The sequence below is a fragment of the Sorex fumeus genome, unplaced genomic scaffold, assembly GCF_029834395.1.
Source record: "Sorex fumeus unplaced genomic scaffold, SorFum_2.1 ptg000095l, whole genome shotgun sequence".
Classification (NCBI taxonomy): domain Eukaryota; kingdom Metazoa; phylum Chordata; class Mammalia; order Eulipotyphla; family Soricidae; genus Sorex; species Sorex fumeus.
Genome location: NW_026606152.1, coordinates 1,821,087 through 2,332,221, shown reverse-complemented (window position 1 = coordinate 2,332,221; position 511,135 = coordinate 1,821,087). Strand labels below are relative to the sequence as shown.

General features: G+C 60.6%; 51 protein-coding genes, 1 long non-coding RNA gene and 1 pseudogene across 85 annotated transcripts; 26 read left to right on the top strand and 27 right to left on the bottom strand.

Moving 5' to 3' along the window:
* Positions 1-5,223: 5,223 nt before the first annotated feature.
* On the bottom strand, positions 5,224-98,476 carry EHMT1 (euchromatic histone lysine methyltransferase 1). 7 transcript variants are annotated; one of them, XM_056132903.1, is made up of 27 exons: positions 98,403-98,476; positions 61,725-61,794; positions 52,916-53,457; positions 48,783-48,954; positions 44,391-44,548; positions 43,927-44,106; positions 37,457-37,570; positions 35,219-35,339; positions 32,601-32,705; positions 31,528-31,673; positions 27,448-27,591; positions 26,627-26,853; positions 25,545-25,700; positions 24,560-24,642; positions 23,251-23,357; positions 18,205-18,327; positions 13,068-13,169; positions 12,295-12,399; positions 11,831-11,985; positions 11,109-11,276; positions 10,857-11,001; positions 9,378-9,455; positions 8,846-8,961; positions 8,069-8,155; positions 7,800-7,878; positions 6,426-6,601; positions 5,224-6,343 (listed from the first exon to the last, which is right to left on the bottom strand). In XM_056132903.1, exons 1-27 carry the CDS (start codon positions 98,463-98,465, stop codon positions 6,166-6,168), a joined length of 3,900 nt encoding a protein of 1,299 aa, XP_055988878.1. In that variant the 5' UTR covers positions 98,466-98,476; the 3' UTR covers positions 5,224-6,165. The 7 variants fall into 7 exon arrangements, with proteins under 7 accessions (XP_055988878.1, XP_055988874.1, XP_055988876.1 ...); XM_056132899.1 differs by having other exon boundaries at positions 32,601-32,732; positions 98,403-98,475; XM_056132901.1 differs by having other exon boundaries at positions 32,601-32,732; positions 44,391-44,527; positions 98,403-98,475.
* LOC130040971 (uncharacterized) lies at positions 69,808-69,921 on the top strand (annotated as a pseudogene).
* Positions 98,477-101,547: 3,071 nt separating the features above from the next.
* Positions 101,548-106,918, bottom strand: ARRDC1 (arrestin domain containing 1). Its single transcript, XM_056132891.1, has 8 exons — positions 106,766-106,918; positions 103,604-103,714; positions 103,088-103,138; positions 102,845-102,999; positions 102,549-102,731; positions 102,297-102,473; positions 101,803-102,232; positions 101,548-101,727 (listed from the first exon to the last, which is right to left on the bottom strand). The coding sequence occupies exons 1-8, from the start codon at positions 106,881-106,883 to the stop codon at positions 101,669-101,671; spliced, it is 1,284 nt and encodes a 427-aa protein (XP_055988866.1). The 5' UTR covers positions 106,884-106,918; the 3' UTR covers positions 101,548-101,668.
* An 11,938-nt stretch (positions 106,919-118,856) lies between these two features.
* Positions 118,857-123,095, top strand: ZMYND19 (zinc finger MYND-type containing 19). 2 transcript variants are annotated; one of them, XM_056132908.1, is made up of 7 exons: positions 118,883-119,022; positions 119,184-119,271; positions 119,524-119,583; positions 120,424-120,530; positions 120,867-121,007; positions 122,452-122,632; positions 122,721-123,095. In XM_056132908.1, the coding sequence occupies exons 4-7, from the start codon at positions 120,430-120,432 to the stop codon at positions 122,862-122,864; spliced, it is 567 nt and encodes a 188-aa protein (XP_055988883.1). In that variant the 5' UTR covers positions 118,883-119,022; positions 119,184-119,271; positions 119,524-119,583; positions 120,424-120,429; the 3' UTR covers positions 122,865-123,095. The 2 variants fall into 2 exon arrangements, with proteins under 2 accessions (XP_055988882.1, XP_055988883.1); XM_056132907.1 differs by lacking the exon at positions 119,184-119,271 and having other exon boundaries at positions 118,857-119,022.
* Positions 123,096-124,960: 1,865 nt separating this feature from the next.
* Positions 124,961-134,260, top strand: DPH7 (diphthamide biosynthesis 7). Its single transcript, XM_056132888.1, has 9 exons — positions 124,961-125,144; positions 125,263-125,396; positions 125,622-125,709; positions 126,400-126,494; positions 126,613-126,782; positions 130,098-130,167; positions 130,250-130,315; positions 130,451-130,620; positions 133,820-134,260. The coding sequence occupies exons 1-9, from the start codon at positions 124,974-124,976 to the stop codon at positions 134,224-134,226; spliced, it is 1,371 nt and encodes a 456-aa protein (XP_055988863.1). The 5' UTR covers positions 124,961-124,973; the 3' UTR covers positions 134,227-134,260.
* A 400-nt stretch (positions 134,261-134,660) lies between these two features.
* On the bottom strand, positions 134,661-135,161 carry MRPL41 (mitochondrial ribosomal protein L41). The gene has a single exon (XM_056132889.1). It carries the CDS (start codon positions 135,102-135,104, stop codon positions 134,697-134,699), a length of 408 nt encoding a protein of 135 aa, XP_055988864.1. The 5' UTR covers positions 135,105-135,161; the 3' UTR covers positions 134,661-134,696.
* A 342-nt stretch (positions 135,162-135,503) lies between these two features.
* PNPLA7 (patatin like phospholipase domain containing 7) lies at positions 135,504-162,861 on the top strand. 6 transcript variants are annotated; one of them, XM_056132873.1, is made up of 36 exons: positions 135,504-135,598; positions 136,325-136,355; positions 137,634-137,708; positions 137,799-137,886; positions 138,049-138,128; positions 138,824-138,915; positions 138,998-139,138; positions 139,220-139,379; positions 140,288-140,371; positions 141,853-141,981; positions 142,162-142,242; positions 142,354-142,462; positions 143,542-143,682; positions 143,920-144,020; positions 144,095-144,241; positions 145,707-145,784; positions 146,371-146,528; positions 146,800-146,931; positions 148,485-148,608; positions 148,820-148,933; positions 152,013-152,082; positions 152,751-152,903; positions 154,289-154,352; positions 154,979-155,147; positions 155,266-155,448; positions 155,843-155,961; positions 159,268-159,424; positions 160,561-160,677; positions 160,771-160,840; positions 161,119-161,235; positions 161,408-161,556; positions 161,796-161,948; positions 162,034-162,144; positions 162,238-162,322; positions 162,399-162,508; positions 162,599-162,861. In XM_056132873.1, the coding sequence occupies exons 2-36, from the start codon at positions 136,326-136,328 to the stop codon at positions 162,662-162,664; spliced, it is 3,957 nt and encodes a 1,318-aa protein (XP_055988848.1). In that variant the 5' UTR covers positions 135,504-135,598; position 136,325; the 3' UTR covers positions 162,665-162,861. The 6 variants fall into 6 exon arrangements, with proteins under 6 accessions (XP_055988848.1, XP_055988850.1, XP_055988847.1 ...); XM_056132875.1 differs by having other exon boundaries at positions 135,505-135,598; positions 140,291-140,371; positions 146,323-146,528; positions 152,754-152,903; XM_056132872.1 differs by having other exon boundaries at positions 135,505-135,598; positions 140,291-140,371; positions 146,323-146,528.
* Positions 162,862-163,290: 429 nt separating this feature from the next.
* Positions 163,291-169,236, top strand: NSMF (NMDA receptor synaptonuclear signaling and neuronal migration factor). Of its 4 annotated transcripts, none has more exons than XM_056132878.1 (15): positions 163,293-163,614; positions 163,681-163,742; positions 163,984-164,487; positions 165,084-165,159; positions 166,001-166,069; positions 166,622-166,674; positions 167,184-167,273; positions 167,613-167,737; positions 167,827-167,910; positions 167,992-168,025; positions 168,100-168,170; positions 168,243-168,322; positions 168,400-168,502; positions 168,815-168,890; positions 168,956-169,236. In XM_056132878.1, exons 1-15 carry the CDS (start codon positions 163,544-163,546, stop codon positions 169,051-169,053), a joined length of 1,596 nt encoding a protein of 531 aa, XP_055988853.1. In that variant the 5' UTR covers positions 163,293-163,543; the 3' UTR covers positions 169,054-169,236. The 4 variants fall into 4 exon arrangements, with proteins under 4 accessions (XP_055988855.1, XP_055988854.1, XP_055988853.1 ...); XM_056132877.1 differs by having other exon boundaries at positions 163,984-164,511; XM_056132880.1 differs by lacking the exon at positions 167,184-167,273 and having other exon boundaries at positions 163,291-163,614.
* A 2,033-nt stretch (positions 169,237-171,269) lies between these two features.
* Positions 171,270-174,589, top strand: ENTPD8 (ectonucleoside triphosphate diphosphohydrolase 8). 5 transcript variants are annotated; one of them, XM_056132885.1, is made up of 10 exons: positions 171,270-171,298; positions 172,129-172,318; positions 172,387-172,504; positions 172,664-172,814; positions 172,941-173,100; positions 173,173-173,397; positions 173,474-173,746; positions 173,853-173,963; positions 174,074-174,208; positions 174,282-174,589. In XM_056132885.1, the coding sequence occupies exons 2-10, from the start codon at positions 172,196-172,198 to the stop codon at positions 174,471-174,473; spliced, it is 1,488 nt and encodes a 495-aa protein (XP_055988860.1). In that variant the 5' UTR covers positions 171,270-171,298; positions 172,129-172,195; the 3' UTR covers positions 174,474-174,589. The 5 variants fall into 5 exon arrangements, with proteins under 5 accessions (XP_055988860.1, XP_055988857.1, XP_055988859.1 ...); XM_056132882.1 differs by having other exon boundaries at positions 171,275-171,426; XM_056132884.1 differs by having other exon boundaries at positions 171,275-171,556.
* A 6,295-nt stretch (positions 174,590-180,884) lies between these two features.
* On the top strand, positions 180,885-202,013 carry EXD3 (exonuclease 3'-5' domain containing 3). Its single transcript, XM_056132694.1, has 22 exons — positions 180,885-180,894; positions 180,996-181,055; positions 181,140-181,204; positions 181,740-181,913; positions 182,111-182,278; positions 184,543-184,596; positions 184,996-185,135; positions 188,107-188,207; positions 190,941-191,014; positions 191,099-191,137; positions 192,140-192,306; positions 192,471-192,594; positions 192,800-193,010; positions 193,099-193,208; positions 193,298-193,454; positions 193,526-193,647; positions 193,950-194,111; positions 195,953-196,006; positions 196,296-196,427; positions 201,113-201,191; positions 201,607-201,636; positions 201,729-202,013. The coding sequence occupies exons 1-22, from the start codon at positions 180,885-180,887 to the stop codon at positions 201,998-202,000; spliced, it is 2,505 nt and encodes an 834-aa protein (XP_055988669.1). The 3' UTR covers positions 202,001-202,013.
* A 2,576-nt stretch (positions 202,014-204,589) lies between these two features.
* Positions 204,590-205,905, top strand: NRARP (NOTCH regulated ankyrin repeat protein). Its single transcript, XM_056132890.1, has one exon. The coding sequence runs from the start codon at positions 204,700-204,702 to the stop codon at positions 205,042-205,044; it is 345 nt and encodes a 114-aa protein (XP_055988865.1). The 5' UTR covers positions 204,590-204,699; the 3' UTR covers positions 205,045-205,905.
* A 5,552-nt stretch (positions 205,906-211,457) lies between these two features.
* On the bottom strand, positions 211,458-213,430 carry TOR4A (torsin family 4 member A). Its single transcript, XM_056132693.1, has 2 exons — positions 213,425-213,430; positions 211,458-213,220 (listed from the first exon to the last, which is right to left on the bottom strand). The coding sequence occupies exons 1-2, from the start codon at positions 213,428-213,430 to the stop codon at positions 211,523-211,525; spliced, it is 1,704 nt and encodes a 567-aa protein (XP_055988668.1). The 3' UTR covers positions 211,458-211,522.
* Positions 213,431-214,235: 805 nt separating this feature from the next.
* Positions 214,236-222,561, bottom strand: NELFB (negative elongation factor complex member B). Its single transcript, XM_056132692.1, has 17 exons — positions 222,455-222,561; positions 222,247-222,380; positions 222,042-222,176; positions 221,621-221,663; positions 218,787-219,057; positions 218,516-218,679; positions 218,320-218,419; positions 218,016-218,246; positions 216,793-216,978; positions 216,607-216,719; positions 216,181-216,283; positions 215,984-216,079; positions 215,739-215,881; positions 215,554-215,660; positions 214,682-214,823; positions 214,483-214,591; positions 214,236-214,412 (listed from the first exon to the last, which is right to left on the bottom strand). Exons 1-17 carry the CDS (start codon positions 222,559-222,561, stop codon positions 214,266-214,268), a joined length of 2,331 nt encoding a protein of 776 aa, XP_055988667.1. The 3' UTR covers positions 214,236-214,265.
* Positions 222,562-222,826: 265 nt separating this feature from the next.
* On the top strand, positions 222,827-224,606 carry CIMIP2A (ciliary microtubule inner protein 2A). Its single transcript, XM_056132996.1, has 7 exons — positions 222,827-222,882; positions 223,045-223,259; positions 223,331-223,581; positions 223,658-223,784; positions 223,870-223,964; positions 224,129-224,246; positions 224,518-224,606. Exons 1-7 carry the CDS (start codon positions 222,827-222,829, stop codon positions 224,604-224,606), a joined length of 951 nt encoding a protein of 316 aa, XP_055988971.1.
* On the bottom strand, positions 224,599-261,137 carry TUBB4B (tubulin beta 4B class IVb). Of its 2 annotated transcripts, none has more exons than XM_056132993.1 (5): positions 261,119-261,137; positions 226,866-226,927; positions 226,307-226,415; positions 226,124-226,234; positions 224,599-225,796 (listed from the first exon to the last, which is right to left on the bottom strand). In XM_056132993.1, exons 2-5 carry the CDS (start codon positions 226,920-226,922, stop codon positions 224,736-224,738), a joined length of 1,338 nt encoding a protein of 445 aa, XP_055988968.1. In that variant the 5' UTR covers positions 226,923-226,927; positions 261,119-261,137; the 3' UTR covers positions 224,599-224,735. The 2 variants fall into 2 exon arrangements, with proteins under 2 accessions (XP_055988968.1, XP_055988967.1); XM_056132992.1 differs by lacking the exon at positions 261,119-261,137 and adding an exon at positions 261,084-261,112 and having other exon boundaries at positions 226,866-226,917.
* SLC34A3 (solute carrier family 34 member 3) lies at positions 231,580-236,304 on the bottom strand. The gene is made up of 13 exons (XM_056132981.1): positions 236,294-236,304; positions 235,632-235,740; positions 235,367-235,453; positions 235,054-235,182; positions 234,823-234,966; positions 234,643-234,754; positions 234,376-234,571; positions 234,205-234,294; positions 234,056-234,119; positions 233,518-233,685; positions 233,334-233,450; positions 233,142-233,266; positions 231,580-232,044 (listed from the first exon to the last, which is right to left on the bottom strand). Exons 2-13 carry the CDS (start codon positions 235,714-235,716, stop codon positions 231,580-231,582), a joined length of 1,782 nt encoding a protein of 593 aa, XP_055988956.1. The 5' UTR covers positions 235,717-235,740; positions 236,294-236,304.
* On the bottom strand, positions 237,223-237,690 carry RNF224 (ring finger protein 224). The gene has a single exon (XM_056132665.1). The coding sequence runs from the start codon at positions 237,688-237,690 to the stop codon at positions 237,223-237,225; it is 468 nt and encodes a 155-aa protein (XP_055988640.1).
* Positions 238,771-241,764, bottom strand: CYSRT1 (cysteine rich tail 1). Its single transcript, XM_056133003.1, has 3 exons — positions 241,703-241,764; positions 239,331-239,474; positions 238,771-239,188 (listed from the first exon to the last, which is right to left on the bottom strand). Exon 3 carries the CDS (start codon positions 239,179-239,181, stop codon positions 238,771-238,773), a length of 411 nt encoding a protein of 136 aa, XP_055988978.1. The 5' UTR covers positions 239,182-239,188; positions 239,331-239,474; positions 241,703-241,764.
* RNF208 (ring finger protein 208) lies at positions 242,194-243,059 on the top strand. The gene has a single exon (XM_056132997.1). The coding sequence runs from the start codon at positions 242,212-242,214 to the stop codon at positions 242,926-242,928; it is 717 nt and encodes a 238-aa protein (XP_055988972.1). The 5' UTR covers positions 242,194-242,211; the 3' UTR covers positions 242,929-243,059.
* On the bottom strand, positions 243,766-244,317 carry LOC130040925 (uncharacterized). The gene has a single exon (XM_056133040.1). The coding sequence runs from the start codon at positions 244,315-244,317 to the stop codon at positions 243,766-243,768; it is 552 nt and encodes a 183-aa protein (XP_055989015.1).
* On the bottom strand, positions 244,960-250,742 carry NDOR1 (NADPH dependent diflavin oxidoreductase 1). The gene is made up of 14 exons (XM_056132980.1): positions 250,579-250,742; positions 250,416-250,493; positions 248,111-248,208; positions 247,474-247,572; positions 247,307-247,408; positions 247,023-247,232; positions 246,829-246,950; positions 246,525-246,745; positions 246,094-246,201; positions 245,904-246,018; positions 245,664-245,810; positions 245,451-245,569; positions 245,289-245,383; positions 244,960-245,206 (listed from the first exon to the last, which is right to left on the bottom strand). Exons 1-14 carry the CDS (start codon positions 250,711-250,713, stop codon positions 245,062-245,064), a joined length of 1,794 nt encoding a protein of 597 aa, XP_055988955.1. The 5' UTR covers positions 250,714-250,742; the 3' UTR covers positions 244,960-245,061.
* Positions 250,804-252,067, top strand: TMEM203 (transmembrane protein 203). Its single transcript, XM_056133005.1, has one exon. The coding sequence runs from the start codon at positions 250,930-250,932 to the stop codon at positions 251,338-251,340; it is 411 nt and encodes a 136-aa protein (XP_055988980.1). The 5' UTR covers positions 250,804-250,929; the 3' UTR covers positions 251,341-252,067.
* On the top strand, positions 255,058-259,510 carry TPRN (taperin). The gene is made up of 4 exons (XM_056132979.1): positions 255,058-256,639; positions 258,872-259,112; positions 259,197-259,303; positions 259,389-259,510. The coding sequence occupies exons 1-4, from the start codon at positions 255,119-255,121 to the stop codon at positions 259,449-259,451; spliced, it is 1,932 nt and encodes a 643-aa protein (XP_055988954.1). The 5' UTR covers positions 255,058-255,118; the 3' UTR covers positions 259,452-259,510.
* Positions 260,064-382,593, bottom strand: SSNA1 (SS nuclear autoantigen 1). Of its 2 annotated transcripts, XM_056133009.1 has the most exons (4): positions 382,590-382,593; positions 260,890-260,971; positions 260,436-260,635; positions 260,064-260,352 (listed from the first exon to the last, which is right to left on the bottom strand). In XM_056133009.1, exons 2-4 carry the CDS (start codon positions 260,939-260,941, stop codon positions 260,245-260,247), a joined length of 360 nt encoding a protein of 119 aa, XP_055988984.1. In that variant the 5' UTR covers positions 260,942-260,971; positions 382,590-382,593; the 3' UTR covers positions 260,064-260,244. The 2 variants fall into 2 exon arrangements, with proteins under 2 accessions (XP_055988984.1, XP_055988983.1); XM_056133008.1 differs by lacking the exon at positions 382,590-382,593 and having other exon boundaries at positions 260,890-261,028.
* On the top strand, positions 261,090-266,456 carry ANAPC2 (anaphase promoting complex subunit 2). Its single transcript, XM_056132975.1, has 12 exons — positions 261,090-261,847; positions 262,265-262,397; positions 262,802-262,976; positions 263,177-263,296; positions 263,473-263,590; positions 263,896-264,077; positions 264,261-264,402; positions 264,570-264,645; positions 264,747-264,950; positions 265,651-265,780; positions 265,877-266,112; positions 266,211-266,456. Exons 1-12 carry the CDS (start codon positions 261,093-261,095, stop codon positions 266,421-266,423), a joined length of 2,484 nt encoding a protein of 827 aa, XP_055988950.1. The 5' UTR covers positions 261,090-261,092; the 3' UTR covers positions 266,424-266,456.
* Positions 267,443-268,228, top strand: TMEM210 (transmembrane protein 210). The gene is made up of 4 exons (XM_056132691.1): positions 267,443-267,530; positions 267,608-267,740; positions 267,864-267,893; positions 267,991-268,228. The coding sequence occupies exons 1-4, from the start codon at positions 267,443-267,445 to the stop codon at positions 268,226-268,228; spliced, it is 489 nt and encodes a 162-aa protein (XP_055988666.1).
* On the top strand, positions 268,931-269,949 carry LRRC26 (leucine rich repeat containing 26). Its single transcript, XM_056132690.1, has 2 exons — positions 268,931-269,606; positions 269,687-269,949. The coding sequence occupies exons 1-2, from the start codon at positions 268,931-268,933 to the stop codon at positions 269,947-269,949; spliced, it is 939 nt and encodes a 312-aa protein (XP_055988665.1).
* Positions 270,313-293,273, bottom strand: GRIN1 (glutamate ionotropic receptor NMDA type subunit 1). 8 transcript variants are annotated; one of them, XM_056132966.1, is made up of 21 exons: positions 292,919-293,272; positions 291,446-291,580; positions 288,414-288,590; positions 284,272-284,334; positions 283,431-283,531; positions 279,742-279,863; positions 279,480-279,654; positions 277,897-278,041; positions 277,716-277,799; positions 275,980-276,121; positions 275,498-275,625; positions 275,107-275,271; positions 274,914-275,032; positions 274,688-274,800; positions 274,469-274,617; positions 274,211-274,368; positions 273,965-274,126; positions 273,648-273,757; positions 273,416-273,561; positions 272,354-272,464; positions 270,313-270,641 (listed from the first exon to the last, which is right to left on the bottom strand). In XM_056132966.1, the coding sequence occupies exons 1-21, from the start codon at positions 293,174-293,176 to the stop codon at positions 270,573-270,575; spliced, it is 2,832 nt and encodes a 943-aa protein (XP_055988941.1). In that variant the 5' UTR covers positions 293,177-293,272; the 3' UTR covers positions 270,313-270,572. The 8 variants fall into 8 exon arrangements, with proteins under 8 accessions (XP_055988941.1, XP_055988945.1, XP_055988943.1 ...); XM_056132973.1 differs by lacking the exon at positions 270,313-270,641 and adding an exon at positions 270,775-270,921 and having other exon boundaries at positions 292,919-293,273; XM_056132970.1 differs by lacking the exon at positions 272,354-272,464.
* Positions 321,183-323,844, top strand: DPP7 (dipeptidyl peptidase 7). The gene is made up of 12 exons (XM_056132991.1): positions 321,183-321,415; positions 321,570-321,709; positions 321,835-321,998; positions 322,081-322,216; positions 322,293-322,374; positions 322,450-322,616; positions 322,709-322,766; positions 322,907-323,025; positions 323,101-323,257; positions 323,341-323,405; positions 323,487-323,557; positions 323,654-323,844. The coding sequence occupies exons 1-12, from the start codon at positions 321,211-321,213 to the stop codon at positions 323,754-323,756; spliced, it is 1,467 nt and encodes a 488-aa protein (XP_055988966.1). The 5' UTR covers positions 321,183-321,210; the 3' UTR covers positions 323,757-323,844.
* MAN1B1 (mannosidase alpha class 1B member 1) lies at positions 323,856-329,510 on the bottom strand. The gene is made up of 13 exons (XM_056132978.1): positions 329,312-329,510; positions 329,110-329,218; positions 328,840-328,955; positions 328,006-328,136; positions 327,754-327,857; positions 327,249-327,434; positions 326,625-326,773; positions 326,236-326,424; positions 325,510-325,700; positions 325,304-325,424; positions 324,973-325,170; positions 324,772-324,903; positions 323,856-324,642 (listed from the first exon to the last, which is right to left on the bottom strand). The coding sequence occupies exons 1-13, from the start codon at positions 329,420-329,422 to the stop codon at positions 324,439-324,441; spliced, it is 1,941 nt and encodes a 646-aa protein (XP_055988953.1). The 5' UTR covers positions 329,423-329,510; the 3' UTR covers positions 323,856-324,438.
* Positions 331,013-334,134, bottom strand: UAP1L1 (UDP-N-acetylglucosamine pyrophosphorylase 1 like 1). The gene is made up of 9 exons (XM_056132985.1): positions 333,846-334,134; positions 333,408-333,612; positions 333,112-333,287; positions 332,737-332,909; positions 332,465-332,658; positions 332,228-332,368; positions 331,707-331,892; positions 331,345-331,411; positions 331,013-331,203 (listed from the first exon to the last, which is right to left on the bottom strand). The coding sequence occupies exons 1-9, from the start codon at positions 334,132-334,134 to the stop codon at positions 331,120-331,122; spliced, it is 1,515 nt and encodes a 504-aa protein (XP_055988960.1). The 3' UTR covers positions 331,013-331,119.
* On the top strand, positions 337,484-340,074 carry SAPCD2 (suppressor APC domain containing 2). Its single transcript, XM_056132688.1, has 6 exons — positions 337,484-337,994; positions 338,393-338,505; positions 338,604-338,750; positions 338,828-338,935; positions 339,020-339,124; positions 339,823-340,074. The coding sequence occupies exons 1-6, from the start codon at positions 337,484-337,486 to the stop codon at positions 339,949-339,951; spliced, it is 1,113 nt and encodes a 370-aa protein (XP_055988663.1). The 3' UTR covers positions 339,952-340,074.
* On the top strand, positions 348,634-352,804 carry ENTPD2 (ectonucleoside triphosphate diphosphohydrolase 2). Of its 2 annotated transcripts, XM_056132989.1 has the most exons (9): positions 348,635-348,821; positions 349,386-349,503; positions 349,924-350,074; positions 350,178-350,337; positions 350,403-350,630; positions 350,847-351,101; positions 351,177-351,296; positions 351,883-352,017; positions 352,214-352,803. In XM_056132989.1, the coding sequence occupies exons 1-9, from the start codon at positions 348,693-348,695 to the stop codon at positions 352,415-352,417; spliced, it is 1,500 nt and encodes a 499-aa protein (XP_055988964.1). In that variant the 5' UTR covers positions 348,635-348,692; the 3' UTR covers positions 352,418-352,803. The 2 variants fall into 2 exon arrangements, with proteins under 2 accessions (XP_055988965.1, XP_055988964.1); XM_056132990.1 differs by lacking the exon at positions 350,847-351,101 and having other exon boundaries at positions 348,634-348,821; positions 352,214-352,804.
* Positions 353,828-357,005, top strand: NPDC1 (neural proliferation, differentiation and control 1). Its single transcript, XM_056132995.1, has 9 exons — positions 353,828-354,018; positions 355,518-355,664; positions 355,814-355,903; positions 355,975-356,124; positions 356,230-356,296; positions 356,379-356,463; positions 356,551-356,630; positions 356,705-356,807; positions 356,873-357,005. The coding sequence occupies exons 1-9, from the start codon at positions 353,901-353,903 to the stop codon at positions 356,939-356,941; spliced, it is 909 nt and encodes a 302-aa protein (XP_055988970.1). The 5' UTR covers positions 353,828-353,900; the 3' UTR covers positions 356,942-357,005.
* FUT7 (fucosyltransferase 7) lies at positions 359,167-360,290 on the top strand. The gene is made up of 2 exons (XM_056132687.1): positions 359,167-359,179; positions 359,258-360,290. The coding sequence occupies exons 1-2, from the start codon at positions 359,167-359,169 to the stop codon at positions 360,247-360,249; spliced, it is 1,005 nt and encodes a 334-aa protein (XP_055988662.1). The 3' UTR covers positions 360,250-360,290.
* ABCA2 (ATP binding cassette subfamily A member 2) lies at positions 362,069-378,517 on the top strand. Its single transcript, XM_056133010.1, has 48 exons — positions 362,069-362,220; positions 364,504-364,597; positions 365,180-365,291; positions 365,374-365,537; positions 365,613-365,740; positions 365,819-365,896; positions 365,998-366,216; positions 366,358-366,713; positions 366,952-367,111; positions 367,648-367,776; positions 367,853-368,020; positions 368,086-368,182; positions 368,266-368,439; positions 368,523-368,625; positions 368,694-368,808; positions 368,881-369,071; positions 369,226-369,376; positions 369,457-369,661; positions 369,739-369,903; positions 369,973-370,153; positions 370,224-370,436; positions 370,734-370,930; positions 371,008-371,190; positions 371,321-371,505; positions 371,700-371,820; positions 371,927-372,127; positions 372,200-372,406; positions 372,494-372,596; positions 372,661-372,980; positions 373,050-373,263; positions 373,345-373,450; positions 373,527-373,638; positions 373,967-374,027; positions 374,101-374,275; positions 374,358-374,473; positions 374,540-374,687; positions 374,873-374,996; positions 375,071-375,203; positions 375,280-375,397; positions 375,506-375,684; positions 375,759-375,900; positions 375,975-376,109; positions 376,179-376,282; positions 376,386-376,478; positions 376,549-376,651; positions 377,184-377,321; positions 377,391-377,597; positions 378,097-378,517. The coding sequence occupies exons 1-48, from the start codon at positions 362,155-362,157 to the stop codon at positions 378,130-378,132; spliced, it is 7,230 nt and encodes a 2,409-aa protein (XP_055988985.1). The 5' UTR covers positions 362,069-362,154; the 3' UTR covers positions 378,133-378,517.
* CLIC3 (chloride intracellular channel 3) lies at positions 381,783-383,208 on the top strand. Its single transcript, XM_056132998.1, has 6 exons — positions 381,783-381,874; positions 382,194-382,303; positions 382,371-382,496; positions 382,571-382,677; positions 382,753-382,928; positions 383,015-383,208. Exons 1-6 carry the CDS (start codon positions 381,839-381,841, stop codon positions 383,171-383,173), a joined length of 714 nt encoding a protein of 237 aa, XP_055988973.1. The 5' UTR covers positions 381,783-381,838; the 3' UTR covers positions 383,174-383,208.
* A 504-nt stretch (positions 383,209-383,712) lies between these two features.
* On the bottom strand, positions 383,713-385,091 carry PAXX (PAXX non-homologous end joining factor). Its single transcript, XM_056132999.1, has 7 exons — positions 384,916-385,091; positions 384,790-384,850; positions 384,660-384,709; positions 384,393-384,583; positions 384,258-384,323; positions 384,036-384,120; positions 383,713-383,863 (listed from the first exon to the last, which is right to left on the bottom strand). Exons 1-7 carry the CDS (start codon positions 385,038-385,040, stop codon positions 383,824-383,826), a joined length of 618 nt encoding a protein of 205 aa, XP_055988974.1. The 5' UTR covers positions 385,041-385,091; the 3' UTR covers positions 383,713-383,823.
* Positions 385,092-387,489: 2,398 nt separating this feature from the next.
* LCNL1 (lipocalin like 1) lies at positions 387,490-389,079 on the bottom strand. 2 transcript variants are annotated; one of them, XM_056133002.1, is made up of 7 exons: positions 388,789-389,079; positions 388,412-388,551; positions 388,228-388,301; positions 388,013-388,123; positions 387,821-387,922; positions 387,699-387,724; positions 387,490-387,531 (listed from the first exon to the last, which is right to left on the bottom strand). In XM_056133002.1, exons 1-7 carry the CDS (start codon positions 388,885-388,887, stop codon positions 387,529-387,531), a joined length of 555 nt encoding a protein of 184 aa, XP_055988977.1. In that variant the 5' UTR covers positions 388,888-389,079; the 3' UTR covers positions 387,490-387,528. The 2 variants fall into 2 exon arrangements, with proteins under 2 accessions (XP_055988977.1, XP_055988976.1); XM_056133001.1 differs by lacking the exon at positions 387,490-387,531 and having other exon boundaries at positions 387,643-387,724.
* Positions 389,080-389,589: 510 nt separating this feature from the next.
* LOC130040902 (uncharacterized) lies at positions 389,590-390,450 on the bottom strand. Its single transcript, XR_008795030.1, has 3 exons — positions 390,354-390,450; positions 389,889-389,914; positions 389,590-389,691 (listed from the first exon to the last, which is right to left on the bottom strand). It is a non-coding gene; the product is annotated as an uncharacterized LOC130040902 (long non-coding RNA).
* Positions 390,451-390,495: 45 nt separating this feature from the next.
* Positions 390,496-391,650, bottom strand: PTGDS (prostaglandin D2 synthase). The gene is made up of 4 exons (XM_056132686.1): positions 391,505-391,650; positions 391,159-391,298; positions 390,998-391,074; positions 390,496-390,647 (listed from the first exon to the last, which is right to left on the bottom strand). The coding sequence occupies exons 1-4, from the start codon at positions 391,622-391,624 to the stop codon at positions 390,496-390,498; spliced, it is 489 nt and encodes a 162-aa protein (XP_055988661.1). The 5' UTR covers positions 391,625-391,650.
* A 5,005-nt stretch (positions 391,651-396,655) lies between these two features.
* C8G (complement C8 gamma chain) lies at positions 396,656-398,100 on the bottom strand. Its single transcript, XM_056133000.1, has 6 exons — positions 397,756-398,100; positions 397,539-397,675; positions 397,378-397,448; positions 397,197-397,304; positions 396,935-397,036; positions 396,656-396,858 (listed from the first exon to the last, which is right to left on the bottom strand). The coding sequence occupies exons 1-6, from the start codon at positions 397,891-397,893 to the stop codon at positions 396,812-396,814; spliced, it is 603 nt and encodes a 200-aa protein (XP_055988975.1). The 5' UTR covers positions 397,894-398,100; the 3' UTR covers positions 396,656-396,811.
* A 391-nt stretch (positions 398,101-398,491) lies between these two features.
* On the top strand, positions 398,492-401,462 carry FBXW5 (F-box and WD repeat domain containing 5). Its single transcript, XM_056132982.1, has 9 exons — positions 398,492-398,641; positions 399,026-399,241; positions 399,323-399,480; positions 399,562-399,736; positions 399,884-400,032; positions 400,105-400,552; positions 400,630-400,777; positions 400,852-401,064; positions 401,134-401,462. Exons 2-9 carry the CDS (start codon positions 399,049-399,051, stop codon positions 401,375-401,377), a joined length of 1,728 nt encoding a protein of 575 aa, XP_055988957.1. The 5' UTR covers positions 398,492-398,641; positions 399,026-399,048; the 3' UTR covers positions 401,378-401,462.
* Positions 401,463-403,837: 2,375 nt separating this feature from the next.
* Positions 403,838-411,126, bottom strand: TRAF2 (TNF receptor associated factor 2). Of its 2 annotated transcripts, XM_056132987.1 has the most exons (11): positions 411,064-411,126; positions 408,582-408,797; positions 408,433-408,511; positions 408,264-408,362; positions 406,355-406,516; positions 406,005-406,079; positions 405,670-405,744; positions 404,970-405,257; positions 404,699-404,876; positions 404,471-404,619; positions 403,838-404,388 (listed from the first exon to the last, which is right to left on the bottom strand). In XM_056132987.1, exons 2-11 carry the CDS (start codon positions 408,767-408,769, stop codon positions 404,170-404,172), a joined length of 1,512 nt encoding a protein of 503 aa, XP_055988962.1. In that variant the 5' UTR covers positions 408,770-408,797; positions 411,064-411,126; the 3' UTR covers positions 403,838-404,169. The 2 variants fall into 2 exon arrangements, with proteins under 2 accessions (XP_055988962.1, XP_055988963.1); XM_056132988.1 differs by lacking the exon at positions 406,005-406,079 and having other exon boundaries at positions 403,839-404,388.
* Positions 411,127-416,933: 5,807 nt separating this feature from the next.
* Positions 416,934-419,355, top strand: EDF1 (endothelial differentiation related factor 1). The gene is made up of 5 exons (XM_056133004.1): positions 416,934-417,092; positions 418,401-418,452; positions 418,602-418,762; positions 418,856-418,949; positions 419,126-419,355. The coding sequence occupies exons 1-5, from the start codon at positions 417,015-417,017 to the stop codon at positions 419,185-419,187; spliced, it is 447 nt and encodes a 148-aa protein (XP_055988979.1). The 5' UTR covers positions 416,934-417,014; the 3' UTR covers positions 419,188-419,355.
* An 824-nt stretch (positions 419,356-420,179) lies between these two features.
* On the bottom strand, positions 420,180-426,270 carry MAMDC4 (MAM domain containing 4). The gene is made up of 29 exons (XM_056132684.1): positions 426,196-426,270; positions 425,840-425,969; positions 425,581-425,748; positions 425,384-425,509; positions 425,181-425,311; positions 425,026-425,110; positions 424,834-424,959; positions 424,627-424,764; positions 424,468-424,556; positions 424,221-424,394; positions 424,008-424,092; positions 423,758-423,916; positions 423,583-423,693; positions 423,362-423,493; positions 423,161-423,282; positions 422,970-423,081; positions 422,779-422,895; positions 422,562-422,696; positions 422,332-422,468; positions 422,040-422,256; positions 421,821-421,958; positions 421,634-421,752; positions 421,486-421,576; positions 421,243-421,389; positions 421,039-421,173; positions 420,835-420,962; positions 420,643-420,751; positions 420,310-420,476; positions 420,180-420,233 (listed from the first exon to the last, which is right to left on the bottom strand). The coding sequence occupies exons 1-29, from the start codon at positions 426,268-426,270 to the stop codon at positions 420,180-420,182; spliced, it is 3,657 nt and encodes a 1,218-aa protein (XP_055988659.1).
* Positions 426,271-426,795: 525 nt separating this feature from the next.
* Positions 426,796-432,980, bottom strand: PHPT1 (phosphohistidine phosphatase 1). The gene is made up of 4 exons (XM_056133007.1): positions 432,968-432,980; positions 427,653-427,824; positions 427,277-427,401; positions 426,796-426,949 (listed from the first exon to the last, which is right to left on the bottom strand). Exons 2-4 carry the CDS (start codon positions 427,810-427,812, stop codon positions 426,857-426,859), a joined length of 378 nt encoding a protein of 125 aa, XP_055988982.1. The 5' UTR covers positions 427,813-427,824; positions 432,968-432,980; the 3' UTR covers positions 426,796-426,856.
* Positions 429,977-434,399, bottom strand: AJM1 (apical junction component 1 homolog). The gene is made up of 3 exons (XM_056132965.1): positions 434,254-434,399; positions 433,030-433,111; positions 429,977-432,951 (listed from the first exon to the last, which is right to left on the bottom strand). Exon 3 carries the CDS (start codon positions 432,891-432,893, stop codon positions 429,987-429,989), a length of 2,907 nt encoding a protein of 968 aa, XP_055988940.1. The 5' UTR covers positions 432,894-432,951; positions 433,030-433,111; positions 434,254-434,399; the 3' UTR covers positions 429,977-429,986.
* Positions 434,400-435,069: 670 nt separating this feature from the next.
* On the bottom strand, positions 435,070-444,877 carry RABL6 (RAB, member RAS oncogene family like 6). 2 transcript variants are annotated; one of them, XM_056132977.1, is made up of 15 exons: positions 444,560-444,877; positions 439,412-439,546; positions 438,948-438,995; positions 438,801-438,853; positions 438,568-438,659; positions 438,315-438,455; positions 438,135-438,240; positions 437,318-437,421; positions 436,778-437,073; positions 436,552-436,696; positions 436,281-436,466; positions 436,017-436,206; positions 435,749-435,929; positions 435,598-435,659; positions 435,070-435,527 (listed from the first exon to the last, which is right to left on the bottom strand). In XM_056132977.1, the coding sequence occupies exons 1-15, from the start codon at positions 444,687-444,689 to the stop codon at positions 435,339-435,341; spliced, it is 2,058 nt and encodes a 685-aa protein (XP_055988952.1). In that variant the 5' UTR covers positions 444,690-444,877; the 3' UTR covers positions 435,070-435,338. The 2 variants fall into 2 exon arrangements, with proteins under 2 accessions (XP_055988952.1, XP_055988951.1); XM_056132976.1 differs by having other exon boundaries at positions 436,281-436,469; positions 444,560-444,876.
* Positions 444,878-445,418: 541 nt separating this feature from the next.
* CCDC183 (coiled-coil domain containing 183) lies at positions 445,419-450,525 on the bottom strand. 2 transcript variants are annotated; one of them, XM_056132983.1, is made up of 14 exons: positions 450,431-450,525; positions 450,230-450,351; positions 449,988-450,065; positions 449,746-449,913; positions 449,577-449,681; positions 448,758-448,880; positions 447,121-447,249; positions 447,004-447,058; positions 446,819-446,919; positions 446,504-446,664; positions 446,238-446,406; positions 446,046-446,156; positions 445,875-445,977; positions 445,419-445,543 (listed from the first exon to the last, which is right to left on the bottom strand). In XM_056132983.1, the coding sequence occupies exons 1-14, from the start codon at positions 450,498-450,500 to the stop codon at positions 445,431-445,433; spliced, it is 1,608 nt and encodes a 535-aa protein (XP_055988958.1). In that variant the 5' UTR covers positions 450,501-450,525; the 3' UTR covers positions 445,419-445,430. The 2 variants fall into 2 exon arrangements, with proteins under 2 accessions (XP_055988958.1, XP_055988959.1); XM_056132984.1 differs by having other exon boundaries at positions 447,004-447,049.
* Positions 450,526-451,742: 1,217 nt separating this feature from the next.
* TMEM141 (transmembrane protein 141) lies at positions 451,743-453,096 on the bottom strand. Its single transcript, XM_056133035.1, has 5 exons — positions 453,011-453,096; positions 452,746-452,812; positions 452,592-452,675; positions 452,371-452,480; positions 451,743-452,079 (listed from the first exon to the last, which is right to left on the bottom strand). Exons 1-5 carry the CDS (start codon positions 453,062-453,064, stop codon positions 451,978-451,980), a joined length of 417 nt encoding a protein of 138 aa, XP_055989010.1. The 5' UTR covers positions 453,065-453,096; the 3' UTR covers positions 451,743-451,977.
* Positions 453,097-455,498: 2,402 nt separating this feature from the next.
* LCN15 (lipocalin 15) lies at positions 455,499-459,822 on the top strand. The gene is made up of 6 exons (XM_056132683.1): positions 455,499-455,600; positions 455,794-455,933; positions 456,008-456,078; positions 456,224-456,334; positions 456,709-456,810; positions 459,734-459,822. The coding sequence occupies exons 1-6, from the start codon at positions 455,499-455,501 to the stop codon at positions 459,820-459,822; spliced, it is 615 nt and encodes a 204-aa protein (XP_055988658.1).
* On the top strand, positions 459,819-461,533 carry LOC130040685 (epididymal-specific lipocalin-5-like). Its single transcript, XM_056132682.1, has 7 exons — positions 459,819-459,896; positions 459,971-460,110; positions 460,283-460,359; positions 460,670-460,768; positions 460,854-460,955; positions 461,288-461,313; positions 461,513-461,533. Exons 1-7 carry the CDS (start codon positions 459,819-459,821, stop codon positions 461,531-461,533), a joined length of 543 nt encoding a protein of 180 aa, XP_055988657.1.
* Positions 461,534-511,135: the final 49,602 nt, after the last annotated feature.

The window sequence follows — 511,135 nt, the reverse complement described above, 5'->3', positions numbered from 1 at the left end:
GGGTGAGAAAGCTCAGGAGACACTTCCCAGTGGGGCAGCACCTGGGGCACAGAGCCCTCACCTGAGGCGGGGGAACTGTGAACACATTAGGCTGAACAGACCAGCAGGTCAGGAGAGGCCTGCCACAGGGGACAGAAGTTCTGGCAAAAAAGGAGCCAAGGGGTAGCCCAATGCCCCTCACAGATTAGGCCCAAAAAGTTCAAGGGCTCCAAAGGCCGCCTGGCATCCAGTCCCAGACCAACAGTGAGAGGGGCACAGGCAGACACGAGAAAACGCCTTCTCCAAAACAAGTATGAACCCAAAGCACCCAACTCAGAAAACAGTCTTCTGACTGGGGAAGGCCGTGGTGATGGGGGGGCCAGGGAGCTTCCATAATGAGGGTCCCTCTGTGAGCATATCTGAGCACACAGTACCTCAAAATGCCAGACCCTAGGCTGGAGCGAAAGTATAGCAAGTAGGGTATTTGCCTTACATACGGGCAACTGGGGAGTTGATCCCTGGCAACCCATATAGGTCCCCCAAGCACTGCCAGGAGTGATTCCTGAGTGCAGAGGCAGGAGTAACCTGAGCATCGCAGGTGTAACCCCAAAAGCCCCTCCCCCCTCCAAAAGGGTCAGATCCTGTTCTTATCAACTGTGTGTCCTGTGTCATGACTGGAAGGTCTAAGGACACTGCCCACAATAGATGAGGGAGGGACAGTGAGCACTTTACAACCGACAAAGCAACACTGTTAGAAGTATGGGCTCCTGTGAGGGCACCTGCAGTGGGCAGACCACTGTGTGTGGAAGGGACGGGTCTCCATGTGAGAGAAGCAACTGGTACTCCTGATGTGCTGCTGCAGAAAGTGTCTGAAGTACACCAGGAGGTGAAGAAGACCTGCTACCAGAAATGGGAGAGCACATGGTCCATAATCACTCTGGCCTGACTGAGTGAAGTGTCCCCCCACAGCCAGAGGGGCCAACAGGTGGAGGGAGGGTGTACAGGGGGAGGAGCAGGTACAGGGGGAGGAGCAGGAGCAGGAGGAGGAGCAGGAGGGAGAGGAGGAGGAACAGGAGCAGGGGAAGGAGGAGTGGGAGCAGCGGCAGCAGCAGACGCTGGCTCATGCTCTGGCAGAGGGCGAGAGGAGTGGCTGTTATAATACTTGGGTTCGTCCAGGCCCGCTGCAGCGTGTGAACCTTCACAAGAGCCTTAGCTGTCTGGGAGTGGGCCCCTGGCTTCAGTGCCTCTAACCTCTATTAGGCCTTGTTTCAAGGAGAGGGTCAGTGGTCTCAGAATCCCCTCCCACACATCAGGGTCCCAGATGAAACTGCCCAACATATGCCCACAAAGAAAAGATGCGGACAAAACTGAATGAACGGGAACAGATCAAAGCCAGGGCTATGAGTCCAGCCCAGCAGTGGATGAGGGCGAGATCTCGAGAGGGTCCTGAGGTACTGCCCTACAGGAAGTGTGGAGTGCCCAGGAAAGCAGGACTCCTGGGTCTTCACCAGGGCAGTTCTGTGTTAACAGATAGACCAACATCCCACCTGGGCAGACTGGACCCCTCCCTAGGGGACAGACATACCCAAACACAGACCTCAACTCCAAAGGGCCAAGGACTGAGAACTGAAGCTGCCCCATCTCAGCTGGGGCACTTCGGTTTTGGGATTCTCTTCTACCCTTCCAAGTGCTGCTAAGCCAATGATTTGCCAAATAAGAGGGAAAAAAGTCAAGCAAGAGAAACTAGACAGAACAATAATCTCCTGATGGTTCATTCATAGAAAACTTAGACCACGACACTGAGGGAACAAGCACAAATGAAAAATTCTGTGTTAGGAAGGAGGGATCCCTGCCTTCCACGTCAATAATCTCCACCTCAAAGGTCCTGCCAGAGATCACTTCATTCCAGAAACCAAACAAATCCCACTTGAAAATAAACCATAAGGGGCCAACAGCAATTAGGCAACAAAAGGAGACCAAGGAAATCTAGTTATGCCAGAAAGAAAGAAGTCAGGCTCTGTTTGTGGATGACATAAAAGTATACTTAGAGGGGCTGGAGCAACAGCACAGCAGGTAGGGTGCTTGCCTTGCACACGGCCGACCCAGGTTTGATTCGTCTGTCCCTCTCAGAGAGCCTGGCAAGCTACCGAGAGTATCCCGCCCGCACAGCAGAGCCTGTCAAGCTCCCCGTGGCATATTCGATATGCCAAAAAAATAGTAACAACAAGTCTCATAATGGAGAGGTTACTGGTGCCCGCTCAAGCAAATCGATGAATGGGAGGACAGTGCTACAGACAGTGCTACTTAGAAAATCCTAAAGACTCTACAAAAAATCTCCTAGAAATAACAGGTAACAAAATTAATGTGCAAATGTTCAAGACTTTCCTTATATGCAATAGTCAAAGAGAAGAGAGATATTTAAATTTGAGTTCACAACTGTGCCTCAGAAAATCAAGTACCTCGGCATCAGCTTAACTAAAAGGTAAGAGACCTGTACAAAGAAAACTACAGAACACCACTTCAAGACGGGACACAGAAAATGGAAACACATCTTCTGCTCAAGGACTGAGAGGGTTAACACCATCAAAACGGCAATACTCCCCAAAGTACTATACAGATTCAATTCAGTCCCTATAAAAGGATACTCTTGACACTTTTTCAAAGAAACAGATCAAACACTTCTGAAATTTATATGGCACAGCTAAAGAAAACACTGGGGGAAAAGTTCACTTTCCCCAACTTCAAACTGTACTACAAAGTAGAAATTAAAACAGCATGGTACTGTAATAAAGACAGACCCTTAGGTATACTAACCTGATATACCCTCAGGTATATCAGTTAATCTTCGATAAAGGGTTAAAAACTAAGTGGTCCAAGAAAAGCCTCTTCTACACGCAAAAACATAAACTCAGATCTTTTGCTAATGCCACACACAAAAGTCAAATCAAAATGGATTAAAGACCTTAATATCAGACCCGAATCCATTAAGAAGCACAGAGGAAAACAGGCAGATCTCTCCATGACCTGGAAGCGGAAGGCATCTTCAAGGACGAAACTCCACTGACCAAGTGGAAGCAAAGATAAACAAATGGGACTACATTAAACTAAAACTTCCACACCAAAAAAGGGAAATTTCAATGAACAGGATACAACCCATGGAATGGGAGAAATTACTGACTCAACACTCATCTGACAAGGGGTTAATATCAAGATATATAAGGCACTGGTAGAACTTTGAGAAAAAACATTGAACTCCATCAAAACATGGAGAGAAGTAAACAGAAACTTCCTAAAAAAAGAAATACAAATGGCCAGAAGGCACATGGAAAAAAAAAAAGGCTCTATATCACTGTTCACCAGGGAGATGCAAATAAAAACTAGATATAATGCCACAAAACCCGGCACACATCAAAAAATAAAATAAACAATCAGTGCTGCTGTGGATGTAGGGAGAAAGGGACTCTCACTCACTGATGATAGGAATGTCTAGCCCTTCTAGAAAATATGGACATTTCTAAAAAAAATTTAAAATTGGAGGTTCCACTGAACCCGGCAACCCCACTCCTTGAAATATACTCCAAAGGTCCAAAAACAAAATGGAGGAGACATCTCATATGTGGGACATAAAGAAACATAATGGTGAAATGACGAATAATCAAAAGCAATGGGAATACGAGAACTGATATGCAGTAGGAAACATGAAACTTGAGAGGGCTGGGGATTAGGACAGGGAGGGGGCAATGTCTGTGGCAGAGGGAAGCATTCAGGCAGGAGGGGCTGCTGAAAGGCGGCCAAGTGTTATATATAAAATCCTCTTGGCAACAGTAGTGTAAACCACAGTGCGCACACACACACACACACACACACACACACACACACACACACACACACACTCAGACTCACACACCCCCTCCTGAAGCTGACTGGTGGGTGGGAAGCAAATGGAGGTACGGGGTCTTGGTGGAGGGCAGTGGACACTGATGAAGGGAGTGGTGTTGAAAGCCAATCAAGAATAACTTGGTAACTTCAAGGTGACTAAATTTAAAAAAAAAAAAAAAAAGGAAGAAAGAAAAACAAACCAAAAAAATACATGGGGCCATAGAGAACAGCAGGTAGTGTGACTGGCTCGCACATGGTCAACCCGAGATCAATCCTTAACATCACATATGCTCTCCTAAATTTCACCAGGAGTGATTCCTGAGCACTAAGTGTGTGCCCCAACACAAAGAAAGAACAAAAGAAAATCACTAGATGTCCCAGGGAATGGTTTTACATAACTGAGAGGTAGAGAGGTCCTTTCTGAACAGCACACAAGCAGAAAGCAGACTTCACCACAGACATTTGCTGTGTTATATGCACAGGACACCTGATTCTGAGTAAAGTGCTCAGACAGCTCATAGAACATTCACTGACAGTGTGTGCCAGGAAAGGCCACTATATGCCCAACAGTGAGATGACACGAGGCTCAGTGGTGGGGCACAGAGGAAGCAATGGGGGACAAGAAGCATGAGCCTTGCCCGCTGGGCTGCGGGAGGGGGCTCGCAGGCACTCCCCAGCAGCTCTGGAGGTTGGAAGGGCAGGCACGCCCCTTCTCTCTGGGTCTCCGTGGGAGTAGCTGTTGCTCTCCCAGATTGGTCGCCCCACGTAGGCCTCCTCTCACCCTAATGCCTGAGGGTCGGCGTGGGAGTGCCCACTGCGTCCTGCAGCCCAGGACCATGGGAAACAGCTCAGGAACCGAGCCTTGTGGGGCACTTGTCTGGCACACTAAGGGCCCCTCCCCACTGACACTGCAGCGCAGTGAGCCCCGGGAGGGCTCCTGGCTCCCCAAGCCTTGTGCAAGCAGTCTCCACTGCACTGGGCCCTGCCCTGATCCCCACATCCAGCCCCCAGCCCTGGCCTGTGCTGTCCACCTGAGACAGCAGGTCCTGCTAGTGCAGGACACGCCCCCAACACAACCACTGCAGAGCCATCACCCAGTGGTGAAGAAGATGGTGCAGACGGGGCTGGCTCTGCAGCCTGTCTCACTGCCGTGTGGCACAAGATCCAGACTGGGTGCCAGGGACTGGCAGTGCCCGCACTTGTGCAGACACATCAGCATGGGAAGAGCCTCTAAGGACGAAGCTGAGAGAACATACAGCCAAGCTGCAGGGAGGGGATGCATGACTCTGTGGACCCTGTGGACTGTGCGTGTTGTACAGACAAACAGTTGAGACGTAGATAGATCGTAGGGGAAAAACGCATTTAAAGTGTTTTTTTTTTTATTGATTTCATTGAAAACAGAACAAGAAATGGTCTGAGCCAAAAGACTGCTCTCAAAACTGTCAAAAACATTTTAACAGAAAAAATAAACATGACCGCATCATGAATGTTCTAGAAGAGTCGCACAGAAGAATCCACCGTTACTGCACTAATTACAGTGTAAAAAAGTCTACGACCTGGCAGGCCACCACACAAAAGGTGGTGGCAAGTTTCTTCCCACTAGGGGACTAACATTTTAAAAAAGTTTTTTCCTGTGTTTATTCTAAAATCACTTTGTTCTCTTTACACAGTTGATAGTTTGTTTTCACATGGTGAGCAGAACCACACCAGAATCAGCACCGTTGTCTGTGTTGTTTATTGTTTGTCCTAAGGGTCAGTCATGGTAGAAAATAAATCGCTCCATCCCTTCTCAAAGCATGTGGCTAGGAACCAGGATTCCACCAACGGCAGGCAGGCTGCTGGGGGCTCCTGTCCCACGCGACTGCTTCCTCACAAAGAAACGAGGAAGGTCTGATACACAGGACTAGATACAAGATCCCTTTATAAAGAGCAAAGCCCAGCTCCTCCCTGGCGAGCTGCAGAGGAGACTGGCCCCACCAGGCAGGCTGCGGGCAGCGGCAGAAGGAACAGCTGGCGGGGCTGTGGCTTCCAAGGGGCCGCAGGAGTCTGGGACACCTAGCCCGGTGGCGGAAGGGGATCATGGAGCGCAGAGAAACAAGAAACTTGGAAACAACAAAACCACCGTCAGAAACTCACAAGTGACGTCAGGGCAGAATTCAGAATGTTCCAAAGTGCCTGCTCCCAGCTGGCTGCCTCAGTGTGCCCGCACGCCCCGGACCGGCTCCGGACGCCACGTGCTCTCCCCTTTCCTCTCTGAACTGCAGTGAGCAAGGGCGCCAGCTCCCCAGCACCCATGGCCACTGGACCTCATAGGGGGTCGGCGGTGGAGGAGCTGGTGTCGGGCAGGCCGTTCTCCTGGGCCTGCTGGGCTGCGCTGGCCTGCCGCTGTGCGAGAGCTGCGCTCGAGTGCCGGCACTTGGGGGAGCCACAGCGGCAGCTGAACAACTTGCCTTTGATGTCCCAGAAGCGCTCCCCGTAGTCAAACCTGGGGAGAGAGCGCACTCAGGTGGGGCTGGCCCCGGCTCAGGACACGCCAAGGACAGGTGGGCCCGGCTGCAGGCACCTACCCCAGCTGCTCCCCAGCTTCGATGAGGCGGGTGCTGAAGAAGGCGATGCGAGGAAAGCGCAGGTCCTGATGGGACATGAAGACGCGCACCGGCACCAGGTTGGGCTCGCAGTGGTGGTTGATGAAGCGGCTGATGTTGCCATAGAAACGGGCGTCTATGCAGTAGGCCTCTCCACCCTGGGGCAAGAGGAGATGGGGCAAGAGGAGACGGCTTGCAGAGATGCCACAGGAGACAGGGCCCTGGGAGCCCCAAGAAGCCAGGCTCGGGAGTGGGGCCACAGCACGACATGTCTGTTCTTTCAGACATACACACAGTCCCCACCTAGTCATGCTGGCATCCGACCCATCGTGGCCACAGCTGTGAAGCATATGGCCTAACCTCCGTGCTCCCTCTCTGGCCCACAGTCAGCCGGTCTCTACTTTTCAGTGTCTGAAATCCTCCCAATTCAAAAGCACGGAAGAGGACCCACCAGGAGGGGCAGAAGTCATACTGTTTCTCTGTGACTAACTGGAAGGAGTGTGTTTGTGTGTGTGTGGGGGGGGGGGGGGGAAGGGGGATGGGGGAGTGGGGGAGGGAGGGAGAGAGCGAGCAGGAGGATGAGGGTTCCTGGATGAGGAAAGGCAGAGAACAAGCAGGTCTTCCAGGTCCAGTAACTCCCCTTCGACATTCCACTCCCTGGTCTCTCCCCAGGAAGACGAGCTCACAGGTGCTGGCCCCCAAAGGCACAAGGCATTCACTGCCTACAGCTCAGTGAAAGCTGGGCACTGTGGCCCCCATGTGACCAGCTCAGGGCCACGGGGTCCAGGTGAGGGCCCAGGACCCAGTGAAGGCAGCAAGTGACAGGTGAGCAGCTCCAGGAAACAGAACTGGAAGGCTTCCTGCTGCCCGAGGGTGGGGGGTGCTTCCCCACCCTCCTGGTCACACAGACCAGGGGAAGTACTTCTGGGCCTGCAGGAGCACTCTCAGAATGCTCCCCCGTCTGGGCACCTTCTCTAAAAGGACACAAGCAGCAATGTCTAGACCAGCCTCCTCTGGAACCCAGGGTCGAGACCGACTAGAGTTCTCTCCAGGGAGGGGCATCTGTACACCCCCATACCAAATCCCGCCCAAAGGAGGCCCAGCCAGTCTCAGGAAGCAGTGGGCACTGGGTGCCAGGATGCCAAGAAGGGTGAGGAGGGGCTCAGACTATCTTGAAGCCAGAGTCCAAGTCCTGGTTGCTGTCCAGCACTGGGCGGTGGGCAATGTCCACTCTCACGCGAGGCTGCCTACGTGAGGAGCTCAGGACAGCCCCGAGTCTGAGCCAACAGACGCCTCCAGCCAACCCAGGCCACACACCACGTCTCAGCCCCAGCCCAGTCCTGGAAGCCCCGCTACCTTGTTGTCAAGGTCAAAGAGGTAAGAGTCTTCCTCCCGGACATCAGCCTCTGAGTCAGAGATGAGCTCCCCGACATACCTGTGAGGGAGCAGGGGGAGGAAGGGGGAAGCAACATGAGGGGGAGAAGAACAGGGAAGAGGAAGTGGAGGGGGGGAGGAAGGAGGGGGAGAGAGCCATGAAGGAGGCCGAGGTGCCCAGCCCACTCCTCTGCTGTGGGGCCACACTCCCCTGTGGCGGGCGGCCCGGGAGGGCCTGGGCACTCACTTACTCGCAGACGAAGGTACCCAGTGGGATGTCCTGCAGGGGCCGCACACCCCAGCCCATGTTCTGCGTCCGGTAGAGCTGCAGCCTGGCCCTGAAACGGAGACTACTGGTCAGCACCCAATTCCTGGCACATAGGGCAAAGGAAAACATGTCTCCTCATCCACAATCTGGAACTCGGGCATCTGGGGACTGGGGGACACCAGGGCATGTGGCTTCTGAGGCAGTGGCCCCAGGCCACGGTGATGCACGGAGCTGAGGTGCAGACTGAGCCAGGTAGCAGGCCAGGGGTGTGTATGGACAGAGGTGACTGCTCAATACATGCCCAGGTGCGACACAGCAGGGAGGCAATTTCCCTGGGGACAAAGAGGGGCATCCCGATCTGGGCCCAGGTACATCCAGGGGGGATCCAGGTTCTGCTGATCCCTGCCAACAAGAAGTCACAGGGCCACCCTCATGTCCTCTCAAAACACTTGTGGATGTGAGAGCCCTCCCTGGGCATCCACAAAGGGCACAGGCAGAGCTTCAGCTCAGCAGGCACCCACTCAAAGAGCAGTGGGTGGGGCTGGGGTGGGGCACTAAGAACTGATGGTCCAACACGCACCCAACAGCTGCTTCCCAGAAAACTGGGGACTGTCATTACTGTTCGAGGAGCTGGGCCATGGCCTGGGTAACTGTGCTCGCTGAGTGACCTCTAGTGGGGCTCATGACATCACACGGTGCCTGGGACAGAACTGGGAACAGCTGCATACAAAGCCCGTGCTCCCCGCCCTTCCGAGCTCACCTGAGCCCGTTCTGCACCACGCGGTTCCGGCACGTGCGCCAGCAGGAGCAGGCATGATTACACTCAAACAGCAGCGGAGGCTCTGCCATGTTGAACTCAGGCAGCAGCCGGCCGTCCTGGGGGTGGACGCAGCGTCAGAGCCCGCGGCCCAGCCCTGTTCAGCAACACCCACCCTCTGGCGCATCACACACCTGTGCAGGGATCAGGCCACCGCTTTCCCACCCCATACCCAGCCCTGCCCAGGCCAGACCCCTCCCTACACACGCCCACCGCTCAGGTGAGCCTTGCTCTGGAGACCCATCTACAACCCTTCTACAACCGAACAACTTGGCCCGTGGGCGCACCGGCTCAACACCTGGAGGTCACCTCAGCACCTCCCTCAGCCCAGCAGCTGCGTGGTTCTGTCCCCAGCTGCCATTCCCCAACTGACTGAAGTCCAGCTCACCACAGCCTCCGACGAGCTGGCAGGTAGTCAGGGTAACCCCACTGCCCCATACACACCCTTCGTAGGATTCCTGCCGGCAGTGCTCACCTTGTCGTACCAACAGCGCATGCTGAGCTGGCCACACATGCAGTTGCTGGAAGAACAGTCGTCCACGCACACGCAGTACTGGGGAGACAGGACTTGTAAGTAAGTATGTGCGTTGTCAGATTGTGTGTGTCACCCACGTACATGCAGTACTGGGAAGACAAGATTGTGTGTGTGTGTGTGTGTGTGTGTGTGTGTGTGAGAGAGAGAGAGAGAGAGAGAGACAGAGAGACAGAGAGACAGAGAGACAGAGAGAAAGACAGAGAGAGACTGTGTGCTGTCCACACAGTTCATGCAGTACTGTGAGACAGGACTCATGAGTGTGTGTGTGTGTGTGTGTGTGTGTGTGTGTGTGTGTGTGTGGTGTGTGTGTGTCTATTGCCCATGCACACGAAGTACCAGGGAAACAGAATTAGTGAGTGTCTGTCTGTGTGTCGTCTACACACACGCAGTACTGGGGAGACAGGACTCGTGTTGTGTGTGTGTGTGTGTGTGTATGTGTGTGTATGTGTGAGAGAGACAGAGAGAGAGGGAGAGGGTGAGGGACAAAAAGAGAGAGACTTGCGTGTGTTGTTCATGCACATGCACTACTGAAGAGAATGGACCTGAGTGTATGTGCGCGTACACGCAGAAAACTGAATGACATGGATGACTGTGGCATGGATGACACATCCATGCCACACGCAGTACCAGGGAAGACAGAACTCATGAGCGTGTGAGCAAGAGGAACTTGTGTGAATGCACATGCAGTACTGGGGAGACTAACTCATGAGTGTGTCTTTGTGTATGGGTGTGAGACTGTTCGGAGAGAGGGAGAGACTGTGTTGCCCACACAATACTGGGGAGACTGGACTCTTGTGTCTGTGTGAGACTGTGTTCATGCACATTCAGTACTGGGGAGACAGAGCTTTTAAGTGTGTGTATGTGTGTGAGACCGTGTTGTCCATGGACATTCAGTACTGGGGAGGCAGGACTCACCAGTGTGTCGGTGTATGAAACACTGTGTCATCCACACACACGCAATACTGGGGAGAGTGTGTATTTGTGTGTGTGAGACTAGTCATCCACACACATGCAGTGTGCATCTGTGTGCAAAGGTGTGTCTGAGAGGGACTGCGTGTGTATGTGAAGATGTGTATGCGTGGGACAGCACTCATTACTCTGTGTGTGTGCGTGTGTGTGTGCGTGCATGCACACATGCATACTGGAATGAGCCCCTCCTTCCTGCCCCAGATCCCATGTTCACAACCATGTTTGAATCTCAACCAGTTCAGCCTAACACGTGTGTTGGTAAGCCAAGGGCAAAGCTGGAGGGCTCCCTTCTCCCTTGCACTCCCCAGGGATGCCTGGCCATGCTGCCCACAGGAAGGGTGTGAGTTGGAGGAGTGGGACTAGGCAGAGGACACGAGGACACAAGGACATGCAGGGGGTGCCATCCCTGCCTCCCGACTGTGCACGGAAGCTCAGGCTCCAAGAACTGACCTGCAGGTGGGTGATGTTCCGGTCGATGCTCATGGGGGATGTCACACAGTTCTGGGACACATACTTATAGTTGCTGGGGCACGGCTCACTATCTACAGCGTTCACACAGGGAATGGGGATGCGCTCGTAGCCCCGAGCGATGTCCCTGCCACAGGAAGGACCAAGACATCTGTGGTGAGCAGCTCTGCCCACCAGGGATAGTCCTAGCCCCAGCCAAGGTGCAGCGGTAACACAGCACTGCCCACTGCTCACCTGCTCACTGTCTTCTCTGTGGGGCCAGGTCTGTCCGGGGCAGCATCACGGAGCGCCTGGCTCATCTGCAGCGCATCCCACACGGGAGAGTGGAGACTGGCGCACTGCAGGGGCGTCTCCCCTTCCTTGTTCTTCAAGGTGACATCTGAATCCCGAGAAAGAAAGAGGCTACAAGGAAAGATGCGAGCCAAAAAAGGTTCAGACTGAAACCTGGTGCACACGGTGCCCTGCAAGAGCCACGTGTCCACCCACTCCAATGCTCACTGTCCACCACAGTGCTGCCTTCTGGGCTGCAGAGGGATGGAGGGTGCTGTGTGGCCTGGATTAGAGGCACCATTCGGCAGGCCCCAGAGCAGAGAAAGGCAATGAATGAAGACAACGGCAGCTGCACAGGCATGCCCATGGTCAGTGCTGGGACCAGCCAGGCGTCTCCCCAGGATTACCAGTCAAGAGTTAGGCCTGCTGAGGGACAGTCACTGGCGCCCCCAACACACACACACACACACACACACACACACACACACACACACACACACGGCAACCTTCCAACACACACATAGCAACACCCACCCACTCACAAGCACAACCACACATACATCCACATACATCACAAGCCCCCGAACATACACATACGCGCACCCCCCCCACACACACACAGTGATCCTGGCGCAGGTGCCAGCTGCCCCCGGGCTCCCTCCAGAGCCAGGGCCCGCGGCACTCACACGACACAGGCGTAGCGGTCCTCCCTGGCAGCAATGTGCAGGGGTGAGTCTCCGTGGATGTTCACAGCATGGAGGTCACACCTGGCGGCCAGCAGTGTCTCCGCTATGTCCACACAGCCCGAGAAAGCTGCCCAATGCAGACAGATGTTCTCCTCCTACGGAAAGATGCCGGCGCGAGTGGGTGATGCTGGCCCAAGGCAACGGGGACCCACCCCCCACTGGCTCCCCTGAGAGGTGTTGGTCCCTGTCAGTCCTGCTCCAGAACAGACCAGGGCCCGTTCATCCCTTCCTCCGTCTCTCCCACGATAGCAGCAGCTGAGGGTGTCTGTGGGGTCAGCCACAGACAAAGGGAGTGAGGGCTGCAGTCATGGTCCTTCGTCCCCTGCCCTAGAGTAACGATCTATTTCCATGAGGGGTGCAGGATGTCTGGGCCACCGCCGGGGACTCCTGAAGAACCCACTCACATTGTCCCGGATGTTAATGTCAGAGCCCTTGGCCAGCAACAGCTTCACGAGGTCCACATGCTTGTACTCAGTCGCCCAGATCATGGGCGTCCAGCCGCCATCATCCTGGTTTCAGAGAAACAAGATTCATGGAAGGGCCTGAGCAAGAGGAGTGGAGGCAGAGAGGCCCTTGTCCCCTGCTGGTGCCCACATAGGAAGGCCGGGGAGCAAGGCAGAGGAGCCCAGGTACCCCACCCACTGCATACACAGCCCACACAGGAAGGCCTGGGTCAGGCCTGATGCAGAAACTGAGAAGAGCCAATAATGTCATGGTCACAGCACCGCTGACACATGTCAGCCACAGGCGAGCACGCACAGGGCGTATGTAGGCATGGTCTGGCTCTTCCCACGCCCACCACAGCTCAGACACAAGGGCCAGGAGCCAGGCTTCCATTCTCCAGGTGAGGGTACGCTCCCTGTGCTCCACCCCTGCAGTCCATGGGGAACACAGCAAGGACAGCCCACGGAGGCATGCAGTGGCATGGAACTGGGAGGCCCCAAGCACGCAGGCAGAAGGGAGGGCTCCAGAGAGACAAGAGAGGGCGAGATGGTCCTGGGGAGCGGCCAATTCCTGGCTGGCTCTCCTCAGTCCCACGCTCACTGCCAACAGTCAATCGCAGAGGGACAACAGCACAATCTCAGAACAAGGGAGGATCTCTGGACAAAGAGCCTGGACTTAGAAAACCAGGCCAGCAGGCTCCTCAGGAGGGCACAAGCAGGGAACATGGCTGTACCTGACAGTTGACGTCCATCTGTCCATTGGAAAGCAGGTACTGAACCACATCGTAGTGGCCTTTCTTGGCCGCCAAGTGCAAACAGGTGGAGCCCTCTGCATCCTGCAACACAAACACACTCAGCTCAGTTGTGCAGGCAGCAGAGGCTACCACAGTGCAGCCAGGACTCAGGCCCCCACAGGTGCATGTGAACGCCCTGACCAGGGGTCCCCCAAAAGCTGTGAGCACTGCTCTGGGCCCCCAGACCTGCCCAGGGCTCTGCACATGAAACACAGCCATCCTCTGGCCTATGAGGCCGACATGCCCACAGCCAGCCGTAGTCTCTGCCTGGCAACCATACAAGAGAATAAGGGCAGGCCTCCACCTTGCCACAATGGCTCCCCCCAGTGTCCGTCACAACCCGGAGCCTCACAGGCCTCACGGCAGCCTCCTGCCTGGCTCCCAAGCAGGGCTGAGCATCCTTTGTTGGGAGTTTTTCTTCTCCTCCAGGTTTTCCCCGTGGTCCTGACTACGTCTGTGGTGAGGATTCTCTGCTTCCTTCCATGGCCAGAGCCCGTCATTCAACAGTCCCCACAAACCTCCACAAACCCTTCTCGAGGAGGCGCACGGGCTCGAACTCCACACCCCTGATTTTCCAGCTTATTTATTTGACTGTCAGTATCACAACAGTATGGGGAGATCCGATCCAACGCCGGCACCTTCTTGGCAGCCACCAGCGCTCCCAGGCTGATCCGGACTTGAAGGTGTCCATCAGGTGGGTGAAGGGCCACTTCCTGTGTGCAGCTAAGACCTGCCCACTGTGGCTGACGGAGCCTGTCCCTCAGCCACACAGGCCCCACTGCCTCCCGCAAGCACTTCATGGTAGCACTTCAGGCAGTACGTGCCTACCTGTACTCTTTGCCCACGTGCCCTGCAGGACTTGCTGTGCCACGGTGGCTCGAGATGCCAGCTTGGAGCCCCTCTCACCCCTTCCACGCACACTGGCTTAAGAATCCTTATGTTTCTAACCCCGACAACCCCTCAGCTCCCTACCTGCCCCCTCACTTCTGCTGAGAGTCTGAGCAGAGGGGAGACACAGCCAGCTCAGGGCCCTTCTCGGCACTGCCTTTACTTGCCTCGTGCCACGGGTGCAGTGTGTTTCCTCCACATGCTGTTTCTCCGGCCCCACCCATGGCCACTCCTTTCTGACTTCGTAAGACAAATAGCCATGACTGCATTTTACTTCCTGTTTTAAGGTACCCTGGAAACTGCGTCTCTTAAATTCTCATTTTGTTTCTCGAGGGTTAACACCCTTCAACTCTACCCTCCCACAGAGGAAACTCTGAGCCAGCTGCCCCACCTGTGGGACTGCTATAGAAAGCCACTTTACTGTGATACTACCTTTCCTTGAAACAGATTGTAAAAGTTCCGAAGAGCTGGGGACAGTCAAGAGCCTGGCACCCCAGTTTCCTGGGCACATCCAGGTCTGTGACCCCTAACAATGTTAAGGAAGTTAAAGAACACAAAATACCCGACTGCTTCCATGAAGCTGCGTGCCCACATGCTGTGTCTTCTCTGGCTGCTTCCAGGGACCCTTAACTGCTGGGTCAGTCTTTCGCGCACAAGGCATTTGAGGGTGACTCCCCAGCTATATACCCAGTGCAGGAACACACAGCTGGCTAGAGGCCACAGCTCTGAGCAACTGATGGCCACTATTTCTGGATTTTCTCTCTCGTTCCAGAACTCCACTCACACAAGTCAGCTTTTTCGAGATAGACTTCTACAAAGACCTTTTCTTCTTCTGCATCTAGTCCACTGAACCAGTCCAGGAGCAGATGACTTCCAGTTTGCACCTTCTCTTAACCACACGGCACCACTCCCTGCACAACCTTACATGCCACTCTGTGTCCTGACCGGGGTGTCTTCACTGGATAAAGATGGATCAGTGCCGGCTCCTCCTGGGAGTTTGTGAATTGCTCACTGCAAAGCAGGAGACAGGGGCAGAGTCTCATCTGCCTGTCCCAAAAGAGGAAGGGCAACTGACCATCGGTTCTTAACCACTTCAGGAAAGGCTCAGAAACAGGGCTGGAGAGAGAATAAAGCAGGTAAGCTGCTCTGCCTTGCATGCCACTAGCCCGGGTTTGATCCCCAGACTCCCAGATGGTCTCCCCAACTCCCGAGCCCTACCAGGAGAGATCCCTAAGAGCAAAGACAGGAGTAAGCCTTGAACACTTCTCGGTATCGCCCCAAACCAAAAGAACCAAGAACAAAAGAAGATTCCTGTGAGAAGGGCGTGATGATACTAAGGGCTGGAAGGCAGGCTCTTCGAGTATACGAGTCCCGGTTTGATTCCCATCGGCACCTAGTCCTCTGAGCACTGCTGAGAGCATCCCAGCGCAAAAAGGGGGTGGGGGCTGAATCCCCACAATACTGCCAGGTGTGGTGCCAAGCAAAACACCAGTCAGAGACAGCATTGTCATCGACACCGAGCACCAAGTAGAAAAATAGGGCATGACCAATTCCACACCGAGCCAACTATTTCAGTCACCAGTCCACAGACCAGTGCTAATCAACCGGTATAAAACAACCCTCAGACGCCACAGGGCCATCCCACAAGCCTGCAGCACAGGTACACAGGCATAAGAAATTGGACAGGGCCAGGGAGAGGACATGCTTTGCAACAGGAACCCCAGGGTCAGTCCCTGGCACTGCATGGACCCAAGATTCAAGCCCAGAGTAGCCTCAAGCCCAGAGTAGCCCCAGAGCACCAACCAGGCTGATTTAAGAACAAGATAAAGGGTGACTGGCCTCTGACAGTTGTTACCAACCACCAGTCCACAGGCACAAGGGGCCGAAAACTACTGACCTATATTATCTTCTGACAAACAATAGTGGGAATTTTATTGGGTGTGTGTGGCAGGGGGAGGGGCCAGAGGGGTGACACCCGTCTGTGCTGAGGGGGTCATTCCTGGTGGTGCTCAGGGGACTACAAGCAGTGCCGAGAATTAAACCAGGGTCAGTCACATTCAAAGCAGGCAAGTATCTTAATCTTTGTACTGCCTCTCTGACCCCAGTGGCAATTTGAAGGGGAAAGAAGATGATAAATTGTGTAACAGGCTTAACTTATTCATTGGGGGAAAAAAGGACATTAGTGTGGTAATTACGAGGGTTGTGTGGTAATTACGAGGCTTGTGCTTACATCTTTCTTGGGGCAGCACTTTCTAATCGAGGCCTATGTTCAAAACACTTTAAGCATTTTAAGCATGCAACCCTCACATCCAAGTCTTCCCGACATACGCTTGCAGACCAGCAGGCCCTCCTCCCTTCAAACTCCACTGATGCTGGGGCCTCAGAGGGGAGTCCACTCGCAGGGCCAAGTGACCCACCCTTTTACTGGTGACCTGGCCAACAGACATGGCTGCTCTCACTGCTGGCTGGTTGTGAACAAGGTGTGAGCAGACTGCTGGCTCCTAGAGTGGACACACATGGAACTGACCAGGACCCCAGTACACTTCTGCTTCACGCTTGCTAACACTTATTTTCTGGATTTTTAGTAACAGTGGCACTGGAAGGCAAGAGGTAATAGTGCACTGTGCTTTTCCCTTAAGACTACACTGCTGACCCTCTTTCCATGTGCTTTCTTTGGAAAAATGACTTGTCAGCAAGCCCTCTTGTATAATTCTTAATTGGCTGACGGTTTTCACTCTGAATGACACAATTCTCTATTCTTTATTGAATCCCTTGTCAGATGCAAATATTTCTTGCAGTGTGGGCTATCTTTATATGCTCTTAATCATCTGTCCTTTGGTGGTGTACAAGCTTTAATTTTGATAAAAATTAACTGCCTATCCTTTTGGCGTAATATCCAGGTATCATTCCCAATTCCAACATCACAAAGATCTCTGTATCTTCACAGATTCTCAATCCTGATATTGTGATCCACAATGAGTGACCTTTTTTTTTTTTTTCTTTTTGGGTCACACCCGGCAATGCTCAGGGGTTACTCCTGGCTCTGCACTCAGGAATTACTCCTGGCGGTGCTCAGGGGACCATATGGGATGCTGGGAATCGCACCCGGCTTGGCCGCGTGCAGGGCAAATGCCCTACCCGCTGTGCTATCTCTCCAGCCCCTCTTAGTGAACTTTTGAGTAGAATGTTAAGTGAGAAGTTCCCAGGTCATTCTCTTGTACAAGAACCCCCAATCTTCCCGGCCCCAGGGCTGAGACCACTACCATCCCTCCTTGATCCGTCATGGTGCTCTTGCCAATAACTTCTGGGCTCCTCATTTCTGGGCACTCTGTTCCCCAGTCCTTCACCCCATGCTGCGTGGGGAACTGTAGCTCTGTGTCTGGCCTGGAAACCAGGGCACAGGAGCCCTCCAGCTCTGTTCTTGTTTCTCAAGACCGTTTCAGCTGTTCCAAGTCCTCTGAGAAGCTTTGTGGACTTTATGATGCGGTTCTCTATCTGTAAAAATGACATGGGGACTGCACTGAATCTGTAGATTTCTCTGGAGGATACTGATGTCTCAACAATATGAAGTTTCCCCATTCGTGAACATGAGATGTGCTTCCGTTCACTTAAGTCATTTTTCACTTTGATCATCAAGGCTTTCTAGTTCTCACTGTACCAAGCTTTTCCCTCCTCGGTCAAAAGTGATCCCAAGAGCTTTACTCCTTTAGATGCTACAGTCTGGGGCACTGTTTCCTTCGGAGAGCTCTTCGCAGGGGCACAGCTATAGAAGAGATTTTTCTGTGTTGATGCCATGTGTCACAACTTTCCTGAAGTCATGGCTTTAACACTTGCTGGTGGACTCTTCGGGGGTCTTCTACCTAAAGTTCGCGTTAGCTGTGTCTTTCTTTCTGATCTGGATGCCTTCCTTCTGCCTACATGCTCCAGAGGGAAAGGAAGGGCACCACAGGGAGGGTCTGGAAGCCCTCTGGGGCAGAGGCCTCGCCAGCTGCCTGTGTGGCCAGTACCCACAGAATTCTCCACAGGTACATGAAACCCCAACAGAAAGAAGGGAAAACCACCGTCAAGATGACCAGGCAGGCTTGGGCAGGCTCTCCACCCTGAGGCTGTCCAGTCAGGAGCAGGCCCTGCTGATCTTTACAAGACGCTTCTACACATAATGGGGATCTGCTCCGGCACGGAAGCATACCTTAGGGTCCACGAGGGCCCCGGCCTTGATGAGGTACTTCACTGCCTCCAAATGGTTGTTCTCTGCAGCCTCCATCAGCGGGGTCCTCTGGTCTTCAGAACAGGTGTCAATATTTGCGCCTGCCTGGTAAGACAAGGGACCCATCAGGGGTTGTTCACTACTTCACCACACAGTTCACGTGCTTCAGACACGATCACAACTCACAACTGGCCAACTCCACCTGATTCTTTCAAAATGCCTTTCGAAGACAGGACTGTTTACTGCTACCAGACCATTAGCTCAAGAAGAGTACTTTCAGGCCGGATCTGATAGCAGGGAGGGCGCTTGCCTTGGACAGGGCCAACCTGGGTTCAACCCCAGGGCATCCCATATGGTCCCCTTTGAGCACAGAGCCAGAAGTCAGCCCTGACCACCAATGGGTGCAGCCCAAAGAGCAAAAAAGTTTTTTTTTCCCATTTCTAACCTGACAGGAATGTTGACAACAGCACCTTAGAGACGACACCTTCAGAAATGAGAAAGAAACACGACAATGTTCAAACCAGAGGGTGTGGCCCAGAGCCCCCTTCTTGCTCCAGATCATCAGCGCTCACCACGGTCAACACACCACCACCAGCTCAGGCACTTCTCTCTCTGATCAAGCGTTTACTCGAGAAATAACAAGGAGCAAGTATATACATCTCGGTGAGGTGGATCTGAAGACGTCTCCTAACTTTTAGAATGGGCTTCTGCCCAACCAGCAGCTTAGAAGCTGAAACCTTAAACTTCCCAGGGAAGATAAAAAGCAAAACAAACAATGCACAAAGAGCTAATTTACTTAAAAGTTTTTACTACAGAAAAAGCTGAAAACAGTTCTGTTCTGGCTTTTGCAATAGGAAAACAAAAGTCACTCCACAAAGAGCCTGGAAAAAAAGGACAAAAGGATGAGGCAATTAGGGAAAACAGGACTCTGGGCTTCTTTCCGAAGCTGAAGATGCAGAGCAGGGGAAATAGAGGCAGAAGCACGAAGGGGGGTTCCAACAAATCAAACCCGAGAGCAAGTCAGTCTGCTCAAGATGAGGCCGACAGGGTAGAACTGCAGACGAGCACTCCAGATACAAGTAAGGCAGGGGAGTAGGGGTCAGAGGCAGGCTGGCCTGCCGGGACCGTCCCCTTCACCAACGTCCATGCCTTGACCCTTCCCTGAGACTGAACAAAGAAAAATGTGGCAGATGGGCAGCCCTGGACAAGCCCTCACCTACCACTGCAGTTGACGAAGAAGAGCTTAAAGGCCAGACAGAGACACAGTGAACCTCAGGGAATAGGCCTTCCCAGAGAAGGTGCTGGGGAGACCTAAATGTTCCCCCCAGCTACTCTACAGCAGTGCAAGAGGCCAGCTCCTCTCACACAAGTGCTCCTCACAGGACTCGACAACCACAGAAGCCAGAGATGATGATGCAGGCAGATGTGGGCAGGAAGGAAGAGAGTAGGGCCAGCTCCCTGACATGGCAGAAAGGCCAGACGGAGGGACCCAGCCAGGGAGATGAGTGCAGCACCCCTGGGCGACGAGGGGCAACACTAGGCATGGCTCCACGACCTGGGGGGAGGTCAAGGGCCCTCTCCAGGACTTGAGGCACCATCTGGCACCAGCACTGAGAGAGAGGACGGCAGCAGGGGAGGGGACCAGAGCACCAGGAGGTCACAGAAGGGCAGAAGGACAACTCTGCTGAGCCAGCCCTAGGAGAGGGCAGGCAGTGCCCCAGGAGGGAGGGGCAGAGCTCGAGCTAGACAGACGGTCTCCAAGGGTGCAGAACTCTGGGCACAGCTGTGGCACCCTGGCAAGCACCCTCTTTTGCTTCATCACAGGGATCGCCAAGACACATGTGGCAGTATGGCAGCCGAGCACTGTAGCGGACCAGGGAACAAGGAAACAAGAGCTAGACTAGAGAGTCCACAGGATAGAAACAAGGAAGGATGGGCAGCAGCGAAAAACTCTCCCCAAGGAACCGCACTGCAGCCCCCTCAGAGGAAGCCCAGGGCTGGGCAAGAGTCCCCTGCCACGCTGGCGCACTATCCCTAGAGTCAGAGCAGAGAGAAATGGACCCTATCCATCTCTTCCTCGGGAAAGGAGGAGACACACAGTCACAGACCCCAGCAAGTGGGCTGGACACATGGACCGTGGGTTCAGGCCCATGAAACAGCAGGCTGACAGTCTCACCCAGAGAGGGTCCAACATCTCAGTTCCAGGCCCAGACAGAGGCCAGCACCGGGGTCATGGAGAAGGTCAAGCCTAAACTGGGATTTTGCCGAGTACAATGAGTCTTACAGGCAACAGCATAAGAGAATACAGACCACATGGCAAACCAGCATGGAGCACAAAAGCGGAGAGATGAGCCCCGTGTTGGCAGAGGACAAAAGGACGCTAAAGCCAGATATATCCAGAAGTGACTGTCCGAGCAAAAGCTTGGCCCACAGCGCACAGAAAATCTGACCTTGACCTCTGGTCTGGTCCCTCAGGGCCCTGAGGGCTCGCTTGCAACGCTGGGGCTGGTCAAGGAGAGGGGCTGTTTGGGTCCATCAGAGGACAGGGGCCCCTTGAGGGTCCTTCACTCAGTAGTGCCTTGTCCTTTTAAGGGTGCATGGAAAACACAACATAAACTCAATGGCCAGATGCAGATTCCGAGACACAGACCAGAAGACACCACTCCCTCCGCATGGTAACCAGCCAAGTACGAAGAGGTAGCGCTTGCCTGCGTCTCCTCAGCCAGATCCCAATTCCACCCTTGGCACCAGGTGTGGTTCAAATACCCAAGTCAATAACAAGCTTCACCCAAGGAGGAGACTAGCCATGGACACCAGCGCAGGGTGAGCCCCAAGTGCAATGGGAGACCACAGCCCTAGGCTTCCGGTGAAGAAGAACATGTCCCGGAAGCCCAAGCACCCACCACACCACAGGCCTCCACCTCCCCAGGGCTTAAGGCTAAGAGCCACATGCTCAGGAACTCTACAGGTCCCTTCCATCTTCTCTCTCCTTACCCAGCAACCATTGCACAATGCTCTCAGCAGCCACAGCACAAACCCCAAAACACCTGGACACCCCTCAGTACCAATGGTGCCCAACACCCCAGCTGCTCCAAAGTACCTGCCAATGGGCTTGTGATGACCACTCCCTGTCAACTTCCCTCACCACAAGTGCTGAGACCCACAACTGGGTCTGACCCTGAGGCCCTACCTACCTGCACACGGGGCTCTGTGGGTCTCACATACCTGCACACGGGACTCTGTGTGTCTTACATATCTGCACATGGGGCTATGTGTGTCTCACATATCTGCATACAGGGCTTTATGCCCCTTCCCCCCCAACTCCTGCACATGGGGCCAAACCACGATCTTGAATGACTCTGCTCCCAGTCAGCCTGCAGGGCCCCTGTGCCACCCCTGTGCACAGGCAGAGTGGGGTAGTCTGAGTCACACTGACCAGTGTAGCAGAAGCGAATCAAGAGAAATGAAACAGTTTAAACAGAAATCACCCCAGAGTCAGTCACAAAGGAACGTGAAAAGGAAGTGCTTGTTTTGGCTAAAAGCCAAAGCTACATGTGAAGCCTTAGAACTAAACTTTAATACCAGAATCAGAGTCAGCCTGACTAAAGATTCCTAATAAAATACCCAGACCAGGTGCCAGGATGTAACTCCAACAGCACACTGACTCGAAAAATGCAAGGTGTCAGGACTGTGCTCTGCACGCTGGAGGCCGAGACTGAACCCCTGTCCCACAAGAGTCCCCAAACACTGCCAAGGGCAACCTCCAAGCATTCAGCTGTCAGCAGACACTGCGCTCCACTGGTGTGACCCCCAAACCAAAAAGATGCACACACACCCAGATTTGGACCTAAGTCATGGCTAGAGGGAGACCAGAGCACAGCCAGGTTCGGCCCCACAACAACCGAAAGAGAGTCAACCCAGCTATCAGGCTGCCAGGTGCAGAGGGATGTGCATGGGATTGCTGTTCAGAGGCACAGGCCAAACAGAATTTTCAGCCTTGGCTGAAGCTGGAGGACTCTGTCAAGTACATTCCCAAGACAAGGAAGCAAGCAAACCAGGATACGTCTCTATGGTCAAATGGAATGTAGGTTTTAGTTTAAAAGCCTAGGAAGCTAGCCCTCACCTGGCCCAGCTACGAGCAAATAATGAAGCACTTGTTCTAGTCAACGGTGACCAGATGCCCCTCTAAAACAGAGGAACCCCAAGGGCCAGGCAGGTCAGCGGACAGCGCAAACCGAGACCTGAGCAGCAGAACAGTCCACCACAGGTAAGCCAAACACAGCAACATGAAACATCCCCTGAGAAACAAGGGCAGAACCAGAGGCTGCAGAAAAGCAGCGAAATGAGCAGAAAGGACTTGGATTCGTGAGTATGAAGAAAAACCCAGAAGGGTCGGGCAGTGAGACAGAAGATTTGTGAATGTCCACCAGAGAGCAGCACGCAGACACGAGAGAAGCAAGGCGCCAGGACTGTGGCCACGAAGAGCCACCGACAGGGCAGGCTGGCACTGGGAGAAAGCAAGACAAAGGCCAGGTCTGAGGGCTCAGGCAGCACGCGCAGCCTCCGTGCCCCACAGGGGGCACCCCCAGGACTGGACACAGAGTCCTGTCTGCCTTTGCTGGGCAAGGGATGCAGAAACACAGCTCTGACACAGGCAGCAGTGCCAGCAAGGGTGTGCTCCTGTGGTCCTGTGAGTCAAACTCCAAACACGACCCACGCGACGGTAAGACAAGGCGGCGTACGCACATGCCTGGCTAAGGAGGTCAGCAAGCACCAATAATAGCCCATCTTCGCAGAACAAACCCAAACAGAAATAACTGACGAGGAGATAGCCAGAGAAGCAGCAGGAGCTTCTCAAAGGTGGTGGTAAATGCCAGGAGACTGGCAGTGGGGCCGACGGGGAGGAGGTACCAGATAGGAGGGACGAAATGCTGGTTTCTTTTTTAAGTCTCTTAGCAAGATCTGACTTTTAACTTCAGAAGCAGATGCTGCCTGTGCGGTTGCCGACAGGCAAGAGCAGTGTCCAACCTGGATGAGCATGTGGCAGATGTCCACGTGGCCGGCCTCCGCTGCGGCGTGCAGTGGGGAGCGCTTGTTCTGATGCTCCATTTTGAAGTTGGGATCAATGCCGTCCACTGTGGAAAGAAACACCAGTGAGTGCAGGTACACAGCCCATGCTGGGTGCTGCTGGCCAGCACGGGCACACCATGTCCAACAGCCCCCAGGCCTCACATACATTGTCCTGAGTCTGCCCCATGGGCCAAGCGCAGTATAACAGTGAGACTGGAAAGAATAGTTTCTGCCTGACACTCAACAGTCCCAGAGCCTGAGAGACAGAACAGCGGGACGGGCATTTGCCTCGCATTCGACTGACCTACGTTTAATCCGCAGCTCAGCCGATGGTTGGTCCCCTGAGCCCATCCACCAGGAGTGATTCCTGAGTGCAGGGCCAAGTGTCAGCCCTGACTGAGCACTGCTGGGTGAGACCAAATACAAAGAGATTCTATAGGCCCACTGCCTTCCAGAAATCAGAGACCAATACCAACACACAGTCCTGCTACTTCCCTCTCCAGTCTGGGTTCCCTAAGTGATCTAGTTCTTTCTGCAAACCCAGGTCCTGAGATCTGGCCAAGTATGAGAGTGGCACCACTGCAAGGCAAGGCTTGCTAAGCACAGTGCCCGACAGGCAGGATGCAGACAGCACCACACTAGTTGTGAGAGGAATGGTATTCAAGTTCTTTGAATGATCCAACTGCAGGGCCACGAACACAGCTCAAAGACCCAGAGCATGTGCTTAGCTGGGGTGAGGTCCCTAGTTTGGATCCTGGCACCAAATGGTCACCAGAGCTTATCAGGCGTGGTCCTGGTGGCCCCAGCTCTGCCAGGGCAAAGAGTGCCCCAAAGGGCCCAAGAAACAGCCCCAGCCACTCTCTACCAGAAAGAAAGAGCAAAGTGTTGAGTTTCTTTGCTGATTTACAGTCAAGTAAAAGGGACTTTCATGTGTGTTCGTGGTTCTGGTGCCTGGGATGGAGCCCACGGCCTCACCTGGGCCATCTGTGGTCATGCCTTCACCCCAGCCCCAGGCAGCTCACCCTCCCTATCCTCCCCTTCAGTCCAGAGGATGAAGCCTGGAGCAGTGTGTGCAGTACTGCTATCCCTTTCACAGCTGGAAGGATGGGACAGTTTCGGTCCAGTAGGGGTCTGCTCCTGGAAGGAAGCACTTCTCTGTGCACGCACGCTTGCTGGCACCAAGGGACGCCCTTCTGCTCCAATGTGTGACCAGCAGTAAGTGACCCAAAGTGTCTGCGCTGGGTGAGCAGCACAGGCAAGCACTCACCCAGCATGAGCAGCACCTTCTGCAGTTCCCCTTGCCTGGCTGAGAAGTACAGCTGCTTCGGGTGGAAGCGGAGTTTCTTGGGTCTGTGAAGAAAGCCAAGGAGAGTGGTGACATTTAGCACCCCACCACACAGGTACACCAACACTGCACACAAGTCACTCATGCACATGCGCACACACCTATAACCCACATCTGCACAGCACATTCTCATACACAGGTGAAGAACACAAACCAACTCCGTGCACGCACACACACAGACCCCTGAATACATACACACACCCCTGTAAACACATGTACACACATGAACCCCTGTACACACACACAAACACACGGGCACACACAAATCCCTGTAAACATACGTGCACACACACGAACCCTCCACACACACACGGGCATACACACAAACCCCTGAAAATCCCGGTGCACACACACAACCAACCCACTGTGCACACACAAAAAGGCATACCTAAGAACTCCTATACACACAAGTGCGCACACACAAACCTCTGGAGACACGCAACCCCTTGTGCGCACATACACACAAGCACAAACACAACCCCCTGGAAACACACACAGACACACCACCCCCAGTGCATACACATGGACCCTTAAGAGCACACACTCCATGGCCGGGTGGCCTGAGGCCCTCCCGCCTGTCAGACCGAGGTCAGTGCACCAAGCCTGAGCTCCCAGCACCTCACAGAAACACTGAGAATAAATCACCCTGTTCCCATTGCCTACAGAGCCACAGAGCTCTCCGCAGTACAAAGTCCGTCCAGCAGCACAAGCACTGCCTGCGGGAGCGACACAGCCTAGCCTCTCGAGGGGTCACGGCGGTCCCTGCCCTGAGTCAGACACCAGGCCCTCCTGGAGCTGTATCCCAGGCTGCTCTGCATGAGACCTGGTGCAGACCCTCAGCAGGACTGAGGGCACAGGACTGAGCCTCAGCAGGACTGAGGGCACAGGCAGGAGGGGCCACTCTTACTTCTCAGAGTCCAGCGCAATGAGTGCGCTCTCCAGCGTCTCCTTCCCAGGGGCCGGCTTGGCGAACCCTGCAGCAACGGTGGGGTCGGAGCCTTCGGGCCCGTGGGCAGCTGTGCTCTGCGGCTTGTCGTCCTCACAGAGCAGGGGCCCGGGAGTGCTTAGGGAGGAGGAAACAGGACACTGAGCTTTCCCCACCCAGAGATGACCACACACATCCAGGCCCAGACCCACCCCGCACAGCAGAACTGAATCCACGCCAGCCGTGCCCTGGGCTCAGTATTAGAGAAGGCCAGGACTGACAATGGAGGTGTATGGGCATCTGCCAAGAACACAGCCACTCCCCAAGGAACCCTCCGAGATGGACTGGGCAGTGAAGGCAGCCCTTGTTCTGCCACAGGCACTCACAAGTCCCCTTGTGGGAGCTGCTGTGGAGCACCACTCTCCATGGCAGGCAACTTCCTGGCGTGGGTGGTTTTGCTACTGTCTAGAAAGGCTCAAGACACTGCCCAGTAGCTGACATGGACACCTCAGTGACGCTTTAATTCAGAATCTTTTGTTTCAACTCATACCTTTTTGTTGTTGTCATTTTGCTTTGTTTTTGGCCACTCACAGCGATCCTCAGAGGTTACCACTAACTCTGTACTCAGGAATTACTCCTAGTAGTACTTGAAGGATGATACGGGATACCAGGCACTGCAAACAGTTGGCCATGTGCAGGAAAGAGCCCTAACCTGCTGCACTATTCCTCCAGCCTCTCTACTCATTCATTTTCAAAGAATTTGTAACAGCAAACTAGTTGGCAATACTATCTCACGTACACAGACATGCAGATACTCAGGGTTTGTTTGCATGTGCGTGCACAGACGCAGCTGTACACGTGTGCGACAGCACAATCCTATCTGCACGAGGGCAGCTGCGTTGGAGGGAAAGGTCTGTGTGGTCAACAGGACAAACGATGCTCTCACGGGAGAAGCAGGACACCACACAGGGATAAGCGCCGTGCAGAGAAAACTCAGGCTTATGGCCTGTGAGTGGGCAGTTGGCACAGAGAGGCGACCCGGAGTGGTGGAGAACAGCCTGTACCTGCCAGTGGTGGTGTCGGCCCTGCCTTCCCCCAGAGACCTCTTCTCCTGCCCAGGGGCCAGAATCACGGTGGAGGTGGTGTCTGCTTTGGCGATTGTCACCTCTTTGGCCTTGGAGGTCTCCTCCCCACAGTGGGGACAGTAGCTGGCATCATTGACACGAGAGGCGCAGTCTCTGTGGAAACGGTGAGAGATGCTGCTCTCAGGCTGACACTCCATGAAGCTGCCCTGAAAAATGGAGGGAGAACAGTTTTGAGACTGAAGCTGGTGTGCTGCAGAGCGAGTGAGCAAGCAAGCGAGTGTCATGGGGCGGGGTCCAGGCAGCAAGAGGGAGAACCAGGAGGGAGGCGGCCGCAGAGTTGCAGGGCTGTCTCCCACCTTAGCAGACACACGGTGAAAAGTATGAGGGACGTTCCAGGAAAGCCCAGTTCAGGGTACCAAAGGGGCCCCTAGGTACCTATGATTATGGTTGAGTATGAGAGTCAAAGAGGAAGTCAGAGGAGGGAATGGAGGTTCAGAGAGGAGGGGATGGAGGGATGGGTCAGAGAGAGGAGGGGATAGAGGTTCAGAGAAGAGGGGATGGGAGGGGTGTCAGAGAGAGGAGGGGATGAGGGGCATCAGAGAGAGGACGCAATAGAGGTTCAGAGAGAGGAGGGAAGGGCATCAGAGAAGAAATAGGGAGTCAGAGAGAAGCCCATGTATGTATTGGGCTCAGGTCAAAGAGCAAAGGCCACAGGGCAAGGGCCAGGAACCAGACAGAAGTCAGAATAGGCAAGGTGCCACAGTGTAGCAAGCACAGGATGGCAGGCACCATACACTCACCGCCGTGCAGAAGTAGCCGCAACCAGGACAGCACTGGTGCTTGACCATGCGGCCCCGGTGGTCCTCACACAGCACCAGGAGCGGCGCCTTGCTAGACGGCCTCATCAGCTCATGCTTGACCACACTGTTGGTGCACCGGCCCAGCTGCAATCAGATGAGACATGTTGAGGAAAAGGCGAAGGGAGGGCCCGGTGGAGGATGGTGATGCCTGTACCCAAGCACACCACGAGCCTATGACAGGAAACCCAATCAGACTGCCCCAGTCTCTGGGAAGTTGGGGTCAGGACGAGGTGTTGAAGGAACTAGACAAAAGCTGCCCAGGAAACCCCAGTGAGAAAGGAGACAGGAGTCTGTCTGGCCAGAGCAGCGGCCTGACCCCAGCAGCTGACACTCTGGGATGGAGCCCGCAAACCCCCTGGTCCACGGCCCAAGAGCCGTGGCCAAGGAGGGCGAGGCCGACCCAAACAGCTCTAGGATGAGTCCTGCACCCCCGGTCCACAGCCCAAGGGCGCTGGGTCGTTCACAGAGCATCTGAGTGACCAAGAACAAACACTGCAATCTGTCACATGGACAGAGGCTGCGCTATGCTACCTGGACACGAGTAGACAAGTGGGCAGAGAACTCATCCCTGCCACGCAGCAGTGAGGCCCAGACCCAAGGGAGGGCAGTGCAGGGCCTGCAAGCACAGAAGGACGGTGGAGCCATGCTGGCTCCCAGCCCTGCTCCCTGTCTGACTCTCGCCTGCAGAGGAAGCGGAGAGAGAAGGGCTTGAGAGAAGCAGCCAAAGTAGAAGTGCTCCCGCAAAGCTCTCACAAACTGATATGGACAAATGAAGTTTCCACAGAAGCCCCAGCTGGGACCAGGAGAGACCGTACAGCGGATAGAGCATTTGCTTTGCACTTGGCTGAATAAGGCTCCATCCCCAGCACCCCATATGGTCCCCCAAGCCACCAGGAGTCATTCCTAAGTGCAGAGCCAGGAGTAACCTTTTTTTTCTTAATGGAGTTTTCACTTGGGGCGCCCAAGGGGTGCTGGGGGGGATGGGGGGCGGGTGAAAGCCCTCCCCACCCCAAGGGACCCAGCCCCGGCAGCCAACCTCCACTCCCCAACTGCCGCCACGCTCCAGGCTGCTTTCCAGACTTCACGGCCGCTTTGCGGTCGCATGACACATCATAAGACACTTCCTACCCATTTTCCATAAATACCACACCATGTTTGATGGAGTTCAGACAGTAGGCAATAAATCAAGGAGAGAAATGTGTATATATGCCTCTCGGAGAGCCTGGCAAGCTAGGGCAGAGCCTGGCAAGCTCCCAGTGGTGTATTCACTATGCCAAAACCAGTAATGATAACAGGTCTCATTCCCCTGATCCTGAAAGAGCCTCCAATCGTTGGGAAAGACGAGTAAGGAAAGGCTGCTAAAATCTCAGGGCTGGGACGAACTGAGATGTTACTGGTGCCCACTCGAGTAAACTGACAAACATCGGAATGAAGGTGATACATGCAGGAGTACTGCCTGGACGCAAGCAGACAGATGAAATGTAGGAGTACTGCCACGTTACTTGGTTCATCTCGGACCCACACAAAGCAACACACCAGGATAAATTGGAGGAGAGTGGGTCAGCCTGGTGCCCACCCAGGCAGAGCCCCTGGCATTCGCTTGCTCCCACAATCAAAAATCGCTGCCATGCCCCAGCCAGACTCTACCATCTTGAGACGGACCTAACCAAGATCTAAACTGCTGAAAATTCTGGTATACAGGTTTTTTTTTGTTTTTGTTTTTGGTTTTTTTTTTTTGCTTTTTGGGTCACACCCGGCCATGCACAGGAGTTACTCCTGGTTCATGCACTCAGGAATTACTCCTGGCGGTGCTCAGGGGACCATATGGGATGCTGGGAATCGAACCTAGGTCGGCTGCGTGCAAGGCAAACACCTTACCCGCTGTGCTATTGCTCCAGCCCCGGTATACAGGTTTTGTGACTGAAATCTCCAGGCTTTCTCCGGGCCAGGATGGGCTACCTCCCCCAACCTCCCTGTATTTCTGGAAGCCTCAGCAGTGAAGTCCACATCTCAGACCTGCCACCCAGTTAAAAGAGCTACTCCAGCCTTACCGTCCTGATAAAAATACTAAACGTCCTGGACAAACACAGTGAACTCTTATTGCAAACAGTAATGCACAAAAGGAGGGAAGGAAGAGGAGGAGGACCTGCTATAGAGGCAGGTGGGGTTGGGTGGGTGGTGTGGATGGTGGAAGGGAAACAGGACACTGGTGGTGGGAAATTTGCACTGATGGAGGGATAGGTGCTGGATCACTGTATGACTGAAACCCAATCATGAACAGCTTTGTAATGGTCTATGTCACAGATACTCAACTAAAAATTTTTTAAAAAGAAGTCCACACACTGTCCAGGTGCCAAAGGAAGAGAAAGAAGAAGCAAAACCAAACAAGTCCCCCAGGCCAGCTGTTGCTACCTGACAATGAAGACAAAGAAGCAGCAAGTGCCAGTGGACAGCAGATTTCAGGGGTGCCATGTCCACGGCCTCAGCTAAGAAGGGGAAGTTTCTCAAGCCAAAGACTTCCACATACAAGGACAGAATGTTGCTGTATAAATTGAATCAAAACAGTACCAAGTCTGAAGCACCCAAATGTCAAGTCTCCAGAGAGAACCTACGGCTTTGGCCTTACCAGATGTCTCCACATGACCTCCTGCTCATCCCTGGCACCAAAGGTCCCTGAGAAGAGCTGGAGTGCCTCCCCACCCAACTGCAGCCAGAACAGCAAAACCACAAACTTAGAATTTTTCAAAAGGAGTAATAATTTAAAAAAAAAGCCTGGGTCAGAAGCAAATTCCTGGGTCACCCAAATACTGAGTAGGGAAGAGGCCTGGACTCGAGACTTCTGTACCCACGCTAAGGATTCAATTCAAGAAAAGGCTGTAGAGGGGCTGGTGCGACAGGCCAGCACAAAGGGCGCTGGCCTTGCACATGGCCAACCCAGGCTTGATCCCTGACACCACAGAAGGTGCCATTAATCCCACCAGGAGTGATACCTGAGCACAGAGCTAGGAGTAAGACCTGAGCTCCACTGGGTATGGGTCCAAAACAAAAAGGAAAAACAATTAAAAAACAGGTTGTAGAACACAGGGACACTGGCCAGCCACTTCTCCCTGACTACAAAGACCAAGAAGCAGTGAGTACCAGTGAACATATTCCCAGTGCCACTGGGTCACACATGGGCCTTCAATAAGGGCAGTGAGACTGGGCACACACAGACACAGGCATCTTGTGTGCACATAAAACTACCTTTCCTGAAGAGATACACTGGCTCAAGGAGACGGTTCAGAGGCAAAGCACAGGCCTCCTGAGGAGGCTCTGGTACACAGGGACACAAAGATGAGCTGTGCCCGAGGAAGCCCAGAGCAAATTCTTCTGTCTCCCCAGCCCACGCCACGCCCACAGGCGCTAGCTTCCAGCCATGCACTGTCCAGGTCAGCCAGGTCCCCACAGCTGCTCCCCAGCCCCGTGCCTGTCACAACCAGGTCCTCCCCGCTGCTTCTAGGCAACCCTGAGAGACCAGTGCTGTCCCCCAGGATGCAGGAACCGGGGTGCACAGGGTGGGGCAGCTCAGGGAACTCGGCTGACTGGCCAGGTCACAGTTCTTACAGGGCTGAGACTTGAGTCAGGGGGTAGACAGGACACACAGAGGGATGGAGAAGGAGCGTCGCTCCCCAAGTCCCCACATTCATCAGCACGGGGCCCCCAGCCCATCCTCGGAGTTTTATAGGGCTTCTCTTCACAGACTCGGCCGCTGGGGCCTGTGCTCCACTGCAGGCCCTCATCTCAAGAAAAGTGGGTAAAGGGGGTATTTTCATTCAGGGCATCTTCCCTGAGGGTGGTCCCTCCCTCAGGGGTTTCCTGGCTGCTCAGAGCCACAGGGTAGCCCTTGGTTCTCGTCACTATATAAAGGCCACTCCAAAGACTTGGAAACGAAGGCCCAAGGGGCTTTCTGGGAGGATCAATGCCACAGTGGAGTGGACAGCTGGCCTGCACAGGGCTGCAGCCCCGGGCCAACCCACTCACCTCATGGTCCACACTCTCCGTAGCCATGCACTGGTTATTAGCCAGGGTGGTGATCTCTCTGCTTTTCGGGGTCTCCATGCGGCAGCTGCAAAGAGGCACCTCCTGCAGGCCATCAGTCTCCACCGAGTCCGGTCCATTGGCCAGCCCTAAAGTTACAAAGACACGCCAGAAGAGGGTGTCACTATAGCCAAGGATACAGGGGCATCCGCTGAACCTACAGGAACCTCCAGTGTGAAGCCCCATGGGACTCCAGCCTGGTCTGAGGAAGGGAGACTTCACGAAGCAGACACCTGCTGGCTTCCCACCAACCAGCCCCCAGCCCTCAGGAGCCCCACTGCCTCCTTCCACACACAAACACAGAGTGCAAGTACAGTTTTCCTCGCTGGGTTTGAGAACTGAAGTCATAAGAACACCACCATCCCTTTCCCTTCAGATATGCTACTTCTAAACTCCAGGAATCCCAGGACCAGGCAGACGGGGAGAGAGCTGGGGCAGCAAACCAGGAGTCACAGACCCATGACTCTGGCAAAGGGAACAGAACAGAAAGGATTTGTGGCTTCTTCTGGGAGATAGGATCTGGGAGCACCCAGGGTCCTCTGCCTCTCTTCATCAAGGCCACACAGCACTAGTCTTGGGTCCAAAACAGCCCTGGCTCACACGGATCAGGGCGCATCTCGCCCTTCCTGTTAAGAGCCAGGACCCAGGGCAACCAGGGAGAATCTGTCCAGGCAGAGGAGGAGCCACGTGGTGGCGCAGCCCCCCTACCCGACAGCCCAGTGAAGCTTCCAGAAGCCAAGGGGTGAGCAGGGAGAGAGAACGAGTAAGCACTCTAGCAAGTGAGAACACCAGCAGCAGCACCGAGGCAAAAGGTTCCAGCGCCCTCAGCCTGGGTGGGGGATGCCACGTATGACACCCCTGCGCTCCTGGGGAGAGGACCCCCGCTTCCAGCACCCACCAGCCAAGAGGTATTCAGAACTGTCCACCAGGGGCACAGCAGGAATGAGGGGTTAGGGGTGGGGCGGACACCCAACAAAGTCAACCTAAGCACGTCCCAGAACGGCACTGGCACTCACCTTCCGTCTGTGAGGGCAGCGGCCCTTTGACATGCAGGTCCAGGGAGTCAAGAGACACCTCCATGTAGCCCGTGCTGCCTCCCGGTGCTTCCTGCTCTACACTGCCTGAAGACGAGGTGGGCACATCAGAACCTGTGTTCAGAGCACAGCCCTCACTCAGGACCCAGGCCACTGCCACCAAACTGTCCCTGCACACTTCCTGTTCCCAGGGGCAGGGAGCTGTGCTGACATGAACACTCACTCTGTTTCGGGGCCAGCAGACACAGCTGGCTGCAGCAGCCTACCTCAGACCCCAAGGTCAGGAGCAGGGAGAGACCCACCGTGTCACAGTGCCGTGCAGAGCAGCTCACTGGGGACCCTGAGAATTGCCTTACCGCCCGGCCGGCCTCCAGAGGCACAGCATGAGGGTCCCTGGCATTGCCTGTGCTCACCTAGACAGAGCACAGCAGCCGAGGGCACAGTGCACCAGTGAGTGATACGGGGGCAGCAGACACTGCACAAGCAGTGCAGGCCAGCCCGGAAGCCCCGGCCTCCATGAGCTCTAATGCTCAGGAAGGAAATGGCCGACTCCCAAAGAAGCAGTCTCTTCCTGTCAGATCTGAGGGTGACCTGTTTGTGACATCTGCCACCCACTAATGGTGAGGGTCGATTCAGCTGATCTGGCTAGCTGGGTGTCCCCTTCCTCCCTCCCAAAGCTGTATGCTCAGTTGGAGAGGATGGCCGCCCCCAAAGAGAGATGGATTGTGCTTGGATAGAGAACGGATGAGTAGCTGCACTCCCTGCTGGAACCTCAAAACAAGCCCTTTCCAGAGGAAGCAGCCACGGGGCCGGGGGACGCAGGGATCCACCCCGGCACCACATGGCTCCCGAGCATCAGCAGGTGTGGTCCTGCGGCAACCTCACCAGCACCCCTGAGCTCTCGTGCTACCCAGAGGCCGGATACCACTGAGAGTGCCGTGTGGGCAGCCCCTCCCTACTCTCCAAAGGCAGCATCCAACCCGGATGTGAACCAACCTGCATGACGCAGCACCTTACATACCACTTATGATGGCAGAGATGAAGCCTGGCCCCAAGCACATTCAACCTGAGCCCTAGAGATTATGGCCCTCCCTGGACTGTGGACATGGCCACAGAAGGCACCCAAGTACAGCCCTTGCTGAGCGGTAGCGTGCCCCACCAACCCCAGGGAACAGTGCCACCTCCCCCATGGCTTAGCAAAGCCTTGTCTACACAAGGGGAGTCTAGAAGGATGGTGAGAAGTTGGTACGGGAACACTGTACTACTGAAACTCAACTATCAATAACTATGTAAAGCACAGTGCTTTAATACTTAATTTAAAAAAAAAAAAAAAAGAGGGCCAGACGATAGTACAATGGGTAGGATGCTAGTCTTGCATGCAGCCAACCTGGGTTCAAATCTCTGGCACTCCATATGGTCCCCCTGAACACTGCCAGGAATGATCTCTGAGCTCAGAGCCAAGAGAGAGCCCTGAGCACCGCCAGGCACAAAGTACAAGAGAAAAATTTCATAAATTAGACTGCCACAAAAATCCTAGCACTTTAACTGTACATCTGTTTATAAAATACTATACCTGACCAACACCAACCGCACCCTGAATATTGAAAGAATTCTTTTCAAGCCACTAAGAAGGCCTAAAATTTGACTGATGCACGAGCTAGGGATGTGGCTCAGTGGTAGAGCGCAAGTCTAGCACATGGGAGGCCTTGGGTTTAACGCACAAAATCAATAACCCCCCCCCAAAAAAAGTGTGAGAATCGTCGTCACTTGAGGAGGCACAGGGAGGTGTGCGGCCTGCCACTCGTGAGGTGAGCACAAAGTGAAGGTATAGCATGGCCCGGGAAGCACTCAGGTGAGAGACAAACCCAGAAAGGCATTTCTGGGACACGGGACATGTAGAACAGAAGCTCAGAGTCCACGTTTGAGCCAGAAAGAGCACAAAATTTTATATATGAGAGTCAGTTTCTGAATAAGTCATACAACACACGACACAGCCAGGCTGCTCCTGTGGGTTCACTCCAGAGAAATGGAGCCCACTCTGGAGCTGACCCCCACTCACCCAAAGGGGAAGCAAGGACAACACCACCACCAGATTCATGAGTCAGGAGCCACAGGCAGGCACTGGCACGTCAGGTCCAAAGAAACTTAGGGGACAAAGCACACCCCCAAACAGACCTATCCCCAGAAAACTCTACCCAGAGCCAAAGAGAAAAGGGCAGAAGAGTCAAGGGCTGCACAAAGAAGCCATGGTATGTGACCGGCTCACCCTTCTGGCTTTAAGAGGGTCATCAGCTTGCCTGCTGTCCACCCAAAACCACTTTCAGAAGACAGGGAAGTGTGACCAACGGGCCAGGAGCGTACACGTGCACCCATGCCCATACACACATGCACACAGGATGCCTCTATCCAAAAAAAACTCACACGTAACCCCCACTCAGGCCAGCCTCTCTACCCAGCTTCCCACAGTGGTGGTTCCCATAGACAATGCCTGACTGTGGCACCCCTGCTCACAGGGCAACAGGTCCCCTATCTCACAGCTTGTTCACACCAGCCCTGGCACACAATGTTCACCTGAACGGTCACCTGGTACACTGCCTTACCTGATACACCACTTGGCTTCTTCTTACTTCTCCGCCTCCTTTTCCTGGTAGGCTTGATCCAGGGACTGTCTGGTTTCCCTCTCCTCTTGAGGAGCTTCTTCTTGATACTGGATTCTGAACTCTGAATGCAAAGGGACACGGACAGAAAGAGCAATAAATGAGAACTCTCCAAAGCAGCAGTGCTTCGTGTGATGTTTTCTTGCAAAATAAAATAGGTGCAATACAGTCTGTTGATTCTTCAACTAGAAGATTCATTTCACTTTTCTGTTTCCTCTAAAACATTTCCCAAAATCTTTTTACATTTCCCAAAACATGATTCGAAGATGAGTTATTTCACAGTCATCATCCCCCCACCTCCCAACAGGCAAAAAAAAAAAAAAAAGACTTCAATGAAATTTACATATTTTGACTGAATTTGGTACAAAGAAAAAGAACAAATGAGGAAGTTACAGTGAGGAGCTACAGAAACAAGCTCAGTAAGAGAGTCCCCTTTATATGCACCCACTCAACTGCTCATGAGAAAGGACAATCATGCTCAAGGTGCTGCAGAGTCTATGTCCAAATTAGTTCTCCGCACAAGCAGAAGGAAAGCGGTTATATGAAGCTGGAAGAGTCCGTGAGGTTCTTATGGATATGTCTCTAAAATCTAAGAGATAGAAAGGGTGCTCAGCTGCACAACACGAGTACACGGATGAACCCCAGGCTTCTGCAACACCCATAGTTTCACAACCTGCTTATAAGGGACAGAAAGAGAACAGTTTCCCAAATGAGACAAGCCAGGGGCTCTGAATGTACTGGCCTTCCTGGTCCTATCTCTGCACTCCACAGTACTGTCCAGAGACCCCTGTGATCCAACACAGCCCCTACCCATTGCTGGATGCTACCCCAACACTTTAGCAACAATGAACCAAGGCTGTCATTTCAATCCACTGCCCCAAAGAAACAACAGGATATTGCCAAAACCAGCAGTCCACTCTCTCCCTGCCTCTCACATTCTGGAGACAGTGGACTCCGCAGTCAGCTCCAGCACCTAAGACAATGAACTCCATGTGCCACTTCATGCACCTCGAAACAGTAGGCTCCATGGGCCACCTCAGGCTCAAGACAATGGTCTCCATGTGTCACCTCATGCACCTCAAGACCGTGGACTCCACGAGTCACCTCAGGTACCTCAAAGACTGTGAACTCCACGTGTCATCTCAGGCACCTCAGGACAGTGGGCTCCATGTGTCACCTCAGGTACCTGAAGACAGTGGACTCCACATGTCACCTCAGATACCTCAAGACAGTGGTTTCCATGTGTCACCTCAGACACCTCAAGACAATGGACTCCATATGTCACTTCAGGCATCTCAAGACAGTGGGCTCCATGTGTCACCTCAGGTACCTGAAGAAAGTGGACTCCACATGTCACCTCAGATACCTCAACACAGTGGTCTCCATGTGTCACCTCAGACACCCCAAGACAATGGACTCCGTATGTCACTTCAGGCATCTCAAGACAGTGGACTCCACATGTCACCTCAGATACCTCAACACAGTGGTCTCCATGTGTCACCTCAGACACCTCAAGACAATGGACTCCGTATGTCACTTCAGGCATCTCAAGACAGTGGACTCCACATGTCACCTCAGATACCTCAACACAGTGGACTCCATGTGTCACCTCAGGCACCTGGGAATTGTGAACTTCATGTGTCACCTCAGACACCTGGGAATACTGGACCCCAGGTATCACCTCAGGCTCCTGGCAAAAGAAGACTACAGGAGGCCGAGTTCCCTGTAGGTAGCGCCTTCGCCTAGAGTACAGCCTCACAGTCCCTGCTAGGTGATCTGCTTTCCTTCCTCCCTCCTCTCCTTTCCCTTTCCTGACTCGGATCCCTCCTCCACATCTCCACGGGGCTGTCCACCAGTTAAAAGAGCAAGACTGTCTCCATCTCACCTCCCAGTAACACCTCTCCACCCAAAATCCCACCAACCAAAGTCTTCTGGGCATGGGTTACAGCAGTAAAATCATGACCACTGAACTGCTCCTGCTCCTCCCAAGCCAGTCACCTATCCATCATGCAGCCCACTGCTCTCCCCCAAATCCCAGACAATGCCTGACTTCCCTCCTGAGGACCTCGCTCCAAGCATACACTAAAAGAAAATGACGGTGGAGTGAGCACGGGACAGACAATGGTGTCCCCAGAATGCACTTTGCTACCAGCACAAGTCAGAATGTAACACTGGGGTTACCAAATCGGACTCGTCTCCATCCTCCTCCTCCTCCTCCTCCTCCTCCTCCTCCTCCTCCTCCTCCTCCTCCCCGGTGCCGGCCGACTCCTGCTCCTCTTCAGACTCGCCGTCCATCTGACCAGCCATACCACAAGCCAAAAGAAAACAAAAGCCAATCAGGGAAGGTGATTCGATCAAAAACACATTTACCAAACGTGCTGGCAGTGACTGCACGGAGCGGGCACAACTCTTCAGCAGTGAGTGGTGGCGACTCCATGGCTCCCACTCCCCCAGCCCCACAGCACCTGACCACACTGTGATCAGATCTGCTCGGCCATGGACGCTCAGTCTACATCTGGAGGCGGCCCACCTTGGAGGAAGAGCTCATCAACGTACTAAGACAAGGGCACTAGGAACATGTGATGGGGAAGAATCAACTGAAAAATAACAAGACAGAGAGAGACCATAAAATACATAGAGCACAACACAGACTCCCGTGCCCCAGCCGTCACACAGGTGCAGCACACCCCCCCTCTAGCACACGTCCCTCGCACGTGTGTGCAGACAGCAGAACACACACGCCCGTGACTGCGACCATTTTCTACGTGACAGCAATTTGAAATTCTTCTCCATCAGGAGCACCTTGTCCCCTGGCAGCTCTGCTTTTCTCTAGTCACTCAGTGACACAAGAACACATGTCCAAAGCACAGAGGGCGGCCACGCCTGGAAACGGGTCTCCCCAGCCTCCACTCAGGCAAGGTGCAGGCAGGAACACAGGGACCTGATTCTCCGCCGAGTGCACCCAGCACAACTCACTAGATTCAAATCAAAGCGTCTCCTTGTAACGTCACATGAAGGGTTTCAAGACCAGCCAAACTCCTCTGGGACAGAGACACAGAAGATGCCCCATCTGCAAGGGACACATCTCTCGAGAGACAGTTCCGGAGGGTCAAGTGTTCAAGAGGAAGGTTCTTCTCTCCTGCCCAGGGGTCACCTGGCACTGGGTCTCTGCTCCAGGAACAAAAGGTCTTCTTGTGCAGTTCACTGAATTTCCTCCACTTCCTCTCTCCCGAGAAGGTTTCAGAGCCCACGCTTTCATATCAATTCAATGGGGCACATGCACACAGCACAGTGACCCTTCATCAGTTCGGTGTCCTGAGGCCTCCCTGTCTGCTCTGGCACTCTGACATCAGACACTCGGGACTGAATGGACAAGCAGACCTGCAGTCTTGCCTTCATGGCTTCCAGGCTGGGCCCTACACAAGGAGGGCTTCTCCACATATTATGGAACAATCATAGCCATTGTTTTCCCTCCTTGGTTCTATATCCATTGTTGACATTCACCTCTTCTGGAATCTATTTTCTGAAGAATTGCTGTGCTGAGATACAATCTACCTGTCCCACCAGCGATGTGGGTCAGGGCATTCAGAGTTGTGCAGCCACTGCTGTAACCATGTCCGGAGAGCACCTGGCAGTCCCTCAAGCAGGGTCACCATCCATTCCAGAGAGCACCTATCAATCCCTCATGCAGGGCCGCCATCCGTTCCAGACAGCATCGCACTTAACCCTAACAGTCCTCAAGCAGGGTCATCATTCATTCCCGCACCACTGGCAGTGCCTGGACAGATGGCCCAGCTGCTGTCCATGCACTGGCACAGGTGTGCCTCTCCCCTACCTCACCAGTCCAGTGGGGCTGCTGGGAATTGCTGGGTACCAACAGACAGCATTGGGGAGTCTATGTAATACGCATTCTCATTCCGATTCATGCTTCAGGGCATGAACTTCCATTTGTTTGCTCCTTTCATCTTTCTGCAAAACTCCCGTTTCCTCTGATAAATCACATTTTTCACTCAATTCGTTGCTAAGGGTTATGGTGATATTCAAAGCACAGTAGCCAGTTAAATGTCCTGATTGTTCAAAGACCCACACACGAACAAGCAGACAGGCCCCGCACTGGTGCTGCCCACCTCTCCTGGGACACAGGTCACACAGAGAGCCCAGCCCCCAGGCTCCCCCGCACTCCTGCAGCCCCCAGTAAGCGTGAGGGGGAAAGATAGCTCGAACAGCATTTCAGCTGCTTTGCTTCACCCTGTTTAGATGGATGCTTGTATATGCAGAAAACTCTTCTCTCTCTTGAATATTAATGTTCCCTCCCGGTTCTCATCTTACAGACTCATGAAAACAATGAGTGAGATCGCCAATTCCTCCATTTTGATCACTGAAACTCAAAATGCTTTAAATCAGCATTTCTAACCCAGGAGGCCATATGGAATTCTGTAAACTCCTAAGATATTCCAAAGGGGTCATAGTGGAGATCATGTAAAGAGGGAGAGAGGTGGTAGCACAGATGGCAGACACAGCACAAGACTAAAGGGTCCACAAGTACAGTGACAGTGGAAGAAGAGAGGGAGAGGGTGCACAAGAAGCGAGTTGAAAGGAGGCCACAGCTGGAGAAAGTGAGAAAACCTTATTTTAAATGAGCACCATCAAATACAACTTTTTTGGTTGGATTTTGATCCCCGTGGAAGCTTTAATACATATCTTTATGTTGCAAAGGGTTTTCATTTCCAAAAGGCTGAGCCATGAAAGGAATGAGGCTGATTAGCAATATGGGGAGACTCAAATCCCTACAACACTCCCTTACAGGAAGGGGCGGTATGACGGGCAAAGATCCAGAGAGGCAATGGCCACTGGACTGTGCTGTAGACCAGAGACCAAGAGAGGGCTGGGAGAGGGTGAGGGACCAACAAGACAGGAGGTGACGTACAGCCCCTCCATGTGAGAAGCCATGTCAGACAGCCAGCACAGTGGGAGAGACACCAGGTCACCACACAAGGCATCATTCCCCACACGAGGAGGCGTTATCAAAAGGGTGACGGACCCCAGGATGGACTGAAAATCAGGCTGGCACCTCACTGATGAGCCAATCAGCCTCTGAACCTTACTTACATCCCACAGCAAACAAGTACACAAAGTACACAGGCTTCCTAGAAGCAGGGAAACGCCAGCCAGAGCTCAGGAAACCCAACTCTGTGCTCAGAACCCCACTCACAGCTCTACAGAAGGATGCGGTCAAGCCTCTCAGCCCAGGTCGCTACACAATGACAATGCTTGTGGATGGATGGATGGGCAGACGGACAGGTGTGACAGGACCAACTGGAAATTCCCACCGTGGGGGGTGCACCGTGGACACCTGAGAGCTCCAGCACAGCACAAGGGTGACCGCCATAGAGCAGGGTACCGAGGCATGTGTATGGTGCAACTCATAGCCCTCCTCTCAGAAGCTCCACTGTGCCAACCTGGGACTGACGTGCAGCTCTAACCTCCTGCCTGACCCTCAGGGTGCCTCTGAAGAACCAAGCCAGGGGCGAGTAGCCTCTCAGCATTGACGTCACAGTTCTGACAGCTTCCCAGACGCCTGGAAATGGACCCCAGAGAACCCCCCGACAAACACTTCAAAGCCCCTGTGGCATGACAATGAATGTAAGGGTCCAGTGATAGGACAGCAGAGACAGAAGTGATAGGACACTGCTTGCCTTGATGCAGCTGACCTAGGTTTGATCCCCAGCATCCTATATGGTCCTCCAAGTGATCCCTGAGCACAGAGCCAGAAGCAAGGCCTGAGCACCACCAGGTGTGGCCTCAAAATCAAAACAACAATGAAAAGGAACTAGAACAAAGATCCCACAGACATGCAAGTGAAACACTATGAAGAAAATCAGGAGCATAGACACATACACGGCTCCAGCTCAGATACAACAGGCAGTGGGGCACAGGTCCACACAACAGGATCCTGAACATCCTCCCCGCCACACCCCTTTTTGGGTCGTGCCTGGCGATGCACAGGGTACTCCTTGCTCATGCACTCAGGAATTACTCCTGGTGGTGCTCGGGGGACCATATGGGATGCTGGGAATCGAACCCAGGTCGGCCGCATGCAAGGTAAACGCCCTACCCACTGTGCTATTGCTCCAGCCCCAGGATCCTGAACATCCTGGGTTGTTCCTGCCGGTGTCCTGGCCGCCCGCCAATCTGTACCTGAGGAAGGCTCTGCAGAGAGAGGGCTTCTGAAGCCGCTGCTGCCTTTGTCCATCTCAGGGTTCTTCTCAGGGGAAGGATCAGTCCTGCCTTCCAGCGGCCACTGCTATTTCAATCCATGGCCCTGTGGGGTTACTTCTGTACTTAGCTATGGAGCAGGCTGGCGGCCCGCCCTTTCCCGGCTTTTCCAGGCACTGTAATAATTCACAATGATAAGCATCACTCCTTCCACCCTCTTTATTCTGTTTCTTGATGCTTGGAGGCTGTATTCATTAGAGCTTTTCCTTTATATAGTACATCAAGAGTTACTCGTATCTCTAAGTCTAACAAACTCACCCAAAATCGAGAAACCAGAAACAGATTCCAGTTCCTAGGCCCTGGGGACTATGACCAGAGTGGCCTTTTCATTCGCAGAGGAGCACACGGGCTACCAGGCGCTCCCCATCCTAACAGACACCCTGGGAGCACGGCTCTGCACACACCAGGATGAGTCTCTCCACCTCATATCTCCCCTAAGGGAAGTTGTCTGGCAATCATACCCAGGCCACAAGCTTGAGTGAGTAGAAGCTGACACCTCCAATGCACTTCCTCAGATCTTTGCTGAGGAACAAGAGCTGATGGCCACAACTGGAACACAGATGCCATCACGGGCCAGACTGGAGAACCTCACCGAGATGGGCACCACTGTAAGGGGACCCACTGTCAAGCCAGCAGTTGGTTAACACAAGGCTCCTGGGACGACTTTTTTGAGAGGTGCAAGCCCGGGAGAAAGAGGAATGGTCTGAGAGAGCTGGCCCAGAATGTGAGAAAGGCCTAAAGGCCTAGGACATAAACAGGCACAGTGTGGTAACACCCCAAAGCAATCATATATGACCACAACCACCTGCCCCTCTCTCTCTCTCTCTCTCTCTCTCTCTCTCTCTCTCTCTCTCACACACACACACACGAGTGTATACAGTACAGTCCCTACCCCATGACTCTCATACATGCAGTGTATGCAGACAATGTAGTCCCTACCCCAGAACTAAGTCAATCCCCCTCCCTCCCTCTCTCTCCAGTGTAGTCACCACTCGAGGCCTAACACACACAATCCGCCTATACAGCAGAGTCTCCAGCCCTTCTTACACTACTCTATAGACAAGAAAAACTCAACAAAGATATTGTAAAATAGCATCTAGATTCCCTCTGAGAGGGCCAGGAGAGAGTAGAAGGCGAACACCAGTACGATCCCTGGCAAAGCTTATGGCCGCCACAACGTTGGAAGTGACCCCCAAGTAGACATCCAGGAACAGAATCTTGAGCACCTCAGTGTGGCGCCTCAAACCCCCAAATAAACCGATTCCCTATCCCCACTTCCAAATCTACTGTCAGAGTTTTCCAATACTTACCTTTCTGGTGGGTTTTTGGTGTCACGGATCAGACTGGGGCCTCATCCTCAGAGGCACATGTACCAATTTACATCCCTGGACCCACCATTTTCATTATCACCAAAGAGCTAGGAGCAACTTTAGCATGTGCCCAAAAATCTGCCAAAAAGGTCGGAAAGGTATAATAATGGATCTGAAAATCAGCAAGCCTATGAGAAGAAACATGGAAGAAAATAGTCCACCTGACACCTGAGTCCAAAGTCGCGGCTGCAGAGTCCTGAACCGACGATACTGGCCAGTCTCACACGGCAAACAAGCGAATACTGCAATGCTCCACCTGGAACTTCTCTGCTGCAATCAGTTCCAGGATAATTCAGAACATGTCATCTCAACGACGACAACTTAAAGGTGTCTCAGCCAAGCCTAGCGCACACACAGGAAGCCCCCCTTCCATCCCGTTATCTCCCCCGGTGCAGCACTCCGGGAAATGAGTGATCCACCTAAAGTCTGTCCCTCCTACCCCAGACAGGCACACACAGTACAGCTCAGGGCAAGGCTGTGGGTGGGCACAGAAGGTCTGGCCCACTGTGCCACATCAGGCACGAACAGAACTGCCTGGCCAACAGCCCTGGACAAACACTCCACCAGGAGAACAGAGAACACTGCATCAGCCCCCTCCTGGAGAACTGAACAAGGCCACACCGTGTGTGGACCAGCCATCCGAATAACAAGATCCCTATTTAGACTCTACACTGGAACAAAGTTCAGGACATTCACTTAGGGACTGGAGAGCTAGTGCAAGGGTTAAGATACCTGCCTTGCGTGCATCTGACCCTGGTGGATGCCCAGCACAGCTAGGAGTCAGCCCTGCGCACAGAGCCAGAAATAAGCCCTGAACTCTGTCATGAGTGGCTCAACAAAACAAAACAAGAAACATTCACACCAACGGGAAAACAAACCCTTCTCCAATGAAAGTGAAGCATCGAGAATTCAGGAGGAAGCAACAGAAAAGCTGCCATCAGGGGCAAGCAGCAGGCCCAGCCTGCTCTCAAAACCACGCTCCTGAGTGTGCAGCGGGAGGCCTACCTTCTGGGCATGGTCAGTCTCAGACATACTCTCCTTGGAAGTCCTGCTGTCCTCTGTGGGAAAGGCGGCCATCTGCTCTGCTCCCTGGTCCTCGTCCTCGTCCAGCTCCTCTGAGTCGTCCTCTTCTGAGTCTATCTCCAAGCTCTCCCCATTCATATGGAGGCTGCCGTCCTTTTCCCCCTGGAATACAGCAGCAGGAACCGCTGCCGACCAGCACCAACCAGGGAGGTGACCGGTTCAGCCTGGGAGGCGGGAGCAGCTGCCACAGCCAGGACAGGACTCTGGAGGCCAAGTGCCTGATGCCGGGGACAGGCAGGCAAGATGCCAAATCTGGACAGGACCCTGTGTGCACAGGCACCTGGATCCAAGGGCTCCTGGCTGTCCAGAATACGGGCCCTCCCATGAAGCTCTCTGGCACACGCGTGTTTCCGAGCCCCTGAGCAGGGGAGCCGGGCGCCCCTTACCTTGGCGCCCACAGTGGAATGAGTTAGACTCTGAAACATCTCTATCACCGTCCTCTGCTTTAATACTTTGGTCTTTTTCTTAGGAACCAGGCTATAGGTTCCCATTCTTCGTTTTTTCTTCCTTGATACTGCAGCTGCTAAAACAAAAGGCAAGCAAGCTAAAAAAAAAAAAAAATTCAAAAGGGGACAAGAAAGGAAAAGAAATACCATTCAAATGTTTTTAAAGGAAGGTGGCAGTCCACATGATTATCAGCATGCCCCAACGGTTAACAGGGCTGAGAGTCTGGCAGTTAGCAGTTCAGAGTGGTGGGCCCATGCCCTGGGTCTCAGAGCCCCGCCCACAGCACCACCCATAAAAACTGCACATGAAGCTGAAAAAAATACTCCTGAGTTCTTCATCTTATTCCCAACGAAGCACTGAGCTCTGAGGCTGGGGAGAGGCTTAAAGGACCAAGCACAGATGTCCCTACACGGGCCCCAGCTCCACCCCAGCACCACATGCCCCTCCCCCACAAGCACAGACAAGGGAGTAGCTCCCCCAAGTCCAACACCGCTGGGTGTGGCGCAAAACGTGTAACACGGACAAGGACCAGAGAGGTAGTATGGTTAAGGTGCTTGCCTTGCATGCAGCCAAGGCAGATTCAACCCCATCACTGAACACGGTCCCCAGAGCCCTGCCAGGTGTGATCCAAAATAAAAGACCAACGAAACACAGAGCAGCCTACCCTGAAATACAAGATGGACTCCTCAAGCCCTGCAGGTAGCCGTGTCCCCCCAGGACAGGTCTCAGGAGTGTGGCGGGGATGGGGTCAGCAGTGTGGGCATACAGAGGGTGGGGGGAGGGCCTGAACCCCTGGGGCTATTCCACCCACAATGACCTCAGGTCTCTTGCCCATCACCTCTGCAGGCAGCAGCCCAGGGTGTGGGGGTTTGGAGCCCTACCTAGCAGACGCTACTAGCCAGGAGACCAGGAGAATAGACTGAGGGGAGATCCAGGGGCCAGAGGGGTCAAAGCTGATTGCCTTTCTAGAATGAACATCTCATTTTCACAGAATTGAAGCTTTTTAGTGCCAAGGTTGTTTAAATTTTGGTTTTGTTTGGTTTCGGAGCCACACCCAGTGGTACTCTGCGCTTATTTCTGGCTCTGGTGGGGCGCAGGGGACCAGAAGGGATGCCGGAGACTGAACCCACGTTGGCCACTTGCAAAGTAAGCGCCCTCCCCACTGTCGGATCTCTGCTTCAGTGCCAAGGTTTCGGTGATCCTGGAAGCCACTGCTGAGATAGAAGTGCTAACAGGATGGAGGAACCAGGACACTAAGACAGGGAACAGAGAAACCACTACAGGCAGCATGCTGTGTAGACTACAAGGTCCACAGCTAGGCAGTGGTCCCTCTACGCCCACCCTGGGGAGACAAGAAATGAACACAAGACAGTGCCAACACTGTATGACAGTAAGCTCAGGGGGCAGTCACAGGAAAGTGAGGCCCCGCACTTCCTGTCGCTGAGCCTGGTGGGGAGGAGGTGCGAGCCATCTGAAAGTGGCCCCATCTGAGCACAGAGGTCGGGCAAGGGTTGCAAGAAGCCTTAGTCTAACCACAGGACAGCCCCAGAACAGAGCCTTCTCCAAGGGCCTTGAGGAGACAAGCAGAGGGCAGAAGAGCAGGACCAGAGCAGACCAGAGAACAGGGTCTGCGTACTGCTACCATCAGCAGGGCTCTCCTGTGCTGAGACGCTGAAGCCCAGGATCAGCGGCTTGGGTGATCAGGGCCCGAGACATATGGGGCACAGAACAAAGCCTGCCCAGCTATAGGGAAGGCAGTTGACACAGGCCTTACCTTGAACCCTTGCCCAGCATGCAGAGAACACACTGGGCTCCGGCACATCCTGCCAGAGGCACAGCAGGGGCGCAGAAGGCACAAACATGCCCCTGAGCATGAGCACTCAAGAACCCTGCACAGCTCTGCAGGGCTGCGCAGAACAGGAAACATGATAAAGTGCAGAGCCAAGTGCACGAGGCCCTTGGCACTATCCCGGGCACTGCCAGATCAAAAACAAAAAAACACAGAAGGGTACAGAGTGAGACAGACAGACAAGCAAGAAGAGTGCAGGGTGAGACACATAAACAAGAAGGGTGTGGGGTAAGACAGACAGACAGACGAACACGGCAGGATGTGAGGCGAGACAGACAGATGATGCAGGGTGAGACAGACAGACAGACAGACAACAAAGAAGGGTGTGGGGTGAGACAGACAAATACAGCAGGGTGCAGAGTGAGAGACAGACAAGAAGGGTGCAGGATGAGACAGACAGATGAACGCAGCAGGGTAAAGAGACAAAGGCAGACAAGAAGGGCACAGGGTGAGACAGACAGACAGACAACAAAGAAGGGCGTGGGGTGAGGCAGAGAGACACCCAAACACAGCAAGGCACAGGATGAGAGAGAACACAGGATCCCAGGGCAGGCCTCGCATGCGGCTAAGCCCGGATGAACACTCAGCACGTGGTCCCGAGGCCCCTGAGCAAGGCCCTGCTGGTCCAGCTAACTTCCACCACCTTTAGCCCTGTGCCATAAACCACTGGCCCAGGCAGCTGAGGGGCTCCCGAGCACGACCTGGCAGAGTGTGATGAAGCTGAAGCAGGACAAGGCCCTAGGATGGCACCACACACTGACTCTGGACACGCCCGAACACTCCTGACTTGCGCAGGAGCACGTGCGCTGCCAGGCCAGTGCTCTGGGACAGGCCCCGCGAGGCATCGCACCGCACCCTGCGTGCTGGAGAAGAGGCAAGGACAGCGATGGCAGCTGTGGCAGATGGCAGGCTGGGATGAGGCAGGTCCCTGGAGGAGGCCCGAGCAGATTTTGCGGGAGCCACAGCCACAAGGCAAGGCGAGGGCTGGGGAGCAGCTCACACAGAAATTCTAAGGCTGTCCTTCTCCCAAGGCACACCAAAACCGAGGAGCAGCTAAACGCCTGCAGGAGCTACAGCTGAGCTAGGATGGACAAATAGCTACCACGCAACTCGTGGGATGGAGGTCATGCCCGTGGTGACCCCAACCTCGACCTGATCCTAGGAGAGAGTTGGGAATGCACATGAGCAACATTCCAAGCAAACAGTGATCACAGGTAACACCAATAACCTAAGGTGAGAAGTCACAATCTTGAATCTGAACCAGAATCTGACAGAGAACTGCCCTGAGCCCAGGACACTGTCAGGGCCAGGGCCAGAGGCAGAGGCCAGGGAAGATACGGCCAACTTCCAGGAAGAGAAGCCCTGAGCTGTGGAAGGGAATGCATCTCCGTACCTGCACATCTTGGTAAAAGGTCACTAGGAGACATTACGACACAAGGAACACACAGGGACTCTCTGCACAACATGAGCAGCTTTTTGAGAGTCTGACACTGTAGCCAGAGCAATAGCATAGCAGGCAGGGACTTGTCTTGTATGTGGCCAACCTGGGTATGATCCCTGGCATCCCACATAGTATCCCACGCACTCCAGGAGTGAAGACTGAGTGCAGAGGCAGGAGTAAGTCCTGACCACCACCATGCGTAACCCAAAATCGAAACAAAAGCAAAACAAAGACACAGAAAAAGTCTCAAACTCCAGAAGTCCCCAAGAAAAAGAGTCCATCAGCCAAGAACAGAAAGTGGTGTGAATGGAGCTAGAACCAACTCGTGCTCCAGGACTCAAGACCACAGGGTCTCCTGTGTGCGAACATATCCATCAGTATATGCCCCCAAGTACATACACATGCACAGCACACACATACACACCAACAGTGTACACCCCTGATGTGTCCACGCTCCCCCAAATGCACACACCTGCACAGCACACACTTCCCCCACAACCAGTGTACACCCCCGATGTATCCACACTCCCCGCAGTGTACATCCCTGATGTGTTTACGCTCCCCCTGTGTATACACCTGATGTGTCTACATTCTCCTCCTAAGTGTATACACCTAACGTGTCTACATTCTCCTCCTGTGTATACACCTTATGTATCCACACTCCCCCTAGTGTACACCCCTGATGTGTCCACACCCCCCAGTGTATACACCTGTGTTTACACTCCCCCCAGTGTATACACCTGACATGTCTACACGCTCCTCCTAAGTGTATACACCTGATGTGTACACACTCTCCCCTCCAGCATATACACCTGCATGTGAATGCCCCCTTAAGCATGTACACCTGCACAGGTACACGTTCCCCCTTCAGAAAACAATAGATGTGACAACGATCTTTACCCAGACAGAAACAAGCAGAGAGCCAGCAGGTCGACGGGAGCACCCAAAGGACTGTACCATATGGGTCTCTGGGGCATACATGCAGGAGTCACAGGTGGGCACACACACATTCGAGAGCAGACCACTGCTGGCCTCCTTTACCTGTCTGTGACTTTGTGGTGGCCATGTAGCACTGGTTTTGAGGTAGCGACTGGTGGATGGGTGGGAAGGGGGGTAAGAGTGGCTGCCTTCCAAAATCAGCAAGCGCAGTGCTGACCTCCTCTCTGGGCTCCTCAAGTTCACGCACCTCCCGGGGGTCCTTGTTGGCTGCATGCTTTAAAACAAAAGACAGTCACTGTAACCTCGCACATGTAGACGGATGCTCACTGCCATGAGCTGCCCCAATGAACAGTTCCTTTCCCACAATCCCTCTCACCTGAGAGCAGAGTTACCTGGAGGAGGAAGGAGGAGATAAGATGGAGAAAGTGGTGGAAGAAGAGTAAGAGAAGGAAGGGTGGCAAGAGAAACGTGGGAAGAAATGGAAACAGGAAGAGAATGGGGGGTGGGGGAGGAGGAGGAGGGGAGGAGGGATGGTAGAAGAGGAGGAAGAGGGGGAGGAAGAGGGGAGGAGGAGGAGGAGGAAGGGGAGGAAGGAAGAGGGAAGGAGAAGGGAGGAGGAGGAGAAGGCAGGAACTGTATGTAACATTCAGGAACCTGAAGTGTTTGCCACACAACTTTTGGCAGGCACTCTCCGCTCAACTGAGGCAGTAAGTTTACACTGGTACAGAAGACCCGAAGCTGGCAGCATCAGAACCTTACAAGGTGATGTTCTGGCTTCTTGCGGCTCTACTGTGCAATCCCCCAAATGCATCTGTCTCACAGCAGGTGAGACAAAAAAAAAAAAATCACTTTGATCACAAGTCTCTCTTGAGGCTTTGCAGCTCATGGCACCGAGGTGAGAATTCATGACCAACCCGATGACCCATCCCGCCCACCCACTCTCTTCAACTACAGCCTCCAGATGCTCTTCTCTTGGGCCAGAACATGCAGAAGCTCCAGAACGCGCAGGGGCTAGCACACTTGGCTAGCATCTAGTTAACCCCAGTCCAATCCCCAGTACAGCATCCTCAAAGTACTGCCAAGTGTGGGCCAACACCCCCCCCCACCCATCCCCACGAACACTCTCACCTCAAAATCCAATTCAACCTGACCAGATATCACAGAGGGGCAATAAAGAGGCAGCACCTTCAACCAGAAGTGCTAGGCACCCACATACAAAATAAACTCAGAAGGGGACTGAAACTACCACACCTTGTGCATGAAAGTCAGTAACAGTACCTAAAATGAAATTTAAGGTAAAGGTAAAGGTAAAGGCCCTCCCGTTGATCGTCGATTTGCTCGAGCGGGCCCAGTAACGTCTCCATTGGAGACTTTGTTGTTACTGTGTCTGGCATATCAAATACTCTCGGTAGCTTGCTGGGCTCTCCGAGAGGGGCGGAGGAATCGAACTCGGGTCGACCACGTTGGCCGCTTGTAAGGCGAACGCCCTACCCGCTGTGCTATCGCTCCAGTGGAGGAATAGCACAGCGGGTAGGGTGTTCGCCTTACAAGCGGCCAACATGGCCGACCCGAGTTCGATTCCTCCGCCCCTCTCGGAGAGCCCGGCAAGCTACCGGGAGTATTCGATGTGCCAGACACAGTAACAACAAAATGAAATTTAAACTGATTCAAAAAAGAAGAAACCTACAACACTCTTAGAAGAGAACAAGGGACTGGGCAGTTAATTCTTGGGAAAGACAAAGGCAACATGAACACAGGTAAAATTGAACTTATCAAAATTTGACACTTCTGTGCATCAAAGGACAGGGGAAAACTGGGAACCAGTTTGGGAGGAACCAGAATGGCAATAAGAATGGGAGTGAATACCACTGTCAAATATTCCAGAGCTAGTGTTAGAATAAAGAACCCGTAAGTCAGTGAACAACTGGGTGGAAAAATGGACAGACACGACCCAAGCAGCTCCACCAACGTCCAGAGGGGTATGAGAGGATGTCCAAGCCTTGATCACTAGGACAAGTAAGCCCAGCCCCAGTAAGAGATGCCCATGACCCCATCATCTCATGCCTGCCACCATCCACGAAATTAAAACTGAGATGGGACAGAAAACCCAAACTGGGCCCAGCAGTGAAGCACGCGCTCCTCACACAGAGCACACGGGGGAGAGTGAAGGGAAGAGCACTTGCCCAGCATAGGTGGATGGGACCCTAGGATCAACCCCTGCATGCTGAAATGCTGAAGAAATCCCGAAATCTGTGCAAGCCGAGAGCCCATGGAGGGACAAATAAGTAAGACGTGATGCACAGAGACAAGCCTACACATCTGTGGGCCAGAACTCCACGAAAGAGCACCAGGCCTGGAGGAGGCCGCTGGAGCAGGCGGGCCCCAAGCAGGAGAGGGTGCCATGTCACTAGGAGACAGAGGGCGAGGCCCAGTTCCCCCACTGCCCTTTTCCTCAGGAATGGGGGCAGGCGCTACCTCCCTGGGGGCTCAGCTCCGGGATGTGAGGAGGCACAAGGCCATGCACCCAAGAAGCACTCAAGGTCCTGCACACAGATCCCGGTGAGGCTGCGAGCCAGTCCAGGATGAGCATGCTCCTGAGGACAGTCATGGAGACTAATGCCATGAAGCAATCATGAGGCCCTGGTGCAAATGAGAGCTGAACCTCATGTCTTGTCTGGGGGGGGGGGGGGGGGGGGGTCTCCAAAAGCAGCACTCAGGAAACCCAGAAGCTGCTCCCAGTGCTTCGCAGAGCACTGGGCTGGCAGTCCAATGCTAGGGCTGAGACTACGGTGCTGCCTGGGCTCAGCAGAGCTGGGCATTCCCAGGCTGGCTGGCTGCCACCCCTGGGGTGCTCAGGGGCTCGGAGCACATCCAGCAATGCACAAGGAACCACCAGGACCTGAGGATCAAACCCAGGTCTGCGCCTTCACCCCGTAGCTAATGTCCCAGGAAGGATGAGCCAAGATGGAACTAAGAATACAAACTGTTTCTCTCGATAACAACGCAGTCAGAGATGCTGGGCACCAGAGCAGGGACTGGATATTCCAGCACTGATCTGTGGATCTGTGGAGTGGCAGAAATGCAAAGGACTCTGAGAAATGCCACCACAAGCACAAGGTGGCCCTGAGGGAAGGGAACAAGGCCAGAATGAAGGAGGGAGGTCCCAAGACAGTGTTGGGGACCTTCCGCCACAGCTCCATCCCAGCACCACTTGTTCCACATACACGTAGCCAGAACCACCGGCAAGAGCTTCTCAGGGTTTGGGCACGGCTCCTAAACGACAAAGAGAGCGAGGAAAGGCTGAGCTGCAGGCTTTCAGGGCTCTTCTCCAGGAAACGTCGAGGGCGAGGGAGGATTCCAGGAAGAGAAGCCCCAGGGAAGGAGCAGGACCAGCCAGCTGGGCTGAGGTCTCATGGCCGTTCCCCTCATTTCACACTGGCCTGACACCTCATTTAGTTTGAACTCAGCTCTCAGGTAGCTAGTCTGATGAGATTAACCCCATTCCGCAGCCAGCAGCAGAGACAGAACATGCAAATAAGACGCCTGCTGTCCACGCTGCTGCTGACCACTGGCTTCCTGCACATCCCCCTCCCCCTAATCAGGAGCCAGGGCAGAAACACTGGCCTGTGCTGCTCAGACAGAAACTGCCACAAACACAGCCCAGACCTCCCTTGGCCTCAGCCCATTTCCATTCACGCTGAGTGCAGCGGAGGTCCCTAGGTCTGGAATGCCGGGAGAGAGAGGCCCGCCTGTGGGAAGAGAAGAGGCACAAAGCCTCTAGACAGCCATCAGAAGACAAACCGGGGCCTGGGGTAGGGTCTGCCCATGTGCATGCCGTCATCACCCAGCCCAGGCTGCAGAGGTCCCAGGAACGACGCAGCCACTCACTCCCCAGGTGGAGAGAACAAGCCTGTAGCGCTGGGGGTGGTGCTCGTGTCTGCAGCCCAGGCCCCGTGCTACACAGGGAGCACCCCCTCCCTGCTGGAACCTCAGCAACCTCACCGGAACACCCGGGAGGTACACGAGGCCATGGCAGAGCGGGGCAAAGTTCAGCGCCCACAGGGGACTCAGGCATCACGTGACTCACAGCTGAGGTCCCAAGACCATGACAATGACCACTGCCTTCCTGGCCTGGCTACCTCGTGCCCCAAAGTCCACTTGTCATCAGGACCCCAGAGCAGACAAACAGAAAGTGAGCCAGTCAGAAGCAGCCCCACCCTCCAGACAAGGCCTACCAGGCCCAGGACGGGTCTTGGCATGGTCTTGCGTGCCCTGTGAACCTTGACATCAGCGCCAGGGGCGGGGGGCTTCCTGTCGTCTTCCCCGAGCTTGGCTGGTACTGTGGCCGGCATCTGAGCCCGCGCACTGGGAGTCCTCCCCTTGGCGGGGCCCCCGGGCAGAGTCTTGGCAGCATGGCCGGGAAGGGAAGAGGCCAGGGTGCCTGTGAGCCTGGGGGGTGGCTCCTGCAGGGCCGACTTGCTCAGGGAGAGCCCATTGCTGCCCAGAGCAGAAGTCTGTGTGAGGTCCTCAGCACGCGCAGGGTGCGGCCTGCCCGCTTCAGAATCTCGCTCAGAAATGCCGTTTTCCGCGATGCGGGCTGGCTTCTTGATGCCTTCCTGTGGACCAGCCTTCGTGCCTTCCTGAGTGTGCCTTGCTGCGCTGGGGTGGCCGCTGGCATCGCTCTGCTCACAGCACCCATTCGACTCCCCATCAGAGGCAATGGGGGCCTCTGCGCCCTGCTTTTCCGTGGAGCCCTCATCAGCAGCCATGGAGACCCCTGTGAATAGAGGCGAAGACATCAATGGCTGTACAATTCCACAGGCCCAGCCAGCAGGACCTAGGACCCATCAAACACCCACAACATTCAGGGGCTGGGGAGAGGGCACTCAGGGCTGGGACACTGGACCATCTGAGGCTAGGGCTCAAAAAAAGAGCCCGAAGTTTGCAATCAGAGGTATAACCAATCTACCAACATTCCCCCTCGCTAAGCAAACTCATTCCTGAAAGATGACAAACTTTCAAATCCCACTTCTCTCTCTCTCTGTCCCTCTCTCTCTGTCTCTCTCTCTGTCTCTGTCTCTCTCTCTCTCACTATAGACCCCCAAAGACACCTAGCAAATATGCAGACTTAAAACGGGCAAAAACAGGGCTGGCAGGATGGCTCAGAGGGCAGGGAAACGATTTTTTTATAACCAGAACGGAACTAGACAAGCACATGGGGAAGAATGAACCTCCACCTCGGCCCACCTCACAGGCAGAGAAGTCAGCCCCATCCCGGAGGTAATCCTGACTGTGATGGTCACAACCACCATCAGGCAATCACAAGGAAGCAAATACTTCCCTGTCCAAGTTTCACAACTTGCCAAAATATAAAATATTTGCTCTTCTAGATATCTGAGGTGGGAAAGAGGGAGGTGGGAGTGGCGGAAGGGATACAGGGAATATTGGTGGTGGGAAATGTACACTGATGGAGGGATGGGTGTTGGAACATTCATGACTAAAACCCAATCACGAAAGCTTTGTACCAGTATCTCACTGTAATTCAATTAAAATTAAGGGAAAAAGAAAGAGAGAAAGAGAGAGAAAATAACCAAGAAGACATCATGTGACCCATATCTAAGAAACTGGGTCCAGGCCTATACAGAACTCTGGGGCTAGAGCAACAGTACAGCAGGTCAGGTGTTTGCCATGCATGTGACAGGCCCAGGTTCAATTCCTGACAACTCATATGGGTATTCAAGTCCTGCTGGTGTGGCCTGAAAACAAAACAAAAACAAAAGAAGAACTGCCCCGGGGCCTGGAAGAAGACAGGGGTGCTGAGAACACGTGGAAGCCCAAGGCTCACACCCAACTCCCAATGCCCCACATGCCCCACTGTGGACTGGCCACCGGTGCCCTGTGAGGCAGTGTGTGAGAGCCAGTAACCCTGAAGCCAGAAATATGTGCAAGCCAAGGCAGCAGAGGACCTGGGCTGTCCCTCCCCAAGTCCCCGCTCGCCCAGAAGACTGGCTGTTATGCCCACAATTAGCCTCCGGGCACCATCTTAGCACACCAACAGCTCTGGCCCAGAGACACAGCAGCAAGTCCTAGAAGACACCACAGCGTCAGAGATCTCTCCGGGCCACATATCAGACCAGTATCACAGGGGCACCCCAGATGGAGCAGGTGCAATTTCCCCGCCTACTGCTGATTGAATCCCGGTGACCAAGAGCTTTTACAAGCAAGGCCCAGGTATGCAGGTTTAGGAGTAAATCTCCAGGCTGCATGGTGGCAGAGGACCCGGGCTGTCTTTCCCCGGGTCCCCCCCACCCAGAAGACTGGGCTGTCAAGTCCACAATTTGCCCGGATGCCATCTTAGCACACCAATAGCCCTGGCCCAGAGACTCCCAACTAAATCCCAAAATGTATTAGTGCCATACAGAGATGTCTCTGGAACCCAAGCGTTTACAATCGTGGCCGTGCAAGCTCTCATGATATTTGAAATGAGCTATTAAAATATTTTATCTAGAGTCTGCCCCTGGCAGGTAGGCTTGAATGGTGGTGAGGAAATTCAAACAAAATTAATGCCCAAAATTAAGAAAACTGTCTGCCACAGAGGCAGGGTGAGGACTGCGATGTGTATGTGTGTGTGTGTGTGTGTGTGTGTGTGTGTGGTGGGGGGGATACTTGGGACATTTGTGGTGGAAAATGTGCACTGGTAGAGGGATGGGTGTTCCATCATTGTATGGCTGAATCTCAAACAATAAAGTTTTGTAACTCTATCTCACAGTGATACAATAACATGAAAAGGTAATGTGGAGTCCATGCCCAATTCAAACAGCTTAATCAATGGCTGAACAAATCGCAATACTCCTATATTATTAAAAAAAAAAAAAAGAAATATGTGCGAGCTCCATAGCAGGAAGTGCACAGCCCTTTCCACAGCACCAAAGCCAGGACTGTGCCTCAGGGGGAGCTCCGGGGCCTCTGGAGGGGAGACAGGACAGGGGCTGAAGTGCCGGCCTTGCACCCCTTCAACCTTGCGTAGATTCCCAGCACTACATATGGGTTCCTGAGACGGCCAGAGGTCACACCTGAGCACAGAGGCAAGAGCAGGATCTCTGATCAACAAAGTGGAGACCCTAGTGGGCACTGCAGCTGCACAGACAAGTGTCACGGTCTGATGTGGGCCTCTGAGCAGCTCCGAGAGGCGAGTGTGAGCCCCATCATCATAGACCTCAACTCCGAAGGGAAGGGCAGCAGGATGAAAAGAAAATGAATGCTGCAATATGCTGTGACAGACCCTGCAGAAATAAAACCAGGGTCGGGGGCTGGAGCGATAGGACAGCAGAGAACTCCTGGGAAGACGCGCACATCCTGCATGGCCAGCATGGGCCTGACCAGAAAGGGCAAAGAATCTTTAGGGTGAAGAAAACAGTCACTACTTTCCTCAAGAAAACTGTTACTCAATCAAAGACACCTTCAAAATTTAATGCAGGACATGCAAGTTCTCATTTCACTCATAATATCAAAAACTAAAGCTGGATTTTTTTTTAAAAAAAAAAGCAAGTAGGGCGTTTGCCTTGCATGCGGCGACCCGGGTTCGATTCCCAGCATCCCATATGGTCCCCTGAGCACCGCCAGGAGTAATTCCTGAGTTCAGAGCCGGAGTAACCCCTGTGCATTGCCGGGTGTGACCCCCCCAAAAAAAAGCAAAAAATAATAATAATATTATAAAAAAGTAAATAAAACCAGGGTCCAGGGAAGATGCTCGACTTGCATGCTGCCGACCTGCCTGGGTCACTGGAATCACATGTGGTCCCACACACACCACCAGGTATCACACATAAGCAACAGGAATAGACCCTGAAACCAGAGTATCACCGAAGCACTTAATTCAAGATTTAAAAATGCACAATTTGGGGCTGGAGCGATAGCACAGTGGGTAAGGCATCTGCCTTGCAGGTGGCCGACCCCAGTTTGAGTCCCAGCATCCCATATGTTCCCTTAGCACCACCAGGAGTAATTTCTGAGTACAGAGCCAGGAGTAACCCCTGAGCATCACCGGGTGTGACCCAAAAAGCAAAAAAAAAAAAAAAAAAAAAAACCCACCACAACTGGATTTCAAAGCAAGAACCAATTAAAGGATGGGGCATTTCGCCCTCTCCTCTCTGGAAAGAAAGATGGCAGCCGCACGGGAGCCTTGTGGACAGCAGGTTTGAGTCGGGGGTCAGGGGCGGCAGGGACCTCATGGGAAGGGGGGGGCGTTCTGGTCCGTCCTTCACGCCCGACCGAGGTCACCAGCTGCCCCCAACGAGCGGCTCTCCGGCACGGCCACGACTCCAGAGCACAGAAACCAACCTCTTAACTATTTAACTTTTAATAGAAATACTTCCAGGGTTAATAGGTAAAATAGCAGAAATCCAAAACCACGATAGTGGCCGCGCGACATCATTTAACTCTTAAACCCAGCTGTAGAAAGCAAATCATTTCACAACGCTTTTTCAGCATGTCTGATTGGGGGGGGGGGGGGGGGGTCGTAAACTCTAAATAATAATGGTGCATCCTTATCGAAACAATGAATCTAGTCAAAGTAGATAGAGTGTTAACTAGAACTCATCTGCCTCACAGAAATTGGGAGGGGTGGGAGGTGGGGTTCTATTGGGGTTCGCGGTAAAAAATCAGTATGGGTAAAGGGAAATGTGATATTTGCATGACTGAGACCTAAACCTGAAAGCTCTGTAACTTTTCCCACAGTGATTCAATAAATAAATAAATTTTAAAAAAATAAAGGATGGGGCAAGAGACAAGTCACAAGAAGAGAAAGGCAAGTAGTCTGTCTCCAGGAGAGACAAGAACATTATTACTCCCAGATTCGAAAACACCAGCTATATCCTCAAGGCCTGCCGTGTGCTGACGAGAGCTGCAACGCCAGGGGCAGAGCCCCATCTCTCACCAAGGCGTATGCACGTTTTTACCAGATGACCCAACAATTCTGTCTTCTCTTCTCCCAGAGAAACAATCCTACAACAATGCAACACCAACCCACAACAAAGCAGTGGGCAGGAACACTGCTACATGCAACACGGGTACAAATCTCTGACCCACCGTGCTGAGCATGAGAAGGCGGGCACCAAGCTAGTCCTGCACGAGCAGGTCTGCGGGACTCCTGGGAAGACGCGCACAACCTGCCTGGCCAGCATGGGCCTGACCAGAAAGGGCAGAGAATCTTTCGGGTGAAGAGAACAGTCACTACTTTCCTCAATGAAATTGTTACTCAAAGACACCTTTAAAATTTAATGCAGGACATGCAAGTTCTCATTTCACTCATAATATCAAAAACTAAAGCTGGATTTTTTTAAAGAAAACAGAAATCAGATTTTGTAGAAATAGCAAGAAATGCCTACGTTTTCATGAAAACAACCAAAAGGCATGTCATGGACTTGCTCTGTCCTGAGGGCAAACAGCACCAGCAATACAAGCTAGTCAGTCAGTACTACCATCTGTGCAGTCCTTGAAAAGTGAAATAGAAGAAATTTGGAACATTCACCTATTCAAATAAAACCATAAGCCAGATGGCAATGCCAAAGAGAAATAGGTGACACAGAAAGGCAGGGCACAGAGAAGACTACGGCTGTGACTGAGGTTAGACCTGCCAGCTGTCCATGCAGAAGCATGTCCTTGTACAGCTTAAGACATATGTGCACGCGTGCATGTGTGTGCACTTATGTGCGCATGCATGTGTGCATATGAGTGTGCCTGTATGTGTCCAGGGGGTGAGGAAAAGACCCTGCCACTCAGGCAACATTCCCCCGGAGGTAGGGATTGAATCATCCAGAACTAGCCTTCTTGAAAAATGTGGGAAAATAAGTTAGAGAGACAGTACTGCAGACAGGGCCCTTGTCTTGCTCGTGGCCAACCCAGGATCAATCCCATATGGTAGCCAAGCCCTGCCAGGAGTGATCCCTGGGTGCAGAGACAGGAGTAAGCCCTGAATATCTCCGGGTATGGACAGATATGGCCGGGAGGGGAAAAGAAAAAAAATAAATAAGGTGGGAAGAACGAACAATTTAGTGCGAATTTCTGCTAAGGCACACAACAGTTAACGTCCCATGGGCTGAGCACCAATACAAGGGCCTTCTGCAAGATCCACTAGGTAGACAACAGCAGTGCCGGAAGAGGACAGCTCGGTGGCACTGGCAACCACAACCCCAGCCTTGGAGGGACCAGCCCCCCTCTCCAAGATCTCATGTGCAGGGCCCCTGCAGTTGCCTTCCCTGAAGGAAACACAACAGATGCCTTCTCATCTGCGAAACTCAGGCCTGGCTTAATTGGGAGGGAAAATTGAGTTAAAGGAGGAAATATCAAAACAAAAACAAAGCCACCAGGTCAAGAAGGACTTAGCCACCTGACTGTGGGCCTAAAGCCTCAGGCTGTGGAAGGAAACTGCCCCCACAGGCACTCACAAGGACAGGGTTCCCCAGATCCCACTGTCATCTCTCATCCTCTCTAAAGAAAGCCGCCTCTCTGCACCAAGCCCAATGGTGCCCTTCCACTGCCACCTCCCAACTTTCCACACCCCACCAGCTCACAGGAGCAGACAATTCACCACCCACTCTGGGAAGCAAGCGGTGCAGGCACTGGGCAGGCCGCGTGTGTGCCCGAGTGAGTGCCTCGGATAGGCTGCTCTATTCTTCCCCAACCTCTCCTGACATGACTGTAAGCAGCCAAAGGCAAATCCACACACAGAAAATTACCCAAGTGAGGAAACTCTGCGACACACAAGCAAGCCGAAGAGTGGGGTGAGCAAAGCAGAAGGGCAGCACTTTGGCTGGCAGAGAAGCAGAAACACAGCTTTAAACCAGGGCTCCCTGGGGGCAGGGTCAACAATGAGGACTGCGGGTGGAGAGAGAAGTGGGTCTGAACAGGCTGGCGGACTCGACCACCCCACTACTGCCAGCCTAGAGGAAATCTCAGGCAAATTCCACCAGCAACACTGGAGTCAATCAGAAGAACTGGAAAGATCCCTGAAGGACACAAACCTCTAGAACTAAAACAACCTGAAACTGGAAGACGTGAATTAAACTACAGCAATGTAAATTCAGTTAGTGATCAAGAACGTTCCAGTGCGGAAAGAGCTCTAGAAGCTGTCGCGGACCCCAAGCACCAACAAGTGTGGCCCAGAAACAAAGCTAATTTGGAGGCTGGAGAGAGTACGGCAGGGAGGGTGCTCACCTTCTACACTGTTGACCAGGTTCAATTTCCAGCACCCCGTATGGTCCCTCAAGCACAGCCACAGAAGTGAGCCCTGAGTGCAGAGCCAGAAGCAACCCACAGCATCACTAAGTGTGTCCCAAAAACAAAAAAACAAAACCACAAAAAGATAAAGAAGATTTTTTTTTAAATAGGAGAAAATTCTTTACCACTTAATCTGTGAAAGATAGCATTGCACTTTTCTAAAAAACTAGACAAAAGACAGCAACAATGGCTCATTGGGCTGGAGCTTATCGTCCTCATCAGAACCCTGGGTCCCATTCCAGGCACCACAAGGTTCCTCAAGCACTGGTTAGAGCCACCTTGACAACTTGCTGGGAGTAGGCCCCAGGCACCACTGGTGTGGTCCAACAACAAAGAAAGAAAAGCAAGGCAACGCCAAGCTGCGGAATCCCACCGGCGGCTGACCAAGGCTAAGAACTCTGGGCCTTCCTAGAATGGAGGTGGGCAGATTCCCCTCCCTGCAGCCCCCGACAGTCTCAGGCATAGAAACGGCCCAGCTCCACAACCAAACCTCCAAACCACCAAACTGTCTCAGCTCCACACCTCCAAATTTCACAGAACTGACAGTTCAATAGGAGCACAGCAAATTTGATGGGAAAGTTGCATAGAAACCCAATAAGCTCAACAAGCAAAAACAGTAATACTGAAGGCTCAACTGGCACCAACCTGCTCAGTAAATCCTCACGCAATGACCTGAGCAACACCACTGTGAGATATAACAATTACCACAAACTGGCTCTGGTTAATCTATTGATAATTCCATCTGTCGTTTTGTTGTAATAAGCAATATGAAGTCAATCTGTCTGTGCCTGCTGCGCGGGCAGGCTTGGGTGGGGTGTTGGGGGACTGAACAGCGGTGGAGGTGACCCTGGCTGTGGAACTGGTTAGAGCACTGAATGTCTAAAACAACTATGATCAACAATTTTGTACATCACAGTATTAGAATTTTTAGGGGGGGAGCAAGGCAAAACATCACGAAAAACACTAAACACAGGGCCAAAGAGTGGCCTTGCAGACAGCCAGACCTGACTGTATCCCTGGCATACACATGGTCTCTGAGCACTGCAAAGAGTGAGTGATCTCTGAGCAGGGAACTGGAGGCGAGCACTGCCAGGTGTGGCACAAAAGCCAAAAGGAAACAGTAAAAACAATGAAATCTGGGGGTCCGAGCAATAGAACAGCAGTAAGGTGCTTGCCTTGCACGCGACCTTCTATCCCTGGCATCCCATATGGTCCCAAGCACTGCCAGGACTGATTCCTGACTACAGAGCTAGGAGTAAGCCCTGAGCATTGCCAGGTATGAGTCCAAAACAAAAATAAACAAAAAAGGATGAAATAGTGCTGTGTGTTTTCTCTCCACCTGGAAGGAACTCGAGGTCAGCAGGCGGAGCTGGGTGGAAGGAGGGCGAATGCCAGGCAATGGCACTCATGCGCAGACTGTTCCCAAAAAAGGACAGGAAAAGATAACAGCCACTGGTGAGACTGGGAGGGACAGTAACAATGGCCTGGGGGGGGGGGGGGTTGTCACTACTGTATCATAGGTGCCTGACACAGTACTACTAACCCTACACAATATCCAACCTCAAGACAAAGAGCCTTAAAGGGACCATCCCAAGTTAAACCACACCCTTTGGGACTGTCCACTACAGACCACATAGGGCCTCTTGTCAGCCTCCAGGGCTTGGTGAGATGCTGGGAGTCACTTATCACGGCCTGTCCCGGGCTCCACTGCAACAGGGCTAAGTGGCCACCACCTCTGAGGACAGGAGAGGGACGATGAGCACTTACCTTCCTCCCCCAGCAGTTCCGCTTTCAGGCAGCAATCCTGCTTGCTGTCACCCTTGGCCGGAACTGCCTGCTAAGAAAAAACAGCACATCACCCCAGAGTCTTCCCAGGCAGCAGCACAAACATCAATCTGACACCAAACAGGCCCCCGGGGCCAGGGAGACAAGATGCTTGTGTTTTGCCTTGCACACGTCCGACCCAGGTTCGAAACCCCAGCACCCCATACAGTCACCTGAGTTCACCAGGAGTGCTCCCGGAGTGCAGAGTCAGAACAAAGCCCTGAGCACCTCTGGTGTGGGCCTCAAATAAACAAAAGCAAAAATAAAAAACATACAGATAAAATACCACCCCAGGTAGTGCCACAAGGTGGCATGAACACCCCTCCTTCCCTTGTACCTTTGGAGCCTCGGCTCTCAAGAACACACACAAACATGCCTCGAGTGGCTAGCAACGTAAGTGCCCAGAGCAGTCAGAAGAACACTACGGCCTATTCCTGAGCACATTCTGCTGCTGCTAGCAGTGGGCCTCTCGGAGTCTCCTCTGTGCAGCCATGAATGCTCATGCACATTGGATCTGGGACCCAAAGAACCCTGCTTCTCCACTGGGAAGGCACCCCTGAAAAGGAGGTGGCAGCAACCTGAGGCAGGATGAGGCTGAGCACCCACGTCTGTGCTCTTCCACATGGACAGGACAGATGATGACATGAGCCTCGGAGTGCCCTCAGAAGCCTGTGGCTCTTCAGGACAGCAAAAGGCACTGCCAACAGCAGCAGCAGCACAGGCCGCAAGCAGAAAGGGCTTGCCTCCCTCCAGAGAGGGAGCACAGGGATAAGGCGCACAGCCAACACACAGCCAACCCATGAGAGCCCCAGAACCCCATAAGGCCCCCCCAGAGCACTGAGCCAGGAGTAGTCCTCAGCACTGACAGGCGTGGCCCCCAGAACCCCTCAACACAAATGACAGAAGTCAAGGCAGAAAGCTCACCCACAGGCTTGAGTACCAACTGCATACGGGAGGCCCAGCTTCTGTCCACAGCAATGCATGGTGCCCCTGCCAGAACCACGAATAACCAACCCCAAGCACAGAGCCACAAGCAACACCCAAGTCCAGAGCAGGGGAGTAGCCCCAAGTAAGCTGGGTCTGCCCCCAAAAGAAATGATCAACAAAGACAAAATCACCCAAGTCCCTTCCTTCCACCAGGCCCTGTGCAGCACCAGGAATCCTATCGTATCCACAAACCTGTGATACCAGCCTCCCGCTGGGCACTTCCTGCTCCACGGCTCAGCATGGCAAATCCAGGTGAGCACTGGAATAAGGACAGCCTCAAGACCCAGCTGCCAGTCCCAGCTCATATGCCTTAGTGTGAAAACGTGCTGCAAGAGCACTGTCAGAAAGGGGCAGAGAATACAAGCATCATTTCTCAGCGCCTGGGAGGCTTTCTCGAACTGCTTCTCAGCCTGACTGTAACCTGGCTGCAGCACAGAGACAAGCATGCAGACATCACATCCTCATTCTAACCAAGTGCAACGCTGAGGGCTCCAGAGCTAGACTCCGGTGTCCCCACACAGAGCACCTTCCTCACTATTGGGAAAAAGCAGGATCTGGCACTGGAGAGAGAGCAGTGAGCAGGGCAAGTGACCTGGCATCAACCCCCAGAAACCGGAATGACCCCCAGAGAACCACCAGGAGTGATCCCGAAGAACAGAGACAGAAATATGCACTGAGCACTGCCACGTGTGGCTCAAATTTTTTAAAAAATGAAAGTAAAATCGTCCAAGTAGAGTAAAAGCAAAATCCTCTGCGTTGGTAGAAATGTGAAACGAGCGGTTTGTGAGTAAGCCGCCCTGGGTCAGGGGACACCATACGGGCAGCTCCAACAGCCCCAAGGCTGGCACCCAGTCGTCAGGCCAGCCCAGATGCTGACCCAGTCAGTCCCCCATATAAAAGCCAAAAAAACTAACAGCTGCCCAGCAACTGCCCGCTCGCAGAGAGGCCCGCGGGTACCACACACCCCCCAGCCTTCACTCCTTGGACATGGACAGGCAGACTCATGGCTACACAGGCCTCACAGGCCTTCTGAGAACAAGGGACTGGAAGGGTGATGGCCTGGGGAGAAAGCAGCACCCTTCCTAGTGGGTCTCCGAGCCCCTCTCCCCCATACTGGGCCTGTGGGGGTAGACTCTCACAGCATCTGCTAGAGCTGCAGAGACGCTGACAATGGCGACACCAGAAGAGGGAAGGGAAAGGTCTCAGCACACAGCCTGGTCACCCTGGAGCCCAGTGCAGGTGGGCACAGGAAGCATCAGCCCTCCCAGGTCTCCAGAGAAGGGCGCGTGGCCCCCAGAACTCAGCACCCAGCACTGCCTCGAAGAGGGACGGGTATGCCAGTCCAGGACACTCTGAGATGGCAAGCGCTCTCGGCCCACCCCCTAATTTTAAGTTATTTTCCACGTGCTAATTATACTAGCTAATTACCAAAGGGGTGGAGAGAAAATGAATGAATTCTTTCAATATCTGATAGATTTCCTTTCCTCTTTTGTCTTTTGTTCTTTCCTTTGGCAGAAAAAGGAGTTAGTTCCTAAATTTGGAAAAACACAATTAATGCCCAAAGCAGCCCCAGAAATTACATTTAAGGGATTCTGAAAACTCAAGCAGACTCCATCTGCTCTTTAACCCGTAACTGGCCTCTGCAAACCAGCCACACACCCTTGCAGCCCCATTTTCCATCCACTCCCAGTTCCCCATTTCCCAAAGGCCAGTCTATACTCCCACTCTCCACCGTCGCCTGCCAAGAAAAGGCGCCATCCCCTCACTGCCACAACCCCAACGTGCTGGGCCGCACAGCAGCCCTTACTCCTGGTGTCAGGCATCGGCAGGACTCCTCCTGAACAGCCTCAGGACCCAACTGTGGAGACATCACTGTGGAGACCTGGAGCACAGCCCATGGCACCAACATCAATCTCTAGAGATGGGAACACAGAGGCCTCGGAGCTCCACCCAAAGTCCAGGTGAGGCCAGAAAAACAGGCCTTTCTGACCCCCTGTCATACCAAAGGGCAGAAGTTCTCCGAGGGGAGGTTTTAGCCCTGGACTCTCACCCAGGATCCCTGCATTCGCACACAAACAGGAGCAGGCAGAACGCCTAGCTGGGCCTACTCTCAGGAGAATTCAGCCAGCAAGGCCACTGTCTCACTCCCTGCATCATGGTCAACCACCTCCTGCCCTCCAGGAACCCGCGGGAGAAAGCACCACTAAGGGCAGGGGTCAGTGGCTTGCAGAGACTGCGGCTCCACTCAGCTGCCTCCCACGGTCCCCAGAACATAGGGCAGCTAACAACCACACATGAACCCCTCAGGCCTAGGACCAGAACAAAAGCCAGAACAATCTCCAGGGACAAACTGCCTCAAGCAACTGTCCTGAGCCGCAACCCCCCCCCCCCGGGGGGGGGTACTCAAAATAATACTCAGGGACAGAAGGATGAGATGAAGCTGGCTCAGAGAAAGAGCACGAGTCCAGCATGAGGCACTCCCAGGCTGGACACCAGGCACCACACGCTCCCCTTGGCACTTTGGGTTGTTGTTATTACCTTTACCTAATTATCCCAGAGGGTTCCAGAGGGAGCACAAGGGTTCAGGGGCAGGACTGCATGCAGCTGACCCACTTTGATCCCTGTACCTCAAGGTCCCCCTAAGCATGACCAGGTACACCAAGAACCACACCTTGAGACACCACACCCGGGTGCTCACCCTTGGTAGAGAATCGCTGGGAAGGTCCTAGGCATCTAGCACTGTTTAAGAGGTCCCTCCACCCCCAAACTAAAACTAGTAGTAAACCATTTTCCTTACAAAGAAAGAGGGACGATACTGAGAGAAAAACTGGTCCACTTAAAGGAGTGAAAGAAAGCCTATATATTGAACCCAAACTAGAAAGTGCATCTTTTTTGGGGGGGTGGGGGGTCTATGTTGAAGAAGTTAGAAGCAGTTGGTGATTCAATAAAAAATTTTTTTAAAAAATGTATAAAGTTAGGGTCAAAGCCACAGGAGAGGAGTCAAGGAGCTGGCACACAGCAGCACACAGTGAGGCCTGGGTCAGACCTGGCTCCCACCACATGTGCCACCCCCCCCCCCAGGACTACCAGGAGTGATCCCAGGAGCACAGCCACATGTAGCCAAAAAAAAAAAAAAAAGCAACAACTACCCAAAAAAAGGAAAAAAACCATAGCAATATGCAAGAAGAGTTCTCTATATCCATGACCAAATGGGATTTATCCCAATAATGCAAGGTTCAATAAACATCTGAAAAATTACTTTTTATTATAACAAGAGAATATAATCAATGATCGCTGAGTCCATGAAATTAAGCAATCACCTTCCAAATGATGTGACTTTTTCAAATAAGCACTGTAAGGGCCAGCCACTCAGCAGCAAAGCTCAAGCCTCGATTAATGACATCTCCCACCTGAGGAATGAATGACAGGGCGCCTGCTCCCCGAGCGCCGGGATCACCTCGAGACACTCCTCTCAGACCCGAACCCACCACAGCAACGCATGCAGACTCCAGCCAGCGAGCATGTCTGACGAGTCAGGGAACCCACAACTGCGGCACAGCTTTCACATTCCTCTGCAGGAAAGGGCTACATAATACGCTGACTTTTGATCTGATGCTGCTCTGGGAGCCAGAGGATCGAGCCCACGCTCCCACTTGAGGTTCAAGACGGTGCAGCAGGAAGGCATTTGCCTTGCATGCGGCCCATCCAGGTTCTGTCACCAGCATCCCATATCCTCCCCTGAGCCACCAGGAGCAGTCCCAGAGAACAAAGCTAACAGGAAGCCCTGAGCACTGCTGGGGGCGGCCAACAAACAAAATCAACCCAGCGCAGGTCTGGCCCTTTGAGCCCTACTCAGCTTGATATGATTTTTCACCCACCTGGTAATAAAGTCATCTTAACTCTTTTTTCCTTTAATTTTTTGCTTTGGGGCCAAACCTGGTGATGCTCAGGGCTTACTCCAGGCTCTGCACTCAGGGATCACTCCTGGCAGTGCTCCAGAAACTCTAGGGGGTGCCAGGGATCAAACCCGGGTACCTGCTATACATCTCTCCAGCCCTAAACTTTCTCTTTTTACATTAGAAAATAAACAGGAATGTGTATTAGAGATCATCTGAGGTCTTAGAGGAATTCAGCTGAACTCTAACCAAGTCTCAGCAATTTTCAGCTCCAAAAATCACCCACTGTAGCAACTGTCAAAGTACTCAGAGTGGGGTCTCTCTGCACTGGTCTCTTCCAGCTTTTGCCCTAAAAGATCCCTCAAATTCTTGCAGTAGAGTGACCTCCATCATCGTCCCACCAGGAGGGAAACCCCAAAGAAACAGACTTGGACTGCACAGCCCCTTCCCCAGTCTCAGGCATTCTGTGAAGTGGGGGGCCAACAGGAGAGAGGACGGCAGGGAAGGAGGGAGAGAGTGGGCAGTAATGCACTCAGCACAGTGGCTGGTACAGACCAGCCCCTCCAGATGGGAACAAGGCAGAGGCAGTGAGCTGAGTCGTCCATGGGCTGGGCTCTGAGCTGGCTGGCTCACTGCAGGTTTAAACTTCTTCCATCTGCATGCTCTTAACAGAGGTCAGTCAAGACTAATCTCCGTTCCAAGGTCCTAGGCTGTGGCCTGGTCACCAGGTTTCCTGGACCAGCCTAGTATCAAGGAGGGCAAGAGCATGGGTGCAGCTGCCCTGGAGCGCTGCCCGCACACCCTCACCATAAGCCCAGCCCTTTGACCTGCTCCCTAGCTGGCCCCTGGGAGCAACTGTGAAGAGCTAAAGCACATGGCTGCCTGCGGGGGGCTCCTGTGGCCCAGCGGTCAGTAGGATGCTGTCGCTCCTGGTTCTCAGCCCTCTGTCCACACACAGGGTTGCCCCCCTACCCAGCTCCCAGCCTCCTAGCATACCTTTTCTTTTTTTTTAGTTTTGGGGTCACACCCAGCAGTGTTTAGGGGTGACTCCCAGCTCTACACTCAGGAATCATTTCTGGCGGTGCTGGAGGAACCCTATGGTATGCCGTGGTTCGAAGCCAGGTGGGTCCCGTGCAAAGCAAGCACCACAAGACTGTCCTCTCTCTCTCTGGCCCAGGACACCTTTATGTGCACCCCGTATGTAAAAGAAGCCAGAGGCTGAGACAGAATACGCCCAAAAAAAGAGCTGCCCCCTCACACCAGAGAAGGAGAGAAAGCTCACAGGAGCACTTGTGAGCTGCGGAGAAGGGAGAGAGTAAGCCTAACGGTAGTAAGTCTGCTCATCAGGGACCTCATGAAGGTCTTCAAACACCTGTGGGAATGCCCCAGAAGCCTTCCCCTCAAGGAGCTCATCCGAAACCACTGCAGCAGGACACTCAGACTAGGGCTCACAAGCTTACCTGCTTGTTTATCAGAACCAAGACACCACCATGTGGTTCAAAGTGTAAGTGCACGTTACTGTACTTCTGGCCTTTTTCAGAATCCCTTCAAGAAACCCACATCAGGGGCTGGAGCCAGTCTTGCCTTGTACTCAGACAAACCAGGTTTAATCCCCAGCACCTCATATGGGCCCCCAAGGGCTAGCAGAAGTGATCCTGAGGGCTCAAAGAGTAAGTCCTTGGGGCTGGAGTGATAGCACGGCAGGCAGGGCATTTGCCTTGCACGCGGCCGACCCAGGTTCGACTCCCAGCATCCCATGTGGTCCCCTGAGCACTGCCAGGAGTAACCCCTGAGCATCACCAGGTGTGACCCCCCCCAAAAAAAAAAAGAAGTCCTGAGCAACAATGGGTGTGTTCTTCCCTCAAAAGAGTAAATAAAAATAAATATATCTATATATTGAGGGCTGGAGCAATAATACGGTGGGGTAGGGTGCTTGCCTTGCACATAGCCAACCCAGGTCTGATCCCCGGCACCCTATATGGTTTCCCGAACCTACAGGGAGTGATTCCTGGGTGCAAAGCATATCTGGTGAGCTATGGCCATTAAAAAAAAAAAAAAAAGCAGGAGTTTTTTAAAAAGAACTAGTATTGTAATCAGGGTTAGAGAGCTAATGCATGTGCCTTAGATGTGGCCAACCCCAGTTTAACCCCTGAGGCTGTCAGGTCCCTAAGTATCACTCAGCAGGCCGGATTCCCTCCCAGTCCCCAGACCCACTGCTGGGTCTGGCACCAGAGCCCTCTGAGCACTGCTGAGGGGGCCCAGGCCCAGGCCCAGGCCCCACACACACGGCCTGAGCAGTACCACCATCCTGGGCCACTGCACTGAATTACCAGCCCAACTGATGAGGTTCTGAGAGGAAGCTCAGACCCCTGAGCACTGCCTCACAGGTCCCCAAGAAAGATTTAGTTGAATACTGCATCCTGAAACTTTACTGCAAGCAAGTCTGTACATCACAATACTTTTAATAAAAAGTTAAAATTAGAAAAAAAAATCAGTACAATCCAATGAACTGGCTATGGGGGAAGAGCCATGGCTGACAGGCTGGGCAGGGACCCTACATAGGAGCCCAGCAAGGGACTCGACAACATACAGTTCACGTGCTGCAGGGATAATCCCCAAGCACACAGCTGGGACCACACACCACCACAGGGAACCCCCAAACCTAATAAGAAAAGCCAAACACTGAGACTTTTGAAGTGTGTGGCACTAAACCATAGATAGAAGTGAGGAGGGGTTGCGTGAGGGGTCTAAGCTGGTAAGGGGCTCCTCCACCCTCCGCTGAAGAGTGAGAAGTCGTCCGGGGCTTCAGGAAGGTGTTGTGCACCCCAAAGGGAGGTTTCTGGGGGCTGAGATTATCTACCACATCAGACACTAAAACAGGACTAGAGCAATAGCACAGCAGGTTTGCTTTGCTCATGGACGACGCAGGTTCGATCCCCTAAGTAATTCCTTACTTAGTGCATAGCCAGGGAGTAATTCCTTAGTGCATAGCCAGGAGTAACCCCTGAGCATCACCATGTGTGGGCCAAAAGGGAAAAAAAAGAACAAAACAGAAAATAGCACAGTATCCTCTTCCTTCTGAAAAATGACAGCCCCGTTTAATATAGACATAAATGAAACATCTCTGTGAAGCAGCACTTTCTATAGCTTCTGGGACTTTTGGTTAAGATCAAGTGTAGTATCTGAGCTTATCGGTTTGGTGTCTGATATGACATCATACCACATGGATTTCTGGATGTGGGAAGTCAAGAGCCCTCTCATAGACCCTGGCCGTGGTTCCCATGTTAGGAACTGCTTGGGACAGACAATGGTAACAGTCTCCCAGGGCTTCCTGACCTCAGCGGATGCCTGATCTATAGCCACACATCAGGCTGACAGTTATCTTATCTGGCCTTAGCTATAGTAACCTCCAGGATGCAGATATGCAAATGTAAAGCTCAGGATGCACCTACTTCCATAAGACCCTTTTGATGTACAAATGTTTACCTTGAATGTTAGCTCTTGTTGCTGACTTTACCATGTATGGTTATACTGCTTCTGCTCCTGACTGGGCTGCCCCAGACCCCATATAAACAGTCTGTAGCCCCCAATAAAGTGCTGTCCCTTTTTCTATCTCTAAACTATACTGTCTCTTGTGTCTTGTGTTCATTCGGTCGGTCCTTCCCTGCACCTACGGATCCTAGGGCCACCTCCACGGGCCGGAGAGTGGTTTTGGGGGCCCTCCGCATCTGGAGCCTGGAAATGGGACAGGAGCTTGCTCCATCCACTGCATAGGTCCACTCCACATGTCCACTCCATGCATGGACAGAACATAGAGTGCATCCAGGAACAGTGCAACCTCTCTGGGGAAGGACCTGAGCACTGTCAGGTGTGGCACAAAAAGAAAAACAAAGCAAACTTTTCTGGAAACAACACTGAGACAAGAGCAGCCTGAGCTGGCTCTGTGGCAGGACTCTGGGCAAAGTATTCTCTCACGTGACTACAGTGCCCTCCTACAAGGAGCAGGTGCTACCTCAGGGCAGGGGGCCCAACATCAGATCCTGTCCACTGGGAACTGGCAGGACACACATCCCTCATTCTTACCTTAGTAATGTACATGCATCAGGGGTGTCCAACTGCAAACAGGTAAGAACTTTCAAGAATTCTTTACTGTAAAACTAATGCTCATTATTAAAAATTTACCTTCCTACGATACAGAACATCCAAGGGCTCTGCAGCACCTCCTCCTGACTCCACACAACAGGACAAGCACACAAACTGCACTTTCACCAGAACCAAGGACCCCTAAGGAACCTAACTATCCATGGCCGGAGCGACAGCACAGCAGATAAGGGTGCATGCCTTGCACACAGCTGACCTGGGTTCAATCCTTGGGACCACCAATGGTCCCCCAAGCCCCACCAGGAGTAATCCCATGCACAAAGCCAGGAGTAATCTCTGAGCACCACCTGTGGCCCAAAAACAAATCAAAGGGAAAAAAGAATAGAAACAGAAAATTCAGGCCCAAGAAGAGGGTTCAGAAGGTTGAACACGTTTTGCACATGGAAAGCTTGATCTGATCACAAGTATCATGCAATCACCTGAGCACTGAGCTGGGAGAGGCCCCCACGCACCACTAGGTGTGCCCAGAAACAAAAAGCAAAACTTCAGGAGGGCTAGAGCAATGGCAGGACACTTGCCTTGCATTTGGCAGAGCAGAGTTTGATTCCCCAGCACCCCATATGGTCCTCCAAACTCTGCCAGAAATCATCCCTGAGCAGAGCCAGAATTAAGCCCTGAGCGCATCATCAGGTGTGATGAAAAATAACAAAAATTTGGAAAAAAAAAACTGAAAGGAAAGGAAATCTCCTGAACACCCATCCACAGACACAGCCAAGATTTCACACAATGATTGAGCCGGGGATAAACAAAAAGGACCAGAAATGTTCCTCTCCACTTGTAAGACCCCTACCCACAGGCAGAGAGGACAGACACACTCTTTCTGGCTCTGGGAAGAGGGGGTGGGGCCCAAATCCGGGTCTGCAGAGTAAGGACCACAACAAGCCTAGGGATATGGTCCCACAAAAGCACCTTTGGGGCTTTATTAGACAAACACCTCTTTGACCTACAGTTACAAAACTTTCGTGTTTGTGCTTCAGTCATCACTGATCGAACACCCATCCCTCTCAATGTACATTTTCCACCACCGCTGTGCCCAGTATCCCTTCCCCCACCCATCTCACCCCTCCCCGTCTCTACGGCAGACAATTTCCCTCTTTCTCTCTACTGAGGGGTATTATACAAACACCTCTTGCTACAGGTGCTATGACCCTGCTTGGAAGGTCCCTCAGAACCACTAGCCCCAGCATACCATTTCCCAGATCCACCATTAGAGGGTGAGCAGCAGAGCGACTTCCCCATTTTCCCTCCCCTCTCCCCTCCCGTGGCCACCCCCCAGGCCCAGGAGCCCAGACCTTCCCACCCTTTGCTCCAGAGCAGGCTCTAGTGCTCCATTCATAAGAAAAGCACTTGGTCCCTCATGAGGTGCACTCCAGTGCCCTTCCCTTCTCTCAGTTCCTCTGTGTGGAGGTCCAGTGGAGGCTGGGGGGCTGCCTTTCCCACTGCTCTACCTCTCCAGGCCCGTTTTCTATGGCACAGTTCCCTGAACACAGGACACAGTCTCCCTGAACACGCAGCACCCTGTGCACCTGGTGCAGCTCTCTCCTGCAACACTGCCCCAGCATGGCGTCACCTCCAGGAGAGCAGGCCCTGGAAGGGGAGAGAAAATGCTGCTCAGCAGAGGCTCAGTTCTGCCTCCAGACACCTCCAAGTAGGAGAAAAAATACTGGTTTGTCAGCAGATCTGGAAACTCCCCCATTCTAGGTTCTAACTTCCAGCGGTGCGGGCCACTCCCACACACCTCAGGGCCAGACATCCAAAGGGAACTTGCAGTGGGTGGGACACCCAGTCACAAACAGGTGGGCTACTTAAGGATAGCAGAGAATGGTAGGGAAGAGGTGGTGCTGGCAGGGCTGTCCTCTGGGACTTGTTCAGTGGCCCGTCCCCAGCACTAATGAGAATCTCTGTAGAGGTGCCTCCAGGGACTGGAACGACAGGACAGCAATCAGGACGTTTGCCTTGCACACAGTGGATCCGGGTTTAATCCCCAGCATCCCATATGGTCCCCGGAGCACCACCAGTGATTCCTATGTGCAGAGCCAGGAGCCTGGGCATCTCTGGGTATGATCCAAACAGAAAAAGAGAAAAAAAAAAGAGGAGGTGGCTCCAGGAAGGCCCACTCCACAGCTGGTGGGCCCTGACAGCTCAAAGCAATGACATGCCTCAAAAAAATCCATGCTGGTGCTGGGAAATGTACACTAGTAAAGGGATCATTTGATCACTTGACTTCCCGTTAATCGTCGATTTGCTCGAGCGGGCGCCAGTAACGTCTCCATTTGTCCCTGCCGCGTGCTAGCGTAGCCCAATGGCATCTGTTCGCTCTAGGAACACGAAGAGCCTCAAACCGATCATTCATGATCTTGATGAAGAAGTCTGACCATCTGGTAGGTGGGCGGCCATGCGGTCTTTTGACATCCCATTGAATCCAATCGGTAACAGCTCTAGTCCAGCGGTCATCTTTAAATCTCATTACATGACCAGCCCATCTGATTTTTGACACCTTGGCAAACGAGACAGCGTCCCTGATTCTTGATCGTCGCCGGATGTCGGAACTCTGGATTCTTTCTCTCATTTGAGTGAAACGTGATATTCCAAGCATAGCTCTTTCAATTCCTCTTTGGGAGACCCGAATAGCGTTCTCATCCTGTTTGCGTAGGGCCCAGGTCTCTGAGGCATATGTTAATGCAGGAAGAACAGTGGAATCAAAGAGATGTGCCCTGAGCCGGAGGTTCTTCATCCTCTTAGCTATTTCTTCGATGCTCTTGAAGGCGTTCCAAGCCGCTCTCTTCCTCCTGCGCAGCTCGGGTGCCAGGTCATTTGTCATGTTGACTTCTCGACCTAGGTACACATAGCTGTTGCATTCGGAGATGGTCGTTCCGTTGAGAGCAAATGGGGCGTTAGGAACGAGGCTGTTTCTCATAAACATTGTCTTCGTTAAGATTCAGCTGTAGTCTTACCTTTCCACACTCACGGTCAAAGTTGGCCAGCATTTGTGCCGCTTGGCTGATGTTTGGTGTTATTAAAACAATGTCATCAGCAAAGCGGAGGTGGTGTAGTTGCCGACCATCTATCTTCACTCCCATTCCTTCCCATTCCAGTTGTCGCATGATGTTCTCGAGGGTGGCACTGAAGAGTTTTGGTGAAATGGTATCACCCTGCCGAACCCCTCTCTTGACATCAACGATCACTTCTTTGTAGAATGGTGAGATCCTGGTAGTGAATCCGCAATACAGCTCATGGAGGATCCTGATGTATTGGGCTTGAATGCCCTGATTGGCTAGGGCTTCAATGACCGCTTCCGTCTCAACAGAATCAAAGGCCTTCTTTAAATCAATGAACGTTAAACAGAGCAGCATCTTGAACTCCCGAATAAGCTCAAGAGTTTTTGAAGACAGGCTTTTTTTGTGGCTATCTCTCTCTTGGCGTTCCTCGCACACTCATGGAGGTGCTTAACCAGTCGATCGTATTCCTCCTCAATGTTGTCAACAATGGCATCTTCCCATGTTGCCGCAATAGTGCCAAAGAGCTCCCAGTTGGTGGTCGTTCTGGGAGTTCTCTTCTTAAACTTTGCAGCCCTTTCTCCCCGCTCTGTGAAGTAGAATTTTGCACGAAGGAGACGGTGGTCCGATCCCGTCTGGAATTTTGGGACAACAGTGACATCGGTCAGGCAAAACCGTCGATTGAATATGATGTGGTCTATTTCGTTGTGGAATCATCCACCGGGAGATTCCCATGTCCAACGTTTAGATTCGGCCTTTAGTAGAGGGATGGGTGTTGGAATATTGTATGACTGAAATCTAATCATGGTCTATGTCACAGTGATTCAATAAAAAAGTTTAAAAAAAAATCCATGCTCTCAGATTTTCTAGTTTTGTGGGGGTTTGGGAAAGGTTTTTATTTATTTGCTCTGTGATGCCAGAAACCAAACCCACAAAAATGCATGGTGGAGTCACTCCCCCATGCCAACAACTCACATCCTCAGAGGGAACCAGGCCAAGTTCACTACCTGTTCTCACCCTGACAGTGGAGAGGCTTCTCTATAATGACCCCCCACAATGAGTATCACTACAGCTCATAGTGACCATCAGTGTAGCTCACCCCATGGTAACCACCAATACAGCTCACCCCCCACAGTGCCATCAGTACAGCTCACCCCGCCAGAAACCATAGGTACAGCTTACCCTACAGTGACCATCAGTACCTCTCTCAAGATTGCTTCTTTGAAGGTCTCTCTCTATGGATAAGCTTTGCCTAAAAAGAATAATACATCACTGACAGGGGTCTTGGGATCCCCTGAGCACTACTTCGGAGGACTCCCCCTGCCCAAATAAAAATACTAGTCCCTGTAACTCTAGAAGAGGGATCTGAGGTCAAGTAAGAGACTCACCTCAGAGGTGCCAAGAAGACTCAGAGACCTGGGGCACATGCTCTTCTGTTCTGCTTCTGGGTTAGAGGGCCATTCCCAGATGTGCTCAAGGCTTACTCCCGGCTGGCTGAGGAGATCATGCACAGTGCCAGGGATCGACCTGAGGCAGATGTGTGCAAGGCAAGCTCCTGAAGCCAGTTCTCTCTCTCTCTGGCTCCTGGGGCACATACTTTGCAACACCAGGGGTCAGTCCTGCACACAGAGCCAGAGACAACCCCCAAATACTCGTGTGGCCCTCTTTAAAAAAGAATAAAGAAAAAAGGAAAGGAGCAATAGTACAGTGGGTAGGGAGTTTGCCCTGCATGCAGACGATCTGGATTAGATACCCAGCATCCCATATTGTCCCCAGAGCACCGCCAGGAGTGATTTCTGAGTGTAGAGCCAGCAGAGAAAACTGAGCACTACCGGGTGTGGCTCAAACACAAAAACAGAAAGAAGGAAAGAAGGAAGAGGCCAGGGCAATAGCACAGTGGGTAGGGCATTGCCTCGCATGTGGCAAACCCAGGTTCTATCCCCAACATCCCATATGGTCCCCTGAGCACTGCCAGGAGTAATTCCTGAGTGCATAAGCCAGGAGTAACCCCTGCATCGCCAGGTGTGACCCAAAAAGCAAAAATAAATAAATAAAATTTTGAGACTAGAGGCCAGAGATAGTACAGTGGGTACTTGCATATAGGATAAGTGCAAGGCAAGCATCTATCCACTGTACCATTTCTTCTGAACCTGAAATAGGTATTTTAATGCTCATTTTCTAATTTTTTTGTTAGACTGTTCATTGTTTTTTTGGGGGGAGAGGGGGTCACACTCGGCAATGTTCAGGGTTTATTCCTGGTTCTGTACTCAGAAATCACTGGTAGTGCTCAGGGGACCACATGGGATGTCAGCTGCATGCAAGGCAAACACCTCACTGACTAGACTAGACTAGACTATACTGTACTATCACTCTGGCCACACGTTAGACTGTTCTTTATGTTTGTTTTCCTGTGTGCATCTGACCCGGGTTCAATCCCCAGCATCCCCTGATCACCTCCAGGAGTGATTCGTGAGTGCAGACCAAGAAATAAAAATCTGAGACTAGGGCTGGAGCAACAGCTGACCTGGGTTTGATCCCCAACACCCCTGTGGTGCCCCAAGCCTGCCAACAGTGGGGTCACTCCTGGCCCCGAGTACACCGGATGTAGTCCAAAAACAAAAACAATCTAGGGTCCAGAGAGAGCACAACATAAGGCCTGTATCCCACCAAAGCCGATTTAAATCCCAGGCACCACATATGGTCCCCCAGGCACTGCTGGGAATGACCTCTGAGCACAATCAGGAATAAGCCCTGAACATTCTGGGTATGGTCCAAGAAAAAGACAAACAATCTGAGAGCAGGGGGCTGGCCAGAAAGCTGAAAGACAGGTCGCTGTGTTCAAACTCCAGTACAGCATGGTCCCCCAGCACCACTGGGAGAATCCACAAATACTGTGGCAATAGGCCCCCAACACTGCCAGGCATGTCTGTATACCCTGGGGGCCCAAAAACACACAGCAGAAATACCATCGGCACTTCTATGTTCATTGCAGCACTATTCACAATAGCCAGAATCTGGAAACAACCAATGTGCTGGAGAACAGATGACTGGTTAAAGAAACTATAGTACATCTACACAATGTTACACAGCTGTTAGGAAAAATGAAGTCATGAAATTCACTTATAAATGGGAGGACATCAAAAGTATCATGCTGAGCAAAATGAGTCAGAAGTCAAGGGACAGACATCAAAAGACTGCTGTGTATTCAAAAGGCCGGCGGCGCTCTATCTCTCCTGCCGCCTGCGTTCGGTGGTCTCGGACCGCTTCCCTCACCCCGGGGAGACCGCCGGCGAGGTAGGTGAAGGAAGGAACAAGGGCCAGGCTGGTCGGTATCAAATGTAGTTTATTCCAATCTTTACTCCCCTTCTGCTTCTCTCTCTCAAGCCTGAGCCCCTCTCACTTGTGACTCTGCCTTCTGGAGCCCAAGCCCACTCCGAGCTTACAGTCTTAGTTTATATAGCAATCACGTAGGGTGGTGACACGAAGGTGGGCTGAACAGTAACAAATCAACAAAGAGAGGTAAGCAAAGAGAGCTAAGACCACTCCTCCAGGAGATTAACTCAAGGATAAAATCTCATCTAAAGAGATTACTCCATGGTGTGAGATGACAGCTCATTGTTGTTTTGATCTGCATCTCCCTGATGATTAATGATGTAGAGCATTTTCTCATGTGCCTTTTTGCCATTTGGATTTCCTGAGAAAGTTTCTTTTCGTCACCCCATTTTTTGATCGGGTTAGATGTTTTCTTCTTGTGGCGTTCAACCAGTACTTAGTATATCCTTGATATCAACACTTCGTCAGATGTATATTGGGCAAATATCCTTTCCCATTCCCTAGACTGTCTCTGTATTTTGGTCACTGTTTCTTTTGAGGTGCTTCTTAGTTTAAGATAGTCCCATTTGTCTATCTCTGTTTTCACTTGCTTGGCCAGTAGCATGACATCTTTGAAGATACTATTAGCTTCAATGTCATGGAGGGTTTTGCCAACTTTGTCTTCAATGTACCTTATGGATTCTGGTCTAATGTTGAGGTCTTTTTCAATTAGCAGCTGGGACTACAGCACAGCGGTAGGGCGTTTGCCCAGCATGCAGCCAACGTGGCCAACCCGAGTTCGATTCCTCCGCCCCTCTCGGAGAGCCCGGCAAGCTACCGAGAGTTATCTCGCCCTCACGGCAGAGCCTGGCAAGCTACCCGTGACGTACTCGATATGCCAAACACAGTAACAAGTCTCATGATGGAGACGTTACTGGGCCCGCTCGAGCAAAATCAATGAACAACGGGAGGACCGTGACCGTTGAGGTCTTTAATCCATTTTGACCTTACTTTTGTACATGGTGTTAGGCAGAGATCTGAGCCCATTTTTTTGCATGCAGCCGTCTAGTTTTGCCAGCACAATTTGTTAAAGAGGCTTTCCTTACTTCACTTCACATTTCTTGCTCCTTTATCAAAGATTAGATGATCATATGTTTGAGGGGAGATGTCAGTATATTCAACCCTGTTCCCGAGAACAGGTGACTGATTAAAGAAACTTTGGTACATCTACACAGTGGAGTACTATGTAACTGTTAGAAAAGATGAAGTCATGAAATTTGCATACAAGTGGTACTACATGGAAAGTATCATGCTAAGCGAAATGAGTCAGAAAGAGAGGGACAGACATAGAAAGACTGCACTCATCTGGGGAACATAAAGAAACACAATAGGAGACTAACACCCAAGAATAGCCGAGATAAGTATCAGGAGGTTTACTCCATGGCTTGGGGGCCAGCCGCACATGCTAGGGGAAAAGACAGCTCAGATAGAGAAGGGAGCACCAAAATAAAGGGTGTTAGGAGGATCCTCCCAGGATGGGCGGTAAGTGCTGAGAGTAGACTATAGACCAAACATGATTGCCACTCAATACCTCTTTTGCAAACCACAGCACCCAAAAGGAGAGAGAGAACAAAAGGGAATGCTGGGATCAGTGGTGGTGGAGAATGGGCACTGGTGGAGGGATGGGTACTTGATCATTGTATAATTGAAACCGAAGCACAAAAATTTGTAAGTCTACAACTGTACCTCATGGTGTTTCACTAATAAAAATATTAAAAAAAAAAAAAAATTACTCCAGAGAGACAGCATAGTGGGCAGGGCGTTTACCTTGCACACGGCCAATCTGGGTTCAATCCCCAGCCTCCCATATGGTCCCCCAAGCACCGCGAGGAGTACTTCCTGAGTGCAGAGCCAGGAATAACCCCTGAGCATCGCTGGGTGTGACCAAAAAAGGAAAAAAAAAAGAGAGAGCGAGAGAGACTACTACAGATTACTAGGAAATCTGCTCAAGGGTGGGATCCCAAGTGGGTGTGTTCTTTCCTCATGCTAGTAATCCACTTAGAGTTGTAGAAAATCTACTTCTAATACTTCTAGCAATGTAATTCTGTATGAGCACAGTAAGAGATACAAACTTAAACTTAAGGTCTGGTTCTTCCTGAGGACATCTCACTATAAGGTAAAGGTAAAGGCCCTCCCGTTGATCGTCGATTTGCTCGAGCGGGCCCAGTAACGTCTCCATTGGAGACTTTGTTGTTACTGTGTCTGGCATATCGAATACTCTCAGTAGCTTGCCGGGCTCTCCGAGAGGGGCGGAGGAATCGAACTCGGGTCTCACTATATATTCCACAGTATTATATATACATGGGCTGGAGCGATAGCATAGCAGTAGGGCGTTTGCCTTGCAAGCAGCCAGTCCGGCTGAGCCGGGTTCAATTCCTCTGCCCCTCTCGCAGAGCCTGGCAAGCTACCAAGAGTATCTTGCCCGCACGGCAAAGCCTGGTAAGCTACCCGTGAGGTATTATTCAATATGCCAAAACAATAACAACAAGCCTCAAAATGGAGATGTTACTGGGCCCACTCGAGCAAATCGATGAACGAGAGGACAGGGTCCCCCCCCCATTATCTATACATATACATACACATATACATATATATATACATATATATATGGGCTAGAGCGATAGCACAGCGGGTAGGGCATTCGCCTTGCACGCAGCCAACATGGCCGACCCGAGTTCAATTTCTCCTCCCTTCTCGGAGAGCCCGGCAAGCTACCAAGATTATCTCGCCAGCATGGCAAAGCCTGGCAAGCTACCCGTGAAGTATTTGATATGACAAACACAGTAACAAGTCTCACAATGTTACTGGGCCTGCTCGAGCAAATCGATGAACAACGGGAGGACAGTGACATATATATATATATATATATATATATATATGTCGCACCGCAGTCCTCAGGCCAGGTTAGTCTTCCCAACCCCAGCAGGGTCCTAGTCTCGTCATTACTTTTAAATCATGACAGCATTTGTCCATGATCATGCCCTCAACTCATAGTTGAGTATTGTGGTGCTTTGGCCTAGCCCATTTTGATGCCAGGTTAGCTCAGTCCCTCATTGGGGCCCTGCGTTTGGGGTACTAGGAACTAAGGGCAACTGAGTCAAGAAAGCAGATGCCCAGGAGTAAATATTATTCAAAGTCAATCAACTCCCAAGTTACAAAGCATAATATTAACTGTCTTCCTGTGTCCATACAGAAAGAACACTGCTTTAAGGTAAACTATTCAAAAGACAAGAAAAGCAATATTTAACTTACAAGTTCAATGTCCTAAAAGGATCTGATCTTACAGATCACAGAATTTGATTAAGGAAAAAGGTGATTAACTGGCTGGGGAGGAGAACACAGAGAAGAGTCTACAGATAAACACAGGAATGGGAGTGACTCGGGAGCACTGTGATGGGTGTAACCCGATAAACCTAAGCTCCCTGTGGCAAGGGAGAAAGGACAAACCAATGTTATCCTACAGACTGCATTCATTTGTGGAATGTAAAAAAAACATAGTATGAGACGAACACCAAAGATAGTAGAAACAAGGGCAAGATCGTAGAAACAAGGGCCAGGAGGACTGGCACATGGCTAGAAGCCTGCTTCAAGTGCTTGAGAAAAAGGTAGTTGGGATAAAGAGATCACTATGACAAAGATTATTGGAAATGATCATACTGGATAAGAACTGCATGTTGAAAATAGGTAAAGGAACAAACATGATGGCTTCTCAGTACCTGTATTGCAAACCATAATACCCTAAAGGGGAGAGAGACAGAGACAGACAGAAACAGAAAGACAGTGACAAAGACAGAAAGAAGGACAGTGCCAGTTGATAAGAGACAGGCTTGGGGGAGGGTAGCAGGAGGGCAACTGGGGACATTGGTGGTGGGAAATATACCCTGGTGGAGGGATAGGTGTTGGAACATTGTTATGGCTGAAACCCAAAAAAAGATCAGCTTTGTAACTGTGTATCTCATGGTGACAAAAAAAAAAAAAGATTGGGACCTGAGCAATAGTACAGCAGCTACAGTACAGTGGGTAGGTGTTGCCTTGCACCTGGACGACCTGAGTTCAACACCCGGCATCCCATATGGTCCCCCGAGCACTGCCAGCAGTAATTCCTGAGTGCAGAGCTAGCAATAACCCCTGAGCAATGCTGGGTGTGACCCAAAAAGAAAAAAAAATTTAAACAAACTGGGCCTGGATCCAGGATGCTGCTCGGTAGTGGAGCACAGTCCTTGCATGCAAGAGGCCTGAACAGGAAAGGGAAGGAAAGGAATCTGCACCACCAACACTATTAAAGTCAAGTAAAATGAAAACAGCCTTTCTTCACAAAACAGAAGACCTGCTACAAAGACACAATACCTCAGGCTGACCTAAATATCCTTCCCCTCCTGGAACATGTCATGTGTGACCCAAAAAGTCAAAAATAAACAAACCTACTCATCTTTCTTTCCTTTGAGGGGCAGGGGCTTCTGGGTCACACTCAGTAGTAGTGCTCAGGGGTTACTCCTGGCAGTGCACAGGGGTTACTCCTGGCAGTGCACACGGGTATGGACACCACGTTCAAGGCAAGTGCCCTATCCACTGCACTATCTCTTCAATATCTAAACCATTTTCTGACGCCCCTTCTGACCTTGTTTTCCTGCCAATCCTACTGGTCCTACTCAGGCTATGGTCCCCCATTTACACAACTGTCACTGTGGCTCCCTTATAATTTCCTGGGAGCCCCCAGCTGAGGGGGCTTTTCTGAGTCCTTGGCAGATATTAATCTAATCCTGTGATTCATGAGGCAATGTAAGAGATCCAGAGGAGCCTGAAAACGCTTGAAAGAGAACAAAGTTGAAGGGCTTCCAGCCAAAGAGACAGAATAGCAAGTAGGTAAGGCCCTAGCCTTGGCAAGAGCCCAGCCCAGGTTCAATCCCCAGCACCCACTAGAGTCCCACCAGCCCAACAAAAGTGATTCCTGAACAGAGTCAGGAGCAAGCTCCGAGCACCACTAGGTGTAGTGTTTGTGGCAAAAAAGTTAATGTTTCCAACAGATTTTGATAGCAAACACTAACCCTTAACCTCAATGAAGCAAAGTATGATTATCCCTCCCAAAATTCCATCCTTCTGAGTAGTAGTTACATTACTCCCCCCAAAAAAGCACTCAATTAGTAAAGTTTGACTTTTGTAAGCGAAAATTCGGGATCTAGGAGTCAAAGCAGTAGCACAGCAAGCAGGGCACTTGCCTTGCACAGAGCCAATCCAGGTTCAATCCCTGACACCCCATACAGTCCCAAGTCCTCCAGGAGTGATCCCTGAGTGCAGAACCTAGAAGTAATCCCTGAGCATCACCAGATGTGCCCTCCACCCCCCAAAAACAAAATTGTGGACTCAACCTTGACTTTTTTTTAAATTTTTTATTAGTGAATCACCATGAGGAACAGTTACAGACTTACAAACTTTCATGCTTGCATTTCAGTCATACAATGATCGAGTATCCATCCCTCCACCAGTGCCCATTTTCTACCACCAATGGTCCCAGCATCCCTCCCACCACCCCCACCCCATCCCCTCCATCTTACCCTGTCTCTGTGGAAGGGCAATGACTTTTATTTCTTGGTAAAGATTTTAGAATTTTACTATGTGGTCTTGGAGAAAGCCTGCTCCTCTGGCCAGCTGTGCAAGGATATGCCTGCCCCTGCTGTGTGCTGGGCATGCTACTGCCATGGAAACCAACCAGGACCTACCCCGCCCCAAACTTCCAGGAGACGGGTGTAGCAAAGGGACATGTATCCTGAGTGAGCATCACTCCAGATCATGGCAAGAGCCTCCTTCAGCAGGACCTCCAGCCTTGGCATCAGCCCCCTGTGCCTATGGACTATGATGGACAAGACATCCCACATGTTGCTCCATCTTCCCTGTAATCACCACCAACTACATGTTCTCTCCACTCCAGCAGGAAACCCAGGCTGTTACGCTTACTTACCTCCCCTGCATCTTTCAGAGTCAGTGCTGAAGGGTTGTTCACCCAGGATTGTCTCTTGACCCTGAATGTACTCTGCGGGTGGCCCGGACAGAACCAACTCCAACATGCTCAGCAGCACCTCTTGGACAGCCACATGGGAAAGCCCCCCCCCCCCCACCCTACGTCTAGGGAGCACAGTGATGCCTGCAGCACAGTGCTGCTAAAAGCATGTCGGACATGCCCAGAGCATCACACACTCCCAATGATGCCGACTGAGCCGAGGGTGCCCATCTTCACAACACTTCCCCCGGCTCCTGCTCACGTTCTCCTGCTGGGGTCCAAGAGACAGGACAGGGTAGAGGGTGCTCACCCTGCACACAGCTGACCTGGTAAATCCCAGGTATCATATAGAGTTCCCAAAGCCCCACCAGGAAACTCTCTTGTGTGCAGAGTAAGGAGTGAGCCCTGAGCAGAGTCAGGTGTCAGCCCTGAGCAGTCAGGAGTCATCCCTGAGGAGACAGGAGTCAGCCCTAAGCACAAAGTCAGGAGTCAGCCCTAAGCACTGCCGGGGGTGCATCAGCTCTGGCTACCTAGATGGTGGGAGGGAGGAAGCAAACTCCTGGGCATTGGCTGGGTCCTGCCGGGTGACCAGCCACGAGCACAGAGAATCGCCTGCACCATGGCACTCACAGCAACATAGCTTGCTCTTTCAGGTCCTGCCTAAAAGGCTCCGCTCAGCAAAGTGCTCCCACCCCAGCTGGACAGCCCCAGCAAAGCACACAGTCCCTCCACCTGCTGCCCAATACCTGTTCTGCCCCTGGTGCCAGTGTACACAGGTGGTGCCAAAGAGGCCCATGCTCCTGGGCCTGGAGACCAGCCCTGGGAAGGGAAGGGTGCCCAAGTCTCAGGTTAACCTCACAACAGAGATAGCACAAAACCCAAAGGAAGAAGCGGGAGGTCGAAACCAGTGGGAAATACATGCATGCAGCAGCACACAGAAAAGAGTGGTCCCACAAAGGGTCTTATACAGGCCCTGCACAGTCACCGTCGTCCATCCATCTCACTGACCCCCTGGGAGACCAGCACAAACAACTGACAGGCTTCTACGAGACACCCAGGTCCTGGTCTGAGACCACCCTGCCTTCCCAGCACCCAGAGTCCTCCACCACACAGGGGACCCGGAGAGAGGGACAGAGGACAAGGCAGTCAGAGACCACACACAAATCTTACAAGCAAGCAGTAGGGAGAAGCCACAAGCCCACCAAGTCAGTCTGTGAGCATAGCTCTGTAACAAGTCATCAGCTGGCAGCAAAAATTAGAGTGGAGGGCCGGAGCCACAGTGCGGCAGCAAGGGTGCAGAGAGGGCACTTGTCTTGCACACTGACTGGGGTTCAATCCACAGCACCACAAAGAGCCCCCCGAGTCCACCAGGAGCGACCTCTGAGCCCAGAGTAAGGAGTGAGCCCAGAGCATCGCCAGTATTGCCCAAACACAAGAGAAAAAGCAGAACTGAGAGGCGAGAGCAGATGTCAGGGAGCAAGGGATCGCCATGCACAGCACACAGGGCGCACTGCAAGTGGACGCGGGTCTTGCTGCAGCACAGGCTCAGGAGTCTGCCTTCCTCCTTCCACTGTGGCTGAGAGTTACAGTAACTGCTTCTCACTAAAGACTTTCCCTTTGGCTTTCCTGTGGCCCTGGTCACGTTCCTGGCAAGATATCTTCACCTCCTCTTCCTCTTCTGAGAGACAAAGAAACAAACCCTCCCTGACAAGGCTGCTGACCAGCTAGGTCACTCAGACAAGTGAGGGCTAGATCCATAGCATGTACTGGGAAAATCAGGAGACAGGCGAGGCTCAAAGGGCAGAAGCACAAGCTATACCTCCCACCAGGTAAAGTCCCAAAAACAAAGATCACCAGGGGCTGGGAATAGCTCAAAGGGCAAAGTGAGACCGAGGGTCAATCCCTAGCACCACCAGAAGTGAACCCTCAGCAGTGCTAAGAGTACCTCCTGAGGTACCGCCAGGTGTGCCCAAAAACAAAATGAATTTTAAAAGACTGTGAGAATGAGCAGGGGCCAGACAGACAGAATAGGAGACAGGAGTAAGGCACTAACCAGCCCTGCGTGCCGCCATTTCAGCTGACAGGCTTTGATCCCAGGCACCACATACAGTCCCCTGAGCAAGGCTTAGGAACTCTGAAAACACAGATCCAGGAGAACCAAAGGGTACGGCCCAAATGCCCCTTCCTCACCAAAAAGATCACGAGAACTGAGCCAGGAAGGCAGCTAACAGCTGGAAAACAGGTTTTGCCTGTGAAAGTCAGGGTGAAATACCAAATCTTCATGGTCCCATACAATGCCAAGCTTAACCAAAAATGTAGTATCAGACATTGTCAATAATTATTACACTCCTGGGTCCCAAAAATCGATTTCCAAGTAAGGGTGCAATGGGAAAGACTGAGGCAACAGCACTGCAGTTAAGGCACTTGCTTTGTCTAGCCAACCTGGGTTCAATCCCCAGTACCCTACATGGTCCCCCAGACACACCAGGAGTGATCCCTGAGTGCAGAGATTAAAGTCCTTCTGAGCACTTCTGGTTGGGGGAGATGGGAGAAAGGAGGGTGGGAGAGAGAGAAAGTGTGTGACAGAACAATGAATAGATGAAGCCCTTCAGAAGCCAACCATGGGACTCACACCACCACACAACATTCTGAGAAAAGACACAACCCGATCTGCCCTACTGACATGGTGAGAAAGGCTCCACAGAGCACACGCCAAAACAACTCAGCTCCATTACACGGCCCCAACATTTGAAACAGATACTAAGTCACTGCCTACTACTGGACCAGAGAGCGAATGCAGAGACCAAGATACTTGCCCTACATATGACTGATACTCCTTCACAGAGCTAGGAGTAAGACACAGTACCACTGGATGTGATCCAAAAATAAACAGTGTGTTAGAACTGAAAATGAGTACTAGCATTTATAGTCAATTAAGTTACAACATGAGTCAAAAAGATTTGATGTGGGGGAAAAGTAGTCTTTTCTCATTCAGCAGCAATGGACAAACAGACTTAACCATTACACTGTACTCCTAGGGCCGGAGCGGGTAGGGCACGCGGCCGACCGGAGTTCGATTCCTCTGCCCCTCTTCGGAGAGACCAGCAAGCTACCGGAAGTATCTCGCCCACACAGCAAAGACTGGCAAGCTACCCATGATGTATTCAATGTGCCAAACACAGTAACAAGTCTCACAATGGAGACGTTACTGGGCCCGCTCAAGCAAATCAGTGAACAACGGGAGGACAGTGCTACAGTGCTACTGTACTCCTAGCTCAAGCTATATGCAGAAACCACGTCAAAAGGCCAGTGAGAGGGGCCGGAGAGATTGTGCAGCAAGTAAGGTCTTACCTTGCACACAGTCGACCCGGGTCCCCGGCACCCCATATGGTCCCTTTGAGCACCACCAGGACTGATCCCTGAGTGCAGAGCCAGGAGTCCTGAGCATCACACTGGACTTTAAAAAGAAAAATTTAAAGGGGGAGTGGGGGTAGACTAGAGATAGTGCAAATGGCTAGAGTGCATGCGAGCCAGGGTTCAATCCCTGAGCACCTCTGAGCGACCTCCCAAACAACGCAGGGAGCAGCTCCCAAGCATTATCAGGTGTGGCGCAAGTCAAGAAAAGGAAAAACTACAAGATACCACTTCAACTCCAATTAGACAACTATAATTTTTTTTTTAAAAACCTAGTACAAAGCACTGCCAAGAATATGAAGCAAGGGAGCGAAGTGAGTAGCAAGAAGGGTGCCTGTCTTACATGTGGCCACAGATTCGATCCCTGGCACCCCATGTGGTCCCCCAGGCACTTCCAGGAATTATCCCTGAGCAGAGCTGGGCTCACAAAACAAGAACGTGAAGACAGTGGAATTCTTGTATTCACTGGCAGGAACATAAAATGCTCCAGCTGCCATGGGAGCAATTTGGGACTCCCTTAAAAGTCACCCTATGCCCAGCTAGTCTACTCCTAGGCATCCAAGAGATGGCATAGCAGATGTCACGCAAACATCTGTTCACAGAAGTTCATGGCAGTGTTACTCAAAATCTCAAAAAAAGTCCTGGTGTGGGCTAGAGAGATAGTACAGAGGGCAGGGTATTGTCTTTCATGTGATCAAGCCAGGTTTGTGGGGTGCTAGGGAGCACCACATACAATCCCCCATATGTAACCCTTGAGCACAGAATCAGGAGTAAGCCCCGGACTACATCGCAGGGTATGGCTCCAAAATAAAAATAAATAAAAAAGAGCTGATGAGTGGATAAGGAAAATGCCATATAGTCATACAATAGAAGAGCATTCACTCATATAGAGGAGTAAAATGTTCTTTTCAGGGCTGGATTAGTATAACATACAGGGTGTTTTCCTTGCACATGACCAACATGGGTTTCCTGGCATCCTATATGGTCCCCCAAGCACTGCCAGGAGTGATTCCTGAGTGCAGAGTCAGGAATAAGTCCTGAGCACTGTCAGGTGTAGCCCAACGGAAAAAAAAAAACAACAAAAATGTTCTTCTCCACACAAAAGATAATTAGAACAATTTGAATACACATATCTAAAAATGACTAATCAAAATGACTAAAGTGCATCCTGGCACTGACTACCATTAACCACGGGAAAATACAAACCAACTATCCAAATGTCCATAAAGGCCTCAATAGCATCAAGTGTTGGCAAGGGCAGGGGGGCATGGAGGAGGCCTTCCCACCCTCACCCTGCAGGCTGGCACCACTCTGAATCTACAGCACCTCCATGACTCACCAGTTCAAGCCTGGGATCCAGACACAGACACACTGTTTGCGCCACGACACTGGCAACCGCCCCAGCCCGGTGAACCGGTGAACTAGTGAGAGCAGGCCTGAGACAGGCGCAGTGCACAGCCAACAAGGTGCCGCAAAGCAGAAGACAAGGGCACCCACAGTGCTGTAGGGCACTGGCACAGAGACCTAGATGGGCACATATACGCCTGCGTGCCATGTGTGTCAGACACAACTAACCTCCAACCCCAAGGGTGGGGGGGAACACAACCAGCCTCCATGGTTTGGCTGAACTACATCCTCGTATCGGCTCTGGTGAAGGTATGGTGTCACAGAGGCCTGGAAGTGAAGGAATCTGGTCCTTGCTGCCCTCACAGAACACAGGCAAACTGCAAGGCTCTAACCCTGAACATCAGCTTTCCGACCTGCTGGCAAGGAGGGGCGTAGGCTCCCAGGCAGCTCGCTGTACTGCCTGCAGCTTGGCAAGCAGCATGGCCTTCCTTATACTAGCAGCTACAGGGGCCACCGCAGGTCAGGCCGATCTTCCAAACTAGCAAGCCCGTCCCAGCCATCAAACAAGTCCTGCTTCACAGGAACCAGGAAGCTCTGCTCTGCAGCCACATTCCCACCAGGAGACAAGGGCAGACTGCATTTTCCTAACTGTGAATGAGACAGTATTTCAGGGCAATGAATAGCAGTGATAGTTAGCAACAGAACTCAAGACGGTCAGAAACATGAAGCACAATTTAAAGAACGAGAAACAGGGGTCAGAGTGATGAATAGTACAGTAGGTAAGGTACTGCCTGGCATGCAGCCAACTCTGGTTCAATCATCCACACCCCCCATGGTCTTCCAATCCCCACCAGGAGTGATCCCTGAGCACAGAGCCAGGAGTAAGCCCTGAGTACCACCAGGTATGACTCAGAGACAGTAACAAAAAAAATTAGGAGGTGGAGAGGTGAAGTTGATCCTACACCCCATGCACTACTTGGAGCAACCCAAAAATATAAAGCTGGGAGGAGCCCCACTTCACCTCCTCCACTGGGAAAAAAAAAAGACCCTAGACAGGCTGACATCTGAAAGAGTCCCTGTGCAATTTGCAAAGGGAAAGCTAATGGAGCCACAGCCATGAACCATCTGCTCAATTTCAAGTTTCCCAGTAACAGGAAAAAAAAAAAGTGATGGCAGGGGGGCTAGAGAGATTGTAGCGCAGGCAGAGCATTTGTCTTGCATGCAGCAAACCTGGGTTTGATCCCCTGCACCCCATATAGTGACCCAAGCATACCAGGAATAATTCCTGGGTGCAGAGTCAGGAAAGTTCTGAACACTGCCAGGTGTGACCCGAAAACCAACCAAAAAGTGGGAGCCAGGGGCAAGGGAGTTAGTACCGATATTGAAGTGTTTGCCTTTCATGCAGCTGACTGTTTGAATCCTAGCACTACATATGGTTCATCAGAGCAGGAGTGACCACAGAGCATCAAGCCAGGAGTAGTCCTGAACACTGCTAGGTGTGGCCTCTAACCCTCCTGTACAGAAAAAACAAAAAAAATCAGGGCTGGTGAGAATACAGTGTATAAGACACATGCTTTACACACAGCCGACCCAGCTTCAATTCCTGTCATAGCCTAAGAGCCCCCAAATCCTGCCAGGAGTAATCCCTGAGCACAGAGCCAAGTATAGGCCATAAGCATAGCCAAGTAGAGGCCAAAGCCCAAAAGCAAAAAGAAAAGGGTAATTACAAACAATTGCAATGTGTTTTTGCATGCAGGAGGCCCAGGCACTCCCCACACTGCATGATTCCTCAACAGCGCCACGGGCGACCAGCACACGTGACCCAAAACAGAACAGAAAATTTGCTATTTTAATCCAACAGAACCAAAATATTACTATACTTTGTTTTGTTTATTGGTTTGTGGCCAATAACAAGACCAATAATAACAAGCCAGGAGTAATTCCTGAGTGCAGAGCCAGCAGTAACCCCTAAGCATCGCTGGGTGTGACCCAAAAAGCAATAAATAAATAAATAAATGTAGCACATTTTACATTCTCTTTTTGCACTGTTCTCCAAAGCACATACTTACATCACATCTGAGTTCAGACTAACCAGGCTCACTCCTGGCAATACTCCGCTACCTGGGCCTGTGGTTCAATAATAAAGCCCGTGCCTGCAGTGCTGCCTGGGCCCCTTGATGCTCTGCTTAGTCACCTCCAGCAATGCACAGAGACCTCCAGGACTACACTTGGCAATGCTCTGGAGGTCACTGGCTGCCAGATATTGAGCCCAGGTCAGTTAGACATGTGCCCTAACCGCTGTGCTATGTACTGACCCCTCCAAACTAAGCACATTTCAAGTGCTGGAGACTATGTGTGTCTAGTAAGGCCCACATGTAAAAGGGTCAGCTCCAGACCTTAAGTAGAAAAGAGCCATTTTATAGGGCAGCATGAGAAGGCAGTCAGCAACAATCTAGTTTCATGGGAAACTTCTTGACAATGAACTATTGTCTTCAAAACTTGGGGCCAGAACAAAAGAGCAGTAGGTAGGATGTTTGCCATGCACAGTGTTGGCCCAGGTTCAATCTGGGTATCCTGTATAGTCCTCTGAGCCCTGCCAGGAATGATCCCTGAGCACAGAGCCTGGTGAATAAGCCCTGAGCACAGCCCATAAGTCCAATAACCAAACAAAACCCAGCCTTACTGTGGGCCTGGAGAGGGCTCAGAGGGCTGGGGCACAAGCCGTGCCCCTGAAGGCCTGCTGAGCGTCCTGCTGAGAACAGACTCCCACACATAGCAGAGCCACTCCAGAATCAATCAGAGAGCAAGGAGGAGAGCTTCAAACTTCCAGGAACAAATCCTATCTTGTTTCAAACTTTAAAACCTGAGTGTCTGATTATTGTATAACTGAAACCTAAGCACAGCACAAAACTTTGTAAGTCTACAACTGTACCTCATGGTGTTTCAGTAATAAAAATTAAAAATAAATAAATAAATGAAAGAAGACAGGAGGCTACCCGGGTCTTGCAAGCGTGAGGCGCCAAATTGAGGATGGGCTGGAGCGACAGCACAGTGGTAGGGCGTTTGCGTTGCATACAGCCAACATGGCCGACCCGAGTTCGATTCCTCCGCCCCTCTCGGAGAGCCCAGCAAGCTACCGAGAGTATCTTGCCCGCACCACAGAGCCTGGCAAGCCACCCGTGATATATTCGATATGCCAAACACAGTAACAACAAAATCTCCAATGGAGACGTTACTGGGCCCGCTCGAGCAAATCGATGAACAACGGGAGGGCCTCGAGCTCGAGCCAGAAGCCCCTGGAGCATGGCCCCTCAACAACAATAACAAGACCAAAATGAAGAGAGTCATCAACAGTCTCTGGGCAATTAAGGACAAAAAGTTTCAGAGTCTGAAATCTGTTTCCCACTAACTGCAGACCCTAAGAAAGTGTCAGTGGGGCTGCAGGTGCTGAGGTTGCAGTGTATATGCAGACATCCATATACAGTGACCGGTTGTCCAACATGGCACAGCCTGGGAGGAGAAAGGGAGGGAACACTCCACACATACTGTGTAACTCACTGTTCCCTGCTTCCACCTGGATTCCCTCAGTACTCCCCTCCCATTCAGCAGCCAGGACCCTTTTGTTATTGTTGTTGTTTTACATTTGGTTTTTGGGTCACACCCCGTATACACCTGTCACTGCACTCAGGGATCACTTCTGGCAGTGCTCTGGGGACCATAAGGGGTGACAAGCATTGAACCCAGCTTGGCTGCGTGCAAGGTCAGCATCCTGTCCCCTGTACTATCTCTGGCCTAAGTCTATGATGCAGGGTGGGTTACTCCTGGTGCCAGGGGTGAAACCAGGGTTATCCACCAGGGACAAAGCAAGAGACTTAAGCTCTATACTATCTACCCCATGCCTGGCCAGACCTAGAGGACAACAGGCTAGAGCCAGGCTGGAGCAGAGTTTGCATGCAGGAGGTCCAGGTTCAATATTCAAACACAGACACAGGGGCTGGAGTGATAGCACAGCAGGTAGGGCGTTTGCCTTGCACGCGGCCGACCCGGGTTCGATTCCCAGCATCCCATATGGTCCCCCAAGCACGGCCAGGAGTAATTCCTGAGTGCACGAACCAGAAGTAACCCCTGTGCATCACTGGGTGTGACCTCCCCCCCAAAAAAAAGCAAAAAAGAAATCCAGACACAGACAGACAGACACAGACACAGACACACACACACAGACACACAGACACACACACACACACACTCCTTCAGACTTTGCACGCAGGAGGTCCAGGTTCAATATTCAAATAAATAAATAAATGAAAGAAGACAGGAGGCTACCCGGGTCTTGCAAGCGTGAGGCGCCAAATTGAGGATTCTGCCAGAAGCCCCTGGAGCACGGCCAGGGGCTTCTGGCAGAATCCTCAAACACAAGAGACACAGACACACAGACACACAGACACACACACACACACACACACACATCCAAACTTTCATGCAGGAGGTCCAGGTTCAATATTCAAACAGACACAGACGACAGACACCCCCCCCCCACACACACACACACACTCAGACTTTGCAAGCAGGAAGTCTGGGCTTGATACACACATCCACACACTTATAGGTGTCCACAAGGACCAACCTCAAGCACTGTGCCAGCAGCGGCCCCTGAACACCACCAAATGTAGCTTCAAAAGCTGAATAAAAGTTATTCCATTCCTAAAACCTTTGAATGACTGTGTTTACAGTGTCTAAAAAAGCTACCCTTCACCTCAGCAACAAGGTTTCCTACCACCTGGGACAGCCCTCCAGCTTCCATGCCTGCACCAAACCCCTTCTGACCTGGAACTCCACTGTTCCAGACACAGAAGTTCCAAACTGAAGAAACCAGGGCTCCTGAATGGTAAACACCAGCATCAATCCCCAGTGTCTTAAAGGTATGAGGAAGGCCAGGTGCCCTGGTAAAAAGGCCCCTGCACACTGGTACCCTTCCTGCTACAGGGTCTTTCCCATCCCCATCACAGGCACAAGATTCAGAATGGAAAACAGCATGGTGTGCCATTCTTCGGTTTCTAAATGCCAAGCTCCTCCTTGGGGTCAAAGCGATAGTAGAGTGGGGAAGGTTGTTTACCTTGCACTCTGCTGACCTAGGTGTGATCCCTGGCATCCCATATGGTCCCACGAGCCCTGCCAGGAGTAATTCCTGAGAGCAGAACCAAGAGTAACCCCTGAGCATCATCAGATGTGATCCAAAAAGCAAAAACAAAACAGCAACAAAAAAAAAATGTCAAGCTTCTCAACTGACTTAAGATGTTGAACCTGGCTTTATGTGCACACTGTCCCTCAGCTCACCTCGGAAGACCTGGATGAGGCCGGCCCCTCTAGGAGCCTCTACAACCGACCCAGGTTTGATTTCCAGCATCCCATATGGTTCCCCGAGCACCGCCAGGAACAATTCCTGAGTGCATGAGCCAGGAGTAACCCCTTTGCATCGCCGGGTGTGACCCAAAAAGTAGCAAAAAAAAAAAAAAAAAGAACACAGCGGGACAGCAGGTAGGGTATTTGCACATGACAATCCCAGGTTCGATCTCCTGCACCCTATATGATCCCAAGAGACTCACCAGGAGAGATCCCAGAGTGCAGATCCAGGAATAAGTCCTGAGTTTACAGGATGTGACCCAAAAACAAGAAGCAAAACAAAAATAAAATACAAAAACTGGGGCCAGACAGATAGTACACAGGGTAAGCTCTTGCCTTGCATGATGTCAACACAAGCTCGACACCCAGCATCCAAAATGCTCCCCAGAGTGATTCCTGAAAGAAGATCCAGGAGAAGATCCTGACCATTATCAGGTTGGCCCCAAAACAAAAACATCGAGATCTGGGACCGAAACAGTAGTACAATGGGGAGGGCGTTGCCTTGCATGCAGCTGACCTAGGTTCAATCCCTAGCATCCCAGATGTTCCCCAAGCACTGCCAGGAGCAATCCCTGAACATCACCAGGTATGACCCCAAAAGCCAAAAAACAAAAAACAAAAGCTTAGGGATCAGAGAAATAGAACAGGGCTTATGGCAATTGCCTTGAATCCAGCCGACCCTAGTTCCAATTTCTGGCATCACATATGGTCTCCAGAGGTCACTCACTACCGAGCAGAGCCAGGAATAGTCCCCGAGTACCTCAAAGTATGGCCCCAAAATAAAAAACAAACAAAACCCAAAAACTGCAGACATTTTATTTGATACAAGTTAAAAACCAATAAACAGAAGACTTCGTAACTTTGGAATCGATGCTCTGTGCACCGTACCTGTAATATTCATGGAGTGAGGGGCATGGCTCAAGGGCTGACGCACATGCCTCGCATTCAGAGGCCCAGTGTCAACCCAGTACCACATGCTCTTCTGAGTACCATCAGGCCCAAAAAGAATTGCAGAGCCAGCCCAGGCACCAAAGGTCAGGCACATAGTCATACCCAGGCAGCACTAGAAAGGACCCCAAATAAAGAATAACAGGGCTTCTACAACTATTTCCCATGAGATTTGCTGAGTGAGCAACCCAGGACGAAACCAAACTGGCCTCTTACCTTAGGATGAAGGCAGAGTCAGGAGTAAGCCCTGAGCACCCCCAGGTGTGGTCCAAAAACAAAACAAAAATAATCATAGTATTAAAAAAAAAAAGCATCAGACTGGAGATGTCCTGGGACTGGAGAGATAGTACAGCAGGCAGGGTACTTGAACCAATGCAGGCTCAATTCCCATACCCCTCTGGGTCCACCAAACCCACCAGGAGTGATCCTGAGCACTGTGCCAGGAGCACAGTGTGCCCTGAGCACCACGGGATGTGACAAAATAAATAAATAAATAAAATAACCCAGACCAGAGAACAACGGTTAAGGCACTGCCTTATGGGCAGCTGACGCAGGTTCAATCCCTGGCACTGCTTATGGTCTCCTGAGCAGAAGGGGTCACTCCTGAGCACAGAGACAGGAACAGACCTTGAGCACTGCCAGGTATAACCCAAACTCCCCTGCTCCCAAACAAGAAAGAAAAAACTCTCAGCAAAGTATTGACGAACAAACAAGAGTTTTGATCTGCTTTTTCTTTGAGGGGGAGGAAGCTCCTAAGCAGTGCTCAGGGGAGGACTCGTGATATTGGCCAAGCAGCCCCCTTGTTCTATGCCTGGGACTGGCAACACTGAGCTGCAGCACTGTCCAGACCAGTGATAGTGGCCAAACCCGGAGTGCTGAGGAGGGAGGGGTCAAATGGTGGGAGAGGCCACGGTAGATCCTTGACCCCTGAAACTAGCCCCCAGCCCACCAGACAATACTGTTCTGTGACAGGGCATGGAACAGAAGCAGGAAATGAATGTCTAGTCCTCACTGTCCCTGCCCCTGAACGGAGCCTTGCGCAAATAAGCTGCCCAACATCCCCTGGGCGCTAGGGCCCATGTCTACTTCCTAGTTAGCATGCCCTCTGCTAAAATCCGAGTTTAAAATCCCTAAACTCACAGCACTGGAGCACACACTTTTGGGGGTTTTTTTTGTTTGCTTTGAGTGATACCAGGGTGCTCCTCCTGGCTCAATGCTCAAGGATCACTCCTGAAAATACTTAGGGGACTATTTGGGTGCTGGTGATCCACTGCCAAAAAACCATTTGGGTCCTGGGGATCCAACCGTGTTGGCAGCACACAAAGCTGAGGTACATGCTTTGCAAATGGGGGCCCCAGTACCACATAGGCCCCCAATCCCCACCGAACACCTCTGACTACAAAAAAGGGAAAAAAAAAAAACTACTCATCAGAGAGCTGGTACAGACTTTGTGGTGCTTATTTTGTATACAGCCAACCCCAATTTAATCCCCAACACTGAAATGGTCTCCTGAGCACAAAGCCAAGGGGCACAGAACCACAACTATCCACCACCAGGTGTGCACCCAAACATCAAAGAAAGCAATGAGGGAGCCAGAGCAATTGTACAAAAGAGAGCATTTGCCTTGCGCACAGCCAACCAGGTTCAATCCCCAGCATCCCATATGGTCCCCCAAGCACTGCCAGGAGTAATCCCTGAGCATCACCGGGCGTGACCCAAATAAAAACACCCAAAAAAAAGAAAAGGAAAAAGTAATGAAAATTAAGGAACAGAGGTCGGTCAGAGCAATAGTACAACTAGCAGGGCAGCACAGCCAACCCAGATTTGATCCCCATCACCACATATGGTCGCCAACCCCCCACCCACCCCAGGAGTGATCCCTGACCACCACCAGATGTGTCCAAAAAGCAGTAATAAAGAAGTATAAGACACCCACTGGAGCTCGAGAGATAGTACATCAAGTGAGATCTTTGCCTTATAAGAGGCTGACCCGGGTTTAATCCCTGGCACCCCATATGGTCCCTGAGTGTCACTAGGAGTGAACCCTGAATAAAAAGCCAGGTGCAACCCGACTCCCTAGGTGTGGGCCAAAAACTGTTAAAAAAAAAAAAAACACAAAACAACAAAAAATGTAAAACACTGAGGCACACCTGGATGCTCTCTGGTGACAGAATCACAGAAATCTGATGTGTGTACCACGTGTGTGAAGGGGGGGTGGGGGGGGCACGGGACAACACAGACAGGAGAAAAGTTTCCAAACTGGAAAACAGGGATATTAGGTGAAAACTACTCCCTAAAGGATGAGAAGACCCTTTTCTTCTCTGGCCCCTTAACCAAGCTTCAGAACATAGAACAAGGCCACACTGAGGAAAAAGTTGGGAAACTACATGCCAGACTCTCTAAGAAGGGCAGTGAAAACAAAGCTCTATTTTCTTTTCTGGTTTTAGGGCACAACACTCATAGGTGCTTAGGGGTCACCCCCAGGACAACCACACAACGCTGGAAACTGAAGCCAAAATCGCACATGAAAAGTATGTGCTCCTACCTAGAGAAGCTAGAAAACCGGCAACTTATTAAAGCCATTTTGGGACCAGAGAGATTACTGGGGTGCTTGTCTTGCATGCGGTTGACCCAGGTTTGATCCCCGCCATCCAATACAGTTCCAAGTCTCAAGTGATCCCTGAGTGCAGAGCCTGGAGTAAACCCTGACTGAGCAGAGCAGAGCAGAGCATGGCCCAAAAAGAACCAAAAAGCAAAAACAAAAAGTCCTTCAGAGCTGGAAAGATACTGCAGAAGATAAGCTACAACTGTGGTCGAAATGTCCCGCACCACATATGGTCCCTGGGGTCACTGCTGAGCACAGGGCCAGTGATAATACCTGATGCTCCCGCCAAAAAAAAAAAAAAAAAAAAAAGGCTTCTTTTTAGTAAGTAAAATGTCCTTTAGTGGGCCAGGAGGTAGCACTGGAACATCCCTCGCACACATGTGCGGCCCTGATTTTGATCCCTGCACTACAGGGGGAAAAACGAGTTCAAAAGCACAGGCCTGCATGGCCAGAGAGAGCATCCTGCGGACCGCAGGAGCACATGCTTCGCAGGCAACGAGGCTGAGTTCAGTCCTGGGCTGGGCATGGTCTTTCGTCAGGAGCACGGGCCTGGTATGACCCCTCCCATCCACTCCCCGCGACATAAAGAAACAACAAAACACAACAAGTACGTGGCGCTAACGGGAGCACTACGACCTTCCGTTACTGACGACCCAGCTCCTCCGCAAGCGAGGGCCGCGTTCCAACTCCGCTGAGCTGTCTGTCCCCCGAGCCGGCCCAAACTTCCTGAACTCGGCGTACGCGGATTACTCTGAGAACTAAGTAATAAGGTGAAAAGATACAAAGTAGCCAGGCAGCCGGAGCAGAGGCCCCTCCCGCGAAAGGCCGCGCCACCCCCACCCGGGTCGACCCCACAGCATCCTAAAGCGCGTCTCCGTCCCGGGAGGACTGAGGGGGGGGTGGGGTGCAAGGACCCCGCCAGCCCGGCGCTCCATGCCCCCGCGGTGAAACCAGCTTTCTAGGTCAAGGGAGGAGGGCAGGATAAAGATGCAACCAGAAAAGTTTCAAGTGTCCGCTCGGCCGATTTAACCGGGCGGCAGCGGCGAGCCGGGGGCGGCGCAGAGGGCCCGCCCGACACGTGCTCCCTGCGCCCCCCGCCGGGGCTGCGCGCCGGGGCGGCCCGGCGGACTCGCGGCCCGCAGGGTCCCGCGCCGCGGAGGCCGCGGGGCTCGCGCGGGGCCGGCGCCGGGAGCCACTAACAAAGGGAGCGGGCGGGCCGCGCCGCCGCCGGGGCCCAAGGGGGCGCGGGTCGCAAGGCCGCCGCCGCCCCCCGACCCGGCCGCCCGCCGCCCTTTGTCTCGGCGCCCCCCGCGCCCCCGCAGAGCGCCCCGCGCCGTGCGGCCCGCACGCCTGAGGCGCGGCCCGGCGGGCCAGAGGCGCGCGCGGCGCCGGGAGGTGCGGCCCGGCCCGGCGCCGCCGCCGCGCCGCCGTCCCCGCGCCCCGCGCCCGCGCCCCCCGCGTCCCCCGCGCCCGTCGCCCGCGCCGCCGCCCGCTCCTCACCTCGGCGTCGGCGGCGGCCATGGCCCGGGCCCGCAGCGTGGCCCCGCCCCTCCCGCGCGCCATCGCCCCGCCCGCCCCTCGCGGCCCCGCCGGGCGGGGCGGCCGCTCCACTGCGCCTGCGCCAGCGCCTGCGCCTGCGCCCCGTGCGCCGCGCCGCGCGCTCGCTTCCGGCCGCGCGCCGCTGCGCCTGCGCCCACGCCCGCGCTTGCGCTCGCTTCCAGCCGCGCGCCACTACGCCTGCGCCCGCGCCCGCGCTTGCGCTCGGCGGCGGCCGCCGGATCCGGGAGGCGGCGGCCGGGGAACCGCGACCCCGGCTTCGGAGGCCGACACTCCTCCCGGAGGCGGTACCCGGGCGGGCGCGGCGGCCCTGAGGGCCGCCGGCTGACTGATCGCCGGCTTTGCCCTCGGGAGCCCACGAACCGGCTGCCCTTCCCGAGCCTCCCTGGACCCCGCCCTTCGCGGGGAGTGCCGGGGGAAATTGAGGTTCCCGGCCAGTCTCCACAGCCCGAGTGAGGAGCACTGAGCTAGCCGAAGGCCGACCTCGGGAGTGGGCAGCTGGGCACTGAGGGCCAGGAGACGCCCCGATTTCCCTGGGCAGCGGAGTCCAGGGATGGTGCGCGCTCCTCCACGCCTACCTCCAAGGAGAAATGCTCCTGCCTCGACCTCTGTAGCGACCGTCCTTGAGTCTTCTAAGTCACCGGGTGGTTGTGGGTTTTTTGGGGGGCCATAGCGGCGATACTCAGGTTACCCCTGGCTCTGCGCTCAGGAATTACTCCTGGCGGTGCTCGGGTACTATGGGACACCGGGTCGTGCAAGGCCAACGCCCTCCCCACGGTACTACCGCTCCGGCCCCCCTTCTGAACCACTGTATGAGGGAAAGGGAACTCCCCTTTCTACTTTTGTTGGGGGGGCACATCCGGCTGTGCTAAGGCCTTAGTCCTGGCTCTGCTCTCGGGGGTCACTTCTGGCAATGCTCAGGGGACCATACGGGGTGCTGGAGATACAACCCAGGTCGGCCACATTCAAGGCATGTGCCCTCCCTCCTGCTGTACTGTCTCTCCAACCAGCCCCCCTTCTATTTAGAGGTAATGCTGCCTACCCCTCCCCCACAGGGTGCAGTGTGATACTGGGATGTGTTGGGAGCAAGGGACCACTCAGAGTGGTGCTAGGGGTCTGTGGGGTGTTGGGGATGGAATCGGGATCTTGCATTCTCTTTCCCACCCTGGGCCTGAGCATTGAAGTGCCTGAGCATTCGCCTGAGCCTATCCAACTCCAAGCGGTCCAGGGCCCCCTAAGCACTACCTGGGAGAACTACATAAAAATACTGCGCCCACAATTTCCTTGATTTAGTAGTTTGCCCATACCCACAACCTTAGCACATTGCCTGTTTTCCCCCTAGATTGGGGTCCAGGAGCCTAACAGGGCAATAGGTAAGAAGCTTGCCTTGCACATGCCCAGCCCAGGGTTGATTCCCAGCACCAGATATGGTCCCTGAGCATAGCTCAGTATGCCCCCACCACCGCCACCAAAAAAAGTGCCAGTCAGGAGGGTTTGTTCTGTGTACCCAAGGGCTCAGAGCAGTGCTTGGCATGCAGAAGGCAAATATTTGTTGAACAAACAAGTGGAGAGAAAGGCGAGGGGTAGGGGTGGGGGTAACTCAAGACCACAGCTGCCACGCCTGGCACGCTCAGGACCTCAGGTTCCATCCCTGGCACTGCAGCCCCACCCCACACACACAGTGGCTTATCCAAAACAGCAGGCCTACTTGTGTCAGCCTGACCGGTCCCCCACCTGCATTCTGTGTGGCAGACCAGGAGGGATTTCCTGTCATCCCCCCCCCACTCCCCTCCCACACACACACACCCCGCCTGCCCTCCGCCCCCATGTCCCAGATGGAGATTGGGCCTCTTTAGCTAGATGCCAAAGCCCTTGGGTCTGCTATCCTTCCTCTGGCCCCTAATGGTAAATACACCTCCAGCTCCCCTCCCAGGGCCCAGGGGAGAGCTGTAGCGTGGGCTTGGCGTGATGGAGGCACAGGCTCCATCCCTGGTACCCTTATGAGAGACCCCTGGGCTCTGAGCCAGGAGTAGCTCCTGACACCCTTGGGTGCAGCCCCAAACGCACTTTCTAGCTGGGGTGTGAGCAATGAGCTGGGAGAACAGCTCCCTCAGCCCCTTGATGCCGGCGGAGGCTGGGCTTGAAGGCCCCCTCAGTCTAATGGGCCACTTGCCAATGACCACACTATCTCCCAGTATTTTTTTTTCTTTTTGGATCACATCCAGCGATGCTCAGGGGTTATTCCTGGCTCTGCACTCAGGAATCACTCCTGGCAGTGCTTGGGGGACCATATGGGATGCCAGGGATCAAACCCAGGTCAGCCATGTGCAAGGCAAACGCCCTATCCGCTGTGCTATCGCTCCAGCTCCCTCTCCCAGTATTTTTGGGTGGGGTATTTTTGTCTTGATTTTTGGGGTTTGAGGGCCACCCTGGTAGTACTCAGGGCTTACTCCTGCTCTGTGCTCCAAGATCACTTCCTGCTGGAGCTCTGGAGATATCTCTCTGCAGTGCTGTAGATCAAACCTAGGTCAACCATGTACAGGGCAAGCACCCCCAGTGGCACAGCTCCTTCACCTGCAACCTCCCCCCACAGCTGGGAAGCTTCTGGACAAGATGGGGTGTGACTGTGAATGGACTTCTCCATGATACTTTGATGGGGGTACCAAGGTGGTGCCCTGGAGAGGGGCCAGGGCCAATGCAGGCTTTACTTAAAGTGGCAGTCTCCTCGAATCCCAGTAAAAAATTGTTTCTGGGCCACCACAACAAGTGGTGCTCAGGGTGCACTCCTGGTAGGGCTCAGGAGACCATGAGGGGCCTGGGATCCATCTCAAGTCAGCCATGTGCAAGGCAAGTACCCTACCCACTGTATTATCTCTGGCCCCAATCCCAGTAAGGATTTTAAACTAACACCAAAGGTCACATGCCAGTTTGACCCAGGAGTGCCCCATACCCGCACAGAACCCCAGAGCAGCAGAAAAGCCCGCCAGGGCCCAGTGCTATAAATGAACATTTTATTTACATGCGTGTCTTCAGCCCTGGGGTGGGTAGCAACACCCGTAGCTGCAGCGGCCAGTCTGAATGTGGCACAGACAAGGCACACTGGACTTGTGAGGGTCCTGAATGGGCTGGGCTGGACTAGAGCCAAGGCACAAGGCCCAGGGAGCCAAGGTCCCAGGGCAGAGGTCAGCCCGCACAGAAGGCAGCTGGGGTCAGCTTCGGGGGGTCGGGCTGGTTTGGCCACAGCTCTGCTCATAAGAAGGCGGGGCCTCTGCAGGGAGAGAACTAGGTCCTCAGGGGGCTCGGGGCACGCCCTCCCAGTCCCCAGTCCCCAGTCCCCACTCACCATAGGGGCAGCCCCATGAGCTGTACTCGGGAGGGAGGATCAAGGTACTGGCGGTGAGAACAGGCCCCCCAGAACCCTCTGCAAAGTAGGGCACAGTGGCACCTGTGGAGATGCACAGAGGAGGGGGCAGCGGGGGCGGGGCAGGGCTGCCAACCTGAGGATGAGGCTCAGGGGCACCAGGCACAGAGCAGAAGGCCACCACCGGGTGCTGCTGCTGGGAGTGGCTCTTAGTGGAGAGGGAGACAGGGCCCGGGCACTGGGCCCCGGAGGCTCCCACCTCAGCCTCCTCGTGGGGTGGCGCTGAGGGCAGCACAGGGGCGCCAGGAAACGGCGCCAGGCCAGGTTGGGGACTCAGCGGGGCGTGGTTCACCGCGATGTTACCGATGAAGACAGGGAGGGTCACCGAGGCTTCCGGCACCTTCAGCGAGACCTGGGAAGGGGAGACAGTGAGGGGCCGAGCCCCTTCCGCCCCCCCAGTCCCGCCCTGCCCGCACCTGTAGGTAGTAGTCCACGTGGATGAGGCTGCAGCCCGGCAGGCCTGACTGGGGCAGGGCGGGCACCAGGATCTGCTCCTGCCACTGCGCCCGGCCCCAGGCCTTCACCCCCATGCCCTCCACCTCTGCGATAGTCCGCACGTCATAGATCCAGCGCTTGGCCTTATAGGATACTTTCTGGGGAAGGGGCAGCAGTGAGTCTGGGGGCTGGGATATCACCCAGCCCCCCACCCCATGGCAGAGGGTGCTGACCTGCAGCAGGCTGGCCACCACGGGGCTGGTGTCCTTGCCTGACTGGTTTTCAATATCTGCCTGCAGCCGCAGCACCTGCCCAACCACGTAGCCACGGAGGTCGGTGCTGGCAGTGAGGCCCACGCTGCCCGTCCTCACCAGCTTGTAGGAGAACTTCTTGCTGGTGGAGGCCACATTGGGTTGCTGCAGGGCAGAGGACGGAAACTGGCCAGAGTGAGCGGCTGGACCCAGAACCCAGCACCGTAGCTGCAGTTCCAGGCCCAGCTGGTCCCACCTGCCAGGGGCCCCATCCTCACCTCAATGTCAGGGATGCTATTGAGGTTCAGGGGACTGAGTACATAGAACACGAGGCTGCACTGGTGGTCCTTGGAGAAACGGGGTGTATCGATGGTGGCACGCACCTGGTGGATGATCTTCCCAAAAGGGCCCTCGAAGGACGTGGGCACTGTGGCTTGGAAAGGGCAGGTGCTGGCACCAGGGTTGGCCCACCTCCCCACCACCCCACAGCCCACACACAGGCCTTGCTGGGCAGAGCTCACCAGGGAGAAGGAACTGGAAGGGGAAGCTGTGCTCTCCGGCAGGCAGGCTCCCTGCAGACAAGTACAGAAGTGTGTGTGTGTGGGGGGGGGGGGGGGAGGTGGCCCTCTGCCCAGCCACCAAAGAGGGGCCATTAGAGGACAGCGGTGCCCAGGTGAGTGTGGAACCCGGCAGGCCCCTCCACTGTCTGAAACAGGTAGGCAGTATGGAAGGTAGGGTCCAGGAGGGGGAGGGGGAGGGGATCCAGGAGGGGAGGGGGGGTCCAGCAGGGGGAGAAGGGGTTCAGAAGGGGAGGAGGGATCCAGGAGGGGAGGGGGGTCCAGGAGGCGGAGGGGGTCCAGGATGGGAATGGGGGTACAGGAGGGGTGGGGTGCAGGACCCAGAAGTGGTGGAAATGCAGGACCCCTGAGCGGAGAGGGGACTCAGGTAGGAGGCTGGGAGGTGATGCCGGCAGGCAGGGCTGCCTGGGGTTGTCCTTGAGCATGGGCCCAGGAAGGAAGCTGAGACGTGGGACTCACCCTTGTCAGCCAGCGCCAACGAGCTGCTCACGTAGCCCTCTTCTGCCACCCAGGCCGTGTCATGGGGCTTACTGGACACCCTGCAGGAACTCGTGCAGGTCACTCGGATGGCTGCAACGGGGGCAGTGTGAGTCCCCGAGAAACCCCTAGAGTCCCCTGCCCTGGGTCCATGCCCACCTCCCTGGCAGCTGGCAGAAGTCAGGCACTGACCTCTGACCCCACCTCTGCAAGCAGGGAGGTGCCCCAGCCCCTTTCTGCTCCAGGAAACTGACTGCTCCCCTCAGGCTGTAGGAATGCAGTCAGACCCGCTGAAGCAGATAAGGTGCCCGCAGCCTGGCACCGAGCAGTGGGCACAGCCCCACTCAGCTCCCAGAACCCTCACAACAGAGGTCGCTATTCTGCCAGCATCGAGGTCAGTCAGGGCAAGGTGCTAGAACCCCTGCAGGCCTTCCTCTGCCCACTGCATCCTAGCCGCCATACCCTGCGAGAGCCAGGCCAGAGGCTGGGCACACACACTTGGGAGACACAGGCTGAGTGACCACAGGCGACCAGGAAGGCACCACCACCCACCACCTGCAGACCCCCGAGGGGCAGAGGATAGTGGCCTGAAAGCACTGAGGGTGGAAAGTGGTCACTCAGAGGTGGTGTGTCCACCCTCACAGGGAAGCTAGGAGACAGGGCAGGGTGGGAGGAAGGCTGTCGGAAGAAGGCGCTCAGGTCACAGGAAGCAGCAGCTGAGCTCTGCGATGGACTCCCCTAAGGGCTTCACCCTGCAGCCCAGGAGCCCAGAGTCACACTGTCCACAGCCGGCACAGCCTGCCCCACCCACTGCAGCAGCTGCTGGGCACTCCACGACCCCACCGCACAGCCCCATAATGCTCACACCCCCTCGCTGCACTGCACCCCACCCACTGGTGCACCCCGTGGGGACATACTGAGGAGGCCGCCATCAGGCAGGCCTCGGGCAGAAGCGAGATATGGGTCCAGCAGTGTGCAGACAGAGTACAGGGTGAACAGGGGTATCCACACTTGGAAATCACCAGAGAACAATCTGGCGGGACCAGGGTCCAGAGGCTCTGAGTCTTCTCAGAGCCAGGAGTCTTCTCCCTTTACCTCCTGACCTCGCCCACCCACTTCCCAATCTGATCCCAAAGGCCTCGACCACCCTACCACAACCTGGGGCAGAGTGGCCTTTGCCAGCCTTCCTCTAAAGCTCTGTCCTGCCTCCTGAGCTGAGAGAACTGCCCCACCCCCACCTGGCAAGGCACTCATGGACCCTTCCCCTGGGAGTGTGGCTGGGCCAGGTGGCCAGTCACACTGAACTCGCAAAGCCAGGGGCGAGCTCCCACAGCCTCTGTGCACAGCCACTTCAACTGCCACCAGCGGCATGTGCACCACCCACCCCAGAGACACCCCCCCCCGTGTACGCCCCCAGTCCCGGGAACACCCCCAGTCCCGGGTACACCCCCATCCTGATTACCCCACAACCCCAGGTACACCCCCAGTCTGGGTACCCCACAGTCCTGGCTACACCGCCCAGCTTGTGTATACCCACAGTCCCAGGTACCCCCAGTCCTGGGGACATGCCCCATTCTGGGTACACCCCTATCCTTGGCATCCCCAACCCCGTGTATAACCTGGTCCCAAGTACAACCCCCAGCCTGTGTACACCCCCATCCTGAGTACCCCCAACCCTGGGTATAACCCCAGCCCTGGGTGCACCCCCCGCCCCAGGTACACCCCCCACCCCAGGTATACCCCTGATCCTGGGTACAATCCCCAGCCTGTGTTCACCTCTAGTCCCAGGTACCTCCCCAGTCAGTTACTCCCCAGTCCCTGGTGTACCCCCACAGTCCCAGCTACCCTCCAGCCTGAGGTAAGTCCCCAGTCCCAGGCACCCACCCAGTCCCAGGTACCCTCCGGCCCATGTAAAACCCCAATCTCAGGTAAATCCCCAGTCCCGAGAAACCCCCCCAGTCCCAGGAACCCCTCCAGTCCCAAGTACACCCCCAGCACTGGGTGAGCCCCCAGCCCCAGCAGCTTCCTGGTCCAAGCTTTGGAGAGCTGATGCCTGGAGGTGCCTGGGATCACTGTGTTCGCTGGAGGCAGTGCAGACACGCCACCTGTCCATCCTCTCTGGGCCAGCAGCAGGAGCTCAAGGGCTATCCTTTGGGTTTTGTGGCACAGGGGTGTACACAGCGCTGGGGTGTCAGTGCACCATGCATTACCGTACCCAGGACCCAGTGTGCCAGCAAAGCTTCCCATTTCTTCTTTTATTGATCAAATTTTGGTTTGGGTGTTACACCCAGAGGTGCTTAGGGGTGATTTCTGACTGCACTCAGAAATCACTGGACGGGCAAGGTACAGCGCCCTGCTGTACTACACGCGGCCCCAAAGCTCTCTCATTTTTCAGCCAGCAGGCCTCCGGTTTGTTTCTGGTTTCGAGGCCACACCCGCTGGGGCTGGGGGGCTACTCACAGCACAGGCCTTGGAAAAAATGGGGGAGGGGCTGACCATATGGGTTAAAAAGAGGCACCCACAAGCCGGGAATCCCATGGAGACGTAGAAAGCTGGCTGGACCCCGGAGGAACAAAAGAGCCCAGGGGCCTTTGGTGCCTCCCCGCCCACTCGAGTCCCACCCCACCGCGGCCCTAGTACTGCCACACCCAACCCCCTCCGCGAACCCCAAACTTCAGCTGCTAAAACAAGAAAGGGGCGGGGAGGTGGTCAGACAAGTTCAAACGGCCGTGGGCACGACTGGGGGCGGCGTGCGTGACCTGTCCGGAACACGGCTGGCCGCCCCGCGGGGGAGAGGGCGGCGGTTCCCGCACAGCCCACGGCCGGCTCCCGCAGCGCCGCGGGCCCTCCCAGAACCCCGCTCGAGCCCCACCCGCGCCGCGTGAAAGCGTCCGCAGCAGCGGCGGCACCTGGGCACCGCGGGCAGGAAGCGACGCCCGCCCGAGAAGCGGCCCCGCTGGCCGACACGGGTGCCAGGCGCCGGGCGGGCAGGTGCGCGGCGCGAGCCCGGGGAGGGTGGGCGCGTCACGGAGCCCGCGAGGGGCCTCAGAGGGGCCGGCCCGGCCGCGGGGCGGAAGCCCCGCCAGGCCCGGCCCGCCCGGCCCGCCCGGCCCGCCCGGCCCGACCCGCGCGCACCGCGCCCACCTCGGAAGGGCAGCGGCGCCCCTAGGCGCACGCGCACGGCTCCCGCCAGCGGCTCCCCGGGGCTGTACACCGTGCGGCCATGCATCAGGACGATCTCGAAGAGCTGCACCCGCCCCATGCCGCGCCCGAGCCGCGGGACGCGAACTGAAGCCTGCGGCCTCGGTCCGCGCCCCGCCCCGGCCCGGCCCGCCCCTTCCCCCCGCCGCCCCGCCCTGCGCCCCACCTGCAGCCCGGCACCGCCCACGGCGGGACCGTATCCGGGTTCACCGGGTCTCGCACCTGCGCCCCGCACCCCGTTCCCCCGGCCCGCACCTGCGCCCAGCGCCAGCACCCACGACCCGCGCCCCGCGCCAGCACCCCCGATCCGCACCTGCGCCCCTCGCCCCGCTCCCCCGATCCGCACCCCGCGCCTCGCGCCAGCACCCCCGATACGTACCTGCGCCCCGCTCCCCCGATCCGCACCCCGAATCGCACCCCGCGCCCCGCACCAGCACCCCCGACTCGCGCCCCGCGCCCCTCTCCCCCGACCCGCACCTGCGACCCGCTCCCTCGACCCGCACCTGCACCCCGCGCCAGCACTCCCGACCCGCACCCGCGCCCCGCGCCAGCACCCCCGACCTGCACCCGCGCTCCGCGCCAGCATCCCTAAGGCGGACCTGCGCCCCGCGCCAGCACCCCACTCCCCCGATCCGCACCTCTACCCCACACTTTGGGGGGAAGGCGGCCATGTCGGACAGCACCAGTGATCTGAAAGGGGCCCCTGTAAAAAGTGTTTGGGGGGCTTGGGAGACTGCGGGGGGGTGGTGTCGGACCCACGCTGCAGAACCTGTTGGGGGCGTCAGGGGGCGCAGCTCCGTCCTCAAACTCAGGGGGCCTTTCCGCCGCGCTGCCTAGCCCTGATGTTTCTGGGGACGAAAGTCTGGAAGCCCCAAACTTTCTAGGCACAAATCTGGGGAGACAGGACTGAAAACTTGATGGTATGCAGGGGCAGCAACTCAATTCAGGGTGCTAATGACTCAGAATTTAGTGCAGAAACCTAATCTAGCCCTCTGCAGTATCAGACTGGGAGCGGAAAGGAGGGTGAGGGTTGGAGGGGCACCCGTGAGACACTAACCTGCCAAAATACGAAAAGGTGGGGGCGCTGGGCTGGACTGTGACTAAGCCTTGCATGTGGGCGCTGGGCCTGTCCCCAACGTTGAAGATAGGGATGTGTGTGTGTGTGTGTGTGTGTGTGTGTCTGTGTGTGCGCGTACACATGGGTACATTCTGAGCATTCAGTATGTCCAGAGTACCAAGCAGTAGCTGGCAAACACAAGTGCCCACACAGAAGGCAGGTAGGAAGGGGTCAAAGTAAAGACACTTGCCTTGCAACCGAGTTTTATCTCTGAGACCACCAGGAGTAAACCCTGAGCACTGTTAGGTGTAGCCCAAAACAAACAACAGAAAAAGGGCAGAAGAGAGGGGGAGGGAGGGAAGGAAGGTAGGAGAGAGGGAGAAAGGGAAGGAAGAGACAGGGAGGAAGGGAAAGAAGAGACAGGGAGGAAGGGAAGAAAGACAGAAGACAGGAAGAGACAGCAAGGGAAGAAAGAGACAGGGAGAAATGCAGAAGGAGAAGGGGAGTGAGGGAAGGAAGAAGAGAGGCAGGGAGGGAAGGGGAGAAGAGGGAGAAAGAGGGAAGGAGGGAGGGAAGGAAGGGTGAGAATGAAGGAGAGGCAAGGAGGGAGAGCAGAGGAAGGGAAGGAAGGAGAGAGGAAATGAGAGATAGGGAAGGAGGAGAAGAGGGAAAGAAGAAGAGGAAGAGGGAGGAAAGAGGAGAGAAAAGGAGGGAGAAGGGGAGAGAGAAGGAAAGAAAGGTCAGGAAAGAAGGATGGAGGGAGGAAGGGAGAGAGGAAGGAAGAAAGGGAGGGAAGGAGAGAGCAGGAGGACGAGAGGCAGTAAGGGAGAGAGGGAGGGAAGGAGGGAGAGAGAAAAGGAGTAAAGGTGTGAGAGTAAGAGGGAGAGGGAAAGAGGAAGGGAGGGGAGGAGGGAAGATAGGAGAAGTGAAGGGAGTGGGGAGAAGAAAGGAGGGAGAGAGGGAAGGAGGAGCAGAGGGAGTGTTGGGTAATGGCAGGCTAGAGCAGAATGAGATCAATGAGGACAGAGGTGGAATTTTTTATTTTATTTATTTATTTATTTATTTATTTATTTTTGCTTTTGGGGTCACACCTGGTGATTCACTGGGGTTATTTCTAGCTCTGCACTCAGGAATTACTTCTGGTGGTGGTCAGGGGACCGTATGGGATGCTGGGAATCAAACCCGGTCGGCTGCGTGCAAGGCAAACACCCTACCCGCTGTGCTATCACTCCAGTCCCCAGAGGTGGAAATCTTTATCCATCATCATATCCCTGCACCCCTTCTCCCCCTCCACCATTGTTACCCTGCCACCTCAAATTTCTTCCCTCTGACCATCCCTTCCTCCTTGCTCAGCTTTCCAGGAGCAGAGTGAGTAACTGGCACAGCCTAAAGGTGGTGCCCACCTGCTCCCCCACCCTCTGGGAACCGTCTCTCTTCTGCTCTGCCCCCTGTCCTCAACAGAGCATCCACAATATCCACAGGTGGGTGTCTACACAGCTGGTCCCTAGATTCTTTCTTTTTGTTTTTTTTTGGGGGGCCACTCCGGTGCTGCTTAGGGGTTACTCCTGGCTCTGTGCTCAGGAATCACTCTTGGTGCTACTCCAGGGACTATATGGGGATGCCAGGAATAGAAACTGAGTCGTCTGTGTGCAAGGCAAGCACCCTACCCTCTGTGCCACAGTTCCTAGATTCCTGAGTCAGATCTGACTTCTGGTCAATCTCTCTGGACCCTGTTCAGAACTTGCAGTGACTTCATGACCCACAGATTTTCCAAATGTTCCACATTTGGCCAGAGGGACAGAACAGCAGGGAAAGAGCTTGCTTTGCATATGGCTGACCTGAGTTCAATCCCAGGCACCCTATCGGAGTGAGCCTCGATTGCAGGGCCAGGGGTCAGTCCTGAGCATCTCTGAGTGAAGCCCACAAACAGACAAAACCAGAAATGGTTTCAGGTCCCAGGGAGATGGCTCAGCAGATAGGATGTGTGCTTTGCATGTGGGTGGCCCAGGTTCCATTCTCATCACCTTATGCGCTAACTAGACCTGAAGTACTGTGCAGGTATAGCCCCTGAATACTGTAGGGAGTGGTCCAAAGACAGAAATTTTAAAAATTAAGAAAACGGTCCAAAGCAATAGCAAAGTGAGTAAGGAATTAGCGTTGCAAGCACCTAACCCCGGTTTGATCCCTGGAATCCCACAAGGTTCCCCGAGTGCTGACATTCCTCTTCTCAGAGCCAGAAATAGTAAACCCTAAGCATGGTCAGGTGTGGCCCAAAAGAAAAAAAAATTAAGAAAACAAAAGAAATGGCTTCAGGGCTAGGGACATGGGACAGAGGTAAAGCTCTGTCCTCTCAGATATGAGGTTCTGGGTTCACTCCCCAGACCCACATCAAAATAGCAGAGAAAGTGAAAACAAGGCATGACAGTGATATTTGAGGAATACTCTCATGGTAGGCCTTCTGGAAGATTCCAAGAGGCACAGAATCACAGAATCCTTGGAGACACTATCTGCCATACTAAGGGCTGCTATGCACCATGAGCTGGAACCAGAGAGATAAGATAGCACAGGGAGAGGACACCTGCCTTGCATGCGGTTGACCTGGGTTAGATCCCCAGCAACCCCTAGAGTTTCCAGAGCCCTGCCAGGAGTGATCCCCAAGCACCCAAAATGCAAAGGAAAAACGAATGCACTGTGAGGTCTCTGACCTGAAGCTCTGGTCTGCCAAGCTCTGCCAGGAATGATCCAGAGCTCAGAGCACTGGCAGGTTTGGCCAAAAAAGCAAACAAACAAAACAGACCATACTGCCTGGACCATGCTAGACACATGTGGGATGTTAGGAATTTGAATTAGTGACTGTATGCTTTCAAGATAGGTGCTCCAGGACACCAGGACAGTGCTCTTTGGTGGTGGTTCTGGTAGTGGTGGTGGTTCTGGGTGTGTGTGTGTGTGTGTGTGTGTGTGTGTGTGTGTACCATTGCCCAGCTGCGTTCAGGGCTTACTCCTGGCTCTGTGCTCAAGGATCATTCTTGGTGGGGCAGGAGAAGCCAATATAAGGCGCCTGGTATTGAACTAGGGTAAACTGTATTCAAGGCAAGTAGCCTACCTCTGTACACTGTATTATCTTTCTGGATCTAGACCACTGTTCAACTTTTTATGCCTGGTATCAAATGGTACCAGTCCTGCATGCAGATCCATACCCAGCAGTTCTAATCAGGCAGAGGGCAGGAGACCCATAGGACCCAATCTTCTTCTTTAAAATGAGGGCAGGGGCCTCACTCAGCAATGCTCAGGACTTATTCCTGGCTCTACATTCAGGAATCACTCCTGGCAGTCTCAGGGGACCATATGGGATGCCGGAGATTAACCCTGGTCAACTGTGTGTAAGACAACTACCCTACCCACTGTATCTCTAACTGTGGTTCTCAACCTTTCTGCACAGGTCAATGGCACTCATTGTTGCACCAGTGACTAAAGATTTTTTTTCTTGGCCAATCTGCTATTTTACCAGGCTCCAGAATTGTGGTAAATGCATGCTTACTTCTGGCTTTGTACTCAGGAATTGATGCCAGTAGGCGCCACAGGTGACTCATGTGAAGTGGGGAGGAGAAAGACAGTCACTTTCTCCTGATCCACCTCTGGCACCTGGGACCCAGGGTTACTGGGTCTTGTCTCACCTCGCAGAAAGGAATTTCAGGAGTAGACTTGATCATTTGACATCCCATTACTCATCGATTTGCTCAAGCGGGCGGCGGTAATGTCTCCACTTGTTCCTATTGCGTGCTAGTGTAGCCCAATGATGTCTGCTCGCTCCAGGAACACGAAGAACCTCAAACCTCAGGGTCTTAATGAAGAAGTCTGACCATCTTGTAGGTGGGTAGACACACAATCTTTTGACATCCCGTGGAATCCAGTCAGTAATGGCTCTAGTCCAGTGATCGTCTCCAAACTGCATTATGTGTCCAGCCCATCTGATTTTCAACGCCTTGGCAAACGAGACAGCGTTCCTGGTTCTCAATCATCAAACGAGGTTGGAACTCAGGATTCCTTCTCTCACTTGAGTGAAGCGCGATACCCCAAGCATAGCTCTTTTGATTCCTCTTTGGGAGACCCAAATAGCGTTCTCATCCTGTTTTCGTAGGGCCCAGGTCTCTGAGGTGTATGTTAACGCAGGAAGAACAGTGGAATCGAAGAGATGTGCCCGGAGCCAGAGGTTCTTTATCCTCTTAGCGATTTCTTCTGTGCTCTTGAAGGCGTTCCAAGCTGCTCTCTTCCTCCTGTGCAACTCAGGTGCCAGGTCATTCATCATGCTGAGTTCTCAACCTAGGTACACATAACTGTTGCATTCGGAGATGTTCATTCCATTGAGAGCAAATGGAATGTCAGGAACAAGTCCATTTCTCATAAACATTGTCTTCATGAGATTCAGCTGTAGTCCAACCTTTCCACACTCACGGTTGAAGTCGGCCAGCATTTGTGCCGCTTGGCTAATGTTTGCTTTTATTAGAACGATGTTATCAGTAAAGCAGAGATGGTGTAGTTGCCATATATTCACTCCTATTCCTTCCCATTCCAGTCATCGCATGACATTCTTGAGGGTGGCACTGAAGAGTTTCGGTAAAATGGCATCACTCTGCTAAACCCCTCTCTTGACATCAATGATCACTTCCTTGTAGAATGGTGAGATCTTGGTAATGAATCCGTAATATAGCTCACGGAGAATCCTGATGTATTGATTTTGAATTACCTGTTTGGCCAGGGCTTCAATGACTGCTTCAATCTCAACAGAATCAAAGGCCTTCTTTAAATCAATGAACATTAGACAGAGCGGCACCTTGAACTTCCGAGAAACCTCAATGATCTTGGTTATCGTGTGGATATGGTCAATGGTGCTGAATCCTTTTCAGAACCTGGCTTGCTCGCATGGTTGTCCTTCATCTAGTGTTCTGCCAATCCTATTCAGGATGACTCGAGTGAACAGCTTGTAGGTGACAGACACCAGGCAAATTGGGCAATAGTTGCCAATGTCGTGGATGTCTCCCTTCTTGTACAGTAGTACAGTCCTGCTGGTTTTCCACTGGGATGGAACCTTGCATTCAGACAGGTAGCATGTGAAGAGTCGAGCCAGTGTATTGATGAGTACTGATAGCAGGTTCTTCAGGTGTTCGAGTCTGACTTTGGCTGGGTCGGGTGCTGTTTGCTTCTTTACTGACGAAATGGCATGTCAGATTTCGGAAGGGAGAATGTTGGGAATGACATATCCCTCCTGCGGAATTTGGTATGTAGGAAGGTGGACGTGGCCATCGGAGATATACGAGTAGAAGTCATGGATAATCTTCTCCATTGCCGTTGGATGGATGTGATAGATCCATCAGGACGCTGGAGGCTGTCATCTTGGTCTTGTAGTTGGCAAAGGACATACAGGCGTTGCAAATGCTTTTCCCAGCATCTGCCACATCAGTCATCATTGCTGCTCTTCTCTCTTTGAGGTCTTCCTTTATCGCTTCTCTGTACTGCTTTGAGAGCTTGGACATTCACTTGCAGTTGCCTGAGGCTCATGCCAAGCCACGTTGGCGAATGAGCTCGAGAGGTTTTGAAGACAGGCATCTTTTGGTGGCTATCTCTCTCTTGGTGTTCCTCCCACAATCATGGAGGTGCTGAATCAGTCTATCGTATTCTTCGTCAATGTTGTCAACGACGGCATCTTCCCATGTTGCCGCAATAGTGCCAAAGAGCTCCCAGTTGGTGGTTGTTCTGGGAGTTCTCTTCTTAAACTTTGCAGCCCTTTCTCCCCATTCCGTGAAGTAGAATTTTGCATGAAGGAGATGGTGGTCCGATCCTGTTTGAAATTTTGGAACAAGAGCAACATCGGTCAGGCAAAAACGTTGATTGAATATGATGTGGTCACTTTCTTTGTGAAACCATCCACCGGGAGACTCCCATGTCCAACATTTGGATTCGGCCTTCTGGAACTGTGAGTTACCATGATGACCTTGGTCGACATGATGAACTCAGACAGTCTCTCACCCTGTTCATTCCATCCTAGACCATGGATCCCAATGTGGAGTTCTTCGACTGATCTTCTAGGTCCTATCTAGGTGTTAAAATCACTGACAATGATCTTGTAGAAGGTGTGGTCTTCTTTATAGAACTTCTCCAGCTCCGTGTAGAACTTCTTAACTTCTTCATCATAATTAGATATTGGTGTGTCGACAATGAAGATAGAAACTGCCAGCAGTGAGCCACATCTATTCAAGTGTAATTATCCGACTCAGGTTGTTAGGCATTCGAATGAATCAATGCTCATGGCCAAGTTCATGTTGACAAGGACACCGACACACCAACGCCTCTTTTGTCACATGTTCTGAGGGACAGTTCTTATCCAGTGTCGAAAATGGTGTGATATCGCCATACCAAGGTCACGAGTTGCCCCCCACGAGCAGCTCTCCAGCACGGCCATGGCTCCAGAGGCAAAAGGACTTAATCCAGAGCCCGGCAGCTTGCGGCAGAAAAGTGAATGGACTATGCATTAAACTATGGCTCCATGACTCCCTGGGAGGGAAAGGGTGTTGCTCCCTTCCACCTCCCCCCCCACCCCCGCAGCATAGTGGCTGCCGCCTCTCGGAGCTTATTGGAAATCCAGGTGTGAGTCGGTGGTGACAGGGCAACTGCAGTCTCATGGGAAGGGGGGCGGTACTGGCTAGTCCTTCACACCCTACTGAGGTCACGAGTTACCCCCCACAAGCGGCACTCCAGCACGGCCATAACACCAGACTCACAGAAACCAATCTCATAATTATCTGGCTCTTTGCAGAAATCCCTCCAGACTTACCTAGTAAAATACCAAAAATCCAAAATCATATGGTTCTCATAACCAGCTATAGAAAACAAATTATTTCACAATGCCTTTTCAGCAATTCTGATTGTTGGGGGGGGGGGGGGGAAATTCTAAACAATAGTGGTGCATCTTTTGTCAAAATAATGAATGTAATCAAAGTAGAGAGAAAGTTAAGTAAAAATCATCTGGCTCACAAGCATTGGGAGGGGTGGGTGGAGGGTATATTGGGGCTCTTGGTGAAAAATAAGTACTGGTGAAAGGAAAGGTGTTTGATCATTGTATGACCGAGACTTAATCTTGAAAGCTTTGTAACTTTTCCCACAGTGATTCAATAAATAAATATAAGAAAAAAGAAAATGGCGTGATGTGGTTGATGCCTTCTTGTTTCGGTCAGACCAATTATGTCATACTTGATCTTTCACGCTTGCACTATCAGGTCCTCGATGGATACATCCGATGCCAACATACATGCACTGAAAATACAGGCAGTCATTTTAGTCCTTCTTCGTTTTGGCAGCCTACTTTGGCTTTGAAATTTTATCAGCTTCTCTTTCTTCATCCTTCTTAACGCTGCCGTATTGGTGGCTCTTTCAGGGTCAGGAGAATGAGACCCATAGTATTTACTGTTTTTGGCATATTGAATACACCACAGATAGCTTGCCAGGAGTAGAAAAGCAGTGAAATTAAGTTTTTATTTGGAGGTTTTGAAGGGAAAGAGGGAGAGAAAGTGGGAGAGAGTGGAGAGTTACGTGCTCAAGAGAGAACCTGGGCTTCTCCAAGGGCAGAGAGAGCCCCTACACACATCCCAGCATTAGGCATGAAAGCATGAAAGTACACATCTCAAGAGAAGAGATGAGGGTGACACATGTGCTCAGGCACCGCATGTGCTTGACCACATAGGCAGTAGCAGCACATGGGCTCGGGCAACATATGGCCACACTTGCTTCCTTTGTTCAAGGTGGCCTTTATAGGGTTTCTCCAAACTGCCCCCATGTGGGGCTTCTACCTAGGTAAAAGTTACCAGGGAGGTTACCAGATTACCAGGGGTTTGGGATGGTGATGGCCTTCTTTGAAATTCCTTTCCTGACTTTTTTCTGCAGGAGCGTCTGTTGGAGGGGATTGGTCCAGCCTCTGCAGGGTCTGTTACAGACTGGCTCCAGTTCTCCATGAGATCAGGGCTATTGCTTCCCAGGAGATTTACTGCCATTGCCTTGGGAAGGGGCCTTCCCTATCTGCCTGTCTACATCAGAATCACTCCTGAGACGTTCAGGGAACTCCACAGAGTGCTGGGGATTGAACCTGGGTGGGTTGTGTGCTAGGCAAGTGCCCTATTGCTGTACTATTTCTTACAACCTATTCTCCTACCCTCTCATCCTATCTTTTTCTCATAAAGCTTGAGCCCAGGCCAAGCTTGTGGAACACAATTCACAACTCCCACCTTCCGCTAGGCACATGGCATCTTACAACCAGAGTCTGGCTGAATCCAACATTCAGGCTGGAGGTAGCACAGTGGGCTGAGCATGGGCTTGGGCTGCAGGAGGCAAGGGTTCTGTTAGTTCCACTAGGGCTCCTAAGGACCAGGGGACCGACCCCACAGCACTGAGCAGGAGTAGCCCCTAAATACCAATAGACATGGCCCCCAAACAAAAATTAAGCAAAACAAAATCCCACCCTCATCTTCCCCCTTGCCTTCTTGGCAGCCCGAGTGGCTGGAGAAATCTGTCCTTCCTCTCTCCTTCAGCTAATGATCATTGCTCCTTCTCCCCACTTTCACCACTACCATGTTTTTGTTCTTGCTTTGGTGCCACACCTGGCTGTGCTCAGGGCTTACTCCTGGCTTTGCATCCAGGGATCACTCCGGGCAGGCTCAGGGGACCATGTGTGCTGTTGGGGATCAAACTGGGTTGGGTAAGTGCAAGGCAAGTGCCTCAAGTGCAGTCCTGTCTCTCTGGCACACCTGCTGCCATGTTTTATAGGAAGTTCTCAGAGGGAACTCCCTCAAACCCAACACATAACACCCTGCCTCTGGAACCTTCTGGCAGTCCCTTGGGGCCGTTTCAGAGATGAGCCCCCTGCCTCTCCAGCAGCCCCCTCACCTCTCTTAATAAACGTGCTCCATTCTCTGTCGACACGAAACCAACCCTCTTGGGCCAGAGAGCTGCGACTGCGGGGAAGCTGCAGGCAGCTGACTCGGGTTCAATCTCCAACACCACATACGGTTCCTGCCATGAGGAGTTATCCATGAGCCCTGAGATAGGATAAGTCCTGAGCAACGTCAGGTGTGCACCACCCTTCCCAAAGAATAAAGCAATTGCCAAAGCCCAACCATCTCCTTTGACTGTTTCTCTCTCTCTCTTTCTCTCTCTCTCTCTCTAAACACACCCTTCCCCGCCCCACACACAATTATCTTTCTGGCTTTGAGGTTCTTTTGCTTGCAGCAACAGTACTCAGAAGAGCCATTCTTAGCAGTCTTCTGTTCTCTCTACCCTTCAAAATACCTAGTTTTGGAGCCACAGCTGGTAGCACTCAGGGTTTACTCCTGGCTCTGTGCTCACTCCTGGTGGTGCTTAGGGGACACGGGTCAGCCACGTGCAACGTGCAAGGCAAGAGCCCTACCTGCTGTACTACCACTCTGGCCTCCAACTGTCCTCTTTTGTTTCGCTTTTGGGTCACACCTGGCAATGCTGAAACTACTCCAGGCTCTGTGCTCAGGGGTCACTCTTGGCCCTGCTCGGTGGACCCTAGAAATATCCCCTGGCTTGTTGACTCATTTCCCATTTCCACCATGTGTGACCTACTAGCAGTGTGAAGGCTGCTCCTGGCCCCTTGCACCCCCACCCCTCATGGGGCCCTGCATTTCCTCCTCTGGTTCTCTGTAGGTTCCTGCTCTTTGGAACACTCTTCCCCCAGAGTGGATGCCAGGACTGGCTTTTTACTGTTTTCTTCCAAGGTGAGTTTGTTTAGTCTTTGGGCTTTAAATACAACTAACGTGGGCAGTCTGGACACCTGCCCTGAACTCTGCCCCCAGTCTCTGAGTGTGCTGAGGGTGGGAGAGGCAGCTGCAGGCAAGATCATTTCCTGGGTGCTTTGCAAACTTCTGGGCCACCTGACTGCTGGTGAGTCTCCTGAAGTCCTGTAGGTGACTTGGGAGCATGGGGAGGAAAGTAGCAGTCCCAGAGAGTGCTTCCTCCTTCCTGTTTACCTAGCAGTCTTCCTGAGGAAGTGTCCGAGTCAGCCTGGGCACTGCCTGTCCAGCACAGATGTGTGCCACCGGCCAGCCTGAGGCAGCAACCTGCTGCACCTGAAGCTCACTAGGTGTTGACGGCAAAGGCACAGAAGTCCCTTGGTGTTTGGGGCACCAGGAATCACTCTGCAGGGAAGGCAAAATAGTCCTGACCTCCTTCCAGCTTCAGGACCGGCGTCTACCCGCGCAGAAAAGGACTTAAGGAAAGGGGAATACTGGAAACTTTATTCGGGACCGGGGGGACCGGGAGAGAAACGTTAGTTTGAGAGAAAACAGGCTTCCTCTCAGGGTCCCATCTCAAAGCGACATGCAGGCAAGTCCCAGGATAGGTGAGTCTGCTGTACGCGATTGCCGGAGCGGTTCCTTCCTCCCGGCCTTGCCGTGCTGATGCAGCGGCCCAGCAGCGTCTTTAACCCACAGCCCGGCGCCCGTCGGCCAGCCGCCCGCCGCAGCCGCTTCACGGTGCCCCACGCCGCTCCGCCGGGCACGGAGGCTCGGGGTCCACGCACGAGTCCGGGAAGCTCCCCGGCGGTCCTGCGGCCCGACCACGCCGCTCCGCGCCGACTCGGCCGGTGCTCTCGCGGCCCCCTCCCCGAGTCGGGGCACAAGCTCCGAGGCCCCAGACCGGCCCCGCCGCACAAAGCTTCCCGCGAAACTGACGTCGCGCCGCCGGCCGCGAGGCCCCGCCCCGCCGTGCCCCGCCTCCGCGCCGGCGCTGGTCGCCGCGCGCCGGCGCTGGCCGCCGCCCATTGGCCGGCTCGCGGCGGCGCGAGCGAGGCGCAGCCCGCGATTGGCCCGTCGGCGGCCCGGGGGCGTGTCCGCGCGCGCCCCGCCCGCGGCCGCTCGCCGTGGTGCGCGCTCGGCGCGGCGGCGGCGCGTGGCAGGTCGCGGGCGCGCGGCGGCGGCGGCGGCGGCGGCGGCGGCGGCGGCGCGAGCCCGGCCCAGCCTCGTCCCGCCCGCCCGGCCAGGCCCTCCCGGGGCAGCGGCGCCGCCGGCCGAGCTCAGGCCCGGCCATGACCGACTTCAAGCTGGGCATCGTGCGGCTCGGCCGGGTGGCCGGGAAGGTGAGCGCGCGGGCGTGCGGGCGGGCCGCGGCGTCGGGCCCCGGGCGCGGGGCGGGCCTGCGGGGCCGGGAGGGCGGGCCGCGCTGCCCACGCTGCCCACGCTGCCCACGGGGCCGGCGCGTGCTCAGGCCGGGGCTGCCCGGCACCTGTGCTGTTTCCAGGAGCCGCCGCCTGCAGCTGCAGCAGCCCGGACCTCACCCCGCATGGGAACCCTGTTCCCATCCCCAGCGGCGGAGGCGGCCGGACCAGGTAAAGGCAGCTCGGACCCTGCTGGACGCCTTGGCCCGCCGGCCCCGGGGACGGGTGGGCTCGCCCCGGCCCGCCCCGAGGCCCAGGCGCCAGCGGAGGACTTCGGAGCAGGAGCCTCCGGGCAGCGCGTGGGCGCTGGACGCTTCCGGGGCCCTTGGGCGCACGCCGGGCATTGCCCTCCCGCCAGGAGCTGCTGGCCTGCCGGCGGCGCCGAGGCCCAGAGTAACGCGCCCCGCTGTGGTTCGTTTCCAGACCAAGTACACGCTGATCGATGAGCAGGACATCCCACTGGTGGAGGGCTACTCCTTTGAGGTGAGCTCGGCGTGGCCCCTGCCCTCGCGTGCGTCTGCGGGGAGAAGGGCCGGGCCCTGGGACGCGGGGGTGTGGGCGTGTGCGCGCGCGTGCGGCGCGGGTCGAGCCGGAGCCGGATTGCTCTCCCAGATCTCCTGGAGCACCTTGGCCCGGTGCCCCCCACCGCCTCCTTGCCACTGTTGCTAGGGGAACTGCAGGATGCTGACGGGCTCAGATGGCCGCTGTGGGCTGGCCCTGCACAGGCTGGGTGGTCACTGGAACAGGGGCCCTACGGCTTGTTGTGCTGTGGGAAGTTGGAGCCTTATTTCACTTTTCCCCCTCGGGGTGCTCCTCTCCAGTGACGCTCAGGGCCAAGGGGCTGTTTGTGGCTGTGGAGCTTAGCTGGGTGTTGGCTGTCCCCTGGCCTTGTTGCTTGGGCCTGGTGGTGTGGAGTGGGGACTCGGCAGTGCTGGGGGCAGAACTCGGGCTTTGAGTTTGCTCCTTTGAGATCTTCCCAGCCCTGTATTGGTTCTTTTTTGGGTTCAGGCTGCTCCACAGGGGTGACTCTTTGCAAAGCAAGTGCCTTAAGTTCCGCACTCTCTGGCCCCAGGATTGCTGGATTTTTTCAGGCGGCGGGTAGGAGGGTGCGTGCTTAGCTGTTCTCTTGAGTTCATTTTGGGGTTTTATGGGTCACACTTGGCTGTGCTCAGGGATGACTCCTATCCTGGACACTGGAGCCAGGGATTGAACACCTGAACCTGAGCCCCCAGGACAGCCATGTGCAAGGCAAGCCCCTCACCCACTGTGCTGTCTTTTTGGGCCCAAATTGGAGCTACTCTAATGAATTTCCATTTCATTCAGGCCCGGATGGAAGTGGATGCGGATGGCAATGGTGCTAAGATATTTGCTTATGCCTTTGACAAGAACCGTGGCCGGGGCTCAGGCAGGCTCCTGCACGAGCTGCTGTGGTGGGTACCCTGGCCATGAGCCCTGTTGAGGGACAGCATTCCCGAGGCCCCTGGTTCATACCTGTCTGCACTGTATGCACCTGGAGGCCCTGTGTCCTCTGGGAGGATGGGCTCTGTTCCCCTCGTGATGGTCTCTGTGGTGGATGGACCCTGTGTCCTCTGGGGAGGACAGGCCCCGTGTGTGGACAGGCCCAGTGCAGAGTGGACTTAGCAGTGTGGGACTCTAGGTGGTGGGAGGTTATGTCCCTGGTGCCCCGGCTCAGCTGTAGAGACAATGGGGTGGGACAGAGGGGTCTGCCCCTCATATGTCTGCAGCTCCCAAGCGTTTGTTCCTAGGGAGCGGCACCGGGGTGGCGTGGCACCCGGCTTCCAGGTAGTGCACCTCAATGGCGTGACCGTGGACAATCGTCTGGACAACCTGCAGCTGGTGCCATGGGGCTGGAGGCCCAAAGCCGAGGAGACATCCAGCAAGCAGAGGTGGGTCTCCTGCCCTGGCGCGTGGGGTGGCCAGGGCTCCTCACATCACCTGAGCCCCTCAGAGCACCTGACTGAAGAGGGCAGAGCTGGGTCCACCTGGCCCTCCCCAGTTCTGAGAAACGTCAGGGTCCCGGTGTGTGCATGCCCGGAGCTCGGCTGGCCGGTCTGTCAGGTAGAAGAAGGCAGGAGATGTGGCTGAAGCCTGTGAGCCGTGTCCGTGGCACCGAGCACTGCTGGGGGCAGGGCGCCGGGCAGAGGGGGAGCTCGGGTGGTTCCCTGTGGCCTAGAGCAGCAGCTGTGCAGGGACACTGAGGCCAGGGTGTCCTGCAGCTCAGCGGGGGCCGCAGGCACCTGTGGCACTGCCTGTCCCCATGTCATCAGCATTGCCCGGCCGCCAGCAGACGCTGATGACCATGGGCTCAGGGCTGGGTGTGTGGGTGCTGTGTTCACGCTTGGAGCGATGGACTGGCTCCCGAAACGTGGGTGGCGGGGCAGGAAGGGAACGGAGGCCCACGGCCTCAGCTCAGCCAGGGGGGTCCGACTGGGGATGTGAGTTGGGGGAAGTTGGCCTTTGGGTGTGAGGGAGAGACTTGGCAGTGACGCTGATAGGCATCAGGTAGCCCCTCGCAGTACAGCACCATTCGCCATGCCAGTCTGGCACTTAAACCTAGCTGCGGCTGCTGCCGTGCCGAGCTGGGGTTTGCTCCTGCCCCAGAGCCCCAGCTGTCAGGCCAGCTTGCTGGGGCTCCTGGGTGCAGAGCTGTGCCAGGAGGGACCAGGCCGATTCGGCAGGCCTGCCCGAATCTGGAGCCCGGGGGCTCCTCTGCGGGGCCGCTGCTGTTCTCCCTCTGCAGTGGGCTTACCCTGCATCTCGAGGGCAGGGCATCTGTCCCTCAGGGGTTCTGGTTGGAGTCATACTCAGCACTCAGCTCACTTCCTGCGGAGTCAGGGACTTATTTGGTGCCAGAGGTGGGGCCTGGGTAAATCCCATACACCCCCCTCCGGCCGGCAGCCCTCCCCCTGTCCCTGTCTGAGTCTCTCCCCCTGCACTGTCTCTGAGGCCCTCCCCCTACAGTGTCTGAGACCCTCTCCCTGCACTGTCATTGAGACCCTCCCCTGCACTCTCTCTGCAGCCCCTTCCCCCACTTGCTCTTCCAGGCTCCAAGTCTCTGGGGGTGTGCTCGGGGCCTGAGTAGTGCGGGGAGTCACTGCCAGTGAACCCAGCCTCGGGAGACAGAAGGGCCAGTGAGGCTGCCTGGGCACGGGCACGCTGTGCACCCGCCCTCTCCCACAGGTGCTGCCCACAGGACATAGCACAGACATTCCACACGGGGCAGCCCTAGAAGGGCAAGTTGCCAAGAGACAGGCTGGGGGGTTTCCTGAGCAAGAGGTGCGGGCTTCGTCCTCAGCCACCTGGCATGACCGCCAGCATCTTCTCTTGCAGGGAGCAGAGCTTATACTGGCTCGCGATTCAGCAGCTTCCCACAGACCCCATTGAAGAGCAGTTCCCAGTCCTGAATGTGACCCGCTACTACAATGCCAATGGGGATGTGGTAGAGGAGGAAGAGAGCTCCTGCACCTACTACGAGTGCCACTACCCACCCTGCACTATGATGGAGAAGCAGGTACGCCCGCCCCGCGCTGGCTTCAGGCCCTCCTGGTCTGAGCCTTCATTGGTCTCTGATGGTGGCCATGGTCGTCTTGTTTCTGCAGCTCCGGGAGTTCAACATCTGCGGGCGCTGCCAGGTGGCCAGGTACTGCGGCTCCCAGTGCCAGCAGAAGGACTGGCCTGCCCACAAGAGGCATTGCCGGGAGAGGAAGCGCCCGTGCCTGCAGGAGGCAGAGCCCGAACGATGACCAGAGCGAGCCCCACGCATCACACCCCTGCCCGTGGCTCTCCATCCACCTCAAGCGCTGAGGGAGTACCTGGTGGCCAAGGCTGGCCATGCCCAAGAAGTCCGCAGTGTGCCCGAGCAGCTCTTGGCCCTTGTGGGGGACAGCATCCCCCAGGACTCTGCAGCAGAGACAGTGGGAGACTCCTGCTGGGATGGTCCTCATTATTTATATGTTAATATGTTTGTAAACTCATGTACAGTTTTTTTGGGGGGAGGAAGGGAGAGGGTTAGAAATGACAATAGAATCATTTGCTGTAACCCTCAAATGGTACCCGGTACCTGCTGCATCTGTGAGCAGCAGGTGGGCAGAGGCCCCTCTCTGGGCCCAGCCAGGCAAGTGGTGGGAATGATGAGGCAGCCAGCCGCGGGCATGCACTTGGAGGATCCGAGTAGAATGGGGTTTGCTGAGCCTGGTTGCCAGACTTGTCGGAGATATGAAGGCAGAGCCTCCCCATCCTCTCTGGCTGTGGCTGTCAGTTGGCCTCTGGGCCCTGGCCTGCTCTGCCTTGAGGTACCCCACCCACCGGCAGACTCATCTGTAAGAAACAGCCCTGTTTGGCCTCTGCCTCTGTCCCACTGGACTGGGCCCATGCTTACCCTGCGGCCCATGCCTTTCCCCTGCTCCCAGGCTCCAGTTGAGCCTAGACTCCTGTCTGGTCAGCTTGGGGCTGAGTGGGCTTAGGGACAGGGTGTCAGGCCACTCAGGTGGTATGCTTCTGGACAGTGCTCTGGGGTGATGTATTTGTCCAGGCTGGGCCTACGTTCATGTGAAGTACCCAGGATGGATACCCTAGGCTGCTCCCACTCATATCTCAATACAAACCCTGCCTCTGGTGTCCCAGATGGCTGGGGGGAGGGCCTTGTGAACAACCTCGGGGCCTGGTCTGCTGCTCATGGGCAGCCCCGTGCCCTGGTCAGGGCATTCCCTAAGCCTGGTGTGTGGGATGTCCAGGCTGAGCTCCCTCCCTGGCTTTCCTGACACCCAACGTGTGTCTGCGCAAGTCGAGGAGCTGATGTGGGCCAGGGAGGCAGGTTCTGCGCTGCTGTTCGTGACATTGCCAGAGCCACCTCCAAACCAAGCATACCTGTGCAAATGATTGGGCTCTACTGGCGTCAGGCAGCTTACCTCTTGATTTGGGAGTCATACTTGGTGGTCCTCAGGATTCACTCCTGGCTCTGCACTTGGAGATCACTCCTGGCTATACTTGGGACCATGTGGGATGCCGGGGATCAGACTTGGGTCAAGTGCATGCAAGGCAAGTGCCCTGTGCACAGCCCTCTCCACCCTCTGAGTGACGTGTCATCCTGGGCATGCTTGCAGGCAGTGCACCGGGAGCTGGGGATGAACTTGTGGGCTGACCCCAGTTTGCTGTCAAGTCCTGCCATGGCCACGGATGGCCCCTGGGACAAGGCCTGAGCAGCTTTGCCCCTGCCCTAGTCGCCCTTCTGTTCCCCGTCTCCCACCACCCTGTCAGGGCGTTCCTGCTTTTCCTGCAGCCCCGCAGCCAGACTCCACAAGCCACTCACACTGCTTCACACCTGTTTGCTTTGGGGACCAGGAGTGTGTGGTGCCTTGTCCCTGGCAGTCTCAGGAGATGTCATGTCCGCAGCATTGGCATCTGCGAGAGTCAGGATTCACCCCTACGCTCTTCAGACTCACCTGCAGACCTGCAGAATGGAATTTCTTTGAGGGGGTTGCCTAGTTTCAACGTTGTTTTGGGGGGATCACATCTGGGCAGTGTCAGGGCTTATTCCTGCCTCTACTCAGGGATCAGGCTCGACTAGGTACCCTAGGGTCCCGGGGGTGGCACAAGGTTTGGGCTGTCACTTTTTCACCCATTTTGAAGACTGGGAAACAGGCTGGACAGCTAGGGTATGGGCAGAGAGAGGGGCCGGGCCAGCCCTTCGCACAGGGGCGAGCGCGGGTGGTCCGCCAGCCGTCAGGCGGCGCTGCAGCCCTGGGGCCCGCGCCCGGAAGCGGCGCCCGGAAGGGGAAGCGGCGGCCGCGAATGAGTGGCAGTTTCCGCTCCGTCCCGACTCGTGCCTCAGGCCGCGGCTCAAGCTGACCTTAATGGCCATCAGCTATGCCGCCCTGCTCAGCGCCGCGTCCTCGTGCTCGGTGGCGGCCGGGCGCGCCCAGCTGCTGCAGGCGGTGGACACGGAGTTCACCGCGGACTCGGTCGAGTGGTGTCCACTGCAGGGCTACGGGCGCCTGCTGGCCTGCGGCACCTACCAGTTGCAGGTTCCCATGGGCGGCCAGGCCGGGGTGCGCGGGAACCCCCGGGCGGCGGCGTCGGGGGGCGCGGGGAGCCCCGGGCGGGGCGCCGCTGCCCGCGCCCGACCCTCGCGCCCTTTTGCAGGACGAGCCGGCTGCGGACAGGCCCCGGGAGCGCATTGGCCGCCTCTACCTGTACCAGGTCCAAGAGGACAGGCCGGACGGGCCCCTGCAGGAGGTGTATCGCAGGGACTCCAAGGCCGTTTTGGACATGAAATGGTGCGCCGGGGCCCAGGGTGGAGGCAGGAGTGGTGAGATCCCGCACGTGGCTGGCCGAGGGTTGCTGTGTCTCCCCAGGGCGCACTTCTGGGCACTGCCAGATGTGACTGCAGGCAAACCCTGGCCCAGCCCCAGCCAAACAGTCTCTGCTCTCAGCCGTCGTGCGGCTCCCTTTCCGTGTCTTGGTCTGCCCTGACTCTGACTGGCACCAACTTTGCCCCTCAGGTGCCACAGGCCATTAGCTGGCCGCCCCACCCTGGGCTTGGCAGACGCCAGTGGGTCTGTGCAGCTGTTGTGTGTGATGGAGTTTGAGGTCAGTGCCTAGGCCCAGGGTGGGGGGTCTGGTGGGGAAGGGCAGCTGGGGCTGTGCAGGCACAAACATTCCTGGACATTTCTGCCCAGCCGGAACTTTGCTCCGTGCTCAGGGATCACTCCTGGCGGGTGGTGGGGATTCAGCTGAGCTCCACCTTGGTGCAAGGCCAGCACGTGCCTGTGCTCTGTCTCTGGCCCTCAGTGGTGAAAGAACTTTGTCAGAAAACGTCCCAGGCACTGCTATGTGCCTGTGGCGCTCTGGCTCCAGGTTGGACACAAGCTTGACGTCTCTGCCCACCTCTTCCGAGATGAGTGTTGGGGGCCTGGCTGGATGCTGTGTCCCCGAGGATTCGCATTGCCCTGGCAGTGTGGCGTCAGCCACCAGGCCTGAGGGAGAGGCCATTGTCTGCTTGGGACATGTCCTGAAGGGCCACTCACCGACATTGTCTGCCTGGGGTCTTAGGCACCAAGCTGTGTGCAACGGAAACCAGGGGATGAGTGACATCCAGGCAGGTGGGCCCCAGAGCTGGGTCGGAGGCGGGCTGCGGGCCAGCAGAGGGCGCAGACACCCCAGGGCGCAGCCTGAGAGCTGGAGCTCAGCAGAGCCAGTGTGCCTTTATTTGCTGGACACAGGTCGCCACCAGGGCCGCAGGAAGTGTGGGCTCTCGCAGCAGCACCCCTCTCCCCACAGAGCTCATATACGCTGCAGCCAGTGTCACACTGGGCTGAAGAGGAGCAGATGACTCTGGCCACATCCCTGGACTGGTCCTCTGGGAAAAGGGGGAGGTGAGGCTGGGGTTGGGGCAGGGAACCCGGCAAGGGCCGTGGCTGGGGAGGTGCTGGAAGGGCGGAGAGCTTGTCCGAGCCACGCCCAGCTGTGTGTGCCCGCGGGCTCTCTCCACAGCCCTTCCAGCCAGCCCCTACGCATTGTCTCCAGCAACTCCAAGGGGCGTCTGCACCTGCTGCAGGTGGGGCCAGGGTGCCAGCTGGTGGAGGAGGCCTCCTGGCAGGGCCATCACTTTGAGGCCTGGGTCGCTGCTTTCAACTACTGGCAGACGGATGTGGTGTACTCAGGTGGGTGCCCCTGCTGGTGGGAGGGGCGGTCTGCAGGCAGGGTGGCAGCCCCAGTGGCACTCCGTGCCCCATGCCCATTGCCACACCCTGGGCAGTCCCTGGCGCCTGCTGCCTGGGGGGGTCTGGGGGTGAGGACATCTCCCCATCTGGGTGTGGAGGGGAAAGGCCGCCCAGGAGACGCTGGCCAGCTGGGTGGTGCCAGGAGGGCCTCAATGAGGGCCAGCCAGCGGGCACCACTTTCTACGGATGTTTTAGAACACAGTAGCGTTGGGGGACCATGCGGCCCCAGGGCTTAAAGCTGGGGCTTGGCAGGCAAAGCTCATGCAGCTCTTGGGGGTCTGTCTGCACCTAGCCCCTTCTGTTTACCCCCTTGGCCCTGGGCACGGTGTCCCATTCACCGTTGTGCCCCTCTCCGCCATGCCACTAGCTGTTTTTACTTTGGCTGTGTGAGCACTCTTGCTTCTGCAGTGAGCACACAGGCGACCCTCTACCCCCAAAGGCATGTCTGGTCTTGGTCTCCAGGGGGCAGCACTGAGCATCCCCTGCCACGCCCTCTGCCTGGCTCCACGCCTCTGTGGCTCTGGGCCTGGACAGTTCCTTTGCTAACCAGAGTGGCCTGAAGGAGATCTGCCCAAGGGCAGAATTCCATCTAAGGGCGTGCTTGTTTCTCCTTTCTTAGCTAGAAATCCATTTAAACAGTCACTGAAATTTACTTATTAATGTTTCTGGTCATTTTGCATGGACACAGTAAGAGATACATTAAGTTTAAAGGGTGGCTCTTCCTGGGGACATCTTGCTGTATATTCCAGACCTGTCCCTCAGGCCAGGTTAGTCTTTCCTAACCCCATCAGGGTCTTTATTCAGTTACTTCCTTTTAGGTCATGACAGAGTTTGTCCATGACCGTGCTCTTATACCTCTTATGGCACTTAGCCTGTCCCTATTTTGATGCCAGGGTAGCTTACGGCTTGTCGTGGACCCATCCTTGTCGCTCGCTGGAACCCCTCTTTTGGGGTGTTAGGAACTAAGGGCAACTTAGGCTTAAGTCAAGTGAATATGATGGATGCCCAGGAGTAAATTTTATTTGGAGTCAATTAACTCCCATGTTACAAAAGCATAGCATCAACTGTCTTCCTGTGTCTGTACAAAGAGGACATTGCTCTAAAATAAACTATGCAAATGATATAAAGGAAAATGAAAAGCAGTTTCACTTACATGCAAAAAATCCAGAGCCCTCAGAAGAATTTGACCATAAGTTACACGGTGTGATTTGGGAATATATGTGATTAACAGGGGGGAAAGAGCACAAGGGAGTTAAAGATAAAGCCAGAGGATTGGGAATGCTGATGGAATTGGGTGTGCCTCCAGAGCACTGTGGTGGGAGTAATTCAACCTAAACTCACCGCAGGGGCAGGGGAAGGACAAGCCAATGTTACTTCCTAAAATGTTTGGAACTATAATCCACCATTCCCCCCCACCCCCCGGTCTCCAGGATCTCACCAATGCACTGTGCCTTTGTTCGAGCAATTCCTGTTTGCTCGAGTTCTCTGCACCCCTTAGTTTGGGGGATGAAGGGGTTTAGGCCGCACTTGGCTCTATGCTCAGGAATCTCCCTGCTGCTTAGGGACCAAATGCCATCGGAACCCCTCCACTGTCTCTCCGGCCCCTGGCCTCTGGTCTCGTCCCTGTCCAGACGGACCCGGCCACAGCCACTGTGCTCAGCAGGGACAGGACCCGGCCTGACAGCCATGGGTTCAGGTGAGGAGGTGAGGTCCTCGAACACGCCGCCAGAGTCTGGGGTATCTCCTAGGCCCTGGGAGGATCTGGCTTCTGTTCAGAGTGAATTTGAAGAGGGGTTTCCTGACTTGGACCCCTTTGGAGCTGATGAGCATGGCTCACCCAGTGGGAAAGCACAGGGTGCTGGCTCTGCAGGAACACAGCAGAGCAGCAGTGGGTGGGTGTGGAGTGGGGGAGAGGACAGTGGGGCGGCCGCAGCTGGGCAACGCCTGTCTGCGTGCAGGAGCAGAGGCTGCACATCCTCAGTGGTTCTGCTTTACCAGAGTGTGTTCAGTCTGCTCAGGGGAATGAAATAGGACCTGCGCAGTGCTGGGTGGTCGGATAAGAGGAGTGTCGTGGTGGATGGAATGACGGGCGGGGACATGGGGAGATGGGTGTGTATGTGGATATATAGATGAGTGGGTGAGCAGGTGGGGAGATTGGAATGGATAAACAGAGGAGTATGGGTGAAGAGGGAGTGGACGGATGTGTGGGTGGATAGATAATAGGTGGATAGATGGGTGCTAAGAAGAAAACTAGATGATGGATGTCAGAGCAACAGTACAGCGGGTAGGGCATTTGCCTTGCATGCAGCTGACCCAGGTTCAATCCCTGGTATCCCATATGGATCTCTGAGCTCTGCCACAGTAATTCCTGTGTGCAGAACCAGGAGTAACCCCTGAGCATTGCAGGGTGTGACCCAAAAACATTAAATAAAAACAGAAAGGAAAAAGATGATGGGCAGGCTATGATGCGTGTGTGGTGGGTGACAGTGGGTGTATCAGCAGTGGAAGATGGTGGGTGGGTAGATGGGTAGTGGGTGCATGGTGGGTGAATAATTCTTGTTCCTTCTGTCCCTCTCGCTCTCCCCTCTGCCTGACTCTTCGTCTTCCTTGCCATCCTTCCTACAGCATAGCCCCGATCTTTGTCAATCTGTTTTGGAGCAGGGCCCAGCTCCCTCGTGCTCCCTGATTGGTTCTGTGGAAAGGGTCCCTTTTACAGTGAGGTTACAGTGGGGTTTTTCTTTCAAAACACATGGCAGCAGCCCTGGAGTGTGGCTCAGCGCCAAGCATGTTTCTTGCATGCATGAGACCTGGGTTTGATCCCTAACTCGTGGTGGGAGTACATGGGACAGTGCTGGAGGTTCCAGACCTTGGGGTCTTCATGTTCTTTGCTTCATGCATGCAGTTTCTGTTCAGGGTTCTTGGCATCTGGGAGCATTGATTGGTGGGGCTGAACAGAAGGCATTTTTGCCCTGAGCACCCCGGTCAGGGAGTCCCTAGTCGACCTGGTCTCTTCTGCCGTGATCAAACCCAGCCCACCCCGTGGGGAGGCTCCTCTGTCCTCGCTCTCCCTTTTCTCCTACAGGTAGAGTCTGTCGTCTTTCTCTTTTTCTTCAAGTCTGTAGACATAGCACACAGAGTGACTGTCACCAAATTCTTGTGCCTGCTGCCCACTGCACCCCTCAGAAAAGCCACGCTTCCTGCAAAGGCGTTTCCTGCTCTGGGTGCTGTTCTTAGGGCATTTCTGTTTCCCCACAGGTGGAGACGATGCTCTTCTGAAAGCCTGGGATATCAGGATGAAGGGCGCCATTGTGTTCAGCAGCAGGAGGTACAGCGGCGGGCCCGGCCGTGCACTGGGACCCCATAGCCTGCTCTGCTCTGGGTTCGCACCCTTTCCTCGTTCCTTGCAGGCACTCAGCAGGCGTCTGCAGCATCCAGAGCAGCCCCCATCGTGAGCATATCCTGGCCACGGGCAGGTGAGCCCCAGGTTTGTTCTCAGAGGCCCTTCGGCTGGCTCTGCCTTCTCTTGGTGGTCACTGGGGCCCAGAAAGGGAGTTGCCCCAGTGCGGGGCCTCCTCAGGAGATCCCCTCACTGGGCACTCTGACTTCAGCTATGATGAACATGTGCTGCTGTGGGACACCCGGAACATGCAGCAGCCCCTCGTGGACGTGCCCATGCAGGGCGGCGTGTGGAGACTCAAGTGGCACCCATCCCACCACCTGCTGTTGGCAGCCTGCATGCACGGCGGCTTCCAGATCCTCGACTGCCAGGGTGCCATTGGTGAGTGGGACTTCGTGGTTCCTGACCGTGGCTTGGCATGTGCTGCCCTTTTCCTGCACATCTTGCCAGGGCACTCCTGGACCTCACTGCCAGCCTCTTGTGCCTCTCCATGGGAACCCTGGATTTCTGCCCTTCTCTGACCTTCTTGGGCCACTGCTCCAGAACCTCGCTGCCTCCCACTTCCATCGCCACCTTGGGCCCTCGGCATGTTCCTCCTGTCCCAGTCCTCACACCCTGAGCAGGGCTGGCAGCATTGGTTCCGCCCTCACCTCTGAGTGCGGGGGAGCGCCTGCCTGCAGGTGGCCTGCCCACTTGGAGCTCATGCTCTTCATTCAGAACTCGCCGTTGGGTTGTCCCCCGAGCCTCTCTCCAGTAACCAGTAACCTCTTAGGGAAGCCGAGTGCACATGGTGGAGGGTGAGTGCGCCTTGTGGGAGGCAGCGTGCTGCCTTTTGCGTCAGGTTGCTCTGCTCTTCGATGCCCCTTGCACAGGCAACATCCATGGGCTTAGGACCTGGGGGAGGCTGGTTTCTGCTGGGCTCCCAGGGCACAGCTACTTACTTCCCGTCCAGGGTCTGTGTGTCAGTAACTTGCTACTTCTTTAGACAGACATTCAACCTGCCTATGATTTTTGGGAAATTGGAGGAGGGGAGGGTTTGGGGCCACACTCAGTGATGCCCAAGGGTTACTCTTGGCAGTGCTTGGAGGACCATTTGTGGTGCCAGGGATCAAACCTGGGCCAGCTATGTTTGATGCTGCACATGCCTGCCTGTATCATGGTCCCCAAGCACCACCTGGAGTAACCCTAGAACATCGCCAGGTGACATCGCCAGGTGTGATCCCCCAACAACAAACCCACAAAAAAGGATTCAAACTGGGGTCAACCACATGCAAGGTAAGACTCTTAACCCTGGTACTCTCTTCCAGTTCCTAAGCTGTGTATTTCAGGGGATGTGTGAGAAGCCAATTGTTTTTAAGAACACAAGGTGAGTGGTCGAAGTGCTACATCAAGTAAGGCCCTGGCCTTGCACACTGGCCAATCCAGATTTGATTCCCGGCATTCCATATGGTACTGAGAGTCCCAGGAGTGATCCCTGAGCACAGCCAGGAGTAAGCCCTTAAGCACCACCAGATGTAAGAAACAAAACATAAAAATTACAGTGGGAGACCGGAGAGTCCAGGAGGCCACTGGGATACCAGGATACAGGCAGGCGTGTGCAGCATCAAACGTAGCTGGCTCCTGATCAAGCTGCTTGATGACCATGATCCCAGAGACTCAGAAACATATCTCGAAACCCAGCGGATTTTGGCAGAAATGCATTCGGACTGTGCAATAGGTTACTGTCACCAGGCCACCCCAGCGGGGAAAGGGTGCTGTCCCTCCGCCTGCTCCCCCTAGGCGACTTGGTGGCTGCCATCATCCAGAGGCCATTGGACAGTCAGGTTTGGGCCCGCAGTGACAAGACACGTGGGGCCTCACGGGATGCAGGTGGAGCCGGCCCTTTCCTCCCCATTCCAACGAGATCCCCATTGTAATTTTTATGTTTTGTTTCTTGCTCACATCTGGTGGTGCTTAAGGGCTTACTCCTGGCTGTGCTCGGGGATCAAATCTGGATTGGCCAGTGCAAGGTCAGGGCCTTACTTGATGTACTACTTTGACCACTCACCTTGTGTTTTTACAAACAACTTGCCAATAAATAAATAAATAAATAAAAATAAAAACAATTGGCTTCTCACACATCCCCCGAAATACACAGCTTAGGAACTGGAGACAGAGTACCAGGGTTAAGGGTCTTGCCTTGCATGTGGTTGACCCCAGTTTGAATCCTTTTTTGGGTTTGTTCTTGGGAGATCACACCTGGCGATGTTCTGGGGTTACTCCTGGGGGTGCTTGGGGTGCTTGGATGCTGGTGATCAAACCTGGGTCAGCTGCGTGCAAGGCAAATGCCCTACTCACTGTACTATCGCTCCTATCCCCCAGTTTGAATCCTTGGCACCGCCAGAGCACAAAACTAGAAAAGATCCCAGAGCACTATTGGGTGTGACACAAATCCCCCCCACACACACAACAAAAAAATTCAGTGAGTAGGGGCTTTGTAGTGCTGGGCATCCGGTCTATGGGTTCCCATACTTTGAATTACACCTCAAGCTGCGAGAGCCATCTTACTGTAGGGCTTGGGCCCAACTCCTGCCGAGTGTGTGTGTGTGTTGTGTCTGTCTCTTACTGCAGGGCCCCCAGGCCTTTCGACCAGTCCTCAGAGGGTCTGTGTAGAACCTGTGACCACTGTGCACACAGAGCCTGCTGGAGCCTGCCGAGCACTACAGCATTTGACCCTGTGGATGCTTCTGTCCCTGTTCCTTTACTTACTCATCTCTCCTCCCATCAGTTGACGCCTTTGTATTTTGCTTTGGGTCTTGTTCTCTTGGCAGGGCATGTAGGGCCTCATTCTGTGGCTCCAGAGATATTCCTGGCCCCAGGGTCAGCTGCATGTAAGGCAAGCCTGTCTCCAGCTCCTGCTTTGAATTCAGGGTTGATGCTGTGCCACAGTGGGCTCAGTATGGTCCTGAGGAAATAGGGTAGCCCACACAGAAGACAAGCACCTCACCCCTCCCTCATACTCTGTCTTGTGAAATAGTGCCCTACCCACTGTCCTGCCTCTGACCCTGCTTTTTTTAATTTTTAATTTTGTTTTGGGGGCACACCCAGCTATGCCCTGGCTCTGTGCTCAGGAATTACTCCCGGGGATGCCTGGGGGACCACATGGGTTGCTGGGGATTGAACCTGGGGTTGGCCGCATGCAAGGCAAACACCCTACCTGCAGTACTATCACTCTGGCCCCTGACCCTGCTTTTTTTTTTTTTTTTCCCAAAAAAGACTGAACCAAACTTTTGCTGGTCCTCATCCTTGGAAAGGCTTCTTCCCCATGGTGGTTCTATCGCCTGGAATGACCATTCTCTCAGGACAGTGTTCTCTGCAAGGTGGAGATGTTTTCTGCTCAGCCTGGCCGTCCATCCTGAGGTGCCTCTAATGGGCTGAGCACACTGTGATGGTCCCCTGATGAGGCCCTAATCCCTCCTCATCACCCAAAGAGACATTTGCTGACAAATGAGCAGCTGCTCTGGGAAGGTTCTGGAGGCCACAGGCCAGAGTGGTGTAAGGAGCCCCAGGTAATGTGTTCTCATGTTCTGCCCCGTTGCAGGAGGGGAGGAGAAGCAAGTGCTGCCGTGTGTTTCTCACAAGTTGCCCAACTCCCTGGTGTATGGGGCCGACTGGTCCAGGCTCCACGCCCACCACCAGCTCCGGCCCAGCATGGTCACAGGTACCTCTGTCAGCAACACGGAGGTCACACCCCTTGTGCTCAACAAGATGGAGAGGATGTCAGTGACCAGCCACACCGATGCCACAGAAGCTGCTTCCCACACCAAGGAACTTCTGCAAACAGTCCAAGACAGGAAGAGCTGGGGGGGGCTGCAGGAGGCAGAGTCCAGGCTCTGTGACAGTGACCACTCTATGGACACAGAGCCCTTCGACAGCAACCTCCTGGCCACTTGCTCCTTTTATGACCATGTTCTTCACTTCTGGAAGTATGACAGCGGGGAAGCTTAGGCAACAGTTGCTAATAAAGGACCACGGGTGTGGACCCAAATCCTAGAGTATACTGTTGGGCTTCTAATCGATCTCGGCTTTTGTGGCCGCACTGCTTACTCCTGGCTCTAGGGTCCACGACAGCCGGGCCGGCGGCGTGCACAGCAAGCCTCCGGGCTGTCACACGAGAACGAGCCCGGGGGTCGTGTCTCACCGGGGACCGCTTAGGGATACACGTGGTGTGAGGAGCTCGGGGCCCACGCGACGCGGGGAATGAAACAGGGTGGGGCTGGCCGGGTGCGCCTGTGACGGGGCGTCGGGGCAGGAGCTCGCGCCAGCCCCTGTGCCTGGCACGGGGCGCACGGCGCCGAGCACAGGAGCCCCGGCCAGGGGCACCCGGCCCCCCGCCCCCGCCTGCCGCGCAGCAAGGACGGCACACCGGGGCTTGTCTCGGGCACAGCACGTTTATTTCGGGGCTGGGCGGCGGGGGCTCAGCGCGGGAAGTTCTTGGGGTACAGCTGGAAGAGCTTGCCCTCCTGCGCGGGCTCGAAGCCGTACTTGTCGAGGCGCACGGGGTCCAGCGTGCCGTCGCGGAAGTCCTTCTCGATGGCGGGCGCCGCCGTGTCGCGGAAGAGCCGCTCGGCCGTCAGGGGCGGCTCGTCGCCGGCCGGCGCGCGGTAGTTGACGTAGGGCCTGAGCCTGAAGCCGGTCAGCGTGGGCACCAGCAGCTCGGGCACCATGGCCGGCATCTGCACGAAGGCGCCGTCGCGGCCGCGCACGCCCGTGCCCTTGGCTCCGCGGCCCTTGTAGTGCGTGCGCGGGCCCCGCTTGCTAGTCCACCTGCTCATGCGGTCGGCGCCCCGCACCACCGCCCGGGCGGCCGCGCTCAGGATCCCCATGTCCGGTCCAGCCGCCCGCCGCTCGCGCGCCGCTACCCCGGCCTCCGCCGCGCCCGGTGCCCGCGCAGCAAAAGCCCGTCCGGTTGGCTGCGTCGCGCCCAATGGGCAGCCTTGGCCCTGAGAGGAGGCGGGACTAGAGGGTACCGGCCAATGGGCAGCTTGAGCGGCCGTGAGCGGAAGGAGGGAATGAGGCGCCGTTTGGTACGTAACATCCGGGACGCAGCTGTGCTGCGTAACGTCCGAGTGGGGCTGCCGGGGGCGGGGTTTCGGGAGCGCGGACGGCGGACCGGACGGACGTCAGGCGGGGCGGCGCGTCGGCGCGTCGGGAGCGCGGACGGCGGGGGCGGGCGGGGCGGCGTGGCGGGGGCGCGGACGGCGGGGGCGGGCGCGCGTTCCCGGAGAGGCCAGGCCTGTGCCCTGCGAGGTGCTGCTGCTTGGCGGGTCTGGGGCGCGCTGCCCGCGTCCGCAGCCTCAGCCTGGACACGCGCCGTGCGGTGAGCCGTCGGGGCCCTGCCAGTCCTGCGTCCTTGTCTTGAGACCAAACACGCTGGGCTCGTCCAACCTGCGACCCTCACCGCCACTCCGCTAGCCCTGTGACCCCCCACCCTGCAGCTCTCTGCTGCGACCTCTCTCCTTGACCTCTAACCTGCGGCCTTCGCCCCCTGCTAACCCACACCCGTCTCACGCTCTGGGTCTGGCCCTGGGAACGCCTCTAACGTCTCACGCTCGGGCCTCTCACCTGCCCCGGCTCTCCTGCGCTTCCCCGGACTCCGTCCCTCGGAATCTCCTTGCCTCGGCTAAGGAGTGACCTCTCACCCTGAGACCTCTGACCTCGTGACCCACGGAGCCTGCCCTCCTGGCGCCTCTGCGGGGGCAGGGGACCGCTGAGGGCCTTTCAAGAAAGGAGTGGCCCTGACCCACCTGTGGACTGTCATCCTGGAGACCCAGGGCGCACCCGGGTGCCGTCCACGACCCTGCTGGCGGCCCTGGTGGGACTGAGAGAGGAACCTCTCAGTGCGTCCTCCTGGGCCCTGCCTGCTCCGTGCCTGTCCCTGAACCAAGGCCCCCGGCATCCAGGGCCTTTGACCCCCCCCCCCCCCCGTTTCTCTCTGAAATGAACCCCCTTTGTGGAAATGACCTGGGGGGAGCCCCCTGAGAATCGTTAGTGAGGGGTGCTGGACACTCGGCTTGGTGCTCACTTTACTCTGTTCTGTTTCCAGCATGGAGCAAGAGAAGGATGACTGCCCGGAGGTAGGAGGCCAGCCCCACGACAGCTCTCCTAATAGTGCTCAGGCTCTGGGGGTCATATCCCGGACCTAGAGGGGTCCTGTTTGCTCTGCTGGGCAGCTCCGCCGCCCACTCAGTTGCGTGGAGCTCACAACAGGGCAGAGAGCTTGGTCTGCCTCTGTGAGACCACCCCCGCCCACGTGCCTGTCAGCACCTTAGCCGTACACCAGAGAGCTGACACACTGGGAGGCTGGCTCAGAGCCCAGGCTGCACCCAGTGTTCCTCTGAGTTTTGGGGGTAGGGTGGCCCCTGCAGTGCCAGCCGGTGTGGGGGAACAGGGGACTCTAGGCCCCTTAGGACAGTGTTTCTGGAGGTGAGGGGCTGGGGTGTGGGCAGAGAGCTTCACTTGGTCCCAAGGGGCCCTCCAGGGGCCGGAACCTCAGCAGAGCACTCACGGACAAGCCACCACTTGAGGCCTGTAGTGCTGGGACCCACACTGGCCTCTGCCCTTCCCCGCCCTGGAATGAAACAAACACACTTGTTCCCAGAGCCAGTTCTTTGCTTGGTTCAAGGCCAAAGGGGTCTCAGATCTCCTGTCTGGGGCCCTGTGCGGTGCCGGACAGCTGCTCAGTGTCCGTCTGAGATCTCAGCCAGGACTCTGCTCACGTGTGGGAGCTGTTCTGGGGACAGGGCAGGGCCCAGCACTGCACTTTGTGCACTGCGTGGTTGAATGGACCTGCAACCTGCTCCCCACGAGTACCCCCGGCCAGAGGACATGCTTTTGCCCCCCTTCATGCTCTGGATTTCTGAAGTCCCCAAATATTGGTGGCACCCATGGAACCTTCTCACTGGGTTTAGCTTGCCCAGTATCCTGAGACCCATCGGGTTTCTCTGGTCTCTGCACACACCCTCTGTCCAGGCCTGTTACGTGGACAGTGTTGGCACTGAGGCATGGGTTTGCGTACCAGGGCCAGCTGGGTTCGGAGTTCAGACTCAGAAGTGCTGATCACAGAGCTGTGCTCCAGTCTGGTTCAGCCATTCTGGGCATGTCCCTGATCTTTGGTGACCTATGTCCCCCTTTCAGGAAAATGGCTTCTTTTGTGCCCCCTTGGAAACTTCCCTTTCAGGGGCTGTTGGGCCACATTGGCAGTGCTCAGGGGACCATGAGTGGTGCTGCAGGCCCTCTTGGCAAGAGGTTCATCTTGTGCCCAGGGGAGCTGGTGGAGGTGATTTCCCAGAGGAGAGCTGGGCGTGTGCGCGGGGCTGGGTGCAGACCTCTGCTGCTCTTGGCTCTGCCCTCAGGCCGGCTTCTGTCTGGGCGCTCTCCTGCACTCCTGGATGTGGCGGTGGCTGGAGCAGCAGTCACAGTCCAGCATGGTAACTGCTCAGTGCCCGGGGGGCGGCGGGCCTGAGGGGGTGGCGGTACTCAGCTGGTCTCACCTGAACTGACGGCTGTCTCCTGCCCAGCTGACGGGGGTCCTTCTTGGCGCCCTTCTGGCCCTGATCCTGGTGGGCATTGTGGTCTTCTTCCTGCACCGGAGGCTGAAGCGGCTCCGTGAGTACCTGCTGAGCAGGGGCTAGCCCTGGAGGTGCTGTTGGCACCATGTCGGACATGGCCGCACAGGTGGGGACAGGACTGACTGGCCCTGCTTTGCACTGTCTGCAAGCTGGGGGCACATCCTGCTCGGCTCAGATGACCCCTGTGGTCTCCTTATAGGTCAAGTGCCGCCGACCCCTCAGTACAGGTTCCGGAAGAGAGACAAGGTCCTGTTCTACGGCCGGAAGATTATGAGGAAGGTGACTCTGCTGCAGTCAGTCCCTGGGGTGGCACAGTCGTCCCCACCCCGAGCCCCTCAGATCTCTCCGTGGCTCTGTCCTGGCCAAAGTCTCCAGACTTGTGGCAGCTGTGGAGACCAAAGCTCCCCAGCCTCAGAGGTGGAGGGAAAGGGCCAGGCCTTTTCCCGTGTCCCTTGGAGTGGCTCAGCACACACGTGGGCACAGGTGGCCTTCCCAGGACTGCGCTGAGACCCCCCCTTCTCAGTGTTGAGCCCCTGATGGGAAGGCTGAGCAGGGAGGCCCCCAGAATCTGGAGTGGGTGAGGTTGGTGGTGGCCAGCAGGGGCTATCCGCTATGCCCCGAGGGCCGTATTGTTGGCCTACTGGATCTGGGCCGAGGAGAGCAGGAGCCTGGTCCTGTGGGCTGGGCCACCTGGAGAGGGAAGGAAGCATGACCTTCAGGAGCCCAAGGTTGGCAGGACGTGGCTGCCCCTGGCTCTGCCCAGGGAGGGCCATGCTTACTGCTCTACCACAGTGGTCTGGACTGAGGAGTGGAGAACCTTCCAGTCCCAGGGCAGCCTGGGCGGAGCTCATGCGCCCGCCCGGGCATCAAGCCAGGGAACTCGGCAGGGTGCAGCTGCCAGGGCCTGACTCGGGTGGTCCAAGCGGCTGAGCTGGAACCGTTTGGTCAGAGCCATTGTTTTCCCTGCTTTGCAGGTGACCACACTCCCCCACACACTCGTGGGGAACACAGTGCCCCCCCGGCAGCGGGCCAGGAAGAGGACCAAGGTGCTGTCTCTGGCCAAGAGGTACTTGGAGCCCTTACAGCCACCCTCCCATGGGTGCTGGTCTGCAGGACCCTGCTCATACCCCACGGCTGTTTCCCTGCAGGATTCTCCGCTTCAAGAAGGAGTACCCCACGCTGCAGCCCAAGGAGCCCCCACCATCCCTGCTGGAGGCCGACCTCACAGAGTTTGACGTAAAGAGCTCTCACCTGCCCTCGGAGGTTCTCTACATGCTGAAGAACGTGCGGTAGGAGTGCCTCCCGGGGCTGCTGGGGCTGTGTTTACCCAGCAGCCCTGCCCAGCCATGACCAGCCCTCTGGGTTTCTAGGGTCCTGGGTCACTTCGAGAAGCCGCTGTTCCTGGAACTCTGCAAACACATGGTCTTCATGCAGCTCCTCGAGGGGGAGCATGTCTTCCGGCCCGGGGAGCCGGACACCAGCATCTACGTGGTGCAGGACGGGAGGCTGGAGGTGTGCATCCAGGACACGGTACGCACCTGTCCTGGGCCAGGAGTCAGCATGGAGTGCAGGCTCAGCCCCACCCCGCCTGCTCCCCTGGCACTGCCAGGAGCACTGACCAGGGAGCAGTCCAGCACCTCTGAATGAGACCCAAAAGTGAGGGGAAAAGGGTTGTTCAGGAAGGATGTATGTGTGCAAGTGTGTGCACAGGTGTGCATGTGAGTGTGTGCCGTGAGTATGCAAAAGAGTGTGCTTGAGTGAGCAAGTGTTTGTGCTTGGTAATGTACGTGTATACCTGGGCCTGTGTGTGTGCCAGGATGAGAAAGTGCATGCAGATGTGTGTGCAACTGTGAGTTTGAGTGCCTGCGAGTGTGTGATTGTGTGCATGCAAGTAAATACATGTGTGAGTGTATATGTAAGTTTGAGTGTGAGTGCGAGTACAAATGTGTGTGAATGCATGTGAGTGCAAGGGTGAGCGAGCATGTTGGTGTGCGCAGGTGAGTGCATATCTTGTGTTAGTGTGCGAACATATGAGAACAAGCACGTGTCTGAGTAGGAGTGTGTGAGTATGTATTTGAGTGTGAGTGCCAGTGTATATGAGTGATTTTGAGTGCCAGTGTGTGAATGTGAGGATGTGTGTGAGTACGTGTGTGAATAAGAGCATGTGTGTGCATGTGTGTTTGAGTGCAAGCCTGAGTGTGAACGTGTGTGTGAGAGTATGTGTGTGTTTGTGGGTGTGAGTGTGTGTGTGGTGGTGCAAGCCTGTGTGCACTTGTGTGTGTGAGTGTGAGCATGTATATTTGAGCTTGAGTGTGTTTGAGTGTGAACATGTGTGTGAGTGTGAGCATGTGTTTGAGTGTGTTTGTGAGTGCGTGTCTCCTGCGAGAGCCGGTGAGAGGGCGGGCCTGCAGAGCCTCTCAGCTGTGGCTGCTCCCCAGCAGGACGGCCCTGAGATGGTGGTGAAAGAGGTCCTTCCCGGAGACAGCGTCCACAGCCTTCTCAGCATCCTCGATGTCATCACGGTGAGCCCCCACGTGCAGGTGGTGGGGTGAGGTGCAGGACCTCTGTCCCAGACAGCTCGCACCACACAGGTCCTTCCTACCCCGCACCGGAAAAGCCCTCTGGGTCTTGTGTGCCACTGTAGGCCTAGCGGGTGTTCCCAATGAGTTCCCGCTGGTGCCGGGTGGGAGTCTGGATCAGACTTGGATTTGGGGTTTTGGCTTTGGGGCCGAGCCCTCTCTCCCAGGCCTGGCTTGGCGCATTGAAGGACCAGGTGCCTGTGGAGACTGGCGGGTGCAGGCAGCGGGGTGGGCTGGTGCCTTGGAGCCTTTGGCCTCCTCTACCCCCTTCCTCTGCTGCCAACTCCAGCAGCTCCATCCGCCCGAGCTCCTCGTTCCAGCCAGCAGCCCATCAGAAAGCAAGTCTATGTGTTTCTTTGCTTCTTTGGCACTCACAGCTCAGTGCTTTGGGCCAGTCCTGGTAGTACCTGGGGGGCTGTGCAGGTCTCAGGGTCGGACCCGGCCTCCTGCATGCCCGGCCTGTGCTCTCCCTCTGCAGCCCCACTTCCTCTGCTTACTAAGCCAGTGCTCCACATGCACAAGTGCTCCCGGGCACATTTCTGGCCCTGTTTGGAGCTTGATCCCCGTGGTGCTCAGGGAGCCCCAGGCACCCCATGGCCTGGTGCGATGGCATACGGCCTGGCATCTGGACCAGACTGGCAGATCAGTGTTGGGCCCTAGGATGTGGGACTCCTGGGCGTCTGTGGTGTCGAGGACCCCCGGGTCTGTCTAGGGAAATGGTCATGCCTGGGATGGGACCGGGGTCGGCTGCATGCAGGAAAGCCCTCCCCGACACCTCACCTGGGCAAACGTGTGCGTCTCCTGGCTGCTTGCCTCCACAGGGATCAGAGCGGGGCCCAGCGCGGGCAGCGCCTGATCGTGCGGCCACCCCCCGTCCTGGTCCTGTTCTCAGCTGGGCTGCTTGTGCTGTGGGTGTGTTGCAGTTGGCCTTAGTGTCTCGAGGCAGAGCGCTCCTGGTTCCTGAGGGATCAGAGGAAGCTCAGGGCACTGGCAGTGCCCGGACGCTCCGAGGGGCAGGCTCTGGGGAGGCCACGTGAGGGGTGTTTTTGGAATATAGCTCTCAATATTACAGGGGGTCACCACATGCTCTGCCGTGAGCTACTCTCAGTTGGGCACAGCGGGGCTGTTGTGGACGGCTCTCCACCCTCTCCCATGTGGCTGAGCAGAGCTCAGACAGTTTCTGTACGCTGTGGGGAGCCAAGGGGAACATGGCCAAAGTGAGTACCTGGTCTGGGGATGGAGCCAGGGTGTGACCAGGAAGACAGGACCGGGGGACCCTTGGTAGGTCACTTCCCGGACTAACAGCTCTCTCTCCGTCCCCCCCATCCTCCTCTCCCCACCCCTCCCCTTCCCCTTTGTCCCCCTCTCTCCCGTCCCTCTCCCTCTGTCTCCTGACCCCCACCCCGGCCCCTTCGTGGCTGCAGGATCACACGGCCCCCTACAAGACGGTGTCCGCCCGGGCCGCTGTGCCCTCCACGGTGCTGCGCCTCCCTGCTGTGGCCCTCCAGGGCGTGTTTGACAAGTGCCCAGAGACCCTGGTGCGGGTGGTGCAGGTGGGTTCACTGCCCGGGCGGCCATGTCCTGCAGCGCTGGCCCTCCCGACGGGTGGGTTTTGGGGTACTTTTGTGTTTGCCGGGCCCCGTAGCGTGCGTGTGCTCGGCCTCCTCTCCTGGAGGGTCAGCAGCTCCCACGATCTCACGCCGTCTTGGGCCATGGGGCTGCTGTCCCTCCAGATCATCATGGTGCGACTGCAGAGGGTCACCTTCCTGGCCCTGCACAACTACTTGGGCCTGACCACGGAGCTCTTCAACCCTGTGAGTGCTGGGCCCTGTGGGGAGGCCTCTGTTTTCCCCTTTGGGTCCCCAGGATGGTGGGCGGATGGGGCCTGACTGGAGAGCCGGAGGCACTAGCCCCGTGTCCTCCAGGAGAGCCAGGCCATCCCCCTCGTGTCTGTGGCCAGCGTTGCTGCTGGGAAGGCCAAGAGGCGGTCACTGTGTGTTCCTGACGAGCGGCCCCCTGGGCCCGGAGACCCAGGTACAGCCCCCACCAGCCACTGACTACCCTGCCCAGGAAATGCCCTCCTTCAGGGTCCCCTGCTACACTGACCCCGACCACACTGTCCCCTGACCACACTGCCCCCCAGTCACACTGTCCCCTGACCACACTTCCCTCTGACTACACTGTCCCCCCAACCACACTCTCCCCCGACCACACCGCCCCCTGACTACACCACCCCCTGATCATAATACCTTCTGACCACACTGTCCCCATGATCCCTCCAAACTTTCTACCCTTAGCCTCCCACAATCCTCCCTGACCCCCCAACTACACTGTCCCTGAGATCCCCCCATCCCTCCCCTGACCTCACAGTCCCATTGCCCCCCAACCACATGCCCCCCCCCCACACCTGCAAACATGGAAATAAACTGTCTCCTGGGAAGGAGTACTGAGTGGTGACTGGGCAGGAGGCAGGGTCACAAGAACTCGGGGGCCCCCACCTGGCTCATCAGCAAGCTCACAGGGAGCCCCAGAGTCCTCTGCTCTCCATGTCCTGTGTCTGTGTCTCCCAGAACATGGCTGGATGCAGGGCCGAGAAAGCACCTGAACAACCCAGGTTCTTTTTTTTTTTTTTTGCTTTTTGGATCACACCCAGCAACGAACGCTCAGGGGTTACTCCTGGCTCTGCACTCAGGAATTACTCCTGGCGGTACTTGGGGGACTATATGGGATGCTGGGAATCGAACCTGGGTCGGACGTGTGCAAGGCAAACGCCCTACCCGCTGTGCTATTGCTCCAGCCCCACAACCCAGGTTCAGTCTCAGGTGCTGCATGAGTGAAACCAGGAGTGAGCCCTGAGCACTGCCAGGTGTGGCCCCGAAATGAAAATAGGTAAATAGCCAGTACATAGATAAATAAGCAGATGAGCGAATAGGTCCTCCATCCATAAGTGCACAGGTAGCAGACAGGTGAATGGGTAAGTGGGTAAGCCACTAAGGAGGGCCCAGGGGCCCCCAGAGCTGATGCAGGTTTGTTGCCCTGGCAGCACCCAGCACCCCAGGTGTGGCTCTGAGAGTCCACTGCCCTTTCCTAAGGGTATCTCTCCCCCTCTGCAGACCGAGGAGCCAGCCATGCAATGGCCAGTGGACCTCTGCTGAGGAGAAGCCACTCTGTCCCACTGCCCGCTGCCCACGAAGAGGTCTCAGACGAGCTCACCAGTGCCCAGGCAGGCGACCAGGGCCCTTCAGCCCCACCAAGTAAAGGCACCCCTGATGCTCCCTGGCTCTGAGTGTTGGTGGGTGGGTGCCAGGCTGTTTCTGCTCCTTGTGGTGGTCCCCGGGCAGCCTGAGGGGTGCGAGGGCTCTGTAGTGTTTGCACGGAAAGTGCCTGTAGCCTGGGCATGTGTGCCCGGTGCCACAGGGATGCAGGAGGCTCTACCAAGGCTCCCGAGCACGTCCATGTCGGCCGGAGCGGCCTCATGTCGCTGTTTGCAGGGTGTGCAGCAGGAACCCCCTCCAACCCTAGTGGCACATGTGACCGAGCCACTGTGCACCTTAGCCCTGAGGAGCGGCACGACAGCACCACACTCAGCAAGGTAGGCCTGTGCACAAGGTCCCGTGCTGCGGCCAGCTTCCTGTAGGCTGCTGACGGGGCTCCCGTGTCCTTCAGTCCAGGAAGAACGTGACGGTCACCGAGACACCCTCTGCAGTCTTCCACTACGCAGAGAGCGATGTGGACGAGCCTGTGGCCAGCAAGAAGACGGATGCCATCCTCAAAGCGGCCAAGAAGGACCTGCTCACTCTGATGGAGCTGGATGTGAGTGGGCTCCTGCTGCCTGCAGTGGGCACATTCCCAGACTTCTCCAGGCTCCTGGGACAGTGGCAGCACCCTGACTAACCTGTGATGGACAAGCGGGAGCCTGAGACCAGCGGAGCCCCTCCAAGCACCTGCATGGGCTTGTGTGTCCTGCTCCAGCTGTGTGCCCGTGTCCACGTGATCTGCTCTCCCTGCATGTGTCCACACTCTGCTGTGCTGCTTCTCTGTGAGCGTAGTGCTATTGAGGTGGTCCACTCACTGGGCCCTTGGTGCTGCCACCTCCTCAGACCTGGTCTCAGTGTGTCATCTCCTCAGACCTGGTCTCCGTGCTGTTGTCTCTTCACACCTGGTCTCAGTGTTACCTCCTCAGACAAGGTCTCAGTGTGTCATCTCCTCACACCTGGTCTCAATGTGTCATCTCCTCACACCTGGTGCCAGTGCTGTTGTCTCTTCACACCTGTTCTCAGTGTGTCTCCTCAGACCTCGTTTCAGTACTGTCGTCTCTTCACACCTGGTCACAGTGTGTCATCACCTCAGACCAGGTTTCAGTGTGTCACCTCCTCACACCTGGTCTCAGTGTGTCATCTCCTCAGGCCTGGTGTCAGTGCTGTTACCTTTCTCAGAATTGGTCTCAGTGTTGTCACCACCTCTCACCTGGTCTCACCTCCCGGTGCCTGCTCACTCATGTTGCTGTGGACTCAGAGGCTGTGGGCTTGGACCTCCTGCACCCCGACTCCCTGCTGCACTCTTGCCCCTGCCTCACACTTTGTCTCTCCCTTCTGAACTGCACTGTGAAGGCTCTGGCCTTCCCTGTGTTCCCTCTGCTTTGGGGGCTGCTCTCCTCTGTCCTTTTTACTGAAGATCCCTTTGAGGGGGCTGGGTGAGAATGCAGGCTCAGGGGTGCAGGCTGGTGTATGCGTGCATCCTCAGCACTGCAGGTCCCTGTCAGCGTGTCATTCAGCCACGTGACAGTTGCCATCAGTCTTAGCTCTGTTGGGGGTCAGGAGTGCTCCCTGCTTGTCACTCACCTGCTCCCTGGCACTGAGCATGGGAAATGGGACGGTTCTTGGGGGTTCAGAATGGGATTGTTCTGCAGATGGTCTGGCCTCAACTGTGGACAGGGCTGTGCTCTGGTCACTTGAGTCCCCATGGGAAGGGGCTGAGCTCGGTCCAGAGGCAAAGTGGCTGTCAGACCCCACAGTGTTCTGGGGTGCAGGAAAAGGTTTTCAGCAGGACTGGGGTCAGGCAGGAACTGCGGCTCACACTACCCCACCCACCCCTGTGCTGTCTCCACATCCAAGCTCACGGTTCTGTCCTGCCATGGGAGATGGACACGCCCTGTCCTTCTGACCATTCTCAAAGGTCCTCATCCCAAGCAGTGCTTTGCTATGCCAGTTTCCCTCTGGGGACAGATGGGTGACTCTCACAGAGCCTCTGCTGCTGACTCCTGTGTGTCTGTCCTCAGGACCCCTCACTGCTGGATGGCCGGGTGACCCTCCTCCATGTCCCTGGGGGCACAGTAGTGTCAAGGCAGGGCGACCAGGTGAGCTGTGGCTGTCCGTGGGAGCTGGTGAAGGTGTTTGTGCCCTTGAGACCACCCTGCCCCCCCACACAGGGTCTCTCTGACCGAGCACTACCTTGGACCCTGTAAGGCTCAGGTTCTTGCCCTGCACGGCAACGTCACCTCCAGGCAACATATTCTGTCACACTGTCCCCAGAAAGGGCCTTTGGTTCCCGAGGAAGCAGGATGCCAGGGACTCATGAGTCCCAGCACGTACTTGATCTCCCATTTGGGAAAAGCCTGGGCGTCAGCATTGGGCTGTCCTGTCCTGCTGTCCTCTCTGTTCCCTTCCGTCCAGAGCCCTCTGCAGTGCTGAGGTGCAGAAGGCCCTTTGTGGGCGGGACCAGGGCCAAGGACTGGTGCCTAGCCCAGCTCTGAGTCTGTCATGCGTCTCTGCCCTGCTCCTGAGGCAGCGGTGGGGAGGCCACAGGAGGGACCCAGACAGCCTGGGAAGGGACAGTCTGCCAGGTTGCAGCCCCCCAGAGCTGCCTGGTGGCCGCCTGAGCCCTGACTCTGTCAGGATGTGAACATCCTCTTCGTGGTGTCGGGGCTGCTGCACGTGTACCAGCGCAAGATCGACAGCAGGGAAGACACCTGCCTGTTCGTCACGCGCCCTGGGGAGCTGGTGGGCCAGCTGGCCGTCCTCACGGGGGAGCCCCTCATCTTCACCATCAAGGCCAACCGAGACTGCAGCTTCCTGTCCATCTCCAAGGCTCACTTCTATGAGTGAGTTTGCGTGGCTCAGCTTGGACCGGAGTCAGGGAGGCCGGGGCAAGTCCTCAGAAGGGCTGGACAGAGCTTGGGGATCAGGATTCCTGGTTCCACCTGGCTCCTCCCTGAGAGCCGCTGGAAGCTGGCCCTAGGCAGTCCACAGCTATAGCTCCCTGCTGACCAGGGGCAGCTCACTACTGCCACGCTGTCCACTTCCTCCACCGACTGTCCTGGAAGGGAGACTGGTGACAGGAGGGCACTGTCAGTGACCCAGGGCTGCCCACAGGATCATGAGGAAGCAGCCGAGTGTGGTCCTGGCTGTGGCACACACAGTGGTGAAGCGAATGTCATCCTTCATGCGGCAGATGGACTTTGCACTGGACTGGATGGAGGTGGAGGCTGGACGCGCTGTGTACAGGTGAGACCCTGTCGTTGCAGAGCAGGCTTGCCCCACACACGCCTGCACACCAGGCTCTGGTCAGTGGCCCTGCAAGGCCATAGGACAGTTCTTGGGCTTGTCACCGTGGTCATGGTCCCTGAATGACAGTGTCCACATGGCCATACCCAGGGACCTGTGTCCTCATGGCCTGTGTCCCTGTGACCTCTGTCCCTGTGAACTGTGTTCCTCTGTCTCTGTGGACTGTGTCCCTGTGACCTCTGTCCCTATGGACTGTGTTCCTCTGTCCCTGTGGACTGTGTCCCTGTGGACTGTGTCCCTCTGTCCCTATGGACTGTGTCCCTGTGGCCTCTGTCCCTGTGGGCTGTGTTCCTCTGTCTCTGTGGACTGTGTCCCTCTGTCCCTGTGGACTGTGTCCCTGTGGCCTCTGTCCCTGTGGGCTGTGTTCCTCTGTCTCTGTGAACTGTGTCCCTCTGTCCCTGTGGACTGTGTCCCTGTGGCCTCTGTCCCTGTGGACTGTGTCCCTGTGGCCTCTGTCCCTATGGACTGTGTCCCTCTGTCCCTGTGGATTGTGTCCCTCTGTCCCTGTGGACTGTGTCCCTGTGGCCTCTGTCCCTGTGGACTGTGTTCCTCTGTCTCTGTGGACTGTGTCCCTCTGTCCCTGTGGACTGTGTCCCTGTGGCCTCTGTCCCTATGGACTGTGTCCCTCTGTCCCTGTGGATTGTGTCCCTCTGTCCCTGTGGACTGTGTCCCTGTGGCCTCTGTCCCTGTGGACTGTGTTCCTCTGTCTCTGTGGACTGTATCCCTCTGTCCCTGTGGACTGTGTCCCTGTGGCCTCTGTCCCTGTGGACTGTGTTCCTCTGTCTCTGTGAACTGTGTCCCTCTGTCCCTATGGACTGTGTTCCTCTGTCCCTGTGGACTGTGTCCCTGTGGATTGTGTCCCTCTGTCCCTGTGGACTGTGTCCCTGTGGCCTCTGTCCCTGTGGACTGTGTCCCTGTGGCCTCTGTCCCTGTGGACTGTGTTCCTCTGTCTCTGTGGACTGTGTCCCTCTGTCCCTGTGGACTGTGTCCCTGTGGCCTCTGTCCCTATGGACTGTGTCCCTCTGTCCCGTGGATTGTGTCCCTCTGTCCCTGTGTACTGTGTCCCTGTGGCCTCTGTCTCTATGGACTGTGTCCCTCTGTCCCTGTGGACTGTGTCCCAGTGGACTATGTCCCTGTGTTGGGTCTCTGTGGCCTATATCTGTATCCCTGTATTCCACACATGAGCACATTCATCTTTAACAGGAGGTGCCTTTTTCCCCCCCTTTTGGGTGACATACGCAATGCTCAGAGGTCACTCCTGGCTCTGCACTCAGGAATTACTCCTGGTGGTGCTCGGGAGACCACCTGGGATGCTGGGGATTGAACTCGGGTCGGCCGTGTGCAAGTACATCTTCCCCGCTGTACTATGGCTCCGGCCTGACAGGAAGTATCTTCTGGTCGCCTGAGGCCTGGGCTGTTGGGAAGCTGGTCTGGGGTCTGAGAGTCCCCGGTGGGCCAAGGCTGGGTGCCCAGTGTTGTACCTGTGCCCGCAGGCAGGGGGACAAGTCAGACTGCACATACATCGTCCTCAGTGGCCGACTGCGCTCGGTGATCCGGAAGGAGGATGGCAAAAAGCGCCTGGCCGGGGAGTATGGCCGTGGTGACCTCATTGGAGTGGTGGGTCCCCCCCGCCCCTGGGTGCCCTATGGCTCTGACCCAGTGTTTTTGTCTGTGCTACTGCATGGGCTAGAAGCTGAATTGCCCCCAGCCAATCAAGAAGAGGAGCAGCTGTGCATCTCTTTTGGTCTGGGCCACTGCCCGCCGCGGGTACCATGGGTCATTGTCCATGAGGTGGTGGCCCCGGGGGACTCCGGCTGCTCTTGCACAGGTGGAGACGCTCACCCAGCAGGCCCGAGCCACCACCGTGCATGCTGTGCGGGACTCAGAGCTGGCCAAGCTGCCCGCGGGAGCACTGACGTCCATCAAGCGCAGGTACCCTCAGGTGAGACTTTGCCCAAACCTGGGTCGGGGAGGGGGGTGCAGGCACCAGCTGCTCCTTTAGGCATCAGCATGTTCGTCCAGCGCCCAGTGTGGGGCCTCTATGCAGTGGGCGGAGCCCTTGGCCTGAGTACTTAGTACTGTGCATGGGCCCAGACCGGGTGTTCCCTGTGGACTATGTCCCTGTGTTGGGTCCGCAGGAGCAGCGGGCACAAGCTCTGCACCCTGTGGATGACCTGGCTTCTCTCTGGTGGTCTCCTGAGCACCTTAACTCTGTGGTGTCTGGGGGGGCTGACCCTGGCTTTGCGCCACCTGCCACTACTGTACCTGGTGCTGTAGCAGGTGGCACTGCCGCCCCATGCTGTGCCACACCCATCCCCTGTCTGTGACGCTGCTGTACCTGGCATGTGTGCTGCATTAGCTGGCACTGTGCATGGGCAGTGGGTTTTTGAGTTTCAGGGAAGGGGCCTCTGACTTTGGACCCAGCAGCCATGCTGCTGCCGACCCTCTCTTGGGTACCAGCCATCCTGCCAGGCTGTGCCCATCACCGGCAACCTTCTCTTAGTGCAGAGCTTGCCTGCTTCCTTCTCCTGGGTGATGCTTCTGGTTGTAGGGATGCGGCTTCTGGGTGCAGGGTGTGTGCCCGAGGGGTTGAGTGCCAGCTACACCCTCGGGACAGGATGGTGGGGTGGGCTCAGCAGGCCCCACACGTGTGTGTGACACTTACTGATTATTGTCTTGGTTTTGGGCCACTTCCAGCAGTGCTCAGATCTTAGCAGTCGCACCTGTGCGCTCAGGGCTGAAGGGGCAGGGCCCAGGGGCCATATGTGGTGCCAGGTCTGACCTGAGTCACCCATGTATCAGCCAGGGGCCCTCCCCTCTGTACTCTCTGCAGCCCCCTGTGGCACTGCACTTTCTCACCCACGTGGTTAAGCTGTTTTCCCACCCCGGATGGCTGATGGCAATGGATGTAAGAAGGAGAAAACAGGCCAGGCTGGTTGGTGATCAGTTGTGGTTTATTCTGATCTCTGTCCCGCTGTTTATTCCGTTCTCCCCACGTGCCTGTTGCAGTCTCACACTGCCCCTCATTCCTGTCTCCTACTTCCCCCAGGCTAGTCTCCCTGCACTAGCCTTCGTAACTCGAAGCCTAGTCTAAAACCAGCCTCCGAGCACTGGGGGTAGTAGCTACACCTGTGTCAGATAGCACAATCGACACGCAAAGCCCTTCCCTTCCTTCCAGGGAAGCTCTTCTAAGACACAGATCTCCTGCTAGGAGATCTGCTCAAGGGCCAGATTTCATCTAAGGACACACTTCTCCTTTCCTTAGTCCCTAAACAATCATCTCAGATGTACTTCTTAATAATTCTTCTGGTCATTTTGTATGGAGAGAGTAAGAGATAAGGGGTGGCTCTCCTGGGGACATCTCGCTTGAGATCCCAGACTATAGTTCTCAGGCCAGATTAGTCCTTCCTAACCGGAACTGGGTCCTTGTCTAGTCACTTTTCTTTGGGTCATAACAGAATTTGACCATGACCATGCTCTTTAATTTATTCGAAGTTTTACGTCAACTGTCCCATTTCAATGCCAGGATAGCTTACAGCTTGCCCTGGGTTCATCCAGTCTCTTCGTTGGAACCCTACTTTGGGGTGCTGGGAACTAAGGACAACTGAGGCTTAAGATGAGTGAATATGACAGATGCCCAGGAGTAAATACTACTCAGAGTCAATTAACTCCCAGGTTACAAAAGCGTAACATTAACTGTCTTCCTGTGTCTACACAAGAATTGCTCTAAAGTAAACTATGCAAATTACGTAAGAAAAAGAGAAAAGCAATATTTCTCTTACAAATACAAATCCAGAGATCTCTGAAGAATTTGACTTTACAAGTCACAGGTACTTCTTAAGGACAATGGTGCTTTTAGTGGAAGCAGAGCACAGAGAAGAGGTTGAAGATAAACACAGAGGAGTGCCTTGGGAGCACTGTGATGGGTGTAACCTAATAAACCTAAATTCCCTCTGGCAAGGGAGAAAGGACAAACCAATGTTATCCTACAGCCCACCACATGTGGGTTTTACTTGGAGGTCACACCTGGCAGTTCTCAGGGCTTCCTCCTGGCTCTGTGCTCAGGGATCACTTCTGGCCAGCTTGGGAGACCTTCAGATGGCTGGAGATGGCCGTCCTATCTCCCATCAGTTCACGGTGCAATGGGCAATTAGGCTCTGAGTACCATCTCCCAGCTTCCCTTTTTTCCCATTGATGTTCTCAGTTCTGTGAACACTTGGCTCACACGAAGGTTTGCCTCACACCCCCAGACTCAATCAGCTTTGTTGCATCTCCTCAGGGGTTTGGCTACAACCTTGCATGGCTGAGGGTCTCAGTGTGCTGGTTGAGCGGGGCCCCTGGCCATGGCTGCAGAGGACACCCCTGTCCCTTCCTTTGCGTGAGGCGTGCAACCCACGCTCAGTGAGGGATTGCAGTGCAGACTGAGGTGCAGCTGATAGGGGGCGTCCTCTGGGAGCTCTGAGACCTGGGTACTGCGTGAACCTCCAGAAGTTTCGGTGTGATGGAATCAGAGCTAAGCAGACACAGCTTCTCTGCAGCATATGCTCTGGTTGGCCTCAGCAAGTAGGAAGCACCCAGCTCACTCGGCTTCCAATGGAAGCTCCAGCAATAACACAGCTTGTTACATTCCACCTTGACTGGGGGTCTCTGGTCTGGAACAGCAGTGTCGGACCCACAACTGCATCCTTGTTCCAGAACCTACGTGAGGCCCAGGCTGAGCCTTCCTCACTGCCCTGAGCTAGTGACCTGAAGGTGGGGTGTGGGAAGGGGCCCAGCAGTTGGACTGCTGTGTTGGCAGGTACAGGGGACAGTGGGAATGGGACCCGAGGGACGTCTCACCTGTTTGGTTAAAGGTGAGGTTTGCTGGGCCAGAGACCTCGTCAGCAGGTAGGGTGCTCACCTTGCATGTGGCCCAGCCACCAGGACTCACCCCTGAGCACCGCTGCATGTGACTGCAAAATGAAACAAAAGACCCTAAAATTTGAAGGTGAGGTTTGGGGTCTTTGCTCTTCTCTGCACAGGTTGTGACTCGCCTCATCCATCTGTTGGGTGAAAAGATCCTGGGAAGCCTCCAGCAGGGTCCTGGCACAGGTACGTCGTAGGGCCTACATACCACTCACCTGCCACAGCCAGAGGCAAGCTCCGTGAATGAGGCAGCGGGCAGCCCTCCAGGGCCCCTCAGAGAGGGACTGGGGCAGGGAAAGAGCGGCCACTTGCCTTCCGCCGGCTTCGCTCACCCCGGCCGACCCTTCACTCGCCACTTCACTCAGGCCTTCACTCGCCACTTGGCCGACTATGAGGTTGTGTCTGCGTCTGTGGCTGTGTGTGTCTGTGTGTCTGCCTCTGCGTCGTGTCTGTCTGTGTGTCGGTGTCTGTGTCAGTGTGTGTCTGTGTCTTTCTGTGTCTCTGTGTCCTGTTGCAGGGCTGTGTCTGTGTGTGCATCTATGTGTGTCTGTTTTGCCAAAGTGGCGCTGTTTCTGTGGGTCTGCATCTGCGTCCGTCTGTCCTACTGCTGCGGGCTGCATCGGTGAGCAGGAGCTGTGACCGTAGCAGGGGCTGACCCACCTGTGGTGGCTGCCTGGGGTCCAGCTGACTTCCCGGGCTGTGACCCCGCCCAGAGGGTGGCCACACAGCACCTCTGCCATTTGCCTCCTCCCTAGATCTGTCATCTTCCCTTTCATGTCCTGCTGACATGGGCTGAGTGGGGGACAGGCTGTCCTCATAGCACCCAAGCTGCAGCCAGCCTGTGTCTATGCCAGCAGGTCACCAGTTTGGACTCCACGCCACAAGCAGCAAGTGGGACTCGGGGAACCCGGCCAGCAATCTGTCCACGGTGGCCGTGATGCCCGTGTCCGAGGACGTGCCCCTCATGGCCTTCGCCCTAGAGCTGCAGCATGCCCTCAATGCCATCGGTAAGTGGGGGTGCCGAGAACCCTGGGCCTTCAGGGGGAGCTGCTGTCCACGGCTGTGCCCTTGGGCGCAGGCCCACATTTCTTCAGAATTTGCTTGGGAAGCTCCGAGCTGAGAGTTGGGGCTGGGAAACTTCCGTTTTCCGTGGTGGCTTTACTCCTTCAGAGTTTGTCCCGATGGGGGCTGGAGCAATAGCACTGTGGGGAGGGCACTTGCCTTGCACACAGTCGACCAGGTTTGATCCTTGGCACCCCATATGGTCCCCTGGGCCCTGTCAGGAGTGATCCCTGAGTGCAGAGCCAGGAAGAAGCCCTGAGGATCTCTGGGTGTGACCAAAACAAAACAATAAATGAAGAACATTTTGTTCTGGAGACATCGGATACCGGATCAGTGCCGAAAGCAGCACGAGCTGTGCTGGAGACCGTGTGGGGGACGTGCCCGGGGGGTGCAGGGCGCAGGCGCCTCTGGCTGCTGCATCAGACTCCACTCTGGGTGCAGCTGGGCCTTCGCCCTCGTGGCAGCCTCCTGCCTGCTCAAGGGGGTGCCAGGCATCGGGGGCATCTGCAGAGCCACTGCCAAGTGCCCCTCGCCCGCAGCCCCTCCTGATGGCCAGCAGCCCTCTTGGGGGCCACTTTGCCTGTGGATGTCCTATTGCTTCATCCCTCATGCGGGCAGCTCTGGTGGCCTTCGTCCCACCACCCCATCCTGCCCTGTGTCTGTCTGTCCTGCCAACAGTGCTTGGCCTCCTCTCATATATGGGGACCGCCCTGTGTTCTCAGTGTTCCGTTCTCTCTGCTGGGGTGAGCTCTCCTGGGCTCTCCGCACGGCGGCGCATTGACTGCTGGCACAGATGGTTCCTCTTTCGTCTCCACTCTCGCTGGGCTGCTGCTCTGGCCCACGTGCGCAGAGCCAGGCTGGCGCCTGCGGCCTCCTCAGCCCGCTCGAACATGCTGGGCTTGGGCCCCTCCAGGTGTTCTTGGGGGTGGGGGCAGCACCCCGAGTCGGAGCGGCCCTGTGGGCATCCTCCCCTCCCCCTCTCCCGCCTCCTTTTGCAGTTGCCCATGTGTGGTGGTCTCTCGCTGGAGTGGGGGCGGGACATAGTGGCAGCGGTGCTGCCACACTCCCGGGGCTGAGTTGCTGAGGCCAACCCTGGTAACTTGGTTGTCATCAGTCCCCTGCAGCCAGAGGGTAATCTGCTCTGTCTGCTTGCGGGGCTCCACGTCAGCAACGGCCCCTGCAGTCCTGCTGTGACCCCACGTGGCTGCGGCGCCGCTGGTCCTGCAGGGTCAGCTCCGTGTGTAGCTCTGGACCGAGGGCCTTGCGGTTGCTCCCCTGCTCTGGGGGTCGCCTTGCTCTTAGCCTCGGCCATAGTCAAGCTTCTTCCCAGGACCCACCCTGCTGCTGACCAGCGAGAACATAAAGCAGCGTTTCGGCTCTGCCGCACTGGACAGGTATGTGGCCTTGACTGCACTGGACAGGTCCAGTTCATCTCCTTCCTGGTGGCTACAAATGTGGCCCAGAGAGGCAACCCTCCGGGTCTATGGCCCCATGTCTGAACCCCATGTCTGTCCCCCCGCCTGTCCCCCGTCTGCCCCCCTGCCTGTCCCCATCTGTCCCCTTGCCTGTCCCTGTGTCTGTCCCCGTTCTACCCCCTGCCTGTCCCCGTTTGTCCCTCTGCCTGTCCCCCTTCCTGTCCCCATTCCTGTCCCCCTGCCTGTCCCCATGTCTGTCTTCCTGTCTGCCCCCCTTCCTGTCCCACTGCCTGTCCCCCGTGTGTGTGTCTGTACCCTTCTCTGTCTCCCATGTCTCTGTTCCGTGTTCTCTTCCATGCCAACCCTCTGTGTTTATGCCTATTGTAACACACTTGTTCCCCCCACCTCGGTGAGGTGCCCCGGCAACCTCACCTAGGGCCTGCTCGGCTGTTCACCATGCTCAGTCTGGGGGCACTGCTGGGCCCCCTGGGGTCCTCCTGCGGGGTTCCCACCTCCCCGGACTTGGAGGTCTCCGAGGGATGGAGTGCCAGGCAGGAAGCAGAGTCTGCGTGTCTGCCCAGAGGGTGAGAGTGTAGCATTCGCAGCATCCACGAGTACCGGCTGTCCAGCTGGCTGGGCCAACAAGAGGACGTCTACCGCATCGTGCTCTATCAGGCGGACAGCACCCTCACGCCCTGGACGCAGCGCTGCATCCGGCAGGCCGACTGCATCCTCATCGTGGGCCTTGGAGAGCAGGAGCCCACGGTGGGCGAGGTGGGTGCCCAGAGCCCTGCCCACCTCTGCACCGTGCTGGGAGACCACCCGGCGACAGGGGTCCCGCCAGCTCTGGCGTCCTGGCTGGCCACGTCCTGACCTCAGCTGCATCCCTCAGCTGGAGCGGATGCTGGAGAGCTCGGCCGTGCGAGCCCAGAAGCAGCTGGTGCTGCTGCACCGGGAGGAGGGGCCCTCGCCATCCCGCACTGTGGAGTGGCTCAACATGCGCAGCTGGTGCTCCGGCCACCTGCACCTACGCTGTCCCCGGCGCGTCTTCTCCCGGAGGGTCCTGCCCAAGCTGGTGAGGCTTGCCCTGGGGCCCAAGGCCCACCCTTGACCTGCTCTGCTCAGGACTCTGAGAGGGTGTGTGTCCCAGTCAGACATACTCCTGCAGAGCTGCCCCTCAGGTGGTCCGAGTTCTCAGGGGCTGGCAGGAGCAGTCAGGGCTGTACACGGACCGGACCGTTGCTGTCCTGCCCTGCCCCCCCGTGGGCCTCACCCCCTACCAGGTCTGAGCCAGAACCTTCCCCCAGGGCTCCCATGTCCCAGCAGGACCTAGTAGTCTCATGGTAGCCCTTGAGTGTGGCCTCTGAGAGTCCTCCAGGCCAGCAGGGGTCCGCTTGGGCCGGCACTGCAGGGACTGGGGGGTTGGGGTCAGGCAGGCCTCATCCTCCTGCTCTGTGGCCCCTCACCAGGTGGAGATGTACGAGCGGGTCTGCCAGAGACCCCCGGACCGCCACTCGGACTTCTCACGACTGGCCCGGGTGCTGACGGGCAATGCCATTGCCCTGGTGCTTGGGGGAGGGGGAGCCAGGTGAGTGCTCACAGTGTGACCATCTGTGTCCCCACCCATCTATCTGTGTGACTCTCCTGCTCTGGGCAAACCCCTGAGAGCAGCCACCCTCACTTCCTGTGCTTCGTGATGCCGTCCTGACCGTCACTGTGTGGGGGCATTCTTGGGGGCACCTTTCCCTCCTTGGGCTAGGGGCCTGACCATGCCTGGCCAGCTCTATCTTGTTGTTCTCGCCCTCTGGAGCGGGCAGTGGGTAGGCAAGGCCCTGCACAGCACACAGAAGGACTGACCTTGGACTTGTGCCACCTGTGCTGCCCAAGGCCCTTCAAGAGTGCACTGGAGGGAGGCAGGTCAGGACACTCGGCCTTCTGTATGTGGGTTTTGGCTTTGATTTGGGGGGCCACACCCAACGGTGCTCAGTGCTTACTCTTGGCTCTGCACTCGGATCCTGGTAGGCTTAGGGGACCCTCTGGGATGCTGGAGATGGAATCCAGGCTGGCCACATGCAAGGCCAGCAACCTCGCTGCTGTCCTATCACTCCAGCCCCTGTAGCCATTGGTTTCCTCTAGGCGCTGGTTGAAGAGCCTCTTCCTCTGGCCTGAAAGCACCAGGGGCCCTCCTTCCCCTCCAGGTCCCAGGGCAGACTGCTCTCAGGCCACTCCAGGCCCCGGGGCACATTCCAGCCAGCCCATCCTCTGGAGGTCTGGCCCATCTCTGAAGCCCCAGCCCCTGCATGGGCTTCTCACTCCCAGGGTCCCCCGTCTCCTGCTCTTCTAGCCATTTGGCGGTTTCTTCTGATGCTTCCTGCTGTCACTGACATTCGTGTTCCCAGTGAGTCCCTTGCATCCATGCGCTGTGGCCCCAAGGGGTCACCAGTGCCCATGTGCTATGTGCCCTCGGCCTTCCTGAGAGCCTGGACGTGGGCTCCCCGCGTTCCCTCCCTCTGCTGCTGGGCCCTGACGTCAGGTTGGAGGCAAGACACTGCCGGAGTCCGCCCTCGTGATCTCATGAGCCACATGCATATGCCACGCCCCACGACTCCCCACTGTCTGCTTGTGACTGGCTGCACAGAAGCCTGAGCACCAAGGCTCGCCCCTCCCTGAGCACCGGGGCATGGGGCAGATGTGTTTGCTGCTGACAGTTCAGCAGAGACTCTTCTCTTTTTCTAGGTTGTGCTTTTCTTGGGTTTTGATGTTTTGGTTTTGGGGCTACACCAGTGGTGCTCAGGGCCAATTCCTGACTCTGCTCAGGGATCTCTCCTGGACGGGCTTGGGGGACCGAATGGAGTGCCTGTGATGTAACTGGGGTCGGCCACATGTAAGGCCAGTGCCCTGCCTGCTGTCTATGCTCTGGCCCCAACTTTCAGAGGGCTGTGAAGTTCCACTCTTTCTGAAGCCTTCCAAGCAGTGTCCATGGTACAGGGCCCTTCCCTGCTGCATTCAGCCCGGGGACTGTGTGGACTGCGTGGCCTCCCAGGTCCACCAGGACCGGCCCATCGCAGAGTCCCCCTTGTGGGTGGGTTCACACCTGCCCCAGACCTGTTTGGGCTCATTGTTCCCACTTGAGCCAGGGACCATCTCCCATCCCCTTTTTCTTGGGGCATCTCTGTCAGAGAGCAACCCCAGGATGTCTACAGAGCTGTGTCCATCCCGGGCAGCCCGGGAGGAGGAGGCAGCTCTGGGGCAGTTTCTGATTGAAGCTGGGCTGCTCCCTCACTTGGTCTGGCAGTGCCTTTGTCAGAGGCTTGAACACGCAGAGCTCAGAACCAGGGAGTCTCAGCCCCGTCCTGGCCTGTAGTGTTTGCATGGTTCTGCGTTTCAGTGTCCTTAGAACCAGCCTGTCAGTGTCTCCCAGAAAACTCCTGCTGAGATCCCAAGGGGCAGATCCTTTAGGCCTCTTATCCTGGAGCCTAGTCCCACCCAGCCTCCCACCCATTGATTCTCACAACTGCAGTCTGGACCCTTACATACCCGTTAGAGACGTTTACAGCATCGTAAACTGTGCCTTTCATGTTTCCTTTTCAGTTTTCTTGCCCCGATACATAAATACAAATGAAGGGACCAGAGAGATAGGACAGGGGTGCAGGTGCATGTCTTGCCACATGGCTGCCCTGAGTTCAATCTCTTAGGGTCTCCTGAACCCCACCAGGAGTGCACCCTGGGCCCCACATGTGAGGCCCAAAACCAGACAAAATCTTGTGTTTCTTTGGGGTTGGGGCTACCCCAGGTGCTCAGGGCCTCCTCTCTGCAGTGCTCCAGTGACCAGGCAGCGCTGGGCTCCTGCTGGTCCTGCACTCCCCTTCAGCCACTCCCTGGTCCTGTGTGTTGCTTCCACTGGGTGGGGGAGGCTGGAGCCACACCTGACCGTGCCCAGGGGCTTCTCCTGCCACTGTGCTCAGGAGTGGCCCCTAAGGGTGTGAGGGGACTGGATCTGGGGTCAGTGGGATGCGAAACAAGTGTGTCCCTTTCTGCACTGGTCACTCTCGTGCCGTGCTGGCCTCTGGCCTTTCTCAGTGCCTTGGTCTTGCCCTCCAGCTGCCCCGGCCATGGCGAGTGGCACACGGCCCTGCCCGTCAGTGCCAGTGCTGCGCTGAGCCCTCACTCCCACCTCCCGCTCTGAAAGGCTTGAGCCTGTGTCTGCTCGTTGCGCTGACACTGTCACAGCACTCACCTGCACTCAGGACAGTGAGTCTCTGGCACTGTTTACTTCCGGAACTCGCCCACCCTGCTGCCCGCCCTGCACGTCCACCCCAGCTGCGAGAGATGCATGCTCAGGCCCCACCACTGGGTGCCAGCTCTATGGGCACTGTCCTTGGGTCTGTGTGGGTCATCTCTGGGTCCGGTCAGAGTCCCTGGTCTGGGTGGAGTCCATTGTCTGGGGGTGTCCCTGGCCTGGGGGGCTTCCCCGGGTCTGGGGGTGTATTCCTGATCTGGAAGGCTTCCCTGGGTCTGGGGGTATCCCTAAGTCTGTGGGGGCCATCCCTGGGTTTCTGGGATGTGGCCCTGGGCCTTTGGGGTCCACCCATGGGTGCCCACTTGTGGGCTGGCTGCAGACTGGGCCTACTCAGCGTTTGGTCTCAGTGTCAGGTGTGTGGGTTTTCATGTGGCTCGTGCATGGTGAAGGGAGCATAGGTCTCGGCTTGGGATGCAGCCAGCCTGTTTGAGGGCCCCAGCCTCCCCAGTTCCCACCTGCCTTGGCATACCCTCCTGGCCTTACACTCCAACAGGCTTTGGATGGTGTCTTGTTGTACCGAGCTGGCCACTGGGAGTGGGTGTGAAGGATGCCAGGGGCTATGCTAACTCCCACTGCTGCTCTGTGTTGGCACAGGGGCTGCGCTCAGGTGGGCATCATCCGGGCGCTGACAGAGTGTGGCATCCCTGTGGACATGGTCGGAGGGACATCCATCGGGGCCTTCATGGGCGCCCTGTACTCAGAGGAGCGGAGCTACAGCCGGATCCGCATCCGGGCCAAGCAGTGGGCAGAGGTACGGGCAGGTACCCACATGTAGCCTGCAGGACACAGGAAGAGGGACATCGAAGGAGGACGCTAATTTCGAGGCACACCTGGTGGTGCTTGAGGGAGCCCACGTGGTGCCCAGGCTCAAACCAGCGACTCCTGCAGGCAAAACCTGCCCCACCTGCTGGGCCACTCTGTGGCTTGGTGCAGGCCCACTGACTGGCCAAGAGAGCATGCGGCACTGGCTGGCCGTAACTGAGGTGCTGGACACAGCAGCAGCTCGGGGGCTGTCCAATGCCCAGGAGCCCTGCCTCAGGCCTCCCCTGGAGCTGTTATGGGTCGGGCTCTCAGCCACAGGTCAGCAGCACAGGGTGGGGTCTTGGAGGACACGGGAGCTGTTTGTCCACAGTGGACGACACTACTCTGGCCAGCGAAGCAGTGGGCGAGACTGGGGTGAGTGTGCTGAGGACAGGTCACCACTGCTGCCTCCACTGGGGGGCCTGGGAGGGTGGTCACAAGCATTCCAAGCTCATGTATACAGAACAGACAAGGCTAGTGGCCCCGGGATAGCCAGACCCCACTGGGAGGCTGTGTGGAAACAGCCACCTGCAGGTGTGGGGCAGGTCGGCCCAGGCTCCATGTGGCAGCAGGGGGTGGGTGGTCAAAGGGTGTGTGTCCCCTGAGAGACCAGCATGGACCCTCACTGGCAGGACACAGGGCCGCCCTGTCCCTGAGCGGACCACCCAGCTCTCTTCCCACCTTGCAGGGGTCAGGATGGCCACTGCATGATGGCTGCCCTGTGTTAGTGGCTCACCTTCGCTTGCCCCCGGAGAAGTGCAGAGGCCATGGGGCGGGGGGTTGCCCAGAGGTGCTGCCTCTGTCCCTGAGCACAGGCTCGTTCGTTCTGGCAGCCCGTCAGCCTGAGCAGTGGGTGGCTACCATCTCCCTGGGTCTCTCAAGCCACCCCTGGGGACTTGCTTGTGACTGGAGGGCTGAGCTGTGCTCACTGAGCCAGCAGAGCTCACACAGGGTCTGAGCAGTAAGGAGTGGACAGCTTCCCACAGAAGGACGCGCCTGCACCTGTGTGCGGGCACAGTGCTGGGAGCCTGGAGCACCCGTGCCTGCCGCTTCAGGGGCCTGGCAGGTGTCCCTGTGCCCCTGCAGGACATGACGTCAGTAGTGAAGACTGTCCTGGACCTGACCTACCCCATCACATCCATGTTCTCCGGCGCGGCCTTCAATAGCAGCGTCTGTGGCGTCTTCAAGGACCGGCAGATCGAGGTGCCTGGCAGCACCTGCCCAGGGGCCCAGCATGTCTCCTGGCCTGTCCCAGACTGACTGGGCTGAGAAGAGACCCCTCCTGTCCCCCTACAGGATCTGTGGATCCCCTACTTCACCATCACCACAGATATCACAGCCTCTGCCATGCGTGTCCACACTGATGGTACTGCGGGCCCCTGCGACAAGGCTCCGGGGTGGGCATGAACTCGAGCAGGACCTGAGTGTGTGCAGCCTGGTCCCATCCCTAGCACCTAGCCATGGGGGTCTGGGGCAGGGTGGGGACTGGCCCTGCGCCACTTGAGAGGCCCATGCGCTGGGCGGTGTTCAGGATGAAGAATGGCAGCTGGGAGGCGAGAGGGAGCTGGGGCTTAGAAGACCCACCTGGGGCAGCAGAGTGGCCTTGAGGATGGGCTCGGGCCATGGACTAGCACTGTTCTCCAGGCTCTCTGTGGCGGTATGTGCGAGCCAGCATGTCCCTGTCCGGCTACATGCCCCCACTGTGTGACCCCAAAGATGGGCACCTACTGATGGATGGAGGCTACATCAACAACCTCCCAGGTACCTGTGACGGCGGCACTCCCTCTTCTGGGGGCTGGGGTGGGCCGGGATGGCTGTCGGCTCTGCTGCCTGGGCTTCTGGGCACAGGCTGCCAGGCTGTGCTCCTCGCAGGCAGCTCTGTCTGGTCCCACCTTTGCTCTGTCCTGGCTGCTGACCGGGTGGCCTCCCCTAGCGGATGTGGCCAGGTCAATGGGGGCCAAGGTGGTGATCGCCATCGACGTGGGCAGCCGGGATGAAACAGACCTCACCAACTACGGCGATGCTTTGTCTGGGTGGTGGCTGCTTTGGAAGCGCTGGAATCCACTGGCCACAAAAGTCAAGGTGGGCACAGCTGGGCAGCACTTCCCCCAAAGTCCTGGAACAGCTGCCGCATCACCACCCCTGCTGCGGGTGGCCAACGAGTGCCTTCCTACTTATGGTCCAGGGCGGTGAGGGACACCTGAGACCAGCTCAGGACAGAGAAGGCAGCTGGGGCTCCATGCTTCCCCGGATACACCAGGCCGGCTGTGCCCCGTGGGGCGGGAGGATGAGCTGGGCCCCCTGACTGTGAGGACACACAGGTGCTGAACATGGCTGAGATACAGACACGCCTGGCTTACGTCTGCTGCGTGCGGCAGCTGGAGATGGTAAAGAACAGCGAGTACTGTGAGTACCTGCGGCCGCCCATCGACAGCTACGGCACCCTGGACTTCAGCAAGTTCGACGAGATCTGCGTATGTGCACGCCCTGCGCCACCCACCCAGCCCGCTATTCTGCCTGCTGCGCGGCCCTTACTCACGCTCTTCCCCGCGAGCACAGGAAGTGGGCTACCAGCACGGACGCACAGTGTTTGACATCTGGGGGCGCAGCGGCGTGCTGGACAAGATGCTGCAGGACCGCCAGGGCCTGAGCAAGACAAAGGCTGGCGACGTACGTGCCTCTGGAGCGACCCCCAGAAGGTGGGTTCTGGGGGTGCAGCCAGGTTGGGCACCCCAGCAGTGGGAGCTGTCCTCCATCCCACAGGTCCTAACCTGCCCCAGTGCCTCCTTCACGGACCTGGCTGAGATCGTGTCCCGCATCGAGCCTGCGCAGGTGGCCACAGTGGATGGTGAGTGGTCCCCTGCAAGGCCCTTGCTGCTGGGTGCCCAGTGCTCGCCAGCCCTGAGCCGAGTCCCCCGCCACAGATGAGTCTGACTACCAGACGGAGTATGAAGAGGAGCTGCCGGGGGGCATCCCGGATGGGGACACGTATGCGGACTTCCAGAGCACACCCGCCATCACAGCCTCCGACTCGGTGCGCCCCAGCTCCACCCGACCCCTGGCCCAGTGGCTCCCTCCCCTGGGCCCCCTCCCAGCCTCCCTGAGACACCCCGTGTGTTTCCAGGAGGAGGAGCCCACCCTGCGGCACAGGCTGGCCAAGATAGGTGGTCTCCCGTCAAACACACCCTGAAGCAGCGGCTCGGTGGGAAATAAGCCCTCCTATGGCCCTGTGTGCTGTGCTGGGGGACTTGGGCCTCTCGCACCGGCAGCTCCGAGGGGGACCCCACCCGGTCCCCGCGTGCACGGTCCCCGCGTGCACGGCAGGGATGGGTGGGGCAGCTGCGTGCCCGGTGCCGCCCTGGGTGTGTCAATAAAGGTGGAAACTATTGTGCGGGCCTGATTACTGGGCAGAGGGACACCGGCGTCCCCCTGGCTCTGCTGGGTCCCAAAGGCCTGCCAGGCAGAGGGGACCCGCCTTCCTGTCCCGCAGTCACGGAGCCGGGAGGAGGCGCGAGGCTCAGGCCTCAGTTTCCCCACAGTGGCTTTGGACATCCCGCTTGGCTGTGGGCGGGGATGCCTCCGCCCCTCCCCGCCGTGACGCAACGGGACGAGGCTCCCGCTGGTCCGGTCGGGGGCGGGGCTCCCGCCCGTCCTGTCGCGCCCCGGGAGCCCCTGCGGGAAAGGATGGGCGGGACTCCCGCTCGTCCTGGCAAATGGAGGGCGGGGCTTTCCGCTGCTCCTGTCGCATCGAGGGCGGGGCTCCCGCGCGTCCTGCCTGTGGGCGGGGCTCCCGCATGCCCCGCCCCACTGTGACGTGCGGGGCGGAGCCTGCAGCCCCCGGCCGGGCAGCTGTCCGGTGCGGCGGGACGCGGAGGCCCGGCGCGGCCATGCGGGTCCCGGGCTCCGGCTCGAGTCCCTGCTCCGGCCACGACCCGAGCCCAGGCTCCGGCTCCAGCCCCGACGCCAGCTCCAGCCCCGGCCCCGGCCCCGGCGCGGCGCGGCTACCCCGGCGGAGGCGGCGGGCGCGGGGCGCGCTCTGAGGTCCGGGGGATGCGCGGCCGCCGCGACCATGGGCGTCGCCGCCTCCCGGAGGAGGGCGCTGAGGAGCGAGGCCATGTCCTCGGTGGCGGCCAAAGTGCGGTGAGTGCGGCGCGGGCGGCGGGCCCGCGGCCCCGCGGGGACACTGAGGCGCCCGTGTCCCCGCAGCGCGGCCCGAGCGTTCGGCGAGTACCTGGCCCAGAGTCACCCTGAGCACCGGAACGGAGCAGGTAGGGCGCGCCGGGCCCGTCGCCATGGCGCCCACAGCCGGGCCGTTGGCATGGCAACGGGCCTCCTGGCACCCGGGGCTGGCACTGGCGTCGAGGGGGCCAGCTGGCGGGGGGCGGGGGAGCTGGCGCGGGGCCGCGCGCTCCCTCCTGCCCCCCTGCCCCCTGCCCCTGCGGTCGCGCCTCCCCTCCCCGGGGCGCCGGCTGCGGTGGCTGGGGCTGAGCACCTGCGGCCTCTCCCCAGACCACCTGCTGGCCGACGCCTATTCCGGCCACGACGGGTCCCCAGAGATGCCGCCGCCTCCTCAGAACAAGCGCCGCCTCTCCACCGTCTCCAGCGGCCGCTCCGACGGCAGCCCCCCGCAGGAGGCCGTGTGCAGGAGGCCGGTGGGCGAGGGCCCCCAGCCGCGCGTGTACACCATCTCTGGGGAGCCGGCCCTGCTGCCCAGCCCCGAGGCCGAGGCCATGGAGCTGGCGGTGGTGAAGGGGCGCCAGCCTCGGGAGCGACAGAGCGCGCACCACCACAGCCAGCCCCTGCGGGCCAGCCCTGGCAGCAGCCACGAGGACGTCAGCGGGTCCTGCCAGAGCTGGGCAGGGAGCCGCCAGGCCTCCAGAGAGTGTCCTGGCTGTGCCCAGCTGGCCCCCAGCCCTTCCCCCCGGGCCTTCGCTCTGGACCAGCAGCCTCCACCTGAGGGCACCAGCCGACGCAAGAAGCTGGAGAGGATGCACAGCGTGGACCGCGTGTCGGGTGAGGGTGCCCCGACCCCGGCTGGTGTGTGGGCCTGCCGAAGCCCTGAGCTCCCAGCCACGTGCCAGACCCCACCTGCACCTTCGTGCAGCCCACAGCAGGGCTCTGCCAGGCCCTTCGGTCAGCTTGTCAGGCAAGGAGTGCATCCTGGAGGAGGGGGCCTGGGAGGCTCTGGCTCCTGGGCTGATCATGTGGGGCGTGGGGCCCCTCTCCAGGGGATTCAGTTCTTCCAGGGCCACTGGGTCTGGGAGCAGCTCCGAGGGCACTGGCATTGCCCATAGCGGTCTGAGGCCCCTTAAGGGCAGGTGCTCCCTGTCCTCTCTGCGGGACCAGACAGGGCGGTTGGGCGAGGGAAGAGTGCGCCCTTACCTCCCCGCCTGGGTGGGCTCTGCCCAGCTCCTCCCCCGCAGCCGGCTGTGCACAGAGCTCCTCGTGGAGCACCAGAGGCTCTGCTGTGCCGAGTCACGAAGCCGGTGCTGCAGGCTGTCTGCTCAGAGCAGCTGGGCCCTCCTCCATTGGCCGCCGGCCGCTTCTGGGGAGGGCAGCAGGCCTCGGGGCCTAGCTCCCACCTCCGTCATATGCCTTTCTTCTTCCAGATGACACCCCAATCCGTACCTGGTTCCCCAAGGAAAACCTCTTCACTTTCCAGACAGCCACCACAACTATGCAAGCGTGAGTCATGGGCTGCTGTGTCCACGGGGGAGGCCAGTGCTTTTCTCTGCTGCTCGGAGCTGGTGCCAGCACTGTCTGCCCTCAGGCCCAGCTGGGCAGCTGCTCCCGCACAGTCCCGTTCTCCTGCTCTGGGTAGCCAGAAGGGCTGCCAGTGCCCCTGTTCGTCACATGCCTGCATCTGCCCAGCTGTCCTGCAGGGGCCAGCCAGGCCTGCTGCTCCTCCGGGCTGGAACTCGCTGCTTTGCCCAACCCCCCCTCGCATGCCCCCACTGCTCCCTGCCTTACATTCTCTTGGCCCAAGGGTTCTGGAGGGGCCCCCCTCTGCTGCAGATCCCGCTGCATCCACATGGCACCTCAGGGAGATGCCCACGCCCTGCTGGCTCAGCCCCAAGGCCAGCCTCATGGTGTGGGCTTTAGGGACCTCAGTGCCAGTTTCAGGGCAGGCTGGCACTGTGCCCACCCCTGCTGGGGCCCAGGGTGCCATGAGGACCCTCAGGCATGCCGGTAGCAGAGCTCACGGGTGGCAGGCCAAAGTGCTGTGGCTCACTGTGTCTTCTCTCTCACGCTGCCCCTTCCCGACACACCACCAGCATCTCGTAAGTACTGCGTGGGGCTTCCAGCCTAGGGGTGCTGCCGTGGTCCTGGGAGATCCCCCCACACACACACAGGCCCGGGCGGTCCAGACCCTGGGCCCCAACTCTGCAGAAGCTGTGTCCCAGGGCACCAGGCTAGTGCAGGGCTGGCCAGACCCTCTGCCTGCCCTGGTGCCCTGGTGTGGCTGTCCCCACCTGAGTCCCTCCTGCCCATCCGAGGGCAGTGCTGACTCGTGGTGGTTTCCCAGGGTGTTCAGGGGCTACGCGGAGAGGAAACGCCGGAAACGGGAGAATGATTCCGCGTCGGTAATCCAGAGGTAGGGCCTGCCAGCCACTCGCCACCGGGGTCTGTCTCTTGTCTGTGCTGGTCTGGCCTGGGCCCACCCAGCCTCGCCAGACCCGATGTGGGTGGCGACCACTGGCCTGGCCCTGCTCTGGGGACGCGGCAAGGAGGAGTGTCATGTGGCTTGGGCCTCAGGACACTGCTTCACTCCCAGACCTGTGTTGTGAGGACACCTGGGCAGTTGAGCTGCCGCCACTGGCCCATCCATGTCCCTCTGGTCCTTGAAGTTAACCTGAGGGGTCAGAAGCAATGCCTGTCCCCTCAAGCCCCACTCAGATGTGACCAGGACACTTGGCTGCTCATCTGGGACAGGGGCCTTGGCAATATGGCCAGGGACATAGTGGGGACTGTGACTGCAGAGCCAGCTGCCCTGGACCCCTGGGGAAGGCAGGCCGGTGGGTCGGTGTGTGCCTGGGCCCAGGGAGCTGTGTCTTTGCCCACAGCAGACTCCAGGAGGGTGAGGGGAGGGAGGCAGGACCGTGACGCCCTGTCACTGCCTCACTAGCACCGGTGCTTCCTCCCACAGGAACTTCCGCAAACACCTGCGCATGGTGGGCAGCCGGCGGGTGAAGGCGCAGAGTAAGACCCGGGCCGGGTAGGCACAGGGCGCTGCTCTTAGCCAGCTTGGCCTGCTGCTGACGCTGGGCCTCTGGCCCGCCCATGCATCTGGCTCCGCCTTCAGCCCCCCGCCAATGCTTCAGGCTCCTCCCACTGGTGCACCCAGCACCTAGGGCTTGGTATCCCAAGCCCTGTGGTCCATTCCCAGCGGCTGTTTCCATGCCTTGAGCCTCCCCATACCCCCTCCAGCTCGGCCCGCCCCGGCTCCAGGCCCAGCGCCAGGGCCCCCCCACCCCCACCCCCACCCCCGGGGGGCCCCCCGCCCCCCCCCCCCCCCCCTCCTTCACAAGCCCCCGCCCCTGTGTCAGGCCCACCCACTCTAGGCACCGCCCACTAAGTTTGGCCCCACCCCAGTCTATGCCACACCCATGCCGGGCACAGGCCCCGCCCACGGCGGGCCCGGCCCCAGTCTAGGCCCCACCAACGCCAGCTCGGTCCCTGCTCGCTAATGCGAGATTTGCTCTCTGCAGCCTTTGCTGAGCGGCGGGAGCGGAGCTTCAGCCGGTCCTGGAGCGACCCCACCCCCATGAAAGCCGACACTTCCCACGACTCCCGAGACAGTAGGTGTCTCCCGCCCGCCTCCCCCAGGAGCTCCCAGGGCCTCCTCACATCCTGCCCCGCTTGGCAGGCCCGCCACGGCTACTGGGCTGCTGCGCTCTAGGCTGAGGGCACCAGTCAGCCAGCTGCTGTGACAGGGTCACGGGAGGCCTTGAGGGGCAGGAGGCTTTACCGCCGGCTTCTTATGAGAGCCGGAGCTCCGCCGCCTTGCTCTGGGCAGCTTTGGGGCTGATGGCAGGGGCTGCTGGTGGCCCCAGCACTGCCCACTATATCTCTTGCTGGCCTGGGAGACTCGGGTGTTTGGCTACTGTGTCCAGCCCTGTGACTGCCCCGCCCCGCAGGCAGCGATCTGCAGGGCTCTCACTGCACCCTGGGCGAGGCCTTGGAGGACCTGGACTGGGAGACTGAGAAAGGCCTGGAGGCCGTTGTCTGTGACTCCGAGGGCTTCCTGCCCCCCAAGGTCATGGTGAGGCCCCGCCCCGGGGCCCCTGCCACCAGCTGGGGAGGGAGGCCTCAGCATTGCTCACATCTGACCTCTTCTGCACCTCGTCCTAGCTCATCTCGTCCAAGGTGCCCAAGGCTGAGTACATCCCCACCATCATCCGCAGGGATGACCCATCCATCATCCCCATCCTCTACGTGAGTGCTGGCCACACTCCCTGGGGCGGGGGGACTGCCCAAGGCACAGGGCTGAAATGTGGATGGCTGTGTCTTCCCCAGGACCACGAGCACGCCACCTTTGAGGACATCTTGGGTATGTGCCACGGGGGCCCGAGGGTCTGGCCATGGGGCCGGGTGCGGGCAGCACTCAGACCCCTCCTTCTGCAGAGGAGATAGAGAAGAAGCTGAACATCTACCACAAGGGGGCCAAGATCTGGAAGATGCTCATCTTTTGCCAGGTGAGGCTGGGCGCCCAGCAGCCGGACCGCTGGGGTGTGGCTGGGCGCTGCCTCCGAACCCTGTGCTTGCAGGGCGGCCCCGGGCACCTGTACCTCCTCAAGAACAAGGTGGCGACCTTCGCCAAAGTGGAGAAGGAAGAGGACATGATCCAGTGAGGGGGTGTGCCAGCCGGGGGGGCTGGGGGCCGCATGGCTCGGGCAGCCCCCCACGTGTGACCTGCCCCCTCAGCTTCTGGAAGCGTTTGAGCCGCCTGATGAGCAAAGTGAACCCTGAACCGAACGTCATCCACATCATGGGCTGCTACATTCTGGGGAACCCCAATGGGGAGAAGGTACAGCCAGAACCTCAGAACCCCCGTTTCTTCTTTACGTCTTCTAGTGACTTTCTTTGTCTCCTTGGGGGTTGGGGGAGCACATCAAGTGATGTTCAGGGGATACTCCTGGCTCTGTACTCCGGGGTTATTCCTAGCTTACTACTAGCGGTGCTCAGGGAACCAAACCCAGGTCGGCCTCCTGCAGGGCCAGCACCCCACCCCAGCTATGCTATTTCCTGCCCCTTCCAGCTGCTTTTTTGTACACTCCTGACCCCTCACTGCCCCCTGCTGCTGCCTGGGACTCACTCTTTCCCCCCTGCTCTTTTCCAGCTGTTCCACAACCTCAGGACCCTCATGACCCCTTACAGGGTCACCTTTGAGTCCCCTTTGGAGCTGTCAGCCCAAGGTGAGTGGCCTGTGTGGGGTGGGGGGTGGGGACAGGCCGCTGCTGAGCCCTCTGCCCGCCCTCAGGGAAGCAGATGATCGAGACCTACTTCGACTTCCGGCTGTACCGCCTGTGGAAGAGCCGGCAGCATTCCAAGCTGCTGGACCTGGAGGACGTCCTGTGAGGGGTCCTCGCACCCCACCCCGCGCTCAGGTCCCTCCGGAACCAGCGCCATGTCCTCCCCTGCGGCTCCCTGTGATCAGTGACCGTGTGGACCCCTCTCCCGCGTGTCCAGGCCCTCCCGTCCCGTCTGATCACCAGCACCAGGACAGCCCCTCTGGGCTAAGGCGCACCTGTGTCTGCGTCCTGCCCAAGCTCACACAGTGTGTGGGGCCGGTCGAGTGGGTGTCGCCTGCTCCCTGTCCAGACACCCCCTGCTGCTGCCCAGCACAGGCCTGGGGGTGGGGGCTGGCCAGGGCTGGGCCCTGCTAAGAAACCCCCCCCCGTGCAGTGGGGGCCTGGACCCTGCACCCCAGACCTGGAGCTGGCCGCTGGTGAACGGCGGGCACCTGGCCTTGCCCAGGCCGCTCCTGTACATAGCTGGGGCTCGGGGGCAGGCCCCCCTTTCAGAGCCTGGGTCTGAGGGTGTCTGGCTGTGCCCTGGGCAAGGCCGAGCTGTGCTGGGCTCTGGCCACATACGAACCCCCTCGAGTGACCATTAAATTGAACCCCTCTGCCACTGGACGTGTTCTCGTTCACTGCCCCTGCGCCGCCATACCTGCTGTGGCCTGGATGGAGTTCTGACCAGCCTCCAGGAGGCCCCTCCCTGTCCATCACGCCCCAGCCTGCAGGGTCAGCTGCTGCGCTGAGGCCCAGGGGCAGAGCCAGCGTGTGCAGGAGGTGGCTTGGGTGTGGGGAGGCTGTGGGCCCAGCCTGGGATCTCCTGGAGGGGGAGAAGGCCTGCCTGCTGGGAGAGGCAAGCCCCCCCAGTACCCTCCTCAGGGGCCCACACACACTTGGGCCCTCTGGCTGAAGGGAGGCTCAGACACAGCCCATGGCACCCCACACCCTGCCCTGCCTCCTTCCTGCACATCCCGGGGCCAGCCTGGAAGAGGCATCTTTGTGCCCAGACAGGCAGCAGCCTGCCATGGCCCTGGCTGTGGGGTCTGGACCTGCGAGTCTCCACTAGCCCTGAGCCCAGACAGAACCCCCAGCGAGGTCTGAGGGGGAGCAATGTGCCCTGGGTCCATCCACTCACCATGGGCCAGCTGGGGACCCCTCCCTTCGGGCCTTGGCACCTTCCAGTCGTGTCCCTTCACTGCCTGGAGGGAGGGGTCTCCAGTGGACTCAGGCGTCTGTCTGCAGGGACGAGATCAAAGAGAAGGTGCCCGCCTGCCCACCCCCCACCGCAGGCCTCCGCACAGAACCAGGAGCCTGGCGGAGGTGGCCAGAGAGGTGGCTTGGCTATGTGGCCACAGCAGCCCTGCCCAGCTTCCTTCCAGGGTGAACAGATACCCCACTGAGAATCTCCGCGGGCCTGTGCGTGGGCAGACCCAAGGCTCGGTGCAGGGGTGGGCACAGGAGAGGGGCAGCCGGAGCCGGGCGCCCACTCCAGCCCATGGTGGACTGAGGCTCCCAGGCACAGCTGGTGGAGCCCAGACCCTAAAAGAAAGATGGGGGGCCCTGGTGACAGGCCACTAGGGTAGGCCAGGAGGTGTGAGTGAGGGATAAGTGCAGGGCTGTCCCCACGGGGCCCAGACCAGGGGAGCGGGCAGGGAGCGCTGGGTCCCAGGGATCCCTCATTCACATTCACCACAGTATGCTAACATGAGGAGGAAGTTGTCTGTGACATCCCCAGTAAAGCCCCAGGGAGTCGAACCCATAGCACCCAAGGAGGTAGAGTGAGCCCCTGAGAGCCTGAGGCTGGTCTGGGTGCAGAGGCTGGTGAGAGCCTTCGAGGCCTCTCTCAGAGCATGAAGCGGACGTCCAGGCAGGTGCCAGTGCTGATGCCATCAGGGCCACTTCCAGCCTGCAACCACAGAACCATACCTGCCTCTGCCAAGGCAGGAAGGTGGGACTCAGAGACCTGGAGAAACCTAGAGAGGCCATGACGGCCAGCGAGGAAAGACACTTGGGGCAGGTGAAGGCCCAGGGCCAACGTCTTGCAACTCCCATCTAGGGGTCCCCCATCAGAGTGTCCAGACCCACCCCCTGCAGACTGCAGTGCCTGCACCTTGGGAAGGGGCAAGGGTGCTGTGTGGAGTCCTCAAGGAGGGTGAGCTGACCTCCAGAGCTTTGACCCCCAGGCCAGCTCAGCCCTTTCCGGTCACCAGACCCAGACAGGCCCTTTTGCTAGGCGCAGGGCCAAGGGCAAAGTCCGCAGCTCGGGAGGGAGGGTGGCAGGCAGGAGAGGCCAGCACGGGCAGCAGGTGCTGGGCCTGAGTTCTGGTGGTCCTGAGTCTGGGGGCCCCTGAGTTCTGAGGGTCCTGAGTTCTGGGGGTTGCCAGGTTCTGGGGGTCCTGAGTGCCAGGGACACCATGGGTGCTGGAGGACCCAGGTTTTGAATGACCCCTAACCTCTGGTGGGCTGGGATCAGGGGGCCGTGAGGCTCTGTGGCAGTTGCGTGTGCTGGGGCGGGGCGGTACACCTGTTCCCGGTGTGTCACTGCCTGCTGGACCTGGGTCCAGGTGGGTGGAGGGAGGGAGCCACACCTGAGCCTCTGCTCCTTCCTCACCACAGGCGCTGTCTGGGCCAGGTGAGGGGCTCCAGGCGCGGGGGCTGGCCAGGGCTCTGGGTGTTCTGCCCCCCTCTCCCTGCCCCGGGCACTGTGGGGACCAAGGGCGACTGGGAGGCAGTGACGAGGAGAGGCCTGGGCCTTCCCTGTGGGCGTGGACCCACAGCCTCTATCTGTCTTTGGCCGACTTCCCCGGTGTGCCGGGCTGGACAGGACCCTGGGGCCAGTGTGTGGGTGGGCAGGCACAGCCCGTGAAGGTCAGAGCCAGGTGGACCTCAGAGGGGGTGGACACTCCTCACAGGCCCCGGCCTGGCTGTGGCTTGGAGCCAAGCGGTGTGGATGGGCTGACCCCGCGAGGGGACTGGCTGCTCCTGGCAGACCCCCATCAGGGTCCCCGGCCTCGGCCACGCAGAGGCATGAGGGGCCGTGTGGATAGCTGGTGTGCGGAGCCGGGCAGCCTCACGGTCACGATGGCTCCAGGAGCAGTGTGCTGTGCGCACGGGGCCAACAGCACTGTGTTTCCAGTTCCAGGGCAGCGGTGCCGAGGCCACAGTTCCCCCGTGGTACACATCCGGCCTCTGCTCCACCCACCATGAGATCTTGCAAGCAACGGACGTCCGCAGCCCTGCTGGTGGGGGCAACGGTCTCAGGCCTCATCACACTCATCCTTATCCTGGTGGAGACCGCCAGTGTCCTCCTGCCCGCTGATGTCAAGGTGAGCCTGGCCCAGGGCAGGGGCCAAGTGCCGGCCACACCCACCGCTGACCTGGCTCTCATTCCCAGTTTGGGCTCGTCTTCGATGCGGGGTCCTCGCACACATCCCTCTTTGTGTATCAGTGGCCAGCAGAGAAGGAGAACGACACAGGTGTGGTCAGCCAGGCCCTGGAATGCAAGGTGGAAGGTGAGTGAGCAGGTGGCCTCATTCCTTCCCCTTCCTTCCCGGAGGGCACTTGCTGCTGGCGAGACCCCTCAGTCAGCAGCTGCACGCACTCTGCCAGACCCTCCCCCAATGAGGGCTGTCTCCCTCGGGTCTGGAGCTGGGTCCTGGGGGCTGTTTCAGGACCCGGAATCTCCTCCTATGCATCCGACCCTGCCCAGGCTGGGGAGAGCCTGCGGCACTGCCTGGACCGGGCCGTGGCACACATCCCGAAGGCCCGGTGGCAGGGGACACCCGTGTTCCTGGGAGCCACAGCGGGCATGAGGCTGCTGAGGTGAGGGGAGCCAGGGAGGAAGCCCCCTCCTTTCCACACCCCCCTGGCCCCTGCCGTCCATACCCCGCCCCTGCTCTCCTCCTCAAGCCCCTCCCTGCCCTCTGCTCCCACACCCTCTCTGCACAGCCAGAAGAACATCTCCCAGGCGACAGCCATCTTTGAAGCCATCAGCCAGGTGCTAGGCAGCTCCCCTCTCAACTTCTGGGGTGCCAATGTCTTGGCTGGGCAGGATGAAGGCTCCTTAGGCTGGATCACTACCAACTATGTCCTGGAGAGTCTGGTCAAGGTGCGCGGGCAGCCTGCGGGGTAGCGGGGAGTCGTGCGCGTGCCAGACTCAGGCCGTTTTCCTCTTCCCTAGTTCTCCTTCTCTGGGGAGTGGGTCCGACCCCAGGAGGGCGCCCTCGTAGGCGCCCTGGACTTGGGTGGGGCCTCCACGCAGATCACCTTCTTGCCGGAAGGGCCCATCCTGGACAAGAGCACTGAGGCCACCTTCCGCCTCTACGGCTCCAACTACAGCGTGTACACCCATAGCTACCTCTGCTTTGGCCGGGACCAGATCCTCAACAGACTCCTGGTCAACCTGGTGCGCTTCTGGGCAGGGCTCCTGTGGGCGGGGATCCCGGCGTGGCACTGGGCAGCTGCTCATCACTGCCCCAAAGTTCCAGCAGGGCAGCGCTGACCATCAGATCAAGCACCCGTGCTATCCCAAAGGGTACCGCACCACACTGGCCCCAGGCCCCCTGTATGAGTCCCCCTGCGCCCACAGCACAGCGCCTCCAGGCCTCGCCCAGAACATCACCGTGGAGGGAACCGGGACCCCTGGGGACTGTGTCACTGCCCTGCACCAGCTCTTTAACTTCTCCAGCTGCGAGCGCCGGAAGGACTGCGCCTTTGAGGGGGTCTACCAGCCCCCTGTGCGGGGCCAATTCTACGTGAGCACTGCAGCGAGCCCTAGGGCCCTGGGGGCTCTGAAGGGGGGGACTTGCACAGGGTCCTGGTGCCTCTGACCTGGGCCCATGGGCTGCCCCTACTGCACAGGCCTTTTCCAGCTTCTTCTACACCTTGAACTTTCTGAACCTGACATCCGGGCAACCACTGACCACAGTCAACAGCACTATCTGGGAGTTCTGCCAGAAGCCCTGGGAGCAGGTGGGTGGCCTCGGCCCTGGTGTGGCGGGTGGCTCTGCTTGGCATGGCGGCTCCGGGTGCCTCTGTGCGTGCCTGGGGGCGGGAAGGTGCCTCACAGGCCCGCCCCACAGCTGGAGGCCAGCTACCCAGGGGACACACGCTGGCTGCACGAGTACTGCGCCTCGGGCCTCTATATCCTCAAGCTCCTGCTGGACGGCTACGGCTTCACCGAGCAGACCTGGCCCAGCATCTCATTCCACAAGCAGGTGAGCCCAGGCCTAGGGCAGCCCCGAGAGGTGGCCGGTGCCTCTCTGCAGCACTGACTGCGTGTATCCCCAGGTTGATGGTACTGACATTGGCTGGACACTCGGGTACATGCTGAACCAGACCAACAGGATCCCAACAGAGCTGCCAACCCGCCAGCTTGCACAGCCGCACAGCGTCTGGGTGGCCAGCGTGGTGTGGGCAGTGCTCACCCTGCTGGCCCTTCTTGGGGCAGCTGCAGCCCAGCTCCTCTGGACCCGCAGCTGAGTGTCCCCTGCAGGGGGCAGTGCCCACACGTCCTGGGCCGGCACAGCTGCAGAGCCCTCAGGAGGGGCTGAGGACAGCTGCCCAGAGGAGACAGCTCCTGGACATCACCCCCACTCTCACGCTATTAAAACTCTGAGCCCAGATACGCTGCTCTGCCCTTGTGGATGACTCATGCGCACTCCGGGAGAAAGCGACGCAGCCCTGCAGTGGCCTCCGGACACATGGAGTCTACTGCTGAGGCGGAGACAGGAGCCTGGTGCCTGGACAGTGAGGGGTAGGGGCGGGAGAGATGGGACAGCAAGGAGGAGGCTGGTGGGGGGTGCGGGGGGCCCAGCCGGGAGCGGGTGCAAGGAGCCAGGGCAGAGGCTGGGCCTGGTTTCCTGGCAGAGGGTAGCAGGCCTGCTCTGGGGGCCGGGGTGTTGTGGGCCGGCTCCCATGGCTATACTGGGTGCTGGGGATGGGGCCCCGCCACTAGGACCCTCTGGGCCTGACCTGCAGGGCAGTCACGGGCATGTGGCCAGCACCGGCCTGCACCCTGGGACACCCTTCAAACCTCATTCCGTCTGGAGGAGCAGCTTAGCTTAGGGCCTACACCTGAGATCCTTGGTACCTCCACGACCAGACCCTGACCCAGACGGGCCCCCACCTCGCCATGAGCACTGCACTGGGGCGTTCCATGCCCCCACCCAGGACCACTGTGTCCCAACAGCGAGGCCTGACCCAGGGGGCAGGTGGGTGTGTGAGGCAGGACGGCCCTTAACGCCTCAGTGCACTCTGCAGCAGCAGCAAGACAGACACCAGGCGGGTGCCCAGGGCCCATCCGCAGGAGTGCCCGCGAGAGGCTCAAGGTGCTATCCCGGCCCAAGGCACCAGGTCCCCTTAGCGAGGGCCATGGGTGGCCTCCTGCACTCCTGCAGTCTCCACAAAGGCTGCAGCACGACAGGGCGGGTGGGGCGGGGACAAGGTCCTGCGCAAGGCCAGGTCCAGGCTCCGGGTAGTGTGAGGGACAGGGGACCCTGGGAATCCTGCGTAGGGCAATGGGCACTCGGCCGGCCCACAGGAGTACTGGGGTGGCGAGCATGCCCTAGGCGACCCCCACATGCCCCCAGCCCCGCTCCCGGGCACGACCCCCAAGTCCCTCCAGCCCCGCCCCCAGCCCCGCCCGGCATAGCCCGCCCCGCCCCTTCAACCCCGCCCTCTCCGACATGCCCCACCCCGGCAGGCCCCGCTCCCGGCAGCCCGGCCCCGCCCCGCCCGTCACCGGCAGGCCCCTCCCCACCCCAGCAGGCCACTCTCCCGGCAGTTCCGCCCCGCCCCGGCTGGCCCCGCCCCGGCAACCACCCCCACCCCCGCCGGCAGGCCCCGCCCCGCCCCGCACGCTCCGCCCGCCCCCGGCAGCCCCGCCCGGCAGGCCCCGCTCCCGGCAGGCCCCCTCCAGCAGGCCCTGCCTCGCCCCGCACGCCCCGCCCCGCCCCGCTTGCACCCGGCGCGCTTCCGGCCCGCAGTGGCGCCCCGGGAAAGCTGTCCGTGCTGGTGCTCCGGGAAAGTCGTCCGTGCGTGCCCGGACGCTGCAGCTGCCGCCGGGCCAAGGTTCCGGAGGCTCCGCTGGGTCAGGTGAGCGGGCCGGGCCGGCGGGTGGAGGGCGCGGGACCGCGCCTGCAGGTTGGAGGTCCCCGCCCGGGTCGCTCGTTCCGGTGGGGAACCCGAGGCGGAGGCCTCCAGCTCCAAGCTGCTTGCGGTGAACTCCGACGGCGTGCCCGGGCCCCGCCCTCTGAAGGCCTGGGCGCCGCGGGCTGCTCCGGACCCCCGCGAGGGTCCAGCCCAGAAAGGGACCAGGGACGAGCGGCCGGACCCCGCTAGCCCACACGGATGCAATGGGCATCAGTCTCCCGATGTCGGTGTCCACCCCCACCCCCCGCCGCGGCTGGCTTATGCGAGATGGTCACTTCTCCCAGGCCGCCCAGTCCACCTGGTCTGCTGGGAAGGCTGGGATGGGTCAGGGCGGACATCAGTCCAGCACGAGTGGACCTCACGCCACACTGCCCACCGCTTGGCCTGTCCTCTCCACCCGTCGCCGGGTTTCTCAGGGACCCCCGAGCAGGCTGGAGGGGGGGGGGGGACCTTGTGCTGAGTGTCTGCCCCAGGCCTTGCCCAGACGTGCCTCCTTGTCTTTGCTCGGGGGGGGGGGGGGGGGGGGGGGGGGGGGGGAAGGAATTTTGAGAGTAGACAGCGGTGAAGTGAAAACAGTTTTATTTGGAGACTTTTAGGAAGGGGGAGGATCTGAATGTAACCTGCCCACACGGCAGAGTCTAGCAAACTTCCCGTGGCGTACCCAATATGCCAAATACCAGTAACAATGATGGGTCTCATTCTCCTAACCCTGAAAGAGCCTTGAATATGGCACTATTTATTTTATTTTTATTTATTTTTTTATGGCACTTTTTAAAATCTCAGGGCTAGGACGAAGGAGACGTTACTGGTGCCTGCTCGAGGCAATGGATGTGAACAACAGGCAATGGATGTGAACAACAGGATGATGGTGATCGTGATCCTGATAGGAAGGGGGAGGAGGGAGAGAAAGAGAAAACTCAGCCCAGAGACAGACATCAGTCCTGCACGTGTGGACCTCACGCCAGTCCACATCTGGTGCTCGGCCATGGGTAGTAGCACAGGGGCCCGGCAGGCAGGCACACACTTCCTTGGGTCAAGGGTTTTTTTTTTTTTTTTTTTTTTTGCTTTTTTGGGTCACACCCAGCGATGCTCAGAGGTTATTCCTGGCTCTGCACTCAGGAATTCCTCCTGGCAGTGCTTGGGGGACCAGATGGGATGCCGGGGATCGAACCCAGGTCAGCCGCGTGCAAGGCAAACGCCCTACCCGCTGTGCTATCGCTCCAGCCACGGTCAAGGGGGTTTTATGGGGCTCTACAACCTGCCCCCGCGTGAGAGCCTGTTGAGAGGTGGTGCCACGGGTGTAGTTAGGAGTGGTCAGTGGTCCTCTTTGAAATTCCTTTCTTGGCCTGTTCCTGCTGGAGCTTCTCGCAGAGGATCCAGCCTGCTCAGAGTCTCTGGGCGCCAGGCGATTCTTGCCAGGCCTTAATTTCTGTGCTCACTTTTTGCAGCCTCAGGAGCACCGTTTCCCGGGAGTTCCACTGCCATGAGGGGCCCTTTCCTATCTACCTGCTTGCCTGCATCACTTCCCCATTCAGAGCTGAACTAGGAAGTTTTGCTTCAACTTTGTGGGGCTGTGGGTGACCCAGGGGAACCATGCAGCCCTCTGGCCTTCCTGCGCTGTTGCTAGGGCTAGAGTGATGGGATGGCGGGGAGGGAGCTCGCCTGGCATGCGGTCCACCCAGGCTTGATCCCTGGCATCCCAGTCCCTAGAGCCTGCCAGGAGCAGTCACTGAGCACAGAGCCAGGAGTAAGCCCTCCCTGGGTGTGGCCCAAGAGCCCCCCAGAGAAGGAATGTGCTCTTGCTGCCCACCTCTGACCTGCCAGGGCCTTCTGTCTGAGCCCATCTGGGTGGACCCTCTTAGCAGCAGGAGTGGGGCGAGGCAGCAGGGACAACCCGGCACAGGGTGGCACCTGTGTCCCCGGGCACAGCCCAACACAATGCCAAGGACACGCCCTGAGTGCCGAGGCCCTGGGGAAGATGGCTCCAGGAGGAAGCTCTCAAGAAACCATCTAAGCAGAGGATTGGGCAACAGTGCGAAGTCGATAATGCAGTGGTGACAGCCTCTGACAGCAGGAAGGGTGCGCGTTGGGTGAGAACCCGAGACATTGCAGCCCCCAGGGCCTCCAGAGCCGGACCACTGCCCTGGTCCCCACCCAGCATCCTGTAACAGGCCCTGGAAGGGGCTGACCAGAAGGGACACCAGCCCCACACCAGATTCCCCCAAACCACTGGAGGAAGAACACGCTTCCCAAGGCCCCAGCGACAGCGTGCCAAGCCCCCTGCAGGTCCTGGGGACCCCACAATGCAGGCCCTTGGGAGCGCATCCTGTGTCCTTGAGCCTTTGGTCCCCAAGGATCGAGGACTTGTTTCCCACCCCTCCCCGGCCATGGAGCCAGCTGGCCTGTGTGCTGTGGGGGGCTTGGTTGCAGGCATCAACCTTCACTAGAGACTGGGGTGCCAGGAGGGGCCCCAAGACAGTCTCCGCTCAGAGGAGCCCGTTTGATTCCAGGGCCACAGACAGGCACCTCAGCTTTTGAAAGACACCATCAGGAGTGATTCCTGAGTGCAGAGCCAGGAGGAACCCCTGACACAAAAAGGTATGAACCAAAAAGGCAAAAAAAAACAACAAAAAAAAGACAGATAAGTACCTCTGGTGGTGGGCAGAGGCCTCCAGGTCACACCTGACCGTGCTTGGGGAACCGGAGGTGGCCAGCCCTGCCCTCTCCCTGCCCATGGAAACCAGGAAACACAGAGGGTCAGTGTTAATGAGTCTGGGCCTCCTCCTTCCACTCCTGTTCCTGGGAAGTACACTGCTGCCCACATCTGGAGTGGGTGGGCAGCTGCTGGGAGACCAGCCTCAGCTTGGCCTGGGCAGGAGGGCCTCTGCCTCTGACCTGGCCCTTCTTAGCCTGAAGCACTGGACAGAGGAGATCATTGGTAGCTTCCCTTTTCTCTCTGTCCACCAGGATGGCACCCAAGTCCTCGCCACGGGAGGCCTGGACTCCAGTGCTAGCTTTAACTGGTCTCATTTACATAGGAACCCCAAACAGCACCCGGACGCAGCCTCAACACTGGGTGCGGCCACAGGCAGTGGGGGACCTCTAGTCCTGAACCAGCAGTGGGCCTTGTCCTGGGGCAGGACAGCTGGTAAGGCTCCAGCCCTGACAGCTCCTCCAGGAGGCCCAGCAGGGGCACTGCCCCTTGTCCCCTGCGGACCCACTCTAGGGCAGGGGCGTGGTTCCGGGAAGCTGGCCTGGGGAAGAGATGGACCGCAAGGCACACCCCTCGGGGTCACTGCTCCGCCCCTAGGAAGGCATTTGAGGCCCCCCCCCATGGTCTTGTGGGGCCGCTGAAGCTCCCTCACCCCCAGCCACAACCACCTGGAAGGCCCTCCCCAGCTTCGGGGTGCTGCAGGGGCGGGGCAGCAGGTGGGGCCCACGGGAGGGCCAGGGCGGCGCTCGCTGGGGTCGCGGCGGACCCGGATGCCGAGGCGAGGCTGGGCACGCCAGGTCGGTGGTACTGGTGGCTGCGGCCGGTCCACCCCCCCCCGTGACGTCACGCGGCCCGCCCGCCGCGGCCAGCAGAGGGCGCCCGAGCCCCGCGGCCAGGAGGCTGGGCAGGGCGGCGTGGCCCTCTCCCGATCGAGGGGAGACCCACGCAGGGGGCACATGGGAGCCGCATGACCACGTGGCACTTGGACTCAGCTGGCGGGAGTCGGGCGGTCACAAAAGGGTCCCTGCGGCGGGCTGCAGCTGGGGTCACTGTGCCCGCGTGGCCTCGCAGGGGGGGCAGCACTGCTTCTTGCGTGGCACCAAACAAGGGCCCCTGCCAGGACCGGCCCCTGAGCACAACTGGGTGTGGCCTCAAAAACAGAGCAAAGGAAAGAGAAGGAAGGGAGGGGAGCCCACCCCAGCGCAGGGCCAGGCTCTGAGCTGGGGAAGGGGTGGCCCAGGCCAAGGGTGTCACTACGAGAGCAAGTGCGAAGGGTGAAGCCTGCATGGTGAGGTCAGGGCTCGCCCTGTACACTGGCAGTGGGCTCCAGGGGCTGGGCCCCGTCAGTGTCATGTGCACAGGGCGGCCTAACCAGGGACACTGATCAGAACTAGGACCCCTGTGCTTTAGGCTCCCAGAAACTCCATTCCTGGGAGTCTCATGCACTGAGCCTGACTGCCGCCTGGGTCCCTGGGGCAGGCAGGCAGGTAGAGACTAGGAGGGACCGAGAGACGCTCCCAGTCCCCAAACCAGCCTGCCCACGTCCGGGTGTCTGCTCACAGCTGCAAGCCTGCAGGTGCCTGACCACTCACTCGAGACCCTGGCCAGTGAGGGCCAGAGGCAGAGCAGAAGGACAGGTGGCCGCATGAGTCATCCGGGGTGCACTGGGTAATGGAGAGCAAGGAGACTGGACACAGGAAGCTCGGACACCCCCGAGAAGGCAGAGTCATGGCTGCTGGCCTGGGCCCAGCTGAAAGGCCAGGCGGGAGGCTGGTGCAGCTGCAGCTTTGGGGGTGCCCATTGGTGTCAGAGGGGCAGAGTGTGGGTGCTTCAGCCTCCAGTGAACCCCACAGACCCTAGGGAACGCGAGGGGCCCCACCCCTGTGACGTCCGTCACCTCTGCTTCCTCTCAGAATGGACCCAGGAGACCCCAGCAGCCCCAATCTGGCCACTGAGCCTGCCGGGGACCCTGTTTCTGAGTGTCCTCTCAGGGGTGAGTACTGCGGGACCACGGGGAGTGCACTGCCATGAGCCTGGGTGTGGAGAGGCCGGCACACTGCATGGGGTTCTGAAGGCTGACCCCTGGCCCCAGCTGGGTGTCTCTGGAGGGATCCTGGTGACACAGGTCTCCCCTGCAGGCCCCGAGTGTGGCAGGGCCTACAGCCAGGCTCCCCTGGGCTGTGCGGTCACGGTGGCAGGTGGGGCAGCCCTGGCCAGGGCCCCTGTCTGCAGCAGCTCCGGAGGGCTCTGCAGGGCCTTTCCCAGCCCACGTCTCCCCCCAGGCCAGGACCCCCGCCCATGTCTGCAGCCCCTGCACTCGCTATGTCTCTCTGGAAACCAGCAGCAGGTGAGTGGGGGCTCCCAGCGTCAGTGCGGTCCCCACGTGTGTGGCCTGTGCTCAGGCCTCTGAGTGCAGGGCTGTTGCTGAAGCCTGGGGCTGGGTCTACTTGTCTGGGTTTGGGGGTCACATCCACAGGGCCTGGCTGACCGCTGGTCTCCCGCATTCGGAGACTGAACCAGGGGCTGCCGTTTCTCTGTTCTGGTCTTCAGTGGTGCTCGGCCTTGGTGGCTGAGTCCAAGTCTTGTGCTGCCAGGACTCCCAGCGGCTCTGCCAAGGCCCGCAGCGGGACCTCGCGAGTGGGCTTGGTGCTGCCCGCCCCTCCCAACATTTTTAGAATCTGTTTTGGGTTCCTGGCCATGCTCTGTGGTGCTTGGGGGCCCATGTGATGCCAGACATCGATCAGACTGGTATCAGCTGTGTGCAGGACAAGCGCGTGCCAACTGCTGCCCTGCCTCTCGGCCCAGGTGTAACGTGCTCAGCCTCGAGGCCGGGAGCGGCGCACCACTGGCCTGGTCAGACGAGTCCTATGTTCTGACTCTAGGAGGAGGCCTGGCAGGTCTTTGCTACCCTGGACAACCCTCGGGCGCAGCTGCTGGACCTTCTGGAAGGCAGGAAGCGGTGGCGCTCCAAGAACTCCTCCCCAGAGGCCTGGGTGACCCACGAGCTTCAGCACTGGCTGCAGGGAGCACCCCTGCCTGGGGCCTGCCTTACCCAGGTGAGCCTTCCCCGCCAAGCCAGCTCAGGGCCCAAGTGCTGCTGAGCTTTCTCCCCAGGCCCTCAGAGCACCCGTCTCACAGCACCCCGTCCACACAGCACCCCCTCTCCATAAAACACCCGCTTCACACAGCACCCTGTCCTCAGAACCCCCAGTCCACGCAGCTGTGCCGACACAGGTGGTTTTGCTTCTCACAGGGGGATGCAGAGCTGACACAGCTGCAGGCCCGGGCCTGCTGCCTGATCATTGACAGCCCCCCAGACCTGGTGGAGCCCCTGGTCAGCATCTTCGAGCTGCAGGACGCAGCACAGAGACCCCTGCTGGGCCACATCCAGCGCCTGCAGCAGGAGGGCAAGTTCAAAGAGGTGAGTGGCCAGCCGCCTCTCACCTGCGGGCCTGCTGCAGAGGGTTTGGTGCCCTGCAGGGGTGAGGTCCGGTCAGGAGAGCCTGGCAACTTGGTGCCTCTCTCCCTCCTCTGAGGAGGCGCCTGCCCACAGCAGGGCCACGGGGGTCACCCAGTGCTGGCCTGGACATTGTGAGACTTGATGCTGGCCCAAGCCCAGTCTCCCAGCAGCCCCAGAAACTCAGGGGTGGGCCTCCTCTTTGGGGGTCTCATCTGAGCACATTCACTGTCTGCACAGGCGCGGGGCAGCCTGGGGACCTTGCTGCCCCTGTGGTCAGTGGCTGACCCCTCAGCCGCACTTGGATACAAGCTCCTGGGAAGCGCTGGGTCAGAGAGCGCATGTCATCTGTGGGGTGGGGCGAGTCCTTGTGAGTGCTATTGACTCCTTTTATCCCAGAAGATTCTGAGAGAGGAAGATGGGGCCCTTCAGATCCCTGGGGTCCCAGAGGCAGATCCTGACTGTCACTGAGTCCCTTCTGTCCACTCACCCCACCACACCTCCAGTGCAGTCCCTGCCGGAGGGAAGGACTGGGGGGCACCAGTGCGGGGCCTGGCACAGTGGCCGAGGTGTTGAGAGGCGCCGGGCCCAGGACAATGCGGCGGCCCCGCAGCCCACAGGGCCCAGCAGAAGGCGGCCAGTGTTCCGGAGGCCTCAGTTCCCGAGCCTTTCAAAGAGCGTCTGGGCCGCGGGCGCGGATCCTACACAAAGGGCGCTCTTGTCCTGCGCGGGCCCCTTCTGTGAAGAAAGGCCATTGTCCCGCGCAGCCTGCATGCCCCAGTGCCCACCGGCCCGCCGGGAGCCGCATTGAGGCCTGTCCGCTCGGATTAGCAGGCGCCCAAGCCCAGCGCTGCGCCGCTGCGTGGCCAGCTGAGGCCAGCACTGGGCAGCATGAATGCGGCTTTTGTCTGCCCAGTTATTTTATTTACCTTTTTTAAACAGCTTATCAAGGTAAAAAGATAGCTTTGCTAAAAAAAAAAAAATGCTCCTGACTCCAGCTCTGGAGGTGAGAGGCCTTGTGGACTGGCCTGTGCTGGGTGGGGGACACTGGGACACCTGCTGGCCCCAGTGCCCAGTCGTGCCCCTTACCATCCTGCCCCTGTTTTTGTCATTTCACCACACTGGCTGCCAGAGGTTCCCACAGCCCAGCTGGAGTCGGCCCTGTAGGGGGCCAGTACACACCTTCCTCTGGACCCCACAGGGGCTCTCGGGGCTCCTGTTCCCGACTCCAGCCTCCAGGGAGCATCCTGGGTGGGAGTTTGGGCCCCTGTAGAGTGGTGTGTTTCCCCCCGACCCCCCCGTGGGAATTGTCCTCTCCATGGTGCCACCATCCTCTGCAGGTGAGGGCCCAGAGATGCATGGGAGACCTCTCCCTACAGGCTGCACCCCCTAACCACACCCCTGCCTCTGGGGCGCAGAGCACCATCCAAGGAAGGGCTTGGGAGCTGGATGCTGTGCCCACCCTGCCCTCAGGGCGCTAGCCCGGTGCCTGACCGGGAGTGTGGACGCCCCTGGGGACACCTCTCCATGGCCAGACTGCGCGGGCTGGAGGTTCTGAGATCCTGAGAGAGCCCAGAGCTCCAAGAACAGGCAGGCATCTGCCAGCCCCCGGCCCCGCCCCTTCCCGCGCCCGCTCGGGCCCCGCCCACACATGCGCCCCTGGGCTCTGGGCCCTGCTGGGGTGTGGCAAAGCGGTGGCCCGGCCAGCGCCAGCCGCGGGTGGACCCGCCCTTTCCCAGACCGCTATTCTGGGTGCGGGCCTCGCCGCTCGGGAGAGAGTGAAAGGTGCCAGCAGGACGTGCAGGCACTCGGCCGCCGGGCTCCCGGGCTCGGCGGTACCTGCTGCGCAGGTGTCAGGGTTGCCTCGGCCCCCCCCACCCCCGCCTCCGCTAGCGCCCCGCACCACCAGCCCCCACACAGCCAGACTCAGCCAGCCCCGACAAACCAGATCCCCACCAGGCCCCATAAGCAGCCCCCACAATTAAACCCCTACCAGCACCCTACAGACCTGCCCCCGCAATTAGACCCCTACCAGCCCCCTTAAGCCCACGCTGGCCAGCCCCCCCCCCCATGTGACTTCTGGTGGTTTGTGATGAGACTGCCTGGAGGCAGAGCCCGGGGGTCCCGAGCAGCCTTGGCTGGGCTCTGCTGCAGCTGGGCCTCCTGGGTTTACAGGCAGAGGTGGACCTTGTCCCTCTGCACCCCCTAACCCACCCCCTGCCCGCCAGGCTGTGCTGTTGGGCATGAAACTGAAGCTGCAGCCAGAACTGGATGTGGAGAAGGTGAGTGTAGCCAGGTCCAGCTGAGACTCCCAAAGTGGTTTTGGGTACTGGGCTGTGCTTCCTCTCCCCACCTGGGGGCCTGGCTATAGAGCCTGGCCAGGACCCGCGGACTCAGATTTGGGCCCCTGTGTCAGGCCTCTGGCGGCCTGGCCTGTGTGGCCCCTGGGGACAGGAGGGCTGGGCAGCGCACAGTCTAGCAGGAGGGAGGTGCGGCAACACCGTGAGTCACCTGGGCCACCAGTGCCGCTGTGTCTGGCCTCACCATGGCACTCCTGTTCTCGGGGAGCCCCTGCTTATGGAAGAGGGGGTTCCCGCGGGGCCCCTGCTCTCTCGACAGATGCCCTGGCCCGCGTGGGGCTGGGGCTCTGGTGCAGAGTGCAGCAGGATCCTCTCCCGCAGATGAGTGTGCCCCTGCTGCTCCAGAACGACCTGAGCCTGGTGGAGCGCTACGTGGCCGGCTTCCCGGAGCTGCAGCGCTGGCTGCTGGGCCTCATGGACTCCTGGTGCCGTCCTGGCTTCAAGATCAGCATGGTGGTGAGGTGAGGCCTGGGCACTGCGGGAAGCCAGGAGGGGTGGCGGCTCTTCTCTGCGAACCGGAGGCCACACTGCCGGGCCCTCCCGACCCGGGGAGGTTTCTTATACCCGCGTGACACATGTCCAGCTGCCACAGAGGACAGGCCGTGCATACATTGCACATGCCCTGAGCTTGTGTGTGTGTGCACACTGGGCGCGTGTGCATGCATGTGTGTGAACTGGGTGCGCATGTACATAGTGGGTGTATGTGTGTACATGCAGCTGGTACATGCATGCAGTGGGTGCATGTGAGCTTGTGTATATGCAGTGGGTATTTGTGTGCATGCAGTGGGTATACATGCAGTATGTATGTGTGTGCATGTGGGGGTGCATTGTGTATAAGTTAGTGTGCGTGTGCACCTGGTTCTTGAGTGAACTGGGTCAGAGAATAAAGGGACGCTAGCTGGCAAGGTCACAGACCCCCACGGGCACCTGCCACACATGTGTGTGAACAACACGACCCACGACCTTAAACTGGTCACCAGCTATGGCAAAGGAAGGAAACAGAGTGCTCATTAGCCGTGGAAAAGTAGGACAGGGGCTGGAGGGATGGGACAGCAGAGAGACAGCTGGCATGCAGCCGTGCCTTGCACGCAGCCATCCTGGCAGACAGTGCCCCGGGCACCACCAGGAGCCATCCGTCATCCCTGAGTGGAGAGCCAGAGGGAAGCCCTGAGCACCGTCAGGGTGTGGCCTTCAAAAAAATGAAGGAGAGGGAGGGACGAAGCTAGCTCCCTTCTCAGCAAAGGCAGCTGAACTTGGCCAAGTGAAGGAGCTCCAGATCCAAGCATGGCTGTGTCCACCAAGGGGTTCAGCCCATAGGACACTGATGCTTTTCAGTTTGTGCTGGTTCAAAATAAGAGCCGAGGGCTGGAGCGATAGCACAGCGGGTAGGGCATTTGCCTTGCACGCAGCCGACCCAGGTTCGATTCCCAGCATCCCATATGTTCCCCTGAGCACCGCCAGGATTAATTCCTGAATGCATGAACCAGGAGTAACCCCTGTGCATCGCCGGATGTGACCCAAAAAAGCAAAAAAAAATAAAATAAGGGCCAAGAGAGGACAGCAGGGAAGGTGCTTGCCTTGCACAAGGGTTCCATCCCCAGCACGACAAAGGGTACCCCAAGCTCACCAGGAGTGAGCCCTGTGCACAGAGGCAGTGCTCATACCTGGGGCACTGGGGGGGTCTCCGGGCCATACCTGGGGTGCTGGGGTTCTTTAGGCTATACCTGGGGTATTAGGGGTCTTCCCCTCATACCTGGGGGCACTGGGGGTCTTCAGGACATACCTGGGGTGATGGGGGGTCTCCAGGCTGTACCTGAGGTACTGGGGGGGTCTTCGGGCCATACTGGGGTGCTGGGGGTCTTTAGGCTACACCTGGTGGTGCTGGGGTCTCCATCCACACCTGGGGTGCTGGGGGTCTCCAGGATACACCTAGCACTGCTGGAAGCTGCCTGCTTCCAGGACAGGATTGAACCCAGTGCTCGGAAGGCGCAGGGAGCGGTGCATAGATTTCCCTGCCCTGTGGCTTCTAAGGGTCAGACCCAGTGGAGCCAGAGATCAGGCCCAGGACCTCGCACGTGCCAGGCCTGTGCTTGCCTCTGAGGCGCATGTGGGGTCCTGAGTGCAGCCTTCTGTGTTCATGCTTTTCTATTCCTGGATCGATTCCCAGAACGGGGATTGCGAGGTCTGGGGTAGCTCCAGTTTTAGCTTCTTGAGGGAGCAAGGCAAATCTTAATTCACCAGCAGGACTTTCTGGAGAGCCCGTATTCTTAAGCACATAATGTCAGATGAAAGCTCCAATATTGAAGATACTATCCCCCCAATAATATAAGACAGACGAAGAGAAGGGGGCGGGGTGATAGGACAGTGGGGAGGACACTTGTATGTGGCTGACCTGAGTCCAATCCCGGCATCCTCTATGGTTCCCCCGAGCAACATCATGAATGATTTTTTTTTTTTTTTTGGTTTTTGGGTCACACCCGGCGATGCACAGGGGTTACTCCTGGCTCTGTGCTCAGGAAGTACTCCTGGCGGTGCTCAGGGGACCATATGGGATGCTGGGAATCGAACCCGGGTCGGCCGCAAACACCCTACCCGCTGTGCTATCTCTCCAGCCCCACGAATGATTTCTGAGCGCCGAGCCAGGAGTAACCCTGAACATCACTGGGAGTGGCCCAAACACAGAAGAGGGGGAAGTTAGAGATAGAGGGGAAACAGTGAGGTTCTGTCAAGGGAGCTTCCTGAAGGAAAAATGCAGGACAAGGATTTGTCTGAGTGCTGCCTGGGGCAGGTGTGTAGGATGGCCTGAGAGAGGCCCAGTGGGCGGTGGGAACCCTCCAAACTTTAGAAGAGCAAGTCAGACCTAGAGTCAGGAAGGGCAGGAAGGGAAAGGCATGAGCTTGGGGCCTGAGCCAAGGGACGGGCCTTCCCAGGGTGGGGGTGAGGGACAAAAAACATCACAAAACTGCACGCCACTCTATTGCAGAGTCAGTCATGCTGCGTTATTGCAGGGGTGTAATAATGCTGTCGTGTTGCAGGGGTATTTTAGTGCCATACTACTATGACAGGGGTGTAGTAATGCTGTAATATTTCAGGGGTATTACAGTGCCACGCTATTGCAGGGTTATAGTAATGCTGCACTATTGCAGGGATGTCAGCAGTGCTACCAGCTGTACTGTGGTAATGGCCGAGCTTCTGCCCAAACAGAGCTTGTCAGTGTCATCTGACCAGGGGGAGGGAGCAGCCTTGAACACAAAATGCCCCGGGAAGTAGAGGCACAAATTGGATCTTTTCAAGGCCTGTACATATGACTGATCCTGGGCTGGACTGCAGCTGCTTTTTGTACAAGGCAGTTACCTGACCCCTAAACTGTGTGTGCATATAACAGCTGGACAGAGAACTTAGTGGTGAATTAATTTTGGTGTTCTCCGATAGACAATACCCACATGTGGCCTGCCGGAAACTGGAGCGGCTGAACCCCAGAGAGCTGAGCCGGCAGGTGCTGCGCCTCCAGAAGCTCTATGGCCTGGACCCCGGTGAGACACCTCCCTGCCATGCCGCCCCGCCCCCGCACACCACACTGGGCCCCTGTGACCTGCCACTCCCCCCTGAGGTTGCTCAGGGTGGCATGGCGCCGCGCTTAAGCAGGTGCCCTTTCTGTGCGTGAAAGTGAGGGTCTGAGAACCCCCGCGCTCCCGAGTGCCCCTAGGACTGCTAAGTTTGCCAGCATGCTCTTACGGAGGTGCCTGGCTGTGTGCTGGCACCAGGCCGGACTGGGCATTCCTGGAAGCTGAGCACCCAGCACCACAGCCCAGCCCAGGCCTCAGGGAGTGGGTTGCCCTGCTCCTTCTTCCCCCTGGGTGACCCAGAGTCACTGTGCCCACTTCCTGCCAAGGCAGGGCTGGCTGGAACTCCCCTGTGGGTCTTCCACATGAAGCCCCAGCACGCCTGGGCCACTTATGTTCTGTTTTGTGTTGGGACCACACCCAGCAGTGCTCAGGGCTTACTCCTGACAGGCTCAGGGGACACCATGTGGTGCGGGGGCTGGACCCTAGTGGGCTGCGTGCAGGGCAGTTGCCCTCCCCGCTGTGCTGTGGCTCAGGCCCCAGGTCACTCTTGATGCCCGGTCAGCTTCACCAAGGCCCGAGGCTGCGACGAGTCAGAGTCTGTTCTCAGTGCTTCTCCGCTTCTCCCCATTAGCCAGACTGCAAAATTCAGCCGTTTCACAGAACAGACTCTTGCTATGACTGATGATAATCACAGGGTCTTGGTCTTCACCTGTGTTTGAGGCCTTGTCTGCTGTCATCATCCTCACATAATGACACTCAAACCTGATGTAGTTACCTGGACACATCCCAGACTCCTGTCCATTGGATCTGGGCCTGCAGCCACCCTGCCCGCCTCTGGCAGCCCAGGCCTGTGCTTGGGGCTCCCCTGCAGTGGCGCCTGGACTGTGGCCCATCAGCCAGCACAGGGCCCGCTCCCAATGTGTTCTCAAGTGACAGCACTTCTTTGCCGTGTGACCGGGTCATGTTCCAGCATGCACACATGTGAATTCACATGTGTGGGAATTGTGTGTGAATATGATACTGTGTGTAAATGTGCAGGTGTATGGGGGATATATGCACATGTCTGAATGTGCACATGCATTGGAATCTGTGAATGTATGTGTGTGAATACATGTGAGTATGAATGTGCACGTATGTTGTATGCATATGTGTGTGTGCATATGGGTGACTGGTTTCACACTTGAGTACATGTCCGAGTGCACACGTGTATTCACATGTACATAGGTGTACATAGGTGTGTGCGTGTGAATGTGGTGGGAGTGTGTGCTCGTATTAATGCGTGTGTGTGTGTGATGTGTGCAATGTATGTGTGAATATGCACATGACTGTAAGAGAATATATGCACATGCGTGTTCTGTGCATATGTGAGCACCCGTGTAGAGTATTGCACAGGTGCACATGTGTGGGTGAGCGTGGTTGTGACTGCACATGTATGGATGTGTGTGAGCCATGTGTACACGTGTGTGTGTGTGTGCATGTGGCACCAGTTTGTCTGTTCAGCTTTTGCTTGCTCCAGCTTCCCTTCTCAGCTGTTGTGAGTCCTGAGTGTTGCCTGCAGGGTGAAGATGCTCGGAAAGCTCCTGTTCTCTGGGGCCAGAGGGATACTGCAGTGGTAGGGTGCTTGACTTGCATGCAGCCAACCTGGGTTCAATCCCCGACATCCCATGTGTCCCCTGAGCAGTACCAAAAGTGATTCCTGAGTGCAGAGCCAGGAGTAACCCCTGAGCATCGCCAGGGTTGGCCCAAAACAAAACAAAACAAAACAAAAAGATCCTGATCTCCTGTTTGCTAGCATGCAGACTGCGACCTGTGCTGTTCCGCTGGCTCTGTCCTGCTGGCTCGCACACGGAGCCCTCCTCACTGGCCACAGGTGTCCCCACAGCCACATGGTGTCTCTTGTCTGTTTCTCGCAGGCATGAGGGGCCACCACTTTGTGCTGACCTGCTTGTGGCCCCTGGTGTGTCTGTCTCAGCCCTTCCCAGGACTGCGTGTCCCCTGTTGGGCTGTGGGTTCCCTGCTGTGCTGAGGACAGTGCTCCATTAGCCACATGCCCCGCACAACCCATTTATGGGTCCAGGTTCCCTTTCCTGGGCAGGAGCTTTTTAATTCAGTGTCACCAGTCTGTCTCATCTTCTGCTGCCTCTGCTGTTTCTGCTGGTTGACTTCTTGGAGGGGCCACACCCATCCGTGCTCGGGCCACTCAGGACCACTGTGTGCTACCCAGATTGAGCCCGGGGCCCCTGCCACGCCATCTCGCTGGCTATCCCATGCCCTCCCCCCCAACAGTCTGCCATGTTCAGCTCCCATCTGCTCAACCCAGCCTGTCTTCCCTATGCTCTCAGCTTCTTCCTGATGGGCTGGCTCACACCTCAGACTGCAGTCTCTGAGGTGCCCAGTGCCCTTGACCTCAGCTGTGGGAGCTTGTGTGTGGGAGCATCCCCAAGCTGCACCCCCAGGCTCTAGTGCAGATGGTGTTGGGGGTAGTGGGAGCAGGACAGGGCAGCTCTCCCAGGTCCGAAGGGGAGATGGGAGGTGTGTATCTGTGAGCAGAACAGCACCCTGGAACACTGCCGATGGGCTCTGTAGAAGAGCGAAGGCACTCGGGGCAGGGAGCAGGGGGGCTGCTGTGTGGGTGGGTGCTGGAGCTCCGTGGACAGGGGCCCCCATGCCCGCCTGCACTGAGCCTGGCCTTTCTTCCAGCTCTGTGCCCTCATGCGGTCACCCAGCGGCGCCTGGCTGCCCTTCGCTACCTGTGTCACAAGCGGTTTGTAGAGGTGTGTGTCCCTGTGTGCCCCGGGGCGCCGAGGGAGGGGTGCCAGTGCCTGCTGGGAAAGGCCACCTTCACCTCACTCCTACAGGGAAGCCTGTCTCAGGAGGATTGGGTGGACTTTGTGCAGGTGAGACCCTGAGTCCCTGTGAACCCAGAGAGGCCTGGGCGGGCGTCCTCCTGGCCACACCCGCCGTCGGGGGCGGGGCGTCCTGATCCCCCTCCCACGGTGGGTGTGGCGCCCTGAAGGTCCCGCCCACTGGCGTGGCGTCTGATTCGTCCCTCCCGAGGGTGGGGCGTGGTGACCTGCTGACCCCTCCCATGGGGTGGGTCTCCTATTGGTCCCTCCCACTGAGGGCGGGGCCTCCTGCTGGCTCCTACTCCCCCTTGGGCCCCTCCCACCCCCCCACCGTTCCGCTGCCTGAGGGCTGGGCAGGCTTATCCTCAGCTGTGCCTTCAGGAGGTATGCAGAGCCCTGAAGAGGAGTCGGAGAATTTGCAGTCCCCAAGGGGCCATGTGTCTGCTTGCTCCGCCCCAAGCCCGCTCCCTAGAGTTGCCTCTCCGGTCACACAGGGTGGGCTGCCCAGGCCTGGGGTCACCCCAATGCCTCAGGGCCCAGGATGCACGAAGTGGGGTCCGTGTGGACAAGAGGGTGCACCCACTGGGTGGCAGTGCTGAGCTGCCCCGGCGGGGGTGGGGGTGGGGTGGGGTGTGAGTCATCAGAGAGGAACGCAGCCCCCGCCCCCCGCTGGGCAAGGCCCGGAAGGCTGTCCCCCTGGGTGCCAAGGCTGCGCAGGCCGGAAGAGCAACGGACATCCTGAGGAATGTGGGGCTTCCACTTATTGTCCACGTGGGAACCGCGCAGCTAGGGTGGTGGCCATCTGGGGAGTGGGCCCTGTGGCCAGCAGGCCCTGGTGGGGGCAGGGCAGGGGCCACGGGGCCTCTTTCCCACTTCCCCAGCTGAGCCCACTGGCCCTCCCTGCCTGTTCTGGGCCTCAGCTCAGCCCCAGCTCCAAGAACAGCCGCAGTTAGGAACAGGAGGGCCGCAGGTTCCGGGGAGGCAGCCCCAGCCCCCAGTTCTCAGTATGGGGCCAGAGCCCGCCCCACAGCGCCTGTCCTGCCCCTGCCCCAGGACCTGGTGGGCCAGAGCGAGTGGTTGCAGAAGCAGCTGCTCCGACAGCTGGATGTCCACAACGACGCAGCCACTGTGGCCCGCTGTGCCCTGGACCTCTCGCTGCCCGCCACGTGCCTGCCAGCTGCCGCTGCAGCAGAACTGGGCCGGCTCCAGCTGGAAGAGAGGTGAGCACCGTGCTGGTGGGGTGTGGGGAACCCCAGAGACGGCATCTCATCTGCCCTACTGGGCAGATGGGCGTGGCCTGATAGCCCAGGGCTGTGGTGAGGAGGGGGGGGACTGCCCCCTGAGGTGGCCCTCAGGGAGCCAGCAGCTCTGTCCCCGCCCCCAGGACAGTGGAGGTAGCTTTTGAGGACCAGATGGACAACTACTACCAGCTCCCCATACCCAGAGGTGCCATCCACGTCCTGACCTCCTCAGAGGACCTGGCCCAGCATGCAGCCCGCCTCCTGCAGGTGGGCTCCTGACAGCCCGTGGCTGCTTTGTCCACGCCGCACCAGCATCCCCTAGCCCCCTGCTCTGGGAGGGAAGCTGCCCCCAGTGCTGGGCACGACGGCCGGCCCCGGCCTCTCGCCAGTCAGGACCCCGCAATGCCAGCGTCAAGCCCTCGGTGCTGATGTGGGCAGCCCAGTCTCACTGCTCACACCAGCCCTGTCTCAGCCTGGCCAGGTGGTCGGCCTGGATCTGGAGTGGAGACCCTTCTTCGGAGTGGGGTACCGGCCCCGGCCGTCGCTCATGCAGCTGGCCGTGGACGGTCACGTGTTCCTGCTGGACCTGCTGCGGCTCTGGCAGCCGCCAGGGGGGCCGGGGGCCCGGGCCTTCTGCCAGCTGGTGTCCCGGCTGCTCTCGGACCCCTCCATCACCAAGCTGGGTGAGCCTGGCCTGGCCAGCCCCACCTGCGGGTGTGCCCCTGGAGGCGGCCTCAGGGTGCCCAGTCATGCTGACGGCCCTGCCCGCAGGCTACGAGCTGGCGGGAGACCTGCGCAGTCTGGGCACTCTCGACCCCAGCCTGGCCCACGCTGGCAGGCAGCTCCGGGGGGCCGTGGACCTGCAGCTGGTGCACCGGCAGGTCAGTGGTCAGCGCGCAGGGACAGTGCGGTTATTTGCAGGCTCCCGCAGGGCAGTTCCGGCCCTCACCCCTAGGTTCTGTCCCGGCAGATGCGGGAGAGAGAGAAAACCGATGTGGAGGCTCCTGGCGGGCCGCGGGGCCTCAGCCTCCTGGTCCAGCAGGTGCTCGGGAAGCCCCTGGACAAGGCTCAGCAGCTTTCCAACTGGGACCGGCGGCCGCTTAGCGAGGGGCAGCAGGTCTATGCAGGTAGCCGCCCGGCCCACACCCCCGCCCCCCGGCTCCCCCGCACTGCGCCCCACGGCCCTACCCTCCCGCAGCGGCTGACGTCTACAGCCTGCTGGAGGTGTACCGGGAACTGGCAGGGGACCTGGCCTCGAACCCCAGACCAGAGAGCAGGGAGAGCCACGCCCCACAGGAGGCTGCAGCCCTGCCCCCACAGGTGGGTGGGGTCCCCGGGGGCCCTTGGTCTGGCAGGAGACAGGGGCTCCTTGCAGGATGGGGGGGTTGGAAGCAAGGCTGACGCCTGCTGGGAGGCAGCAATGCCGAAGGAGAGCTGACTGCAGCGGGTAGGGCCGCTGCCTTGTGCGCCTGACCTGGGGTCCTGGCACCCCCATGGCCCCCGTACTGTCTGCAGTAATGCGTTTCTGAGTGCAAGGCCAGGAATAAGCCCTAGCGCCTGGGGAAGACCTGGGGGCGGGCTATGGACAGTGCCCGTGGGATCCTGAGCCCGCTGTGTTGCAGGAGCCCGAAGCTGCGGGCCCACCCACACCCCTGGAGGTGCCAGTCCGCGCCTTCCGTGTGGTCTGTGACAACATGCTGGGGGGCCTGGCGCGCTGCCTCCGCTGCCTGGGCGCCGATGTGCACCTGCTGGGTGCCCGCGACAGCCACCGCCGGGCGGCCGAGGTGAGTGCCGGTGGTGCCTCCTGCACAGTCCAGCCCAGACACTGGTGGGTGTGGGACAGCCCAGGAGAAGCAGCCGTGGGGTACACGTGGCTGGTGGGCCCCTCTCGCCCCGCCCTGCTGGGTGGTCCTCCACCCGGATGCTCCCTCCCCAGGTCCTGACCCACAGGCCCTCCTTGGAGCCAGGATTTCCTTCCTCCCCAGACCCTGGCCAAAACCCCTTGGGCTTGCAGCCACTTGCCACCCCCACCGTGGTCCCATGCTCACACCCTCACCGGCCCACCTGTGCCCCCGCAGCCCCTCGCCCATAGGCAGGCCCCGGTACCCACACTGGCCTCAGTGGAGAAGAGACTCCTCGGATGTGGGGAGACCCTCGTCCCGACTTTGGGCATGAAGCTTGGCACCAGGAACTTTTCTGCTTTGGGATGAGGCTGGTGTCCAGCATGGAGCCCCCTGGCCGTGCAGCCGTGCGGGATCTGTGAGCCGGGCAAGCACCCACACCCTCTGTTGTCGCCAGCCCGGCTGCCCCTCGGCTGTTGGCGAGGTGGACGTCCACACGGACCCTGGATTTCAGAGCGCTCTTTGCGCCACATGGGGTGCTCCTGGTAGCTTGTCTGTTTTCAGCTCTCAGTTTTCGTTATACTCTTTTGTTTTAAGGAATCTTTTTGTTTCACCTGGCTGTCTTCAGGGCCTACTCCTGGCTCTGCACTTAGGAATTACTCCTGCTGGGGTTCTGGGGGCCAAACATGGTTCAGGGGATCAAACTGGAGTTGGCCATGTGCCAGGCGAGTGCCTCAAACCCCAGCTCTGTGGCCTTGCATTTACTTAAAATTTTAGGGGCTGGAGCTATAGTACAGCGGGTAGGGTGTTTGCCTTGCACGCGGCCAACCCAGGTTCGATCCCCAGCATCCCATATGGTCCCCTGAGCAGCACCAGGAGTAATTGCCGAGTGCAGAGCCTCTGAGCATCTCTGGGTATGACCCAAAAAGAAAAAAAAATCGGTATGGTTTTTGGGCCACACCTGGTCAGGGGTCATTCCTGACTTTGCACTCAGGAATCCCTTCGGGTAGTGCTCAGGGGACTGTATGTGGTGCCAGGGATGAGCCCAGGTCAGCGGTAAGGAAAGCATTCTCCCTGCTGTCTTATTTCTCGCCCCTGCCCCCCTGCATTTTCTTTAATGTTCATTTCTTTTCTTGTTTTTTGGGACTGGTGGTGTTCAGGGACCAGGCCGTCCACTACACGGCTGGCACTCAGCCATGTGGCCTGCACACCTGCCTGACATCTCTACACTGCTGAGTGACAGCTGTCAAAAGCCCCTGGGACCTGTGTCCTCTCCACACTCACTTGCTCAGATCCAGATTCTTGCACACTCAGTGCTCACTTACATGTTCAGACATGTGCTGACCTGCAAACACACACATGTCCGCACGCCAGCATGGTTGCCCACACATGCTCACCTGCATACACACATGTCCACCGTGACACTCCCACAATGTATTCGTGCACGCTCATTTACTATACATATGTGCACACATGGCTACGTTCTCATTCTCGCATTCGGTGCTCGGACCAGGCATGTACACATGTGAACATTTGCAGTCGTGTGTGCATGCACAAGTAAGTGTTCACACACAAGTTTACATATGCATGTATATGTGCATTCACTGTACACACATGCACGGGCACACTTGAAGATCACACTCATCCCACGTATGGCTCTAGTCGGTGCCCCAGGGGGCAGGGCAGGTGCCGGTTTCATGGACCCCCACTGGCTGTGCCGTGGGCCTCTGGCCCAGCCTGCTGTTTCCTTCGGGATGGCCCTCGAGGCCCTCTCTTCTGCACAGGTGGCCCTCCAGGAAGAAAGGATCATCCTGACATCCGGGCAGCCTTACCACCAGGTGAGCCCCATTCCTGGCTGTCACTGCTTAAGGCTACGACCAGCTGCTGGGATGTTCAGGGACTCTGGAGGGGGATGTGACTCTGTGGACACTGGGGGCTGCAGCCAGGCACGGGGAAACTCAGGGACCCTGACCGGACACGGGACTACAGAGACACCGGGGGCTGTGGCCAGGCACGGGGAACTCAGGAACCCTGACCGGACACGGGACTACAGGGGCTTTGGCTGGGGGTGTGAGGAAACTCAGGAGCCCTGGCCGGGCGCGGGGACATTTGGGCCCTGTTCTGCAGCTGCGGTCGCTGGTGGGCCCTGGCCGCTGCCTCTCAGTCGACTGCTCCCTCAAGATCCGGCAGCAGGCGGCCGCCGTGCTCAAGCACTTCCGTGTGCGCGTGACCCCTGCGGACATCTTCCACCGCTGTCAGGTAGGTGCATCGTCCCCAGTGCGAGCCTGCGGGGCAGTGCGGGGCCTGGAGCCTGCTCGGGCTGGCCTGAAGGGCCGCTGCCTCCTCGCAACCATGTCCAGCTGAGCAGTGCCTGTGTCTAGCCCTGGGAGCACAGGGCACCCACTGGGGCGGCCTGGCCTTTCCTCCTGCTGCAGGCCCAGCCGGGTCTTCCGCAACCTCTTTGTGCTGCAGAGACCCCAGGACGTCCGGCCAGCCGCCCGCCCGCCTGCCCAGGCGGCATTTTAATGAGCTTCCAGCACTGCCGGCCTGGCTTAAGAAAACAGGAAGTGGGCGGCTGGGAGGGGCTGGGGCCAGAGCCAGGCAGGCACCCCCCTCCCGGCCCAGGGAGAGGGAAGGCTGCGAGCGCCCACTCTGCTCGCTGGTGTGGGCCTGGGCAGCTATACAGGGGGCCAGGTGGGTGGTGGGAGACAGCCAGAGGCTCCGGGGCAGGCCCCAGCTGCAAGTACCACCCTGCACACACTCTATACGCCACATGTACCACACCCCGCACACACTGTATACACCACACGCATCACACCTCACACACTCTAAACACCACATGTACCACACCCCGCACACACACTCTATACCACACGTACAGCATCCCCCCACACTATACACCGCACATACTACACCCCACCCACTCTATACACCACACGTACCACACCACACCCACACATTCTCTATGCTACACCCCCCACTCCATATACCACACCCCGCACATATTCTGTATACCACACACGTACCCCCAAGCCCTCGTACTCTATACACCACATCTACCATCCCCTCCACACACACTCTATACATCACACGTACTCCCACCCCCCACACACTCCATAGACCACACGTACCCACTGCCCAGTATGATACACACCTCATCCCCCGTATGCTGTAATCTACATCTCACACCCCCACACCCCACACCCATATGCACATGTACCCGCTGACCCATACACACCTCACCCCCCATATACGCTGGCTGTAATCCACATCTCATATCTCCGGACACCCCCGAGACTTCCCCCATCCCAGCACCCAGAGACCCTCGCATTCCCCCACCCCCACCATATACCCACTGGCCAGTGCCGTCCCCTTCTGGGTGTCTGCCTGTGCCTGCAGGAGGGGCTGTGAGCTGGAGCACAGACAGCCCTGCCTGCCCAGGTCCAGGGTGAGGGCCAGGGGCAGGGACCCAAGTGGTGACCCTGGAGCCAAGGACCAAGGGCCAGCTCACAGCAGTGGCCGCCAAGAGGCCGTTCCCAGCACAGCCTGGGAAAATACTTTATCACAGAGACTCCAGTTAAAAAAAGGCCTGCCGACCCCTGCCTGCCTATTTTTACTGTTCCCCCTCCGTGTCCCGTGGGAGTGGGGGCGCCGAGAGTGCTGACATCTGCCCCCTGAGGGACATGCACTGGGGGCTGTGGCAGAGTGGGGTCCCATGGTGCTGCCCATCGACCACCACAGAACAGGGGGCCCACCCCTGGTGAGACATGTGACCTGGGAAGGACTCAGGTGACCGTCCCAGGAGAGGTCCCTCACCAGCTGCAGGGCTGCAGGGCCGGGGGAGGAGGTCAGGTGTGGGGTGGGCCTGGCCTGCCCCCTGCCAGCCACATGACCCCAGCTTGAGTCCTGTCCGAGATGGGGGCGCCTCCTGCTTCTTAGGAGCTGGCCCCCACCCCACACAGTGATGAGGATGGGGGTGCAGGAACCACGCCCCCAGCCCCTCCCCCCGTATGGGGAGGTTGGCGTCGCTCGGGGTCCGCACTCTGGGACCCTTGCCCTGCCCCCTCTGCAGAAAGCTCCGCCCTGGGCCACTAGCACACACAGCTTCCTCCAGGAAGTCCTCGGGGATGAGCCTTGCACCCGTTCAGAGTGCTGCGGGGCCTCCTACCCGGCGCCGCCCCCTCCGGGGTACCGCAGGGTGCGCTGCCCCCGCCCCGCGCGCCCCCCGCGCGCCCCCCGCAGCCCGCCCCCGGGGCGCGGGAAGGCTGGCTGCCGGCCGTTTGCTTTTGAATCGGCGGCGCCCTGAGTGGCCCTTTCAAAGGCCGGCGGGCAGTTCCCAGGGCCCCGCCCCGCCGCCCTCCTCCCACTTTCCCACGCGCCGCCGCCGCCGGTTCTCACGGCCCGCGCCCCTCCCCCGTCTGGGAAAGGCCGCCGCCGGCTGGGGTGCGCGCCCGCCCGAGCGTCGGGGGCCTGGCCTTCCCGGCGTCGCCCACCCTGCCCAGGCCCAGGCCACCCACCCAGACTACAACGCACGGGTAGGAGTCCCAAGCGCCCTGTGCAGGGACTTTGCCCTGGGTCTGCGCGGGGCCTGGAGGTGCGGGAGCGCGGCCCACGTAGACCGCCCCCGCCCCCAGCCGGGGGTGCCTGCAGGTGGGGCCGGCGGGCGGCCAGGGCTGATCCTTGCCCCGGGCTTGCCCAGTGTCTCCACACTCGGGAAGTTCAGGGGAGGGACGTGAGGCCGCCACCCACACCGTCTCCCGGGGTGCAGGGCCTGGCTGGCCTTGGGTTTTGGTTTGGGGCCACACCAGGCAGTGCATAGGGTGGGATTCTGCCTGCTCATGGTCACTCTGGCTCTGAGCTCAGGGGCACTCCTGAAGGGCCCTGGAGACCCTGTGCTGTGCCGGGGGTAGGCCAGCGCCTGCCCCTGCGCTGGGTGCAGCCTCGAGGTCCCGGGCAGAGGTTCACCCAGGACCCTCTCTGCAGATGGGAACGTGCCCCACAGAGGTCACAGCATCCCCACTGCTCACATGACACACAGGCACTGGATGCTGAACCCCACCCACAGACCCCGGAGGGTCTGGACCATGACCAGGGGACAGCAGCCCAGGGGCCTGACCTCAGCGGCGGTCAACCCAGCACAGGGGCCAGAGCTGGGCCAGGTGGTGCTCTAATGGCTTCCTGCCCGCCCACCTCCTTCCTGTCTCTCTCCAGGGTATGAAGTTGGGCAGATGGGGTCAGGGTGGATGAGCTCTTTGAGGACCCCCCGGACAGCCATCTGTGTGGAGTGACACATGGCTGGACCAAATGGGCAGCAAACAGCCTGGTGCAGAGGTCACTCCACTCCCACCCAGGCAGTGGCCCAAGACAGCATGGGAACCCCCTCACACCTCTCTAATGGGGGGCGCGGTGGCGACCTCTGCCTTTAGGTTTCTGCCTTGTGCTAACCCAGTGGTCTACCCACCCAGCCCCAGCGGGATGGGGCGGACCCCAGATCCCCTGAGTAAGTCCCTCTTCGGCCTCTGCTGGGTGTGAGGTGTGCAGTGGCGTGTCTGGGGGAGCTGGCCCGGACAGGTCTCCCTTCCTGCCACTCTATCCCTAGAAGCCAGGCTGCCTGGCACTGTCCCTGGCAGTGGCGTGGCCGTGTCCAGCAGTGCGGCCCAGGGTGTGGGCCAGTGGGTTGGTGGTGTCCACAGGCTTGGTGACTGGCCCCACACTGCTTTCCGGGCAGTGCTGGAGCCCTGCACCCCCCTGCCATGCTCGGCGGGCGCAGATACTGCTCAGGCCAGACCTTGCCCGGTCTCTGCCCACTGGCAGGTGTGGCTGGGAGCCGGTCCATTCCTGTGCAAGCCCCTGCGGCCCCCTCCCCCTCCGGCCTCTGCAGAGGTGCCCAGCAGTCCCCCAGCCCAGCCCAGGCACAGCACCTGAGTCAGGCGGGCGGGTCCATCGCCCAGGGAGCTGTGGGACCCAGCCCCTCTGCAAGCGGGAGAGACCCCCTGGAGCCCTGGGCCACCGGAAGTCACGGCCTGTGCCGCCCGCCAGGCAAGGCTGAGGACCCGCCCAGCCCGGAAACCAGCCCCCTCACGGAGGGGGAGGGGCTTCCGCGCGTCCGAGGGGCGTGGGAGCTGGGCACGCCCCTCACCTCCCGCTGGGTGGTCAGGAGGCTGCGAGCGGGCCGGGCCCGGCGAGCACACAGAACCGGCTTTTCCAGCTGGGGGCGGGGGCTGGCTTCCCGGGCCATACTGGGGAGAAAGGCCGGCGGCGGGCAGCACCGACCAGCCAACGGACCGTGGGAAATCCGGCCCCGGTGGTTCCCGAGGGTGGGGCCAGGCCCGGACCCGGAGCTGAGTGTGTGCATGACTCAGCACGCGGGGCCTGGGAAGGCCTCGGCCCCCGGAAGAGGCCCCGCCCCGCGCGCTGCGCCTTCCCGCACCTGCGGCCGGGCGCCCGCAGCCCGACTGGCCCTTCAGGGCGGGAAGCCCGAGGGGGGCTCTGCCCTGGCCAGCCTGGCCGCGCTGAAGGAGGGGCCGCCACAGGAAAAACCAGCCCATGTCGAAAGCCCGTGGGAAAAGGGCACCGCCCCTGACGTGCTCACACCCCGTGGCACCGGCCACCGCCCCCAGCTGACGCATTACTCAGGGCCCTGGGCCCCCAGGACCCTGGCCCCTGAGCGGGGGTGGGGGTGGGGAGACCGTGCCCCCGGCCCAGGCTGTGGCAGGTGGTGGGCCGAGTCCTAGGAGTGTCCGGTCTGGGCAGGGCACCAGAGCCGGCCACCCCCCGCTGCGGGGCCCCGCTCCCTGCGTGGGGGCACCAAGGGCTGGACACCAAAACTTCCTGTGCCACACGGGCCTTGCGGTGCCTCCCACTGGAGCGGGAACCAGGCCTGGCTCCATCCACGGAGTGTTGGGGGCGTGGGGCTTGGACCCTCAGCTGCGCTCTGCCCGCAGGCCTGTAACTCTGACCAGTACCTGAAGATCTCCCGGGAGACCATGGAGCAGCTGGCGGGACCCAGTCCGGGCCGTGCAGGTGCGAGCGCAGAGCCAGGCCGGAGGCAGCCGGGACCACGCCCCGCCAGGGATGGGTGGCCCAGGCAGGCTCGGTCTCCGGGTTAGGGGCCAGGAGGACCCGCGGCCGGCACCGGCCTTGAGCGGTTCGGGGTCGAGGGGCGCTCGAGGGTGCCCCCCAGCCTGTCCCTCCCTAACCAGGACGGCGGCTCCTCCCACCAGGCTGGCACGTTGCGAAAGCGCCTTGGCAGCGGGTTTATCAGCTCATCAGCAGATGGGCCGCCCCCGCGCCAACCCCCCCCCCCCATGCTTCCCAAGGACCTTTGGGCCCCAAGAACGTTCCAAGGTGCGAGTTCCCGTGGGAGGGGGCCCTCCCACCTGCCCTCTGCCCTCTCCGCTGGGGCAGGCCGCGCTGAGGCGCTGCTCTTGATTGACAGGGGATGAGACCACCCAGAGAGAGGAGCCAGGTGAGCCCTGGGACCACCCACCGGGATGGGCCGAGCGGGAGTGGAGGGGGCCCGGTCAGGGCCAAGACGTGACGCCCCGCCCCTTTCTCCAGGCTCGACCCCAGAGGAGGCCCTGGGAGGCTGCACCTATGACACGCCATGCCGCTGGCTGGAGCTGTCGGACCTGCGGAGCCGCACGCCGGCCACGCTGCCCAGCGGCGCCCCCCTGCAGCTGGCCACCGTGCCCACCGCCGTTCTGCGCAGGCCGGACCTGCGCTGTTTCTTCTGCTGCGCTGGCTGCGGCAAAGTGTTCTGGGAGGGCTCGCACCTGGGCCGCGTGCTGGCCAGCCTCCACCAGCTGCTGGACGACGCCCCTGCCCAGTAAACGTGGGACGCCCGCCTGCCGTGTGCTCATTGCCGCCCCTGGCCCTGTACAGAGCCCCCGCTGAACTTTCGGAAAGGAAGAGGCAGGCCCCCCCCACGTGGGGGTGAGGCCCGAGGGTGCCAGGCAGGGAGCCTGGTGCAGACAGCCCACCCCCAGGAATGTGCACCCCCCACATCCCTTTCCTGTGCTTCCTGCTCCAGCGGCGGAAACCGAGGAGAGCTGGGCCTATGCAGGGGCATCTGTAGGCCCAAGTGTCCGGTCCCTGGGCACCAGCCTGCTCTATCCCCGGTGGAGCCGCCAGGCGCCCAGGGCTGCGGCCTGCTATGATGCCGGCGGGCCCTTCTGATCCTCCTTTCCATCCTCTCCCAGCAAGGCCTGAGAGGATGGGGCACCACTTGCTCACTGGCCCGTGCAGAGGTCGGGGGGTCTAACTGGGGTTACCCAGGACTGGCACAAACCCACCCCCAGCCCCGCTGTGTCGGGCTTGGAGTATACTAGGGCACGCTGTGGCTTCCAACCCCTCCGCAGCGTGGCGTGGACAGCAGCCGGGCCTAGGGTCAGGGCTGCCCACAGGACCCCACTCACACTAACCCCAGCTTCTGGAGCCGCCCCTGGCCAGGACTGCTCCGAGTCCTGAGTCATCGAGGACCACCTCCCCAGCCAGGTCCGACACCAGGCCACTGCGGCAGAGCTGGCCCTGGTGCCCAGCCCTGCCCAGCCAGGATTGTCTGCAGCAGTTCCTGCTCGGGGCCTCCTTCCTCCTGTCCGCCGCTGGCCGGCCTTGCTGGCCAGGAGCTGAGTGTTTGTTATTTGATCTCTATCCTCTGGGCCCTTCTACCAGGTGTCTGGGCCGCTGGGAAGAAACGCTCTCCTCTTTCCCACGCTCCCCGACACATTTTAATGAATTAGCTGCAAGCCCCGCCCCCTGCCCGCCGGCCCCCCGCCCTCGCCTTGTGCCTTTAAGGTGGCCGCAGGACTGGCCAGCCAGAGCTGGCCGAACCCTTCCAGACCGCCTTCCCCAGCCCAGCCCGAGTGCTCCCGGCCGAGTCCCAGGCAAGCCCAGAGGGCACACTGCGCCTGGACCTTGGGTGGCAGACCCGGGCAGCAGCAGTGGGCAGGTGGGAGAAAACCGGGTCCGGCCACTGTGGAGCTGGGGCTGCCCCCAGGGCCTCAGGCCAGGGCTCTGAAAGAACCGACGGCCTCCTGGCCTGTGTGCCGCCTGGGGCACACCCCGCCCCAGCACTTTTGCGCCAAATGCCTGCCTTTTGGGTACATCCTGAGTAGACGGGGTGCGGCGCCCCTCCCCCCGCGGCCCGCTCCGGACGAGGTGTGAGTCCCGACCCCGGCCAGCCCCTGGTCAGCCCCTGTCCGAGGCTCCAGCCCGCCCTGCTCCCCGTTCCTGGCTGTGGTGGCCGCCCTTTGTCTCCTGGCCTGTGCTGCCAGGACAGCAGGGCCTGCGCCCACCCCCGCGCTCAGCACCCTCCTGGCCGCCGTGTTCCCTGTGGGGGCGGCCGCGGTCACCCACCGGCAGGAAGCCACGCCGGGGTTGGCCCACGTGGGTGCAGTGCGGGAGTTCCCCGGGGCGCCGCGGCGGGCTGGGGGCAGGAGCAAGGCCCGCACGGAGGTGCCGCCAGGGAGAGCAAAGCGGGGCACTGGGTGCGCGGCCCTGTGCGGGTCCCCTCGGGTCCAGGCGCCTCTCCCCTGAGCGGGGCGCTGGGTGGGGGTTGCACAGGGGCGGGGCCCGCCTCTCGGGGTGGGCTCCCCAGCCGGCCCGGGGCCGCCTCCTGGGGATTCCCGCCCGCCCGGGCTGCGGCTGGATTCAAGTCCCTGCGTGCCGCGCCGCAGGGGGCCTGGGCGCCGCAGCCGCCTGCGTCTCCAGCGGCCACGGCGAGCTGTGAACTGTAAAGCCTAATGAGGAGGTTGGGCGGCCCTGCTGGTGGCAATCAAGGGCTCGGGCTGGAGACGAGTTCTTTCAAAGCTCCCCTGCAGGGCGGCTCTCGGCGCCTCACCTGGCGGCTCACCTGGCCAGGCCCGACCAGCCCTTCGCTGGCTGCCGCGCGGGAAGGCGCCGGGCCAGACACCCGCTCCTCCCGTCGGCGCGCAACGCGGGGGGCGGGCCTGCGGCGCAGGGCTGCAGGGCCAGCGGCCGCGGCCGGGAGCGGGCCGGGCACGGACCCCGCCGGAGTCACGCCGCGAGCCGCGAAGGGCCCGCGTGGCCGGGCGGCTGGAGCGGTGGGGGCGCGGGCGGCCCGCGGCCAGCGCCCGGGCGGAGGCGCGCGCACGCCGGCCCGCCCCCACGCGGGTGCGGCCCAATGGCCGGGCGGCCGGCGCGCACGTCACGGGCGCCCCATTGTCATGCAAATATAAAGGGGGTAAAAGGCGGCCCGGCGCGGCGGGCCGGCGAGTGCCGCGGCGCGGGGGGAGACGAGCGGGAACCGCAGCCGAGGGAGCAGCATCGGGACACGCGCGCACGCCGCCCCGGCCGGGCCCCCGCGAGGCAGCGCCCGCGCCCGTCGCCCGCCCGCCGGGGCGCGGCTGGATGAGGCGGGGGCCCCGCGGCGGCGGCCCCCGGCCCCGAGCGCCCGCAGCGCCGACGGGCGGCGTGCGGGGCCCCGGGGCGCCGCGCCCCCCATGCGCCGAGGCGGTCGCGGACACCGCGCGGGGCCCGCTCTGAGCCCCGGCCCGCGCCCGGCGCCAGCATGAGCCAGGCGGAGCTGTCCACCTGCTCCGCGCCGCAGACGCAGCGCATCTTCCAGGAGGCCGTGCGCAGGGGCAACACGCAGGAGCTGCAGTCGCTGCTGCAGAACATGACCAGCTGCGAGTTCAACGTGAACTCGTTCGGGCCCGAGGGCCAGACGGCGCTGCACCAGTCGGTCATCGACGGCAACCTGGAGCTCGTGAAGCTGCTGGTCAAGTTCGGCGCAGACATCCGCCTGGCCAACCGCGACGGCTGGAGCGCGCTGCACATCGCGGCCTTCGGCGGCCACCAGGACATCGTGCTCTATCTCATCACCAAGGCCAAGTACGCGGGCAGCGGCCGGTGATGGCGCCGAGGCCGGGACCGGCTCCGGCCCGCGCGCGTCGACCCTGCCGGCCCGCGGCACCTACCTCGGGGCGCGCCCGCGGCCGTGAAGCCCGAGTCTGACCCCCGGCGAGCGCGAATCCCGAGATCCCGGATCCGCCGCGCTCAACGCGGCGCCCCCGCGCAGGACCCGGAGTTCCAAACTATTTATCGTGTGTGTATCCCTGTGGGTGAAGTCTGTGCGCCTGGTTTTGTTTGGAGAATATTGTGCGTGATCAATGTGGTTATGAGGGGAAGATGCTTGGGTTCTTGTTTTTGTTGTTGTTGTTTTCTTAGTCTAAAAACTAAAAACTTGAGTCTGTCTTTTCTTGGTTGCACTGAAAATACCGCCCAGCCGGATGGTTTCGGAGCTGCCCCCTCCCCGCCTCGCTCTCCCTGGTCCCCGCCGTCCCGGGAACGCGCCCCCACCCCCGCTGACCTGCTGGTTTTGCAGCTCCCCGGAGCACGGTGCTCGCGCGTGGCGGTGACGCGACGGGGGGGGGGGGGGCGGGCGGGTCGGGGCTCAGGCCTTTCTAGCGAATTCTAGTCTAGTTAACAGTCGGTTGCACACTTTTTTTTAAAAAAAAGTTAAGGGATTTGCCACGATTAAATGTCATAACATTTATGACAATATAAAATATTAACATATTTTTAAAGCCGAGTTTTAGGTGTACTTCTCGAATCTTGGTTATAACCCCAATTTTAAAGGGCGTCGTATCCAGCGTTGCGAAGGCAACATGTACCCATATTTATATTTTTATAAAATGCCTATAAGACTGTGAATCTCTCGTACCGATGCCTAGAGACTGGGGACCGTCCCCTGCCCCTCCACAGCCTCGAGGACCGGTGGAGCGAAGGCGGCGGGGTGGGGCGGGGCTTCGCGTCTCTTTCGTCCGGAAAGCTTCTTCCTGGTCGGAGGGTCCAATTTTCTATGCAACCCCACACCCCTTGTTGTTTTGATCCCGAGAAATAAAAGGGAGGCTGAATTATTCAAATTTAAATGAGGCTCCCCCTGGGTTGAAGGACTGCTGGCCCTTCGCGCAAAAATGGGGCTCACTTGAGGACACAGGTGGCCGTGGCGCTTTGTGCCCGGCGGGTCAGACCCGGCAGCCCTGGGGCTTCGAAACCTGGGGTGAGAATATATTGATAATGTCACTGAAACAAGCAGACATTAAAGTGGAGGCACAGATTACTCCAAAGGGAGTTTCCCTGTATATTTTTTCTAGATGCAAAATACCTTTTTTAATTATGTTAATTAATGTTAAGACTTTCCAGGCAGGCACAGAGCCCTGACTGGGTCCTCCTCTTCACTGCAAACTGGATAAAGCCTGCAGCGCACTCCTGATGTACGATAGAGACCTGTAGCCCAGCGTGGAAAATTTATAAATAAATTTGTCATTGATCTTTTTATATGAGAACGTTTGTTGCTTCTCTCCCAGGTCTTGGCACTTGTGGTGTGTGTATGTGGTGGGGGGGGGGGTGTCAGGCTGCTGCCGGCCTGTTCGTGGGCTCCGCTTCCCGCATGGTGCAGGCCTCCATCTGGAAAATTCTGCTCCGAGCCCTGCCTGCCCCCCAGGCACTCCCAGACGCCCCGGTCGGGTGTCCCTGCTACTTGGAGAGGCACCACTACTCCTGCCTGAGTAGAAGGCGGGCCTGAGTCTGGATGCCACACACAGCCTCTGGAAGGGTCAGGGGGCAAGGGTGCGAGGGAGAGGGCACCTGGGCAGACCCTCTGCTCACTTACAAGGCGACTTTCCGAGCCTCCAGCCCCCTCTGCTGGGGCGATGGCGGGTCGCTCCTGCCCTTCATGCCTCAGCTGTTGGTCCTGGTGGGAGGTGGGGGCCAGCTGAGTGGGCTGAGGGTGTCCTGGGAGGCAGAGGCTTCCTGCCTGGCTTCACTCCACGGATTCAGATGCATACAGGCAGCACCATAGCAGTGGCCTGTGGCAGCGGGTCCCTGGGCATTACCGCAGTGGACTTTATGCTCTCCCACCAGGCCACCTGGTGCCCTCACACAGGACCCTGGGCAGTTGGAAGAGAGGTACACAGCGCCCGGGTCCCTCCAGGTCTGCCGGTGGGTGCCGCACCCCTCCTTCCTTTCCTCAGATGGTGCTCAGAGGTGGTTCCTGGTGATGCTGGGGCTCTGGGTAGTGCTGGGGATGGAACCTGGGCCAGCCGTTTGCAAGCCCAGCATACTTCCGGCTGAGCTCCTTCCTGTAGCCACACAGAAGCCCAACTCACCTCCACCTGCCTCCAGATCCCAGAGTCAAGGTCATCCGGGACCCCTGGGAGGAGGGGCTGAGCGGAAGGAGCAAGCCCGGGTGCACGCGGACAGGACACCCCACCTCTGGGCTGAGCCGGGAAGCGCTGGCCGCTGAGGCCTGGACCTGCCGGAGAGCGGCCCAGGTGGGGCAGGTGCGGCCGAGGGCAGCGGCCGTCCCGCGTCCGTCTGTCGGTCTTTCTTCTCCGCCCCATTCATCGGCCGCTCGGCGAGCAGCTGCTATGCTAATGAGGCGGGGACCCAGCTGGGGGGGCAGCTCACAAAGGAGGGCTTTTGCTTTCGGGTCGGGCCGGCCGCGGGCCTCGCCGCACCCACCTCGGGCGTGCGGGGCGAGGGGCAGGGACCAGCTGTCGACTTGGCTCTGGGGTCACGGCCTGGCCCGGCGCTGCCCGGGGCGCCCCCGCCCGTGCCCAGGACCCCTGGCCGGGAAAAGTTGGAGCGTGAGGCCGCGGGACGTGCTGCCGCCCAGCGGCCGAGACCGGCACTGCGCCCGGAGCGGCGGCGGTAGGGGGCCTGCATGCCGGGAGGCTGAGTCCCGCACCGCCCGCCGTGGGCAGCGCGTGGCCCTGGTGGATGAGCCCGCAGTGCAGGTCTGAGGACCCCGGCCCCAACCCTCTCGCCTCCTTGCTGAGGGCTTCGGGTCTGGGGCTTCCCTCACAGCGCCCTGCAGGCCAGCCATGGGGTGCTCAGGTCACCTGCAGGAAGGTCGAGTCCCTCTGTCACCCCTCTCTGTGCTGCGCCCACCTCCCCCTGCTGGACCCTCCTGAGTCAGCTGCTGGAGGAGTCCTGGCCACATACCTGCTACCTGAGGGGTTGCTGAGACCCTCCCCACGGGCATGAACTGGAGCCTGGAACAGGGCCAAGCCCCCCATGGACTTTGCAAAGGGGCCTGGTAGAAATCCCAGACAGATGTCCTTCTCTGTCCTGGGCTGGGGACTGTGCTTCTTTGGGACACAAACTGGCGGTTCGGATCTGGCACCCTGGGGGCGTCGGCCAGAGCAAGGGAGGCAGGGGCTTTGGGTCAGGCCTCCCCCACCGTGCGTGCTGACCACAGAGGGAGCAGAGCAGCAGCGCAGCAGGTTAGGTGCTTACTTTGTATGCAACCAAATCAGGTTCAGTCCCTGACACCCCAAGCTCCACCAGGAGTGACCCCGAGCACAGAGCCAGGAGTAAGCCCTGAGCATAGCTTGGTGTGGCCTCAAACCAACACCCAGTATTGGAAACCCAACCCAAACAAAACAACCCAGAACCTCACAGAGAAAGGAGGGCAGGGCAAGGGTGACTATCCATCCAAACAGTCCAGAGCCACGTGTGGTGTCCAGCACCCCAGCTCCTGCCTCCTCCCCTGCACAGGGGCAGATCCAGTTCCAGGCGAGAGCCCTTGGCAAAGGCCCCCCTGTGGCATGTGCCTGGGGTCACGACAGTCTTGTGGGGTGCTTATGCTGACCCCACCAGCCTGCAGGAGTGAGCAGCCTCTCAGTGGGGCCGGGATCCAGCACCCAGTGAAGCAGAGGTGGGCCAGCCCCTGCCAGCAGCACTAGTGGATGTGAGCTGTCACTCTGGAACATTCTATGGAAGGACCTGCCTGGCCTGTGCTTTTCTTGTGCCTCACACATCTATGGCGTTGGGAACTGGCACTGCACAGCTTCACCCTCTCTTCTGCTCATTCTCACCTCTTACACTGCTATACCTAGCAGAGAATGTCCAGGTTTGTCCAGGAAAGTCTGCACTCTCAGTGCCAGGGTCATGCTGACCACTCAGCAGCCTCATTTCTGACTGGCCCCTGGGCACTGAGCCCAAAAACCCTCTGCACTTCCAAAAGAAAAGAAAAAAGGACAGTTTAGCCTATCACTGCAACTGGATCTGAGGAGGGAGAGGGGAGGGGGAGAGGGAAGGCAGGGGAGAGGAGGGGGGAGAAGACGGAGGGCAGGTAGGGTGCTGCCCTGTATGTGGCAACTGGGTCTGATCCCGGCACCACGGCCAGGAGTGGTTCCCTGAGCCCTGCCAGGATTAATCCCTGAATGCAGGCCAGGAGTCTGAGCATTGAGGGGTGTGACCCAAAACCAACAAAAACAAAGAGAAAATGAAAGGGTGGGGGAAGGGAGGGAGGGAAGGGAGAAAAGTGAAAGGCCAGGCAAGCTCCTTAGGGAGCTCTGGATGCCCTACCCACAGGCGAATCCCTGCTGGGGACTCACGCAGGAAGCAGAGGCCAGGAGACACCTTACAGTGGGAGTTGGGGTCAGGGCTAAGGGCTCGAGTGCAGAGTGGCTGTAGGGCTGCAGGGCCCCAGGGCCCCCAGCTGCAACCTAAACACCAAGATAAATAGATAAATAAATGTTAACAGTAGGGTTTTCAGGAGGCGAGCGTGACCTCTGTGTGTGGCCGACCCGTCCATCCCCAGGCCCATGTATGGGCCCCAAGCACGGCCAGGCCTTTCTCCTGAGCATAGAGTCAGTAGGTGCCCAGAACAAACACACGAACGAGAGCTTCCTCGTGACCCAGCACTTGCAAGCCTAGGGATGTTCTACGGGGAGTTAAGACACACGGGGTATGCTGAGTTGATGGGCCCACCATGTACAGCAGGTGAAGGAGGCCTCGGAGCCAGGGACCCAAGTTCAGGAAGCACCGCTAGGGGGCGCCCCGGGCACCTGGCAGGTGGCTCCCAAGCAAACAGGGTCTTAGGCAAAGCCATCAAGCCATTCCTGCACACAATTGTGTCCAACACACAGCCACCACTGGTTAATTTTGTTTTCACTTTGTCATTTCTGTTTTTGTTTTGTACAAAGTTTTTGCAATTCATGATTTTTGTGGGGGGGGGCTGGGCCATGGGGGGTCGTTGGCGCCACACCCAGAAAGCTCAGGGCTTACTCCTGGCTAGATGCTCAGGAATTACTCCTGGGGGTGCCCAAGGAACAATACTGGGTGTTGGGTTTTGAGCTTGGCTGGCTGCGTGAAAGCAGATGCCCTACCTGCTGTACTATGGTTCCTGCGCCTGGGGGCTGACTCTTGGTGGCCATGGGGGACTCTAGGGGCTGCTGGGGAGTGGCTTTGGAGTGGGCAGCTCTGCTGTCTGGCGCCAGGTGCCACAACCAGGGCCTAGGAATCTTGATGGCATGTGTGCAAGTATACAAAATTAGAATGTGTCACCCCCCACACACACATATACACACACACCACCGCAGTAACAGCAACGGCAAAGGGAGGGAGAAGCCAGTTTCATGCGACGCAGCAAAACCAGGAGCATTCATACAACAGCCCTGTGCTGGGGAACTACTGAGGGGTCCAGGACTGGGTGTGGCCCCGCGATCCGCTGGGATCCATCCCTGAGCGCGGGTGTAGGAGTGAAGCCTGATTACTGCTTAGCTGGTCCAAAACGCCTGTCACTGTCACTGTCCTCCCGTTGTTCATCGATTTGCTCGAGCGGGCCCAGTAACATCTCCATTGTGACACTTGTTACTGTGTTTGACATATCGAATACGTCACGTGGCACAGCTTGCCAGGCTTTGCTGTGCGGGCGAGATACTCTCAGTAGCTTGCCGGGCTCTCCGAGAAGGGCGGAGGAATCGAACCCAGGTCCCCGGGGTTGGCTGTGTGCAAGGCAAACACGCTACCCGCTGTGCTATCGCTCCACCCAAACCAATAAATGAGAAAATCCCAGAAGTGACAGGCCCGCCCCGTGGTGCTGTGGGGACATCCCTACCCGCTGGGTAGCAGCCAGCCCCACCCCAGCTAAACATGGCTCCTGAGGCGGGTGGGGAGTCTAGGGGGGACAAGGGAGGGCCCAGAGTGGCCGGGGTCTCCGTCCTGTCCCTATTGTCACTGCCCGCCCAGGTTCACACCCGAGTCTCCCGCTGAGCACTGTTCCCCCAAGTGAAGCCCCATCCCACCATTTCCTTCTCAGGCACGCCAGGCCCAGGAAGAGACCCAGGCAGCGGCTCCCACACCTCTGGGTGCAGTGCAAGTGGCAGGGGGAGATGGCACCTGCCACTGCAGGCCCCCCAGGATCTTGGAGACCCTCCGCCAAGTCCGGCGTGCCTACCGCAGGCTGCACAGCCAGGACATTAGCCTGCTGCAGTGGCTGGAAGACAGGTACGCGCCAGCTGTGGCACACAGGTTTATTGGAGGGAGGCTCAGGGCCTTGGGCAAAGCCACATTGCTCCGTGGCAGCCACAGTCCTGCTGCTACAGGAGGTTCACCTTGGCCACCACCTGCTTGCAGCCCGTGACTGCGAACTCCCGGCCGGCCACGCGGTAGTAGCTGAGCTGCGCGGCCAGGAGTTCGGCGCGGGCCTGCTCAGGGAAGAAGCCCTCCCCAGCCATCTCCTCGCGGAAGCAGCTGACCACGCTATGCCTGTCCAGCAGCAGGAAGGGCACGACGGCGGCGGCCTGCCAGAGCGGGTGTGCGCGTGCCAGCAGCGCCCGCAGCCCCGCGCGCAGCTCCTCGTCGGGCCGCGGGCCGGGGCGTGCGCGGGTCGCGTTCCGCAGCACGAAGCGCGTGACCTGGGCGCCACCCGCGCCGCTGAGCAGCACGTAGATGGCATTGTGGAATGGGTGCGGGCGCTGCGGCTGCAGTAGGCCGTGAAGCTCGTCCAGCAGCGCCGCGGGCAGCAGCTCCGCCTGGTCCAGCACCACCAGCGGCGTCTTCTCCGCGGCCTCGGCGCGCGCCACCACGGCGGCCACGCGGCGGCCCAGCTCCTCGCGGCAGCGCTGCGCGGCGCGTGGCTCGGGGCAGTGGTGCCGCGCGTGGTACTGCAGCACCAGCGCGCCGTCGTCCAGCACGGCGCGGAAGTGGCGCGCCAGCAGGCGGCCCACGTGGCTCTTGCCCACGCCCGCGGGCCCGTGCAGCGCCAGCAGCAGCGGACGGCTGTGCACGTGTGTGGCCAGGTAGTCCCGCAGCAGCTCCACGATGCGCGCCACGGCCGCCGGCTGCCCAAAGACCGCGCGCCGCAGTGCCTTCTCCAGCCCGTCCAGGTCGTAGCGCTGGGCGTTGTCGTCCAGGTTCTCGATGGCGTTCAGCACCTGGAAGCCCACGATGGCCACGAGCAGCAGGAGGCAGCGCTGCGCGCGGCTGCGGCGCTCGGCTCGCGGCCGGCACCGGCGCGCGCCCTCGGGGTAGAGCACCGCGCGGCTGCGCCGGCGCCGCCTCCGGGGCGCCCCGGCCGCAGGGGCCGCGGGGCCGTCGAAGGTGAAGAACTGCGGCGCCGGGGCGGGCCCCGCGGCCGGCGGCACGAGGCGCCGCTGGCGCAGGACGCACGCGCGGCGGCGCAGCCGGACCACGGCGCGCACCGGGGCCAGGACGCGGGCGCCCGCGGGCTCGCGGCGGGGCGGGCCGGGGTCCATGGCGCGGCGGCGGCGCTCGGCATGCAGCTCGCGCTCCCTGCAAAAGGCGGGCGGGGTGGGCGCGGGCCGGGCGGCCTCCAGCCGCGAGCAGCTGCGCGCGGCCGGCAGGAAGCCGCTCCCGATGCAAATCTCCCGGCCCGAAGGAAGTGGTGGGGGCGGGGGCGCAGCTCCTGGGGGCGACGGCCCGGCCCGCCGCGGGGGAAGGCGGGCCCCGAGCCCCGGCCGGGCGCCCCGGGGCCCCGGGAAGTGGCGCCTGCCCGCCCCAGCCGCGGTCATCCCGCGCCCCGCCTGGGCCTCAGCCCGGTGACGCCGGGGGCGGGGTGGGGAGACGGGCCGAGTCGGGGGGGCCAATGGGAGCGCGAGGGAGGTGCGGTAGCCGTCCCGCAGCTGCCCCTCCCCCCGCACCCCGTACCTGCCAGCCCCAGCCCGGAGAGCCGCCGCCGCTGCCGAGCGCTGCCGAGGTTCGGTCCGGCGGGGCGGCACCTGCGTGTGGCCCCCGGGAGGTTCGGCGGCCGCCGAGGAAGCAGCCGGCTTCCGTTTCTATGCAAAGGAAGTGAGTCAGGGGTGCGGCTGGGCGGGTCTTGGCAGCTGGACGCCCTTCAAGTCCTCCTGGCCGGCCCCTCCACTGCCCCCTGGCCCTCTGTCACACAGGGCTCAGCTTTTCCGGAGGGGCAGGGTGCAGCAAAGGTCACCCGGAAGTGAGGGCCCTGGCCATGGCCCCCAGACCCTACTCTAGTGCCTCACCTGCATCCGCACCGTCCGGTCGTCACTGTGCAGGAATGCCTCCCATCAGCGCTGTGCCCCAGGCCCTTGGGGATGTGGGGTCAGACTCAGGACTGTCCGCCGAGGCATGATGGCCAAAGCCTGCATCTCCCGCGTCCAGATGATCACCAGGGCCCACAGTCCTACACCCTCTGCCCCAGCAGCCTGCAGGCCCCTCGCTGGACCCTCCTGTCGCCACTGGCAGAAGGGGCGGAGCTTCGCAGAGTGGAGCCTTGGGCTCAGACACGCCAGCACTCTAGGGAGGGCACAGCTGTGATCCCCGCACCCCAGGAGGGATTCCTGGACGCAGAGCCAGGAGCAGGCCCTGGGTACCACCGAGTGGCACTGTGCCATGTGCGTGGGAAGGGGGCACCTCCGTGTCCCCCACACCAGGTCTCGGGGTCCTGTGGCGGCAGGAGAGGTGGGAGAGCTCAGGCTCCCAAAAGCAGGCCCAGAAACCACTCACTCACTGGGTTTACCAAAAGGTCTTTTATTTACACATTGGGCTACAGCACGTCCAGAAGCTGCTGTCACACAGCCTAGAGGACATGGAGGCAGCAGGCAGCCTTGCCTATCTGAGCTGCTGAACCTCCCACTGCAGACCCCTGAGCCAGCAGCACCCGTCCCCGAGAATGGGGCCTGAGTGCAGGCCACTCAGCCCACGGCACCGGGCAGGGCCCAGCCAGCCTCCACCCAACTTGGGGGACTTTGAGCCCCCAGATTAGGCACAGACCCGGGTTGCTGCCAGCCAGAGTTCAGGGTGGGGGGTGGAGGGCGGCGCGGGGCCTGCAGCCAGCGGGTGGCACGGCAGTGCAAGGGCGCCTCAGAGTGCGGCCGTGGCAGGCACAGCAGGCAGGGGCAGGTCCAGGGCCGGAGTCTCCGTGGCCTGGGCAGGGCTGGCCTTCCGGTGGTCCAGCTGCTCCAGCTTCTCACCCAGCTGGGAGTAGAGCTCCTTCACGGCCTCTCCACTCTGCACGGAGGTGCAGGTCAGCGGCTAGCCACGCCTCGGGGCCGTGGCCCAGCCCCAGGCACACACCCACCTGGCCCGTGGGCTCCAGCGCCTTCTGCAGAGCCTCCAGCTTGGAAGGGGCCACACGCTGGTGCAGGTGCAGGAGCAGCCGCAGGGCGTGGCGCTGCACACTCTCCTTCCTGCAAGAGGTGTGCTGCAGGAAGGGCCCCAGGCCCCCAGCCCCCAGGCGTGTCCCCAGCCCCCCAGGCTGGCTCCCAGCCCCAGGCTACCTCGGGCAGGCGGTGAGGAGGAAGCCATCAAAGACGCTGCTACAGAACTCCTCCAGGGCGAACTCATCAGCCAGCAGCGCCAGCCCCCCAGTGAGCAGGTGCAGGAAGATGTCCCCGAAGGCCAGGTCACCAAAAGTCTCCGCTGTAAGCAGAGTCATGTCAGCAACCCCACTCAGCTGCACCCGCCGGGGTCCAGCAGGGACACCTGGGCAGCTACAGGGGAGGCAGGGGACAAGCTTGCCCCACGCAGCCGTGCTCAGTGGCCAAGGTACTTGGGAGAAAATCAGCTCAGAGCCAGAAACTCAAAAAGACCAGCAGGAGCCAGCAGCCAGGAGACAGGCAGTCAGCCGTATCCCTCAGACTGGGGCAGTGCTGCAGAACTCGTTGTGGACAGTTCACCTGTGCCCAGACCAGTCGACTCCGACCACACCTGCCTCTACTCTTCCCACTGGGTCCACATTCCCACATGGCCAGGGACAGCCAAGGGGGCAGCAGAGCAGAGCAGGTAAGATGCTCTGGACCCGTGCCACCAGGCCGGCGCCCACTGAAGGATCCCGGGGCTGGGTTGTGCTCTGCAGGAGCTTAAGCACCTTAGGATGGGACCTCAAAGCTAGCCACCAGGACTCTGCCCCTGGTCCCCTCCTGCCTGCATCCAGCGTTGCAGGGGCAGACAGCTGAGATGTGTGGGCCCTTCCAGTTCTCAGGTAGAAGCCCAGAGCCCAGCCAAGGTCCTCCCAGGGCGGTGAAGCATGTCAAAGAGCAGACCCAGGTCGGGGAGGGCTAGGGGGAGGTGCAGGGTCAGGCTGGAGACAGCCAACCACCCGAGCCCCTCCCTGAGTGCGCCCCCCCACCCCCCCCCACCCCCGCCTCACCCAGGCCAGGCAGCAGACGCAGCAGCGCGTTCTTGTTCCTCTGCTTGGTGAAGTGCAGCACATAGTACAGCCCCACCTCGCACGCCATGCGCTGCTCCTGCAGGAACCTGGTCGGGGGTGGGCCCTCAGCAGTGCTGTCAGGCAAGAGGGGGGTGGGCGGGGGGACCCTCCAACACCCAGCCTACTTGGTGAAAGCCTCAGGAAGAAGGTTGGGGTAGGTGGCTGGGGCCCTCTCCTCGGTGGGCAGCTTCTGGTCCACGCTGAAGGTGTGGTCATCCACCACAAAGGCCATGAGCATGGGGAGGAACCTGGTGACCAGCTCCACCTCCTGGGGCAGGAAGGGACCTTGGTTCACTGTCTGCCCCTGCCCCATGGTCCCCCCAAACCAATTCATCAGCGGGGCAACCAACAACAGAACAAACTGCCTCACCATCTTGGGCTCCTTGAAGACTTGGCTATCAATCATGTCCCAGGCCCCCTGGCCCAGAGCCAGCAGGCGCAGCAGCAGCAGGAGGTCAGGGCTGTCCTGGGGAAAGAGGCGTCAGGGGCGCCCCAGAGGGCCCCCTGCCCGGCCCTCACCCTGGGCAGCGTCTCCTGAGGGACCCCCAGCCTGCGCCCAGGCCTCACCCTGGGCAGTGTCTCCTGGCCCACCAGCTCCTGCAGGTGCCTGACTGTGCTCAGCGACAGTGTGTTGATGGCAAAGGGGTCACACAGGATCATGGACAGGTCCCTGCAAGCAGACGCTGCGGGTCCACAGGGCGCTCTGGTCCTGCCCGGGGCCCTGCCCTCTGGGGAGGAACCCCGACCTGCCCATCCACAGGAAACCCTCGACCATCAACTTGCCTGGACCTGCTGCAGATGCTGGGGGTCAGCGCGATGGGCAGGGGAGGCCCATCAGCCCAGTCCCCCACCGGGAGTGGTCCCCATGACCCTGCCCAGAGCAAAGTGCCTGGCCCTAGTTCGAGGCCTTACCCGGGTGTCAGACATGGCGAGGAGCCCCCCGAGAGAAGCACAGGGACCCTGGGCTTCAGGCAGGCCCCGGCTGAGACGCACCCCAGCACCTGCTCCTGGCCCTTCTTCACCCCGTCCAGAAAGCCCTGCAGCTCTCGGGCTCGCTTGCCGTCCACAAAGCGCTCGCGGATACAGGCGTCCAGGCACCAGGTGAACTGCAGGCAGGAGGAGAGGGAGCTGGAGCACAGCCCTGAGCCGGACAGGGCGTGCGTGGGGTGGGGCAGGCACCTTGTGGCAGGGGTCCACGGAGCAGATGTCGCCGACATCCAGGTCGTGCAGGGACATGAGCAGCTCAGCGCGCAGGGTGCAGTAGTGCACGTTGCGCGTGCGCAGAAAGAGCGTGCGCAGGAACTGCAACACCATGTCGTACAGCTTCACGCTCCTGCCCACCATCTGCGTCAGCTTCTGCACCACCTGCAGAAGCCCCAGGGGAGGGGGAGTGAAAGGAGGCCGCACGGGGCTCCTGCTCTCCCTCAGACCCACACAGAACTTCTGCCTTAGCCTCTGCATGTAACACCCCAGCGGGGCGAGGGCAAGGGACAGCGGGGAGGGCGCCTGGCCTGCCTGGAGCCGACCTGGTTTAATCCCCGGCACCTCCTATGGTCTGAGCACTGAGCCAGGAGTCAGCCCACTGCTGTTGCCTGCAAACAAAACACACCCCAAAACACACAGGTCTAACAACCCTTCAGACACCCGAGCCAAAGGCACGTTGGCAGGCAGGACATGAGGTAGGGCTTGGACAAGCAAAAAGGGCAAAAGAGTCGGGAAGACACTTGGGAAAAGGCGAAACCCTGTAAATTTGTGCAACAGGGCAGAGAGACGGCACTGCAAGCAGGACACTACCCACGGCTAGTCTGCGTCCCATCCCTGGCACTACACAGGGTCCCCCCAGGCCCCACGAGGGGGGCCCCTGTGTGTCAGCGGATAGGGCCCAAAGTGTCCCCAAAGGAAATGAGCAAGGAGAAGGTGCGGAGAAAGACCACATTCCGCGGAAGGAAAGACCAAGCCCGGCCTCCCGCGACTCCACCAAGCGCTGCCGCAGGGAGCGAGTCGGTGCCGCAGCCTGGCTCAGCTTCCCCAGAGCAGGACCACCTCTACGCCACACTGTGCCACACAGCCAGCACAAAAGGCTCTCCCCACCCCTTCTCTCCGGAAGGCACAGCTGAGCTCCTAGGCTCCGCCCTAGTGCAGGTCAGGAGAGGGGCCGGCTAGCCGCGGGGTCTTGTTACTAAGCAACAAGTCGGTGGGGGCGGGCCGCTGACCAGTTACCACCCTGCCCGATTCTGGGCCACCCCTGCAGTGGTGGGGCCTTGGAACGGAACTCTCGCCTACCGGCTGTACCTACCCCACCTGCTCTGGGCCGGGAACACCTTTAAGGACCCTGGCCCGAGTCTCCCGTCCAGTGCATCTCATTCTCGCCCACACAGGGCTCTGCAGAGGCGGGTGCTCACCTCACCCTGGCGCCGCGTCCTGGGCGACGGGCTGAAGAAGTTGTGCAGCACGGACAGGTCCGAGCTGAAGAGTGCGCTCTCCTTCTCCAGGATGTACTGCTTCAGCAGCGGGGACACCTCGTCACCGAACAGCGCCTGGTTGTCCTGCCAGATCTGCCGCTTCACCTCCACGGCACAGGCGCGGTACAGCTCCTTGTCGGCCATCACCAGCTTCAGCTTCTTCTCGGGAACCTGCGGACGCCGGGGCCCCTCGAAACCAGCCCGGAGCCTCGGGCCCGCCCGCCGCCCCCCGGAGCCCGCGCACCTTGGGCAGGTGCTTCATGACGCACATGACCACGGGCTGCAGCGACGGCATGCGCACCAGGGAGAAGCTCTTCTCCAGGAGGTCCTCCAGCTTCTTGTACCTGCGGGTGCGCCCCGTGAGCGTGCGCCGCGCCGTGCTGCGCCGCGCCGCGCCGCGCCGCGCCGCGCCCCCCGCCCCGTGCCGCCCGCCCGCGCACCTCTCCTCGGCCTTGCCCTCCTGGGCGATGGCCGACACGCGCTCCAGCAGCTTGTCCCGCAGCTCGTCGAACACCGACTGGTGGAACTCCAGGCGCGGGGTGCCGTGCAGGTCCAGGAAAGGCAGCGCCGACTGCAGCGAGGGCAGCAGCACGCCGTTCTCCGTCTGCGGGGCGGCGCGCTCAGGACGCTGCGAGGGGCCCGGCGCGGCCCCGGCCCCCGCCAGGCCTCCCCCGGCCCCCGCCCCCCACACCCCCGCCCCCACCCGCGCACCTGGAACTGTTCGATGGCTTTGAGCGGCTCAGTGCAGTTGGTCAGCGTCTCCTTCAGGTCCTCGCCGTTGGCCACGCCCAGGTCCTGCAGCCCCGCGAACAGGGCCGAGGCCCCGGCGCCCGCCCGGCTCGGCGCCACATCCCCGCCGCGCTCCGCCGGCGCCCCCGCGCCGCGCTCGGCCGGGCCCCGGGCCGCGCCCGCGCCCCGCTCCCCCGCGCCCTCCAGCTCGGCCAGCTCCGCCGCGGCGCCGGTCGTTCCCCCGCGGCCGCCACTTCCGTTCCGTCAGCGCGGTCCGCCCGCCAACCGCTCCCGGGAAACAGCGCCGCCGCCGCTCAGAGGTTCCAGGAAGCGCGCGGCCGCCGCGCCGGGCCCAGGCCGGGCGCCGCGTCCGCCCCCGTAGCGCCGGGCCCCGCCCACTGAGTCAGGCCCCAACCCGCGCCGGCCCCTCTCCCGGAGCCGGGCCCGGCCTGTGAACCCGGATCCAACCCGCGCTGGCCCCGCCCACGATCCCGGGCCCAACCCGCCTTGGCCCCGCCCGCTAAGCCGGGCCCCCAATCCACGATGGCCCCGCCCCCGGGGCCGGGCCCGCTCGCTGAGCCCGGATCCAGCCCTCCCCAACCAGCGCTGGCCCCGCCCCTGGAGTTCGGATCCGCCTCTTGTGCCTGGGTTCCCCTCAACCCGCTCAGGCTCCGCCCACAGAGCCCGTCGCCCCGCGCCCGACCCGCGCTCGGACCCGCCCACCCCGCCCGCACTGCCCACTGGCCGTCAGGACGCGCATCAGTCTGCCGGGTTCTCCCACTCAGGTCTACTGCCCCGCCGACCGGAACCCAGGCCCCGCCCACTAGGCCTTCTAGCCCCGCCCCCATGCCAGAAGACCCGCCCAGCGGTTTGGGTCCGCAGGGCCTTAGACTTTATAGAAGCGGAGCTGGTGCTGTCAGCTTCTTAAAGACCCCCTAGTAAGGCGCTTGCTTGGCACTCCCGCTGACCCGGGGTCCATTCCAGGCACCCCATAATAGTCCCCTGAACACTGCCAGGGGTGATTCCTGAGCACAGAGCTAGGAGTAAGCCCAGAGCACTGACAAGTGTGCCCCAAAAGACTGAACAAAACAAAACTTGCTTTCTGCGGAGGAAGGAAGCCCTGCAGAGTCCCTCCTGGAGGCTTCCGGGACCGGCTGGTGTTGCTGATGCAACTCAGAGACTGCTCTTCAGCCCTTTGCACCACCTCCCACCTCTCCATGTTGTTCTCACCAAGTCTGCTTTTTATGACCTCAAGCAGCCTCTGATCCTGGGAATATTTTGTTTGCGGAAGTGAAACTCTGTGCTGGACCCACCAGGGTCCCAGCCAGACTGAGCTGCTTCCCTGTCAAAGGGGAGAGTACTGGGGGCTGGAGCAATAGCACAGCGGATAGGGCATTTGCCTTGCACGAGGCCGACCCGGGTTCGATTCCCAGCATCCCATATGGTCCCCTGAGCACCGCCAGGAGTAATTCCTGAGTGCAGATCCAGGAGTAACCCCTGTGCATCGCTGGGTGTGACCCAAAAATCAAATAAATATAAATAAATAAATAATTTTTAATTAAAAAAAAAAAAAGGGGGAGAGTACTGATGGCTGACGTCTCCGGGGGCGTCTTGGGTGTGCAGTGGGGCCTGTGAGGACTGGTCATCTCTCACTCTGCAGGGACCAGCAGCGTGAGGGAGGCACCTGAGGTGAAGGCCAGCTCTGAGTCAGCAGTTTGCTGGTCCCCTGCAGAGCCAGGGAATCAAAGGCTGGTGAGCACTGCTGAGTGGTCTCTCCCAGCCCTCCAGCGCACACGCTCAGCCAGGGCAGGCTTCACACCCTCTCCCTGCCCTGGAAACACTCTTCCATGCATTCTCTGGGGTTCTGCCTTTCTCGGGATGGCTGGAGCAGCTTCTCCCACTCCTGGCTGGGAGCCCAAGGAAGGGGGTTCTTGGTGAAGCAATTGGAGCAGAGCTTCCAGCCCCTCTAGCCCAGAACAAGCCCCTAGGCTGGGTTCCCACGGGAAGGAGGCAGCCCAGAGGCCAGGGATGTGTAAGAGCAGTCTGGCTTGATTCATGGGGCACCAGGGGCCACTTTTCTGGGGTGCTGTTCTCTGGGCATGAGACTGCAGCTGGGTGTGGCCTCCTGGGGTAGGGTGAGGAACAGCCTGGGTGCCTCTGGCACAGGTGCAGCCCTGGGAGGGGCAGCAGAGGGAAAACCATAGCTGGAGGCTGGAGTTGGGCCACAGCTCCACTCGGCTGTGCCTCCCAGGGGTCTTCGCTTCACCCTGGCAGGGGGCTCGGGGGTGGGGGGAGGCAGACTGTCTTCACCCGACACTACTTGTCCCAGTCTCTCAGATAGATCAGCAGGCCATGCCCTGACCCTGGACTGCACAGCTAGCTGGGGTGTCCTGCTCAACCCAGGCTGTTTCCCACCCACCCAGGAACACCAGGCAGGCAGACACAAGAGCAGAAGAAACAGTGCCTCTGTATAGCAAGGGGTTGGCCCACCAGGACAAAGGGGCAGGTGGCCAGGCTGGGGCACAAGCCTCAGAGGCCCAGGGCTCAGTGTCTGGCCAGGGCTAGGCCAGGCTGGCTGTGGCCATAGGCTCTAGGTGGCGCAGAAAAAGCTTTTGTCTTGAGGCTTGGACCTTTGCACACCCTGGATGGCCACCCCAGGCGCCGAGGGACAGCACATCTTGTCACAGTCCTCTGTGCGGTAGGTGGCGGGGTCAGGGGTGCAGGCTGCTGAGAGAGAAGACCCTGCCCTGCCCCGGCTGCAAGCTCCCCTGGGGTCCAGCCCAGCTCCAAGGGCCGCATCCCTGGGGCCACCTTACAGGAGCAGGAGCGGCGCCTGGAGAAGGGTGGTGACCACAGGCTCTGCAGACAGCAGCACGGAAGGATGTCACGGGCGGTGGAATTGAGACGCTTCCCCACCTTGGGTGTCTGCGCGGGAGCCTAGGAGGAGAGGCTGAGGCGATGGGGTGCCCCCTGCACCAGAAGCCGAGACAGAGGATGCAGGAGAGAAGGCAGTTGGGGTCTCCCGTCCCCACCGGCCCTCAAGGCACTCGACCTTTGGGGGTGAAGCCCACCTCCTTTGGCTCCCTCAGAAAGACAGTACTCTGCAGGACGGGGCTCTTACTCTGCAGACACCGGCCTCGCTGCACCCTGCTGCCTTGGCTCTCTGCAGGCACAGGAAGGCGTGAAAGGAACTGGAGTGGTCCACTCCCACGGCTGGACGCAGGTGCAGGCACATACCATGGGTAGGGGCCCTGCAGCCAATACTGAAGTTGGGGTGTGAGGAGGGCTCTCGGATGGATGCATCAGCCGCCTCGTACGTGGTAGGGCCAGGGACGTCCGGGTCCATCAGGATGGGAGGTCGCTGCCCCAGCACTGGCAAGAAGCAGGGGGGAGGCTGAGCATCCAGCAGCCACGCTCAGTCCCCTGCCAGTCCCTCACTTACACTGCTTCTGCAGGACCTGGGTGGTGACGGGCCAGGAGAGCATCTGCTGCCGGGGCCCAGTTGACTGCTGGAACCAGGCCTCCTCCCTGGGATGCTGCTTCAGATTCAACAGCACCACAGTCCTGTGTACAGGTCTGGAAAAGACACGGCACCATAGTCCGCACCTCAGCCCAGCCTAGCCCGGCCTCCTCCCCGCCACAGTTCTCACTGTGGGAGCAGGAGCGGTGTCAGCCTCAGGGGCCCGTGGGTCCAGTGTCTGCCTCCATTGATGTAGAAGTTCGCCAGGAACTTCACGGCCTTCTGGTCAAAGTTCATCCTCGGGCCTCCGGCCTGGCCACTTGCCGGCCAAGCAGGGCCTTCTGTGACATCACCGGCCTTGGCCTCCCGCAGTTGCCGGGCACTGGCCTGGGGAAGAGTGCCGTCCAGACTGAAGGAGCTGAGGGCCCCTCCCGCCCGGTAGGCCCCCTAGGCAGCCTCTGCCCCCAGAAGCTCTTTCCTGGTGAGCTCTAGCTTAGTAGCCCCCTCTCTGCTCCTCCAGAGTAGGTGAGGGGGCTGGAGCCAAGACGCGGGGCTGAGCACCATGGCGGCCACTCCCAAACACCCCCTCTTCACGCCAGAGCCTCACTACATCCCAGGGTGAGCTGGAGGGAGCCCCGGATCACTGGCAGGAGGGCGCGACACTCCAGGGAGTGTGGGGCTGCTGGCAGTGAGGCCGGGTGCATGGGGCCTGCTGCCCACAGCCTGTGCTGGGGATGCTGCTCTTGCCCACTGGCTCTGTGCCTCCTCTCCCCTTGGCAGCTACGCGGGCTTCTATCCGCAGCTGCGCTTCCAGGTGGGGCACACGTACGGGCACACCACGGCACAGCTCCTCACCGACCCCAGCGTTCAAAAGAGCCCGTGCTCTGTGCTCTCGCCCATTTCCAAGCCCAAGCTCACGGAGGACTACAGCAAGCCCAAGACCCCCTTCGTGCCCTGCCGAGACCTCCTGGAGCCCCACATCCCCCACTACAGTGGTGAGCTAGGGCTCAAGGGCTTGGCCACGCCCTGCCGCCCCTGCTGTCGCTCAGGCCATCTGTCCACTCAGGTCTGAAGCCCTACAAGGACTTCAGGGTCCTGGGCCTATTCCCAGCGCAGGAACCAGACTCCCAGGGTCAGCTGGAGGCAGAGGATGAGGGCCCACTGCCCGCAGGCTTCCTGCCCTACAGCCCCTACGCCCCCTGCCCACCAGGCAGGAAGGATGAGTCCAGAGACCTGGGGCACCCAGGCTTGAGACTGCCTCCCCAGGAGTACTGGAAACAGGCAGCCCCAGCGCCCAAAGCACCCAGGCACAACCAGGTGAGAGGAGGAGCCAGCCCCCAGGGAGCGCAGGGGAGGGGGGACTGGGCCAGTGACAGCTCCTGCCACCCCACAGCTGTACCACTGGCGGAGGGACCAGTTCCCCGTACCAAGGCAGCCACAGGAGACACTGGACCCACAACACTTCCACAGGCTTCCCCAGCTGGACCACCCCAACCTTGTCCAGCGCAAGGCCATCTCCGGTGAGTCAGGAGGGAGGTCACAGCTCCAGCACTGGCCTGAGGGGTGAGTCCTCTGCCTGGACCCCGACTTCTCCTGCCCCCCCAGGCTATGCTGGCTTTGTCCCCCGCTTTGCCTGGGTAATGGGTATGAACTACCGAGACGGGGTCACACAGGCCATGGACGAATTTGACAAGAACCAGGTAGATACCCCGATGACCCACCCCAGTCCCTACACCCAGGCCTTGGCTACAGGCTCTCCAGGTTGGAGCAGGGGTGTGCGTGTCAGTACGTGTGTGTGTGTGTGTGTGTGCATCACCTCCTCACTGGCTACCGGCTGGAGAACTCAGTTTGTGCCCCTTTGCAGTTCCTGTTCAGAAATCCCATCTGTAACCTGGGCGAGAGGCTGCCCCAAAGCCACTGGCCTAGCAGGACCATCTACCGCAGCCAGGGTCAGATACCCTTCTACATGGGGTTCATACCATGTGAGTTGGGGCTATCCTCCCTACCATCTCGGTCCTACTTATGTACAGGGAGGAGCTGGGCAACTGAGTCCTTACCCACCTGCCCCCTGTAGTCAGTCCCCAGGACCCTAGAACTGGGACTTTGCTCACTCCCCTCCCCAAATTCCTGGTAGAAAGGGCCCAGAGGAGGGGAGGGGACAGGCTGGTCCTCAGAATCAGGTGCTTGGGGGTATGTGCAGGCAGGCCAGTTGCTGGTGGGCTGGCTACATGGCAGCTGCACTGGCCCTCACAGCCATGCAGGACAAGTACGGAATGACCCTTGGTGACAGCACGCGCAAGGCCTATCAGAATGAACTGGAGAGGCGCAACCAGACACTATGAAAAGGCTTTAATGTGTCTGTACAGCACGCGTCAGACAGGAAGAGGAAGTGCACACGCAGTGACAGCTACCGGAACAGGTTGTGAATGAATAAAGTTCACAGGCTTCCAAGCTGTGGCGGGTACACAGCCCTAGGCCACCTCCTCCTCCGCCTCCTCCTCAAACTCGCCCTCCTCTTCGGCCGTGGCGTCCTGGTACTGCTGGTACTCGGACACCAGGTCGTTCATGTTGCTCTCAGCCTCGGTGAACTCCATCTCGTCCATGCCCTCGCCCGTGTACCAGTGCAGGAAGGCCTTGCGGCGGAACATGGCTGTGAACTGCTCTGAGATGCGCTTGAACAGCTCCTGGATGGCCGTGCTGTTGCCAATGAAGGTGGCAGACATCTTGAGCCCCCGTGGCGGGATGTCGCACACGGCCGTCTTCACATTGTTGGGGATCCACTCCACGAAGTAGCTGCTGTTCTTGTTCTGCACGTTCAGCATCTGCTCGTCCACCTCCTTCATGGACATGCGGCCACGGAAGACGGCAGCCACCGTCAGGTAGCGGCCGTGGCGCGGATCACACGCGGCCATCATGTTCTTGGCATCAAACATCTGCTGGGTGAGCTCGGGCACGGTCAGGGCGCGGTACTGCTGGCTGCCCCGGCTGGTCAGGGGGGCAAAGCCAGGCATGAAGAAGTGCAGGCGTGGGAAGGGCACCATGTTCACGGCCAGCTTGCGCAGGTCAGCATTGAGCTGGCCAGGGAAGCGCAGGCAGGTGGTGACGCCACTCATGGTGGCTGACACCAGGTGATTGAGGTCGCCATAGGTGGGCGTGGTGAGCTTGAGGGTGCGGAAGCAGATGTCGTACAGTGCCTCGTTGTCGATGCAGTATGTCTCGTCTGTGTTCTCCACCAGCTGGTGCACTGACAGGGTGGCATTGTAGGGCTCCACCACCGTGTCCGACACCTTGGGCGAGGGCACCACGCTGAAGGTGTTCATGATGCGGTCGGGGTACTCCTCGCGGATCTTGCTGATGAGCAGCGTGCCCATGCCCGAGCCTGTGCCCCCACCCAGCGAGTGCGTGAGCTGGAAGCCCTGCAGGCAGTCGCAGCTCTCCGCCTCCTTCCTCACGACGTCCAGGACCGAGTCCACCAGCTCCGCGCCCTCTGTGTAATGGCCCTTGGCCCAGTTGTTGCCGGCTCCACTCTGACCTGTGGGGGGACAGGTGGTCACCAAACTCCAACACCAAGGGTGACCCTCCAAAGCCACCCCCTCAGGCAGCTGAGAAGTGAGCCTCTCCCTACTGGCTCTGACAGTTCCCAAGGACAAGCCAGGCCAAACCGATTGGCTCTGCCTCAACTGCAGATTCCAGTGCTCGTGCCCAGCCAGAGTGCAGACAGCTGGGTCTCCCCAAAGCTGCTTTGGGAGATTTAGCAGGTGGGGGAGCGCCTCCCAGCCCAAGCCTGGGCGGGGGATAGGTGACCTTGGCATCCCTTGACCTCTGCGCTGCCCGAGTAGGGCTGGAGTAGATCACTCACCAAAGACAAAGTTGTCTGGACGGAAGATCTGCCCGAAAGGTCCCGAGCGCACAGAATCCATGGTTCCGGGCTCCAGGTCCACGAGCACGGCGCGGGGCACATACTTGCCACCTGGAAGGCAGGAGGGGTCAGGGGGGGGGGCGGGCCGCGGGGGGTGGCGGCGGGGAAGGGCCAGGGGCTCACCAGTGGCCTCATTGTAGTACACGTTGATCCGCTCCAGCTGCAGGTCGCTGTCCCCGTGGTAAGTGCCGGTGGGGTCGATGCCGTGCTCGTCGCTGATTACCTCCCAGAACTGCCGGAGGCGGGCGGGCGCGCCCGGCCAGGCTGAGTCACGCCGGCCGGTGCGCAGGAGCCGGCCCCGCCCCGGACGGGCGCGGCCCGGCCCTCCCCTCCCCCGCCGGGTCCCCGGGGCCCGCGGCGCGGCCGCGCGGGTCCTGCAACGCGAGGCGGCGGCTCCGGGGCCTCGCAGCCCCCGGCCCGGCCCGCGTGCCCGGCGCCCGCCCTCGCCCCGCCGCCCTCCGGCCCGGCCCGGCGCCCGGGGCCTCAACGCGGGGCGGCTCTCGGCCGGCGCCGGCCGCTCCAACCCTCTCCGCCCGCTCCGGCCGCCCCGGCCGGCGCCAATCGGCGCCGCCACCCCGGGCCGCTCCCGCGCCTGCCTTGCCCTGCCCGGCCGCCCGCAGTCCCGGCCGCCCCCGCCGCCGCCATCTTCCCCGGCCGCCGCCGCCCTTGCCGCGCCGCTCACCTTGGCGCCGATCTGGTTGCCGCACTGCCCGGCCTGCAGGTGCACGATCTCCCTCATGGCGGCGGCGGCGGCGGGAACACGGGCTGGAGACCGACGAGAAAACTGAAAAGCGGGCGCGGGGAGTGCACAACCGACGCGCGGCCAGGGCTTATATAGGCGCCGCGCCCGCCTCCTCCAGCCTCGGATTGGGTCGTCAGAAAGAGGCTACCCGGAGCGCGCGTCCGATTGGCTCGAATTCCGTCACTCCCGCCTCCGGGCACACGCCTTCCCCGCGCCACTCACTCCCTATTGGTCCGTCGCGGCGTCCGCGCTCCCTATCAAGGTCCCGCTCTGGCGCCGCGCTGCGCGCCCCATTGGGTGTTTCAAATGATTGATTTGTGTCCTCATTGGCTGTCCCGGGCGAGGGCGCCGGCGGCGGGCGCGATTCGCTCCGCGGCGCCGGCGTCCTGGTAACCGCCGCAGTGCGGGGCGGGCGGGCGCGGGGCCCCGGCCGGCCCGTGGCGACGGCGCCGTGTTGTGGCGACGGCCTGGCCCCGCGCCGGTCGCCTGGGAGCCGGCCCCGGGCGCGGAGACGGGGGCGGCGGCCGGCTCGCGTGCCCGACCGGCCAATGCTTCTCCGTTGTCCAGGCTACGCGTGCTTTCGCCGGGCGCGCGGGGCGACCGCGTCCCCGGACGGCCGGGGCGGGGGGTGGGGGGTGGGGGACACGCGCGCTCGGGCCCGGCCAGCCCCGGCCTCCGCGAGTCTCTTGGTTTGGGGACCACACCCGGCCGTGCTCAGGGATCACTCCTGGGCCCCGTGGAGCAGCGGGGCCCGGAACCCGGGTGGGGCTCAGGCCCGCAAAGCCCAGGCTCCCTGCGACATTTTCTAAAGAATGAAAGACTAGAGGATACTCCGCTCCGCCCTGGAGGGTTTGATTTTTTTCTCTGTGGTCCCGCGGAGTCCCGCGGGGCGCTGACCTTCCTCCGCTGACCTCTCCTCCCCGGCCCACGGATGTGTGGGGGCAGGACCTAGTAAATGAGTTCTCTTTACAGCAGAGGCTCCCATACTTACTTTGCCAGCCTCCCACTTCTCCGATGAAAAATTACTTTGTGCCCCAAAAAGCCTCCCTGATCTAAGGGAGCAAGAAAGGAGTAAAGATGTTGCGGTGGCCGGAGAGAAAGCACGTGGGTAGGCCTTTTCCCTCGGACACGGTCCACTAGTCTTCTCTCTGGCATCCCATCTGGGCCCCCCCACCCCCAGCAAGAGTGATGCCTGGGTTCCGACCCAGCAAAAAAAAAAAAAAGTTACCTTTCATAAGATCCTGGGGAGTAAACTCAGCACGTGTGTGTGTATTGGGGTGGGGGGCAAACCCAAACCAACCCTGAGGCTCCTCCTGCCCCAGCATGCCTCGGAGGAAGCCTCTTGCCTGGTTCAAGCTTAGGGCCTCCTGAGCCTCTCACTTGGCAACTGGCATCCTGGGGGGTCCCCAGTGCTAGAAAAGGTTTCCGCAGGCAGCCCTGGTTTGCTGCAGGCAGTTCTCACAGGAGGGTGAGAAGGGCAGCTCCCCTCCCTGAGGTGCCCATTGCCAAGGGTGCTTCCTGGGGTGCTTGGTCTTCCCCTCACGAGGGGGCCCCAGAACACCCCCAAATACCATGCCCACAGGGCTGGACGCTCAGTGTGCCACGGCCCTTCCGCTTGCCCCCAGGAGGTGGGCCCTGGTGGCTAACAGGCAGGCCCAGCCAAGCCCAGAACCCTGGCCCAGGAGAGGCACTGGCCGCCCTGCAGCTGTCGGAGGAGTGGCACAAAGGCTGCTCTGTGCCCCAGTGGCTGAGCTCCCAGGGGAGCTGCAGTGCCGCCAGCCAGGGCAGACAGTGCTCAAGGCCTCACAGGACCTGGGGCTGCCTCTGTTGCTGGCCTCAGCCGCCCCGGAAGGGGAGGCCAGGGGCCTGCCCTCCCCCACCCACGGCTCGCCAGGCCAGGCTACCTTCAGGCTTTCAAGGTGCACTGCAGTGGGGGCCCTGCTCTGTGGCTCCAGCAAGGGACCCAAGTTGAGCAGCATTTTAGAAGTAATCAGGTGTGGAGGGACGGGGCACAGGAGGGTGCGGGTGCAAGGCAAAGGGGGCCAGGGGTTCAGATCGGTTGGAAAGGGCACTGGGCAAGAACTGGGCCTTATCCACACACTACACCAACCAAACTTACAAATGTGCCTGTCAAGGGGCAGGCTGGCGGTGGGGTTGGTGCTGGGATTCCATGACAGTTTGCAAGTCACTCCCTGAAGAAAATAAAAAATTGGGTCTCAAAAAGAAGCACAATGCAGTATGTGGCCTGAAAGGCACTACTGGGGTTCTATCCCCAGCACCCTGTATGTCCCCCTGAACCCTACCAGGAATGACCCATGAGTGCAGAGCCAGGGTTAACCTCTGAGCACCTCAGTGTGCCCCCGGACCAACCAACCTACAAGGCAGAGAGCAGCTGAGGGTTCTATAGGGAGCCGGCAGGATTTAATCCCCTGCCCACAGCCTAATGCCCAGCCCCCTCCCCCACTGTTGGATAACATTGGGTTGTCCTTACTCCTCCTGCAGGGATTTAAGGTTTATTGAGCTACTCATAACAGTGCTCCTGAAGCACACCCAATTTCATCAAGCACTAATAATCCTATATTGCTATTCTCTTTTCTTTGTCATTTGCATGACTTATTTAGCAATGTCCTTTTTGAACAGACACAGGAAGATCGTTCATGCTATACTTTGGAACATGGAAGTTAATTGACTCCAAAGTAAACTCCTGAGCTTCCATATTTACCTGACTTAAGCCTCAATTGCAGGGCTGGATCGATAGGACTGCGGGTAGGGCATTTGCCTTGCACACAGGTGATTCCCAGCATCCCATATGGTCCCCCGAGCACCACTAGGAGTAGTTCCTGAGTGGAGAGCCAGGAGTAATCCCTATGCATCGCCAGGTGTGACCCAAAAGGAAAAGAAAAAAGCCTCAATTGCCCTTAGTTTCTAGCACTCCAAAAGCAGGGTCCTGACGAAGAGACTGGATGGACCCAGGGCAAGCTATAAGGTACTCTGGCATCGAAAGGAGACAAACTAAGGGCCATTAGAATAGGAAACTAAGAGCACAGTCATGGAACAAACTCTGACCTGGCCAACAAAAGAAATAACTGAATAAGGACCCTGATGGGGTTAGGAAAGACTAACCTGACCTGAGGACTGTTGCCTGGAATGCATAGCGGATGTCCCCAGGAATTGCCAACCTTTAAGCTTAATATATCTCGTACTGTGTTCATACAAAATGAATAGAAATATAAGAAGTAAATCACTTCTTATACTAAATCTAAACTTATGATTGTTTGAATGGATGACTAGCTGAGAAAAGGAGAAAGAAATTCACCCTGGATGGAATCCTGACCTTGAGTGGATCTCCTAGTAATCTGGAGTGCTGAATGCTCCGATGAGATTTTGTCCTTGAGTTAATCTCCTAATTCCGGAGCCGGAGTGATAGTACAGCGGGTAAGGCGTTTGCCTTGCACGTGGCCAACCTGGGTTCGATCCCTGGCATCCCATATGGTCCCCCAAGCACCACCAGGAGTAATTCCGAAGTGCAGAGCCAGGAATAACCCCTGAGCATCACTAAATGTGACCCAAAAAGAAAAAAAAATCTAATTTCCCTGGAGTGACTTTACCTCTGTTCTTATGACAATGTTTAACCCCACCTATGCGTGCCCCCACCCTTCACGATTTCTAATATAGCTATGCTGTAGGGGGAGAGGGGAGAGTGGGAGCGAAGGACTAGCTGAGAATGAGGACTATGTTGAAGAGAAGGACTAGAAGGAGGACCAGATGACAAGGATGCCTGGAAGCAGAGGATAATGAGGCTACAACGAGACTAGAAAGTCAGGACTAGAGGAGGGGACTTTGAGCTTTACGAGGAGATTAGGACCAGGGAACTATTACTGGACTACAACCAAAACTAAGACAATTGTGCAGCAAGGGGAGAGATCGGGCTGGCTGGGGAGGAGTGAGAAACTGACCACCCACCAGCCTGGGGCCCTGTTCCCGATCCTTCGTCTGTCGCTATGGACCAGCCAGGGGAACAGCTCTCGGCCACTGGACACTCGCGTCCTGCACACCACTGCGCCTTTCTCTTTGAATCTCACACCCAAGAGGGCAACAGGCTGCCACTGAGGCAGCCCTGGAAACTGGTGCTGGTCCCGGTGTGCTGCCCATTTTCCCCTTGGAACGCCTAGAACCAGCACTCTGGGGTCACTTGAGCACACCCACGGGAGCCCTGTGTGCAGAGAGGAGGAGTCCGGGATCCAGGGGTCTCTGGAGACTGAGGAATTGGTGGGGGTGGCAGCAGTCAGGGTAGTCTGTGGCTCCAAGGGATGCAGGACCCTCGGATGGGGGTCTAGAAGGGCTGCGGGGATGGTGCAGAGCCCAGGTCTTGGAGGGGCTGTCATTGTCTGGCCCCAGGGGCCCACACCTCCAGCAGGGGCTTGCCCTCTCGGCCGCTGACTCCTGTGCCAGCGCTGGGCGAGAGGCCCCCGGCGCATCCCTGTCCAGCGGCCCTGGGTGGCTCCCCGGAGCTGTCGGGCTCTGTCCAGGCGCCCGCAGGAGCAGCCCCAGCCCTGACCGCAGGAGGCAGCGCCGCTCCCCGCCGACCCGCCAGAGACGCTCACCACACGCGGCTCGCAGTGGTTTATTTGCCGAGTCCTGCCTTCCGGGGCCCTCACAGCCACTGCGAGGCCAGCACAGCGGGGTTGTCGTAGCAGTGGGCTTCCTTGGTGGAGCCCGCGGGGGACCCGCAGATGCCGCAGGGGAAGCAGCGCGTCACCAGGCGGTCCCAGGGCTCCAGGGAGCGCATCCAGCGGGGCAGCCAGGCCCAGGAGCGCAGGCGGCGGGGCAGCCAGGCGGGCCGGTGCCGCTGCAGCACGTTCACCAGGATCACTAGGAGCAGCAGCACCAGCAGCGGCCCCCCGACGGCCGCCAGCACCACGCCCCCCGCCAGCGACAGCCCGAAGGCGGCCAGCGGCAGCAGCAGGAAGCTGAGCAGCAGGTACAGGACGGCCACCCAGCGGTAGCGCGCGGTCACGTTCCCGAAGCGCTTGGCCAGCGGGATGGGCAGCCGCAGGACGGGAACCACGTACCACAGCAGGATGCCCGCCAGGTTGAAGTAGAAGTGGATGAGCGCCACCTGGGGGCGAGGGCAGACGGTCAGCGCGCCGACCGCGTCCTCCGGGGAGCGGACCCTGCCCGCGCGCGTGCCCGCCCCGCCCCGCACGCGTGCCCGCACACGCACAAGCGCCCGGTCCCGCACCAGGTCAGGCGCACGTGCCCGCACCCGCCGCGCACACGCACATGCGCCCTGCCCGGCACCCGGCCACGCGCAAGTGCCCGCACCACCGTGCACACGTGCCCCTCCCACACCCGGCCCCGCGTACGTGCCTGCACCCGCTCCGCACACAAGCCCCGCACACGTACCCGCACCGTCCCCCCTCACACACACATGCGACCCGCACATGTAACTTGCCTGACCACGCACACGAGCCCGGCCCCGCACGCACTTGCACCCGCACACGCGCCCCTCACATGTACAAGCGCCAGGCTCTACACGTGCGCTCACACCCGGGGGCCTCCGGCGCCCTGCACCCGCCCAGAGCCCAGCCCCGCACACGCACACGCTCCCGGGCGCCCCCCCTCCCGCACCCAACCCTGCTCACATTCTCACACCCGTGCCCCTCTACGCGCGCCCCGCACTTGCGCCCGCCCCTTTCAGCAACCAGCCCCGCACACGTGCCCACACTTGCCCCCCACACGCACCTCCATCCGCACAGTCACCCCGCACATGTGCACGCGCCCGGCCCCCCCGCAACGCGTCCGCACCCGCCCCCGCCAGCCCTACACCTGCCTCTCGCCCAGCCACACACACGCACACGCGCCTGGCCCCGCACTTGCCCCACACCTGAACACGCGCATGGCCCCCGAACCCGCGCCCCACCTGGCCCCTCTGCAAAGTGTCCACAACTGGCCCGGCGACCCGCCTGCTCTGCGCACGTGCGCGCGCCCGGCCCCATACACGCCCCACACAGGGCCCCGCACAGGCCCTGGCCGCTCCTAGACCCGCAGCTGGACTGGGGGCGCAGCGGCTCGGGCGGGCTCCCCGCAGCCTCAGGCCTCACAGTGGGCGCTCCTGGAGGTCCTCCGAGGTGCCCGAGTTGAGCCGACGGTGGGGTCGCGCGCGGGAGGGGCCGCGGTGCGCAGGGCCGGCGGCAGGACCCTCCAGGGCAGTACCTGGACGGCGGAGAGCAGCTTGTCCGCGGGGCTGGCCAGGGCCGCCAGCACGGCCGTGGTGGTGGTGCCGATGTTGGATCCCAGGAGGAGGGGGTACGCCCGCTCCAGGCTGATCACGCCGACCCCTGCGGGAGCCAGGGGTCAGCCGCGCAAGCCGCCCCGCCCCCGCCCGCCGCCAGGGCCCGCGCTCACCCATGAGCGGCACGATGGCGGCCGTGAAGACGCTGCTGCTCTGGAGCACGAAGGTCAGGCCCGCGCCGACCAGGATGGCCAGGTAGCCGCTGAGCCAGCCGAAGGGGAAGGGGAAGTCTGCGCGGGGAACGGTGCGGTCAGCGCGGCCCGACGCCGCCGCCCGCGCCCCGGGCCGCCCACGCACCTGCGTTGACGATGGCCCGCACGGCCTGGGCCACGCGGCCGCGAAGCACCGAGTTGAGCAGCTTGACGATGAGCACCAAGCAGGAGCACAGCACCAGCAGGGAGCCGGCCAGCAGGATGAGGCCCACGGCCAGGTCGCTGAGCGATGAGTAGGTGAACAGGTGGTGGCCTGCGGGCAGGAGAGGGCTGGACTCGAGGCCGGGATCCTCGCGGGGGCCGGGAGCAGGGCTATGGGGGCATGGCGTGGGGTCCAGAGGATCTATCCTGGGTGGGGCAATAGGGGCAGGGCCTGCAGAATGCATCCTGGGCGAGGCTAGAGGGGTGGGGCCTACAGGATGTATCCTGGGCGGGGCTAGAGGAAGGGTGGGCGGGGAAAGAGGGCGGGGGCGTGTCCATGCCCCTGGGCGGGGCTACTGGAGCGAGGCGGGGCTACAGGGATGGGGCCTGGAGGGCGTGTCTGGGACTCCTGGGCATGGCTACCGGGCATGGGGGGGAGGGGGGCTATGTCCCGGCGGGCTGGAGGGTGGGCCGGTTCTCACAGGGCACCAGCACGGTAGAGCTGTTCTGGGAGGAGCAGAGGTCTCCGCAGTCGCTGCCCTGGGTCTGCAGAGGTGACAGGGCTTAGCGTCTGGGCGTGCAGGGTGCCTGGCAGGTTCAAGGGGACCCATAGCAGGCGGGTGGGACTCACCGGCTCCTCCTCGGTCCCACACCACCGCTTGATAATGCTGCTGTTGGTGGCATTGCCCGTGGCGCTGTCGGTGATGGCGTCAGTGTCCAGCTGGGGGACAGAGCAGCTAGACCTGGGTTCTGCCACCTCCAGGCCCCATCCCCTCCCAGCACAGGGCCCATAGCTCCTCACCTGTATAATGAGGTGTGTGAGCGGCTCTGTCAGCACCTTGAGGATGTCGGGGGTACGCATCCCCGGCTCCAGGTGGATGGTACCCAGGGTCAGCTGGCTGAGTCTCTCCAGCGCCCCCACGGCACTCTCCAGCGGCAGCAAGATCAGCACCGTCAGCCAGTTGAAAATGCCGTGCACTGCAGACCCGCCGAATGCCCTGTGACCATAAGAGCAGGCTGGGAGCTGGCCCTGCAGCCTGTGGCCCACCCCTGCCCTACCCTCACTCACCTCCTGAACTCATCTCGGTCCCCCGACTGGGCCATGGACACTAGGGTGCTGGTGATGGAGGTGCCCACGTTGACACCCATAATTATGGGCACAGAAGCCTGGACAGTCAGCACTGTGGGGAGCGAGTCAGCCCTGTGGCCCTGCCCGCCAACTCCCTCCCGAGCAAGGCCCGACACTCACGTTCAGAGGCCACCATGCTGACCACGATGGACGAGGAGGTGCTAGAGCTCTGCACCAGGACCGTGACCAGCACGCCGATGACCAGCCCGGCCACAGGGTTAGACAGTACTACATTGTCCTTGAAGATGTCTCCGGCCACTTTACCTGTGTCCAGGGGAGAGGGGTGTCAGCATGCAGCCTGCTGCAGTGCTGAGCGTCGGTCCCCCTCTGTCTGGGCGCACCACCACTCACTGCCCAGCAGCTGGAAGGCAGAACTGAGCACGTCTAGGGAGCAGATGAAGAGGTACAGGCTGCCCAGCAGTCCACAGGCCTTGAGGAAACCGATGGCCACCCGGCGTGCCCTGCCGGCCACACTGAGCTCTGGGGACACAGGGAAGGGTCATCCTCAGCAGCAGGGCCCTCCACCAGATCCCTGCCCCGTCCCCCAGGGCAGGCCTTTCACAGAAGGGCCAGACTGCAGGGGCTAAGTCCCCTCGGGCCGGGGCCCTCGTTCGTTCTGCCCAGGTACCCTGTTGTGCCCCAGGGCCCACAGTGGCGCACCCACCTTTCCAGGGCTGGCTTGTGTCCTCCTCAGAGATGGTCCAGGGGTCCGTGTCTCCATTTTCCATGATAGGGGCAGAACCCGTGGCCTCTGTGGGGGGGTGGGGGAAGATGGGTCGGGGCCACCTATGCTCTGTTCACCCCACGGAGGGCCCCAGCGCAGGCAGCAGAGGGGGCGGTAGAGGGCAGGAGGAGGTGCTCCCAGGAAGCGAGGTGCCCTCCGCCCTGGCCGGAGCCAGCGTGGGGAGCCAGCACACGGCCCCTGGTACCTGCATCTTTCTGGCTCTGGTCCACCAGGACGACTGGGTCCAGAGTGGGGTGCGGCACCTGGGTCCCCGTGAGGGAGTTCGGCATGGATGTGAGGCAGGGGTGGGCCAGCTAGAGGAAGGACAGGTCAGACGGCTCCTCCACCCCCAGCCTGCATGTGCCCCCCCCCCCCCGAGCTGCTGCTCTCGCTGAGTTCCTGGGGACGCATCTCCCCCTCAGGGACCCCAGGCCACTGTCAGGGCCCTGCTCACGCCTCCTCACCAGTCCTGTTGGAGGAGGCCGTGTGGTCCCTGGTGCTGGTGTGGAGCTCCGCTCCGCTGTCACTGAGGAACCAGCTGATGGTCCCCTTAGACTTTGGCATTTGATACCAAGTGGTGACGCCTCTGCTCGATAAGGGCCCCACCCCAGGGGGGCAGGGAAGGGGCTCGGGCCCCCACCACCCCTCTGGTGCCGTTGGCCCACTGAGCCCTGGAGTGCAGTGGGGCTCTGGCCGCCCTGGCCCAGTGCCCAGTGGTCTCAGGGGGCTTGGTGTCCCCCACCTCACTGACCCTTGCCATCCTTCTGCCCTCAGCTCCCAGGGAATCAGGGCGGGGCCTGAGGTCCTGGAGGTACCCAAGCCCCATCCTAGTGCTCAGCTCTTCCGGCAGGTTCTAGAAGCTCCTACCTGTGTGGGTGATGAGGGGCACCTGCAGGAAGGGGAGGGGCGGGAGCAGCCTCAGGTCAAAGGTCCGCTGAGTGCACACGTGACCTCTGTGTTTCGAGCCCTTCCATTAATGTTTACCCAGTTGAGGGCCGAGGGGTGCTGCAGACCCCGGGGGGCTCCGGGCCCTCTTGGAGGACACCAGGTGACAGCTGTGGGCAGGACCAAGCCTGCAGGACTCTGGGCCTGGCTGGGGGCCCTGGGGGGCTCTTCAGGCCCTCTCCTCACTGACAGGCTTGGGGGTGCCCTGACCGGGCCAGGCAGGGGGCCAACCCAGCACAGCAGCCAGGGCTTGTGGGGTATCAACCGGGTATGAGGGGAACCTCCCTCCCAGCAGCCCCTCTGCAGGAAAACCTCCCAGCTTGGGGCTGCGGGGGCCCACAGGCGGCACCTGCTCACTGCCCACTGCCAACTGTCCTGTCGGGGACTTTGCCCAGGCAGGAGACTGCTGACTGTCCTCTCAGCACTTTCTCGGGTTCTCCCCACTCTGACTGCCCCTGCCCAGGGCGGGCCCCCAGGGGACAGCTCCTTCCAGGAAGGCTCCAGACAGAGGGCCATCCTGGTTCCTGTGGGCAGGAGGTCATGCAGGGCCAGGAGAGGACAGCTGGGAGCACTGAGTCAGCCGTGCCCGAGTCCTCTCCTCGGCTGCCTGATGGCCAGGGCACAGCAGGGGCGATGCCGGTCCCCGGGGTTCTGTCATGTGTAGGCGGGGACTGCACAGGAGGAGGAGGAGGAGGAGAATGAGCGAGCAAGCAAGAGAGCGAGGTCAAGCTGACTGCCGGGGGCTAGGGCTGGGCTGTGATGCCACCGGATGGTGTCCTTGCTGCGGGGGCCCCAGAGGTTCGAGCAGGCTGCCAGGGACTGCATCAGCCACCGCGCAGAGTGGCCTGACCTCAGACCTCTGGGCTGCCCCCCGGTGCCCAGCAGAGGCTGCGGCAACCCCAGCAACAGTGGGGCCCCCAGGGGAAGTGCAGCTGGGGTCCCGAGCTGGGCGCCGGTTCCACCGGCTGCTGCGTAACAGCTGAGCTGCCTTTGGGAGTGGCGAAAGGCCGGGGGTCCCGATCGGCTCTGACAGCCAGGAAGGCAGGTAGGTCGAGGTCCAGCGTGGCCACCCCCCCGCGGGGCATCGGAGTACTCTGGCGGCACTGCGGGCAGGGGATCCAGTGCTGGGCGTGGGCCACCGTGTCCAGCCGCCGCATACAGGTCTGGCAGAAAGTGTGGCCACAGTAGAGGCGACGGGGCAGGTGGCCGGAGAGGTCGTAAGCTGAGCAGCAGACGATGCAGATGCCATGCCAGGCCCCGACAGCAACTGTCCTCTCCTCGGGGGCCGGCGGGGCGGGAGGCGTCCCGGGCTGCAGCATCCTGGGGTGATGGAGTGCATCTGATGTCCTCTCGGACCAGCCCCACCCCATCCCAACCCTGACTGCTCTTACCTGAGTCCACTCCCCTGGGCACCTCTGCCCGGCTCCACAGAGGCCGGGGTGAGGGACCAGGTGCGTGTGGTGACTCCCTCCCCGGGCTCGCATTACTGGCACCAGGAGTCAGCAGGCGGGCGGGCAGGTGGGCGGGGTTGCCCTCTCAGTCACAAAGTGTCTGCAACTGGATCCATCGGGGCCTCCAGCCTCACTGAGATAAGGCCCCCCAGCCCACCCCCCACAGGAGCCGCCCAGCCTCCTCAGGCCCTGGGTCTTGACCCCTAGGGCTAGATGCACCGAGGAGGCTCGGGAAGCATCACCTGGGGCCCATTCGTGCTGATCTGCAACACCCACACATTGCCCGCCCAAGTCCTGACTACACACATGAGAGCCCGGGGAGCCCAGAGGGGGCTCAGGATCCCCAGGACCCTGGGGGATGTCTCCTTGCTCCCCCTCGGAAACTGGCCTGACAGGTCCGCGTGGCAGGCCTGGGTGGAGTGACATTTCTGCCCACACCCTGTGGCCAGTCACCCTGGCTCATGGAGGGCGGGCACCGGAACCCGCTGGCCTTGCAAGGCCAGCTCACTCTGCTCCTCCGGCCACTTCTGCCCAGCCCAGAAGCACCAGGCTACCCAGTGGGGGCGCCTGCTGCAGGGGACCCCCAAAGGCAGGGAGGATGGCGGAGGCCACACCCACAGGTGGCTCGGAAGGAGGCGTTCTGCGGGAAACCAGAAAAACGCCAGCATGGAGGTGGGATGGTGACTCACGGGCAGGCAGGCCCTTCCCGGCTGCCTGGGCTTCTGTCCCAGAAACCCGCCACAGCGGCCCCTCCCAGACCTGCCAGCCCCAGCCCCCCGGGTCCCGCTGGGATTGTGCTGTCCCCGACCCAGGGCCTGTCCCCAAGGCGCCGCCACAAAGAACAACCGTGGAAACAGTTCCAGCTGCTTTATTGCCACGGGGGCCTGAGAAGGGCAGGGCCCCCCCCCCCCCGTCTGGGGCTGGAGGCAGCTCAGCCCAGTGTCCGGGCTAGGAGACCACGCAGCAGCTGTGGCAGCGGCAGAAGCGGGGACAGTGACAGCATGAGCAGCAGGGGCAGCAGCAGCAGTGGTGGGCAATGTCGTCCCCACGGCCGACAGGCGGCCGGCCGGCATATGTCAGTCCTGCCTGGCGCTGCCCACTGCCATAGGGGTTGCCGGAGGGCTGCCAAGTCTGCTGTCCCTGGACGGGGGCAGCCCCTTTGGCCCCCTTAGCACCTTTGGCGTCGCTCAGCTGCAGAGTGCAGGGGGGTTCTGGGGCGCAGGGCCCCAGTGGCAGGGGCCCAGGTTCTGAGGATGAGGGTGCTGCTTCCAGCTGCTGCCCCAGGTCGGGCCGCAGGTGAGCGCGGGGGATGCTGATGTGGGCATAGGGGTTCTTGACGACCATCTCATGGGGGTCCATGGCGGGCCTGGCAGGGTGGGCAGAGGAGGAGGGTTGGTGGCGGCAGGGACTCAGGGCCCAGGCGCCTGAGTGTGAGGGGCCAGCTGCGGGCGAGGGTGTGGGTCAGGGGTCTGCACTGGAGCAGGAATGGGGAGGAGGCTGGGACCCACCTGAAGTGGCGCCAGCAGCCGCGGGTCCTCTGCTCTCGTGGGCTCCGGGTCGTAGTGCCTGTGAGCCCAGCCTTGGCTGCTGCCTTTTCCCTCCTGGGGAGAGGCGGGGCCCCGGGGCGCGGCCACAGTGGGGTTCCCGCGCTCCTGGGAGGCCCCAGTTCAGCCAGCTGGGCCTGCAGGCCCACCCTTCCTGCCCAGGTCCAGAGGCATGCTAAGCCCGGGTGTCAGCCTGGGTCAGCCAGCCCTGCCCGCACCCGGGCCGGGGGACCTGCAGTGCCTTACCGGGAAGGTGGGCGGAGGCAGCAGCGAGATCCAGGGCAAGCGGGCAGGCCGGGGCGGACCCCAGTGTGGGGACCACATGCCAGCACTGCCCGCAAAGACCAACACGCCTGGCCCCCGCTGCTGTCAGCGGCCCAGGCGCTACCTGACACACCTCTGCAAACAAGACGCGCCTATCTCACGCCCGTCAGCCCCAAATCACGGTTTCCCAGGTTGGTGGGCTGGGAGGGGGTGCGGGCTGCCCCGTTCCCCTTGGACATGGCACACTCCTGTCATCTGTCAGGTGGCACGCAGGGTCACGCAGTGGACACGGGAGACGCGGTCGGGCTGGCCCTGCTCAAGAACCTACCCCCCCTCCACATGCACAGCCCCGTGGCTCCGGGGACGGCCCGACCCCTATCCCCGGTTCCTGGTGCCGGGTGCGGTGGGGGGAAGTCCCAAGCAGGGCGGGCCTGAATCGGACGTGCCCCAGAGGCCAGGGTGACTTAGGTGGCCGGCGCGTAGAGCCGGTCCGACCAGCCCAGACTCGCGTTCCAGCGACTTAGCCCAGCACTGGCCACGGGACTGGCCGCGCCCCAGTGCGCAGGCGCCAACAGCCCCGGTCCCCGCCCGAGCAGCCGCCGGGGGAGGCCGCGCATGCGCGGAGCCGCTGGGGTCCGCTGTCCGGCTCTGCTCCAGGGCTTCTCTGCGGCCGGGGCGGGGCGGGGCCTGCTGCCGGGGGCGGGGCCTCCTTGGTGCTCCGCCTCATGGTTCTGTGGGAGGATGGGCTGTGCAGGTGGCACCTCCAGTGGCCGGCGCGGCCTTGGTGGTCCTGCCATCAGAGCTGGGGCCCATCCCAGCCTTGCTGCCCCACTCGCCCCAGGCACAGCTGCGGTCCCTGAGCTGCGAGGAATCTGAGATCCACACACTGGCCCTGGGTCACACAGACCCTTGAGTCTGGCCCTAATGCCCACGGAGACTCCTGCAGCCTGCCAGACCCACGCGGGCTCCCTCCCCAGCACCCTGAGATTCCCGGGGCTCCTCTGCCTGCAGCAGCCCGGGCAGCTGTGGGGCCCAGTTCTGGCCGCACGACTGATGGGCCGCGGCAGCGGGGTGGGTGCCCACCATCCTGGGATCCTGGCCCCTGCTGGCCAGCCAGGTCTCCCACCGGGCGTCTGCCGGGCGGGGCGCGGTTGGCGAGCCGGCGTGTGCCGCGGGCATGTGCCAGGGGAGGCCCGGACGCTGGAGGGGCTGCCCCACCCGCAGGGTTGCGCCCTCCGCGCTCCCCTAAGCCTTCCACATCCCTAACGGGGCCCTCACCCCCGTCTGCGCGCATGCGGCTCGGGCACAGCCTGGTGGGTGCACCTGTGAGCAGGACCCTCGGCCACCTGCCCCGTGGGGGCCGGGGGAGGCACACGGGGAGACAGTAACGCGGGCGGGGAACACGCGGCCCCCGCCCAGCGAGGCGTCCTCCTCCCCACCCCCCCAACGCACCAGCATCATCCACCCCGGGACCACCCCAGGGCTGTCTTCCCTGCGCCTGGCCGCCAGCGGCCTCACGGAGAGAAAAGCAGGATTTTCCTTCCCGAATTGAGGCGGGGGCTCGCCGAGGGCCCAGGGTGGGGGACCCCGGCGCGGCGCCGGGCCCGCGGCGGCCGAGGGGAGGCCGAGAGGCTGGCCCCGCCCCGCGGACCCCGCGCGGGTCCCCAGGCGGGGGGTGGCGCTGCGGGCGCGGGCGGGCGCCGCGCGCACTGCGGTCCCCGCGCCTCCGCCGCAGAGCGCGCCCCGCTCTGCACGCACCTGCCGCCGCGCCGAGCCCCGCGCCCCTCAGCGGCCCCCGCGCCTCCCGCCGCCCGCGCCCGCGCCCCCCGCCCAGGTCGCCGGGTCGCGAGGTCGCGGCGGGCCCGTCCGAGACCACCTCTGCGGCGGCGGCGCGGCCGGGGCCGCCAGGCTGGGGCAGGTGAGCGCGGGCGGCGCGCGGGGGGCGCGGGGGGCGCGCGGACCGGGTCAGAGGTCGGCGCCCGGCCTTTGTGAGGGCGGGGGAGGGGCGCGGGGAGACGGGGACGCGGACGGGGCCGCGGCCGCGGCGCGCGCTCACGGCCCGTCCGTCTCACCTGCAGCTCGGGCCCGGCCCAGGCCTCTCCGCTGCGCCCGCCGCGCCCGCGGCCCCGCTCGCCCCGCGGCCCGGGCGCAGGCCAGCTGCCCTCTCTGGGCGCGCCGTCCTGGACCCATGGCGCCCGCCTAGCCCCCGCCTGCCCGGATGCCTCGGCGCGGGCACTGCTGACTGCGGCTGCGGGGGGAGCGCCCCCCACGCCCCCTCGCCGGCCGCGGCCGGAGACCCTGGGTGAGCCCTGGGGCCCGGCGTCCGGCCCGGGGCGGCCCCCCACGCCCCCCTGCCCCCGGCTGCCCCCGCCCCCGCCCCCCCCTGCCCCCTCCGCCTAGGACTGGACCCGCCCCGCCCCCGTGGCCGCGGGGGGCGCGCCTGCCGCCCCCGCTCTCGCCGGCGGCCCCCAGAAGCCCCCTCCAGACCTGGCGGGACCAGGATGCTGCCCCCGCCCCCGCCCTCCAGCCCCGCGCCGCGTCCCCGCACGCCCCGAGGCTGAGTGTCACCAGAGAAGGCCGGATGCCCGCTGACCCGGGGCCGGAGGCGGGCAGCGGCTGGCCGGGCCTCCTCATGTCCTGCCTGAAGGGCCCCCATGTCCTCCTGAAGATGGAGGCCATGAAGATCGTGCACCCCGAGAAGTTCCCCGAGCTGCAGGCCGCCCCCTGCCCGGCCCTGGCCCCCAAGCGGGCCTGGCCCTCCGACACCGAGATCATCGTCAACCAGGCGTGCGGGGCGGACGTGCCGGCGCTGGAGGGGGCGCGCACGCCGCCCCTGCCCCGCCGGCCGCGCCCGGGCAGCGCGGAGCCGGGCGCAGGCGAGGTCATCGCCAACCAGTACGCGGGGGCGCCCGCGGCGCCGGCCGGCGAGCCTCTGGAGTGCCCCACGTGCGGGCACACGTACAACGCGGCGCAGCGGCGGCCGCGCGTGCTGTCCTGTCTGCACTCGGTGTGTGAGCAGTGCCTGCAGATCCTCTACGAGTCCTGCCCCAAGTACAAGTTCATCTCCTGCCCCACCTGCCGCCGCGAGACTGTGCTCTTCACCGACTACGGCCTGGCCGCGTTGGCCGTCAACACGTCCATCCTCAGCCGCCTGCCCCCCGAGGCGCTCGCCGCCCCCGCGGGGGGCCCCTGGGGGGGCGAGCCGGAGGGCAGCTGCTACCAGACCTTCCGGCAGTACTGCGGTGCCGCCTGCGCCTGCCACGCTCGGAACCCGCTCTCCGCCTGCTCCATCATGTAGCGCTGCGCCCGCCACCGCCGGCCTGTCTGCGCGCCGCCCGCCGCCTCCCCACCCACCACAGCTTCTGGCCCCCAGCCGCGTGGCGTTCTCGCTGCCACCAGCTCTGCCATTAAAACTCTTTGCCAAAGTTTGCACCGTGCCCCCTGGACTGAGGCCTGCGTCTGGTGCCAGGCCTGGGCCCCGGCCGCTGCCAGGCTGGTGCCACCGCAGGGTCCCAAGAAGGCAGCTTATTCCCGACCCTGGGCATCGCCATGGGCACATACAGGCATGCGGCGGGTGGGCCGAGGGAGAGGACTGCTCTTGACTCGCTGCATGGGGACAGCTCTGGGGTCTGCCTGGCCCCTTGAAGGCTGCACAGGAGTGGAGCTGGGGTTGCAGCGGGCAGGGTGCGCCGCTGGCCTGGGTCGTAGAGGGTCAGAGACAAGGTTGGCTGGGGCAGCTGCGTTTATTTCAAGCTGTCCAGCATGCAGGTAGGGCCGTGCCACCTGCCAGGAGGGGACTCGTGGAACCAGGGTGGAACCAGGGTTCAACCCTTTCAGAGTCCTCTGGGTGACCCTGCCCTGTGCCATGACCTGGGAGCTCAGGTCTCCTTGGCTGGAGCACGCCGATGCTGGTCTCGTGCTCACTGCCCCACTATCTGCAGGCAAGCTGGCCCGGTGCTCGCCTGTCCCCGGCTTCCTTGGCGCTGCCTTGGCACAGTCGCAGCATGTGGAGTCCCCTGCAGGCTCAGGGCCGGACACGGTTCCCGGCGGTTAAGCCTGGCACAGTCTCAGGATTTCCCTCCCCAGTCATCAGACCGCTGGGGAGGGCTCTTGCTCCCTGGGGCCTGCGGCGTGCTCAGTGGCCTGAGCGGGCCAGCAGCACCAAGAGCAGCACCAGCAGCAGGAGAGGTGTGAAGATGAGCAGCAGCCCCAGTAGCTCCAGGCCCAGCAGGCCCAGCAGCGCCAAGCGGCGGGTGCAAGGGCCATGTTCCCGGAGGGCCCAGAGCCGCGCGCCCAGGCACGTTGGGCAGGGCAGGAAGGGCAGGCAGCCTCGGCCACCCAGGGGCCCTGTGAGGAAGTGAAGCCGGTAGCGGTGCTCGAGGGAGTTCCAGGGCCCGGGACCCCGCAGCGCGGGTGCGGGGGGCGGGGGCCGCTGGGGCCCGTCAGCCCGCAGCAGCTCCTCCTGCAACTGGCAGATCTCCCACTCCAGCATGGGCGTCCTCTGGCGGCACAGCGGGCAGCACACGCGGCCCAGGTCTGCCCCTGGGGCTGTGCCCAGCAACTGGCGCAGGCAGCCCACACATAGGCCGTGGCCACAGTGGAGCAGGGTCAGGCGGTGCTCGCCCAGCCCGTATAGCTCCGTGCACACAGGGCACTCCTCTTCCTCCTGCTCTTCATCCTGCACCATGGGCCCAGCCCCCAGGAGGGGCTCATTATCGGGGGCCCGAACACCTGGAGGGGCCTGGCTGTCTGTCCCTTCCTCAGAGGGCGTCGTAGACTTGGGGCCCAATGGGGTTGGAGGCAGACTGGAGAGCCTAGGGGCAGGGGCACCTGGATCTGGGGGCCTGGGCCCCAGGCAGATGTTCGAATGGGCAGGCTGGGACCCCAGGGTGGCGGAGGTACGTCTGAAGCCGGCAGTTGGTGTGGCCCTCGGGGTGGGCAGGGTCTAACACTGACCTCAAGCACCGCAGCCTCCTCCTGGCCCCCGCGCCTGGTCAGCTCCAGGTGTAGGCTTCCTCCAAGCCGGGGCAGCAGTGCCGTCTGGGAGGGCCGACCCGACAGACTCCTCCAACAGGATTTCCCCTCCCAGGACTGGGGCGCCTCCCAGGCTGGGCCCGCCCCCGCCCGCGCTCCCGGTGCCAGCTCCCTGGCTAGGACGCCCGAGCGTCCTGGTGCCAGGCCACCCGCCCCAGTCCACGGAGGAAGTTGCGCCAAGCTGCCCTCCCGGGAGTCTCAGGCCCACATGGTGAGAAAAGAGCACTTGTGAAGCAGACACAGGCACCCCAGGTTTATTGTACACAGGAGACGAGAGGAACACCAAGCAGCCAGCCCATCACGGGGTGCCACAGGATGTAGCGGAGGGCCTGGGGCCTTCCGGTCACGGTGGGGGCACCCCTGGCCCTGGCAGAGTCCAGCATGGAGGGGACTGCCCTCAGGCCCACGTCTCCATCTGGAAGCGCAGATCACGCTGCAGCCTGGCGAGGTAGGCGGCTGCCTCGGGGCCCGAGAGCCTGCCCTGCTCCTGGAAGATGGATATTAGGGCCTCCGACACGGCCGCGGGCATGAGCTTGGCGTTCCTAGTGGGGCGGGCAGGGCACACTCAGCGGGCGAGAGGGACCCGGGGGGGTCAGCAGCCAGAGGCACCCCAGACCTGCTCACCCTGCAAGGAAGAAGTAGGCACCCCGGCGGTCCAGCAGCTCCCACATCAGCGGGCCGGACTCCTGCAGCCGGTGCTGCACGTACACCTTCTGCTCCTGCAGGTCATGGGGTGAGTGTGCTGGTGCCCTGCCCCTGCCCCGACCGCCCACCCCCTGCACCCACCTGCTCCCGGGAGAAGGCCGTGACCAAGGTCAGGCAGCCTCTCTCCTCCAGCGCCCTCCACTCAGCCTCCCAGTAGAAGTCCTGGTCCCGCCGGCGGGAGCCAAAGAAGAGGAAGTTTCCTGGCGGAGTGTGGGAGGTGGGAGGAGCTGAGTCTGGGACAGGGCCGGGCCGTGGGGCTCAGCTGCCAAGCCCCCCACCTGGCCCAGTGCTTACCTTTCTGGCCCCGTGCCACGCGCTCCTGGATGGCTGCCCGGAATGGCGCAACCCCTGTGCCTGGCCCCACCATGATCACGGGTGTTCCTGGGCCGTCCGGGAAGGTCAGGCTCCCAGGCCGCACCCATAGGGGCACGCGGACTGCTCCTGTCGCCGGGAAGGCAGTGTCAAGAGGTTCGGGGACCAGGACTGGCCCATGTGGGAGGCCCGGACAGTCCCCAGGCCCAGAGCAGGGGTTACCTTGGGCAGGATCCAGAGATGCCAGCCAGGAGGAGCAGAGGCCCCGGCGTGGCTCCTTGAGGCGTGTCTGGTACTGCACCACGGCCACGAGGATCTGCAGCCTGTTTGGGTGTGCCTGCGAGAGAGCCGGAGGGTGCCTGGACAGTCCTCCCACCCCCTCCCGCAAGGAGCCCCGCCGGCTGGTGCTCACCTGTAGAGAAGAGGCAATGGAGAAGGCCCGAGGCCGCAGCGGGGGGATGAGATCCAATAGGTAGTCTGGGGGGATGGCACTGGCGGTGTGCGGGAAGTCACAGAGAACCTGGGGGAGATTCAGATATCTGCACCTGCCAGCACACCAGCCATGCACACACACCTGGACACGCCAGCCAGTGTCTGTGTACACCTGTATGTACCTGCCTATACCTGCCCATACTTGCCCCCCCAGTACACACTGCCTGCACTGTACCTGCCTATACTATACATACTGCCCCACCTCGACATACCTGCCTCACCTGAGCACACCTGTGTCTACCCATGTGCACCTCTGCATCCCTGCCTACTCAGCAGACCGGCTGCACCCATGCGATCCTGCTGTCTGAGTCTATTCTGGCCCACAACTGCATGCACAGCGCCTACCCGCACCTCCACAATGGTCCTGCGTGGCCGGTTGCAATACTCATACAGCTCTTCCTGGCCCTGGGCAGAACTGAACTCTAGCAGCTTCTCTCGCTCCAGCTCATGGGGCGAGAGACAGGCCAGGAGCTCGAAGAAGGAGCGGCGGGGCACGCTGGCAATATCCAGGTACTGGGACAGGAGGTGGTGCACAGAGCAGGGCTGGGGCAGCCGGACAGGGCAGGAGACGCCTGCAGGGAAGACAGCACACGGAGCAGGGGATGCAGCAGGAGGGAGCTTGGGGCCGGGCTGAGCCGGGGGCCGCAGGGCTCACCTGGCTCCTGGGGCTGCAGTGTGAAGCGCTGGTCAGGGTGCAGGCCCAGCGCCCGGCAGCAACGGCGCACGTTCTCAGCTGTGTTCTCAGGCCAGACCAGCACCACGTCCCCAGCAGCAAAGCTGAGGGTACAGCTTCAGTCAGGGTGGGGCGAGGGGCTCAGGAGGGCCCCTCAGGCCCCAGGGCACTCTCACCTGAGTCCAGAGTCTGTGATATCAAACTCAATCAGCCGGACGTCCTGGAAGTGCGTGGGGCCAGTGACCCTCTGGTTGGTGATCATGGGTGCCAGGAAGGGCTGGTTCTCGGAAGGGGGCCTCGAGGGGGCTGCTAGAACTACAGGCTGCTCCTCCGACAGAGGTGTGAGGGCTTCCTGAAGGAAGCGCAGGGTGAAAGTGGAGGGCAGGCTGTGGAGAGGCAGGAACTGGTCAGGAGGTGGCAGAGCCCGGCTGAGGGGTGTCCCGACAGGGCCTGCACTCACGGGGTCCCAGGGGGGATGATGTGGAGGCCGAGGAGCGACGGGTACAGCTCCAGCACCTTGTTCCACAGCTCCTGTAGCCATGGGTCCATGGCGGCATCTGGCCTGGAGAGAGGAGGTGCTCATGCCACACGCATGTGCCCACACCCTGAGGGAGCCCCCCCACTCACCCCAGCTCGTGCTGGTCGTCTCCTAGGCACACGGGCAGGAGGGCACTGCCCCCAAGCTGCAGCAGCCGGCGGTGCAGCTTCTTAGCCACGAAGTTGAACCTGTGGAGGAGAGGGGACCAGGCCATGTGGGAACCTGGCCAGTTTCCGTTCTGCAGTCCAGGGTTCCAGCCTCTGCTGTGCCAGGGGCCACCGGCCACAGCCACCTGCCGCAGCAGGGGCACTTCACCCACAAATAAGGACGAGCTGCTCTACTCTCCAGGGCCCAGTGTGAGATCGCCAACCCTGGGACCTTCCGCTCACTCTCAAGTGGGGAGCGCGGGCCTCGGTTCCCAGCACCAGGAGAAAGGGGTCTGGGTGGCCCCGGCTCCATCACTGCATACGTGTGCGTGCAAATCGCTCCTGGGAAGGTGAAGGGGTGGCACTGCCTGGGCATGGAGCAGAAGGGGTCGCACTGCTGGGTGGAAGCAAGCACCTGAGATGTGCCCATGGCGCCTTTCCACCCAGTGCAGTCCAGGCTCCTTGTCCACCTGAATTCTCAGGAAAGAGCCATGGCCCTCGGCAGGAACCTTCTCCATGGCCCCAAGGATGACCCTTCCCTCTGCCAGGAACCCAGGGCGGGTACCATGCTCCAACTCACCTGGCATACGAGGAGTCGCCAAGGCCCAGCACCGCAAAGTCCAGTTGGCAGAGGGAAGTGAGCGGCAGATTCTTCCGGAATATGAACTTCCAAAAGTTCTGCACCAGGAGAAATAAGGCCAAGCTGTGGTCCTCGCAGGTCAGGCCCCTCCCTTGCTGCTTGGTAACCAAGACCCAATCTTTACCCCATCTCAAAGGCAGGAAGTTGGGAAAAAGCTCCCTGAAAGCAACTCAGGAGGAGGGTGTGGGCATAGCACTCCTCAGCTCCCAGGCCCATTTGGGCGATTTTCTCCTGGAACCAGCTCACCCCCAGCCCCATGGCTGCCTTCTGGGGGTCTGGCCTTCCAGGGTTACCCTGCAGATTGTCACCAGTGCCCCTTGGTACACACTCAGGTGGCACTAGCCCCCACGTGCTGGACAGAGGACCAGCGGAGCAGGAAGATCCTGACCTTGCTCAGTCCAGACTGCCGGCTGCAACTGTGGAGAGGCTGTGCTACCTGCATTTCTTTTCTTTCTTTTGATTTTGGGCCACACATGGCAACGCTCAGGAGTTACTCATGGTTTTGTGCTCAGTGATTACTCTTGGAGTGCTTGGGACCATATGGAATGCTGGGGATCAAACCCGGTTAGCCATGTGCAAGGCAAGTACCCTACCCACTGTACTGTCTCTCCGGCCCTTCATTTTGTTTTTGGATCACACCTGTTAGTGCTCTGGGTTCATTACTGGCTCTGCACTCAGGGGTCATTCCCGGTGGGGTTTCAGGACCATGTGGGATGTTGTGGATTGAATCCAGGCAAGTGCCCATTGTACTATGTCTGGGTCTCACCCTGTTGGTGCCTGGCTCTGGGTTCCAGAGGGCAAGGGCCCAAGATGAGCCAGAGAGAGAAGCGGTGCCCAGTTCTGTCCTTGTGAGACCAGCAGCCTGCTGGGGCATGAGGTGCCATGTGGGCTGGTTCTGGGACTGGTTCTTCTGTCTCCTTCCCTGGCTCTGAGGCTTCTAGAACCGCCTGACCAGGTGCCTTCCTCCCTTTCCGCCCCGTCTCCCTACTCTTAGTGAGGGGCTACAGAATCTCAGCTTCATTTTCCGCAAATGCAGGTTGCCTGCCCCTGTCCTTCGGGTCTCACAGGATCTTTCCTCACGGTCTATGGACCAACAGCTCTCCCTGGGGGGCACAGCTGCCCCTGCAGCTCTCCTGGAGCCAGTCTGGGGGCCTCATCTCCATCTCCACACCGCTGGGTTCTGGGTCTGCAGTCCCCTGAAGGAGCCTGGAGTAACCCCCACCCCTGCCACCTCTCCCTGCTCTTGCCCTGCTCTGATGTCACCCACTCCGGCAAAGGCTCTGCAAGCTCTGCCCCCCCACGAGGGGGGTCTTCTGGGGTCTCACCTGAGCACCTTCCGTGTCAGCCCTGTGGATCCCTGCTCCAATTCAGTTTTCTCTTCTCAACCCAGAGCATCAGCCGCCCCATCCCTGACCCTCACTGCCAGCAACCCTGAAGACAGGCATTCTTTTCGTTTTTCTTCTGGGGCCTTACCTGGTGGTGCTAGGGGGACTGTATCGGAGCTGAACCCAGGGCCTCACACAAACAACTATCTTAACCCGATTGTCCCTCTAGACCCCCAAACAGGCATTCTCAAGCTCCTCTGGCTCCTGCTGGTTTCCTGGGACCCTGATGCCCCCAAAGCACCGGCGTAGATAAACCCGCCTAGGTCCGTCATGCCATTTCCTGCAGCCTTCCACAGCAGAGGCCTGGCTGCCCATAAGTCCCAAACCCCTCCTCATCCCCAGCCCCCCCCCCCCCCCCCCCCGCACCGTCGTTCTCCCGCATCTGCCTGGACTCCAGTGCCACGAATTCTCTTATTGCTTCCTCTGTAGTGCGGGTTGAACCCAGAGGACCCCGGGGCCTGTTGTAAAACCCCTCCAGCCCCACACTCCCCTCAGTGTCTGGCTACGGGCAGTGGACCTCAGGGACTGAGAAAACACGTTTTGTTTGTTTTTTGGGGCCACACCAGGCAATGCTCTGGGGTCACTCCTGGTTCTGCGCTCAGGGACTACTCTTGTTTCTACCAAGTGCTTAGGACCATACGGCATACCCCCGCAAATGCAGGTTGCCTGCATTTCCACTCAGGAATCCCTCCCGGGGGGGCTTTTTGGGGACACCGGACGATGCAGCGCTACGGGGACCACCTGGGGTGCCCGGGACTGAGCCGCCCTGTCCTACCGCTCGGCCTCACGAGGCTGACTCGGGGCAGCTGCGCTGCGGGCTGCGGGCGGCGCGAAGGTCTGAGCTGGGGGCTCAGCCTTACCTTCATGTTGTCGGGGGGATCTCCCTGGCCTGCGGTGGCACAAACAAATATCACCAGGGGCTCGTTAATCAGATTCACCTCAACGGAGAGACACACGGGTAAGGCCGCGCGCGGTGACGGTCGGGCGCGCCCCGCCTCTCCGCGCGCCCCGGGGGGCCCTCACCACCGGGTACGCGTCCAGGGCCTGCACGCGGCAGCCGAGGCGCCGGCGCCGGGCCTCGCGTCCCAGCCGCTCCGAAACATCCTGGGCCGTGCCCGTCTGGCTGCCGAACAGCACCAGGAGCCGCGGGTCCGGCATCGCGGCGCCTCCCAGGCCAGGCTCCCGCGGCCGGCGCCGGCGCTTCCGGCTTCCGGAGGCGCCCGGAAGTGACGCTCGAGGCGTGCGCCGGCGGGGCATGGCGACCGGGCGAGGCCGGCGTTCCCGCTGCCTGCGCTGGGTCCCGGGCCCGAGCCGCGGGGCGGGCGGCGCCGGGGCACAGCTCGGCAGGGCTGCGGCCCGCGCGCCCTCGGCGCGATGCTCTTTTCGCTGCGGGAGCTGGTGCAGTGGCTCGGCTTCGCCACCTTCGAGATCTTCGTGCACCTGCTGGCGCTGCTGGTGTTCTCCGTGCTGCTGGCCCTGCGCGTGGATGGCCTGGCCCCCGGCCTCTCCTGGTGGAACGTGTTCGTCCCCTTCTTCGCCGCGGACGGGCTCAGCACCTACTTCACCACCATCGTGTCCGTGCGCCTCTTCCAGGACGGGGAGAAGCGCCTGGCCGTGCTCCGCCTCTTCTGGGTTCTTACGGTTCTGAGTCTCAAGTTCGTCTTCGAGATGCTGCTGTGCCAGAAGCTGGTGGAGCAGACGCGGGAGCTCTGGTTCGGGCTCATCACGTCTCCGGTCTTCATCCTCCTGCAGCTGCTCATGATCCGCGCCTGCCGCGTCAACTAGCCGCCTGCCGGGTGTCCCGTGGCCCTGCGCCATGCTGGGCCCGCGTGGCTCCCTGAGCAGGACTGTTGATCCTTCGAACGTGTTGCCTCGCCTCTCGTGCCGTGAGCAGCTACTCCTGAATTAGCTCCAGACATTCCCCGATCCCGGACGGTTGCGAATGACGCGGAAGTGAATATCCTGATGGGCTCTTGAATATTCTCGAAGGTCCTGGGACCGTAGCCCTGGTGCGGAGCCGACAGAGCCAGACTTGGGGATCACCTCTGGCCACCGAATAGCTCACTGGCCTGCCCTCCATCTCTCCAGCTACCCAAGATTGTCTTGGCTGCTTGATCTCCAAATGGTGTAAACCAGCTTATGTGTCCTGCCCACGTGCTACTCGTAAGGATGGCCTGCTTTTCATTCCAGTCCCGCAGACGGTTGTCTGGGGGACAAGCATCTTGGGACCCTTTCTGCGCACCCCGGCGTGGCTCTGCTTCCTGTGCCAGCAGATGGCAGTGTCTTCACTTTCCATCACCCATGGTTGACATTGCTGGGGCCTGAGATGGCTCTAGTTGTTCCCTAGGGAGAAGAGAGGTGGAAGTGTTGGATGCTCACAGCAGGGGGACCTGCAGTTGGGAACTTTGAGGGTGTCTCAGCCCGTTGGCCTTGGGCCTTGGGGTTAATGCTTGCCAGGTGCCAAATGAGAACCGTTGCTGAGCTGAGAATAAATAAGAGAATGTGTTGCTGACAGGCGTATGGGCTGCTTGAACTGGGGAGCGGGACACCAGGGCATGCTGAGGCCTCTGACAGGCGCCCAGGCAGGCTAAGGCGGTGGGTCTCCTTCAGAGTCACTGCTTCTCTCCTCGGGCCAGGTGAAGACAGCTCAGGCTGGGCAGTGGGGCCTGCTGCTGTGGGGTCCTTGTGGACTTGTGCTCTTTTTTGAGCAGGGCCAGAAAACTGGCCTGTTGACCAAGAATGACTTTCCATTTAGTTGTTGGGTTTTGGTTGTGGCTGAGATGTTTGGGGGTGCAGCCCACGGCCTCATACGTGCATGGTGAGTGCTCTGCCACTGAGCCGAAAGCCTTGACTTTAGTTTTGAAATAGGGTATTTCAGTACAGTGTAATACACAGTGCTTTATTTGAGGGGAGGGTGACCCCCACCTAGCAGTGCTTGACCACTATTCCTGGCCCTGTGTTCAGGAGTGACCCCTGGCAGTGCCCAGGGGTGTGTGGTGCTGGGTATTTGAACCAGAGTAGTGATGCTGTAGGTAAGAGCAAGGGCAGTGAATTACCTCCTGTAGGACAGCGACAGTGACTCCTGTACTTTCTCTGACCCAGCCCTTGGACATTTTATGGGCGGACCTGGGGGGAGGGCAGGTGTGGGCCATCCTTGATGCTTAGGGACCACCTGCAGCTCAGTGCTTGGGGGACATGCCCATGCAGTGTCAGGGACTTACCCAAGCATGTACTTTAGCCCTGGGAATCATCCTCCTACACCTCGACTTTGCCCTTCTTTTGTTGGGGAGGGGGAGGCTCAAGCCACACCAGTGGGGCTTAGGGGATTTTACGTGGTGCTGCAAATATGAATCCATACTGACGACATGAAAGGCAAGGACTTTACCCCTTGTACTATGTTTCTGACCCCTGACTTTACAATTTTATTTTATTTATTTTGGTTTTGGAGTCACAGCCATCAGTGCTCAGGGCTTATTCTTGGCTCTTTGCTTTGAGATCACACCTGGGGGATTTGGAGGACCATATGGGGTGCCAGTGGTCGAACCCGGGTCAGCCACGTGCAAGGCAAGTGCCTGAACTGCTGTACCTGCTCTGGTCCCTGACTACACTTCCAAGGGATTGTAAAATTAGGAGTGTGAGCCACTGGCCTGCAGTGTATGGGGCCTCTCAGACTAGCTGCTGCTGGCCTGTTAGCTGTATTTTGTATGTATGTGTGAAGAAAGGTCAGAGGCTCTGAGCTTTGGAGCCAGTTTAGCAGTATCCCTGCTTCAGGGTCTACTCTCAAGCTGCTAGCACTCCTCACTTGCGACAGCCGAGTGTTTCCAGGTACTGCCAAGCTTCCTGGAGGACAATCTTGTCCCTGGAGAAAACTGGTGGGCCAGAATGTTTACTGTCTGGTCCTTTTCAGAGCAGTTTTGCCAGACCTTGTTAGATGAAACAGCTTTGTGGCCCTCTGCTTGGGCTAGAAACTCGAGCTACCCATTACTCGGGCAAGCCCACAGCTGCAAAAGTGTTCCTCCCAGGAATGGTACATGAGCCAGTAAAGCCAGAAAGCAGGGATGGGAGCGGTAGTACAGCAGGTAGGGCATTTGCCTTGCTTGCAGCTGAGCTGGGTTCGATTTCTGGATACCATATGGTCTCTGAGCCCACCAGAAGTGATTGCTAAGCACTGAGGCAGAAGTAATCCCTGAACATGGCTGAGCGTGGCCCCCCCGCCCCCCAAACAAGGCCTCATGTATGCAGAACGAGTGGGTGTGGGCTTTCCTTTGTGTGATTCTGGACTCTGTGTCTTGTTTGGGTCCCTCTTTAGTCCTGTTGTGCAGATTTTGGTAACCTTGTTGATGAAGCCTTGTTGATGAAAGCTTCCTAAGAAGACAGACTTTCTTTGGGAAGGTGATTTGAGGACACCTTTGGATCTGGGAAGGTGGGAGTGTGGTTTCTTTTCTCTGTCTTAACAGAGGATGGGAGTCAGGTTGTGTGAAATAGGGGTGGCTGCTGGGATGGCTGTGCTGGTCCCTGGAGCAGTGTGGGAGGCAGCAGGATTATCCCTGAGAGATGCTGAGCCAAAGCCAGGTGGGTGGGAGGGCAGGTGGCACCTCTCTGTGTCCGGCCTCTTAATTTTACCATTGGCTCCTGCCCAAGAATATGATTGACTTGGGCTGGAGAGGTAGTACCCAGGTACTCCATATGGCCCCCCAGCACCACCAGGAGTGATCCCTGAGCACAGAGCTGGGAGTAACTCCTGAGCATAACTGGGTATGGCTCCAAAACGAATCAAAATAAAGCCAAAAAAATAGGGTGGACACTGAAGCCTCGGTGGGGAGTGAGTGGCACATGGGCAGGGGGGGTTATGCCTGTGGCTAAGTAGCACCCCTCAGCAGCCTTGGCTGGGGGAAGCTCAGCAGATGGAAGCACTGTGGCAGGGCAACGGGGTCCGGCCGGCCTTCCGGGACCCCTTACCCAGGCTCAGTGGCTCCCGCACTCCACCGTGCGCCGTCACTGCGTCCTCGAGGACGTCCCCACCGTGACTGGACAGCAGAGTGTGGGGTAGGGGGCTCTTCAACCGATGAAGGATAGGGGTTCCAGAGAAACGCCTTTCCCCACGGTGCCAGAGATGACAGATGGGCAGGCGGCGGGATACCGGCCTGCAGCCTGTGCCCGCCTGAGGGCGCAAACCCTTTCTCCGCCGCGCCGTCAGCCGGCAGGACGAGGAAGGACCAGGCCAAGGTCACCCACCAGGTAGTGCCCAGGGGTCTGGCCCGGAGTGCCTTGTGCGGCCCAGCTGGTCTTCGTCTCCGAGGTCGCGGCCCCAGGGCGCAGAGGCGGAAGTGGCCGTGGGGGCGTGTCGGGGCGCTCGGGCCAATGGGAGCTGGCTGCGGCGGTCGGCCGGCCCGGTGAGGCCCCGGCGGGGGCGGGGCCGGGGCCGGCCAATCCGCGCGGCCCGGCTGCGGGCGGGGGCGGGGCCGGGCGGGGCGGCGCGGCGCGGTTGGGCGCGCGGGGCCGGCGCGGGCGCCGACGGCCGCACTTCCCGGCCCGCCGCGGCTCCGGCGGCCGCTGCTGCGGCATGGCGAGCGTGGGGCGGCCCGCCTGGCAGCGGGAGCTGCTGGAGCGGCGGCGCGCGCGGCTGGCAGCCGAGGGACCGGGCCCGCTGCGCGACGGCGCGTGCGGGCGGCGCGCGGGCGCGGCGGGGGCGCGGCCGGCGCAGCAGCTACTGGAGCTGTACCGCCGCGTGCCGGCCGTGCGCACCCTCCGCGCCGAGAACATCGTCATCATCGAGGCGGCGCCCGGCTCGCCGCCCCCCGTCGCACCGGGCCCCGCCGCTCGCCTCCGCGCCGCCGAGGTGGTGGTGTACGAGGCGCCGCCGGACCCCGGCCGCGTCAGCCGCCTGCTGCAGAAGTTCGACGCGCCCGCCCGCCCCGCCGAGCGCGCCCCGCGGCCCGCGCCCCCCGCCCCGCGCTCGGCCGAGCGCGCCCCGCGGCCCGCGCTCCCCGCCCCGCGCCCGGCCGAGCGCTCCCCGCGGCCCGCGCCCCCCAGCCCCGGCCCCGGCGCCCGGCACAGCGACTTCCTCCTCCGGACGGGCAGCAACACCTTCACCGTCCACCCCCGGGGCCTGCACCGCGCCCGCCCGCCGCCCCCCGGGCCCGCCGCCCCCGAGCCCCGGGCCGGCGCCGCCAACGGCCTGGACGGCTCGGCGCCAGAGCCGGCCGCGCGGAAGCCAAAGGTGGGGTCAGGATCGCCCCCTCTCCACCGGACCCCCAGTGCCACGCCGGCCTCGCCCGCGCCCGGGCCCGCCAGTGCCACCCCCAGCCAGCGCCGATGGGTCTCCGGGACCAGCAGCGCCAACGACTCTTTTGAGATCCGGCCAGCCGCCAGGCCGGACCTGTGCACCGGCCCCGTCGGGGACCTTCAGGCCCGGGCCCCGGCTGGCCTGCGCGACGGCTCCAGGAACTCCTTCGTGTTGGTCCCCAAGCGCAAGGCGCCTGGAGCGGCCGCTCCCGAGGCCGGCGCGCCCGGAGGGCCAGGCCGGGGCACCGCCTGCCCGGAGTTTGGAGGAGCCAATGGTGCCGGGAGCCCCTTGGGGCCGGAGGAGCTGGGCCGTGCCCGGCCAGCCACCGCCCTCGTGGACCAGGTTGTCCTGCGGCAGCCGCTGCCCTCTCCATCTCCGTCCCCAGGGGCTCCTGCTGAACCCCAAGCTGCCCAGGGCGTCAGGGGCCCCGAGTGGTCCGAGAGTGGCAGGGAGCCAGGGCTGCCCGTCACCTTCATCGACGAGGTGGACTCGGAGGATGAGGCTCCCGTAGACGCCAAACTGCCCTCTTCAGGGGCTGTCACACCTCCTCAGTACCACCCGCATCCCTGTGGGGCCGGGCACCGAGACGGCAGCACCTTCCTGGTAGTGCCCAAGAGGAACCCAGGAAGTGTGCAGGCCAGCGGGGAGCCCAGGGGCCCCGAAGCTGAGGGAGAGGAGAGTGCCCCCGGGGCCACGCTGAAGCCGCGGTATCCCACCGTGCACGAGATCGAGGTGGTCGGCGGGTACCTGTCCCTGCAGAGGTCCTGCCTTGCCAAGGCGGGCAGCTCCAGAAAGAAGGTGAGTGTGGGCAGGGGCTCAGGGGTGGGGGGGCGTGCAGCCAGTCTGTGCAGGGTTTCCAGCCTGCCTGGAGGTGCTCACCCCACCTCGGGGTGGGGACACCGCCTAGGGCTCTGCAGCCCAGGTCTGGGCTGGCCAAGTCTGTTGGGTGTTCATGGCCCTTGGGAAGTGTGAGGAGACTTGGTGAGTCCGGGAGGGTGGGCTTGGGGCAGAGCGTCCAGGGTACTGCGGCCCCACCCTGCCGCTAATGAGCGGCCTGGGAACAGGAAAATAGTCCTGGGGGTTCCTCCTGTTGGCCCGTACCTGTCAGACCCAGGGGCAGGTCCAAGTGCCCCCACACGCATCAAGGGTGCAGGGCAGAGATGAGAGGGGCACAGAGCCCACCCTCAGGTGGGCGTCTCTGCTGCCCCTGGCGTGTTGACCCCTTCCTACTTCCTGCCACAGGCAGGCCTTGGCATTGCCTGGTTCCAGCCTCCTGGGTGAGCGCAGTGACGCCCCTGCCAGCACCATCTGCTGAGTGAGGTGTCCCTGGCCCCGCCCTGGCCCCTGCCCCACCTCCTGCCCCTGCTGCCCGACCTTTGGTCCCAAGGAGGGAGGAGGGCTGAAGCAGGGGGCTCTGCATGTCCAGGTGCAGGGACAGGGCAGGCGGGCAGCACTGGACAGGGACAGGAAGCAGCGCAAGTGGCTGAGACACGCCTGTCCTGTCCTCGTGCTAGTCGGGGGTCCAGATGGCAGATGTGTGGCCTGGCAGCGTCCTCACCCTGCCCCCCAGGCCTCACCAGAGCTCAGGCAGGACTGCCCCTCCCACTCAGCCATGCTGGGGCCCCCTGCCCCGCCCATCTGATGGCCACCCTCCTCTGATCCCTGCCCCTCCCACCCCGTGGGATAGAGCCCAGTCATGCCCAGGAGCAGGGCACTCTTGCCGCAAGGCTGGTCTGGACGCACCTCCTACGGACTCTTCCTCTGTGGCCAGGTCTGCGGAGTTGAGGACTGGCCACGCCCTCAGAGCATTGAAAGGTTCCCCGGAAAGCTGTGTTCACAGTCCCAGCTCCCCAGCTCCAGGCCTGGGCGTGGCCCCCCCCAGGTGGAGGGTGGGTGGGAGCTGGCAGAGCTGCTGGGAGGGGCCCAGCCCTGAGTCCAGGTGGGCGCCCTTTGGAACCATAGCTGGGCGTGCCAGGAGGAAGAACAAAGGGGCCTGTGGAAGCTGGGCAGTTCCGGCCAGGACCACCTGCTGCCTGCGAGGAGCAAAGTCCCAGGGCCAGGTGACCGGCCCTTCCGGTCTATCCAGGGCCGGCAGGCTGCTGTCCCCGTGAGTCATAAGGGTGTCTGGGAACAGCGGAGGGTCAGCTTCCCGGAGGAGCGGCGGGAAGCAGGCGGTGACTGAGCCAGGGCCATGCTGGGGTCGGACAGCCCTCCGTGCCCCGCCCCGCATGCTGCCAGCCCGCTGCCAGGCCGTGCCAGGCTCCGTGGCTGAGCCTGCCCAGCCCCCTCTGCCTCCTGCGAGAGCTGGTCATGTGCTGCCATGAGGGCACTAATCCGCCCACCCTGGCAGCCACCCCTGGCGCCTGCCCTGCCCCTCCTGGTTCCGGGGCCAGCTGCTGGGGGACTTCTGGAGGCTCGGGCATAGGGCAGGGAGGGGCGACTGTGGGGCTGCTGTTGGGTGTTTCTCCCCTGCACTGGCCCGCAGTCTGCCAGGTGTCTAGCAGGTGTCTTGGAGCTGGGTGGGGGTGGTGCAGGAGCTGGGCCTGTGGCCCCGCCCAGGGTGCTCTGCCCTGCTTGGGGGCCCAGCTCCTGTCCGGCCCCTTCCGGGGAGGAGGAGGAACCTGAGCAGGCCACTGTGTCCCGTGCCTGCTTGGGAGTTTAGGGTTTCGAGTCCCAGGCAGCTTCCGTCTGCTGTAGGCGCGGGGCTGGTATTCATTACCCGCTGCTGCCCAGCAGGCTTGTGGGTGCTGACCGGTCTTAGGCTCAGGGATAGGAACAGGGGAAGTAGGTTACCGGCTTTAGGTGACCAGCTCTGGAAGCCTGTTGGGTGGGGCGGGCTGCATGGTGCCCACAGGAACTGCAGGAAGTGAGGGTATGGCGCCCGGGGCAGTCTGCTGCAGGGGGTGTGGTTGGGCCATGTCCCCTGAAAGCCTCCATCCCAGCTGTCAGAGGCTTCTGGAGAGCAGGGGCAGGTGGTGCATGCGGGGGTGTGGCGGGCCCTGCCCCACCTTCTCCACCTCACACCCCCAGATGAAGATCTCCTTCAACGACAAGAGTCTGCAGACCACATTTGAATACCCCTCTGAGAGCTCACTGGCACAGGAGGCCACAGATGATGATGATGAGGAGGAGGAGGAGGAGGAGGAGCAGCAGCAGCAAGAGCAGCCCTGCTTAGATGGGGGTGTGGAGAAGCCCTTTAAGCTCTTCCTGCCCAGAGCCACGTTTGTGGGCAGCCTGGCTCCAGAGAGCCCCCTGCTGCCTGATGGCACCTGTGAGTCCATGTGGGCCTCTGGTGGGGGCGGAGTGGGGTGGGCATACCCAGGCCAGGCCCCACATCTGCCTCCTTGGCCTGCAGGCCTGTCCAGTTACACTCCCAAGCACTCTCTGGCCTTCAGCAAGTGGCAAGAGCCGGCACTGGAGCCAGCCCCGCGGCAGGTAGAAGCCCCACTGAAGGAGGTCATGGTGAGTGGGGTGGGGCGGGGCGGGGCAGGGGTGTGCCCGCCGGAGTGGGGGCTAGGCCTCACTGCCGGACCTCTGCCCTCTCTAGCTCACCCCAGCTGGCCAGGATGACCTGTCAGATTTCCGCAGTGAGCCAGCCCTCTACTTCTGAGCCTGCATCCAGCTACAAGGCCAAGACAGCCTGGGGTGCAGATCCTGCCTCCTTAACCTTGCCTAGGAGCACTGCTCTGGAAGTCCTGCAGAGGTGTGACCAGCGCCCTGCAGGCCTCTGCTCCCCCAAACCCCTTGTAACAGTGGACTCAATAAACTACACTGGACCAGCGCTTTGCCTTCCTTGTGGTGGTGGCAGGGACATGGTGCAGCAGGTGCCCCGCTGGATGGCTAAGCCCAATGTGGTCAGGGCTCCCACTAACCCTGTGCCTCTCCGGTGGGAGTCCCTGAGGGGGCACTGGCTAGAATTGGCCTCTGCACCACTCCCTGGGCAACACGGGTGCAGTTGGCACGGTGCTGCCTACAGGAACCGACAAAGCCAGCCCAGGGGAGTCGGCCAGGGCTGGACCGGGGATATCATGAGGCCGGGGACTTCGGGACCCTGACAAGGGCGGTGACTCCGAGGACCGTGTTTGGAAAGGGTGGCCCCCCACTCAGAACTTGTGCTGGAGACCTGGAGCAGATTTAGGTAGCAGAAGGTGGGCTTCAGGGCCTGGTATGCTGGGGACAGCGGCCTGAGAGAGAAGGCTCTTGGAGGGGACCGGCACGAGGCTCTAGGAAAATGATTTTTATTGAGGGCCACTGGCCACTTTAGGGTCAGTCCGCCGCAAGAAGGCACTGCCACCCCCGCTCCAGTAGCCGGCGCTGCTGGCCGGGGGCCCAAGTGGGGACAGCCATGGGGGCGACCTTGAAGCAAGGGGGGTGAGCAGGAGCCGGGACGCCGGGGCCCCCGCCTAGCTGTCCTTGCCGGCGCTGCTCCTCTGCTCGGGCGCCGTGGCCTTGCTCAGGTTGCCCGCCTCGCGCTTGAGCACGCTGAGCAGCGTCTGCGAGCTCTCCAGGATCTGCGGGCACAGGGAGCTGCGATCGGCCCGCCCCCCGCCGCCCCCGAGCCCCCCGCCCCGCCCCGCGCGCGCCCGCCCCGCACCTTGAGGTAGGCGGCTTCCGTCTCGGCGATGGTGCGGTCGAATTCGTTGCGGGACGCGATCTTGCGGGCCAGGTTCTCGTTCACGCGGGCCAGCTTCTCGGTGAGCTGCCGCACGTCGTTCTGCAGCCGCTGCTTCTCGTCCTCCTCCTGCTGGATCTGCCGGCACAGCTCCTCGCGCTTCTGGCACAGCTCCTCGATGCCTGGGGGGGCGGGCGCGGGCCGGAGCTGCGGGCGAGCGACCCCTGGCCGCCCCGCGCCCCGCACCTCCCGCCCGGCGTCCCGTGCCCCCGCACCTCCCGCCCGGTGCCCCGTGGCTCCGCCCGCGCCCCACGCGCCGCGCCCCACCCCCGCCCCGCCCGCCGCCCCGCGCCCCGCGCCAGGCACCCCGCACCTCCCGCCCGGTGCCCCGTGGCCCCCGTCCGCGCTCCCCGCCCGCCCCCGCGCGGCCGCTCACACTTGACCAGCTCGTTGTTGTAGTTCTGCAGCGCGGCGCCCTGCTGGGTCATGTCGCCGCCGCGCCCGGCCCCAACCGCCGCTACCGCATCGCCCCCCGCAGGGCGCCGCGCCCGCGCCTGCGCACGCCCCGCCGGCGCGCCCGCCTGACGTCACCGGCTCGCCCTTAGCGTCATCGCCGCGCGCCGCGGAAACCGGGCGCCCATGGCGGCGGCGGCGGCGGCGGCGGCTGGCGGCGGCGGCGGCGGCGGCGGGCCGGGGCCCTCGCGGGAGCTGCTGCTGGCCTGGGACACCGTGAGCGCCGGGCTGGTGCCGCCCGCGGCGCTGCAGCCCCCGCCGCCCCCCGCCGCCTGGCCGCGCGCGCCGCCGCGGGAGGAGGAGCTGCGCGCCGCGCTGGAGGTGCTGCGCGCCCACGGGCTGCACGCCGTGCTGGAGGAGTGGTTCGTGGAGGTGCTGCAGAACCACCTGCAGGCCCAGGTCTCCCCCGAGTTCTGGGGCGCGCTGGCCCTGCGCGAGGACGGCGCCGGCGAGCCTCAGTGCCTGCAGCTGCTCCTGGATGCCTTCGGCCTGCTGGAGCGCCGCCTGGACCCCTACCTGCGCAGCCTGGAGCTCCTGGAGAAGTGGACCCGCCTGGGCCTGCTGATGGGCACCGGCGCCCAGGGGCTGCGGGAGAAGGTGCACACCACGCTGCGGGGCGTGCTCTTCTTCTCCACCCCCAGGGCTTTCCAGGACATGATCCAGCGCCTGTACGGGCGTTTCCTGAGAGTCTACATGCAGAGTAAGAGGAAAGGCGAGGGGGGCACCGACCCAGAGCTGGAGGGCGACCTGGACAGCCGCTACGCCCGCCGCCGGTACTACCGGCTTCTGCAGAGCCCGCTGTGTGCGGGCTGCGGCAGTGACAAGCAGCGCTGCTGGTGCCGGCAAGCCCTGGAGCAGTTCCACCAGCTCAGCCAGGTTCTGTGAGTAAGACCCGTGCCCTGGCTGCGGCTCCTGGAGCCTTTTGTCACCATCACAGATGTGGCAGGAGGAACGGAAGGTGTCTAGGTCCTTGTGCCGGCATCTTTGGTCCCTGACCACTTGTTTCTCACTCCTGCTGGCTGGGGCCTTTCTGCCCTGCTCAGGTGTTATCCGGTGCTTGGGGGAGTTGCTGTTCTTACTCTTAACTGCGAGGGGTGCCCTTGATTCGTCTCCTTTTCCTGGGCATGCATTAGGCTCACTTTCCAGTCTGCAACGTGCTCTTGCAGGGGATAGAAGTTGCGGCAGGAAGAGCAGGGCACTGCTTCTGCTGGGCCTTCTGCGCACTGAGGCTGAGGGTGGGGACGGCCTGAGGAGCCTCTGGGGGGTGTGGCTGCAGCTCCAGGTGCTTCTCCCTCTAGGCACAGGCTGAGTCTGCTGGAGCGCGTTAGTGCTGAGGCTGTGACCGCCACCCTGCACCAGGTGACGCGGGAGAGGATGGAGGACCGTTGCCGGGGCGAGTATGAGCGCTCCTTCCTCCGGGAGTTCCACAAGGCAAGTGGAGGTCCCAGGGGAAGAAGGTTCCCGCCTTCCCGCGTGACATTGCCATGGGGCTCTGGAATCGTGACGGGGCAGCCAGGGTTAGGGGTGTCCTGCGGTGGGAGGGTGGGTCTCAGAGAGCCCTGGTAGCTACTACCAGCTCCCCTCACATCACCCTGAGGGTACGGACTAGCTGTTGTCAAGTCTGGGTGGTGGCAGCGGAGTGGACAGTGGCTTAGACCCTGGCCATCCTGCCATGGTCCCCCGCAGCCTCATGGGGCCGGGGCCGAAATTCCTCACTGCTAGGAGCACCCCAGAACTAAAGTGGACAAGACCCCCCCTAGGGGGGGCGGACAGGCAGTGTGGTCCGTCTGGGCAGCCTGCACCGTGGCCGACCCCTCACCTGTGCTCCTCTGCAGTGGATCGAGAGGGTGGTCGGCTGGCTGGGCAAGGTGTTCCTGCAAGACTGCCCGGCCAGGCCTGTTCCGCCCGAGGCCGGCAGTGCCCTGCGCAGGTGGCGCTGCCACGTGCAGCGGTTCTTCTACCGCGTCTACGCTGGCCTGCGCATAGAGGAGCTCTTCAGCATCATCCGAGGTCTTGCCCGCCCCTACCCCAGCCCGTCCTGCTGGGATGGCAGGGAGGGGGTCTCTCCCGGGGGTGGCGAGGCCTCCGCCCACTGGGTGCCTCCCTGCCCGCTTTTCCCGCATGGTGCAGGAATTCACGTGCGCTTGTGTGCACGCCCGGGTCTGTGTGCATTCGTGTGTGAGCGCACCCTGGTCCGTCCTGTCCAACAGATTTTCCTGACTCCCGGCCAGCGGTGGAGGACCTCAAGTACTGCCTGGAGAGGACAGATCAGCGGCAGCTGCTGCTCTCGTCACTCAAGGCTGCCCTGGAGACAAGGCTGCTGCACCCAGGTGCTGTGGCAGCGCCGGGGACGGGCTTCGAGGGGCCCCACACTGGGGTTGTGGTGCCCAGGCCCCAGAGCCAGCCTCTGGGAAGGCCCTGGGGAAGGGGGGTGATGAGTCCCGGAGAGCCGCAGCCGGGGGCTGGTCCCTGCGTGCCGCCTGCCGACACTCTTCTTTGGCAGCAGGTGTCAACACGTGTGACATCATCACCTTGTACATCTCTGCTATCAAGGCGCTGCGTGTGCTGGACCCCTCCATGGTCATCCTGGAGGTGGCTTGTGAGCCCATCCGTCGGTACCTGCGGTGAGTGCCAACCTGCTCTGTCCCTGCGCAGTTCCCTCCTACACGAGCTGTCCAGCCGCTGGAGCAGCCTGTGAGCGACTGGGGGCCACAGAGGCCTCCTCCCACCCTACGCCAAGGCATGGCTGCCCCGGCCACAGCTGGATGCGCTTACAGTGCTGTAGGCTGTGCTCCGTCACTCGTGCCTGGAGCCTGGTTTGGGTTCTTCAGGGGAGTTCTCCTGGGCCTCTTCAGTGTGTGCCAGGCCGGTGCTGCGGACAGGGGCTCTGGCCTGCAGGTGTGGGCAGCAGGTGGCTGCTTCCCCACAGGACAAGAGAAGACACGGTGCGGCAGATCGTGGCTGGGCTAACTGGGGACTCGGACGGGACGGGTGACCTGGCAGTGGAGCTATCTAAGACAGACCCGGCAAGCCTGGAGACTGGCCAGGACAGTGAGGACGACTCCGGCGAGCCTGAGGACTGGGTCCCCGACCCTGTGGACGCTGATCCAGGTCAGTGCAGTGGCCCCAGCCAGCTTGTTGTCCTTGCTGGCAGGTGCTCCCCTGTGCACGAGCTGTCCACTCGGCCCATAGGAGGTGGTCAGCTCCTGACACCCCCTCCTGCCTCAATACTGGAGCCCCCCCCCCCCGGGCCTGACAGACTTAGCAGGACACCCTGCCGGCCTCCCCCTTCAGGAAAGTCCAGTTCCAAGCGGCGCTCGTCGGACATCATCAGCCTGTTGGTTAGCATCTATGGCAGCAAGGACCTCTTCATCAACGAGTACCGGTCACTGCTGGCCGACCGCCTGCTGCACCAGTTCAGCTTCAGCCCAGAGCGGTATGGCCTGCGCTGGCCCCCAGGGGGCAGTGTCCCCAACCTCCCCACCTCCAGCCCCTGTGGGCCTGTGCAGACTCTGGGAAGGGGGTCCCCAGGGACCTCCAGGCTGGCTGTGCTCCCTGCGGGTGCCGAAGTAGACTCAGCCCCTTCAGAGACTGTCTTTCCAGGGAGATCCGCAACGTGGAGCTGCTGAAGCTGCGGTTTGGCGAGGCCCCCATGCACTTCTGCGAGGTCATGCTGAAGGTCGGTCTGCCCAGAGTCCGCCTCCTGTCTCCGCACCTCGGACCCCGCCCCTCCCGGCCGCCCCAGGTCCCTCTAGAGCCCTAGTGGTGCCGCCTCCCCAGGACATGGCCGATTCTCGCCGCATCAACGCCAACATCCGTGAGGAGGACGAGAAGCGGCCGGCCGAGGAGCAGCCTCCGTTTGGGGTCTACGCCGTCATCCTCTCCAGTGAGTTCTGGCCCCCCTTCAAGGAGGAGAAGCTGGAGGTCCCCGAGGACATCAGGGAGGCCCTGGAGGTGTACTGCAAGAAGTACGAGAAGCTGAAGGTAGCCCTGGCCCCAGCTCTTCTGCACACACACACTCCACTTCCCACTTCCCCCCGCTGGTGCCCAGTCTTAGGTCGTGTCCCCCCTCAGGAAGCCTCAGCTGTTCTGCAGGACCTGTCCTGCGCCCCGTCCCGGCCAGTGCAGCACTCTTGGCGGTGGGGGTCCGTATGTGTCTGGGTGTGTTTTCCCCCAGCCTGGCGACCTCAGACGGTGTGCCAGATGCCCGCCTCAGTTCTTGGCCTGGGGGAGCAGGGCTGTGCTTCTGTCTCCCTCCTGTGCCCACCCGCCCCGGGCAGGAGTTATGGGGTCACCACCTGGGGCACACCAGTTCCCCTCCAAGCCCCCGAGATGCAGGCCCTTTCCACATCGCAGTGCAGGTGCTAGTCAGGGAGAGGCGGTTGGTTGCAGTCGCATGTAGCCCCCAGAAGCCCCTCAGGGCACCTGGGCTCTGCTGTCCCTCCTAGCCTGCAGCCTGCAACCCTCACCTTCCAGGTTGGTGGCGGACAGGGCCCAGCCCCAGAAGCACCCTGGGAGCCCTGGGGCTGGGCTGGCCCGAGTGCTGTCTGCCGGCCGCCCTTGCCCGTACTGGGTTCCCACTGTCTCTCCCCACTGCTGCCGGCCCGGCCCTGTCTGCCCTCCAGCAGGCCTGGGCCCCTCCTCGCTGGGAGCTGGGCGGGCAGCGCTGACCCCCTCCCTGCAGGCCATGCGCACCCTCAGCTGGAAGCACACCCTCGGGCTGGTGACCATGGACGTGGAGCTGGCTGACCGCACTCTCTCGGTGGCCGTGACCCCTGTGCAGGCGGTGGTCCTGCTCTACTTCCAGGACCAAGGTGAGGCCGCCGACCTGGGGCCTGATGCCCGCCCTGCCCCTTCCACTGTGGGAGGGCGGGGGTCGCAAGTGCCAATGTACCTGCCCCCCTCTGCAGCCAGCTGGACCCTGGAGGAGCTGAGCAAGGTGGTGAAGATGCCCGTGGCGCTGCTGCGGCGCCGGATGTCCGTGTGGCTACAGCAGGGCGTGCTGCGCGAGGAGCCGGCTGGCACCTTCTCGGTGGTGGAAGAGGAGCGGCCGCAGGACCGCGACAGCATGGTGCTCCCGGACAGTGACGATGAGAGCGACTCAGGCATGGCTTCACAAGCCGATCAGAAGGAGGAGGAGCTGCTGGTGCGCGGGGCGGCCAGGGCGGGCCGGGGAGGACATGGGGTGGGGCTGACCTTCTGGCCGGCCACCCCGCTGACCCCTCCGACGCGTGCGGCCCCTAGCTCTTCTGGACCTACATCCAGGCCATGCTTACCAACCTGGAGAGCCTGTCACTGGAGCGCATCTACAGCATGCTGCGCATGTTTGTGGTCAGCGGACCGGCGCTGGCAGACATCGACCTGCAGGAGCTGCAGGCCTTCCTGCAGAGGAAGGTGCGCGACCAGCAGCTACTCTACGCCGCGGGCGTCTACCGCCTGCCCAAGGGCTGCAGCTAGTGGCCCCTCACCCAATAAAGCCGCTTCTTCGTGGCCCCGGCCTCTGCTTTTGCATGTCCCTCACTGGCCTGTGGTCCCGGTTGGGGTGGCCTGACCATCCTGCTGTGGGGACAGTGCAGGGATCCTGCCGCCAGCCTGCAGCTGCCATTGCTCTGCCTGGACAGGAACTGGACTTCTCGGTCCAGTAGGCGGAGGTGCCTGGGCTGTACCTGGGCCCCAGGGGAGGCACCACACAGGACCCTGGAGTGTGGGAGAAGCCCCTGGGCTCTGCGTCCAGTGCTCTTGCCCTGCCCCTCCTCCCGAGGACTTGCCAGGCCCCATCTCCATGGCCCCAGGCGCAGCCTTTCCAGAACTTTCCCTTCCTCTAGAGAGCTGTTTGTGTCCGTGGGAGAAGGAAGTGAGCAACTAGTGCCCAGGGTTCTGGCAGTGCAGGGCTGGGTGTGCCTTGTCATCCTGACCAGGATGCAAACCTGCTGGACTGGATAAGCAGGTGCCTGAGCCAGGGCACACCTGTGCCTCAGCCCTGTCCACACGGCTTGTGGACAGGTGGCGCCAGGGTGTGCCTTGGTCAGCAGTGACAGCTTCAGAGGCTGTGCTTGGACCCCCCGGAGGAGCCCACCACTGCCCTAGCATGCCAGGCTGGACATCAGGGCAGGGGGCAGGGAGGAGCCCTGGGGAGCTGCTCTGCGACCTGATTTCGGCTGCTGACCCTCTCCTGGGGATGGGAGTTCTCGGGCAGCCCTGTGGCAAGATCCCCGGACCTGGAAACTGCAGCATAAGCAGGACCCTCCTGGGCCCCCCAAATCCTGCTTTTCCCACCCTGGGAAAGGGGCTCGGTACCCAGGTTGGCTGATGCCCAGGTCCTAAGCTGAAGCCCCCATGGCCTGGGGCAATCTGCCTGAAGCTGGACTAAGGATGGGCCAGTGGGCCCTGCCCCCACCCGCCTCAGCTCCACTGTGAGGTCAGCACCTGACCCCCGAGGTTCCGTCAAGAGGTGTGCGGTGGGGCTGGGGCTGGACATGTCCCCCTGTCCCCAGCCTGCCTGCCGCCTGCTCGGCAGGCCCCTGGGCCTCATCAGCCTGTCCCTGTGGCTCAGCCCGGCTGCAGGTGCCGCCTCTGCCCGAGCCCCCTGGCCAGCTCTGTGTGCTGGGTGGTGTAGAGCCGTCCCTGTTGTCTCTCCGCAGCTGAACCCTGCGAGTGTGGTCTGGGCCTCAGCCGCGAGGCGCTCATCACCCTGCTGGTGGTGCTGGCGGGAGTGAGTGCCACCTGCTTCTGTGCCCTGGTGGTGGTGGCGATTGGCGTCATCAGAGCCAAGGGGTGTGTGAGCCCTGGTGGCTGCGGCAGGGCATAGAGCCACTGAGTGGGGGTTGGAGAAAGCCAGGGCACTTCTGGGCTCCTATGCTTGGGGTTCCGGGTCTCACACCTTGCTTTGTCCCCCAGCGAGATGCGTCCCAAAAACACAGGCAACAGGTGAGTGGCTCGGAAGGCAAGGAGGACCATGCCCGTGGCGGGTGGTGGCTGGCACGACTGGGCCCATCTTGCCCGCTGAGCTGTCTGTGGGGTGCAGGCTGGTGGGGCACTTTGGGGCCCAGGAAGAGCACATGGACCTGCAGACAGTGCACGTGGAGTCCCACCACATGGACCAGGAGCAGGAGCTGGACGTGTCCGTGGTAACGCCCCTGAAGGTGGTCCCCGAGGAGCTGCCCATCCAGTCCCTGGAGGGGAACCTGGACGAGCCTCTGGATTCCGGGGCCCCACCCCAGCGGCTAGAGGAACTACCCCCATCCGCACCCCCAATTCAGTAGGGCTGTGTCAGCGGGGGGGAGGAAATAAACGCTGTGTTGCGGTTCTGTGCTGTGCCCTGCCCTCGGGCAGCCGCTGTCAGCCATGTGCTGTGGGGGCAGGGCCACGCACCCGGTCTCAGCTCTCAGCTCGCAGAGGCCTCCCCTGGGGCCTCAGCTCGGGCCCCCTTCCTGATGTCCAGCCCTCCCTGGAGAGCTGGCCCTGAGCCCTGTCCCTGCTGGCCCCACCCCGAGGCCCGCCCCTGCCCACCTCTGAGGTTCCGGGACAGTGGGGCCCGCTTTGCTTGACCTCAGGCACGCCCAAGGATCTGTCCCTGGGCCCCCTGCTTGTCATCCTCCACGGGGATGGGACCATCCCTTCGTGGGGACACTGTAAGTGTGTAAGGGACACTTTGATCCTGGCCGGGGCGAGGAGTGGGCCACTTGGGGTGAGACCCTGCGTGGCACCCCTGAGTTTGGGGGGCTGGGGTGCTTAGGCCCCAAGCGGGGGGTGGGGAGGAAGGCAGGACCTGGGGCGGGGGGCATCTCCAGTTCCTCAGTTGAGGCAGAGCCAAGACCAGCCCGGAGCTCCGGGACAGGTGGCTGGCAGCGCTGGGCGTTGGCTCTGTGCCCAGTCCCTGCCCTGGGCGCGGGACCAGCCTGCGGACCGGAACTGTGGGCGCTTCAGCCGTAGAGTTCCTATTTGTGCGGGTGCCGCCGAGAGGGATGAGCTCCGGAGACGCCCGGCAGCGGCCGCCTTCCACGGGACCCGGCGGGGCTCACTTGCGGAGCCCTCGCTTTCTCCCGCCGCTCTTGCTGCTGCTGCTGTCGCCGTGGCCACTTCGGGCCCAGGTGCCCACCGGGGCGGGCCCGTGGGTCGCCCCCGGCTGCCCCGCGTCGTGTGCGTGCGCGCCGGGCGGCCAGGCTAACTGCTCGGGGCGCGCGCTGTCCGCCGTGCCGGCCGGCCTGGACCAGCGCGTGCGCGCCCTGCTGCTGGACCACAACCGCGTGCGCGCGCTGCTGCGCCTGGACCTCCGCGACAACGGGCTGCTCGTGGTGGACGCGCGGGCCTTCTGGGGTCTGACGGCCCTGCAGCAGCTCGACCTGGGCGCCAACCAGCTGGAGGCGCTGGCGCCGGGGACCTTTGCGCCGCTGCGCGCGCTGCGCACCCTCTCGCTGGCCGGCAACCGGCTGGCGCGCCTGGACCCCGCGGCGCTGGGCGCGCTACCCGCGCTGCGCGAGCTCAGCCTGCAGAACAACGCGCTGGCGGCGCTGGCGCCCGGCGTGCTCGGCCGCCTGCCCGCGCTCCGAGCGCTGCGCCTGCCCGGCAACCCCTGGGTGTGCGGCTGCGCACTGCGCCCGCTCTGCGCCTGGCTCCGCCGCCAGCCGCGACCCCCGCCAGGTGAGCGCGCGCACGCGCGCGGAGGGTAGGCGGCGGGGGGCCCGGGGCGGCGGCCGCCGCTGACAGCGCCTCTCCCGCAGGGACCGAGACGCCGCGGTGCGTGTGGCCCGGCCGCCTGCCGCCCAGCCCCCTGGCCGCCCTCCCCGACGCCGCCTTTCGCCACTGCGCGCGGCCCCTGTCCGCGCGGGACCTGGCCGTGGTCTGCGCGCTCGGGCCTGGCTCCTTCCTCGCCAGCCTAGCCGCCTGCCTGGCGCTGGGCACCGCGCTGGCCGCCTGCCGCCGCCGCCGCGCCGCCGCCCACCGCCCGCCGCCCCGAGCGCCCGAGCCCGCCGCGAGCGCCTGACCGCGCCCGGCCGCGCCAACAAGCCACACCGGACACTGCCACTGCGTGACATTTCTTTTGACATCACCACTGCACACACCGGGGTGGGCGGGGGCGCGCGGGGCGAGGACGGGCGTCGCGGGGGGCGGGTTGGGGGGGCCCTGGCGAGCGACTGGCAGCGGAGGTCGCGGGTCTGCCTGGAGGGGCAGGGCCGGCTTCGCCGCGGGGTATGACAGGAGGCGTGCGTGGAGCCAGGGGACGGGGAGGGAGAGTGAGGCGGGAGGGGGCGGCTTGCGAGCGACCCCGCAGCCCAGCCGGCGGCGCAGGTCCTGGCCCGCCCCTGTGGGGCCTCTGTCTGCTCCCGCCTCCGCCCAGAGCGGAGCGTACTAGCCCCCGGCCCCCACCGCGCAGAGACCCTGGGGCCCTGCCTCTGCCGGAGCGCCCGCGGCCCTGCCCAGCCAGCTCAGCTCTGCTCCGTCGGCAGCTGCTCTGGTCCGCGCCTCGGTCCAGCAGGGGCTGCCCGCCAGGCAGGCCAGGGTGGGCAGTCTGTGGGGCGGCTGGGCTTCCCTCAGGCCTTCCCGAGCAGCAGGACCCACCAGTGTCCTTGGCCGGGCTAACTGGGCAGGCGGGCGCCTCCGGGGGCCTCACACCACGGTGCTGACCGAGGGATCTGAGAGGTTGAGCGGGCCCGTGATATCAGTGGGATGGTACTGCTGCAAAATAGAAATACAGACAAGGCGGCCGTTAGCCCGGGCTCGGGCGCGCGCAGGGCCTGGACTGGTGGGCCGGCCTGAGGCGGCCTGGGTGCTCCGGGACTGTGCGTGGCCAGGCCGCGGTCCGGGTGTCTGCGGGAGGGGGGAGGGCGGGCAGGGCGTCTCAGCTGTCCCTATGGCGGGCGCACATCTGCAGCTGGCCCTCCTCCCTCTCAATAGCGCGTCGCGGCAGCACCGTGTCTTTTTGCTTTTGCAAAGCGCCGCGTCCACCCCCGGTGCTCTATAAATAAGAACCAACAATCAATACCCGCTGGCCCCCGCTGCCAGGGACCCCGGCCCTGAGCGCCCGGCCTGGCTGCGGGCAGGGGCGAGGTCTCAGAGCCACGCGGACCCCACCCCCGCCCGGCCCAAAGCAGGGCGGGAGCTGGGCTGCCCTCCCCCACCCAGCATCCCCCCAGCAGTGCCCCCAGACCCCTGCAAGTCAGTCGGCCCCAGTTGCCACATGGTGCCAGGGCTGGTCAGGGAGGCTGGAAACACATCCCAGGAGACGGTTGAGGGGCCCGCTACGGGGTGAGCAGCCGCAGTGCGGGCGGGCAGGGGTGCCCAGAGTGGCCATCGCTGGCGTCACGTGTGGTCCCTTCTCAGCTGCCCCCCACCCCCAGAATGGCTGCTCTGAGCTGGGCGCCCTTCTGCCGGGCCACTCCTCCTCCTCTCTGGCCCTGCGCTGACCCTCCTCTTTCTGCACCCCTCTAGGGCCAGGGCTCAGGCTGGGGCCACTTTCCTGGACCAGCGCCTCTGCACCTGCCCCCCTGTGCACAGGAACCTGGGCTCACGCCCCCCCCATGCCCTCCCCAGGGGTCCGGGGCTGTAGGAGAGGCCTCTGGGCAGAGGCTGGGCTGCGCTCCGAGTGTCCCACCCAGGACAGGAGTCTCTCGCCAGTTTGGGTCCTTGTAGGGCCTTTGGGGGCGAGTGTCCACAGCACCCAGGGCATGGCGGGGCGGGAACTGGGGTGGTCTCCGTGGAGGCCTCCCTTGGGGGCTCTGCCGGCTGCTCCACCTGCTCTCACACCTCCTGGGGGCTGCTGGCCTGCCTCCCGCTGACCCCTGCTCAGCCTGGGGTAGGGGCTGTCTCCTGAGTCCCCCCTTGCCCATCTGATGGCCCCAGCTGTCCACCCAGGTGGAGCCTGCCCGGCCCCCAGCCCCAACCCACACAGATCACATGGACGGTGTGACAGGCATGGCTCTGGCGAGACACGTGAGACAGGTGTCTGGGGTCAGGGCTGGCGGCCAGACAGACGGACGGATGGACATGGCCGCCGCCCCTCCACAGACGCCTCAGGGAGGGAGAGAGGGCGGCGGGGCCCCCGGGAAGAGGCTGCAGACATGTGACAGAGGTGGAGTTCTCCAGGCGGCAAGGGACCGCGCAGGCAGCCTGGGCGATGGGCCCCGGCCAGGCCCTGGGGCAGCTGACCAAGACAGGACAGCAGCGCCGCGGCACGGCAGACTGACGCAGAGACTGACACGTGGCCGGGGCCGGCGGGCGCGGCTGCGAGGGGCAGCCGCGGTGGAGAGAGGCAGCCTGCGCGGCCGAGAGCGATGGTGGAAGGACCACAGTGGCCAGGTGGGATGGCGCGGGAAGGGACGCCTGATGCACGGGACAGACACGGAGGGCGAGAGAAGAGGCGAAGGCGTGGACGGGGCGTCTCCCCTTACCGTGTCTTTGGAGGACCTACGCCTCTTGAAGCTGGAAGCCAGGGTGGAGGTGAGAGCCCTAAATGTGGCTTTCTTTTTAGGGTCGGGCTCTGCTCTAGCACTCTTTCTATCCTAAAATGAATATGTATAAGTGATTAGACGGCTGGGGCCTGCCCTGGCCTGCTCCTGGCCGGCCGGCCGGGCCCTCGCTCCTGCCTGCCTGCGCTGAGAGACCGCTGGCATGGACGCGCGGGCAGGTGCCCGTCCTGGGCCTGACCTTGCTGGCGCTGGGGCTGGACTGGGGGCCCGTCCGTGTCTCCTCGGGGACGCTGCCTGTCTCCCTGGCTCCTGGTGGCCCGAGGGGAAGGGCGGGAGGGGGCACACCGAGGTTCAGGCCAGGGCCGAGGAGCGAAGGAGGGTGGCAAGATGGAGCTGGAGTGGCCGATGGACGGGATGGGCAGTGCTGGCCCACGTGAGAGCAGCGACCAGGTCCCAAGAGCAAGAGTGAGTAGATGCCAGTGGCCTCGGGGCTGCCCTCGCTGCTCTGCGGCCAGCAGCTTCAGCCCAGGCGGGGGGCTCTGGGGGGTGCCCAGAGAAAGAGAAGAGATGGAGCACAGCGGGCGGGCTGTGAGCGCAGGCTCTCGGCTGCACAGACCCTGCCCAGCCCGTCCCCGCGGGGGCCCGCCGCCCACCGAGACCGGGGTCATGCGGACAGAAGACAGCAGGGTGCAGGCCAAGGCGTCTGGAGGGCCGGGGGGCGGCGGAGTGCAAGAGACATCTCAGACTCACAAGCTACACCCAGGTGGGTCCTGCCTTACCCTGCCTCAGTTTACCTTCCTATAGAATGGGCACGGGAGGGCGGCTCTGGAGACAGAGGGGCCAGGCGGAAGCTCGGAGCCGGTGCCTGGCCTCCCTGGGCCCAAGCGTGCAGGAGGTGGCCGCCCGTGGGTGGTCCCCAGCAGTGCTGCCCCTGGCCCTGGCTCCAGGCCTGCCCCCATGGGCGCCTGGTTGCTGGAGCCAACGCTTCGGCCCAAGAGGACGCGGGAGGGCCGTGGCCAGGCCTCGGGGGGTGTCCTGCCCTACCTGCAGGTTCTTCCTCCACACGTTCACCGCGGCGAAGGCCAGCTGCATCTGCTTCCGGCGGGCGTCCTTGTGGCGCTTATAGGCGATCTCGATGAAGATGAGGAATATCCCGGCCACGATGCCCCCGGCCACCAGCATGAAGACCCCTGTGGGCCAGGAAGCAGTTCCTCAGCTGCGGGCTCTGCACGCCCACCAGGGCCACTGGGGGCACTGCGAGGACGGCAGGGCCCACCTGCCATGTTCTCGAAGGTGAGGGTTGCAGGGGCATTGCTGCGTGAGTCACACTCCTGGTACCGCACCCATGTCTTGTCCAGGTCTTCCATGAAGCCGTTCTCGTGGGACCTGGTCAGGGTAGCTGGGCAGTGGGGAGGCCGGCGGGCGGGGCCCCGCGGTCAGGCTGGGTGGGGTAGAGGAGGGTGGTGGGGCGTGGGGTCTGTGGCCAGTCGGGTGTCCAGGACAGGGCAGCGGACCTGGGCGCTCGCCTCAGAGAGGTGGTCCACTTGTGCTGGGGGTCTGGGAGAGGGAGGGAAGGCCGCGAGGCCCACTCACTTGAGGATGGACAGAGAGACATTCTGCTTCCAGGGGCTGTCCTTGCGCATGCCGATGCCAAAGCCGGAGCGGAAGAACAGCTCGCCCGTGGTGACCAGGTCGCACTTCTGTGAGGCCTCGAACTCTAGCACCGCCGAGTCCCAGATGAAAGCATGCAGCTTGCTGTGGGATGGAAGGAGTCGAGGCTGGGGGCTGGGCCGCCAGCGCCCCTCGAGGACCCTGCCTCCCACCCAGCTGCCCTCTCACTTGTCCCGCACGGCCTGGATGGCTTCCGCCGCACTCTCATAGTTGTGCTTCTCCATGTGCCGGTACATGGTGCTCAGCTCCACCTGCCTCCGGAAGTAGATGTCCACCGAGCTCTGCTTCACCGTGGCATAGATGAACTTGTCTGACGGGTTTCTCAGCTGCAGGGCCAGAGGGCAGCACTCGGACTCGGTTCCCGCACAGCCTGCCAACAGCCCTCGCTGACCTCCCTTCCCATCCCCCTGCTGGGCCAGGCCTCACCCGGGGGTCATTGATGCCAGTGATGCGCTCCTCTGGCCGGTCCAGCACCAGGAAGGCTGCCAGGTTGGCAGTGTAGGAGGCCACGATGATCATGGCGAAGCCAGCCCACACCATCCCCAGGATGCGAGCAGAGAAGCTCCGGGGAGCACCTGTGGGCGGCCCAAGTCAGCGGTGGCACACAGTGGGGCTGGGCTCAACAGACCCAGGCATTGGCCTCACCTTCCCCGATGCCAGAGTTCAGAAGGACCCCCCAGGAGAACCACATGGCTGAGGACAGGGTCAACGCATCTTCCTCCTCCTCCTCGCTGTTCACCTTGAACCGGCCAAAGGGGCTGCGGGAGGCAGAGGGCAGGCGGGAGAGGGCGGGAGAGGGCGGGAGAGGCAGCCCTGCCTGCCCCTTACCCGGCACGCAGCCCTGGGCAGGCGTCAGCCTCGCCACACTCACCTGAAGCGGTCCAGCAGATACAGCATGACGGCCACCACATGGACGGACAGCCCCACCAGCAACCACAGCGTGCTCTGGAAGGGCTGCATGAATGAGTCCAGCGTGCTCCGCGGAATCTCCTGCAGGGGACAGGCCATCAGTACCCACCAGCTCCGCCTGGGAGCCCGCCCTGCCCTGCCAGGCCCCTGGCCACCTTCTTGACCAGAATGGTCAGGCCTTGGTACTTGAAGGGCTTGGAGAACTCGATGTATTGAGCGCGCTCGTTATTAATGGTCAGTGGCGCCACGATCATGTCCGCCTGCCCGCTGAGGAGCTCGCCCATCATCCCGTTCCATTCTTTCTTGTTGCTGTTGTTCACCTGTCGGCGGCCGGGCCTGGTCGAACTCACTCCGGGCTGCCCCCCCACAGACCCCTCCCCCAGCCCCGCCCCAACAGTCAGATCTCGCCCGCCCCCACGCCTCCCTCTCCGGAGTCAGCTGCACCCCACCCACGGCCCTGGAGCCGTGGACCCACCCAGTGGGCGCGCCCCTGAGCCAGATCCCCGCTCCGCTCCCGCACCGGTGCGGTCTCGAGGCCCAGCATACCCGCTCCTGTGTGCCGAACTTGCCGTCGGCCACCAGGTGCACCTCGTAGGTGAAGTTCATGGTCCGCGCCAGCTTGATGAGCAGGTCAATGCAGAATCCATAGCAGCACTGAGGCACCGTGTGTCGTGCTGGGGGACCCAGGGGCCGTGAGAGCCAGGCTCCAAGCTCCCTCTCTGGCCACACGCCCGGACCCCGCACTTACAGCCCAGCTCGGAACCCAGCGCCCATCCCAGAGCCCCAGCCGGGGCACCCCCGCCCCCCCCCCCCCCCCCCCCCGCACTCGGCTGGTCCCGGCCCCACCCACTCACTGTTCACCGAGGCCTAGTCCCGCCCACACTCAGGGCCCGCCCAGCCTTAGCCCCGCCCACATGCACTGCCCGCCCAGCCTTAGCCCCACCCCACAAATACAGCCCCTCCCACACTCATTGTCCACCCCGTCCCACACCCACTGCCCCGCCCACCCAGCCCCGCCCTGCACTCACGGCTGCCGGGAGATGTGTCGTTGGGCCCCGTGCAGATCACCTTCTTGACAGGGTCCCCATTGACCGTGAACTCTTCCTTGCACGTTCCATCGCTCATTGTGGGCTTGACGTACACGAAAGGCTCCTGATGGATCGTCACGATCTGGTGGGATTGGGGATTCCCAGACAGCACTGTCTCAGGGGACCACAGGCCCAGAACACCACCTCACAGCACCTCCTCTCAGTCCTGCCCCTCTCTGCAGCGCCCTCCCCCTGCTGTGTCGGGGCAGTCCTTCTGGGACCCCAAGCAGACCGCACACTTGTCCCCTCTCTTCTGGGGACCTTCTCTGCCCTCCCAGGCACCAGCCATCCTGCTTTGCCATGCCTAGGGATGGGCATGTCCATTCAGAGCCACACAGCTGAGGCCCACCGGCCTGCTGTCCATCCATCAGTCTGTCCTCTCACTTTTTCCCACCAGAGGCTCCCAATCATCAGGGCCCAGGCTGGGGTGGGCGTTGGGGGCAGAGGGAGCAGGAATTGGCTGGGTTCGGGTGTGAACGGGGGGGGGTCCTACGTGCCACCTGTCCCCAGGGAATGATGGGGTGAGCCTTGGTCGGAAAGACAGTACCTTCGCTTTGACCCCCAAGAGATCAGGTGCTCCTGAGAGCTTTTGTGGTAGGATTCTTTTGGTTTGCTATTAACAGTTAAACTTTGATCACATTTTCTGTTACACAAGCAATATGTATGTATTTTCTAAAAATGTTGAGGAGCGGAGGCTGGAGCGACAGCACAGCGGGGAGGGCGCCCGCCTTGCCTGCGGCCCACCAGGGCTGGATCACTGGCACTCCATATGGTTCCCTGAGCCCCACCAGGAGGATTCTTCAGTGCAGAGCCAAAAATGATCCCTGAATACCACTGGGTGTGGTCTAAAAAGTTCTTAAAAAATCTGTTGAGGGGGCTGGAGAGATCGCATAGGAGCAAAGCGCTTGCTTCTATGCTCCCAACCTGGGCTCGATCCCTGGCATCATATATGAGTGATCCCTGAGCAGAGTCACGAGTAAACTCTGAACATTTCAGGGTTGGCTCAGAACCCCAAAATCACTCAATCCTGAGTGACCCCTGATCATGGCCCTGGGGGCAACCCATGAGCACTGCCAGGTGTGCGTCTCCCCAAACCAAAGCAATAAACCAATCAATCATCCAGAAGTCTGGCCATCAATCGCTAGTCAGACATCTCATCACGGGGCCCAGGATGAGAGACAGGACTCACTGGGCTGCAGGTCATCAGCAATGCTGACCAGTGGGTCCAGGAACACAGTCATGAGCAGGGCCCCCAAACACAGTGCCCAAGGCCCTTTGCGGACTTATGGGTGTGGGGGGCACCACTGTTCTTACCTTTGCTGACCAAAGGAACTGCCCTACATGCTGTGGGACCCAGGGCAGCCCTGTGGGAGCCAGGGCCCAGGGAGGAGCCCAAGAGAGTCAGGCCAGGACAGAGGGGCTGGAGGGCAGGGGAGGCAGCTGAAAGGGCAGAGCAGGGCACTGGAGGACAAGGTCAGGGTGTGGAGGTCTCGAGGACCAGACTCAGGAGAAGTGCTGCAGCCCAGAGAAGACCCATGCCCGGCCCCAGGGACCTCCCCTGCTGCGGTGGGGCAGCTCCCTCTCCCCACGCCTCTCATCCCATCTCCAGCCACTTCCGGTGGCCCCCTCCCCGTCCTCGGGGTCTGAAGGACTGGAGCAGTGGCTAGGAAGCCCACCTTCAGCCTGGTAGACATCTGGTACCCTCGTGGCTTCTCCGTCTCCCCTCCTGGCCAGATGATTTTCCTGTCATTGGGGATGACCTGGGGGTGGGAGTATGAGATGGAGGGTGGCCACGCAGGGGTCTTGGCCCCAGGACCCTAAGGCCCCAGCCCCCACCCCCTCATGACCCCCACCTACATGGGTGCCGTTGTAGATGCCCACTTGTACCAGCTTGCGGTTCTGCAGGTTCATGATGCTGTAGTTGGCAAACTTCCGGTCCCCGTCCTCATTGAACTCCACACGGCCGGTTACCCCCTCCGAGTACTTGGAAGACATCAGCACTCTGGAGAAGGCAGCAGGGTCACCCTCCTGGGCAGGGGCAGCTCGAGCCCGGGTCCCATGCAAGCGGGGAGGAACAGCAGGTGGCAGAGCTGTCAGGGACGGACTGCATGGCCACGGAGCCGCCACCCCGGGTCCCAGGCTCATTTCAAGGGCTTTGAGACTGAGACGGTTGTTTTATAAGCATGGGCATGCACACACACACAAGCATGTGTCTGTAGCTGTGTGTGCTCCCACGTGGGCATCACGGACCTGGGCTCTGACATGCTACTCAGTGGTGAAGAACAAGGCCTTCATTTGAGACTTGGGGTTTGGGTATCACACTGGGCTGGCCTCCTGGATCCTTTTTTACATTTTTATAATTTTGGTTTGGGAGCCACACTAGTGGTGCTCAGGGGTGATTCTTGGCTCTGCATTCCAGGCAGACTTGGGGGATCAAATGGGATGCTGGAGATCAAAACCAGGTCAGCTGTATGCAATGCCAGTGCCCTGCCTGCTATCTCTCCCGTCCCAACCTCCTGGATCCTTGACCCTCCCCAGGCTCCCCCTGCAGACACAGCCTCCTGCCAAGGGCTGGGGGTGGGGGTGGGCCTCAGGGTTGGCTGCAGTGTGTAAAGGTGGGGTCAGGAGGCAGCCTGGACTCCAGTGACATTCCAGATGTTGATGTCAGTGCTGCATGGGAGCAGATGAGGATCACAGGAGAGAAGGGTGATGGTGGGGGCTGGGGAAAGGGGAGCAGAGGGCAGATGGAAAGCAGCTCCATCCACTGAATGAGTACCCCAGGATGTGCTCACCCCCTCTGAAGGGGAATGTTTCCTCTCCTAGAGCATTCCATCCACTTCTATCTCTAGAAGAATGGGTCCTCCTACTCCTACTCCTGAAACCTCCGAGGCCCCGCCCACTGATGTCAGGCCCCGCCCAACCACAAAGGTCCCGCCTCCCCGGCCCCGCCCATCGCAAAGTCCTGTTCTAGGCATTGCTCACAGAAGGCCCCGCCCCACAAAGGCCCCAATCCTCCGACCCGCTCCGCCCACAAATGCCCCGCCTCCCCGAAGCTCCCGCCCCACACCCGAAGGCCCTGCCCGCCTGAGGCCACGCCTTTCTGAGGTGCCGCCTCCAGACCACGCCCACTCTAGGCCACGCCCACAGAAGGCCTCCGGCAAAGGCCACAATCCTCTGGCCCGCTCCGCCCACGAATGCCCTGCCCCCCCGCAGCCCCGCCCCACCGCGGAGACCTGTCTGCCCGGTCCCGCCCACTCCAGGCCCCGCCCCCAGAGCTCCTGCCTCCTCTGGTTCGCTCCGCCCACAAACGCCTGCCCATCCGGAGCCCCGCCCCACCCGCGGAGGCCTGTCTCCCCGCCCCTTGGGCCCTGCGCCCCCAAAGGTGGCGCCCACCCGGAACCCCTCTTCCCGGCGCCCGGCCCGCACCACGCCGCGCCCACCTCTTGAAGAGCGGCCCCGTCTTCCAGATGTTGGTGTTGCCCACGCAGCCCCGCGGCGGGTCGGTGATGTTCTCCTTCTCCAGGAGCTCGTGCACCGCCTGCGCCACCACGCCCACCGCGTCGCTGATGTGCGCCGACTCGTTCTTGCCGTTGATGAGCTGGAGCCCGATGATGCCTGCGGCAGGGCGGGGGAGGGGGCTCAGCGCCCGCGGGGCGACCGCCCCGCCCCGCCCCGCGCCGCCCCGCCCGGGCCGGCACTCACCGTCGGGGGCGTAGCGCAGGGCGTTCCCCGAGATCTCGCGCTCCCCCACCAGCCACACGTAGCCGGAGCCCGTCATGTTCAGCATCGCGGCCGCGCGGTACACGGTGGCGGCGTCGTCCTCGCTGCGGGCAGAGGGGTGCCGCCCAGCGGCCGCTGCCACCCGCCCTCCTGGCGCCAGGCGCCTCTTCTGCCTGCCTGCCGCCGGGCCTCTTGGGTTGAGTTGGGGTAGGGCCCGGTCCCCACTTACACCCCTTGCTCCCCGGGAGTCGGTCCCCACCCGAGCAGGTACTGGACTGTCCAGTCTGGGCACATGTGTGGGGGTTCCTCCATGCTTCGGCCCCCGTGGCCCTTTAGAGGTGTGGGTTCTGTGCGTGGGAGAGATGCTGCTCCGGCATCCCAGCCAAGCCAGCCGGAGGGACCCCTCTGCTGTCACGTGGGCCCTGACCGCATGAGGTAGGTGATGCCTGGAGAGCCAGTCCCCTGGGAGGGGACAAGAAGCCAGCACATCCCTTCCCAGGACCCACCTTCTTTTCCAGATGGCCCCAAACCGTGGCTGCCACTCTGCCAAGGGGTGCCCAGTGCAGAGACATAGAGGGGCAGGGCAGCTCACAGTGGCAGTTCTGCAGGACCTTGGGGGCTACCCGCAGCTGTCTCACAGATTACTCATGGAAGGAAAGCCGGCTCCCGTGTTTGCTCCGCAGGGCAGCCCCTTCTGATAACAGTGACACCCAACCAGGTGCCCCAGCCATGCCACCTGGGCCACCAAGGGAGATCCTCTAAGAACCCAAACTGTGGATGTGCCCAGAACCTAGCCTTGCTGGACAAATGGGCTCCTCCCTTGGCAGTGCTCACCATGGCCAATGGGGGGAGCAGCAGATGTGGGAAAGCCCACTTGAGGGATGTAAATGCAGTGGATTATCTTTATTCCACAGGAAACTGTTCAAAAGGAAGGCTGGCTTCTACTGGGCTCTCACAAAAGGACGCGGGAGCCAGAGCAGTAGAGGTGGGGTCATGTGGTCTTCCCAGGGGCTCCGTGGCCAGGACCCATTCAGGAAGGGGTGCTGGTGAGAGCGGCTGGGTGAGGCTGTGCCTCAGCAGCCAGTGTGTGCAAGCATAGGAGGGCACACGCCAACCCGTGTGCATGCACATGTAGGGTCAGCAGAAAGGTGCGTGCTGCGTGTGCCCATGGGCACATGAATGACTCGTGTGTGCAGAGTATGTGCTGGGCATAATGGACGCAGAGCACATGTCAGTAATCTTGCATGCCTGTGCTCCGCCTGATGGGGAGGGCCCTGCTGGGTCTGCCACGTCATGCCATGGTGAGCGCCCAGTAGTGGTCCCAGCAGTGGTAGCTGCCCTGCCTGTCAGCATTTCTGGTTACTCATCTTCCAACTCTGTGAACTAAGTGTGAACTAAGTTTGTTGATAAAGAATGGTTTCTCTGTTAGGAGCATGTGTGTAAAGGGGGGCCCGTGTACATGTGTGCTTTTGTGTATGATGTACATGTGTGCAAGCATGTGTGCTGTGTGGTGTCTGACTGTTGTGTCTGATGCACCGGTGCCTGTGTTGAGTCTGTGCTGTGTGTCTGGTGCACCTTGTGTGCATGCAGTGTTTGAGACCCTGCTGTGTGTGTGCTGTGTGTGCTCTGTATGACCATGTTGTGTGCTGTGTGTATGCTGTGTGCACTGCTTGTGCTGTTTGCTCTGCATATACTATGCATGACCTGCTGTGTGTGCTGTGTGCTCTGCGAGCGGTGTATTTGCTCTGCTTATGCTGTGTATGACCTACTGTGTGTGCTGTGTGTGCGCGGTGTATGACCATTCACTGTATGTGTTGCGTGTGCTCTGCATGTGCTGTGGATGTTGTGGATGCCGTGTGCTGTGTGTGGACATACTGCATGCATTCTGTGTGTGCTCTGTGCGTGCACTTTGTGCCGTGCTTTGCATGTGTGCTGTGTGTCTGCAGTGTGTGACAGCTTTGTGTGGTAAGTGCATCTGTACCTGCAGTGTTGTGGCAATGCCATATGCAGTGTGCACATGTGCGTGCGACCTGCAAATGCAAACATGCTCCCATGTGCAGTGTCGTGACAGCACCTGTGGTCTCATGTCTGTGAAGATGAGTGCACACAAAGTGCATGTGAGTGTGCCTGTGCGTACAAAGGTAGACTATGTAGTACGTGTGTGTCCTATATGTGTGGCATTGCAACATATGTGTGGCACCAGTATGTTATGTATGTGATGTATGTAGCACATGTGCGATATGTTTTGTATTTGTGGCATGTATGTGGCATGCCTCTGCGATACTCTGTGGGGTGTGGCCCAGCGCCTGTGTGAATGCGTGTCAGTTCTGTTATGATCATGTCGCCTTGTGTGGGCTGACAAGGAACATGGCCAGTCTGGAAGATCTGTCTTTGGGCCCGAGTGTTGGCTATGTAGGGCCCGTCTCTCCATCCCTGGCTGTAGCAGAACACTACCCAGAGAAGCCTCATGTCTTTCCGGAACCGGGCAAAGGAGGTCCTGTGGTTTTCCATGTGACCTGACCAGTGTCTCTGGTCGCCTGGACTTCAGCGTGTACCTGCTCCCTCTCTGTGGAAGGGGCCTCTGATGCCCAGGCGGCTGCTGTCACGCCCACCCACACAGAGGTCTTTAGTCCCCCCCACCAAGTTCCCAAGGAGAGGGGAGTGAATAGACTCAAGCTCTGGGATTGCTTGGAGGCAGGGCTTCTAGGGGCTTGTTCTGGGAGGGGCTTGCTCAGGAAAGAATTTGTCCTGGGTGGGCTTCTCCCCGGGAGAGCTGTCTTGAGAGGCGCTAGCTCCAAGGTGGGCTGTGCAGCCCCAGCCTCAGCCCTTCCACCTTTCCTCGTTGCACTGGCTGTGGGCACTGCTGCAGACCCAGACGGGGGAGGGGGCTAAGGGAACACTGGAGCTTCCCCAGGGTGACACTCTCAGGCCTGACCCCTCCAGGGCCACCTCGAGCTGTCCCTGGGCGGTAGCGCTGAGCTGGAAGGGGCTGACGCCTCTGCTCCCCCAAGTGTCACTGGCTCTGGTCTGCCGGGCAACGGTGCCTGCAGGTCGCCTGGGCAGAGCGCTGGCTGTGCTGGGGTGTGGCCTGGGGGCAGCAGGGGAGGGCCCACTCCTCACCTTTGCAGAACAGAGATGCTTTGCAAACCTTTCTCTCTCTGGACGCCACCTAGTGGCTGGATGTGGACAGGCCCTGACCAGCAGCAGCCTCCGATTTCCATTTCTAACCAGTGCTGTCCCTACAAATGCTCTGCCCACAGCTCTGCACCCCTACTCTCCCCCTCTGCGCCCAGAATCTCACTCTCTGTACCCCAACTCTCTTCCTATGCACCCCAACTCTCCCCCTCTGTACCCCGACTCCCCTCTGTGCCCCGACCCTCTCCATCTGCACCCCATTCTCCCCCTCTGCGCCCCGACTCTCCCTCTGACGTGGCTCGCTGCATCTCCCCTCCCTAGCTGTGCTTGCCTGGAGCCTGTTTGTGGGCTCCGTGCAGTAAGTGATCGTGTCCCCGTATCTGGGCTGACAGGGGGACGTGGGCCAGTCTGGAAACCCTGGTTGTCATCCCGCACCATCCCCAGGGCTCCGTGAGCCAGAACCCAGTTCTGGCAGGTGGTTCAAGACGGACAGGCAGTGAGGGTGGGGACTGCCCCGGGGAGCCGCGACATCTCACCTGGCCGAGAGGATGATGACCCGGGCTTCCAGCTCTCGTGCCTCCATAAGCAGGGCGGTGACGTTCTTCGTCCCCGGGTCAAACTGCAGCACCTTCTCGGCCTGTGGTGTGAGCGGGGGTGTCAGCAGGTGGTGGGGACGGGGAACACAGTGCCTCAGGGGTGAGGGCTGGCTGCAGCCACTAGGAGCCCCGAGGCAGCAGCGCTAGGACCGCTGCAGCCTCACCTGCCACCTGCGCCTGCCACCTGCCTTCCTGCCGGCCCTGGCTCGCTCGTCCTAGCCTCAGCCCGCCGGCTCTCCTGAGCCCGCTCTGCTCCTGCTGTCCGGCCCTCTCCTGCACTTCTCGGCCTGTCCTCGCTTTGCACTGGGCATGCAAGTTGAAGTGGACCAAGACTCAGAGGCGTGCAGCGGGCAGGAATCGGAGAAGAGTTTTGAGATGCAACCGGGAGCAGACAGGGCTGACGTGGTTTTTCTGAAACCACGGGAGAGCCTCTAGGGCCCGGGTCACGGGCCCCTGTGGGACCGGCCCAGGCCGCAGGCAGGCGGGCTCCCTCCAGGGTTCCACGAGGAAACCGGGGGTCCCAGAGGGTGGCATGCACTCCCCAGACAGCAGCTTCTCCGTGGCTGTGCCGCCTCTCAGGCCCAGGCGGAGGCTGCGGCGGGTGGGCTGCGGGCCCCCACGGCCGCACTGGCCCTCCTGCTGCAGCTGCCGGCCTCATGTCCTCTCTCGCCTACTGCTCAGGCCGGCGGCACCGCGCGGCCAGGCTGCACCGACCCTCTGGCCGAGCGCCGGAGGAGGGCTCCCTAGCCGGTGGGTGGCGTGCACGTCCATGCATATATACCTTGGGTCCGCGCTTGTGGTCATAGGACAGTTGGTCGAGGTTTTCATAGTTCCTTTTTTTACTCTGATGAATAATGTGCACAGAGAAAATATGCAGACACAGAAGAAGATTATAAACGGTTGAAAATGACGGCGCTAAAGCAATCACACCACCTCCTCGGCACGTCTGCAGACGGGCACGTACCTGGAGCTCGCAAACACCTGGCTGGGGCTGTGCTGGGCTGGCTTGGGACAGGAGCTTGGGGGCCATGGCCCTGCACGCTCGGAAGTGGTGGGACACAGGGAGGGGAGGTGCTGTCTGCAGCAGGCAAGTGCCCTGTGGCGCTCACCTGGTTACCCCCCCAGACTAGTCGGGCCGTAAGACACAGCACCGTGTCTGTCTGACGGGGCGGCCCCTCCTCTGTCTGGCCCTTCTCACACTTGCACCGTGTCCTTCCTGTCTCTCCAGATGTCACGTGGTCTGTGTATGAAGCTGGTGTGGGCCCACCTGCTGCCTGCTGGAGCGTGTGTGCACTCTTACTTGCTGTGTGCTGGGGCGTGTGTGTCCCTGCATTCTGGAGTGTGTATGTCCCTGTGTTCTAGAGCGTGTGTGCCCCTGTATGCAGCAATGTGTGTGCCCACCTGCTACGTGCTGGAGCGTGTCTCCTCGCATGCTCGAGCATGTGTGCCCACCTTCCGTGTGCTAGAGCATGTGTGCCTACCTGCTGCATCCTGGAGCATGTGTGGTCTGTGTGTTGGGGCATGTGTGTGTTTGCGTGCTGGAGTGTGTGTCCTTGTGTGCTGAGACATGTATGTGTCCCTGCGTGCTGGGGCATGTGTGTGTCTGCATGTTGGGGTTATGTGTGTGTCCTTGTTTGCTGGGGTATGTGTGTGTCCCTGTGTGTTGGGGCATGTTTGTACCTGTGTGTTGGGGTATGTATGCATCCCTACGTACTTGTGCATGTGTGTCTGTGCATGCTGAGGCATGCGAGTGTGTCTGTGTGTGTCTATGTCTGTGTGCTGGTGCATGTGTGTGTCCCTACATGCTAGGGCATGTATGTGTCTGAGTGCTGACGCACATGTGTGTTCCTGTGTGCTGGGGCATGTGTCTCGTGCTGGGACACGTGTGTATCTGCGTGCTGGGACACGTGTGTATCTGCGTGCTGGGGCACATGTATGTCTGCATGCTGGGGCATGTGTGTGTCTTGTGCTAGAGCATGTGTGTGGGTGTGTGTCTGCATGCTGAGACGTGTGTGCCTGTGTGCTGGGGCATGTGTGTGTCTGCATGCTGTGGCAGCACCTGTGTGCCTGCAGGAACTGTCTTTGGGCACTGGTACAGGGATCTTACTCCACAGAAACCTGAAGATGGCAGAAAAGAAAAGTGCACATTTGTGCATGTATGCAAGTGGATGTGAATGCACTGTAGAAGCTAGAGCGTATATGTGCTCACAGACTGTACTTACATCATACACGTGTACGGTGTGTGCCTACATCACAGATATCTGTTTGTGCCACATCACATATGTGTGCACTGTGGGCTCATCATCTGTGTAGCTACATCACGTATGCATGTACATGTATGTAAAGTGTGTGCCTACATCATGTGTGCCAATATGTATGCAGTGTGTCTCCATCACATTGTGTGTACACCATGTGTACATGCATGTATAATGTGTGTCTATATTACATATATGTACACTGTGCCTACATGTGTATACAGTGCATACCTACATCATATACATGATGTATGTATGTCTTCATGTGTAGTGTGTACCTACATCATGTATGTGTGCACTCTGCATGCTTACATCTGTGTAGTGTTGCCTACATCACATATGCCTATGTGTGCCTACATGTGTAGAGTAAAGTAAAGGCCCTCCCGTTGATCATCGATTTGCTCGAGCAGGCCCAGTAACGTCTCCATTGGAGACTTTGTTGTTACTGTGTCTGGCATATCGAATACTCTCGGTAGCTTGCCGGGCTCTCCGAGAGGGGCGGAGGAATCGAACTCGGGTCGGCCATGTTGGCTGCGTGCAAGGCAAACGCCCTACCGCTGTGCTATCGCTCCAGCCCTGTAGAGTATGTGCCTAAATTACGTGTCTGTGTGCCTATATGTGTATAGTGCATGCCTGTATCATGTACATGTGCACTGTGTGTGCCTACATGCATAAAGTGTCTAACTACATAATGTATGTGCATGCCTACATGTGTATAGAGTGTTGCCTACATCACATATGCCTGTGTGCCTACATGTGTGTGGAGTGTTTGCCAACATCACATATGTGTGTACTGTGTATGCATACATCATGTTTGTGTGTGAACTGTATGCCTACATATATGTACACTGTATGTTGACATCATGTATGTCTGTGGGTGCCTACATGTGTATACAATGTGCCTACATCACGTGTGCACACTATCCATGCCTACATCCTGAATGCAACTACATCTTGTATATTTGCATTATATATGTGTTGTCTTACCTAGTCACATATATTGTGCATTGCATATGCAGACATGTGTGCAGTGTGTGCCTACACCAGGCATATGCAGTTTCCATGCCTACAAAAGCAGTGTGTGCCTATGTCATACATGTGTGGGCATGCCTGTAACATGTACTGTTCATGGATACATCATGGTTGGGCCTCCATCGTGTGTAGATTAAACACAGCAACATCGTCATTTATGTTTACTGTGTGTGGCTATTTCATGCTGTTCATGCACTGTGTGTTCCCATATCAGTGTGTCACTGTGTGCCTATATGTGTGCACTATGCCTATCCACATCATGCCTGTAGACATCATGTACCACGTGTGCAATGCATGCTTATATCATGAATTATGCATACCCACATCATGCCTGTAGATATACCACATGTGCAGTGCATGCTTATATCATGAATTATGCATGTCTACATCATGCTTCTAGATACACATGTGCAGTGTATGCTTATATCATGTATTATGCATACCCACATCATGCCTACAGATATGGCACACATGCAGTGCATACTTATGTCACATATGTGTGCACTGTTTACTGTGCATGACTGTATTCTGTGTGGCTGTGTGTCCACACCATATGTGTTTACTGTGCCTACATCATATGTGTATGTGGTACATGCCTACATCACAAATGTTCATGCATGGTGTGTTTACTGTGTGCAAGTGACATCGTGCTGCATGTGCATATTTGTGAAGGTCCAGGCATAGGCATGTGTGTGAGTGGTGGGGTGAGCTGTCGCAGCCACGGCTGGCATGTGTCCAGGTATGAGGACCCAGGGACACTGTGGGAATGGGTACCATTGTGGTTTAGCAGTGGGGAGACGTGAGGGGCAGAGCACGCACTGGGAGTGTGACGGACATGTCAGTGTGCCCTGGTCTGTGTGGCTGTGATCACATACCTGTTGGGTGCAGGACTGCTTAGAGGATGGGACTCCAAGCATAGGGAGCCAGCCTCCCCCAGAACAGCCAATTCCCCAGGACAGGCCCCCCGCCCATCCCCTGGGGTCTGCCCTCTGCCTTCAGCACCCAGCCTGAGCCCTCTATTATCTCTGGAGCCTACGTGCCGGGGCCAGGGTGCTGGACTTAAAAGAAGCCAGCCCTCACTTTGCCAGTGGACCGTGCTTCCCACCTCCCACTGCCCCCTTCCCAGCCCTCCCAACCTGGGTCCCTCCCTCCCTCTCTGCCCTTCTTGGCTTCCACCCGACCTGGGCGATGGCCCAGTGCTGAGGCGGGTGAGGGAAGGAACAGGGTCACTTGGACCCCCAGAAAACCCTGTTCTGGTCTCTGCAGCTGCATGGAGTAGGCCTGAGCGCCGGGAGCAGGACTGGGCTGCTGGGGGAACTGGGCGGGAGCGGATGCGGGAGGGTGGCGCTGGGGAAGTACGGTCTGGTCTGGTCTGGAGAGCTCCTGGGAGGAGGGCAGGGAGAGGCCCTGGCCTGCCTACACTGCGGGCCGGGGTGGGGGGTGTTTGCAGAGCTCCAGGTGGTCCTGCCCTCGCCTCGCAGGGACCGACACGAAGGAGATTTCGACTAATGGCAAAAGCGAGAGAGATGAGCCGCGGACAGGCCGGGCGCTCGCAGACGAGGCGCTGGGTGCGGGATGGAGAGAGAGGCGGCACACGGAGCACAGACAGCGCCGGGCCCGCCGGGAGCGCGCTCACCTTGGACTCGCGCTCCTCCAGCAGTGTCTCCAGGCGCTTCTGCGCAGCGCGGCCCTCGTGGTCGTCGCTGACCAGCAGGATGATGTGGTTCCAGCTGTACACGCGCATCATCTCGAACCACACGCTCGATTGGTGCGAGTAGGGCGGCACCGTTCGCAGGAAGCTCAGGTGGATGCTCTGTGGGCGAGACCGGCAATGGACCATCCCTTGAGCCCCGAGCCAAGGACCACAGCCCTGACCCCAGCCGTCTAGGGCCTAGCCCCGCCCCGCGCGACGCCGCCACGCCCACTGAGAACCTGACCACACCCCTGCACTGAGTTCGGGCCCGCCCATCGAGACCCCTGGCCCATGCCCTGTCCTACCTCTCCCCCTACACACCTGCACTAGAGATCCTGATCTGGGACACTGTACCCGAGACCCCACACCTTGCTCTGGGTGACTCAGACCTGGGACCAGTGGACCCCAGTACCCAGCCATGTGCCAGGAGCCCTGACCCAAGATATTGCCCCAGGCCCCCCCCCGCCCGCCCCCCCCCCCCGTCCCTAGTGCCCCTCTGCACCTGCATTGGGGGCCCCAAACTGGAACCATCCCCCCCCTCACACTGTAAGGGGCACCCAGGTGGCCCAGAGCCTGCTCCTCTCCACCACCCACACATGGCCTGAGCACCGGGACTCACAGCCCCTCTCACTACTCCTCCTGCGGACCCCACACTGCCCTGACCACAGGGAACCCCAGGCTCTGGGAACCCTCTCTGCCCCCCACCCTGTCTTCTTGTCTCACTTCATGAAATCTAGGAAGAAAGTGTTTGCCTGCCAGCCCCTGACAGATGTGTTCTCTGGGGTTTCCTGCGCTGAGCCCACCTGTCTCACAGCAAGGTGAACATCCTGGCTGGCCTCAGACCCCACCTCCTGCCCCAAGCTGCTCAAGTCCCTTTCCAGATTTACGAGTGAGAGTGCTGGGCAGCCTGGCCACTCTTTGCTGAATCCAGCCTGGACCCTGCTTGCTCCCCAGGGGCTGACACTGGGAGGCATGGCTGAGACTCGCCTCCAGCCTCTGCACATTTGGGGAGCATGAGTCTCTTCTCCGGTCCTGAGACCTGCAGATCCATCTTTCACTGCTCCCATCAGTCCCTGCCCTGCCTGGCCTGAGCAGCCCCTGCCCATCACCCAGCTTGGTGCCACGGTGGGGGCACGCAGGGCCTTCCTCTTCTTTGTTGTTTGTTTGGGGCACACCAGAAGAGCTCAGGGCTTAGTTCTGGCTCTGTGCTCAGGGTCACTCCTGGCGGGCTTGAGGGACCTTATATGGTGCCAGGGATGGAACTGAGTGCAAGTGCCTTTGCCCAGTCTTCTCTCTCCAGCTCTTTCTCTTCTCTTTTCCTAGGAGTCATGCTGGTCCAGCTTGGCCTGGAACAGGCAGGTAGTGCCAGGGGCCGCTGGGTCACAGACAACAGGACTTGGGGGCCATGCAGGGACAGAAGCCGAACTCGGAGCTAGCCCTGTGCAGGCTGGTACCTCACCATCTCCTCAGCTTAGTCAGAGCTTTTCTTGGAGTGACATCAGTGCACAGTGGCTGTGGTGGCAGCCAGGAGCAGGACACTCGGGCAGGAGGTGAGACAGCAGAGGTGCCTTGCTGCACTGGGAGTTCTCACGGTGGCACCCCTCGCCCGGAGCTTGCTCCCCTGCCTCTGCCCCACAGCTCTCCCTAGGCACTGAGCCGGGTGCAGGGGTAACTCCAGCCAGGCCACGAAGGAGTGATTCGGGGGAGATGGGGGTGGCCCGGCAGCTGGCCCTGGCCAGGCTCAGTTTGTGGAAGCGGGTTCCCAGCCTCAGCCCCACCTCACCGGGTGCTGAGCTACGAGAGTCCCAGGCCAGAGCTTTCTCGAGAGCTGTCACCTCGTTGCAGGAAGACACAGGCATCTAGCTGGTGGCTGGACCTGTGTCCCCTCCAGCCTCCCTCCCGACCCTCGCGTTCGCCTGTGTCTGCCCTCTCCCTGCCCTTGGGACCTTGCTGCCAGGCTGTGAGCATCTGCCCGGATGTGCCCATTGTGCCCACGGGTGTCCCCGTGTGCCCGCAGGGAGGTGTGTGTGTGAAGGGTGCACCATCAACGTGCCATGCATGTGTGCGCTGTGGGGTGGCGAACTGGCTCGCGCTGGCGAGTCTGTGCATGTCTGCGTGTGTGTAGGACTGTGAGTGCAACTGGCGTGTGCCTGAGAGCAGGTGAGAGAACAAAGGCTGCAGGTGTGGGAGGTGCACAGGGACGTCTGTGGGAGTTACGTGAGTGTATATGAGCGTGAAGTCTGGGTGAGGGTGCGTGAGAGCGAGTGTGGGTGTGTGAATGGAGGATGTGACTATGTCAATGAAAGTGTGAGTGTGGTTATAAGCTGTGAGGCTGTGTGTGAGTGAGTGTATATGAGTGAGGTGGTGTGTGCATGGAAGGTGTGTGTGGTGTGTGTGAGTTTGTGGATGGAGGGTGTGGTGTGGAAGGTGTGAAGATGTTAGTGTGAGGTTGTGTGTGAATGGGAGGTTTTCGGGTGTGAGGGTGTGTATTGTGTGGAAGGTGTGAGGATGTGTGTGTGAGGGTGTGTGCAGGGGAGTTTGAGGTGGATGTGCATGTGTGTGTGAGCGAGGGTGTGTGTGTGTGAGGTGTGAGGGTGGGACGTGTGAGAGGGCGTGAGTGTGTGAAAGTGAGTGTGCATGGGAGGTGTGAGGAGGTGCACGTGTGTGAAGGAGTGTGTGCGTGGGAGGTGCAAGAAGGTGTGAGGGTTTGAGGTAAGGGAGTGCGTGTGGGAGGTGTGAGGGTGGGAGGTGTGTGTGAGGGAGTGTGTGAGGGAGTGTGTGTGTGGGGGGAGGTGTGAGAGTGGGAGTTGTGAGTGTATGAGAAAGTGTGTGTGAGGGAGTGGGTGAGGGAGTGTGTGGGTGGGAAGTGTGAGGGTGTGTGTGAAGTGTGTGTGACAGTGTGAGCAGTGGTGTATGCACATGTGTGCTCATGAGTGTGGTGTGGCGTGTGCTGTGTGTGCCCATGTGTGGCTTACCTTGTCAGAGTAGATGGACATGCGCGTGGTCAGCCCCAGCACGGGGATGCGGTAGAAGCCGGCTGTGTAGGAGACGGGGGTGGGGGTGAAATGGTCGTTGGGGGTTGGGGGGTGGCTAACCAGGATGGCGTAGACCTGTGGGACAGGGCACATGGTCAGTTTGGTGCTGGTCCCGTGGGGGATCAGATTCCCTCTGTGATGAGACACTAGGAGAGGGGGGCCCAGGCATGGGGCAGGGACACGGGATGTAGGAACACAGAACCAGGGATGAGGAAAAAGGGACAGTGGACTTAGGGCAGGGCACAAGGACACTGGGGCAGGGACACTGGCCTGACCTGGAGGCCTGATCCCCAGTTCCACTTGCTGCTACTGCGGTGAGGGCTGCTCTGGCCCAAGGGCCCCCGCAGGGGCTGCCTGGGGACCCCCATGGACAGAGGACCTCTGGGGGAGTGACAGGTCTCCAGAAAGGGACCTCACTGAAGCCCACTGTGCCGCCCCCTTTTCTTTGGGGGGCATGTGACAAGGGCAGGCAGAAGGGAACTGGGTGTGTGTGGGGGGGGGTGAAGGGTCTTTGGGCTGGACGGTGAGGGGCAGGCGGGACTCTGAACCGCATCACTGAGGTGGGTGGAGGGGAGCCCTGAGGCAGGGGAAGGGGATTCAGGTGGGCAGCAGGGGTAGGGGGGCAAGTGCAGGGAGGCTCTGGGGTGGGGCTCTGGGCAGGAGTGGGGTGGGCAGAGGGAGCTCTGGGGTGAACAGGCAGAGGGGGGCCTAGGGACGGCAGGAGCGGCAGGCAGAGGTGGCGGGGGAGGGCGGGAGTGGGAAGAGGGGGGCTGAGGGAGGGCGGGCGGGCGGAGGGGGCTGGGGACCTGCGGGAGGGTGGGTGGAGAGGGCTGGGGGCGGGCGGGCGGAGGGGGCTGGGGACCTGCGGGAGGGCGGGTGGAGGGGGCTGGGGGCGGGCGGAGGGGGCCGGCGCGGGGGTGGGGGCGTGGCGGGTCGCCTTGCCCAGCTGGGCTGCCTGTCCCAAGGTCTGCACCTGTCGCCCGGGTGCGGGGGCGCTGCGTGTGTGGGCGAGCGTGCGGTGAGCCGAGTCGCCCACCCTGCGCCAAGGGCACCTTGCACGCCTGTGTGCGCGCGAGGGACGCCGCCGTGGGTGCCTCTGCCAGCCAGGGCCGCATTGCGGAGAACTGCGCCCTTGGCACAGCAGGCGCCATCCTGAGCCGGGTCCTGCCTGCACACCTCGCCCTGCTCACTCAGCGCCCTGCCAGGGGCCCGCGAGGGGCGAGGGGATCCCGACCTGTTTCGGCCCGTGGAGTGCTCAGAACCCCACCACCACGCTGACCCGGGCTGGGGGGCAGGCGCGGGGGCGCCCGCCGCGTGGTGGCAGTTGCGTGGAGGCGCAGGCGGAGCGCGCAGGCAGAGCTGCACGCGGGGTGGGGGCGGGGTGGCCGCGCGGAGGCGGGCGGGGGGCCGCACCTGGCTGGAGATGAGGTCCTCGCACACCGACAGGGCCATCTGGATGGCGTTGGGCTTGTGGGTGACCGACGTGGCGTTGAGCTGGATCTTCCAGGAGCCATGCCGCTTGTTGGCCTGGTTCACAGCCTCGCGGAACATCTGCTCGTGCTTACGCGTGCTCAGCACCGCGCCGATGTTCACGATCTTGGGGTCGCAGGCGGCGCGCGCGAAGGAGCAGGAGAAGAGCAGGACGAGTGTCAGCAGATGCATGGCGCTCATGGGCTCCGGGCAGCGGCGCCCCGGCTCTGGGCAGTGCGAACGCGGGGCGCGCGGCGCACCCCCGGCGGGACCCCGGCCAAGGGCCGGCGGCCGGCGCTGTCCGCGGTGCTGAAGGGGTCTCGGCGCGGCGCTGCCGCAGCCGCGAGCCCGCAGCCGCCGCCTCAGCCCCGCCGCCCGCGCGCCAGCCCCGACCCGAGCCTGCGCCTGCGTTCGCGCGCGCGGCCGTCACGGCGCCGCGGGGGAGCCGTGGGCCGGGGCGCGCGCCCGCGTGGACGGCCGCGGGGACGGCGGGCGCGCTTGGCGGGCCGGGGGGCTCCGAGTCACCGCGCGCAGCCCCGCGCGTGTCCCAACGGGAGGCAGCGTGCGGGAGCGGGCCCTCCCCCTGGTCGCGCGTCCCCCGGGACCCAGGTGTGCGCAGAGACCCTCAGGCTGGGGGGACCGACGGAGTTCCTCTCTGCGGAGCACTCCGAAGCGGGGAGACAGCCAGCGGCCCGGCCCTGCGACCGGGATTCGGCCTCCCTCCAGGGCCGGGAAAGGGGAGGTGACAGTGGCCGACCCACATTGGCAGAGACCAGCCCCGAGGGCCTGGAGGGAGCCAGGCCGGGGAGCTGTCCGGGAACTGCCTGCGGACACTGGGGCGGAAGTCAGGTGCTCTGGACCCCGTGGATGAGGGTCACCCGCCCCAAACCCTCCCCAGAGCCCAGGGGTCCGTGTCCTCCCCACTCTGAGTCTTTGTCCTTCCACCGCGGGAACGTGCCTCTCCCTCCCTAATTCCAGGATTGGGGAGGCCCCGCCTCCTGCTAGTGACATCACCGTTTCCAGTAGCAACAGAGGATTCTGCAGGCCCATCAGTAAAAGCCCCCAGTGGGGACAAAACAAGGGGGTCCCAGGAGCTAGAGCACAGTCTTCCTGTGGCGCCTCCTGCGCCCCGCCCCGCGCGCTGCGTGCAGGATTGAGGTCCCCACCCAGAGCCAAGTGCAAGAGAGGGCCCCGGCGGCCGTTTCTAAGGACTGTGAGAACTGGCTTGAAACTGGCCATGGACAAGTAAAGCACAGAGAGGATCAGCGTGTCCCCATCCAAGCCAGTGTGCCAGCGCCCTGGTCCCAAGACCTAGAGGCTCAGGGTGGGTGCGGACTGGCCACGCCCATTCGAAGTGTAGCTGTGAACGCTGCACTGATGGCCCCTATGATGCTGGGAACTCGCTGGTTCCCTAGGAGTCGTGACCCACCCCCTGCACGGGAACAGTCTGTGGGAGAACAGGAGATGTTCCGCTCCCTGCCCTCTGCAAAGCGTGCAGGCAGGGACAAGCCACTGGGAGGAGCACAGCGCAGGTGGCCGCCTCCTCTGGGCACTCCTGGCCCTTTGGGCAGCCGCCCTCCCCGGCACCCCCAAGGCGTCAGTCTCCCACGAGCCCCTCCTTGGCCTCCCTCTTCTGCACCCTCTGTGGCGGGGGCTCATGAGCCACCGGTGGACACACCTTTGCGGAGGCGGGGCAGATGGAGGTGCTGAGCGTGTGGGAAGCCGGTTTCCTGCAGTGAGGGCTTCCTTCGTGGTCTGGGAGTGCCTCAGTGGGGCAGGGGGAGTGGGCTGTCTGCATGGCTGACGCAGTGTGCCCACCCAGACCCCTGCCCTTCTCTGGAACCTGTCTCCCCCACACTCCTCAAGCCCTGCTCGCTCAGAAAGGGCTTCAGCGGACATATGCAGCCCCACTCTGTGCCACACCGTGCTCAGTGCCAGGAGAACAGCAGGGGAAAGGCAAAACCCAAATTCACAGTGCCAACTGGAGCCTGTGTCCAGGTGCCCAGGGGTAGAGCAATCCCCGCCGTGTCCACTCTGGGGCCCTAGTTCTCTGATCCACCAACCCTCGCTGTGCCCACTCTGCGGACCCCACTCCCCTCAGTGCCAACTCTGGGGCCACATTCACTGAAGGAAGCACACTGAATTCTCAGAATCCTGTCACTGTGGCTCCCCGCTCCAGGGGTCCCAGTCCACCTCCCCGTGATATGTCCTAGGCTTGGTGACTGAGTTGTGGTGGGACAGTGTGACACTCTGTGTGAGGTCCCGGCGGAGGGGGTTAGGCTCCATCAGGCCTCACCGGGGTTTGCTGCTTTGGGCATGGAGAGTCTCACCAGCCCTGCAAAGGGCCAACCAGGAGCTGCATGCCACTGCCCCTGCCAATGGCCAGTACCAAGCTGCCAGCCTGGGAGTCTCCTGGAAACTCGTGAGCCTTGGATGAGCAGAGCTCAGTGGACACCTGGATCAGACCCCCAGTGACAACTCCCGTCTGAGGAGCAGAAGCTGTGAGTGCAGCTGTTCGTTGCTTCCAGCACAGCTGAGAGCAACCTGGCATGCCTCAGGGCAGTTCCATGAGCTATGTTGAGGGTATTGCAAGAACCCTGTGGGGGTCACATGCACAGAGAGAGAGGCAGGCAGACAGGTGGAAATGGCTGGACCCTGTGAGCATTACAAGGACATCAACACTGAGAGATGCAGAATTTGGCTGGGACAAGGTCAGGAATTCCCAATTGTTTCTGGTTTTGCATCCACACCCAGCAGTGCTCAGGTGCTATTCCTGGGTCATGCTCAGGTGCCTGTGCAGTGTAGGGATGCAGAGCAGACATCCTGCCCAGGAAGCCTGTGCTCAGCACAGAGAGCTCTCTCTTCCCCAAACCCCTCACTCTGAGGAAGGCCTGTTGTGGGGCCTCACACATAGTACAGGGTGAAGGCGCTGGCCTTGCACTCAGGATTTTATTTTGGAAGGGTCACAACTGGCAATACTCAGGTCTCACTCCTGGCTCTGAACTTAGGAATTACTCCTGGCAGTGCTTGGGGGACCATGTGGGATGCTGGGAATCGAACCTGATTCGGCAGCATGAAAGACAGTTGGCTCCTTGCTTAAAAAAAAAAAAAAAAGCCTGTTGTGTAGAAATGAGCCATGGGGAGTTCCTGGATAGGCCTGGGGTAAAGATCCAAAGTGATAATCACCCAAAGCATCCATCAAAGATGGGTTGACCTTGGCTGAGGAAATGGGGACTCTGAACAGTTCTCTTTGTTTGGGAGCACCACACCCAGTGGCGCAGGACCCTGTGTCTTGGGAATCCCTCCTGATCATGTGGTGTTGGGGATTGAATTGGAATTGGTCATTGCAAAGCAAATGCCCTGCTCCTAGCCCCCCCTTATTTTTTTGGCTTTTGGGTCACACATGATGATGCACAGAGGTTAGTTACTCCTGGCTTTGCACTCAGGAATCACTCCTGGTGGTGCTCAGAGGACCATATGGAATATATGGGATGCTGGGATTCGAACCCAGATCGACTGCGTGCAAGGCAAATGCCCTACCAGCTGTACCATCGCTCAAGTCCCTCTTTTTTTTTATTGAATCACCGTGAGATAGTTACAAAGCTTTCATGTTTGAAATCCAGCCATACAATGAACACCCATCCCTCCACCAGTGCACTCTCCCCACCACCAATGTCCCCATTGTTATCCCCACCCTTCCCAGTCCTCATTCTGCCTCCACGGCAGACAATTTCCCCAATACTCTCTACTTTGGGGCATTATATTTTGTTTGAATTTTCCCACCACCATTCAAGCCTTCTTGCCAGAGACAGACACTAGATAATTTATTTTCCACTGCTCCTTTTGAATATCATGAGGTGGCACGGCCGCTTGCCGCACACATCTGGATTCTAAGATTATAAATGATTGGTTCCAGAGACATGTCTGTAGAGCACTGATCCATTTTGGGATTCAACGGGGAGTTCCTGAACCAGGGCTGTTGCTGCGTTAAGATGGCAGCTGGAGGCGGGTGTGGGCGTGACATCCGGCATCAAGAGCAGACGGGGAACCAGGGAGGGACAGCCAGACTCCACTGCCGCCCAGCGCCTACCCTGCCTTCAAGCTGTCTGAGCAGGGCTTTGAAGGAGGAACCCATGTGGATTTTCCCTAAGCTCCCAGCTTTATAAAGCAGCCCTCCTCTCCCCAGGAACCATGCTGCTAGCTAGGCCCATGCATCTGTGTGAACAATGGAGAGAAATCCCATTCACAGTTGCACTCATAAAATCAAGTTTCCTAGGAGTCAGCTTACCAATGGGGCGAAAGACTTAGACAAAGAAAACTATAAATCGTTACTGGAAGAAGTCAAAACAGACCTCGGAGCTGACAAAACCTTCATGGCAAGGGGAGAGGGATCCTGCAAATAGGTGATGGCTGAATCATGGACCGTGGGTGGCCCCAGTGCCGTCGCAGGACACCAGTGACACCCAGGTGGGGGAGTCAGGAGTGAAGATAGGGAGAGTTGATGGCATGGCAGTTGGCTGTGGCCAGACAAACCCTCCTGACTGCAGGCTCAGAGGCCAGCCCCTGGGTCCCCAGGCTGGGGCACCGCTGATGGGCTGGTTCTTGCCTGGCACGAGTGCATGGATATGGCAGGCCAACAGGACACTTCTAGCACTGCTCAGAGTTGTCTGGAGGTGCCTGGCCATGTCCTCAGGAGCAGGGCAGAGCAGTCTCCAAAGCAGAGTCCACAAGCACAATAGGCCCAAGCACCCAGGATCTCCCTCCCCGACATGGCCCAGGTCCACTCCCATAGGGCCTTGGTTGGCCCCCAAGTAGTCCGTGCCTCTGCCAGGGGCCTTGTTAGGCCTATGTTTCTGGGCTGTGTTTACTGTCCCGGTGCAAGGGCCTTGGAGACCTGGGTGCCCACAGAGGTGGGTCTGGAGGTGACCAGGGCTTGACTCTGCAGCAGGAAGACCCACAGTTACCCAGAGTTGGTCCCACCCGTCCTGTTCCAAGGGGTCCCTGAGTACATCAGGGTTCCTCTACCCTTCCCAACCCACTGGGCCTTCATCCTCCTGCTCCTTGGTCCAAGCTCAGCTTTGCCTGAAGCCCTCCCCTGTGGGAGGTGTCTTGATTTCAGCCTGGATCATTAACTTTTTTTTTTGCTTTTTGACTCTATACTCAGGAATCACTCCTGGTAGTGCTTGGGGGACCATATGGGATGCTGGGGATCAAACCTGGGTTGGCCACATGCAAGGCAAACACCCTACCCGTTGTACTATAGCTTCAGCCCAAGATCACTAACTTTTAGGGGCTGTGAATCCAGGGCCTCCCTTATGTCTGAGCACCTGAGCCTCATCTCCTGGGTCACATCCAACAGCACTCATGAGTGGCCCTGGTACTCGGAGAACCCAGGGTGTGTGTGTGGGGGGGGGGTGCTGGGACCAACCAATATTGGCAACCTGCGGCAAGCATCCTACCCTCAGCACTATTGCTCTGGCTGCTTCATTGCCTGAGAGTTGAGTGGGGGGGGGGGGCAGGAAGGATTGTAAAATAGGACAACTCTGGCTTTACAGAGTCAAGTGAAGAGTTTACCAGCTGTGTTGATATTCCCAAGAAGTTTGTTTCACCATTTTGCTTGTTTTCAATCTAGTTTGCTCCCTTCTTTCTAACCTTTTAAAAAACTTTATTTTTGGTTTTGAGATCTTTCTTCTCTTCTAAGTGATTATGGCTCTAATAGGACAGCTATTATTACAGTCTCATGCTGTGTTTTACTCACACCCTATACGTTTTGATCAATTCTGTTTCCATTCAGTTCCTGATTATTTTTCAATTTCCCCTGTCATTTCTTCTTTGCCCCTAATTCTTTTTGGTGGGGTGGACCTGGAAGCTCTGGGTGCTTAAAGTGCTGGGTGCAAAAGCAGGACACTGTGTTCCAGGCCAGGCAACTGCCCGCCCCTGCAAACCCTGAGCCCAAACTGTTCCCTAATCACCACTAGGAGTTATCCCTAATCAGGGGTCACGATCACAATCACGATCATCCTATTGTTCGTCGATTTCCTCGAGCAGGCACCAGCAACGTCTCCTTCTTCCTAGCCCTGAGATTTTAAAAGAGCCATTTCAATGCTCTTTCAGGATTAGGAGAATGAGACCCATCATTGTTACTGGTATTTGGTATATTGAATACGACACAGGAAGTTTGCCAGACTCTGCCATGCGGGCAGGATACTTTTGGTAGCCTGCCAGTTTCTCCAATGGATCACTTGATCACTTGACTTCCCGTTAATCGTTGATTTGCTCGAGCAGGCGCCAGTAACGTCTCCATTTGTCCCTGTCGTGTGCTAGTGTAGCCCAATGGCGCCTGTTCGCTCTAGGAACACGAAGAGCCTCAAACCGATCATTCATGATCTTGATGAAGAAGTCTGACCATCTGGTAGGTGGGCGGCCACGCGGTCTTTTGACATCCTGTGGAATCCAGTCAGTAACAGCTCTAGTCCAGCGGTCGTCTTTAAATCTCATTACGTGACCAGCCCATCTGATTTTTGACACCTTGGCAAACGAGACAGAGTCCCTGATTTTTGATTGTCGACAGAGGTCGGATCTCTGGATTCTTTCTCTCATTTGAGTGAAACGTGATATTCCAAGCATAGCTCTTTCAATTCCTCTTTGGGAGACCTGAATAGCATTCTCATCCTGTTTGTGTAGGGCCCAGGTCTCTGAGGCGTATGTTAATGCAGGAAGAACAGTAGAATCAAAGAGATGTGCCCGAAGCCGGAGGTTCTTTGTCCTCTTAGCTATTTCTTCGAGGCTCTTGAAGGCGTTCCAAGAAGCTCTCTTCCTCCTGCGCAGCTCGGGTGCCAAGTCATTTGTCATGTTGACTTCTCGATCTAGGTACACATAGCTGTTGCATTTGGAGATGGTCGTTCCATTGAGAGTGAATGGGGCGTCAGGAACGAGGCTGTTTCTCATAAACATTGTCTTCGTAAGATTCAGCTGTAAGTTCGACCTTTCCACACTCACGGTCAAAGTTGGCCAGCATTTGTGCTGCTTGGCTAATGTTTGGTGTTATTAAAACAATGTCATCAGCAAAGCGGAGGTGGTGTAGTTGCCGACCATCTATCTTCACTCCCATTCCTTCCCATTCCAGTTGTCGCATGATGTTCTCAAGGGTGGCACTGAAGAGTTTCGGTGAAATGGTATCACCCTGCTGAACCCTTCTCTTGACATCAATGATTACTTCAAAGGAAAAATAAGATAAGATGTTGCACGGCTGCAAATGCGGCCGCACGCTTCCGGGAGCTGGGTTTTATAGTCTCTGCGTCTTGGCCATTGATGGAACCAACATGGCGCTGGTGGCAGCTGGTGGGTGTGATGCCTACCTACTGGAAGATGGAGGGTCTAGGTGGAGAAGGCCCAGTCCCAATCCGAGTAGGCTTGGAGACCTCAGCCCCGGGACCCGCATGCCTGGGTTCCTCTGCCAGTTGTTTCATGCATGAGGCCCGTCCGGACGTGTGGAGAGTGGTCCCAGCATGGCCGTGGCTGGCTCTGGACGTCCTCAGCTGCTGGGGTTCTGCTCGGGGGTGGGGGGGAGAGAAACTCAACCCTCCCCCCTCCAAGGGGCCCCGGTAAGGACAGCCAGGTGCGGGGGCAGGAGACTCTGCCATCAGGGGTGTGACCCAAAAATTTTTAAGTTTTTAATGTGGTGTCGGGTTTGACTACGGGGGCCTCCCACATGTCTGACCACCTGAGCCACATCTCTTGGGACAGTAAATTTTCTCCCTCCATATTTACACTACTTTATTTTCCAGTTTATTTTTTTCTTGAGCTTTGGGCAACATCCAGCAGTGCCCATGGTTTATTCCTGGCTCTATGCTCAGGGGTCACTCCTCGTGGGGCTGGGAACCCACACAGCGCCTAACCGCTATATTTTTCTCTCTGGCCCCAACTTGATGAGTTTTCTTCCAGCATTAATACTAATTTCCAAGTCTTCTCTATGACCATCCTGGGCTGGGGTGACCCATCCGTGTCAGGCAATTTGCCCTCAGGAGCCTGCTGCTGCCCCAGCTGACGTCTCACGGGCTTCCTAGCTCTGCGTCACCTAGGTCCAGCCCTCCAGGGTGGAAAAGCAGGTGGGTGACACCTCCTGCAGTGTCACTGGGGAGAGCAGTGACCCTGACCCCCACTGACTCCGGACACCCTGTACCCGCCTTGCCGCCCTGGAGACCACCCCCCTCCACCCCCCCACCGCCCCGCCCTGACCCTCCCAGTCCCGCCCTAGCCCTCCCGCTCCTGCCCTGGCCCAGCAGCCACGCCCCGGCCCCGCCCTGCCCTGGCCCTGCAGCACCCACAGGCCCCGCCCGCCCCTAGCGCCATGCCCTGCCCTGGTCCTGCGGCCCCGCCCCAGCCCCTCAGGCCCTGCCCCTGAAGCCCCGCCCCGGCCCGCAGGCCCCCCTCGCCCCCGCCGCCAGCCTAGCCCCTCCCAGTACCCACGTGGCCCAGCCGAGGCCAGATCAGCCAGTTTTCTTGCCTGGCTCCAGGAAGGACCCAAGCCTGGGCCCCCCCTCGCGCCTCCCCCTCCCCCCCACCCGCCCCCGCGGACCCTGGACGCCTTAGGGTGGGGAGCAGGGCAGAGCAGATGCTTTCCGCAGTGCTGTTGCCAAGACACTGCGGTGGGTAAACTCACCAGCTCAGGGAAAAGGAGAAAATACTAAGGGAGGCAGGCGCAGATGCTGTGTCCCGAATGCTGAGCACCATGGCGGGAGCCACCTCCAGTTACGCTTACCCGATGGCAGGCATGAGTCTGCCCCCACAAAGCAGCTGTGGGGTGCCCTGGTCCCAGACAAGGTCAACAGACCCCGCAGGGCTGGGGTGGGGAGGCTCAGAGCATCCCTGCTCATTTGCATGGGCCAGTGACCCCAGAGCCCAAGCGGGCCTGTGTGGGGGACAGAGACTGGTGCTCATGCACTGGTCTCTTGCTCTGCCGCCACATGGAACTGCATCTTCAGGGAAGTCGGAGGGGGGGGGCAAGAGGGTCTCAGGGGCATGTCCCTGCAGATCTCGTGTCAGGACCCAAACGTTTTGGAACCAACATGGCCCTCGGGGACCCTCAGCTCCATTCCGGTCCTGGGATCCGAGCTCAACGTGGAGAGCAGAGCTCAGGATCACACCCCAGGGGTTAGGGAGGGGGTCCCTGCAGGACCAGGAGCCTTCAGGGCAGTTGGAGAGGAGAGTAGAGCATGGAGCCCCCACCCCAGGCACTGAGGCCCAGACTCGCATCTCTGGGAGAAGGGCCCTGGGGGGCTGGCACACCACAAGTACTGTGGTGGGGGTGGAGGCGAGGGAGGACTGGAAACGTGGGGCCCTGAGAGGCCTCCTGGGCAGGGCAGGGTCCCCTTGGCGGCCCTGGGGGGCAGGTATAGGCAGGCACGGTTGGGGCACACATGGTCGAGGAGGCCGAGGACTGCTGCTCACAGGGGACTCTTATTTGACTAGACACCGCAGCGGCACATGCACCAGGGACGGCCCAGCCTGCAGATCCGCGCCCCCGACAGGCGATCCGTGGTGTCCAGGAGGCCGAAGGCCGCGGCCGGCGCCCGGGAGGAGCTGGTGCAGAGGACGCTCAGGCATGGGCAGCACCGGATGCGTCTCCTGCAGGCTGAGAGGGCGAGGGCCGGGTCATGGTGGGCCAGACCCTGCCCGTGGGTCCCTCCTGCAGGACGGGAGCTCTCACGCCTTGCGCCCAAGCCGGCCAATGGCACATTCTTCTCTCCCCAGCTGGAGGGGAGCTGGGCCAGAGCCAGGCACTGGCCACCCGTCTGGGAGAGCAGGGACCTCCTCCCTGCCCGCCCCGCCTGCCAGAAGGGTCCCCAGCCCCACAGGTAACACCCACCTATTTCCTGGCGCCCCGCATGGGGCTGTCAGCTGTGGGTGATGCACCCCTGGGGCTTCTCCTCCTGGCGTCCAGGCTCTGTGTGTGCATGTCCACCGTGGGCCTGCGGGGATCAGGGGCAGGCTGTCCCTCTCCGGCCCGGGTCGGGGGGCTCAGGCCCATGTGCCGGGCCAATGGACCCGAGGGCTGGCGTCCACCAAGCTGGGGGCAACTGGGAGCGGCCAAAGCACCGGGTGTCGCTCTGCATCCGGCCCACCTGGCTGTGCCCCTCTGCTCCCTGACCTGTCTCCTCCCCCATCTCCTGCAGGTGCCCGCAACCCCAGGCAGCAGGCCGTGGTTGAGGCCTTCCGCCACGCGTGGGAGGGCTACCGTGCCTTTGCCTGGGGCCATGACGAGCTCAAGCCTGTGTCCAGGTCCTTCAGCGAGTGGTTTGGCCTCGGCCTTACGCTCATTGATGCACTGGACATCATGTGGATACTGGGTCTGAGAAAAGGTATCGCCGTCTGCCTGTCTGGCTCCACCGGGCTCTGGGTGCCATGGGGCCCGCAGGGCTGCTGAGGCCTCTGGTTGTTCCACCCATGTCCTCTCTGTCTCCTCCCGTGTCCTCTCGCTGTCCCCTAACGTGTCCCCTCACTGTCCCCTTTCGTGTCCTCTCTGTCCCCTCCTCTGTCCTCTCTGTCCCCACCCATGTCCTGTTGCTGTCCCCTTCCGTGTCTTCTCTGTCCCCTCCTCTCTCTGTCCCTCCTCTCTCTCTCCCCTCCTCTCATTGTCCCCTCCTCTGCTGAGGCCCTGCACGTCTGCCTCACCTCCTCTGTGTGCAGCCCTGCTGGCCGGGCAGCTGGCAGAGGCTGTCTTTGTCCCCTCCCGTGTCCTGTCGCTGTCCCCTCTAGCCTCGCCCCTTGCTGTCTCCTTCCTTTCCTGGGGCTGGACATTGGGTCAAGGGCTCTGGATCATGGTAGGGTTCAGTGAATGTGGCCCCCAGCTATGGCAGGTCCGGATCTGATCTTGTGGCAGTGGCCCTCGAGAGGGTGAAATGGAGCAGCTGGTGGCTCCTTTATGGCTGTCACAGAACAAGCTTAGCTTTGATTCTGTTGTTACCAATGGAGGGTGTCAGATGGTATGCAAAGATCTCCACTAATTTTCTGCACAAATTCTAAGGAATCAGGATACCCACCAGGAAAGTGAGTCCTGCAGGAAATGAGGGCACCAAATGTGTGTTGAGAACAGCTCGGTGGACAGCACTGACCCCTCCGTCTGCCTCAAGTGTGGAGGACAGATGGAAACACTCCTTCTGATGACCCTGGGCACTGAGGATTAGGCCCTGGGTACGTCAGGTGAGCCCCAGGAACCAAAAATGGAAGGAAACAGGGAAAAGAATGTACCTGGGTTCTCTGCTGCCACAGGCGCCTCCTCAGCAGAAGCGAGTGCAATTTGTGTTTTGGTTTTTCAGTGACACTTCGCAGTGCCTGGGGATGCTCTGGGGAACACGTCCTTTGGGCCTGAGTCAGTCCCTGCTACAGCCACACACTGTCATGCACTTTCCTACCTGCACTGTCTTTCCAGCCCCAACGTGCTTTTGAAACCCAAACGGCAGGGGCTGGGGAGAGATGCAAGACGGAGCACAAGCTTTGCCTGCCTGAGCCCAGGACTCTTCCCCAGCACCACATGGTCCCAGAACAGGGAGCCATTTCCCAGGCAGGCAGGGCATTGGTCCCAGTAAAACTCCCCTGAGCATTACAGGTCTGATCTCAGAGCATCAGGAGATCGGTGCACAGTATGGACAGAGCACAGTAGGGAGAACAGCGCACAGTAGGGAGATCTGTGCACAGTAGGGAGAACAGTGCACAGTAGGGAGATCAGCACACAGTATGGACAGCGCACTGTAGGGAGATCAGCGCACAGTAGGGAGAACAGCGCGCAGTAGGGAGAAGTGCACAGTATGGACAGTGCACAGTAGGGAGAACAGTGCACAGTAGGGAGATCAGCACACAGTCCAGAGATCCGCATACAGTACAGAGATCAGCGCACACTCACAAAAACATTTGTGACTATGCAAATGTAAAAGCAATTTGCAACCTGAGAAGGAAATTAAGGTCACTCCAGTGGCTAGAGAGACAGTACCCATTCTTGCCTTGCACATGGCCAACCCAGCTTGATCCCTAGCACCCATATGGTCCCGAGCCTAGCCAGGAGTGATCCCAAAAACATACACAAGAAAAAAAGGGGCTGGAGAGATAGCACAATGGGTTGGGTACTTGCCTTGAACGTGCCTGATCCTGGTTTAATCCCATATTGTACTGACCCCCAAGCGCTGCCAGGAATGATTCCTGAATAGAGAACCAGGAGTGACCCCTGAGTATTGCCAGGCGTGGCCCAAATTCCCCTCCACAAAGCACTATGTTCGGGCCAAAGAGAGATCAAAAAGCCGCGCACACGCTGTGCATGCTGGAGGCCCCATTCCATCCTGGGCACCATACAACCCCCCAGAAATGCAGAGTTCCCACCGTGGGGAGGGACTACCAGAGCAATGGCCTGGGAGTGCTTTGAACACCACTGGGTGTTGTCCAAAAGCAACAATGCGTGACCTTCAATGTATGACCTTCAGAACAGTGAATCGTTGGCCTAAGGATAGACCACAGAGCGAGTGACCAAAGCTAGCGTCCAGAAACAAACCCAGAGAAACAGCCAGGTGATTCTGGCAAAGGTCTCAACCAGTTCACTGACACCACGGACAGGGCTGCTTGGAGCGAGATCTCCATAAAGAGAACCAGGCTGGACCAGCCCTCACATAGTATGTTAATCGCCTACAGACACAATCAAACCCTAAGACTTTCAAACGAGATATGGGAAATCTTTACAAACTTGGATTTCACTGTCGGCAACTGGGTCAGACTTCAAAATCACAAGCAACAAAAGTCAAAATAGAGAAGCTGGAGTTCATAAAAATAAATGCTTCTGGAGCTGGAGCACAGCGGGGAGGATGTTTGCCTTGCACGCGGCCGACCCGGGTTCGATTCCCAGCATTCCATATGGTCCCCTGAGGATACCAGAAGTAATTCCTGAGTGCAGAGCCAGGAGTAACCCTTGGGCATTGCCGGGTGTGACCCCCCCAAAAAATGCTTCTGTGTAACCAAGAACACACTCAGTAAAAATATGAGATAGGAAGGCCGGAGCAGTAGTACCACGGGGAGGGCACTTGCCTTGCACATGGCTGACCTGAACTTGATCCCTGCCATCCCAATGGTCACCCGAGCACTGCCAGGAATAATTCCTGAGTGCAGAGCCAGGCTGTGTCTGAGAATTGCTCTGTGTGCCCCTCCACCAAAAAATGAGAGCAATTTTGTAAGCTACATGTCTAAGAGGCTAATATACGGCATACAAATTCGCAAATTCCTCCCAAACTCAATGTAGTACTGTCCTCCCATTGTTGATCAATTTGCTCGAGCAGGCACCAGTCACGTCTCCACGGTGAGACTTCTTGTTACTGTTTTTGGCATATCATATGCCACGGGGAGCTTGCCAGGCCCTGCCATGCGAGCAGGATACTCTTGGTAGCTTGCTAGGCTCTCCAAGAGGGATGGAAGAATTGAACCCAGGTCGGCCGTGTGCAAGTCAAACACCCTACCCGCTGTGCTCCAGCTTCAGCCCCCTAAACTCAATACTAATGATAAATAAGTGTTTCTGATAACATCACAGCTACACATTATAGACTATGTTGCTCCTATTGTTTGTGGGCTTTCCCTTTGTTTGGGGGCCACACTCAGAAGTGCCCAGGCCAGCACCTGGGGATCACCCCTGGTGGTACTAGGAAACCATAGGATGCCAGGAATCAAACCGCAAGCCTGGACTCTGGTGCCCTGAGCTCTCTCCTGTGTTGTTCTTAAATGTTCAGACACCATGATTTACTATCCTGTGAATAAGAGTTTCAGGCAAATGGTGTTTGTTCTGTTCCCTCTCCATACCCATGCTCAAGTGCCCTCACCCCTCTACCATGGATCAAACCCAGTTCTATAGGCTGACTCTTCGGTCTGTGGAAAATCATCCCCCTACTAAACACCTCAAGGTCAGGACAGCTCCCTGCGTAAACAAGTGTAGCTTAGACAATGGGGTCTGCAAGCCTGCAGCCAGGCCACAGAGGCCCACGCTGGCAGTGTGAGATCACCGGGATTGCCACGCTTTGAAGGTACTTGCTGTTGGGCTGGAGCAAAAACACAGCGGGCAGGGCACTTGCCTTGCACATGGCCAATAGGATTCGATCCCCGGCACCCCAAATAGTTCCCCAACCCCCACCAGGAGTAACACCTGAGCACCATGTGGTGCGGCCAAAACCAACAACCAAAAAGATGTTTGCTGATTGTTTACCTGACCACAGCTGTGGAAAGAACACTCCAGCCTCCTGCTGTCACTGTCTTGTTGAGGCTCGGGAGACCATCTGGGGTGCTGGAAATAGAACCTGGGTTGGCTGCGTGCAAGGCGGCACTGCACTATCTCTCCCGCCCTGAAATATCCCGACCCTTGTTTTTAACCTGTACGTTACCTTGCAAAAAATGACAAGGAACGGGGTGAAGGGGACTGAGCTAAAGAAGGCAGGCTGGGCCGGAGAGATAGCACACAGCTGACACAGGTTCGATCCCTGATACCCCATATGGTCCCCGAGCACAGAGCCAGGAGTAACCTGAACATAGCCAGGTATGACCCCCAAACAAACCAATAAACTCGGCTGCCTGCTCAGTCCTAATGGAGGCTGCCTGGATGAGCCACTGTGTCTGCTTCTCTAGGGGACCGACCGTGGGACAGAGGGAAGGTGCCAGCCGGCTGGGTCTACAGAGGGCCTCGGGCTCTCCTGCTGTTCTCCATTTGCTGTCCCCTTTCTGTGTTTCTTCATGTCACTGTCCCTCTCCCAGACGGTGCCCAGCGGGTCTGATTCCACACATGCTGGGCAGGCCACCTGGCCTCACGCCTCACCGCACACCAGACCCCGCGCTTGTGCAGACCACTGACTCACCAACTCTTGGCACTCACACTGGGTCCAGTTTCGCTGCCGTGAGCTGTGCTGCAAGGAAAGAGGGAGCACAAGTGTCTTTTCAGAGCGGTGTATTTGGGCCCGTCAGGGAGGCCGAGGAGGTGCTGGGTGGCATGGACCAGCTCCTCCTGCATGTGTGTTCTCTTGGGCATCAGTGAGCCCAGCAGCCAGGGCACGAGCCAGGGCATTCCATCTACCTGGGGCCTCCTGAGCTCTTCAGATCTGGACCTGGGATTCTCCCCCAGCCCGTGGCACCCTGGGCCCCAGCAGAGGGGTGCGGGCACTCGGGCTGGGTGGGACAGCACTGCACCAGGAAGGGCCGGTGGCCCAAGCCCAAACTCAAACAGAATTACACTATGATGAGAAGTGGGCTTATGACTTGCCCGCGTGCCAGGATACATGGGGCAGCAGGAACAGTGGGGCAGGAACTTACCTCGCAAGGGAGAGCTGGTCCTGTGCCAGGCAGGCCTCTGCCAGGACAACTCCTGGAGCCACAGGCAGGGGCCATCGAACAAGGAGGCCTGACGTGAGCGCCTTGAACAAAGATGGTTGCCTGTGTGGGTTTGCAAATGGTGCGAGGGTGCGATGGGCGTGCGGGCAGAGGTGAGCCCTACCCCCCCACACACACACACACACATGTGACTGCTGCTGGAGGCCTGAGGGACAAAGCAGGTGGGCTGGGGGCGGGGACTCCCTCGAGCTGTGTCACCAGACCCCGGACTTACAGACTCAGCATCGTCCCTGGGCAGGAGATGTCTCACGGTGTGGGGGCTGCCAGGTCTTTGGCTCGCAAGGCAGGAATGGAAGGTGAGCGGCAAGGTCCGGAGTCTTGTGCTGGCCCCCACCCTGTGAGGTTCGCAGAGGCGGCTGCCTCTACACAGGGCACTCAGGGACAGTTACGGGACCGGGAGCACAGGAACATAGACACAGGGACGCGGGGACAGGAGACTTTGGGGACGTAGACGCATGAGGAAGGGTACACTGGGGAGCAATGGACAGTACAAGAGGCCATGGGGAGACAGGGGCGAGGACACAGGGGGGGGCACACAGGAAGTGGAGGACAGGGGGCCACGGGCACACAGGACGTGGGCACACAGGGCGCACAGGACGTGGGCACACAGGGCGCGGGAGAACAGGCAGCTGGAGGGCAGGCCACAGGAGGACAGGCCACAGGAGGGCAGGCCACGGGAGGGCAGGCCACGGGAGGGCAGGCCACGGGAGGGCAGGCCACAGGAGGGCAGGGAGGGCACGGACTACAGGGACGGGAACAGATGGGAGGGCACAAAGGAACAGGGACAGACGAACATGGGGACAAGGAGACACAGGGACGGGGACAGAGGGGCGGGCACAGAGACACAGGGACAGAGGAACAGACAGGGAAGGAAACACAGGGGGAGACACAGGGGTAACAGGGTGGGACACAGGGGCGGCTGCATGTGGTCGACACAGACACTTTCAGGGGGATGCTACGGGAACATGGGGAACAGGACATAAAGACAAGACAGGAGGGGGAACCCGGACAGGGCAGGGGACAGGGACTGGGGAGGGTTTGCTGGGCACTGGGTGACCACAGGGTGAGGGCAACACCCAATGCAGGTATGAGGTGATGATGGCCATTGTCGCCATTCTCGTTGCCTCGGTGACGGCCAAGGGGATTGTGAAGTGGCAGAAGTCCTGAGCTGGTGGATGTCCTGCCCCCCCAACCTCAGTCCTGGCCGCGGGGCTGGGCCTGGCTCACGCCTGGGCCCCAGGGAAACGGGGCCGGGGCCTTTATTAGACCGAAGTCTTGTCCCAACGCCCAGGGAGAAGACAGTTGACCCTCACTTCCCCGCAACACCGGACCTTGACCTTGCTTAGGACTGTAGATAAGACAGTGCTGCCTGGGGACCAGTCCCCAAAGGATTTTTATTGCTCATCCGGGCACCCACCAGCGCCTATTTGAGGGAGGGCACTGGGCAGCGCCTACACGAGTAGCATCCAAGAGGTGCGCGAAAGAGGTGATCTGATTGGGCTCTACCTATGCACTCTCATTGGTGAGCTAGGCGATTTCTAGGCGATCTGATTGGTTGTTTTAGTGTGACCAATCATAAAGACCTTTCTCAGCCTTGTTAATATCAGATACAACCAATCTGAGAAAGGGGGCGGGGCTACATGAGTATATAAGCACAGTTTTTGGGCCGGAGTCCTTGCGGGCAAGCAGGGCTTGCTGGGTCCCTGGTCCTTGTGCTGCCGTATTAGCAGAGGTTACTGTTGCCCTCCCCAGAGCTGCAAAGAAAGGGTTTATTATGACACTGAAGGGAGGATCCCATCCCCCAACAGTGGAAGATTCCTGGTGGGAATGGGATGGGATGACATCGGGACAAAAGCCCAGGGTGAGTCAAATATGTTTCTTACACAAGGTCCAGTACTCACGATGCTTTCTAAAGTCTAGCACATGGGCAAGACCTATGGGACAGAGACATTCTTTGTCCTTATGTTCTTACTTCACATTGACCTGTTGCTTCACACCTAGTAATTCTCTGGATTACTTAGAGAACATCCGTGATACCACTGAGGGCTAGTACTGAGGAGTAAGCAGGTAGCCACACAGCCTCACGATTGTGCTGTCATATTCGAGGTCGTGACACATGCAGAGGTTAGTCTTGGATGACAAAGTGACTTTCTCTACACAGGTGTGAGGGAACATGAGTTTCTGATTCATTCACTGTCTTTGTCCTTTCCCTCTCCCACCACCAGGTCTTTCTCAGTAGATCCAGATTATCCTCTGTAAGAAAAAACAAATAAATGGCCAAAAATAAAATGAGCAGGACCATCATAGAAGAAAATCTCTTTGGACAATGGCTGTAACTTTGGTACTTCTGTAGGTAAGCTAGGCCCTTGTGTTGGGGCAGAGGTGCTTTTAACTCAGGAAATGAGAAAAAAAAACTTTAGGTTACCTGCACTATTAGAAATGATATTTCAGGCATGTATCTACAAAATTCAAAAATGGACCAGAGACATGGTACAACAAGGAAAGGTGCTTGCCTTGCAAGAGTTAGCCCAGGTTCAATCCCTGGCATTCCATACGGTCCCTGGAGACTGCCAGGAGTGATTCCTGACTGCAGAGCCAGGAGTAAGCCCTGAGTATTGCCAGGTGTGGCCCCGGAACAGCAAAGTATAAAAACGTTAATTTCAAAGGGTTATAATGCACACTAACTTTAATCACTATTTAGCATGTAACAGCTGCAATATGGGGTCGGGGGTGGGGGGCAGCTTGGAGTGAGGTGGGTAGAGGGATTCACCCACCCCAACAGAACCCCGGCAGCCAAAAACCTCCAGGATTCAGTCACTGCCATGATCATGGCCAATCTCCACAGGCCCGGTCGAGACTCATCCATGAGTGAATCTGCTGAAAAATTCAGGTATGCAGGTTTTGTGATTGAAATCTCCAGGCTCGCATGGAGTCGAGAGTGGGTATCTCCTCCTTTCCCCCTGATCTCCCTGTTCTCCCAGCAGCTCCTCCAATGAATGCCTCTGGCGCCATATATGCTCATTAACAACCATGATCCAGAGGCTCACAGATAAATCTAGGAAGAGAGAAACAAGCTGCAGACATTCCTGGACCCCCCAGTCATCATCCAGTTAAAAACTTACCTCCAGGGCTGGAGCAATAGCACAGCGGGTAGGGCGTTTGCCTTGCACGCGGCAGATCCGAGTTTGATTCCCAGCATCCCATATGGTCCCCTGAGCACCGCCAGGGGTGATTCCTGAGTGCAGAGCCAGGAGTAACCCCTGAGCATCGCCGGGTGTGACCCAAAAATCAAAAAATAAACAAACAAAAAAACACCACTTATCTCCAGCTACATGAACCTATTTAAAATTTTAGAATTTCTGGAAATCCATATCTCATACTCTACACCACTGATGTACCAAGTAGCACACCACATTGGATGGGGTGTAAAGTAGAAAGCGACTGATCACTGTTCGCACACGAGGCTCAACCTGTAACAGCATGGTAGTAATCTCTTACACATGGGCTTACTGGCTCCAGGCTGAGATAAACAGTCTTCACACACTATCTTCTAAGGAAACCTTCATCATTTTTAGCGGATTATTCATAACAACCAATACAAAATAAATTATTTAGGGCGTGCTATTGGGGTAGTCTTGGTGGTGGGGGGGGAAATTTTGAAATATTGGTGGTGGGAAGGTGTAATGGTGATGGGATTGTTGTTTGAATATTGAATATAATAAATTATTGTCACAGATCACAGATCATCCTGTTATTCGTCAATTGCCTCGAGCAGGCCCCAGTAACGTCTCCTTCATCCTAGCCCTGAGATTATATTCAAGGCTCTTTGGGAGAATGAGACCCATCATAAATTATTGTAAATGTTATAAAATTTAAAATTTTTTAAAAAGAACAACAAGTCTAGGATCTGTGCTGATACAAAATATGATTTCAAGTTTGGCTCGGAGTGAATGCTAAATTTGCTCTGTTTGTGCACCCAGGACAGCAGGAACAGGATCTGTGATAGGATTAAAGGTGAACATTCGGGCTAGAGTGATAGCACAGTGGGTGGGGTGTTTACCTTGCACGCGGCTGACCCGGGTTCAATTCCCAGCATCCCATATGGTCCCCCGAGCACCGCCAGGAGTAATTCCTGAGTGCACGAACCAGGAGTAACCCCTGTGCATTGCCGGGTATGACCCAAAACAGAACAAAAAATAAATAAAATAAAGGTGAACATTCAATTTTGTGCTGATGAAGGATGATTTTATTTTATTTTTATTTGTATGAGAAAAAATTAAAATTTTAATTTATTTTTTACAGATTTACAAACTTTCGTGGTTATGTTTCAGTCACACATACGGTGTTCGAGTACGCATCTCTCCACCAGTCTCATTCTCCTCCACCAGTGTTCCCAGTATCCCTCCTGCCATCCCCACCCCTTGTACCCCCTGCCTCTGTGGCAGGCAAATTCCCTCTTACTCTCTCGGGTGATATGGTTTGAATACAGGTACTAAGCGGCCATCACGTTTGGTCCATAGTGAGGGATGGTTTTAAAAGGCACAATTATTACTGGCAGGTCGCTAGCCCTGGTGAGTAGCTTTCAACTATGCCTGGGGGTGAGTCAGAAAAGCAGTTGGGAGGCAGCAGCCTTGCGCGCGTCCACCCTCAGATAGTGCCAGAGCACACGGCTCCATGTGAAGACAGAACCTGATGGTTCCTCACACAGGCTCCACAGTCCTGTTGATTTCTGGTCACCCTTGGAAAATGTATGCACAGGATGTGGACTCAGCCTTGCTAACCAGGCTGGGGCTTCAGGCCCACCACAGCACAACTGTTTCTCGTTCTGTGCTTGATACAAGTGGCAAGAGAAGTCCAGGAGTCCTGCAGTGACACGAATATGGCTGACCTCTGGTGTAGTACAGTATAAACTGCACTGGGACCCTCAGGAGGCCAGGAAGCAAAAGTCTTTTCAGCTGTGCATCCAGGAGGCACCCAGGACATCGGTGTTGATCAGAGAACAGATTCCAATATCAGAACTCCAGGGCAGCAAGGGGGTTAAACAGTGCATCCGAATTCCATGGGGGCTGGGGTGATAGTACAGCAGGTAGGGCATTTGTCTTATAAGTGGCCAGCCCGGGCTTAATCCCCAGCACCAATATAGCTCCCCAAGCACTGCTGGAAGTGATCCCTGAATGCAGAGCCAAGAGTAACCCCTGAGCATTGTCAAGTGAGCCCCAACCCCCTCCCCAAAAAAAAGAAAGGAATTCCCTGGTTACTTAAAGGGTTCACAGCCAGAAAAAAAAGGGGAAAGGCAGCTTCGGTCTTTATTTTCATCCCCCAGAAAGTGGGGAGACATTTAGTCAGGCTCACGGAACAGAATACAATTGTATACTTGATCTTAGCCAAATGGCCAAGAAGTGTTGAACACAAGTGAATTCTGTGCATGGGATATGTGACACTGAGCTTGGCGCTTTGACCATCAGGTTTTGAGCCAGAACAAGCATGGGAAACCGGCAGTGTCCTCCCAGTTGGCAAGGTGGCCTTGGCAGACTAGGCAGATAAATGGGCTCCAGTACGTGGGTAACCCTCAGGTCAAGGTGGGGAAACCTCGTGGGGAACCCTCAGGTCAAGGTGGGGAAACTTGCCTCAGTTTCTGGTTAGCTCCCGAAAGTTTTCTGGAAACTCACCCTAAGCCATCATCTCACTTAAGGTTTTTCTGAGTCTGTGCCGGCAACACTATAACAGATCTGAGGAAGGTTATTCAAAGTAACCCATTTGGTTCTGCTTTGGGGCTATACCCAGTGATGCTCAGAGATCACGCCTGGATTTTTTAATTAAGGAACTATGATTTACAAAGTAACTCATAATTGAGTTCTAGGTATATGATGTTCTAACACCAATATCAGCTTCATTAATATCCCAAGCTTCCCACCCACCACCAGCCTGCCTCCTTGGCATGCACATTTCTTTTTGGTTCACACTCAGCATTGCTCAGGGGTTACTCCTGGCTCTGCACTCAGGAATTAGTCCTGGCAGTGCTTGGAGGACCATGTGGAATGCTGGGAATCGAATCCTGGTCAGCCATGTGCAAGGCGGTGCTATCACTCCAGCCCCGGGATGCACATGTTCTTAATTTGGTTGTTGTAGTTTTGGTTAGTGTTGCTCGTTCTGTGGTTTGGAGATACAGATCTACCACACTTTCAGTCCTCCTCTGTGTACCTGAGTCCCCTGGCCCCTGCCCCTATTAGCTCCTGTCCATCTGTTTACCCTTGCTCAATCCCAGTTTCTTTCCTTCCCTGACCTCATCTCTATAATCTCAGGTCAAGGGTAGTCTGGGTATCCTCCTTTTGATCCACTCCCTCATCCTGTTCGTTTATATATCATGTATAAGTGAGCACATTGGTATTTGTCCTTCCGTTTCACTTAATGGATCATCCTGCATTTCTGTCTGAGTTTCTGTGAATTGCATTATTTCATTGTTCTTGCAGCTGCAGGATATTCCATTGTGTATATATACACCTGTGGCTGGAGGTTATAGGGACGCATGCCAACTCAGCTGGGTTTGGTGACAGCTTCCTCAAGTTCCTGTTTTCTCTGAGAAATGCTCAACTTGACACCCGGAGTGAGAAGCCACAGCTGAGCACTAGAACAGGAGATCATGACCGCCGAGACCTCCTGCAGAAGCAGGCATTTTCCTAACTTTGAAATGATAGCGATGGGGCTAGAGCAACAGCACAGCAGGTAGGGCATTTGCCTTGCACGCAGCTGATCCGAGCTCGATTCCCAGCATCCCATATGGTCCCCTGAGCACCGCCAGGGGTAATTCCTGAGCACAGAGCCAGGAGTAACCCCTGTGCATCATCAGGTGTGACCCAAAAAGCAAAAAAAAAAAAGATAAAGGTGACATTTCTTTGCCCTGTCTCTGCCTCTAAGCCTGCCTGCCCTAGAACATTTAAAGGGAAATGTACTGTTACTCAGGGTTTAGTGTTTTGGGTGCTGGATCCTGCTTAACCCATGCTGGGATTCTTAATAAAGCTGTTTTTTTTTTTCTGAAGCTCTTGGTCTCCTGAAACTCTGTTCAAGATTCCCATTACACCACATCTTCATTGTCTCCATTCATCTGTCACCGGACACTTGAGTTGATTCCAGGTTAGAATTAAGGGCAGTTTCTTTAAGGGGGGGTTTGGGATCATGCCTGGCAATGCTCAGGGGTTACTCCTGACTCCGCATTCAAAAATTACTTCTGGCAGTGCTCAGGGAACCACATGGGATGCTGAGGATAGAACCCTAGTCGACTGCAAGCAAGGCAAACTCCCTCTCCTCTGTGCTATCTCTCCGGGCCCGGGGCAGTCTCTAAGATCTGTCCTCCAGAAATACCTACAGCTCCACCTTCACCTTCCCTTATCTGTACACTCAAGTACCCAGAAAACAGCAAGATTCAGGACCAAGCTCTCAGACCTTTTCAGGAAGCACCTGAAGGAGGACACGGAACAGCAGGGAGGGAGTTTGCCCTGCATGTGGCTAGCCCAGATTTGATCTTCAGCATGCCCTACGGTGCCCTGAGCACCATCAGGAGTAATTCCTGAGAGCAGAGCCAGGAGTAACCCCTGAGCATCACTGAGTGTGGCACACACACACACACACACACACACACACACACACACACACAATACATGGGATGTCTAGAATCCATATTCCTTTCTAATTTATAAACCAGATAAAATCAGATTAGGGCAGTTTTCAGATGACCCTGAAAAATACAATGCCCACCTCCTGAATCCAACACAGACATTTAATCCATACTGGAAAAATGTAACACTCGTTTCAAGTCAGACCTTAATGCCAAGTGAAAAGTAAACTCCCACCCCCTCAGCTCCAGAGCATCCCTGGGGGACTCTGGAGGACGTTGGAGTGAAGCTGGCTCCTTTGTATAGATCCTCTGGGTGGGCGCTGTGAGAGGCACTCTGATTGGTCTTTAACTGGGTGATCTGATTGGCTGCCATTGGGGACGTTCTGTGAATGGCCAATCAGAAGGATGGGCTTTCACAGTCTTGTTCAGATCAGGCTAGCCAATCACAGGGCAGGGACTAACTAGAGGCTCTGGGCACCAGTCCTGCGCGCTGGTTAGGTGCTGCATTACCAGGAAGAGCTGATGGAAGAGGCTGGAGCTCCCCAGGCCAGAAGGCAGCCCCCGGGAGCCCTGCCTTAACGAGCTGACCTCTCGTGAGTTACAAGAACCATACTGCTGAAGACACAGGATTGTTCGCGCCATCCCCAAGGAAACTAGCTACTCAGTCTAGCAGTATACTGTTCACAGCTTGTGTCTCTCATTTGATTGGCCCTTGAGTGGCAGTGGAACCAAACCTTCGTGGCTACAATTTAGCAATGCCATGCTTGAGTGGCCTCTGCTCCAGGGCGCGGACCTTGGACTGAGAACCTTTGGGGCAAACCCTTGGCTTGGAGGCTGTGCCCTCTTGCTCCCTTGGCACCAGCACCCCTCAGCTCACATCATTGGGTCAGAGAAATAGGTGTGGGTAAGCCAATAGATTGGCCCCTTCTGTGTGAATGGAAAAGTTGTCTCCAGCTGCACACCCAAGAAACTGTCTGGGACCAGGGGTGATCTTTGCAGTGGGAAAACCAGTTCTGCCCAAAACTGAATCAGTTCGTGGCATCTATGATTGTTATTCCCCAAGCAGGGACAGTGTGCTGAGAAAAAGATATAATGCTTTAAAATACCTTACCACTTGTGGCTGGAGCTATAGCACAGCGGGTAGGGTGTTTGCCTTGCAGGCAGCCAACATGGCCGATCCGAGTTCGATTCCTCCCCCCCTGTCAGAGAGCCCGGCAAGCTGCCAAGAGTATCTCACCCTCATGGCAAAATATGCCAAACAGTAACAACAAGTCTCACAACTGGGCCGGGAGAACAATGACAGTGACCACCTGTGGCATCTCCAGAAGGCTGATTTTGGAGTAGAGACCATCTGCTCAGGTGGCTGTAACTTAAACAGGGTGTGCAGAATGGCAGCCGGGAGCAGAGCAGCCCATCTCTCGGACCCTCTCTCGGACCCCAGAGACAGGGTCCCTGTTCCACAAAGGGCTGATGCTCCTACCCACCTCTCCACACCCCTCCCCCGGCCCTGGTTGTGGACAGAGGCTGGCCAGGTGATTAGTTCATGAGCTGTTTTGTTCATGTTACATGTGAAGTGCCACGGCTTTCAGGATTATTTGAATCCACGGGTGTAGAGAGGTTCTTTTTTTTTTAAGAAATTTTTTATTAGTGAAACACCATGAGGTACAGTTGTGGACTTAACAAATTTTTGTGCTTGGGTTTCAATTATACAATGATCGAGTACCCATTCCTCCATCAGTGCCCACTCTCCACCACCACTGATCCCAGTATCTCTCCACCTCCCATCCCCCCATCTAGAGAGGTTTTTTTTATAGTTGACTTTTAGCTTTATGCCTTTGTGAGGTCTCAGGTCTACCTTTCCTGTTACTGGAAAGCAGCTGTCTGAAGGTCTGAGGGGGCTCATGCTCCAAGAGATCTAAGTGTAGCTAAGACTGTTGTTATATGTTGGTTCTTTCTTCTTGGTCCTACCTTATGGTGAGTGAATTTTGGATCTGTTAGAAAACCCGAAAACTTTTGTTTTGGGGCCACATCTGGCAATGTTCATGAGTTACTCCTGGCCCTGCACTCAGGAATTACTCCTGGTAGTGCTTAAGGACATATGGGAGGCCAAGATTAGAGCCAGGTCTGCTGCATGTAACGCAAGCACCCTACTCTCTCCATTCCCAAAAGATGTTTTTGATTTGTTGGATAACAATTAGCTTGGAAGATTTCTGGTTATTTGGCCTGTGAGGAAAAATTGGAATTTTCTAACTAAATTTCTTGTTAGGGAAGATTAAATGGATAGACAGGTAGAGAAATAATGTAAAGAGGAACCAGAGAGGTACATGGGCAAGGTACTTTGCCTTGCATTTGGTGACCACAAGTTGAACCCTGACATCAAAAATGGTTCCCTGGACAAGGTTCTAGGAGCATAGCATTGCTGGGTGTGATTTCAAAAAATAATAAGAAAAAGACTGACAACAAAACAATAACAACATCTCTGAGATGGAGGGGCCACACCAGAGGTGAAAGGGTGAGTAAAGGATTGTTTGACTTAAATAAGACACCAAATAGAAATAAAATTCTAACAGAGTCTTTGAAGGTGTGTATTGAGTACTGTTAACCTTCTGCCGGAATTGATTATTAATATTTCAAATACATTTTTAGATGGTCCTGAATATTGCTGCATAGTTGTTTCGACCCATGACACAAAACTTAACCCAAAAACAAAAACTATTAAGAAAAATTCTTGATTAGGGGCTAAAGGGATACGAAAGTGGGTAGAGTGTTTGCCCTGCTGACCCAGGTTTGGTCCTTGGCCTCTGATATATTCCCCTGAGCCCCAACAGGAGTAACCAGTTGTGACCCAAAAACAAAATTTTTGGTTAAAGAGAAAGTAAATATGGAAGGACTTAGAGCTACGGCATCTCATGGTATATGCACATTATATATCTATATATATATAATTTGTATAGATCAGACGTGTGTGGTATGCTAAGCTTCATGGGAAGCACTATGACATAAGAATGTTTAACCTCAGGGACCAGAGTGATAGTATGGTGTGTAGGGCCTGCATGCGGCTGACCCAGGTTCGATCCCCAGCACCCCATATGGTGCTCCAAGCATTGCCAGGAGTGATTCCTGAGTGCAGAGCCAGGAGTAAGCCCTGAGCACCACCAGGTGTGGCCAAAAACCAAAAATGTTTAACCTCATATATGTTAAACATGTGAATAATAATGTGGGTATTCTAAAGTTATTTAGAAATCCTTAAGAGTTGTAGTCCTGGTTAATTCTGGATATTTTTGAAAAGTTGTATGTCACAAAATTCAGCAAATGTTCTTGCTTAGGGCATCATGTACTGGCAGGAATTAAACCAGGGTCACCTCATGCAAGCCAAGTCTCTTTTTGGGTCGCACCTGGTGATGCACAGGGGTTACTCCTGGTTTATGCACTCAGGAATTACTCCTGGAGGTGCTTGGGGGACCATATGACCATATGGGATGCTGGGAATTGAACCCGGGTTGACCGCGTACAAGGCAAATGCCCTACCCGCTGTGCTATCACTCCAGCCCCAAACCAAGTGTCTTAACCCCTGAAATCAGGTTTTCCTTTAGTAATCAAAGCAAGATGAGACTAAAGGTCACCTGCCTGAAATAGTCCATGGGTGCAAAGACTTTGAAAAGCAAATACTGAGCTCAAAGAAATAAAGGCGCCACCCAGAGAAGGCTGGGTCCCCTCAGCAGTTTTCTGCTCTGAAGGTCATGATGAGAACATAAAATGGCCCATAAAGGATCCAAGGCTCTTCTTGTGAACATCCTAGCAGCAGACTGTCATGCTTTGCCCTTCCCTGCCACCTTCTTACTTTACTTACACTTTACTGACTGAGTTTTGGGGCCACATCTGGTTCTCTGCTCAGATCACTTCTAGTGGTGCTTGGTGGCCATAACTGATGCTAAAGCTCAGACCGTGGTTAGACTCACATAAAGCAAGTGCCTTGGGGCCAGAGCAATAGTATAGCAGGTAAGGCATTTGCCTTGCACATGGCCAGCCTGGGTTTGATCCCTGGCACCCCCTATGGTTCCCCAAGCACTGCCAGGAGCAGTTCCTGAGTGGAGAGTCAGGAGTAACCCCTGAGCATCATCAGTCATTGCCAGGTATGACTCAAAAAGCTAAAAAAAAAAAAAAAAAAAAAAAAAAAGCAAGTGCCTTAGGCCCTGTCCTATCTCTGTCCCTGCCAGGAGACTGGAATGAACTGCCCACCAGCGCCCCCGAGAAGGGTTCCACCTTTCTCCTCTACCAGGGGAGCCTCCCGCCCTTTCTTTTTTCCCATTTATTAATTAAAACCTGTTTCCTAAATTCGAGCATACCACGTTGTCTCCTGCTGCTTGAATATAGTACCCTGTGTGTGGTATAATGCTTATCTTTCGCTATTTGTCAACTTGCGTTCATAGAAGTCTGTGAGGAGCAGTTTTGGCAGATACTCCAGAGTACAGAGTCGTGGTGCAAGATAAAACTGCACCACCAGGAAGGGCTTGAGCGCAACGGGGTGTGTCCCCCCAAAATAAATCACTTCGCTGGGTTTGAGCCACACCTGGCTCATTGTGCCTCTGCGCTCAAAAGTCACCTCGGTGTTGTCTTGGAGACCACATGTGGTTCTGGGGATCCTGTGGATGGGTGTCATGTAAGGCAAGCCCCTTAATCCCATACTCTCTCTGACCGAGCAAATTTCCCGAAAAACATGCCAAAACCTTCTATGAAGCAGGTAAGACCGGTGTGTACCAGTAATGCTCCACTGGGGGGTGGGAGGCACCCCCAGTGATACTCAGGGGTTACTCCTGGCTCTGCCCAGGCCTGTATGAGATGCCAGGGATGAAACCAGGGTCTGCTGTGAGCAAGGCAAGGGCCTGATCACTGCACTACCGCTCCGGCCCCAATAACGTCCTTTCCACTCGGCCCATCCCTTTGGTTCTCCTTTGTTTTAAAATAAACTGATTTTTATTATCATGATTACTTTGTGGGTCACACCCGGTGACGCTCAGCGGCTGGCAAGGCCATGCCTTCGCCCTGCGCCGCCGCTGGGGCCAAGGCGGTGCCAGGAAGCAGCCCCGTGCCCGCCGCAGCCACCGGCTCCCGCCGCGTCTCCCGCCGCGTCTCCATGACGACCATCTCCGCGCACGCGCGCGGTCACGTGGCGGCGAGGGTCACGTGGCGCGGCCCACGTGACGGCGCCGGCAAAGGCGCCATGAGCCCGGCGGCCGCTGCCTGCGCTGCCCTGGTCTGGGCGCTGCTGCCCGCGCTGCTGGGCCTGAGGGCGGCCGGGGCGTGGGTGCCCGAGCGGCCGCACCCCGACCCCTGCTTCCGCGAGGCCTACTTCGCGCAGCAGCTCGACCACTTCGACTTCGAGCTCTTCGGCAACCGGACGTTCAAGCAGCGATTCCTGCTGTCGGGTGAGGGGGGCGGGGCGGGGCCGGGGCCGGGCGGGCGTCGGGACGGGCGTCGGGATGGACCTCGGGATGGACCTCGCGGCGGGCCTCGGGATGGACCTCCGGGCGGGCGTCGGGGCGGGCTTCACCGCGCCTCACCGCCCGTCCCCGCCCCCAGACAAGTTCTGGGACCGGGCCGAGGGGCCCATCTTCTTCTACACGGGCAACGAGGGCGACGTGTGGTCCTTCGCCAACAACTCGGGCTTCGTGGTGGAGCTGGCGGCGCAGGAGCGGGCCCTGCTGGTCTTCGCGGAGCACGTGCGTGCGGGCGGGCCGGGGGCCGGGCCGGGCCGGGGCCGGGGGGTGGTGGGGGGTGGAGGGCCGGGACCGGCTCCGGGACCGTCTCCGGCTCCGGGACCGGCTCAGCCTGCCGCGCCCCACAGCGCTACTACGGGGAGTCGCTGCCTTTCGGGCCACAGTCCACGGAGCGTGGCCACACGGAGCTGCTGACGGTGGAGCAGGCGCTGGCCGACTACGCCGAGCTGCTGCAGGCACTGCGCCGGGACCTCGACAGCCCCCACGTCCCTGTCATCACCTTCGGCGGGAGGTGGGAGTCCCTGTCCCCGTGGGCCCCTCCCGGGGCGGGGGCGGGGGCCGCGCCCGCGTGCTAACGCTGTGTGCCTACCCAGCTATGGGGGGATGCTCAGCGCCTACATGCGGATGAAGTACCCCCAGCTCGTGGCGGGGGCTTTGGCATCCAGTGCACCCGTCCTGTCCGCAGCGGGGCTCGGAGACCCCTACCAGTTCTTCCACGATGTCACGGCCGTGAGTACGGGCTTGGGAGTGAGGGCGGAGGCAGGGCCAGACCGCAGCAGCCACCACCCAGCCTCTCCGTGTCCAGGACTTCGAGGCCCATAGCCCCAAGTGTGCCCAGGCGGTGCAGGACTCTTTCTGGCAAATCAAGCGCATGTTCATGGCTGGAGGTGAGGTTGCTGCCCCCCCTCCCGGGCACCCCCCCCCTCACAGCAGCCTCTAGAGCTCCCTGACCCCCCTCCCAGCCTTGGACAAGGTCGGCCAGACTTTCGGCACCTGCCAGCGGCTGTCCAGCCAGCGGGACCTGATCCAGCTCTTCAGCTTTGCCCGCAATGCCTTCACCGTGATGGCCATGATGGATTACCCATACCCCACTGACTTCCTGGGGCCCCTGCCCGCCAACCCTGTGAAGGTGGGTGACTGTTAGCCACTGGCTGGCAGGGAATTGGCCCTGCCGTCCCAGAGGGGTCAGAGATGGGTCCTGAGAGGCATTTTGCACACCAGGTGGCCTGTGAACGGGTGCTGAAAACACTGTGCATCGAGGGACTCCGCTCGCTGGTGGGTGAGTTCGCACCCCCGTGACCCTGCCCTACCCCGAGCACAGTAAGGCGAGCACCACCTACCAGCCTTGCTGGGGGCCGCCCCCCCACCCCCGGGGCAGCGCAGGAGCCTGTGGGGTCCTGAGGCTTGTGGTGTTCCTAGGGTTGGTGTACAACAGTTCGGGTACCCAGTGCTGCTATGACATCTACAAGCTGTACAAGGCGTGTGCTGACCCCACTGGCTGTGGCAACGGCTCCAACGCCAGGGCCTGGGACTACCAGGTGTGTAGGTGCTACCCCGGTGGCAGGGGTCAGCATGGGGCACCCGGCCTGGGACTGACAGGAGGCTGCCCACAGGCCTGCACTGAGATCAACCTGATGTTCTCCAGCAACAACGTCACCGATTTCTTCCCGGCCCTCACCTTCACCGAGGGTCTCCGGCAGCAGTATTGCCTGCACACGTGGGGCGTGTGGCCCCGGCCCGACTGGCTCCGCACCAACTTTGGGGGGGACGGTGAGGCTGGAGGCAGGGAGCAGGTGGGGAGGCGGCCCATGACTGCCAGGCCTGGGCTCCACTGCACGCTCTGCCCTTCACAGACCTCAGAGCTGCCAGTAACATCATCTTCTCCAATGGCAACCTGGATCCCTGGGCCAGGGGCGGGGTGAGTACAGGGCAGGAAAGCCTGCAGCTGGGCTGCACCAGGAGGCCTGGCCTACAGCCAGCTGGCATCTTCCCTTGGCAGATCCTGAGGAATCTAAGCTCCTCGGTTGTGGCCATCAACATCCAGGGTGCAGCCCATCATATGGACCTCAGGTGCACTCCAGCAGGAGGGCTGAGAGGGTGGGGGCCAGGGGGGCAGGGCCCAGAGAGCCTGCCTAACCCATGCCTCCACTCTCTGCTATTCCTCAGAGGATCACACCCGCAAGACCCACCATCTGTCCGGGAGGCACGAGAGCTGGAGGCTGCCGTCATCCACCAGTGGGTGCAGGAGGCTAAGAGCAGTAGGCGCTGAGCCATGCCCCAGCGGACGGGACAGACAGCCAGGCAGTGAGCAGTGACACGCACGCAGCCCGGAGAGTCTTTAATAAACAGGGTGAACTCAGCCCCCTGCTGTTCAATCAGGGCAGGCCCCACTGGCGCTGTGTCTGTTCCAAATGCAGTCTGGTCTGATCCCTGCACCCACATCCACAGGGCTCTTCTGTACTGCGCTGGTCAGCCCCACCAGGGGGCATGTGCTGTGGCCTGCGCCACTACAGCTGACAGTGCCAGTTGCTGCCTCGACACCAGCTCGGCTGAATGAGACATCTGGGCCCATTGTGGCCCTGCAGCACTTCCACGCAGATCAGCCTGGCTCTTGTGGCCAGGAACTTTCCAGAAAGAAGTGTCATCTCACCAGGTGGTAGGAACGGGTGGGTCATGGTGTCAAGCGAGGCAGGCCCTAACCCTGAGCACAACAGGGAGGGTTCAGACACAGCTGGAGGGTGCTGCCCAGGAGAGCCCCAAGTCCATGTGGAGAGTCCCGACCACCCAGGCCTGGGCGAGTGTGGGGACTGAATCCAGGAGGAAGCTCCAGGTACTGGGTCTCAGGCTGCCTATCCCGAGGGGCCTGGACTAACTGACCCAGTGCCCACCCAGACGGGTGCTCCCCCAGGACAAGTTGGCACATGGGCCATGCCCACACAGGACTGGCCACCCTAGGTTGGGTTCCAGATGGGCAGGGGGTGTGCCTCAGTGTTGAACACATAGGCATCCAGACTGAGCAGGCCCGGCTCGTCAGAGAAGAGCAGAAACAAGTACTTGAGTGTCTCTCCCAGGAAGAAACTCTCCATCTTGTCCAGGGGCTGCGGGTTTTTGGGGTCCTGGACATTCTTGATGGAAGAGAAGCCACCCGAGGGGACCTGCAAAGGCACCAAGCGGGTGTTGGTGCTCTGGTCCCAATGTGGGGCTGCCCACAGCATAGCGAGGGACCAGGCTGCAGAGTCCCGGGCCCAAGCCTCCGATCCCTGTACGGTGGCATGGGTGCTCACCCGTGTGTGCGTGTTGAAGCTCTGCAGGAGCTCCCAGCCCCAGTCCTGGTACTTGGGGTCCCCAGTGAGGCGGTACAGGTAGAAAAGACTCTCCACAGTCTCGGGCCGCAGCAGGTTGTGCCTGTCGCCCACCTGTGAAGCCAAGAGGGTCAGAGCAGACCACAGGGGCCCACGGCCTGGGCCTCAGATCAGCTGCCTCACCTTGACATTCACGTCCTTCTGCACCTTCTGAGGGTACAGGTTGAAGTGCACAATCTCAGGGCTCAGCCCCGTCTCCATCTGCCGGTTCATCTGGTAGCAGGTGTCCATGAGCGCCCGGGCTAGCTCCATGTGCTCTGCAGGCAGGCCGTGGTGCGCACCAAGCGCCAGAGTCCCTGGCAGGAAGCACACCAGGTGGTCCTGAAACAGAGGGTCCCCTCAGCAAAAAGGGGCCACCTCAGGGGGAGTGGCGGGAGGGAGGGGCAGCGGGTGGGAAGGCCAGCAGCCAGGGGTCAACCAGGCACCAAGTGAGGGGCAGCCCTGGGCGCCTCACCATCTTGTTGCTGAAGCGCCCGTGGTTGAGCTCCCCCACGAAGCTGAGATTCGTGGGTGCCGACCTGCGGAGCAGGTGTTTCCTGATCCCCTCAATGGCCTCCAGGTAATCGTCCCGTAACCTGGGGAGATGGGCGCCGTGGGCTGAGGGAACAGGCGGAGGAGCATCCAGGGGACCCCCTCCCGGGGTGGGCTACAGGTCCTCACTGGGTCTCCTTCTTCCCGCCCTGGACCCACTGCTTCAGCAGGTACTCGTAGTAGCTGTCGGCCCTGGCGCCCAGTGTGAACACGCCCAGGTGCGTGAAGAGGCCGCTGTGTGTGTTGATGAACATGGGCACCAGCCCATCCTTCTTGCCCGCCAGCGTGTGCACGTGCCGCGTCACCTTCTCCGCAGCCTCCTGGTGCACAGAGGGGGACGGCGAGTGGGTCAGAGCCCCGCCCGTTCCGCCCGCTAGCCTCCTGGCAACACCCCGTCCTCCCTTGACACAGGCGCTAAGTGGGCCCTTCACTGGTCTGTCAGGAGTAAGAGTGGGTGGTTCAGGTTGAGCACAGTGGGACATGGAGACACATGTGTCCCAGAACGTGGGGGACAACAGCAAGACAGTCATCGGAGGGTTGCACACAGGCTTGGATTCGATCCAAACCTGGACAGACCACAGACGGTCGTGCGGCAGAAGGGGCAGGCATGGACCTGGGAACATGCGTGGGGCAGTCCTGAGCCCGGAGGGTGGATGCATAGCCCCGATCAGTGCACAGCTACAGCCGCACAAGAGTAGGGTGGCGGATCTGAGGGGACCCAGGGCAGGGCCAGGTCTGATCCCAGCAGTTCCATCCTATGTGGGAGCGAGCCATGGCAGAAGCCCCGGGGCTGCTAAGGCAACAGGAACACGGCCCCACCCAGCTCCCCGGCAAATGGAACCTGCCCTGGCCCACCTGGTACTTGCTGTTGCCCGTGAGGCGCGAGAGCTCCCGGAACTCCAGCTGGATGCTGGTCACTTCGGCCACAGTGCTGTCCGACGTCCAGACTGGCGGGTGGGCCACACCTGTGCCAAGGTTGACGTCCGAATATGGGATGTTGGACGGAGTCTTGAAAGCAGGCATGAGCCGATCCCCCAGATCCTCCTGACAGACACAGGACACAGGTGTGGACCATCGTCCAGCTGCCCTTGGCTAGGCCCTTACCCACAGCCATTGAGCCGAGTCCCAGGGAGCAGGCTGGAACCCCTACTCCAGACCACCCAGGACCACTGCCAACCGGGGCCTGGGGCAGCAGCACCACTGGCCAAAGAAAAGCAAGCAGCACCCAGCATGGCCCTGCTCACCGCCTTCTGCAGGAAAAGGGGGTCCCCGGACAGGTGGTAGGCGCTGAGCAGGCCCCCCAGAATCCGGATGGTGCTCTCAAACAGGTTGACATCCACATCCTTATCAAAGCGCAGCTCCCTGGACACCCAGCTCCGCGCTTCAGCAAACTCTAGACACAGAACACGAGGCTCAGGGACCTCCGCGCCCGCCAGCCCAGGAGTCGGACCCAGGCCCACGGTGAGGCTGACCTCATGCTTCCCAGCAGCCAAGAGCCGCAGCTCACTGAAGGCCCCCGATTCAGAGACCCCGAGCCATGTCCATGTCCAGGCCAGGGAAGGGTCCGAGCCCGTCATGAGTCTGGGCTCCACCCTGACACTTCAGAGAGCAGCCCAGCCAAGGAATACATACACAAAACACCCCATACAGGAAGGGACAGCAGGACAAGAACGGACAAAGAACACAGAGGAACAGTGAGAGGAGGGCACAGAGAGAATGTGGGAGAAGACAGTGAGAGGACACAGGGAACAGAGAAAGGATACGAGTGGGGACAGAGGACATGGGTGGGGACCACCAGAGGCCTCAGCAGCCCTGCGGGCCCCATGGCGCCCAGAGACCGGTGGGGCCAGACAGGCAGACGGCGATACCTTTTCTCAGACCCAGTATCCACATGGTGTCCAGTGCGTCGATGAGCGTGAGGCCGAGGCCAAACCACTCGCTGAAGGACCTGGACACAGGCTTGAGCTCGTCATGGCCCCAGGCGAAGGCGCGGTAGCCCTCCCACGCGTGGCGGAAGGCCTCGACCACGGCCTGCTGCCGGGGGTTGCGGGCACCTGCAGGAGATGGGGGAGGAGACCGGTCAGGAAGCAGAGGGGCACAGCCAGGCGGGCCGGATGCAGAGCGACACCCGGCGCTACGGCCGCTCCCAGTTGCCCCCAGCTTGGTGGACGCCAGCCCTCGGGTCCATCGGCCCGGCACATGGCCTGAGCCCCCCGACCTGGGCTGGAGAGGGACAGAACCTGCCCCCGATCCCCGCAGGCCCACGGTGGACATGCACACGCAGACCCCGGACGCCAGGAGGAGGAGCCCCAGCGGTGCATCACCCACAGTTGACAGCCCCGTGCGGGACGCCAGGAAGCAGGTGGGTGTTACCTGTGGGGCTGGGGAGCCTTCTGGCAGGCAGGGCGGGCAGGGAGGAGGCTCCCGCTCTCCCAGACAGGTGGCCAGTGCCTGGCTCCGGCCCAGCTCCCCTCCAGCTGGGGAGAGAAGAATGTGCCGTTGGCCGGCATGGACGCAGAGGACGGCTCCCGCCCTGAAGGAGGGACCCACGGGCAGGGTCCGGCCCACCACGACCCGGCCCTCGCCCTCTTGGCCTGCAGGAGACGTGTCCGGTGCTGCCCATGCCTGAGCGTCCTCTGCACCAGCTCCTCCCGGGCGCCGGCCGCGGCCTCCGGCCTCCTGGACACCACGGATCGCCTGTCAGGGGCGCGGATCTGCAGGTTGGGCGGTCCCCGGCGCATGTGCCGCTGTGACTTCTAGTCAAATAAGAGTCCCCTGTGAGTAGCACTCCTCGGCCTCCCCGACCATGTGTGCCCCAACCGTGCCTGCCTACACCTGCCCCCCAGGGCCGCCAAGGGGACCCTGCCCTGCCCAGGAGGCCTCTCAGGGCCCCACGTTCCCAGTCCTCCCTTGCCTCCACCCCCACTGCAGTACTTGTGGTGCGCCAGCCCCCCAGGGCCCTTCTCCCAGGGACGCGAGTCGGGGCCTCAGTGCCTGGGGTGGGGTTCCACGCTCTGCTTTCCCCACCAACTGCCACAAAGGCTCCTGGTTCTGCAGGGACGCCCTCCCTAACCCCTGGGGTGTGATCCTGAGCTCTGCTCCCCACATTGGGATCAGATCCCAGAACCGGATGGAGCTGAGGGTCCCCGAGGGCCCTGTTTGCTCCCAAACGTTTGGGTCCTGACACGAACTCTGCAGGGTGCCAGACCCTCTTGCACCTGAGACTTGCCTTATGTCCCCTTGACACTGGGCCATCAGTGTCCCCAGCCCCTGTGCACTCCCCCCCTCCCCCCGCCACCTGACCCGGAGAGAAGGTCTGGCCTGCCTAAAAACCCCCCTCGGCTCCCCAGGCGCCCGGTCCGGGGTTTCCCTGCACGTTGCTCTCCCAGCAGAAGGGAACGTGCCTCTGCCCAGTCACCCTGCCGCGGCAAGCGGCCGGCCGGGGCGGCGCAGACCTACCGGGGGTGGTGGGCCCGGTGCGGGCTGCGCGTCGGCTCGGGCCTCCTGCGGCGCGGGCAGCACGGGGGCGGCGGCCGGCCTCATCCTCTTCTCCTGCACCGCCCGCGCTGCGAGGGCTGCGGAGGGGCCGCGTTAGCGCCCGGCCCGCCGCCCATCTCCTCGCGGGCGCCCCCGCCCACCCTGCGGACAGGGACCCTGGGAGACCCGCCGCGCACGCCCCGGGGTCGCACACCCGCCTGCCCGGACCGGGCCGGGCGCGAGCGCCGGTACCTCTCCAGGGCTCAGTCGTGTGCACGTAGGATATCAGGCCGCAGAGCAGCAGGAAGGCGGCGAGCAGCAGGATGACGTTCCGCTGCAGCCGGGACAGCTGCTTCCATTTCTAGGGGAGAGAGCGGGAATGCCAAGGGCGGGACGGGGCGGCGCGACGGGGGGCGGCGCGGCGCGGCGCGGCGCGGCCCTGCCCGGCGCTCACCCGCCAGCAGGAGCGCGGCCGCCGCCGCTTGCTGCCATCGCCACCCGGGCCCGGGCTCAGCGTCACCGAGATGAAGTCTCGGCGCGGCCCCGGCGCGGCCGGCAGATACATGGCCGCAGCCGACGGGGCTCGCGGGACCCCGCGCGGCTGCGGCGTCAGGACGGGCTACGAGGACAGCCCAGGGGCCCGCCGCCGCCGCTCCCGGGCGCCGACATCGCAGCTCCGGACACACCACGCCCATCGCGGCGCGCGCCAACGCGCCTGCGCCACGTCCTCCGACCCGCGTCGCGCCTGCGCGCCGCCCCGCGTCCCTCAGGAGCCTGCGCGCGCTGCTTTTTCCCCCCCCTTCGCTTCTCTGCGCCTGCGCACGTGCTCTGCGCTCCCACCTTTTGCCGCTCTGCGCCTGCGCGCGTTGTCTGAGCCTCCCCCCCCCACCCACCGCCGCCGCTCTGCTTCTGCGCGCGCTGCCCCCCCACGCTATCCGCCGCTCTGCGCCTGCGCTCCTCCACCGGCCGCTCCGCGCCTAAGCGCTTCACACGTCCCCCTCCCCCACAACACACATGCCCCGCCTCATCCCGTTTCGTGCCCGCCCACGTGCTCGGCGTACTTTGCGGAGACCACGCCTCCGGTGCTCGCGGGGCCGCGCCTGCGCAGTTCTTGGGAACTGGCTGGTCGGACTGAAACAGTGGCATGTACCCTGCCCGCGCACCCTCCGGTCCCTGCTGCCATCAGAACCTGTGCTCCTCTCTCCCGCGGGCCTGAGCACGAGGACGCCCGGCTGGGGCGACAAGCGGCCCTCTCTGCCCTTCGTGGACGCCCGCTGCGCCCCGTGCAATCTTGCGGGGGCTGGGATTGGCTCTTGCTTAGTTGGGGCGTCCGGCCGCTTCCCTGAGTGGAGACTGGCCCCCGGGCAGGGCCCCCTCATCTGAACCTTCCCCGCACCTGGGGCTCGCTGGTCCTGCAGGGTGCCTTCCTGAGCTGGGGACCCAGGGTTACCTGGCACGTTCGAGCCTGTCCGAGGGCTATGGTCAGACCAGGTTGAGTGTCACAGCAGGTGACTGCCTCCTCCCAAACCCAGCAAACCCAGCGACACACCCGTGGACACTTAGGCGCAGCAGTCAAGCAGGGCACATGTCCCAGGTTACAAGGATACACGCACAAAAACTGACATCCTGGGGAGCTGCTACACACATACCATGCAGGCTAAATGTCGTCAGAGCACCTGTTTATTGGGAACCCCACCTTCACGTTGGTGGCCATCCTGTTAGGCTTTCACAAGCCCCACACAGGGCTGGAGGTAAGGGAAGGAGTGTCTGGCAGTGGGGACAGGCCCACAGAGCAGTGTCTGCTGCTGGCGTGTGGGCACCCAGAGGAGTGAGGCAGCCGGGCCCCCGCCAGCATTCCTGCACTGGGCTGGACAGGCCACCTCCAGGAAGGATGGCTGGGAATAGATGTCTCGGGCAGTGTCTGCAGAGTGCCCCCCAGTGCTGGGGTGAGAAGGAGTCGTTCAGGGAGAATGGCAGGAGGGAGCCCGAGAAGAGGACCCTTAAGAGAGAGCGTGATCTTTCCAGCAAGGGACACGGGCCAGCCAGGGTAGAGCTGCTGGGGGGAGCCCCAAAGCCTCCGCTCTGCTCCACCCTTCCTGCAGAGATGCAGACCAGTGTAAGTCGGAAGCCAGGCGCGAGCGGTGGGGCAGCCCGTGTCATGCCAGCTTTGGCTGCTGCTGGGCAGAAGGCAGCCCCTTGGACCACGTCTTTCTGTGAGTGGACGAAGTCGTCCTGTGTCCAGTGCAGGCAGAGGGTGGCTGGTCACGGCTGTAGTGCCCTGGCTTTCTTCTCATCCAGGATGAGGGGGGACCGGAACTCCCGGCCTCGCAGGTACATCTCCAGTCCCTGGAAAAACAAAATCAGTAACCCTGTCAGTCCCTGGTGGGGGCCCGTGTCTGCCCAGAGCCAGCTCAGATCTGCCCTCCAATCCACCACCCATATCCCACAGAAAGGATTCAAGTGTGGGCTCAAATCAGCAGGACTGACCTCTCCAGAGCAGGACACCAGGGGTGAGATCTCACAGATGGCCGGTGGCTCTTCTCCGTCCAGCAGGCTGGGGAGCAACTCAGTCAGGGGACCCAGGCGTCTCCGGGGGCCCCTTCTCAGCCATCTCCTCTCTGACAGCCCAGCATACTGGGAACTGTCCCTGTGTTGGTCCTGGGGTAGAGCAACTGGGGCACTTGGAGCTACTCCTGCCCCAGTGCTCATGGGCCAAGCCGCTTGGTATGGAGCCCTTGGCCCTCCTCTCACGCTGTCCCTTCCGACACCCAGGCTGGCATCCTGGTTTCTGGGGCTCTTACTGGATGGCAGGACTTGTCAGGTGCCGTGGGATGCCCCTAGCCACTCACCTGGGCTTCTCCGGAAGTGGGGCCCCATGTGTGTCGAGGAAACGGGCCCCCGCCTGGAGGGCCCAACGGTAGTGCTGCCACAGCAGGGCCCGGCGGGCCGTGGCCGGGGAGTCTCTAGCGGCAGAATTCCCATTCTTCAGTGGAGAAAACTCCTCCTCCCTTTGCACCTCAAAGGCCACGAAGTTCCTAGCAGGGAGAGGCTGGTGGGTGGCATCCAGGCCCGGAGGTGCAGTGACTGACACAGGCTGAGGGCAGCCAGAGGCCCCCAGGCCTGCCACGAGCCCCAGCTCTTGAGACCCCCAGACAACGTCCCAGGCCTCAGATCCCAGGAGAGCTCAGGCCATGACCCCCAGCAGCCCCCTGCCAAACAGTTCCCAATGCCAGGGGAGAAACACGAGAGCGCAGGAGGGGACAGGCACCCCAGGACGCTCCCTGCAGCCACCCAGCCCACAGTTCCTGCCCACAGGGTATCAGAGCCCCCCACAGGGAGGGAGAAGAGGAGGCTGGCGGTATCCACTAACGTAGCAAACTGGAACACGTCGAACACAAACTTCTCCATCTTGATTCCATTGGGCTCGAGCGGCCTGACTGGGTTCCCTTCCTCGTCCACGTACGGGACCTTCTTGACAGCCACGTGGGGCTGCAGCAGCGGCTCACACTCCCTGGGCGTGTCGGGGGAGGAGAGGGCCCGGCTCAGACTGAGGTCCGAGTTCAGGTGCCCAGACCCAGGGGCAGCAGGCTGCCTCCACACTGCCCACCTGATGACCCTCTGGAGGAAGTCCCTGGTGAAGAAGTGGTTACAGATGTTGCCTGCGCCGAACAGCAGGTCCCCGTCCGGCCCACGCAGCTGCATGGCCTCCAGGTCCATCTCACTGTACTCCACCACCTGGGGCACACCATCCACCTGGCACACCACGCCCACGGGCTCCTCGGGGTACGCTTTTTGCACCACCTACAGCCGCCAGGCACAGGCTCAGTCCAGGTCCAGGCAGGACCGGGGCAGAGGAGGCGAGAGGCGGCACCAACCCACCTTGGTCCCGCAGTCGGCCGCCTGGCACACGCAGAAGCCGATGAACAGCGGGTCGGCCAGCCGCACCAGGATGTTGTCCACACAGTAGACGTGCACGAACTCCACCCCGCGGCGCTCCATGTCCTCCAGGATCTGGTGGTCTGCCAGCGCGCAGTACAGACCCCCGTTGCCGTCTGGGGAGGGAGCGTGGTGGGCTGACCCTTGGCCTGCTGGAGGCTGCGCAGCCCAGCCAGGCAGGCCCCCTGCGCCTGCCACCTCGTGGCCCAGGCCGAGCTTGCAGCATAGACAGGTGCAAAGAATGAGCCCCTGAGCTACCAGAGGATACAGTGCCCCTGGTGGGCAGTGAATTGAACACAGGCAAGTGGAGGCTGTTACCTGGTGCCATGGCGACCTTGTCCTTCCGCTCCAGGATGGCCCTGCCATCAAAGCCCACGGCAGGCAGCATGCGCTGCTCGAACATGACGATGTTCTTGGGGTCCAGTTGGAAGAAGCTGTGCTCCCGGAAGAACTCGGCTGTGGGCCCGAGCGTGAACTCACTTGTCATGATGTACCTGCGGGAGGCCGACCCCTAAGTCCTAGGGGCCAGGCAGGGCTTCCTGCTGGGGTCGGGTGGGGGACAGGGCTGGGCTCGAGAGGGTTACTCTGGGGTCTCTGCTGCCCACAGGGCGCACCAAGGTACGGCGCAGCGTGTCCCATGGCGTTGGCCAGCCAGCTGCTCCACCCGCCGGATCCTCTCGGCCTGCAGCTGGTACAGGGTTTTCTGGCTGGGCAGTCCCACCTGGTACATGCCCTTGGGGTAGGGCACGCCCAGGCGCGTGCCCTGCCCGCCAGCCAGCAGCAGCACAGCCACCTTGCCCAGAGCGATCTGGTGGAAACCTGGGGTACCAGTGTGCCATGAGTGAGGGGTGCCTGGGCCCGCCACCCGGCTGCCCTCTCTCCGCAAGCCCACCCGGGCCTGGGCAGGAAGACCCCTGCGAGCCACCGACAAAAACTGCCAGGAGACATTCTGATCTTACCGGGCCGGGGCCCCGCCCAGCGTGCCCCAGCCGGCCCGACCCGGCGAGGCGCGCAGCGCGGACCCACAGCGGGCCGGCCGCTCCGCCCCTTACCTTCATCCTCCCACAGACGCCGCGCGTCGGGGTCGCCGCGGGGGGCGCTGCCCACGCGCTCGGGGGGTAGCGGTTGCAGGCGCGCGGCCAGGCCGGCCGGCGGGCCCGGGGGTCGCGCGCGGAACGCGGCCGCGCGCCGGCAGTGCTCGCGCAGCGCGTCGGGCTCCAGCGGCGCCAGCTCGGCCAGCAGCGCGGCACGCGGCCCAGGCGCCAGCTCGGCGCAGAAGCGCAGGAGGTGCTCCTGGCCCGCGCGCCGCAGCCGCTCGCGCACCGCCTGCTCCGAGGCCATGTCGCCGCGCCGCACTCGTGACCTGCAGCCGCGCCGTCACGAGACCCGACGGGGCGGCCGCCGCTCCAGCCTGGGTCACGCCCCCCGGGCCGCTCGAGGCCGGCCACGCCCCCTCCGGGACGCGCTCACTCGCCGGCCACGCCCCCGGGCAGCTCAGGGTCGGCCACGCCCCTCGGGCGCCCCCTCACATGCTGCCCACGCCCCTTCGGGGTGGGCTCACAGACCGGCCACGCCCCCTCCGGGCCCGCTCCCGGGCCGTCCCCGACCCTGGCCCCGCCAAGCCCCGATCCCTATCATGGCCCCGCCTCCTCCCTGACTCCGAGACCCTAGAATCTTCTCCTGCTCCTTAGGGAGCTGGTGAAACTCTGGAAAGGTTCCGAGGCTTGGCGTTGCTTGGCGTTGCCCCTCGGGTCCTGGCACATTTCTGTCCTGGCGCGAGGGCTGACTTGAGTTCTAATTCACCCTGGGTGACAGGGGGGGCTCTAGAGGGCGGGTCTCAAGCCTCCCTGCCAATTTTGCACTTACCTGTCTGGTAGCTGACTACCGGTATTTGCCTGGAGAATGAGAGAGTCTCATTCCCGCTGGGCTGAACACTGTATTCTCAGCAAGAAAGTGTCCCCAGGGGCCCACCTAGCACTGCCAGGTGTAACCCCTCTAAAATACTGGAAGGTTGTTCAGCCTCTTGGGAGGGTCCCTTCTTCACCTTCCTTCTTCTGGATGCTATATGACCAGAGCCACAGAGCCACTCACACGTGCTCCCTCTGCCTGAGTACTTTTATTTTATTTTGGCTCAACAGTGTGGAGGGCTTACTCCTGGTTCTGCACTTTGGAAGCATTCCTGGTGGGGCTCAAGGGGACCCTATGGAGTGCCAGGGATCAAATCTGGGCCAGCTGCATGCAAGGCAGGCACCGTACCTGCTATGCTGTCTCTGTGGTACCTTTCTTTACACACTCCCTCATGAAAATATATGAAAAATAGATCCAGCAACTGGGGGATAGAACACTTGTCAAACCCTCTGTTTGGGGTACCCAAATAGCACTCATTGCTGCTTGGGGACTGTGCGGTGCCAGAGATGAAACGGGGCCCCACATGCAATGCCCATGCTGCAGTGCTTTGACCATCTCCTGACCCCAGACCTTTCTTGAGAAACTCGTCTTATTAGGCTGAAAAGTAGTATGGGCTCATGGACCCAAGGTGAAAAGCCACCTCTCTCCTGGAGCTCCCAGCCCAGCCCTGATGCACACAGGACTCTGCCTCCCCACCTGGGCCAGCAGAGAGCTGACAGCCCACTGGCCACCTCCAGCCAGCAAGACTCCTCCAAAGAGTGTCACGGGGCTTCCTACCTTACCCTCCCCAGTCTCTGCTCCCTACCACCAGTCCTGCCGGAGCCCCTTGAGCAGTCAGGTTGGCTGAGCACCCACGGGCCTGTCTGCCTGACTCTTGCTTTCCCTAGCTCTGACCCCCAGAACCAGATATTTTTCTCTCATGACCCAGATAGTCACTGTGGCCCATGGCCCACACATACTGGGGGCTGCGCTGGGTCAACCCAGCCCATAGTCAACCTTGTTCACAGTGCAAGGGGGTGAGCTGAAGAAGATGTGACCACGGAGAGGTGTTCGGAGCACGGTGGACTCCATACCCTAAGCCAGAGTCTACAGCTCACATGTGCCCTTGGAAGCATGTTTCAGTAAAGGAAGGTCTAGGCCAGAGAGGTGCTGTGGGGGAAGGGCGCTTGCCTGGCATGTGGCTGACCCAGGTTTGATTTCTGGCACCACAGAGAGTCCCAGAGCCCAACCAGCTATAAGCACAGACAGGTGTGGCCCAAAGAAAGAAAATCAAGGATAAGAACATTCAGGGTTCTTTTGGCTCCAGTCTCCAAGTAAGGGGTGGGGCTGAGCTCAGAGGGTTTGGACTTGGGTCCAGGACAAGGGACGTGGCCCCTGCCTGGCCTCAGAGAAGATAGTGTGAGGCGGAAGCAGGTCACTGGCAAGGGCTGATCCCTGGGCCTTGCTGAGGATGGAGATGCAGGCCTGGGCCAGGCTAAGGGAGAGGCTGGCTTTCTCTCCAAACAACGTGGAGTGTGGACCGCCCACCCTGGAGCCACATCTCCAGGGACTGGGACCAGGGACTGGGACCCCCTGGTCTTCTCAGGTGGCTCCCAGGAGAGTCGGCAGAGCAGCACAGGAAGGCAGGGTCAGCGTTTCCGATGACAGATATGGGGACTGTGCTCTGTTCCCTTTCAGACTCAAGTCCAAGTCCAGGGGCCACCTTCCCTGCAGCTCCCACACTTGGAGAAGAGCCTGTGTCCACTGCAAGGTGGAAAATTCACCTAAAGCCACTGCCTCCAGCCCCACAGCCTCCGCTGCCCAGGCATGGTGTCCAGCCCAGGCGCAGAGCACTGGGACTCAGGAGCCCGCACCATAGTTGGAAAGCGGGACATCTGGCCGGAGTTGGGGGCTGGCCCACCCCCACCCCTACCCAGCAATTTGCCAGGATAGCCTTCCCAGGAGAGTCCTGTGTGCAGAGTCCCTGAAGCTGGCTCCGGAGGACAGCAGCAGGGGAGAAGATGCAGATGAGGCTTTGGACACTGCTGGGCTGGGGAGAGCCAGTCCCCACCAAGAAGGTTCCTGATTTTGATTTTGAGGGGTCGTCCCAGTGGGAAAGCAGACCCAGGACAGCCCAGCCAGGCTCCGGTGCGTTGGGGCCCCTGGATGACGTGGAAGACCAGGTGGGCAGCCGTCCAGAAGCAGCTCTAGGAAGGCCAGGGGCGCCAGGGGCCGCTCCCGAGAGGGCGTTTTCTGACTGGATACACCTGAGGGTGGGGGACGGTCTGCTGAGAAGAGCAGAGGCAGCAGGAAACATTGGGGCCACGCTCCAGGACAAGGTGCGGGAGGCGTGGGGGCTGCACACATAGCTTGCCCCCGGCGCCCCGCAGTCCCGAGGCTGCAAGCTAGACCTTCCCCGCCCCCAGAGTGCAGCGTGAGTCTGCGGAGGGCTAGGGCAGAGGGTCCCCGGAGCCCAGGGAAGCTGGCCACCAGCTGAGGACGCAGGAAAGGGCGGCTTTGTCCTGCAGAGGACAGGAGAGGCCGGGCGTCCCGAGGGGCCGCGGGGACAGACGGGCCTCTGTGCCGGGAAGCGCCGCGCCGGAGCCCTCGATCCCCCCCCCGCCCACCCGGGGCCTTCCGGGCAGGCCCTCCCGGGAGGGGCAGGCCCGGCCGCCCGCCGCCCCCCGGGGACACGCTTCCTGCGGGCGCGGGGCCCCCTCCGCGGGCCGCCCCGCCCCCGGGAAATCAAACCGGGACGCCGGCCGCTCGGCCAATGGGAGCGGACTAGGGCCGGCCGGGGCCAATGACCGGCGCGCATGCTAATGAGCGCGGCGGCGCGGGGCCGGGGCCAATGGCCGGCGTGCATGCTAATGAGCGCCGACGCCACGCGGGGCCCGTTCAAAAAGTAGCCGCTATTGTGGCGGCGCGCGGCGGGCGCGCGGAGCGCATGGCCGGGGCCGCGCCGGCAGCGCCGGGCGCCGAGGCGCTGCCGCGCGCCTTCCTGCAGAGCCTGCGCACGCTCTTCGACATTCTGGACGACCGGCGGCGCGGCTACGTGCACCTGCGCGAAATCGAGTCGCGCTGGCAGGGCGCCGACGCGCGCGAGCTGCCCCGCGGCGTGCTCGAGGGGCTGCGGCGCGTGGCCCCGGCCAGCGGCCACCTGACCTTCGAGCGCTTCGTGGCCGGTCTGCGCGCCTCGCTGCCGGCCGCCGACGGCCCCGCGCCCCCCGCGCCGCCGCCGCGCCTGCTCTTCGCGCCCGCCGACGAGCCGCGCACTGTGCTGGAGCGGAAGGCGCTGCCCGGCGCGGCCGCGGGTGAGGGGCCGGAGTGGCCGCGCGGCGGGGAGGGCGTGGGCCTTGCGGCGGCCGGCCCGAGACTCCCGAGTGCAGAGCGTCGCGGGGGTAACCCAAAGGCCCAAAGTCTTTAGGAAGTTGTGAATGGGGAGGGAGGAGCCGCCCTCGCCGCTGCCCCGGCGCCCCTCCCTCGCTCAGGCCTGCGGCGCCGGCCGCGTCCCCCCAGCCGCCGGCCCCGCGTGCGGCGCCCCACCTCTGCACCTCTGTCCGCGGAGCTGACCGCTCCCTGCGCGCACCTCCCGGACACCCGGTCCCCGCCAGCAGCCCCACCTGCCCCACTCACGCCGGGCTGGACGGGCCCTGAGCTGCTGGGGTGTGGGCCCGGGGGTCTTGACGGGGTCCCGGGCCGCCCTCTGCAGGTGCGGTGGGCTGCAGGGCCTGGGAGCCGGCGGTGGGGGACAGCCGGCGGGCACCGCGCGCCCGGGGTCAGCGGCGGAGACACACCATCAGCAATGGCGTGGACTGTGAGCTGGTGAGGCTGTGCCCGGGGCTGGGGGCGGCTCCCGGGGGGCGCTCGCGCGGCCCGGCGGATCCCGCGGGCTGACGGCGCCTGTGCTCGCCCGGCCGCAGCTCCGGCAGCTGGAGGAGCTGGAGCAGGAGCGCGAGGTGCTGCTGCAGGGCCTGGCCATGATGGCGCGCGGCCGCGACTGGTACCAGCAGCAGCTGCAGCGCGTGCAGGAGCGGCAGCGCCGTCTGGGCCGGAGCAGGGCCAGCGCCGTGAGTGCCCCTCACCCCCGGGCGGGGGGCGGAAGCCGCGGCCGACCCCGCACCCACGGCTCCCTTCTTCTCTCCAGGACACTGGCGCGGAGGGGAGCCCCGGCCTGCTGGGCCGCCTGCTGCCCAAGGTCCAGGAGGTGGCCCGATGCCTGGGGGAGCTGCTGGCGGCGGCCTGTGCCGGCAGGGTGAGTGGCCCCCACCGCCCGCCCCTCTCTCCGGCCCTGGAGACTGTCGGGGCACCGGCACCAGCTGCTCGCCGTCTCCCGCAGGCCCTGCCCTCATCCTCGGGGCTCCCGGCCTCGCCCCCCGCGGCCCCCAGCTGGCAGCAACAGACCATCACCATGCTGAAGGAGCAGAACCGGCTCCTCACCCAGGTGAGGGGGGGGGCGTGTGCATGTGTGGTGTGTATGTGTGTACTCTTGTGGTATACATATGTGGTGTTTATGCATGCGGTATGTATGCGTGTCGCATGTATGTGTGTGACGTATGCATGTGGTGAGCATCTATCTGCAGTGTGTGTGCATGCATGTGTGTGGTGTGTGCAGCGTATGTTAGTGCATGTGCAGTGTACAGTGTGCAATGTGCATGCGTGTGGCGTAAATGAGCAATGTGTATAGTGTGTGGTGTGTGTGCTTGTGATGTGCAGTGTGTGGTGTGTAAATGTGATGTGTATGCGGTGTATGTGTGTGGTACATGTGCGGTGTGTGCAGTGTATTATGTGTGTGATATGCGTGTGCAGTGTATGTGGTGTGCGTGTACAGCATACAGATGTGTGTAGGTGTGTGATGTGTATGCATACGGTGTGCTTTTGCAGTGTGGTGTGCAGCGTGTGTGATATGCACATGCATGTATGTGTGGTTTGCATGTGCAGTGAGTGCATTGGTGTGTGCATGTGTGGTGTGCCCGTGTGGTATATGTGTACATGTGTGGTGTGTGCATAAATGTGTGTGCATGTGTGGTGTGTGTGCATGTGATATGTGTGCATGTGGTGTGTGCAAATATGTGCTGTGCATTGTGTGTGTGGTGTGTACATGCATGGTGGCCTGGCCAGCCCTGAGCACTGTCCCCCCAGGAGGTGACGGACAGGAGCGAGCGCATCACCCAGCTGGAGCAGGAGAAGTCGGCTCTCATCAAGCAGCTGTTCGAGGCCCGTGCCCTCAGCCAGCAGGACACTGGGCCTCTGGACTCCACCTTCATCTAGTGTCCCTCCCGGCCAGACTGACAGCCACTGGCCCACCAGATCACCCACTGGTCCCCCACCTTCACCCTCTACTCCCCAAACTCCTCCTGGCCCTTGGTGCGCCCACACTGCCTCAGTCCTGGTGAGGCTGCAGAGTGGACCGGTGTGGTGCGGACACTGCCTGGAACTGCTGCCCTGTCAGTGGATGGTGCAGGACCAAACCCCGTGTTTACAAGGTCTGGGGCAGCCTTGCCTATGTGTTTACAGCTGTCCTGTCCCCTGTGTCTTGGGGTCCCCAGTAAAACACTCCCAGGACACAGACTGCATTTCCCATGGTGGCCAGCAGAGGTCGCTGCCTGCGCACTGTTCTCTGGAGGGACCAGGGGCTGGTGTAGGGTGGGTCCCCAGGGACTCTCCCGGCTCTCCCTCAGGGAAGAGTCCCATGTCCAGCTCTGGGGGCCCCGTGGGGAGTGGTGGTAGGATCTTGCTGAGGAGCAGCCTGCAGCCCCTCGAGCTGCCAGGGAGCGTCCCACCTCCTCAAGCAGCCATCCAAGGAGTCTTGGCTCACATGGGCAGGAGGGATGCACCTGTGCTCCTGTCTCACCGAGTTCCCAGGCTTAGAGTCGTGCCTGGGAACCTCAGGTAGGAGGTGAGGGAACTGAGGCCCCTTCAAGATGGGTCCTGAGCTCAAGGCGGCCACTGGACGGGGCACCCTCGGATGAGGGTTATGGTGCCTAAGGCCCTAGACCAGACTTGGGACAAGGCGGGAGGACAGCTCTCTCACAACTGCTAGGACGAGAGCCAGGTGGTGCCAGACCCTTGCCCATCTCCACTTCCCTCCCCAGGACCAGGCTGTGGTCTGTCCCCTGGCCTCTTCCCCACTGCCCACAGGACTGCACACCCATCAGCTGTGCACAGCACTTTCTGGGCTGGTGTGGGTCAGCTGTGTGTGTGGCGCCTCATGGGGGCCCCACCAGCCCCGTGGACCTCAGCTCACACTGGTGACTGCAGTGTCCCTAGCCACTGCCCCAGCACAGCTCATGGCCTCCAGAATGCCCCCACATGGGCCGGCAGCCCCAGGCCTCGGGTTGCAGGCTGTCAGCAGGAAGGGGTTAGCGTTTACGGGCCCAAAAGACCCTGAGGCAGTGGGGCCCTGGGATGGCAGCGAGGTGCATCTATAGGAAGCAAAGAGGGGTACTGGGAGAGTCTAGCGGGGAGGCACCGGCTCGGGGCAACATGGCGGGTGCTGCTGACCAAGCCAGAGTTAATCCCCTACCTGTGTAGTTTCTCTGGCAGGGGTTTGGTCATGACACAGAGCCAGGAGTCAGCCCCAAGTACCAGGGGTGTGACCCAAAGTCAAAATCAGAACGTCCCACCAGAGGGCTGGGCAGGGGGGCCTCGAGCTAGTGGGTCCGGGTCAGCAGTGCCTGGACACCACTGAGCCTGCCTGACCTGGCTGGGGAGGTGTCTGGGATACCCCTGCCAGGCAGGCAAGAAAAGTACCAGGCCACGTACCCTGTGCCTAAAGAGAGCCCCAGTGCTGCAGGGGTGTGTGCTTGCACACAGCTCACCTGGGCTTGATCCCTGGCACCTCAGGAGAGCACTGGCAGGAGTGCTTGAGTGCAGACCCAGGAGTCAGCCCTGAGCACTGCCAGGTGTAGCTCCAAAATAGGAAAAGGACATGGAAGGCCAGGGAGCTGGGCGTTGGGGCTGGGGCCCCGGGCTCCCCCCGTCCCCCCCCCCCCCCCGACTGTTCTGGCTGGGCACACCACAAGCATGGTCCCAGCTCCCACGAGCAGTGCTCAGGAGGCCGACAAAACTGTAAAGCCCAGTCCAGAAGGCTCCTGGGGGGCTGGAAAGGCAGCTGTCACTTGGGGACAGACAGCAGGACCCCCACCAGGAGGCTGCTAGACTGGGTCTGAGGGCCCACCTGCAGGGGTGAGGCCCAGCCTCCAGACACCCATTACGGGCAGGTGCAGCCAGGACACACCCCAGGGGAGCCCAAACGGTGCCGGCTCTGAGGGCGCCTGGGCCCTAGGGGTGGTGGAGCTTAGTGTCACTCAGCAGCCCAGAGTGGCAGTGAGGGGCCCGCCTGTGGGCCAGCTGCCTCAGCTAGCGCTTCTGGCCCCTCACAAGGGTGCGTTCTTCAGGGAAGCGTGAGGGATGGGGGCGCTGTGAGCAGTGGACATGCTGGCCGGGCTCTTGGAGGCCAGCCAGGTACCCAGTTGCACATGACCAGCCCCTGAAGGGTATCAGAGTTGATTTTCCGTCTCTGCGTCCATTTCTTGAGCTTGTGTCCTGGGTCGGACGCACCTGGGGCCACTGAGGAAGGAGCACGTGTGATTTTTGTTCTGTTTCTTACAACATCTTGTGAACCTATGAGGACTTCAAAGGGCCAAAACGTAAGAGCAGGTCACCAGGCTGGAGGTGCCTGAGGTCCCGGTGCAGGGCACTGCAGAGCAGTGGCCTGGGGTACCCACAGTGCGGGCACTGCTGCAACCACGTTCAGGTGCCACTGTCATTGTCACCGTCCTCCGGTTGTTCATCGATTTCCTCAAGTGGGCCCAGTAACATCTCCATTGTGACAATTGTTACTGTGTTTGGCATATCGAATACGTCACCGGTAGCTTGCCAGGCTTTGCCGTGTGGGCGTGATACTCTCGGTAGCTTGCCAGGCTCTCCGAGAGGGGCATAAAATTACATTAGGTGAAGAGAAGAACAGGTGCTGGAGCAATAGTAAGACTGACTGGATGGGTCCCCAGGCCCCGCAGGAGAAAGCCCTGGGCATCACCAGCTGTGACTCAAGAAACAAAAATTAATGACACTAAGTTGGTCGCGTGTAAAGAATTTTTTGGAAACTAAGAGTCTATCCAAGAACCTTACTATGTAGTGGGAACGAAAGCATTTCTATCAGGATTAAATTAGCATTACCTTTGAAGGTCTACTCTGTTCCAAACTGCACAGAGAATTGGAACTCTCCAGAGGAAGGGCCAGAGCCATAGGCCAGCGGGGAGGACACTTGCCTTGCACACGGTCCTCTGCGTCCCGGCACCTGTCCCTCCACCAGGAGTGATTCCTGAGTGCAGAGCCAGAAGTCACCTGAGCACTGCCAGATGTGGCCCCCCAAAAAAAGTCCAAAAGAAAGTTCCAGCCCTTTGAGGTAAAAGAAATTTTTTGTTTATTTTTGTCTGGAGGCCACACCTGGGTGCAAGGCAAGTCTGTCAAATAACAGGGACTTTGATTTGACGTCCAAGCTGAGTTGTGGGACCAGAGAGGGGGCCCCCAGGACCGCCGGAAGGGAACCTGCATGCACAGAAAGTTGGGCAGCTCCTGTGCCCTGCCAGCTGTGGCCCCCAATGCTAAGGCCCCATGAGCTGTGCAGCCTGAGAGTCCTCAGACAGCACAGGCGAGCCTGGGACAGGCACAGGGAGGGCTGGGCTTGAGCCCTGGCCCACTTGGTCCCCAAGCACCACCAGGTGTGCCCTTATAGCTCCTGAGTAGTGCGATGGGGGCACAAATCACTGCACTGGAACGGGGCTGAGACCACTACCAAGAACTACCAGGCGAGCACTATAAGTGAGAACACCACACGAGCACTGTGTGAGGATGCCATGTGAGTATTCTGTGAGAACACTATGCAGGAACACACATGTGTGTGAGTACTTTGTGCACCATGTGTGAATACACTGTGTGAACACTGTGAGTGAGAACACGACATGAGCACTGTTTGAGGGCACCATGTGAGTACTCTGAGACCACTGTGAGTGTGCACTGTGTGAGAACCATGTGTGACCACTGCATGAGAGCACTTTCTGAGCACTCTGAGAACCATATGTGAGCCCATCCTTTCCCAAATCCCCACCAACAGCAGGGGAGGGAGGAGGGGAGCAGGGCACTGAATGACAGTTTAAGGAAAAGTGTTAAGAAGATCACAGAAAAGTGTTAAGAAGCCTACAAACTTTCTAGTTTGCTTTTGCTGTTTGTTGTTTTTGCTTTTTGGGTCACACCCAGGTGATGCTCAAGGGTTACTCCTGGCTCTACCCTCGGGGGTGACTCGGGAGGACTCTGGCAGTGCTCGGGGGACCAAAGGGATGCCGGAGATCAAACCTGGGCCAGCCACATGCAAGGCAAATGCCCTCCCTACCATACTATCACTCCACTCCCCCACTAACTTTCTAGAAGGAGCAATATAACCCTTAAAATATGTAACCTCGGTGGGACTGGAGCGATACCACAGCAGGTAGGGCGTTTGCCTTGCACGCAGCCAACATGGCCAACACAGGTTCAATTCCCAGCACCCCATATGGTCCCCTGAGCACCGCCAGGAGCAATTCCTGAGTGCATGAGCCAGGAGTAACCCCTGAGCAACGCCGGGTGTGACCCCCCCCCCAAAAAATGTAACCTCCTGACTAGGGTGATGGCAGCGGGGAGGCTGTTTGCTTGTGGCTGGCCCAGCTTCCATCCTCAGCACCATCCTCATATTGTGCCCTCAGCCCTCCAGGAGTTGATTCCTTAGCACAGAGCCCAGAGTAAGCGCTGAGCGCTGCTGCGTATGGCCCGAGAAACAAACAGAACATAATATAAAATGGCAAAATATTACATCAAGTACAAAATCCCAGGGCAAAGTATGCAATTTCTTTAACAATATGAACAATAATGCATGTACATATATATTCGAGGGCTGGAGAGATGGGGGTACTTCCCTTGTATGCTCCCGAGCTGGGCCGGGTCCCTGGCAACCTAGACGCTCCCTTGGCACCGCTAGGAGCGAGTTCAGAGCGGCGAGCCGGGGAGGGTCCCCTGAGCATCACCGGGTGTGGTCCAGGAAAAACCAAAACAAACGGAACTAAGCGCTGGAATGAGAATTCAGCAAGCAAGGTGTTTGCCCTATACGTGGCCTATCTGGGTCCAGTCCCCAGCACCCCCGTGGTCCCCGAGCCCGCCAGGAGTGGTTCCAGGCGCAGGGTCTAGAGCGAGCCCTGAACGCCGCTGGGTGTAGCCAAGCTCCCGCACCCTAAAACGGAAAAACACGGCATGTGCTAATTTGGGGAGCACACCTGGCGGGCGCGCGAGGCCGGTGCCTGAACGCTGTTCCTTCCCGGGTTCTGGCTCCTGGGCTCCGCGGCCTCCTTCGGCCGTCCAGGGGTCGCTCCCGGCTCGGCCCTCCCCGGCCGTCCCGGGCATTGCTCCTGGCCCGGCCCTCCCGACTTCCCGGAGCGCGGGGGGCGCCCACGAGGGCGCGCGCGGGACCGAGGTGCTGAGTGCGGGGGGTCTCTGGCGCCCTTCCCCGGAGAGGAAGGTGGCCCGGGTCCCTGCGGCAAGGCCAGCAGCCCAGCCCGCCCCACCGGGCCGACTCCGCTCGAGGGGGCGTCACTCCGGCCCCTCCCACGGGCCCCGGGGATGGTGCGGCGAGCGAGGGGCACCTGTGCGGGGCAGCGGCTGGTCCTGGGCAGCGGGCGCGAGGGGCCGGCGGAACAGCAGAGCTTTGGGAAACGACCCGGAGCATCCTGCGCCGCGGGCGGTGACTCACGGAGACCCGGGGGCGCCCACCCACGGCACTGGCGGAGTTTCCGGCTGGGCGCAGAGCCCAGGCCCCGCCGCTCCGCCCGCGTGTCCCCCCGAAGCCAGGAACAGCGGGGCGAGGCGGGCAGGGGCGTGGGCGGGGCGGGCGGGAGGAGCGGGGCGGGGGCTGGGGCGGGCGCGGGGCGGGAGGGGCGGGCGCGGGGCGGGGCGAGGCGTGCTGCCGAGGGCGGGGTCGGGCGCGGGAGTTGCGTGGGAGGCAGGGCCGGGAGCGGGGCGTGGTGTGTGGGGCCGAGGACGTTGCGGGTTGTGGGGTGCGGGGCTGGGGGGACCGGGGGCGGGATTGCGGGGAGGGGGCGTCGGTGCCTGCAGGAATGGGGGTCCCGTCCTAGCTCCCGTCCTGGAGTAGGGCTGGGCGTCTCGGGGACCCCTCAGGCTGCAGGGAACAGAGCGCACCCGCACCCGGGCCTTGGGCGAGAAAGCGGGGTGGGGCCCTCCGCTCCCAGCCGCCCCAGGGGCCCTTCGTTCTGGGGCCCCTCGGGAGCGGCGGCCCTTGCCCCTCACATAGGCGCCCTCCTGTAGGCAATCCCGACCCCCGCCAGTCTGCGCAGCCCTGGTCACGCCCAAGGAGGACAGGGACCAGGGCCTCTTCCTGCTCTCCACCCTGTGCCGCCCCACCCCAGGCCTGTCCAACCGGGCGGCTGCCCCTCCCATCCCCCAGGACCCCCGCTTTCCTCTGCTCCAAATGCACACAGTGTCCCTGCCAGAGTTCCACCCTTGTCCTGTCCTGCTCTGAGCCTGCGCCCACCAGCCCGGCTGTAGTTCTCCCCTCCTTCTCTGTCCGGGCGCTGGTCCACCCGTGTCCCTGAGGCTCCATCCCATGCTCTCAGCCTTGTCTCTCCCAGCTGCAGGCCTTCAGGGCGGGGCTGGGGGGTCTGGCCAGAGGCCTCGCCCCGAGGTCCAGCCGGATCCCAGACGCTCGGGGCGGGTGCAGCCCCCCCCTTCCTGTGGGCCAGAGCTGGAAGAAAGGCCCCTTTCTGCCCTGACCCCGACCCTCAGCAGATTGGCGTTGTCCCTCGCTCCCGCCCCGGGCGATGCAGAGCCTGCCCTTTGGATCCCTCGGCTGTCACATGCCCTCACTGCCTGAAAGCTGGGGTTCTGGGTGCTGGAGTTTACGTTTTGCCTAATTTCGCTGGAATCCCCACATTTTGCAGAAAGGGGGGTGGCCTTTGGTGTGGAGATGAGCTGCTTGGCCAGGGTGACCAAGGGTCGGCGGGCTCGGGGGTGCTGGGCGCCCTCAGAGGCACCCTCTCCCTTCGGACCCTTGGTACCACCACGGCCATCCTGGTCCCTCTTGCCTGTGTCCTCCACCTCATGGGACAGTCTGGCCTTGCGCCGAGAGGGCAGCGCTGTGCCTAGTGGGTCCTGGTTTGTGTAAACTCACACAAGGGGGGCTCGGCACCCACAGCGGTGGTGGCTCTATCTCTCCCACCGCCCGCGTTCGGTAGTCTCACCCTTCTCCCACCCCGGAGAGGTTGATGGCGATGGTCAGGCGGAGGAAGGAACGAGGGCCAGGCTGGTTGGTATTAGTCGTAGTTTATTCTGATTCTCTCTTCATCTGTCTCTGCTCCCTCTCTCCTTCTCTGTTTCTCCTCGTCTCTCCTTCTGTCTGCCCCCACTGCCCAATCTACAGTCTCCTTATATCTCTCTCCAAGAGAATGGGGCAAACAATTACATAAAGGTGTGGTCACAATCAATAGGGGTGGAGATCAACAGGGGTAGAAATCTTGGCCTCAGGGAAGACCGTTCCTAGGACAGATCCTTCCTCAGCAGGAGGACCCACCCTAGAGCATAATCCCATGGGCGTGCCTCTGCTCTCCTAGTCCGACAAGCATATAAGAATATAATATAAATCATTTTGTATGGATACAGTAAGAAATATCTTAAACTTATAGAATTGCTCTCCTAGGGCCATCTCCATCTCAGACTACGATGCTCAGGCCAGATAGTCTTTCCCACCCCTAGCAGGATCCTAGTCTTGTCGTTACCTTTGGATCATGACAGCATTTGTCTATGATCAAACTCTTATAGTTAAGAATCGTGGCACTTTGGCCTGGCCCATTTCGCTGCCAGGGTAGCTCACCGCTTGCCCTGGGTCCATTCAGTCCCTCGTCAGGACCCTGCTTTTGGGGTGTTAGGAACTAAGGGCAACTGAGGCTTAAGTCGAGAAAGAAGATGCCCGGGAGTGAATAATATTCAAGGCCAATCAAATCCTAAATTACAAAGCATAATGTTAATGGTCTTCCTGTATCTATACAAAAAGGATATTACTTTAAGGTAAACTGTTCATAAGGCATAAGGAGAGGAGAAAGGCAATATTTCACTCATACATAGAAAATCATAGATTTCTGGGAAACTGATCTTACAAATTAACAAAGTCTGATTAAGGGGGAAGCTGATTAACTGGGTGGGAAGGAGAGCATAGGGAAGACTGTTTACATGTTTACATGTAAACACAATGGAAGTGGAAGTGCCTCTGGAGCACTGTGATAGGTGTAACCAGATTAATGGGTGTAACCAGATAAACCTAAGCTTCTTGTACTCCAACACTGGTTCTTCTGCATGGAAGGCCAGCGGAACACTGCTTTGCCCGACCGTCCACTCCCAAAGCGGGCAGCTGCCTCCACAGTGTGGGCAGCTGCGGCTGGACCTACCCCTGGCACATCAAAAGCTGGCGCAGCTCGGGGGCCATCTCTGCTTTGTTCCCAGGCACACAACGCCTGAGCCTCGCACGAAGCACCCGGGCCGGCCCTGCGCCGGCCCTGCGCCGGCCCTGCGCCGGCCCAGGCGGCCAGCGGCGAGCCCTGAGGAGGACAGGTCAGCGACCACGCCAAGAGAAGGCGCGCAGGAGTTGCGGGCCGGGGAAGGGTGGCCGAGGTCACGCACCTGCGCCCCTGACGGGGGCGTGGCCTGCGCTGGGCGTGGCCAGAAGAGGCCCCGCCCCAGCCCGCCCCGGGTGCCGACCCCGCGGCCCGGCCCGCGACACCCAGCTGCGTGTTAGCACGGCCACTCGGGGCGCCCAGCTGCGTGCTAACTCGGCCACTCGCGGCGCCCGGATCCCGCCAGCCCGGCCACTTGCGGCGCCCGGATCCCGCCAGCCCGGCCACTCGCGGCGCCCAGCTGCGTGCTAGCCTGGCCACCCGCCGGCCCAGCTCCGGCCAGCCCGGCCACCCGCGGCGCCCATGGCTGGGAAGGCGCTCTCGCTGCTGCCCTCGCTGCTGCCCCCGCTGCTGCTGGCCGCGGCGGGCCTCGCCGGCCTGCTGCTGCTGAGCGTGCCCACTCGCGACGTCCGGGAGCCGCTCGCCCTCAAGGTGCTCCGCCACCGCGCCCAGGAACCCCGCGCGCGCCCTCCGCGTCTGCCGGGCGGGGTGGCCCTGTGCCCGGGGGACGGGGTCCTGACCGCCGGCCAGGCCGCCAGCGCCCCGAGGTTCGCCCCCACCCCCCGCGGCCGGGCTGCCGCGGCGCTTCCGGGAAGCTCGAGCGAGTTCCTGGATGAGGTCCCGGCGCCTCCAGGGGCCTCCGGGGCGCTGCAACGCGCCAGGGCGCGCATCTGGTCCGGGGCGGGGCCTCGGGTGGGGCGGCCTTCGGGGCCTGCTGCTGGGTCACCGGCTCCAGGGGCTTCAATCTCTCCTCGAACCTGTACTCCCAAGTCCTCAGGGCAGCGTTCCAAGGATGCTCCTGGCTACCTCTGCCCCTGACACAGCCCCTTGCCTGGAAGTCCCCAGAAGCGGGGACCACCCAGTCCCCCAATTGAGCCGGACCACTGCCCAGTCCTTGGCATTGAGTCTGTGTTCATCCCTCTGTGGGTGGCCAGGGAGCCCCAGGTCTCGGGCTACATGTGGCCCCATAGCTGACCGTGACACCCTGCCCCGCAGTATGGGATAGTCCTGGACGCTGGCTCTTCCCACACGTCCATGTTCATCTACAAGTGGCCGGCGGACAAGGAGAACGACACGGGTATCGTGAGCCAGCTCAGCTCCTGTGACGTGCGTGGTGAGTGGCCCCCACAGTGCCCATGGACAGCGTCTGGGGGGGTGCCCATGCAGGCAGTGCCGTGGGAACCCACAGAACCACGCTGGCTGCTGTCCGCAAGGAGCAAGCAGTCTCGCTCTGGACGGAAGCCTGGGAGCAGCTGGGGCCTTTGAGCCCTTCCCAGCCTGGATGACTGCTATGGGACGGGGCCAGGGGCCGCCCATGCTGGGACCGGAGGGCGGCCGGGTCTCTGCTTTGTCCTGGCACCTGTGCCCACACCCAGCGCATGCAGCGGCAGGCTCTCGACCAGGTGGCAGTGGGCCCTTTGTTCGCCTCTGACCTGGCCCCTGAGGGCGGCTCGGAGGCCCTGGAAAGCAGGGGGGTGCTGCCATGGCCCGAGGGCGGGGCCACCGGCCTTGGGCCCACCCCACCTGCCCCTAGGTGGAGGCATCTCCAGCTACGCAGACAACCCACCCGGCGCGGGCCAGAGTCTCGTGGAGTGCCTGGACCAGGCACTTCGGGAGGTGCCCCAGGAGAGACAGCCGGGCACACCCCTCTATCTGGGGGCCACGGCGGGCATGCGCCTGCTCTAGTGAGTGCCCGTCACACCTGGCTCCGGGCAAGAGTCCCCAGCCCGTTCCCACTGCAGGGTCTTGCTCCCCGGGAGGGCCCTCAGAGTTCTCTCTGTGTCCCAGCCTGCGCCGTCCCGAAGCCTCCGCCAGCGTCCTCCAGGCCGTGGAGCGCGTGCTCTCCCAGTACCCCTTTGACTTCCGTGGTGCGCACATCCTCTCCAGCCAAGCCGAGGGCGTGTTTGGCTGGGTGACCGCAAACTATCTGCTAGAGAACTTCATCAAGGTAGGCCTCAGTCAGGCAGCAGGGCAGGCCACATGCGCCCACAGCTGACACCTTCCCACCCGCAGTGTGACTTGGGGGGCCTGTGGTCCTGGCCAAGGAGGAAGACGTTGGGGGCTCTGGACCTGGGGGGAGCCTCCACCCAGATTACCTTTGAGACCGCCACACACCTCGAGGACCCCAGTACGGCTGTGCAGCTGCAGCTTTATGGGCACCGCTACCACCTCTACACCCACAGCTTCCTCTGCTACGGCCGAGACCAGGTCCTGCAGAGGCTACTGGCTGCTGCCGTGCAGGTGCCTGGGAGGGGTGGGGGGGCTTCCTGCAGCAGGCTCTAGTGGAGCTGGAACTGGTTGGGTGTTGCAGGAGGGCCAGCATGGGCAGTGGGGGTGGGGGAGCAGCCCTCAGGACCAGAGGCCACTGGGCCGCAGGGTTCGTGGTTACTCTGAGCACAACCCCGAGGTGACCGCTGGCCCTCTGGAGCAGCCGCCCCACTGCCTCACTGTCCCCAGGCCCACGGCTTGCACCCCTGCTGGCCCAGGAACTACTCCGCCCAAGTGCAGCTCCAGAGCTTGTATGAGTCACCGTGCCTGGCTGCCCTGCGGCCCCAGACCTTCAACAGCAGCGGCCGGGTCAGCGTGTCGGGCGGCAGTGACCCTGTCCTCTGCCACCACTTGGTCTCCCAGCTCTTCAGCTTCTCCTCCTGTCACTTCTCCCGATGCTCCTTCAACGGCACCTTCCAGCCCCCCGTGGCAGGAAACTTTATTGTGCGTGCGGGGGGCGGGGGAGGCCGCAGTGCAGGGCCCAGTCATGGTGTGACCCCGTCCCCCATGCATGCACAGGCCTTCTCTGCCTTCTTCTACACGGTGGACTTCCTGAGGACAACGATGGGGCTGCCCGTGGCCAGCCTGTCGCAGCTGGAGATAGCAGTACGGACACTCTGTAGTCAGAGCTGGGACGAGGTGAGCCTGTGGGGCACCGCTGGGCACATGGGCCCGCTGTGGGCAGTGACAGGCTGGAGCGGTTCTGAACTTCCCTGACGCCTGGTGCTAGGGCCCAGAGCAGGAGGGCGGGATGAGGCAGTGAGCGAGGCTGGCCGAGGGAGAGGCAGAGGCATTGGGGTAGACTTGGCAGTAGAACTGGGGCGGGGAGCAGTGGAGACCGGCTAGCCTTAGGCCAGACACCTGTGCCAGGTAGACAGGTGGGGGTGTTAGGGTCCCCCAGAGGGAGGGAAAAAGACCCTGGAGGCCTTCCCACTCTGGTGGAGAGTGGCCCCACTGTAGGGAGGGCAGAGTGGCTGGGGCCGAGAGGCCTCTCCTACTGCCCTGGCCGATGGCCAGCCGCTGCCCTCTCCAGGTCGGCCTGCCAGGCCCAGAAGACTGTCACCCTCTCTCCCAGAGCTCTGCCCCTTGCGTGGCGTTCCTGGGGCCTGACTTGGGTTGTGTGTGTGTGCGAGTGTCCACGCGGTGGTGTGTGCATGCGTGCACTGTTGTGTGGAGGGCCCAGATCTCCCAGAGGTCGCTGGACACATCTCCCACTGTGTCCCAGCTGCAGGCTTGGGTTTCCGGCCCCAAGGACCACCTGCCCCACTACTGTGCCATGGCCACGTTTGTGCTTCAGCTGCTGAGCCGCGGCTACGGGTTCGATGAGGGCACCTTCAGTGGGGTGACCTTCCAGAAGAAGGTGGGCACTGCAAGGTGGGGCAGGGCCGGAGAGGAGGGCCTGGGCAGAGGGGCGGAACGAGGGTGGAATGGGCGGGGCCTGGGAGGGGCAAGGGAGGACCAGGCGGTTTAGGGCGGGGCCTGGGCAGAGTGGAGAAGGGCCGAGTGGGGGCAGGGGCAGGCCTGGGCAGGACTGATCCCGTGTCCCTGACTTGCAGGCTGGGGACACTGCTGTGGGCTGGGCGCTGGGCTACATGTTGAACCTCACCAACCTGATCCCCTCCGAGTCTCCTGTGCTGCGCAAGGGCATCAACGTCCACTCTTGGGTGGCCCTTCTCCTGCTCTTCGCCGCTGCGGTCCTGGCAGCTTTTGTTCTGCTGCTGTGCCAGGCGCGCTCTGCCAAGTCATCAAGTGTCATTTAGAGTGCAGGCAGGCCAGCCGCTGGCCACTGCTGCGTCTGGCCAAGCCATAAGTCCTTCCACCCGCCCCCACCTCACTCACATGCGCTTCCTTGAAGTCAGCCCCAGAACCCTGAGACTGTGGGATGTGCACACGCAGGGACAGGCGTCCAAAAGCCCCCTTCCTGCACGCACCCTGGTTTTGCCCAAGGCCACCAGCCCCTTCTCTTCCTGGAGTGGGGGTCAGACTCCTCCCAGCCTCAGCCGGGCGCTGCAGGCTGCTTTCCCTGCAGTGGGGCCTGTGATCCAACAGCTGGATCCTCATGCCCCTCTGAAGTCTGTGTGGGTACTGGGGTTGATCAGGGCCCCCAGGCTGGGGATCTGGCAGGCCCCCTTGTATGCATTTTGTAATAAAAACCTTGTCTAGAAGGGGCACTGTCTGCTCCATGGGGCGGGCCTCCCTGCCACTGCATCCCCTCCCGGCACGTGTGTGTATGTCCACGTTCGTGTGTGTGCGTGTGCGCGTGTATATGTGTGCGTGCGTGTATGTGTGTGCATGTGCGCGAGGTGCCTGGCCCCGGCTCTGGGCGACCCTGCTGGCTGGCCCTGGAGAGCCCCAGAGCCAGTGAATCTGGGGTGAGGAATGCTGCCCCTCCTGTGGCTTGTGCTGACGAGAGACCCCAGACCCAGCCGCGGGTCCCAACCTCGTACTCTGGGGTCCTGAATTGGAGCTTTCCAGGTCGGTGGGCGGACTCCCCTGGCTGGGCGGCTAGCAGCTGGAAGAGAAGTGTGCTGGGGCCGCAGGGGCCGGAAGGCGCCGGGGACCGCGGACAGCTCCCGGCCGGCCGCAGGCGGCACCGGCTCTCTCCTGCCCCCTGGCGTCCTCCCTGGGCACCGAGCCGCGGCCCCAACTCCAGGCCGCCCCATGCGTCCCGTCGGGAGAGGGGTTCGCGTGCCCGGAGGCACCCAGTGAGTCCCCTGCACCGGTCCACGCGGGCATGCAGACCGCAGGCCCAGGCCGGTCGGGGTGGGCGTGAGTGGGGGCAGGCACCGGAGGGCCAGTCGGAGAAACCGCGCCCGGCCAGCCCCGCGGTGCATCAGTGGCGAGCAGGAAGGACCCGGGTGCCAAGGCCGCAGGGCCGGACACCTGAAACCGAGGGCGGTGTGGGGGGCCTGGGGGAGGGGCCGCCGGCGCGCTAACCCGCCTCGCGGGTACAGCGCGCAGGCGCGCACTGGCCGCGCCCCTCCCGGATCCGGGGCTGCAGCGTCACCGGTTCAGCCGCTTGCCCGCGCCCGCGCCCCGCATCTCCGCGGGGCCCCGCACCTCCTCCTGGGCCGCACCTCCGCCGGGCCCGCACCTCCCCGCGCCCCGCACTGCCGGCGCCCCGCGTCTCCGCCGGGCCGCGCGCCCAGGCTGCCTCCCCGCACCGCCCGCGCCCCGCACCTCCCCGGCCAGGCCGCGCCCGCCCCGCGCCGGGCCATGCTGCCCCGGCGGCCGCGCTGAAGGATGCCGACCCCGCGCCCCGCGCCCTCGCCGCGGCCCGTGCGCCTGCTGCGGCTGCTGCTCTCCGGCCTCGTCCTCGGCGCGGCCCTGCGCGGGACCGGCGCCGCCGCCGGCCGCCCGGGTGAGCGCGGGGCGCGGGGTGGGTCGGCGGGAGCCGTGCGTCGGGGTGCGGCTCTCTGTCCCGGGACCCGCGCCTGCCCGCGTCCCTCGCGCGTCCGCGCGGACCGGGCCAGCGGGCCTCCCGCCTCTGTCCACGGGGCGCGGGGGACGTGCGGCGCCGGAGCTCCAGGCACAGTGTAGAAGCTGGGTCCGGGACGCAGCCAGGGCGGACCCACCCGTGAGGGCCTCTCTGCCTTCTGCCGGGGCGCCCTTTGCCCACCTGACAGCGGGTGGAGACAGAGGCCTTCGGCCGGCTGCGCAGCAACCGGGATGCCCCCCTGGGGCGCTCCCGGCCACTGCACAGAGGGTGGATGGGGGCTCCCCAGAAGGCGGAGCAGGGGTGGGCAATGGAGGCTGCCAACAGCCCCTCCTTTTCCCCAGAGGCACAGGCTGGGGCGTCGGGGAAACGGGCCACAGGTGCCCGGCTGCATCCTCCGGGGGTTCCACCTGCGCCCGACGTGGCCCTGGGCAGCCCCCTGCCCGTGGCCGCTGGGAGGAGCTCTGGGCAGGGAGCCAGCCGCTTTCCAGCTGTCCTGATTCCCAGGGCTGCCTCCCACACACCAGCCAGAACCAGGGCCTCGGGGCTGGGGAGGCTGGCGCCTGGCTCGACTGGGACACTTAGTTCTCAGTGCCAGCACAGGGTTTGCCCAGAGGCCTGTGGGAGTTTGGGACCCTTAACGTTTGCCCAGGGCAGAGGCCTGCTGCTGGCACTGCCCGGTGTGGGTGCATCCAGGAAGCTGCATCTGTCACCAAGGAGACAGTCTGGGAGCAGAGAGCCAGGCAGCTCCACTTACCCACGTCACCCGGGCCCTGGTGGCCCTCCTAAAGCCGGGCGGGGCCAGGCAAATGCCCACCCGTCTGCCAGCAGCCCGTGGGGAGCCCCCTCTGCCCAGCGGGCACTTGGCCACCGAGGGGGCCCCATCCTTCTGGCCCCACACCGGGAAGAGGCTGGCCGAGGAAGGGTGCAGGACCCCAGGGACAGGGTCTCAGATGGGGTCGGCTGCTCAGCAACCAGCTTCACATGTGGGCGGCTCTGCAGCGCCCCAACCCCAGGGACAAGCAGATGCTCCGGGAGGACAGTCACCAGGGCCCTCACTGGCTCACCAAGGCTGCAAGGCACAGCGGAGGGCACGGCCCTGAGTGAGGGGCAGGTGGGCGAGCCTGTGCTGCCTCTGGCGCCTAGAGTGTCTGCAGGGAGGGCCAGGTCCCGTCTGTCCATCTGCAGGGAGGGTCGGGGGGCCGTCTCTCCACCTGACCCCCTGCTGAACCCGAGCCTGGGGTGCCGGACTGAGTCAGGGTCGGGCCTTCCTAGAGGCCCCTGTTGTTTCTGTCTTCCTGGTACCAGTCCCTGGTTAGATTGCAGGCAGGAAGGCCCTTCCCAGGACAATGACCGGAGGCGGCCAGGCGCCTGCCCCCGGGAGTGGACCCACGTGACCCACCCTGCCCTCTGCTTGTCCCCAGATGCTGCCTCCTGCCCTGGGAGCCTGGACTGCGCCCTGAGGCGTCGGGCTCGGTGCCCCCCGGGAGCCCACATGTGCGGGCCGTGCCTCCAGCCCTTCCAGGAGGACCTGCAGGGGCACTGCGTGCCCAGGGCGCATCGGCCACTGGGTAGGGCGTGGGCTCGGGACCCCCTCAGGCCTTGGGGGGGGGCTGGGGCAGGAGGCCGGCTCCAGGGTCTCCAAAGCCCACAGCCAACCTTTCACCCTGGCGGGCCTGGGCCGAATCTGGGGGCAATCCTGAGACCCCTTCCCTCCTAGGGGCTGGTACCACCCGGCCACCACTGGAGGATGAGATCGACTTCTTGGCCCAGGAGCTCGCTCAGCGGGAGGGAGGACACGCCCAGCCTGGTGAGACCCACCCCCACTCCTGTCCCCCAGCCCCTGGCCCTGGCCCTGATCTCCCTTCTCTCCCTTCGCAGCTGCCACTCCGGCACTCTCGGATCCTGGCCCGCCCCCCACCCGGGGGGCCCCGGCGCCCACACCCCACAGATCCCTGGCCTCCACCATGGGGCCCGTGCACATGGCCCCCCTGGGACCCCGGGGCCTGCACAGCCACGCCTTGGTCCTCGGTAGGTGTAGGTGAGGGAGTGGGAGTGGGCCTGGGCGGTGGGGCAGGTGCCCCCGGGGTCCCTGGGCGCCCCAGCTGCGCCCGACTGCGCCCTGTCCACCCTCAGTGTTGATCCTGGCCTGCTCTGTGGCCGGTGCTGCAGCCTTGGTCATGGCCGTTCTCTGCTGGTGCCGGTGAGTGGGGCTCTGGGCGCGGGGGGTGGGGGGGGGGTGCGGGCCGAGGGGTGACGTGGGGCTGAGCCTATCCCCCCGCCAGGCTGCAGAGGGAGATCCGGCTGACCCAGAAGGTGGACTACGTGGCCCCGCAGGCGGCCAGCTGCCCCACAGACCCCAGCCCCTCGGTGGGTGCCCGCCCCTCGCCCGGCATGCCTCCTCCCTCCCCGCCCCTCCCAGCCGTGCTCGCACCCAGCACCCCCTGCTGCCCGCAGCCTGGCGACCAGAGGCTGGCGCACAGCGCCGAGGTGTACCACTACCAGCATCAGCGGCAGCAGATGCTGTGCCTGCAGCGGTAAGTGCCCGTGTAGCCCCTGCCCGCCCTGCCCAGGCTGTGGACCCCAGGACCAGCAGTGCCCTTGCCCCCAGGCACCAGGAGCCGCCCGCAGGGCCCGATGTTGCCACCGCCGCCTCGGACGAGGAGAATGAAGATGGAGACTTCACGGTGTACGAGTGCCCGGGCCTGGCCCCGGTGAGTGCGGCGGAAGGGCGGGGGTACCGCGGCGCCCTCCGCACACCTAACGCCCGCCTCCACAGACCGGAGAGATGGAGGTGCGCAACCCGCTGTTCAACCACGCCTCGCTGTCCACGCGGGAACCGCAGTGACCGCTCTCTGGGAGGACGAGGCCACGTCGGCGAGACCCTTGGCTTGGCAACCCGCCAGGCATCTGGGCCTGGGCCCTGCAACTCGGGAACAAGCCAATTAAAGTACATTTCAAACCTGTGGCCTGGGGCGACTCTGTGCCCTGCGTGGAAGTCCCCTCCCCACCATCCCCACCTGGGGCCCACGGAGGGGTGGTACGGCACCAGGGGCGGCCAGCAGAGGGCGCCATGGCCCCGTCTGACCTGGTGTGGGGGAGGGACAGCAGCGGGGCTGGTCAGTCTCAGTGGCCATACAGGACCCTGGACGGTGCAGTTGGTGGCGGGGACAGCCAGGCGAAGGGGACTGTGGCAGGGTCCCATGCGAGGGGGGCTGGGGGCCCAGGCAGAGGAGACCCCTTACTGTGGGGTCTCGGGTGCTCTGGCCTGAGGTGGACAAGACCTGTGCGGAGCTCCCTGGGTCGTGATCCAGTGTCCTATGCGTGGGCACAGTCCCTGTGTCAGGGTGGGGCCTCACGTCCACTGTCACGGGTCCTGTGCCACCCGGAGCAGGCCTGACTGCAGGGCGGGGGCCAATCCACTCTTCCCAGCCCTGTCCTCCAGGCACTTCGCCCCGTCCTGCCCGCCCTGGTTCCTGCCACCACTCGGGTGCCCTCGCCTCCCTGCCCTGAGCCCGCTCCTGCCCTGGAGCTGGTGCCCGCCCTTGGTCATCCACGCCCCATTGCCCCTGCCCACCCTGCCTGGACTGCCCCTTCGGCACCCCAGCAGCCCTGGTCTCACCCTGCTCCACCCCAGCGCCCTCCTCAGGTGGGACCCCCACCCAGCCCCAGCCAGTCCCACCAGCCAGTATGCGTGGAGAGGGGTGGGGGGTGTGAGCCGGGCGGGTTGTGCTCCCTTTGCTCTCCTGCCAGCGTCTGCACCCTCCTCCCCCAGAGCCCCTGAGCCCAGCCCCCTGCAAGGAGGGTGTCCTGGTCCTCCAGGGGCAGTGGGCAGCGGCGGCTGGGTGCGTGGGGCCTGTGTCGGAGGCCGGCAGGGCGAGGCTGCACTTTCCCTTTGACTCATTAGCGTACCTTCTTTCCGCTACATTTCCTTTTGCTCCTTCTGGGCGGGCCGCCCCCCAGCTAGCAGGTCCCGTGTGTGAGAGTGAGTCGCAGCCCTGCCTGGGGCTTTGGAGGGTTTCAGAGGCGGTGGGCGTGGGGGCCAGGTTGAGCATGCAGCCTGCGGCTTGGCCCCTGTGCACCTCAAGGCATGTGGCAGCGGGTGCCGTGTGGAGGGGCGAGGCGGGTAGGCAGAGCCGCGGGGTGGAGGAGAGGGGAGGCTGGGGCCTGGGACTCCGGCAGGGAGCTAGGCCAGGCCCTTGGTGGTTTGCAACCGCCCCACCCGTCCCCAGCGTTGCGCAAGGCCCCGCCTGAGCTCTGAAGTGACTCGGCAGCGCGAATCGCCATCGGGACAGATGCACGCTCAGCCTGCCCCCAGGCTCCCGGGGTGGACGGAGGGCCAGGAAGGTCCAGCAGGGCCCGGCGAGGCCCCTGGGAGAGCTGAGATCTGCTGCTTCGAGAGCACAACCCGGGAGCCAGGCGTGAGGCTGGGGGGATCAGAGGTCTGGGGCCGGCACAGCCCCCCACGCGGCTCGACTGGGCTGGGGGACGGAGTGGAAGCGGAAGTGGCCAGGGTCACGGGCCCCCAGACGCTGTCCTTCCACTTCCTGTACGGTGCCAGCCCCCTGCCGCCAGCCCCAGAGGCCGAGTGGCTCCTTCCCCTTCCAGCCTGGAAAGCCCCCTGCCCGCGCCGCCCTCCAGGGCCCAGGGCCCAGGGCTGGCCTGAGGCAGGAGGCTGAGCAGGGCACAGCGGCGAGGAGCTAGGCAGGGGCAAGCATCTGCTCCTGCGGGACCTCTGCAGTGGAGAGAGCCTCCCGGGCCAGGCTCTGGGTCGGGGCGAGCGGTGAGGAGGCCAGTGGGGACTGAGCACCCGTGCCCGGCCACAGCAGGAGGGAACAGGGCTGCGGGTGGTGGGCACTGCTTTGGGGTTACCCTGGCTGGCCTGGGTAGCAGGCAGTGGCTGGTCACTGCTTGGGCCTGTGCTGGTCCAAGACAGCACCTCCAGGGCAGGGGACGGCTGAAGGTGTCCCAGCCCCTGGCGTGGAGGAGGAGAGGCAGGGTGGACAGGGCAGCTGTGGTTTCAGGGTGCTGTGGCGGCTGAGACTCAGAACTGTGCCTGCAGTGGCTGACCCCATGGTCCGTGCTGGTGAGTGCCCTCTCGAGTGCCTGGTGGGGGGGGGAGCCGGAGCACCCCCAGACCCAGCCCTCCCCCTCTCCTGTGCAGGATGCAGTCTGGCTCGGAGGCTAGGGACCCTGGCATGTGCAGCCCTGATGGGGATACTCTGGCTCCTGTGGCCAGCTCCCACGGCGCCCCCGCCGGCCCCACTCACCATTCTGGTGTGGCACTGGCCCTTCGGCCAGCAGCCCCCAGAGCTGCCTAGGAACACCTGCACCGCCTTCGGGGTAGCCCACTGCCTCCTGAGCACCGACCGCAGCCTGCTGGCCCACGCGGACGCTGTGGTCTTCCACCACCGGGACCTGCAGGCCCGGGGGGCCCACCTGCCTCTGGCCGCACGCCCACCGGGCCAGCCCTGGGTGTGGGCCTCGTTGGAGTCACCCAGCCACACGCGGGGCCTGGGCCACCTCGGAGGCATCTTCAACTGGGTGCTGAGCTACCGGCGGGATGCTGACATCTCTGTGCCCTACGGCTGCCTGGAGCCCCGGCAGGGCCCAGTGCCCCCGCTACCCCCCAAGAGTGGACTGGCCGCCTGGGTGGTCAGCAACTTCCAGGAGCAGCACCAGCGCACACGGTTCTTCCGACAGCTGCAGTCGCACCTGCGGGTGGATGTGTTTGGCCAGGCCACCCAGCGACCACTGTGCGCCAGCTGCCTGCTGCCCACTGTGGCCCGCTACCTCTTCTACCTGGCCTTTGAGAACTCACAGCACCGCGACTACATCACGGAGAAGTTCTGGCGCAACGCGCTGGCAGCAGGTGCCGTGCCTGTGGCACTGGGCCCCCCGCGGGCCACGTACGAGGCCTTCGTCCCGCCTGGCGCCTTTGTGCACGTGGAGGACTTCACCTCTGCCGGCGAGCTGGCTGCCTTCCTCGCCAGTATGAACCAGAGCAGCTACCGGCGCTACTTCGCCTGGCGAGACCAGTTCCGGGTCCGGCTGATCAGCGACTGGAGGGAGAGGTTCTGTGCCATCTGCACGCGGTACCCACACCTGCCCCGGGGCCAGGTGTACCAGGACCTGGAGCGCTGGTACCAGGCCTGAGCAGAGCACAGGGGTGGGACTCAGGCTGCGCCTTGCTGACAGAGCCTCGGCGTCGGTCTTCACTGCAGCTGCAGCTCACGCTGGCACTGTCAGATTCAGTAAGGGCTGAGCAGCAGGGACCCATCTGGGGGAGCTGGGTGTCTCGAGCAGGCCCTGGCGCAGCGGACGGCTGGGGCTCAGGTGTGTGAGTCGGCTGGGGCAGAGCTGACCCAGGACAGTGGCCGGGAGAGGTGGAGCCAGCATCCCCTGCTGGGGTTGGGGGATGCTCCTACCCTCCCTCCCACACCCTGCAGCAGTGGTGAGTGCCCAGGGCGTGGTGATCTGGCTCCTGGCTGCGTCCTCTGTGGCGTGTCAACTGCAATAAAGATGAGAGCAAGACAGGACTGCCTGCCGGGTCCCGCTTTCCTGTCCCAGTTCCCGGGACCCCTGTCCTGCCCTGGGACCTCTCCCACCTCCCTTGAACTCCGGTGACTGAGCCTTCCTCAGTGGTGGAGGTGACGGCATGTGGGGCTGGCCAGGCTCTGCAGGTCAAGGCCCTGTCCGGCCTGTGTGGGCTGGAAGCCATCTGCCCCCTCTGCAGTGGCTGTGGGAAAGACCTGTGTGACGTCCTGCCCTGACTTCTCCCCAGGCTGACCCGGGGACGGAATAGTCTCACGCCTGTGGGGACAGGAGGCTCCTCTTAGAGGAGCTATGGGTCCCCAGATCTGCCATTCAGCTTCCAGTGTGCTGTTTGTGTGGCTCTCACCTCTCCTTGTGACTCTTGTTTGGGGACACACCCGGCTGTGATCAGGACCGGGTCCTGGCCCTGAGCTCAGAGATCACTCTTGGAGGGGCTTGGGAGACCATATCGGGTGCCAGGAATTGAATCTGGGTGGGGCATGTACAAGGCAAGCACCTTCCCAAGGCACTTTTTGCCCCAGCCCTCTCCTCCTATTCCAAGGGGGGAAACTGAGGCAGGACAGGAGCCAGGCCATACCTCTACAGGGACTGTGGTCTGTCTTCTACTGCCCTCTGCTGGCCCCCCAGGGATTGGCGCCTGAGAGTCCCCACTCAGAGCCACCTGGCCAGGAGTCCTCTACTCCTTAGCTCTGCCCACCACGACTCTGCAGAGGCCGAAGGAGCCATTCCCAGAGGACCTGCCACAGTGACCCTCGGAGGCAGTCCGCTGGGTGCCGCCCTGGGAAGGGGCTTTCGCGTGGGTGCTCTGGTGACCAGAAAACTCAGGGAGAAGGGACACAGGCAACTGTTTTTGCTTTGTTTTGGGGGTCCCGGCGCGGTGATGCTCAGGGGATGGCCCCTGGGCGGGCCGCGCACGGACGACACGTAACTCTCAGGCTGACAGCCCCGCTCAGTCCCTGCTGAGGTGTCCGGAGACGCCTGCTGGGCTCCCCTTCAGCAGGGGCAGTGCTGGACCACGTGGTCTGGCTCCGCGTCCACAGGTGGTTCCTCTGGCCACCCGCGGGCGCTTCTGCGGAAGGACGGGGCCAGCCTGGACAGGGCGCGGGGTGGGCTCTGCTGGCGCCCCTTACTGTCCGGTGACGAGCTGCGTGGGGGCAGGTTGGAGGCTTGGCGGAAGGCGGTCGCACACCGGGAACTGCCCCGCCTGATTCTCGCGGTGCGCCCCTAGGTGGGGCCCATCCCTGCACCTGAAGCCTGCGCGGGGCGGGGCCACCCGCGGCCCCCTCCCAGGGGCGGAGTCTCCCGGGGCCGCCCGGGGGCGGAGCCTCTGGTGGCCCCGCCCGGGGCGGAGTCGCCTATCCCATACAAGGCGGGGTCTCTCGCGGCCCCGCCCAGGGGCGGAGTCTCCCCGCCCCGCCCCCGCGCGGGCTATGTGGAGCTGTGCGGAACGGGCGGCTGGCGCGCAGAGGAACGGGCGGCGGCGGCGAGCGGCCGGGCGGCCCCGCCATGGGTTTCTTGCACCAGCTGCAGCTGCTGCTCTGGAAGAACGTGACGCTGAAGCGCCGGAGCCCGGTGAGCGCCCCCGCAGCCGCGCGGGCCCCCGCCCCCACCGCGCGCGGCTGAGTCATGCACCCGAGCTCTCCGCGGCGCGCTCGGGGCGGTGGGTTGGGGCCGGCGCCCCCCGCCCGACCTCGCGGGAGGCCCCGGTCTCCGGTGCAGGGGCCGGCGGGGGTGCGCGGGCACCACATCAGCCCAGTGGACTGCACTAAGCCCCCAGCCCTGCAGGCTCTGTCCCCTGCATCACCCGCTGCCCTTGGGCCGGTCGCCCGATGACTGGGCGGCTGGTCCCAGGCGAGCCGCCGCCTCCGCCGCCGCCTCCTCCTCCTCCTCCTCCTCCTCCTCCTCCTCCTCCACCTCCTCCTCCTCCTCCTCCTCCTCCTCCTCCTTCTCCTCTTCCTCCTCCTTCTCCTTTTCCTCCTCCTCCTTCACACCCCTCCACACTTCCACCAGCTTTGTTCCTGCATTCACGCCACCAGAATGTCCTTGCTGTGCCAGGCTCGGTCCCCCGCACCCTCTTGTCCTCAGGGGCACTCCTGGAGGCCGACCTGCTCCCTGTCCTCAGACCCCTTGGGGACCAGGCCTGCACCAGCTCCCAGTGCGCTGCCTGAGCAGTGTGGATGCCGTGATCCTGGCCCTCTCTGCTCCTCCAGGGAAGGGCAGGGGCTGTCCCCACTGGCCTGCCCAGCAGCACCTCTGCCGGAGGCTGGGAGCCCAAGGTTCTGAATAGGCCTGGGTTTCCCTTGGGGATGACCGCCCAGGGCATAGGCAGAACTGGGGCTGGGGGCTAAGCCCAGAGCAGCGAGGTTGGTCATCAGCACTGGGGCCCAAAGATTCCCTCGGGCACCTGACCCTGGCGGGGAGCCAGACCGGGTACATTTCCTGCCCAGGGCCCCCCGGGGCTGGCTGGCACTGGGCCAGAAGATCAAGCCTGCAGCCCAGGTAGCTGCTGGTCAGGTTCTGGGTCACTGGGGAGGAGAGCACGGGACATGGGGCCCAACGTGCTGGCCAGCTCGGACCATGGGCCCTGCCTCAGATCAGGGCCGGGGGGCCTGTGTGAGCAGGTAGGAGGGGCCTGTGTGGCCCATGGCCAGCTCTCAAGCCGAATCGGCCTGTGGGCAGTTGTGGGCAGGGGTTGGTCGGTGCCGCTGTGCCTTGGTGTCCTGAGCATGTACCCCGAGCTGGGTGCTGGGCAGATGAGGGGACTCAGAGCTCTCACCTTCTTCCTCTTCCTGCTTTATGCCTTGGTTTCTCCATCTCTGTGTGTGCCCCACACCTCTGAGAGTGCGGGCAACCCTGGGGCAGGGGACAGGCCCTGCCAGGCCCTTGCTGGGAGCAGTGACGCCACGCAGGGAACCCTGCTCCCTGGGCAGTGTGGGACCTTGGGAGACAGCAGGGGGCCCCTGGGTGGGCCCAAGGGCCGGGGTTTGGCTGCCCTGCAGGCTCGGGGTGGGGGGTTCCTGTTGGGAGTCCTGCCTGCCTGCCCTCCCAGCAGCTTGCGCGAGACTGTTGTCATAGCAGCGTGTTGCTGCAGTGACGTGCAGGAGGTGCCCTGGCAGGGCCCGGGGCGGAGCCGTCACGGCTTCCTGACCTGCCTGAGGCCTACGACCAAGGCCTGGCCCTCTGTGTGCCCGTGGATGCCTGGGGGCTGCCCGCGATGTGCCCTTGGCGGAGCTCCGGGGCGGGAGGGGGTGGAGACTGGCACAGGCTGGGGCGGGCGTGGGGTACGGACACGGGCTGCTCCTGACCACAGAGCCCCATTGTCCAAGCAGCACGGCCCTGCCTGGGCGCAGTGTGGGGGCTGGAGTGTGTTTCGGGCTGGGGAGGCTCTTCAGAGCGGCGGGCCCCAGGATCCCCAGGCTCCCAGCACTCCCCGGGGCCCTTGGGGGCCAGCTTGCACTGCTGGCATTCCGTCCCCACCAGAGGTCAGCGTGCATCCACAGCCCAGGGACTGGGGCTGTCAGCTCTGCCTACTTCCTCCTGGAGGTGGGGACCGGTCACCTGACAGTGGGGACATCCTGCTTGGGGCTGTGTGGGGTGGGAGCTCCTTGTCAGGGGCCCCCCAGATGTGGCTGGAGACAAACCCGGCACACGCAGGGCTCAGGGCAGTCGTGCTGGGCCTCTGGGTGGACAGAGGACAGCACCCCCAAAGGAGGAGGCTGCACCTTGGGGAGAAGTTGGCCCTGACAGTGGGGCTCGGACAGTGCCCGGCTCTGCAGCAGGCTGGCTCCAGGGAGGCTGGACCTCACTGGTCGGCTGGGACAGTGGCCGGACCTCACTGGCTGCTGACTCTTGCAGTGGGTTCTGGCCTTTGAACTCTTCATCCCGCTGGTCCTCTTCTTCATCTTGCTGGGCCTGAGGCAGAAGAAACCCACCATCTCCGTGAAGGAAGGTGAGGGGCCTCGGGGCCCAAGGAGGGATAGTGCGGCCACCATCTCTGTGCTCATCTGGTGCCTGGCCAGGCCTCCTCCCGGGGCTTGGGACGAGGCGGCCGACCCTCACTGGTCTCCTCTGTTCTGTTTTGCCCCTTCCCGCATGGTTCTTGTCTCCGCCACCTGCATGCAGTCTGTAAGTGAGGGCCTGCCTCCTCCAGGCTGGCCTCCGGGTACAGCTCAGCTCCTTGCCCGCTCGCAAGGCAGAGCCCTGCCTGCTGGCAGGGTCTGTTGTGGGGGGGCGCAAGGGGGCAGGGAGGGGCTCCCTGGGTCACCTGGGGCTCTCTGCTTAGACCTATGGGCGTCTGCTTCTCTCTGCTAACTGGATTTCCAAAGAGGTCAGGGACAAGATACTCTCTGACCTCTGACCTGCCATTCTTGGAAGAATGCTTGCCCTCTGACCTCTGGCTTCTAGCTGAAACTGCTTTTCTTTCCTGACTCTCTCCAAATCTCTCTTCTCGGCTCTGCCCGCTTCCCTCCTGACCCCTGCCCTTTCCCCTGTCCCCTCCGGCCCTGGGCTGCCCTGCCCTCCCTGCGACCAGCCTTCTACACGGCCTCACCGCTGACCTCGGCGGGCATCCTGCCCGTGATGCAGTCCCTGTGCCCAGAGGGCCAGCGGGATGAGTTTGGCTTCCTGCAGTATGCCAACTCCACGTGAGTGTCCACCACGCGGCACGCCCCCAGCCCGGCTCTGCGTGCCCCCGCTGTGCCCTGAGCTGCCGTGCTTGGGGGACAGGGTCACCCAGCTGCTGGAGCGCCTCAGCCGCGTGGTGGAGGACAGTAACCTGTTTGACCCGGCACGCCCCAGCCTGGGCTTGGAGCTCGAGGCTCTGCGCCAGCGCCTGGAAGCCCTGGGAGCCGTCCCAGAGCCCAGGGACGGAGCCCCACAGGGCCATGCAGGTGCGTTCAGGGCAGGGTGGCCCGAGGTGCTGAGGCAGGCAGAGTGGGCCTCACCCCCCCCTTCCACCTGTGCAGTGTCTGCCTTCTCTCTGGACTCGGTGGCCCGGGACCCGAGGGAGCTCTGGCGTTTCCTGACTCAAAACCTGTCCCTGCCCAACGGCACAGCCCAGGCTCTCCTGGGCGCGCGGGTGGACCTGTCTGAGGTGAGCACGGCCTCAGCGCCCCCTGCGGTGTGGGTGGGGTGGGCGGGCAGGGCCTCGGAGTCCCTCCTGCACCCTCAGGTGCATCGCCTGCTGTTCGGCCCGTCGCCTGCCCTGGACGCAGAGCCCAGCCTCTCTAACCACCTGTTTCGGATGGAGGTGAGGGTGGCCTGTCCACGGGGTGGGAGAGGGACGTGGCCGGGGCAAGACGGGGCGCAGCATGAGGCCAGGCTCCCTTTAAGCAGTCCCTGTCCCCCCAGGAGCTGCTGTTGGCGCCGGCCCTCCTGGAGCGACTGACGTGCGCCCCCGGCTCCGGGGAGCTGGGCCGCATCCTCACCGTGGGGCAGGGTCGCCAGGCTGCTCTGCGGAGCTACTGGGACGCCGTCTGCAGTGGCCAGGCCACAGCCCGTGCCCAGCGCTTTGCACAGCTGGCAGCAGAGCTCCGGAACCAGCTGGACAGGGCCAAAATTGCCCAGCAGGTGAGCCCTACCCGTGGCCCACTGCCCAGGGAGGCACCTTGGACCAGAGCTGTGGGGGGCTGTGCCAGCCTGGCCACCCTAGCCCTGCCCTGGGCCCTGCCCTCCACCTGCCCCATGGCCCTGAAATTTGTCCTCCCTCAGCTGGGCCTGGACACAGCCCTCAAGGGCGCAGCGCTTCCGCAGCAACCCCCGCCCCCGCGGCAGATGCAGGCATTGCTGGAGGACCTGCTGGACGCCCGAAAGCTCCTGCAGGGTGTGGACGTTCTCTCGGCCCTGGCCCTGCTGTTGCCTCAGGGTGCCTGTGCTGGCCCAGCCGTCGGCCCCGGGGGCGCGGGCAATAGCACGGGGTCAGGCCTTGGTCCTGGTGCCAACGGCTCCACAGAGGACGCAGCAGCCTCCTCCGCTGGCCCCGCCTCGGCGGACACGCTGCAGGGTCAGTGCGCGGCCTTCGTGCAGCTCTGGGCGGGCCTGCAGCCCATCCTGTGCGGCAACAACCGGTAAGTGCTGAGCGGACCCGACACCCGACCACCCCGCAGGGCCCCTGGAACCCAGGTGGCGCCTCAGCCCACTCCTGCCCTGCACTGCCGGTGCCCACCCACGCCAAGTCCACCCGAGGTCTCCACCTGGGCTGGCCCAGGGCCCCGCCAGTGGGCCCCACCCCACGCCAACCCCTGTGAGGCCATGCCCCCAGAGGCCACGCCCCCCCACCACCGAGCTGACCCCCAGTCCCACCAGAACCATCGAGCCCGAGGCCCTGCGGAGGGGCAACATGAGCTCACTGGGCTTCACGAGCAAGGAGCAGAGGAACCTGGGCCTCCTGGTGCACCTCATGACCAGCAACCCCAAGATCCTGTACGCGCCCGCGGGCTCCGAGGCTGACCGGGTCATCCTCAAGGTGTGCGGGCGGGGAGGCTGGGCTGGGCAGGGAGCAGCCAGGCCTGCAGGTCCGGGTGGGGGTCCTTACGGGCTGGTGGGAACTGAGGAACTGCAGGCAGGAGTCCAGCACCGTGCCTGCTGGGCCCGCGTGGGGACACTGAGGCCTGGACAGTGGGCACTTCGCAGGGACGCCCTGTCTAGAAGTGGGAAGCAGGGCGGGAAAGGGCTCGCCAGGGGCAGGAGAGGCCTGGGTAAGGTGACCAGTGCCAAGGCCCAGATGGCCGAGGACTGTTGCACAGACCGGGAATTGGAGGGTCGTAAGCTCCCAGGTGGGAGTTCATCAGAGCGAGAACGTGTGGTGGGCTGGAGGCTGGGGAGAGCGGGGGTTCAGGCTCCTGTCTTGAGCGTGCTTACCCCAAATAGGGTCCCCCGAGTTACCCCCAGCACCCCCACATACTCCCCTGAGAGACAGTTACTGGGCTCCCGCTGGCTGGGGTGAGGGCAGCCCGCACTAGGCGCCTCATAACCTCGTGCTCACCTCCCCTCCCTTCCCAGGCCAACGAGACCTTCGCCTTCGTCGGCAACGTGACGCACTACGCCCAGCTCTGGCTCAACATCTCCGCTGAGATCCGCAGCTTCTTGGAGCAGGGCCGGCTGCAGCAGCACCTGCACTGGCTGCAACAGGTGGGGCGTGTGGGCTGCCCCCCCATGTCCCGCCCAGCACCCCACACCCCTGCCCTAAGCCATCCTTGCACCCCAGTCCGTGGCAGAGCTGCGGCTGCACCCGGAGGTGCTGAACCTGTCTGCCGAGGCGCTGCCGCCCGCCCTGCGCCAGGACGACTTCTCCTTGCCCAACGGCTCTGCCCTCCTGCAGCAGCTGGACACTATTGACAATGCAGCCTGTGGCTGGATCCAGTTCATGTCCAAGGTGCGCCCTGCCCCCGGGGGACTCGGGGGCTGCCAGGGGCTGCTCCAACCGTGCCCGTCCCCCAGGTGAGCGTGGACATCTTCAAGGGCTTTCCCGACGAGGAGAGCATCGTCAACTACACGCTGAACCAGGCCTACCAGGACAATGTCACAGTGTTTGCCAGTGAGCACTGCGGCCCCCGCCCCGCCCACCCCGCTGCCTCTGCACCCCGCCCCTGCCCGCCCCCACTTGGCCCCTCTCCCCAGGTGTGATCTTCCAGACACGCAAGGATGGCTCCCTGCCGCCCCACGTCCACTACAAGATCCGCCAGAACTCCAGCTTCACGGAGAAAACCAATGAGATCCGCCGGGCCTACTGGCGCCCAGGGCCCAACACTGGGGGCCGCTTCTACTTCCTGTATGGCTTCGTGTGGATCCAGGGTGAGGGCCAGGGATCCAGGGCGGGGTGAGGCCGGGACCAGAGGGCGCCCCTGACCACTGACCACCCTCACATACACACACAGACATGATGGAGCGAGCCATCATCAACACCTTCGTGGGCCACGACGTCGTGGAGCCCGGCAACTATGTGCAGATGTTCCCCTATCCCTGCTACACGCGGGACGAGTGAGTGCCACCGGAGGGACCGGGCTGGGCTGGCGGGGTCCCTGCCTCACGAAGGTCCCACCCCACAGCTTCCTGTTTGTCATCGAGCACATGATGCCACTCTGCATGGTCATCTCCTGGGTCTACTCGGTGGCCATGACGATCCAGCATATCGTGGCCGAGAAAGAGCATCGCCTGAAGGAGGTGGGTGGGGGTGAGGGGCAGCAGGGGGCGGCCGGGTGGCCCCAGAGCCCTGCTAGAGCCTCCCTGCCACAGGTGATGAAGACCATGGGCCTGAACAATGCCGTGCACTGGGTGGCCTGGTTCATCACGGGCTTTGTGCAGCTGTCCATCTCAGTGACCGCACTCACGGCCATCCTCAAGTACGGCCAGGTGCTTATGCACAGCCATGTGCTGATCATCTGGCTCTTCCTGGCCGTCTACGCTGTGGCCACCATCATGTTCTGGTGAGTCTGCGACTGGCGGGCACGCACGGGGCCCCAGGGCCACTCGGCACTCACAGACGCCTGCAGCTCCTCTGTCCCCAGGAGGGACGTGCCGAGAGGGGCGTTGGTACGGTGCCAGGGACGGGGTAGCTGATGCCGTGGCCCCCCATCCCAGCTTCCTGGTGTCTGTGCTGTACTCCAAGGCCAAGCTGGCCTCGGCCTGCGGCGGCATCATCTACTTCCTGAGCTACGTGCCCTACATGTACGTGGCCATCCGGGAAGAGGTGGCCCATGACAGGATCACTGCCTTCGAGAAATGCATTGCGGTGAGGGTCACCGCTGCAGAGCAGGGGGGGGGAGGAGGGGTCCTTGCCTGCCCCACCCGCTCACTCCGTCGTCCCCACAGTCCCTGATGTCCACCACTGCCTTCGGCCTGGGCTCCAAGTACTTTGCCCTGTATGAGGTGGCGGGCGTGGGCATTCAGTGGCACACCTTCAGCCAGTCCCCGGTGGAGGGGGACGACTTCAACCTGCTGCTGGCAGTGACCATGCTGATGGTAGACGCCGTCGTCTACGGGGTGCTCACGTGGTACATTGAAGCCGTGCACCCAGGTAGCACCGCACCTCTGGGGAGGAGGCTGTGGTATCTGGCCTGGGGTCAGTGGTGACGCCACCCGCCTCTCCCCCAGGCATGTACGGGCTGCCCCGGCCCTGGTACTTCCCGCTGCAGAAGTCCTACTGGCTGGGCAGTGGGCGGACGGAAGCCTGGGAGTGGAGCTGGCCGTGGGCTCGTGCCCCCCGCCTCAGCGTCATGGAGGAGGACCAGGCGTGTGCCATGGAGAGCCGGCGCCTGGGTGAGGGAGCAGAGGGGTGGGGGTGTCGTGGGCCCGGAGAGGGGTGGTGCTGACCCAGGCCTCCTGCAGAGGAGATGCGTGGCATGGAGGAGGAGCCCACCCACCTGCCCCTGGTGGTCTGCGTGGACAAGCTCACCAAGATCTATAAGACGGACAAGAAGCTGGCCTTGAACAAGCTGAGCCTGAACCTCTATGAGAACCAGGTGGTCTCCTTCCTGGGCCACAATGGGGCGGGCAAGACCACCACCATGTGAGTGCCACTTGCAGCGGGGGGCAGGCCTGGCCATGCACAGCTGCTCACGGCGTGCCCGCCCACCCAGGTCCATCCTGACCGGCCTGTTCCCGCCCACGTCTGGCTCGGCCACCATCTACGGGCATGACATCCGCACGGAGATGGACGAGATCCGCAAGAACCTGGGCATGTGTCCACAGCACAACGTGCTCTTCGACCGGCTCACCGTGGAGGAGCACCTGTGGTTCTACTCCAGGCTGAAGAGCATGGCCCAGGCGGAGATCCGCAAGGAGATGGACAAGTGGGCAGGGCCTGGGAGGGCGGGGCCTCGCGGGTGGGCGGGGATTCGTGGGTCTGGGCGTGGGGGGGCCTGCCGGGATTGGTGGGGTGGGTTGCCCTCATGTGGGTGGGCCTGCTTAGGCAGTGGGACCTCGTGAGTGGGTGGGGCAGGGCCAGGGCAGGCGGAGCTAGGTTTGTGGGCAGGGCCTGGCGGTGTGGGTGGGGCTCGGCCCCCTGTGAGGGGGGCTAAGCAGGGCGAGAGGGGCCTGTTACGCACCTTTGGTGTAACAGCACCACTCTGGGCTTTCTGCTCCCTCAGGATGATCGAGGACCTGGAGCTCTCCAACAAGCGGCACTCACTGGTGCAGACACTGTCGGGAGGCATGAAGCGCAAGCTTTCTGTGGCCATCGCCTTTGTGGGTGGGTCCCGCGCCATCATCCTGGACGAGCCCACCGCCGGGGTGGACCCCTACGCTCGCAGGGCCATCTGGGACCTCATCCTGAAATACAAGCCTGGTGAGCCGTCGGGGCAGGGGTGGAGCCTGGCCCCAGTACCCCCCGCACAGCCCTCTGACCCGGCCCACCCTCCACAGGCCGCACCATCCTCCTGTCCACCCACCACATGGACGAGGCTGACCTGCTCGGGGACCGCATCGCCATCATCTCCCATGGGAAGCTCAAATGCTGCGGCTCCCCGCTCTTCCTCAAGGGCGCCTATGGCGATGGCTACCGCCTCACACTGGTCAAGCAGCCAGCCCAGCCCGGGGACCCACCAGGTCTGTGCAGAGGTGCCGGGCCAGCCTTCCCCGAGAGCCCTGGCCTCGGAGCCCGAGCGTTGCAGGGCCCCCCAACAGCAGCACGGTGTCCCGGGGCCTGCTGGGTGAGCCCTCTCCTCCACCCTCCTAGAGCCAGGCCCGACGTCCAGCCCTTCGGGCCGCGCCCAGCTGAGCTGCTGCTCTGAACCCCAAGTCTCCCAGTTCATCCGCAAGCACGTGGCCTCCTGCCTGCTGGTCTCTGACACCAGCACTGAGCTCTCCTACATCCTGCCCAGCGAGGCCGCCAAGAAGGGCGCCTTTGAGCGCCTCTTCCAGGTGTGGTGGCCAGGCCGATTTCAGTCCATGGAGGAGGCGGGGTGGCAGGGGTCCTGAATGGTCGGGCTGCAGGACCCGCGTGGGTACAGCCAGCCGGGCAGGGCATGGGGTAGGCTTGGGCGGGTGATCAGATGGTCCCCAGAAGCAGGACCCTGTGACCAGCCTGCAGTGAGCCTTACCCAGCCTTTCCCTAGCACCTGGAGTGCAGTTTGGATGCGTTGCACCTGAGCAGCTTTGGGCTCATGGACACCACGCTGGAAGAGGTGTTCCTCAAGGTGTCCGAGGAAGACCAGTCCCTGGAGAACAGTGAGGCAGGTAAGCCTGGGCCGGGGGCCAGCCCCCGCTGGGGGAAGTTTGGGTCTGGGGTTGCCCAGGGCCAGTGGGGCTTCAAGGCCAGGTCCCTGCTCTCCTGCCATGGCAGATGTGAAGGAGTCCAGGAAGGAGGTGTTCTCGGCGACCGAAGCGGCTCCTACAGGGAGCCTGGCGCAGAGCTCGGAGCTGGCCCAGTCCCAGGCGTCCCTGCAGTCCACGTCCTCGGTGGGCTCAGGCTCTGCCGACGTCTCTGGCAACTACCGCCCACTCCTGAACAACCTGCAGGACCCTGACAACGTCAGCCTGCAAGGTGGGCTGCCGGACTCTGGGAGGGACCTGGCGGGCAGCGCCGGCTGTGGCTCAGCATCCCCTTTCTGTGCAGAGGCCGAGGCCGAGGCTCTGAGACGAGAGGGCCGGGGCAGCCGCAAGATGGAGGGCTGGGCGCTGAGGCTGCGCCAGTTCCACGGGCTCCTGGTGAAGCGCTTCCACTGTGCCCGCCGCAACTCCAAGGCGCTGTCCTCCCAGATCCTGTTGCCCGCCTTCTTCGTCTGCGTGGCCATGACCGTGGCCCTCTCTGTCCCCGAGATCGGTAGGGCTGCCCACACAGCAGGGGTCCCTTTTGCTGGCTCGGGGCCCTGGCCAGGTGGTCAGGCCGCTGTCTCTCCTGTCCTGCCAGGTGACTTGCCCCCACTGGTCCTGTCGCCCTCCCAGTACCACAACTACACGCAGCCACGTGGCAACTTCATCCCCTACGCCAACGAGGAGCGCCGGGAGTACCGGTGAGCACCTGCCGGGCGGGGGCGGGCACAGGCAAGGCACCCAACTGACCTCCGGGCCCCTCAGGTTGCGGCTGTCGCCCGACGCCAGCCCCCAGCAGCTCGTGAGCACCTTCCGGCTGCCGTCTGGCGTGGGGGCCACCTGTGTGCTGAAGTCTCCGGCCAACGGCTCGCTGGGCCCCGTCGTGAACCTGAGCAGCGGTGAGTCCCGGCTGCTGGCTGCGCGCTTCTTCGACAGCATGTGCCTGGAGTCCTTCACTCAGGGCTTGCCGCTGTCCAACTTCGTGCCGCCCCCGCCCTCCCCGGCCCCCTCTGACGCCCCCCTCTCCGCCGACGAGGACCCCTTGCAGACCTGGAACTCCTCCCTGCCACCCACCTCAGGGCCAGGTACCAGCTCAGGGAAGCCGTGGGGGAGGGTCCGCGCGGCCATGGCTGACCACCCTCCTGTGCCCCCAGAGAACTGGACCTCGGCGCCCTCGCTGCCCCGCCTGGTGCGGGAGCCCGTGCGCTGCGTCTGCTCCCCCCAGGGAACGGGCTTCTCCTGCCCGGGGGGTGTGGGCGGGCACCCCCCGCAGGTGCGCGTGGTCACAGGAGACATCCTCACGGATATCACCGGGCACAATGTCTCCGAGTACCTGCTCTTCACCTCCGACCGCTTCCGCCTGCACCGGTGAGTGGGGCGGGGCAGTGCAGCTGCGGCGGGGTCAGGGAGCAGCTGCCTGCCGGCCTCACCGCCCAGCTCCCTGCCCAGGTACGGGGCCATCACCTTCGGCAATGTGCAGAAGTCCATCCCCGCGTCATTTGGCGCGCGAGCGCCGGCCATGGTGCGGAAAATAGCTGTGCGCAGAGTGGCACAGGTGAGTGCCAGACCCCCCTGCGCCCTCCCCCCCCACCGCCCGCAGGCATCCACCGGCTCTGGGTCTCTGCCCCCAGGTGTTCTACAACAACAAGGGCTACCACAGCATGCCCACCTACCTCAACAGCCTTAACAACGCCATTCTGCGCGCCAACCTGCCCAAAAGCAGAGGCAACCCTGCAGCCTATGGTGAGTGGACAGGTGTCGTCCACGGTGGGGGGACATGGCGGTGGGGGGGATGCAGGTGGGGTCAGGGGCATGGGCAGGGTGGGGGATGCAGCAGGGGGGAACACTGTGGGGGGAAACAGCAGGGGGGACACAGGCAGGGGGGATGTGGCAGGGGGCACATGGCAGTGGGTGGTGCAGGTGGGTGGGTGGGGGGACGTGGGTGGGGTCAGGGGCATGGGCAGGGTAGGGGATGTGGCGGAAGGTGCGGGGGGGGGACACAGGTGTGGGGGGACCTGGCGGGGGGATGCGGCAGGGCCCACCCCTGAGGCTGCTCTCCCACCTGCCACAGGCATCACTGTCACCAACCACCCCATGAACAAGACCAGTGCCAGCCTCTCCCTGGATTACCTGTAGGTGGGGCCGGCGGGCGGGCAGGGCCATCCCTTGGCGGGACTGGGCAGTGCTGAGGGCTGCCTCCCCCAGGTTGCAGGGCACCGACGTGGTCATCGCCATCTTCATCATCGTGGCCATGTCCTTTGTGCCGGCCAGCTTCGTGGTCTTCCTGGTGGCCGAGCAGTCCACCAAGGCCAAGCACCTGCAGTTCGTCAGCGGCTGCGACCCCGTCATCTACTGGCTGGCCAACTACGTGTGGGACATGGTGTGCCCCTGTGCCCAAGGAGCCCCCGCCCCAACCCGCCCCCCGCCGTGGCCCCTCACCAACACCCCCCCACCCCCTGCAGCTCAACTACCTGGTCCCGGCCACCTGCTGCGTCATCATCCTGTTCGTGTTCGACCTGCCGGCCTACACGTCACCCACCAACTTCCCGGCAGTGCTCTCGCTCTTCCTGCTCTATGGGTAAGAGGACGTGGGGTCGGGCAGGGGGCCGCTGCCTCTCGCGATGACCGCTGCCCCTGCCCACAGGTGGTCCATCACCCCCATCATGTACCCGGCCTCCTTCTGGTTCGAGGTTCCCAGCTCAGCCTACGTGTTCCTCATCGTCATCAACCTCTTCATCGGCATCACAGCCACCGTGGCCACGTTCCTGCTACAGCTCTTTGAGCACGACAAGGTGGCACAGGGCGGGCGGGGGGGGAGGGGACAGAGCAGCGAGGTGGGCGGAGGTGCGGGAGGCAGGGCAGCAGGGCGGGGCAGGGCAGCGGGGTGGGCATGACTGAGGGGGCAAGGGCAGGGGTGGAGGGGCGGCCCGGCAGGACTGCAGGGCTGAGAAGCTCTGTGTGACCTCACGACACTCAGGACTTGAAGGTGGTCAACAGTTACCTGAAGAGCTGCTTCCTCATCTTCCCCAACTACAACCTGGGCCACGGGCTCATGGAGATGGCCTACAATGAGTACATCAATGAGTACTATGCCAAGATCGGTGAGCAGGGCGGGGGCCAGGCGGGCCAGCTGGGCGCCTGGTGGGAGCCAGGTCCTGAGCCGGTCGTCCCACAGGCCAGTTTGACAAGATGAAGTCCCCGTTCGAGTGGGATATTGTCACGCGGGGGCTGGTGGCCATGACAGTTGAGGGCTTCGTGGGCTTCTTCCTCACCATCATGTGCCAGTACAACTTTCTCCGGCAGCCGCAGTGAGTGGGGCATGCCCAGGGCCGGGCCACAGGCGAGCCCAGGGCCGGCCCACCAGTGCCACCCACTGTTCCCCAGGCGCATGCCAGTGTCCACCAAGCCCGTGGAGGACGATGTGGACGTGGCCAGCGAGCGGCGGCGAGTGCTGCGTGGGGACGCGGACAATGACATGGTCAAGATCGAAAACTTGACCAAGGTGGGCTCTGGGCGCAGGGGAGTCGGGGCGTGACGCGGGCTAGGTGGGTCCTGGCGAGAGCCTGGCCAGGCAGGGAGGGTCCCTCTGCACAGCCCCTCGCCCGCCCAGGTGTACAAGTCGCGGAAGCTTGGCCGCATCCTGGCTGTGGACCGGCTGTGTCTGGGAGTGCGTCCCGGGGAGTGCTTCGGGCTCCTGGGCGTCAACGGCGCAGGCAAGACCAGCACCTTCAAGATGCTGACGGGCGACGAGAGCACAACGGGGGGCGAGGCCTTCGTCAATGGGCACAGGTTGGCAGCGAGCACAGTGGTGGGGGCGGCTGGTGAGGGCACCGAGCTGCCCGCTGACAGGGCCCTGTCCCCAGTGTGCTCCGGGAGCTGCTGCAGGTCCAGCAGAGCCTTGGCTACTGCCCGCAGTTCGACGCCCTGTTCGATGAGCTCACAGCCCGGGAGCACCTGCAGCTCTACACAAGGCTCCGGGGCATCCCCTGGAAGGACGAGAAGCAGGTGGGCACTGCCCGCCCCTCTGTCCGCCTCAGCAGTGCACGCAATAGCACCCTTCACGCCCCTGCCCTTTGTAGGTGGTGAAGTGGGCCCTGGAGAAGCTGGAGCTGACCAAGCACGCTGACAGGCCTGCGGGCACCTACAGTGGAGGCAACAAGCGGAAGCTGTCGGCTGCCATAGCCCTCATTGGCTACCCCTCCTTCATCTTTCTGGTGAGCCCCGGGGCAGTGGGGTGGACTGGTAGGGTGTTGGGGCTGCAGCTGAGCCTGTGCCACCCTCAGGACGAGCCCACTACAGGCATGGACCCCAAAGCGCGGCGCTTCCTCTGGAACCTCATTCTGGACCTCATCAAAACAGGGCGCTCGGTGGTGCTGACATCACACAGGTGTGCACCCACCCCGCGCCGTGCCCCCAGCTGGACGCCCCCTTTCCTCCCGTACCGCGCCCGCGCGTGCGCTCCACCCCAACCCGCTCCTTTGTGTCCGCAGCATGGAGGAGTGTGAGGCGCTGTGCACGCGCCTGGCCATCATGGTCAACGGGCGCCTGCGCTGTCTGGGTAGCATCCAGCACTTGAAGAACCGGTGAGCGGTGCGGTGGGGCGGGGAGGGGCGCGGGGGCGCCGGGGCTTGAGGTCATGGGCCTGTCGTGCAGGTTTGGGGATGGCTACATGATCACCGTGAGGACCAAGAGCAGCCAGAACGTGAAGGACGTGGTGCGCTTCTTCAATCGCAACTTCCCGGAGGCCGTGCTCAAGGTGGGCGGGGAAGAGGCAGGGCCTGAGCGTGGTCTAGGCGGGGGCAGGGAGGGCCGTGGGTGTAGTATTGGAGGATGGGTGTGGGCGTGGCCAGCGTGGGCGTGGTCTCCGGGGGCAGGTGTTTGTGTGCGCAGGGCGGGAAGGGCGGGGCCGCCGTGGGCGGGGCCTGGGTGAGGTGGGGCGTGGTCGAGGCGGGGTCAATAGAGCGTGTGGGCGTGGTATTGGAGGGCGTGGTGTGTGCCGGCCCGGTGTTTGTGTGGGTGGGGTATTGGCAGATAGGCTTGTGGGCGGGGCCACCGTGAGCCAAGGCAGGCGTGGCCTGAGTGGGCGGGGCCAGCATAGGGCGGGACCCAGGGTTGAGGCAGCTTTGGGCATGGACCTGGTCTGGGTGGGTCGTTGGGGTTGGGCGGGCCCTGGAGGGTGGTCCTGGTGTGGGGTGGGCGTGTCTGGTTGTTACGGGACGGGGGAGGAGTCGAAGGGACTCCTTGGGCGTGCTGGGCGTGGCTGGGAGCTTGACTCGCTCTTTCCCCAGGAGCGGCACCACACGAAGGTGCAGTACCAGCTCAAGTCGGAGCGCATCTCGCTGGCACAGGTGTTCAGCAAGATGGAGCAGGTGGTGGGCGTGCTGGGCATCGAGGACTACTCGGTCAGCCAGACCACCCTGGACAACGTGAGTGCTACGGGCCGGGGCGGGAGTCGGGCCTGCTGCACCCACACACAGCCTGCTGCCTGCCCTCAGGTGTTTGTCAACTTCGCCAAGAAGCAAAGTGACAACCTGGAGCAGCAGGAGACAGAGCCGTCCTCGGGCCTGCAGTCCCCGCTGGGCCGGCTGCTGAGCCTGTTCCGGCCGCGGCCTGCGCCCACGGAACTGCGTGCCCTGGTGACCGATGAGCCGGAGGATCTGGACACAGAAGACGAAGGTCTCATCAGCTTCGAGGAGGAGCGGGTGAGCGGGGCTCTGAGGCTGCAGCCGTCCCCATGGGGTTGCTGTCCCCATGAGGTGGCAGGGTACCACCAGAGGGTCAGAGCTAGAGACATGAAGGCCTAAGAACAGGCAGACCCTTGGGAGTTTTGAGGATCCATAGTGAGAGCAGAGCCAGTTCTAGAAAGGGGTCGTGGGATGGGGGCGGGACAGGCAGGGCCAGGGAGGAGGACAGCAGGTAGAGCATTTGCCTTGCACATGGTGAACCTGGGTTCCATCCCTGGCACGCTGTAGGGTCCCTGGAGCACCTCCAGGTGTGACCCCAAAACCAGAAAATAAAGGAAAGGAAAAGATTCCAGCTGGGTTGGAGAGTGGTATCAAGAGCCACTTGCCGGGCATGCGGACGAGGCAAATCAGAGCCTTGGCACCTTATAGGCCCCCGAGCCCTGTGGGGGGAAGTCAGCACAGGAGCCGGGGGGCAGCCACAGGCTCTGCCCAGCCCCCCTCACCCCTCTGTTACCAGGCCCAGCTCTCCTTCAACACGGACACGCTCTGCTGACTACTCGGGGTGGGCTCAAGGACACAGCGTGGGGACAAGAGTCCAGCAGGACGAGACATACCACGCTCATCTGCCAGGCCCTGGAAAGGGAGGTCCAGGACCACAGGCGTCCCCCGCAGCCTCGCCCCTTGCTGTGGCCACAGCAGCCACCTTCTCCCATTCGTGCCAAAGGCCAGCCCAGCTTGGGCTGTGCACTCCCTCACCCGGCTTTGCCTTAAAGCCTGGGGTCTGTCCTGGCCCCTCACTCTCCCTCTCTGGCTCCGCCCAGTGTCCCAAGGCCATCTGGGGTGACGTGTTCATGGTCCCCCTCTGTGGGTCCCTTCCTGGCCAGACCCTGGACGGGCTTTCCTCTTAATGGAATCAGGGCATAGCAGCGTTGGGGATGGGGGACCAGGTCAGTGCCCACCCCAGACCCCTATTTATTTTTGGAAAGAGGCTCCCTGACCTGTTTTCCTAGAAGGCTTCCTATGTGGGGGAGGTTGCTGGTGTGGGGGTGGGCAGCAGGAATGGGGCGCTGACCCTACAGACGGGTGAGATCCCCTTTCTGCTGCCAACCCTCCCCCATCCAGCTTGGCCCCTGCCCACCCTGCACCAGGAGCTGGTTCTGTACATAGCGCACAGATGTTTGTTTTAAATAAAACCAAAACACCAGTGTGTGGGGGCTGTGGTTTGGTAGTGAAGCCGGCCCAGTGCTGAGGTGCACCTGCTGTGTCCTGGCGGCTGCGTGGGGAGGGCGCGACTCCTCCCCCACCGGCCCTGACACCACAGGGTGGGGTGACTGAGACAGGGCATTGCCTTCCTGGACTCCCAGCAGCTGAACGTGGATGCAGCTGCTGTCGCTCCCAAGGGCTGGGAAGTATATGGGCAGGGCACACGTAAGGTGGCACGTGATGTGGAGAGTCCCTGAAGCTGAAGGGCAGTGGAGGCAGAGTTGTGTCCAGGCTGGAGACGTGGCCAGGGCCCGGAGCCTGGGCTCTGGACACGGGCTGTCTGGCTGACCCAAGGAGACGGGGGCGGGGGGGAACCTTGGAGAGTGGGGGCAGAGATGTGTGAGGTGTACTTGGGGAGGAGGAGGGTGCTGGAGCCGCCATGAGGCAGCTGCGGGGGTCCCCAGAAGTGCAGGCCCCAGGGTGGGAGAGCTGGTGTGGTTTGCTGGTAGAGGAAAGGTGGGAAGGCCCTCCCTTACCCCCATGGCATCTGGTCGCACTGGGATGCCCTCTTCCTGCCATTTTTGTGCTCCAAAAGCCCCCGTGGGAGCAGGACACCCGAGTCCTGGACCCTGGCTATGCCTCCTCTCCCCTCCTCTCCGTCTCAGCCCTGGCCTGCAGAGTAACCTGCTGCACCGTGTCCTTAAACCTCTTGCCCGAGGCTGGTTTTCCAAGTTTCCTCTGACGTTGCATTCTTCTCTCACAGAAACTACCACAGAGGCCAGGGAGGCAGCTCTGTGTGCTGGGACCCTGGGTTCAATCCTGGAGCACCGACAGGGGTGGTCCCAAAACAAATGAAATGATCCCTAGGTCTCATGGACCACTCACCACTGTCATCTTTAGGGATGTTTGAAGCTGCACTAAAACATACACAGCATCCACCCTGGGCCAGCATGCAGGGCCACAGGCAGCCCAGAGGAGTCCTTCCGGGGACAGATCTCTTAGCCCTCATGCTGTTCCTGGGCAAGCCTCTGGAATGTGGGTCTGGAAGGTGCACAAGGAGACCGTGCCCGAGACTCAATCACGCTCAAGGCCCCTGAGGCCAGTGCAGCCACCTGCAGATACGGGCCCACCAGTGCCTGGGGGGCTGGCAGGTGCTCTTCCCACATGGTCGGGCTTCAGAAGTGACCCTAGTGTGGGCCTCTGGACGCAGGCAGGCGCCTCAGAGCTGCTGAGTCCCTGTCTTCTCCCCATTCCGCCTCGATAAATCCTGCTTCCTACCTGCTTTTTAGGTCACACTTGCAATGCACAGGGGTTACTCCTGGCTCTGCACTCAAGAATTACCCCTGGCGATGCTCAGGGGACCATATGGGATGCTGGGAATCGAACCCAGTTTGGCCGAGTGCAAGGCAAACGCCCTACCCACTGTGCTATTGCTCCAGCCCTGCCTTTGTCTTTTTAAAACACCCCTTAGTTCAGGGCCAGAGTGAGAGTACAGTGGGGAGGGTGTCTGCCTTGCCCAAGGTCAACCCAGGTTTGAGCCCCAGCATCACATATGGTCCCCCGAGGAGCACAGAGCCAGGAGTAAGCCCCGGGCACAGCCAGGTGTGGCCTAAAACATAAATACCATTAAATTCTCGCTGTTTTTTCTCAGTTCCCCAAACTTGGCACTACAGCATCAGTGGGACAGGGGCTCCTTGTGGCAGTAGGAGACTGAATTCTTTCCAGGCCAGGAAGCCATGGTCATCTGGCCTTTGGGGGTACAGCCAGGAAGCCATGGTCATCTGAACCTTGTTTGCTTGGGTCTCCCAGCAGGGTTCAGAGCCCAGGGGTCACTTCTGATTGACCGACTGGTCATGCTCGGGCAGGCAGTCGGGATGCAAGGTCTCACACTCAGGGTCCACAGCCTGTGCTAGAGGCTGAAGCTCGAGGCTGGCTTGCAGGAGCCGTAGCTCAAGCTCCGGCATCCCAGATGGTCCCTGCACTCACTGAGTGATTCCTGAGCACAGTGCAAGGGGTAAGCCCTGAGCACCACTGGGTGTGCTCCCCCCCCAAAAAAAGACAAAAAACGTGTAAGTTTTTGGACCTAGGTGGATCGATGTACCGCTCACCTTCAGCCCTGTCCCCTCACCTGTCTGGGGTGGCCCTACGCGGGCACTTTCCATCCAGGACTTCTCCCTGCCCCTGCCCACTGCTGAGGCCTCTCCATCCTCACACGTTCCTCCCCGCAGACCCGTGTCAGAGGTCACCTCCAGGATCTGTTTTCTCTCCTGTGTGAGGCTATCTGCAATTGCAAAGCATCCAGTAAGATGCCCAGGCTCACCCATCCCGGAGTGAGGCTCCACACGCCGGGCAGCACCCTCTAGCACCCCTGGCGCTTACAGGGCGCGGTGCCTCTCGCTCCCTGTCATGTTGGCCTCCAGGTCGGGCATTCCCAGTCTCCAGCCGGGTGCCTGCTGAAGGCTGTAGGGCAGGGGCCCCTTTCCAGCCAGCCGGCTACACACGCGCACACGCACTGCAGCCCCGAGTGTTGTCGAGCCTGGTCCACAGTGGGGGTACCTCAGAGTGCACCTCATGAGGGCCTGGGTGCGGGCTCGAGGCATGGGGCAGTGGGTCAAGCCAAGCCGTGTCTCCTGTGCCAGCCTGCCCAGCAGGGTCGTCGGCCGGGTCTTGCGGTGGGTGTGTGGACTGTGGGCGCGCCAGGGCTGGTGCGGGGTGCCCTTGCGACTTCTCCAGTCTGGCCCCTGCGGTCACCCTCTCCACTCCCTGCGTTCTGGGCCGGGGCCCAAGACAACTGGAGGTGCTGGAAGGCAGCGATCACAGCCGGGTGGCCGGGAGGCGCTGACCAAGCGCCTGGTCACGTTGGCACCCCCGCGGCGCTCAAACCGGCAGGGGCGTCACCAACTCCGCGACGTCACGCCCTTGGCCCGCCTCCCGCCGGTCCGGCGCCGCGCGGGCTGGGCCCCCGGCGGCTCGGGGGCGGGGCGCGGGCGGCCCGGGGCGGGGCGCGCAGGGGCCTTAAAGCGCCGCCCGCCGCCCGCCGCGCGTCAGCTCCCGCCATGGCCGAGGGTGCTCAGCTGCAGCTGTTCGTGAAGGTGCCAAGGGCGCGGCTGGGGGCTGACAGCGCGCCTAGGGCCGGGGGTCTGTGTGGCGGCGGCCGTGGCTGGGGCAGCGGGGCGCTGGGCACCCAAGGCGGGGCTGACCCGTGGGTCCCCCGGAGACCCCCGGCCCCGGCCCTTCCGACCTGGGGGCGTCCAGCGTGTGGCCGTCTGGTGGGCGAATCACTCGCCCGCCCCACCTGCCTGGAGGCCCCGTCCCCCTGCCCAGGGGCCAGGGAGCGGTCAAGAGCAGTTGCGGGCCGCTGGTGGGGCCTGTCAGGGCGGCGGGATCCCTGAGCCTGCCTCTCCCCGCCAGGCGAGCGAGGACGGCGAGAGCGTGGGCCACTGCCCCTCCTGCCAGCGGCTCTTCATGCTCCTGCTGCTCAAGGGGGTGCCCTTCACCCTCACCACCGTGGACACGCGCAGGTGAGCCCCGGCCGGCCCCGGCCCGCCGCTACCCAGCCGCCACTGCCCCTCTGCCTCCTGCCCGCAGGTCCCCCGACGTGCTGAAGGACTTCGCCCCTGGCTCCCAGCTACCCATCCTGCTCTACGATGGCGAGGCCAAAACGGACACACTGCAGATCGAGGAGTTTCTGGAGGAGACGCTGGGGCCCCCGGAGTGAGGGCCTGGGCCGGGCAAAGGGGTCCCGGGGGTAGGGCGGGCAGCTCTGACGAGTCCCTGCCCGCCCGCAGATTCCCTGGCCTGGCGCCCCGCTACCGCGAGTCCAGTACGGCAGGCAGCGACATCTTTCACAGGTTCTCGGCCTTCATCAAGAACCCCGCGCCGGCACAGGACGAAGGTGAGGCAGAGAACAGGGCCAGGACGGGCCGGGTAGCGCAGCCCCCGCTGGCGCCTCAGGGTCCCCTGCCCCCAGCCCTGTACAGGCAGCTGCTGCGCGCCCTGGCCCGGCTGGACCGGTACTTGCGCACGCCCCTGGAGCACGAGCTGGAGCACCAGCCGCAGCTGCGCGAGTCGCCACGCCGCTTCCTGGACGGGGACCGGATGACGCTGGCCGACTGCTGCCTGCTGCCCAAACTGCATGTCGTGGACGTGAGCGCAGGCGGGCAGGGGCGGGCGCGGGCAGTGCAGGCAGGCGCAGCCTCACACACCCACCCCCACCCCCGTCCTGCCCGCAGACCGTGTGCACGCACTTCCGCCACGCGCCCATCCCCGCCGAGCTCCGCGGGGTCCGCCGCTACCTGGACAACGCGCTGCAGGAGAAGGAGTTCAGATACACGTGCCCGCACAGCACCGAGATCCTGGCTGCCTACAGGCCTGCCGTGCGCCCCCGCTAGTGCCCTGCCCGGCCCACTCCTCTGCAACCCCATAAATGCGTCTCTGCCCCAGCAAGCGTGTCCTGACATCCGAGGGACAGTGGCCTCGCGGGTTCCGGCACAACCCACCCTGCCCTGTGGGTCGCCCAGCTCCAGACAGTCCCAAACATGGGGCAGAGAGCCCGTGGGCGGGGTGTGGTCGCACCTGTCAGGGACGGTGGGACTGGAATGGGCTCTCAAACCAGTCAGGCGGGGTGGGGCGGTAGGACTGCCGACAAGGGTGGGGAGTTGGGCCCTGCCAGGCCACTCTAGGCCAGAGGGCAGGGTGCCCACATTCCACAGCTCTGCATCTTACACCTGCTCTGCCAGGGGCCAAGGGAGCTGGCACCTGCAGGATGGGGCAGGACAGGGTGAGAGGGGTCTGCATGTGACGTGTGTCCCAGGATGGGCAGGCCGGCAGTGGGCAGCCCCAACCCACACAGTGTGTGGACTCCACACCCCAGTCAGCCCCAGAGCCACGGTCCAGCCAGGACTTCACCCAGGAAGCATTTATTTGATGGTGGGCATGTTTCTGGGGGCTGGTAAGGAGGTGAGGACTGGGGGAGGAGGAGGGGCCTCAGGGCTGCCCGCCCACCCCAGCAGGCACCTGGCGGGCCTCACGTGCTGTACCTTCAGGGGTCCTCAAAGTCTACACCAGCAGCTGGTTTCTTACTGGGGGAGAAAGAATACTGGGTGTGCAGGAGACAGGTGGGCACGGTGGGTGGGTGGGGGCACAGCGAGCAGGTGGACCAGTGGGTGTTGGGCATAGCTGACAGGGGGCAAGTGGGCATGGGGGGTGGGCACAGTAGGCAGCTGGGCACTGGGGGAGTTGGGCACTGGGTACCTCTTGAAGCCAGGGTTGATGAGGGATTCTCCTGGACTCCGCTTCCTGACCCCGGGCCCAGGACCGCCTCTCTGGGGATCAGGGTCTGGAGGGAAGGGGGAGGTGGGGAGAGGAACGCCTGATGAGCTCAGGGTCACGAAGCCTCTCCACGCAAAGACTAATTCTAGGAGACTGAGTCTCTGACCCACAGGGCACCCCTCACGCACAGGTGAAAAGTCTTACCCTGCAGGAAGAGCTGAGGTCCCAGTGCCCTGGGGCTCTTCCTCGGGCTGGTGGTTGCCTCCACAGCTGAGGAAGAGTCAGAGTGAGGGCGCAGGCAATGGGACCCCCATAAGCGGGGCAGGGGTCCCCTGCTACCTGCCAGCCGCCGCTCCAAGCTGCACACGCGCTCTGCCAGACCCAGCGTCAGCGCCTGTATCCTGGGCGCCGCCTCGGACGCAGGCACCTTGGAGAGCTCAAAGTGCAGTGCCGAGGGCCCCACGGAAAGGGTCAGAGAGGCCCGCTCCTCCTGCAGACTGAAGGCCACAGCGCTCTGCTCACAGGCTGTCCTGCGGAAGGAGCGGGGGGTGCTGAGCGCGCGGCCCGGCGCCCCCAGCCCCGGGCGCCCCCATGAGCGGGGCTCACCTGAACCGCGGGCCGATGTCCTCGCTCGCACTCAGGCCGGAACGGACTTTCTGCAGGGCACAGGGGCGGTGACCCGCGGTGACCGCGGCCCGCGCCCCCCGTCCTCCGCCCACCCCCTGCCCGGACCCACGTGCGCCGCCAGGCTGTCCGGGGTGAAGTCGGTGCTCCAGAGCTCCGCGGCGTCCGTCACACTGCGGCGGGAGGGGCGGTCAGGGGGTCCCCGCGGCGTGCGCCCGCCCCCCGGGCCCGCACTCACCACAGGTTGAAGCCAGCGCGCTCTCCTTCCCCGCCTTCCTCGCCCTGGCAGTAGCACACGAAGCGCGGGGGCCCGGGGCCCGGCGGCAGCGTGCAGACGGCCGGCGGCGGCCGGGACAGCGCCATGGGCTCGGGAGCACAGCGGCGCCTGCGCGGGCCGGCGCTTCCGGAACCAGGAACGGGGCGGGGCTTCCGGAGCCGATGGGGCGGGCCTGGGCGGAATGGGCGCGGGTCCTGGAGCCTATGGGCGGACCTGAGCCGAGTGGGCGGGGGCTTCCGGTGCCTGTGGGCGGGGCTTCTGGAGCAAATCAGGCGGGCCTGGGCAGAGTGGGGGGTCTGAGGATGGAGGGGCGGGGCCCAGCCAGGGGCAGGGCAGGGTGAACAACTTCAATAGGTGTGCGGGGCGTGGCGGGGGGGGAGTTACGTGCTCCTTCCGTAGGCGGGGCCTGTGGGAGAGGCGTCTGGTTATAGGCTGAGATGGGGAGGTGGGTGGGGATTGGCCCTCGGGGCGTGGCCTTCGGGAGGAGCTTGGTTATGGGTGTGGCCTTCACGTGCGCGGTGTTCGGCGTGGGGCGGGCTCTGAGCTGAGCTCCAGCCTGTGGGACCCCTCACCAGGGGCCCAGCGCCGCCCCTAACACGCGTGGAGACTGATTTGGGCTACCCACTCCTGCGCCCCCGCTATTCCCGGCAAACCCAGGGTCTCCCCTGGCCTAGCCCAGGCCTCTGGCCCCTCCAGCTGGCGCATCATCACTGGCCCTCTTTCCAGGCAGACACAAATTATCCGATCCCCTCATCTTAACAGTCGAAATCCGTAAGTGACTAAAGTACAGAGCCACCCACTGCTCACGTTGCCAGCACTGCGGTGCCTCCTTGAGAGCACCTGACCAGCCAGACTGGGATCCTGGCTTCCAAACTCCTGGCTCTGCACTCAGGAATCTTTCCTGGCGGTGCTCGGGAGACCATATGGGATGCCGGGGATACCAGCACCCCTTAAGGCCCCCTTACCACTGCCAGGAATTATCCCTGAGTGTAGAGCCAGGAGTAAGCTCTAAACACCACCAGGTCTGGCCCCAAAATTAAAACAAAACAGAAGAAAAACTAAAAAAAGAAAGAGAAAATGAAGGAAAGGAAAAGAAGTTTGGCCAGAGCGATAGTACAACTGGTAGGACATTTTCCCCAGTTAGATCCCCAGAAGCCCATCCGTTCCTGAGCACCACCAGGGGTGATTCCTGAGTGCAGAGCCAGGAGGAACCTCTGAGCATCGCTAGATGTGGCGCAAAAAGCCAAAAAATAAAGAGCTCTTTCCCACTGCCCTGGTCAGGGACACGCCATGGTGGCCACAGTGCTTCCTAGGTGAGGTGACCTTGGGGCTGGAGCAATAGCACAGCGGGGAGGGTGTTTTTCTTGCACACAGCCTACCCAGGTTCGAGTCCCAGTATCCCATATGGTCCCCCGAGCACTGCCAAGAGTAATTCCTGGGTGCAGAGCCAGGAGTAACCCCTGAGCATTGCTGGGTGTGACCCAAAAAGCAAAAACAAAACGAAACAAAAAAGGTGAGGATGGGCCTGGCTGCCATGTCCTCTGAGTGGGAGAGTCATTTTGCTGCTCAGGGGAGTGTGGATCCACACTGTCCCTGGACACAAAGGGACAGTCATCTCGGAGATGTGACCCTTCTGTTGCTTCTGCCCTCCTGCAGAGACCAGATGTGGGCCTGGGTGCACCTCTGGAGATAAGGAAGCTGGGGGTCCCAGGAAGCCCTGTCTTGACTTTGGGCCTTGGGCAGGAGCTAGCTGGAGTGGACAGCAGCATGGCTCTGGCGTCCCAGAGATCTAATGACCGACGAAGCTGGAGATACTGGAGCAAGAGACTTTAGGGGTGGGGAGGAAGACTGGCAGAGCCGAAGGAGGGGTGCCAGGCAAGCACAGGGGGCAGTGGCAGACGGGGCTTCCACAGGTGTGCACACCACTGTTCTGGGGGTCCCCGTGAATGCTGGTGTCCAGCAGGACTCTGGGGAGCTGTCCATCTCAGCCGGAGCCCCGGGGGGCAGTGAAGGCTGTCTCGGGTTATGGGGTGCTCCAGACCCTTCCCATTTCAGAGGGAGTCCAAGGAGGAGCAGAGACAATCCTGGGCTCCTCATGCCCGCAGCCGCAAAGGACCAGCCAGCCCAGCAGCTTCTCAGAAAGGCTGGGGCAGGAGTGGCCAGGGCGGGGACTCTTGGGGACATCAGGGTCTGGTGCTGGCCGAGGGTTCCTTGGGGTGCTGGGCATGCTCGTCCCGCCCAGGTGACATCAGTGCTCCCAGTGTCACACCACAAACGGGACTGCCGTGCAGGAGAGACGGGCAAGAGCCTGAGGGGCTCTGCTGGGACCCCCGGCCAGGGGCATGTCTGAGGTCTGGGTGACGAGACCTGGTGCCCCTCCCAGGCAGTGCCAGGCCTGGAGGGACGGTGTCCCCCCAGCTGGTGCCCTTGCCCTGGCTGCCACAGGATCTGCCGCATCTCAAAAACACACACACACTCAGAAACACTTTCAGCTTGTTTATTGTGCTGGGGTCAGGCTGGGTGGAGGCGTCGCCTCGCGCTGCAGCTTGTGGTCCAGCGTCCTGTACTAGGTGCTCACTGCAGAGGGGCAAGGGCCATGGCTGGGTAGGATGCTCGGCCCAGCCTGCCCCCACCCCACCTTCTCTAGGCCCACCCTAGTTCTCGACGAGGGCGAGGAGCCCTGGGGTCGCAGGGAGCTGGCAAGGCTACTCTGGGGAGAGGTCTTGCCTACTCTTCCCACTCACCTTGGAAATGGTGCCGGCACACTGGTCTGTGGACGAGAGGAAGTGTTCAGAGCCTGCCCGAGCCAGTTACCCGCCCCTCAAGGCCTGGCCTGCCCCTTCCGGGCTTGGGGGCTCCCGCTCACCCGTCTTGGGCAGTATGGCACCCTGGCTGGGGTTCAGGCCCACTTGGGGGGCCAGCTGCTGCATCTTCTGGGCGCCTTCTGGAAACATCTCCGGATTTCGGCCTGTGGGAGAGCAGAGCCAGTGAGGGCGGCGGGTCGGGTGAGGGTCCCCAGCCCCTGGCGCAGACCCGAGGGGTGGTGGGCACCGCCTACCATAGAGCTGCAGCCACACATTCCTGGTGCCTGCCTTCTGCGTCTCCACGTACAGCACCGCATAGTTTCTGTAGTCTGTGGCCACCACCCTGATGTCTGTCTGGGCCATGGCTGCAGGGGCAAAGGAGGCTGAAACCCCTCCCAGGGCACCATCTAGGGTCCCCGGACGTCCCGCCCTGCATGCCCGGTCAGTGGCTTCGCCCCACCGGCCTCACCTGCATCGCTGAACTGCCCGTCCACGGCGCCCTTGGCGTAGGTCGTGTCTATCTTCTGACACCCCCCGTCTGGCCTGTGGAGGGGCCACAGCACCCTGAGGGGCGACCCTACCCCCCTGCACCGAGGCCGCTGCCCACCCCACGCCAGCCCCCTCAGCCCCCGGGGGGCGCCAGAGTCACTCACGTGGGGTAGCCAAGCTTGAGGGCCAGGTCGCCGTTGGCCGAGGGGGTGACCGAGACCATGGGCATCTTCATGTTGTCCTTATTGTCCTGGAAGTCCTGGTCGTCCGACGCCATGCCCACCACGTACCAGACGCCCTGGAACTGCAGCCAGTAGGCAGGGTGAGGGGCCACAGCCCCAAGTGCTGGGGGGGGGGGCGGCGATGCTGCAGGGCTGGGCTTCTCCCCTGAAGGGCAGCCGAGGGGCTCCCTCCTGCCCCCAGGCTGGACACTGGGTGGGCTGCCCCAGGAGCACGGATGGGTCGGAACATGGCCAGGCCCAAGGTGTGTGGGGAAGGGCTGGGCTGGGGGTCTGGCTCAGGGCCGGGGCTACGGACGCACCTGGCTGGCATCAAAGCTGGCCTGGATGGGAACCTCGGCCTGGCCTGGGGTCACCCTGAGCAGGGCAAGGATGGAGCCGGCGAGCAGGGCCTGCAGCATGGTGGGGCTGGATGCTGGTCTGAGTGAGCTACACTCGGTGGCTCGGGCCTTTATGCCCCTGAGATGCCCCGGGGTGCTGGCGGACCTGGGCCTGTGCCCACGGCATGACAGGCCCCAGATCAAGTTGTGCCCTGCAGCAGCTTGGCAACCACTGGCACAACCCTCCCACCCCAGCACGGCCAGCAGCAGGAGGGGTAGACCCTGGCTGGGCTGTCCGCCCCCTTCTCCAGGAAGCCCACCCAGACCCCTTCCTGCCTTTGAACCTGATACCTCCTGGTGCCCAGGTGAGGGGGCAGGGGGCAGACACACGGGCGTGGTCCCAGGCTGGCAGTGTGCGGGGAGCAGGGGGCAGAGGGTCAGGCCACGTGGGGACACTGGGGGTGGGCAAGGCTGTATGCCAAGACCTGGCAGCGGACGGCAGAGGGTCTGGTCCTGCCCACCCTTCCCCTGTCGGGGTGACGGACATGCAGCCAGTTCCCCTCTGTCTCCTGAGGCCTTCTCTGTCCATGGCTAATCCCAGCCTTCAGCACTGCCCTGACAGCAAGATCCGGTGCCACTCCCCAGGGGCAGTGAGGGCCGCTCCGGCACATCTGACCCCAACACCCTGGGCGGCGCCACCCCAGGAGCCCTGCGGTCAGGGCCGACAGGGCAGGGAGGACAGACAGGCAGGGGCCAGCAGGTTGATTGCTTCTGGACTTTATTGGGGTGCAGATAGCGGGGTGAACTGGGGCAGAGGCTGCGTGGCCGGAGCTCAGTGTGCTGGCGGAGGCAAGATGGCCGGTCCCGAGGGCTGGGGTCTCCTGGCTGGGACATGGCAAGCAGTGGGCGAGGCAGGGCCTCACTGCCCTGCTGGGACCTGGCCCCAGCTCCTCTCAGCTCAGGCAGAAAGGTCTCACCATGGCCCTCCCCCTCCCCCCCCACTCCCGCCCCCATGACCCCAGACCCAGTGGAGTGACCTCCCAGGAACTGCTGGGAGGGTAGACAGCGCCCCCCTCACTCACCTATCAGTGGTAATTGATGCATTGTTCTGGCAAGAGAAAGGCCCAGGAGCCCCTCAGCTCCTGGGGGGCAGTGCAGTGCGCACAGCCCCCGAAGAGCTGGGCTGACCCTTCAGCCGCCCCCCCCCCCTTCCCACTTGGCCTCTACCGGGGCCAGCTGCCTGCCTCCCCTGGGAGGCCCAGTGCAACCCCCTGAGGCACCCTTTCTGCTGCCCCCCACACCAGAGGCTGGGGACCCCTGCATTGTAAGACTCGGCCCAGGCGGGCACACAGGGCACTTGGGACATCTGGGGAGGGGGGGCGGGTGCTCCTGCTGGCCAAGGTCCCGGTGGAGGACAGGCTGTGCCCACTTCGGAGGACGGAGCCCAGTGGGCGGTGTGATCACAGGAAGCTGCCCCCTCCCCGCAGAATCAGGAGACTGTGTTCCCGCTAATCTGCGCTGACCCCACCCACAGATTAACGGCCTACCGGCCTTGGGCAGGAACACAATGGACTCGTCTGTCAAGCCCAGGGACTTGACGAAAGTGGTGAACTTCTTCCTCAGCACCTCCGTGGCCGGGCTCTGCGAGCGACCTGGGCAGAAAAGGTGGCTCAGGAGGGGGCCACCCCCTCACCCCGTCTGAGACCCGCCCACGGAACACATACTGTAGAGGGTGGCCATGAGGAAGTCCCGGCTCTCGCCGCCCGAGCTCTGGGTAAAGAGCAGGGCGTACTGCTCGTAGTCCGTCTCCACCACCGACACCTCGCGGGTGCCGCTCCAGCCTGGAACCACAGGCGGACACTGAGGCTGAGGCTGCCAGGGGCGCCCCACTCCCCCGAGGCTCCCCAGCCTCGGCGAGGAGTTGGTCAGTGCCCTGCCTTCACCCCTTGCACAGCTGTAAGCTCTGGGGGTCCAGCATGCCCGAGCCCAGGCAGCACCCACACTCCATGTAGGGCTCAGGCAGAGGAGAGCTGGGTGCGGGTGGGGGTGGGGTGCCTGGAGTGGGAGGGGCCCAGCGCAGACAGCTGCCACCGGGGGCCACACTCAGCCTGCTCACACTTATCCCTGGCACTGTGATCAGGGACCCCTCCCGCAGCCAGGGGGCTGGGGGCCAGCCCTGGCCTGCACTTACGGAGGCTGGTGTGTCGGTAGCGACCCGGAGGCCCATCGCGCTCCAGCAGAAGGCTCCACGTGTGGCACTGCGTCTTCCTGCAACAGATCAGCCACTGGTTAGGGGACTTGAAGACCGGGAGACAGGGAGCGCGGGCGCCCAGGGGCCCGCCCACGTCCCACCTGAAGTAGGTGATCGTCATGTTGAGGGTATTGTCCTCGGGCTGGACCACGACCGACTTGCACATGGACATCTTCTCCTTCTTCTCCAGGAACCAGGTGGAGTTGGAGGCCAGGCCCACAGTGAACCAGATCCCCAGGAACTGTGGGATGACCCCTCCCTGGTTGGCCTGGACGGGCTGGGACCCCAGGCTGCGTGGCCCTGCCCAGGCCCCCGTGCCCTTTGCTGTCAGGCTGCGGGTGAGCGCGCTGTGAGCATGAGCGGACCCCAGCCTGGCCCGGGGCTCCCACACCCACACGCCCTGGGGCCCTTGTGATGCTTCCTCCCTCCTGGCCAGGAGCCCCTCACCTTCTGCTGTTTGAAGTTGGGCTGCAGGGGCACACTGCTCTGGCTGGGAGTGGGCAGGACAGCCAGGAGGGCCAGCAGGGCCAGCGCCATCCAGGGCAAGGACGAGTGAGAGGCCGCCATTCTCGGGCCGGACGGTAGCCTGTCCAGGAGAGAGGCAGGCACAAGAACAGGCCAGGACCCTTATTTATGCGCCTGTTCTGGCCTCTGCCCAGGCCCCGGCTGGCCGCGGGCACCTCGTGATGCTGTGTGGGAGGACAGTGCCCAGGGCCAGCTGCAGCCTTGCCCCCACAGAGCTGCTTATGTAACAGGCCTGACCCCGCAGACCTCCCCCAGCCATGGTGCCTGGGGCCACTGCAGGTGGGGTCTGGGGAGACCCGGGGTCCTGCTGCCTGGGGGCTGGGCCCTGCACTGGCTCTAGCCCCTCCACCCCTACCCCACCACCCTCTGTCCCTGTCCAAGGAGGGAGCGCTGAGCCCCACTTGTCTCGAGGGAGCGCCGAGCCCCACTTGTCTCGAGAGGCTGTAGAGACTCGGGCCAAGGTAAAGAAACCAAATATGTCCCAGAGCAGGCCCGAGGGTCAGGCGAGCCGGCAGCTCCCCCACGGCCACCTGGCTCTGCTGCCCTTCCCAGCAGGGACCTCCTGGCCCCACTCTGGACTCCTGCTCGTGATCACAGGCTGCCCCAGCAGACAGCAGGCCTGGTGCTCCTTACGCGTAGGGCCATCCCCACCCGGGAGCCCCCCTCACTTCACACACTGTCCCAGAGATCCTGGACCCTCTCCACTGTCCAGGGCAAGTGTCACATGCCCTGGCGTCCTGAGAGAGTCCACCAGACAGACCCAGGTGAGGTTGAAGGGTCTGACCTGCTGTGGGCTGCATAGGCCTGAGCTTGGCCTATTCCCTGAGGCGGGAGCCCCAGAGCTCAAAGAGGCACAAGCTGGTGGCTGGAGGGCACGGAATCGGTCACTCACTCAGCTCCCAGAGGCACGGGAGCCAGTCACTCACTCAGTGTCGGTGGGAGCCGGTCACTCTCACTCAGCCCCTGGTGGGCGTGGGAGCCGGTCACTCTCGCTCAGCCCCCGGGGGCACAGAAGCCGGTCATTCTCACTGTCGGTGGGAGCCGGTCACTCTCGCTCAGCCCTGGTGGGTGTGGGAACCGGTCACTCTCACTCAGCCCCCAGTGGGAGCTGGTCACTCTCGCTCAGCCCTGGTGGGCGTGGGAGCCGGTCACTCTCAGCCCCTGGGGTGCAGGTCCTGTTCCAGGCCTGACACCTTCTGCTGGGAAGCAGCCCTTGACTTCCCTGCCCTCTGGCTTCGAGTCAACTCCGAGTTTGCTCAGGTGTGGCAGAGGGAAGCCCCGGGGTCTGCTCTGGTGGAAGGCTGGGTTCCAGAGACCTGGCCCCTCACTGCTTCTGCCCCCCCCCACTCCTGACCAGTAAGTTGGGGACAAGGCAGAGCACCTCTGGGTGGGCCTGGGCACGCCCACCTCCCGTGTCAAGGTCCAGGAGCTTGGGGACAGGGTGAGGCAGGCAGGGGGGACACGTGTCCTGTGGCCTGTCCCCTGCCGTGAGTCCCCTGTGCCCCTTCCTGAGGGCCCTGTGGTCAGTGCATGGGGCAGCAGCTTGGGGCTGGGGATCAGGGCTCAGTTCCCTGCAGGAGCCCCAGATGTGGGTGGGGCATTGTGCATGAGGACAGACAAGAGCAGGTCATCTGGGGACCCCCTCCCGCTTGGCACTGCCCGATCACCTCTGGCCACAGCCTAGGGACCACGCTTGCTCTTTGTTTGAATTCTGAGGGCTGAGAGTAGCTGACTTGGGCTGCCTAACCTCCCATCACGCCAGAGGGTCCCCCAAGCCCCATTAGGAGTGGTCTCTGAGTGCAGTGCCAGGAGTGAGCCCTGAGCACACTGGGAGTGGCTCTCAAAGAAACAAATGTCCGGCCGCCCAGGCTCTGTCCTGCCCCCGAGCAGCCACAGACGCTGACTGAGCCCGGACATTGGCTGCAGGAAGCCCTCAGGAGGCCCGGGTGGGGTCCTGCCGGGCTTCTGCATTCTGCAAGTTACTCTTCAGGATCAGCTGCGTCCCACCCGTCTACGGAGGTAGGTGTGGGCGACAAAGGCGCGAGAGTAGGTGGGACGCAGGAAGGGGGTTCACACAGGCAGTACCACCGGAATTGGCACACCACCGGAACTGGCTCACCTCAGAGGACAGCCCCACCCTTGGGGACTCGGGACATAGTGGCCTGGGCGAGGCTGTTCCTGGAGCCTCTGTTGCAAATGGGGCCTCTGTCAGGTCCCCGACCTGTCACCCCCGCCGCCCCCTGGCACCCTTCCAGTCTCTTCCAAACGTCCTGGTTGAGCCAGGCTGTGACTTTAGGACTGAGGAAGTGGGTAGCTGGTGGTTGTGGGGGCCATGTGGCCGGGCGGGGGCCACAGGCAGCGACTCCCTGGGCCCATTTATGGCCAGTGCGGCCCCACAGGCACCTTCCTGAGCTAGGGGTCAGCCCCAGCAGTCAGCCCCAGCCGGACACTGGTGGGCCTCTGGACTGTGTGGGAGGAACCACGGCAGCGGCGAGCTCCGACTTCACTTGGTGCCCACCCCCACAGCTGCCAGAAATGTTCGGTCCCCAGTGTGGGGTGTGCTTGGTGAAGCTGCTGGAGGCAGAGACGGGGGTCCTGGCAGTCTTGTGGAAGCAGGGTGCCTTGGTGTTTGCTGAGCAGCAGTTGAGATCAGACGGGGCCCAGGGCAGTCGGAGTGGAAGTGGGGTGATTTGGTCACCACTAATTAGAGGGGGGGTGTCTCCGAGCCTCAGGAAGCAGTGATGGGGGTCCTGGCAGTCTCTGAATAGAGGTGGGGAGCCCTGACAGCAGCTGAGAACTGGGGCGGGTGTCCTGGCAGCCCGTGAAAGCAGAGTGAGGCACCCTGGCAGTCACTAAACGGAGCTGGGGTGTCCTGGCAACCCGTGAAAGCAGAGAGGGGCACACTCTACTTCCTGGCTCGGGGGTGGAGAGGCAGGGCAGCTGATAGGGAGCTGACGCCCCTTCGGAGCCCCCCTGCCAGGCCATCACTCTGCCACGGGCCCTTCAGTACCTGGGCTGCCTCCAGTTCAAGTTCCTGGGGACCCAGCGGGCAGCCGCCCAAGCTGGGCATGTGAGCCCCAGGTGGCCGAACAGGCACTGCTAGAGGACAGGGGGGTGCTGGCTGTCAGATGACAGCCTCAAGTGTCCTCAGAAGTGAGTGTCCACAGGCCTCAGCGGAGTCCCAGTGACCCAGCAGCTGCCACCCTCCTGCTTGGGCCCCTCACTCCCCGAGAGGGGATGGGAGCTCCCTGGGACCCTGCCTGCCCTGAGGGAACACTTCGGGGGACCAAGTCTAGTCTGGGTGACCTTTGTCCCCTTGTTTCATCTCCAGATGTCACCCAGTCTCTGAACTGGGGCGGCAGTGCCCTGGGTCATTTCCCTTCAAGGTGCTGGCAAGGCACTGGGGCCTCCCGTCCGCCTTACCCCGCCCTCACCACTTCAGCCTGATCCCACCTCCTGTCGCCCCTCTGCATCCAGTCTCCTCGTCTTTCCCTCCCCTTCTCCTGTCCCCCACGAGAGAAGAGGTGGACACAGGACTTGTAAGGGCAGGTGTGTGCCTTTGGGGGGCAACCGCACCCAAGGGCGAGGGGCCTGAGTGTGGGTGTACAGCCTGGGGGTGCTGGGTACGGAATCCTGAGGGAGGGCAGCCTGTGAGAATGGACCATGGGTGGGCCCCGGACCATGTGGAAGGGGTCTGGGGCCTGAGAGGCGGAGCACCATGTAAGGAGCGTGATCTGGGGCCTGTGGGGAGGGGCCTGGTGAGCGGGGCTGGTGGCGCCTGGGCACAGTGCCCTAGGGAGAGATCTGTCACTGTCACTGTCACTCTCACTGACCCCCCGTTGTTCATCGATTTGCTCTAGCGGGCCCAGTAACAGTGTGAGACTTGTTACTGTGTTTGGCATATCGAATATGTCACGGGTAGCTTGCCAGGCTTTGCCGTGTGGGCGAGATACTCTGGGTAGCTTGCTGGGCTCTCCGAGAGGGGCGGAGGAATCGAACTCAAGACGGCCGGAACACCCTACCCGCTGTGCTATCGCTTCAGCCCGGGGAGAGATCTACAGGGGAGGATATGGCCTGAGAGTTGGAACCTAGGGGAGTGTCAGCACACGGACACGGGGTAGGGCCCTGAGTCGGGTCTGGAGACTCAGAGGTGGGGTCTTCAGTTCTTACGGGGGCGGCAGTGAGGTGTGTGGTGGGTCCGCTGGGAGCCCCCACCTCAGCGAACCACCCTCAGGCAGGAGTGAAGAGAACAGAGCAGGCGGCCTGTCAGAAGCCCTGGGTGACCTTTGTCCCTTTGTCCCCTCTCCAGATGTCACCTGGCCCCATCTGGCAACCTGGCATCTCTCTAACAGGTATCTCCCAGGCCTGGGTTATGCTGCTGCTTTGTCTTCCCCTGACAGGACACCTGTCACAGGGCCCTTCCACAGGAAGGTCACAGGGCAGACAGAGCCAGGGTGGGGGACGTTTCTGTGGAAACGCTCCAGAGGAGAGGACAAGGGACGTGGGTGCCCCCTAGTGTCTATGACAGGTAGGACCGGAGCCCAAGTGTGCTCTGCTCTTACTCTGCAAGCCTGGGTGACTCGGGGCTGAAACTGGGACAGTTCAGAGGTCGGCAGGACAGGAGTTCACAAGGGAAACTGAGGCCAGGAGAGAGCCCAGCGCTAGAACCATGTGCACTGTTCCCAGAGAGGGTCTCTCTTGCCTACTCAGTGCCCAGGAACGAGCGACCCCTAAGAGGGGTCTAAAAGGAGCCTGTGAGGAGCCTATGAGACACCTTTGAGAAGTCTACGAGGAGCCTATGAAAAACCTGCGAGGATCCTGTGAGGGTTCTACAAGGTGCCTGTGAGGAAAACTACGAGAAGCCTATGAATAGGATTCTGTGAGGAATCTTCAAGGAGCCTATGAGGAGCCTGTGGGAAACCGATGAGGAGCAGCCAAGCAGTCTGCGAGGAGTCCATAAGGAATGTAGGAGGAAGGAACCTACAAGGAACCTGCAAGGAACCTGCGAGGAGTGTGTGAGGAACCTAGGAGGAGCCGGTGAGGATCCTCTGAGGAAGGAAGAAGGGAGCAAGCACAACCATGTATTTAATGAGGCAGAGCCCCAGCTCCAGCCGACGGGGGGTCCTCCGTGAGGGGTGGGGCCTCTGGGCTCGCATCCTCGCAGCAGTCACCTCTCTTCCACATCAGACGACTCAGCAAGGGTCCTGGCTTTGTCCGGTCACCAGGTGGTCACTCGCTGTCTAGGACGTGGAACTGGTCCACAGTCTCACAGAACCCTGGGGGTCCAGGCTGTGTCAGGGGCAGCGCTGGGCAGGGGCATGGGCAGGGGCATGGGGTGGGCAGGACACTCACCATAGGTGGGGAAAAAGACGATGTGCTCCTCAGGCAGGGCGGCGTCCTGCACCCGCTGCTCAAAGGCAGTGAGTGCCGCCTCGTCCACGGGGAGGGAGCGGGCTGCAGGACACCAGGTCAGTGTGGACAGTGCCACGGGCCCACTCTGCCCCTCCTCCCACGTCTGGGCCCTGAGCTCCAGAGGAAGGTCAGAGCCAAGATGGGGCTCCAAGCGCCCACCTAGACAGAGAGCCCAGTGTGCCCCCGTGGGCCCCAGACACACCGTACAGCTTCACCAACAGACGCCGTGCCCTCTCCATGTATAGGACAGCAAAGGTGCGGTAATCCGTGTCCCCAACCACCACGTCCACTGGCCCACGGGCACCTCGAGCTGGGCAGAAGGGAGTCAGTGCTGAGCCCATCCCCAGTGCTACAGTCCCGCCCCCCACGCGCCTGCGAGTTACCTTGGAGCAGGAAGCGGCCGGGAACCTGCGTGTGTCGGTAAAGCTGCTGCACCCGCCAGCAGGCACCGTCCCTGGGACAAGGGGAAGCACGAGAGTTGGGGGACCGACCCACGGGAACTGGGTCCATGCCACAGCAGGGCAGCGGGCGGCAGGGCACTCACAGCTTCCGCAAGGTGCTGACAGCCATGGCAGGGCCCTGGGGAGCCATGTGCACTGCAGTGGCCTCTGCCCGGTGACCCTGCTCCTGCAGGAAGCGGCACGAGGAGGCCACAGCCACCAGCAGCCACGTCCCTGCAAACTGGGGTCGGCCACATGAGGGCACAGTCCACGGGACCACCGCGCTGGCCCCCTGTGAGCTGCACGGCACTCCCACTCTACCTGCGCAGTGTCAAAGTTGGCCTTGGGCTGGATCTTGCTGATAGGGGAAGGGGAGGCAGGGGGCTTCCGAGCCCTCTGGCCCAAGGAGACAGCAACCAGGAGCAGAGTCAGGGGGACAGCAGTCCTCGGGGACAGCATGGTGGTGACCAAGGAGAATGGGAGCAGGTCAGTCAAGCCCAGGAATTGGCTGTCCAGAGCCGTCAGAGTCCGGCCACGAGTCCAGCTCTGTCCTCCAACCCCCGGAAATGCCCCCCAGGCCCGGGGACCAGCCTCCTCCTCTGCCTAATGCGACCTTGGCCCTGCCTGGCCCGCACGCTGTGTGCACAGGAATTGGCTGTCCAGAGCCCGTCAGAGTCTGGCCACCAGTCCAGCTCTGTCCTCCAACCCCCGGAAATGACCCCCGGCCCGGGGACCAGCCTCCTCCTCTGCCTAATGCGACCTTGGCCCTGCCTGGCCCGCACCCTCTGTGCACAGTGGGTCGATGTCTGGCTGCCGTCCACTGCCCCGACCCGCGCCTCGGCCTCGCACAGGGGCAGGGCTGAGGTCTGCACACGTCAGTGCCCCCACCTCAGCAGCCCCCCCAACCCCGCACCCCCAGCGGCCGGGGCGTGCTCGGCTGCGGCCTCCGAGCCCGGCCCCGAGCCCGGCCGCAGGCCCGCCCGGCCGCCAGGGGCGCTGTGTGCCTGGAGCGCGCGCTCAGGCACGGGGCCGGTGCTGCCGAGGGCCTCGGCCCCGGCGGCCATCGATGTCTCGGCGCTCGTGCAGGGGGCCTGGCGGGCCGGTCATAGAGACGCGGCGGCCGGAGTGGCGGCGGGGCGGAAGCGGGTCGGTGGGCCGCAGCCGGGCGCCGGGGCGGGCGCAGCGCAGCCGGGCGGAGGCGGCCGCGGTGAGTGCGCCGGCCCGGCGCGGCGTCACCGGCCCCCGCCCCCGGGACCTCGTTTTGACCCCGGCCCCCGACCCTCTCCCTCAGGCCCGCCCCCCCCCCCCCCCCCCGCGGAACCCTGCCCGGGCCCCCGGTCCTCAGTCCCCGGGCCGGATCCGGAGGGTGACTCGGGCCCCGCCCCAGCCCCCGACCCGGCCAATGAATGGGCGCCTTGATGGCCTGAGCCCGGCCGGAGCCCCGTCCCCTAGCCCCTAGCCCCGGGGACCCAGAGCCGAGGGCTGGGGCCCGGGCGGGGGTCCACGGGACCCCCGGCTTCCCCCACACGCAGACGCGGGCGGGGGTCCGGGCCGCCGCCGCCGCTCAGCGCGGAGCCGTGCGTGGTTGCAGGGCCGCCGGGGCAGAATGTCACGATGGACGAGGGGGGCACGCCCCTGCTCCCCGACAGCCTCGTCTACGAGATCTTCCTGAGCCTGGGCCCCGCGGACCTGCTGGCCGCGGGGCTGGTGTGCCGCCAGTGGCAGGCCGTGTCCCGCGATGAGTTCCTGTGGAGGGAGCAGTTCTACCGCTACTACCAGGTGTCCCGGGCCGTGCCGCGGCACCCAGGTGAGCGCACGCAGCTGCTCGGGCCGGGGCGGGGACGACGCCCGGCAGCCCTGACCGCCGCCACCCCCCACCCCCCTGCAGCGGCCACGTCCTGGTACGAGGAGTTCCGGCGGCTGTACGACACGGTGCCGTGCGTGGAGGTGCAGACACTGCGGGAGCACACGGACCAGGTGCTGCACCTCAGCTTCTCCCACTCGGGCTACCAGTTCGCCTCCTGCTCCAAGGACTGCACCGTGAAGGTGAGGGGAGCGGCTGGGCGGCTGCCCGCGGGCGGGGCGAGGGCGCGAGGGCTGCCGTCCCACCTGATGACCCACCTGCAGATCTGGAGCAACGACCTGACCATCTCCCTGCTGCACAGCGCGGACATGCGTCCCTACAACTGGAGCTACACCCAGTTCTCCCAGTTCAACCAGGACGACTCGCTGCTGCTGGCCTCCGGGGTGTTCCTGGGGCCCCACAACTCTTCCTCCGGCGAGATTGCAGTCATCAGCCTGGGTGAGAGCGCGGGTGCTGCCCTGGCCGGAGCCCCCCCCCCCGCGGCCGCGCCGGCCCTTCCCTCACGCCCCGCCCCAAACCAGACCCCGCCCGCATGCCCCGCCCTCCCGCACGCCCCGCCCCTCGCACGCCTGCGCTCTCCCGCAGACACCTTCGCACTGCTGTCCCGCGTGCGCAACAAGCCTTACGACGTGTTCGGCTGCTGGCTGACGGAGACCAGCCTCATCTCCGGGAACCTGCACCGCATCGGGGACATCACGTCCTGCTCGGTGCTCTGGCTTAACAACGCCTTCCAGGTGCGGGCCGCGCGCTCCCGGGCCGGCGCCCCCCGCCCGGGCCGGCGCCCACCCGCGTGTGCTTCCCCTCAGGACGTGGAGTCGGAGAACGTGAACGTGGTGAAGCGGCTCTTCAAGATCCAGAACCTCAATGCCAGCACCATCCGCACTGTGATGGTGGCCGACTGCAGCCGCTTCGACAGCCCCGACCTGCTGCTGGACGCCGGCGACCCCGCCCAGGCGCCCTGCCGCGTCTTCGACCTGGGCGGCGCGGAGGAGGAAGAGGAGGAGGAGGACGCGCGGGGCCGGGACGAGGCGGCGGGGCCCGGCCCGGCCCACGCCCAGGAGGGGCTGCGTCGCCTGCTGCACGGGCTCCTGGATGGCCGCGCGCAGCCGCCGCTGTCAGAGCGCGAGCTGGAGAGCAGGGTGGCCGAGCTGCTGGCGCGGGGTCGCACGCGGCCCCCGGAGCGCGTGCAGGGCGCCCGTAACAAGCTGCTCATCTTCACCACGGGCTGTCTCACCTACTCGCCGCACCAGATCGGTAGGCGGGCAGGCGGGGGCGGGGGGGGGGGGGTGCGCGGGGCGGCCGAGTGGTGCCAACCAGCTGCCGCCCCGCAGGCATCAAGCAGATCCTCCCGCACCAGATGACCACCGCGGGGCCTGTGCTGGGCGAGGGCCGGGGTTCTGATGCCTTCTTCGACGCGCTGGACCACGTCATCGACGTGCACGGACACATCATCGGCATGGGTCTGTCCCCCGACAACAGGTGGGCCCCCACGGTCCCGGGAGGGGGCCCCAGCAGCCTCACCGCCAGAGCCAGCAGCATCCCGCTCCTCGCAGGTACCTGTACGTGAACAGCCGCGCCTGGCCCAGCGGCTCGGTGGTGGCTGACCCCATGCAGCCGCCGCCCATCGCGGAGGAGATCGACCTGCTGGTGTTTGACCTCAAGACCATGCGGGAGGTGAAGCGGGCGCTGCGGGCACACCGGGCCTACACCCCCAACGACGAATGCTTCTTCATCTTCCTCGATGTCAGCCGAGACTTCGTGGCCAGGTGGGGCGGTGCGGCCTGGGATGGGACCCCCAGACTGCCTGGGGCTCACTCCGTCTCCTCACCCTGCAGCGGGGCGGAGGACCGCCATGGCTACATCTGGGACCGGCACTACAACATCTGCCTGGCCAAGCTGCGCCACCAGGACGTGGTCAACTCAGTGGTCTTCAGCCCACAGGAGCAGGAGCTGCTGCTGACGGCCAGCGACGACGCCACCATCAAAGCCTGGCGCTCCCCTCGCACTGTGCGTGCCCACCAGGCCCCGTGCCTGCGCCGCCGCCCCTTCTTCTCCTGGTTTGCAGGTCCCAGGCCTTGAGGCCAGTGCAGCCCATGGAACCATCCGTGGGCTGTGGTCAAGGACTCCACGGAGATCACGGACCCCAGGGCAGGGGGTCCCAGAGACTCCTGGAAGTAGGGCCCGGTGGGGCGCAGGGCAGGGCCAGCCCAGCCAGCCCACTTGCACACACCTCTCACAGCCCGAACCGAAGCCCAGCCGTAGGTGGGCGGAGGCACCTTCGGCCAGCTTGGGGTGCAGAGGACACTGGGGTTTTCTGCTCTTCACCCCCGGGGGTCTCGCGCCCTCCTCCCCCCCACCACGGGGTGGCAGGGCCAGCTGCATGTCACTGCTCACGAGGGTCTGATTAAACAGACAGCACCACAGCCGTCGAGTCTGCTGAGCGCCACCAGGGGCAGGGGGTGTGCTCCCAGCTGGACCCTGGACAGCAGCATCTGCCCACGGACAAGGGGAGGTGGCAGGTGGCCCCTCCCTGGCCCTGGACTGTGGGTCTGGGTGGCCGTGATGTGGTCGGTGGTCTGCATCACAACAGCCAGTGGCTGGGGAGGGCGATGGGAGGTCAAGTGCACAGGGCAGTGGGCTGGCTGCCTGCAGGGCTACACGGTCAAGCCTCCCGGAAACCCAGTGAAGCGGAACCACACTGCACCATACACCGGGACTGGGCCCTGGGGGCATCCCTGGGAGCCGCTGGAACTCTAGGGGGGCTCGGGGAGGTGGGGCAGTGGGTCGGCAAGTTCTGAAAAGCAAAGGCAGGTGGTCACTGCACAGGACGCAGCATGGTACCTGTGGGGGGGGGGGGGTCCCAGTCCCCTGTCAGTAGGACAGGGGCTGTGAGGCCCCACAGTCCCAAGCCCAGGCACAGTGGAGACCCTGTCGGGGGTTCTGGCAGGGGTTGCTGCCAGGGACCTTCAGCTGAAGGAACTGAGTTGCTGCAGCGAACTGTCCATGGTAGCAGACGCGCCTGTGCAGGGATGGACATGCACGCTGGGTTTGCTTCGGCCCAGTGCCAGTTTGTCAGTGGACATAGCAGCTCTGTCCCACACCCAGGGGTCACTCTTGGGCATCAGCTAAATCAGGGAGCATAGGCAGATCTGAACACTGACCTCCTGGGTCTGGGTTCCTCAAGTTTCTGGAGGTGTGGGGAGGCAGTGGTTAAGTCACCTGCTGAAGGCCTGGAGAGAGCATAGCAGGGAGGGCACTTGATCCCTGAGGGCATCACTGGGAATGGCCCCAGAACAACTGAAAGTTACCTGCAGGGGGAAACAAGACAGCAGGCAACACTGACCTCATGTATGGCTGGGTTTGGTTTCCAGCACTGTCAGGAGCGAACCCGAAGTACCACTGGGTATGTAAAAAAAACACTACAGGAGTAGGGCACTTGCTGATGCAAGTTCAATCCCCAGCAGTTAGGAGCAAGCCCTGAGCACTGCCAGGTCAGTTGACTTTCGAGGAACGAGAGGTTCCACCCTGAGGCTGGAGCTACAGAGCAGGACGGGCATTTGCCTTGCATGTGGCTGATGTGGGTTTGATCCCCATCACCACGAGTCTCTCAATCCCTGAGTGCAGAGCTAGCAAGTCCTGAGCACTGCTGTGTGTGGTCCCTGCTACCCCTCTCCCAGTCAGCCATCAACTTGGGCCAGAAGAGGGACAGCCCTACCCCCACACAGCCAGAGGCACAGGCAGTGGGGAAGGCAGGGGCAAGGGCCACACAACTTGGGCCCCGACTGCTGTCCTCTACCTCCTGAGATGGGGAACAGCTGGCCAGCTCCTGTGCCTTCACACCACAGGCTGTGCTAGCCAGTGGCTTGGCCCTTTGAAACCCTGTCACCCATGTCTCTGTGGCCCTGAGAAGGGGACAATGCCCAGGACCATGTGCCCCCCAGCATGCGGAGAGCCAGGGCCAGACCTGGGGCAGACATGGCTCATGGGTGTCCAGTCCACTGAAGCACAGCATCGCGGAGAGGGTAGGGGCCCGCTGAGCTCTGCGCACAGGGCCACTGCATCATCCTCAGGAACATCGATCCCACCAGGACATCCACCGGGCCAGGCCGTGGGCCGAGCAGTCAGCCCACTTGGGGACACCAAACTTGAAGCCCCAGGAAGGGGTCCCTAGTGCAATATGGGCGCGCCCAGGAACCACATCCAGGCCAGACCCCTTGCACAGGCTGGAGCCTGGGGCTGAGGATCCATCTCTGTCCTGGTGCCATGTACCTGATGGGCGGCCAACAGCCATCCCGTGCATGCAGGTTCTGCAAGCTGGTCCAGTGCAGAGACCCAGCACTTGGGGAGGGACCTTAAGACCACCAGGAAACAAGGGTGCCTGAGGACGGGCACAGTCCAGAGATGAGCTCCGCTGACGCCCAGAGGGGGAGCCGCGGGGGTTGGGGAGGGAACAGGGCAGGGCGGCAGCAGGTAGCAGGGAGCCAGGCAGTTTCCATGGCTCCTTTTAATGAGATAGCGCAAGTCCGGCAGCACGCAGCTGCCCCATGGGATCTCGTGGCCACCCCACTTGGCTGCCCTCTTGGTCAAGCAGCCACACAGCTACAATCATCTCCCCCAACCCCCTTGCCACCTGGCCATGACAACAGAGGGTCAGTCACAGGTATCTAGCATCCACACCAGGACCCGAGCCCAGTGACCCTGCCTGTACCCAGATGCGGGGTCTAACTGGTCTAACCGAAGGTGCAGGGACCGGGTATGCGGGCTGGGAAGGAAACCTGTTCCCGTTAGAACGTTCTGGGAGAGGAGGGCCGCTCCTGAGACGCGCTCAGTGCACTACAGCACTGGACCCCTCGGTGCCCACGCCAAGGGGGCTACAGCCCTGTCAGGTCCACAATGGCCTTGATGAAGATGGCGTCGTCGCGCACGTACGAGTTCTTGGCCTCCATCTTGGAGACGGGGCAGAAGAGCGGGCAGCCGCTGGCAATGTTCATGTCGCTGACTGGCCTCTGGAAGGAGGACGAGGTCACGTCAGGCCTGAAGGCGTCGATGACATGCTCCCGGTTGTTGTGGTCCAGCAGCATCAGCGTGACCTGGAGGCGTCCCCAATAGCAGGGTCACGGCGAGTGCCAGGCGCCCGGGGCCCCTGCCCTGGACGGGCACACCCGGCCCCACCTTCTGGTTGAAAGGCCAGCGCAGAAGGGCATCGTGGGGGCCCCGCATGACCACGAAGAACAGGGACAGGTGGGTCCCGCGCCCCGTGCCGTCGCCATTCAGGTAGATGCGCAGACACATCTTGTAGCCGTACCTGCTGGTGTAGAAGGCTGCGGGCCAGCGGGCGGGCGGCGGGTGAGCTGCTACCCGCAGCTCACCCACCCCTCCCCAACCCTGAGCAGGTCGTACCTGGGGAGAAGATGGCAGGCGTGCGGCCGGCCACCGCCTCCTGCCGCTTGCGTGCGAAGTCAGAGATCTTCCAGATGAAGACACCGTCGTGGGTGGAGGCCTCCAGCTCGCGGACCTTCTGTTCCAGCTCGGCGATGGCCAGGTCCTTCAGGCCCACGCTCCGCTCCAGCTGCTGCACCTGCTGGCCCGAGGACACCATCTAGATGCGCCGTCCCAGGAGCCCACAGCCGGCCCGGCCCGCGTCTGTCTGCCGCGACCCCGAGGCACACACCTTGTTACTCAGGGCTTCCATCCGCTCCTGGTCCAGCCGATGCTGCCGGCCACAGGCCTCGGCAGTCATGGCCGCCCTCTCCACCTCCCGGTTGAGGACGCAGACAATGTTCTCAAAGGTGGCAGTCTTCCGCTCCAGCAAGCTACAGCGCTGGGCCAGCTGTGCGGCCTGCGGGGGTGGGAGGTCCGGGCCAGGCGGGCTCCGCCCCTCCAGGAGGCCACCCAGCAGCAGCGACAGGTGCTCCCGCAGCTTCTGCACCTCGTGCTCCACCTGTCCCTCGCTGTCCACCTGTGTGGGCAGCAGCCGGAGCTGTCAGCCAGGAGGGAGCAGGGACGAAGCTCCCCTGAGCCCCGTCCCGAGCCCACCGGCTGCGCCCTACACAGTGAACTCTGCAGACAAAACCCCCGGCTGCGGCCCTACACAGTGAACTCTGCAGACAAAATCCCTGGATGCTTCCCAGAGGGCTCACGCCACCCTCCCCGTAGGCACACAGGAGCAGCCCGTGGTCAACAGACCCGCTGCAGCCACCAGCAGCGAGAGTCCAGCAGCACCCGCCAAGGTGCAGAGAACTGGACGGCAGAACACCCCGCTCGGATCTGAGCCCTGGGAGTGGCGGCAGCAGAGTGGCACCCAGCACCCCCTGCACTGACCGGGCGGTGGGTCTAGCACAACCCCTGGGGAACAGGCCCTGCGGACTTACCAGCTCCGGGCAGCCGACAGCCTGGAACCTGCAGGGGACTCGGCCCTGGCCACAGGTCTGCAGGTGCTCCTGGAACTGCAGGGCGGGACTCAGGCAGCTGTATCCCCCCAACCCCCCTTCGGGGCAGCTGCACTGGCAGGTCAGAGTTCAGCCACGTGCCCCCAGGGAACTCCCTGTGGAACCCCCAGGAAGGAAGTAGGGGAGAGTGCATGGGGCCCCCAGACCTGACTCAGGCACAGCCCACCCAGGGGTCTCCCTGCCCTCCTTCCTGCCCTCCCATTAGCCGCGGGGGGACCCCAACACAGACCCCCACGGCCGCCCATTGCTGAGCTCACCTGGTCCCGTGGGATCTTCCGCTGGCCACAGCTGTTGCAGCTCACAGGAAACTGGGGACAGACGTCCTGGTGTGCCTGTAGCCGAGAGGGTGGCTGCGCTCAGATGCCACCGACCCCGACTCGTGCCCACTCACGGGGTCCCTCCTGCCTCTGGACCAGGTCTGACCCTCCCCCGGAGGGAGCAGGAGCCACAGGGCACCATGGCAGTGCCGAGGGGATGCGAGCCCTGGGTACACAGGGACCGGTGCCTCACAGGTCAGCCGAGAAGCCGAGGCTGAGGTGCTCAGCAGATGGTCGGGGGGGGGCCGTGCCCCAGCATAGCTGGGGAACGCTCACCCCCCGCCCCTCACCTGCATGTCGGCCCCGGAGCAGGGTGCCCGGCAGTGCCCGCAGCTGAGGCTCCTCTCCGGACATTCGTGCCCTGCATGCTGCTCCCTGTCACACAGGCGCACCAGGCCCTTGCAGGCTGGGCACTCAGTCAGCATGAATGGGCAGTGGCCCTCGTGGCCGCTCTGCAACAAAGACAAGAGAGCTCAGCGGGCAGGGATGGAGCAACAAGTGTGTGCGAGGGGCTGCCTGACACTGGGAGCAGAGGCCTCCTGCCTGCCCCATCAGCCTGAGAGCAGACGCTGACCACCCCCCCATAGGTCAGTCTGAGAGCAGGGTGCCCTTTCCCTCCACCCCAGGCTGGTTGAAGGGAAGGGTCAAGACTCTCAGGTCAGGGGGCTAGAGGGATAGCACAGCGGGTAGGGCATTTTGCCTTGCACACGACCGACCCGGGTTCAATTCCCAGCATCCCATATGCTCCCCTGAGTGCCGCCAGGAGTAATTCCTGAGTGCATGAGCCAGGAGTAACCCCTGTGCATCGCTGGGTGTGACCCAAAAAGAAAAGAAAAAAAAAAGACTCCGGCCACCATGCACTGAGTCAAGGTCAGGGGAGATGAGGAAAAGCACAGGCCAGAGAGCAGAAGGGCCCCTGAGTGTGTGTGTGTGTGTGCGCGCGTGTATGCGCGTGTGTGCAGGGGGGTGGGGGCAGATCCCCAGGGGCCAGGAAAAGCCCTGCTTGGAGCTGTGGCTGCCCACGACAGGCAGGGGGCTCACTGAGAATGGGGTGGGCTGTGCTGGTCCTGGGGTAAACGCCTGTGCCGGCTGACCCGGGGGTCCTGCAAGGCACCTGGCTCCCTGGCTGCCTCAGCCGCCCTGCTGAACCAGCTCTCGGGATGCTTCAGGGCTGCAGCCAGGGCCCCTGGAATCTGCCGAAACAGGGACACACGGGCCTTCCCTGTGGGTACCTCCACACGGCGGGCATGTGCAGGGCACACACTGTTCCCTAAGCCCCGGGGAACCAAGTCTCCACAGCTGAGAGTGGCCGTGCAGCACCAGGGGTGAGAGGGCGGTTCCATGTCCACTGCAGAGAGCGCCTGTACACAGGCTTGCCCAGGAGTGACCACAGCTGGGGGAAACGGGCAAGGCTGGACACTGCTGACCACTCGGTCCTAGGCCAGTCAGCGACCACTGAAAACCCAGCTTCAGAGACTCCGGGACACTGCCCCAGAACCAGCTGCAGTCCAGTCTGGGAGTCGGTCGGGCTCGGGGCCATGCAGGGGGCCAGCAGGAACCAGGCTGCCCTTGCAGCTGACTCCTGGGAGCCCTAAGCCCGGCAGGACTTGCCGCCTGCTCTCAGGAGGTGTTGTCCAGCCCCAAAGCACCCACCAGGCCTGTCCCGGCCTCCACGGCACCACAGCGCCACCGCCCGGCTGGGCCAGGCTTCCCAGACGCCTTTAGGGACTTTCCAAGCACTTGGTGCCAGGGACTTCCCGGCACACCCACATGCCTGACGTCTGTCTATGCTGCAGCCCTGGCCCCTGGCTCCCTCCTGGAGGCAGCAGAGGCCCCAAGAATGGGCTGGGGGCTCCGCAAGCCCCAGGGCCCAGCCCACTCTCTCCCCCGGCCCAGCAGGGGTGACCATGCAGCTGAGCTGGTGACCATGCGGGTCTAGCCTGCAGGCCTCTGAAGGCAGCCCCGGGCAGAGCTCAGCCGCCCTGCCTACTCAGGCAGCCAGTCCTGATCCGGATTGTGTGGACACCACCGTGGGTGCAGAACGTCGTGTTGTTGGTCTGGTGGTCCCGGTGACCAGCATCTGGGGCACGGCTATGGGGAACCCTTGGCAACAGGCAGGCCCCAAGCACTTCCAAGGGGGCAGCAGCTGCAAAGGGTGGCGGCCAGAAACGGCTGTGCCCGACCCGCGCGGGCCCCTACCTCGTAGTCCTTCAGGGTCCCCTTCCAGCTGCAGCCCTGGTTGGGACAGACAGCCGGCAAGCTCTCCACCTCCCTGCGGGCAGCATTGTCGGGGAAGGCCTGGGAAGAGAGCGCGCACTGTGTGAGCCCAGGCACACGTACCCGGCCCGGCCCACAGCCCGCGACTCACTGAGCTGCTCTCCAGGACAGAAACACCCTCCTCATAGATGCCCTCGTGCACACAGGCGGCACAGTTCTGAGGCCCTGAGCTGTGGAGACAACACAGAGGTTGAGCCCCGGAGGGGGTGGGGGTGGGGGCGGGGGGGTCAGCGGGCGCACCTGAGGATGCTGGCCAGGCAGTGGGAGCAGTAGCGGTGGCCACACTGAGCCTGGAAGGGCCGGCGCAGCACGTTCCCACAGGCCGAGCACAAGTACTTCTCCTCCAGCCTCGTGCCCAGCAGCGCCTTCGAGAAGCCAGGTAGCTGCGCGTCCAGGGAGGCAGGGGGCGTCACACTGGCCACAGCCATGAAGCTGAGACCCCGCGGTTGTCCTGGCCTGGGAAGGGGAGCATGTCAGAGTGAGGAGAGACCAGCGGAGTCTGTCCACTGTCTGCCCTGCGTTCTCAAGCGGCTGACAGGAAGCACAGAGCAGAGCCCAGGCATGGGGGCCACATGCCCAGCCCATGGCCCCAGAGAGTAGCCGGCCTGGCCTGTGACACATTGTCTGAGCCCCGCCACCGTGGAACACCCGCTGTCCACCCGCAGTGGCCCCACACCCAAACCTGGACAGGGCGACGTCCCCACAGACACCAGGAGCTGGCCCACGCGCCCCGGCCCGTGTTCCCAACCACACCCAGGGCAGAGTCCTGACAGCGTGGGCAGCCTGAGAGGCAAGTCCAGCCCCAGGAGAACTCTGGGGCCCCTCAGCTGCCCTGGCCAGAGTGGACAGTCGTCCGGGTGCTCCCTGCCTCTGCGGCCCTACTGCTGTTGGCCACCTGGGCCCGCGGCGGGGAAACACAGGATGCCATGGCACCTGTGCTCACCTGCAGTCCAGGCCTGACGCCACCTGGCCCACTGCTCACCGCCAAGACCACACAGCCCTCAGCCCCCACTGCGGAGCTGACAGAAAACAGAAGTGGAGGGCAAGGGTCTCTCCAAGCTCACATCTTACCTCCCCGCAGGTAAGCAGCCCCTTGACAGAGCCCGGAGCGTGTGACCTGCGCCCCCAAACCTGGCACTTGTGCTGGAGCACCATTTCCAACGGAGGTGAGGTGCTGGCTGGGGCAGGGCACCCAGGGGGACACCAGCCAGCCTCTCACCACCACCCTGGGCCCTGCCTAAGCTGGGAGAGGGACGGGAGTGATAGTACAAGGGTGGGGGGGGCTGCCGACCCTGATTCCATCCCCGGCATCTGATAGGGTCCCTGGAGCACCACCAGGAGTGAGTGACTCCTGACTGCAGCGCCAGGAGTAACCCCTGAGCACTGCTGGGTGTGGCCCAAAGCCAAAATACTTAAATCAAAGAGGGGCTAGAGAGACAGTCTAGTGGTGAGGGTGTGTGCCTTGCATGCGGCTGAAACAGGTTGGATTCCAGCACTTGGTACAGTCCCCTGAACCCACTAGGAGTGATCCATGAGTGCAGAGCCAAGAGTAAGCCCTGAGCACTGCCAGGTGTGGCCCAAAGAAACAAAATAACCAAATGAAATCTACCCAGGGGAGCAGAAGAGGGCTCCATGCCAGAGCATCTGCCCCTGGGTCAGTCCCAGGGGAAAGGGAATCAGTGACTGCCCCAGTCCACATACCCAGCAGGGGCCAGACGCACGGGAGGGCCTAGGGGCTAGGCTGGCCCATGGCCAACCCTGCTCCATCAGCAGCAATCCCCTGGGAGTGACCCCTGAGGTCACAGCCAAGAATAAACGAGCATCACCAGGGGGCGGGGCGCTGGAGTGATGGGTCCAGAGAGCTTTTTTTGCACCAGACTCAGGGGCTACTCCTGAGCCTAAGGGTGCTGGGAGGAGTCCAGCTCCTCACGGCCCACTGGCAGACACCCTGGCCGGAGATGGGCCCCCAGTTCCCCTTTCCTGCAGGTTCCCGTTCTCCCGCCTGCACTCCAGCTTGTCCCTCCGCGTGGACGAAAAGGACAGGACTGTCCCGCGTGCCCATCCCCAGCCCGGGCTCCTGCGGCCAGCGCTGCTTTCCTGACTGCCCGTCCCCGGCTGTGTCCGGTGTCCGCCCCTGGCATCCCCACCCGCGGGTGGGCGGCAGGGGGCAGCTCCCTTAGGGGCCGGGCGGGGGACAGGCTCGCCCTGCGCGCGCTGGTCCAGTCCCACGCCCGGGCCGCGAAGGGGCGACTACCGAGCACCGCTAGGTGCGGCTCGGAACGAAACAGAAAGAGTGGCCAGGCCTTCTCCACTGGACGGCGGCTCCAACGGGGCGCCCTGGCCGTCGGCCCGCTAAGAGGAAAGAAAACGTTGTCTCGGCGCCCACCCCGGCCGGGGCCGGCAGCCGCGCTGAGGGCACTCCCGGGGGACGCGGGGCGCTTACGGGCGGGGCCGGGGCCTGCCCACTGACCTGCACTGACCGCCCGGACGGCGCGGGGACTTCCCCCGGCGGGTCCGGGCGGGCGCGGGCGGGTCCCGCGACCCCGGCGACCCCGCGCGACCCCGCCCCGGGCCCACCAACTTTCCCGGGGCCCCGCGACTTTCGGCTTCCGGCTCCAGCCCGCGGGCGCCCGCCCAGCCCTCGTCCGGTAGCCCCGCAGCCCCCGACGCCCGGCGCGACCCCAGACCTCGAGGCGGCACGACCCCCACGACCCCGACTCACCCCCACACTAGCCGCGCGCCCGGAACTGAGCGCCAGCCGGCAGCCGCCGCTGCCACGCGGGCCCACCCCAAACCCGCTGACGGACGGGCGCATGGGCCTACCAGGCGCGCTCAGGCAGCCGCAGCGGGCGCCGATTGGTCAAACTCCTGCCCGCCCCCAACCAGCCCTCCTGACGGGCGGGCGCGTAGGCCTATCAGACGCGCTCAGGCAGCCGCTGCGGGCGCCGATTGGCTGGTCTGTCGCGGCGCGGGTACTTAAATCGGCGGCCGCTGCTCGCGAGCTGAGCCCCGTAGGTTGTCCGGCGGTGACCCGTGCTGGCCCACCGTTCGCTCCGCCCGGACGCGCGTCCCGACCCGGAGTGAGGCCCAGGGCGCCGGGCCGTCCAGAGCGTGCCCAGAGCCGAACCAACCGTAGTTTAGGTCACACTAGAGGCTCTGCAACGTCAGAGGTATTAAGGCGCAGGAGGTGAAGGGCCGAATCAGACTCAAAATAGCGCCAATCGTGAACTATTCACTGTACACGTGCCCGTCCCGGGTTCGAACAGGATCCCTGAGAGCAGAGCCAGCGGCAATGCTGTGTGTGGCCCAAACACAAAAAACAAATAAAAACGAAAAACAAAAAAAAAAAAATCGAAGGGGCTGAAGCAATAGCACAGCGAATGGGGCGTTTGCCTCGCACGCGGCCAACCCGGGTTCGATTCCCAGCTTCCCATATAGTCCCCTGAGCACCTCCAGGGGTAATTCTTGAGCGCAGAGCCAGGAGGAACCCCTGCGCATTGCCGGGTGTGACCCAAAAAAGCAAAAAAAAAAAAAAAAAAGAATTGCAATGGTGACATTTATGTAATGTGGATTTTACAAGGCCACACTCACACATACACACCCAAGCACAGTTTTTCTTTCAAACGCATGGAAATACGGAGCAAACTAAGGGAAACATCCAGAAAGGAGGCTGTAGCCTGGGTCAGAAAAAAAACAGAGGCTGGGCAATAGGACAGTGAGTACCGCAAGGTGTTTTTGTTACTTGCTTGGTCTTGTTTTGCAGGGCCCTCGCTCAGGGATGCTTTGGGGTAACTCCTGGCTCTGCACTGAGGCTCGCTCCTGGCTGTACTTGGGACACTAGATGAGATGCTGGGGATCAAACTCAGTTCAGCCATGTGCAAGGAAGCACCCTCCCCACTGCTCTATCACTCCAGCCCTGGTATCACTCCAGCCCTGGGTAGTACATTTACCTGGCACAGGGTTAACCTGGGTTCAATCCCCGGAACCCCATATGGTCCTCCCAGCACCACCAGGAATGATCTTTGTGCTCAGAGCCAGGAGTTAAGCCCTCAGCACAGTTGGGTGTGGCCTAAGAACCAAAAAAAAAAAAAAAAAAAAAAAAAGAGGGGCTGGACCATAGCACAGCAGGTGGGGCATTTGCTTCGCACAGGCCAATCCAGTTCGGTTCAATTCCCAGTATCCCATATGGTCCCCTGAGTCAGGAGTAATTCCTGAGTGCAGAGTAACCTCTGAGCATCACCGGGTGTGACCCAAAAAGAAAAAAAAAAAGAAAGAAGAAAAGATAATAAAGGTCAGCCCTGGGAGGAGGTTGTGAGATGAGGGGCTCAGTCGTCTGTGGATGCTCTTGGCCTTACTAAGCCCCAAGGAACAGCCAGCTGCCCCTTGTGGGGGCTTGGGGCCAGCCCTCATTTTCTGTTAGTGAAGGGGCTGGAGCTTCCCAGGACTGACACCCCTAAGCTGGCTGCACTCTCTGGGCCTCCACCTCAGTTCACAGGGAGGGACGGCCCAGGATGGAACAACTGGAAAGCGAACAGGCTTCAGAGTGCTTTAAAGGGCTGGCACCTTGCATAGATCCTGACTTTGTTTGGAGCCAGAATTCCCCTGGGATGCAGAACAGGAAGAGTCCCACAGGTCAGGTTGGAGCTCAGGGCTGCAGCCGGCACGCTGTGGGCCCCAGGCTGAGCTGGCCCCGTAGGAGCCAGGGCCTCCCCTAAGAACCCACCAAAGCCCAGCAAGTACCTGGGGGTGCTACTCTCCAGCCCTGCTGCTGGGGAAGGGGTGAGTCTCTCTCTCGGCTTGGCAGCTCAGGGGATTCCCATGCAGTTTCCTCCCAGCCAGAAAGAAAGTGAAACTGCAGCCCATGCTGGAGGGCAGGGGCAACCAGTGGGCTCCAGGGGATACAGAGGTCCCCCTGCCTGAGAGGCCCATCAGCTGTCCCAGCCGCCACTGCCCCCTCTCTGGCACACAGCCCAACCCTCACCCATTCCTGACTTGGGAACCCGCTGACCCCGCCCCTTGGCTTTTGAGGTGCCTTATAAGGCAGCCAGCTTCACCTGGATCTGCCTGGGGGTACTGGAGTGCCTGAAGGGGCCACATCCCCTCCGCAAGGCAGGAAAGAGTAAGGAGGTGTGGAGCGGCCACTCACACAGCCTCACCCCGCTGAGGAGCTACACTGCCCCTCCCCCCCAATCTCACAGGGTCCTGGGCAGAGGGAAAGCAATCTCCACACTTGTGTGTGCACCAATTTGCATGCGTGCGTGCTGGGGGCGTGTCCCTGTGCTCCACACACTCTCATGATGACGTCACTTTCACTCTTCTCGTGGCCTTGGCCGCAGCAGCAGGTCACCGGAAAACACCAAAAAGTACCGGAAGAAAACACAGATCACCCCAAATTCCCCCCCCTCCCCGCCTGGGAGACAAGCTAGCCAAGATACCCGCAGATTTTCCACCCGCCTCCAGACACACCACTGGGGGTCCCCACCCCCACTCCCACAGGCTTCCCAGGACAGGGCCACTAGCTGCTTCAGCTCCCACTTGGCCACGTCCTGTCCGTTCCCTTCCCCCCCACCCCACTGACACGGCTCTGCCTCTGCCAGGCCTGCTGGGGAACGCCTGGGAAGCTCCAGGGCACCTGGGGATCGCCCCTCCAGCACCTCTGCTGTTCTTGGTGGGGTGCCCACCTGTCAGCTTGCTAGCCCCTGAGTTTGAGACTTCAACCCAGGGGGTCTGACCCTCGGCCGGCCTCCTGTCACTGTCCTTCCTTGCTTCCCCAGGCTCTGCTGGGAAAGCTGGTTCCCCACCTCTGGGAGCAAGTTTCTACGCTCAGCCAGGCACAGACCAAAACAACAGCTCAAGGGGGCCAGAGAGACAGCACAAGTGGGTAGTGCACTTGCTTTGCACGGGGTCAACCAAGGTTAATCCCTGGTACCCCGGAGTTCTGCCAGGAGTGATTCTTGAGCACTGCTGGCTGTGGCATCAAATAATATTACATAAAATGGACATTCCTACAAAGAAGACACACAAATGGCCCCCAGGCAGGAGACGTTCATCACTGGGACCAGGGCTACAGCTCACAGCCCAGGGGCCACTGCTCTGTTCTCCAAGCCAGCAGCTGGCCACGCCAAGGAGGCACGGAGACTTGCATAGCTGGTGGCCAGCAGAAGGGACCCGAGACATATGCCAGAACTGGGGGGGCGGTCCTTGGCCGTGAGGCCCGGAGTTTGGTCCCCATACTGGATTTCCTTTGGCAGTTTTGTCAGCACCCTGCTCAGCATCCGGAGGGGTGCCTCTAGATTGACAGGGAACCCAGGCCTGGGGTGGGCTCAGGCCCCACATGTCCAGGGCTGAGGCCCGCCGCTTGAACTCTGCCCCACCACAGAGCATGTCATGTCCGGCACACTGCAACCACGCATGTGACTCATCCCCAACAGTAATACCGAAGGGGGGAAATTGAATGGTGCCACGGCATCATCCACAACCCGCCTCCTGGAGGCCGGGCTGAGAGCACCGCAGCGTCCCCCGAGGGCCATGCCGGGGAAGACCCTGGCGCCACACTAAAAGGGAAGGAAAGTCTAACACAGCCACACAGCAGACAAGCCTGGAGGACGGTAGTGGGAGGCGGTGGCGAGCCTGCCGCAAGAGGACGAACCTGTATCCACACGTGGTTCCCGGAATAACCCTGCTCAGAAAAGCAGATGAGAAGGAGGTGGCCGCTATGTAGCAGGATGTTTCAGTCTGACTGACCCTGGGGAGGAACGGCCCTGCCCTCTGGACAGGAATGGGTTGCTTTTTTCTATTAGTGAAGCAAGATAGTTTTTTTTTTTTTAAATTCTGAGCCAAGTTTCTATTTATTTTTGGTTTGGGGCCAGTTGTGCTCTTGTGGGATCAAGGACCATATGGGATGCCACAGATTAAACCTGGATCAGCGGTGTGCAAGGCAAACACCCTACCCACTGCATCGTCTCTCTGGCCCCAATAGTTTTTGCTGAAAGAAGTTTTTTTAGACATGGGGGCAGAGAAAGAGAGGAATGAGCTAGAGCTCATTTGCCTTCAATGTGGCAAACGGGTTTGATCCCTGCTGTCCCACCAGGAGGTCCCTGGGCACAGAGCCAGGGAAAGCCCTGAACACCACCAGGTGTGACTCAAAACCAAAATTAAAAAGTTTTGGTTTGTATACACAATGGAATACTATGCAGAAAGAACAAAATCATACAAGTTGCCTTGACATGTGTGAAACTAGAGTGTATCATGCTGAGTGAAGTCAGTCAGAAGGAAAGGGGTAAGCAGAGGGTCTCTCATGTGGGGTTCAGAGACACAGCGAGTGAAGATTTATTGCATGTATATCTTTAATGTATATCCTCTAGATCATAGCTTTATGTAAAAATCTGGATTCTAAAGATTAGATGAACCTCAAAAGAGAATGTTATCTCCTTCCCCCTGCCTGGTATCTCTAGGCTGACTAAAAATAGTACAAAATTTTATTTAGTTGTCCTCGTCTCTAAATTCTCAGTCTCACATGCTTAGGGTTCAAATTAAGACCTATTGCTATGAATAGGACAACTTGAAAACCAGTTTGAATAAATAATTTGCTGGTTCTATTCAAATTATGTTTCCTACATAATAAAACTAAAACCTATTTTCAAAGTCTTAAAAGAAAAAAAAAGACACAGCGAGGTAGCAGTGAAGGGTCAAGGCAACAAAAGGGGAGAACTGACCCGCAAAAGTGGGGGTATTGGAGCCCTTGAAGGAGGGGAGTGGTATACTGGTGAGGGTGCTAGTGTACCTGGGAGACCAGCATTAATAATACTGTAAAACAAAAGAAGTTTTAAAATTCTTGTTTGAAGAGCATCAACTTGTTGATTGTTCTGGAAAAGCCCCTGTTTGAAGCCCAGATGCTGCTGTCAAAGCGGTACACCCGTCAGTCCCAAGAACGGCTCATCTTTCCTCATCTCTCTCTCTCCCTCCCTCCTCTCTTCTCTTTCTCCTCTCTCTCCCTCCCTCAGAGCCCCAAGTCTCCCAGGTCTTACGAATGCAAATTATATGTGACTGAGTGGAAAAAAAAATCACTAAATTCATTTTTTCCCACTGACTAATGGTGGTGTTCAGGCAAAAGAGCAAGCAAAATGGTCGAGAAATCAAACAGGGCAGCAAGCAGGGCTGGGCGGCCAGAGGTCTGGCGCCACGCCCCAGAAGACGGTTTTAACCAATTTACGGCTTTCTTCAGGTCCCTCATCGCCCACGCCTCAGCGCCAGCGGCCCGCGACAGTGGGTGCCCGGGAAGCCCCGCGCCAGGCCGCAGGGTGCTGGGGAGGCCGGCCTCGGGGTGCCCGGCGCGGGGGCGGACCCTCGGGGGCTGTCCCGCCCGTCTTGGTCCGGGACCCGTCGCTCCCCCGCGTGACGCAGCCGCTCCCGCCCCCACGGCGCCCCCCCCAGCCGCCGCCCACGTCGCGCCCCCGCGCCGGCAGCGGCCCCGCCCGGCCCCGCCGTCACCCGGCGGCGCCCGCCCCGCCCCCTCCCCGAGCCGCGCGCGGATTGGCGCCGGGCCACGGGAAGTGCCCGCCCCCCGGCCCGCGGGCCAATGAGGGGCGGGGGCGGGGCCGCCGGAAGCGCTGGGACGTCGCGTAGCTGCGCCGGGCTCTAGCAGCTGCCGCGGAGCCGCCGGACCGACCCGCCATGGCCGAGAGCGACTGGGACACGGTGACGGTGCTGCGCAAGAAGGGGCCCACGGCCGCGCAGGCCAAGTCCAAGCAGGTGCGGGCGCGGGGCGGGCGGGGTGCGGGCGCGGGGCCGGGCCCGGCGGGGCGCGGGGCCGGGCGGGGCACGGGGCCGAGCCTGGCGGGGTGCGGGGCGCGGGGCCGTGCCGGGCCGGGCGGACGCGGCCAGAGGTTGGGGCTCCGTCCGCGCGCCGAGCCCCGTTTTCTCTGTTGTCTGGGGCGGGGGATCGGGAATGCTCCGCGGGCAGGCCCCGCAGGCAGGCCCCGCGCCCGTCCCCGCGCCCGTTCCGCTTCAGGCAGCCGCAGGTGGCGGGCACTGGCCGCGGTCGCATGCGTGAGGCTCGCCAGGAATACGGCGAAACCTTGCTGGGAAGGAGGTTTAACAAGCGCGTCTCGCCTGGGGCGACCTGGAGCCACCTCCGAGGGTCCCCGGAAGCGCCTTTTCTGGCCCCGCCCGCAGCGGGGACGCAGGGCCTGGCCCCGGATCGCTCCTAGAAGGATCCTAGGCAGAGCTGAGTGCCTGCCTGACACGTGACCAGAGGCCCGGGGTGCCGTCAGCGGCACCAGTGAGAAAGAATTTGGGGGAGGGGGATCGCCGCCGGTGGGGCTCAGGGGTCACTCCTGCTAGGGCTGAGGGATCCTGTGGGGTGCTGGGGATTGGTCCTGGGTGAGTGCCTGACTATCCGGGCTCCAAAATTGAAGTCAGTATTTTTTTTTTTGGTTTTGGTGATGGAGCGATGGTACACTGGATGGTGTTTGCCTTGCACGGGGCAGACCCCAGTTCAATCTCTGTCATCCCGTAGGTTGACAGGACTGCTAGGAGTGATCCCTGAGCACCACCTAGTGTGGCCCCAAAAAACAAAACAAAGCAAATTGATTTTAGGGTTACACTCAGCAATGCTCAGAGATTACTCCTGGCCTTGTGCTCAGGAATTACTTCTGGCAGTGCTTGGGGGTCATATGTATGGGGTGCTGGGGATCGAACTTGGGTAGGCCTGTGTATAAAGCAAATGCCCCATCTGCTATTCTGTCACTTTGGACCCACTAAATAAAATTTTAAGTAAGCGCTAAGGGCTGCAGAGACCGGCCAGCAGGAAAGGGCTTTGCCTTGCCCGCCGCTGGCCCGGGTTCAGAACCTAGCACTGCACAGAGTTCCCAGCCCATGCAGGACTAGGCCCTGAGCACCTCTAGGTGTGGCCCCAAACCCAAGCACGAGTGGGCAGAGTTTGGCAACAGTATGTGATGTCTCATGCTTGCCGATGGGTAAGTGTGGGGTGTCTCTGGAGGGGGTGCCCCAGCCCAGCACCCCAGCTCCGCTGACCTAAGTACGTTCTCTGCTTCTCAGGCCATCTTAGCAGCTCAGAGACGGGGAGAAGATGTGGAAACATCCAAGAAATGTAGGTTCTCTGTTCCCTGGCATTAGGGTGGGGGCCTGGGCCGGGGCGGGGGGCATGCCTATTGCCAGGAGTCAGTTGGGAGCACCCCGGGCTTATTTGGAAACCCTCCCCTGGGGCTGGGTGCTGACCTGTCCTGGCTTGGCGCCCAGGGGCTGCTGGCCAGAATAAGCAGCACTCCATCACCAAGAACACGGCCAAGCTGGACCGGGAGACGGAGGAGCTGCACCACGACCGGGTGACCCTGGAGGTGGGCAAGGTGATCCAGCAGGGCCGGCAGAGCAAGGGGCTGACCCAGAAGGACCTGGCCACGGTGAGTGTGCTGGGGGCCCGGGGAGTCAACCTTCCAGCGGGTGTGGCCTGTTTCTTGAGAGGCTGATGTGGGGGAGCGTTCTCTGTCCTTTAGAAAATCAATGAGAAGCCACAGGTCATTGCAGACTATGAGAGTGGACGGGCCATTCCCAATAACCAGGTTCTGGGCAAGATCGAGAGAGCAATTGGTGAGTCCTTCGGGCCTGCCAGGTGGTGGCTGAGGGCCGGCACCCTGGGAAGAGTCCCCTCTTGCCTGGGGTCAGGGTGGTGGGAGCAGGTGACACTGGGCGTGCTGAGTGCCAGCCAGGCTGGGTGCCGGCCCACTGCCTGGGAGAGGTGCTGACTGACCCCCTGGCCCTTCCAGGCCTCAAGCTCCGGGGGAAGGACATCGGGAAGCCCATCGAGAAGGGGCCAAAGGCGAAATGACCGCAAAGCCTCGGAGTCAGTGCGTTCCGACTGATCTCGTCTGGCCAGTGGCCTCTGGCCTCTGATGCCAGCGTGGCCTCTCGTGGCCGAGCGGAACAAGGGCGGCCGTGCCGCTGGGGACCCCTTTCCTGGTTCCCCTGTGAAACACACTAAACCTTGCAAAGTGTCGGCCTCTCGTGACTCTGTCCTTGCCAGCCTGTAGGGGGGTGCAGACCCTTGCCTGTCGGTGTCTGCCTGTGGCGGGACCTCGGAGCTGCAGAGCTGCTTGCGGGAGCTGCCACTGCAGAGAGGTCTGCGGAGTCAGCCCGGCCGTGGTACACCCTGGCCTGTGGCCTGTGGGTAGCTGTGTCTGTCCCTGGCTCCCCGCCCCGGCATCTGTTGGGAGCAGATTGAGCCTGGGCTTGGGGCCAGGTCGGTGATGGCAGGGCTGCAGGGACCTGGATTGGCTTTCTAGGGGCATCCTGGTGGCCTCTGTTGTCTCCGCTCGCTGTGGAGTGGGGGTCAGTGCCGGGGGGCCTGTGTCTGCAGCTACCCAAAGGTCACCTCCTGGTGGACCAGCCACAGAGTGTGGCTTGGCCTCTGACCTTTGTTTTTGTTTTGTTTTTTATTTTGGGGTCACACCTGGCGATGGTCAGGGGTTACTCCTACAGGGCTCATGCACTTAGGAATTATTCTTGGCAGTACTTGGGATATGAAATGCTGGGACTCAGACCCGGGTCGACTGCGTGCAAGGTACACACCCTCCCCGCTTGTGCTATCACTTCAGCCTCTGGCTTCCAACCTTTGTGCCTTGATAACTCAGGAGGTGGGTGGGGCGGACCCCGTGCTGGTGCCCCTGACCCCACATGTGTGGCCTGTGCCCCATCCTGGAGCCCCTGAGATTGGCCCCTTGGGTGGGGTAGGGCAGGTGACACGGGTCGCAGAGCTGCAGGGCACGGACATGGGCAGACCATTTATTGTCAGGGTGGGGGAGGGGGGTGTCACATGTCTTCCTAGCTCTTGGGGGCCGGGCTGCTGCTGAGTGCTGCTGGGAGGGAGACACGGTCCTGCGGGGAGGAGCATGCTTGGTCAGGGTCTTGGCCGAGCGGGAGCCCCACCTCCCGGCCCCCCACGGGATTCTACCGCATTGAAGAGAACATTGTCAAAGCCTGGGGCTGTAGCTGCCTCGTCCTGCAGCGGGCAGCCACGTCTCCGTGCCAGCCAGTGCCAGCTCCCAAATGCCAGCAGTGTGAGTAGGATGAGGGCACCGCCAACTGCAGCCGGGACCCACGTGGCCGTAGCCCTGTGTCCTGTGGGTCACATGAGTCCGCAGTCAGCTTCCTGCTCCAGGAACCGCTTCCTGCCCGGGGATTGGGGTTCGGGGTACAGGGTGCTGGGGGGTCGAGCAGAGGCAGACTTGGGGGACCAGGAACCGCTTGGCCCGAGGTAGGGGACAACTGCCTGGGCAGTGCTCACCCTGGTCGGGGCTGGACAGCTGGCACTGCTGCCCAGGTAGATACTCAATGTCGTCCAGGGCGATGGGTCCCAGGGCTGGCTGGCTGCCCACAGTGGCTTCAAACACGATCTGCCAGGCCAGAGAGGCTGCTGGACTCCGAGAGGGATGCCGTCCCCTGAGGACTGAGTGTTTCCGACTTGCATCCGGCTTACCTGGAACTCGTCGGTGCTGGCCACGTCCACCTGGCCTTCCAGCCACTGGTGCCGGTGGCTCCCGTCCGCACCCCACAGGATCAGCTGGCCTCGGGCACTGAGCAGCAACACCTTCAGCTGGCCCTTGTCTGAGTCGGGCAGGGTCAGCCCCCAGGCCCAGGGCCAAGGGCCCGCCCAGCCCAAGCCGCCACCAGGCCCACTCACAGAAATGCTCAGGGAAGGCCATGTGGTACCAGAAGCGCAGGCAGGAGGCCGGGGTCGCGGGCAGGGGCTGGCTGTGGAGGCGGGCAGCCAGGCCCCCAGGGCCCAGCACGCCGGTTTGGAAGAGCACGAAGTGCCCTGGGGGTGAGAGCAGGCATCACCATGGTCCCGGAGTGGCTCTGGGGCCCCATCCCCTTGCAGACCCACCTGCCTCTGTGCCCAGCGTGTGGTCCACTGGGGGCTGCAGCTCGCGGGAGGGTGTGGCCCCACTGCTCCAGTCCCAGCTGTACCGGCCCGTGTCGGGCCATGGCACGTGGCTCCAGCCACACAGGCCCGCCTCAAAGTCGCAGGAGGCTGGGAGGGACGGTGGGTGGCAGTGACCACCTCCTCAGGCCCAGCCCGGGCAGCTCAGGGTGGTTGCGGCCAGTACACCCAGGAGGAAGGACTCACCTGGCCGCGGGCAGGGCCCGTCCTGGAGAAGCAGGTCATCCAGGGCCACGTAGGAGTCCTCCACGCCTGCGGCCACTGCCCGGAACACCACCTGCAGAGGGACCGGCTGAGCCTGCGCCAGGCTGCATCCCCCGCCCCCCGCACTTACCCTCCAGGTGCGCTCGGCCCACACGTCCACGCTGCCCAGGCGCCAGGCGAAGCCCCCGTGGGCACTGATGCTCAGCGGCGACTCCTGCAGGGCCCCTTCCACACTGACCCGCAGTGTGCCTGAGGGGGACAGTGCCATCAGCTAGTGTGGCCCCAGCAAGCATCCCCTGGCGCCTTTGGCCTCTCACCTGGGTTCTGGGCGCTCAGGTGGTACCAGAAGGTCAGGCATGCGGGCTGGGCCAGTGGGCTGTGCTCTTCTGAGGTCAGTGAGGCCACGTGGCCGCTGGGCAGGATCTGTGGGCTCGTGTCCACCATTATGTAGTGCCCTGTGGGGTGCCCGGGTCAGTTCACACTGCTGGGTGCTGCCCCTTAGTTGAGGCCCCACCTGACCCCCTCCGAGCCTGCACCCTGGGCGGTCTGGGTGGTGTGGTCCACGGGGGGGCCCTTGGTGGCGTGGCCTGTGGCATTGTTCTGACGCCGCCAGAGGTCCTGGTCCCCTGTGAAGCCGCACTGAGAGTCCTCGAAGGAGCAATGCTTGGGGGCCCAGCAGTGGCCTGGCCGCACGGCCACATCGTCCAGTGCCATGGTGCCGTGGAAGCCATTCCGGAGACCCTTGAACAGGAGCTGTGCGGGGAGGTGTTGGGTGTGGTCGGGCTGGGGCCAGCCCGGCGCCCTGCCCTGTCCCTGCCTGGGCCCTACCTGGTACTTGGCGTCGGAGGCCGGCTGGTGGAGGAGTGTGGCCCATGCCTGGTGCCAGCGGTTGCCCTGGGTGCCCGAGCAGGACCACAGCGTGGTCTCAGCCTCTCCTTCCCGCCTCAGGGCCAGGCGCAGCGTCCCTGCATGGGGGAGGGGGGGCTGGAGGCCCTAAGGTCCTGGCACTAAGGTCCTGGCGACCTTCTGCAGACAGGTTGACTTGCGGGTGGGCTCACCGATCTGGGGCCCTGAGAGGCGGTACCAGAAGGACAGGCACTGGGGAGAAGTGGCTGGAGTCTGGGGCCGTGTGAGCAGGAGCGCCTCCGGGCCCCGGGCCGGAGGGCTGGTGGGGTCCAGGAGCATCAGGTGGCCTGCAGTGGCAGGGCTGGGCATGAGGTTTTGCTCCCCTGGTGCCGCGACTGAGGACCTGGGGCCCCGAGCCCAGCAGTCTACCTCGGCCTGTGGTGTGGTCGTACTCGGGGCCCTGGCTCTGGAGCCGCTGCCAGTGGGCGTCGGTGAGGTGGCCAGGGTACCAGCCGCACATGTCCCGCTCGAAGTTGCAGGAGACCTCTGAGGGTAGCAGGGGTCAGCACACCTGGCCAGGCCTGAGGGGGACGGGGGGGCTGGGGGGTGTTGGCAGGAACCTTCGTCCTTGGCACTGATGGCAGTTGGGCTGCAGTTCCTCAGGGCCACCCGGGCCACCTCTGCGCCCTGCTGGCCGGGCCCCTCCAGGTTCAGCAGGCCCGTCAGCTCCAGCTGGGTGGGCGCAGAGAGGGGAGGTTGAGGCAGGGCAGCGGTGCCCCCAGCCCTCCCATCCCTCCCGCCCCTTCCTTACCCGGAAGCGCTGGCCACGGGCCCCCAGCGGGATGACGGCCACCTCCCAGGCCGGGCTGCTGCCCGAGGCCTGCCACACCGACTCCCGGCTGTCGCCCTCCACCACGGCCAGTGCCAGGAAGCCTAGTGCAGGGCAGCGTGGTCAGGACCCCCAGCCCCGCTGCCCGGGAGCCCACCCTCAGGCTCACAGGCCAGGCCGTACCTTGCGGGCAACTCTGGAAGTGATAAGTCAGGTGCACCTCACAGCCGGGGCCCGAGGGACCCAGGGCAGGCGTGAGGGTGCGAGCCTCGGCTGACAGCTGACCCCAGGCCTTCTGGATGGACAAGACAGGCCCTGCACGAGGAGGGTGGCCGCTTGGAGCAACGTGGGGCCGGGGCTGGGGGTCAGGCCCGGCCGCCCTGCCAGAAGCCAACTCTCCTCACCTGTCGCCCGTGTCCCGTGCCTCCTCGGGGCCTGCTGCCATGCCCACTGCAGCCGTCCCGCGCTGGCGTCCTCCCAGCCCCCAGCTGTGAGTGCCTCGGAGTCCAAAGCACCTGCAAAGTGGAGTGCTGCGTGCCTGACCCCGCCCGGACCCCTCGCCTGCGCCCAGGGCCTTACCACACTCCTGCTCGTCCTCGCCCCCCGTGCACTGCGGCTGGAAGTCACACAGTTGCTCCGGGGGCACACAGAGGTCCCCACAGGCCAAATGTCCCGGCTTACAGATGTCCCCGGGGAGAGGTGCTGGGGCCCGGAGCACGGCAAGCAAATGGGGTGTGTCTGTGGGGACACTCAGGGTGTGTCTGTGGGGACACTTTTCAGGGTGTGTCTGGGGGGGATACTCATCAGGGGGATGGACCTCATAGCTCACCTGGGACAGGCTTGCAGTGCTCTGACAGGATGAGGTCGTCCAGGCCCACGACACCCCCTGGGCCCGTTTGCCCAGCCAGGAGGATCTAGGGATGAGGGGCTCAGAGGGAGCAGCTGGGGTGCTCTGTGTGTCTCCTGCCAGCCCTGTCCTCACCAGCCCACGCCCGCTCCCCACGGCCTTCCCCTGCCCACCCTGCCACCCTGCCAGCCTCACTCGGAAGGGGTGCGGGCTGTGGATGTCCACCCGGTCTCGCACCCACGCGGCCCCCAGTTCCCCACGGCGCCTGCGCAGCAGGGTGGGGGTCCCGGGGGCGCTGGGGCTGCCAGGCTGCAGGAAGAGCTGCAGGCAGCCAGCCTCGGAGCCGTGCAGGTAGAGGTAGAAGGTGAGCTGTGGAGGGGAGGGGAGTCAGGGGCACCGCAGCGCCGGGCCAGGCAGGACCCACCGCCGCCACCAGCCTCACTGAGCAATTGTGCAGCTCCAAAGCCTGGAACAGGGCGCTGGAGAGCAGAGCCGGGGAGCCGGGCGGGGCCTGGGAGACCAGGAAGGAGCCTGAGGAGAGAGTGGGAGTCGGGGACCCGGCCAGGGGTGGGCGCGGAGGCAGCCGGGCCCCGAGGCTCACCCCAAGCGCTGTTACGGCTGTGGTCACGGCGCGGCCAGCTGGGGTGCTGGGGTCCCCCGGCGCTGCGGTTCCGGGACCAGCCCTCAGACTGGTTCCACAGGCCCAGGCCCGACTCGAAGTCAGCGGTGGTGTGGCTGCCTGGGGGAGGAGGTGCTCAGGTGGGCCCCACCTGGGGGATGGGGGGGGGGGTGGCAGGCGGGAGCTCACTGCAGGCTGCTGGGGCCTCGTCCGAGCCGTCCTTGCAGTCGGCCTCCCCATCGCACAGCTGCTGCGGCTCCACACAGGCTGAGTTTTGGCAGCGGTGGTGACCCAGGGGGCAGTGTGCCTGGGGGGCTATGGGGTGGTCAGCCGGGGTGGGGGGCGCCTGCCCTCAGGGGTTAGCGGCCCGGCTCAGCTTACCTGGCAGCGCACAGGCCCGGAAGGCCACATCATCGACAGCCACGGCGCCCCTGTGGGTGGCGTTGCGAGTGGCCGACAGGGTCACCTTAAGAGGGGCAAGGGGCCTCAGGACCATGCGGCCTTGCCCCACCATCCCACAGGACACGGGTGCTCACCCAAAAGCTGCCCCGGACTCGGCCAGTGTTGACCATCAGCTCCTGCCAGCCGGGGCCCCCCGGGCCGGCCCGGTGCCACAGAGTCAAGGTCTCGGTGCCGTGGGTCAGCTCTAGCCGCAGCTCAGCCGCATCTGCAGGGAGGACCTCAGGCAGCTGCCATGGTCCCCGCTGCCCTCCCCAGCCCCCTGGGGATCCGGCCGTACCTCCAGAGCCCACGTGGTACCACAGCTGTAGCTCACAGGCCGGGGCAGCCTCATGCAGGACCGGGGAGCGCAGGGCCGCCGTGGCCACTTCCTTCCCGCGGTGGGTGCCCACAGCCATGTACCAGCCTGGCCGGGGGACAGGTCAGGGGGCAGCAGGGGCAGGCAGGGGGCTACACCAGCGCCTGCCCGCGCCTCACCTAGGTCAGTGCCCCGAGTGTGGTCTGCATGTGGCCCTGGGCCACTCAGTGTGGCTCCAGACCGGTCCCTCAGCCAGCTGTAGCCTGAGGTGCTGATGTCCTGCCAGCCACAGGCGTCCTGCTCGAAGTCACAGGAGAACGAGGTGCCTGAGGCGGCTCCGTGGTGACCTGGGTGGCGAGGGTCCGTGAGGCTTGAGGCCACCCTGCCTGAAGCCTGCTGCCCACGGCCCACACCGGCCCCGGGGCCAGCCCGGCTCACCACACTGGGCCTCATCGGCACAGCCCTGGCAGTCACACAGGAAGTCGCACACTGCCTCGCGAGGGGCCTTGCAGAGCTGTGGGGTCCAGGTCCAGCCAGGGGACCCAGCTGTCCAGAGAGCAGCAGGTGACTGTGGTGGTCGACCACGCACCGCGCTCACCCAGGCAGGAAGGGCAGGAGGCCCTCGGGGCCCCGCAGTGTTTCAGGCTGATCCCAGGCCCACTCACCCAGCAGCAGCAGCAGCATTCGGAGGGCGCAGGGTGGGCGCATGGCCGGGCCAGGGATGCAGCTCCCACAGGGACCTGCCCGGCTTGTGGCTGCAGCCCTATTAAGTGGGGCTGGCTCAGGGGCCCCACCTGTGGTGAGGAGGAGTCTGGGCTGTAAAAGCCCCTGGGGGCCCTGCCATGGGTGGGCTCCAGACCGAAGGTCATGCCTGCTGCCCCACCCAGGCCCCAGGGCAGCTGGGCACTCGCCCGATGCAATGTGGGTATTTGCTGACTCGCAGGCAGGGCGGGACTGAGCTTCAGTTTCCTCATGAGCTTCCCTGCGGCCACCTGCACGGACAGACTTGGGACGGGGCGCCGGTGCCTCTGGGCCACAGGAGCTCCCAGTAAGTGGTGCAGGGCTGCTACAGCCCTGCAGCAAGGTGCCTGGCTCCAGGGTGCCCTGACTGTCCCTCTGAGTGTGGTTGTGAGGCGCAGGGGTGCTGGCAACCCCAGGACAGGCGCTAAGTGCTTGCTCCTTTCTGGAGTTCTGTGTCCTTCCAAGTCCTCGGGGGCCAGAGGGGCCATCAGGCCATAAAAGCCGGGCCCTTATCAGACCCCAAGAATTGCGTGTGCATTCCACGAGGGGTACCCCAGGGTAAGAAGGCGAGACACGGTACCAAAGGCTAAAGGCCAGGATGGCAGGCTTTAATTCCCGGGTCCTTGGGCTCAGTCCCCGTGCCAGGGGTGCAACAGCCCCCAAGAGGGTCCCCAGGAGTGCAGAGTCCAAAGGCGCTGCTGGAGCTGGCCAGTCTCAGTAGCCTTCGTCCGCCCAGGTGACCTCGTAGCCCGGGTACATGGCTTTGATCTTCTCGCAGGAGATGGAGTGCTGGGCGCGCCCGAAGCCCTGCAAACAGCAGCCTCTTAGCAACCCAGTGTGGGGGAGGAACACTGGGAGGCGCCCTGGAGCGGGCAGAGGCTGGTGGAAGGCACAGGGAGAAGCTGAACCTCCCAGCCAGAGTTCGGAGACAGCCTGGCCTGTGGCACGCCTCCAGGTTCTCAGGTCCTCGGCAGGCCTGCGCCCCTCTCCGTGCCCCTCCTCCGGGTCTGCAGCGGGGGATCCGCGCCCTCCCAGGACCCCCACCCGGGGTCTGCAGCGGGACTCCGCGCTCCTCCCCGCGCCCCCCCCTTCCCCCGGGGTCTGCAGCGGCGTCAGCTGCGGGGCCGCGCTCACCATGGAGTAGCCGTAGACGTGGATCTTCTTGTCCGTGCCCTGGTGGGAGATGCGCCCCCCGCCCAGGCACTCGCAGTCGAAGCCCTTCTTCTGCAGCTCGCCCGAAACCTTGTCGTAGATGTCGGCTGCGGGGCGGCAAGGTCAGGGGTCTGCGGCCCCGGGGGGCGTGGGGCTGGGGGCCCGGGACCACGCCCGGCCCGGCCCGGTTCCGGCCCAGTTCCAGCCTTCCCCACCCCCCCCCCCCCGTTCCGGCCCCGGCCCCAGTCGGCCCGGTTCCGCCCCGCCCCGGCCGCGGCCCAGCTCGGCCCCGCCCCGCCCGGCCCGGTTCCGCCCCGCACCGCCCCGGCCGACCCGGTTCCGGCCCGCCCCGCCTCACCGTGGTACTCGGCCCACTTGTAGCCGCGCACGATTTCCTTCTCCTCGGCCGGGGAGCCGGAGGATGCCGCTGCGTGCACCCGAATCAGCACGTACTTGAAGACGCCGTCGGGGTCGATGTCCACGTCGGGGACCTGGGCCAGCGCAGCGCCCGCCGCCATGGCCCGCAGCGCCTGAGGCTCCGCAACTCGGGAGGGGGCGGGCGCCGACAAGCCCCGGCCAATCCCGCGGCGCGCGGTGCGCGGTGGGCGGGCTCAGAGGGAGCCAGGTCCAATCCCGTGGGGCCATGCTGCGGGCGCAGAGTCTTGGCCAATCGCGGCAACCGTTTGCAGCACTGACTGGCCAATCGCAACCCGGCTCCTTACAGCCGGCGGTGTCTCACTTAAAGGTGCAGGGGGCCGCGGGACTAGCGGAAAGGTTGAATGGGGACAGTCAGTCCCCGAGTCCCACACGCTGGTGACCGAGTCAGCAGTGCCGTCTGTGGTCCACGAGGCAAGGGGTTTCCAGCTTCACCGCGGCGGTCAGACGGTGAAGCCGTCTCGCCCCCAGCACCGCAGTGAAAATGTGTCACTGCCAGGGTCAGCCCAGGGCCAGAGCTGCGAACAGGCCAGCAGGGGCACCCGTAGGGAAGGGCCACAGAAACAAAAGACTTTTTTTTTTTTTTACCTTTTGGGTCACACCCAGCAATGCTCAGGGGTCACTCCTGGCTCTGCACTCAGGAATTACTCCTGGCGGTGCTTGGGGGACCATATGGGATGCCGGGGATGGAACCCGGGTCGGCCTCGTGCAAGGCAAACGCCCTACCCGCCATGCTAACGCTCCGTCCCAACAAAAGCCTTTCTAAAAGCAGCCGCAGCGACCGGAGCGACCGTACACGCGGCCGACCGGGTTCGATTCCCGGCACCCCATGTGGTCCGCCGAGCACCGCCGGGAGAGATCCCGAATGCAGAGCCAAGATAGATCCCGAGCACTGCGGGAGTAACCCTGAGCACGCAGGAGAGATCCCGACCGCAGAGCCAGGAGTAATCCTGAGCACCGCGGGAGAAATTCTTAGCGCAGAGCCAGGAGTGATTCAGAATGCAGAGCCAGGAGAGATCCCGAGCACTGCCGGGAGAGATCCCAAACCCCGCCGGGAGTAACCCTGAGCACGCGGGAGAGATCCCGAGCGCAGAACCAGAGGGATGCCCACCCACGAAGCCACTCTAGCCCCGTCGCGTCCCGGCGACTCCCTCCACCAATGACCCTTGCGCGCAGGGACTGTCCCCTCCTTCCCCCGCCCCGCCCCCCACAATGAGGCTCCAAAGGCGGCTTTCAAGACTTAGTTTACTGGGTGGTAAGCGCCCATCTCTGGAAATAACTCGGCCTAAGGGCAGGCGAGGACCGGAGCGGACTCTGGAAGGGGGCGCGCGACGAGTGTGCAGGAACGGCTGAGGGCGCTGTCGGCGAGGGTCGGGCGGGGAGCGTCGCGATTCGCTTCAGCCGCGGCCCCTGCGCCTTTGCAGCGGGTAGGTGCGGAGGGGGCCGCGGCCAGGCCAGGCTTGCTTCAACTGGCCACGCACCTTTCGAGTCCCCACCTCCCCAAGGCCGGCAGGTCGGAGCCCGACCTCCCACCCCAGCGGCTGGGCTCTGCGCTCTGCCTCGTCCCCACCGGGCACGTGCGGGCTCCGGGCCGCTAGCCGCACGCTGCCCCGCTCCCCTTCTCGCATACAGCCGCAAGCGGGGCCCAGGCCAGGGCGGCCCGAGGTGAGCTGGCTGCAAGGCCAAGTGGTGCGGACGCTGCGCAGGGTCCCCCGCCGGCCAGCCAGGGGCTCTTCCCAAGGCAAGGACCAGGAACCAGGCCCGCGGGAGTCAGGGGTGGCCGGGTGCGCGGTGGATGGGACGGCTTGGGTCAGCTCGGGGACAGAGGCTCGGACCGACCGACAGACCCGGTCTGCAGGGCGGGTCCTGCAGGACTGACCCGTGCGCTTGAAGGCTGGGCCAGGCGGTCTTCAGACCCGCCCCGCCTCCCTGCCGGGAGCACCAAACGGCCGAGGACCAAGCACCGGAGGCGGGTGAGCCAAGAAGCAGGCAGAGAGGAACATCAAGGGGCGAGCAGGGAAGGGAGGCGAGGAGCCCGGGCGCTTTCGGGGCGCAGGAGCGGGGTCTGAGCTGAGCGAGGCTGGGCTAGATCGGACTGAGTTCCGGGAGGGGAAGGCAGGGGGCCCAAGCGTGGGCCGGGCAGGCCCTGATGGAAGTGCTGGGGTGGCCAGGAGCGGGCTCTGGGGCCCCCGGGCTCCCCGGGCCCGAGCGGGGCTCTTGGACAGCAGGGGCGGGGCCTGACGGGCGGCCCCGCCCCTCACATGAGGTCGTCTAGCAGATTGGCGCTGGCTACCCAGTCGAGCGCGCGCGGCTCGGACGCGGCCATGATCATGCACATGAAGGGGCGGCCGGTTCTGCGGTCCGTGGGGTAGATGGTGGTGGGCGTGAAGCGCCGGTTGTCCTCCACGAAGGCGCAGAGCTGCTCGTAGACGCGCGGGAACTCGTGGCGCAGGAAGACTCCGCGCAACCGCAGCTCGCGCTGGATGTGGATGAAGGCCACCTCGCGCGCGCGCCGGCCCGCCTCGCCCTCCTGGTCCAGGCCGGCCGTGCCGGGCGGCGGCGTCAGGATGAGCGTCTCCATGTCGGGCTCGCGGGCGCGAGCCGGAGGCGGCCGCGCCGGGCTGCCAGCCGCCAGCGCCACCTTGGCGAACTTGCGCACCGTGGGCCCGGGGCTGCGCGGCGCGGGCGCGGGGCGCGCCGGGGCGCCCGCGGGCGCGGCGCCGGGGCCGACGGCCACGGACACGCTGAGCAGGAAGCACTCGGCCGGCTCGTACAGGCGCCCCGCGGCCGCCAGCTCGCGCGCGTAGCTGCCCAGGGGCGCGGCGTGCGTGGCCAGCTCCCTCAGCGACAGGTAGGTGGGGGACAGCAGCAGCCCCTCGAGGCCGAAGCGCAGGAAGTTGTCCGCGGAGCCCGGGCTCGGGAAGCCCAGGAAGAGCACCCCGCGGCCGCGCGAGAGGAAGCCCACGCGCGCGATGCGCGAGAAGGCGCGGTGCACCGGGCCGCTGTCACGGCAGAATTGCAGCACGTGGCGGCACACGCTGCCCATGCGGCCGTACACGCAGCGCGCCTTGTGCGCGTCCCAGTCCTCGCGGCGGCACAGGCGCGAACAGTAGTAGGTGTAGCAGCTGTGGCAGGACTTGAAGTAGAGGCAGGCGTTGAACATGGTCTCCGTGCGCCGGCAGCGCGCGTTGGAGCAGGTCATCAGGTCGTCCTCGTCGGCGCTGGGCTCCGGGGACGCGTCGGCCGCGGGGCCCGCGGCTGCGGGCGCCTCGGTGCTGCCGGCCGACGCGGGGGGTGAGCGCGGCGCGAGTGCGGGGGCCCCGGGCCGAGGGTCCAGCAGGCGGCGCAGCTGGCGGCCCAGCCCGTCGGCCGTGGCTTCGGCGGCCTGGCCGGCGGCGGGGCGCGAATCGATGACCAGGTCGGTGATGAGCTCATCCAGCTGCTCCAGGCTGCGCTGCCGACCGGAGGCGGGGCCGGCGGCGGGCGGCGGCGGGCGCGGGCGCCCCCCGGGCAGCTCCCAGCCCCGCGTGCTTGGGCGCTCGGCCCCGCGCAGGTCGTTGTCCGTGATGGTGATCTCGGGAGTGACGTACCAGTTGCGGCCCAGGCCCTCCCCGGCGCGCCCCTTCTCCGACAGCGACGTCTCGGACAGCGACAGAGCAGCGTACCGTCGGGGCGAGGTGGACAGGTTGACCACAACCGGTGGCCGCCGACCCTCAGGGGATGTGCCCCTCGGCTCCCTCCCCAGCAAGTTCTCGTAGCTGCGGCCGCGCCCCAGCGGGTCTTCCCGGCGCGGCCCCGGCGCCAGGATGTTGTCCCAGGAGCGCGAGTAGTGGCGGCTGTCTGTGACCAGCCGGGGCGGACTGGTACCCGAGCCGCCGTGCCAGGAGGCCAGCAGCGGGCCCAGGTCCGGGGGAGGCGCCACCTGCAGGGTCCGGTAGGGTCTTGGGCCCCAGTCAGCCCAGGCCTGGCTGCTGCGCGGGTGCGGGTATGTCCGCGCCAGGCCATCGCGGTCGCGGTAGCGCCCGAAGTCCTCCGTGTAATAGGGCCGCGAGGCCGGGTGAACCCGCGCGTCCTCGGGGCCGTAGCGCACGCCGCCCAGCGCGCCGTAGGCTCCGGGGTCCTCCCCGTAGTAGTAGGAGCGCGAGGGCGCGTCCTGGACCGGGAAGGTGCGCGGTTCCCCCTCGTAGTAGCCGCCCCGGCGCCTGGGGCTGGGCCCCGCGGGCTCCTCGGGCAGGAAGGGCCTGGCATAGTAGCCATCGAAGGGGGGCCCAGGGCTCCCCGCAAAACCCCCAGGGGGGCCCTCGGGCTCCTCGGTATAGAAGAACTGGGTGGGGACCGGCGGAGTGGTGAAAGGCAGGTGCCGGCGCTCGGCGTAGTCCCGGGGCGCGGGCAGCGGCCCGTCGCAGTACAGCGCCCGGGGGTCGACGCAGTAAGAGTCGCTGGGCGTGGGCGTGCGCGACAGCGCCAGGTGACGCGGCCCGGGCACCGTGAGGCCGTAGTGCTGTGGGCCGGGCCGCGCCCAGGGCAAGGTGTCGGCGGGCCCGTAGGAGCGAGAGGCCCTGGCCGCGTGCTGCAGCACCGCGTCGTCGGGCTTGATGTCCAGGCGGCAGCGGACGTGCGGGGCGGGCCCCGGGGGCGGCTCGAGCGGCGCACAGCGGCCTGAGGCGGCGCACAGCGGCGCGATGCGGCCGGGGCCGCCGCGCTGCGGCTGCAGCTTGATGGGGTGCAGCTCGTTGGCGAGCGCGCGCAGCGCGGGGTACGCGGGCTCCCGGCGCGGCGATGTCTCCGCGTGCGCCGCCTTCTGCGCCTCCCGGCCGCGGCGCGGCTGCACTGGCGGGGAGGCGGGCGCGGGCGCCAGGCCCGGGGGCGCGCGGGGCGCGCTCTTGGAGCGGGCGCGGCGCCGGGACTCGCCCTCGCGGGCCCGGGCGCGCGGCGCGGCGGGCTCGGGCGCCGGCGCCTCCCGGCCGGCCTCCATGGCCTCCCCGTCCAGCGCCTCCAGGTAGTCGAAGCTGCGGCAGTGGCGCTTGTTGAAAGGCGCGGGCGCAGCTGGCCGGGCCTCGGCGCGCTCACATGGCGGGCGCCGGGACGCGGGCCCCGGGGCCGCCACTTTGATATCCTGATACACGGTCGACACCAGCAGGTCCGGCGGGTCCGTGCGGGTCATCTTAAAAGAGGTCCCCAGGCTGGCGGCTGCAGTCACTAGACCTGGCGGGGCTCTCGCCCTGCGGGGAGACGCACATCAGGGAGGCTCCGCCGCGCTCCCGCCCCCCGCCCCCCACCCCCACGCTGGCCCCGCGTACCTGGGGCGCAGCGGGCCGGGCAGCCCTGGCCGCGGGCCTGGGTCGACGCCTTGGCCACTGGCTCCATGGCGGCCGGAAGCACCTGTAGGAAGAACCCAGCGGGCCTGACCGCCGACCCAGACGACCCCTACTGGGCCGGTCCCCTGGACAGGGGCGCCGGCCGCTGGATGCTGCTGCTGCGCCTGCTGACTTTTGGGTCACCTGGCCCCGTCTTGCTTGTCACGGCGAGGCCGGCTTTCCTGGGACAGGCAGTCGCCCTGTGTGGCCATGGGGCGGGCGCCCAGCCCGGATGAACCTGCGCTCACTCGAGGTCCCATTTGGAGCTGGAATGACCCTGGGAGTTCTGTGTGTCCCGCCTCTGCCAGCCGCGGGAGGCCAGGGCCACGGCACAGGGGACTAGCGACTGTGCCCACACACTGTCCTGCCCCCACCTCCCCAGGTGGCCCAGGATGGCCGTATCACGTCCAACGTGGCCTTCGACTGCGCCCTCCCGCCCCCAGACTTGTGGCCCGACCCGGGGACCCAGGAGAATGACCCGGCTGAGTCTGGGCCTTAACGCCGAGCCCGGCCGTGCTGGGGCTGGGGAGGACTGACCCGCGGCCCAGGCGCCAGTCCAGGACCACGTGGGGCCATGTGAGGCGAGGGCTCACGCTGCCCCTCTCCCTCTGAGCGCCGGCGGGGGCGGCAGGGCGGCAGGGCGGCGGGGAAGCCCCCGACTGCGCTCAGGGCCCTCCCCCTCCCGCCCCGCCGCCTCCCGGCTCCATGGAAACGTGAGGCTGCCTCCAGCGCCCGCCGCCGGCCCGCCCCTCGCACCAGCCCGGTGCCTCCGCGCTGCCCAGGGCCGGCGGGGGCCGCTCCCCGGGCAGGACCGCTGGTGGCAGCGCAGCAGGGGCTTCGGCCCGCGAGGCTGCTCTTCTGGGTCAGGGTCACCGGGGCGCAGGGGCCGTCCTCCGCCCGTCCCCCCCACGCGAAGCTCAGAGCATTCAAGACGGCTGGAGGACAGGGTGGGAGGCCCCGCCCCAGGGAGGTGACCGCGGGCTCCGCTGCTCGGCTGAGCTGGACAGCCCCCCTGGGTGGGGGTAGGGATGCGCACCCACCGAGCCGCGGTCTAGCGCCGTCCCAGCCCCCAGCCCGTCCCTGCCCAGGAGGCCGGCTCGGACCGGAGGGACCACGCCGGGACTCCCATCCCTGCGGCACGCGACAGGTGCAGCGCCGACCCCTTACCTGGGAACTGGCTCCCCGCCGAGCGTGGTGGGCCGTGCGGGCCCCGCGGCCGCTCTGCCGTCCCCGCGGCTCGGCCCCACCCGCCCGGCCCCGCTGCACCGCGGCCCGCACCACCGGCAGAAGCTTCCAGGAGCAGCGCGCTGCGGGCCGGCAGCTCAGTGCTGCCGCCTCTGGCGGCCGACGGAGCTGCGCTTAAAGGGGCCGCGCCAACTCACGTGGCCCTTGGGCTGGGGGGGGGCACAAGGACAAGACCCTGGAGGCCAGCCCTGGGTACCCGCGGGGCACCTGCCCTTCCGGGCTGGTAGCCCCTAGCTTCAAGCTATCTGCCAGAGAGCAGCTGGTTGGACTTGTGACGCTCCCAGAAGTAGCATCTTGGTGATTGGCAGGCCAGGCCTGAGCAGATGGACTGTACCCCACTGGGATGCCAAGCTGGCCAGGACCTGGGGCGGCCATTCCCTGGAGTGTCTGCACATGGCCCCCTTATACACGTGTGACCGTCACTGAGACTGCAGCCGGCCAGCCCCTCCCTGGATGCTGGGCTGGGCTGGAGGAAGGCTCTTGCCTAGCAGAGGCCAGGTCCGAGGCGGCCCCGGGTGTTGGGCTGGCCCTGTTGGCACCTGCACCTGAGCAGCTTCCTAGGTAAAAGGGGCACCCTGAGCAGTGACAGCCATGGGGGCACCCGGGCTGCTGCAAGTGGAGGGTCCTACAGAGGCAGGGAGTGTTCTTGGGCCTGTCAGGTGTGCACACACACACACGCAGGCACACACAAACACACACGTGTGTAGCTGGGCCGCAGGGAGCAGCACACAGGGGCAGTCGCAGTAAAACAGGAGAACTTTATGTGGTGGAGTGTCGGAGGGGCACAAGAACACTAGCAAGGCCCCCCTGGGGCCCTGGGCAGTGCCCCGAGCCTCTGCTGCCCAGCGGGACACTGCGCCCGGGTGCCGGCCAGGCCTCTCCCGGGAGAAGGACCTTGCTGCCTGACGGCACTGCCCCTGTAAACTGCCGCAGTCCCATCCCTGAGAAGCGCTGGGGCTGGCTGCCCGCAGAGCCCCGCCAGCTGCCTACTGTCCCTCTGTCCCTGCCTAGAGCTCCTCGTAGTCACCGCCACCGCGGAGCTGGCTGGCTGCGGCCCCGCCGCCCAGGAAGGCCTCCAGCTCATCCAGCGCGGTCTTCTGGCTGCGCGGTCGCCGCCGCCGCCTCTCATCCTTGTCCTTGTCCTTATCCTTGTCCTTCTTGTGCTTGCTCTTCTTCTTGGTGGTCTTCTCTTCCTCCTGGGGACATGGGGGTGGTCACGGTGGAGGGGCCAGGAGCCCTGGCCGCCCCCACTAGGTCCGGAGGTACCTCTCTGTCCTTCTTCTTCTTTTTCCTCTTCTCCTCCCTGGTGGGGGCTTGGCCTTCCTTATCTGCACAGAAGGGAGCCCTCAGCACTGGTGGGGGAGGGGGGTGCACAGGCGGAGGGGCGGGGGGAGACAGGGGCCAGGGGGCTGGCTACCTTCCTCACTGCTCTCCTTGGGGGCCGCAGCCTCCAGGCCCAGCCCAAAGAGGTCAGAGCTGTTCTTCAACCGGAAGGTGGGGCCTGGGGGCTTGGGAGGCGGCGGGGGCTGGGCAGGGCGGCTGTCCTCAGGGTCCTCATCAGACACATCCGAGGGGTCTTCTCGCACTGGAAACTCGCCCTGGAGGAGCAGCAGATGGGGTTGCTACAATGTGGCCCCATCAGGGAGGTCCAGCCCCGGAGCCATGTGGGCGGCCTGGGCCCTCACCACGCTCCGCTGGGCCTCCGAGTCGCTCTCAAAGTCGGGGTCGTCCATGACAAAGGACAGCATCTGGGCGGCGATGGGCCCCTCAGGGTCACTCTCAGAGGACACGGCTGGCTCGTCTGGACCCTCCACGGGGGGGCCCGTGGACCTGGGCGCTGCAACCCGGGGTGGCCTCAAGACCTTCGTGGGGGCCCTTTAGGGATGAAGTGGCTCAGGGAGCTGTCCACTGCCCTGGGAGCATGTGTCCCCGCCCACGCCCCCCAATACCGTTTGGTCTCTGGCTCTGAGCTTTTCTGGGGGGCCAGGACTGCAGGGCGTAGGGCCTCCGGTGCTTCCTCCTGGCTGGGCAGGGGCCCCGTGGGCAAGGGGTGCTTGCTGCAAGGCTGATCCTCCAGGTCCACATCGTCCTGGAAACCTGCCACCATGGGGTTCCCTCCTGGGGCTGCCTCGTCGCTGCTGGAGGGGGTGGGGAGTCAGTGCCTGGAGAACAGCGGCCCAGACGGTCCAGCATGCCTGCCCCCTGCAGGGAAGGCCATACCTGTCACTGTCCACCACTGCAGCTCCGGCTGGCCTGTCCTTTGGGGGGGCCGTGTCTTCCAGGAAGTGGCGGTCAAGGCCATCTTCGGGAACGAAGTCCTCCACATTCTGGACCATGGCTGGGGGCTCTGTGGCCAGGGCTGGCTCTGTGGACAGTACTGACGGGCTCAGCAGGTGGGGAGTGGGGGCAGCCCCAACCCTGCATGGTGGGGTCTGGTGAGACCCACCTGGGGGCGGTGGAGCCACCTCGGCGGCCGCGGAGCTGGTCCCAAACAGCCGGGCAATTATGCCGCGCCGGGCAGGGTGCGCCAGGGCCTCTGAGGGGGCCGGCGGGGGGGGCCCGGTCGCAGGGGCCTGCAGCGGTGCGGCTGGGGCAGGCTGGGGCGTGCTGGGGCTGGAGCTAGCAGTGGCCATGGCAGTGGGGGCCGCCACCGGGGACTGGGCGCCAGAGGACGGGCTTTGCCCGTTGGCCGTGAGCGGGGCTGCGTGGCCACGACTGCGTGCCTCCATCATCTCCAGGAAGCTGCAGGCACAGGCGGGGGGAGGGTGAGGCATGGCCCTGTGCTGGGGGCTGGGTGGAGGAGACCTGCCTGTGCGGGGACAGTGGGGAGGGCCTGTGCCCAGACCTGCTGTTCCCCAGCTCTCCTGTGGGGTCCCCAGCAGGCTGGCGTGCAGCCCAGCCCGTCCTGCCCCCCCTCCCCTAGGACAGGCCGCAGGACCCCCGTCCCTGCATGGAGGGGCCCTGGGGCCCTGCCCACCCGACGCACATGTCGTAGTTCTGCTCCTCTGTCTCCTGCTGCACGGACAGCTCCTCCAATGTCGCGTCCACGTCCAGCTGGTTGGTCTCCAGCTGCCGCAGCAGTGTCTCCCTCTGCAGGCAGGGGTGCAGACCCAGTGGGCGAGCGGGCGGTCTGTGGGTCCCAGACCACCTCCCACCTGGCTCGGGACAAGGTGCCCATGCCTCGTCCCCCTTCAGTACAAGGCTAGGTGGGTCTGCTGCCAGCCACAATCAGGGTATGGACCAGGGTGTTGCACCAAGCACCACTGCTCCAAGGGAGGGGGGGACGCGCTCATCGCTGACAGAGGGCCGAGCACAGCCCCACAGCCAGCCAGCAGGGACCGGCTCCGAGCACTGTTGGGGTGGCTGCAAATCACAAAGCAAGTGGACGCAATAGCCACTGAAAACAAATCCTTGGACGGGAGGGAATCTGCTTGCAGCTGACCCGGTCTCAGTCCCCACATCGCACACGGTCCTCTGAGCCCCGCCAGGAGAGATCCCGGCTGCAGAGACCGGAGTGACCCCGGGCACAAAAATAAAGCAGAAGCCAGGAGTGGCTGAAGAGGACGGGACGGGACGGGTCGCGACGCCAGCAGGTCCAGGATACAACGCAGCAGTCGTGCTAAGCTGCCAGGGGTCTCAGGAGCCAGAGCCCTTGCTCCCGGCCCCAGGCTCCCCGCGGCCCTGAGTAGGCCTGAGAGGTGCAGGCAGGGCACTCGCCCTGCATGTGGCACCCTGCCCCCGAGCTGAGGTGTGCTGGGGGCGGGCACACTGCAGCAGGGGCCAGGTGTGGCCGTGCATCTCACCTGGAGCTGCAGGAAAGGGATATTGAAGAACTTATGCAGGTATTTGAGGCCAAAACTGTTCTTCATGGAGGACTCGGCATAGCGGAAGTAGGAAGCGCCCGGGGGTCTGTTCAGAAAGGGCTGCAGGTGAGGCTGGGTGCGGCGGGGCGGGCAAGCCAGGGCCGTGGGGGCGGTGCCCACCTGTCCAGGCTGTCGATGAAGTGGCGGACGTCATCAGGCAGGATGACGCGGTGTGCACCCATGTCACGATAGTTGCCCAGCACGCACACGGGCACATGGGGGGGCACCTTGGGCAGCTCCCGCATGATGTAGCTGAAGGTCCTGCAGCGCAGGGGGCAGACGCGAGGCTCAGCCGACCCTGGCACAGCGCTGCCGGCACCCGACCCCGGCTGCCCTCAGGAGGCCCCTGTAGCCCGAGGGACGCGGCCCTCACCACTGCTTTGTTATGTCAAACATCATCACCACCCCGTTGCAGTTTTTGTACACGTCCAGGAACTCGGCGTCCAGGGCCATCTCGGACTCCGCCTAGGGAGGTAAGGCACTCAGCCGGGGGCCCACCTCGGAAGCCCCACGTCCTGGGAATGGCCGCCCAGAGCCGTCAAGGGCAGGGGGCAGGAACCACAGGTGTCACCTTGCGCTGAAAGGGCCAGTGCACCCCCCCCTCACCTCCTGGGGGTCGTTCTCCATCTTCAGGCCATCGCTGCGCTTCTTGCTTTTTCCTGATCAGTAAACAGCAATGCCATGCCTGAGGAGACCAGCCCCTGCCCCCGGGCGAAGCTGCTGACCCGGGAGGTCTGAAGAGAGACCACTCACCCTTATCGACCACGTCCCAGACCTCCACCTTCACGATGTCGTCGGTGGCTGGGGTGGAGAACACCGAGGTCAGCCTCTTCCCGGCCAGGGCTCAGCCGCACAGGGGCCGGCTCTCCCGTGTGGCTCGGCGGAGCCCGCACTGGCCGCAGGGGTGGCCACTGCAGGTCAGCTGGGAGCGGGCAGCCCACGCTGCCCATCACTCCAGGCCCTGGAGGCCCCAGGGCTGCAGCATTTCTGCTCCCGCCCACCGGCCTGCTTGGGAATGGGGGAAGGTGGAACCCGGAGCCACGGTGGCTCCTGGGGGTGTTGCTGCCCTGGGTGTCCAACCCAGGCCCCGGAACACACCAGCCGCCTCCAGGGCGCCCCCACACCCAGGCTCCTGCAGGCCTGCAGTCTCCATGGCAATGCCTGGGGAGCATCCGGGGGTGGTGACCTGGACCTCATGCCCCACCAGCCCCGCTCACTCTTGTAGCTCCAGTGGATGCTGGTGACGCGGATCTCCTGCGTGGGGATGTACTCCTCCACAAACGCCTGGCCCTGCAGCCGGTGCCACAGCGCCGTCTTGCCGGTGTTCCTGTCCCCGCGGATCACGATCTTCACTGGGGGGGGGAGGGGCTGTCAGGGGCACCCCGGGCACTGCGCCCCACACACACCCCGGTGGCCCCCAAGCCCCCGCCAAGGCCCAGGGCTTGTTGGGCAGTGTGGACTGGACCTGGGGTCCTGCTGGCCGCCCTCATGCCACTCTGGCTGACACACACCTCGGGTCAGGGCTCCCAGCTCTGACTGGGCCCTGCGGCCACCAGCGTGCCTGTAGCCCGGCCTCCTGCCCACTCGAGCAGACCTGACTCCGGCCAGGCGGCTCCCTGCCTTGCCTGTGCTGACCTCGCCTGAATTTTCTCTGGTTTGGGGACCATACTGGGTGGTGCGGGGTCTGGCAGGGCTGAGCAGCGCCCAGGATGACACCCCTCGCCACAGGGGCCTTGGCAGCACACAACAGAACAGACTCCTGTGTTCCACGCCACGCCACGACATGGTTCCCGCTGCATGAGTCCCACAGCCAAGCCCCCAGCACCACACACCAGGGCTCACGTCTGAGCACAGTGCCAGGAACATCCCTGAGTATTGCCAGGTGTGGCCCAGACTGTGCAGGAAAGAGCAAAATTCAGAAAACTCCTAGAATTTGGTCAACACGACACACATTTTTTATGTTTTGGTTTGGGGCTACACACAGTGGTGCTCAGGGCGGGCTGGGACTCGAACCTGGGGACAAGGCCAGCACCTTCCTCACTGTACTCCTGTCCCAGCCTCACAATCCGAGGCAGAGAAATCAGAAGCTAACTGCAGAAAGACCCCCAATACAAGAACTAAACCCCCAAACTCAGAGTGCCGTGAAGGCACCTGGGAGCTGGTACGGGGCTCGAGTGCCTGTGCCAGCCCAACACCGGGGCACTGAATTGTCAGCACGTGCCCGAGAGTCTTGGGGCAGCCCCCTGGGACGGCCTGGTAGCCAGGGACCCCTCTCAGCACTCCCAGGTGGCCCCAGCCATTGGTACTAGCAGTGCTGTCTATGGGCGCAGGTCTGCCGCAGTGAATTATTTATCGCTTTCTGGTGTCCGGCCCTGGAGCCCCTCCCTGGGCCCGCTGGCCTGGCACCGCAGGGACAGCAGGGGTTCTGCTCTGCTCTAGGACTGCCGGAGGACTCGCCAGTCTGGGCCTTTCGGCGCCTCAAATGCTGGGTGGAACCTGCCTCCCCCATGGGCCAGAGCCGTGGCACAGCTGACCCAGGTTCTGTCCCCAGTACCACATCAGGGCCCGAGTCCGTCCAGGAGTGATCCCGAGCACCCATGGGGTGAGCCCAGACCAGAGAAGCTGCCTCCCGCATCACGAGCTGCAGCTACTCCCGGAGACCCCAGAGTCACTGAACTGTGCTCTAGGGCTGCAGTGACAACCCCGGCAACCCCGTCACCGTGGGGGTCGTGCTCCTGCCAGCCCGATCGCTAACTGCAGGGGTGCTGACGCCCGGTGCTCGGTGGGCCTCCCCCAGGTCCCTTTTTGCGGGATCTCTCCGAGAGCCACCCGCGTGTTCCACATGCCCACACGGTAGCGTCTGGGCCGTCTCCCTTTCCCGCCTCTTCGCTCCCCCTGCTCCGTGCGGTCTGCCTCCATCTGCTGCTCAGTCGCCCCTCGGGAGCCCGGCGCTGTCGGCTCTCCTGGCCCGATGCAGCATGGCGGCCTGCCCCTGTCCTGCTCCTGGACGGCTGGCTCCCTTCCCGTCTTCCTGAGGAGCTGCTCTGCGGAGCTGTCAGTCAAAATGTGTTTTACCTGGCAATATTCCCTCCTCGACAGCCACAGTTCTCATGGACAGTTTTCCAAAGTTGCCCTGTACCGGTTTCCCGGCCCCCTGAGACTCTCTTGCCCGCCACCCTGAGGGCGGGTGCCACCCTGCCGGCGCCAACCCTGGCAGCCCCGCAAGGGCCCACTCAGAACAGGTGCAGCGTGAGGGAGCGCCCCCTGCTGGAAACGCGGGAAACCCATGTCCACAGACCCACCGGTACCCATTTTGTTTCTCGTTCACACTTTTCAAACAGCCTCTGGCAGCCCGTGTGGCCATGCCCTTCCCTGGTGCCCTGCAGAGTGCGAGCCCCTGCAGGCAGCACCTTCTGGCCAAGACTCAGTTTTCTGCACACAGGGATTGAAGGTGTCTGCCTCACATGCGGCTGACCTAGGTTCCATCCCCGGCACCCCAGGGGTGAACCCTGAGCATCCAGAGCTGCTGAGGACTTACTCCTGGTGGGGCTCAGGGGCATATGGGGTGCTGGGGATCGAAGGGGATCGGTTGCTTACAAAGCAAATGCCTGCCCTGCCCTGGCTGCTATACTATCGCTCTGACCCTGGAAACTCGTTTCCACAGGACACTGAGGTCTCTGCTGCTGATTTTCTTGGGTTTCCCAACCGTGACACTGGGTGACAGGTGGGGGTCCAGGCCTGAGCCCAGCACTGCCCATGCATGGTCACGTGTGGCCACAGGTGCATGGCAGGGCCCCCAGCAGGCGCCTGGTGCTCCTTTCGACTCCTAGTTGGCCAAGAAGTGTAGTTGGGGCCAGACGACAGGAGAGCGAGGCAGGGCCCCACCAAGCGCTGCCTTGGTGGGGGCTCCTGCCGTTCCTGTCGGCTGTTCTCCGCACTGCGCCTCAACTCTGGCACTGGCACTCGGTTCCTCCGCACCCCTGGCGAAGACCAGGCCCGAGAGCAGGACAAACCTAACCCCTGGGCTGTCTCTCTAGTACCCCCAAAGCTACTCTTAATACCCGGTTGAAACCGCCCTGTGCCATCCTGTCCACCTTCCTCCTCCTGCCCTGTGCCATACCGGCCCACCACACCGGGCTTGTCACTGACTGTCACAGACCCCATTCATGCTGCAGCTGTTCGGCGTGGAGCTGGCCCTCTCCCAAGCAGTATGGCACCAGAGACACGGCTTAAAAGACCGTCCACGTGCTGCTTTGCACGGAGGCCCAGGTTTGACCTGAGCACCAAGCTGGGAGCGCCACTGGACACCGCCAGGTGTGGGTCAAAACCCAGAGGAAAGACGCAAACCCACGTTTGTCTCTCTCCTCTCTAGCCTCTCCTTCTTCTGCTACCTGGGTTTGCATCTCACCAGGCCAGCAGGCATGCAAGGACGGGGCTGCAGATCATGAACAAAAAAGAACTTTCTCAGTCCCCAACAATTTCTTTGACCCATAAATTATTCAGAGGAGCTCTAAGCCTGAGGAAAAGCTCTTGCCCCTTCCTGGCTCCACAGCTCCGATTTCACCATCTACATGACCACCAGGAACGTGTGCCCGGTGCTCTGCACGCTGGAGGGACGGCGTGGGGCTGGCAGGGGATGGGTGCAGCTGGCTTTTCCCCAGGACTTCACACTGGCCCTCTGCCTGTGTTCCCTCTGCCACCCAACACTGCGCTGGGCAGAGAGAAGGGTGAAAAAAGGTCCCCTGCACTGCTCAGTCACCTGGACTCTGGACCCTGCACACACACCCTGTCCTGCTCCCCCCGGGGTCCCTGCAAGCACCCCTGCACTGTTCTCTCACCCAGGGGCCCCGCAGCAGTACTCAGGGCTCACTCCTGGTTCTGCAATCAGGGATCACTTCTGGCGGGGCCAGGGGGACCATATGTGGTGCCGGGAATGGACGTGGTATCCATGCAAGGCAAGTGCCCTCCTGCTGTGCCCCGCTCACTGCAGTGCTGGCCACGGGGTCCTGGAGCCCAGGCTGTGTGCTGCGGCCACCCAGGCCACAAGGGGTGACGCGGCCCGTGGAGCTGGCCCCTGGCCAATCTTTCTGATTCCGACAGTGGAAATGGAAAGCTTCCCTTTCTCTTGAACTAAATTCGCTTTCAACCTCTGAGATGCGCAGGCAGATCGAACAGCGGTGGGGATGCAGGCTGAGCGACAGGGGTCTGAGTCCAGAAGCACCTGGTCCCCTGGGCACTGGAGGATGTAGGGGTGTTTGAACTGTCAGCCCCTGGGCACCCTCATCAACTCTTGGGAGAACCTCCCCCTCCCTCATGGAAAGATTGGGGGGCTACATCCAGCAGTGCTCAGGGATCTTTCCTTGGTGGGGCTCAGGGTACCAACCACATGGAATGCCAAGGATCAAACCTGGGTCAGCCATGTGCGAGACAAATGCTCCACCTGCCGTATAATCGCTCAGCCCCCAAACCCTACAGTTCTACAAGGTTTTACTTATGGAACCAACAACATGATGTGGCTTTATCTGTCAAGAGCCTCGAGGCCAGGGGCTGTCGCAGGACAGCACACGCCCACCACACAGGCTTAGGGCACAAGAGCAAGGCAGAGGGCAGCAGCAGACCAGCTCTGGCGCTGCACGCCAGGCCAAGGGACCCCCGAGCACGGCGGGGAAACAGCCTCTCCTGGGAGTTAAAATCTGCTCGGGTCTCTGAGGGGCTGCGGCCCCCGCCTCCTCCCGCCCGCCTGGGCCACGGCTGTCCTGCGCTCCAAGTGTCCTCCGCGTCTGCCGTGAACACCCGCAGCGGGCTGAGCGCAGGGATGGGCGCGAGCCTCGCACTCCCTGGTCTCGGACCCATCCCCAGAAGTGCCCCCTGGGCGCGGGGCAGTGTCCCGGGAGCTCCGCCGGGCCTGGCCAACGTCCACGCGCTGACCTCGGAGGCAGACAGGTGCGGTCCCGCCCTGACCAGCGCCCCCTAAACTAGCCTGAGCCCCGAGCCACCTGTCCGGGGACGCCCAATGACGGGTCCCCTCCCGGGACGGAGGCTGCCGGGGCCTGTCGCCCACCTCGCCCCAAAGGGCCGGAGCCTCCCACCCCACTGGGCGCGCCGGGAACAGGCCCGACCCCGACACGGGCGGGACGGCGGGGTCAGGGGTCGCCGGGAGGGCGGGGCCGGGTCGTCCGGGACAGCGGGCAGGAGACGCCGGGACGGCGGGGCAGGGGTGGCGGGGGGGGGGGGGTCAGGGGTCGCCCGGGCCGCCGGGTCGCGTCCCTCGGCGCCCCGGGGACAGCGCGCGCAGGACGGCGGCCCGGGTCGCCGCACGCGGGGTGAGGTCTGCGGACGGCGCTGGGCGCGGCCCGGCCACTCACTGTTGTACTGCACGCCCTTGGCGAAGCGCCGCTGCAGCGCCTGGTTCATGGACTGCAGCCCGGCGGGGATGTGCTTGTCGCGCGCGGGCGCCGGCTCCGACCCCACCAGCTTCTTGAGCGCCGAGAACATTCTCCCGCCCGGGGGGGCCGCGCGGCCCGCGAGCTCAGCTCAGCGGCGGCGGAGGCGGCGCGGCGGCGCGGCGCGCACCATGTCCCGGCGGCCGAGCGCCCGCCCGAGAGGCCTCAGCCGCGGCGGCTCCGCTTCCCGCTTGGCAGCGCCGCCATCTCGGCGCCGACTCGGCGGGGCGGGCGCGGCGCGCGGTTACGGGGCACCGCGAGGGTCACGCGCGGGGCGAGGCTACGGGGCGCCGCGAGGGTCACTGCATCCGGACGGGCCTACTGGGGCCGCGAGGATGACGCGTGCGGCGGGGCGTGGCTACGGGGCGCCCCGAGGGCCACACGCAGGGCGGGGCTACGGGGCGCCACGACGTCGGTCTCCGGACGGGGCTACGTGGCCTAGAGGTAGCGCGTGCGGCGGGGCGGGGCTACGGGGCGCCGCGAGGGTAGCGCGTGCGGCGGGGCGGGGCTACGGGGCGCCGCGATGGCAGCGCGTGCGGCGGGGCGGGGCGCCGGGGGCGGGGCTACGGGGCGCCGCGAGGGTCATGCGCACGGTGGGACGTAGCGTGCGTGCGCGTTGCGCGGCTCTGTGCAAACCCAGGCGCGCCTCTTCCCCGGTCTCCCGCATCTGCCGTCCCAGTTCACGCGATCGCCCGGTTCGCCCGCAGAACTTCCTTTGCGATCACACCTCTGAGCCGCCAGCCGTCCTGGAAAAACGTTTATTTGTGTGCGGCGGCGAGGCGGGCCGGAGAGGTCACCTCCTCTTTTTGGACCCCCGAAGCCTGCCGCTTATCAGCTCCTGCGCTTGGTTCTTGATCTCGGCCCGCGAAGGCACGTAGCTCTGGTCCGCCTCGCTGAATAAGGTCTCTGGAAGGCAGGGAAAGCGCCTCGCACTTGGCGCCCCCTGTCTCGCGCCTGCTGGGAGTGGGGGGGCGTGGGCGCCGGATGCCGCAGCAGGCACCCGCAGGCCGCTACGGGCCAACACCAGCCCCGGTGCCGCTCCAGGAACCCGAACCACGATGCTGACCTGCTGGCCTGAGCCCCCCTCGGCCCCCAGATGCGCCCAGCCCTGGCGAAGGCACCCGCTACCCCTGCCTACCAAGGTCACTTCCATATGCAGAGTCCCACGGTGCAGTGGACGTGCCCCTCTCCATCCCCATTGCCCCACTGTCCCTCCATCTGCCCCTGGACCCTGGACCTATCACGTCTTCCTCGTCCTCCAGCTCCTTGAAGCGAATCCTGTAGTTGAGTCTCTCCTTCAGCGTGGAGGACTCCAGGGCATCCCTCACCTTAGCGCTGATCTGCAGCGGGAGGCAGGCTGAGCTCCTAGGGCGGTGGTGGTAGCCGCCCCTCCCCTGCCCACAGCTACCTCCTCTGTCTTGGTCAGCATCTGTGTCCTCTTGGCCAGCTGCACGAGCCTCTCCTCGCAGTACGCCAGCTTGTCGAACATACCCAGCGGCTTTGGAGGCAGCACTGCCTTCTGGGGCCGGGCAGGACCTCGTCTGCGCTCTGCCAGGGGCCCTGAGTGGAGCCCACCCCGACCTGGCCTCCCTGCCCGCACCTGGGCTTCAGGCAGTGTGGCTCCTATCAGCCGGAAGTAGAGGTTGTTGACGCCCATCTCCATGGTCAGCAGCAGTTGCTGACGCTTGACCATGCTGGCGTGGGCCAGCTGCAGCCGCTCCTGCTCGTCTCTCAGTCTCACCTGAATCCTCCCCTCCGCCGACTTGGAGCTGCCAGGTGTGGAGGGACGTGAGCGGGCTCCAGCGCTCAGGAGGGGCTCGGCACCTCTGCACCCACCCCTGGTGCAGGGTTGGGTCCCTGGAGCACCTGACCAAGGAGGGGGCTTGGCGGAACTTCAGTGCCATCTCCTCCAGCTCCAGCTGCTGCCCCAGGGCCTGCAGCTGTGCCTGCCGCTCCGTGCACTCCCGCATCTGCACCTCCAGGTTCTCCTCTGTGTGCCTCTGCGCCTGGAAGCGCCCAGTGATGTCCTGGGGACAGTGGCAGGCATGATGCTCTATTGATGCTCTGTCGGCCGCTCCCCACTCAGCAGCCGCACCCAGGGCTGGGCAGACCATGCCTTCGGTGGGCACAGCAGTTGGGCAGGGCTGGGGGAGCTGGCAGGGGAAGGGCCTGGCGGCCTACCCAGAGGTGTGAGCACTGCACGGAGCTCTTGACCTGCTCCACCAGCTTCCTCACGGAGTTCTGGTACTGGCTGTCCACCCTGCTGGGCTCTCTGCTCTTCACTGGCAGGGCAGAGGGAACACGGGCAGTGCGCGCTCAGGCACCCGGCCCAGGGCGGGAGTGCCTGGGGTGGCGAGCTCACTCACCCCGTGGGCTGCTGGCGCTCAGCGGGCTGGAGGCGAAGTGTCTGTCCTGCTGGCCCTAGGCGGAGGGGCGCCGTGAGCAGGGCTCGGCTATGCGCCCACTCCCGGGCCCGGGCTTACCTGGCGGCGGAACTTCTCGCTCACGTCCCTGGCACGGATCTTGTCGTTGACCCGCTTCTGCTGGCTGAGGCGCTCCTCCCGGGCCCTGCGCTCCTCCATGAACGTCGTCTCCATCTTCTTCATGTTCCTCTGCGACAGGGAGGTGCTGGTGCGATGTGCCCCATGGCCCCACCCCACCCGGGCCTGGACTTCACGAGTGGCACCTCAGGGCCTGGTCCCCCCACTGGCCTCTGCCTGATCCCTTGCCGTCCCCCAGGCGCCTCTGCCCTAGACTGGCTGCAGGTGCCCCACTCTGCGCTTGGCCCCAGTCACCGTTCCCCTCCTTCTGCTCCCCCTTCTCCATTTGCTCCTCCGCCCTCTCCTTCTCCCCCTCCTCCTCCTCTTGCTGCTCCTGCTCCTCCTCCTCCCTCTCCTCCTCCCCCTCTTCCCGTTCCTCCTCCCACTCCTCCTCCTGCTCCTCTTCCCCCTTTTCCTCTTGCTCCTCCTCCTGCTCATCTTCCCCCTCCTCCTTTGCCCCCTCCTCCACCTGCTCCTCCCCCTCCTCCTCTTCATCCTCCTGCTCCACCTCCTCCCACTCCTCCCCTTCTTTTCCCTCTCCTTGTCCTGCTCCTCCCTCTCTTCCTCCCCTCCTCCCTTTCCTCCTCCCCGTTTCCCCTGCTCCTCCTCCTCCCCTTGCTCCTCGCCCTCCTCTTTCTCCTCCTCCTCTTCCCTTGCCTCCTCCCCCTCCTCTTGCTCCCCCTGCTTCTCTTTCCCCTTCACTCCTCCTCCTGCTTCTCCTGTTCCTCCTCCTCCCTCTGCTCCTCCTCCTCCCCCTGCCCCCCTTTCTCCTCTTCCCCCTCTCCTCCCCCTCCTCTTCCTCTTGCTCCTCTGCTCCTGCTCCACCCTCTCTTCCCCCTCCTCCTGCTCCTCTCCTCTTCCTGTTTCTTCTGTTCCTCCTCCTGTTCTTCCTCCTCCCTCTGCTCCTCCTTCTGCTCCTCTTCCCCTCTTCTCCCCCTCCTCCTCCTCTTGCTCCTCCCTCTCCCCTCCTTCTCTTTCCCCTGGTCCCCTTTTCCTCCTGCTTCTCCTGTTCCTCCCCCGTTCCTCCTCCTCCCCCTCTTGCTGCTCCTGCTCCTCTTCCTCCCCCTCTTGCTCCTCCTGCTCCTCATCCTCTTCCCCCTCTTCCTCCTCCTCCCCTCCTCCACCTGTTCCTCCACCTCCTGTTCCCCCTTACTCCTCCCACTCTTGTCCTGCTCCTCCCCTACTGGGCCTTGCCCCATAGCTTGGCCCCCTGGGCATGGTCTCCCTGTTTCCACATCTAAGTTGTCACCAGACCCCAGGCAGGGACCCTCTGGCTTCCTGGCTGAGTCCCCTTTCGTCCACCATACTGCTCCATGCCCTCCTGCGTTCTCCTGGGGTTGGTCCTCTGCACCTGTCAGCCCAGCTCCGCCTCTTGCTCACTCCAGTGCCCCAGCCTGGGCAGTCGCCCTTCCTCCGGCAGGGGTCCCCTGCCCCACCTCTGGCCTGCCCAGTGCCTTGAGGCCGGGTGGGGAGTGGGGAGTGACTGACCCCTGCCTGGCTCCCCTCCCCCCCCCCCCCCCCCCCCCCCCGTCTTTTCCGCCTAGGCGGGTGAGTGGCAAGTCCCCGTTGGCTCGGCTCACCTTCACCCCATCTGTGATTTTTATGGCCTCCTGGGACATGGCCGTCATGTCCGTCAGCTCCAAACAGTAGTCAGTCACTTTGCTCTGCAGCCTGTCCAGCAGCTTGGGGTACCCACACAGCATCTGCGGCGCGGAGCAAGGGCTGCCCAACTGCCGCGGCCCCTTCCCAGCCTGGCTTTCTTGGGAGGGTTGTTGTTCGGATTGTTTGGGGGCTGGCGGTGCTTAGGGCTCCTGGCTCTGCACTCAGCAATTTCTTCTTTGGGGGGCTCAGGGGACCCTGTGTGGTGCTGGGAACGGAACCCAGGCTGGCCATGTGCGAGGCAAGCGCATTCCCATCCCCATTCCTGCCTCTGCCCGGCGATGTCCTGTGACCCCTGTAGTGACCTGTGCTGGCCCCCATTCTGGGTGAGCCCCAAGGAGCTGGTGGGTGTGTCTGGGACCCCAGGCTCAACCGGCCTGAAGCAACGGAAAGGAAGGATTTCGGGGGCTGGGCCACCACCCGGCACTTGCAGGCGGCTGTGACGGTCGCCCCACGGGGTCTCAGAGCCCGAGGCACTGGCTGGCGGTGCGCCCCTGCCGACCCCCCAGCGTGCGGGCGCGGCCAGGCGGCCTTGGGGACGGCTGCGTCGGGTTCGGGTCACGCCCGCTAGTGCTGTGTCGGGTTTGGGTCGCGCCCGCTGGTGCTGTGTCGGGAAGGACGCGCCCCGGCCCCGCGCGCACAGCGGGCACTCGGCCCTTGGCGCGCCCCACGGCTCCCAGGCTGCAGGAACGTTCCGGAGAGGCCGGCGGGGCGGCGCGGCGCGACGGCCCCGCGCTCACCCGCCGCAGGTGCTCGCGCAGGCGCTCGTAGAGCAGGCGGACGTGCTGCGTGGCGGCGATGAGCGTCAGCTTCTTCTCGATGCTGTTCTCCAGCTGGCGGATGGCCTGCGGGGGCGGGCGGGCTGAGCGCGGGCGGGGCGCGCGCGCGGGGAGGGCCGCCCCCGCGCACCTGCAGCTGCCGCTGCGCCTCCCGGGACGCGGGCCCGTAGCCGCGCGCGCGCGCCAGCTCCCGCCGCAGCCGCTCCAGCGTGCGCCCGCGCCGGCGCGCCAGGTGCAGCAGCGCGTTGTGCGCGTTCACGCGCTCCAGCACGAGCTTGCAGAGCTTCTCCCGCACCACCTGTGGGCGGCACGGCACAGCTCGGGGGCCGGGGGGCCGGGGGGCCGGGGGCGGGCGCGCCCCCCTCCCCTCACCTCCACGGTGCTGTGCGAGAGCGCCAGCTTCAGCGGCAGGTTCTTCCCGCAGGCCTTGGAGACGATCCGCTGGTCCGACTGGGGGGCGGCACTGCTCAGGCGGGCCCCCTGCCCGCGCCAGCCCCACCGCGAGCCGCAGGCCCCCCCGGCCACCGCGATCTGCACGGGCGGGACCGGAGAGGCCTCCCAGTGGCCTCTGGCTGGTGGCGGCCGGCCCCTCGGCCGCGCGCGCCCCCGCTCACTTTCTGGGTCAGGGCCCACTCAAGGGCCTGGCGGCGGACGTCCCCGTGCAGGGCGGCCAGCGTGGACAGGTTCCGCTCCGTGTTCTCCTTCACCGACTGCAGCTGCAGCGCCCGGCATTGCTCTGCGGGCGGACGGGCTGCTGTGGGCCCCGCGCGGACAGAGGCAGTGCGGGTCCCGCTGCCCCTCGCCCTGAGGCTCACCCTGGAGTCGCGTGATGGTTTTCAGCTCCTGGATCTGCTCCTCAGTGTTGGAGAGCTGGTTCACCTCCATGGTGGCAGCTGGGGCCCTCCGCGGGACCCCCCACCGCCACAGCTGGCTAGAGAACAGGTGGTCTGTGGAACGCTCGCCTTTGTGGGTTCGGGGTTCTGAGCACCGGGGGAACACCGGAACCCCACTCAGGGTGCGGCACCCATTCCCTGCCCCCGCCGCGCCTTGCGGCCAAGACAGCAGCTGTGCCGGCCTCATCCGCAACCAACAGTCGCTCCTCCTGGGGCTGCTTCGCGGCCTCCTCACCCCGTCACCCCCTTAAGCCCAGCCCCATCTCTGAATGGTCATGTTCTCAGGACCCAGGGTGGACAGAACTCGGCCCCTAACGTGGCCACCAGTCACTTTCCTTCATGACACTCTATTTCTGGCTTTTTGAGGTCTCACCCAGCGATGCTCACGGGTTACTCCTGGCAGTGCTTGGGGGACCCGATGGGATGCCAGGGATTGAACCCGGGCTGACCCAAATGCCCTCCGGGTACTATAGCTCCTGCCCCTCACTCTGCTTTTAAAGGGCCGTGGCCCAGAGCGAGTGCACAGTGGGGAGGGGACTATTCATGCAGCCAACCCAGGTTCAAACCCTGCGCAACCCTGGCTGTGACTCCCCCAAAAGGGAGGAGACCCGCAGGCAATGCCCAGGGCCCTCTCTGCCCTCTCCAGGGGCTGGTCCCCCCTTCAATCTTCTGTCAGGCCAGAAGAGGCGCCAGCCAGGGTGTCTCCTCAACAGAGAAGTCTGGAGTGAGTGGACACACCAGTTGCTTGCTCTTTGTGGCACACAGGACTGTCACAGGGGCAGAAGAGACAGCAGCTGTCCTCCTCCCTCCTCCTGCTTCTTGGAGCAGGCGCAGCCCTCCCTGGCACGGGAAGCCTAGGTGGGGCCCGGGCCTGACTGGGTTCAAGGGGCATGCTGTGCCACGCTGACCGCCGGTGCTCCATAAGCATCCTGAAGGCCAAGAGGGCAGGGGCGGTAGGTCTGGGCCCTGGGCCTTGCTTTCCTGTGACTGGCGTTCTGCCCCTCCCGGAGGGTGTGAAGTGACTCGATCTGGCAGACAGCTGCTTTCGGGGCAAGGGATGTCGGCCCTGTCTCCCCTCCTGGGAGCCTGTGTCCATGCTGCAAGCCTGTTCCTCACCAAGCTGCAGAGCAACCCAAGGCGCAGGAACCTCGTATCCTGGGGTCAAGCCCTAGAACCCCCCAGGTCCGTCCTCCAGTCCCGCAGGAAGGCAGGAAGGGACACTCGTCAGGAATATTCCCATGTGACTTGCCTCCTGATGGCTTTTGACTAGTATTTATTAGAGTCACCGCGGGGACGCCTGCATGCAGTGTCCAGGCACCAGAGCCAGCGGTGGTGCAGGCCACCCTGCACAAGTGTGTGGGCAGCAGCCAAGCCCCCTCAGCTCCAGCACCTGTGTGCTGGCTGCCTGTAGGAAGCCCACTGTCCCCGACCTCGTTGGACCAGGCTCGGAGTTTGCACACCATACTGGGTCACAGGGAGGCGCCCCGGGCTGGTGGCGGGCTCTGGGGGCTGTGTGGGAATCCTGGTCCCTGGTCTCCTTCCCGTGCTACGGCTCCCCTAGCTGCGCCGGCCTGCAAGAGGAAGACGGGCACCTGTGACCGAAGGCCAGGCCTGAGCCCGTGCTGTGTGCCAGGCAGGGCAGACGCAGGCGCCGAGCAGTGATGGGCAGGCCCTGGGTGCTGGGCAGGGCAGGGCAGGCCCAGGGTGTGGGGCAGTAGCAGCCCCCAAATCTCTTTCCCTGTCACCCTCCCGGCTCCCTCCCCTTGGGACAGGGGCAGTGTCTATGGACCCCTTCCAAGGCCTTCCAGCCCCCACTTCCATGGCCGTGGGCCCCGGTGATACTTACTGGCCAGGACCCTCACCTGTGTGTCCCCATCTGCTGGGAGCCGGCCAGTCTCCAGGAAGACCCAGAGGTCACTGCACTTCTGTGACTCCACGAGGGTCACCCAGTAGCTGCCCACGGAGCCTGTGACTGAGGGGGCGGGGCCGGGAGGGGGAGAGGGCAGAGGGGAGGGCTGGGTCGGGACCCCGGTCGAACCCCCCCCCCTCCGGGGTCCACGTGCAAGACGGGGCGGATACCCACCCACGGCCACCAGCACTCGCCACCGGAACGGGGACAGGAGCTTCCACGGGAGGAGGCTCTGCAGGCCGAAGGTCGCGCCGGTGCCTGCGGGGCGGCGGGCGGTCAGCGGCTGCGGCCCTGAAGGACAGGGCCAGCCCCATCCCGGCCCCTCTACCTGCCACGAAGGCCGCCAGGCCCCGCATGAAGGCGGCCGACTGGCAGGCGGCGTACTCCCCGAGGCCCTGCGGGAGGCGCGCGCTCAGAGCTGTCCTCGCCGCTGGCCCCGCTGCCCTGGCCGCGCTCTGGCCAGCCCCCGCGAGGCCCGGTCGGACGCCGCGCTCTGCCCGGTCGGACGCCGCGCTCTGCCCGGGGGGGGGGGGGGTTTCCTCGCCCCGCTACGCCCCCTAGGCCGGCCCGGACTCCCAGGCCGGCTTTCTCACCGGGTGTTTGGCGGCCACGCCGTCGTCCACCCGGGAGAGGCCCAGATTGACCATGACCGCACACACGCAGGGATTCGGGCTGGGCGAGGGGGTTGGGCCCAACGCTCGCGCCTGCGCAGAGACAGGCTGGGCGAAGGGGCGGGGCCTTGTGGGGCGGGGTTGGCGCCGCGCCTGCGCAGAAGTGGCAGGTCAGAGAGGCGGGGTCTAGGTCACCAGGCTTATTTCCATGTAGACCAAGGTGGATCCGTTCCAGAGCGATTGCACAGCGCGTACGGCGTTTTCCTTGCACATAGCCCGCCAGGGTTCGGTCCCTGGCACCCCATATGGTTCCCCGATGTCTCCAGAAATGATCTCTGAGCACAGAGCCAAGATTAACCCCTGAGCACAACCCGGTGTGGCCCTCAAACAACAAAAAAGTATGGTCACAAGTATTTAAGGTTGAGCTACTTGAAAACCACGGAGTGTGATAAGTCAAAGGATTATTTGGCAAGTGAACTCCAAAACCACTAGTACACCATGGCTGGGGGCCAGTTCTGAGAGCTAGGGTCCCACCATATTATCCTGGTGTCCCGGGAGCACAAAACAAGCTGGAGAGAGAGATTCACAAAATGGAGAGCCGGGGGAGGGGGGGGGGGGCGTTTGCCTGGCATGCCGCCGACCCGGATTCGATTTCCAGCATCCCATATGGTCCCCTGACACCGCCAGGGGTGATTCCTGACTGTAGAGCCAGGAGTAACCCCTATGCATCGCCAGGTGTGACCCAAAAAGCAATAAAAAAAAAAAATGGAGAGCGTGGTGTGCGAGATACTTGGAAGAAGGCTCTCAGAGGGAGAAGTGGGGTGGAAGTACCGGCAGACAATCTTGCAATGAACTCTTTGTTTTGGGGCCACATCTGGTGATGCTCAGGGCTAACTCCTGGCTCCACACTCAGGAATCCCTCCTGGTGGTGCTCAGGAGACCATATGGGATGCTGGGGATCAAACCTGGATTGACTGTGAGCAAGGCAACTATCCTACCTGCTGTCCTATCTCTCCAGACCCTATCTCTCCAGACCCTCTCCAGATCTTTGAGTAAGCCTGGGCAAGTTCTCTCTTCAGAAGGTTCCAGAGGCCTGTGTGGCTATAGTGCAGGTGAGGGAGGGGATGGACTGTGTGGCCAGAAGGGGCTTCCCAGGTTGAGAGGCCTTGCCTGGACCTAGCAGGGATGCAGGGGGAGATGTTTTCAAAGCTTTAACCTGGTGTTTTTTTTTCTTTTGTGGGGTGAGGGAGACTGGGCCACAAAAGCAGTGCTCAGGGGTCACTCCTGGTAGTGCTCAGAACTATTCACAGAGCCGGAGATGGAGATGGGTCACCTGAGGAGGGCAAAGCCTTACCCGTTGTGCTGCTTCTCTGCTCCTGCTTGAAAAGAACGATTGAGGAGCTGGAGCAATAGCACAGCGGGTAGGACATTTGCCTTGCATGTGGCCAACCTGGGTTTGATTCCCAGCATCCCATATGGTCCCCTGAGCACTGCCAGGAGTGATTCCTGAGTGTAGAGGCAGGAGTGACCCTTGTGCATCACCGGGTGTGACTAAAAAAAAATAAAAAAGAAAGAAAGAAAGAAAGAAAGAAAGGAAGGAAGGAAGGAAAGAATAATTGAGTCTTGAGAGCTCTGTATAGATTGTGAGGTAAGTCCTTGCCCATGTGTTTTGTACATGGTTTCGTGGAAAAGCTTTTAGTTGATCATTGTGGGTGGGGCAGTGTCCCTGGCAGTTGTAGTCACTTGCTTCTCTCTTCGAGGGGCTGAGGGTTTTTTTGCCACCCTCTACCCACTTCCACTCCAGAAGCACCATGTTGTTGGCCCTCCAGGATGATGCCCTGTGACTCCTGGAGCCATTCACTGCTCTGTGGTGCCCTGGGCACTGTAGGTGGGGACACTAGAGGTTGCCTGGAGAGGCCCAGCCGGTCTTGGGCCTGGCCCGCAGCCCCCTGCAGCCTGGGCGCCTCAGGGGCGACACGCCCCCCGGATGCTTATGCAACTTGTGATAAGGTGGCTGTGATACCATAATCCTGAGTCCCCACATACCTGCCCGGGGCCCATCTGGGGCTGCGTGAAGGCAGGGCCTGGAGGAGTCAGGTGTCTGTCCCCACCTAGATAAACACCCGCAGTATGGCCAGGGTTAAGGATGAGAAGAAGTGAGGATTCTGGGTCCGTCCCAAGGACCCTGGTTCCTGGATCAAGGTACAAAGGACCTGGGGCTTCGGGCAGACCCCCACAGTCTGTCTGGAGGTGCCGTATTGACTCCCCGGAAGGAGTCAGGTGAGCTCTGGGCATCCTGGAGCCGTTCAGGAAATGACCCTTAGGCTGGTGGGGACACTCCAGTTATTGTGCCAAACAATGAACAAAGGGGGCCCCAGTTTCCTCGGGCCTTCCGTCCCCCTCCCGCCCGTTGCAGGGGAGCTGGGCTATAAAGCAGGGATGGGGCGCGTGGCCTGAGCACAGCCTGGGGATGGCGTGCTTCCTGGGGGGTCCGCTCCTGCTGCTGCTGGTGCTGTGGGCCTCTGCTGCTCAGCTTGAGGTCCTACTGCAGCCCGATTTTGATGCCCAAAAGGTACCGGAGGCTTCTTCGGTGCTGGCAGGGGAGAGGTTGCTGTGACTGTGTCTCCCAGAGGCCCTGGTGGGGGCCTGGGCATGAGGGAGCAGGGCTCAGGCTCAGGCTCCTGCGACTTGGCTAGTGCCCAGGGCCCTAGCGCGGGCATCTGCCTTGCACGAAGCCACCCGGGTTCGGTGACCGACCCCTGCAGTTCTCAGGCCTCTGGTTTGTGGTCTCCATGGCCTCCGACTGCAAGGTCTTCCTGGGCAAGAAGGACCACCTGCTGATGTCCACCAGGGCTGTGACTGCGGTGGCAGATGGTGACCTCCGCGTGCACATGGAGTTTCCGGGGTGAGAGGGGTGGGGTTGGGGCAGTGCCAGGGGGCCCGGCTGGGCCTGGAGTGAGTTCCCTGAGCTCTCCACAGACCTGAAGGCTGTCGCCAGAAGGATGCAGACTTCCTGAGGGTGGGCTCTCAAGGGCACTTCAGAGTTCCAGGTACCTCCGGATCCCTGAGCCCTGGGAGCGCCTCACTGCAATGCCCTAGCCCCGCCCCCTCCCACCCCTCCATCCTGGCCCTGCTGCCCACAGCCCTGAGGCAGGATGGGTTGGGGTCACCCTTCCAAGGTCCCTGCCTCCGCAGCCCTCGGCTACCTGGATGTTCGTGTCGTGGAAACGGACTACAGCTCCTTCGCAGTGCTCTACATCTACAAGGAGCTGGAGGGGGCACTCAGCACCATGGTGCAGCTCTACAGTGAGCCCCTGCACCCCACTCCTGCTCTGCCCTCACCCTAGGCCCAGGGGGCACCAACCAGGTGGGACCGGCCTCTCTGTGGTCCTGGGCTGACGCAGGGGCCCGGGCCACGCCTGACACCCTGCATTGGCGGAGACCGGAACCTGTTTGAATGTCCCAGGGTCGGCAGCATGGGCCAGGGACTCCCCAAGGCCGAGAGGCGGGGTGGGGGATCCCAGGGGACCAGGCTCCCTTCCCCCGCCGCGGGGGTGCCCCTGTACGGGTTTTGGGGCCTCTGTTGCTCAGCTGGGCAGGTGCTCCTGCAGGCAGCCCCAGGGAGCTCCCGCAACCACCTCCCTGAGCGCTGCCTGACAGGGGCCCCCACCCTACCCCAGGCCGGAGCCAGGACCCAAGCTCACAGGCTGTGACAGCCTTCAGGGACTTCTACCCGACCGTAGGGCTCCCGGACGACATGTCGGTCATGCTGCCCAAATCAGGTAACCCTCCCGCCCCGGCCTAAGCCCCGCCCAGACATGCCCACCATCGAACAGACACGCCCACCGCCAACTGGCCACGCCTACCCGCCAAAGCCCCGCCCAGACACACCACCCGCCAACTGCCACGCCCACCCTCGAACCAGACACGCCCACTCTCCGAAGTCCCGCTCAGACACACCACCCACCAATTAGACACGCCCACTCGGCCAAAGACACGCCCAGGCACGCCCACTTCGTGCGGCCGCTGCCCGGCGCGTCTCCTTCCCCTGCCCTGGACGCGGATGGGCAGTCCCGCGGGCCAGTCGCTCAGACCGTTCCTGCGCAGGTGCCTGCCCCGCGGAGGCCCCAGCACCCGCCGAGACCGTTCCGGAGAGCCGCCCCGGCCCCACCCAGGTGGGCACGGGCTGTGCGCGCCCGCCGCCTGCTCTCGCCTCCCACTCCTCGCTGTCCCCGCTGCCCTTGGCTCTGTCCCGGCGGCCGCCAGATCCAGGCGCCTTAAAGCCTAGGAAACGCGACCCCTCCCGGCAGCGCCAGGTCCAAATCCGCGTGCGCCCCCGGGCTCCTGGCTCAGCGTCTGCCTCGCCCCGCCACTCCCTTCTGGTTCCTGTCCTTCATCTTCCTGTGTCTGTCCGGGTCGCCCTCCGCCTAGTCAGGGTCAGCAGGCCACGGCAGTGTCCACACCCGAGACGTTCTGCCCGCAGGCGCCGGGTTCCCAGGTAATGGGAAGCTCCAGAGAGACGCAGTGGGCGGGTCACTGCCCAGCCCAGCCCCTCTGACTCTCTGAGATGCCAGTTCAGCGGCCCAGTTGGACACTCCCTCCGTAACTGTCCTCAGGACGGGTCCTAGGAGCACCTGACACCTCCCTCACCTGCGACACCAAAAAACTTACCCCACCCCACCCCGCAAGGCCACCACTCTGAGTGTGGAGATCTCCATTAAACTAGGTGACAGGTGACCTAGTGGCCAGTAGCCTTTCCTGGCTGGGATAGGTGTTTGGGCTCTTGGGAGCTATTCCAGCCAGGATCCCTCTGGTTTGGCTTCCACAGTGCTGTCCCCAGCTATCCTTGGCTGTCCCCAGCTGTCTGCCTCTGTCCCCGCCTGTCTCTGTCCCTGGCTGTCTGTCTCTGTCCCCGGCTGTCCATCTCTGTCCCCGGCTGTCTGTCTCTGTCCCTGGCTGTCCTTGGCTGTCTCTGTCCCTGGCTGTCCGTCTCTCTCCCCAGCTGTCTCTGTCCCCGGCTGTCCGTCTCTGTCCCTGGCTGTCCTTGGCTGTCTCTGTCCCTGGCTGTCCCTGCTGTTCCTGCTGGTGCGTGGGTGTGTAAGTGTGGGTAGGAGGAGTCACAAGGCCCTTCCTGTCTCAGGCGGACCAGGGACCTGCTGGCCTTGTCACCCTGAACCCTCAAGACCTACGGCCCTCCCCAGGCCCCTGAGCTTGTGGCGAACTGGCCCCATCACCTTCTATGCAATAAATGGATCTGCAGACTCCAGGCTCCTCACATCTTGCCAGCAACAGACCCTTGGCAAGGGCACATGGGCCTATGTTGGCCCCACATTTTGGGAAACTGAGGCAGGGCGGGCGCTGGGCTCCTGACTGAGGGAGGAGGAGACTCTAGCCTGGGTTGGCACCTGTGGGGGCTGCATTCAATGGACCCCTGCCCTCTGGGATCGCTGTGGGGGTGGTGGGACAGCTGCGAGGTGCCCTCCAACGTGCAGTCTGGCCTTGGGCCTCTCTGACGCCTCCTGACGGACCCTAAATAGTTGTGCCCTCACATGCTTCATAGGCAGGAAACAGGCTCAGCGGCAAAGGCCAGCCCCTGGGCTCCACACGGGCCCTTGATGAGGTGTGGGGGGCCTGGCCTCCCAGCTTCTGCCCCACCCAGTGGGGGCCAGCAGGGGTCCCTCTTGTTCCCTTTGGTGCTCTCTGCCCCAGGCTGTGTGGCTTCCTTATCACAGATGGGGAAACTGAGGTGGAGTGCTGGCTGAGTCAGGCAGGTCCAGAGCCAGGCCCCACTTCACCTGGCCTGGTCCTTGTGCCCCCTGGAATGCTCTGGGCCCCAAGAGGGGTGCTGGAGCCCCCCATCTTGTGGCAGCACCTCCCACCGGGCCTTGGTCCCCTCTACCTCCCCCCACGGGCTCGAGTGGCCTCAGGACGACCCAGAAGCCTTAGAATGTGCCCAACGTGCCCAGACAGCGCCTTGTCCAGGTGAAGGCCGATGCCCACTTGGTGCTGGCAGCAGTGCCCATGCTGTGCCAAGCCAGGAAGGAGGGGCATGGGGCATGACTCCAGGCCGAACCTGCCTCTGAGTCTCGAGGCCGGCCCCATGGGCTTGGAGGCACTTGGGGGGACCGTACAGGCCCCCCGTCAGAACCAGGCTGCTGATGCGGAGCTGGCCTGGGCCTGTGGGCCCTCCCCTCGGCCCACTCTGCAGGGAGCCCAGCCCGATCTGCAGCCCTCAAAGGGCAGGGGCTGGAGGCCTGTGGGCATCTGGGGGCTAGGGCTCCCAGAAGGGTCAGCCCAGCCTCAGGGCGGGTCCAGAGGCACTGGGGGAACATTGCCTGTCCAGCTGGGTCCCAGGGGGACAAACAGCGCCCAGGCCCAGCCATGCGGGGGGCTCCAAGGCCTAGGAGACTGGCCGGACCATCAGATCCCTCCCTGCAGCCTGGCCCTGCCAGCGTGGGCCCCGAGTCCAGGGAGGTCCCTGCCCGGCAGGCTGTGGTAAGGATGCTGGCCCCCATGGATCCCGCCTCATCCCTGGCAGGAGCTGTCTGCCCGCGACTTCACTGGCTGCCCCAGGGACCCTGGGCAGCACCAGGGCTCAGGCCCCCATTCACTTCCCCAGGCCAGGGTTCTGCGCAGGGCTCGGGGGCAGTTCTTCGTTCTGCCCCACTGCCCATGTCCTGTGCTGAGACGGCCACCCACGCGCAGGTGGATGCATTGGAGCAGAGAAGGAGCAGTCTGGCCTGGTGATCTGGGTAGAAGGCTCCCGGCTGTGCGTAGTGCCCGCACAAGCATGAGGGTCCTGGTGCTGGCCGTGCTGCTGGCCACAGGCCTGCTGCCGGCGGAGCTGCAGGAGCTGGACCTGGTGCAGGTACTGGCTCCCCTCCCCTTCCAGCTGCCCCTGCCCCTGCAAGAAGGCAGTGACGAGCGCCGGCCTCCCCCCAGCTCTCAGGAGTCTGGTATGAGGTGGCCTTAGCTGTCCAGCCCGCGAAGCATGGGGCACCCCAGAGGCCCAGGAGGGTCGGTGTGGTGAAGATGGAGCTGCTGGGCTCACACTTCAGCCTGGTGTCCGCCTATGACAACAAGTCAGTAGGGGCCGTGGGAGCCCGAGGGGGTTGTCCCTATCCCTGTCCCAGGCGGCCTCTGCTGCCAGCCAGCGGGCTGTGAGGGCGGGACCCCACTCTGAGCGGGTCTGCGAGGTCTGGGCACAGGGGGCCGGGGAACTGGAGGGGCCTGACTAGAGACTCCCGCCCGCAGCCTGCAGCACTGCGTGAAGGAGGTGACGCACGCGAGGCAAAGCGGACCCCGACAGTTCCAGCTGCAGGGGAAGGCGGGTAAGGTGCCCATGGCCAGGCCTGGGCTCTGCCACCCGGGTGGCCACCTCCCCTGTGGTTCCTCATACCAGGGGCCCTGTGGAGGGGGACCTGCCTCAGGGGCTGCTCCTGGCCGCCCGGCCAGGGTGCTCATGGCACTATCCCATCTGGGCCCATCTCAAGTGCCCGTCGCAATATGGAGGGGCACAGGAGAGGTGGTCCAGCCACTGGACATGTGCCCACACGTGTCCTGTGACGGGCGTGTGTGTGGTCTGTGCGTGTGCACGTGTGTGTCTGTGGGCAGATGGGGAGCCTAAGTGCTTGTCTGCAGGCAGCAAAGAGGTGCAGATCCTGAGCACTGACTACACGAGTTTCGCCATCCTGGAGGTGACCGAGCAGAAGGGGACGAACAAGGTCCTGAAGCTTTACAGTAAGGCTGGTGGGTGGCATGGGGCGCCCTGCCTTGGGGCCGGAAGAGACTGGGGACCCCCACTCGGCAGTGCCCTGCCTCACAGGTCGGGTCCTGGAACCCTCCGAGGAGGCACTGCAGAGCTTTTACCAGAATGTGGAGCAGAGTGGGCTGGCCAGCACTGACGTGTCCCTGCTGCTCAGAGACAGTGAGTGTCCTGGGGCCTGCTTACCCCCTTCCGGGATCACTGTGTGGGATTCACTGAATGGGGATTCACGACCCCTCCTGGGGTCCCCACTCACGGCCCCTCTGGGAGTCCCCATTCACTGCCCCTCCTGGGGGGTCCCCATTCACAGGCCCTCTGGGGGTCCCCGTGTGCAGCCTCTCCTCTGGGGGTCCCCATTCATGGCCCCTCCTGTGGTCCCCAGTCACAGGCCCTCTGGGGGTCCCCATGTTCACAGCCCTCCAGAATGGGGGGCCACAGACCCATCTCACCCTTGCCCATGCTGTACCCGCCTCACCTCTTTCTTTTGTCCCCAGTGACTTGTGTGCAGTTAATGGGGCCGGTGAGTTCCCAGACCCTCAGGGGCTGTCCTTGCACCCCTCCACGCCAGGGGAGAGAGCTGGGTCAGGAGGGGGTGTCTCTGCAGCCATGTAGCCCACCCACACCCAGAAGGCAGATCCTCGGGCCTCCCCCTATCCCCAGGGTGGTCCTCCTGTTGGTGTGGGCGCCAGGCTCTGGTCCTCGCACTATCCGGTCTACAGGGAAGTGTGCGGAGCTTCTGAGGGGCGGAGTGCACCCTGAGGGAGCTGGGACCCCACTTGGTGACTCAGAGAGGGAGAGAGATCCTGGTGTGTGTGTGTGTGTGTGTAGAGACTGACAGATCCGTGTGAGACTGACCCCAGGATGTGGGGGTCTCTGTGCGGGACAGGGGGGTCTCACGTTCCTTCCAGCAGACCTGGGCCCTATGGAGCCCTGGAGCCCCTCATAGGTCCTGGCAGGGTGACAGCGCGTCCCAGGCAGCCCCTGAGTGGCCTCTTCTATGCGCAGGAAATCATCTAGGGGCCCGGCCCAGCCAGGAGCCCAGTGACCTGCCCCCTTCCTGCTCCCGCTTCCCTCCTTGTCCTGCTCACCCTCCTCCCCTCTGCGGTCTCCCAGACCCCTGCCCCTGCCCAGTAAACCCCACTACGAACTCACTGCCTGTGTGTGTTTCTTGGGGGTTGAGCGGGACAGGTGGGGTGCTGGGTGTGTTTTCCTGCAATTCCCGAAAGGGAATGTGTGTTCAAGCAGAGCATGGACTTCTCAGAGGGTGGGAAGCTCAGGGGAGCACTGGTTCAAGAGCAAAGTCCTAGTGACTTTTAGGGTGAGCCTTTACACAATCCTCCCGATGTCATTTTCTGGTGTCTGGCACACAGAGAAGTTAACCTGGGCTTGTCACAGAGAAGCCTGCCCAGCTGATGGCCCCCCCGCCACCCGCTGACAGTCTATACCCTCCCCCCTAGCTGGAGGTCTCATTCCCACCCCCCAGTACCCCACGGTGGTCTCACACCCTCCCCCAACCCTGGTGACTCAGATGTCTCCCCCCTGACCCGGGTGGTCTCCCCCCTCCCCCCTGACCCGGGTGGTGCCCCCCCCACCCTGCTGGTGGTCTAAACCCTCCTCACACCTGTGGAGGCTCTACGGCTCCTCCTTCCTGAGGTGCACTTCCTAAGGAATGATCTTTAAGCCTTTGGCTACTTCAGGGCTGAACAATTTCTTCTTGATTTTGATCATTTCCCAGAAGCTCATTGCCAGGCCCAGTCGGTCTGCGACACTGTTGGTGGGAGACCCGTGGATGCCCAGGGCTGTGTTGGGGGGCTGGAGCAGGCGGGGGCCCTTCCCTGCAGAAGCTCAGACCAGAGGACACCACTTCACCCCCAGCCCTCTCACACCGCCCACTACTGTCCACGGCTGCTGCCCGACGGCGTGAGAGGACGCTGGTTCTGGGGTTGGGCCCGCTGCGGGCTCCCCACCCGTCCTGGGCAGCCCTCAGTGCTCAGGTCTCCTGACAGGGTCTGCCTGGGAAGGGGCTTCCTGCAGGAATTCTGGGACCCAGGAGGGCTTCTGTGGCCATGTCTGCAGAGACACGAGCGGCAGATTTGGAGGCAGACCCCAGGGCTGTTACCTGGTGGGGTGAACCTCAGGACCAGGGGCTGGCCGGGGCAAGAGGGGCAGGGCAGTGAGGGGCTGCAGCCTGAGTGCCCCAGGCTTTGGTCAGCATGGGCTGGCCTGGGGGCAGGCGTCAGCCTCGGGGCTTGGCACAGGTACCCCATGGGCCCCGGGACGTCCTTGGGGTGTGAGTGCAGGTGGTCAGGGGCCTCGTGACCATGGCCAAGTCCAGAGCTGCCTGCCCGTCTTCGCCGAGACTGTGGGTGCCTCAGGGTGGGTCCTGCTTCTACCATGCTGTGTACAGGGAGTACCACCACACAGTGACCACAAGACATCGTATGGTAAGCCTCTTGTGTCCTGTCCAGCCTGGGGCAGCCAGTCTCTGCTGGGGCACAGGCCCAGGGCGACCGGCATCTCCACTGGACCATGGGTCCAGGGCTGGTCTGCACCCCCATCCCGCCCCCTTCGGTGCTGGAGTGGCAGGGACCCCCTCCTGCTCTGCACTAGGGATCACTCCTGACAGGGCCCAGGAGACCTTGGTGGGCCACATGCAAGGCAGGTGCCTCCCTCTGCCTGAGCTCCGGGTCTGGTTTTCTCGTTTGCTTGCTGTCTGGGGGACACACCCCGCGCAGGTGGGGGTTCTTCCCAGCTCCCAGAACCAGGGTGGTCTCTGGCTCCAGAGTGAAGCAGACGCTCCGGCCCTCTGAGCTGGCCCCTGCCTGGGACTGTTCTTCCGTCCACACTCAGGGCTTTCTTCTGGCGGGGCTCAGAGGGCACCACGGACGGAAACTGTGCACAGGACACATGCCCAGCTATATGGGCACAGGCCTTGCAAGTGTAAGCCCTGGATTTGATTCTGACACTCATGGTCCCCAGAGCACTGCTGAGTGTGGCTGCAAACCCTCAATAGAGTATTTCTAGCCCTGCAGTTGGTAGAGTATTCGCAGGGGGGTTTTGGGTGGGGGTAGGGGAGACCTTTAGGTCCCACTCAGCCATGCTCAGGGATAACTTCCAGTGAAGCTTGGGGAACCATCTGTGGATTGAACCTGGGACAGCCGCGTGCACCGCATGCAAAGCAAGCCCCTGCCTGTTGTACGATCACACCAGCCTCACCTTGCTTCTTTATTTCTGCAGTGCCAGAGCGTGAGCCCAGGGCCTGGCAGGAAAGCACTCTAGTTTCCAGTCTCCCGAAAATTTCACTCTGGGCTATGAGCAGTGTCTGGTTCAGTTCTTTTTTTTTTTTTTTTTTTGCTTTTTGGGTCACGCCCGGCAATGCACAGGGGTTACCCCTGGCGGTGCTCAGGGGACGATATGGGATGCTGGGAATCGAACCCGGGTTGGCCACATGCAAGGCAAACGCCCTACCCACTGTGCTATTGCTCCAGCCCCTGGTTCAGTTCTTGACGGGAAGCTGCACCCCCCATGCTCCCCCTGCAAGCTCCACATACCCCCCATACACTCTTCCCCACTCTCTCTCTTGCTCCCCCCACTCCCTCATCTCTCCCCCACACTGCCCCTACACCTTCCTGAGACCACAGGAGTGTGACCTTCCCCCACTCCCCCTCCTACAAGGAGCCCCTCTGGCCACAAAGAGCCGGTAGGGAGACAGGCAGGAGGGTTGGGTAGGGCCAGTTTCCAGCACAGTTGGTGGGTCCCGGAACCCTTGAATGAAGCTGCACCCTCCCGCACCTGGGCTCTGATGCCAGGTTAGAAGCTGTTCTCTGCTGGTTGTGGGGACAGAGCAGACAGGCCGAACCAAGCGTCACCCAGCTGAGGGAGGCTTCCCAGACAAGGGTCCAGAGAGTTCCCTGGAGGTGGTGACACTTGAGCTAAGAGATGAGGGACCAAGGGTGATGCAGCAGGATCCCCTTCTGAGCGTGCCCCTGAGGTGGAGGGACGGGAGGGTGGGGTACCCCTAGAACATGAGGACAGAGGCGATGCCTTGCAGAAGCAGTGAAGCAGTGGGGCATGGCAGCCAGCATGGGACGAAGGGAGTGCCCTATTCCAGGAATGAAAGCTCAGCGCTCCACTCCCCACCATGCCTGAGCCTCTGCGGGGCCTCGGCTCAGAGAGGCCTGTGGGGGCGGGGAGGGGGGGGCTGCATCCAGCACAATTCTCCTGTTTCTTCATTTTACTCGTCTGTTCCTGTCTGCACTGGGTGAGGTTCGGGACCTCCCACCAAAGCGCCATTCACCGCGGTTCAGGGACGCTTTCGGCCTGCCCTGCCCGCGTAAGCTCGAGTCACCACATAACTGAGCTCATTTGGCTAGAAAGGGCCTTCCCCCAGCCTGGCTCCACGCATAGCGCTAGGGATGCCCGTTCTGCAAGGAAGGTGCAGTTCGAGAGCGCCTGAAGGCACCTGTCACACAGCAGCTGGAAGACCTCCAGGAGCTGAGCGCCCCTGCAGGCCCACAGGTACCGGGAGGGCAGGAAAGTTTGCTGCTCCGAGTGGCCTGGCACCCAGGACAGACACCCCCCCCCAAGCTTGGAGCAGGCCTCTCCGAGAAGAAAACAATGACACTAGGGTCAGATGCTGGGAGCATGGCCCGGACAGGAAGGTGCGGGACACCTCCCGCAAGGTGCAGATGACCCACACCTGGCTAATAAACTGCCAGCTGGGCCACTCCTCCTCCACCCCACCAACTGCCTCTGTCCAGCTGTCTGGGATGGAGCCTGTCCGGAGCCTGTCCTCATCTTCTCTTCCCCCATCGCTCCCCCCTCCTCCTCCTGTCCCCGCTGCCTCTCTCTGACGTCTGCCACGATCCCCTCCCCCACCATCTCCTGTCCCCTCTGCTTCTTCCGGTACCGGCTTCGTCCTGCACCTTTCCCTCTCCCCATCATTACTTATCCCCTCTGCTTCTTTCTGTGCAGTGTTTTGAGCCTTGCCCCTCTCTCCTGTCCCCTCCTGTCCCTGTCTTGAGCCCCCACTCCCTTCCTCCATCAGGTCTGACCTTCTCTAGCCTCTCTTCTTCGTCCTCTGACCCAGCCCTCCGGACACCCCAGTTCTTGGATGCAGTCTCTGAGCGCCCTGTGACCCATCTTGTCACTTCCTCTCCGTCCTTTCTCTCCCGGGATTGGCTCCTTATTCCCCAGTCCCGCCCCCTCTCCCGATAACTTCCTGTGTCATCACCGGTCTTCCCACCCCGGACCTTCTTCCGGCCCCGAGCCCCACCCCCACGCCTAGTCTCTCTGGCTCTCTCCCCCAGCATTCCCTCTGCTCTCGTGTCTCGAGCCTCCTCCCGCGCCTTTCCATCACTTCCTCTTCCCTCCTACTCCTCTCTGGACTGCCCCAGTCTTGAATCTTTTCTTCTCACTGCCACGCCCACTCCCCCCAATCACTTCCTGTGTCAAGTTTTCCTGGCCTGAGCCCATGCCGCCTTAGTTTGGCCCCGCCCACCCCTCTGCGATTGGTTCCTTGTCCTCCGTCCCCGCCCCCTCCATCATTTCCTCTTCTTCCCTGGACTGGCTGCCTGTCCCAGTCCCTGGCCCCTTTTCCCTCCTGTGTTCGGGGCCTTCACCTGGGGTGGTCACCTGCTGGTCTCAGCACGTGGTCACGGAGGCTGTGTTCACCCCAGTCCTCTCTGGTCCTTATCAGGGTGTGAAGGGGAGGGGGGCGTCCACACGCCCGCTGCCCGCCGGGTCCAGTCGGGACAGGGAGGCCGGCCGCGGGTTTCCACCTGCGCCGAGTCCTGTCCGCGTGTCCGGAGGGAGAGGCGGGGCCCGAGGCCGCGCGGCCCGCCCTGCCCCCGCGGGGGTCTCCGGGGCGGGTGTCCGCGACCGGCGTCCACTCCCTGTGCGCCCGGGCTCCGGGGGCCGCGCAGTGCCGGGCCGGTCCCTCCCGGGCACTCTGCGGCCCCGTCGTCCTGGCCGGGTCCGAGTGAGTCCACGAGCTCTGGGTCCCCCTGACCCGGGCCCGGGCTCACCGCGGGCCAGTCCCACCCTGGGCGGCGGGGCGACAGGGCAGCTGCAGGACACGCCCGGGAGGAGGAAGGTGCCGGGGGTGCCCCCAGGTGACACCTCGGGGCAGGGGCGCCAGGGAGGAAGGCCCCCGCGGGCCTGGGGCGGAGCAGAGCTGGGCGACCACTGCGGGGGTCCGGGGAGGGACACGGGCTGGCGCTTCTGTGGCCCGGGTGGGGGGAAGGGGGTGGGCTTTCTCCACGGCCTGACCCTCAGTGTACATCTTCGCTTCCGAGGTGAGGTGAGCCGGTCAGAGGGCGCAAAGGCGACGGCCTGGGAGGGCTCTCGCTCACCTTCGCCCTCGCCCTCGCCCCTCTCTCGCTTTTCTCTCTCCCTCGCGGTCTCTTCTATTTTGCCTCTTGCTCTCACGCTCGTTCTCTTTTTTTTTTTTTGCTTTTTGGGTCACACCCGGCGATGCACAGGGGTTACTACTGGCTCTGCACTCAGGAGTTACTCCTGGCGGTGCTCAGGGGACCATATGGAATGCTGGGAATCGAACCCCGGGCTGCTGGCCGCATGCAAGGCAAACGCCCTACCCGCTGTGCTATCTCTCCAGCACCATCAGGTTCGTTCTTTTTTTTTTTTTTTTTGCTTTTTGGGTCACACCCAGCGATGCACAGGGGTTACTTCTGGCTCATGCAAGGCAAACGTCCTACCCGCTGTGCTATTGCTCCAGCCCCGATGCTCGTTCTTTTTAAAAAATTAATTTTTATTAAAAACCACCGAGATTTACAATTTTGTCCGTGACACAGTTCTAAGCATTTAGCGTTGCAACACCACCAGTGTGGGTTTCCTTCCACCAGTATTCCATTTCCCTCCCAATCCCACCCTGCCCCTGTAGCAACATCATTGTATCACTGTATCACTGTCACCCCTGTGTCATTTTGCTCCAGTGGGTGCCAGTAACATCTCTGTTCCTCCTAGTCCTGAGATTTTAGCAGCCTCTCTTTACTCGTCTTTCTCAGCGATTGGAGGTTCTTTCAGGGTCAGGGGAATGAGACCTGTTGTTGTTACTGGTTTTGGCATATCGAATTCGCCATGGGGAGCTTGCCAGTTTCTGCCCGTGCGGGCGGGATAGTCTCGGTAGCTTGCTGGGCTCTCTGAGAGGCATATATTTCTATATTTCTATCTATGATTTGTTGCCTACTGTCTGAACACCATCAAATATGGTGTAATTATGGAAAATGTGTAGGAAGTGCTTTATAATTTGCAGCTTCTTGGTCCTGAAAGGGGCAATTAACAACTTTTTTTTTTTTGCTTTTTGGGTCACACCCAGCAATGCACAGGGGTCACTCCTGGCTTTGCACTCAGGAATTACTCCTGGCAGCGCTCAGAGGACCATATGGGATGCTGGGAATTGAACCTAGGTTGGCTGTGTGCAAGGCAAACGCCTTACCCATTGTATCATTGCTCCAGGCCCTCAACATAACAATATAAAGTAAATGACAAATAGAATGATCAGAAACTAAATCAGAAGGTGTTGCATATTAACTCCAGGTGTCTCAGGCTTCACCAGTGAATTGCCCTTTTTCCTCTCCCCACCCCCCTGGAGAAAATTACAGTGCTCTTACAAGCACCCCTCATGCCCCGGTTCACCTTTAACCTTTCCCTTGTGCTTCACCTCTCATTGTTACTGTTAGGACACGGATCGTGATCTCCCTTTAACGACAAAGAGACTCCAGAGACTGCAAACAGCAAGCAAAGTTTATTGTAAGACTGGCTAGCCAGGGTCAAGCCGCCTACACAGACACGCAGGTCAGTTAGGTGAGGCAAGACCCCGAACTTCTTCAAAGGGGATCTTATATAGGCCTTCACTGGCCATTACAGCAAAGCCCGCGCATTTCATAGCCAGTAGATTTGTAACAACATATGCTTTCTTAACCAATCCAATTAAGGGTACATCACTTCTTAGCCTATAGATTCAAAGATCAGCATTTACGTACACAGGCATTGTGGCTAGTGGGCATCTGGTAACTCGGAAATTTGGTTATCACCTGGCTCCCTTTGATTCGGTGGAAGCGATAAGGGAAAAAGTTCCTAATAGAGGTAACAGATCAGGAAGGGCCAACAAATGGTTTCCGAATTTACATCCCGGCAGGGAAGAGTCAACAAATGGTTTCAGAATTTATATCCCAATAAAGAAGGGCTGGAGCGATAGCACAGTGGTAGGGCGTTTGCCTTGCACCCAGTCAACATGGCTGACCGGAGTTCGATTCCAAACACAGTAACAACAAAATCTCCAATGGAGTTACTGGGCCCGCTCGAGCAAATCGACGAACAACGGGAGGGCCTTTACCTTTACCTTTACCTTAAGGAAGGGCTTCACAGCTAAGGCTCTACTAGGGAGGGGGCAGGAAAGGGAGAGTTACTAGTTAGTAGAGTTTTAACTCTGGAATCTCCCTCGGGGTCCATAGGGACCTTACAGTTACATCCTCCAAGTCAGTCAGTTATTTATAAGCCAAAACTTTTGGTGATTCTGGACTTTATATTTGAAGTGAATTACTTGCTTTTCTATTTCCCCTAGCCTTTTTACATAGAGCACTGTTCTTTGGTTAAACACAGAAAGACCATTAATGCTGTGCTCCTAATATTTGGGAGTTGATTGACTCTGAAATATGTCTACTCCTGGGCATCCGTCATAATTTCTTGACTCAGGCTTCGGTTGCTGTAGTTCCTAACACCCCAAAAGGGAGGTGGGTCTGGGATGCACCTGGGGAAAGTAGCGGAGCCACCCCAGCATCAAAATGGGACAATCCAGAAAGCATGATATCACCGGCTTACTGCAAGCTGTTAGAACTTAAGGACAAGCTCAAATGGCCTGAGAACTTGGTCTGGGATTTATGGTAAAAGCCTTGCTTGCCCTCGGAGCCCAGAGAACTGAGTTCTGGAATCTCTTACTGTCTTTATCCAAATAACTGCACATTTTAATAAGAAGTAAACTTAATTGTTTAATATGTATAATTAAAGGGAAAGAGAAAAGCAATATAGATGTCCCTGGGAAACAGAACATCTCCTTGAGTTAATCCCCCCAAGAGAATTGCCTCCACTGAAACGCTTTACCTCAGTAAAAGATCAATCAAACCTGCTTGCAGTCCCACACCTCAGACCCACTCAGATGTTCTATAAGTGTGCTAGCAGCTCTGCAGAAATTGGGCCATTTTACATCTATCTGTGAGTTCCCAGTCCCTTTGTTCCTCTCCTGGGGAAGCCTGGGGAGGCGGCTCTCAGCCACTGAATGCATTGTGCACCCACATTTTTTTGGCTTTTTGGGTCACACCCAGTGGTGCTCAGGGGTTACTCCTGGCTCTGCACTCAGGAATTACTCCTGGTGGTGCTCAGGGGACCATATGGGATGCTGGGGATCGAACCCAGGTCAGGTGCATGCAAGGCAAATGCCCTCCCTGCTGTGCTATTACTCTGGCCCCTGTGCACCCACATTTGAACACACAAGTAAGAGCCAATTTGTGATTACTATATGATTTTGATCTTTGTAAGAAGCTTTAAAGCCATTTAATACAATTTAACAAAATGCTTATTCTTATTTACATATGTAAGTCTTCAACTCTGGAATCTAAAGTATACTACATTAAATTTTATTGTTTACTTGGATCTCATCAATAAATCATGTCTCACCTGTCATTAATAAAACTTTTAAAGCAATTTTATATTAATATATTTTGGAACTTACATGGAATAGGTAGAGCCTACATATGTAGATTTCTTCCTACACTTTATATAAACTCTGTGGGATTATAAAGTTGTTCATGATGAGTTGTTCCAGGCATTCAGTATTCTAACACCCATTCCACCACTGTTATACCTTCCCTCCACCATTGTCTCCAGTTATCCCACCTGCCCCTTAAACCTGCCCCATAGCAGACCCTCAATAATTTATTTTCAGTTGCTTATTAATAATTTTGCTAACAATCAAAGTTTCCTGAGAAGAAAATTAGTGTAAATTGTTGTATAAATAGTTTTTTTTTTCTTTTTTGGGTCACACTCAGTGATACACAAGGGTTATTCCTAGCTTTGCACTCAGGAATTACTCCTAGTGGTGCTCAGGGGACCATGTGGGATGCTGGGAATCAAACCCTGGTCGGCCACATACAAGGTAAATGCCCTACCCGCTGTCTTATTGTTCCAGCCCCCTTATAGTTCTTAAAGGCTAAATATTTAGTATTTGGCACTTTACTGAAAATCACTGTTATCACTGTCATCCCGTTCATCATCTATTACTTGAGTGGGCACCAGTAGCGTTTCCATTCATCCCAGCCCTGAGATTTTAGCATCGTAAACTTTATACTCTCTCCGTGGATGCGGCATGCCAGCTGGATGTCCTTGGGCATGATGGTGATGCGCTTGGCGGGGAATGCACAGAGATTGGTGTCCTCGAAGAGCCCCACCAGGTAGGCCTTGCACGCCTCCTGCAGCGCCATGACGGCTGAGCTCTGGGAGCGCAGGTTGGTCTTGAAGTCCAACGTGATCTCTTGTCACACCAGCCACTGGAACGGCAACTGGCGGGTCTTGTGTAGCGCCACGTTGTCAGGCCGGTGGTGGTGCGGCTTCTTCATGCTGCCCCAGGCTGGTGCACTCTCATGGGCCGCCTCGGTGGCCAGCTGCCTGCAGGGCGCCTTCCTGCCCGTTGACCTGCTTAGTACGAGCCCTCTCTTTCTTCCCAGCTCAGCTGGAGACTCCTACAGGGGTAGGGAAATGAGACCCATTCTAGCTACTGTTGTTGGCATATTTGGTATGTCTGTCTTGGGTGGCTTGCCAGGCTCGGCTGTGCGGGCTGGATAACTTTGGTAGCTTGCTGGGCTCTCCAGGGGTAGGGGGGGGAAGTTGGAGGCTTTGGGGGCGATCTCTAATCGTCCCTGCAGGTGTTTCCAGTCTACCGAATGTAAGCTTTTGCTGACTGGCTTGCTGTAACAATTTGTACACTGACAAAACGCACCTGCCTGCATCTCCGGGCACTGCCTGGGGCATCTGCGCCTCAGGTTGATCTCCTTGAGGTGGATGGAGTGCGCCCGGAGGTTGTCGAGCAGCTGGTAGAGCAAGACCCTGTTGCATCTATCCCAACAACTCTGCCCAGGAGCGCAGCTATGGGGAAAATGCTGCATCTCACCATGGGGACATTAAGTCCTTCTGAGAGATTATTAAGATGTTGTTACAAGTTAAGCCTTATTTTAATTAAATATTTTATTTATTTATTTTTTTTGCTTTTTTTTGGTCACACCCAGCGATGCACAGGCGTTACTCCTTACTCTGAACTCAGGAATTAGTCCTGGTGGTGCTTGGGGGACCATATGGGATGCTGGGAATCGAACTCGGGCCGGCCACGTGCAAGGCAAATGTCCTACCTGCTGTGCTAGCACTCCAGACCCTTAATTAATTAATTAATTTATTTTGCTTTTTGGGTCACACCTGGCGATGCTCAGGGGTTACTCCTGGCTCATGCACTCAGGAATTGCTCCTGGCGGTGCTCAGGGGACCATATGGGGTGCTGGGAATCGAACCTGTGTCGGCCATGTTGGCTGCGTGCAAGGCAAACGCCCTACCCGCTGTGCTATCGCTCCAGCCCCCTTAATTTATTTTTAATTTAAAAATTAAAAAAATCTCTTTGGGTCACACCCAGAGATGCTCTTGGGTTGCTCCTGGCTTTGCACTCAGGAATTACTCCTGGCGGTGCCTGGGGGACTTGGGTCGGCGGGCATCAAACCTGGGTTGGCGTTGTGCCAGGTGTGCAAGGCAAATGCCCTCCCTGCTGTGTATTGTCTGGCCCCAAGGCTGGGCCTTCTTAACCTGTTGATGTTTTGTTGTTGAGATTACATCCCAGCCAATCTGGTGTGCTACTCCTGGTTTATCAGTGGTGTGGAAACTAAGGTGTCACTCTGGGAATTCCAGAAGTTTTAAGGGGGTTGCATCTGGAGTTATAGTGGCTTTGGGGTGTGGCGTGACAAGTTCAGTGCAGTTGGAGGGGGGAGGTAGCCCATCCTGACTTCCAACTTCTGAGAAAAGCCTGGAGACTTCAGTCACAAGCCCGCATACCTAATTTTTTCAAGAGAACTTCTGGGTGAAGCTCAGTCCCAAGACAGTGGAGCGTGGCTGGGGGCAGGGTGGGGATTTTGGAATGTGGGAGCAATTAGGTGGGCGGCTCTCTTCTTGCTCCCTCTCACCCTCTTCCTCTCCCCCCCTTCTCTCCCCTTCCCCCCTGTCTTTCTCCCTCTCCCCCTCTCCCCTCCCACTTGCCCTCTCCCCCCTTTCTCACTCCCCACTCTCTCCCTCTTCTCCCTGTCCCTCCCACACTCTGTCCTTTTGTCCTCCAGCCCCATGCGAAGTCACAGCAGTGGGTTGGGCAGTGCAGCAGGGCAGGCCAGTCTAGCCCCACGGGTCCCCCGGACCGGGAGTGGGCTGGCCCTGGGACACTGACCACTGGAGTCAGGGCCCAGCACCATGTCCACAGGCTCCAGGCTCCAGCTCCATCTGTGCCCACAGGACGATCCAGCAAGTGAGTTCCCACCCGGGGGGCAGGGGGTTCGGGCTCAGGAGTTGAGAGCGGGGGTTGGGGGGGCATAGGCTTCCCCCAGCATGCCCGCTGGGCCAACATGGCTGCCTTGGTATCCCCCATGCAGTGTGCCCGGGACGCCACCAGGCCAGGAGCTGTTGGCTGGGGGCTGCTTGCTGTGGGCTGGGAGCCGTGCTGGAGGCCTGTGCTGGATACGGGGCCACGGGGCCATTCGGCCTGCAGAGCCCCTTGTCCTTTCCGGGGGAGCTGGGTTCTGCTCTGTGCAGGGGAGAGGGCAGCCCTGCGGAGGTGCCAGCTGTCCTGAGCCCTTGACCTGCAGGTACTTTGCACCCAGACAGCGCAGGGACTCTTCAGGATGTGCCGTTGGCCAGCTGGGGCCAGGAGTGGTGTGTGGCCCTGACCAAAGGCCACCCTACCCCAGGACCCTCTTGGCTCTGGGCGCCCAAGACATACCTGATGAGGGTGTCAGGCTGGGCACGGAGTGGATGTGGGCAGGTGTGTGGACCCTCTGGGATGGGGCGGCTGAGCCTCACAGCACAGGTCAGAGGGGAGAGGTCACTGAGGGCTGACCCGGGGACCGAGGGGGCCGCAGGCAGCTGTGTGTGAGTCAGGCCCTGTGGACGGGCTGCAGCCTTTGTGTGTGGGGGCATCCCGGCTGCACGGGGCCACTGACCACTGCTCGGGCAGTAGAGGGTGGGCGGAGGGGCCTCACTCCTGTTCGGGGAGCGCTTGAGGGGAGCCTTGGAGATGCTCCTGGCCCTGGTGCCCCCGGCAGAGGCTGTGGTGTCCGGTGCGGACAGGGGGACTGTAGGAGCACCCGTCCCTGGGCGGGGGGGCCCTCTGGTTTAGAGGGGGCCTGCAGGCTCACCTCTGACCAGCCCGGGGGCTGTGTCCTGCAGGGCTGCAGTCCTGGGGCTGGACACCAGGTGGCGGGCTGCGCCTACTGAGCCCATGCCTGGCTCTCTTGCCGCCCCTCTAGCCACGACCCCTGCACCGCAGGGACCATGTGTGGACCTCAGGCTCCTGAGCTCCGTGGACCCCACACCTGCGCTGGCAGGCTGGGTCAGAGGCAGGACCCCTCTGGGGAGAGGAGCAGAGCCTAGGGGCTCAGCGGGATGTGGAGGGCCTGGGAGTCCCCGGGGGACGTCCACCATGCAGGACCAGAAAGTGGTGCCCTGCACTGCGTCCCCTGAGGCCACCTGTCCCGTGAGCCCCCAAACCCAGATCCCACCGTCCCAGAGCCCCCGACACCAGAGACCCATCCCCAAGATCCCCCCATCCCTGATCCCCCGTCCCCAGAGACCCCATCCCCAGAGACCCATCCCCAAGATCCCCCATCCCAGAGCCCCCGTCCCAGAGCCCCCATCCCAGATCCCCCGTCCCAGATCCCCCCATCCCCAATCCCACATTCCCAGATGCCCCCGTCCCAGAGCCCTCTGTCCCCAGAGCCTCTGTCCTAGAGACCCCTGTTCCAGATCCCCCGTACCAGATCCCACTGTCCCAGAGCCCCCATCCCCAGATCCTCCTGTTCCAGATCCCCTGTCCCAGATCCCTCTGTCCCAGATCCCCCATCCCCAGATCCCCCGTCCCCAGATCCCCATCCCAGATTCCCCCGTCCCAGAGCCCCCTGTCCCATATACCCCTGTCCCCAGAGCCCCCATCCCAGAGCCACCGTCTCAGATCCCGCCATTCCAGATCCCCCCACCCTAGATCCCCCCCGCCCCCAGAGACCCTGTCCCCAGGTCCCCCGTCCCATCATTACACTTTTCCACCATCATTATTTTAAATTTTCCCACCACCACCCAAGCCTGCTCCAAAGGCAAATACTGAATAATTTATTTTGTATTGCTTGTTATGTATAATTGACTAAAAATGATCCAAAAAGTTTTCCTTAGAGAAAATTGTGTGAAAATTGTTGTATTTCATCTTGGAGCCATTAAGCCCTGGGATTAGAGATCACTATTGTGTGGGATGGTGACTCTGGGGTCTGGAGGCATCTCTGTAGTGTGCTGCTCTGGTCCGAGATTCATTGTGAGTCTCTGGATCAAGGCCATTAATGCGCTTAAATGACTCAGAGGCAGTTCTTGGGCGTGACAGCCAGAAAACGGGACGCAGGGATGTGGAAGGTGGCCCATCTCCGACTCTTCAAAGGCTAGAGGTTTCAATCACTGGTCCCGCACCCCCGGGCTTTTCAGCAGATTCACTCTCCTATGTGAGGGCTCAGGACGAGCCCATGAAGGTCGGCCGTGAACGTGGCAGTGATTGGATTCTGGAGGCTTGCGGCTGCCGGGGTTCATATAGGGCAGGTAGAGGGACACACCTGTTCCCCTCTGAGGTGCCCTGGTGAAATCAGCCTGGCGTGGGGCACGGAGACATTTGTAGACCCTTTGAAATGAAAACTGGGCTCTGGGCAAGTGTTACAGGGGACAGCGAGGGTCCAGCAGGCCCTGGACTGGCCATTTGTCTTAGGTGTTGCCTATTATTTAACCTCCCCATGAGCCTAAGCTCTGGGCAGAATTTTGTGATGGACAATTATTAACCGTTTATCAGAAAAACCCAGGAAGTTGCAGGGAGTCAAAACAATGGGACAGTCACAGCAACTGTCAAGGGTAAACTGAGGCCTCCTCTTCCCCCAGTGTCCCTGACTTTGGCCTGTGTTGGTCTCTGGTGAGGGATTGGGGTCCTGGGGCAGGAGTGCCCAGGGTGGGGGCTTGGGAAGCAGCTGGCCCCCTAAGGGCTGACACCAGGAGTGTACCTGGGAGATGCCCTCAGCCGTGGCCGTTGTCTGCTGGCCTGGGCTCTAGTCTCAGGAGGCCAGAGGCAGCCTTTGCCCTGTGTTGGGGGGCGCCAGACCCCTGGAGGTTCTGCGGTCAGGAACCACGTGAGCAGCTGCCACAGTGGGAGGGAGCAGAAGGACGTAGTGAGGATCCGAGGGTGGAGACATGGGTCTGGGGGCACCAGGGGGCTTAGCTCCCGGGAGGTGGAGGCCAACGACTTGGGCTGTGTGGTCAGGTGCCCAGGGACAGACTCACCCACACAGGGACAGACTCACCCACACAGGGGGGCAGACTCATCTACCCAGGGACAGACTTACCCACGCAGGGACAGACTCGCCCACGCAGGGGGACAGACCCACCCACGCAGGGACAGACTTACCCACGCAGGGACAGACTCACCTACCCAGGGACAGACTCACTCACGCAGGGACAGACTCGCCCGTGGCAGGGGGATGCCCACAGGCCCCTTGACTCAGTGCCAAGTGCTCAGGGTGTGGGGCTGAAGAAGCTGTTGTCCAGGACAGGGTGTACAGACACGGGGACAGGCTGGGAGCCCCTTCGTTATAGAGCCCAGGACGGGGTAGCAGGGCTGGCCGGGGCCACAGCTGCAGGTCACCTCCGGAGTCTAGGTGGAGGATGAGAACCACGATGCCCCTGACCAGGCCAGGTGGGCGGGGCCCACAGCCATCGCGGTGACTGGCCGCACGGTCCTGTCAGACCTGGGCTCGGCCCGTGCTGGGGGCCCTGAGAACAAGGGCGCTGAGCCCCGGACAGAGGAAGGCGCCACAGGAGAAGGGCGAAGCTCGAGGTTGCCTCCCGGGCCCACCGCTCCCTCTGAGGAGGGAAATGTCCCTGGCCCGTGAACAGACTCAGCCCAGCCGCCATCACGGTCCAGCAGGGTCTTTTTTTTTTTTTTTAAATTTATTTATTTATTTATTGAATCACCGTGGGAAAGGTTACAAAGTTTTCAGGTTTAGGTCTCAGTCATGCAAATATCAAACACATTTCCCTTTACCACTACTTATTTTTCACCATGAAGAACCCCAATAAAACCCCAGCCCCCACCCCTCCTAGTCCCTGTGGGGCAGATGAATTCTAGTTAACACTCTATCTGCTTTGATTAGATTCATTGTTTCAATAAAAGATTCACCACTATTATTTAGAGTTTACCCCCCCCCCCCAAATCAGACATGCTGAAAAAGCATTGTGAAGTGATTTGCTTTCTACAGCTGGGTTCAAGAATTAAATGTTGGTTTTGGATTTCTGCTATTTTACTTATTGACCCTGGAAGTATTTCTACTGAAAGTCAGATAGTTAAGAAATTGGTTTCTATGCACTGGAGACGTGGCCGTGCTGGAGAGCCGCTCGTGGGGGACAACTGGTGGCCTCGGTAGGGCGTGAAGGGCGGACCGAAACGCCCCCCTTCCCATGAGGTTTTAGTCGCCCCCAGTCCCCCGGCTCATACCTGCTGTCCACAAGGCTCCCATGCGGCCTCCATCTTTCTTTCCAGAGAGGAGAAGGCAACTGGGGCAACACCCTTTCCCCTCTGGAGAGACCTGATGGCCTGGATTAACGCATAGTCCATTCACTTTTCTGCTCCAAGCTGTCGGGTTCTGCATTAAGTCCTTGTGCTTCTGGGGCCGTGGCCGTGCTGGAGAGCCGCTCGTGGGGGGCAACTGGTGACCTCGGTAGGGCGTGAAGGACGGACCGGAACGCCCCCCTTCCCATGAGGTTTTAGTCGCCCCCACATCCCTGGCTCATACCTGCTGTCCACAAGGCTCCCATGTGGCCGCCATCTTTCTTTCCAGAGGGAGGAGGGCGGAAGGGACCAACACCCTTTCCCCTCCGGGCAGACATGATGGCCTGCATTAACGCATAGTCCTTTCACTTTTCTGCTCCAAGCTGCCGGGTTCTGCATTAAGTCCTTGTGCTTCTGGGGCTGTGGCCATCCAGCAGGGTCTTTTGAAAGTCACCCCAGCTGGGCTCGTGACCGTGTAGGGCTGGTGCTCGAACCCAGGCCTCCCGCATGTGGTGCGTGTGCTCGGAGTCGACTCCCTGCCTTGTGGGAGAAACTCTCAGGCACGGGTCTAAGGCCTGGCAAAGAACCTAGCTGGGGTGCACACGACGCCCGTCACTAGGCAGGCTGAGCGCCAGTGACCACGACAGGGGATGCGAGCCCTGGGAGGGGGCCACTGGCTGCAGCACAGCTGCTGGTTCTGGACAGCAGTATGGCTACTGCACGACTCGCCTTCCATGAAGCCGCCAGGAGGTTTCCGGGGGCTGAGGGTGAATTCTGGCCTGAGACTGAAAAATTATCTCCAATACCTTGCAGGTCTAAGAGCCAGGACTGGAAGCTTGGAGGAGAGCTGATCTCAGCGAGCTGCTGCTGGGCCCTGGGTCCGTCCCCATAGGCCCCCAGGCACCTGAGCTGCAGCCCCCAGGCTGATCTCAGGCCCTGCTGCTGAATGGTCCCTGGCAGCTCCCAGAGCCACAAGCGACCGAGCGACCACCGACCGACCGACCGTGCAATCCCCAAACCTCACAGCACCCGCAGCCCAGGGGGAGCGCAGCAAATTAGATGAGAAAATTGCACAGAAGCTTGCAAAGCTCAGTGAGCAAAAACAATGAAACAAAAGGCAAAAGCCCAACAAAAGCCCAATTAGCACCAACCGTTCATATTATTATTATAATTTTTGGGGGGTTTTGGGCCATACCTAGAGGTGCTCAGGAATTCAGAAATTATTATTATTATTATTTTTTGCTTTTTGGGTCACACCTGGCGATGCACAGGGGTTACTCTTGGAATTACTCCTGGCGGTGCTTGGAGGACCATATGGGATGCTGGGAATCGAACCGGGTGGGCTGTGTGTAAGGCAAATGCCCTACCCACTGTGCTATCACTCCAGGCCATACCAACCATCTAAATCCTCAATGATTTCCATATCACCTTTGTATGATGTACAATTTTCACTAATTTTCTTTTGCTGAAATATTTGTTTTAATAATTCTATCTGCCATTTTGTTGTAAGAAGCCACCTGAAGTAGATTTGTGCCTGCTAAGAGGCAGGCTAGGGCGGTGGCTGGCTGGGACACTGAGCAACGGAACAACCATGCTGTGAAGAGCCTTGTAAATCATGGCATTTAGGTTCCACACAAAAACACGTGTGAAGGAAACCACACGTGACCTCCTGACCTCGCCAGCCGGTGTGCTGAGCGCCATCAGCCCGCTGCCGTCCATGCAGAGGGAAGGCAGGGTGACTCCTGGGGCAGCTCCCAAGGAAACCGGGTGGGCGGAAGGTTCCGGGTGCAGACCTTAGTGCAGGTGGGGCTGTGGGCACACTGCCACTCGGGACGGAGGGAGACTCCGGGCCCACGGCCCCCTCAGTGCCCCTGTGACTCCAACTCAGGGCAGCCTGCCCCTACACAACGCTGCGGGATGTGGTGGCTGGAGGTGGCCACTGTCCCCCCAGTGCCCAGCACAGAGACCAGAGCGAGGAGTGCCCAGAGCCATGGGAACAGCCCAGACACCCACTGGGCCCGGTGACTGAACAGGTAGCAGGTTTTGTGCTGACCACTGGGCGGTCCTATGATGCCAGGGGGGTCCACAGAGGGGTCTATGCTCCGGGCCAGCGGCAGGGACCGGAATGTTCTGGGTTTGCAGATGGCCACACAGTGTGGGGGGTGCGACCCATGGGACTGGGCAGAGGAGGGGCAGGGCTGTCCCAGGGCCTGCTCAGGACTTGCTCTCTTGGGACCATCCCACCATGACCGCAGCGGCCCAGCCAGATGGGGACGCCAAACCGCAGCACCGGTTGCAGGTCCGAGTCAACCCTGGCCCCGCCCAGATGTTGCTTTGGCGGCAGCAGGCCTCAGTGCTTGGCATGGGCTGAACTGGGCGGCAGCCTGGCTCGGACCTTAAAGGTCAGCCTGTGGGCTGGGCCGTCCCCCCAACTCCTCCTTCCCAGTCCAGCTGGCTGTGTCTTTGGAGGCTCCAGGGGGTCCTTGTCACCCATCTCCCGCCTCCTCGGCCCGTCAGCTGCAGACGGGCAGGCAGACCTCGCAGAGCCGGGAGGGTGGTGCACTCGCCTTGGGGGTCAGAGCTGGGCAAGCCATCGACCCGAGGCTCGTGCCCCACACCACTGCCCCCACCCCTGTGGGTACACGGAGAAGCAGGAACATGGCCCAGGCACACGGACAGCGGGGGGTGGGTGGACAGGGCTAGAATCTGGGTCACCCCAAAGAGGCCATGTGCTTGATGGCTGCCAGTCCTGGAATTTGGGGAGATGTGACCGGGCCATGGCGGTGGTGCTCAGGGGCTAACCTGCTCTGTGCTGGTGCTCCTGGCAGTGCCACCATACAGGGTGCTGGGGGTGGAACCAGGCTTGGCCATGAGCAAGGCGAGCTGCTGAACGGTCTCTCCTGCCCTGGGTATTTTCTTTACATTGTAAAATTGTGATGCCAATACATGACACCCATCGCCTGGGCCCCGAGGGAGGATCTGGGAGCGGGCAGAGCTTGTGCGGGCCGTGCTGGCTGCCCGGAGCAGGAGTGGGGGGCCAGGGGGCTCCGCTGGGGCCAGGGCTGCGGCTCCCTCCTCTTCCCGGGGAATGGGGCAGCATCCTCGGGGGTGACCTTCCAGGTGGGACTTGGCCCCCAGATGCCCCTTCCTGAGCTCGACCCCAGAGCCCCGGCCCACAACCATGGCAGCCCGGCAGCTCTGGCACATTATCCTGTGTGGACTGAGGCCCGGCTGGACCCCAGGCTGAGGTAGAGCCCCTCTGGTCCCCTCCCCGTGGCTCTGGGGCTGAGGCCTGGGGCCCATAGGGCCTTGGCGAGGTTGGGGCTGTGCCCACGAGACTGGGCCCTGGTGCTGGGGGTTCCCAGAAGCACCATGCAGGCTGAGCCGGCCCCTTCTCGGAAGCTGGTGAGTTTCCTGCCGCAGTCTCTCCCTCTTCGGAGGCTGCAGAGTCCTTTGTTCTTGGTGCTCCCAGGACTGGGCAGCCCTGGCTCCAGACCCAGCCCTGCCTCTTCCCGGTGCCCCTCCCCCGTGCCTCCCCCAGGAGTCAGGTACTAGGCTCTGTGGGGCACCGGGGAACATATGTGGTGCCAAGGGTCAAACCCTGGTTAGCTGCATGTGGGCCAGGAGGGGCACCTGCTCCTGCCCCACCCCCCTTGGAAGGAAGACCAAACCCTGTGTCTCTCTGTGCTCTCACCTCCTCCCAGAATTCTCTGGGCAGGCTGGCCTGAGGCTGGGGGTGCGTCGTGGGGCTGAGGGGACGATACCCACCATCTCCCCTGGGGATCTGGGCCTTCCCCGCTGCCAGCTTTTCTCCTCCTGGGCTGCACCTTCCCCTCCTCCCCAGGCTTTGCTCCTCTGCCCCCAAGAGCCCGCCTGGGGTGGGGCAGACCCTTTCCTGGGGCCTGGTTCCCCACTGGCCTCATCCCCTGCCTCCAGCCGGCCATACTAGCACTTGCCAATGTGGTTGGATGGAACACTGAGTTCTTCCCCTTCTCTCTCTCTTTTTTAAAAAATTTTTATTGGTGAATCACCGTGATTACAGTCACAGACTTACAAACTTTCGTGCTTATGTTTCAGTCATACAATGCTCGAGTACCCATCCCTCCACCTGCACATTCTCCACCACCGATGATCCTAGTACCCCTCCCACCCCGCCACCCCATCCCCCGCCCCACCCCACCTCTGTGGCAGGGCAGACAGGTGATCATTTCCTCTGGGTACAAGGAAGCACACTGAGCTGCACCTACTTCATGTCCATGCCAACAGCCCCAGGCCTCTTGCTGTATTGCGCCCTCAGCCGCCCCATGCCTTGCCCCTGTGTGACCCAGGCACTGGGGGACCCAAAGGGACCAAGGCCACCCTCTGTCCTCCTGTCCCTCCCTGTCATCTAGCTCTGCTGTTTCACTAACATTGACAGTGAAGAGTGCACTTGGTCCCCACTTCCGTGTGGATTTGGGTAAGGGCTGCCACAGGGGCCTTCCCTCCCCAGGTACCTCTGCGCTCCCTGTGGTTGAATTCTCCACACTGGGGACTGCAACCTCTCCTGCACGTGGTAACCAGCTTCATGCCAGATTACCACGTGCAGGTGTATCAGGTGTGCCTGGGTGTACCAGATATGCTCAGGTGTGCCCAGGTATACCAGGTATGCCAAATATGTCCAGGTGTGCCAGGTGTGCCCAGGTATACCAGGTATGTCCAGGCATACCAGGTATGCACAGGTGTGCCAGATATGCCCACATGTTCCAGGTGTGCCCAGGTATACCAGGTGTGTCCAGGAATTCCAGGTGTTCGCAGGTGTGCCATGATATACCTGGTATGTCCAGATATATCAGGTGTGCCCAGGTGTGCCAGGTGTGCCTATGTATACTATGTGTGCCCAGGTATGCCAGATATGCCCAGGTGTTCCAGGTGTGCCCAGGTATACCAGGTATGCCCAGGTGTGCCAAGTGTGCCCAGGTATTCCCAGGTATACCAGGTGCGCCAGGGGTGCCCAGGTGTGCAGGTGGCACCTGGCACCATGTTCTGGATGCACAGTACCTTTGGGCAATGAGGAGCAGAGACACTTTGGGGTGCGGTCAGCGGGCTTGAGTGATGGCCTCTGTTCCCGTTCACCCTGGTGCACTTAGGGGCCCAGCAGCCACTCTAAGGTGACCCTGGCCAGGCAGGCAAGGTGGGGCCCCCAGGGCTTCCTGCTTTCAGACCCTGGGAGCCAGCTCCGACTGTGGACTAGGGGACATGGCCTCGCTGCCCCTTCACTCTCCGGCGGTGACCCGGGCCTGCTAAAGCCTGCTCGGCTGCTGGTGGGCGCACTCTCCCTCTCGCAGGCCCTGGGGGGGCTTCCCTCCTGCTCCATCACCTTTGCACTCCTCTCTGAGCCTCCTCCAGCCTGGGCCAGCCAGATCAGCAGCTGGGTGCGAGCGCCTGGCCGAGGAGGTGGCACTGGGGGCTCAGGTCTGTCGTGTAGACACGGGCGGGCAATGCTCAGGGAACTGTGGAGTTGTAGTCTCAGGCCCAAGCGCTCTGGCCACCAGTGTCTGGGGGTCCCTCTCTGCAGGTCCCATCCCTCTCTGTGGGGTTCCCCTTCTTCTCTCCTGTGCCCTGGCCGGCTCCTGAGGCCCCCGGCCTGCCCCTGACCTCTCCTTTCTCACACAGCAGCTCCTCATTGTCCAGGAGCCTGAACCCTGGCCTTGCTCCCACCGCTGCCGGAAAGGTCAGTGGGCCTGCCCACCCTGCCTACCATCTATTCCTCACACCCCCGGCCTGTCACCTGTCATTGGGTGCTGGAGTGCAGGGAGGGGGGCAGCTGTCACCCAGTCCTGAGAGGCCCCGGGGGTGTATGGAGGCCCTGAGGGTCTCAGGGCCTCGGGAAGCAGCACCACTGACCGCAGGGGCCTAAGGGAGCACCAGGTTGCACTGGGCCTCAGGTTCCGTCCATGTGGAGGAGAGCGGCATCCTGTGGGGGGACAGCAGGACCCCAGGAGCTGGGCAGGCAGGGGCCCTGATTTTGAGCTTGAGGTCCCCAAGGGAAGGCACTTCTGCCCTAGGCAGCCTGGTGTGGCCCTGGGGGGCACCACAGGGTCTCTGGGGTCCCCCACATGCTGTACAGACAAGGCTGGCCCTGTGTGCCGGGGTTGAGCCTACGTCAGGGTATCCCAGGTGGCCGGAAGAATCGCTTCCCTGTCCCCACCTCAGGGGCCTGCCAGCCTCGCCCAGTCCACGAGAGGTCTCACAGGAGGAGGGGCAGGATAGGGGACAGGTGGGGGCCTGGGGTGAGCCCCGAGTGGGCGTGCCGACCCGGCCACCGGCCGTGGATAAAGGTGGCCCTACAGCCTGGCCCCGATCAGCGTCCACTGCCTCAGCCAGCATGCAGGCCCTCCTCCTCACCCTCTCTCTCGGCCTAGGGGCCGCGCTGCCTCCCCTGGGCCCTCCGTCCGCCCAGGACCTAGACGTGAGGCCCACGTGGACGGGACGGGGGGCCTGGTTATCTCAGCCCCCAGGGAGGGGGTGGGGCTGGGAAGGTGCTGGGGGAGGGGCAAGTGGAGCTGGGGGCTGGGGGGCTGGGTCTGGAGCAGAGGCCACCCTGGTAAGGCAGCCCACGGGGCTGGGCCAGCAGAGGCTGCAAAGTCCTGTTTTTTAGATCCTGGGAAGGTGGTACATCAAGGCGTTTGTGAGCACTGGGTTTCAGCCCCTGAAGGTGGCCCCCATTGTCTTCCGGCCCCTGAGCAGCAGCACCTTGCAGGCTGCCCTCACATACAGGTGACGCCCGCGGGCTGCACGGGGCTGACTTCCTCAGTGTGGGGGTCTCAGGTGCCCCTTGGAGCGCCTCACACTGGTCCCCACCCGCAGGGCCCACGGCCAGTGCTACCAGCTGAACATCACCCTCGTGAGAGCAGCCGAGCCTGGCAGATACAACCTCTGTGAGTACCTGGGCCCCGCACCTTCCCTGGGCCGCCCCTAGGCCCCCGTCCCCACATCTCTTGTCGCTCCTGCAGGACCCTTATCCTGTCCTGACATGGAAGGACATGGGCCCCAGGGTGCTGGGGTTCAGCTTGGGGGCTCAAGGGGACAGTAGCAGAGTGGTCACTCAGCTTCGGCTGGTGGCGCCAGTCAGGGGTCTGAGCACCCTGCAGGTGGAGGGGACCCCGGCGGGGGATCACGTGGTGTTTTACAGCGAGGGTCGCATCCACGGCAGACACCACAAATCAGCCAAGCTCATGGGTGAGTTTCGGGGGTCCCACCCCGCTCTGGAGCCACCTGGGGTCGGCAGGGCTGTGGCAGCCCCCGGGCAGCAGCCCTCTGGGCAGGGACAGTCCAGGTGTCTCAGGGCCACCAGAGGTGCCCAGTGGCCCCCGTTCCAGCCTCACACCCGGGTCACTGTCCACCAAAGGCCCTGTCCCCACTGGCTGGGCCCGGCTGCCTCCCTGCAGGTCGGACCCTGGCCGAGAGCCCCGTCGCCCTGGAGGCCTTTAAGGAATTTGCGAGGCGCAAAGGCTTCCAGGAGGAACAGATCCACAGGCCGGCCCAGGAGGGTGAGGCAGCCCCCCCAACGCCAGCACCCCGGGGCCCGGGGCCCAGCCGGCCTGCATGGACCCTTGCTCTCTCCTTGCATCTCTAGCGAGCTGCAGCCCTGAGAGGTCACTCAGGCCCGAAGCCACCAGGGGCCTGGCGAGGGGCAGCAGGTCGGAGAGCCCCAGGAGGGCCACTGGGGCCTGTCCACCGCCCACGCTGCCCAATCTTTCGACTGTTCCCGCGTCCAGCCCCCAGGCCCCTCGTTACTGAGGACCTGCGTCCCCATGTCCCAGCAGGCCGCTGCCTGGAGTCCGAGCGGAGGACCAGAAGACCCTGCCCTCCCCTAGCCGCAGCCTGTCCTGCCCCCATAAAGAGTTTCCGCAAACCTGGACTTGTGGTTCCTGCTGGACATGGGTCCCTGGGTGGGCTGGGCAGCTGCAGCAGGAGGCGGGGCAGGAACGTGAGCGAGGCCCCGGGTGGGCACCAACCCTGAGGCGGGGGAAGGCAACTAGTTCTGGTGGCCACGGCCGGAGGGGCAGGTGCCCTGAGCCCCCCAGACTGGACACCGCTGTCCCAGGCCTCAACAGAAGCTGACGCTGACGTCCTGGCTTGGTGCTCACTCTCCTGGCAGGACCTGGGGGCACCATATGAGGTGCCTGAGACAAGCCTCATGGGTATGTACAGGGTCAGTGCCTTCCCCCACTCGCAGGCACCACGCCTCAGCCTTAGGGGGGTGACGGCCAGGGCCCAGAGTGAGGGAAGCCCCCAGAGGCCTTCAGGCTCCCTGGCCTCGGGCTCTGCCCCACGGGTGTCAGAGCGTGAGCTGCTGTTCTCTGGGGGCTGCCCTGGCACTGTGGTGAGGGCACGGCGCTCGGCCGGGCCGGGCACTGCCCAGGAGCCAAAGGGAGCGGCTGCAGCCTCCGGCAAGCCCCACTGACACCTGCCTCAGTGTGTGGCTATTCAGAGCGGGGATGGGGTCTCATGCCCCCCTCAGGCCCTCAGGGACGGGGTCTCACGCTGGCTGCTCAGCCCCTTGGGGACGGGATCTCACACCTCCCTCAGACCCTCGGGGAAGGGGTCTCATACTCCTCTCAGACCCTCGGGGACGAGGTCTCACACCCCCCTCAGGCCTTCAGGGATGGGGTTTGACGCCCCCCTCAGGCCCATGGGGATGAGTCTCACACCCCCCTCAGGCCCTGGGGATGGGGTCTCACACCCCCCTCAGGCTCTTGGGGATGGGGTCTCATACCCACCTCAGGCCCTCGAGGATGAGGTCTCACACCCCCCTCAGCCCCTTGGGAATGGGGTCTCACCCCCCCAGGCCCATGGGGACGGGGTCTCATACCCCCATCAGGCCCTCGGGGACAAGGTCTCACGCCCCCCTCAGGCCCTTGGGGACGGGGTCTCACGCCCCCCCTTAGGCCCTCAGAAATGGGGGTCTCACGGCGTCTGCTCAGGACGACAGCCCACGTGAGCTCTCTGCTCTTCTCCACATTGGTTTGGCTTTGATTCATGTCCATTTTGTCAAAAAGGCATTTCTGGAAATATCATGGCATGGTCCAGACATGACGTTGGCTCTAGTCCCTTCCTCTGTTAGCCTAGATGAGGCCAAGGAGTGATGCTAGATGGTCCTCAGGGTTCGTACTGCTCAGAGGCCAAACCCAAAGGTGAGCACATCTGGAGCACCAGCAGGGAGACACACAGGCTGGAGTCAGGCAGGTAGAAGAACTCATAGCTCAAAGGACGAGGGGTTGAGGGGGCCAGGGTCCTAAACACAACAATCGCCTCAAAGCTATGAGTGTGTGTGTGAGTGTGTAGGAGTGCACCTCACAGGACTGTGGGAGCTGTGTCCTCACCCAGGACGACTGTTGAGCTGTGTCTACACCGGGATGACAGTCAGCATGTGTGCATAGCAGGGCTGTGCACAAGCATTGGGATTGTGGAGACCGACTCTAGTGTGTCAGCCCCTTGCTTTGTCCTCCACAGTCTGGGGCTGCTGGGCTCCCTGGTGTGACCCACGGGCCCAGCCCTGGGGCACCGCTGTCCCCTGCCCCCTGCCCTGTCATTGCTCAAGACCCAACCCAGAAGTGTCCCCGTGGCTTCCACGAATGGCCCCGACCTCCTGGAACCAGTGAACAGGCCTCCTCTATGTGGCAGGAGGAAGCCCCCAGGCCCAGAGTGGTCGGGGGGGTTCCGAGAACTGCAGGGAGCCCCAGCCGCCTATAAAAGGCCCCGGGCCGCTGCTCAGCCTCACTCACTGTCCGGTGCAGACCCAGCGCAGCCATGAAGTGCGTCCTGCTCGCCCTGGCCCTCGTGTGTGGCATCCAGGCCATCGCCATCCCCCAGGCCATGAAGAACCTGGACATCTCAAAGGTCAGCTGGGGGGAGGGGCAGCCCCAGGCCTTGGGCTGCACTGAGCCCCCGGCCTCACACCTCGCCCTGCTGCCCACCCCTGTCCCCGTGCTGGGCCCAGACATCCTGGCTGCTGGTCAGGGTTCCTGTGGGCGCCCTGTCCCCTGTGCTGCATGTCCTCAGCCCCCTCCCCGGCTGGACCCAGTCAGATGGGGGTCCCCTGCCCGCCTCTGACCCTACTCCCCCCGAAGACCCACCCTGCAGGTTGTGGGCACACATGTAGAGCCCCACTCCTCAGGGCCATGGGCTCATCTGGTTCCCTCTAGCCTTTTTCTAGAACATTCCTCATGGGGGCAGAGGAGGGGACCCAGTGCTGGCCCAGCTCAGGGCAGGGTGTCCCAGTCCAGGTCCCCTCTTTCACCCAGGGCAGGGATGTCCCAGCCCGGGTCCCCTCCTAAGGGAGCTGTGCTCGGTGGTACATGGGGTGCTGTCCCGTTCTCTCTGAGCTCCTGTCCTCCTCAGATGGCCGGGACCTGGTACACTGTGGCCATGGCAACCACAGAACCTGCCCTCCTGGGCACCAAAACCGCCCCCCTGCACATGTTTGTCAAGGAGCTGAGCGTCACCCCCCAGGCCAACCTGGAGATCACCATGAACCAGCGGTGGGTGCGGCTGGGCGCGTGGCGGTGCCAGCCTCACCCCGGGGGTGCCGGGAGCAGGGCCTGAGCGCCCCCTGTTGGGTCTCCCTTGAGTTGGGGGGGGCGGGGTGGGACAGCCCAGGTCAAGCCCTCGTGCCTTTCAGGAAGGAGGGCCAGTGTGTGGAGAAGAAGATTCTCGCTGAGAAAACCGCCATGAAGGCCGAGTTCAAGACCGACTGTGAGTGTGTGGCCGGGGGAGGCTGGAGTGTGGCCCCCGCTGCCCCGTCCTCACTGCCTGCATCCCCCAGACCTGCAGCAGGACCGGATGTTCGTGATGGACGCTGATGCCCAGGACCACCTGATCTTCTGCATGGAGAAGAGAGCGGAACCCCAGAGCCTGACCTGCCAGTACCTGGGTGCGTGCCCAGGGCTGGGCGGCGTGGGGCCCTCGTGGCAGATTCAGGGAGCAGGGGGCCCAGGGTGTGCGCCTGAACCCCGTCACAGAGCGGGCAGAGGCCAGGGACTGGGATGGCGGGAGCAGGGCCTGAGCCACCCCCGCGGGCTCTTCCCAAGGCCCCTGACCTCTCCATGGCCCCACAGCCCGGACCCCGAGCCCCAGCCAGGACAAGGTGATGGAGAAGTTCAACAGCGTCCTCAAGGCTGAGTCCGTGCACCCCAAGATGGTTCTGGACTTCACCCAGACGATGGGTGAGCACTGCCCGGGGGAGGCATGGTGGCCCTGGGGGCCCGGGTGGGCCAGCCCCAGCTGACCTAGCCCCTATCTGCAGTGCCATGCCGTGCCTAGATGGACCGCCAGCGCTGCCTCGGTATGTCCTGCTCCACTCAGGGGCCCCTGGGCCTGGCCATGACCCTTGCCCTGCCTGGCTCTGGGTGCTGGGGGGAGGCTGTGCATGTGGCGGCCTGCCTCCGGCTGCATTGTTGGGGTCCGACCACGCCTCATGCTGTCCCATGCTCCACCCGGTGACCCAGAGTCTGAATGTCTGTTCCCACAGGACAGCCCGCACCTGCTGCTGCCTGGAGCCCCTATCCCCTCCCCTTCTAAATAAAGCCTGTCACCCACCTGTGCTCCCAAGCGTGTTTCACTGGGGGACTCGGCCTGGGGGAGGTGCGGGGCGGCCGGGGCTCCTCTCAGCTTAGGGGGAACCAGCGAATCAAACTCAGACATGAGCAGGCAAGGGACACCAGTCATGTCCAGGAATGAAGTGTGAGCAGGGGACAGACGCCTCCAACCTGGAGTCACAGATGGTGACCCCCCAACCCCGAGCCATAGATAGTGACCTGATCTGAGTCATAGGTGGTGACTCCTGACCCCCAGTCACAGATGGTGACCCCTTACTCACAGATGGTGACCCCTGACCACCAATCACAGATCATGATCCCTGGCCTCAAGTCATAGGTGATGACCCTGACCCCCCCGTCACAGACAGTAGCCCCACCCTCAGTCACCGAGAGTGGCTCTGTTTCTGCTGAACCTGATAGACTCGGGCCTGGCGGTATCAGAGGTGAGAGGCGGGAGACAGAGTCCTGGGGGCCTGACAAGGCAGACAGACTGTCGGACCAGGCCCCTGTCACCACCAGCAGCGAGGCTGGTACCCCCGGGCCAGGTCAGCAAAGACATTGGCAGGGGCCCAGCTTCAGGCGCGAGTCAGACTCTTCACAGCTGTATGAGAGAAGAAATAAAAGGTTCCCGAAACAGTCAAGAATGACCCATTTCATTAATTTATCTGTGTATATTGAACCATCTCTGCCTCCCTGGGATGAAACCCACTTGATCATGATATATAATAAATTTGTATATTGTTGGATTCTGTTTGGAGATTCTAAGATTTTGTTGAGGGATTTTGTCTCAATGTTCATCAGAATTAATGGTCTATACTTTTCTTTTTTCTTTTGCTTTTTGGGTCACACCTGGTGATGCTCAGGGGTCACTCCTGGCTCTGCACTCAGGAATTACTCCTGGTGGTGCTCAGGGGACCATATGGGATGCTGGGAATTGAACCTGGCTCAGCCACATGCAAGGCAAATGCCCTACCCACTGTGCTATCGCCCCAGCCTCTGGTCTATATTTTTTGTTTTTCCGTAATAACTCTGCTTTTGGCTTTAGGGTAAATGACTTCATTGGGCTGTGAGGGGCTATCCTGGGTCGTGTGGTTCTGGAATTGCTCAAGGGTGAAGGGACATGATCCCCTTTGGCGTTTGGGCAGACCTCAGCAGTCGGCCTACATGGACCAGGGATTTTCTATTGCAGAGATTTATAATTTCTGTTTTAATTTCTTTCGTGTGATGGGTCTGTTCATATTTTCTACTTCTTGGATCAATCCTGGGAGTTTGTATGATTCTAAAAATGTATCCGATTGTTTTAAGTTTTCGGGCTTGGTCGCAAAGATTTGTTCACAGTAGTCTCTGATGAGGGCTGACTTTCAATAAATAGATCACAGCGAGGGAGCTGCTCTGCTACGTATGAAACCCTGACCCAGAAGCAGGTCGTCTATAAATGGTTTAGCACCAGGTTCCCCACAAATGTGCGTTGCTTGACGGGCAAGGGAGCGGCCACCTTTCCAGCCGTGCCCCGATTCCCGAGACAAGTGGCTCTCCGCACCGGACTCCAGTCCCAGCGCATGGCATTCTAACATTCATTGATTTAAAGCAGGCCTTTGATTCTGTCGAGACTGAAGCGGTCACTGTAGCCCTAGCCAAACAGGGCGTTCAAACTCAATACATCAGGATCCTCCATGAGCTGTATTACGGATTCACTACCAGGATCTCACCATTCTACAAGGAAGTGATCATTGACGTTAAGAGAGGGGTTCGGCAGAGCGATACCATTTCACCAAAACTCTTCAGTGCCAGCCTCGAGAACATCATGCGGCGACTGGAATGGGAAGGAATGGGAGTGAAGATAGATGGCCGGCAACCACACAACCTCTGCTTTGCTGATGACATCATTCTAATAACACCAAACATTAGCCAAGTGGCACAAATGCTGGCCGACTTGGACCGAGTGTGGAAAGGTCAGACTACAGCTGAATCTCACGAAGACAATGTTTATGAGAAAGGACTCGTTCCTGACGTTCCATTCGCTCTCAACAAAACAAACTTCTCTGAATGCAGCAGTTATGTGTACCTAGGTCGAGAACTAACATGACGGATGACCTGGCACCTGAGTTGCGCAGGAGGAAGAGAGCGGCTAGGAACACCTTCAGGAGCATCTAAGAAATAGCTAAGAGAACAAAAAACCTCCGGCTCCGGGCACATTTCTTCGACTCCACTGTTTTTCCTGCATTAACATACGCCTCAGAGACCTGGGCCCTATGAGAACAGGATGAGAATGCTACTCGGGTCTCCCAGAGAGGAATCAAAAGAGCTATGTTTGGAGTATCATGCTTCACTCAAGTGAGAGAAAGAATCCGGAGTTCCGACCTCCGTCGACGATCAAGAATCAGGGACGCTGTCTCATTCACCAAGGCATTGAAAATCAGATGGCTGGACACGTAATGGGATTTGGAGACGACCGCTGGACTAGAACTGTTACTGACTGGATTCCACGGGACATCAAAAGATCGCGTGTCTGCCCACCTATGAGATGGTCAGACTTCTTTGTCAAGACCCTGAATGATCGGTTTGAGACTTTCCATGTTCCTGGAGTGAGCAGATGCCATTGCGTTACACTAGCATGCGACAGGGACGAATGGAGACGTTACTGGCGCCTGCTCGAGCAAATTGATGAGTAATGGGATGTAAATGATCAAGTGATCAAGTCTCTTATAAGCTTTGTTATTTATTTATTTGCTTTTTGGGTCACACCTGGTGATGCCCAGGGGTTACTCCTGGCTCTGTACTCAGGAATCACCCCTGGCAGTGCTCAGGGGACCATATGGGATGCTGGGAATCGAACCCAGGTCGGCCACGTGCAAGGCAAATGCCCTACCCGCTGTGCTATTGCTCCAGCCCCCTGTTTTTTTTTATTATTTTAAAATTAATTTTTTTGGATCACACCTGGTGGTGCTCAGGGCTTACTCCTGCCTCTGCACTCAGGGGCCACTCTTGGTGGTACTCAGGTGACCATAAATGGAGCCGGGCAGCGAGCCCTGGGCAGCTGTGTATAAGGCCGACTGTACTGTCACTCCAGCCCTCCTATGCGCTCTTGGATTTCTGGCGTCCACGTGATTCCTCTTCTTTTGTCTCTGACCCTCTTTATTGTGTCTTGTCCCCTGCCAAATCTTGTTCTGTAGATGTGCCAATCTTGGTTCAAATAACTACCTCCTGGTTTCGCTGACCCTGTGCGTTCTTTTCTTTTTTTCTCCCTTTTTCTTGGCGGGGCACACGTGGCAGTGTTCAGGGGTTTCTCCTGGCGCTGCTCAGGGTCCTCATAGGTGATGGGGCCACAGCCCTGCCCGACCGAGTGCTGGCCAGTGCCCTCCCACTGGCCGAGTTCTCCAGCCCTGTTTTCTGTGTCATGACTCACGTATCTGATTTCACTCTGATTTGTATCCTCTTCCGTCTTCTGCTTAATTGGGGTTCCCTGGCGATCCTTCCCTCTGTCCCATACTGTGCTGAGGTTGATCTGAGCCTCCTTGTGGCGGGGCCAGCGCAGAGCTTCCTCAGAGCGGCCTTGCTGCTCCCCAGGGCTCCGGGAAGCTCTTGTCTTCATTCTCATTTTCTTCAAGGAATTTTTTTATTTCTTTCTCCCCCTTGCCACTATAGGGAACCGGACAATCTCCGGTTCTTGCCATTTTTATGTTTGCTTTGTTTACTTCGTTTGGCATCTTTGGGTCTCCTGGATCAGTGCGCCAATTTCCTTCTTTAGGTTGGGGAAATTCTTTCTCAGTTTTTTTCCAATTAGTTTCTCAGCTAGTCTTTCTTGTCTCCTGAAATTCGTACGATTCTGAGGTTGAGCCTCATGGTATTGTCAATATCATCCATTATATTCTTTTTGCTTTTTTCATTCCCTTTTCTATGGCCTTTTCTTCTTTTTAACATTTATCTTGACTTCCTTGACACTTCCCGTTAATCCTCAATTTGCTTGAGCGGACGCCAGTAACGTCTCCATTTGTCCCTGTCGCCCAATGGCATCTGTTCATTCTAGGAATACGAAGAGCCTCAAACCGATCGTTCATGATCTTGATGAAGAAGTCTGACCATCTGGTAGGTGGGCGGCCACGTGGTCTTTTGACGTCCTGTGGAATCCAGTAGGTAATGGCTCTAGTCCAGCAGTCGTCTCTAAATCTCATTAGGTGACCAGCCCATCTGATTTTTGACGCCTTGGCAAACAAGACAGCATCCCTGATTCTTGATCGTCTACAGAGGTCTTTCAATTCCTCTTTGGGAGACCCGAATAGCATTCTCATCCTGTTTGCATAGGCCCAGGTCTCTGAGGCATATGTTAATGCAGGAAGAACAGTGGAATCAAAGAGATGTGCCTGAAGCCGGAGGTTCTTTGTCCTCTTAGCTATTTATTTGACGCTCTTGAAGGCGTTCCAAGCCACTCTCTTCCTCCTGCATAACTCAGGTGCCAGGTCATTCGTCATGTTGAGTTCTCGACCTAGGTACACATAACTGTTGCATTCGGAGATGGTTGTTCCATTGAGAGGGAATGGAGTGTCAGGAATGAGGCTGTTTCTCATAAACATTGTCTTCGTGAGATTCAGCTGTAGTCTGACCTTTCCACACTCACGGTCCAAGTCGGCCAGCATTTGTGCCGCTTGGCTAATGTTTGGTGTTATTAGAACAATGTCATCAGCAAAGCAGAGGTGGTGTAGTTGCTGGCCATCTATCTTCACTCCCATTCCTTCCCATTCCAGTCGCCGCATGATGTTCTCGAGGCTGGCACTGAAGAGTTTTGGTGAAATGGTATCACCCTGCCGAACCCCTCTCTTGACATCAATGATTACTTCTTTGTAGAATGGTGAGATCCTGATAGTGAATCCGTAATACAGCTCACGGAGGATCCTGATGTATTTTGAACGCCCTGATTGGCTAGGGCTTCAATGACCGCTTCCATCTCAACAGAATCAAAGGCCTTCTTTAAATCAATGAACATTAGACTGAGCGGCATCTTGTACTCCCGAGAAACCTCAATGATCTTGGTTATCATGTTGATAAGGTCGATGGAGCTGAATCCGTTGTGGGACCTGGCTTGCTCGCATGGTTGTCCTTCATCTAGTGTTCTGCCAATCCTATTCAGAATGACTCGAGTGAACAGCTTGTAGATGACAGACAATAGGCAAATTGGGCGATAGTTGCCAATGTAGTGGATGTCTCCCTTCTTGTACAGTAGTACAGTCATGCTGGTTTTCCACTGGGACGGAACCTTGCATTCAGACAAGTAGCATGTGAAGAGCCGAGCCAGCATATTGATGAGTACGGACGGCAGATTCTTCAGGTGTTCAGGTCTGACCTTGTCTGGGCTGGGTGCTGTTCATTTCTTTACCGACAAAATGGCGTGTCGAATTTCGGAAGGGAGAACACTGGGAACGACATATCCATCCTGCGGAATTTGTTATGTCGGCAGGTGGACATGGCTATCGAAGAGATCTGAGTAGAAGTCATGGATAATCTTTTCCATTGCCCTTCTGGAAGATATAATAGATCCATCAGGACGTCGGAGGGCAGTCATCTTGGTCTTGTAGTTGGCGAGGACAGGCGGGTGTTATGAATACTTTTCCTGGCTTCTGCCGCATCTACCAGCACTTCTGCTCTTCTCTCTTTGAGGTCTTCCTTGATTGCATCTCTGCACTGCTTTGTGAGCTTGGATGTTCGCTTGTGGTTGCCTGAGGCATGCGCCAAACCACATTGGCGAATAAGCTCAAGAGTTTTTGAAGACAGGCCATTTTTTGTGGCTGTCTCTCTCTTGGTGTTCCTCACACAATCACGGAGGTGCTGAACCAGTTGATCGTATTCCTCGTCAATGTTATCAACAATGGCATTGTCCCATGTTGCAGCAATAGTGCCAAAGAGCTCCCAGTTGGTGGTTGTTCTGGGAGTTCTCTTCTTAAACCTTGCAGCCCTTTCTCCACCACCTCCAATACCCAGCTGCCACCACGCTCCAGGATGCTTTCCGGACGCTCTGGCCAAGACTCACGCATGACTGAAGCCCCACAGAACAAGATACGTGGAACTCTGAGATCTTGGACTCCAGGCTTAATGGACCCGGGGACAGAGATTCTCTGCTTGCTCCCACCAACCACAGGTGACGAAGGTATTAAAATCAGGAGCCCCACCCTACCCTGCCCTGTCTGCTTCCACCAACCGCCAGAGACCTAGGGATTGGATTGCGCACAGAAGACCCACTCTACCCCTACAAGTACCAGATAAATACCTCACCGGCAGACCTCCACTATCTCCACTACCTCCACTATCCAGCCGCCGCCATGCTCCAGGATGCTTTCTGGACGCTCTGGCTGAGACTCACACACGACTGAAACCCCACAGAACATCATAAGACACTTAATACCCATCTTTCAGAATTGTCGTAACATATTTGATAGGGTTCAAATATGGTTTGAACCATGGGAACACCTACAAGGGCAATTAGAGGCCACCCCAAAAGCCTCTATCCTTCTCGGAGAGCCTGTCAAGCTACCAAGAGTATTCCGCCCACACGGCAGAGCCTCACAAGCTATCCATTGTGTATTCAATATGCCAAAACCAGTAATTACAATAGGTCTCATTCCCCTGACCCTGAAGGCGTCACCAATATGGCAGCGTTGAGGATGAGAAAGGAGAGGCTGATAAAATCTCACTTAAGTGATTAAGTGAACAATGCTGCCAAAATGAAGGAAGACAAAAATGATGGTCTGTACTTTCAATGCATGTACGCTAGCATCAGATGCATCCATCGAGGACCTGATGGTACAAGCGTAAAAGATCAAATACGACATCATTGGTCTGACAGAGACAAAAAGGCACCAATCTCATCATGCCGTTTTTGACACTGGAGAAGAATTATTCCTCGGAACATGCGATGAAAGCGGTGTCGGAGGCTTCGGTGTCCTTGTTAACACGAACCTGGCCATGAGCATTGATTCATTTGAATGCCTAACAACCTGAATCGTATGTTTACATTTGAATAGATGTGGCTCACTGCCGGCAGTTTCTATCTTTGTTGCCTACGCACCAACATCCAATTATGATGAAGGAGAAATTGAGAAGTTCTACATGGAGCTGGAGAAGTTCTATAAAGAAGACCACACCTTTTACAAGATCATTGTGGGTGATTTTAATGCCAAGATAGGACCAAGAAGATCAGCCGAAGAACTCCACATGGGGACCCATGGCCTAGAATGGAACGAACAGGGTGACAGACTGTCTGAGTTCATCATGTTGACCAAGACCATCCATGGTAACTCACAGTTCCAGAAGGCCAAATCTAAACATTGGACATGGGAGTCTCCCGGTGGACGGTTCCACAACGAAATAGACCACATCATATTCAATTGATGGTTTTGCCTGACCGATGTCGCTGTTGTCCCAAAATTCCAAACGGGATCGAACCACCATCTCCTTCGTGCAAAATTCTACTTCACAGAGCGGGGAGAACTGGCTGCAAACATTTATCTTATGCACTGTGATTTACGGTATTGCTAGTGGCATGGTTCCATGCACAGAACATTGCAGCACTGTGGCCTCACCTGTGCCAGCCTCTGTGCCTGTCCCCATGTGACCTCACCGCCCTTCTTGTTGGAGTTGTTGCTCTCTGTTCGAGTACACTGTATTGCTATTCAGCTCATCTTGCTCCTGAGCTTGCCACTGCATTTTTTTCCGTATTTATTTATTTATTTATTAATTAATTTAATTTATTTATTTAATGTAGGAGTACTGTTATTTATTCAGCCACTGATTAGCTGATTGAACTGGGCATGAACTCCACTCCCACTGCATTCTTTAGTTCATTTGCTTCCACTGGAACACTTTTTCATTTTCCCATCCAGCTCTCTTTGAGTTAATTGATGCTCTGTTCAAATACCATTTTCAGATTATTGAGCACCAGTGTGATGGTCATCCTGAACACCCCCTTGGGCGTCTGCAGAGACTGTCACATGTATGGGTCCTCCTGACCGCTTGCTCCCACAAACCAAAATTGCCCTCATACACCCCGGCCTGACTCCACCATCTCGGGACGGACCTCACAGAGATATAATCTGCCTAAAATTTAGTTATGCGGGTTTTGTGACTGAAATCTCCAGGTTTTCTTGGGATGGGCTACCTCACCCCACCTCCCTGTACTTCTGGAAGCCTCGGCAGTCACATCCTCACCCCAAAGCTGCCACCCAGTTAAAAAGCTACCTTCCTTACCTTCCCAATAAAAATGCAGAAAGCCCTGAACAAACACGATGACCTCTCCGTATCTGTATTGCAAACCGTAACACACAAAAGGAGAGAGAGAGGTGGAGGAGGGCCTGCCATAGAGGCAGGCTGTGGTGGCTGAGGTCCCCTACCGTGTTGGTGCGAGGGAAATGGGGCCACTGGTGGTAGGAAATATGCACTGGTGGAGGGATGGGTGCTGGATCATTGTGTGACTGAAACCCAATCATGAACAACTTTGTAAGGGTCTATCACGAACAGGACCAACCACCACCATGCTGAGACCACTCTCTGCACACATGAAGGTACTGGCAGAGGGACAAAGCCACGCGGGTTCCGGGGCTGAGACCTCCAAGCCTACTCGGATTGGAGTCGAGCATCTTCCATCCAGATCCTCCAAATTCCAGTAGGCGGGGGTCACACCCACCACCTGGCCCCCTGGCGCCGTGTAATCCCATCAGCGGCCAAGACTCAGAGACTATAAAATTCAGATCCCGGACGAGAACAGTGCAGTCTTCTGCCCCCGCGCCTGGGTGTTCCTCGCCGGGACCCCTTGGAGGGGAGCGGGTTGAGCTTTCCTCCCCGCCCCGACCGGGGCTCCGGCAGCCGAAGACCTCCAGGACCAGCCACCACCATGCTGAGACCACTCTCCGCACACATGAAGGTACTGGCAGAGGGACAAAGCCTATACTATAAAATTCAGATTCCGGAACCGCGCGGCCGCATTTGCAGCCGCGCGACATATTATCAAAACTTTTTTTTATGACATCTTATTATCTCATTCCTACTTTGGACAAATTTGCAGGCTATCGAATGTAGCCTGCCCACAGGGCAGAGTCTGGCAACTCCCCGTGGCATACCAAATATGCCAAATACCAGTAACAATGATGGGTCTCATTCTCCTAAAGAGCCGTGAATATAATCTCAGGGCTAGGATGAAAGAGACGTTACTGGGGCCTGCTCGAGGCAATCGACGAAAATCACGAATATTCAATAACAAATTTTAAAAAATTTAAAAAAATTTAAGAAAAGAAAGTGGGGCTGTGGACGGGGCCGCAGGGGAGGGGAGACAGCCGACGGAGCTTGCTGCCTGGCCAGTCCTTGCTCTCCTGCCGACGGCTGCAGGTGGCTCTTCTAGCTACTGAGGTGGCAGGCTTATGCCTGTGAGTTGAGCTCTCACAGCCCGTGAAGCTCCGTGTGCCTGGATGTTCTTCAGACCCGTTGTAGCCACACCTACATACTTTTATTTTGTTTTGGCTTTTTGGGTAACACCCAGTGTTGCTCCGGGGTTCCTCTTGGCTCTGCACTCAGGAATCACTCCTGGTGGTGCTCGGGGGACCATATGGGATGTCAGGGATCGAACCCGGGTTGGCCACGTGCAAGGCTAACACCCTCCCCGCTGTACTATCACTCCAACCCTACACCTACGTACCTTTAACATGCCTGTCCCACTTAATCCAACTCAAATGTTTCTAGTTTCACTATGAAGTGGACCCATTTGCTAACTTTATAAATGTTAGATATGGTTAGTTGCTTTCTTTCTCACTGTATTTGAATACGGCGGCTTACAAGGTTGGTCCTAATGGTTTGTTCCAGGCATTCAGTGTTCCAGCCCCAGTCCCACCAACCACTACACCTTCCCTCGACCACTCCCCATTTTTCAATCGCCTCTTAAGCCTGCCCCTGTAGCAGACCCAAAATAATTTATTTTATTTTTCCTGAGAGAATAGGATGGGCAGGGTTCAGGCCTGCTGGGAACTGGGAAGTGGGATGGGGCAGTTCTCTCTTTTAGTCTTTCATTTAAAACCATGTTTATTTGTTTTTTTCCATTCAGTGACACTTTTTTTTTTAATGTGGGTCACACCACCCAGATCTTTTCTGAGACCTCTTGAAAGCTGCTCTTTGAGGAGTCAGAATCAGAGCTGTAGTCTTCTGGGCCAGGGCCCCTGCTCCCCTCTCTCCCTGCTTTGGAAAGCTCTAGTGTGGAAATAAAGATATCAACAGAAACAGTCTCCCATGCTTTGGACTTGGTGTGTGTAGTAAGTCACTGCTTTCCTAACTGGAAATTAAGTGAATGAACTTCTATATCAAAGTTAGGATTTTTTTTTTTTCAAATTCTGGAAACGTGTGCTCTACACTAGATTACAGCTGAAAACTAAGAAACACACTATAGCCTGGGTGGTCTTTTATTTCCAAACCCTGTTTATCTTGTGAGACATCGTCTGTGTTGAATCTAGTGTTAGGAAGAGTGTTTTAATCGGGAGCCCTGGACACCTTTCTTTGTCCTGACCCAGGAGAGCCTGTCTGTGCACTTGTGGGTGGACCTGCAGGCTACTCAGAGAGCCCGGCAAGCTACTGAGAGGTCTACCTACAGATCTGGGGCCTTCCCAGGGTGGTGTTTGTGCTTCTTTATGCCATACTTGATGAAAGTATACTTTGCTTTTTGGATCATACCCAGCAGTGCTCGGAGGTTACTCCTGGCTCTGCACTCAGGAATCACTCCTGGTGGTACTCAGGGGACTGTATGGGATGCTGGGAATAGAACCTGGGTCTGCTGCGTGCAAGGCGAACATCTCCCGGCTGTATTATCTCTCCTATCCCAAAGAAGTATATTTTTTGTACTTCTTTATTCTATGCTTTATGCCATACATTTATTTTTTAAAACTGAATCATCTTGACACAGTTATAAAGTTGTTCATGATTGGGTTTCAGTCATATAATAATGTTCCAACATCCAATCCCTTCACATTTGTACTTCTTTTTTTTTTTTTTTACTTTTTGGGTCACCCCCAGCGATGCACAGGGGTTACTCCTGGCTCATGCACTCAGGAATTACTCCTGGCAGTACTCGGGGGATCATATGAGATGCTGGGAATTGATCCCTGGTCAGCCGCGTGCAAGGCAAATGCCCTACCCGCTGTGCTATTACTCCAGCCCCCATTTGTACTTCTTTATGTTATACTTTTATATGCCTCTCGGAGAGCCCTGCAAGCTACTGAGAGTATCCTGCCCGCACGGGCAAAGCCTGGCAAGCTCCTCGTAGTGTATTCGATATGCCAAAACAGTAACGATAACTGGTCTCATTCCCCTGACTTGACCTGAAAGAGCCTCCAATCGTTGGGAAAGACGAGTAAGGAGAGGCTGCTAAAATATCCGGGCTGGGAGGAACAGAGACGTTACTGGCGCCCGCTCAAGTAAATCGACGAGCAACGGGGTGACAGTGATACAGTGATTTCTTACTACCACTAAATGCCTAATGAAATTATTAAAAAATACTTCAGCTAAAGGAAATTTGTGACAATTGTCGTCTCTCACCATGGGGCCCGTAAGTCCTTGCCTGAGGATTGCTGAGCTGCTGCTACCGATGGGGCCTCCTGTGAGTCAGGCTCAGCTGGTTTCTATATTACATTCCCACCCATTCTGCTGTGCATCTACTGGGGTGTCAGTGTTGTGGAGTTTGGAGATGTCCAGAAAATCCAGAATATTCCCCCAGGCAGTGGAGGGGGGGCTTGGGCCTGGCTGCCCGGTCTCTCCTAAATGTGGGAGGTAGCCCACCCGACTCTGAGAAGGCTAGAGTTTTCAGCCAAGAAACTGGTGTACCTGAAATTTCCATCAGCCTGATGTCTCGTGCAGCTCGTCCTGGAGGTGGGGTCTGGTCGTGGGGGTGGTGGCAGCGTGGGGGATGTGCGTGGCTGCCGGGGCCTTGGCCCAGACCTGTCAGCTTCCGCCAAGCATCTCGGGACCTTCCCTGTACCTTCCGCACCTGCTTTCTGTTTGAGTCCGATTGTGATAAAAGAGTGTTTTTGTCCAACTGATCCTCTCGCCCCTCTGGAGGGTGTCCCCAGCGGTGCTCGCTCTGTTCTGTTACCCGCTCTGCTTTGGGGGTGCCCCTGGGACACGTGTGCTAACGGGACCACACACGCTGGGTGTGAACCAGGCCTCCAGCCTGCTGAGTCCCCCCTCTAGCTCACCTTTAGATTTTTGCAAACTTAATTTATGGGCTGGAGCGATAGCACAGTGGGTAGAGTGTTTGCCTTGCATGTGGCTGATACGGCTGACATGAGTTCGATTCCTCCACCCCTATCGGAGAGCCCGGCAAGCTACCGAGAGTATCTTGACCGCACGGCAAAGCCTGGCAAGCTACCCATGATGTATTCGATATGCCAAACACAGTGACAAGTCTCACAATGTTACTGGGCCAGCTTGAGCAAATCGATGAACAACGGGAGGACAGTGACAGTGACAGATTTATAATCCCATCTCTCTTCCGCAAAGGTGGCGTGACCCTGTGGGCATAAGGCGCCCGCCCAGGTGCCAGCAGGCCGGGTCTTGGGGACTTCCTGTTTTCTTCCTGCTTGTTGGTGCTCAGTTTCGGGGCCACAGCGGCTGTCCCAGGCTTGCCCCTGGCTCCGTGCTCAGAGCTCACTCGGACAGGGTCGGGATCCTGTGCCACCCTCTGCTCTCTCCGGAGCCTCTTTTCTCTGTCTCCTTGCTGTCCCCGGGAGGGGCCACTCCGCCCCCATCCGCGCGTGGCATCTGCCTGTGGCTGAGTCTGTCCTCGGCTTCACCCGCCAACCTGCCCAGAAAGCCTGGCTGCTCGCCTGCTGCCTTCTGAGGGCGGCTGTGCTCCTAGCTCCTCTCCTCCTTCGCTGTTGTTTGTTGTGAGGCCGGCTTGGATGTGCTCTGCCGTGGCCCTCGCACACGTGCCGGGTGGGGCTCACACTATTTTCCACTGTGGTGTTTGCAGTGCTTTGGTTGCAGTGCTCACGAAGGCTGGCTTTCTGCCGGGGTGAGGGCATGTCTCTGGTTGCAGTGCTCAGTCCTTGTGTGTGTGGAAGTTGGGGGAGTCAGGCGCTTTTTGTTTTGTCTGGGGCTACGCCTGGTGGTGCTCAGGAATCATCCCGGTGGGGTTTGGGATGCCCAGGGGACTCGATCCTGCGCTGGGATCAGGCAAGGCAGCTGTTCTATGGTTCCTGCCCTTGTGTCCACACACTTTCACTGTATGACTGCACCCACCGGGTTCACTGCCTTGTAGATTAAGTCCTGGGCCAGAGGCAGCAAAGGCCCCAGACTCTGGAGGCTCCAGGGGCCAACTCTCAGTTCACAGCCTCATCGTCAGACTGTTTTGTTTTGTGTTGGAGCCACACCCAGCAGTGCTTACACCTGTGCTCAGGAATCACTTCTGGAGAGCTTGGAGTACCCGTTGGGGTGCCAGGGATTGAACGTGGGTCAATCGTGTGGAAGAAAAGCATCCTACACTCTGTACTAGTCCTAATCGTTGTTAGATTTTTTGTTTTTGCTTTTGGGCCACACAGTGATATTTGGGGGTTACTATTGACTCTGCATTCAGGAATCACTCCTGGTGGTGCTTGGGGGACTACATGGGGTGCCAGGGACTGGACCTCAGTCAGCCATGTGCAAGAAAAGTATCCTCCCCACTGGGCTATTGCTCCAACCCCAATTGTTAGATTTTTTATTTATACATTTGAGAAGCTTTTGTGTTTCCTTTTCTATTTTTTTTTTTTTTTTTTTTTTTGCTTTTTGGGTCACACCTGTCGATGCACAGAGCTTCCCCCTGGCTCTGCACTCAGGAATCACTCCTGGCAGTGCTCGGAGGACCAAATGGGACGCTAGGGATCGAACCCGGGTCGGCCGCGTGCCAGGCAAATGCCCTCCCCACTGTGCTATCGCCCCAGCCCCTGTGTTTCCTTTTCTACGAAGAATAGAATCATTTCCTTGTTTGTCGTGTTCTTGGTATTTTTTCTGTCACTCTATAGAGCTTGTTGTTTACCAAAGTACTGGAAACCCTCTGAGAAGTCGCTTCCATCAGTTTAGACAAACTCTTCGTACTTTTGCTTTCTCTTGTTGGCCTGTGAGACCTTGTGAAGTCATTTCAAACCTTTGCGTCTGTGGCCCAGGTGCAACCTATCCTGGCTGGCCCTCTGTCGGAGCATTTGGCCAGTTAATCTCACTGGGCCTCCAGATGTCCTTGGGTAGCTGGTCTGGAGAGAGTGCCCCATGGGCCTACGTGCCACGCCACACCTGCTGCTCCACAGGCCGACATCTTCATGGATATTTGCTTTATTTACTTATTTTTAATGTAGGAGTACTGCTTTTTATTCAGCCCTTGATTATGCTGATTGAATTGGGCATAAACTTCACATTACTTTTTATAAATTAAAAGGATATCGGACGTTAGCTTGCGGTTGCCTGAGGCATGAGCCAAACCACGCTGGCGAATTAGCTCAAGAGTTTTGAAGATAGGCGATTTTTTGTGACTATCTCTCTCTTGGCGTTCCTCGCACATTCATGGAGGTGCTGAACCAGTCGATCGTATTCCTCGTCAATGTTGTCAACAATGGCATCTTCCCATGTTGCCGCAATAGTACCAAAGAGTTCCCAGTTGGTGGTCATTCTGGGAGTTCTCTTTTTGAACTTTGCAGCCCTTTCTCCCCGCTCTGTGAAGTAGAATTTTGCACGAAGGAGACGGTGGTCCGATCCCGTTTGAAATTTTGGGACAACAGCGACATCACTCAGGCAAAACCGTCGATTGAATATGATGTGGTCTATTTCGTTGTGGAATCGTCCACCGGGAGACTCCCATGTCCATCGTTTAGATTCTGCCTTCTGGAACTGTGAGTTACCATGAATGGTCTTGGTCGACATGATGAACTCAGACAGTCTCTCACCCTGTTCGTTCCATTCTAGACAATGGGTCCCAATGTGAAGTTCTTCAGCTGATCTTCTCGGTCCTATCTTGGCATTAAAATCACCCACAATGATCTTGTAGAAGGTGTGGTCTTCTTCTTCTCGCAAAGCAGTGCAGAGATGCGATCAAGGAAGACCTCAAAGAGAGAAGAGCAGAAGTACTGGTAGATGCGGCAGAAGCCAGGAAAAGTATTCGTAACGCCCGCCTGTCCTTTGCCAACTATAAGACCAAGATGACTGCCCTCCGACATCCTGATGGATCCATCACATCCTCCAGAACGGCAATGGAGAAGATTATCCATGACTTCTACTCAAATCTCTTCGATAGCCATGTCCACTTGCCGACATACCAAATTCCACAGGATGGATATGTCGTTCCCAACGTTCTCCCTTCCGAAATCCGACACGCCATTTCGTCGGTAAAGAAACAAACAGCACCCGGCCCAGACAAGGTCAGACCTGAACACCTGAAGAACCTGCCGTCAGTACTCATCAATACACTGGCTCGGCTCTTCACTCACTACCTGTCTGAATGCAAGGTTCCGTCCCAATGGAAAACCAGCAGGACCGTACTACTGTTCAAGAAGGGAGACATCCATGACATTGGCAACTATCGCCCGATCTGCCTATTGTCTGTCATCTACAAGTTGTTCACTCGAGTCATCCTAAATAGGATTGGCAGAACACTAGATGAAGGACAACCATGCGAGCAAGCAGGGTTCCGCAAAGGATTCAGCACCATTGACCATATCCACACAATAACCAAGCTCATTGAGGTTTCTCGGGAGTTCAAGATGCCGCTCTGTTTAACGTTCATTGATTTAAAGAAGGCCTTTGATTCTGTTGAGACGGAAGCGGTCATTGAAACCCTAGCCAATCAGGGCATTCAAGCCCAATACATCAGGATCCTCCGTGAGCTGTATTGCGGATTCACTACCAGGATCTCACCATTCTACAAAGAAGTGATCGTTGATGTCAAGAGAGGGGTGCGGCAGGGTGATACCATTTCACCGAAACTCTTCAGTGCCACCCTCGAGAACATCATGCGACGACTGGAATGGGAAGGAATGGGAGTGAAGATAGATGGTCGGCAACTACACCACCTTCGCTTTGCTGATGACATTGTTTTAATAACACCAAACATCAGCCAAGCGGCACAAATGCTGGCCGACTTTAACCGTGAGTGTGGAAAGGTAGGACTACAGCTGAATCTTACGAAGACAATGTTTATGAGAAACAGCCTTGTTCCTGACGCCCCATTCGCTCTCAATGGAACGACCATCTCCGAATGCAACAGCTATGTGTACCTAGGTCGAGAGGTCAACATGACAAATGACCTGGCACCCGAGCTGCACAGGAGGAAGAGAGCGGCTTGGAACGCCTTCAGGAACATCGAAGAAATAGCTAAGAGGACGAAGAACCTCCGGCTCCAGGCACATCTCTTTGATTCCACTGTTCTTCCTGCATTAACATATGCCTCAGAGACCTGGGCCCTATGCAAACAAGATGAGAACGCTATTCAGGTCTCCCAAAGAAGAATAGAAAGAGCTATGCTTGGAATATCACGTTTCACTCAAATGAGAGAAAGAATCCGGAGTTCTGACATCCCTCGACGATCAAGAATCAGGGATGCTGTCTCATTTGCCAAGGTGTCGAAAATCAGATGGGCTGGTCACGTAATGAGATTTAAAGACGACCGTTGGACTAGAGCTGTTACTGATTGGATTCCACGGGATGTTAAAAGACCGCGTGGCCGCCCACCTACCAGATGGTCAGACTTCTTCGTCAAGATCATGAACGATCGGTTTGAGGCCCTTCATGTTCCCGGAGCGAACAGATGCCATTGGGCTACACTAGCATGCGACAGGGACAAATGGAGACGTTACTGGCGCCCGCTCGAGCAAATCGACGACTAACGGGAAGTTAAGTGATTAAGTGAAAAGGATATCCATGAGATAGACCATTGCAAAGTGGCTCATGATTGGGTTTGGTCATACAATGATTCAGTACCCACCCCTCCACCAGTGTACATTTCCCACCACCAACATCCTTATTTCCCTCCCACCATCCCCCAGGCCCCTCCCCAATCTATGGGAGGTACTTTCCTTCTCTCTCTCTCTCTCTCTCTCTCTCTCTCTCTCTCTCTCCTTTTCCTTTTGTGCATTATGGTTTGCCAAAGAATGCCAAGAGGTCATGGTGTTTGTTCAGGGCATTCAGTATTTTTATTGGGGACGGTAAGGCTGGAGTAGCTTTTCAGCTGGGTGGCTGCTTTGGGGTGTGTATGTGATTGCTGAGACTTCTGGCAATACTGGGAGGTGGGGGAAAGTAGCCCATCCCAACCCCAAGAAAACCTGGAGATTTCAGTCACAAAACCCGCATACCAGAATTTTCAAATTTTTTTTTATGTAGGAGTACTGCTATTTATTCAGCCACTGATTAGGCTGATTGAATTGAGCATGAACTCCACCTTCCTTTTTTTTATTTTTTTATAATTTTATTTATTGAATCACTGTGAGAGCAGTTACAAAACTTTAGGGTTTAAGTCTCAGTCATACAATGAAACACCCATACCTTCACCAGTGCCCATTCTCCACCACCAAAAACCCCAGTACCTCCATCCCATACCCTCCCCGTACCTGTGGGACAGATGATTTCCAAATTACTCTCTCTCTACTTTGATTACATTCAATACTTTGACACCATACCTACCATTATTATTTGGGATTTTACCCCAACACTCAGATCTGCCGAAAAGGCAGCAGTAGATAATTTGTTTTTTATTGCTGGTTATGAATAACATATGATGTCACGTGGCTGCAGTAGTGGCCACGTGATTTTGAAGTTCCAAAATTTTAACAATTCAATCTGGAGGGATTCTTGCCCAAATCTGCTGGGTTCCGAGACTTGTTCTCTGGGATCATGGCCATTAAGCAGCTTGATTAGAAGACAGGATATTTGTGGGTGGTGACTCAGGGTCTCGTTGGGATGGGGAGAAAAGGGCCTGCTCCACCCCCATCCTGTGAGGCCCTGCATGTCTCATCACTGTGGGCCCAAACCTGACTGTCCAGTGGCCTCTGGAGAATTGCGGCTACTGGGCCACCAGGGGGAACAGGCCAAGGCACAAAACCTATTCCCACCTGGGGTGGCCCAGTGCTGGTAACCTACTTCAGGGACCGGACGCATTTCTGCCAAAAGCTGTTGGGTTTCGAGATTTGTTTCTGAGTCTCTGGGATCATGGCCATTAAGCGGCTTGATCAGGAGCAAGAGAGGCTGTTCGTTTGCAGCAACTTGGGGTCTCATTGGGGTGGGGAGGAAAGGGCTGGCTCCACCCCCATCCCATGAAGCCCTGCATGTCTCGTTACTGCAGGCCCAAACCTGACTATCCAATGGCCTCTGGAAGATGGCATCCACCAAGCCGCCTAGGGGGAGCAGGTGGAGGGACAGCACTCTTTCCCCTCTGGGGTGGCCCGATGACAGTAACCTACTGCACAGTCCGGACGCATTTCTGCCAAAAGCTGTTGGGTTTCGAGATTTGTTTCTGAGTCTCTGGGATCATGGCCGTTAAGCAGTTTGATCAGGAACCAGAGAGGCCATGCCTCCAATTATATAGCTGAGCCGGAGGTGGTTTGTGGGTGTGTCTCCCACATACCTAACTTTTGGCTGTTTGCTTTCTTGGTAAACTTTGTCCCAAGTCTTCAGGGTCTGGCCAAAGGCACAGCAGCAATTTTGGGGTATCTGGAAGTCTGAAGGTGCCATGAGGCTGCTGATGCACTCACCTCACAGATACAGACTGACCAGCTCGGCAACATATCCCCTTAAAAAATTTATTTTTATTGAAACACTGTGATCTACAAAGTTATTCATAATATAGTTGTTTCAGGCATATGTGTTCCAATGCCGCCAGTGTGATCTTCCCTCCACCAATGTCCCCAATTTCCCTCCCACCTTCAGCCTGCCCCACTAGGCACATAACAAGTTTACTTCATATTTTTTGTTCCAACAAAACTTGACAAGTAGAATGATCAGAAAGTAAATCAGCAAAAGCCAGTTTGTGATTGCTATAATTTTAATCTATGTAAATAAGGAAATTAAAGTCATTTAATACAATATAATAAAATGCCTATTTTCACTTACGTAAGTTTTCAACTCTTGAATCAAATATATTGCATTAAGTTTAGTACTTGGATCTCATTATGGTAATAATCACAACTTTCCTGTGATTATTACTTTTTTTTTTCTTTATGGGTCACACCCGGCGATATATAGGGGTACTCCTGGCTCTGCACTCAGGAATTACTCCTGGCAGTGCTCAGGGGACCATATGGGATGTCGGGATATGAACCCGAGTCGGCCGCGTGCAAGGCAAACGCCCTACCTGTTGTGCTATCGCTCCAGCCTTGTCCTTAGTAAAACTTAAAAAAAAAAAAAACTCTGTAACGATGGCCACTCAATACCTCTATGGCAAATCACAACACCCAAAAGGAGAGAGAGAACAAAAGGGAATGCCCTGCCACAGAAGCGGGGTTGGGTGAGGGGGATGGGGTGAGGGGATGAGAGGGATACTGGGATCATCAGTGGTGGAAAATGAGCACTGGTGGAGGGATGGGTACTCGAGCATTGTATGACTGAAACACAAGCACAAAAGTTTGCAAGTCTGTAACTGTACCTCACGGTGATTCACTAATAAAAATTAAAGAAAAACTGCGTTCCGGGCCCTGTGCCTACCCGGACTCTCACCAGCCCTACCCTGGACTCGCTACCTCTGTCCCGTGTCCCCAGCATCACCATCATCTTGGTTGCCACGCCCTGACCCACTAAAGTGGCCATTAGGTAGCCCCAGAAGGCTCGGCCTGGCAGCAGGATACAAAGGGTTGTTGTTGGGTCTCGGGAGGAGTCTGACCGCGAGCTGCCTTGGCCTGGGGTGAGGCCGTGAGGAAGGAGGCAGCGCTCAGCCCGGCCAGGCATTGGCTGACCTCAGTGCCTGGGCCCCAGGCCAGCCTGCTCACCACAGGGGGATCTGGGTCAGCCGCTCGCGTGGTCAGCTCATTCTTGCCACTTGCACAGGCACTTGGTGGGCATCAGAGTGTCAGTGAATGTAAAAGCACCTGGGAGAGTCTGAGGGATCGTGAGGAGAAGCTGAATGACGTGTCCTGTGTGAGTGGGCAAGGCCTTAAGCCCACGCCTCTCCATGCGTCTGTCCACCCACATGCACTCACTCATTCAGCCACCATCCGCCCACCACTGCCTCCATGCCATTTGTTAATGCTTGGTCCAGTCACTGTCCATCTGCTGGGCATCTTTCTCTCATCCACCACACACCTCTTCATTCACTTTTTCATCTCCAGGTGCCCATTACTGCCCATCTTCCTATCCTTCATCCACCCACCCATCCCCCATTCATCCACGATCAGCCTATCCACCCAGCATTCATTCATTCATTCATTCATCCCTCAGCCGCTCAACTACCAGTCCACCCTTTAGTCATGCATCGTGCCTTTTCCAAACACCAGGCTGGGTCGCTGCACCCCCCTCTCTCCTGAGCTCCTCAGGTGGCCAGCCCTGGGACAACTGTGGCAAAGTTGAGTGGATTCAACCTGTACACAATAGGCAACTTCTGAAATGAGAAACAATGACATCTGCTACAAAAGGATCAAAGTGATGGTCTACTGTTAAGTTAGTGCAGAGTCTGACGGACCTCTGGGTAGAAAACAAGCCCTTTGGGACTAAGAAATCAGGTGCGTACATAGAGAACTAAAGCAAAACAACAGAGGAGCCCGATGCATGCCCCTCAGGATGAAGAGGAGCAACGTGACAAAGCTATGAGGGAGCTTACTGCTGAGAGACCTAGAAAAGCTAATATTGTTCGTCACAGTCCTGTGGGAGAAGAAGGCCTACCCCTTTGGACTTTGAGGGGGGCGGGTCTCAAGACAGTGCCAGGAGGACAGTGGGGCCACTCCTCATGACTTGGGGGTCGGAGTCCCACAAGAGTCACAGGCTCCCTGGCAGCTGTGGTGAGGGTGGCATAAGGTGGCCAGGTGCTAAGGAAGCTGGGCCCTGACTGCAGAGCCAGCCATTGACCCCACTGGGGACTCTTCCCAGAAAGCCTGCAGCTCTGTGGGGCTCAGAAGGCACTGGGTATGGGGACTGAGACTTTGTGGGACCCAAGGAAAAGGGAGACAAGGAGTCAGCACCCCTATTCTGGGAGAAGAGTTCTAAAATCATGGGGTGAATATGAGTCTGGCATAGGGAACCCATAATGACGCCATGTCAGCCTCACATTCCCCTGAACCCAGGAACCCAGGAGGAGCTGACAGGGAAGTTAGGTAGGCCCAGTCCTTCTGAATCCTGATGTCCCCACTGCCCAAAGACTACTGGTAGGATGAAACTGCGGCTTCATCTTCCTGCAACCTCTGCAGCAAGTTCAGCACTTAGCTATGTGTCCTATCAGAGGAAGTCAGACACTCAGCACTCAGCACCAATGTTCCTTGTCAGTGTCCTCTAAAGAGTGTCCCTGTGGAGAATATCCTGTGGAAAGAGTTCCCTGTGGAGAGTGTCCTCTAAGGTGAGCATCCACTGTGGAGAGTATCCATAGAGGTTGTGACTGTGCCCTGTGGGGATGGAGATTGTCCTGTGGGGAGTGTCCCCTGAGGTAAGTGTCACTGTGTGGAGTGTCCCCTGAGGTCAGTGTTTCTATGAGAAGTGTCTCCAGTCAGAGTGTTCCCTGAGGGGAGTGTCCCTATGGAGACTGTCTCCTGAGGTGAGTGACCCTGTGGGGAGTGTCTCCTGAGGTGAGTGTCCCTGTGTGGAGTGTCTCCTAAGGTGAGTGTCCCTATAGGGAATATTTCTTCAGGTGAGTATCGCCTGTCTGTGTCCCCTAAACTGAGTGTCCCTGTGGGAGTGTCTCTTGAAGTGAGTGACCCTGTGAGGAGTGT

Excerpts from the sequence above, each read along its gene's own strand:
- ABCA2 (XM_056133010.1), top strand. The coding sequence starts at position 362,155 with ATGGGTTTCTTGCACCAGCTGCAGCTGCTGCTCTGGAAGAACGTGACG. Across the intron at positions 365,292-365,373 it reads CTGCAGTATGCCAACTCCAC|GGTCACCCAGCTGCTGGAGC; the intron begins GTGAGTGTCCAC and ends CTTGGGGGACAG. Across the intron at positions 372,407-372,493 it reads CCTCTCTGTCCCCGAGATCG|GTGACTTGCCCCCACTGGTC; the intron begins GTAGGGCTGCCC and ends CTGTCCTGCCAG.
- LCNL1 (XM_056133001.1), bottom strand. The coding sequence starts at position 388,887 with ATGCTGCAGGCCCTGCTCGCCGGCTCCATCCTTGCCCTGCTCAGGGTG. Across the intron at positions 388,552-388,788 it reads CCAGCTTTGATGCCAGCCAG|TTCCAGGGCGTCTGGTACGT; the intron begins GTGCGTCCGTAG and ends TACTGGCTGCAG. Across the intron at positions 387,725-387,820 it reads TGCCATACTGCCCAAGACGG|ACCAGTGTGCCGGCACCATT; the intron begins GTGAGCGGGAGC and ends TCTCGTCCACAG.
- MAMDC4 (XM_056132684.1), bottom strand. The coding sequence starts at position 426,270 with ATGACCTTCGGTCTGGAGCCCACCCATGGCAGGGCCCCCAGGGGCTTT. Across the intron at positions 424,765-424,833 it reads CGAGGCCCCAGCAGCCTGCA|GCAGCCACACCACCGCTGAC; the intron begins GTGAGCTCCCGC and ends CTCCTCCCCCAG. Across the intron at positions 424,557-424,626 it reads CAGCCGTAACAGCGCTTGGG|GCTCCTTCCTGGTCTCCCAG; the intron begins GTGAGCCTCGGG and ends CTCTCTCCTCAG.
- TUBB4B (XM_056132992.1), bottom strand. Across the intron at positions 226,416-226,865 it reads GCAACCAGATCGGCGCCAAG|TTCTGGGAGGTAATCAGCGA; the intron begins GTGAGCGGCGCG and ends CGCCTCCGGCAG. Across the intron at positions 225,797-226,123 it reads TCCAGACAACTTTGTCTTTG|GTCAGAGTGGAGCCGGCAAC; the intron begins GTGAGTGATCTA and ends GTCCCCCCACAG.
- SAPCD2 (XM_056132688.1), top strand. The coding sequence starts at position 337,484 with ATGACCGGCGCGCATGCTAATGAGCGCGGCGGCGCGGGGCCGGGGCCA. Across the intron at positions 338,936-339,019 it reads CGGCGGCCTGTGCCGGCAGG|GCCCTGCCCTCATCCTCGGG; the intron begins GTGAGTGGCCCC and ends CGTCTCCCGCAG. Across the intron at positions 339,125-339,822 it reads AGAACCGGCTCCTCACCCAG|GAGGTGACGGACAGGAGCGA; the intron begins GTGAGGGGGGGG and ends CTGTCCCCCCAG.
- CLIC3 (XM_056132998.1), top strand. The coding sequence starts at position 381,839 with ATGGCCGAGGGTGCTCAGCTGCAGCTGTTCGTGAAG. Across the intron at positions 382,304-382,370 it reads ACCACCGTGGACACGCGCAG|GTCCCCCGACGTGCTGAAGG; the intron begins GTGAGCCCCGGC and ends TCCTGCCCGCAG. Across the intron at positions 382,497-382,570 it reads GAGACGCTGGGGCCCCCGGA|ATTCCCTGGCCTGGCGCCCC; the intron begins GTGAGGGCCTGG and ends GCCCGCCCGCAG.
- TMEM203 (XM_056133005.1), top strand. The coding sequence starts at position 250,930 with ATGCTCTTTTCGCTGCGGGAGCTGGTGCAGTGGCTCGGCTTCGCCACC.
- AJM1 (XM_056132965.1), bottom strand. The coding sequence starts at position 432,893 with ATGACCCGCACGGACCCGCCGGACCTGCTGGTGTCGACCGTGTATCAG.
- TRAF2 (XM_056132987.1), bottom strand. The coding sequence starts at position 408,769 with ATGGCTGTGGCCAGTGTGACGCCCCCTGCCTCCCTGGACGCGCAGCTA. Across the intron at positions 408,363-408,432 it reads CTGTCCTGGAGAGCAGCTCA|GCCTTCCCCGACAATGCTGC; the intron begins GTGAGTCGCGGG and ends CTCTCTTCCCAG. Across the intron at positions 404,389-404,470 it reads GCTGGCCTTTCAACCAGAAG|GTCACGCTGATGCTGCTGGA; the intron begins GTGGGGCCGGGT and ends GGACGCCTCCAG.
- CIMIP2A (XM_056132996.1), top strand. The coding sequence starts at position 222,827 with ATGGCGGCCACTCCCAAACACCCCCTCTTCACGCCAGAGCCTCACTAC. Across the intron at positions 222,883-223,044 it reads GAGCCTCACTACATCCCAGG|CTACGCGGGCTTCTATCCGC; the intron begins GTGAGCTGGAGG and ends TCCCCTTGGCAG. Across the intron at positions 223,785-223,869 it reads CCAGCGCAAGGCCATCTCCG|GCTATGCTGGCTTTGTCCCC; the intron begins GTGAGTCAGGAG and ends CTGCCCCCCCAG.
- NRARP (XM_056132890.1), top strand. The coding sequence starts at position 204,700 with ATGAGCCAGGCGGAGCTGTCCACCTGCTCCGCGCCGCAGACGCAGCGC.
- MRPL41 (XM_056132889.1), bottom strand. The coding sequence starts at position 135,104 with ATGGGGATCCTGAGCGCGGCCGCCCGGGCGGTGGTGCGGGGCGCCGAC.
- LOC130040685 (XM_056132682.1), top strand. The coding sequence starts at position 459,819 with ATGAGGGTCCTGGTGCTGGCCGTGCTGCTGGCCACAGGCCTGCTGCCG. Across the intron at positions 460,111-460,282 it reads GTGTCCGCCTATGACAACAA|CCTGCAGCACTGCGTGAAGG; the intron begins GTCAGTAGGGGC and ends TCCCGCCCGCAG. Across the intron at positions 460,956-461,287 it reads GTCCCTGCTGCTCAGAGACA|TGACTTGTGTGCAGTTAATG; the intron begins GTGAGTGTCCTG and ends TTTTGTCCCCAG.
- NPDC1 (XM_056132995.1), top strand. The coding sequence starts at position 353,901 with ATGCCGACCCCGCGCCCCGCGCCCTCGCCGCGGCCCGTGCGCCTGCTG. Across the intron at positions 354,019-355,517 it reads CGCCGCCGCCGGCCGCCCGG|ATGCTGCCTCCTGCCCTGGG; the intron begins GTGAGCGCGGGG and ends GCTTGTCCCCAG. Across the intron at positions 356,125-356,229 it reads CAGCCACGCCTTGGTCCTCG|TGTTGATCCTGGCCTGCTCT; the intron begins GTAGGTGTAGGT and ends GTCCACCCTCAG.
- UAP1L1 (XM_056132985.1), bottom strand. The coding sequence starts at position 334,134 with ATGGCCTCGGAGCAGGCGGTGCGCGAGCGGCTGCGGCGCGCGGGCCAG. Across the intron at positions 332,659-332,736 it reads CGGCCGACTGCGGGACCAAG|GTGGTGCAAAAAGCGTACCC; the intron begins GTGGGTTGGTGC and ends TGGCGGCTGTAG. Across the intron at positions 331,893-332,227 it reads GACGTGTTCCAGTTTGCTAC|GAACTTCGTGGCCTTTGAGG; the intron begins GTTAGTGGATAC and ends TCTCCCTGCTAG.
- TMEM210 (XM_056132691.1), top strand. The coding sequence starts at position 267,443 with ATGTCCCCCTGTCCCCAGCCTGCCTGCCGCCTGCTCGGCAGGCCCCTG. Across the intron at positions 267,531-267,607 it reads GTGGCTCAGCCCGGCTGCAG|CTGAACCCTGCGAGTGTGGT; the intron begins GTGCCGCCTCTG and ends GTCTCTCCGCAG. Across the intron at positions 267,894-267,990 it reads CCCAAAAACACAGGCAACAG|GCTGGTGGGGCACTTTGGGG; the intron begins GTGAGTGGCTCG and ends TGTGGGGTGCAG.
- ENTPD8 (XM_056132882.1), top strand. The coding sequence starts at position 171,407 with ATGGGTGCTGGAGGACCCAG. Across the intron at positions 173,398-173,473 it reads ACAGACTCCTGGTCAACCTG|TTCCAGCAGGGCAGCGCTGA; the intron begins GTGCGCTTCTGG and ends ACTGCCCCAAAG. Across the intron at positions 173,964-174,073 it reads GCCAGAAGCCCTGGGAGCAG|CTGGAGGCCAGCTACCCAGG; the intron begins GTGGGTGGCCTC and ends CCCGCCCCACAG.
- NDOR1 (XM_056132980.1), bottom strand. The coding sequence starts at position 250,713 with ATGCCGGACCCGCGGCTCCTGGTGCTGTTCGGCAGCCAGACGGGCACG. Across the intron at positions 250,494-250,578 it reads CCCTGGACGCGTACCCGGTG|GTGAATCTGATTAACGAGCC; the intron begins GTGAGGGCCCCC and ends CTCTCCGTTGAG. Across the intron at positions 245,207-245,288 it reads GCCTACTTCTTCCTTGCAGG|GAACGCCAAGCTCATGCCCG; the intron begins GTGAGCAGGTCT and ends CCGCCCCACTAG.
- EXD3 (XM_056132694.1), top strand. Across the intron at positions 192,307-192,470 it reads CGGCTCCAGCTGGAAGAGAG|GACAGTGGAGGTAGCTTTTG; the intron begins GTGAGCACCGTG and ends CCCCGCCCCCAG. Across the intron at positions 194,112-195,952 it reads GCCACCGCCGGGCGGCCGAG|GTGGCCCTCCAGGAAGAAAG; the intron begins GTGAGTGCCGGT and ends TCTTCTGCACAG.
- SSNA1 (XM_056133009.1), bottom strand. The coding sequence starts at position 260,941 with ATGACCCAGCAGGGCGCCGCGCTGCAGAACTACAACAACGAGCTGGTC. Across the intron at positions 260,636-260,889 it reads CAACAACGAGCTGGTCAAGT|GCATCGAGGAGCTGTGCCAG; the intron begins GTGAGCGGCCGC and ends CCGCCCCCCCAG. Across the intron at positions 260,353-260,435 it reads CGGAAGCCGCCTACCTCAAG|ATCCTGGAGAGCTCGCAGAC; the intron begins GTGCGGGGCGGG and ends CTGTGCCCGCAG.
- NELFB (XM_056132692.1), bottom strand. The coding sequence starts at position 222,561 with ATGAACTTTGACCAGAAGGCCGTGAAGTTCCTGGCGAACTTCTACATC. Across the intron at positions 216,720-216,792 it reads CCGTGGACCCCTGCCACAAG|TTCACCTGGTGCCTGGACGC; the intron begins GTGCCTGCCCCA and ends TCCTGCCTGCAG. Across the intron at positions 216,080-216,180 it reads GCCAGGAGACACTGCCCAGG|GACAGCCCTGACCTCCTGCT; the intron begins GTGAGGCCTGGG and ends CTCTTTCCCCAG.
- TMEM141 (XM_056133035.1), bottom strand. The coding sequence starts at position 453,064 with ATGGTCAATCTGGGCCTCTCCCGGGTGGACGACGGCGTGGCCGCCAAA. Across the intron at positions 452,676-452,745 it reads CCTGGCGGCCTTCGTGGCAG|GCACCGGCGCGACCTTCGGC; the intron begins GTAGAGGGGCCG and ends GCCGCCCCGCAG. Across the intron at positions 452,080-452,370 it reads CAGCAGATGGGGACACACAG|GCCGGCGCAGCTAGGGGAGC; the intron begins GTGAGGGTCCTG and ends TTCCTCTTGCAG.
- SLC34A3 (XM_056132981.1), bottom strand. The coding sequence starts at position 235,716 with ATGCCGAACTCCCTCACGGGGACCCAGGTGCCGCACCCCACTCTGGAC. Across the intron at positions 234,967-235,053 it reads TGCCTTCCAGCTGCTGGGCA|GTAAAGTGGCCGGAGACATC; the intron begins GTGAGTGGTGGT and ends CCCTGGACACAG. Across the intron at positions 232,045-233,141 it reads AGCTGCTCTCCGCCGTCCAG|GTGGCGCTCATCCACTTCTA; the intron begins GTACTGCCCTGG and ends CCTCGCCCCCAG.
- LOC130040925 (XM_056133040.1), bottom strand. The coding sequence starts at position 244,317 with ATGGTGCAGGATGAAGAGCAGGAGGAAGAGGAGTGCCCTGTGTGCACG.
- ENTPD2 (XM_056132989.1), top strand. The coding sequence starts at position 348,693 with ATGGCTGGGAAGGCGCTCTCGCTGCTGCCCTCGCTGCTGCCCCCGCTG. Across the intron at positions 351,102-351,176 it reads CCGTGGCAGGAAACTTTATT|GCCTTCTCTGCCTTCTTCTA; the intron begins GTGCGTGCGGGG and ends ATGCATGCACAG. Across the intron at positions 351,297-351,882 it reads GTAGTCAGAGCTGGGACGAG|CTGCAGGCTTGGGTTTCCGG; the intron begins GTGAGCCTGTGG and ends ACTGTGTCCCAG.
- GRIN1 (XM_056132973.1), bottom strand. The coding sequence starts at position 293,176 with ATGAGCGCCATGCATCTGCTGACACTCGTCCTGCTCTTCTCCTGCTCC. Across the intron at positions 291,581-292,918 it reads AGGACCTCATCTCCAGCCAG|GTCTACGCCATCCTGGTTAG; the intron begins GTGCGGCCCCCC and ends CCTGTCCCACAG. Across the intron at positions 274,618-274,687 it reads GAACTCTGGCATCGGGGAAG|GTGCTCCCCGGAGCTTCTCT; the intron begins GTGAGGCCAATG and ends GGCCGCCCACAG.
- LCN15 (XM_056132683.1), top strand. The coding sequence starts at position 455,499 with ATGGCGTGCTTCCTGGGGGGTCCGCTCCTGCTGCTGCTGGTGCTGTGG. Across the intron at positions 455,601-455,793 it reads CCGATTTTGATGCCCAAAAG|TTCTCAGGCCTCTGGTTTGT; the intron begins GTACCGGAGGCT and ends CGACCCCTGCAG. Across the intron at positions 455,934-456,007 it reads GTGCACATGGAGTTTCCGGG|ACCTGAAGGCTGTCGCCAGA; the intron begins GTGAGAGGGGTG and ends AGCTCTCCACAG.
- CYSRT1 (XM_056133003.1), bottom strand. The coding sequence starts at position 239,181 with ATGGACCCCCATGAGATGGTCGTCAAGAACCCCTATGCCCACATCAGC.
- NSMF (XM_056132877.1), top strand. The coding sequence starts at position 163,544 with ATGGGCGTCGCCGCCTCCCGGAGGAGGGCGCTGAGGAGCGAGGCCATG. Across the intron at positions 166,070-166,621 it reads TCCGCGTCGGTAATCCAGAG|GAACTTCCGCAAACACCTGC; the intron begins GTAGGGCCTGCC and ends TTCCTCCCACAG. Across the intron at positions 167,911-167,991 it reads CCATCATCCCCATCCTCTAC|GACCACGAGCACGCCACCTT; the intron begins GTGAGTGCTGGC and ends TGTCTTCCCCAG.
- PHPT1 (XM_056133007.1), bottom strand. The coding sequence starts at position 427,812 with ATGGCGGCGGGCGCTGCGCTGGCCCAGGTCCCCGACGTGGACATCGAC. Across the intron at positions 427,402-427,652 it reads CAAGTGGGCCGAGTACCACG|CCGACATCTACGACAAGGTT; the intron begins GTGAGGCGGGGC and ends GCCGCCCCGCAG. Across the intron at positions 426,950-427,276 it reads ACGTCTACGGCTACTCCATG|GGCTTCGGGCGCGCCCAGCA; the intron begins GTGAGCGCGGCC and ends TGCTGTTTGCAG.
- PAXX (XM_056132999.1), bottom strand. The coding sequence starts at position 385,040 with ATGGCGCTGTCCCGGCCGCCGCCGGCCGTCTGCACGCTGCCGCCGGGC. Across the intron at positions 384,851-384,915 it reads CGCGCTGGCTTCAACCTGTG|TGTGACGGACGCCGCGGAGC; the intron begins GTGAGTGCGGGC and ends CTCCCGCCGCAG. Across the intron at positions 384,324-384,392 it reads CTTGGAGCGGCGGCTGGCAG|CTGTGGAGGCAACCACCAGC; the intron begins GTAGCAGGGGAC and ends ACTCTTCCTCAG.
- LRRC26 (XM_056132690.1), top strand. The coding sequence starts at position 268,931 with ATGAGCTCCGGAGACGCCCGGCAGCGGCCGCCTTCCACGGGACCCGGC. Across the intron at positions 269,607-269,686 it reads CCAGCCGCGACCCCCGCCAG|GGACCGAGACGCCGCGGTGC; the intron begins GTGAGCGCGCGC and ends CCTCTCCCGCAG.
- RNF208 (XM_056132997.1), top strand. The coding sequence starts at position 242,212 with ATGCCCGCTGACCCGGGGCCGGAGGCGGGCAGCGGCTGGCCGGGCCTC.
- PNPLA7 (XM_056132870.1), top strand. The coding sequence starts at position 136,326 with ATGGAGCAAGAGAAGGATGACTGCCCGGAG. Across the intron at positions 155,449-155,842 it reads GGAGGGTCCTGCCCAAGCTG|GTGGAGATGTACGAGCGGGT; the intron begins GTGAGGCTTGCC and ends GCCCCTCACCAG. Across the intron at positions 161,557-161,795 it reads CACTGGCCACAAAAGTCAAG|GTGCTGAACATGGCTGAGAT; the intron begins GTGGGCACAGCT and ends GAGGACACACAG.
- ARRDC1 (XM_056132891.1), bottom strand. The coding sequence starts at position 106,883 with ATGGGGCGGGTGCAGCTCTTCGAGATCGTCCTGATGCATGGCCGCACG. Across the intron at positions 103,715-106,765 it reads GGCGCCGCTGCCCTTCCGAG|CCATCCGAGTGACCTGCACG; the intron begins GTGGGCGCGGTG and ends CCCCCGTTGCAG. Across the intron at positions 101,728-101,802 it reads CTCATGGGGCTGCCCCTATG|AGGCCCCGCCTTCTTATGAG; the intron begins GTGAGTGGGGAC and ends CTCTCCCTGCAG.
- PTGDS (XM_056132686.1), bottom strand. The coding sequence starts at position 391,624 with ATGGCGGCCTCTCACTCGTCCTTGCCCTGGATGGCGCTGGCCCTGCTG. Across the intron at positions 391,075-391,158 it reads ATGACGATCACCTACTTCAG|GAAGACGCAGTGCCACACGT; the intron begins GTGGGACGTGGG and ends GATCTGTTGCAG. Across the intron at positions 390,648-390,997 it reads CTACCGACACACCAGCCTCC|GCTGGAGCGGCACCCGCGAG; the intron begins GTAAGTGCAGGC and ends CTGTGGTTCCAG.
- EDF1 (XM_056133004.1), top strand. The coding sequence starts at position 417,015 with ATGGCCGAGAGCGACTGGGACACGGTGACGGTGCTGCGCAAGAAGGGG. Across the intron at positions 417,093-418,400 it reads CGCAGGCCAAGTCCAAGCAG|GCCATCTTAGCAGCTCAGAG; the intron begins GTGCGGGCGCGG and ends TCTGCTTCTCAG. Across the intron at positions 418,950-419,125 it reads CAAGATCGAGAGAGCAATTG|GCCTCAAGCTCCGGGGGAAG; the intron begins GTGAGTCCTTCG and ends TGGCCCTTCCAG.
- CCDC183 (XM_056132983.1), bottom strand. The coding sequence starts at position 450,500 with ATGGAGGTGAACCAGCTCTCCAACACTGAGGAGCAGATCCAGGAGCTG. Across the intron at positions 449,682-449,745 it reads AGGCGCAGCGGCAGCTGCAG|GCCATCCGCCAGCTGGAGAA; the intron begins GTGCGCGGGGGC and ends CCGCCCCCGCAG. Across the intron at positions 445,978-446,045 it reads TGCTGACCAAGACAGAGGAG|ATCAGCGCTAAGGTGAGGGA; the intron begins GTAGCTGTGGGC and ends CTCCCGCTGCAG.
- DPP7 (XM_056132991.1), top strand. The coding sequence starts at position 321,211 with ATGAGCCCGGCGGCCGCTGCCTGCGCTGCCCTGGTCTGGGCGCTGCTG. Across the intron at positions 322,767-322,906 it reads GGGACTCCGCTCGCTGGTGG|GGTTGGTGTACAACAGTTCG; the intron begins GTGAGTTCGCAC and ends TGGTGTTCCTAG. Across the intron at positions 323,558-323,653 it reads GCCCATCATATGGACCTCAG|AGGATCACACCCGCAAGACC; the intron begins GTGCACTCCAGC and ends GCTATTCCTCAG.
- RABL6 (XM_056132976.1), bottom strand. The coding sequence starts at position 444,689 with ATGTTCTCGGCGCTCAAGAAGCTGGTGGGGTCGGAGCCGGCGCCCGCG. Across the intron at positions 437,074-437,317 it reads GAGGAGCAGAACTACGACAT|CTTCCTGGAGATGATGGAGG; the intron begins GTGCGTCGGGTG and ends CTGTGCCTGCAG. Across the intron at positions 435,528-435,597 it reads AGAAGAAGAAGGACAGAGAG|GAGGAAGAGAAGACCACCAA; the intron begins GTACCTCCGGAC and ends CCATGTCCCCAG.
- TPRN (XM_056132979.1), top strand. The coding sequence starts at position 255,119 with ATGGCGAGCGTGGGGCGGCCCGCCTGGCAGCGGGAGCTGCTGGAGCGG. Across the intron at positions 259,113-259,196 it reads CCTGCTGCCTGATGGCACCT|GCCTGTCCAGTTACACTCCC; the intron begins GTGAGTCCATGT and ends CTTGGCCTGCAG. Across the intron at positions 259,304-259,388 it reads CCCCACTGAAGGAGGTCATG|CTCACCCCAGCTGGCCAGGA; the intron begins GTGAGTGGGGTG and ends TGCCCTCTCTAG.
- MAN1B1 (XM_056132978.1), bottom strand. The coding sequence starts at position 329,422 with ATGTATCTGCCGGCCGCGCCGGGGCCGCGCCGAGACTTCATCTCGGTG. Across the intron at positions 326,425-326,624 it reads CCCTTTTCCTGCAGAAGGCG|GAGGATCTGGGGGATCGGCT; the intron begins GTGAGCAGGGCC and ends TGTGTCTGTCAG. Across the intron at positions 325,701-326,235 it reads CGGGCAACAGCAAGTACCAG|GAGGCTGCGGAGAAGGTGAC; the intron begins GTGGGCCAGGGC and ends TCTGTGCACCAG.
- ZMYND19 (XM_056132907.1), top strand. The coding sequence starts at position 118,972 with ATGACCGACTTCAAGCTGGGCATCGTGCGGCTCGGCCGGGTGGCCGGG. Across the intron at positions 120,531-120,866 it reads CTCCTGCACGAGCTGCTGTG|GGAGCGGCACCGGGGTGGCG; the intron begins GTGGGTACCCTG and ends GTTTGTTCCTAG. Across the intron at positions 121,008-122,451 it reads GAGACATCCAGCAAGCAGAG|GGAGCAGAGCTTATACTGGC; the intron begins GTGGGTCTCCTG and ends CTTCTCTTGCAG.
- C8G (XM_056133000.1), bottom strand. The coding sequence starts at position 397,893 with ATGCTGTCCCCGAGGACTGCTGTCCCCCTGACTCTGCTCCTGGTTGCT. Across the intron at positions 397,305-397,377 it reads CGGCCGCTTCCTGCTCCAAG|CTCGAGGTGCCCGTGGGCCA; the intron begins GTAACTCGCAGG and ends CCTTCTGCCCAG. Across the intron at positions 396,859-396,934 it reads CGTCTTTTTCCCCACCTATG|GGTTCTGTGAGACTGTGGAC; the intron begins GTGAGTGTCCTG and ends CTGGACCCCCAG.
- DPH7 (XM_056132888.1), top strand. The coding sequence starts at position 124,974 with ATGGCCATCAGCTATGCCGCCCTGCTCAGCGCCGCGTCCTCGTGCTCG. Across the intron at positions 125,397-125,621 it reads GCCGTTTTGGACATGAAATG|GTGCCACAGGCCATTAGCTG; the intron begins GTGCGCCGGGGC and ends TTTGCCCCTCAG. Across the intron at positions 125,710-126,399 it reads TGTGTGTGATGGAGTTTGAG|AGCTCATATACGCTGCAGCC; the intron begins GTCAGTGCCTAG and ends CTCTCCCCACAG.
- ANAPC2 (XM_056132975.1), top strand. The coding sequence starts at position 261,093 with ATGGCGGCGGCGGCGGCGGCGGCGGCTGGCGGCGGCGGCGGCGGCGGC. Across the intron at positions 264,646-264,746 it reads TCTGCGAGGTCATGCTGAAG|GACATGGCCGATTCTCGCCG; the intron begins GTCGGTCTGCCC and ends CCGCCTCCCCAG. Across the intron at positions 265,781-265,876 it reads GCTCTACTTCCAGGACCAAG|CCAGCTGGACCCTGGAGGAG; the intron begins GTGAGGCCGCCG and ends CCCCCTCTGCAG.
- RNF224 (XM_056132665.1), bottom strand. The coding sequence starts at position 237,690 with ATGCTGCAGCCCGGGACGCCTCCCGCCCCGCCGGCCCCCGAGGAGAGG.
- FBXW5 (XM_056132982.1), top strand. The coding sequence starts at position 399,049 with ATGGACGAGGGGGGCACGCCCCTGCTCCCCGACAGCCTCGTCTACGAG. Across the intron at positions 400,033-400,104 it reads GGCTTAACAACGCCTTCCAG|GACGTGGAGTCGGAGAACGT; the intron begins GTGCGGGCCGCG and ends GCTTCCCCTCAG. Across the intron at positions 400,553-400,629 it reads CTACTCGCCGCACCAGATCG|GCATCAAGCAGATCCTCCCG; the intron begins GTAGGCGGGCAG and ends GCCGCCCCGCAG.
- EHMT1 (XM_056132899.1), bottom strand. The coding sequence starts at position 98,465 with ATGGCGCGCGGGAGGGGCGGGGCCACGCTGCGGGCCCGGGCCATGGCC. Across the intron at positions 37,571-43,926 it reads AGACTGACCATGCCCAGAAG|ATGGACGGCGAGTCTGAAGA; the intron begins GTAGGCCTCCCG and ends ATGGCTGGTCAG. Across the intron at positions 11,986-12,294 it reads ACATTAACATCCGGGACAAT|GAGGAGAACATCTGTCTGCA; the intron begins GTGAGTGGGTTC and ends ATCTTTCCGTAG.